Raw genomic sequence first — 576,716 nt, 5'->3', positions numbered from 1 at the left:
ACCCGAGAAGGGTTCTCTTCTTTAGTTTTAGTTATCCAGGAAATTAAAGTAATGTTGGCATTATAGTTAATTGTTGTGCTTTGGGGAATGAAGGCTTGAATGTTTACTTTCACGTAGAAATGAGGCTCATATTCTCTTTTAGGTGACTTCGAGAGGAAAAAAATGTTACAACCTGAAAAGTTTACATTAATCCTTTTTAACTCCCATACTCTGAGATTCCAACTTCTGTGTTGAATAGAACTGTGGGCTCCTGTCCACTGCATGCCCTTTCTGTGAGCCAGAGGACATGCTCTCCTTGACTCCTCCCATGGCGGGGCTCTTCCATTAGCATACCACAACGGAGAAAAGAATCTGCACAATCATGCAGTCTCTCCAGGGTTCAAAGAAGGCGGCATTGTGCTGACGTACGGAGGTGAAATTCTCATCCTCTTAGTAACTGCTACTAGAATGTTTCTTATTTGGGAAATTAACCTTTGATTTGGTAGTTAAGATCGGGAGGATAAAAAAAAGTGCTATCTGAAGGAGGTGGAACTATAAAATAACACCAAAGGACTTTGCATGATTCCAGAGGCGGAAACCCTGCTGTGCCCGAGGGAAGAGAGGAGATGAGAGAAAGCAGAAGGTGGGAGGGGTGATGCTGAAGGTGATGCACAGGGTGATGCCGAAGCTCATCTTGAGGAAAGGGGCAGTGGTGAATCCTCTGTGGTTGGGTGGTTGAAGGAAATTTCTAGATGCTTAATATTATATTAAAGAACATTTGTATTACTGCACTAGAAATGCTCCTTCTCTCCCCCACTCTACTTGTAAGCATTTTCTGTGTGCAGGATATTTTGTGTGTGGAAAACAAAGTGCAGAGGTTGGTTGGATTCTGAGGCAGGCAAGCAGCAGCCGGGAGACAGAGGTTGCCGCGAACATAAACGTGCTGTGAATATGTCCAGAAATCCTGGGCAGGACTTTCAACATCCACAGAGTATGGAAGTGGAATTTGGACTGCGATTTATTCAGGTTTCTAAGGCAAAGATACCTCAGTGGATGACAAATTTGAATTTATTTGTGGTGGTATTTGTTCATAGTCATCATTCCAGACAACAATTTTACACTGACAAGGGCAGAGAGAATTTGTGGTATTGCCCTTGACAAATGAAAGGGACAACAGTCTTCTCACCACCCTGGACTTCTCTCCTGTAGGTCAATATTTACGCTGTCTTGTCTCTAAAAATGTAGTCAAATCCACTGTGGCCCTAATTTAAATTATGATCAGAGAGCTCATATAAAGAAGACCTGGGCTCAGTGTACTCAGAACCTGTCTTCAAAATCTCTGTACATTCTGCTACCTTGACCTTGAACATTTTACACAATCCATATGCTCTTGATCCCAAGAACCTCTAAAAGCGAGTCATGAATATCCAGTGATAACTATCTTGGACCCCCTACAGTCTATTTCCAATGACCTCCATTCTGCTCAGCTTCTGACCCCTGAAATCCTTTCCTATTTATGCACATTCCTCACTTTGATCCTTGAGCCAGGGACTGACAAACTCACTACCTCAATGGTACAGTGTAGATAACACAAATGAGTGAAATGAGTTGGGAGTAAACAATAAAGAGTGGAAAGGACTGTGGCAAACCAGAGAGCTCATGCACCATCTAACAGGTAGTGGTTACCAGCTCCAGCAATGTGTTCCCATGGGGGAAATGCAGACCCAGGTTGATAGATCTTCCAGTCTTTAAATGCTGACAACTCATTCCAAATTACTACAAATTAATGCTTGAACAAAAAACAAACAAACAAACAAAATAAAACAAAACAGAAAAGAAGCTGTACATAGAACTTAGGATCCCAAGCTTCAGAGACTTTCTGGGCTCAATTTCTGAGTCCCCCACCTCCTTACTGACTGACCTTGGCCAAACGGTTTAACCTCCATGTGCTTCAGTTCCCTCATTGGCAACATGAGGAGAGTAATAATCTTCACCCCTCAAGCTGGTAGTGAAGATGAATTACATTGATAGGTAATGTGTGTGAATTCCTTAGAGGCATGCCTGGCAAACAGAGGCATGATGTAGGTGCTAGCTGTTGTTATTAAGCCTGGGAGCTGGTTTGATCTATGGCATTTATAACCTCTCATATGTTGGCTATGACTCTATACTTTGTAATGCCCCTGGCTGTCCTGGAAATACACTTCACATGCCTGGCACTCTAGTTGGAGTGGAAATGTTGGTCATCTGTTACGAATCACTCTGCAGCTGGATTCTGATGCCATTGTTCAGGCCTCTTGTGTCCTGATTCTGCAATATTTGGGCACTGACTCCACTGTTCAGTTACTTAGGACCCAAGTTTCTGCCCCCATACCCCAGGCCCTTAGCAGGGCTTCCTTAACTTTGTGACATTTCACACGTTCCCTCTTCTCCATTGTGCTGCTGTCCCAGACTTGAAACCTCATTTCCTGAATGGACTCGTCCAGGCTGCATGTCCTTGTGCCTCTCTGCCCTGTGTCTCCCATGTTGACCAACTCTAACCTACCTCTGCCTAAACCATGGCTAGAGAAAAAAGAAATAATAAGCTGCTAAGAAGGTAAGCTCAGCCTCTGATTTTTCTGCACCTACAGTTTAGGAGCTCTGGTCCCGAGCAAGAGAACATCTTCACCTTTCTCACATTTTCAACATAACTTTAACAAGACCTCCTGCTCACCTCCCAACACACACAATATTAGATAAACGTCAAGGAAAATAAAACAGCCAAAAATAAGATACACAATGACAAGAAATTTATAAATATGAGAAAGGCAAAACTATGCAGGAAGAAAAGCTGGATAAGGAAGACAGACAAACATTTTAGCTTTAGTATCTAAAGAAGTAATAACCAAACTGCCATACAGCACCAAGGCTGCAACAGCTAAGAACAGAACTCTGTGAATGCACGATTACATTGAATATTGGACCCCAAAGATTATGAACAGTATTGCTGAAGGTAAAAGCAATGAGAGGAAACTTTGAAAGCTAGACTTGAGGCCATGCACAGTAACATTTATATTTCGTTTTGCAGGTTATAACCTTTATAAAGCAGTGTCCCCTCATGAAATTGTAGTCATCTATTTTCACATCTGTCTGCTAAGTCAGACCTTTTGCTCTTTGAAAGCCAGAACCATGTCTTTCTGATTTTGATCTCTGTGCCAAGCACATAGCAGGTGTTCCACATAACTGTTTCCTTCTACCTTCACAATAATCCCACAAGATAGGCAAGGCTGGAGTTATACCAGACATTGACTTTGTTATCATTAAACTTGTTTCATGCATTGTGCCTTGTAGAAAGAAGTATGGTTTCTGATCCCACCAAAAATGAGTTAGGACAGTGTAGAAACAGAGAAACAAGATGTCTTCATCCAGAAGAATCTTCAAGTTTGCTATTTATTCTCCAGTTTGGTTGCTTTAGAGGGTGTTGAGCAAAGCAAAAGTTGGGCAACAGGAAGAAAACATGCTGTTAGAACAAGACTAATAAAATCAACGTTCTATCCTGTTCTTTTGTACGCTTTGGGCTGTCTTGGAAAATACTCCATCTGCCTAGGGTCCTGGTCAGGGCCCTTCTTGCCATTCTCCTTGAGGAATGGAGAGATTGGACACCTTTATGGATCACTCTGTAGCTCAAAAATATGACTCTAAATAAGTCACCCCAAATAAACCAACAGTAAACTCATGGGAAGTGAGCAATTTACCTTTGGTCTTGCTCACCTTCTCTGCTTCTCTTGAACTTCTTCAGGCCTCCATTGCTTTGCCATCCATGTTTCTCTACTGAAGTCTCCACCATGACCAAAGAAGGCAGAGGAATGAGAATTCATTGGAACTTGAGGCTTCCCTTAGCTGACATACTCAGTCTCATTTGAATTGTCAAAATGAGGTGATTGTGCTGTTTATTTATTTTGTCAGCAGGTTTAAATTATTAGCACTTCTTCCATCCCATGGGTAATTTAAATTTGGCCATAGAAAGCAGTAAGTACACAGAACAGTTTTTGTGCTAGAGTGGTAAAGAAGGGTAAATATTAAAAAGTGGACAGGGTTATTTTATAAAGGTAGAATGAGTTGATCTTAACTGCATATATACTGTCCAACTGCCTCATCCCTTGGGCCTTCCATTTGCTTTTTATAATTTATAACTCACAACTTAAACATTTAGCCATGAAATTAAAATGGTCTAAAAATAAAGCAGTACATTCTGGAGCCAAATAAATCCACGGCCATTAGCACACAGAAATGTGTATGCTGCTAATTGCTAATTATTCATACGGCTAACATAATCCAAGCAGAAAGAAAACAAAGACGAAAAGAAGGAGATCTGGGGAGGACTGAAAAAATAAGCCCCGAGTCAAGCAAAGCAACCTCATCAAATTTCCTGGCAATAAATTAACAGAGCTACCTTGCCTACTTCCAGTTTCTCTTGAGATGCCAAACTGGTTGTATAATCTAAAGACAAACAACAGGCAGGAGAGGAGGACACTGGACAAGAGCTCTTCTTTCAACCTTTTCTGGGCCTAGTTGTGAGGAGGTGCGAGTTTCAGGCCCACCCTCACTGCCCCCAGGTGAGCAATAAGTTGGTGGTGTTACCACGTTGTCATTAGGGAGCACTTTTTCTCCTTTTGTGTCTTTGGGCTCATCTTTGGCAAATGGAATGACTCCACATACTTCACTGATTATCTTTGGAAGAATTTTATGTCCAAGGAAGAAGCCAGGTGGAGGTAGGGAAGTGACGTCTCCTCCTACCTTTCTACTCAGAGGCTCCTGTATGCATTTGTTCTTGGAGTGAGTGTCCCCGGTCTCCCATCGAATGGGGTAGACTTTCAGAGCTGAGTAGGAATTAAGAAAGCAACCACTTCAATTCTCACAAACAAACTGAAGACAAGAGAGGGGTCGTGATTTACCCAGGGCCACATGGCTGCTAGGAAGCAGAACAGGGATTTCAAGCCAGATTTGCTGACGTCTGGACCAAGGCTCTTTCAAGAAACCCTGTGCCGGCTCCTCCTCCCAATAAAAGCATGTTTCTGCCCTATGCCGCGAGGTCTTTGATACACTTTCTGTGTTTTAATGGGTGACAGTTTGTATGAAAAAATAATCTGTGCTGCCATGTGAATGTGGACTCACGCATTTTTTTCTCTTTTGAATAACAAGCATTGTTCATCTAAATACTGCAAAGCATAAACATTATGGTCTGAGAGCTCTACTCCTAGATAACTCCTGCAGATTTTTAAAGTACATGTACACTTTTAGTCATAATAAATACAACATTTATTAAATTCTTATTATGTGCCAGACACTACTCTAGGTACTTTACATATATTAACTCATATAATCTAAAAACAGCATTCTGAAGTAAAAGCTATCATTCCTGTTTTATAAATAAGAGAACTGAGGAATGTGGAAATCACACAGCTGTTGATGGAACCAGGATTTAATTCCGGAAAGTTTGGTTTTAAGGCTTGTGCTCTAAGGCACTGAATGATTGGATGTACCAAAAGCTATAAAATGTAGATCAAAGCCTTCTACCATGCCCTGCTGGCTTTCTTCCCAAAAGTTTGCCAATTTTTAGTCTCTTGCCAGGGAAAAAAAACTCATGCTTGTACCCAAATACTGTATCAATACACAGACGCACACTCTACTGTACTAGCGGGTCCTCCTCTGCATGGCTGACCTCTGCCTCGTGGTCCTCCGGCCTCTGCCTCTCTTTGGATCACCACAGTGCCTGGCCCTGGAGTCAGGAGATTTCCCCAGCTGCAATCCCTTAGGCTCTATGAGTGGGGGTCGGAGGGGGTGGTGTTCATTCCCCGCCTGAGTCAGCCAGGGGCTCCATAAGAAACAGAAAGCAGGCTGGTTGCATTTGCCTGGAGAGAGTTGAATGAAGTGGGCAGGATTGAGGACCCAAGTAAGGCAGGGTGAAGCCCCCAAAGGCCAGCAGCAGTAGGTAGACGTCACCATCTCAAGGGTGGAAGGAGCAAGGGGAGAGATCATGTTATTGGAACCTCTTCCAAGGAAGATCCTTGGAAGAGGGGGCTCTGGACAGGAGCAGAGGCCACAGAGGCAGACAAATCGCGAAGAAGCTACAGGGAAACAGAGGGAGCAGACAAATTGCAAAGAAGCTACAGAGAAATAGGGGGAAGAAATCTCAGGACTGCTCTCTTTGTCTCCACCCTCCAGGCTCCCGATGATGATCCCTCTCACTGGCTAATCCAACTAAGGCCAGAGGGCGAAGAAGCCCAGGAGACGCCACCCTTAGAGGTCGGTCTCCCTGTGGCTAGAGGAGGGTGGATACAAGCAACGATAGATGGGCAGCAAGTGAATAAGAACTAACCATGGAGCCCCACGAGGATGGGGAGAGCCCGAAAACCCCAGCTTTCTCTATGGAGACCTTCAGCCAATCTCCACGAGCTCATCCGCGTCGGGCCCTGTTCCCTGCTGTGCCAGATTTCTCTTTGTTGAGAGTCTGAGCAGCTCTTGAAGCCCTTTCCGCCATGCCCTACAGTGTAGATGGCGTTTCTGCTCCTCTCCCATCTGCCTCTTTCCTCCTACTCTCAGTGGACACTTCTAATCCAATCAATGTTGCTTCTCTCTCATTCTCTTTGAATTTGTGGGTTTAAAGAGTCATCTTTTTTTAAAACGCTGTTTTAGTAAGGTCTTGAGAAGGAGACAATTAAAACGCATGAGGTCAAACCACTAAGTTTAACTGAAAAGTTTAATAGAGCCTTGAATCTTTAAATATATGTTTTTCTGGATAAGTTTATTTATAGGTATTGCATATTTTAGGTTACAATTAATTGAATTTTTAAAATTTATTTTCAAGCTAATTTTTTAGTTTTTAGATAAGATTTTTAATGTTTGTATATTAACTTAGTTACTAGTCATCTTAATAAATTAGTTTATTTTTTAAATTGTAATTTATTTGACTGGAGCAATCTAGGTATATAGGTTGTATCAGAGCAAATAATATATGTTGCATGCTTCTTTCAAACACACACACACACACACACACACATATATATATACACTTAGTATATTTTTCTTGTTTAACTTCTTTGGTTAGTACTTCCAGAATAATGTTAAATAAGTTTTAATAGCATTCTTGTACAGTTTACAAAATATAAATATTTCTATTTTTTTTACCTTTAAGTATGGTAATTCATGTTCTATATGTGATTATTCCACTTCATGACTCATATGCCATCTATTCTTATTATACTGTTTTTCCTTTTATATGAGAGGGAAATGTAGGATATTTGCAACTGCCTTTTAAAATTTAATGAGTTGATCTTATGTTTTATGTCATCTGATTTACATTATATTATGTTAACAAGTTATGCATTATATTAGATTTTTGAATTCCTGGAATAAATATGTGATTACAATTGCCTGTTATTAACAATATGCTCCTGAGTTTTATTTGCTAATATTTCATTAAGATATTGACTTTAGTAACTATTTTCTTAGAAAACAGTTATTTTAATCTAGGCTTTTGATTTATTTCTAAAGTTTTTATACATGTTCTGTTTTGTGATGATTTTAATTTTCTCTGTATCAATTAGTGTTTTTCTTTTTACATTTTTTTACTTCTTTTGTGTTTCTACATTCTTGCCCCTTTTTTTCCTAGTTAAGTTTGTCATTTTCATAGTTTATTATTGCCATTATTTAAATATAGTTTTCCTTTTAACTTTGTTTTGGTTTTATGTATAATCTCTGCTTCCCCCTGCCAACATTTTCTAGCTCCTTATTTTATTTTATTTTCATTATTTCCTCTCTTCTGTTTTCTTTAGATTATTTTATTCTCTTTGTCTTTTTTATTTAGATGCTTAATTTATCTAATTTTTAATTTCCTGTTGATTATATAGTATTTAAGGCTTTAAAGTGTGTTAAGAATTAAGCTTTAGCTATACTAAGTTGTGCTGATTCTTAGACATTTCTTGCTCTTTCATTCTTGTTTCCCCAACGCTGTCATAGTTTTGACTGTTTAATAGTTTATGATGGTGTTCTCTTTGTTATTATAATGTTTTTCTCTTTTATTCTTGAGAGTATTGTTATTATTTTGTGTGCAAAAAAAAAAAAAAAAAAGAGTTTTAGCAACCTGCTCTCAAACTGCCCCTGTGAGCCTCAAGTCCTGGGCATGGGACTTTTTGACAGGAGTAATTTGAACTGCCACCAGGTCAAAAGTTTTTTTGTTGTTGTTGTCGTTTTGTTTTGTTTAACGTGAGGATATGGTGACAAGTGCAAAAGAACAAACTTTTAGATTTAAAAATATACACTGGGTTGTGAGCCAGAGTCTCAAACCCAGATGTGTCATATAGGTAGTGTTCTCTGATTTTGTAACTGAAAATATCTGTGGCTCGCACCTGTCTCTCTAGTACCATTTGATCTAGCCTATTCCTGATCTTCTCCTTGTTGAATCCAGTGATTTCTTTTCATTTACTTTTGTGTACAAGTCACAGACCAGAACTCAGAATTTCTAGCCACCTAGATGGTTCCAATATCCCAAGGAAATTAACAGGAGCATCAGTAGGGGCTGGACTGTGTCCACTGCTCCTTGGCTGAAGTGATCTTCTTGAAGCCAGTAGTGCACATCTTTCTCAGGAAGAGTTTCACTCTCACTCTGGCTTCTGGAGCTCTAACTACATTTACCCCTGGTTTCTATTATGACATATGCAGCATGAACTTTTGATGAAATAATACATATTGTGTTGCTTAACCAAATGACCCCAGGAGCAGGCACACAGCTGTTTGCTGTCACTCTCTCCCTCTCTCTGCCAACCTCATACCCGACTTAGGATCATGATAAACTATAGGATCCTGTGCACACCACTCAAATCCAAGGGAAGTAGAGGTGTCTTTGACACCAAGAGGTGCCATGATGTCATCTCTCTACTGTCCTCCTTCATAAGGATGAATTGGGCAGAAAATGCAGTGTTTCTACCCTCCAAAGGTCCAGACGGGAAACAGAAGCAGAGCACTGGTTCTCTTCCACTCTCGCTTCACCCAACATCAAGGTGTGAGTTCACTTTGCCCACTTCCTTTTTCTAAGCCTTTCCTCTCCTTTTGTCTTTGAAACTCCCTTTTATCTAGTAGACTGTGCCCTACAGTAGAAGGGATTTCAAATCACCATGCAAATCTGCACAACTCTACATGGGAGAATGATGGATCATTGAAAGATGGATGTAGTAGTTCTGCATTAGCTATAAATTATAACTGCAGCTACCTCTTCTCTCTAGAGGGCGAGTAGGAGAGAACCTGTAGCTACACCATGTAGGCTGAAAATTGAGCATCAGTGGATACTTTGAAATATCCTACTACGCAAAGTAGTATGCTAAACAAACTCTCCCCCCATCCTTAAACTTTTACTATTCCTTACCACAGACTCTTAGATTTGTGTTAGGGATAGGGCTGTGTAATCTCAGAGTTGGGAAGGGTACAGATTTGGTTCAGGGATTGGGGTAAAAGTTCAGAAAAGGAATTAGGTTGGAATTGAAGTGGTGTCGTTGCCTGGGATAAATACCTGGGTTTCATTGTCTCACTCCAAGAAGATTAAAGACATGCACGCACACACACACACACACACAAGGAGTAAGTTTAGGAGCAGAGGTTTAATAGGTAAAAGATAAAGAAAGGAGAATAGCTCTCTCTCATGAGAGAGAGGGCTTCCCAAATAGGAGATCTGGCCTGTGGCAAGAGCACCAGATATTATAGGCAGGCTTGAGGAGGTGGTGTCTGATTTATGTAAGGCCCACAGATTGGTTGGACCAGGTGTGACATTTACATAGCCAGCGGGGAAGGCTGCCCACCCCATCCTAATCTTATTATGCAAATGAGCTTTCCACTTGGTCAGTGCCATCTTGTCTGCTCCTTACTGTACATATGGCTGGCAAACAGAAAGGAAGATGAAGCCGCCACGTTGGACATGTCTAGCCCCAAGTAGCCTTTTCCTGTTGGCACAACTGCCATCATTCATCCTTGCAAGCTTCCAACTTGCTTGCCTATGTCTGCAGCTCAGTTTTACAGGCTGTCCTTTGTTAGAAAAGAAAATGATTTGGGGACTCCTTTACATTAAAAGGAAAACCTTACTGAGGACTCCTATACTTTCACGATCTGCCTAAGATTTCCTCTTAACTCTTTTATCAGAATTAGGTTGCACCCAAAAAAGTGTGTGATGTGGAGTCATCTGTTTACCACACTTGATAGTCTCAGGAATGATCCTCAAGTGCCATGTTTGTTTATTCTCTGAGCATTTACAAGGATCTTGAATGATCTGCATCTCTTTTGAAACTACAATAGGTGCTTTCATTTATTTTCTGCTAATAAATAGACTTAGCTACTAATTACTAATTGAACGCATTTCAGTTTCCACTTGAAGTTTGCAGAGTGTGCACAACATTCTTTTCAAAGACTTTCTGGTTATGCCAACCTTATTTGGTACAGTATTTTTAGACTGTGAGGGCATTGGAGGAGTTAGTTGACAGTGAGATCTCTTATTCTCAGCTCCAGGGTAGATCTTCATCTTTTTAATCAGAAAAATCACAAATTGTAGATCATTTAAACAGTACAGGAATGAATAAATAAATGTCCTCATACTTGGATTTGGAGTTAAGATTGGGGTAAGAGACAGGCATAGAGTAATATTCAGGTACATCAACCATATGCATTAACAGGTAATAAGAAACCATGATTTCACATTTTAACTGGGCTGACAATGCAGCATGAAAATGACTGCACTAACCTATCCCATCATCAAACAGGAATGCTTTTCTTGGAAACTTGGTTGTGAAGGTGAGAAGGGCAGTAATTACATGGGTCTGCATGGTCAAAAGAGTTTAACCTTTTTGTTGTTATTGTTAATTAAACGCAACTCTTGGGATATGTAAAAGATGATAAGAGGCGAGATTCTTCCAACACAACTGGGATTAAATCTGCAGATGGCACATGAAGTAGAGCCAAACCCTCTCCCACCCTTCTGTTGTGTAGGGCTGATGTTCCTGGCTTTCCTTTAGGTACCAGATGGAAACCACTCTTGAGCAACCCTCCTTGGTGACTCACTGGCTCATTATCCCACAGCCAGCTCAAGTATTTATACACATTGTCATTTGATCTGGTGGATTCTTCAGAGCATTTGGACTTGATGGGCCATTTTATTGACCCCGTTATTGACTATCATGTGTGGTATTTAACTGAAGAGGTAGTTTTGAAGACTCATATATACTTTTCCTACATAAAGGCAAGCATTTGTCCAAGGCAGCCAGTCATAGGAAAGTGGAGTAAAGACTTTTGTTTCTATTCTCTCTAGAGTTCTTGCAATACGCAGTCCCTTAATGAAGCCAGATGCATCCTCTTGTGCTTGGCTTCAACATGATCAGTGAAAATGACTCAGAGCTGCAATTTTAATATGCCAATTATTTTCTAAAGAAAAATATAAGACTGCTTTATATGCAGAAAGTCATTTGTGTCTATTTCACACATCGTAGGTTCTCTGCACTGGGTTTGACTGTTTACTCTCTAAGAAATCCATCGTATTTATAAGGTTTAGTGTTGCCGTAAAATTTCTGGCTCCAAAAATATTTGTAAAGTCTCTGTCATAAATCACTTTTAACTTTGTAAATTTGTCAATTGTATAACATATGTCAGGTAAACTACACATGACCAGACAGTTTTATGACCATAAGCAGAGGCCAGCCTATTGTCTCATGCCAGCTTATGCACAGGTGGGCAATAGACACCTTCATAAAGAAAGAGATAAACCTGATTCAAGCTTTAAAATAGATTACTCATTTATTGGCCCCTTTTACTACCATTTATAAGCTCACAATTTTTGAAATAAAAGGGACTCTGTCATTTAAAACTACATATTTATTTATTTATTTATTTAAAATACAATTTATTAGGCTTCGGGAAAAAATTTTAGGTAAAAATTACTCACAAGTCCACCTTTCTAAAGATAACACTAATAACATTTTTATTTTTCCTATGGTTTAGTAGAGAGAATTGGACATGGAATCTATTGTGTTAGGGGACGGTAATGTATTTGTTTAAGAATAAACATAAAATGTAACTGGTAGATTGAATTGAGTTTAGGTATGTTTGAGTATGCTCTAAATGTGATGCAACTAGAAATGATATGCATCAAGAAAAGGGCACATTGGGAGGAACAGACTGGCAGAAAGAGACTGCACAATATTTACATTTTTGAAACAATAAAGAAGTAAGCCAAGAATTCATTTTGGAGTTCAAACAAATAAAGCAGAGGTCTTACTAACATGCAACTGAGTAGGAACGACTCCTTTTTTCCCCAATTATCGGGGCCTGCTTCTTAGGGCAATGATATTATTAGGTTGGTGCAAACATAATTGCAGCTTTTGCCATTACTTTTAAATGGCAAAAGCTGCAATTATGTTTGCACCATCCTAATACAATGAGAAATGCTGTATGCAGTTGAAGTAAGCAGTAATTAGGGACAAAGGTATGTGTGTTCTAGAAAGTTCTACCAAGGGAAGGTCAGGAAAGGAGTCTGAGAGGTTTGCTCAATGGGAAAAGGAAGAGATCATGAGGGAAATGGACTGGGATTCCAAGTAGAAAAAAATGTTATTGGGCCCTCAGGTCAGAGAGGCAGATTCAGAGAGTGTTTAAAGGGGTGGGCTTTGAGTTCAGACTCCCTGGGTTCAAATCCTGGTTGAGCAAGCAACCTAGCCTCTTCGTTTCCTTGATAGAAAAATGAGAGTGGTAATGCTTGTAATGAAGATTGTGAGAATTAGAGGATGTAGAATGCTTTAAACAGCACTTTACTTGGCTCATAGTAAAGTAACTGGATAAATATTAGCTATTGTTGTCCCATAGTGTCTTGATCGTGCTAGTGTAGACAAGCTGAGGTGTTGAAGCATTGCTTGCCCATTGCTGCATGGAAGAAACCTGAGGATTAAGACACGGTCAAATGGGTTTTCCTGCAGGGTTTATGAAATGGCTTGCATTAGTAACAAGGGGAGGGGGCTTTTTCTATTTCAATAACATTCTCCACACTTTAGAAAATGTATTCTGTTCAATTTTCCACCTAGGGGTTTAGGATTGGGAGATGAGAGTCAACATTTGTATATTTTTACATTTGTGGTGCCCTAACATGTGATTTGCCCTTTGACTTTTTATTTAATATTGAAATAAGCCCTTTCCAGTTAGATCTTTTTATACTGTTAATTCTTAACTAATATTAATATTATAATATTAACATGCTTATTATTAATGTCCACATGGTAGAGTATTATATGATTGTATTATGATGTACTTAACTATTGTTTACTATTAGAAATTTTGTGAATTCTGATATTTTCCTGTTATAAATGATGTGGCAATGAGCCTCTCCTACTCATTCATTTCCTTAGGAACTACTTATTGAGCACCCACTATATTCCAAGCTCTCTGGGAAGCACTGGGAATAGCAGTGAGCTTGAAATAAATCTTGGTACATCTCTGATGTTCATTAGGGTAGATTGCTGGAAGCAAAATTGCTGTTCAGAAGAAATGAACATTTTAAGGCTCTTGATATCTACTGCCACATACTACTTAGAAACATGCTGATTTACAGGTCTGTAGTACTAGATCATACAATTCATCTTGAATCAATACAATCTTTCTTTCTTTCTTTCTTTCTTTCTTTCCTTCTTTCTTTCCTTTCTTTCTTCTCTTTCTACCTTTATTGAGTAAGGGTCTTACTCTGTCTCCCAGGAGGGAAAGCAGTGACTCAATTAACGCTCACTGCAGACTCAAGCTTCTGGGCTCAAGCAGCCCTCCTGCCTCAGCCTCCTGAGTATCTAGAACCACCAGTGTATGCCACCAAGCCTGAATACTTTTTTAATTTTTTTTAAGGTAGGGTCACTATATTGCCCAGGTTGGTCTTGAACTTCTGGCCTCAAATTATCTTCTTGCCTCAGTCTCCCAAAGTGCTGGGATGACAGGCATGAGCCACCAAGCCTGGCCAAATAAAATGTTTTTTAGGCATTCACATAAGTCTAAAAATATCTCCACCCACTGGAGAAAGCAGATGGAAACTCAGTTCTGAGAAATGATTTTCCCTTTCTACATCAGGACTTTCAGCATAGTGAATAAACTACAGCAACTCATTTAATTTGGTGAAATCATTTTAAAAGACTGGAAATAAGACTGAGAAATATGGAGAAAGAATAAAACCTTTGCTATTGATTAACCAAGCAATATACTTTTATAAAACACATGCTTCTGTATTTTGAAAGCAAAGGGACGTGGTTTGAGGATAAGTGTTCAAAAGATTATGACAAAAACAATATTATAGCGAGATTCTAAATGATTTCAACTTCTCCTTTATTTTAAGCTATTGGATATGTGGAAATAGGATGCATCAAAGATTAGCCACATGGAAAAAGGAAAAATGGAGTGATAGGGCAGAGCACATTAGGTGCTAGCAACACAATGAAACTCAATAGGCATTAAAAGCAAATGCAAAACTCGGTCCACTGATTAAGCTATAAGCCTTGTTTCAATGTGCTTTTTATTAAAATGAAAATCTTCCTTTACATCAATGGAACCATAGATTAATCCATGCCTTTATTCTTGTGGATTAAGGAGCTACCTGCTCAGGATTTCAAAACAAGATCACAAAAAACAGTTCCCTTTGAAACATTTTTGTTGGAGAACATTTTCTTGGTATTGAATTTAGAGCCTGATCAGTGGCAGAATAGGTGGAAATGACCCGTAGGCTCACAGCACATAATCAGTGTAGGTTCCAGGAGAAGAGTTGGTACCCTCCTTAAAGGTCCAGAAAGAGGCCACTGGCTCATCTCCTGAGAGGGGAAAGCACAAAATCAAATGCATCTGATACCTGCAAAAGACTACCAACAAGGCTTTGCTCCGAAGCAGAATTCTTGTTTCTGAAAAGGTTAAGTGCTCAGAATCACCATCCTCTCAGGAATACTACTACCACTATTACAGCTACCATTTAAGCTCTTACCGTATGCTGAATACTCTAATGTCTTTCATATACAAACTTGTTATACCTTCCCAAAAGCCAGGGAAATATATTCTATTGAACTCTGTAAGGCAAAGAAAGGGAGCCATGGAAGGGCTTGATTGCATGTGAAGGATCATACAACTCCCATAAAAGGATTTGAACTCAGAACTTACTTTAAAAACTTTGAATGGAGGATTGCTCAAAAAAGGTACCTGGAAAACAACATAAGAATAAGAGTCTAGTTTCCCAACCTGAAATACAAGGTAAATGGGAGCACCAACAAGGTAACTTAATGCTAAATGGATGAGATCTGGAATCCTGAAATCCCTACCAACTCAGGATAAGTTCAGTCTCCTACACTAGGGAATTTGTAAGGATTAGATCTTAGTTGTAATGGTTAAAATACATCATAGGGAAACCTGAGATCATTCTTGGAACTATAAGCCTGTGACTGTGTTCTCCCAAAAAAGTTAACATGCCAGGCACAGTTTTCCTCATCAAAATCCCCTTGATCTTAGCTGAGTTTAAAATGATCCTTCTTGGTCACTTAAACCACCAAAAAGAAACTAAAACAGGCCAAATTTGTCCTGAAGTCCTCCCCAAGTAACAAATCTTAGAGTGAAACTTTAGAAAGCAAAGAAAGGAAGCAACTTTGAGTTGATAGTATAGGGGATACCCCTGCAGATTCTAGTCATTTCTATAACCTGCAAACTCAGTACAGAGAGGCCCAAAACAAGCTCAGGTAAAGCCAGGGGTAGTCTCTCTCTCCTTTTCTAAGTCTTACCTGGATTCTGTATAAGCAGATAAAAAGCAGATAAGCTGATCTCACTCAAAGTGGAAGTCAGTGCTTATTAACTGCACACAAAGAGAGAAATACAAAAACTGAGAGCATTTTGACATTTTTATGGAAATTTGCCATTGCCATGTGTTCTGGTTAACAATTGCTGTTTAACAAACATCCAAAATAAAACAAAGTAGTCTAAAACAAAAATGTATTATGTCTCATGGTTATGTGGGTTGATTGGGCTCAGCTGGGCATTTCTCATGTGGTGTCTGTCTTGTTTTTGCTTTTAGAAGGCAGCTGGAGCTGGAGTTAACTAAAGACTCAGTTGGACAAGGCCTCCAGGATGGTTCCTTCATTCATGTACTAGGCACCTCATCTGGAATGGCTAGCACAGCTGGAGGCTGGCTGGGCATCTGTCTCCATGCAGCCTCTCCATTTGGATAGCTTGGGCTTCCTCTCATTGTGATGGTTTCAGGATAGACCTACATCTTAACTGGTGGGTGGCTTCTCCTAGAAAACACACAGCGAGTATCCAGGATTGGGAACTGCAAAGCTTCTGGTGAACTAGCCTGGAAGTCACACAGCATCATTTCTACCACATTCTGTTGCTCACACCCACAGGCACAGCCCAGATGTAAGAGGAAGAAGGGGACATATATGGATAGGCTAGCTACCACAACATGATATCTAAGTGCATGATGACCGAACTCATCTTGTTGAGCTCAGTATAAACTGGTTCAGGAGTAGAACTCACAAGGCAATTTGCACATGGCTGGTGCTGCCTACTGGTCATATACATTGGATTCAAGCATTACCACAAAGAGTTTGAGAACTCTAACCTCTTAATCTCTGCTTCTGCCCAATCTGTCCTTATTTCTACAACTACACTCAGCACTGGTTTTCAACCTCAGTATATTCCTTTGATTCTCACAAATGAACTTTTTCTTCAGTAACTCCTAGGACACAGTTTTTTTTTTCCTAATCACATACATTTGATCTCAAGCTCTCCCCCGGCTTGACCCTCTTCTTACCTTGGCTCTGCCGTATTTTTCTTCAACCAAGCCTTGTTTTATAGCATGAGCAGCTCAGCACTACAAAACAACACTTGCAGACTTCTGTGATGTTCACTTTTGCCTCATGAAATTTACATTTTAAAAAAGAAAACCTTTACAGATTGACAAGAGTAAAGCAGCAGGCTTCTTTAATGTCATCAATGTCATTTTTCTCTCGTGTCAGGGATTTGGAGATGCAGAGATTTCCATTAAAAATTATTTTGAAAATGTCAGAACACCCAATAGTAGAAGAGTAAAAACACCTTTCCCCATTATCCACATTCAGCAATCATCAAAAAAATTGATTTTTAAGAAAACCCATTGATTTATTAGAAGACTCCATAGTCAACTTCTGTTGGGTTGAAGGAGAGAGCACAATAAGAAGTTCTCAACTATTCTGGCCTTATTCAAGGATGAAATTTCATCTCTTGAATTTTTGGATAATTTATCTTTCATCATATCTGGTTAGTGCACAGCAAAACGTTTTGAGAATCACATACCTAGAAAGGAGCAAAATTCCTTCCCAAGGATCAGTTCAGCACATAGAGTCCTAAATATCGGATTTGATAAAGGTGTTAATGTCATGGCATTGTCAGGGGTGGTCAGTGCTGCAGAGAACAACTTCTGGTATCCTCAGATAGGACACACCAGAATCGGTAGAAGCATGGCTTAATCTCACACTGGGTATACTAGTTAAATTTCTACAAGTAGATAGATTTGGCAGAGTGAAACAAAAAATACTTGAAATATGAAACTATTATTGATCCTCTTGCACAGTGAAATGACTTTGCGTAAATGATTCTTAGACCAAAACATGATTAAACAGTCTTGTTTTCTAAGGCAAACATTCGTGTTGTAGTGCATAAAGAGAACACTTGGGGAGAACACAATGTTGCTCTTCAAGTATTTCAGAATCTGTCCTACAGAAGAGGAATTACACTTACCCACTGTTGTTCCTGAGGTCAGAACTAGGACAAGTGGGTAGATATTGTGGGGAGGTGAACTTCACATCAACTTAACAAAACTATATTTAAACTTAACCTTTTTTTCAAAGTGGAGAGAGCTTCCATGTAAGATAGTGAGCTTCCAGTCATGGACAAAGTTAAGCACATGTTGGGTAACTGCCTTCGGGGGAGGCTGAAGAGGGATTTTTATAACAAGAGTTCTTAAGCTCTGTGTGTGTGTGTCCATGTTGTGTACGTGTAATTGTGTATTCATGGCAAACTTTGAAAACTAGAATTTTTGGTAGTCCCAGGAGAGATTAACAGACTCAAAACAGCTTTAAACACATCGGTGATAATTAAGTACCATCATCACTGTGGCACAGCAATATCCCAAAAACTCTATAAAAGTTAGACACAGTTTGTACATTACTCTCTTCACTTTTCTTCTAGTACTGTGTTGAACTTTTTATTGTCACAAGAGACTCTTGTCTGTATTCACAAGAAAATTTTTAGCACGTTGTGGTATTTTAGTAAAAATTTCATTTATCTCTAGTGTTGGATTGATGCTACTCCATACCTTGTCTAAAACTTAATTCATGTCAACTTTCCATCAATGGCATTTCTATAATTATAATTTAAAATTTTGGGCTGTATACATGAAGGCTTCCAGTATACTGGTATGCCTTACCACACCAGTTGTTATGGAAGGTACGTTGGGCCTAGTCATTTCCAAAGGTTTGAAGTTACTTCTCTCACTTTGTGTTACATTTGTTGGAAGAAAGTAAACTAGTAATGAGCAAATAGTACCAAGATCTTATGAAAGGTGGGAGATTTTTCTCCTTCAAAGATAGGTTTATTTTAAAATTAACCAAGGGAATGCAAGAAAGCCTTCTGATTTCTTTCCTTTTTTTTTTCCCCAGAGGCCTAAAATGTTACTGAGTGCCAGAATCTCAAACACATGTTTTACAAATAAAATGACATCTGTACATAAACCATCGATCATTATATTAATCATTACATGATTTGCCTTGTTTTGAAGGGTATACGGTACAGCTTTGGTGAGCAAATAGTCATAAAAGATTCGTATTTGCTCTGCCCATGCCACTCTCTTGAGTTGATGCACATGTCCTTAGAAAACTGCAGAGAATTAGCCCATTGTATTTGATGCTTTTTATGTGACTGCCTGACAAGTTTTTTTTTCCTAATGACAGAAGTGATAAATAATCAGTGCATAAAATTTGAAAAAATGCAGATCAATGCAAAAAGGAATCACACAGATAATTTTTGTTAACATATTAGTAAATTTTCTTAGGTATTGCATCTAAATTTCCCTGGGACTGTTGGAATAGGTCATATTAAGGAAAAAGAGTTACTAATAAGTCAGAAAGCCAGATCTTCTGCATATATGATCACTGTTACTATGGAAACCAACACTTTCCTGGATGTGACAAGCAAGCATGCTGAGGAAATGTGAGCTGATAGCATCATGGTAGGAAGCTGGGAGGAGGAGGCCTGTCCCTGTTGGAAAGCTGTGCCCAAAATGAGGACATCAACAGGAACATGCGGTGCACATTTGTGTCACCACCAGGCTAAAAGAAACTCCAAGGCCTGGACCTGACAAGAGACAGACAACCTCACACAATACCCTACCCCTAGCAACCCAACCACAGGGGACTCTTCACCTTTGTATCTCAGCACCCAGAGCAAGGCCTAGCAACAGATAGGCGGGGAAGATACTCCCCAAGTATCTGTCCAATGTATGAGCAAAATAGTCATGGTGCTCAGGACCAAGATGGTCTTTCTCCAGACCTTTTCTTTCACTCATAAATGAGCCATAATGAGCGCGTGCTTGTTATTATAAACACAAAAGATGATATAACAAGCTGGTTTTGTTTTTCCTAAAAACATATCTCCTTGGCTCCAGGAAAGCCCCTAGATCCAGGAACTCTGAATACAGTGGAACTTTGTGCTGAGATGCCAGTTAGAGAATCACTAGGCATGGATAGCCTTCCTACTGGAAAAGTAATTTAATCGTAGTGTGCTCTGGCTTCAGGCTATTTGCTGTAATCCGAATAGAGAAAGCATTTTAGAAGCTGTGTGACAGTGTCCTATATTCATCCTGGATCCCTCTTTCTATAAAGCTGTAGGTAAAACTACTAACTAAAATTTTAATAAGACCCTCCATGTGTTCTCTGTCTCTGACAATTAACAAAATTTCTGTTCAAAGGGAAGAGAATGAGTTTTTAAATATCCCTCCAATTTTCAAAAAATACAGCATCTCTCATAGTCTTTTTTCTCAGTTTTTGCTCCAGTTGAAGGTGATCTGTTGATGAAGGCCAGATAACATGGCCCACAATTTTACCATAATATTCCAAAACAAGTGAAACAGCTCTTTTTAAAAATAATTTATTCATTAATTAATTTTTATTTTCCTCAGCTTTATTAAGGTATAGTTGACAAATAAAAGTTGTACATATTTACAGCATACAATATGCTGTTTTCATATATGTGTACATTGTGAAATGATTAAGTCAAGTTAGATACTAATTATTTTATAAATTAGAGCAATTTGTTTCCTAGAAATTAAGAAAATACAATTCATAGGAAAATGCGAGCTGCTGATAAGGAGAGTAACTTGAATAAAACATATTAGGGTCAGATCTATAAGCTTTTGTGGCTGGTTTTTAGGAATTTGGGAGCCACCAGTTCTACGATCAAGATGAGATCTGGCCTCACTTTTCTTATTTCATCTATACTGTAAGAGTTACAGCTCTTTTTCTTGTCTCATTAAAAGGATCCGCCCATGGTCTTGACAATTATTTTAAAGGTTCACCCAATCATCTACAGGTCAGGATTTACAAGTAAGGTTCTTCTTGTGCATTTTCCAAAGCAGTAAATAAAATTCTAACTCTAACTGACCCTTCTCCATGATTATGTGGATCTGAATAAAACACTCACTGTAGTCAGCATCCATGTGTATTTGAGTCCCTGTTGAAGGGGAATGGCCCATTTCATGTTTTCTACTATATCCAGAGCAGACATCACAATGTCACATGACAGCGTTATGATCCAGATGTCAATTATATTTAAATACAGCCCTTGGAACTCAATAATTCTCTTTATTAGGAAGTTAATAATTTGTGTGTGTGTGTGTGTTTTTTTTTTTTTTTTCTGTTTCTGTTCTTCACCCATGGTAGGCAGAATTCTAAGATGGCCTCCAATATTCCTGATTCCTGGTGTAAACAACTTGTATAATCTCCCCGGCCTTGAGTGTGGGCAGAAACTGTAAACAAGTAAAATATTATTCCTATAGATAGATATATATTTCTCTGGTGGAGATATTTAGAATATATAACTAAGGTCAGTAATCAATTGACTTTGGGTTAATCAAAGGAAAATCATCCAGGATAAACCAGATCTCATCAGCTGATCTCTTAAAAGCAAGGTTAGAGGTCAGAGGCAGGAAATCAAGAGACCTGCTTTTGCTGGCCTTAAAGAAGATGAAATCCGCCATGAGTTCTATAGGCAAAAGGAGCTGAATTCAGTTAACTTAAATGATCTTGGAAGAAGATTCCGCACATGGCAGTCTTGACAAACACTTTGCATTTTTTTGAGACCTAAGTGGAGGATTCAGCTAAGCTGTGCCTGGACTCCTGACCCGTGGAAACTGTGAAATCATAAATGGGTCTTGTTTTAAGCCACTGAATTTGTGGTAATTTGTTAAACAGCAATAGAACTAATGTCTCCTCTCTTTTTCTTTTCTTTTTTTTTGAGACGAAGTCTTACTCTGTCACCCAGGCTGCAGTGCAGTGGCGCCATCTTGGCTCACTGCAAGCTCCGCCTCCCAGGTTCACACCATTCTCCTGCCTTAGCCTCCCAAGTAGCTGGGACTACAGGTGCCTGCCACCACGCCCCGCTAATTCTTTTTAATTTTTAGTAGAGACAGGGTTTCACTGTGTTAGCCAGGATGGTCTCGATCTCATGACCTCGTGATCTGCCCACCTCAGCCTCCCAAAGTGCTGGGATTACAGGCGTGAGCCACCGCGCCCAGCCAATGTCTCCTCTCTTACACATGTGCACCAGAACATACACACAGACACACACACGATGTCTAAGCGGACCCCAGCCCCTTTTATTTTTAAGGAAACGTTTGTTTGGTAGGGAACTTCCCCTTAGAAGATTCCCTACATTTCCCATGTCAACTAGAGAAAGGCTCTCTGTCTCCTGCTGTAGGCACCTCTGTCCCAGTCGCAGCTGTGAGCAGAGTGCACCTCTGTTCTATGTGATGACTTAGGGCTCTAGACACACACCCGGGAGCCAATGTGAGCCAAAGAGGTCCGCTGCAGGAAACAAAAAAGAGGATGATAAGGAATTGAGGGTTGCACTGGAGTTTAGTCTTTTGTGTCTTCCTCCTTGGAATCCAGGCTGCTCTCAGAACTTCCAGATGCTTGCCCTTGTTTAGACCTTAGGTACGTGTCTGACCCTTTGCCTCAGCCTGATACCTGGAAGATTTGGTTGATAAAACTGCCTAACCCTGATGTCCTTGTTTGTTTTTCTGCCATTGCTCTCCAGGGCCCTGCCCTTTGACTAAGTTTGTGACTGTATTGCCTTTAAGAAATAAAACATCCCCTGAGAAGGCCATCCTACCAGGTAGATTTGCAACAAGTGAAGCCCAGGCTGAATGGGGTAAGAAACCCCACTCATCACGAGATAGTGTAGGAGTTATAAATGAGACCCTTGGGGTCAGACAACATTGAATTTGTGCTAAGTCACTTCCTGAGAAATTGGAATTATTTTCTGTGCTCCAGTCTCCTCATCTGCAAAATGAGATGCCTACCTCATCTGGTGGATGGAGAATTGAGTACAGAATGCTTGTGTGGCTCTTACACAGAGATGAGGAGCCATTTAGGAAGTCCTCACCAACTGCTGCTGGTTCCACTTCAGCCCTGACTTGGGTTGGAGGCCACATTCCTCTCAACCTCAGTCTTCTAGAGCTTAGTCATGGCAAGACTCAGTGTCTGGATCTTTCTGACACTGGCCATTGACTGTCTCAAAATTAGAGTCAGGAAACCACTGCTTCAATAGCTTTTTGTCCAAATAGACAATAAAGTCCTGAGGATGAAAATATGGAAGCTATGTTTGTCAATGTGAGTTGTATGAGGAAAAAAAATATGGATACACACACATACATGCACACACAAGAGGATATCCCATGGAAGTAGTGAAACATCAGGTGAGTAATTGACACAGCCTCATAGTCTCATAGTCACTCTTCTCTGTCGTGGACTTACATGTGAACGATCTGGGGGCATTCCATGAAAAAATCATCTAACTGGAGTCATTTTTCCACAGTGTCTAGGGAAAATGAAATCAACTGTAGTAATAACTTTTAACATATAATTTTTAATTTTAGCCATCTGTAACTATCAGTAGCTATAGAGAAGGGTTCTTAACTAGGGGTCTCCAGATCCCTAAGAGATCCACAGATAGAAATTGGCAGGGAAGTCTGTAGACTTGGATACAAAAAAAGTCTTAAAAATCTTTGTTTTCCTAGCTGATATTTTCCATTTGCTTCCAACTTAAATCTAGGCCACAGTCCATAGCACTGCTAGCAGTATCCCTGACTTGTCACCAACAGAAGTCATAGATATTTTCACACCATGTTTCAGTTGTTGCAGTTCACAAAATATCATTTTTATCCATCACCGCTTCAAAATTAGGGTGGTTATATATTAGGGTAGGCAGTTATTTAATACATTAAATGGGTAGTTACTTACTGCACTTATTAGGGTAGCTAGTTGTTAAATGCATGTATAAGGAAACATATTTTTGGAAAAAATGTATAACCACAACCTAATCATAAGAAAAATGCCAGATAAACCCAAATTTCAGGACATTCTAAGACCAGAATTCTTTAAAAGTAACAAGGTTGTGAAACAGCCACATTGCAGTGTCAAACCCTGGATTGAATCCTGGGACAGAGAAAGAACACTAGTAGAAAAAACTGTTGAAATCCAAATAAAGTGTACAGTTTTGTTCAGAGTTTTGCCTCAGTGTTAATTTCCTAGTCCCTAAGGGTGCCGTGGTTATTTAAGTTGTTAACCTCAGGAGAATCTGGGTGAAGAGTGTACTAAAGCACTCTATATTACTTTTGCCACTTTTCTATAAGTCTACGTTTATTTCAAAATTAAAAATTAAAGTATTACATTTGGGAACTGAAAAAAAAGTAAAGAATCACACATATTACCCTATCATATGTTTTTATAATACTTTGGTAATGTATTTCAATATAATTATTTTCCTTTGATATCCTGTGTATTTTATGATTTTAAAAAGTTATCCTGAGAAGGGGCACACCCACCAGCTTCCTCAGACTGCCAGAGGAATCATGGCAGATAAAGATGAAGAATCACTGATTGAAGGCGATTGAAAGTTGCAGATACCAAATGCCAAGGCTACTGGATTAAGATCTATGAGGAATGCGTTGCCAGAGGAAACTCATCACTTTGGCTTCAGTTTGGAATGAGTTGGTCTTTTCTTTAGCATCCTTCAATGTCATTCAACAGATGTGTGAAGGAAGTCAACCTAGAATGACAGGCAAGACCAACCCACTGAAAGCTTCTGGCCATGAGTCACATACCCCATGCACTGGACACCAGCATCCTGTTACTCTCCCTGCACAGCAGTGCAAAGGCTCATCTTTCTCTGTGATAACACATTTGTTTTGAGCTTGGGTCAGGGTTTTAAGTATTAATTACTTCCCGGGATGTTTGTTTCTCAGATATGTTTCCAAACCACTAACGTGTGCACACAGGCTCTATCCTTCTGCCAGGCAGTTATGAAAAAACAAACAAACCAACCTTGTAGATGTTACTGGCCACCCCTTCAGGTGCTGGTGATGAAGCCAAATCACCAGCAGAATCTCATTGGAAGCAACATGTTAAGAGGTATTTAGCAATGGATATTTATCCAAATTGCTATATGATACAAGAGGCAGAGAAGAGAAAGAGGGGTGCCAATATAGAAAGTGGGATAAGGAATTTGGCTGCGTCACCAGGTCTACTCTAAAGATAGCCACAAAGGCTGCCTCCAAATAAGGGACAAACACCTGAAAACCAAACCTACTTCCTTCTTCTTTCCTATTCTGACCTAAAGAGTCCATGGAGCCCTACTGGAATAAACTTCAGTGGCTGAAAATGGAAACATGGGTTTGCTCTATTTCATGCTAAAACAGCTCTTTAGAAAAAATCTAATAAAATGGAATGAAAAAGTACAAGCTGTTTGTTTTGGCAGCAGTGAATTATGTTTTGGTCAGCTTGAACGGAAGTAGAGCAATATTAAATCACTATGTCAAGAGACGTGGGGATGTATACTGCCCTTCTGCACTTAGAGTAGGCACTCCCACTCAGACCTCTGGAGCAGAGATGCCACAGCATTTTGCCTGTGTTTAGCCAGTTAAATGTTTTCATGCTGCCCCTGTAAGGGCCATTATTATCTGTGAGAGCTAGCAATGTTCAGACAGATTTGGAACTCAGAATGGCAGAGGGAAATCTTAAAATCATAATTGAGTGTAAATGTTCACTGAGGGTATGGAAACATTACATTGGGGGATCTTGAAGAAAGTATTTGGAGGAGCTCCTGGTAATTTTATTTAGGGATGAACAGAGGTTTAGGACGTTTCTAGGCCCTCAGCAATCTTGCACAAATACCATAAGGCTGTGTAATCTAGCTATGAGCTTTCTCTATTGACCAGAATTAAAAAGAAGGCAAATGTATCTTAGAGTCCCTCCAAGAACTTCTTGAACTACTAAATAGAAAGTGACTTTGAACACCTACTATGTACCAGATGATATTCTAAATGCTTTTACTTCCTTTAATCCTTGCCATATTCTTAAGACTTGAGTACTACTGGTCCCATTTTACATTTGTGAATTCTTTGTGGAATAAGGGTTTTTTTTTTGTTGCTGTTATTGCTGTTGTTTGTTTCTTGAGACAGGGTCTCACTCTGCTGCCCAGGCTGGAGTGCAGTGCTGTGATCAGAGCTCACTGCAACCACTACCTCCTAAGCTCAGTGATTCTCCTAACTCAGCCTTCCAAGTAGCTGGGACTACAGGCACGCACCACTATACCTAGTTAATTTTGAAAAATTCTTTGTAGGGATGGGGGTCTCACTATATTGCCCAGGCTAGTCTTGAACTCTTGGGCTCAAGCAATCTTTCCATCTCAGCCTCCCAAAGTGCTGGGATTACAGGAATGAGCCACGGTGCCCAGTTAATTTAGCAGCAAGCTGCAAGGACCTGAGTGTTTCTTCCTAGGCTCTGTCTTCAAGAACAGAAATTGTTCATCTGGTTGGAAATTGTGAATTTCCTTTCATGGAAATCCATGTTACTTTTCCCTAAGAAAATAATAACATTGGTATTTTTGGAGAAGAGGAACCATAACATTTATGTTATATTTAAAAGCTTATGACTTTTTTTAAAGCATTATTTCTATCTTTGTTTTTTTTAAACTTTTAGGTTCAGAGGTGCATGTGAAGGTTTGTTACATAGGTAAACTCATGTCACAGGGGTTTGTTGTACAGATTATTTCATCACCCAGGAATTAAGCCCAATACCCATGTTCCTGAAAAAGACATGATCTAATTCTTTTTTATGGCTGCATAGTGTTTCACGGTGTATATGGACCACATTTTCTTTATCCAATCTGTCACTGATAGATATTTAGGTTGACTACTCCATGTCTTGACTATTGTGATTAGTGTTGCAATGAACATATGTGTGCATGTGTCTATGGTAGAATGATTTATATTCCTCTGGGTATATACTCAGTAGAGATTGCTGCAGCAAATGGTAGTTCTTCCTTTAGCTCTTTGGGGAATCACCATACTGCTTTCCACAATGGTTGAACTAATTTACACTCTCACCAACAGTGTGCAAGGGTTCCCTTTTCTCTGCAACCTCACCAGCATCTGTTATTTTTTAACTTTTTACTAATAGCCATTGTGACTGGTGTGAGATGGTATCTCATTGTGATTTTAATTTTCATCTCTCTAATGATCAGTGATACTGAGATTTTTTTCATATGCTTGTCGGACACATGCATGCCTTCTTTTGAAAAGTGTCTGTTCATGTTTTTTTGCCCACTTTTTTTTCTTTTTTTTTGAGATGGAGTCTTGCTCTGTCACCCAGGCTGGAGTGCAGTGGCGTGATCTTGGCTCACTGCAACCTCTGCCTTTCAGATTCAAGCAATTCTCCTGCCTCAGTCTCTTGAGGAGCTGGGGTTACAGTCATGTGCCACCACGCCTGGCTAATTTTTGCACTTTTAATAGAGGCAGGGTTTCACCATGTTGGCTAGGTTGGTCTCGAACTCCTGACCTCAGGAGATCCACTTGCCTCAGCCTCCCAAAGTGCTGGGATTACAGGCATGAGCCACTGCGCCAGGCCTTTTTGCCCACTTTTTAATGGAGTTGTTTTTGCTTATAAATTTTTTGAGTTTCTTATAGATGCTGGGTATTAGATCTTTGCCAGGTGCATAGTTTGCAAATATTTTCTCCCATTCTGTAGGTTGTTTTTTTTTTTTTTTTTTTTTAACTCTGTTGATTGTTTCTTTTGCTGTGCATCAGCTCTTAATTAGATTCCATGTGCCAATTTTTGCTTTTGTTGAAATTGCTTTTGATATTTTTGTCATAAAATCTTTGCCCATTCCTATGTCTAAAATGGTATTACCTAGGTTCTCTTCCAGGGGTTTTATAGTTTTGGATTTTACATTTAAGTCTTTAATCCATCATAAGTTGATTTTTGTTTATAGTGTAAGGAAGGGGCATAGCTTCAGTCATCTGCATATGGCTAGCCAGTTATCCCAGCACCATTTATTTAATAGGGAATCCTTTCCCCCATTGCTTGCTTGTGTTAGCTTTGTCAAAGATCAGGTGGTCATAGGTGTGCACCTTATTTTGGGGTTCTCTGTCCTGCTCCACTGGTTTATATGTCTGTTTTTGGACCAGTACCATACTGTTTTTGTTACTGTAGCCCTATAGTGTAGTTTAAAGTCAGGTAGGAGGATTCCTCCAGCTATGTTCTTTTTGCTTACAATTTCCTTGGCTATTTGGGCTCTTTCTTGGTTCCATGTAAATTTTAAAATAGTTTTTTCTAGTTTTGTTAAGAATGTCATTGGCAGTTTGATAGGAACAGCATTGAATCTATAAATTGCTTTAGGGAGTATGGCCATTTTAATGATATTGATTCTTCCTATCCATGAGCATGATTTTTTCATTTGTTTGTGTCATCTCTGATTTCTTTGAGCAGTAGTTTGTAGTTCTCCTTGTAGAGATCTTTCACCTCCCTAGTTAGCAGTATTTCTGTATTTTATTGTTTTTTTTTTTTTTTTTTTTTGGCAATTGTGAATAGGATTGCCTTTATGATTTGGCTCTTGACTTGGCTGTTGTTGTTGTATAGGAATGCAAGTGATTTTTGTACATTGATTTTGTATTCTGAAACTTTGCTGAAGTTGTTTATCAACTGAAGGAGGTTTTGGGCTGAGATTATGTGGTTTTCTGGATATAGAATCATCTCATATGAAAACAGACATCATTTAACTTCCTCTCTTCCTATTTGGATGCTCTTTATTTCTTTCTCTTGCCTGATTGCTCTGGCTAGGACTTCCAATACTATGTTGAATAGGAGTGGTGAGCAAGGACATCTTTGTTTTGTGCTGGTTTTCAAGGGAAATTCTGCTAGCTTTGGCCTATTAGATATGATGTTGACTGTGGGTTTGTCACAGATGGCTCTTATTATTTTTAGGTATGTTCCTTCAGTACCTAGTTTATTGAGAGTTTTTAATGTGAAGGGGTGTTAAATTTTATCAAAAGCCCTTTTCTGTATCTATTGAGATAATCGTGTGGTTTTTGTCTTTAGTTCTGTTTATGTGATGAATGACATTTATTGATTTCCATATGCTGAACCAGCCTTGCATCCAGGGGATGAGGCCTACTTGATCGTGGTGTATTAACCACAATTGTGGTGTATTAATTTTTCGACATGCTGCTGGATTCGGTTTGCAAGTATTTTGTTGAGGATTTTTGCATGGATGTTCATCAAGGATATTGCTCTGAAGTTTTCTTTGTTGTGTTTCTGCCAGGTTTTGGTATCAGGATGATGCTGGCCTAATAGAATGAGTTGGTGAAGAGTCCCTCCTTCTCAATTTTTTGAAATAGTTTTAGTAGGAATGGTACCAGCTCTTATTTGTACATCTGGGAGAATTTGACTGTGAATCCATAAGTTCTTAATTTTGGGGAAGTAGGGTAGTAGGCTATTTATTACTTATTGTAGCAGTCTGTTTTCACACTGCTGTTAAAGACATACTCGAGACTGAGTAATTTATAAAGAAAAAAGATGTTTAATGGACTCATAGTTCCACATGGCTGGGGAGGCCTCACAATCACGGCAGAAGGCAAAAGGTACGTCTTACATGGCAGCAGGCAAAGAGGAAATGAAAGCCAGGTGAAAAGGGTTTTCCCTTATCAAACCATCAGATCTCGTGAGACTTATTCACTACCATGAGAACAGTATGAGGAAAACCACCCCCATGATTCAGTTATCTCCGACCAGGTCCCTCCTACAACACATGGGAATTATGGGCGCTACAATTCAAGATGAGAATTGGGTGGGGACACAGCCAAACCATATTACTGATTCTATTTCAGAGCTCATTATTGGTCTGTTCAGGAAATCAACTTCTTCCTGGTTCAGTCTTGGGAGGAATGTGTCTAGGAATTTATCCATCTCTTCTGGATTTTCTAGTTTATTTGCATAAAGGTGTTCATAGTAGTTTCTGATGGTTAATGTAATCTCTGTGGGGTCAGTGGTAACATTCCCTTCATCATTTCTAATTGTGTTTATTTGGATCTTCCCTCTTTTCTTTTTTATTAGTCTAGCTAGCAGCCTATCTAACTTATTAACTTTTTTGAAAAACCAACTCCTGGATTCATTGATCTTTTGAATTTTTTTTTTTGTTAGAAAGATCTTAAATTAACCACCTAACATCACAACTGAAAGAATTATGGAAGCAAAATCAAATCAACCCTAACTTTAGCAGAGGACAAGAAATAACCAAAATCAAAGCTGAACTGAAGAAAATCAACACACACACACACACACACACACACACAGAGACACAAAACATTTCGTGCTATGAATTTCCCTCTTAACACTGCATTAGCTCTGTTCCAGAGATTCTAGTATTTTATGTATTTGTTCTCATTAGTTTCAAAGAACTTCTCGATTTCTGCCTTAATTTCATTATTTACTCAAAAGTCATTGAGAAGCATGTTGTTTAATTTCTGTGTAATTACATGGTAGGGACCTGTTGCTGGACCAAAAGTACATGTAGGAGGTAGCTGGAGACAATGGTTGTGAGGCACCACCTGGTACTGAGGAACAGGATTAGGGACCCACTTTAAAAAGCAGTCTGGCCACATTTTCACAGAGCAGTTGTGCTGGGGGGTCCACTTTAGCCTACGGGTGCCTTGGACTCTCCAAATTCTGAAGACTGGAATAGCTAAGTCACCGAAACAGCAAAGATAATGGCCCATCACCCCCGCCGCTCTGGGAGCTCTGTCCCAGGGAGATTTCAAATCTCTGTTGGCTGTGAGAGAGCACTGGCAGGGGTGGCTAGGGACCCCGGTTGGGAGGTCCCACCCAGTGAGGAGGAACAGAATTGGGAACTCACTTTAAAGAGCAGTCTGAGCTGGGTGTGGTGGTTCATGCCTGTAATCCCAGCACTTTGGGAGGCCGAGGCAGGTGAACCACCTGTGGTCAGGAGTTCAAGACCAGCGTGGCCAACATAGTGAAACTCCGTCTCTAGCAAAAATGCAAAAATTAGCTGGGCATGGTGGTGCACCTGTTGTCTTAGCTACTTGGGAGACTGAGGCACGAGAATTGCTTGAACCCAGGAGGTAGAGGTTTCAGTAGATTGCATCACTGCACTTCAACCTGAGTGACAGAGCAAGATTCCATCTCAAAAAAAAAAAAAAAAAGCAATCTGGTCACATCTTCACAGAATAGCTGTGCTGTGCTGGGGGATCCCTTTCAACCCTGGTTGGCTTGGACTCTCCAAACCCTGAAAACTGGAACTGCTAAGTCACCCAAACAGCAAAGATGGCACCCCATCCCTTTCCTGGGGAGCTCCATCCCAGGGAAGTGCAAAGCTGCCACTGCTGGCTGGCTAGAATTCCAAGCCAGTGGGTCTTATCCTGTGAGGTGCCATGGAAGTGAGGCCTGCAGACAGTCATTGGTCAGTCCCCTGGATTCAGCCTCTTTCCTAGGGGTATCTATGGGAGTCTAATCTCCTGCTTTGTTGGAGTTGCAGTACTTTTGCTAGGAAGCCTGGAGAGCCCAAGTATCTAAGGCTCCCAAGTCTCCACGTGTACCAGATGGCTGCTCTGCCAAGACTCCACGTAGCTCTGAAGACCCCGGTGGAGTGAGTTCATGAGGGGATCTCCTGACCTGAGGGTTGCAAAGATCTGTGGGAGAAGCATGGCTTCCTTCCATTCACTTACAGCCTCCCCGGGCAGGGGATGTTTCCTTGGCTTGGTGCTGCTCCCAGGCGGGCCATCATCCTGCCTTGCTCTTCTCCATTCCCCCATGGGCCAGGTTATTTCCTTGATTAGTCCCAATGCGAGTACCTGGATGTTTCAGTTGAAGGTACTGTATTAACTCACCCCTTCCGTTCCTCTCTGTGAGAGCTACACACACTAGCTGCTTCTAGTCAGCCATCTTGGCCATGGCCACCTTCCCCAACTTTTTTTAGTTGTGCAAATTTGTTGTAAATATTCTTTCAGATAAATATGTTACAGGAAAGAGTTAAAGAACATGCCAGTTTATGGCAGCAAAGATAGTAAAAGTATTTCCAAGCCAGATAGGAAGATTTTAATTTAGGGAGAGGACATCTCTGAATTAATTAACAAAGGGCCATGAACATTTAAAAGGGTGTCTTTTCTGAAATACTGGTGCTGGTAAAATGTCATTGTAATAGGATAAAATAGGATAAACACCTAATTAAGAATTCCCAATAACTCTGAAGCCAATAAAGGGTAATAGATGGCTGGGAAGTCCAAGCTTAGGGCAGTAGATATTGGCATTGTCCTAGGAAGCTTCCTTGGGGACCAGCTCGGGGCAACAAGTAGTGGGCTGAAAAGAGGAACCTTCAAATCCAAGGCCAGGATTCATGTCTGGAGGCATCAAGGGCCCTGTAGGATAACCATAAAGTTTTGTTCTTTGGTTCTTTTTGTCCAGAAAAATAATCTAAGGTAGTAAGGTAGCAGTGAATAGCACAGTCTTTAGAATTTGAAGACATGTATTCAAATTTCTACTCTGCCACTTAATAGCTATGTGATGTTGGGCATGTGACTTTACCTCTCTGATCCTTAATTTCTCATTGTAAAACAGGATTATAATACTATTTACTACAGAGACTTTCAAGGGGCTTAATTAGTAAATATATGTAAGGAACATGGAAGAGTTCCTGGCATACAGTAAGTGTCCAATAAGTATTAGAAGATACCATTATTATGCCTCCCTGCCTAGATTCCCCATCATGGGCTAGGCAGAATGAAGGGGGACAGGGTTAGAGAAATAGAAGAAATTTACAAGAGTTACACCGATACACAAATAGGTAAAATGTCAAAATGTGTTGAAGCCACAGGAGTCAACAGGAGTCAGGTTAATTAAAAATATCATTATATTTTCTCATTAAGTATTTTATTTACTACTATATTACAGCAAATGCAAAATAAAATGCTTAAATGAAAAAATTTCATAGGTTCTCAAATAAACTTTTTTCTCATAAAGTGTAAACTTCCTCAACAATGTATTTAGGAGAACAAGACCCTTAGGATTGGAGAGCAACCCTAGTCTTCATTCCCTCAAATTAATGAAAACCTTGTGCTACATCCACACTCACCAAGGACAAAAAATTCTTTCTCCAAAGCACTTACACATGAGGTCTATCTTTATATTTTTCTCCTCTAGAATGATTCTGTTTTCTTTCAAATCATTTAGTACCCTTTATGCATGTTTACTAAGTAATGTGCTTATCGATTCATTATTACCAAATAATAAATTTCTCAGGAAAGGATAGCCTGGCAAAACTGTCATACATAACTGAAAGACTTGTCATTGGTGGTGATCCCTGTTAGTTTGAATAATTCAACAGCCATTTATTGTGCAACTGCTATGCTCTAGTCACTTTGCAAATGCACAGGTCAACCTGCATACACACAGTTCAGTGGGCAATATGAAGCAGCTGTAACAGCAAGTGCTGCATGGCACCTCCAGTGTGCCACACATTATCCTAGCACCACTGCAGGCATCCACACTGCCTCTGAAAAACTGCCCATGAGGTAGGTACTGTCACATACCCATCTTACACAGGGGGACACTGGGACACAGGGAGCTAAAGTAACCTGCCCAGGACCACATAGCTAGAAAGTGGCAATGCTGGAAGTAGAACCAGGTGGTCTAGTTGCAGAGTCTAAACTCTTCACTATTAGTCGGTGCTGTCTATTTAAAAGAGAGAAGAAATGGGCAAACAAGGAAATATAAAAAACACACTTTCAGAGTGACAGTGCCATGAAGTGAAGGAGTCATAGTTGCCAGGAAGAAATTAAACTGGACATTAATGAGGAGGTTGGTGGTAATTTCTTGGGTGTGAGCATGTTTGCACTGAGATGGGGGACTGAGCGTGAACCAGTCATGGCCCAACTGGCCAGGGAGTGGTGTGTGAGGAAGAAGAAGGGATAACACAAGGACAAGGAGTCCCAGGTGGGAACAGGTTTGCTGCATCCCAGGAGGCTGGTGGGATGCTAGAGCATCAGAAGAGGTGTCAGGTGGAGTTGAGAGTTAGGACCCTAAATATTATTCTAAGAAGCCCCTTTTGGGCCGGGTGCAGGGGCTCATGCCTGTAATCCCAGCACTTTGGGAGGCCGAGGTGGGTGGATCACGAGGTCAGAAGATCGCGACTACCCTGGCTAACATAGTGAAACCCCGTCTTTAGTAAAAATACAAAAAAAATTAGCCGGGTGTGGTGGTGGGCACCTGTAGTCCCAGCTACTCAGGAGGCTGAGGCAGGAGAATGGCGTGAACCTGGGAGGTGGAGCTTGCAGTGAGCCAAGATCGCGCCACTGCACTCCAGCCTGGGGGACAGAGCGAGACTCCGTCTCAAAAAAAAAAAAAAAAAAAAGTCCCTTTTGGAGGTTTTTCACATGACGAGAATATGAACTAGCCCGCACTACAGAGTTGAGATGCTGTATTTTGCCTTGTGACAAAATAAAGGAGAAAGTCATCCTATTCTTGGTACTTTTGACTTAGACACAGTCCACCCTCCAGGAGCGTGGTCCCTCTCCCTACATCAGTCATGTGTCACTTGACCACAGGTTTTCTGCTCTGGACTCATTTCCACTGGCTAGCAGACGTATATTATCACCCCCATATATACTGCTCCACACAAAAGGTTTTTGCCCATACGGCAAGAATTATGTGTTTTTCCATCACCATTCTCATTCCTGCACCTGGCATGGTGCCTTGAGTACAATGAGCACTCTGGAAATACATGCTAAGGAGAAAAAAAAGTTAGAAAGAAAAGACATGGAGATGAGAAAGGAATGATGGAGGAGTGGTGGAATAAAGGAGGGGAAGAAGGAAGGGAAGGGAGGAGGATGGGCAAAAGGAAGTGCAACTGCCCAAGGGGCTCACCTTGCCCACTGCCTAGACAGAGCCAATTTATCAAGACAGCAGAATTGCAATAGAGAAAGAGTAATTCGGCAGGGTGGGATTACACGCCTGTAATCCCAGCACTTTGGGCAACCGAGGTGGGTGGATCACAAGGTTAGGAGTTCAAGACCAGCCTGGCCAACATAGTGAAACTCCGTCTCTACTAAAAATACAAAAAAAAAAAAAAAAAAAAAAAAATTAGCCAGATGTGGTGGCATGCACCTGTACTCCCAGAGACTTGGGAGGCTGTGGTGAGAGAATCACTTGAACCCAGGAGGCAGAGATTGCAGTGAGCTGAGACCACACCATTGCACTACAGCCTGGGTGACAGAGTGAGAGACTGTTTCAAAAAAAAAAAGAAGAATTCATGCAGAGCTGGCTGTGCAAGAGGCAAGAGACTGGAGTTTTATTATTACTCAAATAAGTCTCCCTGATTTGAGTAGTAGATTAAATAAATTGGGGATCAGAGTTTTTAAGGATAATTTGGTGGATAGAGGGTCAGTGAATCGGGAGTGCTGAATAGTTGACTTGGAGATGAAATCATTGGGAGTTGAAGCTGTTCTCTTATGCTGAGCTCCTGGGTGGGGGCCACAGATCTGGTAGACAGGTCCAGGTGGGACCATCTAATTGTTAGAAATGCAAAAATCTGAACAGACATCTCAAAAGGACAATCTTAGGTTCACAATAGTGATGTTACCTTTGAGAGTAATTGGGAAGGTTGTAAATCTTATGACCTCCAGAATAATGGCAGGTAATATTTAGAATTCCATACCCTCCTATTCTAACTTGGTGGCTGGTGGCCTTTCATTCATTTTACAAGAACATTTTAGCTTTTGGGAAGGGCTATTATTTAAACTATAAACTGACTTCCTTCCCAAGGTTAGTTCAGCCTATGCCCGGGAATGGCTAAGGACAGTTTCAAGGTTATAAGCAAGATGGAGTTGGTTAGGTCTGATGTCTTTCACTGTCATAATTTCCTTAGTTATAATTTTGAAAGGCAGTTTCAGAATCAGGCAAGCAGGTTGCTCCTGGGAGTGGGCATTCCCTGTCTCCTACACCTGGCCTCTTAGTCTTTTGCAGGCATTCTCTGTTCAGTTCTTCCTCACTGTAATCTACGGCGGAAGCAGTCTAAAGCTGGCCACAGAGGGAATTTCTTTGCCTTTTATCTCTGCTGCTTTTTTGCCTGGACTCCAAGGAAGTCGATCTTTCCTTGTGTTTACTGCTTTGTGCAGACATCAAAGAAAGAAGAGCAATGGTTTCTGGACTAGCATTTCCCGAATGAGCTTGGCTGAAACTTTTGTCATTTTCATGACAAAAAATGTCCTGTGAATGAGCTGGTGGCCTGGTGGGCCTGGCAGGATTTGTGACACAGCAAAGAGTACTCTGTGGAACCACTGAATTGTCTTATTGCAATGCCTGCTCTGAACAACAGACACCCAGACACTGGAGCCTGTGTCTTTTGTCTTTGAGGGGATCTAGAAGGTAGGCAGGGATCAGTGACAAGGCTGCCGCTGTACCATGTCTCCTTCATGGTGGCAGGAGGCCGACTGTGACTCACACACACTGCAGCAGGCTCTTCCCATGCTCTGGTCTATAAGTTGGTCACATGGCCTTTTTGGCCTCAGTATCTTGGCTGTTCACAGTTCACTGGAGTAGCTCACACTTCCTGAGCACCTGAGTGCTCTCAGCATGCTCATATTGTCTCCCGTAATCCTCAGGACTGCGCTGTGAGCTAGGGACGATTCTCATCCCCATTTTAAAGATGAGGAACCTGTCCTAAATCACATCTTAAGCCCAGATGAATGGATGAAAACACTTTCGTTACTGGGCTCCCTGAGTTGGTGTGAGAAGCGGAATGACTTTTCAGAAGACCTCTGGCTGGAATCCGCTATCTACTCCCCTTTCTAACAGATCCTGGATTTGCTCAGTGTGCCTGGTTACCAGGTATCAGCTTGCCAGACTCCATTGCCACTGAGGATGCCTGTGGTAAAGTTGATATTACTAAAATTGCTGTTCTCCAATTCCCGGTTTAGGAAGATTAGAGCCTTGATTGAACCACACCTAGGAGAGGACAAAACAAGGATCACCCTCAATGGTGAGCTCATCCATGCAAACTACATGGAGTTTATCATATTCTCAACTCCTCTGCCTTCTCTCCCTACACTCTCAGAGTTAATACCTGATGGGGAGATTGTGCATGTGACAATCAACAATAATGCAAGGCAGGATGTAGTATTTTGGGTGTGACCCAGATTGCTAGGAGGACACAGAAAAGGGAGAGTTGTTCTGACAGGAGGATCAGAGGACACATCATGACTTTGAAGGGGGCAGGGAGGCAGAAAAAGCCTCCAGGAGGTAAGCTCAGTATGTGCAAATGCACAGAGGTGGCAGTATTGAGGGATGGCAAGGCATCAGGGGCCAGTTCCATCTGTGTACACACAGCAGTGGGAGGGGAAAGGGGTTTTCTCCAGTTTTTCAATCAGTACAGGTTTCCCTTTTTCTCATGGTATGCCCTTCATCTTTCCCACTCTAAGAGCATCCTTCTCTTCCTCTCTAGTCACTGTAAAACCACAATTGATGCTCTTTCCTGGCTTTGGTTAAAAATCCTTAACCCAGTACACTTTCTGTTCTGAGTCAGGTAGGTGCCTGAAAAAAAGAGAGCCCAGATTCCATTTGGGGAAGATTTATCTGCATGTTACTTATGCACCTCAGTTTTCACAGAGTAACAATTTGGTCACAAACCTGGCCCAAGCCACATCCAAAGACAGGTGGCACCACCCTGAGAAGGGAAGTGGGAAGGAAACTGACAAGGACGCACCAGGGCCCAGGAGCCCCACGTGCACGTGGGGATTTGGTGTGTGCTTCGGTTTTGTGTCTGTTTCTGTGATAGTGTTGTTTTCTCTCCCATGAGGACAAAACCATGGCTGATGGCAGCTCCCAAGTTTTATATTTCTCAACATCAAAGAGAGGAGAGACTTTGAATTTCCCCTCTTTTTATCCTTCTGGAAGGATTTGTTGTCCTAGCTTGGGTTAATTGAGGGGCTAAAGTAATACCAGGGCAACCCAGAGTTGCCAGTTGGATCACGGAGTTCGGTGCCACTTGATCCTGCTCCCAAGAGAAGAAGGTTGCAGGGAAAATGGAGCCCCAGATATCTATGACTCTTACTTTTATTATCTTTCATCGTCATCTCAGTGCAGCCTCTAAGGCAAATGCATTATGTAATTTACGAAATATTAAATGATGTCTGGACATTTGAGCTGTTGCTTATTGCTTTCTGTTTTAATGCTAAGTGCCTTGGCCAAGATCCCAAGGCCTCCTGCTTCCACCTCACTAACCTTCCCTATTTCTTGTGTCTCTCCCTGCCATGTACCTCCCTAGGTTGCACTAATTCAAGCCTTTCTTCTTGAAAGATACATTATTAGCTGAAACCTTTTACTTCTTTCTCACTTCCTGCTTATACCTCCTAATTAGCACCTTTTCTATAATTTATTAAGCCAGAATGCAATGGTGACAGACATCCTGCTGCCTCACTGACTAGATATTTTATTCTATGTTCTTTGTTTTTCAACCAGATTGTAGGTTCTATTGGTAAGGATCTTGTTTTATACTTCCTTCTCCTGGATCTCATATCATAATGTCAACCATATCTGTTAGGTTTTGCTGCATAACAAACTATCCCAAAGCTTAGTAGCTTAAAATAATAGCCATGGTATTTTTTTTAGCTCATGCTTCTGTGGATTGTCAACATGAACTAGGCTCAGCTGGGCTGCTCTGCTGGCCTTGACTGGGCTCATTCATGCATTTGTGGTTAGTTTCTTGTCATTTAGGCAGCTCTGCTTCTGGGAGTTGGCTAGTTATTGACTGGGGTGAAGAGGTGGCTGGGCTGCCTGTCTCTCATCATCCAGTAGGCTAGCCCTGGCTCATTTACATACAGTTAGCAGATTTCCAAGAACAGCAAGAGAGGAAATCTCCAATGTGCTAGCACGTTTCCTGTTTCGCTTGTGACACATTTACTATTGTCTCATGAACCAAGTCACATGGCCAAAATCAGAGTTAGTGTAGGAGGAAAAATAATGGCATGGCTATAGGGAGGGAAAGAACTTGTGCCCATTTTTGCAATATATTACATTACGAAATTCTATTTTTTAATTCAAAAATATTTTTATAAATATACATCTGCCTGCTTAAATTATATAAATAGCTTTTCAAAATATCAGTAGAAGTGATTATCTTGAAATATTTTCCTTCTGTAACTATACTCTATTTTTTATTTTATTTATTTTATTTTATTTATTTATTTATTTTATTTATTTATTTTTTACATTCCATTTGCTCTCTCTCTTTCTTTCTCTCTCTCTCCCTCCCTCTCTCTCTCTTTCTCTGTCTTCCCCTCTCATTTTTCATTTTGGTCTCATTTGATCATGTCATTGAATGGCTGGAATATGTTTATCACTATGAAGTTGGATCCTGCACTGTGGTTTTCTGTACATGCATGTGCACATATATGGTAAATAGACAACTCTTTCTCTTATGCCAAGTTTTAATTTCTCATTATTCAAGATCACACTCTTTAGACACAAATCAAGTAAGGATGACAATGAATGGAACACATAATTTTTACCTGTGCCAATTTTCTCAACGTTCTGTGCTAGAAAAAGCAATGATACTAAAACTGATTGGACATGACATTCATCCCTTAGAATGTGTAAGTCCTGTACCTTCTTTGAAGCACACTCGGGAAAATCATTTTGAGGCAATAATGCTACAAAAGTGGCAAAGAGCTGTGGTCTCTTAGCTTTTCCATTGGGCAACCAGGGATGTTGCCATTTATCTTCATGTATGATGCTCATTTCTCCCAGAGAAGGCCCAAGCATGTCAACTGACATGCCAGGTCAGCAAATTACTTCAACTATTTTGACCAGTGGTTTCCCAACATAAATTTTGTTCACTTAATTTAATGCCTCTGTTTGGAGAAATGTACTGTACATCTAGAAAAACTACTCAGACCTCTTTTTGTGGAGGAGCTGTATCAAACTGTAAGTCTTTTGAAATAAAATGCCAAAATAGCAGCTTAAGGGATTGCCTTGAGAAGATCCAGAGGTGACAGACTTGCACAGACTGCTCATCCAGCTCCTAGCACTGAAGAAGGTTTAATCCCCATCATAAGCCCTCATTTTATATCATGCATAGTAGTTCTGCTTCTCTGATCAAACCATTATTAATAAAGACATTTTTCCCCTTGCCCTCTCAAATCTTACCAATTCTTGCTGCCTCAAGCACTGAAGAGAAGTGTAGTTGGCTTAGCTTGGGTTCTCCCCTGAAGCAAATTTTGAGAAAAGGACTTGAGAGTAGATCATTTATTTGGGAGATAGCCCCACAAAACACAATGAGGAAGTGAGGAGAGTGTGACAGGGAGGACAGCAGAGCCAATAAAGAGTATCTTTATGGGTGTTACCCCTGGGCTCTACACTGATGAACAATCAGCCTCAGAGTCAATATCCCAGTGGACAGAAAGGCTGGAACTCTGTCCACTTCCTTCCATCCTCTGTTGGATGAGGGTTGCCCCAAAGGTATGAACTCCGTTGCTCTTCTTGTGTGATCTTGCTTGCAGCTCCACAAGCTCCAAGGGTGCCAGAGAGAGCCCTCAGGCAGGTGGAGACAGGTAGAGCTGCAGGTGAACTCAGGGGAACTGGGGGATGTGGGGTATGGCATCAACAGCATCAGCTACATAAAACATGCCCTAATGAATAAACCCAGGACAGAGGATCAGCAAACATGGGTTTTGACTTCCTTTCTATGGTTCAAATATGAGCTTTGCAGGGGTGAAAAACTACCTACTCTCTCTGAGCCTCCAACTTTCCATCTGGGAAATGATGTCATTGGACTATTTTTCTAGGCCAGGTAAAGGTATACTAGACAAACACCTATAAGGAGGGATGGCATTACCAGGAGATGGAGAAACGCTAACTCTCTCCTCTTCTTCAACTTGTGTCTTTAGTGTGGCTGTCCTAAAAAAATCTTAGTTCCATTTATAAGAGTGAAAAGTTATAATCTTTTCCTCTGTCCTTTAAAAATCCCCATCACTAGTAGTCAGATTTTGCTGCCTACAAAGCAGTCGGTTTACAACAACATTTATCTTCTTGTTTATAGTCTGTGGATCGGCTGTGTCTCAGCTGGGCTTGGTTAGAATCAGCTGGACTTGGCTCATGGCTGCAAGTTGGATTTATGTCTACTCCACATGATTCTCTTTGACCAGCTACTGGGGATATGCTCTTCTCATAGAGATTCACAGCAGTGGGAGAGGCAAGCCAATGTGCATAAGCACATTTAGGGTCTCTATTCCAATGGAGTTCATTAATATCCCATTAGCCGAAGCAAGAGGGCATGGGTCAGGACCAAATCAAGGAGTGAAAAAGTGCACTAACCCTACCATGAGGCCATGGAAACTGCAGGGACATTTAATTCTATCACTGAACAGAGTAAAAAATTGAGAGCAATAATGCTACCCACCACACTGTTCTCATGCTCAAAGTCATCTTCCATGCGAGCCTTAATAATACCCACTCTCATGGTCTCTTGGCCTTTCTTTAACTATTGTAGTATTGCCTGGTGTCTTAGTCTGTTTTGTGCTGCTATAAGAGAATACTACAGACTGGGCAATTTATAATGAAATAAAATCTATATCTTACAGCTCCAGAGGCTGGGAATTCCCAGATCAAGTTTCCAACATCTGTCAAGGGCCTTCATGCTGTGTCATCCCATGGCGGAAGGTCTAACACGCAAGTAGGGGATGGGAAGTGAACTCATCCTTTTATCAGGAATCAAATTCCATGACAACTAACCCCCTCCCTCAATAATTCATCACAAGGGAAGATATCTCATGACCTAATCACCTCTTAAAGGTTCCACCCTCTTAACACTATTGCATGGGGATTAAGTTTCCAACACATGAACTTTGGGAGACACAGTCTAACTGCAGCACCTGGCTAGGTCTGTCAAATAGGACTTATTTGTCCTCATTTGTCCTGGCATTTTCATTCCTGAGGGGAAAAATGCTTGTAGTCAGTGATCTGTACACACTGTCATGCAACCGTTCTCCAGCTGCTGTGGGTGAGTGTTGGCTGTTAATGGTTCATGGTGTTCCCCTTCTCTGGGGTTATTAACAGATGGAACATCTTTCTACTGATGGGACATCCTACCCTGGAAGTGGCAGCCCAGAGACATAATTGATTTATATGGAATACAAAAGTCAGCCTCCTTGCCTCAAGGGGAGGGTAATTTGGCAGTATAATTTATGCTCTAGAGCCCCCTGTGAATCAGGCCAAGTCTAAATTTTCTTTGACATCACATTCTTGATTATCTCCTTTCTATCTTGCTTCTTTTATTCCCTGCAGTTTTCTCCTAAAGAATGTCCTCATAAAATCACATGCACTTAAGTCCTTTTTCTCAGGCTCTGCTCCTAGGGAACCTGACCTGTCTTTTGATGTCTCTTTTAGTACCTTCCCTGTACCATGCACAGGTCACAAACTGTAACTATACATGGAATATATAAAAATTTAGATTTTTTTTTATTTAGGACTGACACTGGAAACCACCTCAAGGTCTACTCCAATAGCCCGTCATCTGAAATATTCACTTCATCTTGACCACATGGCCATCATGATTTCTTATCCAGTATCTTACAAGATATGCATATGTCTGTAGTGCCTCCTTATTCATCACTGGAAAGAATTGTGTCTGGTCAGATAGGTTTTGACCTGGTGAGCCCTGAGAGTTTCTAGCACCCACTCTCCCTTTTCTTTACATGAAGATGTTAACCTGGAGCCCCAGGAGAGTTGAGATTGATGTTCAGGGAAGGAGAAGGGCATAAAGTAAGCATGGGCTCTGAAAATTGCCCATCTATGTTCAAATCATGGTTTTGTTATTTGTAAGCTGTTTTCTTGGTCAAATTTGTTAACAATAAGCCTTGATTTCTATAAACTAAGGACAATGATACTTGAAGAACAAGAATGTTCTCTTTTACACCTGGAAATAATGTGTGTTAACAACTCTGATTTCTTACAAGACTGTGAGCCACTGGTTATCTGGCACTTTTTAGTAGTAGCCTGAATCTTAAGTTTGTTTCACATGGAGTCAATGGGATGATGCATGACCATGAGGCAGACCTGAACCTGGAACATTGTGGCAATAGCTTTCATTCATTAAGAGCTTCTTACATGAGCTCCTATGCTCAGCCCCTTGCCTGTGTTGCCTGGAAATCCCGCCAACAACCTGATATTATTCCATCTCCTGCCTCCTTGTAACTATGAGCAGTTGATTAGTCAAGTGACCTTCAAAATGTTTGCAAGTGCTAACTTCCAACTCAGGAAATCAAGATTTAGAAGAAGGTAGAGGAATTGGATTAAAAAATATAGACGTGTGTGGACTGAAAGGATTGTATGTTATGAAAAAACTCAACGTATGCACTCAGTGAGTGCCCAGTTAGAGCATCTGAAATATTTAGAGCTAAGAGGCTTGCAGGGATTTTCCCCCATTTATGCATTGAATGATGCATTTTTGTTTTCTTTCTGCAGAAGTAGGTCTTTATCATCTGTTCAAGACCCATTGATTCCATCAATTCTCCTAAAAGTACACGATGTCCTTATTTCAGTTTTCTTCTGTATGTCCAAATTCTTTCTCCAGCCTCTTCTTCATGTTCAGATTTCTGCCTTGCCCCATATAAATTGCCTGGACTTTGGGGGCTTAACCCTGATTTAGAGGAACAGAGATCAAAAAGATAAAAATATCCTCCTCTCCTTTACACCCAGGAAAATGTGTGGTTTTCTACGAGGCTGTGAGCTGCTGGGTGCATAGTGCTTATTAGCAGTGCCCTGGCTCTGAAATGATAGCTCCCTGGGTTTTTTCCATATCCACATCTTACACTGGCACCAAATGCAGCTGTATAAATCTCCAGCACTAAATCCTGCTCTGCAATTCCCCAGGCCGTTCATTTATTATTAATTATGACCATTATTTACATAGAACTGGAGAGTTTTACATCAAGGCTGAGGCCTGGTTGGGGTGTAAAGCAGTATGATGATCTCAGCAGCAAAAAAAAAAAAAAACTCCAGGGATCAGTGGTCTTGTCTGTCTGCACCACCTCCATCTCCTACTAAGGGCAGAGGTGGTGAAAGGAGGTGTGAACAGACAGGAAGTCAAGGGAGGAGCAGGCCTTGCATGAGCTTTTGAGCTCTGACAAGTTTCCTTTTGAGGCACAGGGAGCCACTGAGCGGCAAGGGGTTGATGCATTCTGAAGTTTTATGGTCGTAATAATAGATCATTTTATGCAGGAATTTATCAATTTAATCCACAGCCAATCATTGAGTTTGATTATGTGCTACGGTAGAGAATACAGAGATGCACAAAGAAGACATGGTCTCTATCTTCCTGGAATTTACATTCTGTTGAATTCAAGGTCAAAACTTAGGTTGGGACAGGAGTCGGGGTGTTGGGAGAGGGGAGGGCTGTGGAGCGGGGTGGCCAGGTGTCAGGAGTAGAATCAGAAGCAGACAATGACTCAAGAGCAAACAGCGTGAATGTTCTTTTTTATGAAGAGCCATTCCATCTCAGCATGGCAGTTTTCTAGTCCTAGATTTTTGTTCTGATTCTCTCTTGGAAGACGAACTCGCAGGAGACTCCGACATCAATGGAGTATGGCGTCAGTTGCATTTAACACTCCCTACACCAGCTTTCTATGTGCTAGGCACTGTTCTGAGGCTTTTCTACACATTAACTCATTCAATTGCCATAACAACTTCTACAGGTAGATACTATTATTGTTTTTATCTTGTAGGTGAGAAAATGGAGTTACAAGAGCTCAGCTACCTTGCTGAGCTATACAGATGACAAAACTGAGGCAGTCTGGATCCAGTGATTCTCTCAATCATGGGGTCCCTTGATGTGAAGATGCTGCCAGGCCACCCCGGCCTCTTCTCATGTCCAATTATCATTTACTTGCCCCCCACCAAAAAAATTGATTGAATACTGACTACATACCTAGTGCTAAGAATACAGAGACAGAAAGCAGATTGGTTGTTGCCAGGGGCTGAGGCCCTGGCGCGGGAAGAGATAGGAACTGCCTAATGGATTATGGGGTTTTCTGCTGGGGTGATGAACATATTTTGGAACTGGACAGAGGTGGTGGTTACACAACATTGTGAATGTACTACATACTACTAAAGTGTTCACTTTAAAATGATCAATTATGCTATGTAAATTTCATCTTAATGAAAATAAAAGACGGAGGAGGAGGCAGGAAGAGGCGAGGGAGGTGTCCACACTGCATCATAATGATGGATTCTAATGGAATCTTGCACATTTCTTATATATTGGTGAGAAGACCTAGGGGAGGCAGGGATTCATTCAGCCTTAGTAGTCAGGAAAACTTTCACTGAGATTTTCTATTTGAACTGAGCCTTAGCAAAGATTATAAGCCCAGGAGCCTTCAAAAGCCAGGACAGTCATGTGTGTGTGTTGTCAGCAGAAAGCAGCAGGACATGATGAAGACTTTGCCAGGCTGAAGTGTCCAGACTCCTCCCAGGGATATTCAAAATTTAAAAATTTTAACATGTGATGGCCAGAGAAATGACCTTGTTGACTTCAGTTAAGCACATTAGGGGTGGATTTTTAACACTGGCCTTTTTTTTTTTAAACAAAGTTATGAGTTTCATTAAACAGTGTTCATGGGGAAAACATTTTAAGGGTTCCAAAGAGGCACAATTGTCTTGTATTGTTTGTCCAAAATTCAACCCAAGAAAGACAATTCAGACAGTTACATGTCATCTTGACCTGTCTAGTGAAACTTCTGAGATTTGGCAAATGGATTTCATCCAGCTTCTTCCCATTCAAAGTTATAAATATGTTCTTGTTATGATTTGTGTTTTCTCATTTGGTAGATGGTTCACGTGCTGACATGCCACTGTCTCAGCTGTTATAAAACTGTTATTAGGAAAGATTATTCCTAGATGGGGCATACCTTCAGAGCTACATAATGACCAAGGAACTCATTTCACTAGCCATGTTATAAAACACATTTGTGAAATATGCCCCATATAACAACACCTTTTATTGCACCTACCATTTCCAATTTTGCACATTAATGGAAAGAACAAGTGGCATCATCAAAACTCAACTGGTAAAATTAGTGGAAATTTTACAATTGCTTCTGGTCCTGTTAAAGGTCTGCATTTTTTGGAAAATATGAGTTGTTACCTTTTGAAATAATCACTGGATGGCAAATGCATTTAGCTTCCTCCGGCTTTAATATTCAGTCAATTAAAGGAGACATTCTCCAATATAATAAAGAAATAATTAAGGTTAAAGGCAAAAATCATTCTCTGGTAGCACAATGTTTCAACAGTGTGCTGCCAGGAGACAAAGACACAAAACATCACAACCTTTAGCCTGGTGATTTTTCTCTGTTGGAAGAGAAATTTACATCAGGATTTCCTTCAACCTCGATGGAAAGGTCCCTCTCAGATACTTCTTACGAATTCCAGTGCTGCCAAACTAAAAGGCATTGGCTCTTTTATTCATGTTTCTCACTTAAAGAAATCTTCTACCACCTTCTGGAATTCTCTTATAGAAACTCAGGAAAGGGTTTTTTTGTTTGTTTGTTTGTTTAATATGGGCTCTCCGTAAAAAGTTGTTTTCAAAGAAAGTTCATTGGCTATGCAGAAATCCTAAATTAAAAACCCATTCTGATTGTTTAATTAGGGTATCCCAGCTGAGAGATGTTAAAGGCTAGAGTATACTGACTTCTGTTATTATCCAAGTCTATTGGAACATCCTGTAGTTTGACTCAGCAGGTATGGGTGCAATCCTCTCACAATCTCCTGACTCTACTTTAAAGTCTTAGCCTTAAGTACATTGTTTTCTTTCACATTTGCCTCTTATGATCAATATTTTTTTCCAGAAAAATTGGAGATCAATTAGTGAGTCCGATTGTGTCCCTCACTGCCTGAATGGGCTTGTCTCAGGGAGTCACGTCCTTTGTTGGAGGATCTCAAAGTCTAAAAGTGTGTATGGCTAGACTGGGCCACATTTGAATAATGAGATTTCAAGGGGAGTGCTCTCCAGCCTGCTTAAGTCCCAAAAAAGTTGTCAAATCAGACATCTTTTCTGAACCATAGACTTGATTGACCATATTGAGCATCTTGGCAACCATTACTCTGGTTACACTGTTATTTCTAAGCAAACTTGTGTAAGGAATAACTTGAATAACTTAAATATTACAACAAGAACAACAATGGCAACAATAACCACAATAGTTGCGGTCTTAAGATTCAATGGCAAAAATGCAAAATGGCCACCCAGAGTGGAAACATTGAGATACGATTAACAATCAATTATGCATTCATGTGAGATTTAGGTGCCAAACAAAAATAAATGCTGGCTACAGATCACAGGTGGGTACTTAAATTAGAGATTACAGAGGATAGTTCTTAGGAGAGGAAAGATAAAACGAAGAATGGAGAGAAAGTCTGGATGTGGAGGGAGGGGTTGAGGGGCTCAGTTTTGGTTCTGCTAACAAGAAAATAATTGAGGAAAGTCACTGCACTCACTGGACCTTGGTATATGTATCTGATAAGTCTGGTGGAGAGTCAGCTACAGGAAGTGGACTTTTGAATGCTGTTCTTTCCCCAATATCCGATAGCCCTCATCCTTCCTTTCTACCAGGGTTTGTGTACACACCAACACTCACTCATCTGAGAATTACTGAATCGCTGCGGAAGTCACCATTTTCCATGGGATGTGTTGGAAGCCAAAAGGAAGGTAAGTAAGAAGCTCTGAGACACATTGGGATTGAAAAAGAATGTTTTCTAAATTTCCTTCTATTTTAACTCTTGCTTTTACAAGCTGATGTCACTGAAAAGGCACCCCTCAGTTCTTCCAGGTTTTGGGTTGCGTAGAGGGGGTCTGCCTACCTCTCAGGGAGTTGAGCCACTCTCTGCAGTTCCTTCTAAAACAGCATCCTTGGAAGGCACATGTTCCACCTCAGATGTGGGTCTGAAACACAACCAGGAACTACAGTGTCTATCCCAGGACTTCAAGCATGTCCTGCAAGGTAAAATGTGTTGAGATCAAGCTTAGATCTCTGGACAATTCTTGACCAAATCATGATGAACTTGAAGTTTGCCCTTGTCTCGGTGAAACTGTGGGTATCACATGGGATTCTCAGGAGCAGAGTATGAGCGCAGACAAAATCAAGTCCAGGTTTGTCAAAGATCAGATGATTGTAGATGTCTGATGTTATTTCTGAGGCCTCTGTTCTGTTCCATTGGTCCATATATCTGTTTTGGTACCTGCACCATGCTGTTTTGGTTGCTGTAGCCTTGCAGTATACTTTGAAGTCAGGTGGCATAATGCCTCCATCTTTGTTCTTTTTGCTTAGAATTGTCTTAGCTATGTGGGCTCTGTTTTGGTTCCATATGAAATTTAAAGTAATTTTTCCTAATTCTGTGAAAAAAGTCAATGGTAGCTTGATGGGGATACCACTGAATCTATAAATTACTTTGGACAGTATGGCCATTTTGATGATACTGATTCTTCCTATCCATGAGCATGGAATGTTTTTCCATTTGTTTGTGTCCTCCCTTATTTCCTTGTGCAGTGGTTTGTAGTTCTCCTCGAAGAGGTCCTTCACATCACTTGTAAGTTGTAGTCTGATCTTTGGCAAACCTGACAGAAACAAGAAATGGGGAAAGGATTCCCTATTTAACAAATGGTGTTGGGAAAACTGGCCAGCCATATGGAGAAAACTGAAACTGGACTCCTTCCTTACACCTTATACAAAAATTAACTCAAGATGGATTAAAGACTTAAATGTAAGACCTAAACGCATAAAAACCCTAGCAGAAAACCTAGGCAATACCATTCAGGACATAGGCATGGCCAAAGACTTCATGAGTAAGAAACCAAAAGCAATGGCAACAAAAGCAAAAGGTGACAAATGGGATCTAATTAAACTAAAGACCTTCTGCACAGCAAAAACAAACAAACAAACAAACAAACAAAACTAGCATCAGAGTGAACAGGCAGCCTACAGAATGGGAGAAAAGTTTTGCAATCTGTCCGTCTGACAAAGGGTTAATATCCAGAATCTACAGAGAACTTAAACAAATTTACAAGAAAAAATTAAAACAACCCCATCAAAAAGTGGGTGAAGGATATGAACAGACACGACTCAAAAGAAGACATTTATGCAGCCAACAAACATATGAAAAAAAGCTCATCATCACTGGTCATTAGAGAAATGCAAATCAAAACCACAATGAGATGCCATCTCATGCCAGTTAGAATGGTGATCATTAAAAAGTCAGGGAACAACAGATACTGGAGAGGATGTGGAGAAATGGGAATGCTTTTTCACTGTTTGCGGGAGTGTAAATTACTTCAACCATTGTGGCAGACAGTGTGGTGATTCCTCAAGGATCTAGAACCAGAAATACCATTTGACCCAGCAATCCCATTACTGAGTATATACCCAAAGGATTATAAATCATTCTACTATAAAGACACATGAACACGTATGTTTATTGTGACACTATTCACAATAGCAAAGACTTGGAACCAAATGCCCATCAATGATAGACCGGATAAAGAAAATGTGGTACATATACAACACAGAATACTTGCAGCCATCAAAAAATGGTGAGTTCGTGTCCTTTGCAGGGACATGGATGAAGCTGGAAACCATCATTCTCAGCAAACTATCACAAGAACAGAAAACCAAACAAAGCATGTTCTCACTCATAAGTGGGAGTTGAACAATGAAACACATGGACACAGGTAGGGAAACATCACACACTGGGGCCTGTCAGGAGGTGGGGGGCCGGGGGAGAGATAGCATTAGGAGAAATACCTAATGTAGGTGACAGGTTGATGGGTGCAGCAAACCACTATGGCACGTGTATACCTATGTAACAAACCTGCGTGTTCTGCACATGTATCCCAGAAATTAAAATACAGTAAAATTTAAAAAAGAAATCAAATACAAGTGGTTTGCTTGTGAAGTGATCCCAGGAAATACCAGTAGGAAATGAGAAAGTGATGCAAACCAACAAGGGGAGAGGAAGCTGGAGCATTTTCCTCCAAACCCTGGCCATTAATGGTTGAAGGTTATTTCCAGGGGTGCCAACTTTGTGGCACTCCTGGCTTGTCCTGAGTAATTGTAGAAAGGGCTCGTATATCCAGAAACAAAACATACAAACCAAACCCTCTCAGCAGAGAGCCTTACGTGTTTGAAATAAGCAGCCTCCGGGGTGTGTAGGTGACTACCACAGGAATCTGGCAGGGCACTGGCATCATTTGCACTTGTGAGGGGTTGCACTAAACTCCTTTGCAGTTTTTAAAGCATTGAACACATGATGATATTTCTAAGCCCCTTTCACCATTCTTTTTCTCTGCTGCCCCCACAAACTACCACAATAATAATCTGTCACAAGTATGGAATGCTGCTGCTGGTGTATCATTTATTGTATTCAGCTCTTTCCTTTCATCAGTTATTTCTTTATTCAATCATTCAACCAAAATGTATAGAACATTCCCCAATCCCAGGGGCTACAATAGGTCCTGGGGGCAAAAGCATGAACCAAACAGGTGCTACCTCTGCCCTTACAGGGAGGATAGACAAGCGGGGGGCCAAGTATGAGTTGAACAATTGTATAAATAAATGAATATACTGGGATGAGGCTCCTGAGGGATAAACTGCACCTCTCGATGATCTGATTATTTGGTAGTTCAGAGAAAAATGCCCAAGAAAATGACATTCAAGTTGAGACTTGGAGGATGAGCAAAGAAAACTAAGAGAAAAGAAGGAGCAAAGTATTCAAGTAGAAGTAATAGTAGGTGCAAAGTTTCTGCAGGAAGACAGAGCACGAACACTTGGAAGAACTCAGAATAGATCAGTGTAGCTGGGTCATGAGGAATCAGGCAGGTGTGAGGTGAGAGTGGTGGGGAGAAGCTTGCAGACAAACAAGGATGCATGAAGGGTATGTGCAGTGGGAAGCCCTGACAAATTCAAGCTACAGTCAAGGGGTAGAGAAGGGTGAATAGTCGAATTACATTTTAAATGATTGCTCAGGTTCCAGAGTTCTAAGTTGTTGCAGTGGGTCAGCTACAATCAGGGAGACCAGTGAAGAGGCTATTCCAGGAACTTAGTGATGAGGTGAAAGTAGCCTGGGAGGACGGCAGGAGTAGAAACAGAAGATGTGAGTGGAGCGGGGACATCCCAGGAGGAAAAACAAAAGGACTTGAGTTTATGAGTGTGAGGAGTGAAGAGAGGAAGATGCCAAGAAGGACTGAAATTCTGGGGTACGCCATCTACTCAAATGAAGCAGATGGCATCATTAATTCGTTTAATGCTTACTCAGCTTCTAAGGATGGGTACTAATAGTATCTTGCTCATTTTATGAATAAGGAAACCGCAGCTCAGAGAGGTTAAGAAATGTGCCCAAGGACATACAGCTAACAAGTGGCAAAGCAAGACCATCAATGAAGGGCAGGTGGGCATTACAACCGAGGCTCTATCACCCCCTTCATGGCACCTTCTTCATGACCTGTCCTATGCTGTTGGCTTCCACATGGTGTCTTTGTGTGTCTATATGCTTTCTCTCTAATTAAATCATTCAGCCACTGTGTGGCTATTATCTTCTTGGGAACCTTCTCAGCACTGGGCGCCATCCAATAAACTAATCAATAAAACCAATTTGTGCTAACGGGGACCAGATGCACATATTTTATTACAGGCTTTCTGAACAGTGCCTTTGTGTGACACTTCACGAACAGCACTCAGGACTTTCACACATGACCTGGTAGCTGGTGGCCTCACTAAAAATCTTGCATGGAGTTTCTCTCCTGACCTGTCTACTGCAGCACTGGCTCTGTTGGAAGGAAAGGGCTTAGGGTCATGTCAGAGTCCCCAAGCAAACTGCCTTCATCCCTAAGATCAGGTTCAAGAAGAAACAGAATGAGAAGTCAGTGGTGTTCATTCTTTGTAACTTTAGCAGCTGTCCTACTTAAAAGAACACTCTGGAAAGAGACACTGATGGGCCTGGGATTTTCTAGAAGCTGTCGGCAACTCTCAACGTACACATCAGGAATTTTAAATGAAATCTGGACTTCCAGGGAATACTCAAAACAACTTTTATTTTCAAACATGGTTCTTTATATTATGAAAAAGTAATAGTAATTCTAATAAATCCAATGTGTTCACATATTGCACTCATGAAGATTTTTTTTCATTCTCAGACATCACCTAAAGTAAGCAACAGAAGAAATCTAAAGGAAAGTTGTTGTCCAAATTTAATGCAAACTTGTACAGATGGCCCAGCCCTGTTAACTCAGTACCACAAATATTCTCAAGTGGTTTCAGTTATTCTCTCTCGTTCTGTGGAGATTCCGTGGCTGGAGTGGGACCTCACCGCAGAGAAAGTACCAAACACTCTTTTGTTTTAGATTTTTTTAATGTTTAATTTTTGTAGCTACATACTAGGTGTATATATTTATGGGGTATAAGGGATATTTTGATACAGGCATACAATGATTAATAATTACATCAGGGTAAATAAGATATCCACCACTTCCAGCATTTCTCCTTTTTGTTACAAACAATCCAATTATACTCTTTTAGTTATTTTTAAATGTACAATTAAATTATTATTGACTATAGTCACTCTGTTGTACTATCAAATACTAAATTTGATTCATTTTTTCTATTTTTTGTACCAATTAACCATCCCCACCTCCCCCTGACCTCCCCCAACTACCCTTCCCAGCCTCTGGTAACCATTGTTCTATTCTCTATCTACATGAGTTCAATTGTTTTAATTTTCAGCTCCCACAGATAAGTGAGAACATGCCAAGTTTGTTTTTCTGTCCCTGGCTTATTTCACTTAACATAATGGCTTCCAGTACCAAGCACTCTTAAGTAGCTACACATAGTTATGTGTTAAGAAGAGGTTTGTGCCTCACTGAGACCCTGAGGAGTTAATCTTCTCAACACCACTGATACGCAGTCAGTAGGAAGTGCCATACCAAATGGCAGTGGTCAGGGTACTATGTTTAATAATCACCTTCATCTCAGGTACGCACCCTGTGAGCTCAGAAGCAGGTGCAGTCAGGATGAGAACTTCATTTGGCTGCTTGTTTTTGAGTGCATAGCTTTCCTGCCAGCCTTTGTCTTCTTTTCCTTCAGTGATTGGCTTACTGTCAACAGATAAAGGAAAGCATTCTCAATAAAGTCTCTTTTAAGTATTTGATCCTCTGAAAAGATGAGAAATGATGTTTTAAAAGACACCCTCCATCAGACCCCTACAGAGGAGTTATTTTGTGACAAAAATCTATTCTGATTGAGAACATTACAGACACATTAAAAATTCTTCCTCCAAAAGCTTGCAAATTATGTTTTTCAAAATCCCTCAGAGGCTTTGATAAAGTCTCTAAATCTGAACCATCTTGATTTTGCTATTGGTTCTGATTTTTAGAAAGACAAATTGTCATTCTAGGGCCATAGCAAGATCTTTTGCATTTCCCTGGAAAACAAAGCAAAGAAAAATTAATGCCCATTTCAGCAAGGAGCATATTTTAGTGTTTTAGAAATTTTAGAAATACAAAAATATAAGCTAGGCTAAATTTTCATAATAAATGCCTTAAATGGTAACATGAATACTTCGTGTGATAGTAGAAATATAGGCAAGATCTCATTTACCATTGGAAAGGCCTGCCAAAGGATTGATCTTCACATTGAGTAGGCTCCATATGCTTATGGCATATATGGCATATTAGCCAGGATTCTTCAGAGAAACAGAACTAACAGGACACACATACACACACATATGTAAACAAAGTTCTTCATATAAAAAATATATATATCCACAGATATCGACAGATAGATTGACTGATTGATTGATGTAAACAAATAAATTGGCTCCCACAATTGCAGAAGCTAAAAAGTCGCATGATCTACTATCTGCAAGCTGTGGATCAGGAAAGTTGGTGGTGTAGTTCTAGTCATCCTGAATATGAGAGAAATAGAACCATACACTGGATGTTGATTTGGAGGATATGTAGCCTTCTGGAGTACCTTGCCCCTTAGCTGTTGCTGTAGTTGAATCCTCCAAAGGCCATTTTGTCATTTTATCAACCAGCTGCTTCAAGATGGTGGGAAATATGGTAAGACCAGTGAATTCCAAAAGCATGGGTTCATTGTGATATTCCATTACTGTGAAGTGAATTCCTTGATCAGAAGCAATGATATATGAAATACCATGGAGGTGGACAAGGCATTCACATACAGTCACTACGTGCCTTGCTTTTTATAAATGATTGATTAATAGCATTCAATCTTCACTGAATATTTTGCGTATCTCTAGGAATAAAATAAAGACAGCCACGTTGGTAATTTCCACCTAAATAGTTGATAGTCAATGCTGTAAGTGAATGAAATTATTGCAAGCATTGAAGAGAAAGAAATAAAATAGTCATTATTTACTGATTATATGATTATCTACATTGAAAAATATCCCAATATACAATAAACTATTTATTACTATAAATACAGAAAGATTGAAAGACTGCTAGATACCAGATCAATATGAATCAGCAGCTAATTAGAAAATATAATAATGATGATAATAACAGTAATAAACCCATAATCAAAGCCAACAAAAATTCTGTGATGTAAGAAATATTTATCAAAAGAAAGAGATCATGTCTTTTGTGGGAACATGAGTGGACTGGAGGCTGTTATCCTCAGCAAACTAACACAGAACAGAAAACTAAATACCACATGTTCTCACTTATAAGTGGGAGCTAAATGATGAGAATATATGGACACAAAGAAGGAAACAACAGACACTGGGGTCTACTTAAGGGCAAAGGGTGGGAGGAAGGAGAGGAGCAGAAGAGATAACTATTGGGAACTGGGCTTAATTCCTGGGTGATGAAATAATCTGTACAACAAACCTTGAGACATGAGCTTACCTATGTAACAAACCTTCACATGTACCCCTGAACCTAAAGTAAAAGTTGGAAAGAAAAAAGAAATATTTATCGATCAAAATAAGTATAAAAACCTTCATGGGGAAAAATGTAAGACTTTAGTGAAATATGTACCAAAAAATCTAAATAAAAGGAAAGATTATAGCATGCTCATAGATGGGACGTTGAAATTGCAACTACTCTGTAACTCCAGCAATTTTATTTCCAGGCATGTACTTAGAAGAATTATCAGAAATGAACACTGAGAAATGATCTAGAATATTCATTGTAGAACTGTATATAAAGGAAAAATAAAAATCAAGTAGTTTAACTGTCAATCAATAGGAGAAATGTGTGTATGTGTGTGTATATATATATGCCACATATATATTACAGTATTTAAATAAAATGGGAAAATATACCACAATTAAAACATATGTATAAATATGTATGAATTTAAAACAATGTTGATTCAGAAATGAAGACTGGGAAGAAATATACAGAGTGTGATGCTGTGTAAAATTTAAAAACAAAGAAAATGAGACTGTGTACTTTTCAATAAATACTTAAAAGCGTATAACTATGGCTGGTAAAAATGCACGCCACATTCAGAATCATGACTGCCTCTGGGTCAGAAGGAAATGTGATGGGTGAAGGAATCAACTGTATCTAGAATATTTTATTTTATTTTATTTTATTTTATTTTATTTTTACGACAAGGTCTGGCTCTGTCGCCCAGGCTGGAGTGCAATGGGGTAATCTTGGTTTACTGCAACCTCTGCCTCCCAGACTCAAGCAATCCTCCCACCTCAGCCTCCCAAGTAGCTGGGACTACAAGTGTGTGCCATCACGCCTGGTTAATTTTTGTATTTTTGGTGGAGAAGGGTTTCACCATGTTGCCAGTCTGGTCTTGAATTCCTGGGCTCAAGCAATTCACGCTTCTTGGCCTCCTAAAGTGTTGGGATTACAGGCTTGAGCCACTGTACCCAGTCAGAAGATTTTATTTCTTAAGAAAAAACAAAAAAATGAGAATCAGAAATAAACTATGTTGATATTTGTTAAATATGAATGGTGTGTTAGTTGTGCCATTAGTTAAATTCATAATCAATTATTGCTCTCAATTTATTTCATCCCTGCTTGTTTCATTGTAGAAATTTACCTTCCCATAAGTGATAAGTCACTTAAATGGCAGAAACCGTATCATATACTTTTGTTTCCCCCAAAATCCTTAGCACAGTGCTGTACTCACAGGTAATATGCAGTGAATGCATTTGTTTTAATTCTTTTGAAAAATAGGTAACACTCTAAGTTATAATGAAAACCAGCAGAGGAAACCTCCTGGAAGTTATTGGCTGCATTCTCACTGTATCCTAACAGAGCTTTGCATGGAGATCTCTCAAGAGTTCTTCTCACCAAAACTTTAATTCCAAAATAAATAATCAGCCACTTCTATAGTGCTGACCAGTGTGGTGAGTTCTCTCAAATGGCCTCTTGAGTGTTTAGAAACTATGTACCTGATCTTAAGCACATAGATATAATCTCCCTGACAAAGGTGCCATTTTTTGACTAACCCACTTTATAAAAACCCTGAATATTTGTTCCCTTTCTTTGTCTCCACTCAGTGGTTTAAGAATTAATTACGGGCCGGGCGCGGTGGCTCAAGCCTGTAATCCCAGCACTTTGGGAGGCCGAGATGGGCGGATCACGAGGTCAGGAGATCGAGACCATCCTGGCTAACACGGTGAAACCCCGTCTCTACTAAGAAATACAAAAAATAGCCGGGCGAGGTGGCAGCGCCTGTAGTCCCAGCTACTCGGGAGGCTGAGGCCGGAGAATGGCGTGAACCCGGGAGGCGGAGCTTGCAGTGAGCTGAGATCCGGCCACTGCACTCCAGCCTGGGCTACAGAGCGAGACTCCGTCTCAAAAAAAAAAAAAAAAAAAAAAAAAAAAAAAAAAAAAAAAAAAAGAATTAATTACGAATCTTTTACCAGTCCTCATAGCAGAAAAATAGCAGTAAGTCCTCTGTGCAGGTAAGCCTGCTAGAAACATAGCTGGCTCCAAACGCAGTTTCCCAGTGGGCCACCTCCTGAATGTCTGTGCTGATCACATGGCTTCATACCACCAGAAGTTTGTAAAAAAGGGCAACTAATCACTTGCCACAACTTGTCTTCAAGCAACGATAGAAAGAACTAGATCATCAATAACAAGAATTCAAGAATCACACACACTCCACTCACTGGGAGGATACAGGATGTGTATGCAAATCTGCAGATAATGAAAGTGAACCACACAGGTGAGCATGGGCACCTGGAGTTTAAATGTAGACCCCGCCTGTGGCAGCCAAGAGATGAGATTGTTTGATGGAGTAGTAGATACAAGAGACAGGGGGATTCTCAGCTTAAAGAAAAAGCCCAGTTACTGGTTTCATGAGGCAAGGCAAGAAAGTGGATGAAAAGGTCGACTTCTCATTCCTTGCAGAGGAATGAAAATCAGAGACCAGTAATTTAATCCAGCATATTGGGCCAAAACTACCGCATTCCCCAACACACACACACACACACACACACACACACACACACACACACACACTACAGTGGTTTTCAGCATTTGAAATTTCACCAATGCTTAACAACTTCTTTGGACGAGAAATTATATCTGATAAAAAAAACAACTCTTGTTAAAATGCAAATATCTTACCTTGAAGTTAACAAATGAAGCCTTTAACAGTTAAAAATAAAAGGAAAGTAATATTAAGTCTAGTCTGTACTGCATAAAACTCTATGAGGTAGCTCTTCTTATCATCAGGTATTAGATGAGAAAACTGGTTCAACACAAAAGGTCGTTGAATATTGCTGAAGGCCTCATGGTTGTCACTGGGATTTAAATCCACATCCCTGTGACAAAACCCTTGCACTTTCCACCACTGCATGTGCTTCCTTATCAGTTAATGGAGAACTCAGTAGGCCCTGAAATTGGCACCTCTGAGAGCAATTTTGATGAGAAGTGAAGAACAGACCACACTAGGGAGCCCCTAATTGTGGACATGGGCAGATTCTGCAGCAAGCTTAGACCCCTGGTGAGGGGACACAACGGGTGAAACAAGCCTACCTCGCAATCTGGTCTCTGACTAGTCCCACTGTTGAGCTTGTTAATATTCCAGATTTGCCAGGTGGCTCTTCATCGAAGACATCAAAGAACAGCCATATATAAAGTCCCATTGGCCCCACTGCTATTCTGATAAACTTCACTTTGCCCACCATTTCAGAACGCAAGACAGCTCCTCCTTCCCAGCCTACTCTGCAGAAGAAATGGTGCCCCCAGTAAGTTTTGAAAACTCCATATACAGCTTCCTAGTCTAAATCCATAGAGACAGCAGACAGCATCTGAGAGTGGAAATTTAAAAAGCTGTTACTTGGTTCTGGTTCTGAGATTGGCATCAAAGGCTAAATAAATAATGCAATGTTTCTAATCAGAGTCATGCAGATAGCAATTAGGACTGCATTACAGGGATTACTCATGTCGATCTCTGTACCTGAGATCAAACTCGGCTAATTTGCCACTCTTATTTTAATTCCATCAATTACAGAAATAAATTGCCAATAAAAGCTTATCTTTTGAAAAGGTTTGTTTTAACCTTTTATAAAGCACTTGGGGAAAAATTAAAGAAGAGCTTGCTAAGTGACTGGTAATTGATCAAGTTTGGGAGAGAGATGCTGTGAAAAATACTACTTCAAACAGCAGCAGAACACTAACAAATAAAAGAGGGATTGGAAAGGTTTCCTGAAGTCTTCTGAAGCAAAGAATTTCAGCTTAGAATGGAAATACACGTGGGCCAGGCGTGGTGGCTCACGCCTGTAATCCCAGCACTTTGGGAGGCTGAGGCAGGTGGATCATGAAGTCAGGAGTTGGAGATCAGCCTGACCAACCCTGTCTCTACTAAAAATACAAAAATTAGCCAGGCATGGCGGTGTGCACCTGTAATCCCAGCTACTCAGGAGGCTGAAGCAGGAGAATCATTTGAACCCGGGAGGCAGAGGTTGCAGTGAGCTAAGATGGCACCACTGTACCACCCACCACCCTGAGCCACAGAGGGAGACTCCACCTCAAAAAAAAAGAAGGAAATATATGTGAAAACTGAAATTATGTTTAGAACATAACATAAAAATGAGCTAACATGAAGAAATTGGTCTTTTCAACTCATGTATCCATTCTGTCACCAAGTATTTATTGAGCACTTACTAGGTGCCAAGTTCTAGAAAGACAGCAATGAGTTCCATAGCAAGGTCCCTGCCTTTGAGGAGCTTGCAGCTTTGTTGGAGAGATGGTCATTAGATAAATATACACATAGGCAAGCACAAAATTATTGTATTAAGAAGAGGTGGTAGGCATGAGGGCAGCTATGATGTCATGCAATAAGACGACGTAAGCCAAAATGAAGAGGTCAGAGGAGTGACCCTTCAGGGTAGAGTTGCATAGTGTATTAGAGCTAATCAGGTGGAGGAGAGGGGGATCATTCCATGCAGAACGAATGGCCTCCTGACCTTGTCACAGGAGGCACGAAAAACACCAGAAGATCTGAAAGAAAGCCAGACTGCCCATGTAGAGTGGCTGATATTTACTAAGCCCTGACTTCAAATCAGGTTCCATATAAAGCACTTCTCAATATTATCTCATTTTAATTAAATTATTCTTAATTTATTTGGCTTCATAAGGTTAAGTCACTTACCTAAGGACACAGAATCAGTAAGTTTTCTATCTTAGCACCAAGGGATGCCATAAGGTTCTGGGGAGAAATCACCCGTTTTCCTTTTGAGGGGAGGGATACGTAGTAGAGAAAGGTTGGTGGCACAGGTGGGATCACTGAGGTCTCTTTCAGACCCTTAATGGATACCCACTGGCCCGAGGGTTTGTGCTCCGCGCTGTGTGATCAGCTGGCGAGACACAAGGGATTCCCAGGTTCTTTTATTAATGCACTAAGGTAAATATGCAGTTGCTGCCGTCCAAGAATAATGCCATACACATCACAAATGATGGACTAAAAAGAGAGAAATGGAGGGGACAGAGTAGGCTATTGCAATAATGCAGGACTGGGAGAAATGGGAATACCAAGAAAAGTGGTGAAAAGAAGGACTGTGAAGGAAGCTTGGCTGGAATTTAGCAACTGACTGCATGAGGTGGGGCAGGGGCCAAGGAAGGTTCTAAGTCTTGATGATTTCCAATGAGAGTGATAGGACTTGGCCATTTCCAAGAAGGGTGATAATTCTTGGTCATCTCCAAGGAGAGTGATAGGTCTTGACCATCTCCAAAGAGGGTTATTAGTCTTGACTATCTCCAAGGAGGTAGTTCCTTCAAGGAGGGTGATAGTTCTTGGCCATCTCCAAGGAAGGTGATAAGTCTTGGCTATCTTAAAAAAATTGATGTGTCCTGACTGTCTCCAAGGAAAGTGATAGGTCTTGGCCATCTGCAAGGAAGTTTGTAGGTCTTGGTTATCTTCAAAGAAAGTGATAGGTCTTGACCATCTCAAAGGAGGGTGATAAATCCTGATTATTAACTATCTGCAAGGAGAGTGATAGTTCTTGGTCATCTCCAAGAGACTGATCATGACCAGGAAAGACATAACACAGTGGAAAGAGAAAAGTCAAAGAGGAAGGCAGTTCATCTACATGATGGAAGCAAGGTGGAAGGTCATGGACGTGAACGAGAGGTTAACCAACACAAGCCCAGGGATCTCCAGCCCTGATGTTCATGGTGTTGCTTTGACAGCAGACGAGGCATTGTACCCCAGCCACTACATTCTCATCCCATAGTCATTGTGTTACTGTTTTCACACCAAGATAAAGGTAAGACTTAGTGGATGCCCTAGGTCCGTGTGGCCCCTTGGTTGAGGTGTGGGAACCCAGAAGGGCAGTCCAATAAACAGCAGGGAGGCATCCTCTGTGCTTCATGGACCTTGAACGTTCCTTCCTCATGACAATGTGTGCCATTTTGTCCTGAAATACTTTATATTTGTCTCGGTCTTCCCAGCTGAACTGAAGTTTGCTGAGGGCAAGAACTGTCTCATGTCCTACTCGCGGTTTGTGTCCCCAGGGTTTGGCACAGCTCTTGGTATTTGTCAACTTGAGCCCACACTAATGTCTAAAAAAGGCTTACTTATTCAAAGTCTGTCACTCATTACCCTTACTTGGAGGGTGGATTTCAGGAGAAAGTCTAAGATATAAACATTGTGGTTTGAGACAGAGAATCTTAGCTCTGGAAGGAGCCTTAATCACCCAGCCAGACTTCTTGATTATACAGGAGACAAAATTCAAGTCCTCAAGACAGGAATGAATTATCCAAGATGGCAGAGCTAGGGTAGAAAAATCTAGCTTGCACAACTCAGTATCTCCCCATGCCCCATAGTAAGACCTAAGTATTCTTTCCAAGCTTATTCTTGTCTAACTTTTATTGTGATTTTCACCACGATGTCTTAGAAGACCAACGTGCCTAAGGTGCCTAAGGTGTAAGTTAGAGGGCCTAGAGAGAGAACACAGGGTCAAGAACATACTCTCTTAACCTCTGCTTTTGCCTTGACCTGCCCTGGTGTACTATAAGTGCATATGTATGCATGCGGTTATGCATGCGGTTATGAATTAATGGTTTCTTCCCAACTAGAGTGCTTAGCATCATGAAGGCAAGGACCAGGTGTCAGTTGTTGATGTCTATATTTATGGCTATGGCATATGGTAGAAAACAAAAAAAATTATTTGCATGACAAAATAAATAAATGATTAAATAGCCTCCCCTATTAATCTTCAGTTCAGGAATGCTATCGTGGCCAGGGAATTCCAAGCTTCCCAACCCCTTTTTTACCCACTGATCTCTACATCCCAAACTTCTAGATAAAGAGCAACTGGTTAGACCCAGTGCTGGGAGAGCTGATATGAATTGGATTAATATAGGGCATATAAGTTCTTCTATTTTGTTGAATGCAGTCAGAACTAAACAGTTTCTTTTCATTTCAGGCTTTTTGAAGAAACAACATGTATTATTTAAAGAACAACAGCAAAAATAAACCCTCGTAAATATTGCACATCCATTTGCAAGCAGAAGATTAATGCAATAATAACAACCTGGATATGAAAAACAAACAGTCATTGAAATGCAAACCTGGCTAAAAGAAATTGCCTTCTTTCTTGGAGAAGAGTCACAGGAGACTGGAACACAAATTATTTTTCTTGGCTCTGGGCCTTTAGGATATCAAAGCTTTCTGAAAAGGATCATGCATCATGGAAAGTGTTAATGTACCTTATTATTCCATTTCTCTCTGATGAATTCTTTGGAATCAATAAGGTACTTAACAGTTAAGAATTTCATTAGGTTGCATTGCAATACCAGGAATCTCTTAGATTTATATAACACCTATCTTCAGCAAGTTCTTTTGAAGCAATCATAAAGGAAAATAGGTTCTCCTGCTGTGCGAACTCAGTGAATCATGTCGACTTAGGGTGTTTTTCTCCTTGTGGACTCATTGAGTCTTGAGTAAGACAGAGTTTACACAAGCATTGAGAGTTTTCTGTATGTTTATCTTGCTGTTTGTATGTTTTTAAAATATGTACTTCCACTAAGTACGCGTCCAAACAGTGGCCTGAAAGATGAGCAGGAAAATAACTACACTGTTTGGTAGAGAACTTGACTTGGTATTTAGCTGGGAAGATCAGACAGGAAGATAGGGAAAGTTGACTAATTCTGCAAAACAATAATGCAGAAAAAAGTCATAAGGTAGCCCTTTGCACAATCATTTCATGAAGGGTAAAGCTAGAGGAGCTGAGAATTCAGGGGCGGGCATTTTCCATTGAGGCTGATGTGTTCTGAGAAGAAAGGAGTTGACCTTGAAGGGAAGAAATCTGATTGGCAGAAATGAGCACTGAGACTATTCCAAGAGGCACCCCAGGGTGACACAGCATTTGTGTTGATTATGCATTTCTTGAGATTCTTGTCTATTTCAAATCCATTCATGAAGACAATGATCAATATAAAGACCTGAGAGGCTATCATCAGATAAAGGAACAGAAATGAAGGTCAGTGTTCTACCTATGCTGATGTACCAGTTTGAGCTGCAGAAGCACCTGCTTTGCAATGTTCCTCCATCTTAACTACTTTGTAAATCCCACAATCATAGAAGATCCTGTAACTAGAACATTCTATCACTTTGTGATTTAACCATATTTTGATCTCTTAATTATACTAAGGTCCTTTGATAAAATAACCTTCTTCAGCATAAGACTTAGTACGTTTTCTGTGAGCCCTACAAATAATATATAGCTACCAAAGAGTACAGAAGTCTCTCATTTATAAAGCTGATCCACGTATATCGACTCAAACCCATCTATATATTTGTGTTCATTTGGCAGAACTTACAAGGAAAACCAACTTCTCTGAAACCCTGTATGGTGCTGAGTATTGTGAGAGATTATCACAGCCCTGAGTCAAACTAATTCACTGGAACCGTGAAGAGTCTCTAAATAGCCACATGCCAGGATAATAAAAAAGTCTATTAACAGAATGAAAATATCCAAGAAAGCTGTCATGGGATAACAGTGATCAGGGGTTGGGAGGGAGGGAGGGAGACAGCATAGGTCAGTTCGATCCATGCATATTTATTTAACATTTGGGATTCTCTTTGCTTCTATACACAGGACTTCCTTAGAGTGTACAAATTTAGAGACACATAGTACGTGTGATTCATTTTAAAGAGTTTTTTTTTTTTCTCAAGTACGATGAAATTCTTTTACTGTGCAATGAAAATTCAGCAACCATTCTGATCACCTTTTTGGTTTCTATTCCACATGCTTGGGACAGGTTTCTTTGAACCAGTCTTATCTCAGTGCATTATAACTTTGGTCTTGTCTCATTTTTCTCCTCTGTGCATGCCAGCATATCACTCATTTTCCTAAAGTTAATAGGAAGATTATACAGTAGTAAAATCTACCAGGAAACTTCTATGCCTTGATAAACACCCCCTCTTCCACCTCCATACTAATTAATTTCAGTTCTAATCACTTTATTCTTTGTGTGAAACAAAACATCTAAATTTGTTCCTTATAATCTTTGTCTACCTTCAGATTCCTAAAAATATCTCAAAACATGCATAAACATAAGGTTCTGAGAAGCAGGCTTTATCTCTTAACCCTTAGTATTTTTCAACTTGAAAACTTCATTGTCAGAGAAATCAGATGCAAAACATTCTTCTTTTAGCCAAAGAAACATTTCCTGTATCTTTGTGATGTTTCTTATCCCAAGTAGATTTTCCTGTGTTGGTTTCAGATCACATTAATTGCACTATTTATTTATTTTCCCTTTGAGATTCTTATTTCTCTGCTCTTGCTGTCTCCAGAATACATTTCCTACTAGCAGGAAGCTCTGAATGATGAATAAATAGAATCTAAACTTTATCAGTCTTGAAGGCTCTGATATATAAATTTTTTGTTTGCTGATAGCAATAGACTTTTTAGTTAAAAAAAAAAAGAAGAAGAAGAAAGAAAGAAATGAACAAGCAAAAAAATAAAATTAAGCATCAAATTAGAAAAAAAAGAGGTCATTGTTTCAAGTTCAGGGTCTTACACATCAATCTGTGGGTTCTAGGGAAGTTTGTGGGCTCCCTCAGTGCTTGGACTGTGCACTAACAAAGGAAAGTAGCAAGAAGGCATTATGGCTGCCTCTAGGACCTTCATAGAAGTCCTAAACAAGGTTTCATTCAATCTTCCTATTTTTAAATAAAACACTAGGGAAGCATATGAGTAATGATACATAAAACAGTATGCTGTAATGGAAAGAGCATGGATGGAGAGTCAGGGAACCTGGATTCTAGTCCTTGACTTACCTTCTCCAGAGGCATGTGGTCTTTGACTGACCTTGTCACCTTTTTATGGCTTGGCTTCTTCATTTGTGGAATGAGAAGTTGAATAAAGAAAATTATCTTTTCTAGTTCTAATGAATAGTGATGCTATAATAGCAAGTGTTTGCCAATAAAATGGAAGACCTGAATTCTGAATGTGAGCTTCTTTCTCCTTGTGTTGTACAGATCTGGAAACCTCAGCATGCAGGCAGTGGAGCGTCACTTTCTACCGTCGGGTTAGTTGTCCTACTTGGGGTATGGTGAGACAGTGCAGAGAGCTGGAGTAGGTAACATTGTAGAACTACTCCTGTGCCATCAAGAGAAAGGGCCAGAATGGGCACTGTAGTGATCGCCACAAGGGTGGTCATTTGCTGGGATTCTGAATCAATGGGTTTCAAGGTTGAGAGAGCCTTCTGGAATATCCAAATGGATTCCATTAATGGTTGAATGAAGGGTAGTTTTAATGGGACTAATTTTATTAATTGTCTGCAAGTCTATAATTTGTATGGATCTACCTTGTATCGTTCTATGGAAATTTTTGTTTTACCTCTTTAGCATACCCTGAAGGCACTAGTGCTTCTTATTCAATGTATATATGGATTTTCGTATTTTCCAAGAAAAATACTATAAATTTTGTAAAATCCTGCCTTAGTCAACTCTAGAATGATGGAATACCTGTGCATATGATAACCTGAATGATAAGGCCATTTCTTTTTAAGACTTTAAGCCTATCGCTCTAACTCTCTTTCAGTTCCTAGATCAGTGTCCTTTCTAATTGAACACATATCCTTTCTGTCTTCCCTCAAAGTATTGTCTCTCTTAGAAATGGAATAATGTGAGACTGCTGGCCACTGTAGGTGACATGTCTGACTTCATCTTCTGTTATTTCTATTATCTTGCTTTGAAGGCTTCAAAATGAAATGCTATCTTGTAGATGGTAAAGCCTCAGGCTAGTGAATCCCATTTCGGGCTCATGGGAAGGAATTTGTTTCTTGTCTTGAAACTTTTTGCTCCTACCAGAGGCTGGATTTGTTTACGATGTTATGCACTAACCACAGGTCTGTAATACATTTGAAAATAGGAATGCCCTTGAGATGTTTGCCTTATTAGTTTGGCAGGTGGAAAGAATCTTGCAGCTGGAATCCCTGGAGTACAGGGCAGGGCCATTGGATCAACTTGCTCTGAACCATCTACTCATAAATATCATTTATGAAATTAAGTTCCATCCTGGATAACATGGTGAAACCTCATCTCTACTAAAAATACAAAATATTAGCTGGGCATCTTGGCAGGCACCTGTAGTCCCAGCTACTTGGGAGACTGAGGCAGGAAAAGGGCATGAACCCAAGAGGCGGAGCTTGCAATGAGCTGAGATCGCGCCACTGCACTCCAGCCTGGGCCACAGAGCGAGACTCCGTCTCAAAAAAAAAAAAAAAGAAAAGAAAAGAAATTAAGTTCTTACACTATGACTGGAGTTTGGAAAGAAACAGAGGGAGGAATTTGGAAAGGAATATTCTCATAAGGAATGAGGGTGAGCTGTCTGGGAGATCATGTTCTTCATGTGAGAAAATGAAATAATTGTCCATACATGTTCACACACATAAGAGCAATTTACCCCTATAGGACTGTGTTCTATTTTCATCCATCCCCTCAATGACATACCTGATGCTTTTTATCTAATTGATGACATGCCAGTCTTAGGATGTTTCACACCTTCTTTCATGAGTAGGGTAGTGTTGGAACAGTTAGAGTGGAAATTCTTTACCTTCCCATTATTTGCGAAATAGGCTTTACTTGGGATCTTACCTATATATCTGGTTGGCCTAAGATGGTGTTGACTTATGTCTATTGTCATGGAATACTTGTTAATAGCATTCCCTTTCCCTGTGAAAAGGCCATGGTTTGAATGTTAAATGGTATAGGCACCACAGCTTTGCCATGCTGGTACCAAGTAGTCCTAATTACGTGGACCAAAATGATGACTTTAAAGTATTTTTTGGCCTGTGTCTATATAAAGAGCTCATGACATCACAAACTAAAACAACTGCCTTATCATAAAGATTCATTAGCTAGGTGCAAAGGCAAGTCAGAAATAGAGTTCATTTCCCTCTACTTTTCATGACGATCTTCTGCCTAGTATCAGGTATGGGTTGTTGTGGGGACAGAGTGAAACTCATCTAAAGGATAATTGTAAAGAGTGCTGCACTGTGATTTTGAGATGTCACATCACATATTCCCATAATGTTTGTGGTCAGTAGCTGAACAAAGAAGCAGTCATGACTACCTGTAGAAGCCTTGTTCTGACCACACCAGAGTACTGAAATGTAGAGCTTGTGTTAGATTGACCTTTTCCAGTTTCTCTTCTTAATTCTCTCTACCCCACTCTTCTCTCTCCACCTTCTACTCCTCACACCCAGAGGTAGCGAGAAGCCTAGCTCACTCTGTTTTGACTAGTGGTTAAATTAGAAATATATCTGTAGAGGTGAATCAATTACATAAGTGTTGATTTGTCATGGGACAGCTTTATGGTTGATGGAGTCTAATTGGTTCTTTATTTCTATATTTGGTATTCTGCCACCAGATAATATGAAAAACTCAATTAATTGCCATGGAATGATTAAGTCAATTGCTTTATATTCTAGTGTTTAATCAGTCAGTGTTCCTGTACATACCACTGACATTTTGGCAGCATAGCAATTAAGGCACTACTTGCCCTATTTATAGGTAATGAATACTTTGAGTTATAGAAAAGCAATAATCCTCAATTACTGCTTTCCTAAATTCAATTTAATTAAAATTTTCCCAGATTATGTATTTTTCAATGGGAGAACATTAAGTATTCTTTCTTATAGACCCATGATTTGACATTGTAACTTGGTCTAATTCTTTAAATAGTGATGTATAAACTAGGATGCTTAGTAGTTAGTTTATGGGTGCACATTTGAAGGTTATGGAATTGATGGTACAATAAACAAATGCATGTTTCTGAAAAATACCCAGGCCACTTGTGTAGCAGTGCCTTCTAAATCACTGTTGTGTGAAATCCTGCTGGAATATTTGTGAGCTTTGTCTTGTCAATTTGTGAGGCCAAAAATGCTGGACCCTCTTTCTATACTTTTCATAAATGCAGATCATGAACTATCAATGCTGATTATGAAGTCAATGTTGGAACTGCCTCATATTTAAGTAGTGATGATCAATGATGATCAGTCGATATAAAGACTGTTTACAGATATATCTGCATATAATTCTGTCAACTACATGATGAGGTAGTATTGTCTCCACTTTGCCAATAAGTTGAGAAGCTGGTTTGAAGCTAGAGATGTAGATTTAAGAGTTATTAAGGTCCATCTTGTTTTGGAAAATAATAGACTATGCCACTTTCCAGAATCTTAGAAAGGAGTAATGATAAGCTGTCCTAGAAACTATTGGAAGGAAAGGAATGTTATTTCCTTCACCTTGTCGTGAGAACTAGCCTTTACCGAAGCAAGGTCACTTTTTTGAAATGCACTTGTTTTGTAAAAAGGGTGCCTAGACTGACATGCATTGAAATGTCCAGGACTCAAGCTCCTGTTCACCAGCTCCTTAGAATCTTTTCAGCCTGCAGTCTGGATGTGCACACAGTGGCAGGCAATGTGTCTCTGGATTTTCACGCTCCTGGAGTAGTTGAGCTGTGTTTGCTATAAAATGTCATGTTTGCTGTGTATCTGGGAAGACTTAATGAAGTATTGTGCACGCAGAGGCAGGATGATGCTGACGTTAATCATCGCTGCTAACTTCTGGATGTGAAAGCAGATGGTGACACCCAGGGCTTCTCAGACAGCACAGGTTGAGGATGTGAGTCGATCCTACTGGTTTTCCTTTAGAAGTCTATTTTGTTTTTCTGTTGTCATTTCTATATTCCTACTGAAGGAACAACTGCTACAGAAACATTTAAGGAATATATAGGAACGTGTGTGAGTGTGCAAAGTTGTGTGAAACTAGCTTTACTTTATTCATCCCCTTTTTTTTCAAAAGGAAGTTAATAAATATGATTAGAAACACTCTCTTGAGGAACACGCAACAGGAAAAAAAATAATGCTTTCCAAGAAGAACCCAAATATTTCAGTCCTTTGAAGGGCTAAATTCTGGGATCTCTAAAGCTCTTTCCTTTCCATTAGACCTGTCCTGTCTTTTCTCAGTTTATTTCGTTTGTTATGAAAGCACTTGGGGAAAGGTGCTGGGTTCACATGGAGCCAACCAGACATGGCACTCCCATGTCACTTTACTGTCAACAAAAAGGTTGACTGTGTTATCTATTCCATTCTTAAAGTTCTTCAGGCAGAGGCTTGTAAAACGGCATTGAGACTGTTGGTTTTGTGGCACTGCGGGTCTTCTTGTTCTCTCTCCCATCTTCTTCTTGCCCAGAGTCACCATTGTAGTAATTTTTAGGCATACCAAAAACATTTAAGACCATGTTAGATTTTCAGGAGCAACTTGGTTGATAACTCTTGGCAACTATTTTCAGAACACCAATGCAATTGCCAAGTGGGCTAGCAGTAAGCCTTGATCTATTTCAAGACATAGATACCTATTTTGTTTTAGAGTTAACTGTTTACAAAAAAGTTAGAATTCCAGAACCAATACTTTCATACATGAAAGTGCCATGGGATCTGGACTTAAATGACCAGAACCAGGCCTCTGATACTTTGGAAAGCAGCGTACCCAGCCTTGGGATCATGCTGACAGGTTCCCAAGCACACTACAAAGTGAAGGGGCTACTACCATCAGTCCCACATGCAGTTCTTATAAAAGAGATGACCCCAGGACATGAAAAAGCCTTTTATCACTCTGAAAACCTTTATTACTGTTGAGAAGCAGACCTTTTGCACCTTCTAATGATTTTATTAAGTACTAAGCTAACAGAACAAGCCCCTGTTAGTGCCTGAAATAAATCATCTGACTTTTAAACCTTTCTTAAGAGACCATATAGATATGAAATTATATATAATGTTAAGAAAAACAAGAATAATTAAATGCTCTTTTTTTATTTTTCAAAGGTGATAACGTTCATTTGTAATTCTTTTTTTAAATTTATTATTATTATTATACTTTAAGTTCTAGGGTACATGTGCATAACGTGCAGGTTTATTACATATGTATACTTGTGCCATGTTGGTGTGCAGCAACCATCAACTCGTCAGCACCCATCAACTCGTCATTTACATCAGGTATAACTCCCAGTGCAATCCCTCCCCCCTCCCCCCTCCCCATGATAGCCCCCGGTGTGTGATGTTCCCCTTCCCGAGTCCAAGTGATCTCATTGTTCAGTTCCCACCTATGAGTGAGAACATGCGGTGTTTGGTTTTCTGTTCTTGTGATTCTTACAGGAGGTGCAAACTATGAGTTGAATCTCCCAAAGAACCAGACTCAAAATAATTATTCTAAAAATATAATAGCATCCAGCCAACAATCTAAGCAAATAGACACAAGGTAGCATTATACAGCCAATTAAGCTATACACTCTTCATGTAGCATCCCAGGAGTTAATCAAACACCCACTCTAGATGACAGACTAACAAGCGAAGGAAATTGGAGATCTTTGCATTTCTGTATAAAGATGGGTACACTGCCAAGTCACCAGCAGACGTGCATGTTAAGTTGTTTGACTAGCAGTGGAGATTAATTTTCATTAAACTATCTGCAACGGACCAAATTATTTGTGTCTCTCCAAAATTCATACATCGGAATTCTAATCCCATTGTGATGCTATGTGAAGGTGGGGTCTTTGAGAGGTAATTAGGTCATGAGGTTGGATTCCTCGTGAATTTTAGTAGTGACCTAGTAAGAAGAGAGCAGAGAGCTAGCTCACTCTTTTTCTACCCTGTGAGATGCAAGAATAAGACAGCAGTCTGTCACCCAGAGAAGGGTCTTTACAAGAACCTGATCCCACTAGTACCCTGATCTAGACTTCGAGTCTCTAAAATTGAAAATAAATTTCTGCTGTTTATAAGTCTATGGTATTTTCTTATAGCAGTCTGAACTAAGACACTACCTGAATTTTCCTACTGATCCCAGTTGTGACCAGCCATACACATTTGTAAATGTGTTCATGATAGAGACTGTGGCCTTAAGCCTACAGGTGCAGATTTCATGACCTTGGCCTACCTCAACTTTGTTATTTCTGCAGTGAAGAGTTGGGCTGCTCTATCTATTTCTGTACCCATCACCAATCTTTCTATCTCCCATGTGATTCAGAAATCATTAGTGTCTGGCAGATTGTATTTTCCAAACATGACTGTACTTATATCTCCCATTTTATGTGATCTTCTTACACTGTAATTTTGACACTCCTCCCACTGAATGTTGGAGTTTATGTGCCCTGTCCTTGAACATGGACAGAGCCTTCTCATTGTCATGACCAATAAAGTATAGTATACATAATGCTATGTGATTTCCAAGAATATATCATAAAAATGCTATGCATTTCTGCCTTTGGAACACTTGGTCTTGGAACCCAGCTCTATGCAGAAAAAACAAACTAACCCACTCAGAGAAGCTACATGGAGATTCCATGTATAGGTGTACCATCCAACAGTCCAGCTGAGATCCCAGCCAAGTGCCAGCAAAACCTACCAGGCATAATGATCCCAGCCCAAGCTATCTAGTCACTCTCTTTGAAATCCCACAACTTGGCCCCAGACATCATAGAGAAGCAGACAAACCATTCTCACTGTGCCCCATCCAAATCCCTGACCCACAGAATCTATGAGCAGAATCAAATAACTGTTTTATGCTATTAGGTTTTAGGGAAGTTTGTTACACAGCAACAGTAATGGGAACACTGGCTAAGCTTAGACTTGGCTTTCTTGCAAGCCTTGAAACAGAGCATCATATTCTATCCTGAGAGACATTCCACAGCCCACAAAACCCCTCAAATTTCCACAATTTGCAAGCTTCAGTGAAAGCCAAATAGAGGATTGTATGAGCTCAAAGTGGCTCAAGATGAACTTGGCTCTTTTCTGAAGCACACATTTTAAAAAGTAAATAAAAGTCTACTTTATCCTTTTTTAAAGCAAATTTTCAATCCTTTGGTGCCTCAAAGGATTGTATTCTCTTATAGGAAAACCTTAAGAGGGAGATACGTCCTCCTTGCCTTATACAAATTTGAAAGGTCTCCTCTATTTTTAGATGACCTCTCCTACTTCTTCCCACTCCCCTTCCTCTATCTACAGAAGACAAGCTCTCATTCAGACCCACAGAAGATGACTTACTAATATTTTATTTTATTTATTTATTTTGAGACAGAGTCTTGCTCTGTCACCCAGGCTGGAGTACAGTGGCACAACCACAGCTCACTACAATCTCTGCCTCCTGGGTTCAAGCAATTCTCCTGCCTCATCCTCCTGAGTAGCTGGGACTATAGGCATGCAACACCAAGCCCGACTAATTTTTGTATTTTTAGTAGAGCTGGGGTTTCACCATGTTGGCCAGGTTGGTGTCGAACTTCTGACCTCAAATCATTCACCTGCCTCGGCTTCCCAAAGTGCTGGGATTACAGGCCTGAGCCACTGTGCCTAGTTGATTTACTAATATTTTAGACTAACTGAATGTATCAAATGCTTTGGTGACCAGTCAGAGCATTCACAGTTTCACTGCTTAAATAGTCACCAGAAAAAGCATTCATCCTTCTCCCAGGGCCATCGAAGCTCTGCTCTTGATGGAGCTACCAGACATGAACCTTTCTGTTCACGAAAGTTTCATTCAGGTGAAGTCACTAATTCAGGTGATCAGACCAGCCTCTACTCCTGGAGTTTGTCCCGAAGTTCACATCTGTGGAGTTCGGTGGTAAACAATGCCCACATACCCAAGTGCCCCTTATCAACCCAAACAAGGCAAAGGCCTCTTCAATTTCCTTTCCTCATCAATCTGAGGGGAGAGACAATACATAATTTCCTCCTACATCAGGCTACAGCGAAAACATATCTTGTTCGGAACTAGACACTTGCTCCTAAGAATGACAGTTTGATTCTAATCCACAGGAGTAAGAGAAAGCAATCAAAGCAAAAAGCAGATGCAGGCCCTCAAACTGCCATGCCCTGAAACAGGGTCACTCTGGGGATCAGCTTGTCCTCAGAGCAGGAGGGAAACGTTTGATGAAATGTAGGATTTCTGTGGCAGCAGAAAAGACCCTCTGCATTATGGATGGAAGTCACCCTGGGAAAGGCAGAAAAAATGTTCAAAGGCCGAGGAATGATTTGTGACAAAGAGAGAAAAAAACTATAAACAGCAATAAAATCCAAAATTACCAGCTACCAAGCTGGTTATTGATTACCAGTGTCCTATTTGAATTCAGCCGAATCCTTAATCAAAAGGTATATATATATATATATATATATATATATATATATTTATATATATACATTTTATATATATATATATAAAATGCACGTTACAGTCTACAAGAACAGCAAAGATACTTTTTCCAAAGGTTTTATCCACTTTTGGGGTCATACTTGGGCATTTTCAGCCATGTTTGACTTACAGAAAAGAGAACTGCACCAATTTCCACAATATTCTGGTACTTATCGAGGGCTTTAAACTACATTCTGGATCAAATGGGCCAAATAGAGATTTGCGGAACATTTCATCCAACAACTGCAGAATACCTGTTCTTTTCTATTGCACATGGAGTATTCTCCAGGATAGATTATGTGTTGAGCCACGAAACAACTCCTGACAAATTTAAGAAGATCGAAATCATATCGAGTATCTTTTCTGACCACAGTGGTATAAAACTAGACATCAATAACAGGAGGAATTTCAGAAAATTTACAAATACATGAAATTACAACAGCATGCTCCCAAACAATCACTGGGTCAATGAAAAGTTTAAAGGGAAAATTAAAATAATTGTTGAGACAAATGAAACTGGAGACACAATATACCAAAACCTACGGAACATAACAAAAGCAGTTCTAAGAGGGGGGCTTCTAGCAATGAGCATCTATATTTAATAAAGAAGAATGATTTCAAATAAGCAACCTAACACTGCACCTCAGGAAATTAGATAAGAACAAACTAAGAGCCAGCCGCTGTGGGTCACACCTGTAATCCCAGCACTTTGGGAGGCTGAGGCAAGCAGATCACGAGGTCAGGAGTTTGAGAACAACGTGGCCAACATAGTGAAACCCCATCTCTACTAAAAATACAAAAATTAGCCAGGTGTGGTGGTGCATGACTGTAGTCCCAGCTACTTGGGAGGCTGAGGCAGGAGAATCACATGAACTCAGGAGGTGGAGGTTGCAGTGAGCCAAGATTATGCCATTGCACTCCAGCCTGGGTGACAAAGAGAGACTCCATCTCAAAAAAAAAAAAAAAAAAGAGAGAGAACTAAGTCTAAAGTTCATAGAAAGAAGGAAATAACAAAGAACACAGCAGGAAATAAATTAAATAGACACTAGAAAGATGATAGAAAATATCGGTGGAACCAAGAGTTGGTTTTTTGGAATGATGAACAAAACCAACAAATATTTAGCTAGAATAAGAAAAAAGAAAAAAGCAAGAAGACTCAAATAAATGAAGTCAAAAATGAGAATGTGGTCATTACAACTGATACAACAGAAATACGAAGGATAATAAGAGACATTATGAACAATTATACACCAACAAATTGGATAACCTAGAAGAAACAGATAAATTCCTTGGTGTATACAACCCACCAAGACTGAATTATGAAAAACTGGAAAATCTTAACAGACAAATAATGAGTAAGGAGATTGAATCAGTAATAAAGAGTCTGTCATCAAAGCAAAGCCCAGGGCCTGATGGCTTCACTGCTAAATTCTATCAAACATTTAAAGAGGAACTATTATCAACTTTTGTCAAACTCTCCTAAATAATTGAAGAGCAGGGAATACCTCCAAACTCATCTGGACACTATGTTGTACAAATTAAATACATTTTTTTTCTGTTAATGTAAAAATTAAAATACAAAGCAAATTAAAGTTTTTTAAAAAGAATATTTTGGTACTAAACCAACTCTATTACAAAAAAAATTCATACAATGCAACCCTGGTATCCACTGAGGGTTTCTAGTCCACTGAGACCTCTACTCAATTGCCTCACCTCAATTTTCCACATACTAGGAAAGTCCACAGTCTACCAGATTTTTTGTGAATTTCTGGAATGTAACAAATGTTCTTGTGGTACCTCTAGCTTGGATTCATCTTTCAATTCATGTCGTCTCTTCTAAACCCTCCCAACCCAAAGATAAAACCCAGCCTCTTCCCCAAAATGCACATAAAATACCTACTCTCATCAAGCATTTTGGAGGAGGAAGATGACTATGCATCATGTAGCAAGTAGTGTTGAAACACATGGCAGGTGTTCCCACTCTGTAAACTCTTTCTCATAAGCCTACCACCCCTAAAGTCTTTCTGGCCCTGTGCTGTTACCTTTGACTATGGGCTGGGCCCTCTACTTGCCCCTCCCTCCTATCTCCTCTTTTCTCCCTTCTTTCTCTTCTAAAGAACAAACTGCCCACTTCCCCCAACTGCATTTTCTCCTACAGACCTTTTAAATTGTTTCTTTTGTTTTCAAGCTCCAGTGAACACAAGATCCTAAAGAAAGTTAGTTCTGTACCTTACTGAAATCATGATGGCAACTAGTAAGATAAAGTAAGACTTGCCTCTGTATAGTGGCAAAAAGAAAGACACTTCTCATCTTGTTGCTTGAGTTTCTCATCCCTGAAATGCCAAGGTTGAATTGTGATTCCCCACTTTGGCATTTCGCTGAAGCCCACTGGGGAGCCCACATTGTGCATGTGGAAAAGAAATGTCAGCATATTGGCATCTGGACTAATGAACAGATCTGCTAATTATGTTTTACGTGAAATGTGAAATTCAAAGAAAACATTAGGGGATATTAGCATTGCTAAACACAGCCCTACACTATTTAAAAAAATATGTTTATTAGTGCTCTGCCACTAATCCCTTATGAAACTTCAGAAAATTAGTTAACGTATTTAAGCTTCATTGTTTTTCCAATTCTGCATTTGTAACATGCTGCAATCCGTGTCGGTGATTTCCAAGGCACGCTGCAACCACATTGGACAACTGTTTGATTGGAATATGCAAAAGATAAACCAACACTCTATAACTTATATTACTATTTTTAACTATAAGCCCAATAGAAATGTATATATGTGCCCATCGAAAGACATGTATAAAAATATTCACAGCAGCACTATTCATTATAGCTCATTAGTGAGATGAATTATGCCCTCCCTAAAAGATATATCTGCATCTTAACCCTCAGAACCCGTGAATATTCCCTAACTTATCCTTGAAGATGTTAATTAAGTTATGGATCTTGAAATGAGATCATCCTGGATTACCTGGATGAACTCTAAATCCAATAACAAGTGTTCTTATGAGAGACTGAAGAGATCAGGGATGAAGAGGAAGCAGAGGAGAAGATCTTGTCAAGACAGGCAGAGATTGGAATGTTGCACAGCCACGAAGTGAATGGAACCACCAGAATCTAGAAGAGGCAAGGAAGGATTCTTCCCTAGAGCCTTCAGAGGGAGTGTAGCCCTGGTCAACACCTTAATTTCAGACTCCTGGCCTCCAGCACAGTGAGAGAATACATTTCTGTTGTTTTAAGCCACCAAGTCTGTTGGTGACTTTGTTGCAGTAACCCCAGGAAAGAATAAAAGTCCCAAACTGGAAACTGTCCACGTGTTCATTAATAGTAGCATGGATACATGAATGGTAGTGTAGTCACAAAGTAGAATACTTCACAGCAACGAAATAAAACAAACAGCATGAACGAAGCTCATCAACGTGGTATTAATGAAGGAAGCCAGACTCAATGTGCATAATGCATGATCTTATTCATATGAAGTTCAAAAACAAGAAAAACCTCACTTTGTGAGAGATGTCAGAATTGGATCTATCGTTTAGAAGGGGCATTGATTTGGAGGGGGCACAAGAAAGTTCACTGGGGTGCTGGAAGTGTTCTACATCATGATCTGGGTAGTGATTACATAGTATGTTTGTTTTGTAGAAATACTTTGAGTTGTACACTTAACATTTGTGCACTTTTTTGTACATATGTTCATTTTCAAAAAGAGTTTTTAAACTATGTGTTTTTCGGCCAGGCATGGTGGCTCATGCCTGTAATCCCAGAATTTTGGGAGGGTGAGAAGGGCAGATGGCTTGAGCTTGGAAGTTTGAGACCAGCCTGGGCAATATCGCGAGACCTCATCTTTGCAAAAAAATACAAAAATTAGGTGGGTGTGGTGGTACATGCCTGTAGTCCCAACTATTTGGGTGGCCAAGGTGGGAGGATCACTTGATCCCAGGAGGTCAAGGCTGCAGTGAGCTGTGTTTGTGCCACTGCACTCCAGCCTGGGTGACAGAGTGAGATCCTGTCTCAAAAACTAAATAAAAATAATTAAACTAAGTTTTTTTAATCTTAAAATCTTATTTACAGAATTAAATATTTTGTTCATATAAGCAGGGGACATTTATCAGGGTTTATTATATGCTTTGGACTAGGTTAGAGAGAGGATGGTTGGCTATGGTATTTATATGAGGAGCACTTTGTAAATTTAAGGCAGAATTGTTGCATACTGATGTAGCTAAATTCATATGTGTGGTGACTGTTAACAATAGTTATTTAGGTTTCAAATATTCATTTCTAAATGTTACAAAAATTCCTCAGGTGTGAATTCTACTTTAAAGTCGTTCAAACATAACCTTACAAAAGCAAGTCGACATGGGCTATTTTATATCCCCCACTCTGTTCATGGCATTCATTTTAGAAGCCCATAAGCTCACCTCCCCCGGGGATCCCCCTTGCTTGCAGTTACATGTGATATAGGTGACTCTATCTACCTAGTGCTGATGGATTCATCTTTAGTTTTTATTGTATTCCTCACAAGTCTCTGTTTATGCGCTATTTTGTAAGAAGCTCTAACTAATTTTCGTATGTGTATGATATACAGCCTGTGTGGATCTTAAGTATTTTTAGCATTTAGGCATCAGGACAAGCGCTTCATGTACTGATGTTCTAACTGAAGGTGGGTTCATATGTTATAATAATAAATAATGCTAGTAGTGAATTATAATAATTAAGCAGTTTGCTTGGTACCCCATGAGCTGTAAATTTTTGGCTGATTGGACATAGAAGAGTGTCTACCAAAATCAACTACGTATTGAAATAATTAATATGAGCCTTTCTTTCTGGTAGAAAAAAATTATTTTGCTACTCCAGATGTTCAGCCTTCTAGATTTGGTTATCACCAATTAAGCTCAAAATGTAAGAAATTGAAGCTGGTTTTCTCAGAACTTGCTTCTTCTTCCCGAAAGCCAAGTAAATGATTAAACAAACAGTTCAGTTAATTGAGTTTGAGAAACTGTGTTTCTGTTCCATGTATGGAAATTCCTCTCTTGCCCTCTTGTAGCTTTACATTTTCATCAAAACAACATCAAAAAGGATACTATAAATTAAAATTTTCAAACTTTTCTCTTCTTTTACGTATTTACTTCCAGCTCCAATCCTTCCCAATTAGAACTTTATAACAGCAGGCAGTGCCCCGGACACATTTTCAGATGTAGTCTTGGTATTCAGAGGACTTTGGCAAGAAAGTGGCTGCCAGTGACTATTAGAGGCATAACCAGTTTGCTTGGCATGATAGGTTATCATGTGTCTCTGGGGTGCTAGGATAGCCTATCTTGAGTGGATGATTAAAGAGTATGTGTCAGTACTTGTAGAAAGGTTGTTCCTAAAGAACTAGAGTGCATGTGACCTGGGCACGTGGGAGCAGATGGACCCTCAAGCGATCCAATCCCTTGAGTCCTAAGTTTTTAAAATCAATCCATGCCCTCTATGATTTTTTAAGCCACTGCTTATTGAGCACATCCTAGGTTCCAAGCACTGTCCTCATTGCTTTATTTGTGTTGTCTCATCTAATTTCCGTAGCTGATGCTCTGGTGTCCTGTGCATATCCCTAAACACCCACCAGCCCTTACACACTGTCAGCTTCCTACCCAAATCACATGCATCTCTCTATTTGGGTTTTTTTTCTAAATTCTTTGGCCATAGGAGCATGATAAGCCATGTATAGATCAGACCAGATGTGCTGGAGAGTTACCACCCTTGAGGTCATCTCCCAGCCAATAATAGACAAGACATGATGAACAATATCCTAGCTTACCAGCCTTTCAGGCGGGACAAATCTTGAGCGTGTTCTGTAATGTCTCTTAGAAGTCTCAGCAGGCTTTATGCCCCAGTGTCCTCAGCATATCCTGTCCACTCATGTACTCTACATTGACTTCCTTCCTCCCCAATCTCACTTACTACCTCCCTACTCTCCCAGTTTCTTGAGATCACCCTGCGGATAATCCTTGTTTTGAGATGAGCTTCTGAAGGAAGAAAAAAATAAGACAATCTTCATATACTTTTGATAAACCATTTTTATTCCCATTTTATAGACAAGGAGACTAGGATTCACAGTGCTACGAACTGAGTGTGCTCCCTTCAAATTCACTGTTGAAATCCTAACCCACAATGTGATGGTATTAGGAGGTGGAATATTTAGTGGGTAGTTAAGTCATAAGGGTGGAGTGCACATGAAAGGGATTAGAGTCCTTATAAAAGAGACCCCAAAGAGCTCCCTCACCCTATTGCTCCATGTAGGGACACAGTGAAAAGGCAAATGTCTGTGAACCAAGAAGCAAGACACTGAATCTGCCAGAACTTTGATCCAGCACTCTTCAGCCTCCAGAACCGTGAGCAATAAACTTTTGTTGTTTATGAGCCACTCTGCCTGTGGTATAGTGTTATAGCAGCCTTGGTGGACCAAGACACAGAGTAATTAAGTAACTTGCCCAAGATCACACCACTAATAAGTAGGAGAACTAGATTCAGCCTCACATATACCCGATGGTTTTCACTACACCACACTGCCTTATAAAATTAGAGGAGCTATTTTCCGTGGAGATGGCATACAGATGGACACAGACATCTAGAACCTGCAAGTTCTTTCTTACTAAACTGATTTTCCAGTTTTTACATCTTCACGGGGAATTTTCTTGTTTCTTGCTCATTTGTAACAAAGTGAGTTTGGTTGTGGCTTTGTGCATGACGCATACATGGTTGCCCAATTAAGGTGACCACAGTCTTATATTATCACAATATGCTATACATGGCATGCTGGGTGCTTTCTCTGCTCCTGCAGATCTGCTGTCTAATCCCCTTCACTCTACTTTCTGTTGCCCTATAAAACTGACAAAATCCCACACGTGAGCAAGAAGTCATGGAATCCAAAGGTCATAAGTTCCGCTTTTTCCAGTCATACTGTGGTTGTAATTGAAATCAGTTTTTCAAAAGAGTCAAAATTACGTAGTGGGATATGATGAGCAAAAACCTCTTGGATCCTTAATATAAAAACAAAATTCTCTGCTTCATATTGTAATAAAAATGCATTTAAAATGAGTTAAATAAAAATATGTCCAAAGAGAGAGAAGACTGCATTTTTAGATGCCCCAGAACAGAAGCACATGTTAAAATGTCATATTTTTCAAGTTCTCAAGATAAAAAGTAGGGCTGAATGCTTAAAAGTACAAAATGGGTATTTTTAGCTGTGGAAATGCGTAATGGAAAAAAAGGTATGGGGAAATTGATTAGGTAAGCAGAAAGAGAGCAAATATCCAAGTTAATACAGGCATTTGCATGAGCAGAGCCAGGGAGAGGAAAGAGGAATAAGAAGGTAAAGAAAAAATAAAGTCATTTTCTACAGGCTCCATAGATTTTGCCAAAAGAAAAAAGTGAATTCTTGTTTAATAAAATTTTACCCACATTGAAGGCTCAGATCCACAGCCTTTTCCTCAACTAACTGACATTGCCTTAGTTAACTAATGACTTTGGGATTCACTTTTCCTTGTCTTTCAAAATAATGTCCACCTTCTTAGTTTTAGTTGAGCACTTTGAAGCATGTGTGCCTCTCTGGCTTGCCTTCCAGCCCCACTCAAAAGCCTAATCCTGTGGTATAGTCCTTTTGCTTTTTGTCAATTTTATATGGGGGTCATGCAATGCTTGAACTGGTCCATTCCCTCACCACCTGTCATCCCATCCATCTGACTCACAACCAGTGAGCCAAGGCAGGAAGATTGCTTGAGGCCAGAAGTTCAAGACCAGCATAGGCGACATACTGAGAACCCCATCTCTACAAAAATTAAAATTAGCTAAGCATGGCAGTGCACCCTTGTAGTCTCAGCTACTAGGGAGGCTGAAGCAAGAGGATTGCTCGAGCCCAGGATTTTGAGGCTGCAGTGAGCCATCATCGCACCACTTCACTCCAGCCTGGACAACAGACCCTGACTCATTAAAAAAAAAGAAAAAGAAAAGAACCAACCAATGACACCTTTTATGGTAAGTCTCCTTATTAGCTGCACTCAACAAGCCCTGTACCATCCCACGTGGAGGTTAATAGAGAGATTATCACATGGGATCTGAATTGCCTGTTTACTGCTCACTCTCTTTCAATAAACTGGATATTTCTTAAGGGCATCAGGCTATATTGTATTTATTTTTGTGTATCCAGAGCTTGACTGAGACACTTAAGGAGGCAGCAGGGATTCATGTTAAACTGAATCAAATTAAATATGTTAAGCATGGTATTTGAATGAATATATTTCTAAAGTCCTCCTTGGCACCACAGTTCTCTAATCCTTTGTCCCAGGGGGTTTCCAGACATCATTTTGAATATTTGTCCTTAGATGTCTCAACATGAGGTGAAGTAAGGCAAGTGGGGGTATCCAAATTGTACCCAATATAACAAAGTCACTAACAGGCCAAGGTCTGTGTTACCTCCACAGCCCAGTAAACCTGGCAAAGCTCAAACAGGATCTCCTTGTAATGAATGAATCTAAGTGGATGCTTCACACAATGAGGTTTAATTTTTGTGGATTAGTACTTATTTTATGGCGATGGTAGGCTGAATCACCTGCTTTTCTCAGATGTGGGCCTTTCAGATGGCCCAGGCTGACAGAGGGTCCAGCACTCAGCTCACAGGAAACTGGGTCGCCTATGATACGATGTCACATCTTTTAAGATTTGGCAGTTTGGGAGGGAGCGGGTTGAGCACAGCAATCAGATGGAATTTACTGCTAGTAGATGGCGATTTGTTGCATTTTGCATTCTCCGTTGTACAATGTCTTTGATTGCTAGCACTGCCATTTCAGGTTTGACATCTTTCTATGGGGAACATCTGTGGCATGTAGCATTTTCCTCCGAACTGACAAGAAAGCAGACAAGACACTGCTAATTTTTTTAAGTCACATGATACAGTGACATATACAGTAACAGTTATGCTGTATCTAGGCTTGAATTATTTTTCAACATTATTTGACAGCTACCAATTTCTTATCTGGCTGCTTTCTCTAAGTTGTTGCGGTTTTTTGTTTGTTTGTTTTAAACTTACATCTTTGTGTCAACCTGGACTTCCTGGACTCTGATCTGAGGCTAAAATGATAGTTTTATTTTTCTCATTTCCTCTAGGGACATAGCCTTTTAAATACGGCCCCCAGCCATGCAGAAAAGCCACAAAAGGGTCATGGGGCCCATTCTTCTCCCAGCCCTCCCATTTCTTCTGTACGTTTTCCTTTTGATGTTTACTGGCATAATCTCCATCTCAAAATCTACCATGGTCTTTGTGGTGTTCCAGGCTGTCCCAGATAGAAGGGATGGCTCAGCAAACCGGTCTACACCAACCCTCAGTCATTTCATGCTCGAATTCCTTTCCCTTCCTATCATACACAATGAAATTATCTCTATGTAATTACTCTCAATTAGGAGTAGCATCAAATGAGTGCCTACTGGAAAAATTTCAGGCATCAGTGGCAGTTTTGAGGAATGAAGGATTAAAAATTCTTCCACATACCTCCAAATAAAACTGGTCCTATATTTTCCCACAGTACCTGACGTGACTATAGAACACTGAACTGGCTGTCCAAATATTGGTTCTAGTTAATACATTACAATGCTGTGGGATGACTGACCACTCTGGTCACAGTTTTCTCAAGTATGAAAGAATGGAATGTATATTAAATGGTAAACACGTTGCTTACAGATCCAAAATGCCACATAGTAGTGAATGGAAGTTTCGAGAACCTTTCAAAAAATTTCCCACACTTAGACATAAGATGACAAAACTAATCACAAGGCAACTCACTCTGGAGATTTATTATAATAATGACATTCTATTTGTTTTCCACCAAATGAGAAGAAAATACAACAAAAAACAAACAACAAAAATAAACATAGAATACAAGTCTCATTGTGGTCTAACAATTTTTTCCCACCAATTTTTTGGTTGAGATTATTTTAATTGTTACCCAGTTTGTACCAGACATTGTGGATTTTTTGGTAAGATATTCCTAAGAAAAATAGTATCTCCTTGGAAGTTTGGTTTCTAGTGATATTTATTTCAGTTTATAACGTAGGATATGTGTTGGCTTAGACCAGGCACTGCCATCTTTACAGCTATGTAGGATATTGGATTCTGTGTGACAAATTATGATGACAACTCATTACTGACATTCCTCCCATGTGGAAATGGGGTCTGTGTTCTCCTCTCCCTGATCTGGGCAAGCTCTGGGACTCCTTTGAATAATAGAATACAGCAGATGTGACACTAGATGCCCCCCGGCCCAGCCCATAAGAGACTGGCAGCTTCCACTTCCTGTCTCCTGGAACACTCACTCTAAGACTGCTCTTCCCAAGGAAAGCTTACTGTCATGTAAGAAGTAGAAGTGTGACTGCCCTGAGGCCACCATGCCATTAGAAGCCCAAGCCACATAAAGAAGGCTTTGGTGAAACACCATGTGAAAAGGGAAAGAGGTCAAGGGATACTAACACACCAGACATGTGGATGAAGAAGTCATCTGTGATCTGATTCCTCTAGCTCCTGCAGCTCCAGCTGATGTCACATGAACAAGAGAATAAGCACCTAACCAAACTCTTCCTAAACTCCCAACTCTCAAAAACATGAGCAAAATAAGATGTTTAACCACTATGTGCGGGGTAGATTGTTATACAGAAATAGATACCTGATACCTGATGTAAATGACGAGTTGATGGGTGCAGCACAGCAACATGGCACAAGTATACATATGTAACAAACCTGCACGTTATGCACATGTACCCTACAACTTAAAGTATAATAATAATAAATAAATTTAAAAAAAAAAAAAGAAATAGATACCTGGAACAAGCCACCAGGACCTCTGAGAAAGATGACAGTTCTCCTTTTTATGCAAAAATTATGAGTGGTTAAGTATAAATCCATGACCTTCTGCTACAGGCAAAAACAGCTGACCAAGAGCCTCTTTTAGTGGGAATCAATGGGACGTTACTCCTTCATAAAGTCAAATATTTGCCTCTGCTAATGAAGCTGTGGAGGCTCTCTTTTACCAATTGTTTGGAAGAGCTTAATGGAGCTAAAATCCCAGGTGGAGTGTGTTTGGACAGAACTGTGGGTAACGTCCTTTGAATGGTGTTGTAAAAGCATGAATCAGCAGAACACCACTTGAGAACAGAATTTGGGGAGTAGAAATAACTGATAAAGCATCACAGATGGCCGTAAGTAACCTTCTTCTATCCTAGGATGCCCCATGATGCATTCTGTTTTGCAGTGCAGAACCTCATTGCTAGACTTTGTTTTGGAACTAGAGGAATTTGGGCCAGCTTGAGCCTATGCTATAATTATTTTTATAGTTCTTTCTAGGTTGCTTTTTTCTCTCTACTTAATTTGCAGGAGGAAATCTTTCTAGTTGCAAGTTTGGGGGACTTTTAAAATTTATTAGCTGTTTGCTATTGTGAATAATGCTGTAATAAACACACATGTGCATGTGTCTTTATAATAGAATGATTCATATTTTTTTGGTTATGTACCCAGTAATCGGTTGCTGGGTCAAATGGTATTTCTGTTTTTAGATCTTTGAGGAATTGCCACACTGTCTTCCACAAAGGCTGAACTAATTTACACTCCAATCAACATTGTATAAGGGTTCCCTTTTCTCCTCATTCTTGCCAGCATCTGTTATTTTTTGACTTTTTAATCATAGCCATTCTGACTGGTGTTGGATGACAGCTCCTTGCGGGTTTGATTTACATTTCTCTAATGGTCAGTGACATTGAGTGATATTGACCTTTTTTTCATATGATTGTTGGCTGCATGTATGTCTTCTTTTGAAAAGTGTCTGTTCATGTCCTTGGCCCACTTTTTAGTTGGGTTGTTTGTTTTTTGCTTGTAAACTTAACTTCCTTATAGATGCTGGATATTAGACTTTTGTTGGATGAGTAATTTGCAAAAATTTTCTCCCATTCTGTAGGTTGTCTGTTTACTTTGTTGATAGCTTCTTTTGATGTACAGAAGCTTTTTGGTTTAATTAGATCCCACTTGTCAATTTTTGCTTTTGTTGCAATTGCTTTTGGTGTCTTCATCATGAAATCTTTGCCCATTCCTACGTCCAGAATGGTAATGCCTAGGTTGTCTTCCAGGGTTTTTATAGTTTGGGATTTTAAATTTAAGCCTTTAACTCATCTTGAGTTAATTTTTGTATATGGTGTAAGGAAGAGATCTAGTTTCAATCTTCTGCATATGGCTAGCCAGTTACCCCAGCACCATTTATTGAATAGAGAATCCATTCCCCCATTACTTGTTTTTGTCAGGCTTGTCAAAAATCAGATAGTTGTAAGTGTGCGGTCTTATTTCTGGGTTTTCTATTCTGTTCCATTGGTCTATGTGTGTCTGTTTTTATACCATGCTGTTTTGGTTACTGTGACACTGTAGCATAGTTTGACGTCAGGTAGCATGACACCTCCAGCTTTTTTTCTTTTTGCTTAGGATTGTCTTCGTTATTCAGGCTCTTTTTTAGTTCCATATGAATATTAAAATTGCTTTTTCAAGTTCTATGAAGAACGTCTGTTAATGATAGTTTAATAGAAATAGCATTTAATCTGTAAATTGCTTTGACCAGTATGGTCATTTTAATAATATTGATTCTTCCTATCCGTGAGCATGGAATGTTTTTCCATACCTGTCATCTCTGATTTCTTTGAGCAGTGGTTTGTAGTTCTCCTTGTAGGGATCTTTCACCTCCCTTATTAGCTGTATTCCCAGGTATTTTATTCTTTTTGTGGCAGGTGTGAATGGGAGTCCCTTTCTGATTTGGCTTTTGGCATGTCTGTTGTTGGTGTATAGTAATGATGGTGATTTTCACAATAGCAAAGACATGGAATTAACATAAATGCCCATCAGTGATAGACAGGATAAAGAAAATGTGGTACATACATACCACAGAATAATATGCGGCCGTAAAAAGAATGAGATGATGTCTTTTGCAGGGACATGAATGGAGCTGAAGGCTGTTATCCTTAGCAAACTAATACAGGAACAGAAAACCATATACTGCATGTTCTCACTTGTAAATGGGAAATAAATGATGAGAACACATGGACTCATAGAGGGGAACAACACACACTGGGGCCTTTTGGAGGGTGGAAATTGGGAGGAGGGAGAGGATCGGGGAAATTAACTGATTGGTACTAGGCTTAATACTTGAGTGATGAAATAATCAATAAACCCTTATGACACAAGTTTACCTATGTAACAAACCTGCACTTGTACCTCTGAACTTAAAAGTTAAAAATATTATTAGCCTTTTTTTATTTGTTTTTTAATAGACCTTTTGATAGAGTTTTAAGTTTGCAGAAAAAAATTGAGAAGCAGAGTTCCCATATACCCCTCAATCTCCACCAATATAGTTTTAATATCTTGCATTAATGTGGTACATGTGTTAAACTGATGAGCCAATATTGATTCATTCCATCCTTTATTTCTGATATTGGTAACTTTTCCTCTTCTTTCTCTTTTTCTTGGTTAGTCTGGCTAGAAGTTTATCAATTTATTGATTTGTTCAAAGGACCAGATTTGGTTTGTTAGTTTTTTCTATTATTTTCCTGCTTTCAATTGCATTGATTTATAATCTATTTTTTTCTTCTGCTTGCTTTAGGCCTAAATTCCTCTTATTTTCTTGTTTCCTATGGTTGAATATTAAGTTATTCTTTTTAGATATTTTTTATTTTCTACCACATGTATTTAATGCTATCAAATTTCCTCTAAGCATTGCTTCAGGTACATCCCACACATTTTGATAAGTTGTATTTTTATTTTAATTTAAAAATATTTTTAAATGTTTCTTGTGGCATCTTGACTCATGTGTTATATAGATTTGTGTTGTGTAATCTCCAACTATTTGGTGATTTTAATTCTATTGTGGTCTGAGAACTTACGTTGTATGTTTTCTACTCTTTTAAATTTTAAGGTGTGTTTTATGACTTAGAATGTTGTCTATGTCTGAGAATGTTCCATGTGAGCTTAAGAAGAATGTATATTCTACTATTACTGGATGCAGTATTCTACAAATTTCAATTAGAGCACGTTGATTATAGTGCTGCTCAGGTAAACTATATTTTATTGCTGTTTCTGCCTGCTTAATCTTTCAATTACTGACAAGGGGTATTAAATTCTCCAAGCATAATAGTGAAATTATCCCTCCTTCAGTTATATGAGTTATTGCCTCATGTATTTTGGTGCTCTGTTTTTAGGTACATACATGTTTAGAATTGTTATGTCTTCTTCAAAAATTTATCCATTCATAATTATTCAGTGCTGCTCTTTATCTCTGACAATTCTCCTTGTTCTGAAGTCTGCTTTGCCTGAAATTAATATAGTCACTCCAGTTTTCTTTTGATTAGTATGGTTTCTCTTTCTCCATTGTCCATTTCTTTAATTTTAGCCTATTGCAGTCTTTATATTTAAAGTGAATTTTATGTAAACAACATATACTTGGGTCTTGCATTTTTATCTGACAGTCTCTGTCTTTTAGCTGGTATATTTAGACTACTCATTCCAAGGGATTATTCATATATTTGCTTTAACATCCACCATGTTTGTAGTTGTTGTATGCTTTCCGTGTTTTTAATTAAGTCTCTGTATGGTTCCATTTTATCTCCTCTCTTATTCACTTCTTCAAAGAAAAAAAAACTGTGGTTTCCCTAAAGCTTACAATATACATTTTTAGCTAATCTAATTCCACCTTCAAATTACATGCTTCTGCTTTATGAGTACTGCAGGTACATTGTAAAAATACTCCCAATTTCTCCCTCCTATCCCTTGTGATATTGCTGTCATTTAATTTCTCTTATTCCTATGTTATAATCACCCAGTACATTCTTACTATTATTAAATTGTACAGTTATATTTTGGAATAATAAAAACAAAATATTTTATTTCACTCACTTTCCTTGATTCCTTTTTCCAAGATTCTTCATCTCTCTTTTTTTAAATAGACAACTCTTACTTTGTCACCTAGACTAGAGTGCAGTGGTGTGATCACAGCTCACTGCAGCCTCAACCTCCCAGGCTCAAGTGATCCTCCCACCTCAGCCTCCCAAGTAGCTGGGACTACAGGTGCATGCCACTATGCCCAGCTAATTTTTTAAATTTTTCTTTAGGGATGGAATCTTGCTATGTTGCCCAGGCCAGGCTGATCTCAAACTCCTGGTCTCAAGCAATACTCTTGCTTTGGTCTCCCAAATTGCTGGGATTACAGGTGTGAGCCACCACACCTGGCTATATATATCTGTATGTTGCTTAATGATAGTAATATATTCTGGGGAATTCACATTCAGGCAATTTCATTGTTGTGGAGATATCACAGAATGTACTTAAACTTAGGTAGTATAACCTACTATAACCTACTACACACCTAGGGTGCAGGATATAGCCTATTGTTCCTAGACTACAAATCTGCACAGTATGTTACTGTACTGAATGCAGTAGGCAATTACAATGTAATGGCATTTGTGTATCTAAGCATATATAAACATTTAAAAAGTACAGTGAAACTATGGTACAAAAACTATCATTGGACCCAGCAATCCCATTACTTGGTATATACCCAAAGGAATAGAAATCATTCTCCCAAAATGGCACCAGCATATATACGTTCATTGCAGCACTATTCCCAAAGCAAAGACATGGAATCAACCTAGATGTCCATCAGTGGTCATCTGGATAAAGAAAATATGGTACGTATACATCACGGAATACTACACAGCTACAAAAAATATGAAATCATATCCTTTGCAGCAACATGGATGCAACTGGAGGCCATTATCCTAAGTGATTTAACACAGGAACAGAAAATTAAATACTACGTGTTCTGACTTATAAGTGGAAGCTGCATTGAGTACATATGGACACAAAGATGGGGACAATAGACACTAGGGTCTACTTGAGGTTGGAGGGTGGGAGGGAGAGTGAGGGTCAAAGAGCTACCTATCGGGTACTATGCTCACCACCTGGGTGATGAAATCATTTGTATACCAAAACCCAGTGACACACAATTTACCCCTCTAACAATCCTGCACATGTACCTCCCGAACCTAAAAGTTGAAAAGAAAATACAGTATAAAAGATTAAAAAATGCTACACCTCCATACATGGACACTTACCATGAATGGAGCTTGCAGGACTGGAAGTTGCTCTGGGTGAGTCAGTGAGTGAGTTGTGCATGACTGTGAAGGCCTAGGATATTACTGTCGAGTACTGTACACTTTATAAACACTGTACACTTAGGCTACACTACATTTATGAAAAAGTTATTTTTTCTTCAATAATAAACTAAATCTTAGCTTACTGTAACTTTTTAACTTAATATACTTTTAATTTTTTTTTTTTACTTTTTGGCTGTTCATATAATATTAACATAACTTAAAACATGAACACATTATATAGCTGTTCAAAAATATTTTCTTTCTTTTTATCCTTATTCTATAACCTTTCCTCTATTTTTAAAATTTTTAATTTTTTGCCTTTCAGGCTTTATTGTTAAAAATTAAAACACAAGCACACACATTATCCTAGGCCTACACAGGGTCAATATCATCAATATCATCAATATCACTGTCGTCCACCTCTTGTCCCACTGGAAGGTTTTTAGGGGCAGTAACAGGCGTGGAGCTGTCATCTCTTATGATAACAATGACTTCCTCTGGATATTGCCTGAAGGACTTGCTTGAGGCTCTTTTAAGTTAACTTTTTAAAAAATAAGTAGATGGACTACGCTCTAAAATAAAAATAAAAGGTATAGTGCAATAAATATATAAACCAGTAACGTAGTCATTTATTATTACTATTAAGTATTATGTACTGGTGGCCAGGCACGGTGGCTCACACCTGTAATCCCAGCACTTTGGGAGGCCGAGGTGGGTAGATCATGAGGTCAAGAGATCAAGACCATCCCAGACAATATGGTGAAACACGATCTCTACTAAAAATACAAAAATTAGCTGGGCATGGTGGTGCACATCTGTAGTCCCAGCTACTCGGGAAGCTGAGGCAGGAGAATCACTTGAACCCGGCAGGTGGAGGTTGCAGTGAGCCAAGATCGTGCCACTGCACTCCAGCCTGGCAATAGAGCAAGACTCCATCTCAAAAAAAAAAAAAAAAAGTATTATGTACTCTACGTAATTGTACATGATAGACCTTAGTACAACTGGCAACACAGTAGGCTTCTTTACACTAGCTTCACTACAAACACATGAGAAATGCATTGTGCTACAACATTAAGATGGCTATGACTTCACTAGGTAATAGGAATTTTTCAATTCCATTATAAGCTTCCGGAACCACCACTGTATACGCAGTCTGTCCTTGACTGATATATCTATATGCCATACATGCCTGTAGATTCAAGATTCTGACCTATGTTATTTCCTTCTCCCTTAAGAACTTATTTTAACATTTATTGAAGCACAGGTCTGCTGGGGATAAATTCCATCAATATTTGTTTGTCTGAGAAAGTTGTATTTGCTTCTTCACTTTTAAAGGATATTTTCATTGGATATAGAATGCTGGATTATCTTTTTGCTTGTTTGTTTTGATTTGTTTTTTGTTTTTAGAGATGGAGTCTTGCTATGTGGGCCAGGCTGGTCTTGAACTCCTGAGCTCAAGTGATCCTCCTACCTAGACCTCCCAAAGTGCTGGGATTACAGGTGTGAGCCACCACACCTGGCATGCTTTGTTTTTTTAATTAACAATAATTTAAATATTGCATGCCACTCTCTTCTTGCTTGCATGACTTCTGATGATAAATGTGATGTAATTCTTATCTTTTCTATTGATACGGTGGCATTTTTCTCTGGCTTCTTTTAAGATTTTTCTTCTTTGTCTTTGATTTTTCTGCAGCTTAAATATGATGCACCTAAATGCAGAGCTTTGGTTTTGGGGTTTTGTTTTTACTTATTCTGCCTAATGATCTCTGAGCTTCTTGGATTGATGTACGCCATTAACTTTGGAAAGTTCTCAGATATTATTACTTTAAATATTTCTTCTGTTCTATTGTCTCTCTATTCTTCTAGTATTCCAATTACACATATATTACATCTTGTGAAATTGCCCTATAGTTCTTGGACGTTCTGTTTTTATTATTCTTTTTTTCTCTTTGCAATTCAGTTTGGAAGGTTTGTATTGACCTGTCTTAAAGTCCACTGATTCTTTCCTCAACCTTGTTATGTTTATTCATGAGCCCGTCAAAGGCATTCTTCAGTTATGTTACAGTGGTTTTATTTCTAGCATTTCTTTTCAGTTCTTGCTTAGAATTTCCATCTTTCTGCTTTTACCATCAATCTGTTCTTGTATCTAATCTTGTCTACTTTTTCCATAAGAGCCCTTTACATATTAATCATAGTAATTTTAAATTCCCTATCTGATAATTCCAAAATCTATGTCACATCTGAGTCTGGTTTTGATGCTTGCTTTGTTTTTTCAAACAATGTTTTTCTTTCTCTTTGGTATGCCTTGTAATTTTTTGTTGAGTGATGGACATATCATATCAGGTAACAGGAACTGAGGTAAGCAGTCCTGTAGTGTGAAAATTTGTTACTCTGATCAGGGGTTGGGTTTTGTTTAATGTTCTCCTTAGCTCCAGGGACAGAAGCTTTAAATTCCTTAGTTTCTCATGATTTCTCTTTCTCTCTCCTTGCCAGAGCCACAAGGGGATCTTTCTCAGTTCTTCGCCATGAGAACCTGGTGGATTTCCTCTAGGTCAAGTTCACAAAAGTGAAAGGGTCCCCTTAAGACCCAGGAATTTCTCCTTCTCATGCTAGTCTTATACTCAGCCTCCAGATATTTGTCAGTTTTGCCATTTAAGTGTTTTGTAACATGTAACCAGTTTACAGTTTTCAACTTCTGCTCTAGGTAAGCAGATCTCATGGGCGACTCAGTCTCAGCATTCACCTTTCACTGCAGACTTTTGGGTGGTGAATTTGCCCTGAAAAGTCAGTTTGCAGTGAAACTCTTGTGAATATACAAATCTACAGTGTCAACCAATACAATGAACTTAACCAAGAAACTGTTCTAACAATTTTTTTTCTGTTCATTAAAGCAGATATTATTCGGGCACTATTTTAGAAATTTAGTAGGAAAATCATAATTCCTATAAAAACATATGAGTGTATATCCAATTTAAATCTAAATGTACTCAGAGAGAACATTCTTTAAAGAGAAGTTTTATTACTCACCAAAGCCTGAATACAGTTTCCCTTGAGAAAAACCATGGGAATCCTACAAACTAAATGACTTCCAAAGGGCTTACCTGATTATTTCTTTCTTTCCTTTTTTTTTTTTTTTTTTTTTTGAGACAAAGTCTCACTCTGTTGCCCTGGCTGGAGTTCAGTGGCATAATCTTGGCTCACTGCAACCTCCGCCTCCCAGGTTCAAGCAATTTTCCTGCCTCAGCCTCCTGAGTAGCTGGGATTACACGTGTGCACCACCACGCCCAGCTAATTTTTGTATTTTTAGAAGAGACGGGGTTTCACCATGCTGATCAGGCTGGTCTCGAACTCCTGACCTCATGATCTGCTCACCTCACCCTCCCAAAGTGCTAGTATTACAGGCGTGAGCCACTGCACCCGCCTTACCTGATTATTTCTAAGGCTGAATTATAAAAGAAAAAATAATGCCCTTTTACATATGAAAGGTGCCCCCCTTTAATAAACTAGCTTTAAGTCTATTGTGCCTTTAATTGCCATGTCACTGAATAATAATAACAAAAATGATAACATAGAACAAAAAATGGTGAACAGTAGGTTTTTCCATTTCAGAAAATTTTCTTTTTCTTTGAATCTACTAATGAGTAGGAACTTTGAAATTATTCTGTATATGCACATGAAATGAACCCTGGAAATGTTGTCTATGAGAGAACCATGAACATCTTGTCGACTCCCAAGACTTCAAGGAAGGAATGAGGAATTGAAATTGCTGTTTATTTTCTATTCTGTATATTGGCTTTGAGCCACTGACAATTGAGAAGGTTACATGGATATATAACTTTTTTAAAAAAATCTCTGCCTCATCAGAAATAGAACCCAAAAAAGCAGAAGGTAGTCTGTGGGAAATAGACTTTGGGAAGGACACAACAGGAAGATGAAGCATGAATGCAGCCCACATGCACTCACCTGGGTTTCTCCTCTGCGGGCACTCTTTCTTCGCATTCGTTTATCACAAGCCTTCTGCTTTCTCTGGTTGGACTCTGGGACGTGTGGCTTTATCAAGTAAAATGATTTTTGGAATTCAACTATTTTGGAACTAGAAAAGACCTCAGAGATTTGGGAGAAAAAAAAATCCCTTACTCATTTCTCTAAAGAGAAGCTGAAGCTCTGTAGGAGATAAATGACCTGCCCAAGATCACACAGCCAGAGCAGATGCAGGCTAACACCCACTCTCTTTGCTGTCATCTTCTTTAGGAAGAGCAAACCAGCAGTCAGATCAGAACTGTACGACATCTATGTAGACATGCCTGATCCTCTAGATTGATTTTATTGGCAAAGAGCAAGGTTTGAGGGAAGCTTGAATCACTTTTTGTTTCAGCGTATTCTCTTCAGTTAAGCTGTCCTTTCAGTCATGTGTTGTTTCTCTTTTGGGCCTTTAATTGCCATTGCACGACACATAAAAATAACCCAAGTTCTTAACATGCATATCTGCAGCAAGAACACTTGATTACCTCTCTTCATCAGTCCTACCTGCAAAGGCCGCAGGCCTGCGCTCTGCAAGGACTTTTTCTCCCTGGGGCTTTTCTTCTTTGTGTGTGGAGTTAGCGTTTCCCTTGGTGATGGGCCAGATGTAAACATTCTGCTTATGTAACAAGGCCCCTTTCCTTTGCAGACATGATGAGCTCTTAGGCTCTATGGCGAGACAGTGACCACACTAATCGTCCCTTGGCTGGGATGACAGTCAGGCAGTCTCTCTATTAAGATGCTCCCAGCTCCCAGGTGATCCTGTCCCAGGACCCCAGTTCAGGAGCTGGCTTTCCCTGTTTATTACATTTGGAATCTTTCTCCTTATGGGTTTGGATGCGTCCAGCTTTTATCCTAGGAATGTTTCCTCTCTGCAGTCAGTCCTTTCTCCAACTCAGTCAGTATTTGCTTTCTGCATCACCATTCTTCCCTCGCTTGGCACTTACCTCATTTTTACCTTTCTTGCTCACTTTCACTTCCTTTTAATTCTCTCACTGTTAAATTCTTTTTTAAACTTCATAATCAAAATTACCATTGATTACTGTTTCTCCTAGGGTCCCTTCTGCTGGCCCCTGACTGAATCCTCCTTGCTTCCTATTAACAATGCCTCTGCGTATTTCAGTGTCATCTGATAGCACAGAATTACAAGCTCTTTGACACTCAAGTCTTTTTTTTTTTTTTTTTAAAGAAGACTGCTGAATGAATGCTTATTGCTAGACATAGAATCTTCCTGAAAAATACCAGGAAAATAAGATGAGGATGTCACTTAGCAATAAATGTCCCCTAAATTATGAACTTCAAAGAAATATTGCTCACTCTGACGATGGTTAAGCGATGCATCTGGAATCAAAGACTTAAGAATTTCTCCGCCCCTGACATCAATAAGAAAAGGCTCAGGCTTCACACCTGTTGTTCCCTCTACGTGGAAGGCTCTTCCTTTCACTCACGGCCTCACTATTTCCTGCTCAGACTTCAAGTCATGAATGAATATCACTTCTTCAGGGAGCTACACCCTGACCCTCCAGTCTAAATTATATTCTTTGACTCGAGCCTCACATCTGTAGCCCAAACTTCTCATCTGAATTTCCTGCTCTGATATCCAGCTGTCTGTTTGATGTCTCCGTCAGGTGTCACAGGCATCTTAAACTTAGCAAGTACAAACCGAACCCTTCATTTTTCTCCCTCATGCCTGTTTATACCCTGGTGTTCCCTATTTCAGTAAATGTTCTAGGTAAATGTTCACTATTTACCTAGTTACTCAAACCAGAAACCTTGGAGTCTGTCTTAGTTTGGTTTTCTTAGACGCAGAGGCTCAGAAGGGGACTTCTGTCCAATTAATGCATTGCAAGGGAGCGCTCAGGAAACACCAGGCTATGCAGGAAGCCAGACAAGGTAGAAGCGGGAACACAGCAAATACAGGGCTGCAGCTGGAATCTAGCATCAGCCTGATGCCATGGGCATCTGTGGAGCATGAGCAACCCAAGAGTTGGCTTACTTTGAGACAAGGAAACGGGACTTTGTTACTCCAGTCTCAGTGAGTTATTAGTTACAAGATTCCCGCTCCCACCACTTTTCTAGATGAGTATGCTCCATTGCCTGAGGTCAATTCTCCAGAGAAGGAGGACGCTGAGTTCCATTAGTAAGCAACACTCACACCCACTGGGGATAGAGGCACCAGTGTGGTGAAGGGGCCTGTATGGAGTCCTGACAGAGCTGACTGTACCATCCTGAACTCCGTTCTCTCTCTCACTGAATCACCCTCCACCCCACCAACATCACCTTAGTCCAGACCAGCTTCTCCACCTTGACTACTGTGCATTCTCTTCTCAATAGTTGTACTCTTCCCCCCTCCCACAAGAAGTAGGAAATAAAAGAACTAAGGTTGCTTTCTGAGATACAAGCTATACGACCAATCAGAAAAGAAAAGTGGAAAGTCGTACTTGTAGGAGCAGAATGGCTTCCCTCAGCAAACCCAGACTGATAAGGTTGAGTGGACCAGCACATCCGAAGACAGATCATTCCAAAGGAGCAGTTGTTCCTACAACTAGAAGCTACACAAAGGGGAATAAGGGAGGGGTGCACTGAGAGAGACCCCAGAAGTGTCAGTCGATGGATATCAAAAATTCACATCAGATTGACAAGACAGAAATTCAAACCTCATTTTGACCTGCTGCTATTCAAGTCATCGACTCAACTCTCTCTTTTGTTCCGATTCTGTGCTCACCAAGTATCTGGAAAGCATAGAGAATTTGAGTAGTTCTATGTCAATGACATTTTTTTTCTCATTGCAAATAATAAATGGGCATTCCAGCCTTATACATCAGTATCTTGATTCAAAAAGCCAGCCAGTGGTGAGTTTCACAGCCTGCATGTCTGAGAGCCAAGACCCTGGACCATGACACATTTACGTACACAAGATTACATTTTCAAAAAAAATGGCCACAGCAAGATCTCTGGTTCCACATGGTCTTCCAGAACTTTCCCATTCCTCCATCAAGAAATGGGAGTTCATTTCCTCTCCTCTTGAATCTGTGTGGGCTTTCATGACTGCTTTCATGAATAGAGTACAGTACAGGACAAGTGATTCTGTCTAAATAAAGGCTAGAAAGCAATATGGCTTCCATTTGGCCCTCACTGTTTTGGGATGTTTACCTTTTGAATCTGTCACCATGTTACAAGAAAGTACAGGACAAGGATATGAGTAGGTGTCCTGGAAGAGAGCCCCAACTAAAATCCTAGCCACCAGCTAGCATCAACTGCCAATCGTGTGAGTGAAAGAGTCTTCAGATGATTATAGCCCCAAGCCTGTAGCTACCCAGTTGATGGGGAGTGTAGAACAGATGTCCTCACCTAGCCATAGCCAAATTGCAGATTCACGAGAAAAATAAATGCTGTTGTTGATTTAAGCCACTAAGTTTTGGGGTGGTTTTCATGTGACAATAGGTAACCAGACAGAAAGCAGCCTGTCTAATATTAGCAGATGAGCCTAACATTGCCATTCAACTACATGAACCTTTTTATTCATTCTTTATGCTCCTAGTTACTGTGGTTCTTGGTTTCCACTCTCTGACACGGGAATATTCATACCTGCTCAGGACCAGTCTTACATGCTGGTTGACTCTACTCATTCCTGTGGCTCCTGTGCCCATATATGTAAACTGGCACCATCTACAGCCTTGCCTGGGTTCTTCTCTCATGCTCCATTTTATTACTTTATGCATATTCCTGAGTACAACTTTTCTATTATCCTCATCCCTTTGATTATTTCACTCAGTCACATAGATTTAATACCATTTTTATGCTGTAGACTGTAACATTTTTATCTCCAGCCTGAATCTCACCCTGGACCCCAAACCATACTCCTTACTGGATCTCTACATGTAGATGAATAATGAACATCTCAAACTTAGTGTCCACAACTGACCTCTTGATCTCCTACTACCCCAAAAATGTTTCTCTGAATCTTTCTCATCTCAGTAAATGGCAAGTCCATATTTCCAGATTGAAAATCCTAGGCTCATATTCTCTACCTCTAAGCTACCAGAAAGTCTTCCATAGCATTATCTTTAAAATATATTCAGAATTTGACCACTTCTTATCACCTTCTTGGTCACCATCCTGACCCAAGCTACTGTCATCCTCCACCTAGATTATTGACATTGCCTCTCAAGTGGTCTCCTTGCCTTCATCTTTGTCCCCCACGCTGCCATCTATTTCTGTCACAGTGGTCTGATCACATTTCTTCAACCAAATCCTACCTCACTAAGGATTAATGCTAAAGGCCTTTTAATGGCAAACGAGTTATTACATGATCTAGCTCCCTATTTTCCCTCTGACCTTATCTCTTAACTCTTTCTAGATGACTGTGCTGAAACCACACTGACCTCCTTACTGCTCTTCAAACATGTTCTGCCGCTTTCCACCTGAGAACTTCTGCATTTGCTGTTTTCTTTACTGGAAATGCTTTCTGCCCATGTATCCACATGGATCAAACCAGGAATGCTGTCTCCCCACTTATCCACATGGATCAAATCTTCTCCTCAAGGCTTTGCTCAATATCACCTTCAGGGCTTTGCTCAATATCACCTTCTTAATGAGGCCTTTCCAACCACCCTTCCTGAAATTGCACTTGCAGCCCAGTCTATCCCTGCCCCACTCCCACTTTACTTTTCTCCAGGGTCCCAACCACCATCTGACAGTCTGTATGTCATATTTGTTTGTTTATTACCTGACTCCACGTGCTACTATGTAAGTTCCACGAGGAAGGGAATTTTATCTATTTTGTCCACTATTGTGTCTCCATGGCCTAGAACAGTGTCTGGTACATAGCATACGCTCAATAAATATTTGTTGAATGAATTAACAGTTGCCCAATACTGATGACTTCCAGATTTCCAGCTACAGCCAAAAACACTTTTACATTTTAGACCTACATATCCAACTACCTAACAAACATCTCAAATTTGAAATTACAAAGACACTTTAAATATTACAAGATCACAACTGAACTTGTCATCTCTGCTTTACCTGCTTCTATCACTGTATTCACTCTGTGAGTGAATGACGTCACCCTCCGCCAAGTTTCTCAAGCCAGAAACCTTGGAGTGCATGCCAACAACCACACTGTCTCCACTCCCCTCATCCAACTGGGTGCTAAGGTCATGTCTTTTGAATCATCTTCTGTCACTGTTCTGCTTTAATCATTTCTCACCCAAATAATTACAGAGCCTTCCTCCAAAGCACACTCTTGGTCCACAGGATTGCCCCTTCTGCTACCCTTCCAAATATCTCCACAGTGATATACCTTGAAGGCAATATAATCAAACCATCTCCCTCTTCAGAAGTCATCACTGGTTCCTCCATCTCCTAGACATTTAAGCCCACAATTATTAGCATGGGGCTTTGGGGAACATCTGTCCCCTTCCCTTTTCAGTACTCCCACCTGGCTGTACTCTTTTAGGTTCCCCCAAGAGCATCCCTCCCTCCCAGGCTGCCTTTATTTCTGCATTCTCCCCATCTGTCTAAAAAAGCGTAGATCAAATGTCACATCTTTAAGAACGTTAACTCTCCAACCTTGGAATATCAATGACTCTTTATCTGTACCTTCCTTTAGGTACTCGCTGTCATGGCCATTCCTGTGTTCCTTGGGTCAGGGAGACAGATCCTCCACCTTCTCTCAGAGTGCCCTGACCCCAGCCAATGCTGTGACCTTGAATAAATGGTGGCTCAGTGAGAACCTATGAAATGAATGAATGACCTCCACAGTCCCAGGCATTGAATTCCATGCAGCTACTTTGAGTCATCAAATCTATCTTGCCAGTCCCAGTTGGTATCTCATTCTGTTCCCTCTCTCCATTCATTTGAAAAGTATTAGCATTACACTATGCAGTTTGCATCCAAAGACGCACAGGAGGTTCAGACAATATAAGAAACCAATTGCATCTGAATCCTCACAACAAAATATTCATCCATTTAGAGTCAAGTTGGAAGGTCAAGTCTCTCTCTCACACACATATACATATATGTATACAAATTAGATAATAATATAGGTATGTATATATATGTATTACATGAGCCAATTGAGTTTATGTAATTATGAATGAATGCAGGCAAATCCCAAGATCTGCAGTATGAGCTGAAAAGCTGGAGACCCTAGAGTCAAAGGTTTAGTTCCAGTCTGAAGGCCAGCAAGCTCAGGAGGAGCTGAGGTTTCTGTTCAAGTCCAGAAACAGGAAAATTTCTCTTACTTGGGAGAGGATCTGCCTTTTGTTCTATTTAGGCTTTCAACTGATTGGATGAGACCCACCCACATGAGGGAGGACAGTCTGCTTTCCTCAATCTACTGGTTTAAATGTGAGTAATACCCAAAAACATCCTCACAGAAATGCCTGGAACAATGTTTACCAAATATCTGGGTACCATGGCTCAGCCAAGTGGACACAAACTATCACAGAGGGCAAGTGTAGTATACTCCTTGGATCCCTTTTTACTGGTTTTGTGAGCCCTTCCCTTGGCTTCCGAGTGTTTGGGTTCCAATGGCTTGCATTTGTGCCTCTCTTCAAGGAACTCCCTGGGACTACTGTCACCACACTGCACATACGGAGCAGAGAGGCAGCAAACACAGAAAGCAGGGGGTCCCATGGAAATTATCTTCCCCACGGTAGTCCTGGCTGATGACTGACTAACTGATGGTGCAGGAATATGGAAGCCCAGGGCCCTTATTTCCAGTTGGGACTGTATTCATTCTCTTACTGTGTCCTTCTGGGATTTTTAAAATATATACACAACATTGCACATGAATTCTTATATCGGGCTCTGTTTCTTATGGAAACTGGCCTAAGTAAGCAGCCTTTCTCATAGTACCTTGTTGGCTTTGATAAGCGTTGTTTTTTTTCTTCCTGAAGTCAATCCCTACTCAGAGTTTCAGGAGACCATCTAACATTTCCTAAAGCTTTTGCATCATCAAGTGGTCTATTAAAAGCCTCCTTTCTGTTTGGTATCACTAAAAAGCAACCTTCTGAGTTAGGAAAGTGTGAGTTCTGGAGTCACACCTAGTTCTGGTCTCCTATGGGCACACAAAAAAGAATCGACCTTGCTGCAATGTCCTGCGGGAAGGATATTGCATTTCCTTCAAACCTCCCAGAATGAGAATTTGGAGCAGCCTGCCATTTGCTGAACTGCATGCTTTACTGTAAAATGAGAGCGCAGGAAGAAGCCGGATCTAATAATAATAAGATCCATTTAGCATTTAATCTACACACATGCTGATTTATATTATAATTGCAGGTTGCTGGAGAGGTATGTCTCCCTTCCCAGAGCCCCCAGTGACTGCAAAATGTAATTACCAAAATGGCGCAGGTCTGCTTATCATGTGGAAGCCTCACGTTTCTTGAAATAACTTAACCCTGGGTGTCACTGAGCTTTCCCTGAAGAGAACTGGGAGCAGGAAATCCACTTCAATGAGTTAGATATTCCTTTTTCTTCTTATAATATATGAACTTATTTTAATTACCTTTCCGCTTTTTTCAGTACAAGTAGGTAACCAGGAGAGTGGGAAATATAGTCCTTTAAAAAACCTGATGATAAACACTGTCAAAGAAAGGCCTTTAGAAAATGGCTGCAGGATGTTCTCTTTTGTTTGTTTGTTTTGTTTTGTTTTGTTTTGTTTTTGAGACGGAGTCTCACTCTGTTGCCCAGGCTAGAGTGCAGTGGTGTGATCCCGGCTCACTGCAACCTCCACTTCCTGGGTTCAAGCCATTCTCCTGCCTCAGCCTCCTGAGTAGCTGGAATTACAGGTGTACACCACCACGCCTGGCTAATTTTTGTATTTTTGGTAGAGATGGGGTTTTACCATGTTGATTAGGCTGGTCTTGAACTCTCGGCCTCTGGTGATCCACCCGCCTAAGCCTCCCAAAGTGCTGGGATTACAGGTGTGAGCCACCGCGCCCGGACAGTATGTTCTTGAAATCAAGGCATTTCAGGGAATTTTCTGCTACTCGAGGATTCTGGCCATCGAGCTATGGAACGTTGAGCATGCGTGCACACACTCACATGCACTCACATGTACACACACATTCATAGAGTCATCGCTTTTTTAAAGTCTAATGCCTGGAGTGGCCTGGAATGAATGCTGACATACTGTGAGAAATAAAGAATGAGAGTAGACCCACGAGTAACCAAATGAGCATTTCACCAGTCAGAGTGAGTGACCAAAGGATAGCTAAGACCATTGCATTCCACTTTCCCCTCTGGCCAAGTTTGCTTCCCAATCTAAGTTTGGCTTCCTGGTCTTTCCTGACCTCGACTATCGAACCAAGGCTTCACAAGAGATAAGACACCTTTCTGTGAAATAAAGTAGATGTTCACCAGGTAGAGGCAGGGAGAGGGATTTCCAGTCAAAGCAGCAGCAATGAAGTCACTGGACTAGGAATGGAGCCACATGTTGGGGGTTATAATTAGTTCATTACTCAAAAAAAAAAAAAAAAAAAAGGATGGGCAGATAGGCCAAGTTCACCTCAAGGGGAAATTCATATGTTAGGTAGAAGTATGAAATTAAATAGCTATCAAAGGCTTCAATCACGGAAGCGATATGATTCCATGATGTTGACAGAAGCTCATTTGGGCAGCATTGTGGACAATGACTCAATGGATCAGTAACGGAGGCAAAAACACTAGACAGAGCTGTTGTGATAAGAATGTCCAGGTCAGAGGGTAAGAGCCAGAATACAGTATGGGGGGGGGGGGGTCACAGTCCCATTGGTTGGTAGAACAGGCAGGAAGAAAGGGTTTTCAGTGGGCTTGTCTTTGTAAGTACACGTGGTGCTGTGGCAGGCGCCTACAAAGCCGGTCTCCTGGGACCTGTCCTCATCTCTGAAATGAAAGCCAAGTATGTTATGGGTGCTCACTAATTACTTGCTAACTCATTTGATCTGACATTCATCCCTCATCTCAACCATTCTTCAGGAGATGCCCTTACAATCAGTAAAATGATGAAACAGCAAATAATGTAACTTCAGTGAGTCTCCTAAATTTTTTTGAATCTCCATTTCTAGACTTATAAAAGAAGGTTAAGCAAGAATCCTTACTGATCGCTTTCAGCTCAAGTACTCCGAGTCAGTCAGTTCTCAGGAGAGTGAGCCGGCACCTGCCTCCTGGGGAATGTTGTTGGAATTCTTGGGAGACGGTCAGGCTGGGGGCGCATCTCCCCATAGCTCCCCTCCAAACCCAGGGCTAACCAAGAGACAGCTACACTTATTGATTGTATTTGTATTATTCACAGGCACTGAAACAGTCATTGTTTCAGGCAATTCTCTTTAGTGGAGGAAATAAAATGAGCTGTATTGGGGGAAAGGTGGGGCTGTGTTTCCAAGGTAAGCTTGCTGGTAGTATAAAATTGTGTTTTTATTTAAAGTGAATTTCCATTTGGCTGAATTTATGCTGCCTTTGCTGCCTACTCAGTGCTTTGAATACAACCTGCTTCTCTTCGCTTTGTTTTCCCCAAGCCCTGAGAGGGGATCCCTAGATTGCTGATTAAAAGCTATTCAGCAACAGCCTGCAAGTGCTACACTGATAACATTCTCTTTACTGATTCATCAGGGCTGCCCTGGTGCAGGTGGGAGACTGTGGCTGAGTCTCTCCAGACAAGTGTTGTAAGCTCTGGCTTGAGCCTTCAGAAACTTGTGGGTAAAGAACCTTAAGGGAGGACAGAAAGTTTCCCAGGGCAGTCTTGTCCCAGACTTCACCCTTGCTTGAATCACCTTCCCATTTTGTACTTGGCTCACCAGAACAGTGCTTTCCCTTGTCAATTCCGTGAAGTGAGTAGGAGGCTCTGTGGTGAACACTGTGTGCTCCTGGTTTAAAAGAGAAAGAAGTGAGAGGTTCTGTACAGTTCTGCAGGGATTTCAAAGCTAACCCTTGATGACTGTGTTAAGGGAAGACAGGGCTCACATGCAAGTGAGCCCTCAGGACTGGAATTTCCCTTGATCGAAGTGCTGGCCTGAAAAGACCACTGGACTCAGAAGCTTTGCTTCCAACTTCACAGCTCCTTCATCTATAAAATCATGAAGAAACGTTACTTAATCTCCACTGCCTCTCACAGGTCTGAGATTTCTAGAAGCATACCCCTAGTAATTAATAGTCCTCATTCTTGATCAGTGAAGTGAGCACAGAAGCCAAGGGAGAAAGACATGAGTGCCCTTGGGTCCTTCCACCTCCATGCTTTAATCATGCGCATGGATAGGTAGAATCAATATCATTAAAATGGCCATACTGCCAAAGTAATTTATAGATTCAATGCTATCCCTGTCAAGCTACCATTGACTTTATTCACAGAATTAGAAAAAACTACTTTAAATTTCGTATGGAACAAAAAAAAAGAGCCCATGTAGCCAAGACAATCCTAAGCAAAAAGAACAAAGCTGAAGGCATCACCCCACCAGACTGCAAACTATACTACAAGGCTACAGTAACCAAAAGAGCATGGTACTGGTACCAAAACAGATATATGGACCAATGGAACAGAGCAGAGACCTCAGAATGCCATACATCTACAACCCTCTGATCTTTGACAAACCTGACAAAAACAAGAAATGGGGAAAGGATTCTCTGTTTAATAAATGGTGTTGGAAAAACTGGCTAGCCATATGCAGAAAACAAACTGGACCCCTTCCTTACGCCTTATACAAAAATCAACTCAAGATGGAATAAAGACTGAAATGTAAGACCTAACACCTTAAAAACTCTAGAAGAAAACCTAGGCAATACCATTTAGGACATAGGCATGGGCAAAGGCTTCATGACTAAAACACCAAAAGCAATGGCAACAAAAGCCAAAAGTGACAAGGGGATCTAAATAAACTAAAAGAGCTTCTGTACAGCAAAAGAAACTGTCATCAGCGTGAACAGGCAACCTACAGAATGGGAGAAAATTTTTGCAATTTATCCATCTGACAAAGGGCTAATATCCAGAATCTAAAAGAAACTTGAACAAATTTATAAGAAAAAAACAAACAACCCCATCAAGAAGTGGGCAAAGGATATGAACAGATACTTCTCAAAAGAAGACATTTATGCAATCAACAAACATGAAAAAAAGCTCATCATCATTGGTCATTAGAGAAATGCAAATCAAAACCACAATGAGATACCATCTCACACCAGTAAGAATGGCGATCATTAAAAAGCTAGAAAACAACAGATGCTGAAGAGGATGTGGAGAAATAGGAATGCTTTTACACTGTTGGTGGGAGTGTAAATTAGTTCAACCATTGTGGAAGACAGTGTGGTGATTCCTCAAGGATCTAGAATCAGAAATACCATTTGACGCAGCAATCCCATTACTGGGTATATACCCAAAGGATTATAAATCATTCTACTGTAAAGACACATGCACACTTATGTTTATTGTGACACTATTCACAATAGCAAAGACTTGGAACCAACCCAAATGTCCATCAATGATAGACTGGATAAAGAAAATGTGGCACATATACACCATGGAACACTATACAGCCATAAAAAGGATGAGTTCATGTCCTTTGCAGGGACATGGATGAAGCTGAAAACCATCATTCTCAGCAAACTAACACAGGAACAGAAAACCAAACACTACATGTTCTCACTCATAAGTGGGAGTGAACAATGAGAACACATGGACACAGGGAGGGAAACATCACACACTGGGGCATGTCGGGGGTTGGGGGCTAGGGGAGGGTTAGCATTAGGAGAAATACCTATTGTAGATGATGGATTGATGGGTACAGCAAACCACCATGGCACGTGTATACTTATGTAACAAACCTGCAAGTTCTGCACATGTATCCCAGAACTTAAAGTATAATTTTTTAAAAACAAAGAGCTATCTAAGGTGCTGAGGAGCTGGAGGAACCAAACTAATTTATCTTGCAAACTTCAGAAAATGAAAAGTTGTGCTCTTAATATATCCATCAGGACAACGGGCCTGAACTAGAACAATGTAAAGAACTGTGTCTTGGAGTACAAAACTGCTTGTTACTAATATATGAACATTATCACCGAGGCTGCTTCACAGTTTGTACGTGAAGAACAGAAATGATGATTACATGGAGAACCTTGTTCTGATCCCTAAGATGAAGTGGGTGGGTTTTGATTTCTTGTTACCAAGGTAACCTCTTTCAATGAGCCTTGAAAAGATAATTACTCAGTGTGAAGACTTTTGCTTTGCATGGCACACCAATACAGTTCACAGACAATCATTTACATAAGAAACAACCGACACACACAGATTCACCTTGATTTTATGAAATGCAACTATTCAGAGCATAAACATATATCTATAAAAGAATTTAATCAACATTAATTCATAAGTGTCTCATCTTAACATTTAAGGTATTATTTTAGAGCTCTAGGGATTCAAAACAACAAGCTTGCCCAATTTCCCCATTTTATAAATGATGCCAGGGCCTGAAAATTAAATTATAAGCCCAATAATCTCAGAGCATATTAACAGCAGAAGTGGGACTAAAAATTAGGTTTCCTGACTCTTGGTCCAATGTTCTTCTCATCACTTTGTGTATTTTTTATGGCTCTCCACCCATGAGGCAAACTGTACTTTTAAAATATTATTTTTAGTTATTTCAGATAGAAATTAGTAATTGACAACAATTCAAAAATACAGAGAAGCACAAATTAGAGTAAAATATCATATAGTCCTTCCAGCCAGAAATAACCATGTTAATTTTCCATATACATCCTTCCAGGCACCTTTCTACAGATGGATCCCATATTTTTAAAAAAGGAAGAGAGATCACATTGTACTGTATTTTAACCTACATTTTTCCTTTAATATTTTATTATAAATCTAAGTTCCATGTCATTAAACTTGAGCATTTGTGGCAGCATCTTGGTGACATAGTTTATTTCCCATCGCAGTAGGTTTTACATGTGCAGACTCAGGGAAAATGAATCTCAAATTGGACCTACTCTGAATTTCTTATGCCCAAAAGTCAGCCTCAATTTGCTCCAGACACAACTCTAGTAAATCCTGGGATCCGAAAAGAGAAAAACCGTCTTAGTCATGACCTAAGGAAAAACAGTGAAATCCTCGGCTCTTAGACAGCAGGAAAATTGCTCAGTGCTGTTTAAAAGAGAAATGCATATTAAAATTGCAATTATCATTTTTCTCTTATTAAATTGGAAAAGCTCAACAAGCCTGACAACACACTGTATGAGAGAGCATGCAGCATGGGGGGAAATCAGCACTCTTATGTATTGCTGTGGGAAAGAAAATCAATACAGTCTCTATGGAGTGAAATTGAGCAAAATCTATTAACATTACAAGTACAAACATCCTTCAATTCAGCAATGTCTTTCTAATTCTAGGAAATATTACTCATATTTATCTTCCAAAGTGCAAAATGATATGTGCTTGAAGTTAATGATTGCATCATAGTTTCTAATCAAGAAAGATTGAAAATATCTTAAATATCCATGAATAGGGGATTGGTGGGCTCATCCATAGAATGCAAAACCAGGTAGCCACAAAGAATGTGGCCTTTTGCATACTCACATAAGGCAAGTTCCAAGAATTAATGTTAAGTGGGAAAAGGAGAAAAGCAGGATGATGCACACAGTGTGTTACCATTTATGTAAGATAAGAAATGCGTTAAATATCTCAAGAATACACAAGTGTCTCCTTTGTTATCCAGAATGTGGGGTACCATGGAAACCGATATCCTTGACCACACAGCAACTTGGGTTCAAGTTTTGGCAAATCTCTACTTAGCAGCAAATAAGTTGTGTTTCTCATGTCACTTTTGTTGTTTATACAATAGTCTGCTTTTTCTCTTCTCTTTTTTTTTTTTTTTTTTCTCTTATGGGTGGCTGCTTTCCTCATCAAGGAGATTGGGCAAATTCAATAGGGTTTAATAAAAGCTAGAAAGTGGTAACTTCTGTGTGAGGATAAGACTGTGATTCTCCAGTTCAACCCTTGCATTTTTATAAGCAAACCTTTTGACCTGAGCCCTAAATTAGCCCACCGGGCTCCAATCAAATAATGAGGTTGAAAACAGAGGGGAGGTTACTGTCATCATCTTCTTGATTGTTGCTCATTACTGGACATCAGGGACTTGGACCAATAAGTTCTGCAAATAGAGATTGAGTAACTGAGACTGGAACCCTGGACTTAGAACCTTGTTATATCCTGGGGATAATGAGCCAAGTGCCTTCCCTAATGCCTTTCATAGCTACACACAGATGTTTTCCGAGCATGTTCTGACCTTTCAAGTGTAAAGCATTAAGTCTCCTGTTATAAGAAAGAATCCAACTGGCTGCAGCCAGTGACTATCAGCTCCGTTGTGCAAAACGATGGTCCATGAGTCAGGGCATCAGGCCTGTTGCTATCCTTCTCTAGTTATCATGGCTTTGTCTGCTTTCTTTACATCATCATTCTTGTAGCACATAATTTGATGTCTTCCACACTTTCATATCTTGTGCTAGAAGTATAAGAAAAACAGATTATACCTTTAGATAGCTCCGCCAGCTTTTCAGAGCTTTAGTGATCTCGAAGTCTATTCTGTTTGATTTTTTAAAAAAATGTTCCTACTTCTATGTGTCCATGAATTGCTGAGGGCAAGAAACTCAAAACCCAAGTTCTCCCAGATAAAGGTTTGCATTATTCTTTGTGCCACCTGATGTCCTGGCAGATACTGTCAGGATCCCTTTCATAACCTCACAGCACTCACTTTTACAAAATGAAAGCAAATACCAGTGATTCTCTGCCTGAGAAGTTTCTCTTGCCTGTGTATAAGAAAAACCAAAGTGTCAGATATCTCCAGAAGCGGCCCCTAACTAATGATGAACAGGAAGTTGGGCCCTAAAGATTTCAGTTTCCTCGTTCTTCATTTGTGATTACTTAGGCACGTCCTACACAGTCTCCCAGAGTTCTCCCCTGAATTATACTCCAGTTGTCCAAAGTGGGAACCTGCTGGGTCATATACATAGTTACAAATGCAGCAGAGATGAATGAGATAGTAAGAATTTCCTTTCCAGTAATGAGATAATAAAATATCAGAAGAAATCCTAGTTAATAATACACATATCAACCAATACTGGATTTTTTTAAAGTAATTTTTAAAAATCTATGGACACACTAGCTGGTGAAAAAATAAGACAATTCCTTGAAAAGTGGAAATAAAGAAAAAGCCAAATTCAAAGAAGTAAACAAGGCTGGAACTAGCATTCTCTCTGTGTGTCTCTGATCTCAGGCTCTCTCAACCTTGAATTTTAGTGAGACATGTGATGGGGAGCAGAAAACAAAACTTGTACCCAAAATGGGTGGGAGTCCTGAAAAAATATTCAACATAAAGCTGGGACCTTCAAGAGATAATGCTGTCAGGCGTAGACAAGGGAAAAACCCTTCCAAGAGGAGAGAGTATGGTGATCCATTCGTGTCTCATGTCTTGGCTTTGGTGGTGGGAGAAACATTAATAATAATAACTTTTTAAATAAACTTCCTTAGAAATCTCTGACCATAACTACCATCACCAGGTTGAGGGCAGAATTTCCTTAACCTATGAGTTCTGAAATAACCAAACCCTGACTGTAAATTAAAGTGTTCCTGGGTTAGTAGTATGTGTAAGAAACCAGCAGAAACAATGACACATTCTTTTTAGAGGACTATCATCTTGACTCAAAACTCCAAAGCATTACTAGAGACAAAGCTCCAAAAAAAATGAGCTCACAATCAAATATCATCACACACGGGAAACAAGGTAACATGAGTGACAGGAAAAATAACAAGATAATCATACTGGCAATGACTACAGATACGGGAATTAATAGACACAGAACACAAAATAATTATGGTTAATACATGAACAGATATAAAAGCATTGGAAATATGATGAAGGAATAAAAGACACCCAACATTGACCAGGTATTTTTGAAAAAGAAACAAATAGAACTTCTGAAGAAAACTGTCACAATTAACATCAGAAGTTCCACGGATGGGGGAAGCAGCAGGTTAGAGGCATCTGAAATGAGAGCTCATGCACGAATGGGAAAGTGGATCTGAAAAAAAGTACAAGGAGATGTGTGGAAAAATGCAGTGCAGAGAGACGACAGGAAGGAGTATAGGATGAAGAGGTCCAACATGTGTAATCAAGGTTTCAGAAAGAAAATCAAGAGGCAGTGGGCCAGAAGCAATAACTGAAGATATAACACCTGAGAAATTCCCAGAACTGCCTGCTGAAAGGATTACATTAACTCAGATGCAGAAACCATATTGAACCCAATCAGCAGAAATAAAAACAAACTCATAAGTAGACATATCCCTGTAAAATTATATAATATATTTTTATCTTAAAAAAAATCTTAGAAATAGCCAGAAAAAAAGACAAACATATGAAACTAGAAAGAGAACTGCTGTATCAATGACAGCCAAAGGCACAGGACTGTGGAATACAATTTCAAAGTGCTAAGAGAAAAATGACTGTGAGCATAGAATTGTACAACTAGCAAAGATAAACTTGCAGGGGGCGGTAGAAATGAGGTTAAAGACATTTTCAGACAACCAAAATGGAGACTATTTTGCCAAAACATTTTAACCACAGAAACCTCAAAACGAAAGCCAATGATGCCTGGAAAATCTAAGACACAAGAAGGAATGGTAAACAAAGAAAATGATAAGCATGTCATAGTAAATGTTTGGGGTTAAAAAATAAAGTTGAATTAAAATCCTTGACAATAGTACAGAAACTAGGAGCTGGTGAATGGAAGTAAAACATTCTACAGTAAAATCTTACTTTCTTTGTGAGAAGCCTAAAGATTATGCTGAATCTTAGACCTTGTTAAAACTTACATTCAATAGGTGTAGCAGTTTCAAGGGGGCATGCAGAAACCTTCTGAGAATGGGGGTACTCTGTTTCTTGATCTACATGCTGGCTACAGAAGGGTGTTCATTTGGGAAAAGTCAGTAAGCTGTACACTTGTAAGATATGCATGTTTTCTATATGTAAATTATACTTTAGTAAAAATTCAAAACATAAAAGAGAAATCACTAGGATGACCATTTAAGTAATAGACTTAAGTAACAGGACTTACTGTTACATATAGGGTATATAAATAGGATATACAATTTCAAAACTAGGAGAGGAAATAAGCGAATTAGAGAAACACACACAAGATCCAAAAGAAAATTTAAAAATTAAAAAGGTCAAGTAAAATAAAAAAGAAAAAAATGAAAAAGGCCAAATTTTAAAAATACATAAAAGTGTATCCAAATATTTCTGCAATCACTATCAATGTAGATTTGTTAAGTGACAAAAATTTACAGTCTGGATCTTTTCAAATGTGAAGAACATGGTATTATAAATACTTAAAACAAATGATGAGATACCATACAAATACCAACTAAAGAAGAGTTAGTGCAGATATTAATAGTAAGCAAAACAGACTTTCTAGACAAAGCATCAGCAGTGTTAAAGTGAGGCACTAAAAACTGATAAAGGTTTCAGTGCACGAGAGCAATACAGGAATTCCAAATTTCACAATAATGATATTATAGCTTTTAAAATAAATATATTCACCCTAAGACTGGAAAAAATGATAAAGCCACTGTTCTAGTAGGAGATACTTAATTCTTCCTTCTATGCAATTGAAGGAAAGAAAGTTTTTTCAAGGCATAGGGTAAAGATTTGAACAATAGCAGAAATCAAAACTTGATGTTTAAACAATACCATCCTCCCTGCAAAGGACATGAACTCATCCTTTTTTATAGCTGCATAGTATTCCATGGTATATATGTGTCATATTTTATTTTTCCAGTCTATCATTGATGGGCATTTGGGTTGGTTCCAAGTCTTTGCTATTGTGAATAGTGCTGCAATAAACATACATGTGCATGTGTCTTTATAGTAGAATAATTTATAATCCTTTGGGATTATAAATCCCAGTAATGGGAGTGTTTCTGGTTCTAGATCCTTGAGGAATGGCCACACTGTCTTCCACAATGGTTGAACTAATACATTCCACCAACAGTGTAAAAGTGCTCCTATTTCTCCACATCCTCTCCAGCATCTGTTGTTTCCTGACTTTTTAATGATCGCCATTCTAACTGCCATGAGATGGTATCTCATTGTGGTTTTGATTTGCATTTCTCTAATAATGGATGAAGCTGGAAACCATCATTCTCAGCAAACTAACACAGGAACAGAAAACCAAACACCACATATTCTCACTCATAAGTGGGAGCTGAACAATGAGAAAACACGGACACAGGAGGGGAACATCACACACTGGGGCCTGTCAGGTGCTGGGGGGGCTAGGGGAGGGATAGCATTAGGAGAAATACCTAATGCAAATGATGGGTTGATGGGTGCAGCAAACCACCGTGGCACGTGTATACCCATGTAACAAACCTGCACGTTCTGCACATGTATCCCAGAACTTAAAGTATAATAAAAATGTATATGTCATCCTTGGGAGAAACAAAATCATTTTAAAACGTGACCTCAGCCCCTGAAATAACAAAAACACCCTCAAATCTCTGGATGAATTCATTTGGAATTCTCTTTAAACAAAAATAAAATCTGCATTTTTTTCTGATTCCAAAAACAATATAAGATATTCATATAACATTGCAAGATCTCAAGTGTGATATGACTCTCATCATCACCCATCTCAGATAAATAAATGCACTGTTAGGTGTTTGGTCTTCCTTAGATCTCCTTAATCTCAATTGTGAGGCAGGAAGCATTTTTAATGAGTCTGTGTTCTAAGAGTTGTGCTCATTGTCAAATCCACTACAGGTGACCATAGTTTTATCAATTAATTAGGCCTCTCCATTCGGCTTTGATACCTGAAAAATAACTGGTTTGAAATTACAGAGGAAAAACCCAGGCCAAGGTATTAATTGAGGTTGCAGGCTTCAATGAAGAGATGGCTTTTTCTCTCCAATGAGAGGGTAGATTAATTAGCAGGATAAAACTTAAATACTGTTTTAATTGATCGGAACTTTCCAGTGCCCCTCCCTGAGCAATAATGTGGATACACATTAAACTTTTGGGTACACAAGTATAAGAAAAAGAGAAAAATGAGATAAGATGAACAGTGAGGTGTCCTGGTGTTGCCCATTTAGAGGCAACAATGAGAGTAGATGCATTGGCTTCCAGTTACATGCCCTGATGTTCTCCCTTTTTTCCTGATAAGCAGCAGCAGCTTAATAAGAGATTTGCCAAAGTGTTTGTTATTTTGCAGCCTGACAGGGAGGCACTTTCAAAAGGTTTGCTTTCTTCTTTTGGAAGAAATGTAGAGAATCTCTCTAGATGCTCAATGTATTCGTTTTTTATTGCTTCCATAACAAATAACTGCCAACGGAGTGGCTTATATAACACAAATGCATTATCTTGAAGTTTTTAAAGTCAGATGTGCAACATGGATCTCACTGGGCTAGAATCAAGGTGTTGTCAGGGCTGTGTTCTTTTCTGGTAGCTCTAGGGGGACATCTGTTTCTCTCTCATTTGGTTTTTGACAGAATTCAGTTCCTTTTGATTGTGGGAACAAGATTCCTTGTGACCTGTCAGCTGAGAGCCATCCCCAGCTTCTAGAGGCCCTCTGTCTTCCTTGACTTGTGGCCTCCCTTCTCCATATTCAAAGCCAGCAATGACAGAGTGAGTTCCCCTCGTGCTTTGACTCTCTTCTCCTTCTTCCAGCTTCTCTCTCTCTCCCCAACTGGGAAAGGTTCTCCACTTTTGAGGACTTATGTGATTAAAGTGGGCTCACGTGGATAATCTAGGATATTTTTTCCCTATCTCAAGTTCTGTAACCTTAATCACATGCCAAGTCCCTTTTGCCATGCATGTGAGGTGACACATTCACGAGTACCAGGGGTGAAGGCATGGATGCCTTTGCGAGACCTTTTCCTACAACAGCAGTGGGAAAGGAGTGGCACTATCACAGTCTGGGTCTCGCAGTTTGGGAGCCAAGTGAGCACTTCAAGCTGCAGAAAAGCCTTGAGTGGGGGAAGGAAAGAGGATGGTTCTGTTCTTTCCTTTTTCCTGCTCTCCCTCCCCTGCCTTCACCACCTAGATGTCAGGATCCAAGCCGTGGGCTGAGGAAAGTCAAGAAGGCATAGCAGTCCTTCCTAACTGGGCTGCGGAGTATCTGAGTGCATACCAGTGCATTCAATGCTTAAAGAAGCCTTTCGTGGTTTCTTCAGCGTTCCCTACAGGGTATTTCTCTCCTATGGCTCTCAAGCAGAGGAGGTGCATCTCTATCCAGATGGCAAATGCACACTGAGAAGAAATGCAGGAAGTCAGCCTGAAGGGCTCAAGTACATGGCAATAGGTGGAGTTGCCATTGAGGACTCAATCATATGAAATGGGGCTGTGTAAAGAGTGGGAGACAGCAATGGGAGGGCTGTGGATCAGGACTGGGAAGAGGCTCAACTATCCAATGGGTTCTAACACAAGGTCTTAATCTTATGGGGGGGCTTCCCCAGGAGCAGACACTGAGAGGAAAATTCCAGTTTACCTGGATGTTTCCTGCAACACCAGCAGGGAAGTGGGGATGTTATGTAAGGAAAGGAGGCAGCCTATAAGGCATGCGTTGTTACAACAACTAAGTGGTGGACAACTGAAACTTCTTCCCATGGGACAGCCAGGAGAAGAAGTGTGGAACACACTGCAGAGCTAGCTAACCTGAGGGGCGAGGGAGCTGGGGAACTCACACACCGTCTGCCGTCACTCACTGGCTGAGTTTCCTCCTGGGGAATGTTTAATGCTCCAACACTTCTGGCTTATGTGGGCACAGCATCCTTGTTAAAAAGTCCCCTATCACAGAGTTGCAGGGAAGGCATCTAAAGTTATCAGCTGCACACTGGCATAGTAGCATTCTAGACAAACAAATGATGCATCCAGGCCTGAGGTGAAATGAAAGGGAAGAGTAAGAGAAAAGTATGCATGCTGTTGTTGTGCCCTTTGAGGAACAGAATATATCCCACCATCTGGATAGGCATAAATCTAGAATGGAAAAGAGGATTTCAACTAGAAAGATATCAGGTTCGACAGGCCAAGAATATCATAGTGACTGGGGAGCCATGACTAGTATGCAAAACAATAGCAGTGGAAACCAATGTATACCAAAAGCTCTTTTACATGACATAAGAATGAGAGCAAGAGCTGTGGGGAATGGGCAGGGCAGAGGCGAGCAAGCCTTTATGGAGAAAGACTGGCTGAGACGGTGTCTTCAAGGATGGATCAGAGCTAGCAGAACATTTTGCATCATTTATTTTGGTAACCTCTTTCTGCTGTGACATTTAATTAAAGCCAGAGGGAAAGTGACAGGGAAAATAACCGTGTCCACTGCATGAGGGGAAGGGATATCTCCCAAGGTGCATTCTGGGCACAGCCATGGGGCTGTCCTGGAGCACAAGATGAATGCTGTTTGCTGTATGCTGAGATTGTCTCAGAAGAAAAGATCCCACAGTGGTATTTCAGGGCTGAAATGGTTTTCTCAGCTTCTTTTTCCTAATTTGCTGGAGACTAGTCCAGAGAAAGTAATTAGAGTTGCTTTGGTAATGTGTTTGCTTTACCATTTCAATTAAGGACAAGACTAGAGTGAGAGAAAGAGAGAGAGAGTGCACAACAGTGGAAGTACTTTTTAATGCTCCCACCAGTCCTCCATGCAAACTTGCACAATGTTTTCTTGGTTATTTTAAACTAATGGATCCCCAAGTTGTTTTATTTTAAGCAGCTTTGTTAAGGTGTAATTAACATACAATAAGTTGCACATACTTAAACTATGCAATTTTTATAAGTTTTGACATATACATACAAGATGAAACCACTACTGCAATCAGGATAGTGAATATACCCACGATCCTAAAAGGTTCTTTGTGTTTTTTGAAAACCCATCCTCCAGCCCCTCCTGCCCCTACAGGCACTCTGAAACAGACAACCACCTGCCTTCTGTCACTATAGGTTAGTTTACCTTGGTAGAATTTTATGTAAATGCAGCCATGCAGCATGTACTCTTTTTTGTATGGAATTATCTTGAGATTCATCTGTGGTTTTTTATGTGTCAATGGTTTATTACTTTTCATTGCTGAGTGGTCTTAAGTTTTCAAGATTACAAAATCAAACATTTCTTTAATTTTGAGACATGGTCATTGTACCATTTTCTTAAGGCTGCCTTAATGAATTACCACAAGCTTTAAAGAATGGAAATTTGTTTAAATTTCTGGTGGCTTTAAACAACGGCAATTTATTGTCTTGCATTTCTGGAGGCTAGAATTCAAAATCAGGGTGTCAGCACATTCCCTTGGAAGGCTCAGGTAAAACTGTGCCCTTCTCTGAGCTTCTGGTATTGTGGCAGTCCTAGGTATTCCTTGGCGTGCAGGCACATCACTCTCATTTCTGCCTGTACTGTTCATGATGTTCTCCCCTGACTGTCTCTGTCTCTCTGTCTCTTCTCCTCTTCTTAAAATGATACCAGTCATAATGGATTAAGGGCCCACTCTATTCCATTATGACCGTATCTGAATTAATTACATCTGCAATGGTTCTATTTCCAAATAAGTTCATATTCTGTGATTTCCGAAAGGACTTGAATTTGTAGGGGACAGCATCCAACCCCGGACAGTCATCCTACTTCATGAAATGTTATATGGCTCTGTTGAATTAAGTTATGAAAAGAGTGAATAATTTTTTTTTTTTTTTAAGAATTCTTGACCTACCTTGAGATCGCGTGAACTAGGAATCACATTTCCCAAAGTGTATTCCAAATAATTACACACAAAGTCATATTCTCCAAAAGCAGGATAGTGTGGTCAAATAAGTTTGACGAAGGTTGGGTTTTTTTTAAGTGTCTTTATTGAAGGCTTGTCAAATCTTTAACATGTATGACTAGAATAAACTTGGCTCTTTTCATTGCGTTTCTCAGCACAGCATTGCTTTCAGAAGAGTTACAAAGGAATTGAAAAGCAATTTAAATCTTTATTGCAGAACTCTTTAAGAAACACCAGAGCGAAAATACACTACATTATTTACAGTAAAAATGCCCCCAAGATCCTTATCCATTCCCACAAAGCCAACTGGTCACCTTGCAGGAGCTGCCCCCAAATTATAGAGTCACCTGCTTAAAAACCTCCCCAAACCTTTTTTCCAAAACATAATCTGAGGTAACCTTGCCTCTCCTGTCCCCTCCTCCCCTCCCACCTTTCAAAATTCATTTTTTAATAAAAAAATGGAAAGGTGTCTGCCCTTTTTAACTTAGAAAAAAATCAGCTTTTTGGAACTCTCTGGTTTTCCTTCCTAATCAAACACACTTAAAACTGTCTTCGAATGGACAAAAGGAGGGATGGTAGAAGGTTTTCAATGATGAGAAAATCTGCTGAACTAAGTGGTGCAGGTTGAACCAAGGAGGAAGTTATGAAGGGAGGACAATTGCAGACATGCCAGGAAGATGGTACCACTATTTGTTCCAAGCTCAAACCTCAAAGCTTTCTGGAGAATTCCTGAACAAAGAAACTTGTTATCTTTGATACCGTTGGTTGACCTACTCAAACACAGACTGCCAGGTGGACCTCTCTCTGCTCACTTCCAGATCATCAGCTTAGGCAAAAATTGTACAAACAAGATTCACTATTTCCAGACTACCAACAGTTTTATTTTTCTCCTCTCTGTCTTATGACTCCCGTTTTTGCCTTTGTTTCCTGGCTCATTCTACTAACTGACTCCTCATGTGAGTAAATAATATGACTGCAACATCAACCAATAAGCATGGTGCAAAATAACTATGAACGTCTCTGAATTTTTCTTTGATAAAAAATTTTTGTTTTTGTCTCTGTCACATAAATGATTCTTCACAAGGAATATCCAAGTGGGGTATACCGTGTATGCTAGCTTTTTTGGAAGCTCTGCACTTGCCTTTAAGAGGCTTTTCAATGACAAGGCTTCAAATGCTTATGCACACACATTCAATTTGCCAGTGTTCTTACCAGCCAGGTCTGTGGACCCCAATGTTTCCAGCTGGAAGCCACTGAAAGGTAGGCAAGCAGCCCATTGAACAACTATCAAACACAGGATATACTCAAAGCACAATGTAATTTTTTCCTAACATCTTCCCTTTAATAGAAATTCTCTGCTCCTGAGTGAAATCTTAGATAGGTCCAATGAATTAGGCTAGACAGTATCATGGTCACTTTAGCACATAAAGCCTCAACTTGAAAGTTAGAATGACCAGTTCTCTATAGTAATGAAATGTTTGGGCAAAAGTTAATGCCCCCTCTCCCAATCTCCAGCTAGGCCCACTGTGGCCTGTCAATTTCAGGCGGTGGAGGCAGGGGTGATTCTACTTCATTCTTTCCCTACAATGTTCCCTCCTCCTGCAGTGGCTGACTGCAGGGAAGAGCATGGGCTGTGGAAAAGCCACATTCTGACACACTAGGTCTGTTCTTCACCTTATGACACGGCTCTCTGGTATCAGGTAAGTAGTTGCCAACACTTTCTCTTAGGAATGCACTTGTGGGCTCTTCCAGATGCTGGCCTCATAATGTAGACTATGGTTCTTCTTTGGCTGGTCACAGTGTGTCCAGCTCATGGTCAGATGCTCACTGTTGGGAGTCTCTTCACCCCTTTGAGGGAGTCCCCTTGCCAAGGGTCTGAAATAGCTCCAGGGGCACTCTCTTTCTTCCAGAGTCAGTGGCTGGTCCACGGGAGACACTCATACACGCTGTGACCCATGGTGGACAGGGAACACGCTCATTTCCCATATGCAAAAGCCACCCGCAGACAACCACAAAAAGGTATCAGCAGCCCTTCCCTGACCTCGGAATCTCTTGGGTTAGGAGACAGATTACCATCTCCTGGGTCTCCAAAGTTTTAGGGGCTGCATATCAAGTTCTGAGTGGCCCCATTTACTCATTTAAAAAAATCACCTTTCTACATCTCACTCTCTTGAACCTCTAGATGAAGTGCTCAAAACTTTTGAAGCTGATTTGTCTTTGTAAATGCTGCATGTGATGAGCTGGTGCCTCACTTTGGAATTTCATTTCTATTATATCTTGGTTCCCATTCGAAATTTTAAGATCCTGTTAGAATAAGACATGTGTTAAAGGGCAAAAATGCTAGCACACCCTTTCTCTAATAAAGACTGCCAGAAATTGGACAGGCCTAGCACTGTATGATCTTTCTCTTTAATGCTGTACTGACCTGATTTTCTGTGTATATATTATATGGGGAAAAAAAGAAGGCCCATGCAAATGCGAAAACAAAAAACCATCATGACTCAGCAAAAATAAAAGTAGCAAAGTTAAATTTCAAGTGCCTCTTTGAAGTTTTAAACAGTGCATTCCAAATTCCAAAAGAATTTTTGAGATGAAACATTTTTAAATAATTAATTTTAAAAACTGCTTTAAGAAACAATCCAGATGTTCAAAATACAAGTGGCTTATTAAACACATAAATGTAGTTTATATTTTGGATAACTTGACAGTAATTACAAATAATCTTCTAGATTTAAATTTGTTTTCTCTTTTATTCATATATAATAACTCTACATATTTATGCATTACATGTGTTTATTACATGCATAGAATGTGTATTATCAAGTCATCACCTTGAGTATTTATCACTTTTATGTATTAGTATAATTTTAAGTCATCTCTTCTAACTACTTTGAAATGTACATAATATTGTTGCAAATTATAGTCATTCTAATCGGTATGAAACATTAGAACTTATTTCTTCTATCTAGCTGTATGTTTCTACCCATAACCAACCTCTCTTTATCTCCTCTCCCACTCAGCCCCTCTTCCCAGTCTCTGATATCTATCACTCTATTCTCTATGTTCATAAGTTTTAAGTGCTCCCTGGAATAGCTCCAGGGACACTCTCTTTTTTCCAAGGTCAACGGATGGTCCACGGGAGACACTCATACACTCTGTGACCCATGGCAGGCAGGAAACACACTCACATCCCATATACAAAAGCCACTCACAGACAACCACCAAAGGTTCTCCACAGCCCTTCAAGATCTCTACATGAGTGAGAACATGCAGTATTTATCTTTATGTTGCTGGCTTATCTCACTTAATATAATGGCCTCTAGTTCTATCTATGTTGTTGCAAATGATATTATTTCATTCTTTTTAATGGCCACATAGCATTCCATTGTGTATATATACCACATTTTTTAATCTATTCATCCATTGATGGACACTTAGGTTGACTCCATAACTTTGCCATTGCAAATCATCCCATGATAAACATGTGAATGCAAGTATCCTTTTGACAGGTTGATTCTTTTTTCCTTTGGAAAAATACCCAGTAGTGAGATTGATGGACTGTATGATAGTTCTATTTTTAGTTTTAGAGAAATCTCCATACTGTTTTCCATACTGGTTATCTTAATTTATATTCCATCCAACCATGTATAAGAGCTCCCTTTTCTCCGCATCCTCACCAGAATCTGTTATGTTTTTCTTTTTAATAATAGCCACTCTAATTAGGCTGAAATAATATGTCCTTGTGGTTTTGATTTGCATTTCCCTGATGGTTAGTGATGTTGAGGATTTTTTCATAAACCCGTTGGCCATGTGTATGAGGTCTTTTGAGAAATGTCTATTCATGTCCTCTGCCCATGTCTTAATGACTTTTTTTCACTCTTTAGTTGTTGAGTTCCTTGTATTTTTTGGATATCAGTCCCCTGTCTGATGAGTAATTTGAAAATATTTTCTCCCATTCAATAGGTTGTCTCTTCACTCTGTTAATTGTTTCTTTTGCTGTGCAGAAGGTTTCTGGTTTAATATAGTTCCATTTGTCTATTTTTATTTTTGTTTTCTGTGCTTTTGCAGTCTTATCCATAAAATCTTTGCCTAGAGTGATTTTTGAAGTTTTTCCTATGTTTTCTTCTAGTAGTTTTATAGTTTGGGGTCTTATATTTAAGTCTTTAGTCCATCTTGAGTTGATTTTTGTGTATGATGAGACATAGGGACCCAGTTTCATTCTTCCGCATATGATTATCCAGTTTGCCCAGCACCACTTATTTAAGAGGGTATCCATTTCCCAGTTTATATTCTTGGCAGCTTTGGCAAATATCAGTTGGCTGTAAATACACGGATGTATTTATATGTTCTCTATTCTATTCCATTGGCCTACATATCTATTTTTATAGATATGGTCGTGGTTACTACAGCCTGGTAATATGTTTTGAAATCAGACAGTGTAATCCTTCCAGCTTTGTTCTTTTTGCTCCAGAGAGCTTCTGTTATTTGAGCTCGTTTTGGTTCCATACAAATTTTAGGATTTTTTTTTCTATTTCTGTGAAAAATGATGTTGATATTTTGATAGGAATTACACTGAATCTGTAGATTGCTTTGAGCAGTGTGGTCATTTTGACTAGATACATTCTTCCAATCCATGAGCATAAGATGTCTTTCCATGTGTTTGTGTTGTAGGTTTTTTAATAGAGATCTTTTACTTCCTTGGTTAAATTTATTCCTAGGTATTTTATTTTTCGTGTGGCTGTTGTAAGTGGGATTGCCGTCTTGATTTCTTTTTTTTTTCTTTTCTTTTTTTTTTTTTTTTTGGCTCTTTCATCCTCATTGGTGTATAGAAAAGCTACTGACTTTTATAAATTGATTTTGTATCCTGCAACTTCACTGAATTTTTTTTTATCGGCTCTGGAAGGTTTTTGGTGAAGTCTTTTGATTTTTCTGGGTATAAGATCATGCCATCTACAAAAAGAGACAATTTGATTTCTGTTCCAATTTGGATGCCACTTTTTTTTTCTTGCCTGATTTCTCTGGCTAGGATTTCCAGTACTGTGCCGAACCGAAGTGGTGAAAGTGGGCGTCCTTATCTTGTTCTAGTTCTTGGAGCAAAGGCTTTCAACTTTTCCCAACTCAGTATGATGTTAGCTATGAGTTTGTCATATGTGGTCTTTATTATTTTGAAGTATGGTCATTTTATGCCTAGTTTGTTGAGAGCTGTTATAAAGGGTGGTGATGATCATATGGTTTTTGTCCTTCATTCCGTTGGTGTGATGTATCATGTTTATTGATTTGTATATGCTGAACCACCTTGCGTCCCTGAGATAAATCCCACTTGATCACAGTGTATTAGCTCTTCGATGTGCTGTTGGATTCAGTTTGCTAGAATTTTGCTGAGGATTTTTGGATCTATGTTCATCAGGAATATTGACCTGTACTTTTTGTTATTTTTGTTGTGTCCTTATCTGGTTCTGGTATCAGGGTAATGCTGGCCTCATAGAATGAGTTGGAGAGAATTCTCTCCAATTATTAAGAAATTTTGGTTGTGCTATACAGTTAAAAATAAAAATTAGCCAAACATTTTTATGGCATGCATTTTAGTAAGTGTATTTGTATACTCATAAAGAAGTCTGAAACAATTAACACCTATATATTAAGAAGAGTCATTTCTGAGTGGTAGAATTGTAGGAAATTTTCAGTTTTTACTTAATTTAGTTTTAGTTTACATTTTTCTGCATTAGCTGATTTTTAATTGAATATTTTTATCTCTTATAGTAAGAAGAAAAATTAAAAAGATGTTTTAATTGAAATAAAATATATTTCCTTCAAAAATGTGCAGTCTTTCAATAAACATGGTTGTGCTTGAGTTTACTGTTACAAAATGCAGTCAGAATTTTTCATATTAACCATAATTTTGTTTCAATTCTGAATAGGGTGGTTTTGCATGTGAATATGTCTTTAACAATTTCTTAAAATATTGATGAGCCAAGCCACTTGTAAATAAGTCTATTTATAGTCTCATAATTTAATACATATTTCTTTGATTCAGTGGTTGTAAACCAACTGTATGCAAAAAAAATAACTATGAAATTTAAATTTGCAAACATTTTCCCAATCACACAATAGAAAAGTAGCCTTAAGAATTGGGCAGCTTAAGTTCCAGTTAAATAGATTGCTTATCAATATTAGATATATGCATTGTGTCTGTTTTCAATAATATATACAGATTTCTATGCTGCAAGCTTATTTAAATACATATATTCTATATTCATTATAATATTACTATATGCTTCACTTATATCAATTCTTCCTAGGCCCCATAGGAGGAAATTTATCTGCTAATGTTACACATTGAAGAGAGAGGAGAGAGACACAGCAGGGCTTAATATGTGCAATACATTCTTAATCAGTCTTCCTTGGGAATCATAGAGCTTATGGATGTAGAGTAAATGTGCAGCAAGAATGATCTGGTATACCATTATCTTTTAATTGGAGTTTCTATTTCCGTCACTGTTTCATTTGCTCACCATAATAGCTTAAACCGTAGCAATTGGCAGAAGCAACATTGTTGGTTTGGACTGTAGACAACAGGACACATGCAAGTCTTTTATTTCCAAAGAGGCTTGGAGAGGAATTTTGGATTTTGCATAGATTTTGCTTGGGGAACAAATTAAATCTGAAAATAGCTAACTGCATTTAAACCAGATTCCTGAGAAGTCTTTGCATCCAAGCAACACCTGATGAGTCCTTCCCAACTCCTTTTCTTATTTCTTTCATTTCTAGCCGAAGGTTAATTTTTTACAAGTTTAAAGATGTATTTTCCTGCAAATGTTATATAAGAAGACTGAAAAATTGAAGGCTTTGTGTTTGTTGAGAGTTAATGACCCAACATATCAATCCATTCATACATAAAATGTGAGCAGACAACTTTGTCTTTGCATAATAGATGGTGAAATTTCTGATAGTACTTGTCTTTGTTTGGAGGCAGTTCACAAATGGAAATGGGAAATGCTGAGCCTGGCTAGCCTAGACAATTACATTTCTATTTTCTAAGTTGCCTGTCTCTTTTTGCTCCTAAGAGTTAAGTCCTATCTTTATAAAGAGCAATGGTGTTTGTTCCCAAACCTGTTTATACCACTTTCCAAATTCTGAAATTATGCACTCTTTAAATGTCATGTGAAGGCATTGAAATATAAGTGCAAAGTGGTTTCTTTTTTATAAAACTTAGTTGAATACTTTGTATAATTCCAATAAAGGTGAATAACTTAAAATTTGCTATGAATTAATTTACACTCCACCAAGAGTGTAAAAGTGTTCCTATTTCTCCACGTCCTCTCCAGCATCTGTTGTTTCCTTTTTTTTTTTTTTTTTTTTTTTTTGAGATGGAGTCTTGCTCTGTCACCCAGGCTGGAGTGCAGTGGCCGGATCTCAGCTCACTGCAAGCTCCGCCTCCCGGGTTCACGCCATTCTCCTGCCTCAGCCTCCCGAGTAGCAGGGACTACAGGCGCCCGCCACCTCGCCCGGCTAGTTTTTTTTTTTTTTTTTTTTTTGTATTTTTTAGTAGAGACGGGGTTTCGTGTTAGCCGGGATCGTCTCTCGATCTCCTGACCTCGTGATCCGCCCGTCTTGGCCTCCCAAAGTGCTGGGATTACAGGCTTGAGCCTCGGCGCCCGGCCGCATCTGTTGTTTCCTGACTTTTTAATGATTGCCATGTTAACTGGCATAAGATGGTATCTCATTGTGGTTTTGATTTGCATTTCTCTAATGACCAGCGATGATGAGCTTTTTTTCATATGTTTGTTGGCCGCATAAATGTCTTCTTTTGAGAAGTGTCTGTTCATATCCTTCACCTAATTTTTGATGGGGTTATTTTTCTCTTGTAAACTTATTTAAGTTCCTTGTAGATTCTGGATATTAGCCGTTTGTCAGATGAATAGATTGCAAAAATTTTCTCCCATTCTATAGGTTGCCTGTTCACTCTGATGATAGTTTCTTCTGCTCTGCAGAAGCTCTTTAGTTTAATTAGATCCCATTTGTCACTTTTGGCTTTTGTTGCCATTGTTTTCGGTGTTTTAGTCATCAAGTCTTTTCCTATGCCTGTGTCCTGAATGGTATTGCATTAGGTTTTCTTCTAGGGTTTTTGCTGTTTTAGGTCTTACGTTTAAGTCTTTAATCCATCTTGAGTTAATTTTTGTATAAGGTGTAAGGAAGGGGTCCAGTTTTTCTGTAACCATTGTGGAAGACAGTGTGGCAATTCCTCAAGGATCTAGAACCAGAAATACCATTTGACCCAGCAATCCCATTACTGGGTATATACACAAGGATTATAAATCATTCTACTACAAAAACACATGTACACGTGTGTTTATTGTGACACTATTCACAATAGCAAAGACTTGGAACCAACCCAAATGCCCATCAATGATAGACCAGATAAAGAAAATGTGGCACATATACACCATGGAACACTATGCAGCCATAAAAAAGGATGAGTTCATGTCCTTTGCAGGGACATGGATGAAGCTGGAAACCATCATTCTCAGCAAACTAACACAGGAACAGAAAACCAAACACCGCATGTTCTCACTCATAAGTGGAAGTTAAACAATAAGAACACATGGACACAGGGAGGGGAACATCACACACCAGGGCCTGTCAGGTGGTAGGGGGCTAGGGGAGGAATAGCATTAGGAGAAATACCTAATGTAGATGATGGGTTGATGGGTGCAGCAAACCAACATGGCACGTGTATACCTATGTAACAAACATACATGTTCTGCATGTATATCCCAGAACTTAAAGTATAATTTTTAAAAATTGGCAAAAAAAAGTTATAAATTAAAAATGATATGACTGTAAAAGAGTAGGGAGCAAAATGTTAAAAGTAGAAAGATTCTATACTCAAATTATTTCCCCTTGTTTTTTCTATTGTTGTCACTGTAATTTAATTATTGTTTCTGTTCAAAGAAATTTAAAAAAAAATCCAAACTCGTAGGTGAGCCAGAGGATAGTTTATGCAGGAAACATTAAGCATTCTTGACCACTTGTAAGACTCTTTCTGAATCCTATGCCCAGAGATTCTGATTTAGGTGGTGTAGGCACAATGAGATACGTGCATCTGGATTTTTTAAATTTTCACAAATAACTCCAATACACAGATGAGCTTGAGAATTACTGCATTAAAACAACATTTCTCAAGCTTTACTGTATACACTATCACCCGAGGATACTGTGAAATGCAGATTCTAGCTCACTAGGTCTGCAGCAGTGACATCCAAGGTTCTGCATTTCTAACAAGCTTTCAGATGATCCTAATGCTGCTAGTCCAGGGAGCACATCTTGAGTAGCCAGTACTGAGGCCAGGATGTCACCACAGGTTGAGATGTACATGCACATATCTTGTTGTGCCTGTACCGCCTCAATCAGAATCCTGCTCCCAGGAGTTAATCTTCTGGACCCAGCTGCAGTGATTTCCAGGAAACTGCACTGTGCAACTGAAGCTGAAAGCCACTTCCCTGGAAAGTTATATATTAAAGTTTGCATCCAACAGTCAACATATGTTGAGGCACCCTGCCTGTAAACTTCTGCTAAAATATGTTGTTTGGTTTCTGCCCTCAGAATGGTTTCCCAGTTCTTCTCCGTTCTCTTCTCTTTACTTATAAAGTTAAACTGTTGATTGAGGATCCTTCTTGAATAGATCATATCATTGACACCATTATTTCTGCAAGACTTGTCTTACACAATAAATCAACTCTAAAAACTTTGACACCATGAACGAGCCATTCATTTGAGAGCAGAGACCATGTGTTAAACTTACTCCAATCCTCCAAATTCAGCTCCTGGAGCTGTAAAAATAGCACTTGGATTGAGAGCCAGATGTCGTGTTCTGCAGAGAGCTGGTTTGGTAACAAGTTTCATCTGTGTGAATGTTCAATGCCTTGATGAGCTGAGAGGCCTAGTGTGGAGGAGGGCTGGAGGAAGGCTAACCCTTTCTGGAGAGGATCTTTGGGAATGCAAAGAACAACTTAAATATCAAATTCCACGTCAAAAATTAGAAGTGTTGAATTTGATATAGCTGTTGGAATGACTAAATCAGAGCTTATTACCAAGCTTCAAACCAGGAAAGATTTGCACAAATATGGGATTCATTGAGCAAATCAAGTGCAGAAATCTTTCAGACATTGAACATTTGAAAGGAATGTGAACATTTACTATATATAAAACACTGGGCTGTTCACAGGAGAAATGCAAATGTGAACCAGAGGTGCCCCCACTTCTGGCATACAACCTATAGAAAGAATCACATCTCATCTTTGCACAACAGATGATACTTATCTTATACTGAGCATTTTACATTTTTCTACCATTTAAACCTCCCAGCAGCTCTATGAGATGCTGCCATGATTCCCAGATTATTCTGCATAACACTCTACAGATTTCCAAATACATTCTCACAAATTATCTTATTTGATCTTCACAACAGCTCATGGGGTAGGCTTCAATTATCTTCCCTTTGCACACAAGGAAACCAAGACTCCAAGAGGTTAAGTCACTTTCTCAAGATCACACAGCTGGAAAGTAACAGAGTTCAGGATCCAGAACTGGCCAAGTGCTGTTTTCCTCACACTGTGCTGAAAAGCTGGCTTACTTGAAGTGACCACATTACTTGTGTCTGTTCAGGCAGATTTATAAGGCTAAACTCACCATTTTTTTTTCCTTCTCTCACAAAGTACGCAGCATCTTCCTGTGACAAATGCAAATGTGCTCACAGTTTCTGAGAAAACAATTGTTTTAGAAGCCACAGGGAAGAAACAATGTTATCTTTTTTAAAAATCTATAACTTATTCCTAATTTCATGGATTCCAACCCTCTGCAGATTGTGGAAACATTGATTTATAGTGGCTGACCTCATGGTCCTCTCCACTTACCTGCAGGCAAGAGTATCTTCGAAACAAACAAAAAAATATAAAAACTTAAAAAATTATTCTAGTTCCAAAGACTAGTGAAAAAAAACAATCAGAATTGACTGTAGGTATGCGGCTGGTTGCACCTCCCCAAAACAGCCACATCAATAAATCCTTCGCATATGCTCCTCTTACAAGGTGACTCGACACTCCTCTGATAGAGAGATGATGAGTCTATGTCCTTCTGCCTGATGCTGGGCAGGTTTTGTGACTTTAGCAGAAGTGCCACTGCATGACTTACAGGGCTAGGTCATAAAAGGTGACACAGTTCCCACCGGGTCTCTTGGGATGCTCCTACTGAAACTCAACCATCAAACCTGCCAGATGAAATAAATCACATGGTGAAGCTCTGCCTAGATGCTCCAACCAACAGCCAGTATCCAGCATCAGACCTGCGAGAGGAGACATGTCCGGTGGATTCCAGCCCTATCACCAAGACATGCCTCTCCTTCCAGTCTTTTCAGCTGAGCTTCCTGACATCTAGGAACAGAAGCCACCTTGCTAGACCTATGCCCCAGCCAAACCCCTTACTACAGAACCATAATCATAACAAAAAGGTGTTTTTGGTCACTACTTTTTGGGGTAATTTGTTAGATAATAATAGATATCTATTGGGCAGCAATACATAACTAATAAAAGACAATGGAGCTTTCTATCATTCATTATGACTTTAATATCAGGTTATCAGGATAATTGAATCATTACATGTGAGGCTGTTTCATGTAATTTAATGGTGTTAGAAGTCCAGACTTACAGTTTCTAGTCACTGTAGTAAAATTAAAGTAATAGGTGTGTTTGAAATAAAAGGTGAAAAAACTCTTAAAAAGCGGTGTGTAATTGCTAACCACACATCACTGAATGAGCAGGCAAACAATAAAAAGCAAAACAGTGAAAATGAAAATATAATTCAAACTCAGTGTATTATAGAAAAATAGAGAAAATGTCTTTTTTTAATGACCTACTGAGGGACATCAAAGGCACAATTATAGCTGAAGCTTAATTTTGAAATGACAAAATACCTAATTACATTGTATTTAGGCAAAATGCAGACCAATAGGTAAACTAATTAGAAATGGATTTCATATCATTTGTTCACACTTGTAATGTTATTCTGTTTCTTCTCCCTTCTCATTAATAAGGGAAATGGAAAAATTACAAGAGTTGAAAAGAAATTGGAAAAAATTTGTTTAGAGAAATATGTATTTTATATATATATATATATATATATATATATATATATATATATATATATATAAGTTCTGTGTGTGAATTTTAGCTGCTTCAAACACTTAATGAGTTCCCAGCATCTCTAGTTTCAAAAAAACTACAAATCTAAGAGTAGCTTAGATTTGTGACCTCATTGTCCACTCCACTTACCTACGGGGATGACTATCTTTGAAACAACAAAAAATGTAAAAACTTAAAAAGTTATTATAGTTCCAAAGACTAGTAAAAAAAAAAAAATCAGAATGAACTATAACTGTGTGGCAGTTTGCATTTCCCAAATATAATAAACATACAATTATTAAACAGACCAATCAACTATGCCATTACTGTGTTGCAAGATACCTGCTGTGTGACTCTCTTGTTTAACTGTCTTTTCTCAGAGATAGAGATGCATGAACTTTAGAGAAAATGGGCTGAAGAGGGAGACAGATTCATAACAGTCTGCTTCTTCTTTATTCATCTCTCCATTTAAAGCCATAGTATTGATGGATCCCAATGCAAAAGCTCCATTCTCTTTGTACTCTCTATGGTTTTCTAATACTCAATTAATATTAAGAAAATTTTTTCAGCAACTTACTTCTAAATTTGGTGTCTAAGATTTTCTCTCCTCAGAATTTACAAACAAAATACAAAACTTTTGGAAGATGCAAGTGTTTGTAGCCTTCCTGACACTTTTACAACACTTCATGCTCTCAAAGCCCAGGGACAATAGTGATTTTCTTGTTTATTAACATTTCCAGGAAAGAATCACTACTTGCTTCTGCACCTCATCTCTGTTTTCAGATTTGCTAGATTCCACAAAGTCAAATCTGAAACTTACAGATAATTCCTCTTTCTTCACTAAAATGCTTAAATATATTAAGATCCTGTCTTTAAAAAGAAAGAATAGAGTTTCATGTGGCTCAATAGAAAAGACGTGTTCAATAGGATTAATTTAACTTAAAAGCAAAACCAAAATACGAATAAAGGGAAAGCCCAGCTATTAGTCAGGGCCTCCTCTTCCAAGTCAAGAGACAGTAATGCTGACTCATGGTGTCCCCTGCAATCACCTGGGGACATTTGAAGACAACCTGCCTGTGTAACCAAACCCAAGTTCAACTGCTTGCCCCTCGAAAACCAGATTTGAGAGACAAAGGTTGGTGGGAGGAAATGCAGGTTTATTTGGAGAACCAGCAACTGAGAGGATTGTGGACTATTGTCTTAAAGCACCATTTTAAGTTGATATAAATTGTAGGCTCTTTTTATGTTAAGGGCAGGGGGAAAAGGAGGGGACTGGGATCAATGCGTAATCAATGACTGTGGACAACTGTGTCCCAGTGAGGGTCTGAGCAGGTTGGGAACTTCCTTATCCTTGGTCAGGTCATAATGTTCCTATAAGTCTTTAAAAATGCAGTTAGTTGTTTACACACTTCTTTAATCCTAGAGTTTAAAAAACTACATAATTGCTATTTTGCATATTATCTCAGTGCTCTAAACTATCCCAGCTTATGTGCAGGAATAGGTAAAGCCCCTTAAACAAAAACGGAGTTAGGTATGTTAGTCCTTTTGCTGTTTCACTGTTATACCTGGACCTCATGCACTGAGATACAGATTGAATAGGGTCGGGGCAAGACCTGAGTGTCAGACTCTTGAGGCCACATGGGTGATTTTAATGCCCAGACAGGGCTGAGGTCCTGTTTAAGAGAGGGGCATCTTTGTTTCCTTCTACAGGGACTGCAGGAGTTGGGAAGAAGCAAACATTCCAAATGCCACTTTGTGTTGAGCAGTGTTGTGTCGGGTATGGTAGTAGGTATGTAAGAAGAGGGTAAAATTTAGATCTCTTAAAATTTCTTTTTTAACTTACAGAAGTTTTCTCTACCGTGAGCTACATGTATTAAAGTCTAACTTGTTGGGGAAATATATAGAGTGGAGCTTGTTTTTCTTTCTTCATTTGCATCTAAGATCAGATTCAAATCTCTTTGAATCCCAGTAGTATAAACTCTGGGTTTTGGTGGATCTGGAGAAATGACAGGAATAATAAACACTTATGAAATATCCAGAAGTTGAACCAAATAGCAAATTTGGGTGACAAAGCACCACCTCCAGTCTAAGCAGGTGTAGAGGGTAAAACCTGCAAAAACATCTAATGAAGGCAAGGTTTGCACTTTGTTTTCAGGAAACAGAAAAGCACCTGCTGTTTATTTATGCTTCTCTAAATGCAGGTGTTTTTAATCTAAATATGAGTGGGCTGATTTTTCTTCCAAACAAGCTGTATTCAGCAGCTCCTGGAGTCTTAAATAAGTCTTACAGGTAAGGCTGCAACCTAAGCCACAAATCAAACTTACGGCCATTGCAGTCTTGGCTCTATAATTTTGCCTTTTCTAGAATGTTATATAATTGGAATCATGCAGTATGTAGCCTTTTTAGATTGGACTTTTTCACTTAGTAATATGCATTTAAGGTTCTCCTATGCCTTTTCACAGTTTGATAGCTCATTTTTGTCAGCACTGAATAGCATTCCATTGTCTGGATGTACCACAGTTTATTCATGCATTCACCTACTGAAGACCACCTTGCTTACTTCCAAGTCTTAGCAACTATAAACAAAGTTGCTATTAAAACACATGTGCAGGTTTTTATGGGCACATAAGTTTTAACTTCTTTGGGTAAATACTTAGGAGTGTGATCGTTGGGTCACATGGTAAAAGTATGTTTAGCTTTGCATGAAACCACCAAACTGTCTTTCAAAGTGGTTGTACCATTTTGCATTCCCACCTATATTAAATGAAAGCTCCAGTTTCTTCATATCCTCACCAGTATTTGGTGCTGTCAGTGTTCTGGATTTAGGGCATTTTAATAAGTATGCAGTGTTATCTCATTGTTTTAATTTGCATTTCCCCAATGATAAGCATCATTTCATATTTATTTACCATCTGTATATCTTCTTTGGTGAGGTGTCTGTTCAGATCTTCCGCCCTTTTTTAAAGGGGTTGTTTTCAAAACTCTTCAAGAGTTCCTTATGTATTTTGGAAACAGTCCTTTATCAAATACATCCTTCGCAAATAAGAAGTGTGGCAACATAGTAAGGACAGAACTGCAAAACAGAAGAAAACCTGAGTCTGTAATGATTATGAGATGTCTTGACAGGCCCAGTATCTTAACTCTGCATATCTTTTACGTGATAGAGAAAGAAATATCTGTCTGGGTTTTTTAGTTTTTTTTTTTTTTTTTTTGAAAGATAAAGAAAGAAAAAATGAGAGGAAGGGAGAAAGGAAGGAAGGAAGGAAAAAGGAAGGAAGGAAGGAAAGAAGGAAGGAAGGAAGGAAGGAAGGAAGGAAGGAAGGAAGGAAGGAAGGAAGGAAGGAAGGAAGGAAGGAAGGAAAGAAGGAAGGAGAAAGATAAAGCAGCATGGTACTATTAATTTCCTTCCAGGCTGGGAAACTTCCTTCCCTCACCCAGCACCCAGGACATAAGAAGTAATCAATGCACATATATTGATTATGTCCCAAGAAGAAAATGTATTATAACTCTGTGTTCTTTCTTATAACACCACAGTGATTATGTGAGAAAATAATTTTGAGTACCACTTTTAGTCTCAATGCCTTCTCTTCTACTCTTTGTTCCCGTGGTGCTTTTTGTTTTAGAGTCGTCACATTTCATCTTGGCAACAGTGTGGTTCACATCCACTGTTCATGCTTTATCCCCTTCCTCTGGGGCACTGCCTCTCATCTCTGGGTCACCTTTTAAGGAGGAGCTGCTATCACAGAACCTTGAACTTTTGGCTATAGCTAAGCGAACTGGAGTCCTTCACTGGGATTTTTCAGAATCTTACCCCAGAGTCCACTACAAGCCACCATTGTCTCTCTCACATGCTGCTGAATAGCCTCCAATTAGACGCCCTGTTTCCTTCCCCTTGCTGACCTCCCACAGACTAGTCTCAGCCAGTTTCTCCAAAACTATATTCAGATCATGTGAATTATCTTCTTGATTCTCTCTTTTGACTTACCATCTCACTCTGGATGAAATACAGAATTTTCATCATTTCCCACGAGCTCCCTTACTTCATTTCGGGCCACTCTCCTCTTACTGCCATGATGTTCCCTGTACATGCCGGGCACACTCCCACCTCAGGGCCTTGGCATTTCCTCCACCTAGAACCTTCTTCCCACCAACAGTGGCTTACCCCCTCCTGTAAGTTTCAGCTTAAATGGCACCTTAATAGAGAGGCCTTCCCTAAACTTCTAACACAAAATAATCCCCTGCCGGCGCTCTCTAGGCACATAGCCTGCTTTTTTATTCTTAGCACTTAACACTACCTGATGTTCAGGCATATTCTTTATTTATTATCTGTCTCCTCCCATGAAATTTTAGCCTTTATGAGAGAAGGGACATGGTCTGTTTTTGTTCACTGCTATTTCTCCAGCATTGAAGACAGTGTAGGTTCTCAACAACAAACATTTTTAACGGATGTCTTACTAACCCATTCCTTTGTCGAATACTTCTAATGTTTTCATTAGCGTAGAATTTCTGAACGGACACATTTATAAATGTCTTAGGTAATAAAGGAACATGAAGAAGCTCAAAACTAATCTTATAAAAGCCCTTCTTTTTAAAGACAAGAATCTGAAACCCAGGGTGGGCTGAGTGAAGTCCCTAAGAACACACAGCTATTCATCGCACAGTTGCTTTGGCAAAAAAATAAAAACCCCGGCTGAAGCTGTTTACCAGCCTCACAAAGGAAGGCACCCATGCTGCGTGTGAGCCTCTCCTGATTTCAATTGCATCTGGAAAGCTCTGAGCAGGAAGCAGGTGCAGCCAGCTGGCTTTGTTGCCTCATAGGCCAAAGCAATATATGGCCTCGACCTAAGCGTGCTTTCAAAGAAGGGACTGGGGAAGTGTAGAACAGAAGGTCTCCCAGCCCCTCCTCTTGTCTCTCATTATCTTTGGCTACACAAAGGGATTCAATAAATATCTGTCAAGTAAACAACTCCGATGCCCCTGGAGCCAGAAGTGGGACAGCATGAGGGAACATGCCCCAGGAGCACAGACCCTCATGCCTGGTTTCTTTCTCCCAGTTTCTGTTCCTTCCACACCTTCTTACTGCGCATCCACACTCTGAAGAGGACAGCACGTTACAATGATAAATGATTCCCAACTTGTTTGATAGCAGAGTGCTGTACTCAAGGAATCCCGATTAGAATCTCGTGGATTTCTTCCAACACGCTTTGAGAAATGCTGGCATAACACAGAATCGTAAAATGTGAGGCAGTACTGGTTGGTCTTTGGTAGGATTCCCTCCATTTGCAAGTGAGGGAACTGAGGTCTAGAGAGGTTTAGTGAAAAGCCAGAATCACCCATCCAGTTACCACAGAGCACACTCCATGTGTTGGCGTTTCTACTAACCCAGGCCACCTAATTAATTATGCCAATTTTGATATCTGGCGAAGAATGAAATTCAATTGCATCATTCCCATACAACGCAATTTTTTTTTTTTTTTTTTTTTTTTTAAGACGGAGTCTTGCTCTGTCGCCCAGGCTGGAGTGCAGTGGCCGGATGTCAGCTCACTGCAAGCTCCGCCTCCCGGGTTTACGCCATTCTCCTGCCTCAGCCTCCTGAGTAGCTGGGACTACAGGCGCCCGCCATCTCGCCCGGCTAGTTTTTTGTAATGCAATTCTTAAGTAAGGCACTTGTGTAGATAATGAAACCCTGCAAAGAGTTTATACTAATTTATTTAATAAAATTCAACTTATATAGTATACCTACATATATACACAAATGCATGTTTTTATACATATTATATATACATATATAATATATACATATATAATATATATATACATACATGAAGATCTCTGTGAAGCTTCACACATATAAGGCATACAGAATAATGTAAGAAACACTGTGCGCCCACCATCCAGTTTAAGATGTAAAACATTCAAAATACTGGTGAATCCTCCTATTTCACCCACCCTAGAGCATTATGACTTTAATATGATTTTCCTAATTACCCTAAGGTTGAATGCATTTTTATATGTTCATTGACTATTCATGTTTCCTCTTCTAAAAATTTATCATGTAACTAGCCAATTTTTCTATTGGAGTGTTCATCTTTGTTAGAGTTCTTTATATTTTCTGGAATTGAATCCTGATCATATACACTGATTATACATATATATGTGTACATATATATTATATAATATATATATATGATTTTTTTTTCCAGACTATGTCTTGTCTTTTTAATTTCTCATTTTGGCCTACAAGAAGCATAGGGTTTTTGTTCTAGTAAATTTAAATTTATTACTTTAAGTTTTGTGATTTTTAACTGTGAGAAATTCTTTCCTACTCCAAGCTCATAAAGATATTCTTCTATAGGTTCTTCAAAAAATTTAATGATTTGCTGTTTATGTTCAAGTCTTTAATCCAACATGGAATTTATATTTGCAACATAGATTGTGAAGGAGGGATCCAAATTTATTTTTTTCGTATGGTTAAGTAATGATCTCATCACTATTGAATATTTCATCCTTCCTCCATAGATTTGCAGTGCCGGGTCTGCCATTTGTTGTTCCCATGTCTGCAAGGACCTGTTTCTGAGTCCTCTCTTCTGTCCCGTCATGTAGTCTCCTGAAGCCATAAAGCTGACAGCAGATCTGAGTTTTATTTTTCCTAACACAAAATCACAAAAGCTGGGTTATGGGCCTGCAAGACCTTCTTTTACTATCCCCCTTTACTTGAGTGTACATTTGTTAATTTCTACAATAAAGAGTTAAACAGGTAACTGTATTAGTAAAGTATCAAATGCGTTTGCTGTGTTGCTGTTGCTTATTGGTCATGGTGCTTGGGGCCTCCAAATCTCTGTGTTTTGGTTCTTCTCTTTGAAAGAAGGATGTCTTCTTCTCATCCACCACCCATTCTTCTGGCTAATGACGTTCAGCCCTAATGACTGACCCATTGGGAGCATTTGCTGACCGCCCTCAGGTTGCGCTGGCTAGGTGATCTTTATCCATGTCTCCCTCCAGCAAGGCTCTTATCCCAGCGTATCTTGGGCCTGGATTTTCCTGTCTGTTTTTACCATTACACTGAGCTCCCTGGGAGTAGGAATGCTGTCATGTATATTTGTTTCTCCATAATCTAGCAAATTATAGATGGTGGCACCTTATGACTATTGGACAAAAGACAAATTAGATAAGTAAATAAGTATGAGTAAATGCTTAAATATTCTTTTAGGACTCATGATAAATCAATAGGAAAGAAATGAGGAAATAAGAAGGTTGCTGACTCATAAATTTGGCCTTTAACGTCTAATCAGTGCTGGGATGATTCTAAATGCTAGATTCCAGATTCCATCAGCAGAAGGACTGGAAAAAGCCCATCCTAAAAAGTAGTGTGTCTTGGAATATCAGCCAAATATGTTAACTAATGCATGTGGAAGCATTTTGCAAACATAAAAGTCCTACACTCCTATACAAAGTAACGTAGCAAAACAATTATTATTGGCAACTTCTGGTAACTCTTACAATATTCCTCATTGCCTTTTGCATTTCCAAAACAGTAGCTTTTTAGAAATCCAAGCTGCATGGGAGAAATAATCAAGATCATTTTCTAAAAACATGAAGAAAAACAGAGTATGGATCTATCAACAAAGCAGACAGCACAATTCAGCAAAGAGCCCAAAGATAATATGACCTGCCTGCCCCACCTCGATGACAGATTGAAATGCACTTAGGAAAAATGAAAACCTTTTAGCAGCAGGACTGATTATTAGTCAAAGCGTATAGATAGTGTCTGTTTGAGTGGTGCAACATTTTCTTTTTGTTTTCTGGATCAAGCACAAGTAGTTTCCATATTACTGCTACAAGTTGTTTTCACCAAGAGGAAAAAGCTTCCGCTGAATAGCAGTCAGCAAGATGATTCTCTTCCCTATTCTACCACTTACTATTATGTAGTATCTCCTCTACTTTTCTTTGTTTTTTTTTCTTTTATTTCTCTGAAGAAGTAGCAAGATGCTAATTCCAACAGTACAAGGAGAACAACCTATGATCTTAAAAATTAAATACCAGCAAGTAATGACTAACCATTGTCTTTACAGAAGAGAACCTGGAGCCCAGAAAGGTGAAGAGATTAGACACAAGGTCACATGGCCAGTGAGTTGCAAACTTTCCTGACCTTAAATTAAGTGGTCTATCCCCTCCTCTGTGGATTTTTAAATTAATCTGCATTACAACCCAATTAGAATGAATCAAGCAGATAATATGTAATGCCTTTTTGGAACAGAAAAAATTGGGGCAATTTGGTAATTGGACCACAGATGGATTTGGTGATAAATTACAAGAGATTCTAGGCATTCTTCCTGCTAGATACCATGCATTAGATGGTGTCACCTCAGAAACTTAAGACTAAATTTTCTACCTAGAATCTGAAAACTGCCTTTATCTACTTAGCACAGTATGAGACTACAGAAGGCAGTGAGGTGTAGCGTGTGTTTTTATAAAAATTAATCAAAAGAGTACCAGAGGAGAGGGAAAAGCAAAAGCAGATGTGTAAGTGTGTATAATCAGAAAGGCATTATGTACATAATCCTAGCAGCTTTATTCAATGGTTTATTCCATCTCAGTAATCATGTTGGTAGATGAGCTAATTGCAAATTTGTTAAATATTCATAACCAATAATTTATGCTAAGTGACAATGAACTGTCACAGTTGAAGGGATTACAGATCCTACTGTGACATGATTTCATAGGCCACTTCCTGTCATTGCCCCTATATCCTATAGATCCACTTTCTGCCAATGGCACTGATATTAAAAAGCAGGGCAAAGTTGTCACAAGTGCCAGGTATGGAGAAGCAGACAGCAAGCAATGGCTTGTCAGTTTGACAGCAAGTGAAATACTGAGGCTAATACCTGCAGGTTTTGAGCTCAAAGCTCTTCTCCAATGCCCAAGATTTTGCAAGTAGGCTTGAGGAGTACATTGTTCAGAGATCTATTCCATTCTCGATTCCTTTATGTAAACACTGCCCTACTGAGGTAGAAAAACTGAATAATGCTTAAAATTATTTTCACCATTGATTTTTTTCTGACTCATAGAACCTCGCTACTTAAAGTTGTGATCTTTGGACCACAGGTGTCAGCATCTCCTGGAGTTTGTTAGACACGTGGCATCCCAGGCCCCACTCCACATCTGCTGCCTCAGGATCTGCATTGGAACAGGATTGGCATCTCCAGGTGAATATTATGCACTTTGAAGTCTACAGGAAAGCACTTCAACTAATTCAAGAGAGACAGTATCTTTTGTGACTCCAGATCACATGGGCATAGAAGTTCAGATGAAATAATACAAACACATGGGCTTCTGATTTTTCAGGTCTGTTAATCCCTGAAGTGCATCTGGAGGTTAGCCCATCTGTTCTGCAAATCTCCTTCATAATTTCCATAGTTACTGTAGTAACCATGGTTAGTATCTTTCCTTTATCCAGCATATGGGAATTTCAGTCTTTTACTGCTCTCTGGCAGCTGTCATGACATGCCACATGAGTTGAGGTTATTCACAGGTTTTCCATGTGACACAAGTATATTTTGTAGGTTAATTCCTTGGAATTCTTACTCTTTGTTAGGCAGTTTCTTCATTCAATCAGAATCTCCTTACGTCTCCACAGACACTTCAAACTTTCTCACACACTTGCTTATTGACAAGTCTACATTTGCCAATATCTGGTTATTCTATTCATAAAACAGGTTTTTCATTTCACTCTTACATTTGCCATGACAGTCATGATTGATCAACTAATTCCTTGCCTGTGTACTCACAGTCATGTGATAGTCACTCTTTATCAAACATCTAACTAAGTGCCAGGTCCATTGCTCAGTACTGTACATATATTATCTCTAATTTTCTCAGCAAAACAGCACTTATTGTGCTGTTTCCTCCATATACAGATTAAAAAATAGTTTCAGAAAGCTTAAGTTATTTGCCCAAAGCCACACAGCAAATAAATAATTAAGTCTAGATTAAAATACAGGTAAGCCTGAGTCTAAACTGGCTTCTTCACACTCTCTTATTACTGTTTGGCAATTTACATCATTACAATCACAGTTTCGCATTTGCACAACATTATTGATCCCGCCTACATGTTATAAGCATTGATTTCAGATTATGTGATGTGCACACTTTTTATTTGAAAAAGAAATGTCAACAAATTAACCCATGTTCCAGTGAGGTCTCTTTAGATTGCAAGAAAGAGAAGCTCACTAAAAGTAGCTTAAATAAAAAAATAAGTGAAAACGTTCAGGGACAAGAAACCTACCTGGGTCCCACCGGGACCAAGGCAAGGAATGTGGAGGGTGGGAACAACTGAAGCCATGAGCCAGAAACGTCTCCCAGGGCCACACTGTCTGTCTCCAACTTGTTCTCTGGTTGAGCCTTCCTGACTCACAGCTACACAGCACACCAGCCTCCTCTGGTTAGAAGAACATCTGCAACTGCAAGAAACAGCCTTTTTGTGTCCAAGTGGACAGGGACTCAATGTGAAAAGCCTCCCTTTCCAGAGCCCACCCAAACCTGCTGAAGAGACCACAGTCCCTAACGAGAAGAAGGAAGACACAGAAGTGTTCTAACTTTTAGCAGACTCAATCCTTGCTTCATTAAAATATTACAAACCCCAGCGCCAGACAGCAATGGAGGAATATCTGGTCCTGTGGTCCTTCACCCCTGGGTCTAAATATCTGCATTTGATTCTTGCTGGGGTTCTCCTACAAAACCATGACTCTTCAAGCAGCAGAATTCTGGCCCAAGTTTCAAGATGTTTTTGTAAAATTAATGTCTTACTGCCTTCTTTCTCAATAGTTGATGACCCCCAACTGGTTATCTTGACCTTAGGTTTGTATAAGGAATCAGAAGTGTGTGAAAGAGAGATGCTTAGGCAGCTGAAATGTTCATGAAACTATACTTGTTATGCTTCCAGATCTACAGATTCCAAGCACATCCTCCGAAGTGGTGTAGCCCTCACAACTGGCCATTCTGGAACACTTCTACTTAATTGTTTTGAACATAGTCCAATATGACCACCTGGCCAACTCTACATAACCCTTCAGGTCCGACACTTGGCATCAATCAAATTTCCCTCTGTATTTTCTAATCCAATTATGGGAAGACCAAGCCTGGTCCTTCCTTGCATCTATCTCCATCCCTAGACAATTATCTGTGTCTATGGGCGTGTTTAACAAAATCCCTTAAAACGCTGTTTGTTAGAAGCCATGCAAGCTTGAATATTTAATTCAGTCAACAATCATTCATTCATACATAAAATGAGCATTTATTCAAGGTATATTAATCTCAACAAAAAAATTACATAGACCTGGACCCTGCCATGCAAACCTGTGGGCTTATGCAAGGCAGGAAGTGACATGGAGTCAAGGAACAAACACATGTTTGGTAGTACAAAAAAGTGAACTGGGAGAATTATCTACAATAAGTGCATGTCAGTGTTAACCTGAATCTAGAAGCATACTTGAAGAGGTCCAATGTAAAAACTCCTTTTTCTTTTTTTTTTAATTTGTAATATTTATGGAGTACATGAGAAATTTTGTTACATGTATATAGTGCATAGTGGAAATTTTGTTTTCAAGCACAGTAGTTGGTTCCATTTCTATGTTACAAGACCACCAAGATGCATATTTGAATAGCGTATTGCTGTTCCCAGTATCAGTATGTCAAATGCCTAACTGCAGAGATGAGTATCTGGTATCACAGATGAAACAGGCTGCTATAGATAAATGATGTTTATAGTGCATAGTGGAAATTTTGTTTTCAAGCACAGTAGTTGGTTCCATTTCTATGTTACAAGACCACCAAGATGCATATTTGAATAGCGTATTGCTGTTCCCAGTATCAATATGTCAAATGCCTAACTGCAGAGATGAGTATCTGGTATCACAGACGAAACAGGCTGCTATAGATAAATGATGTTTATATCGATTTTTCATTAAAAGAAGTCTAAACACATGAGGATAAAGACATCTCAAAAATGTCTTATACACTTACCTGCCTTCTAAAACATGACACATTAAATATTTGAAAACTGAGCGTCAATGTGCAAAAAATTGTACCTTGCTATATTAAAACGATGACCTCAAGGGAAATAAAGAATTTGCTCCTTCACTGGGTTTGTTGTTATTATTCTTCCTTTTAAAATGGTTTCTATGCCTTTCCTTTTGTTGGGAGTTGTAACTTTGTTGCTGCTTTCATTGTCTTTATGCAGTTACTAGATTTGCCTCTTCCCAGTTATAACTTGCTGCTTCTAATCTGCTAAGGGTGGAAATTAGGTCATGGGGACTGTTAGGAACATGAGTAAAGTGAGGGATAAAAGGCTCAGAATTAGGAACTCTGTGTTCTCTTGTAAATTAAAGGCAGGAGATTTAGATAATAAACATTCTCATATCTACTTTGGATATTCAAAATGCCTTTTGTATGCCTATTACAAGTTTCTAACTGTGTTCCAGCTAAAAGGTGTGAGGTACATGATTGCTGTACTACTAACGATTTGCCATGAAGTACAATAATCTATAAAAGAATATTCCAGACAAGCAGTTCCTTACATCCACCTCCATGGCTGAAGAAAGGATGTTAGTCCATAGCCCTTAGAGTTTCAGCTTTGTGGAGAGAACAGTGCAGGCAGTGAGGGGAATACCTTCCCATTGCAAGGGGGCTCCATTCTTCCTGCCCCAAGGCAAGGCAGGGGTGTGGGCTTCTCTCAAGATTCAGGGAGATGGCATTACATGCCTGAGTTGCAGTCTGGTTGTGCAGCAGATCTGTCACTTACTTACTAGAGCTGGGAAAGAACAGAATTGGAAAGAGATGAGAGGACAGAAGGGCAGTCTCCCTCCCACTGGTTGCTGTGTCAGCAAGAAGCAAATTTCCTATCAGTCAAGTGGACAGTAAAGAAAGTAACTGGTCTACAAGAAGGCTGCCGCCTGCAGTGTACAGCTACCAGTGGCAAGATCTGAGCAGGTACAGAGAAACTGAGCCGGGCAGGGAGCCCTGTGTGAAGGACAACACAGCAGGGGAGGCGTAGACCATGTGGTGGACAACAAGAGCCAGTCAGTACTAGCAGCAGAAGTGTTTTTTCTTGAACATGCACTGATTTTTTTATTGAGATCTTCAAACCCATTGTTTTTAAATAAGAAACAACTCTACATGGTTTTAAATTTAAAAGTTTATAAAGGGAACAGTATGAAAAATAAGTCCTGCCTTCTACCGCATCCCCAATCATCTAGTTCCCCAAGTCCCCTTTCAATAGGCAAATACTGTCACTAACTTCTTGTGCATCTTTTCAGAAATGCTCAAAATATCCTCAGGCATATGCATAATACAAGTATGTGGATATGAGGGAGTCTGTACTTTTTACCAGTGGTAGCATACCTCACACATGTTTAGTACTTTACATTTTTCATTTAAAGCAACATCTTGTCAACCTTTATGTATCAGAAAAGACATAATATTTCATTTTATGGGTATGCCATAATTCATTTAATCAGCTCTCCATTGACGGGTATTTGGGTCATTTCCAGGCTTGAATTATGACAAACAATGCTGCCATGTATCACCTGGATGTGATAGGCTGAAAAATGATCCCCCAAATATAATAGTCTCGATCGCTGGATCCTATGAAAGTTACTGGATATGACAAAGATTTTGCAGCTGTGATTAAATTAAGGTTCTTGAGGTGAGGCAATTACTCTATGTTGGGAGCAGGCCCCCAAAAATCTGGCCCTAAACTGACCCCAAAACTGGCCATAAACAAAATCTCTGCAGCACTGTAATATGTTCATAATGGCCCTAATGCCCACGCTGGAAGGTTGTAGGTTTACGGGAATGAGGGCGAGGAACACCTGGTCCACCCACGGCAGAAGACTGCTTAAAGGCATTCTTAGGCCACAAACAATAGCGTGAACGATCTGTGCCTTAAGGACATGCTGCTGCTGCAGTTAACTAGCCCAACCTATTCCTTTAATTTGGCCCATCCCTTTGTTTCCCATAAGGGATACTTTTAGTTAATTTAATATCTATAGAAACAATGCTAATGACTGGTTTGCTGTTAATAATTCTGTGGGTAAATCTTTGTTCAGGGCTCTCAGCTCTGAAGGCTGTGAGACCCCTGATTTCCCACTTCACACCTTTATATTTCTGTGTGTGTGTCTTTAATTCCTCTTGCGCTGCTGGGTTAGGGTCTCCCGACCTACCTGGTCTCGGCAACTCTATATTACCCAGGTTGGCCCTATGCAATCACATGTATCCTTATAAGAGAGAGACAGAGGGGAATACATGAGAGAAGGAGATGTGGGAGCAGAGTGAGAAGAGATTTGAAGATGCTATTGCCTCAAGACCACAGATGCCAGAAACCCCCAGAAGCAGGAAGAGGCAAGACACAGATTCTCCCGTAGAGTCTCCAGATGACGCATGGCCATGCTGACACCTTAGTTTTGACCCAGTGATGCTAATTTCAGACTTCCATTTCATTCAATCCATTTCATTCAAATATCCATTTGCATCCATTACCATTTGTCTGTTGTGGTTTTGCTACTTTGTCTAATCAATTTACAGGAATGGTCATATGTTCAGGTAACTAACTCTTTGCATCTTAGTTGCAATTTGTTTTTTGTTTGTTTGTTTTTTGTGTGTGTTTGTTTGTTTTTGAGACAAAGCTTCCCTCTCATTTCCCAAGCTGGAATGCAGTGGCATGATCTCGGTTCACCACAACCTCCACCTCCCAGGTTCAAGAGATTCACCTGCCTCAGCCTCCCGAGTAGCTGGGATTACAGGCGTCCACCACCACACCAGCTAACTTTTTGTATTTTTAGTAGAAACTGGGTTTCACCATGTTGGCCAGGCTGGTCTCGAACTCCTGACCACAGGTGTTCCACCTAACTCAGTCTCTCAAACTGCCGGGATTACAGGACAATTTGTTTTTATTTATCATTTGTCTTTTGACTTTGCTTGTCATAAGTTTTACCACACAAGATTTTAAATTTTTTATGCAGTTAAATTAATAGTTCATAGCTACTAGCTGTGGGGTCATGATTTGAAAGCCTTCACCACACCAAGATTTTAAGTATTTTTTCTAATTATTCATGTTTTCAGTTTTCATATTTATTTATTTATTTATTTATTTATTTTTATTTTTTTTTTTTTATTGAGACAGAGTCTCGCTCTGTCGCCCGGGCTGGAGTGCAGTGGCCGGATCTCAGCTCACTGCAAGCTCCGCCTCCCGGGTTTACGCCATTCTCCTGCCCCAGCCTCCCGTGTAGCTGGGACTACAGGCGCCTGCCACCTCGCCCAGCTAATTTTTTGTATTTTTAGTAGAGACGGGGTTTCACCGTGTTAGCCAGGATGGTCTTGATCTCCTGACCTCGTGATCCGCCCGTCTCGGCCTCCCAAAGTGCTAGGATTACAGGCTTGAGCCACCGCGCCCGGCCCAGTTTTCATATTTAAACCTTTGATGCTTTTAAAATTCATTTTGGTGTCAGACATAAGAGGTGAATTAAATGTAATTGTTTTTCCACACATCTATCCTGGTATCCTAATACTATTCAAAATGATTCATCTTTTTAACCTTTTTATGTATGAAATTCCTGTATGTATTTGGATCTATTTCTAGACTTTCTCTTCGGCCAAAGGATCTTTCTGTCTACTATGTTTTCAAATAATAAAATAAATCAAGCTGTAAAATGTGAATTCTGAGTTCGTGTGTGCTACTCTCTTGGAAAGGAAACAAAAGAACTAGTGAACACTGACTCTGCAGCCGATCATCTGAGAAACCACATCAGGATCCGTCAAGGCAGTGGGGGACACAGCAGAGAGGAGCCAAGCTAGGCAGCATCTTGTCTGAGCTCAGCACAGAGTGAGGAGAACTTCTCTGAGTGAGTGAGTGACTGAGTGAGTGCCCCTGGGGGATTTGTGCTCTCCGTGGGGTCTAGTGCAAGACTGGGAATGGGAGAATCCCCTGGCCCTTCAACAGCCCCCACAACCATGCAGGCTTCTAGACTGAGGCAGAGAGCCACCCAGACATTGTGCAGGGGCAACTCTCAAGACAAACGGGACCTCTACAAGCCTTGGGCCCCAGAGCAGACAGCACCAGCACCAAGCCCCAGTAGAAACCACAGTCCTGGTACCCAAGGAGCAGTAGGATTACTCTACCACCCCTCACTGAACAGCTTACTGCCAGGCTTCCAGTCCAGCAATCCTGCTTCTGCCTGAACTCAGCCAGCAGCTGCAGCTTCCTGCTGTCCTGGGAAGTATCTGGATGGCAAAGCAGGTGACTCCACCCACCCCTGTCACTGATAGCCAGGTGGGCAATGCCTGCTAGCATTTTCTGCCTTGATGATCTGCCTCGTATTATCAGTGGGGTGCTGATGTCTCTCACTATTATTATGTGGTTATCTAAGTCTCTTTGTAGGTCTTAAAAATTTGCTTTCTGAATCTGGGTGCTGTAGTGTTGGGTGGATATATGTTTAGGATAGTTAGATCTTCTTGTTGAATTGAACTCTTTACCTTTATGTAATGCCCTTCTTTATCTTTATCAATCATTTTTGCTTAAAGTTTGTTTTGTCTGAAATTAGAAGAGAAAACCCTGCTTCTTTTTGATTTCCATTTACTTGATAGATTTTTCTCCATCTCTTTACTTTGAGCCTATGGATATCATTGCATGTGAGATGAGTCTCTTGTAGAAAGCATACAGTTGGGCCTTGCTTCTTTATCAAACTTGCCACTCTGTGCCTTTTAACTGGGGGAATTTAGCCCATTTACATTCAAGGTTAATATTGATATGTGTGGGTTTGATCCTGACTTCATGTTGTTAGCTGGTTATTCGACTGATTTGACTGTGTGTGTGTGTGTGTGTGTGTGTGTGTTTTATGGTGTCAATGCTATATGTATTTAAGTGTGTTTTTGCAGTTACTGGTACAATCATTCCTTTCCACATTTAGCACTCCCTTAAGGACTTCTTTTAAGGCAGTCTGGTGGTAACAAATTCTCTTAGCATTTGCTTGTCTAAAAAGAATCTTATTACTCCTTCACTTACGAAGCTTAGTTTGTCTAGATATGAAATTCTTGGTTGGAATGATGAAGGTATTCAGGACATGAGCTCAACATTTGACCAAATGAGCCCAACAGAAATCTACAGAACTCTCCACCCAAAAACAACAGAATATACATTCTTCTCATCTGCACATGGCACAATAGACCACACCATCGGCCATAAAACAATCCTCAGCAAACTCAAAAAAACTGAAATCATACCAAACACACTCTCAGACCACAGTGCAACACAAATAGAAATCAATACTAAGAAAATCACTCAAAACCATGCAAGTAAATGAAAATTAAACAACCTGCTCCTGAGTGACTTTTGGGTAAGAAATAAAATTAAGGTAGAAATCAAGAAATTCTTTGAAACTAATAAGAATAACAATGATACAACCTACCAGAATATCTGGGACACAGATAAAGCATGTTATGAGGAAAGTTCATAGTGCTAAAGGCTCACATCAAAAAGTTAGAAAGGTCTCAATTTAACAACCTAATGTCACATCTAGAGGAACTAGAAAAATAATAGCAAAGCAACTGAATGCTAGTAGAAGAAAATAAATAACCAAAATCAAAGTTTAACTGAAGGAAATTGAGACATCAAAAACCATACAAAGGATCAACAAATCCAGGAGATGGTTCTTTTAAACAGTAAATAAGATTGGCAGGCTGGTAGCTAGACTAATAAAGAATAAAAGAGGCTGGACATGGTAGCTCATGCTCGTAATCCGAGCACTTTGGGAGGCCGAGGTGGGCAGATCATAAAGTCACGAGTTCAAGACCAGTCTAGCCAATATGGTGAAACCCCATCTCTACTAAAAATACAAAAATTAGCTGGATGTGGTGGCACATGCCTGTAGTCCCAGCTACTCGGAAGGCTGAGGCAGGAGAATCACTTGAAGCCAGTAGGCAGAGGTTGCAGTGTGCCAAGATTGTGCCACTGCACCCCAGCCTGGGTGACAGAGCAAGACTCTGTCTCAAAAACAAACAAACAAACAATAAAAGAGAGAAGATCCAGACACAACACAGGGGACATTACTAATGACCCCATAGAAATAGAAAAAAAAGAAAACAAAAAAAAAACCTTTGGGAACTACTATGAACACCTCTACGTACACAAACTGGAAAACCTAGAAAAAATGGATAAATTGCTGGAAACATACAGTCTTCCAAGATTGAACCAGAAAAATCTGAATCCCTGAACAGACCAATAATAAGTTCTGAAACTGAACTAGTAATAAAAAGCCTGCCAGACAGAAAAAGCCCAGAACCAGACAGATCTACAGCCATATTTTACCAGATATATAAAAAGGAGTTGGTACAATTTCTACTGAAACCATTCCCAAAAATTGAGGAGCAGAGTCTCGTCCTTAACTTATTATATAAGACCAGCATCATCCTGATACCAAAACCCGGCAGAGACACAACAAAAAAAGAAAACTCCAGGCCAATATCCTTGATGAACATAGATGCAAATATCCTCACAAAACACTAGCAAATCAAATCCAACAACACATTGAAAAGCTAATCCACCACCATCAAGTAGACTTTATCATGGGGATGCAAGGTTGGTTCAACATATGAAAATCAATAAATGTGATTCACCACATAAACAGAAGTAAAAACAAAAGGCAATAACCATCTCAATAGATTCAGAAAAAGCTTTTGATAAAATTCAACAGCACTTCATATTAAAAATCCTCAACAAACTAGGCATTGAAGGAACATGCTTCAAAATAGTAAGAGCCATCTATGAAAACTCCACAGCCAACATCATACTGAATGGGCAAAATCTTGAAGCATTCCCCTTGAGAACAGGAATAAGAGAAGGATGCCCACTCTCACCACTCCTATTTAACATAATAGGAAGTCCTAACCAGAGCAACCGGGTAAGAAAAAGAAATAGAAGAAATGAAAAGAATCCAACTAGGAAGGGAGGAAGTCGAACTATCTCTATTTGCATATGATATGATTCTATACCTAGAAAACCCCATAGTTTCTACCTGAAAGCTCCTAAAAGTGATAAACAACTTAAAGTTTCAGGATACAAAATCAATGTACAAAAAACAGTAGCATTTCTATACATTAACAACATTCAAGCTGAGAGCCAAATCAAGAACTCAATCCCATTCACAATAACCATAAAAATAATAAAATAACTAGGAATATAGCTAACCAGGAAGGTTAAAGATCTCTACAATAAGAATGGCAAAACACTGCTCAAAGAAATCAGAGATGACACAAACAAATAGAAAAATAGTTCATGCTCATAGATAGGAAGAATCAATATTTTTAAAATGGCCACATTGCCCAAAGCAATTTACAGATTTAGTGCTATTCCTATCAAACTACCAATGACATTCCTCACAGAATTAGAAAAAAAGAGAAAAAAAAACTATTTTAAAATTCACATGGAATCAAAAAAGGCTTGAATAGTCAAGGTAACTCTAAGCAATAAAAAAAAAAAAAAACCAAAGTTGGAAGATTCATGTTACCCTACCTCAAACTATATTACAAGGCTACAGTAATCAAAACAGCATAGTACTAGTGCAAAAACAGGTACAAAGACCAATGGAACAGAATAGAGAACCCAGAAATAAATCTGCACACCTAACACTTATTGATCTTTGTCAAAGTTGACTAAAAAAAGCAACGGGGAAATGATTTTTCTATTCAACAAATGGTGCTGGGGTAACTGGCTAGCCATATGCAGAAGATTGAAGCTAGACCTCTTCCTTACACCATATACAAAAAGTAACTCAAGATCAATTAAAGACTTAAATGTAAAACCTAAAACTATAAAACCCTGGAAGATAACCTAGGAGCCTGGTAAAGATTTCATGACAAATACACCAAAAGCAATTAGGACAAAGACAAAAATTGGCAAAGAGGACCTAATTAAACTAAAGAGCTTCTGCACAGCAAAAGAAACTATCAATAAAATAAACAGACAACACACAGAATGGGAGAAAACATTCACAAACTATGCATCTGACAAAGGTCTAATATCCAGTATGTCTAACGAACTTAAATTAACAAGCAAAAAACAATCCCATTAAAAAGTGGGCAAAGCACATGAACACACAATTTTCAAAAGAAAACAAGCTGGGCACAGTGGCTTACCCTGCAATCCCAACACTTTGGGAGACCAGGGTGGGTGGATCACAAGGTCAGGAGTTCAAGACCAGCCTGACCAACATGCTGAAACCCTGTCTCTACTAAAAATACAAAAATTAACCAGTCATGGTGTTATGCACCTGTAATCCCAGCTACTCAGGAGGCTGAGGCGGGAGAATTACTTGAACCAAGGAAGCGGAGGTTGCAGTGAGCCAAGATCACACCACTGCACTCCAGCCTGGGTGACAAAGCAAGACTCTGTCTCAGAAAAAAAAAGAAAGAAAGAAGAAAGGAAGAGAAACAAAGAAGAAAGAAGAAAGAAAGAAAAAAGAAGGAAGGAAGGAAGGAAGGAAGGAAGGAAGGAAGGAAGGAAGGAAGGAAGGAAGGAAGGGAGGGAGGGAGGGAGGGAGGGAGGGAGGGAGGGAGGGAGGAAGGGAAAGAAAGGAAGACAGAAAACATACACATGGCTAACAAGCATAGGAAAAAATTCTCAACATCACTAATCATTAGAGAAATCCAAATCAAAACCACAATGAGATGCCATCTCACACCAGTCAGAATGGCTATTAATAAACAGTCAAAAAATAACAGATGCTGACAAAGTTGCGGAAAAAAAGGAATGCTTATAGGCCGCTGGTAAGGAATGTAAATTAGTTCAACCATTATGGAAAGCAGTGTGGCAATTTCTTAAAGAACTTAAAATACTAGGTCCGTTTCAAGATGGCTGAATAGGAACAGCTCCGGTCTGCAGCTCCCAGCATGATCGACGCAGAAGATGGCTGATTTCTGCATTTCCAACTGAGGTACCTGGTTCATCTCACTGGGACTGGTTGGAAAGTGGGGCAGCCCACAGAGGGCAAGCAGAAGTAGGGCAGGGCATCTCTTCACCCAGGAAGCGCAAGGGGTCAGGGGATTTCCCTTTCCTAGCCAAGGCAAGCCGAGACAGACAGTACTGGGAAAATCGGGACACTCCTGCCTTAATATTGCGCTTTTCCAATGGTCTTAGCAAATGGCACAGCAGAAGATTACATCCCGTGCCTGACTCAATGGGTCCCACGTCCATGGAGCCTTGCTCACTGCTAGCACAGCAGTCCAAGATCCAACTGCGAGGCAGCAGCCAAGCTGGGGGAGGGGCGTCTGCCATTGCTGATGCTTGCGTAGGTAAACAAAGCTGCTGGGAAGCTTGAACTAGGTGGAGTCCACTGCTGCTCAACAAGGCCTGCCTGTCTCTGTAGACTCCACCTCTGGGGGCAGGGCATAGTTGAACAAAAGGCAGCAGAAACTTCTGCAGACTTAAATATCCCTGTCTGAAGAGTTCTGAAGAGAACTGAAGTTCTGAAGAGAGCAGTGGTTCTCCCAACACGGTGTTTGAGCTCTAAGAATGCCTCCTCAAGTGGGTCCCTGACTCCCATGTAGCCTAATTAGGAGACACTTCCCAATAGGGGCCGACTGACACCTCATACAGGCATGTGCCCCTCTGAGACGAAGCTTCCAGAGGAAGAATCAGGCAATAATATTTGCTGTTCTGCAATATCTGCTGTTCTGCAGCTTCCGCTGATGATACCTGGGCAAACAGGGTCTGGAGTGGACCTTCAGCAACCTCCAATAGACCTGCAGCTGAGGGACCTGACTGTTAGAAGGAAAACTAACAAACAGAAAGGAATAGCATCCACATCAACAAAAAGGACACCCACACCAAACCGCATCTGTAGGTCACCAACATCAAAGATAAAACCACAAAAATGGGGAGAAACCAGAGCAGAAAAGCTGAAAATTTAAAAACCAGAGCACCTCTTCCCCTCCAAAGGATTGCAGCTCACCATCAGCAATGGTACAAAGATGGAAGGAGAATGACTTTGATGAGTTGACAGAAGTAGGCTTCAGAAGGTCAGTAATAACAAACTTCTTCAAGCTAAAGGAGGATATTTGAACCCAGTGCAAGGAAGCTAAAAACCTTGAAAAAAGATTAGACAAATGGCTAACTAGAATAAACAGTGTAGAGAAGACCTTAAATGACCTGATGGAGCTGAAAACCATGGCATGAGAACTACGTGACACATGCACAAGCTTCAGTAGCCGATTCAATCAAGTGGAAGAAAGGGTATCAGTGATTGAAGATCAAATGAATGAAATGAAGCCAGAAGAGAAGTTTAGAGAAAAAAGAGTACAAAGCCTCCAAGAAATATGGGACTATGTGAAAAGACCAAATCTACATTTGATTGGTATACCTGGAAGTGATGGGGAAACTGGAACGAAGCTGGAAAACACTCTTCAGGATATCATCCAGGAGAACTTCCCCAACCTAGCAAGGCAGGCCAACATTCAAAATCAGGAAATACAGAGAACACCACAAAGATAGTCCTCGAGAAGAGCAACTCCAAGACACTTAAGTGTCAGGTTTACCAAGGTTGAAATGAAGGAAAAATGTTAAGCACAGCCAGAGAGAAAGGTTGGGTTACCCACAAAGGGAAGCCCATCAGACTAACAGCAGATCTCTCAGCAGAAAGTCTACAAGCCAGAAGAGAGTGAGCACCAATATTCAACATTCTTAAAGAAAAGAATTTTCAACCCAGAATTTCATACCCAGCCAAACTAAGCTTCATAAGTGAAGGAGAAATAAAATCCTTTACAGACAAGAAAATGCTGAGAGATTTTGTCACCACCAGGCCTCCCTTACAAGAGCTCCTGAAGGAAGCACTAAACATGTAAAGGAAAACTGGTACCAGCCGCTGCAAAAACATGGCAAATTGTAAAGACCATTGATGGTAGGAAGAAACTGCATCAACTAATAGGCAAAATAACCAGCTAAAATCATAATGACAGGACCAAAATCACACACAACAATACTAACCTAAAATGTAAATGGGCTAAGTGCCCCAGTTAAAAGACACAGACGGGCAAATTGGATAAAGAGTCAAGACCCATCAGCGTGCTGTGTTCAGGAGACCCATCTCACGTGCACAGATGCACATAGGCTCAAAATTAAGGGATGAGGAAGATCTACCAAGGAAATGGAAAGCGAAAAAAAAGCAGGGATTGCAATCCTAGTCTCTGATAAAACAGACTTTAAACCAACAAAGATCAGAAGAGACAAAGAAGGCCATTACAAAATGGTAAAGGGATCAATTCAACAAGAAGAGCCAACTATCCTATATATATATGCACCCAATAGAAGAGCACCCAAATTCATAAAGCAAGTCCTTAGAGACTTACAAAGAGACTTAGACTCCCACACAATAATAATGGGAGACTTTAACACCCCACTGTCAATATTAGACAGATCAATGAGACAGAAGGTTAACAAGGATATCCAGAACTTGAACTCAGCTCTGCACCAAGCAGACCTATAGACATCTACAGAACTCTCCACCCCAAATCAACAGAATATACATTCTTCTCAGCACCACATCACACTTATTCCAAAATTGATCACATAGTTGAAAGTAAAGCACTCCTCAGCAAATGTAAAAGAACAGAAATCACAACAAACTGTCTCTCAGACCACAGTGCAATCAAATTAGAACTCAGAATTAAGAAACTCATTCAAAACCGCACAACTACATGGAAACTGAACAACCTGCTGCTGAATGACTACTGGGTACATAAAGAAATGAAGGCAGGAATAAAGATGTTCTTTGAAACCAATGAGAACAAAGACACAACATACCAGAATCTCTGGGACACATTTAAAGCAGTGTGTAGAGGGAAATTTATAGCACTAAATGCCCACAAGAGAAAGCAGGAAATATCTAAAATTGACACCCTAACATCACAATTAAAAGAACTAGAGAAGCAAGACCAAACAAATTCAAAAGCTCGCAGAAGGCAAGAAATAACGAAGATCAGAGCAGAACTGAAGGAGATAGAGACACAAAAAAACCTTCAAAAAATCAATGAATCCAGGAGCTGGTTTTTTGAAAAGATCAACAAAAGAGATAGTCTGCTAGCAAGACTAATAAAGAAGAAGAGAGAGAAGAATCAAATAGGTGCATTTAAAAATCATAAAGGGGATATCACCACTGATCCCACAGAAATACAAACTACTCTCAGACAATACTATAAACACCTGTATGCAAATAAACTAGAAAATCTAGAAGAAATGGATAAATTCCTGGACACATACACCCTCCCAAGACTAAACCAGGAAGACTTTGAATCCCTGAATAGACCAATAACAGGCTCTGAAATTGAGGCAATAATTAATAGTCTACCAACCAAAAAAAGTCCAGGACCAGATGGATTCACAGCTGAATTCTACCAGGGGTACAAAGAGGAGCTGGTGCCATTCCTTCTGGAACTACTCCAATCAATAGAAAAAGAGGAAATCTTCCCTAACTCATTTTATAAGACCAGCATCATCCTGATTCCAAAGCCTGGCAGAGATACAACAAAAAAAGAGAATTTTAGACCAACATCCCTGATGAACATTGACGCAAAAATTCTCAATAAAATACTGGCAAACCAAATCCAGCAGCACATCAAAAAGCTTATACACCACTATCAAGTTGGTTTCATCCCTGGGATGCAAACCTGGTTCAACACAAGTAAATCAATAAACATAATCCATCACATAAACAGAATCAAAGAAAATGACATGATTATCTCAATAGATGCAGAAAAGGCCTTTGACAAAATTCAACAGCCCTTTATGCTAAAAGCTCCCAATAAACTAGGTATTGATGGAATGTTTCTCAAAATAATAAGAGCTATTCATGGCAAACCCACAGCCAATATCATACTGAATGGGCAAAAACTGGAAGCATTCCCTTGGAAAACTGGCACAAGACAGGGACGCCCTCTCTCACCACTCCTATTCAACGTAGTGTTGGAAGTTCTGGCCAGGGCAGTCAGGCAACAGAAAGAAACAAAGTGTATTCAAACAGGAAATAAGGAAGTCAAATTGTCCCTGTTTGCAGATGACATGATTGTATATTTAGAAAACCCCATCGTCTCAACCCAAAATCTCCTTAGACTAATAAGCAACTTCAGCAAAGTCTCAGGATACAAAATCAATGTGCAAAAATCGCAAGCATTCCTATACACCAATAACGGACAAACAGAGAGCCAAATCATGAGTAAACTCCCATTCACAATTACTACAAAGAGAATAAAATACCTAGGAATCCAACTTACAAGGGATGTAAAGGACCTCTTCAAGGAGAACAACAAACCACTGCTCAGTGAGATAAAAGAGGACACAAACAAATGGAAGAACATACCATGCTCATGGATAGGAAGAATCAATATTGTGAAAATGGCCATACTGCCCAAGGTAATTTGTAGATTCAATGCTATCCCTGTCAAGCTACCATTGACTTTCTTCACAGAATTGGAAAAAACTACCTTGAAGTTCATGTGGAACCAAAAAAGAGCCCACATGGCCAAGAAAATCCTAAGCAAAAAGAACAAAGCTGGAAGCATCACACTACCTGACTTCAAACTATACTACAAGGCTACAGTAACCAAAACAGCATGGTACTAGTACCAAAACAGAGATATAAACCAATAGAACAGAACAGAGTCCTCAGAAATAACACCACACATCTACAACCATCCGATCTCTGACAAACCTGACAAAAACAAGAAATGGGGGAAAGATTCCTTATTTAATAAATGGTGCTGAGGAAACTGACTAGCCATATGTAGAAAGCTGAAACTGGATCCCTTCCTTACACATTATACAAAAATCAACTCGAGATGGATTAGAGACTTAAATATTAGACCTACAACCATAAAAACCCTAGAAGAAAACCTAGGCAATACCATTCAGGACATAGGCATGGGCAAGAACTTCATGACTAAAACACCAAAAGCAATGGCAACAAAAGCCAAAATAGACAAATGGGATCTAATTAAACTAAACAGCTTCTGCACGGCAAAGGAAACTGTCATCAGAGTGAACAGGTAACCTACAGAATGAAAGAAAATTTTTGCAATCTATCCATCTGACAAACGGCTAATATCCAGAATCTACAAAGAACTTAAACAAATATATGAGAAAAAATCAAACAACCCCATGGAAAAGTGGGCAAAAGATATAAACAGACACTCTCAAAAGAAGACGTTTATGCAGCCAACAGACTCATGAAAAAATGCTCATCATCATTGGCCATCAGAGAAATGCAAATCAAAACCACAATAAGATACCATCTCATGCCAGTTAAAATGGTGATCATGAAAAAGTTGGGAAACAACAGGTGCTGGAGGGACTGTGGAGAAACAGGAATGCTTTTACACTGTTGGTGAGAGTGTAAACTAGTTCAACCATTGTGGAAGACAGTGTAGCAATACCTCAAGGATCAAGAACTAGAAATACCATTTGACCCAGCAATCCCATTACTGGGTATATAGCCAAAGGATTATCAATCATGCTACTATAAAGACATGTGCACACCTATGTTTATTGCAGCACTATTCACAATAGCAAATACTTGGAACCAACCCAAATGTCCATCAATGATAGACTGGATTAAGAAAATGTGGCACATATACACCATGGAATACTGTGCAGCCATAAGAAAAGATGAGTTCATGTCCTTTGTAGGGACATGGATGAAGCTGGAAACCATCATTCTGAGCAAACTCTCACAAGGACAGAAAACCAAACACCGCATGTTCTCATTCATAGGTGGGAATTGAACAATGAGAACACTTGGACACAGGGCGGTGAACATCACACACCGGAGCCTGTTGTGGGGTTGGGGGGTGGGGGAGGGGTAGCATTAGGAGAAATACCTAATGTAAATGATGAGTTAATGGGTGCAGCAAACCAACATGGCACATGTATACATATGTAAAAAATCTGCAAGTTCTGCACATGTACCCTAGAACTTAAAGTATAATAATAAAAATAAATAAATAAAAATTTAAAAAACAGAAGTACCATTCAACCCAGCAATCCCATTACTGAGAATATACCCAGAGGAATAAAAATCATTCTACCATAAAGACACATGCATGTATGTGTTCACCACAGCACTACACAATAGAAGTCAGGGAATCAACCTAAATGCCCACCAACAGTAGACTGGATAAAGAATATGTGGCACATATGCATCACGGAATACTACATAGTCATAAAAATGAGTGAGATTATGACCTTTGCGGAAGCATGGATGGAGCTGGAGGCCACAGTCCTAAGTCAACTAACTTAGGAACAGGAAATCAAACACTGCATGTTCTCACTTATGAGTTGGAGCTAAACATTGAGTACACATGGACACAAAGAAGAGAACAACAGATATCTGGATCTACTTGAGGGTGGAGGGTGAGAGGAGAGAGAGGATCAAAAAACTACTTATCAGGTACTATGCTTATCACCTTGGTGATTAAATGATCCATACACCAAACCCCCGTGACACGCAATTTACCTGTATAACAAACCTGCACGTGCACTTCTGAACCTAAAATAAAAGTGTTTTTTTAAAAAGTGAATCTGGTGCTCCCCTCGGCAACACATATACTAAAATTGGAACGTTACAAAGATTAGGGTGGCCCCTGCGCAAGGATGACAGGCAAATTCGTGAAGCGTTCCATTATTTTTGACACCATCTCCAGCCTCTGTAAACTTTAAAGGGCCTGCAGAGAATGCCATGCTTCAGGATGATGATTGGTGGTCTTGTCTTCGGATAAAAAGTATTTGTGTTATGATAAGGGTGTTGGGGTAAGGGACTCCGTGTGCTGTGCCTGCTTTCTCTAGCCAAGTGGTATATAATGAGTCTAGGAGGAGAAACATCAGCATTAACAGGAGACTTGCTATAAGAAGCTAATTCATGGACTGTTTTCAAACCTGCAAAATTTGATTACAGTGAGGCCTAGAATATCAGGTAATTTGCATGCACATTGAAGCTTGAGAGGCAGTGCTTAGCTAAGTGACTCTCAGCCCAGTCTTCCAATAGGATCACATGGACAATTTGAAGATAAATCATCACCTGTGCCCTACCCACAGATCCTGTCTATTGTTCTGGGTGGAAACATTTCTGTTTTTTAAATTAAGTTTCTCACATATTACAGTGAGGCCAAGGTCAAGCATGAGGACTTCCAGATACTTTAATGAGAGGAACTCCTAACATTCAAGGATGTGGCCATAGAATTCTCTGCAGAAGAGTGGAAATGCCGGGACCCTGCCCAGCAGAATTTATATAGAGATGTGATGTTGCAGAACTACAGAAACCTGGGTGTTGCTATCTGTAACCCAGACATGGTCACCTGTCTGGAGCAAAGAAAAGAACCCTACAATATGAAGATATATGAGACAGTAGCCAAACCCCCAGGTAGGTGACAGTGAATGAAATAGAGGACACAGGCAAGGGGACCATGGTCAAGAAGGAAGTCAGGCCTTAAAATGTAGTTTGGGAAGCTCTGCTGCTATGAAAATAATTTCTGAAAAGGCTGCACTTTTTTCTCATATTCACCAATGGGGCATCTTCTGTCTCATCCTGTTAAATCTTGTAAGAATTCTCCTTTTTCTTTAGTGATCTCCCTTCCAGTTCACAGGGAAAACCAATGTCCACTTTAACATTTGTAAGGGGCTGCATGATCTGGCTGCGGTTCCATTGCTTTTGGAGACATAGGAATATGTGTATATTGAGGAGCTCTATGTCAAAGTATTTTTTTCAAATATTCGTTTTGGATGATGTCTAAAATGTGTAAGGTGAGTAGTGGACATATTGGAATTTGGCTCAGAAATCCCAGGAACACTAGGGACAGATGTTGCCTCTCTTCTGCTTAGTGATTTTTAATCCTATAGAGGTTGCAAATATAATTCTACAAAAATTCTCACTCAGCAGTTTTATCAGAACAATAAACGTTTTTCTAAATACTAAAAAATGTAACGTTATTTCAAAATGTTATTGCTTTAGTATAAACTGAGATTTGTGATTTAAACTCTATATGTGCAAATTCCCAAATTAAATATAGTTTAAAGCACAGGTTTCCAACCTTTTGGCTTCCCTGGGCCACATTGGAAGAAGAATTGTCTTGAGCCACACATAAAATACACCAACATTAATGATAGTTGATAAACTTAAAACAAAGGTTCATGAATAATTTTTGTGATATTCACCACCATAGATAAGCAAAAAAGTCCTCGCATTCAAAGGGCTGGTCACTGGATTAAAGTATCTACTCATCTTCTAGATTTCTTAAGTGCACTATGTCATTAACCAGCTTAGAACATTGCCAACATATTATGCTCTCAATCGTTAGTTTATTTATTAATAACTATTATCTTATAATTCTCTTATTTAGTAGGAAGCCTGAGATTCTGTCATTGAGACTATCTATCTATATCTATATAAAAATGTGTGTCTCACACACACACACCTATATAAGTTATATATGTGTATAGTAAATTCTTTTAACATTGTTGATAGCTTTTTGGAAACTATAAATGAAGCAATATATAATTTAAGAAAACTAATTTTAGGGCTGGACACAGTGGCTCACGCCTGTAATCCCAGCACTTTGGGAGCCTGAGGTGGGTGGATCAGGAGGTCAGGAGTTCGAGACTACCCTGGCCAACATGGCAAAACCCTGTCTCTACTAAAAATACAAAAAATTAACCGGGCATGGTGGTGGGGACCTGTAATCCAGCTACTTGGGAGGCTGACGCAGGAGAATCACTTGAACCCCAATACTGACATAGTAGTTAAAGTGTGTGTGGGAAGGAATGCAGGGAATAGTTTAATTAGAACTTCAGCAGGGGGGTGGAGGTTGCAGTGAGCTGAGATAGCACCATTGCACTCCAGTCTGGGCAACGAGTGAAACTCTGCCTCAAAAAAAAAAAAACAAAAAAAAAACAAAAGAAAGGAAAAAGAAAACTAACTTTACCAGAGTTTAATTGATATAAACAAGAGTTTTGTTTGGTGTATAGCAATATTGCTTCACCTAAAGTTGCAGTTTTCAAGAACCTGTTTAGAACATTAAGTGAGGACTTACTGTACATCTGTGTTTGTGTGATATAGATTTTTCTGATAAACAAAAATTGTATAACTATACAAAATAAAAGAGGAAACCTGGTTCTTGTATCCATTTAGTCTCCTGGCTCCAGGTCAGATGTGAAGGACAACTGTGGGAACTGTAGCCATGGAACCCCACAACAGAAGCCCCACACTACACCCTAACACCCCATCCTCCTGCCTGTCTTCCACATGAGGTTAGAGCACAACTGGGGGGCCTGTAAGTGGGGGCAACTAAAAGACACCCCACTAGAACCAGGGAATAAGATTTCCATTGAAGGGCTCAGGAGGAAGACATGTCAGGACAATGCAGGATGCTTGTGATAGAAATGAATAAAAACCCTCATTGTTTTTGCCAAAATGGTTACGTAGATGCAAAGTTACAGTTTGGGCTGCTGACCCAGAACAAGCACAGCTGCAGGATGTCTCAGGAATCCTCTAAGCTTCCCATCACAGAAACCGTGAAATCTCTGAGGCCATCCAGGGAGTGAAAAATAAGCTGGCACATAGGGTCACGGGCACCCAACATCAAAGACAGGAATTGTGTTCAGAACAGCAGCAGACACACTGCCCCCTGCTTCCCACAGATCCAAACGCGAGAGATGAGATGTAAAGAATTTTCTCTGACATATCCCTTTCCTGTGATTATTCACAAATTTTGCCACATTTGCATGCTGTGTGCAGCTCTCTTAAAGTATTTTCATCTTTGTTATTCATGCCTTTAAACCTTTTTAAGTGCACCAGCATGCATAAGCTGACTTGATGTTTGCAGGTCTTCCAGTTCTAAAAAATAAAATAAAGTCAGTGAAGTAGATGCCAGTGGCAGGCAAGAGCAGAAAGGCCAGAGAGGCCAGCTTTTCTCTCATCATATTCGTGGTAGAAGAAGTTCCTGTCAATCAACATTGTGATAGCATCAGTCTTAAGCATTGCCTCAGACACTAGAGGCTCCACACAGAGATACCCAGGTGTTGCAGGACCTGTGCAGGCTGAAAGATAAACCTTCAGAGCTCATGAGCAGAAAGTCATCTACCCTTCTAGTTATTCTAGATGGACCCTCATCTCAGGGGGAGCCCCAGCAGCAGAAAGCCTTATTAAAATTAAAATTAGCTAAGAAGGAAACGAAAGATAAACTTTTCCTCCTTCTTTCTCTTTAAAGCAGAATGAATTATCCACTGGATTCGGAATGGTACAGCTCTCAGGGAACTAACTGTGAGACAGGAAGGTCTGCCTGGGGCCGGCTGAGGGAGGAGGAAGAAAGCAATGAGAGAAGCTAGATCGAGACCACAGATGCTGCAGCTGAGGCTCATTCAGTCAAGTCTCAGACCCAGCAAGAGCAACTTCCCACAGTAACATTTTTCATCCCTGACAGCACTTCACATTGAGCTAGTAACTCTTCCTGTAAGAGATTATATAGGTTTTGATAAAGATGTGAGGAATGTGAGCTGCAGGGCTTTGGACATCTGGAATAAAAGCCACAGGCAAAATGGGAAACTCTACAACTTGTAATCTGAAAATACACAGTCCTAATGATGTGTTCCTACACGTACACGTGCATACATGAAGAGTACCTTTTCTCCACTCTGTGTCTTGCATAACCAAAAACTGATTGAATTGGAGAGTACTTTTCAATTACAATCCATTCCATTTAAGAATTCCTAGCTGTCGGGCCTTCTTTTCTTTTATTCGAGCAAACAGAAGTCATATCCTTTCACAGGAAGATGAAGAAAAAAATACGAAGATAACATCAAAGCATAATAAAATGTCCAAAGCACTGATATATCTACACATTCAATCTTGCAGACTTTGATTATTAGGAAAAATGATCAAGGTAACAGAGAAACAAGAAACTTACTAAGTGTTCTCGTACATACAGATTCCTTCTTATCTAGCTGTATTACCAGACACAATGCATTTTCTTTTATTTACTGGTCTGTCTTCTGAGCACCACATGTTAAAACTGCAAGACATAAAGATGAAATAACAGGCACTGGATTTATTTTTCTGCTTAAAACAACCCCCAAAAAGTAAAATTTGTAGAACAATGATTTTCAAGATATTGGACATCAGCAATGAAGGACAATGATCCCTGAGAGATGAGAAAAAAAAAAAAAAAAGTCACCTCTACAATAACCTTAGCTACTGCCTTGAGAGAGTTCCCATCCTTGGCACAGTAAAAAGGAACCAAGCTAGAGACCAGCAGACTTCCTCAGTTTAAACGATGGAGTTGAGGGCCTGGGAAGAACAAGGCAACAGAGTTCACAGGACAGAAGAGAGAGATCTGCAGAGGGTCCCACTCAAATATTCAGCAAAGTACCGATAAGCACGTCCATGAGATTTCCTGAGACTAGGGAAAGAAGCATTCCAAAAGGAGTAAACGGAAAAGGACTCAAGGCCAGGAATAGCACCTTCCCACCAGCCAGATTCTCCAGTCTCATCATTTATAATTACCTCATAATTTATAGGAGCATTCTGTAGTGTGCTCAGGAGGATTTTGCCTTGGTCATGGAGAAAAATTAACTGTTCTTGTCTTGCCTAACAAATTTTAAAAGTAAGATCCCAAAGAATAAAAGTATTTCCAAGTAACCGTATTGCATCCTAGAAAAAGCAGCTCAAGAAAATTTGTAGAAATAAAAAATATCTATCATAAAACAGGTAATGCCCGACATCCAATCAATGGTAACAAGCCATGGATAAATCCAGGAAAATACAATCTATAACAAAGAGAAAAAAATCAATCAGTTGAAAGTGACGCAGACCTGACCCAATGCTAAAGTTAGTATTCGAGGACAATAAAACAATTATTATAATGGTATTTCATGTATTCAGAAGTTAAGTAAAGACAGAAAATTTTTTTAAATTCCAGTCCAATTTTCTGGGGACAAAAACTGTAATATCTGAGATAAAAAATACACTGGGTGGGATTAATGGTATATTAGACCTTGCAGAAGAAAAGATTGATAAACTTGAAAACATAGCCATAGAAGCTATTCAAAATAAAACAAAGGAAAAAAATCAACTTTGTCATATTCTGTTGGGTAGAAGCAAGTCACAAGTTTCACCTGCAGTCATGGGATGACATCATACAAGAGCATGACAATGGGGATCTCCTTGGGTGGGTCAATCACACTATTTCAAAAAATAGATGTGGGCCAGGCGTGGTGGCTCACTCCTGTAATCCCAGCAGCACTTTGGGAGGAAGAGGTGGGTGGATCACAAGGTCAGGAGATTGAGGCCATCCTGGCTGACATGGTGAAACCCATCCTACTAAAAGTACAAAAAATTAGCCGGGCCTGGTGGCGGGTGCCTATAGTCCCAGCTACTCAAGAGGCTGAGGCAGGAGAATGGGGTGAACCTGGGAGGCAGAGTTTGCAGTGAGCCACGATCACACCACTGCACTCCAGCCTGGCGACAGAGCAAGACTCCGTCTCAAAACAACAACAACAACAAAAACAGATGTGACCTGATTAATACAAGACAAAGTAGTTCTCAAAGCCAAGAATATTATCAGAGATAAAAATGGTCAGTTCATAATGTCAAGAAGATCAGTTTGTCAAAGAGATATAACAACCCTGTACACTTGCGCACCTAGTAAGAAAGCTTCATCCCTGGGATGCAAGTGGGCTTCATCCCTGGGATGCAAGGCTTGTTCAATATAAGCAAATCAATAAACGTAATCCAGCATATAAACAGAACCAAAGACAAAAACCACATGATTATCTCAATAGATACGGAAAAGGCCTTTGACAAAATTCAACAGCCCTTCATGTTAAAAACTCTCAATAAATTCGGTATTGATGGAAAGTATCTCAAAATAATAAGAGCTATTTACGACAAACCCACAGCCAATATCATACTGAATGGGCAAAAACTGGAAGCATTCCCTTGGAAAACTGGCACAAGACAGGGATGCCCTCTCTCACCACTCCTATTCAACATAGTGTTGGAAGTTCTGGCTAGGGCAATCAGGCAAGAGAAACAAATAAAGGGTATTCAGTTAGGAAAAGAAGAAGTTAAATTGTCCCTGTTTGCAGATGACATGATTGTATATTTAGAAAACCCCATCATCTCAGCCCAAAATCTCCTTAAGCTGATAAGCAACTTCAGCAAAGTCTCAGGATACAAAATTAATGTGCAAAAATCACAAGCATTCTTATACACCAGTAACAGACAAACAGAGAGCCAAATCAGGAATGAACTTCCATTCACAATTGTTTCAAAGAGAATGAAATACCTAGGAATCCAACTCACAAGGGAAGTAAAGGACTTCAAGGAGAACAACAAACCACTGCTCAGTGAAATAAAAGAGGACACAAACAAATGGAAGAACATACCATGCTCATGGATAGGAAGAATCAATATTGTGAAAATGGCCATACTGCCCAAGGTAATTTACAGATTCAGTGCCATCCCCATCAAGCTACCAATGAGTTTCTTCACAGAATTGGAAAAAACTGCTTTAAAGTTCATGTGGAACCAAAAAAGAGCCTGCATTACCAAGACAATCCTAAGTCAAAAGAACAAAGCTGGAGGCATCACGCTACCTGACTTCAAACTATACTACAAGGCTACAGTAACCAAAACAGCATGGTACTGGTTCCAAAACAGAGATATAGACCAATGGAACAGAACAGAACCCTCAGAAATAATACCACACATCTACAGCCATCTGATCTTTGACAAACCTGACAAAAACAAGAAATGGGGAAAGGATTTCCTATTTAATAAATGGTGCTGGGAAAATTGGCTAGCCATAAGTAGAAAGCTGAAACTGGATCCTTTCCTTACTCCTTATATGAAAATTAATTCAAGATGGATTAGAGACTTAAATGTTAGACCTAATACCATAAAAACCCTAGAAGAAAACCTAGGTAATACCATTCAGGACATAGGCATGGGTAAGGACTTCATGTCTAAAACACCAAAAGCAATGGCAACAAAAGTCAAAATTGAGAAATGGAATCCAATTAAACTAAAGAGCTTCTGCACAGCAAAAGAAACTACCATCAGAGTGAACAGGCAACCTACAGAATGGGAGAAAATTTTTGCAATCTACTCATCTGACAAAGGGCTAATATCCAGAACCTACAAAGAACTCAAACAAATTTACAAGAAAAAAACAAACAACCCCATCAAAAAGTGGGCAAAGGATATGAACAGACATTTCTCAAAAGAAGACATTCATACAGCCAACAGACACATGAAAAAATGCTCATCATCACTGGCCATCAGAGAAATGCAAATCAAAACCACAATGAGATACCATCTCACACCAGTTAGAATGGCAATCATTAAAAAGTCAGGAAACAACAGGTGCTGGAGAGGATGTGGAGAAATAGAAACACTTTTACACTGTTGGTGGGATTGTAAACTAGTTCAACCATTGTGGAAGACAGTGTGGCGATTCCTCAAGGATCTAGAACTAGAAATACCATATGACCCAGCCATCGCATTACTGGGTATATACCCAAAGGATTATAAATCATGCTGCTATAAAGACACATACACACGTATGTTTATTGCGGCACTATTCACAATAGCAAAGACTTGGAATCAACCCAAATGTCCATCAGTGACAGACTGGATTAAGAAAATGTGGCACATATACACCATGACATACTACGCAGCCATAAAAAAGGATGAGTTCGTGTCCTTTGTAGGGACATGGATGCAGCTGGAAACCATCATTCTGAGCAAACTTTCGCAAGAACAGAAAACCAAACACCGCATGTTCTCACTCATAGGTGGGAATTGAACAATGAGATCACTTGGACATGGGAAAGGGAATATCACACACCGGGGCCTATTACGGGGAGGGGGGAGGGGGAAGGGATGACATTGGGAGTTATAACTGATGTAAATGACGAGTTGATGGGTGCTGACGAATTGATGGGTGCAGCACACCAACATGGCACATGTATACATATGTAATAAACCTGCACATTGTGCACATACACCCTAGAACTTAAAGTATAATAAAAAAAGAAAAAAAATGTATATTTGTTTTTTGTGCATTCTTTCTGTATCTGTATTCAATTTCAAAATAAAAGGGGTTTAAAAGGTAAACTTTATCCAATTTTTTTTAAGTGGAGGAAAGGAGGGAAGAAGGGAAGCAGGGAGGGCAGGAGGGAGGAGGGATGGCAGGGGTGAGGGAAGGCAGGAAGGAAGGCAGGCAAGAAGGAAGGAAGGAAGCAAGGAAGGAAGGAAGGAAGGGAGGGAGGGAGGGAGGGAGGGAAGGAGGGAGGGAGGGAGAGAGGGAAAGAAAGAAAGAAATGGAAGATCAGATCAGGGAGGAAGAGAGGAGGGGAGGAGGGGAGAAGGGAGGGAGGAAGGGGAGGGGAGGGGAGGGGAGGAATTTCTGTAAAATTTGTCCACCAGGCAAGATCTATGTTTTTCATCTAAATGAAAAGTAAAAAATGTTAAGCAATATTTTCAACAACCTCTTGATTTAATAGGTAATTTTATAGGAACTGACTGCCCATTTGTATGTTTTTAAAGGACTTGGCTTAAAGAAAAGGTCAACGTTCTTGCTGTGAATAAAATATTTATGAAAGTAGCCATGGCTTTTCTTTCTTTGTTTCCCCACCTGTCCCCAGACACCCCACCTTGCAATGTGTTAATGACCTACCTTGCCCATGCTGGTCTTAGTGCCTTTCAGGGGTATTTTCACCACATCCTCTCTCAAATAATTGAGTCTTTTTTCCATGGTTGTCAAGGCTTTCATTCTTTTTCTATCTCCTCTTTTTCTCTGAAAATATTCCACTTACCTTTTTATTTATTTTCCACTTACTCTTATTATTTATTCTCTGACCATTCCTGCTTCCCTCCGAAAATATGTCCTGCATCCATCCAGTCCTTCAGTTCAGACCCCAGGAGTGACCCTCTGCGCCTTCTAGTCCCTCAGACTCCCCACACTCATCTCTACCTTATCCACCAAGTCCCATCCAAGAACCTTAATTCCCACCTATTTGTATTAGCTCTCCTCAGACTCTCCCAAACCTCTTGTGGGACACTTACTCCCATTACTGTCCCCTCCATTTACTCATCCATCTATTCATTCCTTCCCCCACAATCATATTGAGTGCAGAGCAGCTGGAGAAGTCTTCTTGAAAGAGGTGACATCTGAGCACCTGGAAAAACTGAGGGAAGGAGCATGGAGATTTCCAGAGAAAAAGTATTCTAGGAAGAGAAAATGATGTGCACACAGGCTCTGAGACAGATGAGTTTGGGAACCAGAAAGGAGGCAGAGAATCCTTGTTGAGTACTAGGAGATGTGGTTCTATGTAACAGGCCTTTTCTGGGTTCCATGAGGAGCCATTGACAGGTTTGCGCAGAAGGGTGACATTTTTAGAGCATCACCCTCTGGAGGCAAGATTGAAAGCAAAAAGACCAGGAAAAAAGAGCATCACATGGGTCCAGGTAGTGAGGACTAGGATGGTAACAGGTGGTCATTCTAAGACATGTTTCTGATCAGGTCGTTCTCCCTACATGGCCCATGCACACACCACACATACACACACTTAAAGCCAGCCAGAGTTTTCCCTGGCCTGTGGAATAAGGTCTAGACTCTGGACCCCTCTCCCAACTCATGTCCTACATACAGTCATGATTCTGTGCCTTCACACCTCTGTTCCCTCCACCCGGAATGCTCTTCCTTCCCTTGTCTTTCCATTTATTCTTCAAAACTCTACTCTTATTTGAGCTACTCTTAGAAGCCATCCTTGATTCCATTCTCTCTGCTCTTCCCAAAAGACTGAACTACTTTCTCATCGGAGCTGTCTCTTTCCCCTATGCCATAAAACCATTATCACAATTATCACTGTGTCCTGCAATGAGCCACCTTCATTTCCAACTTTTCACCCTGTAGGTTGTGGGCATTTTGATGTGCAATTCCCAGATTTTCAGTTTTTCTATCTTAGGCCCTTCGCACAATAACTGGCACAGGGTATGTGTTTAACTTGTAACTAATTTAATGCAATAGTAAATAGAATCTTCTTTCTGGTTAATTTTTCAAGTAAAGCAGATTACCTCAGGTTGGTCTGGTACATCGTTGCTAGGATGTCAAAAATGTTGACTGACATCTCTTTTGATACTTTTATCTCAATGTTCATGTGTCAACTGCCAGTTGCTATGTGAGCTCTGATTCTGAATTTAGCAATAAATGCTCCTCACATTACTTTTCTCTCCACCGTCTGTCTTTTCTGGGCTTTGAGATCAATTCGAGTAGTGAACTTTGAGTTCTCTGACATCAGACTTCTTGACCTCCAATCAATCATAGAGTAACTCCTCCCTCTCAATCAAAACCAAATAAAAGTTATATACCCTAGTTGAGTCAACTTGACTGTAGCCTTAAGAAAATCTCACCTTTCGTGTTCTGACTTAGTTCATAAACCCCTTCGGTCCTTCAGCAGGGGTTTGTTCTGTTTCAGTGGGCACTAGAATGCTGTCTTTCACAGATATTTTGCCTTAGACATTTCATGGAAAGTTAGCAGAGTGATACTACCAATTGTGTGATGTGGTTTGGTTTTGGCCTGGCCACGATTCTTAAGGCCTGATGTGAATTTTGCTTCCTACTGCTTATCCTGTGCGTGTTAACTTTCTGCTTGGTAAAATTGCAAATTCCCAGTGAAAGCATTCTACAATTGATTAGACCCGGGCGGCCTGGCAATTTCTTTCTAATCTCTTTTATTGTGCTTTCCATAAAAATGACAGCCCTGGTATAAATCCTAGTTTAAATCAATACCAGTAAGTGCTAATCTCTTCACAGCACTGGAGATGAAAATGTCAAATGGTACCTGCTGGGCGTTAGAACTCCCACTGTAAATCATCAAAAATTAAAGCAACACCAAATTGATTTTATTTTCCTCTTTTAAAACATCATTTTAGATTCATTATTTTTTTCAGTTAAGTTATTCTTTTTTTTTTCCGCTTATGCTCTGGTTAGATGAGATTGATGAACTGAATTTGGCATGGCAAATGTATTGATGTCTCGTGACACAATATACAAGATCCACACCTGAATTAGGAAGAGCCTGAGGATGAAGTTGATATTTTAGAGTGTGATGCATATTTTTAAGTGACATTTTAGTCCTTCTTCATGTGATAACACCACGATAACGTGGAATCTTGGTGGAAGAAGCTATACCACAAGAAGTTACCTAGTAATGGTACAGTCATGGAATAGAATTTCTAGTCCTTTGTAGCCCCTCCTTGAGACTATTGCCAAAACTACCACAAGCTACACTAAAGGATGCTTTCAGGAGGAGTTAGCTGCCTGGAATCTGAGCATCTCAAAGACAAGATATAGAAAAAAATGCAGAGATAATTGGCTAAGTTTTCAAGTGATCCTGGAAGAACTGGGCAATAGTTTTTAAATCCAGGAAAAACTTAACTAAGAATCTTGCCCAACTTCCTACTCTAGTTATTTTATCAAATAAGAAACCAAAACCTTGGGAAATTTAGTGACAGTCATGGTTACGGGTTTAAAGGCAATGCAGTAGATCTCTAGATATTTAATTAGGGTTTCTTCTTGTTTCATCACAGAGAAAATACAAGGACTACACCCACACCGAGTATGGGACGTGGAGAAATCTGATGTGTGTGCGTATGTGTGTGTTTTCATAAAAATAGTTAATACTCAGAGAATAAACTCTTAATATGTGCTAATAAAACAGAGAAGTGGCAGGAAAAAACAAATGTTACAAGTGAAGACTTAATTTGACTATAGATGCTCCATGACTTATGATGGGGTTATAGCCAGATAAATCCATCTCAAGTTGAAAATGCATTTAATACACCTAACCTACCAAACATCATAGCTTAACTAGCCTTAAATATTTTCAGAACACTTATATTAGCCTATAGTTGAGCAAAATCATTGAATGCAAAGCCTATTTTATAATAAAGTATCATATATCTCATGTAGTTTATTGAACACTGTGCTGAAAGTAAAAGCAGAATTGTTGAATGAGTACTTGAAGTATGATTTCTGCTGAAGGCATATCACTTTCTCACCATTGTAAAGTCAAAAAATAGTAAATTCAACTATCATAAGTCAGGGACTGTCTGTAGTTAGTTTCAGATTTACTTCTAGACAAAATATTTTTATGTTGTGTGGTTCTCTTCCATCTCTCACAGAGGATGCTAATTGGCAATGAAATGCTTAACAAATATGTAGCCCAAAGGAGTGGTAGAAAAAAACTCATTCAGTTATACAAGGTAGTCATCAAGCAAGGAGCCCACCCTTGCTTAATGGAGAATTCGGGACAGTTTCATGAACTGACAACAAAGATTTCTCCAATCCTTGCTTAGTTCATAAAGTTATGTAGAGAATGCTACAGTCAGTGGGATGAACAATGATGGGGAATCAGACTGGAGTTGCCACTAGTTAAGCTATAGAAACCTGAGTGAATCGCTCAGTGTCTCATGCAGAGTCTTTCTCATTTGTGAATTTTAGATGAAAAAAATACCTGATTTACCTGAACCACAGCTTTATCATAATGGACAGTAGGCAGGAAATAAAAATAAAAGTTTCATTACAGAAGTGCGTAAGAGAATTCACATCTTGATCCAGAACTGAGGTCCAGAATTCAGAAGGAATTAGAACTTCAGTGTGCATTCGGAGAAGAAATACAAAGGTATAGAAGTTGGAAACAAGAATGCTGAGGAATGGTGACGTAGACAATGTCGGTGCTCTCTGCCCAGAGCCCTCAGGAATCCGTTTTAATCATTTCTATGTGCCACTTCCCAGCTTTTGTGTCCTTTTACTTCTAAAAGCTGCAGTGGTGATACTTACAGTGACTGCCCCAAGGGTATTAGAGCTGCTTTGCTTATACAGGGAACCTAGGGGTTTGTACTCCCGTGATTTGGTCCTTAACCAACGACAGCTCCCTAAGAGGCAAATTCTAGGATGTCATTCACACTCCTGCAGGACCAGGCTGAAGTGAGGATTTTTTCCTGAAATCACACAATTGTTTTACTTCTGTCCTTTCCTTGTCCACTCCCTTATCAGAGTTTCTGGGAACACTCATTCATAAATCACATGTGAATCCTTCTCTTTTGATCTGCTTCTAAGAGTCTGTACTAAAATATCCACACGTTTATCAAAACTGGCTTACTTTATTAAGAGCTATATGTTTCCATTAAAAAATAAAGCATGTCTATTGTAAGCAGAAAAAAAAAGGAAAAAGCTACATTTTTCCTGCAAAAATTTAGGACATTTTTACAAACAAAACAAACTTTTGTTTCAGAGCTGAGAAGATTTTGGGGGGTGTGTGTGAGTGTGTGTGTGTGTGTGAAGAGTTACACTTCAAAAGTTACATAAGAAATAGTTGCATCCTTCATGACATATACAACTAAACAGTAATGAGTGGTATAAATCTCAATGTGCAATTAGCTACATCCAGGCATTAGACAGGATATAATGGCCAAGAAACAAAACAGAACAAAAACCTTTTTAACTAAGACATGATAGGTGAGATCTTACTATGTAAATCAAGATCTATCATTTATTGGATTTGGGGATCTGATATGTTACTTCTTACAAACAAAGAGATAAATAGGGTAACATTTACAATTATGTTATTTTCCCATATCTCAAAATAAAAAAAAAAATTCTTCAACATCACAAGCTACTTCGATTAACAAATTCCACTGTAATTTACAAATGCACAGACATGTAATTGGGCTAACAGATATTTGTGAAGCTACTTGTAACAGCAACAGTACTAAAATCATAACATGTTTTTCAAAAATAACTTAGTTGAGTTCTTTATATCCAGTGATATTTCAGATGCATTTGGTGATGACTGCAAAAACCAGTAGATAAATTACATCTCAGGAGTTTCTACTTTGTGCTTAAGCGCTGTGGGCTATTTGTTTTATTTTAGTGATCTGTTCAGTCGTAGGTATATCAGAACTGAAAACACTATTCTCATAGGTAATATAATTTTAAGTCTTTTTTATTCAAAGAGAATAGAAATAAGAAGAATATTGAAAAGTGAAAATTGTCTTAGACTGTTGAAGAGTATCTTAGGATGCTGAAAGACTTCAGCAAGGCATATTGTAGATAACTTCCCTCAATTATCGAGAAACAACTGATTTTCTAAGGCCATTTTTAAAATACAAGTAATTTAGTAAATATGAGCGCAAGTTTTGTATCCTAGAAAAATTTTGCCTAGGCTGGGCGCGGTGGCTCAAGCCTGTAATCCCAGCACTTTGGGAGGCCGAGGCGGGCGGATCACGAGGTCAGGAGATCGAGACCATCCTGGCTGACACGGTGAAACCCCGTCTCTACTAAAAAATACAAAAAACTAGCCGGGCGAGGTGGCGGGCGCCTGTAGTCCCAGCTACTGGGGAGGCTGAGGCAGGAGAATTGCGTGAACCCGGGAGGCGGAGCCTGCAGTGAGCTGAGATCCGGCCACTGCACTCCAGCCTGGGCGGCAGAGCGAGACTCCGTCTCAAAAAAAAAAAAAAAATTTTGCCTAAAAATCTAGTAAGAAGATGAAATATCATTTTGAAACTTAAAACCTAGAAGCTTATATCCAATAAAACTAAAATTTAATTGCAAAACAAAATAACAATATTCTCAGTTCCATGAGGTCTCAGGGAGAATAGCACACAACAAAAGCACTTTGCGGAGACATTCTCCAGAAGAGACAAATTAGTCCAACAGAAGGCAATGGTCTATGGAAAGAAAGAGTGTACAATGTTTATTTCTAACTAAAAGGTAATAAACGAGTATATCTATAAGAATATTCTATCAAAATTCCAAATAATCCCAATGCGGCTGGAGGTAAAGTGAGGAACAAAACAAGAAATGACGATTCTTCTTTTTTCCTCCAGAGCAATGACACAGTTATTGACAAGCTTCACACATTGACAGAGACAAATCAGTTTAGTGGGTCTTAATATGTTAGGAGTAAGCCCCTAAAGGATAAAAACAGTGTTGCACTTTCAAATCAATAGCATAGCATTAAAATTATTTTTAAAAAAGAAAAAAAGGTTCAAATACAAGACTATTTGATATATGGATTTAAATCCTTTATTTCATAACAATGAGCCTTAGCTGAAGTATGTGCTAGTCACCTTGATTTTCAAGACATTTAAAACTATTTCATCTTAATTTGTTACTTTCAACTATTATTTTGGGTTATGTTTCATAATATATGTAATGTGTTACTATGTATATATCATATGCATACACCGTAGGCACAAGTCAAAGTATTTTACTGATAAAATACGTGAGCAAGAAAATGTAGTGTACAGGATAAAGGCCAACTTTCTCCCCTTGGCACTTAGAGCCCCTTCATATTCTCGTCAAAAATCCATTTCCAGCCTGATCACCCTCTTTTTCATTCACTGACACCTCAGTTTTAACTGAGACATCTCCTTGGGCATCTTATCATTACCCCTGCATTGATATTCCCTGCATCAATCTTCTCACGTCTGGGGCCTTTCTTCCCTTCCTGGCTCATATCAAGGTTTCCCTCCCTCAGGAAGCCCTCCCTGCCCTACCATGCATTCATAACCCACTAGGCCACTGAATATTCAGTGTCTAGGTTTCAGGGAGAGTCTTGTGGTACATTAGTGATTTGCAAAGGTGTGATTCATGATTGCAAGAACAATGTCCTCTCTGCACTGACCTAATCTACAGCACTTTCAAATGTCAGCCAATGATTACCTTGTCATGTATCCAAACTTGGTCCTGCCAACTAAATATTGAGATCCCAGGGTTATGGACAGACCATGGCTGATGTCCTTCTGAGTGCTTCCCCCATGCAGAAAGGGATACACTACAGAACCGTAAATAAATATTTGTTAATGAAAAACTGACTTGTGGTCAGTTTATTTATCCAGAGGATGTAATGAGCCTCATCCTTCACTTTTCCCATGTGTGTATTGCTGACTACACCTTACAGAAATCGGGGCTTTAAGGCAAAACATGTAAGAGTTTGCAGATCTGGAGACCTTGTTTTGAGTTATAGTCTGCTGCTGTTAAAGTTTACCAAGGCTGTTTTCTCACCAACAAATGAGATAATAATGACCAATGTATACAGTTGTAAGGATTAAATGAGAAAAATAATATAACAAAGATGCTTAATAGGTCTTCGTTGTTAGTCTATGTTCATCTCCAAAGCAGCTTCTGTTACCAATCTTTAACCAAAACTCAAGATAAGAGTGGTTTGCATGCTATCAGTTTCCTGTAGATTAGAGAGCAATTCTAATTGGAAGGTGTCCAGCAGACCTAAATGGTTCTAGAGAGAAGGTCCCTCTGTCACTATGAAAAGTAAACCATAAGTCCCTTATGCCCCCTAGTTAGTCGCTTTTGTATTCTAATGAGAAAAGTGAAGTTTAGGATCTCAATCCAATTCTACAATCATTTGTCAAGCAATTACAAAATTTACAAATCACTGGTTTTGCTTTCGCCTATCCCTCAAGCCAGGCAACCCACACTCTCCTCTGCCTCCCTTTAAATTCTACCCCACATTCGATTAAAGCACTTGCTTTTCCACCTGCCAATTAACCCCAGCTTCTGGATTTGATCTCCTCTGAAGGCATTACTAGATCCTTTTTCTTCCTCCTACAGCATCCAATGGAAGTGTCAATCCAGCCCAGACCACCACGTGGTCCACGCTAAACCTCATGCAAAGGCAGGGGAGATGTGGATGGGAGAGAAGAAGCTTTAAGGGGAAGAAGGGACCTAAAGTTGACTTTCCTCGATTTTCAGATTCCATTATGAGGATTCCACCCACATAGTGGAGAGGAGTTTCCACTACTGGAAAAATAGAAGGATGGAAATCATAATATTGAAAAAATGATTCGTTATTTAAAGGAAAAGCATTCGGCCTTGATTTAAGCCATGCTGAAGGATGCTCTGCCTCAATGCAAACTTTCTGCTGTTCAGTTTGTGCCCACTGATCATGAACGCAGAAGCCTCAGATTGCATATTTGTTTAAGCCTTTCTTTTTCATTTTCCCTCCCTTGATCTGAAAAACTTTGGTGATTACACAGATTGAGACAGAATTCTGTCACCAGAAAGAATTGTGTTATTTGTTCTATGGCTTCTCTTCATTGGATGTGTGTGTTGCCTTTATAAATCCCAAAGATTGTTCAGCAACCTGAGACTGTGATCCGAGTGGGTGATGCATGTAATGTGCTTTATTACTACCAAACTCAGAGATGACAGAAAAAAGAACAGTCACAATCTGTCTGTTGAAACTGTTGCCTTCCCCTTGCCCAGAGCCAATGCACAGCTTCTCCTGTCTTCCAGGAATCAGTCTTCCATGCTAACACAAGCAACCAACTCACAGCCAATGAGACAGGAATAATAGAGGATAGATGCAGGAGAATAGAAAACCCCAGGCAGCAGTTTCACATGACTAGCAGAAGGAAACTATTGAAACAGCTGCAGAAGCTAGGGACTGATAAGACCCTAAAAAACCAGGGTGTGGGCCAAGCTGGCTAAAACCAACTGGACGCAACATGGCACTGGATTTGACCTAGGTTTCACGTAGGACCTCATTATATGCTCGTGAACATACTGGATCACACACCCACCAGTGCCATAAAGATGCAAGCCCCAAATCTTGCAGCATGACTCACTCTCTTGATATTCAAGTGCGTGTTCCCCTTTATTGAATGTGTACTTTTTGCTTTGCTATAAATCTCAGTACTTTCACTCTTTTCAGACTAATCTTGAATTCCTTCTCACCTAAGAATCTGGACACCAGCTGAGGTTGAGATCACACTAACATTTGGGGACCTCCTCCAGTCCATCAGTATCATCGGAATGCTCTTCTCGCAGTGGTACCAAAGTAGTGATCTGAAAAGACAACTTTCCTGCCCTGCCATGCATTAGTAACCCACTAGGCCACTGAATATTTAGTGTCTAGGTTTCAGGGAGGGTCCTGTGGTACATTTGTGATTTGCAAAGGTAACTATAGATGGCAGATTTTCAAAGGAGTTGTCTTTGCCAAATAAATACAATAAAGAAAATTCCATTTAAAAAAGGATACAATGGGACACAGGGAGAAAGTGAAAAGCAAAAAAGATGGGTTTCTCCAATAACAGCCTTTCTTTTCTTCTCAAAGGAAGCTGGAATGCTTGAGGGCCAGCTGCAGAAAACTTTATTCAATTAAGCAAGTCTTTTCTTAGCATCTTTATGCTCGTATCTGCGAGCAAAACCTTTGAATGGTGGTATAATTCTCTGCCCATAGGTGTTTTAATTAGCAGCACCTAGTTTAACTCTAAGCTCATAGCCACTCAACAAATAAGTTAAATGGTTGATTCAAAGAATTGTATCACTTGGACTTAAAAGAACTCTCAGAAAAACTGATGCTTAAAGAGGTTAAGTAACCATCTCAAGGGCACATAGCTGGGAAGTTATGGAATTCCGATTTGAATGTGTTTAAGAAGTGCATGCTCTTTCTTCTGGTTGTGTAGATAGGACTAATAAGGGCACAATACCATGGTTAACAGCACAGGCTCAGGGGAGGGTTGGGGGTGGCAGACTCCATGGGTTTGAATTCTGGCTTTACAACTTAGTAACTCAGTGATCTTGGTAAGGAAAACAACCTAATCTCTTTGTGCCTTAGTTTTATCATAGGTAAAAAGAGGATAAGAAAAGTATCTACTTCAAAGCCTCATTTCAAGTATTTTGTTTGTTTTGTTTTGTTTTCGTTTTTGAGACAGAGTCTCACCCTGTCACCCAAGCTGGAGTGCAGTGGCCTGATCTCGGCTCACTGTAAGCTCCGCCTCCTGGGTTCAAGCCATTCTCCTGCCTCAGCCTCCCGAGTAGCTGGGACTACAGGTGCCCACCACCAGGCCCGGCTAATTTTTTGTATTTTTAGTGGAGACGGGGTTTCACTGTGTTAGCCAGGATGGTCTTGATCTCCTGACCTCGTGATCCGCTGGCCTCGGCCTCCCAAAGTTCTGGGATTACAGGTGTGAGCCACCACGCCTGGCCTGGAGTATTAAAGGAGTTAACATGTGTAAGGAACTAAAGCAGTGCCTGATATATAGTGAGCACTCAGTAGATAATTTTAGCTATTTTACGTGATTATTGGAGTTAGGGAATATATTTCATGCGGTAATAAAACCTTCAACTTACATTATAAGTTCTTATGTGCTGGATCTCTTGAAAATATAATGCACAATGAGAGCATAGAGGACAGTGACTGAAAATCATCACAATCTTCCTTTGCACAAGAATGATGCATTACCATCATCTCCATCACCATCTCATTTTCATTATTTTCACCACCAACTTCCATTTCATAACACATTTGCTTCATGTCTCACTTACAGTCACAAACTTCTTTGATAGACAAGAAAGGGACCCATGTTGAGGTCTACATTCTCAAATCAGGTTAAGAGGGACAGAGATGCTTATTTCACTGTCTATGTGTTTATACCTGACTCTTTCAACCAGGGAGACAGTCTGACACGTAAAGAAAGTACGAGTCAAAGGTCAAATGCATCCACCTGCAGGTCTTGTCACTGACCACTTAGCATCCCATAATATCACTGAACCTCAGTTTGCTCATATGTAAAATAAAATTTAAAAGAAATAGAAAATGTAGGTAGCATGTCTAACTCAGATGGCTCTAGTCCGTTATTATGACCCAACCATTTCTAATTTGGCACAAGTTGCAATAAAAGACAAGCATGATACTTACCTGTCAGGGCAAATACCATCATCACAAACATGGTTTTCCCAGGGTGAGGCTTATCCATTGCACTCTGGCTGTACAAACTTCCACAATTTCCCAAAATATGGGAAACTCGACTGCATCATTTGTTGTCATGGGAGACTGCATTTGCACTTTTCCCTAATTTTAAAAAAAGAAGACAAGGGCAATTCAGATAAGTAAAATAGAATTAATTAAATGCACGAAAGAGAGGAATAACCAAATACTTTGAGAGGTAAGCTAGTTCCTATAATTAGGCAATACTTACGACTCTGAGCCTCCTGGAAGTGAGGGCAAAAATGGAAATAAAAGGGTTTCCCAAAAAGGAAGAAGCACACCAATGCTTCAAAAGAAATAAAGTCTAAACTGACAACAAATAACAAGGCATTTCTCATGTAAACCTTCTAACAGTAACATTGAGTGCCATGATAGATAGGTCTTCTGACATCAGTTTCATTTAAAAAATGAAGGCCACATTTTTCCTTGGATGCTTTAATAAGGAACTCGGATAACAACTGAGAGGTTAACATCAAAATCCATTTCAGTTCAAGTGATTCTGGAGAAGATTAGGCTGATATGGTCTCAGAATGATGTCTGGCAGTAATCAAACATAATACGAGTGCAGAATCAGGAAAGCATAACCACTCTGAGTGCTGTGGAATAAGAAGTTTATTATAGGAATTCAACTTTACACAATTGTGGAAGGTGCTAGAGAGTAAGGGTCCAAAAACAGGAGTTGGAGAATCAGGGGAAAGTCATCAGCCAGACCTCCTGGAGCACTGACATCAATGGACAAGTCAGAGGTTCCAGGAGAAATTAGAAGCCAAGCATGCCTAACAACCAGAGTGGGCCCCTAGCAGGGCTGGTGGAGAAGTTTATGGAAGCTCTTGCCTCTTCACAGATAGTGCCTCTGTGAGTTTGCAGCCAAGAATCCAGTGATCAGCCTGGGGTTGCTCTTGGTCAACAGGGCTAGGAGTTAATAGGGAGAGCTGGACATGCGGTGGGGAGAGGCAGTGGTAAACCGGAACCCACCTCTGCACCTGTCTCTCTCTGCAAATGACAGCCATGACCTTCAGGCATTGAAGCTGTGTCCTCACATTGCTTCTTCAAACCACCACAAAGTTCTCTTTGGCCAACTGCAGTCTAGAAACACACAAAGAAAAGGATTCTGGCAAACTTAGTAACAGGCAAGGCAAGTGTTTCCTGAACAAAAACCATACAGAACTGCATTCCAGCCAGCGAAAAGGAAGAAAGAGAAAAAAATGGAGAAATAAACTAAGGGTGCCTTCCTCCTTTCTCATAGAATGGGTTTTGGAAGCTGCTCATGGCGTTTCTTTGCTCGTTTCAATGGCCAGCAGTTAGATCATTCTGTGGCCATATATCATCCTGGTTTTCAGGTAAAATTCCAGGACGTGGCAAAGAAGCCCCAAATAACTGGGTGCTTTAATGCGTGACCTAACCAAAACCTCTGGACTGCATTGAAACTGATTCACCTTCCATGGCCTGTCTGGATCTAGCCAATTCAAAAATATACTTAAATAAAAGTGACTAACACAATGGCAACCCAGTCCAAAGTGAGGCTTCTTATGAGAGGGTGATAATACTAAGTGGAGCTGAAATACTTGGTCTTCTAGTCAGTAATATGATTATGCTTATAATAATATGATAATTTTACTGAAGATTTACTCTATACAAGGCACTGTGTATGTTTTATCCTATTTAATTCTCACAATACTAAAAGGGTTCACAAAAGACTGTGTGGAGGCACCATAAGTTTAAAATCTTGCTCTAAGTCACACCTAGATTGCTAACAAGGACCAATTTGGGTCTTAAACTCTGACTTGTCTGACTCTATCACACCCACCCTCATTTTCCTTGTCTCCTCCCACACTGTTTAGAAAAGCATCCAACAGAACAAAGTGCTTAGCATGAAAGAGAGGCATTATGCAAATTTTAACTCTTAAAGGTATTCACAATTTGCCCAACTATATCATCAATACTGGCTTTTACCTGGTGTGTAGCTGTAATGTGCAAGCTCTGTATTAACTCCATTCCGGAGATTATCTTAGAGTCCAAGATTGCTGCTCTGGCTCCAGCCATCAGCAGTAGCTCTCAGCTAATGCAGGTGACATCACCGTCCCCACTTCCTCACCCTTCCAGGGTTGCATAATAGTAAGATGAGTAATTTGCTTGGAGCTGCCACACACTTTGCTAATAACATCCTGAGTCTCAGAATTCATGTCAGTTTGCCTGTGAGGCTAAACACTTGAAGAGTGTTCCTCCTTCAGTCACATAAACGGTAAACCTAGTCCATGAGTTGGTCTTTTGGTCAGGACCTTATATACCTATTGATCTAGCCACTTAAAGTCATCTTTGTTAATATATTGTTCCTAACGCCATTGGGTAATTGAGGTCTTTGTTTTTCAATTGCTTATTTATTTATTATTTTAATTGATAAATTGAAATTTTAATTGACAAATTAAAATTGTATATATTTTAAATCATTTTTGAAATATGTGTCTATTGTGGAATAACTAAATCTAGCTACTTAACAGATGCATTACCTCACAAAATTACCATTTTTCCATGAGTCAAGAGTGCTTAAAATCTACTCATTTAGCAATTTCCACAAAGGACATGAATAGATACTTTTCAAAAGAAAACATACATGCAGCCAACGAGCATATAAAAAAGCTCAATCTCATTGATTGTTAGAGAAATGCAAGACAAAACCACAAAGAGATATTATGTCACACCAGTCAGAATGGCTATGATTACAAAATTTTTAAATAACAGATGCTGGTGAGGTTGTGGAGGAAAAGGAACACTTATACAACGTTGGTGAGAGTGTAAATCAGTTGAACCATTGTGGAAGACAGTGTGGCAATTCCTCAAAGACCTAAAAACAGAACTACCATTGGACCCAGTAATCTCATTACTGGGTATATACCCAAAGGAATATAAATCATTCTATCATAAAGACACATGCATGCGCATGTTAATTGCAGCACTATTCACAATAGCAAAAAAATGAAATCAACCTAAATGCCCATTAATGATAGACAGGACAAAGAAATGTGGTATATATACACCAAGGAATACACGCAGCCAAAAACAAAAACAAAAACAAAAAACAAACAAACAAACAAAACAAGATTATGTCCTTTGCAGGAACATGGATGGAGCTGCTGGAGGGAGCTGGAGGCCATTATCCTTAGCAAACGAATGCAGGAACAGAAATCCAGATGTCACATGTTCTCACTTACAAGTGGGAGCTAAAGAGAACACATGACACATAGAGGGGAACAACACACACTGGGACCTGTTGGAGGGTGGAGGGTGAGAGGAGGGAGAGGATCAGGAAACATAACTAATGGGTATTAGGCTTTATACCTATATGATAAAATAATCTGTACAATGAACCCCCATGACACGAGTTTGCCTATATAACAAACTTGCACATGTACCCTTGAACTTAAAATAAAAGTTAAAAAAAGGATACAACATGATTAATTATAGTCACCATATTGTACAATAGGTTTCCTGAACTTATTCCTCCTGTCTAACTAAAATTTTGCACCTTAAGGTCTGTGTTTTATTGTTCATGTATTAGGCTCTGGTGAACGGGTAGAATTTTTTTTTTTTTGAGATGGAGTCTTGCTGCGTTGCCCAGGCAGGAGTGCAATGGCACAATCCTGGCTCATTGCAACCTCCACCTCCTGGGTTCAAATGATTCTCATCTCTCAGCCTCCTGAGTAGCTGGGATTACAGGCACGTGCCACCATGCCTGGCTAATTTTTATTTTTTTAGTAGAGATGGGGTTTCACCATGTTGGTCAGGCTGGTCTTGAACTCCTGACCTAGTGATTTGCCCTCCTTGACCTTCCAAAGTACTGGGATTACAGCCATGAGCCACCACGCTCAGCCTAGAATTTTTTCCTGGTTGTGAAAGTATAGTCTCTTTTTCTTTTTTTTTTTTTTTTTTTTGAGACGGAGTCTCGCTCTGTTGCCCAGGCTGGAGTGCAGTGGCCGGATCTCAGCTCACTGCAAGCTCCGCCTCTTGGGTTCACGCCATTCTCCGGCCTCAGCCTCCCAAGTAGCTGGGACTACAGGCGCCCGCCACCTCGCCCGGCTAGTTTTTTGTATTTCTTAATAGAGACGGGGTTTCACCGTGTTAGCCAGGATGGTCTCGATCTCCTGACCTCGTGATCCGCCCGTCTCGGCCTCCCAAAGTGCTGGGATTACAGGCTTGAGCCACCGCGCCCGGCCTATAGTCTCTTTTTCTACTAATGGGTTCAAACTACTAATGATCTGGTCTGAAGCAGGTTAAAAGACAGTCATAGTTTTTGTTTTGCATCCTCCATAGCACCATTATCCAAAAATTATGACCAAAATCATCAAAATACACCCTTAGCAAAGATTCCAAGAACTCCTAAAGACAGTTCAATTTTCAAAATAAAATCTATCAGATGCATTTTGCTTTATTTTGTTTATGAGTAAAGAAGAATCTAATAAGTCAAATTTCTGGTAGGAGAGGGGCATCTGTTTGCTAAAAGCAACATATATGTTAAGTCCATAGCCTGTGCCAGGTGCTCTGAACCTACCTTTGCTTTAAAACATCTGGTGAATATTTAAGGATGGCTACATCACAATTCTGTTCTAGTTAGCCTCTGCTATATGAACAAACCATCACAGAGATGGAATAATTCTATCTCTAGTCTTCCATGTTTTTTCCTTCTAGAATTTCACTAAACTATGCCATTTAATATTTATACCACACTATTTGAGTGTGGTCTGTGTATTATAAGTATTTATTTTGGGACCACTTTAAGGAAATTTCCATAGTTCCATTGTTGTGTGGTCAATTTATTGAAGATCATTAAAACCAATGTAACTAGAAAAGTCTTTTTATTTTTTATAACTAATTCACCTGCTTTCCCTAAAGAGTGCCTCCTACTAACTCCAGAGCAAAAGTACTCCTGAGTATCTTTATGGGTTTGATATGTAGGTTTGGGACTGGAAATTTGAGGGGGTCTTGAGTTCCATGTCTCAGTTAATGCAATTCTTTCCAGACTAGCCAATTAGTACACAGAAAGCCCAGCAATAAAGGCAAGTAAAAATGAGTAATCTCCAGAAACTTTCAGATGCCTTGGGGAGGATTAAGATTCCTCCAGGCCAAACACAATTAGGGTTTGGGACAACTCAATTCAGGTCCCAAGGACTTTAATAAAATCTTCTGATCTCTAGGTTCTTTATATATATGTATGTATATATATATACACACACACATGTGTATATAAATGATATATTTATTATATATATATATTTATGCATGCATATTTAAAACCCAAAATAACCCTGTGGACCAGATAGCTCATGTATTATTTTTGAGAAAAACGTGAGTACCAAAAGGTTATACAGTTCATCTATCACCATTTTGATAAGGCCAACAATCTATGTCCCAAGATCCTTTAATATTCTTGTCACCAAACCCAGGGACTTTTCCAAAATCAGAATATAAAGACAAGAGGTAGAATACAAGGTGACTTTCAAGTGCTTGCATTTCCAAGTGATGATGGTTGGAAATGTGATTGTAAGTCTGTACTGCGCTTTTTAATAACTTGATTGTGAAGCTGGAAAGACCATTCCTGCCTCTGCTTGGTGGTCTCATTAGATTACCATTCTCCTCAATGTGGGCAATTTATTCCAGTTTTCCTTTCCTATCTTCATACCATTCATTCCAATGCAGGGAAAGGATTTCAAAAACCACTGCAATGTTCCCATTAGTATTAAATCTTACACTTTAAATTTAAGATATTTAATATCAAAGCTGCAAAACTGCCAGATGGATAGATTTTTCTTATTGATTATACATTTAATAATTTTATGAGAAACTACATGTTTATTTCTGTCAAAAATGATTGCACTGAAGATAGCTTAAAGAAAAAAAAAAAAGCCCAAATTCCACCACTCTGCAATACGTTCATTCAAGTAACAAACTTGCACATGTACCCCTGAATCCATGAAAATAAAAAATAAAACATTTTTAAAGACCTATTTATTTGGTTAGTGTTGTTATAACAACAAAGTAAAACCTTATTTTTCAGTTGTGGTTTCTTCCACATGCAAAAATATATATATATATATATATTCTTTGTTGTATAAGCTAATTTATTCCCATCCTATTCATTTTAATAATTTTTTCTCATACTTGGAACAAATCATTACATAAAATATCATCTTTTTGCCCAGGATAAAGTAATAAAAGAATTAGAAGAAACTTAGCCCAAAATTTACACACAGACATTTGTAGTATTTCCATCTTGTGAACTTCAGATTTATTTTCACCCTGGCCTCTTATTTTGAAATTGCTTCTCAGAGTCATCACATTTGTGCCTGTCTTCATGGTAAATTGTTTTTCGCATAGCAATATTCTCAGATCAATTGCCGGTGGTAGTAATGTTAGTATCAATCATGTACAAACACGTAATAGCTGGGAGACAAATGAGATTCACCTCCCCTTCTTCTTTTAGCTAGGTACAATTTGCTCTTCTGAAAGACGTCTTTACTACAAAGTAATTTCCTGGGAAGTCTGAAAACACATCAGTTAGGCACTAAGAATTCTTTCAGCCCACCTGATCTGCAGAGGCAGTAACGTTCATCTCTGTGAATTGGCCAGAACCATGGACAGATCCACCATACTACTATACCAGATGGTGGTTCTGAGTGCTGTCATGGATAAGGGTCCTGTAACCTTTATTCTGCCTTCCTAAGCCTTTATATTTTTTTCCTTCAGTAAGTCCTTCTCCTCTTCCTCCTCCTCCTTCTCCTCCTCCTCCTCTTCCACCTTTTCCTTTTTTGTAATTTCCTAGATTTTAGATGTTAGGATTTCCTGGTTGTTCACAGTCTGAATTCTGGTTGTTTGGCCCTGAGGACTTTTCCCAAAATTGCTCATTGATTTTGCAAATTTTTCCTTGCCTTTTCATATGATTTTCCTTTGTATTATTTCTTTTGCCCCAATGTATGTCAAATTTTTGTTCCCCTAAGTTGTATTCTTTTGCTGTGTTAATGTTGGCTACTGTGTTCACCCAGCCAGCCTCTCAGAAGGCTATTTGTTTTCATTATATTCCTCAAAAATGCTATACTTAAATATGTCATAATTTGAATGTAAATATATCCCATGTGTAGTATGTGTCATATTTTACATAGGTGATATGTCGGTCAGGATGTCAGCATGAAAGAGCTGGTTTACACAGATGGAGTAATTGAGGAGAGTTTATTGAGGGACTACTTACAAATGTATGGAAGAATAAAGCAAATGAAGCATAGTGAAGCCCACGGGACTAGCAACAGACTTGAGTCATTATCCTGTTAGACCTAAAGAGACAGGGGAATGGTGAGGTTAGTGGAATCTGGAGAGGGCTTCCTGATGGGAGCTACAGCATTTGGGACAGGAATGAAGTTAATATGTAATGAGCCAGCAGGAAGGGAGCCTGGAAAATGAAAACCACGAGATGACTCTCCCACCCCACTCTCCAAGTTTTTAAACAGCACCTCTTGTTGGCTGAATCCAGTGGGAGACCATAAAGCAATGAATCTCATTGATGTGGTCCACAAAAGTCAATCTCCAGGCACAGCACACAGTGGAGAACCACGGAGAGGAGATCTGAAGGAAAAACAGAAATAACCAGACACATATAGTATGCATTGTTGGATCTACAAAATAATGTTGAAAAATTGAGGAGGCATTATAAACCCAGATCATGTTGTAGAACCCAATTTATCCATATTGACCTCTTGGTACTTCTAACAAGTGACTGATCTTCAGGGGTCTCTTGCTCAGATACTTTGTCCTCTCTTGAAGATTAAAGCCAATTATTCATCATGAGATTCCTCACTCAATGCCACTCACCACTCAAAACATTAGACAAACATGAGTAGGTAATCATCATTGTCTAACACTAGCATAGCTTGGAAAAACCTTCAAGTGAATATATTCAGCCATACGTGAACAAGTAACATCATGTTCTACCAAAATTTTTTCCTCAGTTTATTCGATGATTTATAATAGCTTTCAAAACTCCCCTTGATTGAGGTTGAACATAAACCTTAAAATCTGAAAACAGCCACAGTGCTGTGGTTTTTGACGAATCACCTCAGCTAAAAGTCGCAAGCTCATGCTTCTTATTTATTCATCTGTTCTTGCCAAGGAAACTTGCCAGCTCCTCCTGGTGCATGTCTCCTGGGAAAAATGAGAGGAGAAATAATAAGGGCACCTTGAAGAAACAATGTAATTATACATAAAGTACTGTAGGCAATGATGAAAGTTGAGATGATTTTGCCATCTCATGTGGAACTAACAACAAGAGCCCTCCTTTCCCTGCCAGCAGAAAAAAGATATGAAGACACATTCTGGCATGGATATATATTTTTTTAAACACTTACTTTTAATCACCATTTTAATCCTGGCATTTGTATACAACTAAATGGTAAAATGACTAACTGACTTCCCTCATGAAGGCTAAACCCATGATTTGGTATGTCACCCCCATATTCTGATAAGCTGAGTCAACCCATCATCAACAAGTCACCAGATACAAATTAGTGACATGTTTATGCTGTTGGCTAATAGTTAACATTGCTGTTGGGCCCAAATGGACGAAAGGTCTTTCTTAACATCTACAAATAAATGACCAATGCATCAAATGTCACTCTCTCCACCTGGCATTTAGAGGATATGTTAGTATAACACCATACCGTTTATGACATTTTAGCTTTTTAGTTAACACCTTTCAATATACTCCTGATTCATAAATTGTCCCTCACTCTAATGCATTGTTCATTTTGATGAACAGATATTGCAATAGACATCTGTTTCTTTTTTTTAATCTGTCCAACATCCTCGCCCCTTTCTCTGGAAAATAGCTCCCATATTTTCCTCTAATAAAAATTTTTCCTTTCTTAGTCCACGTGGTTTAGCTTAGTCTAACGTCCCATGTCAGCTCTAGGAGAAGGCACAACACACAGGCCTGGCCAGGTAGCTGATTTCAATACTTGAACCCAATTGGGGAAAAATTGGTCACATGCTACAAGCCAAATTAATGAACTGCTATTCCAAAATGTTATAAACATTACAGGGGAAAAGAAAGTTTCCTTTGAGGTTAAGCCATCAAAGACGGTAATGGACCCTACAAGTGAAGATGGTGAAAGCTCTGCATCCAGCCATACCTGAATCTGTAGCCACCTCTGGACCCTTGAAGGATGTGAAACCGGAAATCTTTTTCATTGCTAAAGCCAGTTGGAGTTGTAGTTCTATCACCTATAACCAAAAGAAAGAATTCTGATTAATGTAAGCGGTAAACTACAATCTGGAATGTGTTCAAAAATCTAAGGATAGCATAACTGAATTCTGTTACCTATACTCAGCTCTGGGCTTCATACATTTGTATTACGGTTGAGTCTGAGCTGATCCAATTTTGAAAAAGATAAGTCTTACTTCTGTTGTCATCACATTGAGCATTGCCATTTGTGTCAGATTCAGCCTCCAGCAATGCCTACTTAGCCATTCTTAAGAAAATATCCAAAAGCACACCCACTCTAATCCTCCAGAACTCTAGGTGGAGAGTGGTTCATTTTTCCATGCACAAATGAGATTATTAGAAGTTTTTTTCCTCAACATTTTGGAACAACAGTCCCCACATTTATTATAGATATTAATCTTAAAACTCAATGCTTTAAAATGGTTCCTGAGCCAGTTATTTCAATTACACTAACTTGTGAAAATATACTTTTTAATGAAAAATATCTGTAGATGCTGGATCTTGCTTGGTATGTAGTTTAGATTACTGCTCAGTAAATATTCTCTTCCTTCACCCTCCCTATACACAGTGCTATGCTTGGCCATATGATTTGCTTTGGCCAATACATTAGTGAACATGATGCAATAAAAGCCTTATTAAGTGTTTTTGCACGGCTTGGCTGGGATTTTAAGCTCCAGTATTAAGCCATAAGAAGAGCACATCTTGGGTAGGTAGCTGCTACCACTTCAGCCTGGGCTACAGAAAAAAATACATGTGGAACAGACAAAAACCAAACACAGCCTGGAACGCAGCTGAACCAACCTGTAGCATGAAGTAAAACTACTCAGTCAATCCCATTCTAGACCAACCAAACCACAGAAAACTATAATGTAAGAATAAAATACTTGTTGTAAGCTATTACAGTTGGGAAGATTTTTTCCACAGCACTGCAGGGGCACTATTTGACTGCTATACTTTGTATAAATGAACTTCCATGATTCATGTGCTGTTGTATAGCCCACGCAGCCAGTATTCCTTAAAAGATAGGCCACGCACAAGAGAAGTGGGTCCCTGATCTAAACTATTGTCATTGAACGTCAGCCCTTAATTTGATCTCAGACACAGTCTAAGCAAATAATTCCCATCCCAATTTACGTTGAGACCAAGAGGATAAAATGACTTCCCTCAGGTCACTTGACTAAAATGACATAAAGCTGATGTCGAACAGAAGAATCTTTGTTTCCAGCCTCACGATCTTCCCACAATGCCACTCTAACCTCTCTTGGGCATTTATAGATAAATTCCTACTATACTTTAACATCTCTTGCGTTGATAATGCTGGTTCCTCTAAGGACTAGCTTATAGCAAAATACAGAACATAAAAACTAATAATATTGGACTTTTGCAAAGGTTTTCACTACCAGAGAAGGGAGGTAATGCTAATTTGTCTATTCCTTGTCCTCAGAAGTAGGCAAAAAGTAGCTTTGGCCAAGACTGCTTCCATTTCCTTGAAAGTCTGCATTCTGAAAGTCTGAGTTCATTTTTTTACATCTATGCTAATAATTATTTAGAGAATATACTCCTATTTTCATCTTTTTGAATGTGTTCTCTTAAATACATTATTTTTAGAAGAAAAAATAACTATTGGGTACTAGTTTTAATAGCTTGATGATGAAATATTCTGTACAGCAAACCCCCATGACACTAGTTTACCTATACAACAAACTTTCACGTGTACCCCAAACCTGAAATAAAAGTTAAAGTAAAATACAAACAATAATTGAAAAAAATCTGTATAGCAAAATGAAATGAGACCCGTAGATTGTTTAAACCAGAAGTCATAAACTCAGATGACTTTAGGGTGACAAAAAGTCTCTATAGCAAAATGAACTGAGACACTGTACATTGTTTAAACTAGAAATCATAAACTCAGATGACTTTAGGGTGAGAAAAGTAAAACACATGAGTCAGGAGGTAGGATGAGGATTCTTGTGAACTGAGCACATCAGGTCCTGTTACATGGGGTGGGGAGAACAATAACTACCAACTCTAGCTAATTGTGACCAGGTTGCCAAATCTTTGGTTATTCCAAAAGAAGTCACATCTCTGAATTTTTAGGGGAAATAATAAATTTTTAAAGGATTGTGACTATTTTTTTGGCACTACATTTCATATAAAACATACCTGTGAACTGGGTGTCACTGGTATGTAACTTCTGGCATAAACTAATGTACAGTGAATAGCACTGCAACAAACATGGATGTTCAGACGTCTCTTCAACATACTGATTTCATTTTCTTTGAATATATATACCCAGTAATTGGATTGCTGGATCACAGGGACGTTCTATTTTTAATATTTTGGGGAAGTCCATACTCTTTTCCATAATAGTTGTACTAATTTACGTTCTTACCAACAATGTATATGAGTACTCATTTCTCTACATCCTTACCAGCAATTATTTTTTGTCTTTTTGATATTTACCCTTCTAGCTGGGATAAGGTGATATTTTAACATGGTTTTAATTTGCATTTCTGTGATGTTAGTGATGTTGAGCATTTTTTCATACTCTGTTGGCCATGTGTATGTCTTCTTTTGAGAAACGTGTGTTCAGTCCTTTTGTCCATTTATAAATTAGTTTATTTGATTTTTTGCTACTAAGTTGAGTTCGTTATATATTCAGAATACTAACCCTTTGTCAGACACATAGTTTGAAAATATTTGCTCCCATTCTGTAGGTTGTTTCTTCACTCTACTTATTGCTTCTTTTGCTGCGCGGAAGCTTTTTAGTTCAATGTAATTTCTTTTGTCTGTTTTTGCTTTTGTTGCCTGTGCTTTTGAGCTTTTATTCAAAAAATTCTTGTCTAGCCCAATTTTAAGATGCATTCCACCTATATTTTCTTCTAGTAGTTTCATAGTTTCAGGTCTTACATTTACGTCTTTAATACATTTTTTTTTAGATGCTGAGAGATTGGAGACTAGTTTCATTCTTCTGCATGCGGATATCCAGTTTTACCAGCATCATTTATTAAAGAAACTATCCTTTCCCCAAAGTGTGTTCTTGGCGCCTTTATCAAAAATGATTTGGCTTTAAATGCATGAATTTATTTCTAGGTTCTGTATTCTGTTCCATTGGTCTATGTGTCTGTTTTATGTCCATCAACAGGTTAGTGGACAAATGGTTAGTGCTATCAGTCATGTAATGAATACTAACCAACAATAAAAAAGAATAAAATACTGTTACACATTACAACATGGATAAATTTCAAAACAACTGTGCTGGGTGACAGAATCTCGACAAAAAACAAGTACACATTATGTTATTCCCTTTATATAACATTCAAGAAATATGCAACCTCATCTATGGTGGTATAAAGCAGAGCAGTGGTGGACTGAGGATGGGTGGTATGAAGGGGTGGGAGAAGTGTGGGAGGGAGGCATAGGAAAGTGGCATGAGAAATCTTTTGGAGAAGATGGATATATTCATTATCTTGATTGCAGGGATTATTTCACAGATGCATACATATATCAAAACTAGTCACATTGCAAAACTAGTCAAACTTAAGTTTAATATATGTTAATTATACCTTAACAAAGCTGTTTTGAAAAATTAAAAAGAAATTAGTGCATAGTGAATGTGTTATTAGAAATTCAAAATAACCTAACTAGGTCCTATATTAATTATAATATCTGGATTATAGGATTTTAAAAGAGAAAATAAATCTACAAACTAGAATTGAGTGACTAATTCTAGAAATACCTGTTTGTAAGGATGTACTTTTTGGTTCACTCCAGTATCATAAGACAATAAACTAGATATCATATAGTGAAATTCCCTAAAAATAGACAATGCCATGTTTTGCCAAACATCTCTGAAAGGATAGAATATTTTCAGAAGAGTGGAAAATGTCTGAGAGCACAGCCATACATTTATAATCCTTCCTCCAGCATATTAAGTAACACTATACATCAATTTATCTACTCGAGGTAGGTCATTCAAACTGATACTAAATAGTGTATAATTATCCAAAGCATTCAGATCAAAGTAAGGACTTTCCTAGAATCTTATGTTTCGTTATAATGGGCAGAGTTTACCTTATAAAATTAGTGTATATTTTTGAATGTGTTAAATTTTATTTTACATATAAAATTTTTATCTTTTAGAATTCCTGTTTACATTTGCTAACAAGCCATATACTTTGTTCTGTTTGAATTATTTCTGAGTTATAAGTAGTTAGAGAAATACAAAAAAAAAAAACTCCTTGTTGCAGATAATTTCCATAATTATTTAAAAAGTAAATTGAGAACGATTTACTATGTTTTTTTAAAAACCATGAAAAAGGAAAGAGAAATAACACAAGGTAGAGAATTCATGAATAGGTAATCACTTTCTACAGACAATAAGCAATGTTCCAATAAACCCTGAGAAATAACTAATTAATTTTCCAAGTGAGCAAACATTATTCTGTAGTCCCGTAGACCTGAAAAGGAATCTAAAGATAGTGAATAGCAATGTGTTCCTAATTTTCAAAAGAAGATTAAAAGGGCCCTTGGTCCTCATTGTTTAGCTACTTCAAATCCTATCAAAATAATAGAACTTGAATTAGCAAAAGAAGCAAATATTCACTGTTCTGGAAAATAAGGAAGCAAGAAGTAGCTTTTGTTTATGAAGAGTTGATTGGTCTGAATAAATTTGATGACTTTTTGATGAAATCACAAAAGAAATACATCCCAAAACACTGTAGATTCAATGCTTTGATGATAATAAACACTTGAAGCCATATGAATTCTCTTCACTATATTAATTTAAGATGCTTAAATAATAAAAGTCAGCTGAGAATTTTCAACTGAAGGAAAAACAGAGATAGGTTATTTAAGGAAAAGATACAAGTTGGCAAAAGCTATAGGAATTGGAGGTAGGACCAACTGAATCACAGTGATTTAGAAGTGGGTGTATACTGAAAAACTAAAATTTCCCAAGTATCTGAATTTTTAGTTATAGCAAATGTGAGAGTATATGTAAATACTAGAGGAAAATGAGGTGAGATCTTGGAAAACACGAATTGTCCAGAGGAAAAAAAAAGACTTGATCAATGCTGAGTTCAAAATTGGGCAGAAATCCGTAAAGTGGTAACGATATTTCGGAAAGTCTGCGTATGGGTTGGAATGGAGGGAACAGACAAGGCAGGGTCTTTAGGAATAATCCATTGAAAGAGTTGACAGTTGATATGGTTTCGCTCTGTGTTCCCACCCAAACCTCATCTTGAATTGTACTCTCATAATTCCCACATGTTGTGGGAGGGACCAAGTGGGAGATAATTGAATCATGGGGGCAGTTTCTCCATACTGTTCTAGTGATAATGAATACATCTCACAAGATCTGATGTTTATTATGAGGGGGGGGGGGTTTCCTGCACAAGCTCTCTTTTTTTGCCTGTCACCATCCATGTAAGACCTGACTTGCTGCTCCTTGCTTTCTGCCATGATTGTGAAGCCTTCCTAGCCATGTGGAACTGTAAGTCCAATAAACCTCTTTCTTTTGTAAATTGCCCAGTCTCAGGTATGTCTTTATCAGCAATATGAAAACAAACTAATACAACAGTACAATATGACAGTAGAGAATTGTTCCTACCAATTAATGTATCATTACTGCATTTAAAATGTTTGCAATGAATGCAGCAAAAATGTCAAAGCCCAACCTGATTTTTAACAAGGTTGTATTTTAAATTGTGATTTTCAGTGATATATACCCTATTTCTCTCCAGGTTACACACCCCACACAATTGAAGAGAAATCAACAGAAAAATTAGATCTTTCTCCAGTAGTCCAAAGAGTATTCAAAGGTTTGGGGGACTCTCCTAGGGCTGCTTCTGTCTTGCTCTGTATCCCCAGTGGTAGGTTTTCCTTGGCCTGATGCTCTATGAACCCAAAGTTCTCCTTTTAGAAGTACATCTAAATGCGAGTATCTCAATCATGCCTCAGGTGGTTTCATTTTTTTTTTTTTAAATCACCCAAGATCTCTTGATTTCTAGTATGAAGCCATAATATGGGAATGTTCTAGTCTTGTTTTGCAGGACAACATCTTCAAAGAGACTATAGGGGTCTGTGGCACATCTGAGCCAGAACCAAACACCTGATGTCATTGTTACAGATATAGAAGTAAAGAAATGAAAAGAAGCTCCAGGTATTGATGATTTTTATATCTTATACTATCAATCTGTTTGTGTCTGTTATTACTTTTTCAAGTACACAAAACTGATAAATATGAGACCATTTGGGGGAGGTTACACAAAAATAAGTATGTCTGTTGGCCACAATATGTTATTAAATAGTATTGTGGTCCTTAGCATTTCTCAAATTATTGATGATGCTTCCTACATTACAGCATATGTTTTCACAACTCTTTGAAATTATAGACTTTTGGCTCTGAGGTATCTAATCCAACAGTCTCTTTTTACAGATAGAAAGACAGCGGCTTTGAGAGGTGCAATAGGTTGGCCCACAGCCAGGTGGTATACATACCTAGTACTAGCAGAGCCTGCAATAGGGCTCCTGGCAACTGGCTTCTAGGTCCATCCTCAAAATGTGCTGCTGCCATTCTCTCTACTGTTCACCTTGACTATTGTTACTGGCAAAAGGAGTTTGAAAAATAGTTGTCTAAAAGAGCAATTTGTGTGCACACATGGGTGTGTATTAGCATTTCAAATAACAATCATCAATAGATATCCAAGGGATAAATACATTTCCTCTTCCACTTGCTTACTACATGCTTGTGTACTGAAAATTTAATATTTGAATAACCAAAAAAATTATCTTTCCATTTGCTACTCTGTCCTGACAATATTACAATGAGCTGTATTTTATGTAAACCACTAAAGATGACTTATTTTAATTAGTCATTCAGGTTTTATATCATTTGTGGCCAATGTTACACAGTTTAAGTTATTTAAAATATAGCTATATGAGATTCAACATTTACCAGCATTTCATATTTGGAAACTATTTAAGAAATGAAGTGGCCGGGTGCAGTGGCTCATGTCTGTAATCCCAGGACTTTGAGAGGCCAAGAGGGGTGGATCACAAGATCAGGTGATAGAGACCATCCTGGCTAACACGGTGAAACCCAGTCTCTACTAAAAGTACAAAAAATTAGCCGAGTGTCGTGGTACACGCCTGTAGTCCCAGCTCCTTGGGAAGCTGAGGCAGGAGAATCGCTTGAACCCAGGAGGCAGAGGTTGCAATGAGCCGAGATCAGGCCTCTTCACTCCAGCCTGGGCGACAGACCAAGACTCCATCTCAAAAAAAAAAAAAACAAAGAAAAAGAAAAAAAGAAAAGAAAGGAAGGAAGGAAGGAAGGAAGGAAGGAAGGAAGGAAGGAAGGAAGGAAGGAAGGAAGGAAGGAAGGGAGAAAGAAAGAAAGAAAGAAAGAAAGAAAGAAAGAAAGAAAGAAAGAAAGAAAGAAAGAAAGAAAGAAAGAAGAAAGAAAGAAAGAAAGAAAGAAAGAAAGAAAGAAAAGAAAGAAAGAAAGAAAGAAAGAAAGAAAGAAAGAAAGAAAGAAAGAAAGAAAGAAAGAAAGAAAGAAAGAAAGAAAGAAAGAAAGAAAAGAAATGAAGTATGGAACTGTGGTTTCAGAAATAAATTAATAAATATCTCTAGAAAGATGATAATTTTATGTGCATCTTCAAAGAGATCTGGCTACATTAGCAGCACTATTTCCCAACACCCATCATCTTCTAAATTGATTTAGTTGATGCTCTTCGGATCTACTTTCTAAGGACTTAAATTTTTATCTCTGTTGAAGCTTTTGAAATGCTCTCCATGATTGTGAATCTGTCTAATGTAGTTTTCACACTTGGTGCCATTTTTTTCAAATGACAACACAAAGCAGAAAGAACCATGTGGTATTATTTCATACCAACCTGGCGCTTTGATTCAAAATATGGACGAACTGTAAGAAAAAGAGGGAGAGGAAGAGCTGAGGGTCTCTGAATAAGAAAACCTTGCATTATAGTCAAACAGAGGGATTATGAGGGGGTAAGCTGTTAAACAAGATAGAGTGATAGAAAGGGGGAACACGGGCAGAGATGAGCCTCCGAGCAGTAGTGAGAAGAGGGGCCCAGAGTTGATCTGTTTCCTTTTATTAATACTTTTCCAGAAACCTTGCCTCCACCATGGCCCTAAGTCCTAACAGATAGCTTAATTTTCTTAGAGGAATTCAAATAACAATCATAAATAATGTCATTCAGACTTCTAATGTTTTAATAAAAACCTTCAGCAATGCCCACATTTTTGACAGTTTTTTAAAGGGCTCTGAGGGAGCCAACTATGTCAGCAAACAGACCTGCTCAGAAGACAGGGTGGCCCATGGCATTCAAAGTGTATTCATTTCTACCAATAGTGCTTTTCTTGCGTAGATTCTGACTTGCGTAGATTTGGACTTCATGCTGAAATAAAAAGAGAGGAATCTGTGTATACATGAGAATGTGTGCGTAACGTGTCGATGGTATAAATGGTTCTCTTCCTTTCTCTCTGGATTGCATGCACTTAAGCCCCTAAGAAAAGATCTCTTACCTCTTATCCAAGTAAAGCAGGATTTTAAGCTCTGAAGCTAAATGATACAATGAGATCAGTGTAAATATTCTTTAACACAACAATATTTAAGTTGCTTTAAAGCAGCCGTCCTCATTTTGTTACATACAGAAGGTATGTGCTTCCTCCCTCTGAGGCAAGAAGCGAAGTCCGTCGTCAGCAGTTAGCAGAGTCCAGAGTGAGTGCACGTTTCTTAACTGGATAACTTAGTTGCCCCCGCCCCACGTCGCCTCCAGCAGAAAACGCTCAGCGGGCGACTTGGCCCGGCGCCTGGGATCGTGGCTATGCCTTCCCCAACTCGCACTCTCGCTGTCCTTGTGCAGTGGAACGTCCCCAAGTCTGTGAATGCACCTCCCGGCGTGTCCACCCCGGCCGCGTTTCTCCTGAAGGCAGATCGTGGAGGTGCAGCCAGGACTCCTAGAGGAGCCTCCTCCAGTCACCATCGCGGGTGGGGCGAGCCCGGTCTCCGGATAAGCTTCCCAGCCGCTTCGCTCCGGACCTGCCTGGAGCCTACAAAAAACAAGGGCTCCTCCTTGCACTCTCGCACCCCATGGATCACCCCTAGAAGGTGCTTTCCCCAACCCTCGTGGTGCCAAGGAGAGCAAACCTCCCCGGGGATTTTCCCAAAGTGGTGGGAGGAGGGTTAATATTTGCTTTGTTATTGGGATAAGGGGAGGCAAGTATGCCTTGAGAGAGAGAGAGAGTGTGTGTGTGTGTGTATGAGAGAGAGAGAGAGAGAGAGAGAGAGAGAGAGAGAGAGAGAGGTGTTTTGCAGCGGGAAACAAGCAGGAAGAGGTACAGAGGTCGGCGCCCCAGCTCCCTTCGGGGCCTCCGAGAGCGGCACACACCGTAATTCCCTTCCCAGAGCCTACAGATTCCCACAAACAATGACATCACTCCGCCGCCGCTGGCCTGATTACAGCTGGGGGGATTTTCCTGGGCGCGCGGCGGGCCAGGCTGAGATGGGGGAGCTCTCCAGTGCTGAAAGGGGCGGGGGCGCGGGCTCGCGGCGCTGCGCCCCCAGAAGGCGGAGGCGGCCGGGCCGGGCCGGGCAGGGCCTGGGGAGGGCGGGGGCGGGCCCGGGGCGGCCCAGGGCGGGGCCCGCCGCTTCCCCCGCCCTCATTGGCCGCTAGCGGACTCACGTCACCCGAGCTGGTGCTCTCCTCCAGCCCCTGGGGAATTGGAGCTGAGGAGGAGCTGAAAATGCAGATTTAGCATCAAGCACAGACCTACACTCGCTCTTTCTCTCCGGTACACACAGCTCCCCACATTCGCACCCCTGCCCGCGCGCCGGGCCGCCTGACTGCACGGCTTCCCCTCTAGCCAGATGCTGGAGAACACACACTGATTCGCTGCTTTCCAAGACCCTATTCAGTCTCTTTCTCTACAAAGATTTTTTTTTAAACTATATATATATATATTTTTTTTTTTTTTTGCACCCTCCCTCCGAGTCCCCTGCTCCGCCAGCCTGCGCGCCTCCTAGCACCACTTTTCACTCCCAAAGAAGGATGAAGGGTGGTTGTGTCTCCCAGTGGAAGGCGGCCGCCGGGTTCCTCTTCTGTGTCATGGTTTTTGCATCTGCTGAGCGACCGGTCTTCACGAATCATTTTCTTGTGGAGTTGCATAAAGGGGGAGAGGACGAAGCTCGCCAAGTTGCAGCAGAACACGGCTTTGGAGTCCGAAAGGTAAGCTCTCCCATGCATTTCGCATGTTGTTTCAAAACGGGGGGCAGCCCTGCGCAATCTCATTGCAGATTTGCAAGTTTTCTCTCTTTCTCATGCGATGCAGATATTCTGCCATGGGCTCTTTAACACGATATTGCCTCCGGTGATCTTTCACCGGTTATGTAATTAAAATGTCCTTCATCTGTACTAGTAAGGTCATCAAAATAATTTATTGCTCTATGACTTGATGGCGAAAATAGGATAACACCTTTCAAAGGATACCATGCTCCCGGGATGCTGTCCGAGGTACCAAGTTCTCGAGGTTGTCTGGGGCTGGAGGGATGAAGCCCTGAATAGCTGATCCTGGCGTTGGCTGCTTGGCCAGGGACGTCTCCCCCACCCCCATCCCCTGGAGAAAGAATAGTTTCCTACAGACGGGTCTGGAAGCTTGGATATTGCAATTCACCTAGGTGCTTCTCCCACCCCGCGCCGGAGGACTTCCCTCCCAGTGACTTCGGTCCCTGCTCCTCTCCGGGAACAACGACTTCCTGACTCTCGGAGATTTGGAAACATAAACTGGTCTCCAAAATCGGGGGGGGGGGGACTTCTGCGCCCTCACCCCCGCCCCCGACCGCCCACCCCTGGAGCGCACTTCTGGTTGGCTCCCTAGTTCTCAACTCCTGGTTACAGGAGCTGGAGAGGTGGATTTTGAGAGGGATTCCCTACTGAGAAGTCGAGATGGCCTCTCCTGATGTGTGGGCGGCCAGCCTGGCTTTCCCACTAGAGTGTGGGGATCCCCATTCCAAGAAGTTGTCAAAGTTTGACAGTTTGGGCATATAGGTGAGCCTCTCAGCTTTGGACACCTGGGGTCTCCTTTGGAGACTCGAGGGTACCCATCCTGGGAGGACAGAGGAGAGAAGCGCGCTGGATGGGGGCTGTGGCTGACCTGCGTGTGTCTCCTGCAAAAGATGTATCAGGGATCTCCAGTGTCCTTAGGGGACCTGGCGCAGGCTGGGGTGGAGTGTGGGTGCAGAGAGAAGCTGGGGCTAGGGGAACCCAGAGGACAGAGATGTGGCTACCAGAGGGCTGGGTGGAGGTCAGTGAGATTTCAGGCTCCATCTCGCTCCTGATCCCAGGAAGAGAGGGGCGTGAGATGAGCGGTGGGTGCTTTTGGTTATTGGTTTTGCCTTGAAGGACCGCGCAGAACGAAGCTCTTATTAATCTCTTCTGTCTTGACTTCCCAAGCCTCCCGCCTCTCTCCCAGCCACCGCCAGAGCTCCTTCAGGTGTGGGGGGCTCTCCCTCCTCCTAAGGGCGTAGGCAGCACCGGGATTTCGACCCCAAGTGGGTCTGGCGACGAGTTTGACAGAGGTCTGGGAAGAGTCTCCGGGTCCGCCGGTGGCGCGCGGGCGGGTCTTGCGGAAAGGAACTTGTTGCTCCGGGAAGCGTGGGTGGAGCAGGGGAAAGAAGGCGCCGGCGGAGGGAGCACCCCGCTGTGGTTTTGGCCCAGGGCCTGCCGGCTGTTTTGAGAGACACCAACACAATAAAGAAGCCGACCTTCCTTCTTCACACCCCCCTCCCCTACCCCAAACTTGGCAAGACCCAGGACCCAAAGGCCATTATAAAACATAATAGTGATTATTATTAGTTATACAGAACCTTATGTGCCGGAGTCCTTACATACATTTTTACTTAATCTCAACATCTCTTGAGGAGGCTACTATTATTATTGAGCCTGTGGCCCCGTTGAGGAAATTGGTTCAGACAGGGGTGTGAGATAAAAACAGGCAAGGGCTTCAATCCAGATCTTTCAGAAGTGAACCCATGCTCTTTACTCCTTCGTACCCACCCAAGCAAGCTAGGTGCTTTCAGGGGATGTGGGGCATTCAGATAAGGTGAAAAGGGGTTTTAATTCTTGAGTGTGATCTTGCTACAGAAACCTGTGGCTCCCTCCCCCTCCCCCACACCTTTTCATGGGTGCAGGGGAGTGGGACGGAGCCATAGGTTTCTGAAAACCATTGCTGTCAGTGGTTTTCTCTTCTCTTTGCTGCCCCTTTGAAAATGTGCCCTTAGGATGAGAGATCAGATAACTAGGCCTCTTGGTCCTTCATTCTTTCTTGGAGAGGAGCCCACTGATTTTGCATCACAACCTGAAACCTGCAGTTCCCATCTGAGAGACTGACCTCTCTCCTTACCTCTCCATAACCTCTCAGGTAGCACCCTTCAAACAAATCCAGTGATTTTTTTTTCTCTGTTACACATTTAAGTAACAGGGACTGCATGGTGCAACATCTGCCTAGAATAAACCTCCTTTTGGATCCATGTGTTGCCCATTCTTCAAGACCCAAATTCAAACCTTTCCTGATGCTACAGACCACAGAGAGCTTTCCCTCCTCCAAATTTTTATGTGACTGATAGGCGAAAACTGCACAACATAAGCTTATAACTGCCATCACTTGTCTTCATTATTTCATGATGTAAGTAAATATGGGTGTAGGTGTTGTATTTCTACTGAAAAGGTAACTATTCAGGGGTAATACCTCCTATATTTCTCATTTCCTCCCTGTAACCAGCACATTACTGTGTTGCCAGCCTTGAAGGAAACTTCCTTGGCTGTATTTATTACTCCAGGTTTCCCAGACAATTTCCTATCTTGCTTTCATCATACTGTTATGTACTTTTGCCGACATTTGTTATTGTGCATCTTAGAGGCCCATATGTCCTTCTCCTTCCTTGCTCTGACACTTAGCATGCCTCCCAACTCCCTACTGCTCCCTACTCTGAGCCTCAGTGTCAGACACAAAAGATTCTCAGTGATTATTTATTCATCCATATGAAGGGTCAGCAATGGAGACTAGAAGAACCTGCTTTTTTATTAAATTATCTCATTCTAACCTCACAAATCTATGAAAGAAACTACTGGCATCAGCTGTAATTCTCAGATGAAAACCTTAAGGCTTTGAAAAGCTAAGTCCCTGCTTATATCTGAGAAGTAAAAGAACTCAGAATTAAAACCAAATTTGCTTGACTGAAAAATAATTGCTTTTCTATATCATGCTCCCTCCAGGAAGCCTTCCCTGACTGCCAAGAACTCTTCCCTTGAGACACAATTTTAGAGTTCTGATATTTTTCCTTTTCTTTTTACTTTTTTTATATTTATCGTTCATTTGCTATTAACACATGAACATATGTCATTAACTAATGGGTACGTGCATTTACATCTTCAGGTAGACTATAAATATTCCAACAGGAGAAATGATGTGCTATATCTTTATATAGTCTCCATATCTAGCATGGTGGCCTGTGTATGAATATTTAATTATTTGTCAGTTATTTGATTGATTCTTATAAGGCCATGAACAAACATTTATGTTTCCTCTCTAAAATGAAATAACACCTATAACTTTACCTCTGAAAGGGTTATGGAGATTAAGGCTTTCTATTTTATCGTGACCTGGCCCTGGCCCAAAGACCTATGTCCATCAGAGAAGACACTTATGTCTAGGAGAGTGAAAGAGCTTACAGTAATGACAAAGGTGTTATTCCAAAGGCTGCCTTAAAATTCTCAATATGCTACTAATTTTAATTCATTTGCAACAGAAATTATTCATTGAAGCAATCTGTTGAAGATTAACCAAAAATCAAGTTAGAGTTAGGGTTTAAAAAGAACCTGATATTATCCTAGGGGTTTCATTTTCTTATGGTGTGTTTTATGTTTTATCCACAGCGGACAGATGCTGAAATGATTACACAAGTAAAATCATGTGACCATTTTTATAACGTGCGAGAATCTTTTTAATTTTAAAACAACCTAATAATCATTATGCTGCCAGGTAGTAAAAAAATTAATAAATTTCTGGTCACTTCACTTTTATTGAAGTTTAACTTAGGAAAGAACACAGCTTAGGGAATTTTCACAAACAGCACACATGTGTAACCAGCACCCAAATCAAGAAACAAAATATTACCAGTATACCTAAGTTCCTTTCTCACTCATTTGCTTTGTTTTCCAGTTTTAGCTATTATAAATATGGCTTTTGTGGATATTAAAGTCTATGTATTTTGGCAAACACATATATGCCCTTCTACTGAGAATTCCAAGAAATGGAATTTTTGAGTAAAAGGATATGCATACACACAGCTTTACGAGACCATCACTTTTCTATTGCTGTGTATCACTAAAAAACTTAGTGGCCTAAAACCACACAAGTTTGTTATTTCACAGTTTTCATGGGTAAGGAGTCTGGCACATTTTAGTTGGGTCCTCTGCTCAAGTCTTCATGGGCTGAAATCAAGGTATAGCCTGCTGTGTCCCATCTAGAGGCATGACCAAGAAACAACTGTCTTCTGAGCATATTCACACTTTTAGAGGAATTGAGTTTCCTGTGGTTTTAGACCTGAAGTCTTTATTTTCTTGCTGGCTGCTGGGCCAGGACCACTCTCAGCCCCAGGAGACCTCTCCATAGCCCTCTCACACCACGCCCTTCAAATATCTGCCTTCAGGAAGAGCCCACTCTCCTTGCAAGGTTAGCCTGATTCATTCAAGCCCACTAGGATTATTTTCCTTTTAATTCTTCTGATGAACTCAGAGTCAATTGATTTAAGACTTTAATAACATTTAATAAATCTCTTCACCTTTGTGTAATCTAATCACAGAAGTGAAATCTATCATCTTCACAGTCCCACCTATGCTGTACACACTCAAAAGGAAGATGATTACATAGGGCATGTACAACAGGGAGCAGAAATCTTGGGGGCCATCTCAGAATTCCACCAGCTACACACAAGCAGCCACATGGTTTTCCTAAGTAGTTGTACCAATTTACATTCCCACCAGCAGTATGTGAGAGTTCCAGCTGCTCCACATTCTCACCAACACTTGATATTTTACATCTGTTTTCTTTTAGCCATTCTGGTAGTGTCTCATTGTGACTTTAATTTGAATTTCCCTGATTATCAACTAAAGTTAAACACCTCTTCATGTGCTTATTGATTATTTGGATATCCTCTTTTAAACATATTTGTTTCAGATGCTTTGCCCTGAAAAGTTTTTCTTTTGGGTTGTCCATTTTCACTTTTTATTTGTAGGATTTCTTTACCTATCGTGGATAGAAATTTTTGGTCAGATATATGTATTTTGAATATTTGATACCACCCATTTAATGATATCTTAATGTCACAACAATGTTGAATCCAGATTATATGCTTTCACTTCTACTTCGTCTTGCAGCCAGTTGTAAGTCAAAGGAAGAATTCTCTTGTTGTGTTTCCACATCCCCTGTCCCATAGTTCTTTACATCAAAATTGACAATATTTGGAGGAAAAAAATAAAAACAGCATATAGAGTTGATCCTAAGCATTTCCTAAAAGATTTCAATCTAAGAAGACTTTAAGGGACAGTTCTCTTATAAAAAGATTTACCACAGTAGCTAAGGGAAAATAGCAACCTGTAACGTTGCTTCCCCAGACATGGCTGCCATTCATGTTGTGCCTTAGATCGAATCCGAGCTCATCCCTTAAGACCACTCTGGTTGACCTATACCACAGTATTCTCTGTCCATTTGGAACTTTGATGACATGTAATCATTTCCTTTCCCTGATACCAGTCGTAGCCATCAGAATACTCACTGCTCCCAATACCCCTCTTGTGGCTGAAGAAAATCAGGAACAATAATGTTGAAAGGTAAAGATGACAGGATTTGGAGTCAGATAGTGCTGGAAACTTGGCTAGGTTGCTAAATCTCTCAGAGGCTCATTGTCTTCTGAAAATGGTTAATAAAATATGGTGGTTGTGAAAAATAAATAATATCATTAGTGCATGTAAAGTTCTGGGCACAGCACTGAGTGCATAGGATAAAATAGCTGTACTGCAGTAGTAACAATAAGCAGGTTGTGCCCTAGTGACACTCTTTTCCTCAAAAAAGTAGCTGTGGGGTGTACTTTTCAGGGAGTGACAACTGATTGAGTGAGAAATAGAAACCCAGCCCAGCAGCAATCCATCCATGGGCTAGTCATGACCCACGAGATGACCTGGCCCAAATTCAGTAAATTTAATTCATCATAGACTATGGTAATTATCTCAGCCAATTATACTGGATTCCTCAGGAAATTTGACTGGCTAGTTGCTCTAGAGAGGAGAATACAGTACAGTTACCATGAGAAAGCCCATTCAGGCCGTGGGAAACTCAGGCATTTTATCCAAGTTTCTAATAGCTTTCCTGCCCCAGTTTCCAGCAAAAGACACCTGTAACAGCCTGAAGAGCTAAGCACCAAATTCATTGCCCTTTCTTCATGGGCTGCAGCAAAACCACATTGCCCAGCCTGCCTTGTGGATAAGCGTGATCATGTGACAATTCTAGCCTGTGTAATGCAAGCAGAAGTCATGTGTACTTCTTCCATGCCTGACGCATAAGAATTCTTTATGGATTGTTTGTCTGTGTTCTGCTGTCTTCTGGGGCTTGATGTAATTGAGAACAGTAAATTTCAACACCAAATGCCAAAGCAGAGTCACAAGATGAAAGGAGCTCAGGTCCCTGGTCCGTGAATTAGAAGACCTTATGTGAGTGAGAAATAAACTGCTGTTACATTAGGGCACTGAGATGTAGGAGTATTGCCCAAACTAATATGCTGTCAATAAAATCCCTTTGCTTACGTTGCTAGAGTGGATCTCTAAACCTTGAAGCCAAATCGAGCCAAACCACAACAAAAATTGTTCCAAAGTTTTGTGAGAGGAGACATATTTTCACCATACATTGTCAACCAACTTTTCAAATATTGGTGATTTGTCTTCTCCAACAAGAAATAGAACCCATTCTACACACTGTTCCTCCTGCTGGCAACCAATGTGCCCTATTCATAACAGTTGTTTAATATATGCTCCTTAACTATGACTGCAGTTGGACCACAAGGTAGTGATTTGTCCATAATCTCAGCTCGAAGGCGCTGGACAAACTATTTTTTAAGAAACTATTCCTGTAGAATCCATTGCTTGATAGACAGCCATTCAGTTAGGCAATAGAATTAAGTGGCAACCAGCAAGTGGGCAACTGGCATGCTTCTTTGTTTCTCTAAAATTCCCCAACTTAGATATTACCAGTAGTAGAACAGATGAGCTCTTTGAACAAAGAAAGTAAAGTCTGCAGTTACAACCTGATCAAAATACAAAAGAAGGGAAAGAGGGGAAATATACCTTTTTTTCTCAATTGAATGAATATCTAGAAATCAATTTCTATTTCAGAAGGTCTTACTAGCTATAGATAATAATGCTATAGCACATCAGAGAGTGATGCCATAGTTAAGTTCACAGCAATTTTATATTCAACTCAAACTAACTGCTCAAAGAGGTCTGGCTTTAAGAATAAAACATGAAATCTGAAGTTCAAACTTTTTCTCCTAACTAGAGCAGTGGTTCCATTTTTCATTGAGTTCAGATCCAATGTTTCAAAAAGAAACTGTGCTGAATTTGTGAATTATTATTTGAGATACAAATAATCACAGGACAGCTCAAAAACTGACATTACTGTTTGACTTCCCTTGTTAAGGTGTATTTATTTTAGCTAAAGTCCACAAGTGATCAAGGAGTCAAGAAATTACATCTGAGTCAACACTTCAGTCTGAAATGTATAGTTGTATATTAATAGATGGCTTCTATGTGAGACACATATGAAAAGAATGTAACTGCCTTGACAATTTTTTGTCTCTGAAGCTAATTTGACCATAACTTTTTGGAAATTATTGTGATGTGCTGATATTGTCAGATAAAAATAAGTGAATAAAACAAGTTCTTACGTTGAAAGTAGAACAATGACACACTTTTAATTTCCTGACATAGAGTAAAGTAGACTTGAGACTGTTACAGGGTATTGGCAGTTTCTCCATTAGAAAATTGACAAGAAACTGTAGGTTCCTGGGGTCGCTCTTTGTTTACAACTTTAAATTTGACATTAGCTTCCATAAATATCCAATCGTTCTGCTAGTTTTTCCTAAATAGATTCACTTCATGCTCATTTTGTATCAAAGGCAAAAGAGTCCAAAGAAAAGTGAACAATATACAGAATCACTATTGGAAGCATCAAGAACATAAAGGTAATGATTTAGGTTTAAAACATTTGCAAAGTGTTGTAAGTCATTAGAGAAAAAAGCTTTGACCTGGAGTATTTGGGTTTCACTCTTCTAAAGTTTTAAGTAGAAGGCTAAGAGATTGTCAGCCTTGCTTTCTGTGTAAACACAGTGTCTGGCAAAACTACGTCTACAGGAAATATTTGTTGAATTAATGACTTAATTAATATTGGTATTAGATGTAGTAGACAATTCAATATCTTTCCTCTTAAGGTTTAAACAAGTACACACACAAACAAAAAAGTGAATCCTTTCATTTGCGAGATGGTAAACATCTCAATGTGAGGACAATATTTTTACACATTGCAGTATTCATGAATACCATGAGTGGACATAATCAAATTAAATAACGAGATAAGTTAAGAACCCCAATAATATGAAAAATGTAATAACTTTGATATTTTTGTCAGAATCATATATCATCATTATTTTGAAAAACACCAAGTAATAAAAAAATGCAAGGTCTTTTTTAATTATCTCAAATCTCATTATTCAGAAACAACCATTACCAGCATTAGATAAACTCTATTGCAGACACTTCTGTATGAATATGTATAGACAGAAAAGATATAAACAAATTGTTTTATAGAGCTGGGATCTCATCCTATGTGCTATTTTAAGTTTTAAATCCTTCAATTTAATTATTATAAAATTTAACAGAAGAGAAAATCAAAAAAGAACTATGGAAATCGTTAAACTTCAGATAAATATGTCACACAAAGGAGATGTTATTTCCTAATATACCTCCCTAAAATAATAAGAAGTTATTGTGTCTAATATTTAGGAGTTTGTAGTTACATATTTTATACACACATGGTAGATTACATATATTTAGTTACATGTTTACTTATTTAATTCCCTATTTCAACTTTCGTGAGTTATGGACTCAGTGCTTTGTAAAATGGGGAAATTAGTATCCTGACACTTTCTCTCAACTTCCCTCCTTCACACTCCAATGTTTGTTAGGTATATCATTATTTTTGCATCATGTTACATATAAATATTAACCTTTTACTAATAACCATAATTTATAGTATTACTTATATTAGTTTTTTCTTAAAATTCTAATTTTACCACAAGTCCTTTTATCAGAACTTCAATTACAAATTTATTTTTATTCATCTTTTGAGTAGCTTGGTTTTACTGAAAAGTGAAGAAATTAGCCCAAGCATGAAAAAGGAGCTGTCTCAATTTCAGATTAAAGGGGAAAAAATTGGCAGGGGAAGTCCTGTTTGTAGGTCACAGAGGAGAATGTGGTGATAATATCCACTTAAGAGTCACAATTATTTCAGAGGATTAAGAGGCAAGGTCAGTGTTCAGAGGGAGGGAAGAGGTGTCAGGATGGGGACTTCAAGGAGATGGAAGTTCAGATGCTGCTAGTAGGCATGAGAGAGGGAGTGGACAAAGGACAGATCATGATTTCTGGCAGTACTGCAGGGCCAAGTGGGAAAGAATGGATTTATGGTGGCACCAGCAGAGTCATTGTCTTAAGCAACATTCAGATTAGGGTTGAGAGGTGAGAGAAATGGAATCTTCCAAAGAATAGAGTGTCAATGAAATAGAAGAATAGGTAAAATGGAAAAATAGTGAGAGAGCTAAAAGGGAGAGAGCTATGGTTGATGAGTGGGATATTGAAGCTCAAGGCTCCAAAACTGAGCACTTCCAGATAATGATGAAGTTCATGGAAGTGAGTTATCAAAGTAAAAAGGAGATGAAGGTGATCAAGACATTAAAAGTAACATGCACAAGGATTTGTCCACATACACCTCATTCATGCCATGGCAAGAAATAGGATTGTCAAAGAAGACTATTGAGAGGGAAAAAAAGCGAAGTCCTAGGACAAAATGTTGGAGAACTTTGGACATGAAAGGAGAAAAAGGAACCAGGAGAGGAGTCAGAACTTGGACTGTTGGAGATATGGAAAAAGAATCAAGAGCACACAGGCCTGTGAAAGCAAAGGAGGAAAGAGTTAAGAAGGAAAGAATGAAGCAACCATAGCCACTTGTTTTAGAGACGAAGTCATTATTGAAATAGAAGGAGTCACCCTAGCACATCGAAAGAGGAGACGAGTGTTAATTTGAGTCCCCAGAAGTAGGACCTGGAATAAGGACTTAAATGCAAGTAGTTTACTCAAAGAGTGATTCTAGAAAATATGAGTAGAGGAGTAGGGAATTGAGATAAGGAAAGGAAGGCAGGAATAAAGGGTACATCATAAAGCAAGTTGTCACTGTGGGTAACTGGAACTCAATCCCACTGGGAAACTGGGAGCTGGTATAGAATATGTGCTTCAGAGTTATCCTGCCTGGGAGGTGAGAAAGCTGGGGTATTTTACACCCATTGCATTCACATATTAATTGGTGATTGAGAGTTACTCCAGGTTGATGTTAACACTCTAACATTTTGTCCTGGCATATGCTCAGACAGAGCAGAATTTGGCCATCCAGAAAAAAACTCGCAAACAGATGCAGAGGCTGGCACACACAAAATGGTAAGGCCTATCCAAGAGGATCTGAGCATGGAAGTAACCATGTCTGCTACAGGAAAAAAGCCCAATCGTGAAGGGAAGCATCAAGTGTGATGAAGTGGAGTTATCAAATATAGACCATCCCTTCAAGAGGTATAAGTGGTTAAAATAGAAAAGTAGTGTTACAGTCACTTGTGATTTTAAAGATATTTATGAATTACTGATTTCTTAGCACTTGTCAGACCACTTGGAGATTGCCATCCCACCAAAATATTGTGACGACCTACCTAGCCAGTGAAGTCTGCATTACTCTAACTGGTTTTTCCAGTCATTTACATTTTTACAAATGATAGCTATAATTATGAAATTACAGCCTTTCAGAACAGGAAGGGATCCTAGAAAGACATTAGTTTAACCCTCCTTTAACACATGAGGGAAAGGATATCAAACACTGTGTTTGTATGCTTAACTATTGCAAAAAGCATTTGAGCCTTGTTGCTCATTGGCGGTTGTTTACACAATGCGTTATTGATACCATTGAACCAGCTTTCCAGACTGGATGAGACAGACAACTAGATTGGGCGACACTCTTATAAGCTTGATTACACCAAGCGATTACCACATACACCAATTTGGTCTGACCATACCGATTCATTTCAGATCCTCCTGGTCTGCTTTTTGTTTGTTTGTTTTTCACCATTTTACCCCTAGAATTTTTATAAATTCCGATTTTGCAAACAAAGCTATTCATAGACTCAAGGATTCCACACCAACAACCATTGGGTTGACACTTGGTAAAAGAAAGAATAGGAATTTATACTTCCTTGACTACTCCCTTACTGACTAAACAGTGCTATATATTTAGTAAGCACTCAATAAATACCAAAATAAATAATAATAAAAAAATTAAAGGCTTAGCATAATCATTAGATTCTCACTGTACACCCAACAAATGTTCATGAGATGGTGCAATCAGGAAGACCAAGTATGCTAGGAAGGGTTATAGGCACATCCTATTTAGTGCCTGTGTTAAGTGGATTTCATTAATTGTCCTTAATAGCCAAAATTTTATGACTTAATCTTTAACGATCCAGTGACAGAGGAGAATAAGGTGATCCACAAATCCTATCCCTCTTTGCCTTTAGCTTCTCCTCTACTTCTGTGGGAAGAATAAAATATCAGTTTTATCAGGTGGCCACCAATTCTCTTCAGTGGTTATGGAAGCTCAAACACAAGAAGGTAGTTGACATCCAAGAGTCAATTCTAGTCAGTTCCAGCTGACTATGTTTCTAGGAACTGTGAGCCAAGAATGGGAGACCAAGAGAGGCCTTGCAGAACCTAAAATATGGGAAGAAGGATGGGAAACAAGCCATTTGTGATCTCTTGAAGTCCAGTAGCAGCACTTTAGGCAGAGGAGAAGGGACAGGGATCCCTGGAGAGTTGTGTTTTAAATGAGGTTTGTCATTAACCCAAATTTGGACCCAGCAGCTGACGCCAGAAACAAACCATTCTGGCCGTAAACTGGAAAATGAGGAAAGGACCAAAGAAGAGTTATGGGAGTTTCAAACCAATGGACCAAGAAATTAGCAAGAGCTACAGTCATACCACAGGGACATATAGAAGGAGAAGATTATTAAGGTCATTCAACAAACATGTACTGAGTAAGTTCAGTAGACAAATATAATGCAACACGCTAAGACATGGATTTGGGAATAAGTAAGCAACTGGGATTCGATCTTACTGGTCTAAGATGGTTCCAATAGATAGATGAGAAATCAAACCCCAAAGTGAAAACACTTTTTTTTTTTTTCTGTGAGACGAAGTCTCACTCTGTTGCCAGGCTGGAGTGCAATGGCGCGATCCCGGCTCACTGCAACCTCTGCCTCCCAGGTTCAAGCGATTCTCCTGCCTCAGCCTCCCAAGTAGCTGGGAGTACAGGCACACACCACCATACTCAGCTAATATTTGTATTTTTAGTAGAGCTAGGGTTTCACCATGTTGGCCAGGATGTCTCGATCTCCTGACCTCATGATCTGCCTGCCACGGCCTCTCAAAGTGCTGGGATTACAGGCATGAGCCACCGCACCTGGCCCATGAAAACACTTTTTAAGTCTGTGCTTGTGTTGCATTTACTAAGTCTCATTGGCCAAAGCAAACCACATGGCCAAGTTTAGAGTCAGTGTGGGAGGAGACTAACCAAGGGAATGGATACAGGGAGATATGAACAAAACATGGATCCAATTTCCTACTACAGGCCCCTCCGACAGTTACAACTTACTTGTGTTGTCCCATCAAAGGGTGAGGAAGCTGGGATATTTAACCTCCAGCTACCATTTCTTCTTGGTTGATGGTTGCTCTTGGGGAACATGAAATCTCTGGTACTTTTGCCTGCTGTAAGTAGACCAAGCATGCTTCCACTGCCAGAGAATACCCTCAGGAGAGCGGTGCCTGAAAGACATTGGCATCTGTAGGTACTCTCTACAGGTGACCTCCAGGGTGAACCAAGGGAAGGCAGGCAGTGCATCAATATCATGTGCTACACAGAGGACCTAAAGTTACCTAAAATTCAGGTTCGTCAGAGGCTAGAAAGAAACAGTTTGTGAGTGAGGCTGTATGTCTGATATCCTCTACCTGTCTCGTTACCTGGGTGTCATTCTAGACTTGATATAAATCAGTCGTTCAGTCTTTAGAGGGTACATCATAGTTTGAATCCCACTGTGGACTGTAAGCCCAGACCTAGAATACTTGGTATATGTGGCTAATTACTCATAGGAGCATCATGCAATCTAGTTGTCTGTCTCATACACTCTGGAAAGCTGGTTCAATCGTATCAACAATGCATTATCTAAACCACAGCCAGTAAACAACAAGGCTCAAATGTTTTTTGCAATAGTTGTTAAGCACATAAACGTAGTGTTTGATCTGCTTTCTCTTGTGTATAAAATGAAGGGTTAGACTAATGCCTTTCTAGGATCCCTTCATGCTGATTACAGATGAATGGGAGTGCTCCATGTAAACAAGTCTAGAAAGTTTTTGTGATAGATTTAATATATAGTGCATGTGAGGCCATGACTGTCAGCAAAAAGAAAGTCTTCACAAAGCAGGCAATAATACATTGAGGTGAATTTACAATGAGGCTTATAATTTCAAGAGGTTTATAAAGAAAAGCACAGGATGTGCAATGAAATGGGCACGGTTTTTAGGAGGATTTCAAGTAGTTTTTTCTGTCTAGATGACAAGAGACTGGGAGATGAGGCCAAAGAAGTGACCTGGGGCCAGTTCATGACTAGTCATCCATACTATGCTGAGGAATTTGGATTTTGCAGCTAGGTGAAAGGAGGCATCGAAAGGTACTTGGGAAGTGTGGCAGGATGGCCACATACAGGATATCCTAGGATAATAAGTTGAGCTAATAGTGACTTGGAGAAGCTTTGATCTCTGCCTGGTTTCTTTGTCCTATGGAATCACTCATTCTGGCAACAGGTAGCACATCATTTAATAGATGATGCTACTAGGAAGTCAGGTTATGTGTCTTTGATCCCATTGCCACTGGATGATGGCATCAGTGGTACTAATGGCTTGATTAATTACTGTCCTTGTAGTCACATTGAATGGCTGGTAGAGCAGACAGTTCTATCCATGAAGTTTAGTCCAACTAAGAACAAAACAATTAAATGCACCTCCCCTGACATATAAATACACGAATGCAGAACAAATCCCCTAACTTAGAAGCGAAGAAGAAAAGAAAAGACAGAGGTGTATCAACGTGATCCTAGCTCACCTAATAGGCACATTACTCCCTGATATTCCAAAGAAATAATGCTCATTTTTAATTTTTTCTTTCTGGGATGATATATGGAAATGCTGCCTGCAACTAGAAAGAAACAGTTTGTGAGTGAGGCTGTATGTCAGATAACCACTACCTGTCTCATTACCTGGGTATCATTCTAGACTTGATATAAATCAGTTGTTCAGTTCTTAGGGGGTACCTCATAGTTTGAATCCCACTGTGGACTGTCAGCTCAGCCCTAGAATAGTGAATAACCATGGACAACACAAACCGCTTCATACTGAGCTCCCAGTTATGCAGAAGAGTGGATCCTGGAATAACAGAAGAGAATTGAGCATTATCCATGGAGAACAAATGCTTAGGAATGGCATAGGAGTAGGCAGGGCTGACTTATAGCCAAGTGTACTGAGTGGTAGGTCAATGACTTACCCCTTTCTCCTCCAGTTTCCCTTCCACACAGCCCCTTACAAATCAGCTAATTACAAAAGAACATTCATCCATGAGTTATTTTATTAACAAGTGTGTGTTGAGCCCTATGAAGATGAGGCACATTGAAAGGGGTTGATTCTACAGACAGAAAGATAGCCTGTTCAAGTTTATGCCCAAGGGAAAGCACACTTATAGTTCTATAGTTCTATAGTCTAGTTTATAAGAATTCATCTAATCTGAGGTCTCTGTTTTGCCCTTGCAAATGCCTATTTTATGTGTTGGGGTGTGGGAAACTGTTTTAGCAATTGGTCTCTAGTTCTAAATGCAAAGGACATTCTCAGACCTTGCTAACCTGGTGACACACTCCAATAAATTGAGGCTGAATGAGATCATCTGTCACATCTGGTTACTGAAAGACATGATGTCCTCACTCCACAGGCTTTGAGCTGTTGAGAGAGGAGCTGAAGTCACACATAAAGAATTTAGGCTCCTCCACTGCATGAAAAGCATCTGTTTAAGGAGCTGTCGAGCTGTCCACTTCTCTAGTGAAATCATATTTACTTTATTCATCTAAATAATGTGGCTTGTTTGCCTTCTGTGTGAAATTGTCTTGCACTGTTTCTCATTGGTGGGTTTTATGGGACAGCGTATGATTTTCTGTGCATCCATACGCCACTCTACCTCTGGGAATGGAATGGTTCTTGTTCAGTAGTTTTGGTTATTATAGCCCTTTATAGTTTATGAGTCACTGGGTTTACTCAAAATGTCCAGCTCCTCATGCTCATTTTTTTTCTCTATGGCCCAGCCATGCCCCACCCTGAAAATTTTTTTTTAAAGTAATAATAAAAATAAATAAATAAAAGTCATGTCCTCTATATTTCATTTCCAGTCAGTGGATTCTTGATTGGGTAATTTTTTGTTGTATTAGAGGCAGAGTCTCACTCTGTCACCCATGCAGTAGTATGATCATAGTTCACAGCAGCCTCAAACTCCTGGGTTCTAGTGATCCTCTCATCTGAGCCTCCCAAGTAGCTAGGACTAGAGGCACACACCACCGTATCTGGCTAGGATTTTATTTTTTCTAAAGACGAGGCCTGGCAATGTTGCCCAGGCTGGTCTCAAACTCCTGGGCTCAAATGATCCTCCTATCTCAGCCTCCCAAAGTGCTGGAATTACATACCTGGCCTTGTTTGGATAAATATAGCAATTGGAGTCCACTGAAATAAGCTGCATTTTTTTAGTTAGTTGGCATTCTCACGCTTGGATGCTCAGAAACATGTGCGTAAATAGCACTGAATGTACCCACAATTGGGTCTTGTGCTTAGTTTATAAGTCACTATTAGGTAGGTGAGACCAGAGCAGTTACTCTGAAGTTGAGGTAGCTGCACTTAGGACTGTGAACAGTGCATCAAGAAGCACACACAACGACGTGTGTAATGCCCCTGCCATGATGCATCACTTCAATCTAATGATGAGAAAGCAGATGATCCCAATTGAGAGACAGTCTGCAAAATAACTGGCCTGTACTCTTCAAAAGCATTAATGTCATAAAAGACAAAGACAGATAGACTAAGAAACTCTTCCCAATTAAAAAAGAAATGACAACCACATGCAACATATGATCTTGGATTGAACTTTGGTCTAGATTTTTTATTTTTATTTTTTTTACTGTAAAGGATATTATTAAGACAGTTGGCAACATATCAACGATGTCTGTAAATTAGAAAATGATATCATCAGAGTTAACTTTCTGATGTTGATACTTATACTGCCTTGTTCTTAGAAAACACACACACCATCTACAACTTACTCTCAAATGATTCACCAAAGTAATATGTATATGTAGAAAAATAATTATTTTAATGCAGTAAAATGTTAACAATTGGGGACTCTGGGTGACATGGCTGTGAGTTATTTTCACTATTCTTACAACTTTTCTTTAAGTCTGAAATTATTTCAAAAGTAAAAACTTACTGCTAAAAGAAAAAATGTGTACATTGATGCAAAACTAACATTGAGGTCTCTCCCTCTATGAAATTGAGCTGAGTTAAACTTTGTCAACGACAGTGAGTTTCTGTCCCAGCTCTGCCACTATATAGCAGCATGACCATATCCACATCATTCAACTTTTTGAACCTCACTTTTCTCATCTATATAACCCAGAGGTCAATTAGAAATACCTGGACCCTTGGGATGTAGATAAGATCCACTCAAATCCCCATAATGTGCCCTGTAGAAGTCCTAACCCTTCCCAATATTCCTATAAATTCTGGGAGTGGAGCTAGATTTTCATTTTACTTCTGGATATAGTTTTCTACTTCCACCAAAACTTTCCAGTTAATAAATTATGTCTCCTTCTTACCCAAACAATCATTCTTCACAATGGTGACTCAAGTGTGAAATTTAGCCAGGTCCCTTGATTTCCCCTTACCAAAACCCTTATCACTCACCCAAGGCATCTGTGATTAGAATGTATTTTCCTGAAGATGTCACAGGTGCCAGGAGGGGATTTATGTTGCAAACACAAAGAACTTTAAAGTAAGCAGGTGCTTTGAGGAGTCCTTTCATCCCCTCACCACTGGGCATGGGCAGCAGCCTCTTCCTGCCCAGCCTCACACTTCTTGCCAGATCCTCCCCACTTTCTTTTATCTGCCCCTTGGTTTCTTTAGTATCTCCTCCTTTCATGGGTGCGGGCAGATTCTTCCCAGGCAGAGCAGATCAGATCTCCTTGCTGTCTAGGCACCCATGACCTCAGGTACCCATCAACCATCACAAAATTATCCCAAATAGAGACAGTTTCCTCCCTAAGAGGAGCTCAGATGATGACATTCTCACTCTCAAAGTGTCTGGAAAGTGAGACATAGTGCTAGATACTCGTGGAGGTCATCTCCAGTGTAAATATGCTGAGATTCTATGAAGTGCATCTGCTTTAATTTGACAAAATGGAAATTACCTTTTCAAGCAGATAGATATCAAACACAAATTCCTTTCCTCTAGCCTTGTTATCTATGTGGAATTTAATAGGATACCAATAAAATTTCACTAACAGATTATGTTTTATACTGACCTTGCCAAATGCAACATTCTTGTGGGTTATTCCAGTTTTTAAAGGGATATCTTGCTTGTGAAGATACTAGCATGTAATTTTCTAGCTTAGACATCTACTTTTCTCCCTTTTTGTCTTTTGTTTAGAAATAACTCTGACCCCAAAGCTGGTGTTTGGGAGTAGTTAACTTCTTCTCTTGTCTTCTATGGCTGCTCCAAAGAGCTTGGACCTGACTACAGACCAAAGTAACAGAGACTGCCAGCCTTGTCTGTAATCGATAGGGTTTTTTCTTTTGTTAGAATGCCTGAGAGTATTTTTACCTTGTGTTCAATCTCATGAGTTTCTTTTCATTCCATGTCTCTTGTGATGTGCCTTCTTTCTTGTGCTTAATAGAGTCCTAGACCACTCAGAGCTAACAAGTGCAATGTGCATCACTCATTGGATCACAAATTGAGTTTGGCCAGCACAATGCTTTCAATCCGTTTGACTTGTGGAGGAGCATGTGCCCTCTAGTTTACCACAATCCTCACCACTTTCTACTGTCTTTTACCTGATTCGCTTAGTTAGATGGCCTGCTTGACCCCCAATATATTAAATGTCTTACCAATCCCCAAAGAACCCCATAACCTTAGTCATCCACATTGAATAACACAACTACTTAATAACTCTTTCCAGAATCTAGAACTTCCTGATTTTTTAAATTTACTCAACAGGTATCTGTGACATGATACTCTGTACTTAGTACATGAGCAAAACAGGTATTTTCCCCATAGAGCTTGCAATCCAGTCATTCCAAGCACTGTGTTCTGACAGATCATTCTTTCTAGCATACCAAGATAATTTTGAAAGATGAAGATTTAGGCAACATGTCAGTACCTCAATTTTCTTTTTAATTTTAACATTCTTCTACTCCCTATTACTGTATCCAAAACCAGCCTTGTGGATGGCTCTTCCTATGAGTAAGAAGCATTTCCTTACTATAAAGTGTGTACAATCCACTTGGCTGTGGGTTGGAGCAGCTCTGCTAGGATTGACTGGGGATATTCAGTTGGAGGGTTGACAATGAGAACACAACAAGGCAGATGATCAGAGAAATTAAAGTAATTACCCACAATCAGCCTTTGATAGTAGTCACAAAATTTAAAGGGCGAATGTAAGTCACAAACTTAAAAAGGAGAATGTAAACGTATGAACCAAGAGAGGTTCCGTGTTCCTGGTTTAACAGTGGAATAGAAAATGCAGGATATCCTCGAGAAAAATGCCTGAATGAATGGTCCCTCTACTCTGTGCTGTGGAAGTTGGTTGGGTCCAACCCTTTCCATGGGGGACGTGGTCCAAAGTGGACCTGAAGAGTGTGGTCTGTCCCCTAGTGGTCCTAGGCTGTCAATCAAACTATCCCATCCTTGCCTGGGACAGCAGTCGTGGTTTCACTGATGATAAATAATTCTGCTTGAAAAAAAAAAAAAGTGGTTTCTCTTTAGTGATGGAAATAGATACTTAATTTTTATTTTAGATTAGACACAGTCACTCTTTTGTTGTTGATAATTAAGAAAGAAAATCCCTCTAGAAGTTGTTCTTCTCTCTCTGTTTGCTCTGAAGTTGAAACTCAGGGCCTATTAGGAACCTTCAGAATTCTCACTGAGATCTGTTTACCTTGCACACAATCCAGGGAAATCAATAGTCGTCTCCTGGCAGATATCAGTAATGCGCAAAACCCATTTCCTACTTGACTTGGAAGGAGAAAGAAACATTAGGAAGAGTGAAAAATGGGAAAAAGAGCACATCAGTTCTTCTGCACATGGTCTCTCATCCTCCAGTAGCCTACCCCAGACCTAAATTCAAATAAGCTTCCCTTTCTCTCCCATCCCTACTGCTAGGCATCATGTTCTGCCCATAAGAGATTGCATGCAATTGAAGGAAATAAAGAATCGTCTCTGAGAAAGTCAGTAAAATGCAGAGCTTATCCCTGTTGGCAAAATTCAGGTCCCCAAATGAAATGGACAAGCAATTATCAGCTGAGCCAGTTTTCAATCCTTGATGATTGTTTCATCTGCCAGTTTTTATTTCTTAAACCTCTTGACAGCAGTCCCTCTTACAAATAAATTATAAAAATCTTATATAGCAAATGATGTCCAGTGTTCTACCAAACTAGATCCCGACTAAGCCTGAACAAGGACCATGAAAACCAGCACAGTGAACAAACACAAAGAAAGCAGCCAAAGGTAAAGCGAAGAGTCTGATCCGGGAAGTCTTAACTGTTCTGAGGGTTCTGAATCCGTTTGAGAATCTGTAATAAGCAGTAGACTCTCCTGAGAACAAGCGAATGCACAGATGCACAAAATTTGGAATGGAGGCCATGCCAAGGTCACAGACCCTCTGGAGCATCTACAGATTCCCTAAGGGAAGAGAACTCTGGTGTTTAAAAGAAGCAGGAAATAGACTCCATGAGAATTTAACACTTCTTTTTATCTGTTCACAATTGGTTGCCAGTTCCCTGGAGTTCCCTACTGCTGGGAAAAGGGAGTGTGTGGGTTCAGAGAGGTGCCGTAGCTTGGAGCCATAGTTTTCAGTGGGAAAAGGAAGTAAGAGGAAAAGAAAGAAGACAATGAGAAGTGTTGCTGAGACCCATGCATTTTTGTGGCCATAATAAGAATTTCTAAAACCTCTGTAAGTCTGACTTAGCAACATTATTATACTGTCACCCAGCCTGAATCTTCAAGCTGACAATTTGCTGCAAGTTCTTCTTTCACTTCTTTTTCTCCTTCCTTCTGGAACCATGCATATTTTGCCTTAAGAGAACAAGGTGATGATGTAAAAGAAGGATGTGTATGTGTGTGTGTGTCTCTGTGTTTACATATGTGTGTGTGTGTTTCAATGAAGAAAACATTTGAAAACACTAAATGTCCGCAGTATGAGAGGCTTCTTACTAGGACACTCAGGTGAGTGTTTGGGAATCTACCAATCAATGGGGAATCAACCAATCTAGCCTAACAATATGTCTTTGCTATTTGCAAGATTTGCAGTCTACTTAAGGATCTCAGGAATGCATTGACCAGCCTACATCCTTGAGGTCTGTGTGGGCAGCAAGTACCTTATACTACTGTAAGTCACATAGCATCTGTCTTTCTCTCCCTGCGGTGGAGCTTATGCTTGCACAAAGCTCTTAAGCAGCTGCTTCTCAGATGCTCAGAAGACAGTGTATCTCGGGTCTGCACTCCAAAAGCAAGAGACAAAAAAGGCCCAGAAAAATAACCAATGCCTACAGGTTACTCTTTTGTTAGGTTCATGATCAGTCAATTTACCTGTTTATTGCATAAGAGTAAGCTCATCAGAGGTTCAAATTTTAGCTTTATGAGACCAATTAGCTCCATTTTCTTTCATAGCCAAGAGAGATCCTCCTCCCAAAGAATCCAGAATCATGGGTCCCAAGATCACAGCAGTGAGGATGTCACCCACCAGCCTGGCTGTCCTTGAGTCCCACTCATCTCCATCAGGAATTGCAGCCCAAAATCTCATGAATTCCTAGTCATGGTTACAAAGGGGCTGGGACATAAAGTAGGACCGCAACACAAGCAGCGTGGTAGGAAGGATGCTGGACTTACACTAAGGAGAGCTGGGATTTCTGCAGAGAGCTCCCATTCATCTGGTCAGGCCCTGGCCCCCCGGAGCCTCAGTGTCTTCTCTAAAAAAAATGAGGCAGCTAGACCAAGCCAGGTATGCAACTCAGTTGCCTAAGGTAACACAACCATGGAAAGGGAGCTTAGTGTGTGACCATAGGAAGTGGAGGGGTAGGTGGGTTCTGATTTGAAACTAGGAAATACATGACCCTTCTGAGGTCATTCAAATTTAAATTTTAAAATGCTTTTACTTTTTTTTTTTATTGTACTTATGTTCTAGGGTACATGTGCATAACGTGCAGGTTTGTTACATATGTATACTTGTGCCATGTTGGCGTGCTGCACCCATCAACTCGTCAGCACCCATCAACTCGTCATTTACATCACGTATAACTCCCAATGCAATCCCTCCCCCCTCTCCCCTCCCCATGATAGGCCCCTGTGTATGATGTTCCCCTTCCCGAGTCCAAGTGATCTCATTGTTCAGTTCCCACCTGTGAGTGAGAACATGCGGTGTTTGGTTTTCTGTTCTTGCAATAGTTGGCTGAGAATTTTTAATTTGCATCTTGGAAATAAATTTAGACGTTAGAAATGTTGCATAAGTAGCACACAGGTACACCTATGTTCATGGCAGCATTATTCACAATAGCCAAAATGTGGAAGCAACTCAAGCGTCCATCAATAGATGAATGGATAAACAAAATGTGTTATACAAGGTGGAATATTCAACCTTAAAAAGGAAGGAAATTCTGACACATGCCACAACATGATAAACCTTGAAGACACTGTGCTTAAGTAAAATAAGCCAGGCACAAACGGTCAAATACCGTGTGATTCCACTTAAATAACCTAGTTCAAGAAATCAAATTCATAAAGACAGAAACCAGAAAGGTGGATGCCGGGGCTGGGGAGTGGGGACTGGAAAGTTATTGTGTAGTAGGTACAGAATTTCAGTTTGAGTTGATTAAAAAGTTCTGGTAATGGATAGTAGTGATAGTTGCACAATGTGAGTATACTTAATATCACTGAACTATTCACTTAAAAATCATTACAATTGAAAATTTGATGTTACATATGTTTTATCACAATAAAAAACATTACTTTAAAAAAAGCAGAGTTTCCATATACTTTTTATTCAGCTTCCCCAAAGTTAACATCTTAGGTAACCATAGCAAAATTACCAAAGCCAGGAAATAAACATTGATATAATACTATTAGCTAATCTACAGGACTTATTCAAAATTTTCCAGTTATCCCGCTAGTGTCCTTTTTACTGATCCAGGTTCCAATCCAAAATATGATTGTATTTAATAGTTATGTCTCATTAGTTTCCTCTAATTTGGAAAAGTCCTGCAGCTCTTATTAGTAGTTTATGAACATGATGACTTTGAAGAGTACTGGGCTGGGCGCAGTGGCTCACACCTGTAATCCCAGCAGTTTGGGAGGCCGAAGCAGGCGGATCACGAGGTCAGGAGATCGAGACTATTCTGGCTAACACGGTCGTCTCTACTAAAAATTAAAAAATTAGCTGGGTGTGGTGGCGGGCGCCTGCAGTCCCAGCTACTCAGGAGGCTGAGGCAGGAGAATGGTGTGAACCTGGGAGGTGGAGCTTGCATGAGCAGAGATCGCGCCACTACACTCCAGCCTGGGCTACAGAGCGAGACTCTGACTCAAAACATAATAATAAAAAAAAAAATAAGGCCGGGCGCGGTGGCTCAAGCCTGTAATCCCAGCACTTTGGGAGGCCGAGGCGGGTGGATCACGAGGTCAGGAGATCGAGACCATCCTGACTAACATGGTGAAACCCCGTCTCTACTAAAAATACAAAAAACTAGCCGGGCGTGGTGGCGGGCGCCTGTAGTCCCAGCTACTCGGAGGCTGAGGCGGGAGAATGGCGTAAACCCGGGAGGTAGAGCTTGCAGTGAGCCGAGATCGCGCCACTGCACTCCAGCCTGGGCGACACAGCGAGACTCCGTCTCAAAAAAAAATAAAATAAAATAAAATAAAAAAGAGTACTCGCCAGTTATGAGTTTGTCTGATGGTTCCACCTGACTGAATACACGTTATGTATTTTTGGCAAGAAAATCACATGAACTATGTGCCCTTCTTAGTGCATCATAGTATGACTCATCACTGGTGAAGTTAACTTAGATCGCTTGGGTAAAGTGGTCTCTGCCAGGTTTCTCCACTATAAAGATACATTTCTCATTGTTTATTATTATATTTCACCTATTAATTTTAGCATCTATTGTAGATGTCTGCCAGCCACAATTATGTTATTACTGTGACATTTTCTGAATGATGATATTCAATGTCCATCATTTCTTCTACATTTATTGATGGGAATTCCACTGTAAGGAAGAGTTTTCCCTGCACCTCAATTTATATTTAATTTCTTATTTAAAAAACACTAAAACAAGCCAGAATCGTGGTAAAATATGTTCCTCTAATAACCACTGGCGCTTCACAACTCCACATTTTCTCTCTAGTGTTAAAAATTCTAAGTTCTAGGTCAGATACAGTGGCTCACACCTGTAATCCCAGCACTTCAGGAGGTCAAGGCGGGCAGATCACTTGGGGTCAGGAGTTCACGTTCAGTCTGGCCAAAATAGCGAAACCCGATCTCTACTAAAAATACAAAAATTAGCCAGGTGAAGAGGTAGGTGCTACTTGGGAGGCTGAGGCAGGAGAATTGCTTGAACCCAAGATGCAGAAGTTGCAGTGAGCCAAGATCGTGCCACTGCACTCCAGCCTGGGCAAAAGAGTGAGACTCCAAAAAATTAAAAGTAAAAAAAGAAATTATCAGATCCATAATGCCTCCTGCAATAGGAAACAAAAGGTCAAATTCATACTATCTGGTAGTGTTCAAAGTAGAAAGTTTTTGGAAAGCAAAATACAGCACACTTACATTTTCTTCCTCTCCCCTCAGTTTTTTTATTTTATTAAATCTTAATATTATCCAGAGTATATCAGCAGGGTTAAGTAGAGAAAACATTTAAGAACCATTAAGCCTGGAATATGCACCTGAAATATTTATGTTAAAGTTGCCATGGGGACTGTGGTTTTTAATGAACAGGAACTAAATCACGAAAGCTGCAATGCTCTAAAAAGCTTTTATTCACAGAAAAGACCCCTGGTTAAGTTGACTATTCCTTGAAGATCATCCAGTATCTGCTGCTTTGAGTCCAGGCCTGTCCCCCTATGCCAGGGAAATCCCTTGAGAGCCCTTATCTGAGCTGCTCCAGGATGATGTCATCAGTTGACAGAACCAATATTATTGTAGAGTTTCATGTTAACATAGCCATGAAAGCTGAAGAAATAAAACTTTTTTTTTCAGCTAGCTACTTGTTTCTGTAGTCCATTGCTGAGTAACAAACCAACCCAAAATTTGGTGGTATAAAACAATAATTTTATTATACTCATGAATGTGGCAATTTGTAATCCAGGCAGGGCACATTGGAAATGGCTTGTCTGTGGTCCACAAGGTGTGGAGACTCAGTTGGGAAGACTCAGCAGCTAGAGGATGACTGGTATGGTTGGAGTTGGAATCCTCTGAAAGCTTCTTAATATGTGTATTTAACACCCTAAATGGGATGACTTGAAAGCTGCGATCTTCCAGGATTGTCAGGCAAAGCACTACACACGCTTCTCAGTGTTGCCTGGGCTTCCTCATAACATGGAAGCCTGAGAGGAGTTGTACTTCTTAAATTGTAGGTCAGGACTTTAAGAGCAAATGTGTTCCAGGGAGCAAGGCACAAGTCAAATGGCCTCTTATGACTTAGATTCAGAAGTCACATGGCATCACTTCCACCATACTTGTAATTAAAGCGATCATGTTTCCCAGATGCAAGGGCTGGAATCATGGACCTCATTTCTTGATATGAGGAGTGTTAAAAAAAAAAAGCTGTGGCTATGACTTTAAACAGTCACACTCTTCAAAATTAAAACACTAGAAAAATACAATTTTTAATAACAGTGAAAAAGAGTCTCTTAAGGTGAATAACCTTCCCTTTCTCCAAAAAAGTCTAAGAAACATTCCCCAAGTGTCCCTCTGACTATAATAATCTCTTCTTTGGGTTCCCATAGCAGCTTGTCAATAACTCTGCTATATCACATTCTATTCTAACAATAAAAGGAGTGACTATGCTTGAGTGCAAGATATTTTTCCAAGCACTTTTCATGCATTATCTCACTTAATTCCCATAATAAAAACATCTTATAAGAAAAATTCCTGAGGCCCATGAGGGTTAAATAACTTGCCAAAAGTCATATCGCTGTTACGAGGAAGAGCGAGAATTTAAACCAAGACAATCTGGCTTCAGAACTCATGTTCTTAAATCACTCCACCACAAAGTACTGTTAATATATTGCTGTGGGAAATCTTCCTTCCGTGTGAATTGTGAGCTGTTTGTAGGCTGAGACCATATTATCATTACCTTTGTCTCTCCAGCACCAAACACAGTGCCTGGCTTATGACAAGGAACACAAAAACACACAATAGAAAAATGCACAAGAGAGAATAAACTAAAATGTCAATAAACATATGAAAAGATGCTCAAACGTTCAAAATAATTAAAAATATTCAAATACGATGACAAAATATTCAAGTAAGATGACTATAAATTGGCTAAAATTAAATCTTTAATAAATGTCAATCCAGTCAATGGATCCAGTCAATGGATCTTGGAATATACAACCTTATAGGGAAACTTTTCTGAAGTATTTATCAAAATGATGAATGTTAATAATCTATGACTTAGAGGTTGAATTCCCAGGATACGTCCTACAGGAAAACTCTCATCTATACAAATAGTGATAATCATAAAGCTACTCATCATAGCATTTTTAATAGCAACTTGATTAAGAGATATAGTTAATGGGCCATAAAATTTATCCTCTAAAAATGTGCAATCCAGTGATCTTTAGTATAGTTGCAAAGTTGTGCAATCATTGCCAATATCAAATTTTAGAATATTTTTACCACCCTTAAAATAAATCCTGGACCATTAGCAATCACTCTTCATTTCTGTCTCCTCCCAGCCCCAGGCAACCACTAATCTAATTTCCAGCTCTATAGATTTGTCCATTCTGGACATTTCATATAAAGAAAATGATACAATATAAGATCTTTCTGTCTGGCTTCTTTAACTTAGCATTAAGTTTTCAAGGTTCATCCATGTTTTTATCATGTATCATTGCTTAATTCCTTTCCATTTAAAAATAATATTGCATTTAACATATATATCATATTTTGTTTACTGTTTTATCAATTGATAGAAATGTACGTTGTTTCTAGTTTTTTACTATCATGAAAAATGTTGCTATGAACATTTGTATACAAGTATTTGCATAAATGTATGTTTTCATTTCTCTTATATGCACCCATACATGGAATTGCTGGGTCATATGACAAGTCTGTGTTTAACATTTTGAGTAACTGCCAAAGAGCTTTCCAAATAGGCTGTACCATTTTACTATCCCACCAACAATGCATGAGGGTTCAAATTCCTCCCTGTCCAGGTCAACACTTGCTGGTTTGGGTGCAGTTGGGTAGGGGATGTTTGTTTTAGTGTGTGTAAAGTGATATCTCATGGTTCTAATTTGCATTCTCTGATGTCTAATAATGTTGAACATCTTTTTGTATGTTTATAGGCCATTCGTATTTCTTCTTTGAAGAAATGGCTCCTCGAATTTGCACAGTTTTGAATTGGTTTACTTGACTTTATTATTGAGTTGTAAACATATTTAAAACATTCCTGTGCAAGACCCTTATCAGAGATATGATTTTCAAAATTTTTCTCCAATCTGTAGGTTGTCTTTTCATTTCCTTCATTATTTCCTTTGAAGTACAAGCATTCTTAATTTTAATGAAGTACAGTTTATGTTCTTATACTTTTTGTGTTGTATCTAAGAAAACATTGCCTAACCTAAAGACATGAAGATTTATTCCTATGTTTTATTCTAAGAGTTGGGTAATATTAGCTTTTACATTTGGGACTACAAATCATTTTGAGTTAAATTTTTCATGTGGTATGAGATAGGAATCCAAATTCATTTTTTTCATGTGAATATCTAATTGTTCAAGCACAAAACTGTGCTTGAACAGACTATTCATTCTCATTGAATTGTTTTAGCATCCATGTTGAAAATCAATTGACCATGAGTTGATCATCATAAATTATTTCTGGATTCAGTTTTATTCCATTAAACTACTATATGTCTCTCCTATGCCAGTACCATACTGCTTTGATTACTTTAGCTTTGAAGAGGTGTTGAAATTGGAAAATGTGAGTCTTCCCAGTTTGTTCTTCTTTATTAAGATTATTTTGGCTATTCTTGGTCCTTTGAGTTTACATTTGAACTTTAGGATAAGCAAAAATGACAGCTGAGATTTTGAAAGTAATTGTACAGAATTTGCAGATAAGTTAGGGAGCACTGCCATTTTAAAAAATCCATGAACATGAAATGCTTTTCCATTTATTTAGATCTTTAATTTCTTCCAGTGATGTTTTGTACTTTTCAGTGTACACATCTTGCACTTCTTTTGTTAAATTTATTTCCCAGTATTTTACTTATTTTATGTTATGTTAAATCAACTTATTTTCTTAACTTTATGCTTGGATTGTTCATTGCTTGTGTATAGAAATATAATTGATTCTGCATGTTAATCTTGTATTCTGCAACCTTGCTCAACTCTTTTGTCAATTCTAATACTTTCTGTGGATTCATTATAAATTTCTATATACAAGATATGTCTTCCGCAAATAGAGATAGTTTCTCTTCTTTCTTTCCAATCTTGGTGCCTTTATTTCTTTGTCTTGCCTGATTGCATTAGCTAAACTCTCCAGTACACTCTTGAATAGAAGTGGCAAGAGCAGATAACTGTCTTGTTCTGATCTTAGGAAAAGCATTCAGCCTTTTACCATTAAGTATGATGTTAGCTGTAGGTTTTTCACAGATAGATTTATCACATTGAGAAAGTTCCCTTTCATTCCTAATTTTAAGACACATGTTTATTATAAAAGAATGTTGTATTTTGTCACACGCTTTTCTGCATTGGGATGTCCATGTGGTTTTTGTTATTTATTCTATTGATATAGTTATTATAGTAATTGATTTTTAGATGTGAAAACAACTTTGCATTCCTGGGGTAAATCCTACTTGGTTATGATGCATAATCCTTTTTATGTGTGATTGGATTCAGTTTGCTACTATTTTGATGAGCATTTTGTTGCTATATTTGTAAGAGATCACAGTCTGTAGTTTTCTTTTATTGTGGTATCTCTGTCTTTTCTTCATGTCAGGGTGATATAGGCCTCAATGAATGAGTTGGGAAGTGATTCTTCTTTTTCTTCCATTTTTTGGAAGAGTTTCTGAAGGACTGGAATTATTTATTTAAACATTAGTAGAATTAATCAGGATTAGTAGAATTCATCAGGATTTATTTTGCAGAAAGTTTTTAAATTACTAATTCAATCTCTTTACTGCTATTCAGGCTCCCTGGTAAATTTTTAAATTCTGTTATTGTACTTTTTAGCTCCAGAATTTCTGTTTGGTTCTTTCTTCTTATTCTTTTTATCTCTTTATTGATATTCTTTATTTGATGATTCACCATTCTCATGCTTTCCTTTAGTTCTTTAGATATGGTTTCTTTGAACATATGTCTGGGTATAGTTATATCGATATATAAATATAATCTGAATATTTATACTTATCTAGTTTAGTCTTTGTCTAGTAAGTCCAACATCTGGGCTTCTTCAGAGAGTTTTTATTATTTTTCCCACTATGTGTGGAGCATATGTTCTTATTTCTTTTTGTGTCTCACAATTTTTCTTGAAAATTTGACATTTTAAATAATATAATATGACAACTTGGAAACCAGATTTACCTCTCCCCAGGTTGTTGTTGTTTCTAGGTTTTGCTGTTTTTACTATAGCTATTTTTCCCCCACCCCCACCCCTGGTTTTTTTCTTGTGCTTTTTTAATTATTATTATACTTTAAGTACTGGGATACATGTGCAGAACATGCAGGCTTATTACATAGATATACATGTGCCATGGTGGTTTGCCACACCCATCAACCCATCATCTACATTATTTCTCCTAATGCTATCCCTCCCCTAGCCCCCCACCCCCTGAGTGTGATGTTCCCTTTCTTGTTTCCATGTGTTCTCATTGTTCAACTCTCACTTATGAGTGAAAACATGCAGTGCTTGGTTTTTTGTTCCTGTGTTAGTTGGCTGGGAATGATGGTTTAATGAAGGAGTTAATAAGTGGAAGTCTGATAGCATCTGAGTGACAAGGGAAGAACCACTTTGCATAATAATATGTAGAGTGTGTGTGTGTGTGTGTGTATGTGTGTGTGTGTAAGCAAATAAGAAGATCTAAAAGTCACTCATTTTACTATTAAGGAAATAATCATTTGCTCTTGCAAGTAGGTAGGCCTAGAGGGGGAGAAAAAAGATCCATGTCCTTGCAAAGGACATGAACTCATCCTTTTTTATGGCTGCATAGTATTCCATGGCACACACATGCCACATTTTCTTTATCCAGTCTATCACTGATGGGCATTTGAGTTGGTTCCAAGTCTTTGCTATTGTGGAACTTAAATAAACTTACAAGAAAAAACAAACCATCAAAGAGTGAGCGAAGGACATGAGCAGACACTTCTCAAAGGAAGATACTTACGCAGCCAACAAACATATGAATAAAAGCACACCATCATTGGTCATTAGAGAAATGCAAATCAAAACCACAATGAGATACCATCTCACACCAGTGAGAATAGCGATCATTAAAAAGCCAGAAAACAACAGATGCTGAAGAGGATGTGGAGAGATAGGAATGCTTTTACACTGTTGGTGGGAGTGTAAATTAGTTCAACCATTGTGGAAGACAGTGTGGCGATTCCTCAAGGATCTAGAACCGGAAATACCATTTGATCCAGCAATCCCATTACTGGGTATATACCCAAAGGATTATAAATCATTCTACTATAAAGACACATGCACACATACGTTTATTGCTATTTGTTTATTTAATGTCTTTCTGGACTAATTCTGCAAAGTCTGTAATTTCTATAATGTGCCATTGAATCTGCTTGGTTAACTTAATAGTTAGCCAATGACAGGACAGAGGTTTTCTTAAAGACCTTGAATCAATGCAGCTTTGTTTTTGTTTTTACCGTTTGCTGAGGGGCTCTGTTGTATATATTGGGACATATCCTCAATGCTCAAGCAGGTAGTTTGAAACTCTGCTATGGCCTTCACCTCCTGTTTTTAAAGAGACTTAAAGTCAACTAAAGATGAGCACTTAGAGCCTTCTTCGATATTTCCTGGTTGTGTGTACAGCTCTGCCTATGTGTGTGGCCTTCTAAGTGTCCAGGAATACAGCTTTGTAAAGCCTTCTATGGACATCTTATTCCTTAGATTCTTTTACAAAGGTTTTTGTCCAGCCTTTTATTTGCCCCAGTTCATATTGCTACTTCAGGAAATTGCAACCTTAAAAATTTGCCACTGATTATTTTTGACAAATTCCCTGGGGAGTAGGGCTTTTCCAACTGAGCAAACCCTGGGACAGATCAAATAATAACAAATCCTATAAATGGAACTTTTCCAGATAGCTTCCAGGCTATTATTTATGGACGAGGCTTTTTGAATAACTCTAAACCCAGTCCTCACCCTCTAGTGTCTATTTGGCTACTGGTTTTCCCAGTTGCTGTGGTTGTGAGGATGTTCGTGTTCAAAGATGCTGCAGAGCTATGGAGAAGAGGATGGTCATAGAGCAATTTAAAATAGCACACAGTTTGCCATTGTCACTGAGATTCAACCTTTTTATTGAATAAACTTCGGGTTGCTGCAAGCCTCTTGTTAATTTCCAGTGTTCTGAATAAGTTGATTTGGCAATTTTTTTCAAAGTTCTATTTGCTTGTCTATAACAGTAGATTCTTGAAGGTTCTTACTCTATTATACCTGAAGTTCCCCCACCCCAACACACAGCATTATCTTTGAATGTAAAAAAAATGGAAACATCTTAATATGCATCAATAATGGAAAGGCTAAATAAGTCATGATATATCCCATGTAATGGAATAATATGCAGCCATTCAAAAGAAGAAAGTAGTCTGGGTGTTGAAGTAATATGTACCATAAACCCCATGACACATGTTTACCTACATAACAAACCTTCACATGTACCCCCAAACTCAAAATAAAAATTTGAAAAAAGGAGTTAATAAGTGGAAGTCTGATAGCATCTGAGTGACAAGGGAAGGGAAGAACCACTTTGCATAATAATATGGAGAGAGAGAGAGAGAGTGTGTGTAAGCAAAGAAGAAGATCTAAAACTCACTCATTTTACTATTAAGGAAATAATCATTTGTTCTTGCAAGTAGGTAGGCCTAGAGGGAAAAAAAAAAGATAACCTAACTCCAACACTGCCAAAAAAGAAAACATGAAGAATTTTTACTTTGTTATTTGTACTTTTCAGTTTTCTAAATTTACTCTATATTTCCTTTATATTAAAAATAAAATAATAATGATAAATATTCTTTAAGAAATATTTGAGCCACACTGAGGTTCTTTGTGATTTAAAAATCTCAAATTGGCCCCATCTATGTTAGAAAACCTTTCTATCAAATCTGCTTCCCTTTTCTTCCAAACTCTGGATGGCAACACACACACCAAAACTTACAATAGCAAATACTTTGAGTAGTGGAATGCTTTCTGATTTAGGGACTCTTTTGAGAATCTGATGAAACCATGCGTCCTATTTCCCAAAAAAATGTACATATTTACATTATTTGTCTATAATTTGTAAGCATTCAATTAAATTAATTAATCAGGTTAAGAACTGCAAACAGCATGTCTTCATCAATGTGAAGACAGGTGGAGAAAAGCAAGAGATCTGGGAACTTCAAGGCCCTGTATTTATACAGAAGAGAAAAAGATGCCCAGAGAGGAAACCACTTGCTCCTAAGCATACTGATGGTAACAGACATGAGCCACATCCAGGTCTCCAAACTCCCAGGTCAAGGCTCTTCCCACCAAGTTACTTTGAATCATAGAACGAATGACTGGCTTGTTTAGGTTCTCCAAAACTCTTACAGGCCCCGTGCCAAAGATAAGCTCTCATTACTGTGTCTTCTCTGATTGGCTCTGACCTGATTTCAAGGATCCTTGAGATGGGAAGATAGAGGGAAACCAGACCTGCCATCCAACTAGTATTTACTAAATTTAGATGTTCCCACTGTGCTCAGCCTGATAAGAGGCACCAAGGGGTCACAGATAAAGCCCAAGACACAGACAGACAGTTGAAAGTCTGTCACAGACAGCTATGAAGACATGACTAGAAAACATCGCAGCGTAATTCTGGAGCAACCAGGTGATACCTGGAGTATGCACGCTAGTCCAAGGAGAACAAGGAGAATCTGATGCGGGTGTGAATGTAAAGGCAAGGCTCCATTGAAAAGGAGAGGGAATCAAAGGATGCTCAGAAAGTTAAACAATGGGGGAAAGAATAGAAGGTATTTGGGGAACAGGAGGAGAGCGAACACCACATGAACAAAGGCAAGGAGAAGAGAAGGAGGACATTGATAGGGAAATAGAGAACCAGGTCTGACAAGAGGTTTGCCAGTGGTTTTCTTGCATACTTCCCTACCCCAGGGAGCCCTTGCAAGCAGCCCCAGCTTTGGTGCCCCTCTCCCTGGGTGAACCCCAGAAGCTAACTATGCTTGTGTCTGCTTGACTCTCCACAGCTTCCCTTTGCTGAAGGTCTGTACCACTTTTATCACAATGGCCTTGCAAAGGCCAAGAGAAGACGCAGCCTACACCACAAGCAGCAGCTGGAGAGAGACCCTAGGGTGAGTGTTCCCCAGAAGCCTGCCTTCCAATCTCTGCTGCCACAGCTGAGCCCACCGAGGAGGTGTGGAGGGGCTGGCCAGGGATTTTGAAGTAAAAGCACTTAATGTACTATAATAGGGCAAATGGATGCTTTGCAGAGTCATACCAGGGACTCTCTGTTCCTCTATCTGTGCATAATAAATAATCACAGGCCCCTTTGTATGGCTGGAGGAAGAGGAAATTGGGATACCACCCTTTTACTGGTTATCTTCTCCTAAGTTATTACTGAGTGAGGATTTCGGGTTGCCTGGGAACATGTTTTGGCCAGTGATGGATGGGAAGACACCAAGCAATTTAATGAGTCATTTTACGGAAGGTTTCTACTGGTGAATCCACATGCTCAGAAGAGGTTGCCATGCCCCATGTTGTGAAAGGAAAGAATGAGGGAGCCAGTGAGTGAGCAGCTCACAGCAGGCAGTGGACTTCTCAGTATCCATGCATGACTGTGACCATAAGACTATCTCAGCCTTTCTTCTTATCCTGTATTTTCTAGCACTGATGTAATTTACCTTCATGTCTCAGCTGTCTACTTGATATTCATCACTCACATTATTTTAATCTTCAATCTTTACCTTACTCTTGGACTCCAGGTTCCATTTCCTACTTCCTCTGATGGCTCAGATTCAACTTTCCCCCAATCAAACATATCATCTTAGCAACAAAGTGGCTTCTCTGCCAGTGTTCCCACTTCTTGCTTTTCAGAATAGGACCTTTAGTAATCATATTTTCCACCATCCCCCATACCTACACACTCATCAAATTGGGTAGATTCTGATTTCTGTTACATGAATCACTAAGAAGGAAAGTATGTAATAACTCAGAGAAGTTGCTTTCTGTACATTGAAGGCAGTGTAACCTCTTCCTCAGGACTCTCAGGGACCAGCTGATGAAAGGCATGTCAGATGTTTGAGTTAAGGATTTTCACAGGAGATTTCTTTTGAGCTGATAGAATCTGAAAACTCATTCTTGTGGGACTTTTCATGTGAACATTTCTCTGGGTTTAATTTGGGCTTCAATTAGGAATTCAGATAAAACAGTCTCTCAGCAGATTGCCAAATGACAGGCCACAGGCAATTTTTTCTTTAACTTCTCAAGAGTTCCCACCTTCCCTAAAGAGGACTTTCTGCTCTAGGAAGCCACTTTACTTTTGCAGTAACAATTAAGCTGCCTGTGCTGCCAGCCAATGCCAACTATTCTTAAAGGATCTGTCATAGAAGCTGGTACCAAGACATAAGGGAGAAGCTTTCTACTCTGTGTGGTAACCACCTTGGCCTTGGCTATACCAATACATTGCCTGGGGATGCCCTTGGGCAGCCATATGGACAGGAATCTTGTCCTGAACCCAAGGTGGGCATCAGTAGACAAAGATCACTCTGGTGCACCGTGACATTGGTCTTCCCTACACTTCAACCCTATGCCATAACCTTGCCATTTATGGCCAATTGTTTTCCTTTTAGTTATATATTTTCTTAAAAGTCTCATTGGCTTCTCTTCTTCCATGATTAAAAGTATTGCTCCAAGATTACTCAGAAACATATAAACTGGGAGCAGAAGGAAAGAGATACTTAAAAGGCTTGCGCTGGGAAAGAGAACTGAGGCACAGTAGAACTCAGAAGTCACGGGTCAGAGAGGCTATTTAGCACCACTGGCCTGAGCTTTTCCCATTCTAGCACATATGATCTCTGAAATGCTGATTCTTGAAGTGTACAGTGACATTTTTTAAATAGAAAATGGGACTTATTGGGTAATAATAAAAAGAGGAGATCAGGCTCTGGCGATTCTGATCATTTGTCTTTCTCCTCAAAATATTATCAATTGTCACCAAAAAGGGTGTCTATTTCCCCTTCATTACCTATTATAAGGGTCCAGGTAGCCAATTGCCTCTACCTGGTAGCTGTAACCATCTGCCCTGCCCATGAAGACCAACATAAAATGGCAGAGAAACTAAAGAAGACCAAGTTTCGTATACATTTTCTCTATCTTGTCATCAAGGTTAAATGTTGGGAATGTTGTCAATAATAAACTCATTCTAGGAAGCACAAAAATCTCATAATTCTTTGCAAAATGAAAAAAAAACTGCTAATGATGACTGCCTTTTTCCAAAATATTAGATTAAGGTCTGAGTCTTTCCTGCATGATGTTCTTGTGGTTGTCTAATTTTGGCATCTGCTGATAGAAAAATAGAGTGGCAACTATTCTGAAACAAAAATCGTTGACTGTGAACGGTGCAAGAATAGCAAACTAAAGATTCTGCCTTGTGGATTTATAGATGTTAAACCAAAGGGTAAACAAGTCTAGTGTAGGAATACCCCAATTTGGGGGTTCTCAAACACATTTAAACAGGTTGCAAAAAGAAAAGTAAATGAAAGTATAGAAAGAAAAGGAGGAGGACCAAGTAGCCAGAATGAGGTCCAGGCTTTCATGTCTTATATAGATGTTGCAAGTTATGCTTTATAAACACAGAGTTTAAGAGTAAGTTGTTTTATCATTCCCTGAAATGTACTGTCTCCTAGAACTGCTAACTTTAACTACGATTGCAGCCCCAACCCCCAGCTTCCTTCTCCTTCCTGTCCCTGCACCACTTCCCAGACTCTCTCACTCACTGTCTACAGGCTTGTGGTAAGGAACACAAAGCCCAGGGAGGTTGGTCTGAGCTGCTACTCACTTTCAGGGCTTCATCTACTGAGGTAGCTTTTGACCAAAGAGCTCCAACCTCTGCTATCAACCCAAGAAATAAAAAAGAAAAAGGTAGAAACCCAAGATAGTTAGTTTTTGGCTTTTTTGACTTCAGACCAGAAATTTCAACGATGTTTGTCTCTCATGTAACAACTAATTTTTAAGTTTAAAGGTAAACAGAAAAAAAAAAGACTAGAAAGAGCTAAAGTGCTACTTTCCATATGTTCATCTTTGTTCATCAATATGCAGACAATAGCTAGGAAAACAGATTCTGATGTAGACTGTGTTAAAGATGTTCTCTTCTCTTTCCAATTCTTGCTGCTAAAAGTTTAGCTGACTGCCGAGTATCGTCATTTGGATGCTAAAAAGCAAAAATTGTGTCTTGTTTATTTCTGTAATATCTTTGCACAGTGCAGTTCTGAGCATATACTAGATACTCAGGAAATGACTGAGCATGTCAAATGAATGAATTATTATTATTTTTTCTTCAGGGTTTTAAGCCATGGAATAGTATTGCCTTTCTCATCTTATATTTTCCTCCCTATCCCAAAATGTGTCTCCATTAGGAAATAAAAGTACTATATAGTCTTCTCCCTAGCGCCTCTTTTACATACATTTTTAATTGTGGGTAACAGAAACCAATGACCATTTCATTACTTCCAAGTTTTATCACAAAGAATCCCATGAAGAACCAGTTCTTAATTTCCAAAGCCCAATGTGCCTTCTTCCTAATCACATTCACAGTCATGGTACAGGCACCAAAGCAGGACAATGTGTCTGGAAGATTTTGATAATGAAATAATTTAAAGAGGTAATAAATCAATTCAACACTGGATGAAATAATAAAACAAAAAATACCTTCTCAACATCAGGGTCAAAAACAAATATTTTATGCCCAAAAGCTCTGTAAGATTTATTAAACATTAGCTAGAACAATACCAACAAATCTTAAAGCCAAACCTATCTTCAGTCCCTGGTCAACATATCAAAACCTCATAAATTCTACTAGTACTGGAAAAGCTTCTGAAGAGTGGATTTATTTAAGATAATATTTGCTTCCCAGCTCTGTCAAACCATACTTGTACATCTGAAATAGAATATTAAAGTGAAATATATTTTTAAAACATGAAGGACTCATCATTCTATGAGTAACACACACTAGTCTTATGGAAGCAAATAATTTTATTTTTAAAAAGCTGAAATTCATTTATTGAGAGAGGTTATATTTGATTGGAGAATTAAAAACATTTATTTCCTTTACTAGGCAATTTTATTAGACCACACAATTATTCCTCAGTCGTTTTTAAACATGTTTCAGTTTTACAAGTCAGAAACTTCTATCAGTCCAATAAAAACTTTCCTTGCTTCTCTCGTCTCAAAGAATGGATGATATTTCCTTTGTGTTCCATATTTGGAAGCTGTATCTTTCTAGCTTCTTTCTTATCCAAATGTATCCACATGTTTAATAACCATAGAAGGCAGTCACACGGTCTGGTTGGGATCTATATTTGTTCTTTAAGGGTCTATTCTTGAATATATTTGTGGAATTTTCAAGATACTGCCAATAACCCACAAAAGTTAGCTTCACTGGGTCGTATAATCACTTCAGAAATCTCATAATACCACTGGAGCAAAAGAAAAGTCTCCTATTCTTTAAAATTAACTGGACATGATTTATATGATTTGTGTGTATTATGGCCAAACTATTCTTTCCTTTCAATTATAGTAGTTAACTATTTGATTACGTATTATAAATTAAAAGGGAAGAGAAGGGAAAATGCTGTTACCTTTTGGAAAGCCTGTTTTCTTTTTTTTTTCTTTCTTTCTTTTTTTTTTTTTTTTTTTTCTGAGGTAGTCTCACTCTGAGAATTATAGAGCAGGAAGAGTTTTAAGGAAACATTGATTCAGCCCTTGACCTTGAAGCATTAAAATACAATTTTACCACTGAGGCAAAATAGACCCAGAGAGAGAGGTGACTTCCCTGGGGCCACGCAGCTATAATTGATAGGAAGAAAATAAAACTCGTGACTCCTCCCAATATGAAGTCTGATTTAAGTAAAAAGCTAAGTGAGAATTGATATTGCTTATGAACTTGTCGTTCTTTAAACAATTGTTTGCACTAATTAGTCACTGAATTTTCTCAATTAAAAATAATGTGGTGAAAAGAAGTGAAGTTACATCCTAAGTTCATGTCACTTATGTGAATTCAATGAGCTCAGCTGTAAATGGAAAAGTGAAAAAGAAGAGGAAAATACAAAGGGTGGCACTTGAGCTCACTGTTCTGCTCAATTTACTTATGCCCTGGAGTGGCCTTGAACTGAAGGCAACTGAGTATGCAGTTGGCCTTGGTTCCCTGGTGACCCTCACAGTGGAAGCATTTCACCTTTCTGGGGGACAGCCTGTAGCATTTAAAGATAAAGCTTTTGAGACAAAATATTTCCTAACGCAAGCTGACTTCTTCATCTGCTGTGAGAACAATGGGACAGGACCAGGTTCCATTGTGAAAGGGAAATTCCACACTTGTGACGTATTGAGACACAATATCAGTTTCTAACCCTTAAGGAGTTTTCAAAGTTAATTTTAACCATGCATAAGTTCCACTTTGCACACGTTAGAATTCACTCCCTAAAGTGTGATTCTTCTAGGAAAAAATTAACAAAGATGGGGTCTTCATTTTGGATTTCCCAGAAACAGACTCTGAGATGCAGAGTTGTGTGCCAGAGACTTCTTGGAGAGCAAGGAAGAGAACATTGGGCAAAGGGAGAAGCTGAGCAAATGTGCTTGCCTCAGGCGCCTCAGTCAGTTTTACAGGAAACTTAGAAACGGGGTGGCCCTTCAGAGTTACCCCAGTGTGAGGCAAAGGGATCAGGCTTTTGTGCCCCCATAATGACCAGTTATTGGCATGGGCACTCCCTCGAAAGAAACATAGTCTTAAGTAAATCCCCTCCTGCTACCAAAGGCATTCTCAGTGAAAGAAACTGAGCCACATTTAGCAGCTGGAGGAAATGTGTAAAGGCACTAAAAGGAAATCTGGGGAGTGCACCACAGTTTTTGTTACACCTGCCATGCCCGCTTCACTCAACTTGTCTGTAAACTCACATTTGATTGAAGAGGCATTTTCTGGGAGCCAGTTCCAAGCACGGATCATCCCCAAGTACATTTAGGAGCATGAAAATGAAGTATACACCTCCATCCCTTGAAGGAGCTTACCACCTTGGAGAAGTGTGTTCAGGTCTGCTGTACTCCATGATCCTCACTCAATCCCACTCTGACCTCATTAGTTCACCTTTCCTGGCTTGGTGACAGGTCAGTGGAGGAACATGGCGTTGTTTCCTGCATTGCCCTTGGGAAGAGCTCAGGCAGTTGCTGGCACTTCTAGAGATGTAAAAAAAAAAAAAAAAAAAAAAATTCCAGTTTACAACCAAACCTGGGAGCACACATTTTCTCCTGAAGTAAGGATATAATGAGGCTTCATGCATAGGACAGTGGTTCTCAATGGGGCACAATTTTGTCCCTATGGAACATTTGACAATGTGTAGTGACAGTTTAGATTGTCACAATGGGTGGGGGTGGGGGGTGCTACTGGCATCTAGTGAGTCAAGGCCAGGGATGCCACTAACTATCCTGAAGGCACAAGACAGCACCACAACAAATAATTATCTGGCCCCAAATGTGAATGGTGCTGAGCGTGAGAGCTCCTGGTGTAGGGAAACAGCCCTAAAGTTGGACAGTCATCATGTGATTTCTTCTCTGCCCCTGTCTGCGGTGTCGCCTTACACAGGTTAGTATCTAACTGTTGATGACTCAGCTTCCTCATCTACTAAATAGGACAAGAATTAGTCCACAGGATCAAAGGGTCTTCAGATCAAATGCCATAAAACAGGTGATGCATTTGTCACTGTGCCTTATTTTTCAATTACTGCAAAACAAATTACCACAAACAAAGCACCTTAAAAGAACATGAATGTATTATCTCAGCATTTCTATAAATCTAGCACAGCATGGCTGGATTCTCTGGTTAGGGTCTCAGTGGGCTTCAATCAAGGTGTTAGCCAGACTGGGCACTTTCCTATCTGAAGCCTCTATGGAAGAGTTCACTCCAGGCTCCTTCACGCTATCAGCAGAATTTGGTTCCTTGGGGTTGCAGGACTGAGGTCCCGTTTCCTTGCTGTTGGCCAAGTTTGTGCTCTGCTCTTAGGGTCGCTTGCCTTTCTTTTCTTGTGGCTCCCTTTATCTTCAAGCCATCAAGTTATCAAATTTCAATTTATCAAATCTTCCTTGCGTTTCTCATCTCTCAGACTCTTCCCCTTCTGTTTTTACAGGCTTCACCGGAATCACTCAGATAAACAGAAAAATCTCCCTTTCTTAAGGTCAGCAAAATAATCAAAGTTCTGCCTGATCTTTGACCTTTCTGAAAGAGTGGACATGGCTTCCCAGATCAGGAGCTGTCCCTGCACAGTCCAGCTTCCCACCCATCCCTGCTGCCCTTTTCCAGAGATTGCATTGAACTAAGAGGGGAAAACATGAATCTGTAGGCACATGAGCTCGACCATATTTTGAACCCAAATAGTGAAGCCAAGAGACCCAAGTGAAGCAGTTTCTGACTTAGCCTCCCATCTGTGGCCAAATTAATTTTCTAGATAACATGCCAAGAGGTCAGCGGGTGTAAACCATTCATGAGTGATGCATGTTGAGAGTTACTTGACAGCATCAGGAAAAGGAGACATGCAATGGGAGAGGTACACATAAGAAGCAGGGCAGAGGTGTCTTCATGGATGCCCCAACCTGTGGGAAAAATTCATCTGTTCTAATCCTCTGCTTTTAGAATGCGGCAGGGAGGACTTCCAGCATCTCCTCTGGGCATTGCAGATATGCTGGCTTCCCGCCTCAAAGAGCTGTTGCTAGTGCTATAATTAACTATTTGTGGGGAACAGGGGAGAATTATTTACTACAGCTACAGAAAGGCACAGGGAAAGCTGATAATGAGTAAGCCTGGATTTTTTCTAGATGCCGTTTTTTACTAGATGTTCATTTTTAAATGATGCTTCCTAAAGGAAAAGCGGGAACTCTCTGGGAGGCATCATGCTAGCAAAGCCAGAGATCTCTTGGGAGTTTTAATTGTCTTTGGTAGAATTCTAACAAGCCTTGGTGTAGAGAAAAGTTAACATGGAGAAAATTGGTGGCTCTGTATCATCTTTATAATTCACAAGCTGAAGAATCTCTAATCGTGGGCTAGCAAACCTTTAGGACTTCCTGGGAAAATCTTAGATGTTTGAAGGGCAAAATTCTCCTGATCTGCCTCACCTGATTCCCTCCCCAATCTTCCCCAAGATGCAAAAGGAAATGCATTTATATATCCAAAATGCCTCTATTATATCTTCTAAAAATGATTTCATGTATATGCTTATTAAATTCACAACGTAACTCTCTTATCTAGTTGTTGGCTAGCAAACCAGCATTCATTCAGCAAATCGTTACCGAGCCCAAACTATATACTGGACATTCCTCTGCATACTGAAATATAACAGCGAACAAGACATAGCTCTCCTCCCAGGGGGCTTGTATGCTAGTGGCAATGAAGGAGAGAAACAAAAAACAGATGACCAAACAATTGTATAACTAGTGGTCAAAATGCTCTGATAATGAGTAGAGCAGAGTATGGGAAGAGGGAGAGCCATAGAGGAGTGTTTCTATTTTATAAAAAGCATCCAGTGTTGGCTTGTCTGGGAAAGTGGCATTTAAATATAGACCTGAAGGAGATGAGGAAGGTATCCATGTAGATATCTGGAGAAAGGGCACTCCAGACAGAGGAACCACCAAGGGAAAACACCTGGAATCCAGGACACACCTGCTGTGTTCCAGGAACAGCAAGAATGCCAGTAAAGCTGCAAAGGAATGAGCCAAGGACACTGGGGAAGGAGATGAGGTCAGAGAGGAAAAAGAAAGCAAGACCATGGGCGACATAATAAGCCAGGGAAAGAACTTTGAATTGACTCTGAATTAGATGTGGCTTCTCTGCCTATGGGCAAATAATAGACAATGGGGTGGAGGTGTGGATGAGAGACAATTGGACTAGAGAGGTCCATGCAAGGTGATTGCAATATTCCAGAAGAGAAAGGCCAGTAGCATAGGCCAGGGTAGAAGTGGTCGAGGCAGTGAGAAACAAATCAGATCTGGGAGTATGTTGAAGGTAGAGTCTTCAAATTTGTTGATGCATTTCCTGATGGATTAGATGAGGAATGGGAGAAGCAGCGAGAAGGCAAAGGTGACTCCTAAGTTGTTAGCCTGCGTTACCATAGAATGAAATGGCACTTATGCATATGGACAAGATGGTGAGAGGACCGGGTTGATGGGGAGTGGTCAGGGAATTAACAGTTTAGTTTTAAGCACGTTAACATTTGAGATTTGTATTAAGTAACCAAGTAGAGATGATGTGAAATGAACAGATGGACTTAAGGATCTAGGAGAGAGGTCAGAGTTGGAGATATAAATTGAGAGGCATCCATATATTGTCAGCATTCAATGCCAGGAGACTAGTTGAGCTTATCTACAAAATGAGTGTAGATATAGAAGAGAAGATTTGTGGGACTGAGTCCTAGGGTACTCTAAGATTTAGAAGTCAAGGAGATAATTGGGGACGAGCAAAGGAGGCAGAAAAGCAGCAAGTAATCTAGAAACAGGATCAGAGGTCAAGAGAACACCAACTTAATCATTGTGTTCTAGCTCGTCTACATTTTACCATAGTAAATTGGTCATCCCTATAATTATTTCTTATTAGAGGTATGAATGTTTCTTCACTTTTCCCCTCTCTGATCTATTTTTCAAATGCTTTCTCAATGGGTATTGAAATACATGGTTCACACATGAACTTATGAAATTAAAATGTTGGCATGAATTTTGTTTCAACTGGATACTGGTGTGTCTGGGCTGGGTAGTGTGCTTTAAAGCAGCAGAGGGTCACATTTGACTCAAAATGATGAGAATCTAGCTCTTAAACCTGCAATCCCTACTAGGCACTAACTCAGAGCCAAGACCTCATTCTGTAAGCTGCAAGGTGAAGCTACCAGGGAACAGCCTCTGTTTGACATGGCAAGGGAAGAACCTGAATTGGGAATCTTTTTAATTTTAAAAAACTATAAAAGCCATGAGAAAGATCACGTTTGACTGTAAACCAAAAAGAAAAACCTTACCCTCCAATTAAGGAAAATAAAAATCTAAGTTGTTGTGGATTTAATTCTGATCACATTTTCATAGATTTCAGAAAGATAGAGTTTTTAAAAGAATTTCCTGTTAAAATTCAAAAATCTTTCTAGAATATAATTTCTCACTCCTCAAACCTCTGCTTCAAAATAAATTTTATTCAATATTTAGCTTAAGGAGACTATAAAGTTCCTTAATGGTGACATAAATGAACAGCTGTAATCGTGTGTCTATCTAGCTACTGAATATTTCTAAGATAATGTTTTGTAAGGCAAAAGTGGTTTGAAGTTGGAGATGCCTCAAAAAAATTTTTTTTAATACTCTTTAGAACTCTCTCTGGGTATTTTAAAACTGGTTTAGCTATTTTCCCTTTTTGATGCCTATTGACATGTTTGTGATCGCATCTCCATCTATAAACAGGTTTCACGGTCTTAAAGCTAAACCAAGGGAATTTTGAAAATGAGTGGAATTGAATTCCTGCCATTTCCAGTAATTTCAAAGCCTTATGGGTTCAGGAGAGGATAACAGTGCAGCCAGGTCTAGAAATGAGTAAACAGAAGTTAGGCAAAGAGATTCATGTCTGAATAACAACCCAATTGCTAGAGTTTATCTAATTGGTTTGCCATTATCTGTACCGAAAACGTTGTGTTTTCATCTTGTCTACGATGAGCACGTCCCATTTAGCAATAAAGAACGTATTGCCTGAGAGAAAACAGGTAAGGCAAAACAATTTTCCATTTTTCATTTTCCCTGAAAAGGGAGAGCAGTCCACCCCAAATAAAGAATAGTTTAGTGGGTGTTAGTTTTTAAGGACACCTTAGAGAATCAACATAAGAAAGCTCCTTCTCCCAACAGAAGCAAAGCAAAGCAATTAAAACCTATTGTGTGGAAAGAGACCCAAATAATTGTCTATCAGGGAGAAAAGAACATGATAGAGAGAGTCCAATTTCAGGTCATTCTTGAGTTTGAGTACTTACACTGACACCAATTAACTGTGCTCTCCTTGAACAAACCATTGTTTCCCCCAGTCTTCAGTTCTCTTGTCTATACAATGAGGAGTGTGGACTAGTTAGTCTTTAAAATGCCCTCTTAGGTCTTAAATCTGAGATTCCAGGGACAAACCTGAAGCCTGTACAACTGGTTAGTATCAAAGCCAAGACTAAAAACCCAGCAATTCTAACCAGTTTGTGATCCTTCCTTTACATGTCTTTCTTTTCATCTGAGAAATAGGGCTTTTTCTTTAACGAATGCTCTAAAGTGTTTGCAAGAACTAGCATTTGTATGTTGGTATCCTCATCTTATAGAAGACAATTTCAAATCCTGTACTGTTCAAACCAATTCAATAGAACCCTGAAATTCCATCTTTTGTCTTGGGGAAAATATTAGATGATGAGGTAGAGGTTATTCATCCACTTCAAAGATAATAGCTCCTCTATCATGTTTTAGAAATTGGGATTTGGTTTAAGATTTCACTGGTATCATGGGTGTGAAGGAGTGGGGGTCCGTAAAATAAAAAATAATGTTTGAAAACCTCTGATCACTAAACAAGTTTGATTCTTCAGCCTAGTCAATCACTGTGTCCAACAGGGATAACAAGCTGGATGCCTAAACAGGCCACGCAAATAAATTACAAATTGAGGGGGGTCAGGTGTAAGCAAAACAGCTACTCAAGCAAGAGAATAAACTGCAAAATGATCTTCTCCTCTATGTGAGGAACACAAAAGAGAGTGGTGGGGACTGTGGTGAACCTGAGTGTACACACCCTCTTAAAAGGAGGAAGCAGATTCTTATTCTCAGCTAACTGTTACCTCCAACATTGAAAGCCCATGGTTGCCACATCTGCAATTTTTGAAGAAAAGTAGCAACTACCAATCTTCATAAATATTCTTTTATCTTTAAAAAAATCTGAGTGATTAAATTAAAATTTATTAACACACTGTCCAATCTAAAGAAAATACATCAGCAGAACAAATTTTTCCATGCACGACCATTTTGCAGTCCCTACTCTACAACACAGGACAGGATGACCCCTGGTAGAACACCTCTATGACTAGTCCTTGACTTCACTATTTGCCAAGGTAGTCCACATAAAAGTTCTTCCTTAAGGGAATCCCAAAGCTACTTCCTTGTAGCTTTAATTCATAATCCACATTCTCCTTTCTGAGGCCAAATTAATCTATCTTCCATGTGAGAACCCTTCAAACATTTGAAAATAGTTATCATGCCCCCTGGACCTTCCTGGAGTAAACATTCTTGGTTCTTTCAGATCTTTCAGATGTTTTCATCGAATTTGGCACTTCTTTTCCCATGCCTTCCTGATTACACCTCTCTGAACATTACTGGAGAACAATATACTGTAATATCCAGGTCTGCTCTGATGATTTCAGAGTTGTATTGCGTGCCTACTTCCCATATCTCCCATATTTTAAAAGCTATTCTTCTATTAGCGCATCTTAAAATCATTTTAGCATTTTTTGGAAGTCATAAGATCTGACATTGATTAATGGTGACCCTACAATTGGCTAAAATTTCTAGGTTCTTCTAAAATACACTCATAATCCATCCTTGAAGGATCAAGATATTGGTTCTAAAACAAGGAACCTTTAAAAAGGATTTATTTTTTGAATTTTCATCTTATTAGAGTTCATTCTCACCTGTCAAGATTTTATTAGATTTGAATTCAGTCTCCTTTCCACCTTCTTGTCATCTATGATTTTGATCAGCATCAGTATCTTCAACAGTTCTTAACAAAAAAGTTAAATAGTATGAAGAAAAATGACAAAGTTCAGAACCCTCTGTCCAGGGTGATATGAATCTATTAATATAGACTCTAAGGAGTATTTCACACTGACCCCATATTAAAAGGAAATTCTAAAGCACCCAAAGTTCCAAAAATTCATTTAAGTTAAGTGAAAAAACAGTGTCTCACCAGGGAGGCTATTTGAAGACTGTGTTTATGTGGCTTAACTCCATCACTCTGAATCTGGTTGATTTGTGTGTGTATATGGCTCTCTGAGAAATCAGTTTATTTGCCATGGAACAATCTAATTTGGTCATTCACATGACCAAAATTACCAGACCAACATGTTTTCAATCCAGTCCCTTGAGGCAATTTGAATTCTGCTGATAACTTGTCCACACACCTGCTACTGATTGATGTTTCATCATGAAAATTTTAATTACAGAACCAAAAATCAATGGGTAATTGTTAATTTCAAGGGTGCCAGGTGGCACTCAAGTGTAGGCCAAACCAAATTTTTATAAAACTTAATAAAGAGATTTCCTTTAAATGAGTAAGTCAAATATCTCAGACATAGACTAATTCAGCTAAGGATCATATTTTCCACAGCTGAAATATTAACTATCATTGAACTTCTATCAGTGCTTCCAAAATAATTATTCTAACACTTATTCATGTGACATGGGCAAGTCATTTAACCTTCACTAATTGTCTTCATTTTATCATCTTTACCATTAAATAACAATGAAACTCCAAATGTCTGGAAATAAATTGCCTTAATTTTTAATCCCTATCATGGAATTACAAAGAAAGTGCAAATGTCTGCCAATACATGCCTAAGACTTCAAAGCTAGAAGTATGACTCCATCTTTGAAAGTACATGTTAATTTCACAAATACATTATAACTTTGCCAAAACAGAAAAGGTGATAGTGTCATCTACTCCTTTTGCTTCTTCTTTGTTCTCTACTTATTTTCCTTGCCTGCCCCTTCTCCATGAAAAACGTGGGTGTGAATTAAAACAGAGTTCCCTAAACTGTGTTCTGCTGGAGTCCTTGGATTTTCTACCAGAACAGTTGTGAATAATGAAGATATTAGGATAAACTAGATTATACTGCAGTAACAAATTAACTTTTAACTCCTAATGGTTTAATACACAAATGTTTCCTTTTCACTGTGCTACAAGTCACAATCCAGCATGAGTTGGACAGAGGCTTTGATTAATATAATGCTGTTGAAAGTTTCACCATCTTGAAATGCCACTATCCTAGCACATGGCTTACAGGACACCGGAAGAGAAAGAGGAAGTGAAAGTGTAATAAGCTCTACCCACTTGTAAATGCCCTAGCTTGAAAATGTTACATATCACTCTGCTCACCACCCATTAGCCAGAACTAGGCACAATGAATGTCTTAATAAAAAGAAGCTAAGAAGTGGTTCTCCCATGCACTCAGGAAGGACAGACAAACTGGATTTGGGTAGCAGTAGAAGTCCCTTGCATAGTGTATTTTTTATTCAAAACAATAATAAACATGTGAATAAAAGCCCATATTCTATTCTTCTGGGTGATCCTTGGGGTTGAGACTTTCCTATAAGTTCAGCACTCATGTTTATAATTGTATTGGCAACAATACTACCATTCAGTCTCTGGCTATTGAGAAAGGGTGGGATACACCCTGGGATGCTTCTATTGGAAAACCGTTGGAAAAAAGATGTTTCCTGATTGGAACAATCTCTCTCATCATATGTGACCTTTTACAATAGGGCCTGGCTCCCCCTCTATCAATAGGTAGAGTCTATTTCTTCACCCATGTGAAGACTCTGTAACATTTTATCTGGTAGAACATGGTGGGAGTGATACTGGGCCGATTCTGGGCATAGCCAGCCCCTACCGGACCTGGTAGCTTCCACTTCTTCCTCTCGGAAGCTAAAGAAGTGTAACTACCCTGAGAACGCTGTGCTGTGAGTAGGCCAAGCCAGGTGGAGAGACTGATATACCATGGGGAGAAAGAGAGGGCAAGGAGCACCAAGAAACCAGACCTATGAGTGAAGAAGCCATCTCAGAAGTGGATCTTTTAGCCCCAGTCCCAACTGCTGCTACCTGGAGACAAACTACCCAGTCATGTCTTTCCTGAATTCCTGACCCAAAAAATCTAGAGCCAAATAAACTGGTTGTTTTCAGCCATTAATGTATGGTGTCATTTATTATGCAGCAATAGATAACAAGAAGACAAACAAATTTTCCCACCAGGGTAGAGGGGATGAGTGGTGGAGAACTGAGTCATGGCATAGAGCACATTAAAATGAACCCCGAGACACTACACTCCAGCAGTCTACAGCGCAGTCATATTGTGTTTTAATCAGTGTTGTTTATTTGGCTATTATTGTTTTCGTGGTGTTGTCTATATTTAACTTGTAAATTTGCCTTAGTTTTATAGTTGTATAGGAACCATAACATTAGGAGTTCTTACTCTACTTTATTTTGTGCATATTATATACATATATATAATGTTGGAAGACTAAAGAAAAATGATTTTCCTTATAAAAGAGTTCATTTCTTGTTCAAGTTTATTCGAGTTTAAGAAATCAATGCATTTGAAAAAGAGCTAAAAGAAGTAGGTTTTTCCAAAGTATAAACTTTGGCATGAAACAAAAGCAATGCATCCCTTTTGGAGCAGTGATATCAGCAGGTAACAGCGTACGTAGTGAGAGGAGAGTCAAAGGAAGAATCGGGAGTTGTGAGTTCTAATCACAGCTCAGCCATTTATTGTCTATGTGGGCTCCATATAACCACTTAGCTTTTATGGTCCTCAATGTCCCCATCTGTGAAATGATTAATGACATCATCTGTGCTTATTTCATGGGGTTACTCTGGCAATCAAATATGATAGAAAGAAAGGTTCTCTGAAAACTGTGGAGTGTTACTATTGTTCATAGAGATCCAGGCCAGAGTCTTAAGTTTTGTGCTGACAAATCTAAAAATAGTCTAACTAAAAATGTGTAGCAACTGAGTTTAAAAGAAACTCAAATAAAATTATCTTTAAAAATTCAAACCAGTGTAAGATTAAACAGGAAATACATTGGATTTACATTTTCTTTGAAGTATGAGGAAACGTGCAGTCTGCTGGAATCCATCACATCTGCTTGGTCAGGAAAACGAAGAGGGTGAATTCAGAACTCTTGTCCCTCTCTAAATTCCTGTAACCTCCTAGTCTCTCTGGAGTGTAAACTTGTGGCCAAGATTTTGAGCTTTGGATAAATTCTAGTTTTAATCTCAGGTCCACCACTCACTCACTTGCCAGTTACATAAGTTTACATTGTTATTTAACATCTCACAGCCACATCTATAAAATGTGGGTAATAATAATATTACTTATCTCAAGGGTTGATGTGAGCCTTAAATGAAATGATGCTAGGGTAAAGGTTCAAAAGCAGATGGCCATGATTAATAGTATTTTGTTCTCTAGCATTTGATTACATGGTGACTGATACTGATCTCTGAAACTTGCCCATGTATTAGCATTTTTGTTCACTGCTGTCCTTTAACAATTTTACATATCATAAAAAAATTAGTTATGCATGGTGGTTTATTTTCATTTTACCAACATGATAGTTTATAGTTTTAAAAATCAAACGCAAGGCTTATAATTAAAAACAGATGCATTTTGCTCCAGCTTTCCCAAATCCCAAGTCTCAGTCCCTCAGAGGCATTACCCACCAATTCTTTAAGTGTTTCTTGTGCTAATTAACTCCACATTTTAAAATAATGTGTGTATGCTGAAATATGTGGATTTGTTTCATTTCAGATGTTGTCTATTGGCTTTCTTCTATGGAAGATGAGTATTTAACTTTTAAATGCAGCACACACACACACACACACACACACACACATATACCATGTTTATATTTTTTCTGGCTTTTGAATATAGATGTATCACAAGATGGGGCTAAATTAATATTCAGTGTTCATATTATTGTGAGTCCTTAAGTACTATTTACAGTTGAGCCACTTATACCAATAACATCCCCTCCTCTCTCAAACGGCTTTTTGTTTCCCTATAGTTAATAATGGCCCTGTAATCCCAACACTTTGGGAGGCCGAGGTATGTGGATTGCTTGAGCCCAGGAGTTCAAGACCAGCCTGGGCAACAGAGCAAGACCTCATTTCTACAACAACAACAACAAAAATTAACTGGGCATGGTGGCACATTCCTGTAGTCCCAGCTACTTAAGAGGCTGAAGTGGGAGGAGTGTTTGAGTCCAGGAAGTGGAGGTTGCAGTGAGCCAGGATGGTGTCCCTGAACTCCAGCCCAGGCAACAGAGTGAGACCCTGTCTGAAAAAAAAAACAAAAAAAAAAAGATGGCTTTTTTTTTTTAATTTGCTCACTTTCCTATCTCCTTATGTCTAATTTTTCCCCCTACACTGTCTAATAGTTTCCTAATTTTTTTCAGTATAGTCAAAGCATCCCCTAAGTGATCCATTGCTTTATTTGGTTGTCATCCATCCTAGAGACAGCATCCTTGGGCTTCACGATGTAATGGTTGCTCTCTGGATCAGCTCACACCTCTTACCCTAGCACTTCCTTCACTATTATCCCAGGAATTCCCTGTTGGCTGGATAGCGTTAGATTCCTCTTTCCTGGAACCCCTTCATTTCTCTATCTCAGATTATTTCCTCATTCGATGGAGAATGTCCTTCATGAGAGGTGACTTTTTAGGACTTTTAATCTGCGTTCAAATCAATTAACAGTTTGACAGGTTATCAATTATTAGTTTGGGAATAAACGTCTCTCAGAAATTTGCAAGTGTTTCTCTGTTATCTTTGCCTACAATGGTGCCATTGGGAGGTCAAGATCATTCTGATTCCCGTTTCCTGGTATTCCTCTTTCTCTCTAGAATTTGCTTAGCTCTCTGCATTTTGTAATGAAACTCGTTTCTCTTATTAGATTTTTTTGTTTGTTTTAAGTTCATTTTTTTCCATGAAACCTATGTTTCTATTGACATGACATTTGAAATTCACTGCAAAGTTTTAAAATGTGTGTGGCCCAGCCGGGCACAGTGGCTCACGCCTGTAATCCCAGCACTTTGGGAGGCTGAGGCGGGTGGATCACCTGAGTCTGGAGTTCGAGACCAGCCTGACCAACATGGAGAAACTCCGTCTCTACTAAAAATACAAAATTAGCCAGGTGTGGTGGCGCATGCCTGTAATCCCAGCTACTCCAGGGGTTGAGGCAGGAGAATGGCTTGAACCCGGGGGCAGAGGTTGCGGTGAGCCAAGATTGTGCCATTGCACTCCAGCCTAGGCAACAAGAGCAAAACTCTGTCTCCAAAAAAAAAAAAAAAAAAAAAGTGTGTGGCCCATCCACATGCAAATATCCTTGTTTCTCTGATAAAATTGCTGATTCTATTCTTGAAGTGCTGATTCAATAAGTGTTTTTAAAGAATACTTTTCTATTCTTTCATTTTGTTATTTTTAATTATACAAGTAATGCATAAATGCATTTTTATGCTAAACATCCAAACAAATGTAGAAGATAAAGAAAAAAAAACACTTGTTCCAAATCCAGCTCATCTCCTCCTCAGAAGAAAACACTATTACCAATTTAATCTGTAGCTTTCAGACATTTTATTATATGTCAATATGATTATACATGCACATATGGAAATAGTTTAATTTTTGTGTCAAGAATTTTTTAACCAAAATTGAGTCATATTGTATATACTATTTTGTAAATTCCTTTTTCCATTTAGTAGTATATCTTAGAGAATTTGACTTGTAAGTACACACATATTGAATTTTTCTTATTAGTGACTGCATAAGATTCCAAAATGTAGATACACTATTTATTTAACTATTAACCTAACGGTGGAAATTTCTTTCAAACTTTTTACTACATAAACAACATTGCATGCTTCCTTGTGCACAAATATAATTGTTTCTTTAGGATAGCTCTCAGAAGTGAAATTGATGGGTCAAAGTTGTGTTTTGGTCTTGAAATTATGCCTTATCCCAGAATGATGCCATGTGGAAGTTAGACACAGGCCCTTGTGTTTTAGAAAGCGTGGCAGAGCCTTCTCAACTTCAGAGTCACCCAGAGGAAGTTATAAAAGTCAGAAGGGACCTAAGGCTACATATAGTGGGCCATGTCTAGTAAGAAAGTAGTTTTGTTCCAGAATTCTTTAGGTAGGGAAATGCTCTAACATCGATTAGCTCTACCTAAGACAAATAGAAGACTCTCCATTAATTCTCCAAGTCAGGAAGTGATAATGAGGTACACCTAGTGCCTGGGTATTTAAGATCAAAATGATACCTGAGTAATTAATTGGCACTTTCCATGTGCCTTTTGGCTTTCTAGCTGGCCAAATAAGCATATCTGCCAGTGTGTGGCAAACGACAAACTCCCACACCAACCATTTTGACGCTCGTATCTGCTGCAAAAATCAGTTGTTCCGATTTGCTTTTCAGCAATCTTAGTGGATTATTCTTTTCTATCCACTGCATTTTCACTTGTCTGGAAGATCTTTCAAGCAATATGACTATAATTTGTAACCATATCTGATCTCCTGCCATCTTTGCCTTCTCCTTCTTTTTCCTGGAGACTTCCTTCCTCTCCCTTTAAAAGCAAATATTTTTACTTGAAAGTATAGTAACCCAGGTGAGGTTCACCTGCAAGACTCTCCATTTGAGGTCATACTGGGCATGTGACACTTCTCAGCTGATCATCCACGTTGACTACCCATCTATTAGGCAGATTTGGAGACAACCTCTTTGTCCTCCTAACTGTGCAATGGAATTAGGCTTCTCCCTTATCTACAATGACCCCATACTTAACTTTCAGCCTTCCTGGAACTCCCTTTTTATCTGAACACTTCTCCTGGCCCTGATGAAGAATGCAGTCCAGAAGGAAAGCCAGTGAACTTTGAGGTCAGGTGCTCCTGTCCCTTGGGAACAAACCTCGGTAAGGACTAGACCCCAAATGTGGGTGCTATACACAACTAGTTCCAACCCTTACTATACCAGTGTTCCCATGGTGATGCTGAGAATGTCTAAAGGACCTTTCACTCAGCTATTGTATCAGTTCAGGCTTCTTGGTCTGGGCATGCCAAAGACCATATGTAAAGGTTTTGTTTCTCTTTATTCTAAGTAATCTGCCCACTTAACTTGGCTGGTACAGCTTCTCATCCATGGCCCACCTTTTATCGTATTCTCACCTTTATGTTTGCTGCCCCCTGTTGGTTGCTGTGAATCCCAGTGAATGCTATGTGTTACCCAAGCAATTGCAGGCCATGGCCAGTCTATGCAGCAAGCCAGCGGTTCTAATACCTTTTCTTGCAGGAATGGGAATGTTTCTGAACCCTCTGGACATTGCCCTGCCACTCTCACCTGATTCTCATGCTTACTGCTCCCACCTGTGGATAAAGGTTCTCTCTGGGAATTGCAGGGAAGCTGCTATTCCTAGTACGATGTCTCAGTAAGCCACTTGACTCTTGTCCTTAGGTACCTCTCCTTCCCTATATTATTCTAAATCTTTGACCTTCCTAGTGCCATTCACACAATCCATAACAGTTCTCTCCTACGCTGAAATATTCTCTATTAGTCTGACTCCACCTTTCAGGAATTTCTCATGGTGTATGCTCCACTGGGGGCACCATTTTTGCTTTCTAATGCAATTAAGGATGTCTATATAGACATGTATATATTTACACATATATATATATGGATTTATGTTTATATAGCTGTGTATATGCACAAATGGCAGAAAGACAAGCCCTACCTCTCTCTCTCCATACACACACATATAAACACACACACACACACATATGTATGTATATGTATATTCTGTATATCATATAGGATGATACATATATATGTAATATCAAAGGATTCAAAGAAGGGAGAAGATATGGGAAGTGGCTCTTAGTCTGCCATTTGTGCTGAGACCCATGTAGCTTTAAGAAGAAATATGATTTATTTCATTGGCTATGCTTGTTTTTGACCCAAATGTTCAGTTTAGCCCATGGCCTGATCTTTTCTAAGACAAGCTTACTCAAGCAAAGAAAGAGGAAAGCTCCCCATTGTCACGTTGAATACGGATAAGTTCATGCCAACATAATACCTCCTTCTCTTCTTATTTCTGTAGCTCAGGATAAAAAGATAATCTCCAAAGGAGGCCTAAAGAACGGCCACGTTAATTAAAGGAAAGAGTTTTTTGTTTTGTTTTGTTTTTTTTCTGAGAAGTGCCTAACCACTAATGGGCAAGCAAAGGAGACTCATTAGTGGAAGTATTTCCTTTGAAAGAGCACACATGCTGTGAGAAAAAAAAAAAAAAAAAGGTTATGCCAGGCTTTTCTTTTTTTCAGTAAAGTGGCACCTTTTGTCTTTTTCTGTTAATAACACAGGCTGGGGAGAATGAGTCTGAGGGAGGCTTGTAGATAAGCTCTCATGATTGGAAGATTATTCAGATCTTGAGTTTCTTATTTCTCCATGTTCTGGGGAGACTTTTCTTCATCGTCCATGGCCTGTCTGAAGAATGGTTAGTTAGGATTGGGGATCTTAGGGAGTCAGGCTTAAGAGAGATGGCTTAGACTCCCTTATCCCAGTTAACTGGTGAACCATTTGCCATGAACACCTTTGGTAGGTCATGCTCCATTTAGCAACTGGGCAGGGAACCCAATCACTTAAAATACTACATTCAAACAGAAAGGCAAAAGATGCTATAATAGCTAGATGGAGAGATAGGCGGACACACAGATAAACAAACATGATAGAAAGATGATAGAGACACCTATAAATATGTAGATAAATGAATGGATAGGTAAAGAGACTGCAGAATAATTAGCTAAATTCTGCAGAAAGACCTAAAAGGAAAAAACATATTCACAAGTGGGGGCACTCAGGGTGAGTTTGAATCTTTAAGGAGATTTCAAGGAGGCATGGAGTGAGGTCTAGGATTTGCATGATAAACTGGGATCTTAGTTGGAGCACATTTTACCAACACCCCATAATGAAGGTTACACACAGAAACAACCTCAGACTCTCCAGAAGGAACTGTCAAATTTGATGAGCACATATAGAGCTAGACCAAGCGGATGGGACGCTGAGGCTGGGCTTCCATACCTTAAGTACCTACGAATCATGTGAGTGATTAAAAGATTTCTTAGGCCAGGCCTCATTTCTAATCATCTCTCTCAAGCCAGCATATGGCCACCATATGAGTTCAAGAATGAGCATTTTTTTGAAAGGCACTTAAGGCTTCGGTTTCCTGCACTGAAGAACTAAGTCACTGGCAACTTGCTATGCTAGAGAAAGAGGCAGGGGACAATTCCATCTTAGGTGTCAGCACTTCACATTGCTTAATCTAAATCCAACAAGCACGCTTGCTCAGCCCCAGATCAACTGGAGTAGAAATCACTTATCCACTTTTCTACCCAAGCCTCTCTTTATGAGTACAGATACGGAAAACAAGCCTGCCAAATCAGTTTATCATTGCAGGAGCCATGGCCAGAATCCATGTATGCATATCTAATGAGTGTGGCTTCAGCCACGTTCTTCATTTACATTTATACCATTGACAGGCATCCATGTAGCCCTGACTCTCGTGGGCATTCTGTTTTGTCAACTGCACCCCTACCATTACCATCTCACCTGGTTTGGGAGTTAACAAAGCTCTGTCATCTTCTGAGTACTGTGTGAGATGGCCCAGAAAGATATCGTTGTTCTCACTTGGGAACACTGTTCCCACTACATGGAGAGATGGAGGTTTATGGAGCTAACAGTCGAAGAGTAACAGTCACATCCAGGTCTTCAGCAGCACCAGGTTTGGTCCCATATACATGACCTCTGACTGCTCCTTCACTAACAAGGCTCATCTAATCTGGAACTGTGCCTTGTGCTTTCTAACTGTGAGATACAGCACACTATTGGCAATGCCTTTCATCTACTCCATCCACCATCACCACTGGCTCTACTTTGCAGGAGTTATCTGCTCCATTTTCCCTGTTATTTCCTTGTGAGGGAGAGCAGACATGCACAAGCTATTGTCAAAGGACAAATTACAACAAATTTAGTTTAAAGATCTCACTGGGCTTTATAGCAATTTTAGAATTGGTCAACACTTAATTCCATAAAATTGAATAAGTGTTCCAATGAGCCTAGCAGAAGAGGTTGGCTTCCTAGACAGAGAACGTAATTGCACTAGGTTTGTTGCCCGATGTGCATGGCAAGTCAATATGCCAAGACACTGGATTGCAACAGAGAAGAGATTTAATCATAGGGCCACCAAATGAGGAAAAGGGAGGGAACCTTAAATCTGTCTCCCCAAGGAGTTTGGGGATAGAGTTTTTAAGGGTTTTGGAGTGGGCTGAAGCATGGAGATTGTTGACAGAGTGAAGAGTACAGAGTGAAGTCATGGGACAGGGAGATAAAGAAACTGTATTCTCATGCTGATTTCATTACTCTGTGGGGGTTTTCAAACTGGTTGGCATCAGCTGTTTTGCTGGAATTCAGGATCTGGAAAACACCTTAAGCAATTCTTAAACAAAAGTCTTATGATTGTAATGTCAGAGGTCCTGTCTATAGGAACAATGGGAATGCCAGTGGGTCAGTATCAGTACTGTGTGACTGTCAGGTTCAAGAAATGGGTAAAAGTGCAGGCTGTTTATTTACTCTTATTTATAACTATATTTCTGTCCAGAATTATTCTTAATCCTGTGAGGATGGCTTCAAGAGGGGTTGAAGAAAGCAGAAACAAAGAACAAAGGATATATTCATTATTTTTCAAAGTTACTTTTCTTTGTAGGGTGGGGACAGGGAAATAGAACAATAGAAAAATAACTGATTAGTTAACATCAGGTCATGTCAGGCTACTTATTTTGTGTAAGGAATACAGCAGAGGGAACTTTAGTCCCATGTCGACTGACAATTAAAACTGACCTGCTTGGAAATTGGCTGTTATTTCTCTCTCCTGATTTCTCAGAAGGCTGGATAACGTCATAGTTTAGGTTTGGTCATGTAGAACTTTAGCATGGGTGACTCCATTTTGATTTTTAGTCTGGTCTGTTGAAGTCTAGTGCAAGAGTTTAGTCCAAAACAACAATCTCCTATAGTTTTTAACACTGTAAATCTCTCGATAGCCCTGAATTATTCAGTAGACTGTATTTTGAGCTCCTGCTGCAGACAACGGCAGACAGATTGGCCACACAAGAGCAGTAACCTTCAGACCAAAGCTCAGAGGAAGTGCCACAACATGTACAAACCCTGGATGGGTTCCGGCCCTGGCAATCATGATCCATCATTACTGTTAAGGAATTAGGAGTGGAATAGTGGAATTTTCCTTGCTCCAGATTTCAAGGCCACAATCGACTTCATCCAGGCTCCAGTACATCACAAACCCACCTATGACTCAGTACTAATGGCAGTACTAGTGGCCTCAAAGGACGCTTGAAGAAAAACTTAACTACCAGACCCCACCAGAACTGCTGCGATGATCCCATGTAACCCTAACTGCAGAGTAACCTTTAGTTTTTTCAGTTAAATTGTATTTCATATGGGTTTTAATTGATACAACATATAATTTTCAAAGCCTGCAAAAAATGCATAAATGTAAGGCAGAAATGGCCAGGACATTCCTCCAAATAATTCTGCACGGAAAACAAAATCTTGCTGTCATTACTGGATTGTTCTTGTTTTCTCCACACGAACAAGGTTTGGATAATGAAGTAACAGCTCTTCCTGGAGCCCCATTGCCAAAAACTAGCAATAAAAGAAGACCTTACTACCTAGCACATGTGGCTACTTGAAAATTATCTGAAATAAAAACAAGCCAGAATCGACATAATAGTGTATAACAAAACCCAGATGTCTCTTGAATAAAAGGTTAATCAAATGCTAATGCTAAACGAAAGAGTTTCAAAGGCAGGAGGAAGAATGTTAGAGATAAATGAAGAAATTAGGTGCAGCCTCTCTATGACTTGGAAGAGTAAGCTCTCTGCACAGGATCTTTTCTTTTTTTAAGGAAATTAACCTTTTCTTTAACACCTAGAATGTGTCAGATGCTTTATAAGAAAGGTACTAAATACTTTTCCAGGAGCTTAATCTTCAAAGGAAAAGCAAGAGTACTAAGATGTACTTGGAGGAAGAAAAATGTAGCAGTTCTTGCAATGCAATGCTTTGGATATTACCTTTCTGCCATATTTTGGTAGACGTTTATATATAAATCCTGGTTTGGTCAGGAATCCAGTAAGAATTTGTGATGTTTTTTAAAAGCCCACCTGCTTTGCTCATGAATTGCAGAACAGCTCATGCCTTCCTCCCCAGCACCCTCTGCCCTGGTCTCCATCCCAGTGAAGGGAGTTGTGCTCACAGCCTGTATTAGAATCAGTCAGGGTTCTCCAGAGAAACAGAAGCAATAGGGTGTATACATACAGGTTGCATATATAAGGAGAGAGATTTATTTTAAGGAATTGGCTTATGCAATTGTGAAGGCTGGCAAGTCCAAAATCTGCAGGGCAGGCCAGCAGGCTGCAAATGCCAGCAAGAGCTCATGCTGCAGCTCGAGTCCATGGCAGTCTGGAGGCAGAATTCTCTCTTCCTTAAGGGGACCGTAGTCTTTTCTCCTAAAACCGTAAGATGCGAGCCACCCATATTTTGAGGGCAATCTGCTTTACTCAGCTCTGCTCACTTAAGTGTTAATCACAACTAAAATATACATATATAATTTGTATATATTATGTATATTATATATAAATTATATTAATAAATTATATATTAATAATTATATATTGTATAATTTATATATTATGTATGTATAATTTATATATAATATATAAATTATATTAATAAATTATATATATATATATAGACCTCGTTGCCCTTGCCTAACACCTGACCTTGATGTACCTCCCCCCAGCTCACCCTGAAAGAGCAGCCTGACTGGGAATCTGGGGTTGGGGTGTCTTTCCTTTCTGTCCCAGAACACCCTGTCTTCCTCATGCAAGGTTATGGACTCTCACTCAAGGGCTGGCTCTGCAGGCTGGATCACGCAGCTGTACATGCCCTACCCCACTTCCCATTCTAAATCCACCTGACCAAGCTGGACTCCTTCACCAGGCCCATCAAGGAACGGACAACTCTGCTCTGAGGAGATCCCTTCTCGTAGAGGATGACATCGGCATGTCCTTTCATGCAACTTCCATCTAACCTCCACCTCGGCAGGTGTCTGTTACCCTAGGGCACATGAGGATGCTTCCAAAGCCAGCAGAAATCCAGGACAGCATTGCAAGAAGAGGAGAGGCCAGGGATTCTGCAACATGGTCTGTCACAGAGGAGGGTGGCTTCGATGGACAGCAATAGCAAGACCAGTGCAGGTGAATTCCAAGGGTGCAAAGACAGCTCTGGATGCCAGAGAAAGGCAATGGCAGTGAGTCCCTACTCACCTGCTCCACCACTAATGGCTGCAGCAATGCCATGGCTCATGTTCTGGACTGAATTGTTCCCCCCAGATTCATATGTTGAAGTCCTAACCCCCAGTACCTCAGAATTAGACTGTAATTGGAGATTGGGCCTTTAAAAGGATAAGTAAAATGAAGTCACTAGGGTGAGTCTTAATCCAATATAATGGGTGTTTTTATGAGAAAGGAAAATTGGAACACAGACACACAGAAGGACCACGTGAAGACACAGGAGAGGAAGGCCATCTGCAAGCCACAGACAGCAGTGTGAGAAGAAACGAACCCAGATGACACCTTAATCTTGAACTTCTAGTCTCCAGAATCGTGAGAAAATAAATTTCTGTTGTTTAAGCCCCCAAGTCTATGGTATTTTGTTACAGCAGCCCTAGCAAACAAATATACTGGCTTCACTCTAAATCAAATCGTAGTTAGCAATTTCAAAAGACTGCATGAAGCTATCCTAAAAGGCTATCGGCAAAGGAAAGCTGCGATCTGCACAAGATTAACAGATTGTAGAAGGAAATAAGGATGACAGATGTTACTGGAAACCACCTTGTGCCTAGAAAGAAGCATTTCCTTTCTCTCAACCGAAGGACGGCAGCAAGGTCCCAGACGGTGCTGAACAAGCAAGTGATCAAATATCTTATCATTTTGGATATAAATCAATGCAGTGATATTACCTCTCAAACTTTGCTCAATCACTTAGCCTTGTTAGATTAGTCAATATCTAGGTTGAAGAGCAAAATGAGAGTTGGATTGGCCTTTTCAAAGTCAGATTTGTGTACCTAAAACAAGCCAAATTACTTTTGCATTAAAAAAATAACACAGCAAGTCACATATGCATATTTGAGGGTCAGTATGAAGCTCTTTGTTTAACAACTAACACTGATTGTAATAATTGTGCCACTGTGGTTCTGAATATCAATAATGGGAGAGGTTGTGTGGAGATGGGGTATATAGGAATCCTCTGTACTTTCCACTCGTTTTTGCTGTAAACCTAAAACTACTGTAAAAAATATAGTTTATTAATTTTTAAAAACTGAAAATAGTAACTATTTAAAAATACTTTTACTATTCAAAAAACCAACACATCAATTAGTCTGTATTTATCAATATATATTTTTAGAGAGTATCACTTTAAAAATAAAAATGACCCATATCTAAAGCTAAACATCACTTAACTTTTTTTGTTTATATCCTTTCAGTGTTTTGTCTCTCTCTACTTTTTTTTATTTTACAAAGCTGACATTTTATTGTAAAATCAATGCTTGTTTTACTTTCCTTTATAATATAGCTTTTGAAAGCTGCAGTGTTTTTCATTGTGTGGTTATAGCATCATTTATTTAACAATTCCCCTATTTTGGAAAAATGACCATTTCTAATTTTTTTTTATTATACTTTAAGTTCTAGGACTAGATGTACCATATGACCCAGCCATCCCATTACTGGGTATATACCCAAAGGATTATAAATCATGCTGCTATAAAGACCATTTCTAATTTTTTATAGTAAATGAGCTTCAAAAAACAGTGTCAAAAATAAATTCTCTTTTGTACTCTTTAATGTACATCTGATTATTTGCAGAAGATAAATTTCTAGAAGTAGAATTGGTGCATTCATCAGTTTGCTTATTGTTTAGATTTTTTAATACATCTCTGTCAAGAGGGTATTATTACCATTTTTCCTCTATCATCAATTTGGCAGGCCAGAGATGGCATCTTATTTTATTTTAATTTGCAGGTATTTGATTTTTAGTGAAACAATTTTTTTCCACATATTTCTCAATCATTTATAGTTTTCTTTGGTGAAAAGACAGATAGCTTGAGTGTGTGGCTTACAGTATCTATCACAGGTCACTGCCTGGCACACAGTAGACTTTCAATTAGTGACTGAATTAATGATTTGCCTTTGTGTTCTTGTCATCTTTTGGGAAGTGCTCCACTTTTCCTTAAGGATCTGTATGAGCCACATTTTGTCATAAGAATATTAGCCCATTTTCTACCATTCATATGGAAAATAGTTTGTTCTCTTTTCTCATTTAAATTTTTCATAATCATATTTGTCCCTGCTAATTATCACCATGTGCCCAGCCTGGAATGTGTACTCTACATATTTTATCTTGCTTAATTCTTACCACCGTCCTAGGATGTGGATGTTATCATCCTGTTTACTAATGGAAATATTAAGACTACTCCTAGAGGTTAAATAACTTGCCCTGGTCATACTCCCAAGAGACAGTAGCACCTAGTTCTGTCTGAAATTCCATAAGCCTTCACCTATAGTGCAATATTGCTTCCTTTTAAATTACATTTATGTGGGATTTTTGAAGGAGGTAATTGTCTTTGTCTATTTTCTGCTGCTATAGCAGAATACCAAAGACTATGTAATAAAGAAAACAAAGAAAAGAGGTTTGTTTGGCCTACAGTTCTGGAGAATGGGAAGTCCAAGAGCATGGTGCTGGCATCTGGTGAGGACCTTCTTGTGTTAACCCATGGTGGAAAGGCAAGCAAGCATGTGAGATAGGGAGAGGAAACGGGAGCCAAACTATCCTTTCCTGAGGAGCCCACCCCATGGTACCTAAACCACGCTCTCAATAATGGCATTAATCTATTCATCAAGGCTCCAGTCTCATGACCCAATCACCTCTTGAAGTTCCCACCCCTTAATATTGTTACAGTGGCAATTAAATTTCAACCTGAGTTTAGGAGGGGACACTCAAATCATAGCAATAATATATTCACCTGGATCAAAAATAACACGTATAGGTGTAAAGTTTAAAAAAAACTTTTTCCCTCATTTGCTCATTTTTATCCCTATTTACTTTAAATAACCACTATTGCTAATGTTGTACTTACAACCTTTTTGAGCCTCTTTTATGTATATACAAAATATGCATGTATATTCTTCTCCCCTCTTTTTACACAGATGGCAGCACATTATAAACACCATTGTGTATCTGCTGTTTAGACCTTTCTTATTAGTACATGAGCAGCTACCTTGTTTTTGTTTTGTTTTGTTGTTTACAGATAAATGATATTCCGTTGACATTTTAGCTAACCAGTTCAAATGTTACTTAACATTTGGGTTCTATCAATCTTTTGCTATAACACACAGTGTTACATTCATTGTTGACCACATATGCAGGTATATCTGTAAGATAAATTCCCAGAAATAGAATGGCTACAGCAAACGGTATATACATTTGTAATTTTGATAGATGCTACCAATTGTCCTCCACAGCAATTGTAGTATTTATGTTTACGGTACTTCTGAGGTATAGAAGGTTTTGATTTTATCAGTTAGAAATTGTGTTTGGCTGCTAGGAACAAAGACCTAAGCATAGCAGCATAAAGAGATAAGGGTTTTATTTTGTCACAGAAATGGAATTTTGAGGCAGGCGGTAGAGAGTTGATATGAGAGCTCCACAAAGTCATAAGACACCTGGGCTCCTTTATTTTTTTGGCTCTGTCATTCTGAACATATAACTTCCAATCTCGAGATCACAAAATGGCTGCTGAAACTATTGTCACATCCCTGTTCCAGACAAGAAAATCAAGAAAAATCTAGGGGTAAAAAGTGCCTTTCATAGGAGTCCAAAAATATCATTGCCTATGCCTTTTGGCAAGAAATGCTGGGAAGTCTAATTTTGTGACTGAGCACATCGCGGTCCTCAATAATATAAGGGTTCTATTAGGAAGGTCCAATACATCGTATGGATATTGAGTAGATAAGCAGCAACCTCTAAATGTATCCCATGTCCTGATCTTTTATTCAAAGAGTCCTCATTCCAAAATCAAATAAATATTACCTGCATTTCTTTTTATTTATTTCATGGCCTCAATTTTAACTCTAATTCATTTTGAATTTGTGTTAGTATGTAGTATTTTAAAGTATTTTTTCTTATTTTAGAAAGAAAAGAAAGGCCTTATAGAAGAAAGATCTGTCCCCGTTCAATCTTTCCAAAAGAGAGTAAGAAAAAATACTTCTATATTTACAAGATAAAATTACAAAAGTATTAGGCAAATTGATTAACGATATGCATCTACATGGTTAATCTATTTGTAATTTATTTTTGTGTATGGTGTGATACAGGAATTTCTTTTGTAGTTAGCTGATAGACTCAATATCACTTACTGATTAATTTATCTAGACCTGATCATTTGAATTTATTATATACAAATGGTTTAAAATCAAATATTTGGATTCAGTTTCCATTAAGCTTATTGATTATTAGGAAGAGGAGAAATTGATACCTTTACAATGCTGGGTCATACCCTTCAAGAATATGGCATTTCTCCATTTATTCACATCTGGTGGGTTCTTCAGTAGAATATCATCATTTTCTTTATTTGGTCTTACATATTTCCTGTAGGTCTATTCTCAAGGCTTTTATAGCTGGGTTATTATTGTGAATACTTTTTCTTACTAGGTTTTCTGGGGTGTTTTTTGTTTGTTTATTTGTTTTTGTTTGAGAGTGTCTAGCTTTGTTGCCCAGGCTGGAGTGCAGTGGTGCTTTCTCAGCTCACTGCAGCCCCTGCCTCCTGGGTTCAAGCGATTCTCCTGCCTCAGCCTCCCCAGTAACTGGGGCTACAGGTGTTCACCATCACGCCTGGCTACTTTTTGTATTTTTAGTAGAGACAGGGTTTCACCATGTTGGCCAGGCTGGTCTTGAACTCCTGGCTCTAAAGGATCCATCCACCTCGGCCTCTCAAAGTGCTGGAATTACAGGCATGAACCACCACACCTGGCCCTTATTGCATTTTCTAAAACTCTATTGCTAGTACATAGAAAAGCTATGAAGTTTTTACATGTTGATTTTCTCCAGCTTGCTGAACTCTTATTAAGGTAGCCTATAAAATGATTCTCTCAAATTTTCTAAGAAGAAACTCACATAAAGAATAAATAATGATTATTTAACTTGTGTTTTACAATATTTATATCTCACACGTTTTTCTTGCCATTGTTTTGGCTGCAACCTCCAGATAAATGAATAATAGCTGTCAGTGTGGACAGCCTTGCCTTGTTTAAGATTTTAATAAGAATGCCTCTATTTTGTTTTTATGTCCTTTGGTTTCCAACAAATTTCCATTATCATGTTTCAAAACATTTTTTATGTTTGTAATTTATATAGAGATTAATCAGAAATGGAAATTTTATCAAATATATCAAATATACTTGAAACATGTATCCACATGATCACATTGCATTTTCTTTTAATGAATTAATTTAATAAAGTATATTATATTAATAGATTTATTCATATAAAATCATTTTGAAATGACTAGATTAGATTTTACTTTGTCATGAGATTATCTTTTATTATTCTTTGGACTCAATGTGTCAATGTTTTATTTAGAACTTTAAAAATCTATATTCCTAAGAGGTATGTGTCTATAGTTTCCTCTTCTGGCAGTCTTTTTCTCAGGAATTGTTCAGCCCAACAAATGAACTGCAACCTTTGTGTTTTTCTGTGCTTCTTAACAGTTTAAATGGCAAAGAAAACATGCCTCTTGATGGTCAATATAACTCATTGTTAAACTGGGCTGGTCCAGTCCCTTTTTGGAAGTGTATCTTTGGGGTTTCAATTTCTTTTAAGCTTACTGTCTATTTAGGTTTCTACCATTTCATTAGTCAATTTTGCTAATTGACATGTTCCTTGAAGGTACTTATTCATCTCAATTACCAAATTTGTTGCTGTAAACTTGTATAAAGTACTTTCTGATTAAAAATGTCTTTCAGTATCTGTATTTATATGCTTTCATTCCTAATGTAATGTACTGCTATTTTCTCTCTCCCTTTTTGATTATAGCTTTAAAAAATGTGGGTCTATTATATTTGTCTGTTCAAAAAAATCAAAATTTGGCTTTATTAACCAATATTAGTCTCTTTGGGGTGAGGTGGGGGAGATTTTGTTTCTGCTTTTATCTTTAAAATACCTCTTTTCTGTGAAATTATTATTTCCTTTGAAATTATTGTTTTTGTTTCTTGAGTTAATGCTATGTTGTTTTATTTGTAATAAGAGCTATATATGTTTCATTAATAAATAATATTTATTTAAAAATTTCTCTTTTTGAGTCAAGGTTTGGATTCACCTCACAGGCTTTGAAATAAAATCTTTCATTTTTATTTCTTTCTAAGTAGTCTATAATTATTTTTAAGATGAGTATTTGAAGAAAATGTGCAGTATCTGCTTGGCAATTGCAGTTTTCTACATAACTATTAATCCAGCATGTTCATTGTGCTGCATAAATCCTCTATATCCTTATGTTTTTTGCTTTTCCTGGTCTGCCAGTTTCTGAAAAAAGTAGGTAATGTCTCCACTATAAATGAAGTCCAGTTGATTTCTCCTTTCATTTCTAAGAGTGTTGCTTTATGTATTCGAAAGCTGTGTTGCCCGCTTAAAGGTTAGTGATTGTTGCTTCTTTTGGTAGATGGTCCTTTTAACAGTGTGAAATATTTCTCTTTGTTTCTTTGAGTTCTTTTCATGTCGCTCTGTTTCTCCTAATGTTAACATTACCAGCCGTGTTTCTGAGTTGGTGGTTGTTTTCCATTTATTTAGCAGACCTTCCACCACCCCTTCCTATTCATCCTTTCTCTCATAGGTGTGTCTGGGTTAACAATTTATAATGGGCGCTTGCTTTGGTTTATTGAGTTTGACAACAGTTGCCTTTTATGAGGCATCTAAGTCATTCACATTCAGTAGGAATGTGTCATTGATTACGTGTCCCTTATATTGCTCATTTTAAAGCCTGCTTGTTTTATACTTCTCCAGTATTTTCCTTTTTCCCTTTCCAGTCTTCTGCTGGAATAACCAACTTTACTTTATTTCTCCTGCCCTCACACAAGAAGGTTAGACTGTTTCAAATTGAATTCAGTAGCCACAAATCCATTTTCCTCTGAACTCTGTAAAACATATTACATGTTCTCTTAGCATTTGTTATTTCCATTGGGAAGTCTAGTACCTGGGAAGCTCCATGTGATCCTCCTTCCTTTATAATATTTTTCTCCCTCGTCTAAATGTTTATAGGACTTTTCTTTTATCCTATAAATTCAGAAATTTTGCTAGATGTGATTTATTTTCAGTAATCTTGGCTGTCATTCAGTGAGAGTTAGGAATCTGAACACTAAAACTTTTCTGCAAGTCAAAAATATGTTTGCCTGTTTTCCTCCATCTCCTCTGTTCTCATCTTCTCAAACTCCTATTACATAGGTATAAGAAACTCTAGGTCTCTCAACACTTCTTACCCTCCCTTCCTCTTTCTCTTTGCTCTGTTCTCTGGGATAATTCCTTGAATTCATTTTCTTATTTATTAGTTTGGTGTTTAGCAATGTCCATTTTATTGCTAATTTAATAGTTTTTAATTGCTTGGAGAGCTCTTTTTTCCTATCTCTTGTTTTTCTCATAGCAAATTGTTCATATCATAGTGATAGAAGTATCCCTCACATTTCACTGACATTCAAAATTGTAATAATCTTCCCTGCCTTTTCAATTGTTTCAGTGAGGTCTGCATTTATACCCAGTTCACACACACACACACACACACACACACACACACACACACACACATATCTCAAGAGTTTAATGCATGCCAGATATTATTTTAAATGCCATTATTACCAATTCCCAAGCAAGGAGACTGGGCAGAGCCTGGAAGCCAACCCAGACAGTCTGACTTCAGAGCCAGGAACACTCTACCACTGTGCAATACCAGCATTTGTTCTTTACGCTCAGCTGGGTCTCCTATTTCAAGCTGCTACTTCGACAGATTTGTCCATAATTTTTCTATCTGCCTCATTTTTATCTCTTTATTTATTTATTTTAGAGACAGAGTCTTGCTCTGTCACCGAGGCTGGAGTGCAGTGCTGTGATCATGGCTCACTGCAGCCCAACTCCTGGGCTCAAGCCACCGTCCCGCCTCAGCCTTCCAAGTAGCTGGCACTACAGGTGTGTGCCACCATGCCCAGTTAATGTTTTCAATTTTATTTTTGTAGAGATGGGGGTCTTACTATGTTGTCCAGGCTATTCTGGTACTCTTGGCCTCAAGTGATCTTCCTGCCCCAGTCTTTCAAAGTGCTGGGATTACATGTGTGAGCCACCGTGTCTGGCCTCTGATTTTTATAAATAAAAATAATGTATCCATATTGATAACCACTGTGGCCTGCACCCAGCCCCTCCTCAACAAGCTGACAGCAGGGCATTCACAAAAGTGCTTGTGCGAGGGGTGGCACAGACCTGGGGTTCAAGCCATGCCAGCTTCTAAAGGTACACAAAGTTGTAATCCCATCACCTCCGAGGGTGCAGGACTCTGACGTGTTTCAAAGCCCCAGAATCTGGTGTCTGTCTGATTTTACTGCTCCAGCCTCTGATGGCCGATGAGCAGCAATGTGATTGCCAGTGTAAAGCAGCAAGACAGCCTAAGCGAAGCAGGCTCCCTTGGGCCAGAGACGTGGCTTGGCAACGGTGAGTGCCAAGGGCCTCTGAGCAGGACGCAGACAGGATCCGCTACACAACTCAGTGTCTCAAAAACTCCCAACATCCCAGAACAAGAGAGAGTTAATCAGCTACATAAATTGAGTTAATTACCTACATAAATCGTGAAATATAAATATAAGTTGTTCTTATCTAAAATTATAAAGAATTACCAATTTTTAAAGATAAAGATTAAATAAGATGACCTTTTGTAGACATCCCTACTGCTGACACGGCCAAACCACTCGCGCCCCCCTCAGCACTTCACCTGTGCTCACCTTGACGCCATCTGTTTCCTGTCTTCCAGAAATTCTTCCAACCTGGCCTGTCAAACTCAGCCTTCTGGGTTTGCCAGCTCCGTTGCATATTTTATCCTAAATGAACATCCCTTCAGTTATTTCAGCAGAATTTTGGTAGGGAGGGAAAGAGAGCACCTGAGCTCAAATCACCTTAAAAATTAGTCTTGTATTTCTGGCAGATTTTATGCTGCATATTTTTAAATTAATTAGCATAATTTTTTATCAGAAGAAAGTGTGAGAAGGATTTTTCTTGGTGAAGTCACTTCAACCCTAAAAGTTTGGGTGAATTCACTGCTACTGTAAAAGGTAAGCCACAGGCCCACTTACGACAGCTCTTCACAGTAAGGTAACATATGTCTAAAGATCCTCCATTCTTTGGGTCCAAAGATATTAATTTTTGCTAAATATTATATTTCGTTGCAGACCAGAGAGCAGCATATGTGGAGAGTAAGCTAAGCTTAAATGACCTTCAGAGTGGCCCCTTTATATATTTATTTTTAAGGGCATTTAAAAAGATTAATGTATCTAGGACATAATAATACAATTATAATTGTATAACTTTCATTAATTAAAAGAGCTGACATTTAAGCAGAGAAGTTAGTAAACAGGGTATTGTATGCGGTGGGGATAGTCAAGTTCAAAGTCAAAAAAGGAGCTGTTTACATTAGAGAAATAGCAAAGAGTCCCAGGTAGCAAGAGGGGAGGGAAGCAGAGAGCGATGCAGAATAGTGCCAGGCAGAGACGTGGAGTCCAGATTCTGCTGGGTCTTGTAAGCCATGGCAGTGAGCTTGTATTTCCTTTGAAGAGGGAAGTGAGAAGATTTGGGATTTGGGAGAGCAGTTTGGTGACTCCATTGAGGCGGGTGAGTGTCGGGTGCTATGGTGGAGTTGCCTGGGCAGAGAGAGCTATGCATCCTCGAGCCTCGTCTGGGGAACTGGGAGTGGACTTATCATGAATGAATCCAGATTCAGCACTGCCGTCTGAAGCAGCGCTAGCTCAGGTTGGCTGGACTGTGCGCTTCAGGCTGCAGGAGGGGCTCAGGGCGTTGCCATGGGTCTCTTTTCAGGACTAGTCCCTACCTGGAGCTTGCTCATTACGTGGCAATGGCAAGAGTGGTTTATACACTTTGGCAGGATATTATCTGGTTCAGAGTCATCAGGGTTATCCTTTTTGTGAATGTCCTTCCTCATCAATATAAAATCATATCATTTAATGCTTTTTGCCTTTGTGCCCACTCTGTCCAGTATAAATAAAATACTGCCACCCTTGCTGTCTTATTATTACATCAGCCTGATACACCTTTGCTAATTCCTTCACTTTTTGCCTTCCTATATCAGTTATTTTTAAGCTAATTTTTAAAAATAACATACAGTTGGATTTTGTGTTTTGATTTAAACTAAAAGTATTTTTCTTTTAGTAAAGCACTTTAAGATATTTTTATTTATTATCAAAACAGATACATTTGCTCTTATAACTTCTAGACTAGCTCCTTTTTCTGTCTTTTATTTTATGCATTATATCTTTATTGCTCTTTTCCTTCCTCTTATGCTTTGAAAACTATAATCCATCTTTTTATTCTTCTCATGGTTGTCATAAAATGTAAACATATTTTAAGCCATTTTCTCTAATTATAAAATGTCAACTATCAAACAATATTTATTATATCAATCCTGAGTGAGATACTAAATTTTAACACACTGTTACTTCCTCTCTACTTGACAACTTTTCAATTTTAATTGATAGAGGTGGGGGTTTTATACTTTGCTTTCAGCCACCCTCCTCCACAGTCTACATTTTATAATTCAGCTTGAAAGGAATGGTTCTCACCACATAGAAACAGGGTGATTTTGGCCCCAGGTGACACTTGGCAATGTTGGGAGACAGTTATGATTGTCACTGGTGGGATGGTGGGTGTTTACTACTGGCGTCTAGTGGGAAGAGACCAGGAATACTGTTCAACCTTCTACAGTGCACAGGACAGAGTTCACAACAAAGAATCAGCCAGCCCAAAATGCCAATAGTGTTGAGACAGGAAAACTCCACTTTAGAGGTTTTGTGGCTTTTATGATAATTGTAAGTTAACATTACTAATAGTATTTAAATTATTTTTACCACCAGTACTTTCATATCCTCACTCCTAAATTTTAAAATTCCTGTTTATCCCTTGATGGGCTGGAAAATATTTTTAAGTAATATTTTTTCAAGTAGACTCTATAGAAAGGAGGAATTATCCTTCCCTAAGCTGCCTGTATTCGAGCAAGTCTTTCTAATACTCTCAGACACACTCACTGGAAGCAGATGAAGCTATTAGTCAGTCATTCCCCATCCTCTGAGAAGGAGTATTTTTCTGGTAGATGTTTTCCCTCATACATTTGCACATTTTACACTTCCATTTGTTAATCGCCTGTCCTTATATCTTACCCGTTTACCTATTCCTATAGTCTATGATGCAATACTTTTATGCATTTAACTCTTGCATAATATATGTGTTACAAATATTTAACCTATAATATTTAAGATATCACTGATACTTAATATTTCTAACTTTTTATGTACAGAAAGTTTCAAAGTTTATTTTTTAAATTTACCTCACTATCTCTTCCTTCACTTTTTTGCTAGAAAGGTCTTCTCTATTCTGAGATCAACATTTTTCTAAGTGCCTGATTTATTTGTTTTCACATGTGATCATTTTAAGCCATGAGGATTTATTTTGGTGCTTGAAAATACCCTCTAATTGTTAAGCAATTCTCACAATTTGGTTTATTAAATAATTCATCCTTTCCTCTCTAATTTGAAATGGTACTTTTATCATGTACCAAACACAAGGGCCAGTTTCTAGAGTTTACATCTTGTTTCATTAAATCTATCTTTTCTTACCCTAAATTTCATTTCAATTATTTTGGCTGTATAATATGTTTTTCATATTTGCCAGTTTCCCTTCATTACAATTACTTTTAACAACCACGTTTTTAATTTTCCTTGCCCATTTATTGTTTCAGAAGAATTCTGGAGCAATTTAATCCAGTTTCAAAAAATAGCCTTGGGACTTTTGATTAGAATCGTATTACATTTCCGAATACCGGAAGAATTATTGCAATACTAGATATCCTCAACCCATCTTCCATTTCTCTTTTCTTCTACAATTTTTATTTCTTTATTATTTCCTCTGAGTTCTGGACATTTTTCTTAAGTTTATCTTTTCCTTCACTAATCCAATTTTCCACATAATCTGCCATTCTTCTGGTGCAGGAGTTTTGAATTTAGTAATCCTATTTCTATTCTTTATTTGATCCTTACTGATATCAAATCATTTCGTTTGGGGGACTCTCAGGTCTATTTTCATAACTTTGGGAATTAGAAAGACACTATTTCCCCTATTCCTTGCTATATGTCTATTTTGGTGAAAAGCATTGACTCTAACTCTTTGGAATGAACAACCCAGCCTTCTTAGAGTCTAGGGTTGTCTCTGTTTTCTCTCACAGAGGCAGGTCTGTGTTGAGCCCCCTTGCTCACAGTTGAGAGATTGCTGTCCACATACTTCAGGCCCAGAAAAGGAAGGAGTGAAATGCTGAGATTTGCTCTGATTTTATTTCACCTGTTCAGAGACCCAGAGGAAAGCGCCAGAGCTCAAGAGATGGTCACAGCATCCAGCCTGACTCCCACCCCTTTTGCTGAGGCAGCCATGAGTTAGCCCCAGCAGAGTCTCCACAGTTCACTGACTACACCTGCCCTCATTAGAAGTCCACAGGCCTGTCCTCCCAACAAAGCCATCTGTGTCTATTGAAGCCAGTGTGTGCACTGCAGTGGGCGCCTGCTACCCAGTAGCATTGACAGAATTAAAATGCATCTCCCCAAGACCTGGCCAACTGAGTGACGGGGCACGGATGGGTTCCCCAGAGGTCCTTGCCCATTCCCCAGAGGTTCTTACCCAGCCCATCTGCATGACGTATAGAAGAAATGCTAGCTAACTTAAATTATGCACGTTGTCTGATTTACAGCCCAGGTGTAGGTTTCAGTTTTTGCATCCCTTTTAGTTCCTTCTGCAGTTTAGGAGGATGACATTGACATCCGTGTCCAACCCTTTCTCTCTCTGGATATTTAAGAAGTAGAGGGGAGTCAAGGGAAAGTTGAATTTTATTTATGTCTCCATTTTTACAGTGAGAATACATTTATTTTTCTCATTTCTCATTTTCATATTTTTAGTTAATAAAAATAGAAAGGTTTTAAACAATAAAGTTCAAGATAATTTCTAAAATATTGAATTTTTCCTAAAGTGAGTTGAAGTTTACCAAAATTACCCTCAAAAGGAGGAAGTTGCCTCCAGGCGAAGTCCTTACAAAGCCTCTTATAGTAGTATATAATACTAGGTGCTCTCAAAATTATATTACTTGTATAATAAGTTTGTATTTAGGAGAGGCATAATTTGCCTTAACCTTAATCAGTGCTAATTGAGCTCTTAGAGAAATGACCCAATGAAATAAGTATAAAAAGGATGCAAAGAAACTTAATGAAGACTTAGTCACTGTTGCTTGGGAGGGAGCCTTGCACTTCAAGAGTGGGGTGTCATTGTTAAAGAGCCTTCTAAAATCAATTTAGAAAGCAAGACACTAAGATTGCAGACCATCATCTACAGGATAGGCAAAGAGAGCAAATGTATTTGACGTTAGAAATTTGGGAATGTGAACTTAGGTCTTAGGATAAAATATCCAGCACTGGCTGGATGTGGATGCCAAGAGTTCTGTATGTCATCATTTTGGTGGAGGAGACATTGCTAGCAGCTCTGCTCTGACAACTCTGTGTAAAACTGAAAAAGCAGGTGGAGGAGGAGGACCGCTTTGCTGTCAAAGGCCCCTTGGAGGAGTTAGGATAAAATACTGTCAAGAACTGTGAGAGGAAAAAAGCAGTGGTTTGAAATCAATATTCCATATACATAGTTTTAAATGTGTGTGAGCAAACAAATAATTAATTTCCATAAGGAGACATTTGACTGATTCATCTACAGTCCAAAGAGCTTTGATATTTAAGTTGCCTATAAAACATTTTTTGGATAGTCTTCTTGGAGAAAATGGATTATCACCTTATATTAGAGATTGGAGATCACCTTTTATTTTGACTTTTATTTATATAAAAATATATATATATTATGACCGGGCACGGTGGCTCATGCCGGTAATCCCGGCACTTTGGGAATCCGAGGCAGGCAGATCATGAGGTCAGGAGTTCGAGACCAGCCTGGCCAACATGGCAAAACCCAGTTTTTACTAAAAATACAAAAATTAACTGGGTGTGGTGGCACACACCTGTAATCCCAGCTACTCAGGAGGCTGAGGCAGGGGAATTTCTTGAACCAGGGAGGTGGAGGTTGAAGTGAGCTGAGATCATGCCATTGCACTCCAGCCTGGCAACAGAGCAAGACTCCATCTCAAATATATATATATATATTTTTTTTTTTTTTCCTCTTCAATTTACATACTTGGTACAGCAGTCTTGACCTTCACACTAAGTCAAAGTGTGTGAACCCAGAAATAACAAGGTTTAGGATATAGACAAGTAAAAAATCACACGTTTTGTCTAATGTCTCTCCATAGGCTGTCCCTGCTTAACCCAGAACTTCAGGCAACCCCAGGCCTTGAGAAGACAAGAATATTCTTATTGGGTTACAGTAGGAGTTTTGTGCTCAAGTCAAAACAGCTGATACTAAATTTTTCTCATTTGAATTCCATGACCCAATATCCACTCAACAACTCCCTCCACCAACCCATGTCAGTTTCTATCAGTTATTCTTTATCATTTGCCCTGAGCATGTTTAAATTTACCAACAATTTCTTCAGATTGTTTTGTTGCTATTGTTTACTATTGCTTCTTATGTCCCATTCCTCGCCTCCAGGCCTTATTTTTCTTCTTACTGAAGCACACATGTTGGTAGTTTTTTCAGTAATGGTCTGTACCAAAAACATTTTTGGAGCCCTTTATATCTGAAAATGTTCTTCACATCGTGTTCACTCTTGATTAATGTATTAGTTGGCAATAAAATTCTAAGTTCACCTCCTTTATCTCAAGAAATAGTGGAGCTATTCTCCTTACCTTCATGGGTAGCTCCTGAATTCACACAGAGAAGCAGGATCCAACTTATGCTGTGAATGAGGTTTGTTGGACCCCAGTCCTCAGAAAAGCTTTGAGGAACCCACTACAATGTTGTTATTCACTACTGGTTATGAATAGCATGGAGAGCTTCAGATCTCACCCTTTTCCAAATATGTTGTTGGTGTTGTTTTTCTTGTCTTCTGTTTCTGGTTGAAGAAGACCTCCCTTAGCTCCCTTCCTTGTTTTTGAACATGGAGATATATTTAATAATACCCTTTTGTATTTGATCTATGTTTGGAATGAGAGAAGAAGGCTCAGTGTGAGCTCACTCTGACATCTTGAACCAGAGAACTTGAAAAAAATTTAATAAATCTGTAATCCATTTTTCTCCTAAACATTTTTCTATAAATTCTCATCTTTTCTCATTTGAATTTCCCTGCATCTCTAATGTCAAGTTGCTTTTTCCTATATTGTTCAATCTCTTGCCAGGCAAAGGGATGGGTATAGCTAAGTGATTTTAAAATATATATATAATATATATATTTATATTATTATAGTATAACCATATCTATTTTGTGTATTATATATAATAATGTATAGTATATATTAATATAACCATATATATCTATTACATGTATATTATATATTACTACATTATAACCATATATATCTATTCCATATAATATATAATATACAATATACAATATATGATATATAATTATACATTTATATAATATATAACATATGTAATATATATGGTTATATATTTATAATATATATGGTTATAACATAATATAAATATATTTTTTATATATATGTCTTTTTAGATGGAGTCTCACTGTCACCCAAGCTGGAGTGCAGTGGTGCCATCTCAGCTCACTGCCTCTGCCTCCCAAGTTCAAGAGATTCTCTTGCCTCAGTTTCCTGAATAGCTGGGACTACAGGCGTGTGCCACCCCACCCATCTAATTTTTGTATTTTTAGTTGAGAGGAGGTTTTGCCATGTTGTCCAGGTTGGTCTTTAACTCCTGACCTCAGGTGATCCACCCCATCGGCCTCCCAAAGTGCTGGGATTACAGGCGTGAACCGCCGCGCCTGGCCTATATATATATTTTTAAATGAGACCTCTAAATTTATGACTATATGTATTGGAGGTCTCATTCCAGAACCATATATATATCATATATATTATAATATATATAAGATATTATATATAATTTTATGTAAATTCCAGAGAGGTCTCTGGAATGAGACCTCTCAATTCATGATTATCCAACTGGGAGTCTTTGGGGAAAGTTACTTCACCTCTCTAAGCCTTAGTTTTTTCATCTACAAAATGGAGATAATAACATAACAATTTCTTAAGGTGGTTTTGGAGAATTAATGATACTTGGTAAGGAAAGTGCTTAGCACAAAGTGAATACTAAATAAACATTAGTTATTTTATTATGACCTATTGTAAGTTTTTGTGTTTTTATTCACATTATGCTCCTAATGTCTAGATATATTTCTGCCACATAATAGTCATTCAATAAATATTTATGAAGGAATTAACAGCAGTAACAGCTCAAAAGCCTAACAGAGAGACAATAACAGTATATTTTGAGTTGGGGAGATGGAATTTCAGCATAACATTCTTTAATCAGCTTTTCAATCTATGATTTCTTTACTTTTTAAGAGCCAATTACTGGTTAATAAGTAGAATTTTCTGAAACGGAACACAGGAAGCTACTGGAACGGGACATTGGACTAGCAGTCTGGGTAGATCGACTTTTCCTCTTTTTTTCTCGTTTACCTATTTTCTCTACTTAGAAACTTTTCTGTGTTGTGTAATTTCTATAAGGCAACTTACACATTTTTTTTAAATCTGTGAGCTTGGTGGGATAATTCATTTTGAAGTCACTCCTTCTGAGTTTTCATTGCAGCTCAATTCTTAATTATGTGACCATGTACAAGTGAGCTTATGATTCAGTCTCCCCATATGTAAAATGCAGATAATAATAGACAGCAAAAGTTTCTGCTTATTGTTTTCAAAAAGAAGCCATAGTAAGGAGAGAATTTGCAGTACCCAGAATCTGTGACAAGAATATAGTTAAAAGCAATTCCACCTGGCCTCCTATTGTGTTTTATTTTGTTTTGTTTCTGATTGAATCATCTGCTATGGTTAAGCCCACCTCAGCAGGCTGCAGCTCCTCCCAGCTCTCTCTCTCCTTTCAATCTCATTTCACAAGCCTAGTAACGCTTTCATTGCCTCCTCCTGTTACCATTTTTTTATTTCCTACAGGTTGAGATTCAGGATGTTCCAAGAGGGAGTTCAGTTTCTGCTCCATTGAAAAATAATTATGTCCAAGCAACATTTTCCAAAGTATGTTTACTAATAAATGTTAGGCAAGAAAATGTTCCTATGGCCCAGGAATTTAGGGAAACACTCAGATAAATAATATTAAACAGACATCTTTATCTTAAGACTATTTAGCATTTTAAATATCAGAAGATTCTGTCGCATTTCTGAAAAGTGGGACAGGGTAAGCCACTTGCAACATGAAAATGTTTTTTTCTGAGGCATCTGGAGAACTAGTTTTCTGAAAGGCACATGTTGGGAAATGTTCTGATGGAGCTAAATCCGAAGAGGATGGTAAGACAAGAGGGACGATTGGAGGGAAGAAGGGAAGGAATCGTGTGTAATCTGGTGACAAGAGCAATGCCATCAAAATCCCAGGCTTGGCTGCAAATCTCAGCTCTCTGCCACTTACCCAGCCATGTGATTTCCCAGCCATGTGATTGAAACTAGTCACTTTAATTCTTTTACAAGTGGTTTTCTCATCTTTAAAATGGGTGTAATACTACATCTCTCAAAAGGTCATTATGAGAATTTAATTACAAAAATGAAGCACATAACCTAATAAGTATGTTTTCACGACAAGAAAAAACATAAACACAGAAAAATGTCTTATTTTCCTTATGTATTGTTTGCATTCCTAGCATTTGCAGTGGCATCAATCATAGTAGGCACTCATTAAACTTTTGTTGAATAAATAAATGAACAAAAAAGCCTTATTAATCCACTGAATAGGTAATTAATCAAACCTTTGCAGGTTTAGCACTATGCCATATACACTAAAACTAAACAAAATATTATCATTGTAATTAAGTTGAACAGGATGCATTTTGCTACTGTTAGGAATTTGCATTGTGAGTGCTACAGTCTTTTCTTAGCCTGACATTTTTCTGCAAATGTGTTACTTCCAAAATGAGGGCAGAATTTGCATGAATAATGTTTTCGTGCTAAACACTGTATTTATTAGGATGAACCATTTTTATAGGGCTTTCTAAAACACAATTATATGGACATAAATATGGACAATACAATCTTATCTCCCCTTAACCGAAGAGTATTGGCGATGCAATTTGTGCAAAGTTTATGTGAATTCCTGTAGTTCCTCAGTCGTTTCTTAGTTTGTAGATAAATTATTATGTTAAGTAGATTCTTTGTTTTCAACTTGGCATTTTGATTTGTTTTCTTACTTGTTTACTTGACACCAAACAAGTAAATTATGCCCCCCAAAAAAAACACATAAAAATGAGCCCTTTGGTGACTGAACCTGCATACAGACTGATGCAGAAAAGGCTGAAGCTTCCCAAAGAGGATTGTTTGAATTCTCAAACAGAAGATGGCCCCAGGCAGGCAATAACTGCTTGTGTCTAGAGGGCATTAGATTTATAAAGTGAAACTGGTTTTCTCCAAGTTTAGATGTATAACATGTAAAGGTTTGACCAGGCCTTGCACAAGTGGAGTGCTAACGAGAAATGGGAGGACTCACTGAAGTGAGGACACAGTTCTTATAGGAACAGTGACTCAGTAACTCGCAGTACCCTTCCCTGATTTCTCATTATTGCTCCATCTATGCGAGACTGGGTTAAACCACTGGGTTCACTAACAGAAGCACTTCCAATGACTTCAGAATCTTTTTAACGTCCTATGTAAAGAGTTCAGAGCAATATGTGATGAACTGCACACCAACTCTTTTGGCCTTGATGACTTTCCTGAGGAAATAGATGTCAGACCTAATCACAACTCTTTTGCCATAAGTCTTAGGGGAAAGTCTCCCTTGAAACTATTTTGGTATTTAGAAAAAACTTTGAATCCAAATGTCATCCATCTCTCATTTAGGTAGATAATTTGTGAGGGAAAATAGTCTGGATGCTATTGGCTCACTCATTCATTCCACTAAAGGTGGAATGATAAGTTAATGTCTTATCAGCCAAGTCAACCTAGAAATAAGAGTGTCAACCATGTTAAATTGTAAGATTATTCAGTCATACAGATTATAATCCCCTATACCATGCAGAGTTATTTCACTGACTTTATCTTTTTAATTTGCCCAACTTTTTAGAGACCCTACTTGACAAGCACTGAGAATATAAAGTTGAATAAGGAATAGTCTCTAATCTCAATCGATTTTCAGACTAATGGAAAAGACTATCGTAGAAACAGTTGTTATGAGCTCTAAAATCATAGATGAAGAATAATTAATTATCCTTGGTGACCAGAGTTAAATAGAAAGAAGAGTTGAATTTGAGTTGAGAGCCCTAGAGGGATGAAAGGGAGTTTGTCAAAGCCCATTCTGAAATGAATAACATGGTCATAAGAATGAGTCATAGGGAATATGACACACAGCCTGGTGTGGCCAAAGGGTGGTGGTGGCAGTGGCAGAAGAGAAGCAGCCTGAGAGATGGCTAGGGCCAGAACAGGAGCCATTAAAATCCCTATTAGTACAGGTGGGCTTCAACTATCCATGTTTTTACGTGATGCTTTGGCAAATTTGAGCGAGCGGATGAATGCCTGCTATCCCTTCACCAAGATTGTACTGAATCCTCTTCCATATACCTACCAGTAGTGTTCTAGGCTCTGGGGATACAACATGCTCCCTGATTTCATAGAGTTTACATTATAATTAGGTATGACAGATAATTAAGTTTAAAAAGCAATAAATAAAAATCTATATATCAAGAAATAAATACTCCGCAGAGTACTAAAGCATGGAATACTAGTCTTTTCTCACTTTGCTATAAAAAACACCTCAAATTGGGTAAATTATAAAGAAAAGAGATTTAATTGGCTCATGGTTCTGCAGACTGTACAGGAAGCATAGTGGCTTCTGCTTCTGGGGAGGCCTCTGGAAGCTTCCAATCATGGCAGAAGGTAAAAGGAGAGCAGGCATCTTCCATGGCAGGAGCAGGAGCAAAAGAAAGAGTGAGGTGAAGGTGCTACACACTTTTAAACAACCAGATCTCACAAGAACTCACTCACTGTCATGAGAATGGAAACAAGGGGATGGGGCTAAACTATTCATGGGAAATCCACCCCCATGACCCAACCACTTCCCACCAGGCCCCACCTCCAACAGTGGGGATTACATTTCCACATGAGATTTGGGTGGGGACACAGATCCAAATCATATTACATGATAATGTGATAGAAGATAAATAGGTGATACAATTAGAAAAGATGGTCTGAGAAGACCTCTCCAAAGAGCCTACATTTGGGTTAAGACTTGAATCCCCGCAAAAAAGAACTAAACATGCAAAGATCTGAGGGAAGAGTATTCCAGGCAGAAGTGCAAATGTCCCGAGGACAGAACAAATTCCCTGTGTTTTAGGACTAGAAAGCTGGGTGGCTGTAGTGAAGGGAGTTTTGTATATGTATCAAGTAGCTATTGTTGCATAATAAGCCATCCCAAAACGTAATGGCTTAAAACAACAATGATTTATTTAGCTAAGTATTCTGCATGTCATTAATTTAAACCAAGCTCAGCTAGGTGGCTCTCTCATACATCTATGGACAGCTGTGAGTCAGGCAGGCAACTTTGCTGATCTTAGCCAGGACCTCTAGCATTTCTGTGGTTTTGGTTGGGGCATTTGAACTGACTCAACTCTACCCCATATGGTTTCCCATCTTCCAGGAGGCTAGCCCAGCTTGGTGACTATGTAGGGTCCCAAGGAGAGCAGAGGCTCCCAGGCTTCTTGAGGCCTAACCTCAGAACTCACACACCACCACTTCTGCCAAACTCTATCACAGAGTAAATATCAAAGGAAATCAAAGGCCAGCCCAGATTTAAGGGGAGGGGAAACCGACTCTGACTCTTGATGGAAGAATCTGGAAAGTCACATGGCAGAGGAAGTGAATGAAATAGACAGGGAGCAGTGAAGTATTGTGGCCATTTTTGCACAGTCCACCATAAAATGGAAAAGATTGACCAGAGACAGATCATGGAGGGCTTGGCAATCTGTACTTGCTGAAGTCATGGACCAGAAGAGAAGTGAGTCAATGAAGAGAGTTTCTCTTTTCACATGGCCATAAAATAATAGTGAGGGCTATGAGAGCAAAGAGGAAACAAAAGCTGTAGTGATGAGTGTTAGACAATTGAGCTGGGAGAGACTTTGTTGATCCAAATGCAATCTTCTCATCCTTACTGTGTTCCAGAAAGTTAATAGAAAAGCTGAAGTTCAAAAACAGTCTCCAAAATTTATTTAAAAAGCAATGAATAAAAATATATATGTCAAGAAATAATAAATATTCTGCAGAGTACTAAACCATAGTATGTTAGTGTGTTCTCACATTGCTATAAGGAAATACCTGAGACTGGGTAAATTATAAAGAAAAAAGATGCTGGGCATGGTGGCTCACACCTGTAATCTCAGCACTTTGGGAGGCCAAAGTGGGTGGATTACTTGAGGTTAAAAGTTCAAGACCAGCCTGGCCAACATGGTCAAACCCCGTCTCTACTAAAAATGCAAAAATTAGCCAGGTGTGGTGGTGCCTGTAATCCCAGCTACTCAGGAGACTGAGGCAGAAGCATCAGTTGAACCTGGGAGGAAGAAGTTGCAGTGAGCCAAGATCATGCCACTACACTCCAGCCTGGGTGACAGAGCGAGACTCCATCAAAAGAAGGAGAGAGGAGAAAGAAGAAGACGAAGATGAAGAAGGAGAAGGAGGAGGAGGAGGAGAAGGAGGAGGAGAAGGAGGAGGAGGAGGAGAGGAAGAGGAAGAAGAAGAAGGAGAAGGAGAAGAAGGAGAAGAAGAAGAAGAGGAAGAAGGAGGAGGAGGAGGGGAGGAGGAGAGGAGGAGGAGGAAGAAGAAGGAGGAGGAAGCAGAAGGAGGAGGAAGAAGAAGGAGGAGGAGGAGAGAGGTTTAATTGGTTCACAGTTTTGCAGGCTGTACAGGAAGTATAGTGGTTTCTGCTTCTGGGGAGGCCTCTGGAAGCTTCCAATCATGGCGGAAGGCAAAGAGGGAACAGGCATCTTCCAAGGCAGGAACAGAAGTAAGAGAAAGAGCAAGAGGGGAGGTGCTACACACTTTTAAACAACCATATCACATGAGAACTCACTCACTATCATGAGAATGGCACCAAGGGGTGCCATTTCCATACACGAGTCATTTCAACCACCACATTGTCCCCTTGATAAGACTTGCTGAGACATTTGCTGATACGTAATCAGCTTAGAAATGCAAAAGTACACCTCTAAAGATAAATTTGACCATTTCCCCCAGGATCTGTCTGGAGGTTGGGTTGCTATCACAAGGTTAAAAACATTGATGATAATAAGCAATCGTGATAATATTTTCTTATGTGGAAATTTTATTACCTGATATTTGCAACATTTAAAAGCGCTAATGAAAATAATAATATATTAATAGCCAACACTGGTTGAGAACTTGCCTTGTTCCTCTTATCTTAACCTCTGAGATGACAAAAATAAATGTTGCCAATCCATGCATGTGCAGTTATTCAAGCTGTATTTTCTTGAACTGAAATATAAGTCTCAAAATCAGTCTGTTCCCTCAGTGCAGAGTGATTTGCTTGAGATCACAGAGTAGGTTTCATTTATCTCTATGTACCGAGTAGTTCATATAGCATCATGCACCAAGTAGGCAATCAAAAAATATTCACGGAAAAAGTGAATAAATGGTCTTCCTCAGGGATAGAAAGGGTAAAATTTTTTTTTTATTAGAAAGATCAACAACTAGAGTAGTTTGAGAGCATTAAACACAGAGCAAACCTCCTTGGACACCCTCCATTTTCACGACTGTGTATTAATTGAACAACATAATAAAACCTTCTGCTTATAAGAAAAAATATTAGCTTCTATTCTGCATCGTAGTAGATTTCAGAAAGATTTCCATTGAAAACATCTACTTTTTAACTTTTGGTGCCAAATTTGTAAGTGCCTGTTTCTGAAAAATATTCACTTAAGTTACTAATTTATTTCCTGATAAATATTACATGAATATCTCATATGTATATATTTCTTTAAAAATTTAGGCACCTATAACCTGATTCCTATCCCAAGAGGAGCAATGAAGGGGCAGGTGGTGGTACCAACTTTAACTGAAGTAGTAAGCTGCTGGTCTTCAAGGTGACCCAGCAAGCAGATGACTGAATCCAAAAGTGGGTGATTTATCATGTCCTTCTGGGAGAACGTGAAGAAGTTCTCAGCTTTTAGGATGTACCTTAGGCCAATAAAGAGCACGTTGACAATGATGGATGTGTCTTCATTACATAGTTTATTACAGATAGATCAAGGCTGGGACAAGAACCTACATCTTGTGATCCTAGTACAGTACATTTTTAGGGAGCACAACCCCCATAGATGACCCTACAAGGAGTCTATACTAGAGTGAAATAGGAGACTGTGAGTTTTACAAAACATCAAACAATGGCTGCAAACTTGATTTTATAGGTTTAGTAATATCTCCACTGAATAATTCTCTTTCCCTTTCCCTCCTTCTGTAATTGGTATATACTCTAAATGCCATTAGACCCAGCTTGCTCTAAAGATCTGCAGGGATACCTTTTCTCCCTCTCCCTCATTCAGTATGTGCCCATGTCAGGCCTAACTAAACACAGGGACCAAATAAATAGAAGATACTCCATTCAGATTTTATAGCCTGACTGCTTTACTCTGCAACCTCTATTATTGAGAATTATCTATTTTGACTGCAAACACGTCATTTCATCAAAGGTTCTTTACAAAGCAGATGACATTGAAAAGCAGCCTCACATTTTTCAGGTTTAGAGACCAGATTTTTATGGACTTCAAAACTCGGAAGTCAGCTCACCATTCTGGCATAGTCCTCCTGCCAAGCCCAAATTCTGAAATCAGTGTGGGAGCAATCAGAGGGTGACATCCATCTCAGAGTCAGAAAAACGGGACTTCTGATGCCTTGTAATTTCTCAAGAAGTAAATCCTCTTTTCCTTGACTGGCCCTCTTCTCTTTTGAGGGCCAATAACAACCTACTCATTAAGAACCATTTAACATTTTCTAAAAATACTTCCAAAACCATTAACTCATTTGATCCATGTATCAATTCTATGAAGTCAGTCGACCAAATATTAACATTTGTAGCAAACAAGAAAGCCAAGCACGAAGTGTTCAAACAACTAACCTGACAACAAACTGAAACCCTGGATATTATCAGGATAACAAAAAAATCACCTGACCTGACCCCCAATTGGGAAATTTCCCACTGTCCTGTGCACTGTTCTGCGCACAGTAGGAAATTCCCCAATTAGGGGTCAGGTCAGATGATTTTTTGTTGTTGTTGTTATCCTGATAACATTCTTCTCTTCTAGACGATGAGAAGAAAGGTGACCTAGTAGTGGAGCAGTCAGTGTGTGTGTTCCCAAGAATATTTTAGGTATAGCCACCAAGTTAGCCCTAAAGAAGCTACAATTAAACTGGGAAAAACAGCAGATAAACTCTGTGTCTAGAATTCTAAACTAATTAGACTTTTATGTCCTAGCCCCAAGTATTTCCCTTCTCTTTTCAGACTGTTCCCACAAGTACTGACTGTACTTCCGAACAAGAGAATATGGGTCACTATCCTAGTGAAAGCATCTTCCCCTCTGAATTCACCATCAAGATGAATGCTATCCACTAGAAATATAAAGGAAGCCACATAAGTGATCTTGAATTTTCCAGTAGGCACATTTTAGAAAGGAAGACAAGGCAATTAAAACGTAATTTTAATAATATATTTCACTTAACCCAACATATCCAAAATATTACCATTTCAACACATGATCGATATTCCAAACTATGTTAGTGAGATAGTTACAGTCCACTTCTATTTTCATCCTTAGTCTTCAAAATCCAGTGTGTATTTTCCACTCACAGCACACCTCAACTCGGACCAGCCATGTTTCTAGGGCCTCAAAGTCCACACCTGGCCAGGAGCTGACGGTCTAGCTCCTGTGAGTAAGCTAGTCCTCAGATTTTATAAAACTCTTTCTTCAGGGCTGTGCTCACCTTCTCCCTTCCACTTCCTGCTGCTCCTGACCTCCACCACCAGAAGAAATCCCAAGAGCAAATCATATTTTTGTTTCCAAGAGGGCCCACTGCCTACACTAAAACCCAGGAGGAAGCAGTTGACTTAAGACCTTCTAGTGACTCACTTTGTAGGAAAAGCAGAGAGAGGCTGGCAAACAAGAATAACATAAGCCCATTTTTCTCCCCCTTGCCAACCTCATTCCCCAACTTGTTTGCATCCTGAAGAGGGGAGAGGACTCCAGAGTTGCTTTCTGGGTCACTGTGGGGTGATTCACCCAACAATAGGTTATAACTTAGATTTTTCTCTGCAAGTCAACTCTTGCTAATGACAGGACGACAAGGATGTTGAGGCTGACAGGCTGGAAGATAAGAGTAGTTGTTTGTTCCCTCAGCCCACTGAAAAATCCAGCCCCAAACCCATTTGAAGAACATTTCCTAATAGATAATGAGACACCGATCATGTGTACCTGACTGTAAATGAATAGCTCATATGCACAAAGCAAACTCTAAAAACTCCACTTCTCAGCCAGGATAGCACTCCATTAATGATGTGCTTTTGTCTCTTCTAAAGACTCAGTGCTCCTTTCCAGAAAATAGACCTCAATCTCACCTCCCCACCCACCATGTCCCTATCCCCGCCCCAAAGAGATTGCATTACCCTGAGTATTAATATACATTGCCAAACAAATAGGCAGGCGATCAGAAACTGAGCAATTTTAGCTATTTAAACGCTGTCTTGAAATAGCAACTCACTGGATAAATGGACCTACCATTTAGCAATTTTCAGGATTTCCAGTCTGCTTTGTTGTCCTCTCTAGGTAACTTTTTATGTTGTGTTTCAGCGGGCATCAACTTTGCAATATCAGGAAAACACAGAGCCATGCTTGAAAATAATGCTGAGGAGGCATCTAGACTCAAACCCGGGACACAAGTGGGAATGAATCAAGTCGGGTGGATTTTTCCAAATCTACAGGAAGTGAAATTTTTCTGCTCCAGGCAGTGTTTATCACCCATGTAGAAATCTCATTGGTTTGGCAATTGTGAGCTAACAGGATATGACCTGAGCTATGCTCTGAATAGCTTACAGTTACTGCCTTGGATGTGAACGATTTGGGGAGGGACAAGTCTGCGCAGTGGCCTAAAGTGAGGTGTGGGCTGGTGTCTAGCTTGTCTGTGAAACTGGGTTTGTTTTTCCCGCTTTTACTACACATTAAGCCAGATGGACCCAAAGAAATCAGCTGTTACTTTTGAATGATTTTAAAAATTACATCTCTAGTAAGGAATGTTGGTTTATTTTATTGATTTTTTAAGACCCTTTCTAATTCTTTAGTGTCTGCTAGTCACTGGCCTCAAAAATTGAATTTTCACATGTTTTCTTTGCCACTTAACATTATCAGAAGCTTCTTGAATGTTTACTAATAGAAGTGTGACTCCTTTCATGCTTGCTGTGTCTAATGTTACTTTTGTGTCAGCAAAATTGCTCTTCAGGAATGTGCTGATGACTAACTTGCAGAAATAGAGATTTAGGATAGACATAATGAAGGACTTCCCTACAACACGGGATATTAAATGCTGAAAAGGCTTTTCACTTCCTTTCTGAAATAAGCCAGGGCCACAAGCACTTAGCCCACTCTATCGAAATCTCTCTGAAAAGTCCCTTCGGGCTTCTCTGTGGATTCCTACAGCCCAACACCCAGGAGCCAGGGCCTGGGACTTCTGAGGTCCCTCCCAGGGCTAATTCCTGCTCTGACGCCTGGCATGAATTTACCCTAATTGCCTGACTCTCTCAGTGTGGTGTGGTGGTGGTGACGGTGTGTGTCTTCCTCAGTGTGTTGGTGGGGGATGCGGTGGGAGGGGTTGGGCCAGAGAGTTGAATAGAGAAGAAGAGGGAAAAAAAAAAAAAGGAATTAGGGTTTTAGAATTGCACAACCAAGGATCTACACACTTATTTATAGAGGTGAACCGTGAGCTTGGTTGACCCTGGATGCTTTTCTGCGCTATAAGGGAACCCCCGGGGAGGCCGATGACTCTCTGGCCCTCCAGAGGGGGCCGCCCTCCTGCACGGAAAGCAGCTGGGTACACAGCTCCTCGCTGCCGGGTCTCTCTCCTGCCTGCAACTCCCGGCGCCTTTCGGTGCCCTCCGCGCCCTCCGCGCCCTCCGCGCCCTCCGCGCCCTCCGCGCCCTCCGCGCCCTCCGCGCCCTCCGCGCCCTCCACGGTCAGGGGCGGAGCTGAGAGCCCCACACAGCTCCCTCCGCCCCAAACGGGGCAGAGAACCAGAGAGGTGCCTGCAGCCGGGGGCGCGCCCATCTTTCCGCACACAACAGGTTCCGGTTCTCTAGGCAGTGATTGAGAAAAAGAGAAGCCTGGCTAGGGGATGAGTCTGGCGCTGGGTGAATGTGAATCGTTGACACGGCCTCCTGCAGGGCTGCGGCGTCCCGGTCCGTGGCTGTCATTCTGTCCGTCCCCGTGCTTCACCCCCGGCCGGTGTGAAGCCAGTGTGAATCCATGGCCCGCGCGGACACACCTGCCAGGCAGGCACAGGAGCAAGGGGCTCTAGCTGCGTCCACTCGCCAGCGTTAAAGATTAACCGCCAGGCCTCGCTGGCATCTCTGTTAACAAGGCGATCATTCCTGCTGGGAGCGAGTGCGCCACAGAGATTAACTCTGCCTCTCAAGTCAGGCCGCCTGGGTTCCACTCCTATGCCTTACCCTCTTTAAGGCTCGTTCTCCATAGGTCAGATGGCTGTCAGTCGTCCTGACCGCATAGGGTTGCTCAGGCACAGAAGGCACTCGGCACCTGGTGTGGGCAAGTTGTGCCTGCTCAGTAAATATTAACTACCGACTCACAGAACATGCCTCTCTTTTTGCTGCCCTCACACGTTTCTGTTCTCATTTCCAGCTCCATTGTTACTGACCCAGGGTTGGCTGATGTAAGTGAAAAACACCACGGGTGCCGTCTGTTATCTAAGACATGCAAATGCTTTAAAATTATATGTCTATGTGCGTGTGAATATATGTATCAGCTTCTGGGCATATAGAGGTGAAATACCATGTCAGCAAGCATTTGTACAATTTTCTTCAGATAACAAGCTTGAAAACACAGCCTCTACTGGTTTCCTTCCCTTCCCTGTCTCCCTTCCTTTCTCCCCTACCAGAGCTTTCTGGACCATCTCCAAATAAACTACTTGCCCTCAAATCCCAGAGTCAGGGTCTGATTCTAAGTGAACCTAGAGTGCTGGCAACCGAGCACCCTTTTCCAGGATTCAGGATGGAATCTTACAGGAGACACACAGCCCTATAAAAAGTTAGAATTATAACACAGCATCAAGTTGTGCTTGATCATTAAGCTAACAATGACTCCTTTCTCCACCACCCCCATGTTTCTGATACTGTGATGTGTGATGTTGTGGTTGTGAAATGTAATATTGTGATGTGGCAGATTGATTATAAGAGTTGAATGCACCAGGAGATTTCCTGTGACATAAGTAATTTTCAGGCCCTGTGAAGTGCAGGCTTTAAAAAAATCTAGTTCAGCAGCCAAAACTCATTAAAAATTAATGCCAGTATTTCCTCTCTCAGAGAATGCTAATGGGAGCATGTCCTAAAGTCCACTTTTCTTTCCTTCCTTGTTTTCCCAGCTTTTTGAGCGTGTCACATCCTCTCTTCTTGCCCTGACATCTCCCAGCTTCCCAAACTTTCTGACCCAAAGTCTTTTGTTCTCTCCCAACAGACGCTCCTGCTAGCTCTTAGTTAGGTAAATCAACTTAGCATCTCTATATGCATTAATTTTCTCTCAGCTCCCAAACTCTCCCTAATAAAGAAGAACTTGAGAGTTGACTCAACTGTCCCTCAGTACAAAGTGGTGGGCATGAGGGAAAGAAATGTGAATTACTTATACATAATTTTCCCCCTATGAAACTTTCTTGCTTGGAATATCTTAGTAAATTCTGCAAATTCACAAAGATATTCATAGTCCAATATTTGCTGGAATTATCCAAAGCTCCTTCCAGACCCAGTTGACCCATCTTTTCTTTCCTTTTCTCACTGGAGTGGGCATAATTTCCTGCCATTTCCTACTGTGCTGCCGCCAATTCTGGCTGTGTCCATTAGTGTCCCTCTTGACAAACTTGGATTTGAAAAATGGGCAACTAAATCTTCATTTATTAGACATGTTTTTCTTTTACTAACAGCTGCCATCTGTTCCTCCCCACCTCAATACAACTCCCCCAATCCTTCCAGCATCCTTTTTGGACATTTTCATTCCAGTTCCCCTTTATTCATGTGTACATTCAATTGCCAGACAGTTTTTGAAAGAGTAGAAATAAGAAGTAATAGAAAATAGAAATAATAATAAAATACTACTCCCGAAATAAAAGAGACATGGGAAGAGTTTCTTTTTAAAAAAGGGAACACATAAACAACACATGAAAGGTTGGAAAATAACAAAGAAAATAATTTTTTAAAAAAAGTTCTAGGTGCAGGAAGGACAATTATGGAATGGCTGGAAAGATTAATAATAACCAAATAGCTGGAGGGTTGCCTGCAACAGAGATGAAGAGAATAAATCAGAAGAGAAAAAGCATTTGCCCGATTCTGGTTTACAGACAGTCTCTTAAAATGTATGTATCATTCAAATTTGTTTTGATGTGTCAGTCATCTCCAGCATTCATCCTGGGTTTTGGATGCAACTTAGTTGCACGACTGGATGTGTTTTAAGATCTGCCATGCAGGTTATATTCTGATTTACTTGCTTACAGTGAGCTCCTAGCTGGAACACAGTTCTGAATGCCAAAGAAAACCAAAGACAGAACATTTCCAGCTCAATTTCCATCTATAAAGTGGTCAAAGAAAACTCCAGTCCTTGAACTTGCGTTCTAGTCTTTTCTGCACTATTTAGAGATTCTGCAGAGGCTTCATGCCTACCCTCTATGAAAGATGAAGGATGTTATCGACTCCTGATGAATGGACATTTGAGATCCAAAATGTATTGAGGTCGAGTTGTCATCACGTTTTTCATTTGCCCAAGTCCTATATCCAAAAAAACAAATGGTGTTTTTCATCATTTCATATAGATGAAAACCAACATTACCAGCCCGTTTCAAAGGTAAAATGCATTCTGCATTGTATATGAGTTGGGTAATGTCAAGTGTCTGTGATTGCAGCGTGGGAGTTGTTTTGGTCTGTTTTATTTTGACTTAAGTCAGGAAACAGTAAGTATGTTTGTCATTTTCTAAGCAATATGGTCCAAAACCACTTGTGGCTGGTGGTCTTTCATCTCCACGGGGCATTCCACCCAACAATCACCATCTGCCAGGGACGCCTACGAATGTCAAAGTTCTGCTAGGTTTCTCTGAAGCCTGCTTCTGCTTTCAGCAGCTTTGAATAAGCTACAGGGCCACAATTTACTTCCATTGTCATTTCTTCAGGGAGAGAGAGAGAAATACATCTGCCACTTTAGACAAGAAGCCCATGGGAAGAGTACACACACAATCAGAACAGCCAGAGCAGGATTATTCAATTCAGCTGCAATCAGAAAGGGGGGAGTAAGAGAGAAGAAAAGCCCCATCTTGTTATGTGTAATGCTCATTTCTGAGCCAGTGTTTGAAGACAGAGCATGCTTTGTGAGAAAAACATATTTTTGCATCAGATAGGATGTAATCAACCAAGAATTAATCATTAGTAAGTCATTAAATAAGTAATTGTAAATTGTAACTAATTTCTGATTATTAAAATGACCTTTTTTAATACCTGGGCTCCTATAATTCCCCATTTTAAGTAGTTACCAAGCTACACCCCGATAAGATAAAGACAAAAAAGTTGCAATAAATTAGCTTTGGCTATGAAACAAACCATTAAGACATAATAGATTACCACAAAAAATATTTATTAGTTCATTATAATCTGGGTCAGGCATTTAGGATGAGTTCCACTGGGTGGATCTTCTGCTTGTCTTGCGTGGGGTTCCTCACGTAGAGGCAATCAGCTGATGGTATAAGTAGGAGCTGATTGGTCTTGAACGGCCTCACTCACATTTCTAGTTTTAATGCTGGCTGTTATCTGGGAGGTGCAAGGGAGTGGGCCTTGTATATCTCCAACAGGATAGCCCAAGTTTATTCACATGCTGGTGGCCACTGTGTTCCAAGATGCAGCAAGACAGAACAAGCCCGAGTGCAGAAACATTTTTCAAGCATCTGCTTATAGCATGTTCACTATATTCCACTGGCACAAGCAAGTCACATGGCCAGGCCTAGGGCCAGTATGGGCAGGAAATCTCAAGGGGGTGAACACTGGGAGGGGGGTATAAATCAAGGACATTACTCCAATAACCTACCACAGACGTATTCTTGAAAATGCTTCTATCCATATCACCAGACCAAAACTCTAGGGACTTTGAATCATGTAAGCATGTGCCAAAATGAATCTCAGCTATCTTCAAATCCTTCTTTGGACAACTTAAATTCAGAAAGATTACTTTTTTGGGCCCAAAGTAACATGACTAACTTGATACTACATTAATTATGAAGGTATTGGCAAGCATCTGGAATCACTGATACAGTAGTTCCACTTAATTTTTAGGATAGGAAAATTTATTTATAAGGGGAAAAATCTATTGGGACTAAAGAGTCTAGAAAATATTTTCAGAAAGAAAAGACAGAGCTCAGGTAGGCAGGTAAAAAAGCAGATGTGATGAGGGAAAACCAACTGAAGCTCAAGGTGTTATGTTTTTCTCATATTATTTATTTTCAGATTCATAAGGCAGTACTCCTCAAACTTCAATGTGCATATGAACTGCCTTTCCAGGGAGAGCTCTCCTACTGCAAAAGGTTTATGCCCAGGAGACACTTAGCTCTCATCCATGTTGTTCCCAAAAATCATATAGAACTCATAGGGCATATTCTGAAGGCTGAATTCCTCCTCCTACAGTGCACCTTAGGGAGACTCCTTCCCTCGGTCCCAAGACACATCCTCCTGGAGTCAGTGTCTTCTTTTCATAACTGTAGCTATCCACTGCAGCAGAGAAGAGCTGAATTCTCATGTCTCCACTCCCTAGCCAGCCCAGGTCAAGGTCTTCAGGAAGCACCAATGCAAGGGTGAGGAAGTGAGACAGGAAAGGGGAGAAACACCTTAAAGTGTGTGTTTTCAAGGAAATTACCAGTGTGGGCAACTGGGGCTCAGGCTTGCTGAGCACCTCTGGGAAACTGTGGAGAACATGACTCAGTCATCGACCCGATGGGAAGAAAGTTGGATGTTCATCCACAAACTCCCTGTCAGAGACCGCTGGAGGGTGCTCGGGGAGGATTAGTTCTCCAGCACATCACTCTTCCTTAGGCACACAGCTAGTGAGTCAGAGGAAAGCCTCCAGGCAGAGACAGTCTTTCAGGGTTTCTAAAAGCAGATTCTAGCTTGTAGAGGCGAATGCAGAAGGAATATGGGCAAGGCTAGAGTCCTTCTGCCTTAACCAATCTTGGAGAACTAACTAGAAAGTCAGGACTAGCTTAAATGTGTAACGGTTTTGACTAAAACCAAGGCAAGTACATGAAAAGCAACACATTATTAAAACAAGCAAAATGTTAGGCATCAAACAGCCCTGTCGATTATTTCTGCTTTTCCCTCCTTCTGTGGACTGGTTGGGTTATGTTGTTGTTGTTATGCCAACCAATAATGTCTCAGCTACCTTAAATAAATTATTTGTTTTCAACATTATTCACCCAAGTTACTCAACAGGAAAGCAAAGATTTTTTTCCTTGTTTTCCATTAGGAAGCAATATTACTTAGATTTGGATTTCATTCTGTCCCTGTCATCTCTCAAAACTGTGACCTTGGCCAAGTTATCCACTCTCCACTTCAGTTTCCTTATCTGTTAAAAGACAATAGCAATTATGACCACATAGGATTGCAGTGAAAGAAGTATGTAAGCAGCCCACCCATGAAAGGCACACAAATGTTGTCCTCCTTCTTCTCCACACTCCAATACTCTCCTCACTGCTGAGGACTAAATTCAATTCTACTTAATTTATATTGAAGTTTTACTGTGTGTAGACTCTGTCTTGAATTACATAGCAAGCATAGAGCTAATAACCTTTTCATTCTAATAGCTTTCAGTTTTGGGGAAAGACAGGCATATAAAGCTCTAACAAAATTAGGTAATGATAAGTACTTCTTTCAAAGTGAAGAGCACCATGCTCTGATCCTACAGAGAGAAACAAATTATCCTCTATTTTCTTGTAATTTACATAACAGTAGTTGATTCCGTAATTCACAATCAACTGCTAGAGTCTGAAAGATTCCCACCAACTGCCATCTTCAACAGAATTGTATTATACATGAAAAAACCTTTGACTAACCTCTAATTGATTCCGACATTCCAAGAACTATTAAAAAGAGTTGAAAATAATCTAGAAACTGCTGATTTGTATCAGGCATAGATTTATTCAGACAAAACAGAGAGACAGAAGGTTTGTGAACTGAGATTATTTTGTCAATTGGGCATGACAAAGGAAGAAAAATAAAAATCATTGTTCATGCTTTGAAAATCTTCTCTCTTGTGAGGTACCTCTCGGTTATAGTAGAGGTGTTTAACCTATGTTATAGAAGAAAACCAACATTCTTTAAACACCTCTAAATGCCAGGTACTGTAACAGAGTCCTCATTCATCATTTTATTCAATCTTATCTACTCTTCAAAGACCACAAAAGAAACCTGTTGATCAAGCAAAGCTTATCATACTTACTGCACTAAGAGAGAACATTGCCTTAATGGAGAATGGTTTTAGGGCCTGAGATGGGTGATTTTGAAGTTGGTCTTGCAAGGCAGGGCACTTGTTGGGACTGGAAAAGTTTATTTACTTTGGGTTGGTAGGCACATGGAGGTAAGGGTCTTGAAGGGAGTATTGATGAGTAAGTCATCAATCTTGAAAAGTAAGCTGTTTCATTGGTGTTATGGGATAAACTGTACCCCTCTAAAATTTGTATGTTGAAGGCCCAACCCCCTTCCTCAGAATGAGACTGTATTTGGAGATAGGCCTTTAAGGGGGTAATTAAGGTTAAACAATGTCATATGGGTGAACCCTAATCCAATATGACTTATGTCTTAGTTCATTTGTGCTGCTATAACAAAATACCATTGACTGAATGATTTATAAAGAACAGAAATTCATTTCTTAAGTTCTGGAGGCTGGTAAGTCTACGATCAAGTCCAGCAGTTATGTGGTCTGTGAGGAGTCCAGTCTCTCCTTCCAAGATGGCACCTTGTTGCTGCATCTTCCAGAGGGAAGGAACACTGTGTCCTCACATGGTAGAAGTGATGGAAGGACAAGAAAGGGGAACTCTCTCTGATGCTTCTTTTATAAGGGCATTAATTTATTCATGAAAGTGGCACCTTCATGACTTAATCACTTTCCAAAAGGTCCCAGTTTTTTGTTTTTGTTTTTGTTTTTTTTGAGACTGAGTTCGCTCTGTTGCCCAGGCTGGAGTTCAATGGCACGATCTCGGCTCACTATAACCTCCACCGCCCGGGTTCAAGTGATTCTCCTGTCTCACCCTCCCAGAGTAGCTGGGATTACAGGCATGCACCACCACACCTGGCTAATTTTTGTATTATTAGTAGAAATGGGGCTTCACCATGTTGGCCAGGCTGGTGTCAGACTCCTGACCTTAGGTGATCCGCCCACCTTGGCCTCCCAAAATGCTGGGATTACAGGCATGAGCCACCACATGTGGCCAAGGCCCCACTTCTTAATACTACCATAAGGGGAATTAAGTTACAACACATGAATTCTGAGGGACATTCAGACCATAGCAAATAGTGTCCTTATAAGAGGAGTAGATTAGGACAAAGACACACACAGAGGGATGACCATGTGAGGAAACAAAGGGAGAAGACAGCCATCTGCAAGCCAAGGAGAACCAAGGAGAGGGGCCCCAGAGGAAACAAAACATGCCAACACCTTGATCTCAGACTTCCAGCCTCCAGAACTGTGGGCAAATAAATTTTTGTTATTTATATCCACCTGTTCTCACAGCCCTAGCAAACTAATATAATTGGTTCACAGTCATCTTTTTTAGAAGCAGGTACTTCCAGGAACAGGAGATTAAGTAACATGCCCAAGATTACAAAGCTATTCATGTGGAGCCAGGGTTCTAACTTCAGTCTACTGAACTGCAAAACCAAGTTCTGCATATTTTAAACTTTCCTCTGAAGCAGAAACAAATTATAAGTAGGGACTAAACAGAAAGTAACTAAAGCTTTGTTATATCTTTCTTCAATTGCTCAGTTTTCCATGGGCAGCACAGGGCACTCGTTGCTGTTTCTTTTCTACAGCCTCCAGCCTAGGACAGCATTTTTAGTTTATAAGGTATAAAGGCCAGCTAGTGTTTTATCCAGGTGAACTGACACTCTTGTGTCCCAGCCACTGTCCTCAGGCCTGACTATTTCTGGGAGCAGAGATTCGGTGATTTCCAGCTGCCAATACCTGCAACTCTTCATCTTAGACAGTTCCCATTTGGCCCTTGTTCAGGGCAGATTGGAAGTTCTGGGTAGTGAATGCTCCCCAGCAGAGAAGCCCTCAACCAATGATTGATGGGAGTTGGTGGACAAATACCCCAGTTCCCTCCTCCCTCACATGGGATGACTGAGGCATGTTCTGTACTATTCCCAGAATTCCCCAATGGGATTGACCCCTAGCTGTGGACAGTAATAACAAGCCTGATAACACACCTTGTATTGGCTGCCTTTTCTCCGCATTGGTGGTTTTTGGGATTGCCTCCTAGATAAACTATACTCAAGTCCTTGTCTTAGGGTCTTCTGGAGAAACGCAAATGACACCAGGCTATAACCACTGGCTCCAATCTGACAGTCACCTCCCATCTCCAAAACCTCTGTATGGATCTCTAAGTTTCTTAGGCAAAAGACCACTTTCTTTAACATGACCTGGAAGAGCTGGCATGATCTGGCACCTACCTACCTATTCTTATCAGGGTTCTTAGGTTTAACAACAGAAGTAGAATCTGGGTAACTAATGCAGAAAATGCATTTATTAGAAGGGCATCGCTCACAGAATCATATTAGGAAGATGGGAACCAGGCTGATTTAGAGATGAGTAGCCAAGGCCCTACCATAAGAACTATTGACTTAGGACACTCCTGCAGACCCTAGCCCACCTTGGTCCTGATCACCCTCTTCCTGCTGCCAGATTCCAGCACCCAGATATTCCTCCTACTGCTGAATGTTCAGCTACCAGTAGCCCCCTTGGGAGTCTCTAACCAGCATGTACCTTCCTGGCCCTCCTGAAAGAATTACAGCCTGAGAAGGAGCTGTGGGCCTGATGTGCTTAAAAAGCATGCTCCCACAGTGCATGGAGAAGGGTCTCTTCCCCTACTTCAGCATCTGCAGAAGAAAATGGGGATGTCCCAAATAATCAGGGTGCTCAAATATTGGGTTGCCAGAGGACAGACCCCCTACCGCCTCACAGCGCCCTCCTCATCCTGAAGTCTGGCTCTACCGGGCTTTGTGCAGTGTTACAAAGTCACCGTGCTTCTTCCTGCCGCACAGTGTGCGTAGAAGGCTCCCCTCTTCTGAACAGTCAACTCCCCTTGGCTGCAGAATTCAGGTCAGCCTTCCTCAAGGAAGATTTCCTGAGACCACAAACAGGTCAGATCCCCCACAAATGCATGCACAACAGCTTTCCTTTGAGAAATTCATCTCCCTTGTAATTGCATGTCATTCGCCTCCCTCCCAAGAAATCAGCTCCCTGTGGGTCTGGGCTGTCTCCACTTTTACTCATCCCATGTGCTCAGCACCAAGCAGAAGGCCCAGCACATATTACATAGCAACTAAATAGCTGTTGAAGAGATGAATAAGTGAATGAACATATTTATAAACTGCTCAATTTTTATTTTTCACAAATCACTACACAGTTTGTAAATAGCAAAAGACATTGTCATTTTGGCTCAGAGGTGAGGCAGCTCATATTTTCAACGAGAAAGACGTTCTCTCATGACAGACACTAAAATAACCCAGTGGGGCATGCAATCACCTTGATTACATGTTCCCAAAGAAATACTTTTTTAATACCAAATATTTTTCAAAGTTTTTATACAGCCTTCCATCTACTCAATGGTAGGTCATATCTCAATTAACTATTGCTACATAACAAGTGTAACAAGTGTTTCCAAAGCTCAGAGGTTAAAAACAACAATCATTGATTATTGTCCATTCATCTAGAGATGGGCTGAGGTGAACTGTTCTAGATGAGGCTCAGCAGAAAGTGACTCTGCTCCACATGCCTCTCATCTTTCTCAACTACTAGTGGGCTATCCCAGGCATGTTCTTCTCAAGCCACCAGTGGGCCATCCCACACATATTCTTCTCAAGCCACCAGTGGGCTAGCCCAGGCATGTTCTTCTCAAGCCACCAGGGGCCTGGCCCAGGCATGTTCTTCTCAGGCCACCAGTGGCATAGCCCAGGCATATTCCTGTCACTGCAATGACAGAAGCAAAAAAGGTCAAGTGGAATCACAGGAGTACTCTTAAGGCCTAGGCTTAGTCATGGCCCACTGTCACTTCTGCCTCCATGCCATTGGCCAACACAACTCAACATGCTCAAGTCCAAAGTCAAGAATAGGTTAGTACCTCCACCCACAGTGGGTACAGGGAAGGATGAGCCAACAAGCAATCTACCTCAATATTAGAGGTCAGGTAAATGATAAGAAGCATTTAGAAAAGCAAATGACCAAATGGCAATCAAGTCCTCCATCAGCATGTATGTTTGTATGCCTTTGAAAAGCTGTCAGAGACAGTACTCCTCAAAACTGTCAAAGTAATCAAAAGCAAAAAAAGTCTGAAAATTGTCACAGCCAAGAAGAACCTAAGGAAATATGATGAATAAAAGTAATATGGAATCCTAGATGAGATTATAGGTCAGAAATAAGACATTAGTTAAAAACTAATTAAATCTGAATAACATGTGGGCTTTAATAATAATATATCAACGTCGGGTCATTAGTTGTGAGAAACGTACCATGCTAATGGCAGATGTTAATAACAGGGGAAATTGGGTAAGGAGTATATGGCGACTCTGTACTTTCAACTTTTTTATAAATCTGAAACTATTCCAAAACAAAAATAAAATTATTTTAACAAACACAGCAGTCAGAGATGGAATGTGGTTATGACAGCAAGAATTATTGCTTGTCTAGACTCAACAACTTCTTAACCTTATTACAGTCTTACAAATGATGGATTTGTTATCCAGGGAAGAAAAAGCCCTTTTCTGCAACTCTGAGACCAAAGATTTATTTGTACCCACCTGAGACATGTGCTCAGAGAGAGATTGGAGGTGCATGGAGAGGGCTCCTGTCAGAATCTCCAGTCCGGGGGAGGCCAGCTGCCTGGGATGTGGGGCTGCCTGTCCTCAGTCCCTATGCGGCCTCCCTTTGGGCTCCTTCCAGCCTCACTCCGCTGTGATCTTACTCCTCTCAGCACAGCTGTCCTCTTCCCATCCTTCCCCTTCTTCTGTCTCCTCATCTGTGTAAAAAGACTAGATGAATTCTAAACCCAACTCCAAACTTCCATACTTTTGCGGTAGCGCAATGTAAATAGGCTAATTTAAAAGTCCACAGCTACAACAAGATCATTTATTTTTCAAAATCGAATTGAAGTCACAGCTCCTTTCAAAGAAAGCACTGTTGACCTCAAGGAAAGTATCCTGAGACCACAAACAGGTCAGACGCCCCACAAATGCATGCACAACAACTTTCCTTTTGAGAAATCCATCTCCCTTGTAACTGCTGTGTCAATCACATTCCTCCCAAGAAGTCAGCTCTCTGTGGGTCGGGCTGTGTCAACTCTAGCTCACCCCTGAATCCTCAGGACACAGGACATAAGCAGATGCATTTTGCGAGGGCGCCCAGCCTAACTGTAAGTCTCCTGAAGGCAGGGGCCAACATGAATACATCCTGTATCCTCCAAAGATTTAGCAAAATGTTAGGTCGTGTGCCCCACGCCGACCCCTACCCGTAGAAACCAAGGAAGGAAGACGCTCTCCGCCGCTTCCCCTCTCCTCCCTGGGGCAGAGCGGCGCCCGGACCTGCTCGCTGCCATGGCAACGGGGCCCTCCCTCCCATAGACCGCGCTCCACGAAGTCGCGGAGCAGCTGCTACCGCTGTGTCTCCGCCAGTGCCATTTCTGCTTCCTCGAATTTTAAATTGGCCAGGATAATACAACAAATTAAGGTATTTGCTGGTTTCCATTAACATTTTTTGGTAAATCACTTTTTCCCTATTAATGCATGGGAAAGAGATTGCCAGCAAACGTACCATTAATTTCACTGAGAAAAAGCTTTAAATGCTCAGTCATGTTTTTTCTAATACAATTCAGTGCTTCCAAATTTATTTACTGCTGCCTCAAAAAACGCAAGTAAATCATGCTTTTATACACGCACGCGATGCCCATATTGAGAAGACATTTGCTAAGCGGCTGTGTTTGTTGAATCCTGAGCCTGCCTCTGCACCTAGAACAATCCCACTGAAATGAAATGAATGCTTGCAAAGATTTCTTACTTCCTCCTTTAAAGAGTGGTAGGAAAATGAACAAAGAGGATAAAAGGAAACAAGCTCATCATGCATTCACCAAAGTTAAATTTCCAAACAGTAATTACAAAGCATTTTTAAATTTAAGTTTCACTAAAGATTTGGAAATATATTGGCTTTTTTCTCTGACTTCTCCCAGAAAAGTTTTTGGGATTTGGGAATTTTATGTGTACGTTTTCCACAATGGAGTTTCCTTCCCACTGATATGTGTGTGTGTATTTTAATATATATATATAAAATTATATGTTACACATATCATATGTAATATGTGTAACACATTATACATAATTTATATATTGTAGAATTACATATAATTATAGAATTACATACAACTTTATATATATTAAAATACATAGACAAGCATAATTTAGTACATGTTTATTAGCAGTGGGGATATTTGTAATGCAGATAATTACCTGCAGCTTTAAATGTCAGTTTTACTGATACTCTATATGTTTGGTGAGGAAGGGTGCTGTGTATGGTAAACGGAAGAGGAGAGGAAGAGGCAAGTTCAAAGCTGAAAAGGGTTTTCGAGATTATCTTCCAACCTAATGCCCTATTTTACTGGCCTAGAAGATGATGTCTAGAGGAAAAACTGACTTGGCTAACAACACACAGTCAACTTGTGGCTGAGCTGTGAGTTAAATAATGAAACTGAAGCAAAATCACTTGGATTTCTGCATGGGAGTTGTCGACAGTCATGAAATTACACTCAAAGACTCCAGTGCATTCAACTAAATGTCAATTAGTATCTAAACTTTGCCAGAACACAGCAAACGCAGAGCTAAGACATCCTGTGGGTGATCCTCCCTCCCCACAGCCTGGCCTGATGAATTAGAGTTCTTTGGTTTCCAGAACATGGTTGTTATTTTCTTCTCCAGCTCCATTAGCAGGTTGGGAATGGCACACAGGCTTTTTAATTTAAAAAATAATAATTAAAATACTAAACACAGTGTTGACTAAAAACAAATCATTTTTCTTCCTTAATCACTTAGGCTTAGTAATTTATCTTTGTATTTGGCAAAACTTCAAAAGGAGTAAATCAATGTTAAATTCAAAATTTAATGACTCAAGGGTTTTTGGAGAAAAAGAAACCTAGCAGTGCATCACAAAAAGGCTGGAGCCAGAATCAGGCTGGGCTGTTTTACAAGTTGCTGTGTTCTACCACTAAAAAGAGGGTTATCATAAATATTGTTAGTTATATATGAGCTAACCCCAAAGCATCTTAATTTCCTTACAAGTCACCTTTTATTTTTAAGCTTATAAAAATGTCCCCAATTATTCAGAAGCAAGATCATTTTCTATAGAGTCCTACCGTTATAAACAAACACACTCTGTTTTATTACTGCAAACCCTACGTGTTTCTCCATATGCTTTGTCTAATATTTAAATTGAAAGACTTACTACACATATTGAAGTGCATATAATGTTCCAAAATAGACGATTACCAAGTTTAAAAACTTCTCTCTTTCAGCTAACACGTGCATGTCTTTAACAATTGACAAATTACATGTGTAGGATTGTTACACAAAATGAAAATTTTAAAAAACATTGACCAAGCGAAGCATGTTTGCATGTATTAATTCACGTGTTTTGATCTTGTCCTATATTCCTAAAACTCACAGAAGATAATCTGTTATACAAATATATGGTCAGTATAGAAAATTCAAGAAGTATATGAAGGAAAAAAAGAAATCTGTCTCCATATCGAGCCCCTCTTTCAGCTCCACACCCTGGAGGTGATCATTATTATCATTAGCTTGGTATCTATCTTTTTATAACAGTACTGGCCAATAGAAATGTAATGTGAGCCACAACTATGTACATAATATTAAGTAGCCACATTTCTATAATAAAAGCAAAGGAAATGAGAGGAATTAATTTAATAATACATTTATGTAGTATAGTATATCCAAAATATTATCATTTCAACATGTAATCAGTATAAAATTATAATGAGATATTTTACATTGTTTTCTTGTACTAAGTCTTCAAACACCAGTGTGTGTTTTATACTTAGAGCACAAATCAATTCAGACTGCCAAGTTTCAAGTACTCAGTAACCATACAGGGCAGTGACTACCTATGGGACAATACAGCTCTAGACCTTCCTTTCTACATGAGTGAGAGACTGTGAGATAGTATATCAGCTAAGAATTCTTGGCTGGGTGCAGTGGCTCACACCTGTAATCCCAGCACTTTGGGAGGCCAAGGCGGGTGGATCACGGGGTCAGAAGTTCCAGACCAGCCTGACCAATATGGTGAAACCCTGTCTCTACTAAAAATAAAAAAAATTAGTCGGGCATGGCGGCACGTGTCTTTAATCCCAGCTACTCAGGAGGCTTAGGCAGAACAATTGCTTGAACCAGAGAGGCAGAGGTTGCAGAACCAGGGAGGCAGAGGTTGCAGTGAGCCGAGATCGCACCACTGCACTCCAGGCTGGGCAACAGAGTGAGACTCCCTCTCAAAATAAATAAATAAATAAAATAACATAAAGAATTATTTTGCTGCCAAGAAGAGAAGTAATAATGACTTAAATAATAAAGGTTTCAATCAGCCTGTGTAACAGGAAGTCTACAGGTGGCCAGGTCTGAGGCTGGACCAGCAGCTAACAATCCAGGCCTCAAGTTGCTCTCTGCAATTGTCTCAACCATCCCCTGTGGTTGTAAGATGGTTACTGCAGGTCCAGAGAGCACATCTTCCTACTCCAGTTTCCAAAGACAGGAAGCAGAAGCATAGCTGAGAAAATGAGAACGAGCTCTTTCTTCATTCATGAAGGGGAAAAAATCTTTGTCAGATGCCCCCTTTAGAGCTTTTGCTCGGAACAGATCACATAGCCTTCCCAAGTCACAAGAGAAGCTGGGTAAGCAGGTGTCTGGCTCTTTTAGTCTCCACAGTGAGAAGCAGTCATAGGAGAAGGGGATTGAGAATGGTTAAAAGGTAGGCACCCAAAGAACTGACATGGATAGATCTAAAAGTAGCATTCCTGACTCAAACAGCATTCCTACTTCAGAGTTGGATGGACTCTTCCAACACACTCCATGTGGGCTGTGCTGATCACACTTCCTTCAAAAAATATGTAAAAGAATGTTTCAGCACATCTGCAGCACGTTGGACATTATTAGATTCTCAAGTAACCCCGTACAGTTTACACTTTCATGAGTATCACCTTCATTTTACCCAGAAGTTAAATAACTTTCTGAGGTCACAGCCAAGAAGACCCTGAGTCACAAACCATCTATTAAACTCGGGCCTTCTGTCTACAAACTCACTGCTTTTTCCATTCTCAGCTGCAATCCACCTGACAAGTAAAGAATACTTCATGAAAATTGAAAGTATAATTAAATAATCTCAAGATGAATTTTATGACAAGTTTGAAAACCCAATGTAAGTCCCTTCCTAGGGTAAGCTGTAGTATTTATAAAAATCCAAACACCCAGTCTGTGACTGACCACCAGAAAAACACTTTTCTTGGGGCACTTAAATGATCTCTCTACTGTGAACCACTCAGAATTGCTTTTATTCTTGAAGAGAAGGCAAAAATAATGACAGCAATACTGGTTCATAATCTTCAAAGTATTTTTATGCCTATCATCTCATGTGATTAAAAAAAAAAAACCTCTGAGGTTGGCAGAAGTGTGCAAACTTATTTGATAAATGGTAACTAAGACTCTGAAAAGTAAAGTAATTGGGTCAAAATCAAACCTGTAGGCTAGGACCCTGGTCTTGGATGCTAGGAACTATGAGAAAGATGGATATCAGAAGTCATCAGAGGCTCTTCTATTATCAAACTTTCTCAGTGGTCTAGGCACTGGTTATAATAATAATTATGGCTCACACTTACAGAGCATGTATTACATGCTAAGCACTGTTCTGAGCCCTTTACATTTGTTAATTTATTTAATTTCATGAGAATCCTATAAAATTGTGCATCAGTGCTATGTCTTCAAAACAAACTAACGAAACTTGCAGGTGTTCACAGCAATAGATAGTTACTTCTCATTAATGTCTACTAAATGACTTGGTTGAGGTTCGGCTGACGTAGGGTGGACTCAGCTTGGGATGGCTTTGAGCCCAAGGGCTGGGTTCAAGTTTACTTCTGATTAATACAAATAATATCTTGCTTGTAAATTTCACACTCAATGGACCTCACACACAAATACTATTTTCTTAATCCTCCTGAGTGGGAGTTGGAGTGTCTTGGTGGAAATGGGAGGGCTCTGACAAGTGGGGAAATGTCCCTTTAGCTGCCTCTATCAAAAAGCCAAGAGGAGTTGAAAATAGGGCATTGGATTTGATAAGAAAGAGGTCACCGATGAAGCTGTCACCTGAAATCTGGGAGGGACACCATCAGGCACAGGTTTCTCTAGGGCAATAGTTCTCAAATTGTGTCCCCTGAACCAGCAGCACCAGTGTCACTTGGGAATTGGTTAGGATTTTCTAAGACCCCTCTCCAGACTTACTGAATCACAAACTCTGAGAGTGGGGCCCAGCAATTTTTGTTTTAATAAGCTTTCCAGAGGATTCTGATGCTGCTTCTAAATGTGAGCACCACTGCTCTAGAAGGATACTGAGAAACTGAGCGTGCGCAGCATTCACCATTGCTAGAAGGTTGATGGTTTTCACCGTAGCATTCGTAATCTTGGTTGTATGCACCCTGCCTTTATTTTACTATATATGCAATATAGTCTTTGAAGTCCCTGTCCTACCAAGAGAGTCCTACCTTATTTGGGGTTTTGGCTGCTCTAAAAATGAAAAGTTTTGAAAAGCACACAAGTCACCCTAGATTGAATCCTGGGTTGTTTTTTGGCAGGGGCATAAAGAATATCACTGGGACAATTGATCAAATTTGAATAAGGTATAGATTATAGTATTGTATCAATGTTAATTTCCCAATGTTCACAACTGAACTGTGGCTATGTAAGAGAAAGTGACTGTTTCTAAGAAACACATATTGAAGTTTTTTAACTTCAGGGTGCACACTGTTTGCAACTTTCAAACAGTTCAGAAAAAAAATGATTTTGCCTGTGTCGTATATGTAGAAAAAGAATGATAATGCAAATATGGTAAAATGTTATATTTAGAAAACTTAAATGAAGAGTGTGTAGGAATTCTAAATACTCTTTTCCCAATTTTTGTATTATTTCCAAATTAAAAGTTTACAAAGAAAAAGCAAGTAGATCCACCATGACTTGTGCTCCAAATGTACACAACTGACTGCAGAATCTCATGTTTCATGCTCTATCCTGTTTTGGAGCATAACTTTCCTCCCTCCAAAGGAAACAAGAGACACCTGTGGAAATGCTGATGGAGCGAGGGTGGTCACCAGGCATGGAGCAGCACAGGAACACAAGCTTCTTGAGGCCTCCCAACCTGATGATATTCCCAGCTGGAAATGTCCCCCTTCCTTCAGAATTTCTCTGACATGATTGTCTGTCCTGGGATATTATTGCCCATTTGTCAGTACTAAGAAGTAGTTTAAGAGAGCAGCCTCTGGAACCACTTCATGTATTTATGGCTTCAGCCAGCCAGGATCCAAATTCTGCCTCATCCACTTTCTACCTGTGTGACCTCAGGCAAGCCCCTGTGTCCTCATCTGTAAAATGGGGATGATAATACTAACAAGGATTAAATAAGTGTAAAGGGCTCAGAACCATGCTAGCACATGGAAGTTATTCAGTAAGTCTTCACTGTGCTATTATTTCCATACATTTCTTCCAAGTCTGTATATATATATATGGCTTCAAATCTAGATAGTTGTGTATTCATACTATGTTCACAACATGTTCAATTCATCTGGCCCATTCTCTCACTTCACACCTGAAGAAACAGAGACCCAGAAAGGTTAAGTAACTTGCCCAAGTAACACAGCTTGTCAGTGTTACTTACCGGCTCAAGTCACTTGTGCCTGGAGTCATTTTTCCCAGCATACTCTCCAGGTTGGGGATATAAAAGAGCAGTGGTGTGGGCACTCTGATTTTCCAGAGAAGATCTTTATATAGAAAACAGCTTTGCCTGGAGGGAGCCAGAAACCTCCTGATGTAGGAATAACATCTCTCACTAGAGTAATCAGAGTCACTGGAATGAGAAATTGCCGGGTACCACAGGCACACTGAATTGTAATTTATTTTTCAAATGTGTGGTAAGTTGAGGACACTGGAAATGAACATGGTACAATGAGAATCAGAAAACAGCAGATTAAAATTTACCAGTTAACTTGGGTATGCCATATAATTCCCACAAGCCTCATTCTCTGCATCCACAAAGTGCAGTGAGCGGTGCTTCTCTCTCAGTGTGGTGACAGCAGTCAGTCCACATTCTTACAGGGTGAGGGGGCAATGGGTCCAGGGCCATGGATGGCCAAAAAATGTTCTCTGCTTCAAAAAATGTGATGGCTGACTTTGAGGCAGAGAAACTGGTGGTAAAGTTGAGGCTGGGGAGGGCCAATAGGAAGGGGCCATGAGGGGTGGAGAACAACATCTGGAAGAAAATGTTCCTGCTCTGAGAGAAGTAGAGGACCTGGAACCATGGGACTAGTACTTCTCACCCACACATCTATTGTATGGGATGGAGATCTGCACCACCAGCTGGATCTTCAAGCAAGAACATAAAACAGTGATATTTCATTTCTAATTACACATTCTCTCAGGCCTGTTGGGTTTCCCCTACAATTAACTGGCTCTTTACAAAGGCATTATCGTATACAGCCAAAGGCCTTGGTTTCAGACTGAGGCAAATCTGGTGTAAAACTGGCAACCTGGAAATTGTGTGACTTTGGGCAAGTTACTCAAAGTTTATCAAGCTCAATTTCCTCACTCATAGAATGGTAGACAATTGTTCAGTTACTATTGCTGTGTAGCAAATTACCCCAGAGCCTAGAGAAGAAAGGAAACCACAGTTTTTTGGCTCACTATTTTGTGATTCAAGAATTTGGGAAGGGCTCACGGTTCCCACGTGGGATGCCATATACTTGCAGTCATATGGCAGCAGAGGTTGGCGGGGGGGTTGTCTGAAGACTCAACAGGGCTGGATGTCCAGGATGTCCCATCACATGGCTACAGGCTGGGAGCCCAGCTGAGGACCAACCAGAGGACCAAAACTTAGCTTCTCCAGGACCATAGTCTCAGGGGGCTCAGACTTCCTTATATGGTAACTGGCTTTCCCTAGGTCAAAATGCAAGATGTCCTTTTCTGATGTATTCTTGGAAGTCAGACAGCATCATAGCATCACTTCGTGTCTGTGTCTGTGTGTGTGTGTGTGTGTGTTCCTTGTCTAGTTTTTATTTGTTTGCTTGTGGGCTCTTTTATTTATTTCAATAGGTTTTGGGGAAACAGGTGGTGTTTGTTTACATGAAGAAGTTCTTTAATGGTGATTTCTGAGATTTGGTGCACCCATCACCCAACCATTGTACACCATCCCCAATGTGTAGTCTTTTATCCCTTGCCCCCTTCTACCTTCCCCCTAAGTCCCCAAAGTCTATTGTATCATTTTTACACCTTTGCGTCCTCATAGCTTAGCTCCCACTTATAAGTGAGAACATACGATGTTTGATGTTCCATTCCTGAGTTACTTTACTTAGAATAATGGTCTCCAGTCCCATCCGAGTTGCTGCAAATGCCATTATTTTGTTCCTTTTTCTGGCTGAGTAGTAGTCCATGGTGTGTGTCTGTGTGTCTGTGTGTGTGTGTATCACATTTTCTTTATCCACACATTGATCGATAGGCATTTGGGCTGGTTCCATATTTTTGCAATTTGGAATTGTGCTGCTCATCCCAGCATCACTTATTTCACAATAAATCAGTGGTTGAATCAGTCACATGCTCATCCAGGTCAAAGAGAGGAACACAGGTTCTACCTTTTGATGAGAAGAATAGCAAAGAACTCACAGACATGTTTTAACACTGTCACAATTATAATACCACATTATGGTATTGTTGAAAGAATTAGATACATAATCATTGTAAAGTATTTTGCATTTGGTGCTATTGTTGAGATTTTTGTATTTGCGTATAGCAGGGAAACAGGTTGCTGCCTCTGAGCTGGAGAGATGCAGGTTTTAAAGACAAACATAGGTATATGCCATCCTTTCTTTAAGCCTCAGCTTTATAAAAACCTAGTCACTTGAACCCAGGCTAGCAACTAGTTGAATGTCATTGATTGCTTAGAGGAATTAACCAAACACCTTCTCTGGGTCCCTAAGATGCATTGATCTCCTGCTTTTCTCCCCAGCACTGTGCGAATGTCACTGAATGGTGGGAGGCTGTTTAAATGGGCAGAGATATTGATTTTCTTTTCTACCTTTTTGAAAGCTCTTTGCTTACCAGGTGCTGAGCAAACATCAGGCAAATGGCAGTCCACATAGAAATAGATGATGCGAGGAGCAACAATGGCAGTTATGGCTTCTGAATGTGAAGCTAGTTAAGCAGCAGGTGCCCCCACTACACACTCTGGCTTTAGATGCAGAACTACACATCATTGTTCACACTTTGTCGTTTGCTAATTGATAATAGAGCTCACCCATGTGGCACTAAGTAGCATAGTGGAAAATATTTCCAACCAATCCATGGAAACAGCTCCATCCCTGTCTGAAGAGGGCTGACTGAAAACTGAGATGAACTGAGGGCCAGTGATGGGGTAATGCGGTGCATTTCAGAGGCTGGGATCTGCATCCTAGGTGTCCACGTGCAAATCGGTTATACCCTTGGAAATGACAACAAAGTCCTGTCTTAGTCTGTGTCAGAGATGACAGATAAACACAGGTGAAGATATTTCTGGGTTTCTTTGATATAGAGGACATCCAAGAAACCACACATCAACATTATGTTGCCATTGACACCCAAGGAAACGGATGTGTGGTTAACTTCTCCCAAAGAAAAAGCCAGGGGTTCCCTCAGGGAGTCAAAGGGCAGCAGATTGGAAATCACTCACAATTCACACCATTGGAAGGAAACGAATGATGGAGGATGGAGAAGAGCCCTGTTTACAATATGTGTTTCCTGAAGGATACAGTCCCAGAGAACTTGCCTCAAAGAATGATAAAGGAGAATCCCCAGAGAGCGATACTTTTTCATGATTTTGTCAGATATTCTGAATTTAAGCAGATTACTGCTTTCAACAGAATATGATGAAAACCATAGTGGGGCATTCTTGGGCTTGCTTTTCAGTTTTTACGATGTTCTTAGGGAAAAGGCCTTACTGGGTCAGGTTTGCCAGGCTCTGTCCTTGGAGCACATTTTCAGCACTTGGTTGGAAGAACATTCATTTAACCCTCAGCTGTAGATGAGAACAGGATGCAGCAATTTTACTGCAAACCAGAAAATAAAATTGGCTTTTCTATCCAGGAAGAAAATAAAGAAAATTCTGCCTTATCTTACCTTATAAAGATAATTCCTTTGTTTTCCCTGAAATAAATAATAATCATTTAAAAGCATTGGGAGAGGTGTGCAGTGGTTTAGGCCCGTATCACATTTTGGGGGTCCGATGCAGGAGGATCACTTGAGCTCAGGAGTTGGAGACTAGGGCAGCACAGGGAGACCTGACTCTAAAAAAATAAAAAATGTTTTTTTTAATTAGCTGGGTGTGGCGGTGCATGCCTCTAGTCCCTGCTACTTAGGAGGCTGAGGCAGGAGAATTTCTTGAGCCTGGGAGGTTGAGGCTGCAGTGAGCTGTGATCATGCCACTGCACTCCAGCCTGGGTGACAAAGCAAAAACCTATCTCAAAAAAAAAAGAAAAGAAAAGAAAAAAAAAGCATTAAGAGAAGAGAAAGAGGGAAATAAAGTCTAAATGTCCCCCTTCTGCATACAATGTGTCTGGGTTCAGGTCAGGCAGGCACTGGAACTTGGGCCAGTTGCTCTTACTTGTCCCTGAGCTCAGGCACTTCCACACCTGCGTTCCCTCCAGACTCAGGTTCTTTCTTCTGAGAAGAAACCTTACATTTTTTTGGGTGGGGGGTTGTGTTTTTGATTTTTTTGTTTTTTGTTTTTTTTGAGATGGAGTCTTACTCTGTCGCCCAGGCTGGAGTGCAGTGGCGCGATCTCAGCTCACTGCAACCTCTGCCTCCTAGGTTCAAGCAGTTCTCCTGCCTCAGCCTCCTGGGTAGCTGAGATTACAGGCATGTACCACAAAGCCCGGCTACTTTTTGTATTTTTAGTAGAGACAGGGTTTCACCATGTTGGTCATGCTGGTCTTGAACTCCCGACCTCATGATCCACCCACCTCGGCCTCCCAAAGTGCTGAGATTACAGGCATGAGCCACTGTGCCCAGCTAACCTTATGTTTTTTAAATTGTTTTTGCTGGTTTTGTTTTCAAGTGAACTTTTTGCCTGTTCTGTCAGGATCATTTCAGGAGAGTAGCAACCCTAAAGAAAACGTTTTCTTTGACATATCTCTCATTTTTAAAAAATTAAATAAATACTCAGTGAGTTCCTACTTTGCACCTGGCACTTCCGGGAACTCAGAAACAGATAAGAGAGGGCTCATTCCCAGGGAGAGGGATGGTGCTAGGAGATGAGATGGGGCTGGGACCTTCTTAGAGCTCTGAGTGCTATTGGGAGGGCAAACAAATACATGTCATTCCTGGAGTGATTAGGAGACATTGGCAATTCAAAGGGAAGACAATCTCAACATACTAGTGAGATAGGTGAGTCCAAATTGATAGCAGAACTTCCAGCATATCAACCCTCCTTAAAATTCAAGACAGAAGTCTTAGAAAGGATATAGGAATGTTTACATAGCATCTTGCTTTTGAAGTGATTTTGCTGGCCTCATCAAGGCATGCCATCTAGTTTTCATTAAGAACAGCACACATTTTTAGGGAGATTTATTCAACAATTACTGTAACAAGACCCTCCCCTAGAAAGCTTCTTAGGGATACACAGCACTTTTCAGACCCCATAAAACAATTGCATAAAAGTGATCAAATTTCACATTGTGAAACGAGACACAATGCAGCTTTTTAAAATGCTGACAAGGCATGAGCAACCTGGTGACTTTCATTTGCTTTTTGACCACAGTATGACCTGACATGTTTTGAAGTGGAGGAGACAAGTGAACAGAAATCAGTGAACTCCATCAGAGAACCATGGTAGGCTTGTTCACAAGATGCTGTGAGCCACCACGTCCTGGGTTTCTTTGTTTCGCAGCAACAGTAGCTGGAACACGAACATTGAGCTTATGATCCTCTGACATTTCCTCATTGGCTTCTGCCATTTAGCATTGCAGACCCAGCCCAGTTTGATTTTTTTATTCCTTTACAATTAAAATGTTTTGGGTTTTTTTTGTTGTTGTTGTTGTTTCTGCTTGAAAGCTTCTGGAATTTTGTCTCTATCGCTGAAATTTAAATATTCCCTGGAATATGGCTAAATATAGATCTCATGTTATTAATCTTGCCTAGAGTGAAGTGAGCCTTTCAGTCTCTACACTGAAGTGTTTTGCTCTGTGGCTTTTCCAGTGGTTCCATTTATTTGTTTGTTTTCCAGGAATATTGTTAGGAACATTCCCAAGCTGAGGAACTGGTACACACTGATAAATCTGGAACTTTGAATTCAAGCTGTGCTCTTCTACTGCCCAGCTTGCCTGTCATTGCTGCCCTCGGTCTAAGGACCAGCAATGGAAAAGAGTAGAGTGGCCTCCTAACTATGCATAGACTATGGGCTCAGTTTACTGTAGGTTTCAGTGAACACTAGCAATGGACATGTCATGAGTTAACGCTTTGACTTCTGGGTTTTAGGACCTAAGGCTCAACATTTGCCTTTTATAACATCCATGCAACCCACCCTGTCTGTTATGTGACACATTCCCCCTCTCAGGCCTAAGTTTATAACTCTCTGGCTATAAATTCCTAAGCATGGGGCTTTCCCCAAATGCTGGCACCATTAAGAACAAATGGGACAAGAAAACCTACCCTTTACTTCCACCTCCTGAGGCTCCTCAGTAAGGAGATATTGAAGCTTCTAGAGTCAACACAAAGGCAACATGGAGGAAGAGTCATACAGGTCCCCATGAAAAGATATCTGACTTGAGATCATTCCCATTTGATAGCAGTAGCATTTGCTGTTGAGAAAGCATTCAGAAATATTCCCATCCCCCAAACTAACGATAACTTTATCGTTGAATCTCTGTTTCTCTGTTCCGTGTCCTACACACCTAAAATTTTCCCTTTCAGCATTTTTATCTCTTTCTGGTAGAACTGCTAAAATTCACCTTTGTCATTACCAGTCCATTTCTGCATTGTGAATTCTGCTCTTTGCTGCTTTCAAACCAGATTTAATTTGGCTTTTGTGCTTGGCATCCCCTTCTTGTCTCTATAATTCTTCAATTTGCCTTTTGTTCCTTTTTACCTTTTGTATCTTTTGTTTAAAAAGGTAAAATTCTTCAGTTTTACCCGCTTATCTTGATGTGTTTTTCCCTCTCCATCTTACGGATTTGGGCTATTTCATCAAAATCTTGATGTCCATCCTAATTAATACACCAAGGAAATTTCCTCCGGTTCTTATGCTTAGTTATTTTGCAGTGCAGTGCTTTTCCCTGAATCTTCAGCAGGATGTTCCCCTCCCCTGTTCCCAGCATTTTTCATTCCAACTCTCCTACGTGGGTTTCTTTTTTCTGGCTTACTTATTTTTGAATGAGATCAGCTTTACCCAAACCCAGAATTCACCACCGGACTCACTGCTGGGTTGTCCCTGGTCTGTCCATTAACTAAGGCACCTCCTGAGATATACCACTGGAAGAGCACAGTTCTTTGCCAAATTCCCAATATTTAAAGGATTGGCCAGGTGCAGTGGCTCACACCTGTAATCTCAGCACTTTGGGAGGCTGAGACAGGTGGATGACTTGAGGTCAGGAGTTCGAGAGCAGCCTGGCCAACATGTCTCTATTAAAAATACAAAAATTAGCTGGGTATGGTGGTGCATGCCTGTAATCCCAGCTACTTGGGAGGCTGAAGCAGCAGAATCACTTGAACCCAGGAGGCAGAGGTTGCAGTGAGCCAAGACCGCACCATTGTACTCCAGCCTGGGAGACAGAGCAAGACTGTCTCAAGTGTAAATAAATAAAATAAAAGATTGCAGGGTTTAAATTGAATCTCTTCCTACCCTTACTGCATATTTCTCTGACACTCTGAACAAATGAAGTGATTAATAACTGACAATCCACCAGAGTTCTTATGTTTCCATTCACACACTTAAATGTTGTGATGTATAGCTACTAAAGTGAAGCGGGCCGCCACCAGTATCCACCTCCCTTCCATAAATTGTGTATTTCGGAAATATATATGTTTTTTCTTTATTGATACATATTATTTTATGTTTACCCTTTCAAAGAAGGGTTCTTGCTGAAAAATTCTCTTGTTTTCAGGAACCCTACAGAGATGGACCATCAAATGTGTTTATCTGTTCAGCTGCACTGAATAGCTATGCTACTTAGCAGCAATTCTTTTGAATTCCAGCAGCAGATGGACTATGAGTTCTGCTTTTCATGGCATGTCTTGAGTACTTCAGTGAGAAACTCAAGAGCACTAGGCAAGGAGTTAGTATCCAGAAGCCTCTTTCAGACAAATGATTCTGGCAGAAAACTGTTTTTAAGAGGAACAGACACAAGAGCAGAATAACCACATGTGCTCTCAAAAGTCAGACTTGTTTACAGAAAAATCTATCTCCACAACTGTTTTTTCACAGTGTTCCATGAACATGCTCCAGGGCCACCTCTCAATACTCACGTGTGCAATATGTATTTTTGCATCTTTCCAATCCTGTTCAGCCTGCTTCAGCTGCTGTTCAGTGAGAACCATGTGTTCCCAAAAGTGTAAGGTTAGCCTGGCCATAGGGGTAATTGATTTTCTTTGATGTGTTTGTATAAAGCACTATCCAGTCCCATTTTACAAGAAGGAGAATTGGAGTAGACAGTTTAAGGAGTGGACTGTATACTGTAAATGTTCTTGAGTGATAAGGCGTGTGTCACACCCAGCACCAGCAAATTATACATACACACACATGCAACAAAATTAGCATCATTCAGAAGTTCTTCCCACACATTTCAAGAGACATTGTTGCGATGGTGTTATTATTCCATGTTTACTTATTTAGAATGCATTTAGTGTTAAGCAATCTATAAAGTTCTTGTTTGTGTGCTTGTTTGTTTGTTTGTTTGTTTGTTTGTTTGTGACAGAGTACTGCTCTGTCACCCAGACTGGAGTGCAGTGGTGCAATCTCCGCTCATTGCACCCTCTACCCCCCTGAGGTCAAGTGATCCAACTACCTCAGCCTCCTCAGTACCTGGCACTACAGGCATGTGCCAACATGCCTGGATAATTTGTGTATTTTTTGCAGAGATGGGGTTTCACCATGTTGCCCATGCTGGTCTCAACTCCTGGACTCAAGCGCTTCACCTGCCTCAGCCTTCCAAAGTGCTGGGCTTACAGGCGTGAGCCCCCAGGCCTAGCCCATTTCTTTTGAGACAGGGTTGTGCTCTGTTGCTCAGACTGAAGTACAGTGGCACGATCATGGCTCACTGCAGCCTTGACCTCCTGGGCTCTAGTGAGCCCCACCTCAGCTTCTCGAGCAGCTGGGACTACAGGTGTGCACCACCACACCTGGCTAATTTTTTTGTTTGTTTGTCTTTTGTTTTTTGTTTTGGTAGAGACAGGGCCTTGCTATATTGCCCAGTCTGGTCTTGAACTCCTGGCTTCAAGGGATCCTTCTACCTCAGCCTCCCAAGGTGCTGGGACTACAGGCATAAGCCATGCACCTAGCCAACGTTTATTTTTTATCACAACACAGTGAGGTTCCTGCTGTAATTATCCTGATTTTACAGGTGAGAAAACAAATGTACAGAAAGCTTAAAAAACTTGACTAAGGCCAAACAACTAGCAAGTGGTGGATTCAGTATATGGGCCTAGACAGTCCTTCTCCAGAGACTGACTCTCACTATCACTTTATTCAGCACTCTCTGTATTGCATAAGAAGAAATACATGTTGCATCTGTAGCTGAACTTCATACAACTCACACCAGCTACATTTGGGAGACAGATTCATTTATTTAAAAATTCCTAGTGGCCACCACAACATCTGATAGTTAATAAGCCCATCTTAAATGTTTGTGAAAATGAATGGAATTAGATGGTTTTAGTAGCTTCAGTTTGACTCATCTAAGAAAATAGTATAACCCACATGTAGCTGTCCTCCTGAGGGTGGCCTCTGTTTTCACTATCTGCCAGCCATGAAACAGGGCTCCCTCATCCCTGCACAGATATCTTTGGTGGAATTTGTCAGCAATCAACCTCACTTCTCCAGCATGAATGTTAGCTCTCTTTCTGCATGTGGGAGGCAGAATAATGACCTTCCTAAAGATGTCCACATTCTAAGCCCTAGAACTTATGAATATGTTATGCCACATGGGAAGGTGGGGTTAAGGTTGTAGACGAAATTAAAGTTGCTAATAAGCTGGCTTTAAGACAGGGAGATTATCCTGGATTATCTAAATGGCCCCAATGTAATCACAAGTATCCTTACAAGAGGAAGGCAGAAGAGAAAGTCAAGGTGATATCATACAAGAAATATTTCATCCACTGTTGCTGCCATTGATGATGGAGAAATGGGATCATGACCCAAGGAATGAGGAAGCCTCCAGAAGCTGGAAAAGGCAAAAAAATGAATCCCCCCCAACCAAAGAGCCTCTAGAATGAGCACAGCCCTACTGACACCCTGATTTTAGACCTCTGATCTCTAGAACTGTAACAGAATGAATTTGTGTTGTTTTAAGCCACTAAGTTTGTGGCCATCTGTTATAGCAGCCACAGAAAACTGCCCACCGCAGGATGAAAAACCACTTTCTCCTGGTATTTCTCAAAGGGCTAATCTAAGAGCATGGATTGTTCTGTACCTTCCAGGAGCACTATTGCAAAGTCGATTCATTACTTTTTTCATTTGTTCCGCATCACCATGCTGAGGCTCATTAACGCCCTGTCATCGGTGCTCCATGCGTAAGTAGAAGTGTGTTAAGAATCAATCGCTCTGACCTTTATTCCTTGTTGTTTTGTCATTCGTGGGCTGCTTGGCTTGACATATGAATTACTCTCCAGCTGCCTGGTGCTGGGGAGGCACAGACACCAGCCCCCAAATATTTCAGACATATGCCAATTGCAATTTCAACACACATTTTTTTTCTACCGTCAACCCTGGAACTGTTCCATTGGCAACGAATGAAATATGAATAAGAGGAAATAATTGACAAGGCATTGCTGTTGACTAAGGGGCTAACCTTTGAGGAAGATTAAAAACAGATGTCTTGAAGAAGAAAGAACTGAGGAAATGAACCTTCTCTCTCTTTAACTCTTTAGTTCATTGTCCTCATCCAAAAATTAAACTAACACACTCTGAAGAAGGTTTAAGGAGATCAGGAATTTTCAAGAATTCATTTGTATTCTGTAGCAGACAGCTTGTTTGTGTGTTTCCCATTGAAAACTTACAAGAAACAATACTGCAACCTTTGTTATAGCAAATAACTGGTGAGTGTATCCCTCCATGCCAAAGACATACCAAGCATAAAAAATGTGCCTAGAAAAACAAATAACTTTGGAAGGCTGTTTTCCCGATGCCTTCTCACTTCCTTTGTCTTAGTCCTTCTTCTCGTGATGGTGCCCAACCTAAGCCCTGGATCCTTTGCTATTGATTTCAGCAGTATTTCTCCCTGACTTGCAGGAAACTGCCCAAGGCTTTCAAAATTACCTTTTCCATAAACTGCTGTTCCTTCCTCGAACCAATCTCAACCAACATCTTTGCAAAAAGCTGCCTAATTAATGAGTTAATGCACAAGTGTGGGTAAGTGATAACACCTGGATGTGCTACCCTTCCCAGAGGACTTGTTTTCCAAATCTTTTCAAATAGAGACATAATCAGCCTGGATAATGCGTGCTCAAAATTAAAGCTTAACCCTTCATGGCAGGAGTGCGGTCAGTGTGAGTGTGCTCAGGGGAGGTGATTTGGGTCATTGGAGGCTTTCTTTGTGCCCCTCAAATCACAAACCACTACCCAAATGCTGCCCCTGCTTCCACCCTGACGATGAAATGATTTCATGGATATATTGACCATTATAATTATAGCCAGTGACATTTATAATATGTTTCATTATTCTCAACAAGAAAAGTTTATTTCATGTCATCCTCACCAGTAAGCCTGTGAGGTCAAGAAATCCATCATCCCCATGCTATACATCAGAAATCAACAAACTTTCTGTAAAGGTCAGAGAGCAAATATTTCAGGCTTTGAAGCCATATGGTCTCTGTTGCAATAACTCAACTCTATGGCTGCAGTGCAAAAGCAGCCACAGGCAGGGTATAAACAAACGGGCATAGCTGTGTTCCAACAAAGTTTATTTACAAAAGCAGTCAGCAGACTAGACTTGCCAAATCCATGGTCTGGATGAAGAAAGCACAACCTGGAGAATTTGAGGACCTACCTCAGAATATGCACAAATCAGAAGCAATCCACCTCAGAACCCAAACCCAGTTCTTTCTTACTTGAAATTCAGTGCTCATTCACTGAACCACACTGTTTGGGGCATAGTCTTTGGCATTCATAGACTTTGGATCCATGACTTTGGATCAAATTCACAATACTCTCCACCCACCCACCTACCTCTCTCGTTTTCATCACACACACTTGTAAGGCAGCAGCTGGGGCTGGGGTACCATCATTAGCCTGTGGCCATGGAAACAGAGTCAAGGTAACTGACCCACAGGACCAAAACACATGACCTTGATGGTATTAGCTCTTTCCATTGAAGGTTGCTGGCCATATATAGCATAATTGAATGAAACTGCAGAACATCTTCAGTCAGATCCACCTGTGCCTTCGAGAAGCACATTAATGAGGCCTCCCTCCAGCACAGAATGGGAACTAGGCAATCCAGACACGTCCCCACCCAGCATCTTCCTTCTGGTTCACTAGCAGAACTGGATCATGAATCAACAAAATGAAGGAGGCTTTGCAAAAACAAAGCTTTTGGAACCTGTATTCCTGGGTGGTGCTGGAGCCATTCATTCCCAGCCAGGTGCCATGAGCACCTTCTCTGTGGGTCCTGTTGGCTCCCCTTTACCTCTCACCCCCAAACACCTTTCCAGGGAGGTAGAGTGCTGAGTGCACTGGTCAGATGTGGGGACACTGACTGGTCACAGCTGGAGTGAAGAGTGACAGAAACTTCTTCTCGTCCGCCTACCCATTTGTTCCTCCTCCCATTTGTCCTCCCAGGAGCTCTCCTTGTTAGACTGAGGCCCTTTAGACCACCTGCAATGGGAAACACAGCCATTCACCTGGCCCGGGCAGGTTCTCTGGGGTGCTACAATGTGCATGATCAAAGCTATTCATGTATTAAAGAGGCTTAGCTAGCTTTACTTCTTTACTGCACTCACATCTCAGGAGACACTCATTGAGAGGAACACATCATTTTGGCCAAGAACAGCATTTAGGGACTGTCTACCTTCTCTGGAAAATTGTCCTCTCAAGCACACCTCAGTCTAACCATCCCTGCCTTAACATCCAGCATAGAGCCTCCATCTTCTAAAATCCTTTTCCTTAATATAATTTCCTAAATCCATCTCCTAACATTCCCCCACCACACTGGGAACAAGCACAGCCCTGGCTGCAATGCACATGTTCCAGCAATGTAGAAGCTGAGATTTCACTTTCTCAGGGTTCTCGTTGGCTGCCTTGGCACCTCGCTCCACGAGAAACATCTTCGATCCCTCCCTAATTACATTGATTTATCTCATGGTATACCTTGTATCCAGAGCTTTAGATGATAGATAGCACTTTGTTAATATCTTGTCACTAAGACTCAATGACTGGAACTGTGGTCAGAGGCATGCAGCCATATCCTCCCTCCTCAATTGATCACCTTGATTCTTGCAAGATGGGCCAACCTCTGCAAATGAGGGCAATCAATACTGTGCATTCAGCCATAATCGTGGCTTAACTCGGTATTCTTTGAAAACTTAAGCTGTGTAATTTGCCTGTAATTGGGCTTTCCAAAAAGTCATACCTCCTGCTCAAGGAGGCAATTAAGCCGGCAGACTCCCTGTCTGCTGCCTGCTCTCTCCCTCCTGACATCTGACTGCCATGGGTCAATCTTCCCTCCGCAGACCTCTCTCCTCTCCAGATCCCTGTTTGGATCTCAACAACCAAAGCCAGCAGCTGGTGGCAAAGTAGATGAACTAGAACATCTGAGTCTTGGAGTGACCTTTTTCTTCCATAATCTCCTACGTCATTTCCAGCAATGGCTTTTGGGGGTTCCTTGCTTGATGAGCTGTGTCCAGCTCATCAATTCAAACACTGAGATAACACACCGTGTTGCAAAGGCAGAAAAGCTAGAGCCCCAACAGTGAACCCTCATGTAAACCATGAACCATGGATAATGATGATGTGTCAGGGTCGGTTCAGCATGTGTAACAAATGCACACTGTGCTCCAGGAGGGATGTTGATAATAATGGGAAGGCCGTGCATGTGAGGAAGCAGAGGATATGTGGAACTCTCTGTGCCTTCCTCTCAATTTACTGTGAACCTAAAACGGCTGAACGACAGAAAAACAAGAAAGACGAAAGAAAAAGAAAGCAAGAAAGAAAGAAGAAAAAGAAAGAAGAAAGTAAGTCTAACAAAAAGATGTGGAGACGTGCCCTTTGTGCAGATGGGGACTTGTGTTGCATTTAGGACACGCTTAGGAATGGACTCCAGCTGGCTTCTCTTCCCACATTTGATTTGCTTTGTCGTGAGTTAGCTAAGAGCAAGAAAATTAAAGTCCAGGTATCTGGGCCACTTTGGAGCGAGATGAGCCTGGCTTGAGGTGTTTTGGAACAAGAGAAGTCACTACCCCACTGCCTTTCTACATTACAAAAACATTAGCAAAAATTATAGAAGTAATTGCTGGCATTTCTCGAGTTCATACTGTGGGCCAGGTGCTTACATGCACCATCACTTTTGGTCCTCACCACAACCAAAGTACACGTGGGAGCAGAGGAGCAGCACAGTACGGTAGAGAAGTACAGAGCTAGACTGCTGGAGTGTCGTGTCAGTTTGCGAGGGCTGTCATACGGGGGCGCCACAGCCAGGGTGGCCTAAAGAACAGAAATGTATGGAGGTAAAAGTCCGAGATGAAGGTGTCATCAGGGTTGGTTTCATCAGGACCATGAGGGAAGGCCCTGTTCCAGCCTCTTTCCTTGGTTTGTAGATGGCCGTCTTTTCCCTGTGTCCTCACACCATTCCCTCTGTTGGTAACAGTGCCTGAATATGATGACCTTAGTTATATTGGATGAGACCCCACCCTAATGACTTTACTTAATGACCTCTTTAAAGACACTATCTTCAAATACAATCCCATTCTGAGGTACTGGGGGTAAGGACGTCAACATTTGAACTTAGAGGAAACACAGTCCAGCCCACAACAGGCATGACCCACAGCTCTGCCCTTGGCTAACTGTAAGACCCTTAACCAGCCACTTGGTGTCTTCATGCCTTCATTCCTAACCTCTCATGTGGTTGTCGGGGAAAATAACTGAGATAAGGTACATGAGTACTCAGGGCACTGCCCAGCGCAACAGTCAGCCCTCAGTAAATGTCAGCCATCACTAGGGCTTATCCTTATTTTACAGGTGAGCAAACTGAGCCTTAAATGGGCTCCACAGCTTGCTGGAGATCCCACAGCCAGAGAACAACAGGTACAGCAGGACCTGTAACTCATGTCTGCCTGTCACCAAGACCAAGCTCTCATCCACAATCCTACGCTGCCTCCTTCACAATATTACACAGAAGGCAGCTGTGTGCCTACAAAGAAGTCAAGCTATGTTCCCCTTTTTGTGAGATGAAGGATACACAACCCAATCCATTTCAATTCTTGCCACTTCCCAAAGCTTGAAACGAGAGTTCTCAGACCTTCCTCTAACACCTTGTGAGAGGAAGAACTTACCCTGTCCCTGTCTGGTGCCCAGCTCTGTGAGTACACCCCAGAAATGCCTCAGATCCTCTACCCTCCCCAGGAAGATAACAATGACAAGGATGACCAGGCCAGGGCCCAGAGGGAACTTCTACCTTCAGCCCTAATCCTGTGTCCCATGTGGATGTGTCCTCATGCCCATCCATGGGTGTTAAAGCTAAAGTGTTTTAACCTGTCAGGAAAAAAAAAAAAAATCTTCTACCTATAATAAAGGCAAGGTACGTTACCATGCAAATTAAGAGGTTTTTAACAAATAAAAGATTCATGCTCTTTGGGTACTTTCGCTACATTTTTAATACTTCCCCCGGCACACTGGCTCACTACGCCGGCTGCTCATTGGAATTACCTGGAAAGTTTTAAACACCGCTGAGGCTAGGGCCCATCCCTAGCAATTCTCAGTTCCCTGCTCTGGTGGTTGGCCTGAGCATAGGGCTTTTGCCACCTTCCCAGGTGATTGCACTGTGCACTCAAGGCTGGGGACCTCTGCTTCGCGAGGACATCTTGTTGGCTTGTAGTGACGTTAACTCCAGTCTCTGCCTCCTCCAACTCCACATGCCTTCACCCTGTGTGTCTGTATGTCTTCACATGGCATTCTCCTTGTTTCTAGGCCCTCACAGTATAGTGACACCAGCTGTACTGGATTGAGAACCCATGCTAATCTAGTATGACCTCATCTTAACTAATTACACCTGCAGTAACCCTATTTCCAAATAAGGTCACATTCTGAGATACTGGAGGTTGGCACCTTAATATATCTTTCAGGACAGCACAATCCAACCCATCACAGTGCTAAATAAAAAAATTCTCAGTGACACAGGAAATACTTTCACACAATCAAGGACATCATAGATTAATAAACCAGTATTTTCAGCAACATGTTGGTTTCGTGTTTTATGCTCCTTTTCTTGCTCTCACTTCAAGCAAAGACGTCCCTCACCCTCTTTGGAGGAAGGTCTCCCCTTTGCTCCCCTTCCTCCTGGCCCCTCCCTCCCCAGCACAGTCAATGCTAATGAACAGCTGTTTAGTTATCAGCCCAGCAGGGAAGTGATCATGGCCCAAGTCCTCAGAGAGTTATATGCACGGTTAAGTTGTCCCAGATCCTGGAAGGTTGACTATGTTATGTGCCCATAGGGTGAGGCAATGTGGCTTAGTCGAAAGTTCATAGCATTGAGAATCCATCAACCTGATGACTCTGCCATGTTTTAACTGTTGGACAACGGCTTCCAAAACTTCCTTTTCTCAACTGTAACAATACCTACCCCACAGTTTTGTTGGGAAGATTAAGGTCAGGCGTGGTGGCTCACGCCTGTAATCCCAGCACTTTGGGAGGATCACCTGAGGTCCGGAATTTGAGACCTGGCCTCAAATTCCAGGGTTTCAGCCCGGCCAACATGGTGAAACCCCGTCTCTATTAAAATAAAACTTAGCCGGGCATGGCGGCTCATGCCTGTAGTCCCAGCTACTGGAGAAGTTGAGGCAGGAGAATTGCTTGAACCTGAGAGTCAGAGGCTGCAGTGAGCCAAGATGGTGCCACTGCACTACAGCCTGGGTGACAGAGCAAGACTTCATCTCAAAAACAAAAGAAAAAAAAAAAAAAAAGATTAAATGTAGTAAAAGTACCTTGTTAAGTGTAGAATAATATGCAAATGCACAGGGATGTTTTCTGCTGCATCCTAGCATGGTCATAACTGGCACATCATAGAGAGACTAGAGGCGGGTAAGGGATGGGTAGAGTTGCTTGGGTAACATTTGTGCACAAATGTCAAATTAAGGTTCAAAAGTTGAACTAGAATTGTGAAATAGCCATCTGTTCATTTTAAATAAAATATTACCTAGTACCAATTCTGCTAAAACTATTCCAAAAAATCAAGGAGACTCCTCTCTAACTTATTCTATAAAGCCAGCATCACCATGATAGCAAAATCTGGTGAAGACACAATGACAAATGAAAACTACAGTCCAATATCCCTGATGAACATAGATGTAAAAATTCTCGGCCAGGCGCGGTGGCTCAAGCCTGTAATCCCAGCACTTTGGGAGGCCGAGACGGGCGGATCACGAAGTCAGGAGATCCAGACCATCCTGGCTAACCCGGTGAAACCCCGTCTCTACTAAAAATACAAAAAACTAGCCGGGCGAGGTTGCGGGCGCCTGTAGTCCCAGCTACTCAGGAGGCTGAGGCAGGAGAATGGCGTAAACCTGGGAGGCGGAGCTTGCAGTGGGCTGAGATGCGGCCACTGCACTCCAGCCTGGGGGACAGAGCGAGACTCCGTCTCAAAAAAAAAAAAAAAAAAAAAAAATTCTCAACAAAATACTAGCAAACCAAATCCTGCAGCACATCAAAGTCAATTCACCACAATTAAGAAGGCTTTATTCCTAGGATGCAGTTAGTTCCGCATATGCAAATCAATATATATGATCATCACATAAACAGAATGAAAAAAAAAAACCATATTATCATCTCAATAAATGTAGAAAAAGCTTTTAATAAAATCCATCATGCCTTCAAGACAAAAACCCTCAACAAACTTGGTATTGAAGGAACATACCTTAAAATAATAATAAGAGCCAGCTATGACAAACCCATAGTCAGCATCATACTGAATGGGCAAAAGCTGGAAAGATTCCTCTTAAGGACAGGAACAAGACAAAGATGCCTACTCTTACCACTTCTATTCAACGTAGTACTGGAAGTCCCAGACACAGGAATCAGGCAAGAGAAAGAAATAAAAGGCATTCAGGTAGGAAAAGAAGAAGTCAAATTGTATCTCTTCATTTATGATATGATTCTATACCTAGAAAACCCTAAAGACTCAACCAAAAGGCTCCTAGAACTAATTAAAAAAAAAACTTCAATAGCATTTAGTTTACAAAATCAATCTGCAAAAATCAGTAGCATTTCTACACACCAATAACGTTCAAGCTGAGAGCCAAATCAAGAACACAATCCCACGTATAATAGCTATAAGAAGAATAAAATACCTAGGAATACATCTAACCAAAGAGATAAAAGATCTCTACAAGGAGAACTACAAAACACTGCTGAAAAAAGTCATAGAAGTCACAAACAAGTGGGAAAGCAGTCTATGCTCATGGATGGGAAGAATCAGTATCATTAAAATGGCCATACTGCCCAAAGCAATCTACAGATTCTACACTTTTCCTATCAAACTACCAATGTTATTTTTCACAGAATTAGAAGAAACTATGCTAAAATTCTATGAAACCAAAAAAGCCCGAATAGCCAAAGCCATCCTAAGCAAAAAGAACAAAGCTGGAGGCATTGCATTACCCAATGTCATACTATATTATAAGCCTACAGTAATCAAAACAGCATGGTAGTAGTACAAAAACAGACACATAGAACAATGGAACAGAAAAGAGAACTCAGAAATAAAGCCACACACCTACAACCATCTGATCTTCAAGAAAGTCAACAAAAGTAAGCAATAGGAAAAGGCCTTTTCATTCAATAAATGATGCTAGAATAACCGTCTAGTCATATGTGGAAGAATAAAACTGGACCCCTTTCTTTCACTATATACAAGAATGAACTCAATATAGATTGAAGATTTGAAAGTAAGGCATCAAACAATAAAAACCCTAGAAGAAAACCTAGGAAATACCATTCCGGACATAGGCCTTGGTAAAGATTTCATAATGAAGACTCCAAAAGCAATCACAACAGAACAAGAATCGACACGCAGGACCAAATTAAACTAAAGTGCTTCCGCACAGCAAAAGAAACTATCAACAGAGCAAACAGGCAACCTAGAGAAAGGGAGAAAATATTTGCAAATTATGCATCTGACAAAAGTCTAATACCTAGAATCTATAAGAAACTTAAACAAATCAACAAAAAAAAAAACCATACTTTAAAATGGGCAAAGGACATCAACAGATACTTCTCAAAAGAAGACACACAAGTGGCCAAAAAACGTATGAAAAATACTCAACATCACTAATCATCACAGAAATGCAAATCAAAACCACAATGAAGTACCATCTCACAACAGTCAGAATTGCTATGTTTAAAAAGTCAAAAAATAGGCTGGGCACGGTGTCTCATGCCTGTAATCCCAGCACTTTGGGAAGCCAAGGCTGGAGGATCACGAGGTCAGGAGATTGAGACCGTTCTGGCCAACATTGTGAAACCCCATCTCTAATAAAAATACAAAAATATTAGCTGGGCGTGGTAGCGCACGCCTGTTGTCCCAGCTACTCAGGAGGCTAAGGCAGGAGAATAGCTTGAACCCCCCGGGAGGCAGAGGTTACAGTAAACTGAGATCATGCCACTGCACTCCAGCCTGGTGGCAGAGCAAGACTCCATCTCAAAAAAAAAAAAAAAAAAAAAAGCCAAAAAGTAATAAATGTTGGTGAGGCTGTGGAGAAAAGGGAACACTTATACGCTGTTGGTGATAATGTAAATCAGTTCAGCCACTGTGAAAAGCATTTTGGAGATTTCTCAAAGAACCTAAAACAAAATTATCATTCAATCCAGCAATACTATTACTGGCTATATACCCAAAGAAAAATAAATCATTCTACCAAAAAGACACGTACACTTTTCTATTCATTACTACACTATTCACAATTGCAAAGACATGAAATCAACCTAGGTACCCTCCAAAGGTGGACTGGATAAAGAAAATGTGGTACACCTCATATACACCATGGAATACTATGCAGCCATAAACAAGAACAAAATCATGTCCTTTCCAGCAACTTGGATGCAGCTAGAGTCCATTATCCTAAGCAAATTAACACCTGAACAGAAAGCCAAATACCAGATGGCCTCTCTTATAAGTGGGAACTAAACATTAGGTACACATGGGCATAAAGATGGGAACAGTAGACAACGGGGACTACTAGAAAAGAGGAAGAGCAGGGAATACAAGGACTGAAAAACTGCCTATTGGGTACTATGCTTACTACCTGGGTGATGGGATCATTCATACCCCAAACTTGAGCATCATGCCATATATGCATGTACCCCATGAATCTAAAATAAAGTTGAAATTACAACAAAAATTTTCTAAAATTTTTCAAAAGATATTCTCATAGAAATAATAATGATAGCCAGTAACAAAGACTTCTCTTTCTTATATTTTTTGTCTGTACAAACGTGTAGACCAATGGCCCTATTTGAGGAAGCATTCTAAAACTAAATACAGAAGTGAACTATACATTATTTTTTGAGAAGGGGAATAATTAAGTTGTGTGCATGTTATTGGTATCACATCTAAATGGTAATAAAAGGTATAGTGTATGGAAGGATAAAATTCAGAGAAGGAGGAAGAGACAATAAGTCAGTGACCTTTTAGTAACAATGTGAAAATATAGTTTAGACACTCGGAAATATTTCTCTGACATTAAGGGCTTTATCATACATAGAATTGTAACACTGCAGTCTTTCCCAGAGGTCTTCCAAAATAGTTTATAACTTAATCTGTCTGGTCATGGTAATTTTATTTATAATGGAAAACAATGTAAATGACTAATAAGAGGTAAATGGATAAATTGTGGTATATGACTCTGGAATATTTAGGTAGCCATTAGTAATTAAAATATGATAGCTAAGTAGCAGTATATTAAATTCTTATGGTAGGATACTCAGTGAAAAAAGAATTCACAACTTGTTCTATAGTATGATTACTACTCTTTAAAAATTAAATATGAATATGAATTAAGATTGAATGAGAACCCAGAACAATAAACATGATTAATAGGGTTACACGGTATCATTGTGGGGAAAAAAAAGTTTTCCAGTTATTTGTGTGTAACAAGTGAAAGCATATATTGTTAAAGGTGTTCCTCTCCTTCAAAGTGTAACTGTGGACAAGAAGTTACAGACAGACTGACAGGCTCGGAAAGCCCCCTTCAGTCTCAAGACTCCTAAATTCCTGAGCTGCAAGGAGGCAGTGCCCAGAGAGTGCAGCATTCCTAAGCATCACTAGTTTCCATTAAAACCTAATTTACGGAATTAAAAATTAATTTCATGGAAATGAATTTGAGCAGTCTTTTCATTAAAGCGCACTTGGTCTAAATGAGTTTGGAGTGACTGTAATAGCCATTCCTGCACTGTTATTTATAAAGGTGAAATCTGATGTGAGTATTGTTGTTCTCACGCTACCGAGAAACAACATATTGCTGAGAGTTTTCAAATTTCCGTGTGATAGTTGCTCTTGCTCCCGGAAGATCCTCTCAAGGAAGTTATTGATGACAAGGAGTCCAATAGAATGGGAATCCCTCAGTGAAAGTCAACCAAGGCCTCCGTTTAGTAAGTAGAGCAGACAAAGCTCTACTCTCTCGTTGTGGGACCAAAATGGGAAGAGGCAATGGCCAAAGTCAGATGCCTTCTTTCCCAAGTGCAAGAGGCACTCTTGCTTCCATAGTAAAAGAAGGTTGTGAGATGGGTGTATCTGATGGCTACATAAATGTATAGCTCTCCAGGTGGAGAGTTATACATTTACTTCAACATTTTAAACATTCTGTTAAGGAATACGCACGCGTGCGCGCACACACACGCACACAGAGCTATGGGAATACGCTGCACAAATCTCTGACTTCAGGGAAAATAATTGACCAAGGCCCCCAGCTGCTGCACTCTGAAATCTGTCACTGTGCCAACAAGGCCACACTCTCCCCAGTGACTGAGAGCAGCAGGGGAACTCAGGCAGGCCCATTTCTGGGAGACACAGGGCTCCTCAGATTTAATCCCCCATAGTTTTACCAAACCATCCTTAGGTTACAGGGGAATCAAGGATGAATTCGCCCAACTTTGTTCACTGTTCTTTACTTGGGGTCAGACTTACATCACAGTTTCTTGTATTTTTCTCTCATAAAATATTGCATATTTAATCCCAACTTGGCAATGGCTTCCAAGAGGATATATATGTGTGTGTGCATATATATGTACATATGTGACAGTATGACACACATATATACACACATACACACATATATTTATATGTATACAAACATACATGTGCATAAGTATATGTATATGTACCTTTGAATTATAATTTATCTCCATTTGATGGGCATTAGTTAGGTCCAAATTTTTGCCATTATAAAAACACCCATCTATCCCATTTTTCTAATAATTTCACTGTTTCTTTAAGGAGTTTTTTTTAAGTTCACCACAGTGACTGTGACTGTTCCTTGTTGGAATACCTCCAAAGAACTCCCAGAGCCAATGCCACGCTTAACACTCGTTTTCCACATGTATAGATTTTCTGGCGTGGCTAGAATTTCTCTGGAAAACGAGCTTCAGGCCTTCTCGTGTCAGTGTGCAGAGTACAGAGGTGAGAAACTAGCCTTTCACAGGTTCCTCTGCAAGGCAGCACAGTAAGCAGGGGAAGCGTTTTCTGCCACGTCTGTGGTCTCTTCGTTCTTCTCTTCCTGCCGTCACTGTTGACCTGGACCCTGCTGTTCTTCTCTCATCTGGTATCCATTAGAGTTCTTGATGACAAGCAACAGAAATTGATTCTGCTTCACTTCAACCAGAGAGAAGTTGTCAGGAAGATATCGGGGGCCCACAATCAATGGGTGGTTGGAGGATCAGTCTTGAAAGCTCCGGGGCTGGGCTGCAGGAACACAGTGAGGATCTTTTACTAGGAGAGCCTAGTGAGTGAACCTCCAGGGTAGACGGGCTCCAGGGGATCCTGTTCCTTGCTTCACTTTCCCAAGATTCAAATCCTGGGAGAGAGACACCCACAGAGGCACCCTTAAGGCAGAGGGAGATTCTAGTGCCTGTGGCAGACAGGCACCTAGAACTGCACTTCCACCAACACAGAACCTGATGGATTGGAGGAAATTCCCCCAAATACACTGGGGAGATTTGGGAAGAGGAAAAACAAATGTTGGGCTATAATATAATAGTGATATCCAGCAGCACCCTTTTATATATGTGCATAATCCTTGGGTTTGCACATGTTCAGGGACTGGCCACAACTGTTGCATGATAAATTAGTCTTTGTCCAAGTGAAAGCAAGTTTCCTGATTGAGACAAAGCCTAGGCATTGCCGGGAGCCCACTTGAACTAACTCAGCTCCTAAGTTGCATTTCCATCCAAGAGCCTGGGGTTCTTTCTCACTATCCAAAACTGAAATGTTGTCACTGCCAGGACAGCAACACCGTCTGTCAGTTTCTTGTCAGAGGTTCCTCTCTTACCTTCTAGGACTTTGCTGTGGGATCTGTTGGCTCTCCAGGCAGGCTTCATTGTTTGTCTGTTTGTTCTTGTCTTGGGGAAGTTTTCTTTTTCAGCAGATTCTCAAATGTGATAGTACTGTCAACAAATTAAAGGCTGGGAAGCCCTCCAGAAAAATTATCCGTGCCGTTTTCACTCTCTCCCTTCCTGAATCCACATCAATCCTCTCTCGTTAATAGAAATCTTCCATTGTTTTATTTCACTTAATGACCCCTACCACATTATTTTCTTTAAGAATACTTTTCTCAGCCAGGTGCGGTGGTTCATGCCTGTAATCCCAGCCCTTTGGGAGGCCAAGGTGAGTGGATCACCTGAGGTTGGGAGTTCGAGACCAGCCTGACCAACATGGAGAAGCCCCATCTCTACTAAAAATACCAAATTAGCCAGGTGTGGTGGCGCATGCTTGTAATCCCAGCTATTTGGGAGCCTGAGGCAGGAGAATCACTTGAACCCGGGAGGCCGAGGTTGCAGTGAGCCAAGATCACGCCATTGCCCTCTGGCCTGGGCAACAGCAGCGAAACTCTGTCTCCAAAAAAAAAAAAAAAAGAAAGAAAAGATTACTTTTCTCTATCTAATTCTTACTTTAGGGAAATTCACTTTGAGCCATCACCAAAGCCTGTCTGTTCAGTGCAACCATAAGTAAATGCTCTCGTAAAATAACCGTAATGGGTCAGGCGCAGTGGCTCATGCCTGTAATCCCAGCTGTTTTGGAGGCCGAGGCAGGCAGATCGCTTGAGCTCAGGAGTTCGAGACCAGCCTGGGAACTATAGTGAGGCTCCCCATCTCTACAAAAAAAAAAAATAATAATAATAATGGTAAGGTGAGCATGTATATGAGATGAACTTGCTTTTGCTGAAGAAAAAAAAAAATACACCTGATATACAAATGAAATTTGGATTCATGGAGACAAATTCCAGAAGAGGGAATGTTCAGATTATATTCAGGTAATATGTCAGCATTGTCATTCCAGGTAAAGATGGCTTTACAGCAGGAAGGATTTGACCGAAAAAAGCGAGGTTACAGAGACATCAATGAGATCGACATCAACATGAACGATCCTCTTTTTACAAAGCAATGGTATCTGGTGAGTGTCTTTATGTCCTTTTGGACATTTCTCATCTTGAGACTCTGGATAAAAGATGTATTCTTGTATCCTCATTATTCACTAGGATGTTAGCCAGTATCCAACTCAGTGACCCTCTCTGTCCCCTTCCATATGTATTGATTTTCTGTCACGACCTGTGCATCTAGTTCTCTAATCTGCTTTCTTCTGGAACTGCTGAGTAGCCCTGGTCTCCTAGGGTCCAGGCTATGACCAACAACTGATGGAATTCTCTTTGATTCTGAAAAAGTGCACCAGTGTATAACTGAAGACTTGCAAAACTATATAAAAGTCAAATCAGAGGTCTGGGAAGAGTAATGCAGGGGTCTCAACAGACAGAGTAACAGGGGACATAATGAAGTCACAGGCCTGAAAGAAAGGATCCAATGACTTCCCAAGGGGCTAGCAAGATAGCTTGGAGACTAAAGTAGCAAAAAGAGCATCTATTAATGCTTCCTAAAACAATGGCAGGAAATCAATTCCATGGGGCTTAACTGATGAAGGCTTGGAGGCACTAAAACCCATTTTGTCTGGTGAAGTGAGCATTTTGTGGGTCACCAACAGTTCATCATGATCCATTTGGACTGGCCGAGATATGTTTAAAAAGGGATCAGTGACTCCAAACCAAGCTGAACTGCAGGGCATATTGACAAAAGGGAGTGACTAATTTGTAAATGTGAATGAAACTTTATTTTATTTAAGATTAAAAAGTGATGAACAAGAGAGAGAACTAAATTACAGCCTTGCGGACGGCTACATTACAGGAATTCATCACAATTTCCCTCCTGGGGCTGCAGAGCTTGACTCTGCCTTATGCTTTTTGGCATGGAAGTCCGAAAATCCAGTATGGGTAATTGAATGAGTGTATTTGTGTTAGTCAGGAAAGGCTAGGTTTGTTGCAATAATGAACAACCCTCAGATCACAGTAGCTTATCAAAAGCAAGGCTTGTTTCTCACTTTTGCTACACAGCCCATGCTTCATAATTGCTCAGAAACGCAGGCTGACCAACCTCCATCTAAGCTCCATTCCCACACTGCTTTCATGAGCCCCTCAGCAAGGAAAAGGGGTAATAGAATTTTTAAAAGAACCTCTTAAAGTTTCTGCCTGGATGTGAAAAATGGCACGTGAGATCACATGCCATTGGCCAAAATTAGTCATCCGCCATTCTAACTTCAGAGTGGATGGAGAGGTGTAGTCTTAACGTGTCTCTAGAAGAAAGAGCATGGTAAATTTTTTAAAGAGCCCTAATGACAATCACACAATGTTTTAGCAATATCACAATAGCCACTGATCACTGTGGGCTTTTGCCAATACAAGTTCTGACTTTATTATTCTTTTTACAATCCATCCTGGAGAAAACCTACACAGTACAAAGACGCATGAAAAGATGGGAATGAACATGTTAACGTGGAATTGCTCTTTGTTTTCCTTTCTTTCTCTTCTGAAATATTTTTGGGGGCCAGGATGAGGGGCTTTCGGATTTCTTTTTCAGCATTAGAATATGCACTAAAGGTGAGCCAGTTTTCTTTAGTTCCGTTCAACAAATACTTTTGAACAAGACTTAGTGTGGTGGCACTGAAATTACAAAGATTAACTAGGACATGTTACCTCCTGCAAAAGATATTGTTATTTAGTAAGAAGTTATATTCAAATAAGAATAATCCAAAATATGCTGTAAATTCAAAACATGAGGTATAAACAAAGAGGTATGAAAGTGAGCATTTAATTCTAAATCAGGGAGGGTTTCCTACAATAGCAGCTCTTTTATAGAAAAAGTTTAAAGATAGTGATCTAGTTATAAGATATGAGGGGATTGAAACTATGTTTGCATATTTACAGAAAACAGAAAACACTAAGTGTTTATACCCAAAAAAAAAAAAAAATGGAGAGGAAACGCTATAGGTAGGTTAGGAGGGACACCCAAAAGCACTGTTTCATGGAAGTGGCCTTTGAGCTGGTCCTGGAATATTAGATGGCTATAGAGCATGTCAAGTAAATATGTATATGGGTGCTTTACAACACCAAACTGATACCATTCTTTGCTTTGAAATTCCTATACCAGATCAATACTGGCCAAGCTGATGGCACTCCTGGCCTTGATTTGAATGTGGCTGAAGCCTGGGAGCTGGGATACACAGGGAAGGGTGTTACCATTGGAATTATGGATGATGGTGAGTATTTTGAAGCCTGTGCATCATTTGGAAATAAGCGTGCCTTTGCTTGCCTTTCGATAAAGTTGGTACTGTTTTGGAGATGCTAACCAGAGATGGAATAGCAAGATACTGGGCCTATGACCACACTGCACTGTGACCAAATCTTCACCTTTCTTCCAATCAGTGGTCCTCAAACTTGAGGTTGCACTTAACAAATATTTTTTGAATAAATAAATAATAAACTAAACAAATGAATACATGAAAACTGCCTGTCACTCAACCGTAATTTCTTACTGCTTACACTTTACCTTAAAATGTCCTCTAAATCTCTTCATATTTACCATCAATTTATCTAGACCCACACTATCCAATGTAGTCGCCACTAGCCATATGTGCCTATTTAATTTTACATTTTAATTAATTAAAGCTACATAAAATGTAAAACTTTATTTCAATTCCTCAATCACACTAGCCTCAAGTTCTTCATACCCACATGGGGCTAGCAGCTGCTGAAATTCAATTCCATTTTCATCATCAGAGAAAGTTACATTAGTGCGACTCTACATCCATAAAACAGCTTTTCAGTAACAGGATTGGAGCTTGGGGAAATTTGACTTTATTGCTGCTTTCAGAATGAACCCTTGTAAAGTAGCCTTTGATAACCTTTTATTACAGATACTCCTTACATGTTATTCATCCTGCGAGCCTACCAAAGACTTAGCAGGGCTTCATTTTCTATAGTTTGTGATATGAAAACCAATGGGCTTGACGAATTGGCATTTTTCCAACTACACACGTCCTTGGCCCTGTGGAGAATCGCTGCCTGTAGTCGTTTCACTGGGGACGTCTTATTGCCCTCCATCACCCATCTGGGTCCGCCAGCAAAAAGCTCCACTGTGCATTATTGATCCAATTATATACAAAGGCTACACAGAGATGAAACAATGCAGCCTTTCCCATCTGAAGATCCTCAAAGAACAGAACACTATGTTCCTTAAAGTAAAGCTTTGAAGCAGAAACGACAGAGGAAACCAAGAGGAGCCAGCCTGCTTAAAACCTGTGTTGTCTTGTGTTGGCTCATTAAATATCAACATAAAAACAATGCCTCAATGTTTTCTGATGTATGAGACATTTTTAAGTGGATGTAACACCTTCCTCCAGAGGCCAAGGGCTCTCACAAGAAGAAAGGAGCCCTGCATGAGAGTGTGTGTGCTCAGATGTCAGAAGTTTATAAATGTTTCTTCCTTTCTAACACTTGTTCTTGGAAACTGTTCCAAAGGGGTTCAGGCCAGCTCACCCAGGAAAAAGATGCATCAGGGTTTGGGGGAAACCTACCTAGGAGATATTGTGATAACCAATTCTAACAGCGTATCTACCGGGTATCCCCAGCTGGGGACCACAGAAGCCTCCCTAAAAGTGGCACTAAAGTGCCAACATATGCACATTGCTCTGCTCTTAGGAAAACTCCAAGAGTCCTGTAGATGCCCATTTCAGAATTCTTTAACTGAAAGTTCCTTGACTGACTCCTAAAGTCATTGGCTCCTGACCCAGTTCCACATGGAAAGGCAAGCCCTTTAGAAAGTCCCCGCAGAATTTCTCATTTGGTGTTCTTTCTTCAGCTGATTAATGGCCTTCGGGTTCCCAAAAAAGTAAACTCTGCCCCCCAATTACAATCCCTGGTTTCTTCTTTGTTGTAGTCAATTACTGCTGCAGAACGAAGCATCCCAACATTGAGTGGTTTAAAAAAACAACCATATTATTATCTCTCACAGTTCTGTGGGTTGCTGGAGTTCAGCTGGACAGTTCTGCAAGTTCTACTGGAGTCTATCATGCAGGTAGAGTCAGAAGGCAGTTGAGGCTGGAGTCAACTAGAGGCTCCACTGGGAGGCTGAAATGGCTCAGCCTCCCTCCCTTTCCATGGAGTCTGAGGACCTCTCCTCTCACAAGAGGCCCCCAGCAAGGTAGATGGATTTCTTACAGGTGGCTCAGGACTCCCAAGAGCAGGCATTCCAAAAGAGAAGAAGCAGAAGCTGCCAGTCCTCTTAAAGGCTAGACCTGGAATGGGCACTGGTCACTCTGCCACTTATGTTGGATGAATGGTTCCAGGGCCAATCCGATTCAAGTGGAAAGGAAATAAACTCTGAATTTGTGGCCATTTTTAATGCATCACATGCTATTCAGTATGATAACTGAAGAAAAGTATGATGACCAAGCCATTCTCCAAGTTCACTGTTGAATAGCAAAATGAGCACATTTGGGACAAGGGCAGCTCCCCACATGGTGAGGACAAAGACAGATGCTCAGCAGCCTCTTGCCATGTAATTGGCCATCTCTGCCCTCACAGCTAGAACCGGGAAGGCTGGCAACACCAGTACTGTATTCTCTCTCTTAACGACCTGCACGTATGAATGGTATGGTGCCATGTCCCAGATATTTTCTTGGCAAGATATTCCAAACTAAGTTTACAGAGAGACACAGATGCCAACCCTGATACCTAAGGGCAAAACTAATGTCATATTCTATCAACACTGCCTCTCCATATGTTGGCCTGTGTGGCAAATGTTCAATCATCTGCATGGAGAAGTTTCAATTTGTGGACAGCCAGTTTTAATAGCCTCCCTCCCATCTCTGGTTGCCCAACTCCAAACTCAGCCATCATCCTGTCTGCTGGATCCAGTGACTCAATTGATGCTCAATAAATATCTCTTGCCTTCACTTAGGTGCAAAGCAACATCATTTCCACATGCTACATATCACTAGGAGAGGACCTCCAGGGTTAGCTGCTGTCCAAAGGGGCAGAAATTACTTCTTAAGGGTCTACTAGGACATTTCACTTATGTAAACGTTAGCAAGGACCCCACTTAATGATGACAACGTCATCCCTTTTACTGTAATGGAATTGTTTAGAGTTCGGAACTTGACCTGGAAAATGGAATGTGATCATGACAAGATACAAGGATGGATAAGAGTCATCCAACCCAAGAATAATTCAGAGCAGGTGGCTGATTCTCAAGATCACACAAGATCAGAGAAGGTATGGGTCAAGACCTTTAGCCATTATCAGATGGAGCCAAGGAAGTGAGATGGAAGGCCAGTGAGGTAAGGTCAGAGGGAGCTTCAAACTGAAGTGAAAATAAACAACTAACAGTAAAAACAACTAACATTTATTGAGTAATCACTATTTTCTAGACACTGCTTAGCATTTTGGAAATACAACCACAGTTATTCCCTAAGGTTGGTATTATTATAATCCCCATTTTACAGATGAAGAAACTGAGGTTTAGGGAGACAAGAAACTGCCCAAAGTCTCACAACTAATTCTAACCACCATTCTTGGTACTTGAAACCTAATCCTTTGCTCTGCCTTCCTGGTGAGACTTTGTGAATGGGGGCCTCATTCATGTGAGTAAAGATTCAAGCCTGAGGACCAGACAGTCACCCACACCCTTCTGAGAAATTTAGAACTCTGCATCACATAGAAAAGCAGTAGGAAGGTCCAGCAGGGTGGCTGCTCCAGTTACTTTTGCTGTGTAACAAATAATCCTGTATTAGTCCGTTTTCACGTTGCTGATAAAGACATACCCAGACTGGGTAATTTATAAAGAAAAAGAGGTTTAATGGACTCACAGCTCCATGTGGCTGGGGAGGCCCCACGATCATGGCAGGAGAGAAAAGCGTGTCTTACATGGCAGTGGGCAGGAGACAGAATGAGAGCCAAGTGAAGGAAGTTTCCCCTGATAAAACCATCAGATCTCGTGAGACTTATATCAGATCTCGTGAGACTTACTCACTACCACGAAAACAGTATGGGGGAAACCACCCCCATGATTTAATTATCCCCTGCTGGGTCCCCCCAATGCCCGTGGGCATTATGGGAGCTATAATTCAAGATGAGATTTGGGGGAGGACACAGCCAAACCCTATCCAACCCCAACACTTAGCAGCTTAAAGTCGCTATTTATCTTTGATGATTATTTTGTGGCACAGGAACCTGGGAAGAGCCTGGCTGGGCACTGCTCACTCAGTGTTGCTCATGCGGTTGCGATGTTAGCTGGGCTGCAGTCTTCTGAAGGCCCAGCTGGGCTGCACATCCATGACGGTGCACTCCCAGGGCTGGTGGTTGGTGCTGGCTACCACTGGAGCTCAGTTGGGACAGTCAAAAAGAGTGCCAACATGTTGTGCTTTACTATAATTTGGTCTTGAGGTCTTACTCACCAGAATGGCTATAAACTCTACCCTGCCCTGACAGGACTCCAGGTGGTTGGCTGTGGATGTTTACAATGTGCCTGTCTTAGTCCGTTCTTGATGCTATAACAAAATACCCTAGACGAGGTCATTTATAAGTAACAGAAACGTATTTCTCACACTTCTGGAGGCTGGGAAATCGCAAATTCGGTATCTGATAAGGGCTTGCTCTCTGCTTCCAAGATGGCCCCTTGTTGCTGCATCCTGTGGAGGGGACAAACACTGTGTCCTCCCCTGGTGGAAGGGGTAACAAAGGGATGAACTCTCTCCTTCAAGCCCTTTTACAAGAGCATGAACCCCATTCACAAAGGCACAGCCCTCACGACCTAAGCACTTCCTAAAGGCCCCACTTCGAAACACTATTGCAACTAAGGATTAAGTTTCAACGTATATTTTTAGAGGGACACAAACACTCAAATCACAGCGTTTCACCCTGCCCACCCCCACGCCAAAAATTTGTGTCCTTCACATACAAATACACTTATTCCAGCCCAGTAGCCCCAAAAGTCTTCATTTGTTCCAGCACCAACATAAAAGTCTAAAGCCCAGAGTCTCATCTAAATATAATCTAAATCAGAGATGGGTGAAACTCAAGGTACGATTCATCCTGAGGCAAATTGCTGTCCAGCTGTGAACTTGTAAAATCAAACAAGTTACATGTTTCCAAAATACAGTGGTGAGACAGGCGTAGAACGTATATTCCCATTCCCAAAGGGAGAAGTAGGAAAGAAGAAAGGAGTAACAGGTCTGCAGTAAGGCCAAAATCCAAAATGGCAAACATAAACTCTGAGACTTGAGAGTAACCTTTTCTGACTCTATGTCCCACCTTCTGGACACACTGGGGTGGGATCTGGGCCTCCAAGGCTCCTAATAACCCCACCCCATGGCTTCACTGGGCACAGCCCAAGCAGCAGCTCTCATGGGGTGGAGTCTCATGCCTGCCATTCTCCCACACTGGAATCACATGTTAGTGGCTCTGCAGTTCTGGGGTCTCAGGGCAGTCCCACCCCCACAGCTCCACTGGGCATTGCTCTGGTGGGGGTTTTCTATGGTAGCCCCACCCCATGGCAGTTCTCTGCCTGGGCCCCAAGGCTCCAGGGTTAGGGTTAGGGTTAAAGAACTGGAGCTCAGGGCCAGGGCTCTGACATGCTATGCATCTCAAGTGAACTATTAATATTCTAACTAGGAATATGCACATGGAGCTCCTTTCTAGTTCCTTGAGGTCTCCAGGACTGTCACAGCTTCCTGAGAATTGGGACTATTGTGGATTAGACTTTCTGAAAAGTTTCACATTGATGATAGGATACTAATGATTTATGAATAAAATTATAACCAAGTATTTGTCATTTCTGTGCCACTTTTATTATGATTGGCTGGTGATTAGTCGGTGCCCCCATAGGCTGTGAGCCATAGATAGTTGTACGACTCAGGTTCTACGTCTAAATCATCTGAGTTTTTCCAGGACCGACACTATGCCTGGCATTCACTGCTGAGAAATGAACAAAAGCATGAAATATAAGAATGAATATCAGAATATTGTAAGAATTAAAAGTAAGCTGATTAGGAAGATGTGTTTAGTACCTCCCACCTTAAAAAATAATCAAATATACAAAAATATTAAAGTACTATCTAATTACCAAATTACTATTTTCCATTCTTCAGTGCATTATTACTTTTTCTGAATCGTGTTTGTTGTCCTTCACAGTCGTATCAATCACTCTCTCTTCCTCAGACCAAAGTCTGTATCTGTTCTAACTTAACACTTAGTATTCCTCTTAACCTAATTGAAGATCATTTATTTTAATTAGGCTAACTTTATCTTGTTTTAATTCTAATTTACTTCTGGTCTCAAATTATCTCCTTGCTCCAATATTTTCCCTTGACAGAGAAGACACTACTATTTCTTGGAGGATTTTTCTCTTCAACAGCTTCCATTCTCAGAACATGAAACCATGTTTTAAAAATTGACTTCCTGTTGGAAACTATATTCTCTGGGTGTGTCTTTTTTTACACTTATCTAGATAAGTTTGTTTGATCCAGATAAAAGTGTAAAAGAAGACACATCCAGAGGATATATTTTAAAATATAAATATTTAAAAATATAAATTATATTTTTAATATTTTATTAAATTTTAATATTTTACTAAAATTTTATTATAATTTTATATTTATGTATTGTAAAAATAAATTATATTTTTGATAATTTATATTTAGGTATAAATTATGAAAATTTTTCACCCAACAAGTTCACGAAATTTAAGCTATCTTAACAAATAATTTAATTTAATTTCAACACAATATGCTAAAACCAAGTGGATATTTTTTAATGTTTCTGTTCTTCTGCATATCCACACTACCCCAGAGATGTGGTAGATGATAGGACTAATGATAATAAGAAATAGGATGTAATAAGTGTTTCCTATAAGCTGAAGACTTTCAACGAATTGTCTCTAGTCTTGAAAACTGCTTTGCAAAGTAAATAATAGTCCCATTTCAAATACATGGAAACTAAAGCTCAGAGAGATTATGTCACTTGGCTAAAGCCACACAAGTGTTAATGTCTAAGCCTGGAGTGGAACTGGATCCACTGATTTCAAAGCCTATGCTCATCCCCAACTTCACCCCACAGCCTAAACTGACCATTTTCCTGGGGGGATGTTTCTTGATTTGCTTTTTGGGATGTTTGTTTGCTTTCTTTTAGAGACAGGGTCTTGCTGTGTTTCCCAGATTAGTGTGCAGTGATGTCCTTAATTTTTGTAGAGACAGGGTCTCACTATCTTACCCAGGCTGGTCTTGAACTCCTGATCTCAAGCAATCCTCCTGCCTCAGCCTCCCAAAGCACCAGGATTACATACCTGACCAAAATTGACCATCTTTGAATTAGGATCCAGAACAAGGGTTAACAACTTTTGTAAATATTAGTCTTTAAATATTCTGATGCCTTTCCCTCTGAAGACCTCAGGAGGCAAGTGGGAGGAGAGGCATAATGATTTGGGCTGGGGACTATAGTCTCCCAAGCTATAGAAAGCACACATAGTGACAGCAATTGCTTCACTTATCAAAATCAACAATAAAACCTAACACATGTGCTGTAGATTAGTGACTCTCAGTCCAGTTACTAATTGTATAACCCGAAAAAAAAAAAAAAAAAGCAAAATTCCTTTTTAGAAATATGCATCCTAATACAAGCTCTTTTTGGGAAAGCAAATTTCTAATGGTGGCCCAGCCTTGGTAAGCATGCAGTGAAGATAGCAGCTTTGGCAAGTATTTAATGATACTTCTGGCTTTTAGAATCTGTATCCCCATGTAGTTATTAAATGCACCAGCTGCTGGGCCAAGCATACCACATGCATTCGTTTCTTTAGTCCCTACATTGTTCTTACCCCCAGTTGGTGAAAAAGGAAAACTAGCACAGAATCTAAGCAACTTACCTGAAGTCTTGCAGGCAGTTATCAGGGTGGTTGGGACTCAAATGCCTGTCTTTGACTCCAAAAACCTACATTTGTAACAATTATGCTAGATGGTGTCAAGAACCTGCCCTGTTTCTTGGAGGGCTAGATGCTCAGATGTAACTGCTGCAAAGATTATGTGGTTTTGCAAACCCAAATGAGAGCTTTTCAATCGCCCTTGAAGTTTCATGATGCTTTCTGAGGTCCAAGGGTCTGATGGAACTCAGTAGTGCTCATAGCCCATGATTTTACCCTTGGAATGACTACTGGGCAACAAGACAGGCCACCATTCAGGAGAAAGCAGGGCTCCTGCGGAGACATTCAAGCCTCAGGCTTCCTGGAAAGCCACATTCTGAAGAGATAAGCTTCAGCTCCCAACCAGCAACACCTCACTGGAAACCATTTGCCCTTTGCCTAATGGCTTTTCTCGCCCAGCCATGTTCTCTTATTATTTCCATGCCGGAGTACATTCTCCTAATCCATTGCTGTCCATGCCCTGTTAAATAATAATCACTTTTCCTCCCCAGGGCCAGTTTCATTTCAGAGAAATGCCAGTTGATGCTTTAAAAATGTCAAGATTTCTACAAATCTCTTTTAGATCAGTGCTCTGATGAACCATCCATCTCACTGTCACAAAGCCCCTTAGTGCTGACATTTATGTCAGAAGTGTTATCCTTGGGCCTCAAACTCTAATTGGCTTCACTCTCAAGCGTGTCTGGGGCAGCTGTCTCTCTGCTCTGGCAGTGCAGCCCACCTTCCCACCTCCACACAGAAAGGAGGTGCAAGGCTGGGAGCTTTGTGACGGGGCACTCACCCCCATGGCAAGCTTTCTGGCACCAGCCCCATAAAGAGGGCACTTTCATGGGCAGCTTTCCTGAGGACACAGTGGCAGGTATTAACCTTTGGTTCCTGTGTTATTGTTGTCTTTTCCCAGGGATTGACTATCTCCACCCGGACCTGGCCTCCAACTATGTAAGTACAAGCCAACTTTGGTGGGGAAACAGATGCATCTTAAATGTCCTAGTACCCCTGGCTATTACGAACATGCATATGTGTGCTTGTCTATATACGTGCATGCAAGTACAGGAACATGCACACACACACACACACACGAGTACACCCACAGGAACATATGCATGCACACATGGAGGAACACACACACAGGAACATACACACACGCATAAGTACAAAAGAAGATGCACGTGCACTCATAGGCACACATGCATGCACACACAGACAGCCACGTAGGCAGCCACACTGGAACTGTCCATCCCATTGGAGCCACAGCTCAGGCGACAAGCAAATGGACAAGACATGTGGCCTGGCAGCAGGCAAAGGCAGTGGCTTTGGGAGAAGAAAGAAACCTGACGTCTGAAAGAACAGAGTGCCAAGAAAGTAGGTACAGGGAGGGGGAAGAAGAAAGAGACTTGGCAAGGTTTAAATCAGCTCTACCTGATGATATTGAATTGAAGGGTGGAAATGAGCCATTTGGGTTCTTGTTGGATAAAACCGAAGGCAAACAGCCAAAAGCTGCAGCGACTCACATTGCAGCCCTAGCTTTATGAAAGTAAGAATGTTATCTTTTTTGATTATTTACGTCACTTATGACCACTCCACTGCCTTTCCCCCATAACATTGAGCATTACTCTCCCTTAGCAATAAGCAATGTTAGCAGAGAATCACCGAAAGCCCTGAGGGGCTGGAACCACACACTCTAATTTTTGACTCAGCAAGTCACACACTCCTTTCCTGATGAAACCCACAAGCCCTTTAAACAGAATTGATCACTTATTTTAGCCCGGGAGAGTACAAGATTCAAGCATTGGTGTGTTCACTTAAAATTATCCAAACTATTTCTAAGCTATACTTCTGAGACCTCCAGATCTAGGTGTAAAAAATGTTATCTTAGTCATTGAAGAGACCCATTTAGAGAACAAGGGCTTGCATAAGAGAAAGGATGGTTACCCAGCAAAGAGTGTTTGGAGGTCACCAGTCTGGGTCATTTGTCCTGGAAGGCGAGTGTATTTACACTGCACAAAGAAAGTGGGAATATTCCATGTATTTCGTGCACTAGGCAACAAGAAACAGGGCATTGAAGGGATCTTATAAATCTGGAAGAGAATAAATTGAGAGGAGCATCTTTTTTAATATTAGGAAAAACTATTAAATGAATCCTTGGCAGAGTCCAGCCAATGTGGCCCCAGAGAGAAATGACAGAAATTGAACCAAAGCTATATTCTCAGCAATGATAATAATCCATGTCTATGGAGAAGACCATTGTAAACTGCCCGTGCCTAGCAGTCCTGTGTGTGGAGTCTAAGGAAACAGCCCTTCTCCCTGTCTCCCCATGGCACCTTCCCTAATGAACACATGAGCGGAGCTGTCTGCTGGTCTTCTCGTACACTTCCTTAAAGGGACTGCCCTGGACACAGTCCTTGCTGCCTCCGCCTGACTTTGACTGACTCCGCTAGTGCCTCCACCTTTCCCTGCCTCCTCCATAACCGCAGGGCCCTGGAGATGTGTCAGGCAGGGGATTGAGAAGCGCTGCATTGCATTTTCTCCAAGGCTCTGATGTATCTGGGGCCATTCCTTACAGACAGCAAGTGTGGCAGAGATCATGACCTGCAGGATCAGTGGTCCTCCCTCAGAGGGCTATCCCCACTCCACCCTCTGCAGACAGAAGCATTGACATTCTCCACAGTTCCCTCCATCTCCAGGACCCAGTGCCTCGCAGGGCAGCCACGTGGAGTTCTGCTCACTTTCCCAAACCATCCTTGGAGAAACAATCATCTTGCCACTTGGAGGACTTCAAGGTGGTGTGGCACACACTGGGCTGGAAAGCTGAGGGCGCAAGGCCTGTCTCCTGTGCATAGCATAACCCCACAAAGGCCTAAGATATGAAGACCGACCTCTGAATCCTTCCCTTCTCCCTGCCTAGCCCAGGGAGTTCCTGTCAGGCTGCTCCCAGCTCCAGCTGCCAGATTCGAAAAAGATAGTCATTCATATGGGGCAAGAGTCCTCTGGGGTTCCAGTGAGCTGCAGGTACAATGTTAGTGGATGGTGTGATCCATCTGCCAAAACCTTCATCTGAAATTGGAACGCGAAGCCTCCATATTGAGCTGTGCCAGCTCCTCTGAGATCTGCAATACCGGAATATACCTGAAGAATTCTACGGGTTCTGTGAGTCTCAAGTTCTTTTTTCTTCTTTTCTTTCCTAAGAACATCATTTTTTCTGATTAAAAAAATGAATGCATGTTATTTGTCAAAAAATTTGAAAAAGCATAAAACAGATTCAAAACTAGCCGTAATACCACCATTCTTAATATTTTGACATATTTTGGGCCTTAAATTTCTATGTGTCTACTTTTAATGAAATTCAGCTCTTCTTGCACATTCTTCCCTTCTGCTTGATGTGCCATAAACAGTTTTATGTTATTCAAAATCTTTCAAAACATAATTTTAAGGGCTACATGGCATTAGCTTATGCTGTAATTTATTTAAACAAGCTCATCTCCAATTGTTGAACAATTAGGTTGTTTCCAATGGGTGTTTCACTGTAAGAGGGAGATGGGATGGCAGACGGTAACACGGCCAAGCCATACCATGCTAAGGACAGCTGAAAGAACTGGAAAAGCTTTTCCTGGAAAAAAGAAAGCAGGCACATTAGAGTATGTTTTCAAATATTTCAGATTCTCCTGGTAAAACAAGGCATTCCACTTGTTCAGTAATTTCTCCCAAGAAAATTCCCACCAATGGGTGGTAACCACAGAAGGAAAATTTTAATTCAGTCAAAGGAAGAACTGTCTAGTGATTAAGATTAGTAAATTATTGGGAGGCCAAGGTAGGTGGATCATGAGGTCAGGAGGTCAACACTATCCTAGCTAACATGGTGAAACCCCGTCTCTACTAAAAATACAAAAAATTAGCCGGGCGTAGTGGCAGGTGCCTGTAGTCCCAGCTACTCAGGAGGTTGAGGCAGGAGAATCACTTGAACCTGGGAGGCAGAGGTTGCAGTGAGCCAAGAGCACGCCACTGCACTCCAGCCTGGGCGACAGAGGGAGACTCCATCTCAAAAAATAATAAATAAATAAATATTAGTAAATTAATGAAAGTAACAAATTCTTCCTACCTGAAAATATTCAAGAGGATGATTGATGGCCACTGGTAGGATGTTATTGAAGAGATGACAATGTCTATGCTGAACTTAAACTAGATGAGACCTAGGAACTGAACAGAAAATTTGATTTCTGTACAAAACTGCACATCTTGATAACTTGAGTTCAGAGCAAAGTCTGAGTCTTCAACTTGTATCAAACACTTGGAAGCGGACAATGAAATTATATATATTTACATATGGCTGTGAAAATGTTCTGCCTCTTTGGTACAGATGAGAAAACTGAACACCTAAATATCTCATGCTCGATTCCCCAGCAGAGGGCCCAAACTAGCTGGTTTTTAACAGCACAGTGTCTGACTCTCACCCTGTGTAGAGTTCAGAGTGGCAACTTCGGAGCTACTAACCACATTCATCTTCTTTATTTTTAATTAAAAATTTTACACTACCATTAACACAATGAGGACAGCAAATAGAGTAGACCAGCCCAGGAGAGCAATAAAACCAGTAGACAGTGATAGGCTCGAAAATTGTTTGAGCAGAGAATTAACAGGCAACTTCACACCTTGTTAAGTGACCTAATGGTTCTGAGGGATGAGCCAGCCTGGTGCCCTTTGACATCCCTCATTCTGAGGGATGAGCCAGCCTGGTGCCCTTTACTTGGCGATGTCTTTGCTTGGGTTTCCCTAGAAGCAGACTCTGAAGCAAGGGGGGTTTGAGTACAAGTAGGTTATTTGGAAGAGGATTCCAGGAAGCCGGGGTAGAGGAGAGGGAATGAATCCGGGAAGGAGAGGTAGCTCGTAAATGGGGCAGTTATCAAACAAGACGGCACGGTGGGCACTGAGGCTTAATCCCACTGGGGAACTCTGGGAGACAGCATAGAATATGTGAGCCAGAGTGAGCCCCCTTGGGATGTGATGCCTCAAGAAGCTGGGGTATTTATGTGCCAACTTCATCAGTCATTGGTTGAGGGCTTGTACCAAAAGAAGTTCCTACCTCCCCACAGCCTGGGGAAAAGCCCTAGGCAAAGGTATAGGTACAGACAGCTGCAGCTCACCAGGGACATGAGGGTGTCAGGCTGAAGGGGGATGTAGCAACGTCTGTCCCGGAGATGCCTTGGAAATTCATTAAAGGTTAAAATAAATAGACATGTTCTATGTTGGAAAAACTCCTTGTGGTTACTGATTTCTTTTCAGTGAGAACTGAAAACTCTACCCGAGGCTCTTCAAAAAATTACTTTATAATCAAACCAGCCAAAATGTTTCTGAAAGCAGAATTATTTTCAAAGCTTGGTTATTCTGTATATTAAGAGAGGAAACAGCATATGCTGGTAGTCCAGTTTCTTTCCATTAAACTAAGAATAAAATACTTGGAAAATTGCAAATCAATATATAAATGTAAGTTGTTAATGTTAATCTAATTCAACAAATCTACACTGAGACTGTTGAGTGTTGGGAGCAAAGGATAATAACGGCCACTTGGATTATTACTCTATTGTTCTATGATGGAATTTCATCAGAGGGATCCAGTCCCACTGGTAAAAGTTCACTATTCCAAATAATTAAAATTTTTCTTTATCTCAATAGTCATGACACGAAATGAGTATTAGCCAAGAGACTATTTTAGACCAAGTTAAAATTACAGCCTCCTTTACCCATCTTCGCTATACAAACTGGGTATTTTCTCTAAGTCAATACAACTGCTGTGGATTGAACCTGCTATGTGCAAGCCCCAGAGGAAGAGAGATAAATAAGACACAGGCACTCTCTAGAGAAGCTGGCAGGTCAGTAAAGATGCAGGCATGTGAGACATGACTGTCAGGTGAGGGGCAGGCAGACAGGGAAGTTGTGGTCTCTTTATTGTGAGCTCCCAATCCAGTGAGGATTGCAGGCTGAGTTCACAGTACTGGCCCAAGCTCAGGGGTTCTGCTAGGTCTGTGGAACAAAGGGAGACTTCTTTGAGAACATGTGGAGTGTGACTTAGGTGGCAGCTTTCAGGGCATGAAGGTGGGTGGGGTAGAACGTCTCCTGCTTGGTAGCTTTGCTGAAGCTACAAAGGTCAAGAAATGGCTGGTGGGTCTGTAGAATCCAAGGAGAGCCTTCTTGCTGTGTGCTGGGTTTTCTCAGAAGCAGACCCTGAGACAAGGATTTGAAAGCAAGTCATTCATTTGAGAGGAGATCCCAGGAAGCACCAGCTGGGAAGGAGGAAAGTGATGCCAGAAAGGGTGAGTGGCCCAGAGAGCATATTACCCCAAGGGCAATGGGAGCTCAATCTCCCCTGGGGAATTCTGGGAAACAGTGTGGACCGAGCGGGCCTCAGAGTTACCCACCAATTCCTGTCGACCACTGGGTGAAGGCCACTACCCAGGAGTAGAGATGAGGTAGGGAGATAGAATGATTCACTCTAGATGAGAAAAATAGGGTCCTGAAGACAGAGTCTTCAGCAGAGTTGCATATGCTGACAGTTGGAAAACAGCCCGCTTGCAAGGGTAGAGTTCTGACAGTTGGCAGTAGTGGAAACTGAGTCAAAGCTGAGATGACTCCTGGCTCCCTACCTCATGGTGCAGCCTTAGAGGAGCATATCAAACATCTTTGAACCTTAATTTTCTCATCTGTGAAATGGGCAAAATGGATGTCTTGTCAGCATTGCAAGGTATCGTTGAGATAATATGCGTATCAGGCCTGGCACATAATAGATGCTCAATAAGCATTCATTTCCTTCTGTCTCGAAAGAGTTGAGATTACAACTTTGCACAATTTTGGGTTGTCCTGATGGAGAAGCAGGGGTGTGCCTCAAGAAACCAGTACAGTTGTTCATTGGACCTCCCAGTGAACTCAGCGCCATTAAAAGAAAAGGACAACTGATCCAGGCTAAGTATAAGATTGTGAGGCTTGCAAAGTTAAGGGCAAAAAGCAGAGGATACCAGCATAAATCTCAAAGGCTTTGAAAACAACGTCCAAGAAAAGAGAAGGTAAAGGCAGGGAGAAGACCCATTGCTCGTGGCCAGGGATGTAATGAAGGATGCCCCCAAGGAAGCGGGATTTATGACCTGCATCTTCTTCCCTGTCGCAGACGTTAGAACTAGATGAATATTCAAGGATAGTCATAAGTGAGGGTAATTCCCAAGGTGGGCAAAGGGATTATAAGGTAGCAACTTCCCCAAGTGAGGTTTTCTCTGAGCCAGGGAAATCTCCTGGTATTTAAGCCATTGCAGGGTGGGACATCAGCTCCTGTTCTGATGGCTGGGAGGATGGGCCACTTCTTGCACTCCATCTTCTAGCTTGGAAACTCTGAGTCATGCTCTGAGAAGCTCTAAGATCCTGTGATGAGAATCTGTCCAGATTCATGACTCTTCGGGAGCTTTTCCAAGAATTCTTGAGTGCAACAAATACAGAAGTTTGCATTGACTCCAATTCCACATCCTTCCCTAGACCACAGCTTCTGCCATGGGACTCTGCAGAATCTCCCTTTAAAGAGGTGAAGTGTATTTCCTACCCCTTGACTTTGGATTGAACCTTGTGACATGTTTTGAGCAATAGAATAATCTAGAACTGACTGTGCCAGTTTGGAGCCTAGGCCTTAAGAGGCCTTGTGTGCTCCCAACTGCCTTCTCATGCCTCTGCCATCACTGTTAGAATGGCATTCCCAGGCTCGCCTGCTGTACCCTAGAGGAGGGTGAGAGACATGGAGAAGAGCTGCCCCGCTGCCACAGCCTGAAGCACCACCACCCACGTTGGCCTACAGAGCTGCAGTAAGAAGCAGAGCTACCTCACTGAGCCCCACCAAAATCACCAAACCTCAGCCAACACACAGAAACAAGCAAGCCAGCCAAACTCAGCAGAGCTGCCTAGCTGGGCCCAGCCCAGAGCACCTGGCTGCCAGCTGAACTGCAGACTCGTAAGCTATATAAACACCTACTGTTATATGCTGTTGACATATTATGGCTGTTTTATGCAGTAACTGTTACAGCTGCCCATGCTAGACCCCCTTCTCCATCCTCCTACAGTACTTGAGGTGTACCCCAGTCTGAAGAGCATATTGGCTTCTAGGCCTACCCTAGACCTACTGAATCAAAATCTTTAAGGATAAGCCTCATAGTGTGTATTTCTTTTAAAGCACTCCAAGATTCTGATGGTTAACCTACTCATTGATTTTGGCACTTCATTCATGCATTCAATCATTCATTCATTCAACAGTGCAGTTCACCTATAATGTTTGACTACACCACAGCTAGATCATAAGCTATTTGTAAGGAAGTGTGTACTTTGTATGTGTTTTGTGTCCCTTTTAACACTTATCACAGAGTTAAGCAAGCATTTAATACATATTTGTTAAATTGCATTAAATGTTAATTCACCAATATTATTGCAAGTAATACCAGGAACTAAATTATATAATGACCCTCTATCGATGATGATCAGAAACTGTAGCATGCACAGCCCCTATGTAATTCCTAGTTCTCAACCACCCCATAGGTGGATGCCACCATTGCATCCTTCATCATGCATGATACTAAGGAAAGAGAGGACCCTGGAACCTAACTGAGGTCCTATGGCTGCAAGCCTGGAGAGAATATGATTCAAGAGGTGAATAATCCACATGCAAATAACTACAAGCTGTTTCTTTTCTATAATGTCTAGAATCCCTCAAGTTGCTGGAAATGCAATTAGGTTCCCAGATAGGAGAGGACAAATTACGTTCTTTGGTTCAGTTCAAAATTTGGAACATTATTTATGCTCCAGGATTGCTATTTCACCAACAGAAGTGATTGTAAGAGAAAAATGCCCACCCCTACATTCCTGCACTTTTCCATTCTTTAGATGGGTCCTGACAGGTGACTGTCTCTGAAGTGGGTGCCTGCTGAGAGCTCAGAAGAGCTGCCAGCACAGGAAGTACCTTGAGCTTGACAGAAGTGTGCACATTGGGCCCCAGGGGGCATGTGGCCTCCGTGATAAAAGAGTGGCAGCAAGAAACCAGCACAGTACTCAGCCCCGAATGACTCAGATGTTATGAAGTATTGATCACATACATTGCTTCTGGCTTTTAGACCTATGAATATTTAAATAAGCACATTAATATTTCATATGAAATTGAGGCTTAAATAACCTTTGTTTCTTATTGAAAGGAAGGGCTGGCATTTTCAATGTGCTCTTGAATGCTGCTGGATCATGATGAGCACTTTGTCACCAGGTGGTCAGACTGAATACTGAGAATGGGGAGTTTTTAAAAATCACTTTGACAGACCATCGGTCAAATGACTATCATTTAATGCAACTCATGTACTAGAGGAAACTGTTTATTTTTACAGGAACATACTTTGCTTTAAAAACGGGGAAGAAATGAAACCTTGCTTAACAGAATGAAACTACTTGTATGGACCTAAACTTACAGCTATGGCTGAAAGCAAAGAAAATATCTGGTCAATCTATTTTTTTAAGTTGTTCAGTTGACTAGCATTTGTTTCATTGAACTTAGTCAGCATTTAAGAAAGCTGTATTTTTCCCACTGTGCGCAAACTGCTATACTACGGGCCTGGATTATGAAATGTGAAAAATCTAGTCCCTGACCTTGGGGGGTTCACATGTAAGTATATAATTACATTATAATATGCTTAGTGCTAGCCTGGCAATAAAACACCACTCACATGGGAATGCAACAGCTAGAAAAAGAAGTCGGCCCTAAAAAATTAGAGAAAGAAAGATACTTAAATGCACATGTACCCTAGAACTTAAAGTATAATAATAATTAAAAAAAAAAAAGAGAATCTACTAAAAAAAAAAAGTCTAAAACGTAAGAACAGGATTATCTTTAAGGATTTGTGAGAGATTCCTGAAGAACAAATGAAAAAAGAAATCACTTCAGTTATCTGTAGAAAATTTGGGTTGCTTATATTACTTGTCCCAGCTTATCAAGTTAGAGACATTATATGTATCTAATGGCACCTCAAAAAAAAAAAAAGAATGCAGCTCACCACATGGGGGATGAACTTGTTTTCTGGGGTCGATACAGCGTACGAATTCATCTAGAAGATTCGTCAATACTATACTAGACAAATGGGTAATTGGATTTCATCTGGAGATTTGCTTCCACCTAGAAGCCTAGACTTAAAAAGTAGCCCACAAAAGTCATTTCGTTACTCCAAATTCCCTAAAGCCCTTTGACAGATTCTCATCTCTTTGACTAAATTTAAGCGGCTTAAAGACCAGGTTAATGTCTTCCAACTCTTTTACTCACAAGAGAATGAACCGGAGGCCTCATTCCCCACAGAGATCATTAAGACAGACTTCATAAATAAAAGACTGAATTATGGATGGATGGATGGATGGATGGATGGATGGATGGATGGATGGATGGATAGTTGGATGGATGGATGGGATGGATGGATGAAAAGATGAGAGGATTCTAATGAGACTATTGGGATTTTATTCCATTTATCGCTAAACACACCTGTTCAGAAAAAGTGTAGCAATGTTTACGTAATAAGCCAAGAGAAAGTCATTTATGCAAATATAAGAAAATTGAAAGATTACTATTCTCAACTGCCTTTGTTCCTTTCTTTGTCTTCACTATCCGTATATACGCACTGAATTCCCAAAATGTGAAATATTTTACTGGTTTTTTTATTTGGGTTTCTATCTCAGAGAACCAAAAACCCTTAGGTGACCAAGCCTTCCAAATAATTAACTTGGCAATAACCCCTGGCTGCAGCTGTGATTCAAGTCATTTTGAACAATGCTGAACCTGCTGAACTGACATCCATTTTACTTTATCCCTCTCCTCATGTGCCTGTTTCCCAATCGTACTGTCTTAAAGCCACAGTTCTGGGTGTCTGAGATGGGCCTAACCAGATTTCTGAACCCATGTCCCCCACCCAGGAGGGGAGTAGTGGGTTGATGCCACAGCAAAGTGGGCAGTCTTCCACACTGCTTGCCCAGGTCTTGTTGCCAAGCAACAGAGCCCAAGCGGGTGTGTCCACTGGAGCCACACCTACATGGGATCATTGCCTGGGCAAATGTGGATCTGATGGAGACCGAAGGTCTGATCCATCATCCAATTCCAGTTTTCTGAAGCAGCAACAAAGACAAAGAAACAATGCCCAGGCTTCAATTAAGAAGGATCAGACTCTGAAGCCATGGAGTCTTCTAAAATAGACAATAAATTTGGTAGTTGTGTCAAAGAATCACGAGCACTCTAAATTTCATTTTGGCTAGAGCCCATTCTTACCTTTAAAATCTCTTAATCATTTTTTCTTGAAGACAAAGACTTTATGGTAGGCAGATTTGTAAAATGCCTCCCCTCCCCCGCCAAGATTTCTACCCTCTATTGTAAACACTCTGTATAGTCCCTCTCTTGAGTATGGGCAGGACCTGTGAATATGATGAGATATCACTCTTACAATTGGGTAATTAGATTGCATTATATGGCACAGTTAGAGATTTTTTTCAGATGTAATCAAGGCTCCTAATCAGTTGACTTTAAGCTAATCAAAGGAAAGAGTATCCTGGGTGGACCTGAACTCATCAGGTGAGCCCTTTAAAAGGGAATCTACAGGTCAGAGAAGGAAGAAGTCAGAGAGATTCTAAGCAGTGGAGATTTTACCTGTTGGCCTTGAAGATGCAACTGCCATGATGTGAACAGGGCCACATGGCAAGGAATGGTGGACTCCCTAGGAGCTGAGGCCTCACTCCTACAATCACGAACAGCTGAATGAACTTGAAAGAGGACCCCAAGCCCTAGATAAGACAGCTCCAGTGACACCTTGATTTCAGCTGGGTGAGACCTTGAGCAAAAGCCCCAGTTAACCCATATCCAGAAACTCTGAGATAAATTTGTGTTGTTTTAAGCCACTATGTTCATAGTAATTTGCTATACAGCAATAAAAAATCTAACACAACCTTCTTGATCATAGTGGATATTTGAGCACAAACTGAATGACTTGCTGCCTTTCTGAATTAATACAAATAGACCACTCTTCAGGTTTTACTTTTTCTTAATATGGTTGCTTTTATCTCAAAAATAAGTATACTCTGCCTATTGCCACATGCGGCCCTTTCATAAATAATAATTCTTCTGCAACTAAAGGCTCAGAGAAATTTAGTGAGGAAGTGAAGAAGAGCTCTTGGGCCAGCCTCGCTGAATTCAAATCTCACATCCAACTGCTTCTTAACTATATGCCCTAGGCAAGTTAATCTCTCTGTGTCTCAATTTCCTTATCTGTAAAATGGGTTAATAATAATACTGGTCTTATTGGTGATTGTGATAATTCAATTCAGCAGTGCACACAAGGCCCTTAGAACTGCCTCTGGCTCATAGGACACCCTCAGTAAGCATTCAATGTTGTTAAGTCACCTGCCCAAGATTGCACAGCTAGAATTCAGCAGGGAAGAACACAAGCCTAAGGTGGTCAGACCTCAAAGTCTGTTCTCCTAGCCTCCCCCTCCCTTCCTGCCTTAAGGACACATATGAATTTGCAGAAAGCATTTTTTAAATGAAATTAAAAGGGGCAATTAGTGTGTTATTCTAAGTTTTCTTTCCACTTTCTTGCTTGCCAAGCCCTCCCTGTCCTGCCTCCCAGAATCCTTTACTGGTTTCCCCTGGGAGCACATCCTTAATAAATCACTTGCCTACAAGTTTTCATCACAGGTTGGCTCCCAGGAATCCTGATCTTACATTACAGCAGTCTAGAGCTTTAGGCAAGGCAGAATTTTCCATCCTACGTGGCCAAGGCAGAGAGAATCTCTGACATAGAAATAAGATTAGCTTCTCCACCATGGTAACCCTGCTGCTGACTCCCAACCTACGGGAAATTATTTTTCACAAAGAAAGAATCCTTAATTACTAACCAATAATTAAAACCTGAAGCCAAGAACAGGAAGCCAGGCTTTGGCTCCTAGCAATGTTCCTTAACATCTCCGGGAATATTATGGTGAGGTCTGTACTTTCCATGTGGCATGCACACAACCTCTCCACAATAACTGCTCTGCAAGGCAGAGAATAAGATATATTACAGTGTGTAGGAGATGTTTTCATTAAGCTATGGAAAGAGATGGATTATGTTTTATAACTCAAGCATTGCCAATTTTTTAAATAAGGAGTTCAGTGTAAATCTAAGCTATTCAAAGAGCACTAGTTCACAGACTCCCATTGAGGTACTGCAAACCAAAAAAAAAAAAAAAGAATGCATTGTTTGATCTTTATGGTCCTCAGTTTCCCCATCTATAATTGTCATCCCCAACAAGATTCTCATTGTCTCCAGAATCAAAGGGGTATAATAATTATTCATATGGCTGATATGAACACTGGGTCTTTGTTGATCAATCAAAAAATAGACATTAAATGGAACTTCTGAGAATGTTCAGGGCATTGAAGCTATTCTGGTATGGATGTTGGACCACACTCCCTTTTTTCTCCACAACACCCCACAAGCATACACACACATATTCTTTCTCTAACATGTAAAGAATGTTCCAGAACACTCGGTGGAAACGAGCCAGTCCCTGTGTAGAGGCTGTGTAGTGACAGATGGGCGCTGAGTCATTTGATACAGTCAGCACCTTGCAGGAATTCTTGCCAGGCACTTTACCAACAAAAAATATATTATCTGTGAATAAAACCATGGCCAAGGCTCATAACCACTTCAATTAATCACTCATAAGCGGTCACAATGATCCTATACTACATGGCAGCTTTATTGGGGAGTTTTGATTTGTTGCTCACTTGATTATTAATAACTCGCAAATCCATCTCTCCTCCCATGGAGAGTTGATTGTTGGCTAACGAAGTATGAGAACCATGTGCTGTCTCCCACCTCTTCTCCCTGTCGTGGTTCTGATATTTCTCCATTGATTTCTGTGGAATAGCAGGAGTATTAGTTCCCAGAATTTGTTGAGTATTCACTGTGTGCTTGGCCTTGTGTTTTATATGCATGATCACATTTAATGTGCATATTAAATCAGTGAAGTGGGTACTTTCTAATCCACCTGTCACAGCCGGGAAACTGAAGATCAGAGAGGCTAGTGATTTGCCATAGCTCACACAGTCAGTGAGTAGCAAAACGTGAAGTTCACCATCTGTAGTGCTGCCTTCATTTAACCTGCCCCCCTCCAGTCTACCATATCTCACCAAATGGCATCACCATGGTCACAATGACTAACGTGCTAAACATTGTCATCCTTGACTGCTCCTCCCTTCTTTTTCCCCTCGGCCACCCTATCTGCCAGCTCTGCTAGGCAGCACATCTGCCTCTCTGTTCCCACCGCTGGCATCCTGGACCAAGCCAGCATCACTTCCCTCCTGGACCCCACAGAAGCTTCCTGCTTCCACTTTTACCCTCTGCAATGCAGTATCCCAAAAACAAGCAGAAAGGTCGTTACAAAGAACAAAGTAGGGGAAACCATATCACTCCCGTGCTTAAAACGAACAGGTGGCTCTCCCCCTGTGGGACTTAGCATGTCCTGCCTTTGTCCTGCTCGCTCACAATGAGCCAGACTCTACAATCCAGGTTTCTCCCTAATTCAAGGCTTAAAAGACGGTTACACTAGCTGTTCCCACAGTTGAGTCCGTCTCAACTTACATTGCACAGCCTGTGTAGCCACTTCCTAGTTCTTAAGATAGTCTGTGGTTCTGTATTTTTGTTTTGTTGCATGTGTTACCCCATTAGAATGTCAGCCCCAGGAGGATGAGGCCTGACCTATCTTGTTCACCTCTTTATCCTCAGCACAGCACCATGGCTGGAACAGTGAGTGGTCAGTAGGTATCTGTGAGATGACTGACTGGCTGAGGATTGAACATTCGGCTTTCCTCTTTTTCTTTTGCCTTCAGCCTTTAATTTCTCCTGGCCATGCTTCTCCTCACATAGCTCCTATCTCTGTCTTTTTGCTGTGCTTCTCCTGGCCATGCTTTCTCCTCACATAGCTCCTATCTCTGTCTTTTTGCTGTGCTTCTCCTGGCCATGCTTCTCCTCACATAGCTCCTATCTCTGTCTGTTTGCTTCTCCTTTTATACTGCTCACAGTAGAATTTATTTATACCTCAGTCAACACCAGCATTTTGTTATGAAAGAAAAGCTGTAGGTCAGTGCCACAGAGAAGACAATTTCCCCAGGAAATGAACACGTCCTAGTACTTCTTTAGTAGTTTCTGGGGATAAATGCTATATTTCTTCATAGCCACAACCAAAAAACAGAAAGCCTCTCTATCCAAGACTGCCTTGTCCATCCCAAGAAAACAGAGAACAACAGAAAGCAGCAGGAATGATTCCCTTGATGCTCTTAATTCATTCATGTTATATGCAATTAACAATAGGCCATCTGATTTCTCAAAGCATGCAGTTTCAAGCTGAAAAATTAACCTAGGTTATTTTCCACTCAGTTAAGTATCAAAAAGATTTTGAAAAAATAAAAAAAAAAAAAGAAAAAGAAAAAGGAAAAAAACCAAGATGAACATGTTCTTAACTAATGAGCTATGCTTATCCACTGTTCCACTAGAAGAGAATTTTCAAAATATGGACACTCTGTTCACAAGTATCTCTTGAGAAACCTAGTGTTACAGTGTCACCATTATTAATATTAAACTTGATGCACCATATTTACAGATCCTTCCAAAGGGAAACAAACCTGCCCTGGAAACAATGCTTATAATTATAATCATGGATTCTATCTGTTCCTCACAGGGAATGCTTAAAATATCAATTTAAATGCAAATGAATCTTATCATTCCAAATTAGATTCATCCCATTGTGTTGAAATTAATATAGAAAATAACATCAAACGCCAAATTACAAGTAATTAATGTTGACACAGTGAAAAGTATACACTCTCATTTTGATATTTGGGGAAGAAAGTCTTGTCTGTGCATGTGCCATTGTGTCCTATAAGCAACAACTGGAACACAATACCCCCAGCGCTAGTAATCGTGCAGGATTAACACAGCAAAAATCTGAGAGGGAGGACAAATGGCAATGACACATCTTGGGATCCAGTAAGCTCTTCTTTGGGTCTGAGGAAAAGCACTTAAATCTGTATTTAAGTGACTACATACTATTTAAAAATAAACTACTTGAGGCCGGGCCTGGTGGCTCACACCTGTAATCCCAGCACTTTGGGAGGCTGAGGTGGGTGGATCACCTGAAGTCAGGAGTTTGAGACCAGCCTGACCAACATGGTGAAACCCCATCTCTACAAAAAAACAAATACAAAATTAGCCAGGCGTGGTGGCACATGCCTATAATCCCAGCTACTTGGGAGGCTGAGGCAGGAGAATTGCTTGAACCCATGAGGCGGAGGTTGCAGTGAGCCGAGATCGCGCCATTGCACTCTGGCCTCCACAACAAGAGTGAAACTCTGTCTCAATAAATAAATAAATAAATAATTTAGGTCTTAAAAATTAAAATATTTTGCATAGGCTGAACATGGCGTCCCATGCCTATAATCCCAGCACTTTGGGAGACTAGGGTGGGTGTATTGCTTGAGCCAGGAGTTTGAGACCAGCCTGAGTAACATGGCAAAACCCCGTCGCTACAAAACAATTAAAAATTAGTTGGGCATGGTGGTGCATCTGTAGTCCCACCTACTCAGGTGGCTGAGACGGGAGGATCTATTGAGCCTAAGTCGAAGCTACAGTGAGCCACAATCACACCACTGCACTCCAGCCTGGGTGACAGAGTGCGACCCTGACTCAAAAAAATAAGAAAAAATATTTCTGTTAAATACAAAGGCAAAGAGGACCTTTGTCTCCTCTGTACCTAACGTAAGCGTTCGCTAACTACACAGGTTCTGGCCACCTGTTTTTGTAAATAAAGTTTTATCAGAACGCAGCCACACTCAGTTTTTTACTTGAGATCTACGGTTGCCTGCATGCTCTAAGGGAAGGGTGGAGTCATTGTGACAAAGACCATAGGGCCTGCAAAGCCTACGATTTTTACTATTTGATCCTTTAAGAAAAGGTCTGCTGAAATCCCCTGGTCTAACCAGTTGTGTATCAAGATGTAGGAAAATTGTTTTGTTAGAGGCTTAAGTCCAGAGAGCTTCAATACAGGCTCCAGTGACAGCTGTACCACCCTCTAGCAGTGTGACATCTGGAAAACTCCTAAATGTCTTGGGGGCATAGCACCCTCATTTGAGAGCTGAGAAAATTGAACTCTTGTCTGTTGTAACTCTAAAATCTTATGAAACTCTCCTCCCTTCCAATAAATCCCTGATTAAGAAACAAAAGTTGAATTAGTTTTGTTAAGGAAATGGAATAGTCAAGTAGTTTGAATCTAGTTAATTTGCTTTTGAGAATGACAGACATTAAGTCAAAGTGATGCTCTTTTTCCATGCATGATGCTGTATACTCTAATCACCGGGGCTGAATGATTTCAAAGAGTTTTGCATTCATTGAGTGTCTTAGCTGGGATTCCTCCAAAAGCTGACTGTGAGACATGGATTCACGAACCAGCATTTTATTTGGAATTTGGTCCCAGGAAGCACAGGTAGGGGAGCAGGGGAGTGAAACAGGGAAGGAAGTCAATACAGGGTGTGCACAAGTGAGTCCCACTGTGGGCAACACGAGCTCCGTTCTGCTAAGCACCCCTAGAACAAGAGTTAGAACACATGAGGGAGAAAGAGTACGAGTATGAACACACCAACTCCTATCCATCATTGGTTGATGATTAATATCAGGATGGATAGAGGAACAATTTCCTATACTTCTAAGCTGCCATATCATCAGTGAATTTGACTCCAGAGATAAAGAGATAAAATGCTGCCAGATGGAAGTTGTGTCAATGGGCACTGACATGCTCAAAGCAAGGAGTTATTATCGGTGTGGCATCTAATAGCATCTAGGACACTCACAAAATCAGAGGTCTCCAATCACACATCCCTATTTGTAAAAAATTTTAAGTAGGCACTTCTAATACATGTGTAGCTATTTATTCAGACAGTATATGTATGTACTACTATCAATGGGCTACGTACATTATAAATCATATCCAAGAAAGACAATTTTAAAGGATAAAATATAAATAAATATTAAAAGTTAAAATGTGCACTCATGTTCATGGTAGCATTATTCACAATAGCCAAGAAGTATAAGCAACCCAAATATCAATCAATCAATGGATGAATGGAGAAGCAAAATGTATTACATACATATAATGGAATATTATTCGGCCTTTTTATCATCTTAAGATCCTAAGGTCCTAAGATTATGTATTCAGAATTTCAGGAAGGAAATTCTGTTACTTGCTGCAACAGGGACGAACTTTGAGGATATTACACTAAGTGAAATAAGCTAGTCATGAAAAGACAAATATTCTTCTGATCCCACTTATATGAGGTATCTAGAGTAATCAAATTCATAGAGACAAAAGGTGGAAAGATGGTTGCCAGGGTCTGGGTTGAGGGGGAAAATAGGGAGTTATTGTTTAATGGGTATAGAGTTTTAGTTTTGCAAGATGAAAAAGTTCTGGAGATTGCTCGTACAGGTACTTAACATTACTGAACTGTACACTTAAAATGGCTAAGATGATGAATTTTGTTACATATTTTTTACCACTATTACAATGAATACATCATTTTTTAAATCAAGGTAAAACAAGGCTTAAAATATTTCCTCCCAACACTCTAATGGATCATCCTGTCATCCTCCCAAGTGAGCACAATCCACTTTTGAGACCTTTGCACTAAATGCCTAGTCTGTAGCCCTGTCCTCAGTGTAATCAGCAAAAGATTCTGTATTAAAATATAAAATCCTCTGTGCAGCTAGATGTTAAGATTTCTGTCTTTAAGGGAGATAAAACAGAGTTATAGGAATGGCAGCAATAAGGATCATGCAGACAGGTAGATCTGGGTTCCAATCCTGCCTCTCTATTTAGTTACTGTGATTTGAAACAAGTTAATTAACCTCTTTGTTGTACGTGTACATTCCTGAGATATAAAAGAAGGATAACAATATGCCTTCGTGTTTTCATTCAACACCTAGTTATTGAGTGATATACTACACCAGGAACTGTAGTATATTGGTTGCCTATTGCTGCATCTCAGATTACCCCCAAAACATGGCAGCACGGTTTTTATGGGTCAGAAATTCAAGGGCAGTTTGGCTGGGTGGCCCCATGTTTCTCATGAGGTTGCAATCAGCATGTTGGCCAGGACTGTGGTCATCTGAAGGCTCAACCAGGGCTGGAGGATCCACTTCCAAGGTGGTTCACCTGGTGGCTGTTGGCAGGAGGCCTCAGTTCCTCCTCGCACGTAGCTCTCCACAAACCTCTTGAGCATCCTCATGACATGACAGATGGCTTCACCCAGAGCAAGCAATCCCAGAGAGGAACCAAAATGGAAGCTACAATACCTTTTATGATCTGGCCTCAGAAGTCACACACCACAATTTTGCAATGTCCTATTGGTTATACAGGTCAGCCTTGTTCATTATAGGGGACTGTATACAAGGTCATGAATATCAGGAAGCAAGAATCACTAGAATCCCAAGTGGGAGGCAGGGACAAGTGGCTGAACAGAGCAGACATAGTTTCTACCCTCAAGGACCTTAGCAGCTAGAGGGTAAAATAGACTCCAAAGAAATAACTACAGAAATAATTATGATCTGGGTGCTTTGCTACAGTGGAAGAGTACTCAGTGCTATAAATGTGTTTAATATGGAGAACCAGATCTGGACTGCCAGGCAAGGGAAAGTTTCCCTAGAGAAGCTATCCCTATGCTGATACCTGTAGAATGAGGAGAAGTTAGCCAGGAATCTGGCAGCAGAAGGAATAGCTTGTGCAAAAGTCCTGAGGCAGGAACACGCTCGGCCCTTTCAAGAATCTGAAGAAGGCCAGTGTGTGTGTGCTGGGGGAAAAGAGAATTGTATCAACATGGGAAGGAAAAACATGGCATGAGATGACATTGGAGAAGTAGAAAGAGAACCGACTGTATAAACTTCGTGAGCCATGAGGGCTCATAACTTCATCCTAGGAGCAAAGGAAGCTTCAGGGTGGCAGGGAGGGGGAATAACATGCTTGGATCTGGCATTTTTCAAAGATTTGCCAGCTAGGGAGACAGATTGGGAGTGAGCAAGAATGGAGGCAGGAAGAGCAGACAGGGGGTTTTTCTAGGAGAAAAGATTATTTGCCAAAGAGCTGTTATGGTTGAAAGAAAGATAGAGAGAAAGAATGTAGTTAAAGCACCCTGAATTTCAGAGGTGCTCCCAAAATAGTCTTTCTCTCTTCCTCTTAAAACGGAAACCTTCAGGAACACCTAAAATAAGATGATATCTGCAAAACATGTATCTCTAAAAAGAGCAGACAAAAACACAATCACATAGCGCAGGCCTCATTAGGCACCTCGTAAGTTCAGGCACTAGGGTCCTGAAGGAGTCTTGTGCACAGGAAATTCAGGAGAGGAGTCAGCAGTGAGCTTAAAACCTTGCTCCACCACCAGCAGGAACCCGGACCGACCCACAGAGAGTGCTGAATAGCATTTACGATGCTTAATCAGAAAGCGTGCAGCGTTGATCTGGAAATTAATTGGATGCTCGGATTTTTCGCACATCATGGAGAGTTAGATGTTACAAAGATTTTGACAGGAATATATTTAGTAACAGTATCACTGATGTTCAGTCTCAAGCAGGGGCCTCTATCTACTCCGGGGCTCATTATATTCTAAGTGACAACGGGTGCTTAGTAAATCTCCTTTGATTATGATGATCAACCAAGTCACTCAGAGTGTCTTTAATAGATAATGAGAAACTGTACCAGAGTTGGGGTTTTCTAAATATGAAATCAAACTGCGATTCGTGTGACCCACTGTGCTTTTATTTATTTAATCATTTTTACTTAACTGATTCACTATTTTAATAGGTAGTTTTAAAAGTCAACTGTACATTACCACATAATGTAATTTATATGGTATATAAATTACCATATAACTGCCATTTATATGGCAAGTGAGGAAACTCTCACTTGCCATATAAATAAGGTAATCATAAAAACAGATACCGTCTACCCCTAAAATCCCCCATGTACAGCCCAGGATGGGCACAGCACACCCTGAGAACTGCTGGACCTGGATGTGCTTGTAGTCAACGGTCTTGGAAGGAATAGCCACGGTTATTGGTTCACACAGCCATGATACAGGGAATATGCCCCTATGTGACATAGGGCATATATGATACAGGGTATATATCCACACATTCCAATATCGATACAGGGAGAGAATGGTGGAGAGAGAAAGGGAGATCTCTCGAATTAACGACAATGAATATCAACTGAACCTGAAGAAACAGATGCTCTTTGGTTCATGGAACGGGTATGAACAGATGCTCAGGCCTGAACACTGCTCACACTTTGCAGCTTCAGGGACCATCGGCTGAGAGACTTGTCTTCTGGACTCATTGCCTGGGATAGGGACCAGGGCTCATTTATCTTGTCTCTCTAATCTGGGAAGCTGTGAGGACTAGAATGGGTAAGGGTTCAGTACAGGGTTTACAGCTGCTGAAAGATCCCTGTAGCATTTCCTTTATAGGAAAATCCTATGGATATACCTAAAGATAGGTATTTGTGATGGTGAAACCTACCTGCATCCTCTTACACTGTTAATGCAAATGTCAAATGGTGCAATCCCTTTGGAAAAAGTTTGGCAGTTTCTTATAATGTTAAACACACACTTAGCATATAACCAGCAATCGCACTCCTAAGTATGTACTCACGAGAAACAAAAACGTATATTTATAAAATGGCATATACATAGCAGCTTTATATTTGCAAAAATCGGAAATAATTCCAATGCCCATCAACAGGTGAATGGACAAATAAAACTGTGATGCGTGTCTATAGTGGAATACTATCCCACAACAAAACAAACAAACTGCTGCTGCATACAGTACAATAGGCAAATCTCCAAATATTGTTAGCTAACAACAAAGACAAATGCAAGAGTACATACTCTCTGGTTCCATTTACATGAAGTTCTAAAGCAGGCAGAATTAAGATATAGCGGTAGAGATCAGAACAGTGGTTGCCTAAGGTAGGTGAAGATTAACTGAGAAGGGCATCATATGGTGAGACAACTCCCCAGGGTGAGGACAGTGTTCACTGTCTTGATTGTCATGATGGTGACTCAGGTTTATATACCGCTAAGATGCAGCATGCACGTTTAAGATCACATATGCTACTGTAAATCATACCTCAATTTAAAAACATGATTTAAAACACAACCTATAAGCAAAAGAGCCAGTTTAGAAATCAGTTACCACCAAAAATGCCTTGTGAACGTGGGAAGAATGAGTGGAGAAGCCTGCCCATGTCTTGCCTCAGCATTTTCACCGCCTACCTGCTCACCTCCCTAGGTTGTCTCAGGCATAAACGAAGATGACAGATGTCAAGGCACTTGGAAACTCTCCAATCGCTGTACACTCTAAAAGGGATATAGTTTAATCATTTGTACTAATTTCTTAGAAACGCATTACTCTTTTTTCCTTATTTGCCTTTTTAATATAGAATCAAGGCTTGCTCATCATCAAAAAGATTCAAACATTACAGAAGTGTAGATAAAATAAAAACTGCAATTTCCCTTCTCTCTCCTCTCCTTTTCCTCCTCTATACAACCCACTCACTTTCCAATTTTGGTGACGTGGCAGTTCTGCGTGGATCTTTCCAGATTTTTTTTCTCCCCCAACTGCAATCATACAGTGCACCGTATCATGCAACCTGCTCTTTTATTTAACAACATATTCTCTCCCACAGTGTGGATATGCCGTCATTTATTTAACCAAGTCCCTAATGATTGACATTTTGGGTTTCCCCTAAAGTTTTGCTATTATAAACTACAAGATGAATGTGTTTCCTTGATCTTCTTCAAATCTTCGTGTGAATATCCCTTTAGAATACGTTCTTAGAAGTGAAATTTCTGGGTCAAGTAGTACATGCAATATTAATTTTGATAAACCTTATCAAATTATTCTCTGAAAAGATTGAATCAATTCATAGTCCTCCCAGGAGAATCCCTTCTCATTTTCATCTCAAAGACAGGAAAAATAAAGTTGAGAGAATGTTGAAATATTCAAAGATTCTCCGATGTCCTTGAAAAGCAGAAGTGGAGCTGACATCAACATGGCCTTATTTTCACTGCTGACTTGAAACTTCCATAATGAGGAAATAAAACACATGATTAAAAAAAAACTCATCAATGAGATTAATGAGAGCTGAGAGCCTATGACTTGAACATTTGCTGGTTAATAGACATAGGAATGGAAACAGTGTTGTGCCCATTACTGTAATTAACCAGAATGAAGATGAATGGAAGGGAGCCTCTTCTGCCCACCAAGCTTCAACTTAAATGCTGAGTCATGAGCTACTGGTGGAGGCTGGAAGGCCAAGACCCGGGCTAGTGCTGGGAAAAGGAAGTAGCTCTTATTTTCCCAAATGTGTGCTGGGTGCTCAGAAACAGATACAGTGGGACCCCATCTCTACAAAAATAAAAATTTGAAAATTAGCTACGTATGGTGACAGGTGCCTGTAGTCCCAGCTACTCAGGAGACTGAGGTAGGAAGATTGGTTGAGCCTGGGAGATCAAGGCTGCAGTGAGCTATGATTGCACCACTGCACTCCAGCCTGAGCGACAGAGCAATACCAAATGAAAGAAAGAAAAAAAGAAAGAGAGAGAGAAAGACAGAAGGAAAGACGGAAGGAAGGAAGGAAGGAAGGAAGGAAGGAAGGAAGGAAGGAAGGAAGGAAGGAAGGAAGGAAGGAAGGAAGGAAGGAAGAAAGAAGGAAGGAAGGAAGGAAAGAAAGAAAGAAGCCATCCTAACAAGGAGTCCCAAATATCCCCTATATGATGTAGCTCATCCTTCAGGAAATAGGACACTTTCCAACCAACACAGTTAGGCTATATCTCCTGAGGTATTATGTTTTTCCTTGAATGGAGTTAAAACTCTTTCCACACCTGAGAGAATATGGCCCTGAAGGAAACTACGCCTGTCCCTGTGATGAAATGACCTAACAGGAGAAGCACTCAGCATCTTGCCGACAAGTCGGGGAGAACTCACAACCCACCCAGTGGTCATTTTAGTCAATTTTGGGGGGACACAGTTCTTTTGAATAGACCCCCTAAAAAAGGCTTGAACGAAAAGTTAGTCCATTCCAAAGCTATGATTAGAAATCATCTGTAATTCTCTACCAGAAGAAGAGCACCTTATTATCACTTAAAATTACTCTAGTCCAATAGCCAACTGCTATTTTTTTATGTTAACTTTTCTTTACAGGAAGTACAATGTATTCCTTTTTGTGCACTGCTCCACGAGTTTGGACAAAAGTTCATACAGTCAAGAGGCAGAACATCCCCATCACCCAAAAAACTTTCCCCCTACTGCCCCATTTCCCACCCACAGTCCTGTCAACCACAGATATGCTTTTTATTCCTACAGTTTTGTCTCTTCTAGAATGTTATACAAATGGAATCATACAGCATACGACCTTTGAGTCTGGCTTTTTCAAGCATTTATTCTTTATCAATGGGGTTACGTATAACAATAACATGTTCCTTTTTATTGTTGCATAGCATTCCCTTGTGTGATGTACCACAATGTGTTTGTCTATTTTCCAGTCTGGGAACATTTGGATAACTTTCAGTTTGGACAATTATAAATAAAATTGTTATATACATTCACACACAGATTTTTGTATAGAAATTAGATGTCCTCTGTCTTGGGATTGAGGAGCTCTATGGTAAGCCAACTGCTATTTAATGTCTTCCAGACATTTTCTAAAGTGACAGTCTTCAGAGTCATGGAGCCTAGAAACAGTGCAGTTGTTCCTGGAGTTCAGAATGCTTTACTCTGTGAATATCATTCTCACTTGGGTAGCCTTCGTCTGTGAGTAAATGGGCTGTGATAGGCGTTGTGTAGTCCTCCATCCCAGCTCTGTCCCCAGCATCAGATAAGGATTCAGGCTGTGAACTCCGATGCCTTCAGTCCAGTGAGACCAGAACATCACTTGACTGTTTTTATTTTAGGTCTCGTGTCAAGCTAAGCTAAGATACTTCATTACTTTTTTTTTCCCCATCAAATTTTGTATCTTAAAAGTTTCAAAAAGATTTATGAGCAAGTATATCTAGAGATTTTTAACTAAATGAAATAAATTCAAATAGAATTCTGAGTATTTTTCCATTTGATTTTTTGAAAAATATATGCAGTTCCCAAATTTGAACAATAAATGTGCATTTATAATGTAAGATTATGCTCCCAGAAAGCTAAAAAAAAGTTAGAATTATCATAATTACATAATCCCTATTATACTTCAACTCTTAGACCTAATTTTTCATCATTTAACTTCAAAAAGATGAATATTTTTAATTTTTTTTTCTTTTTTACAATCACTATTGAGCACAGTTGAGTTAAATCCAATAAGTATTCTGTTGGGGCTAAAGACTTTCTGTTCAAAGCACACCTAATGATTTCTCTCTTGTTTCAATGATATTAAATTTATGAGACCTCTATTTTCATCTCTAGTATCAGTTTATTTCATTTCCATTTTCCACTTTCATTTCCATTTTCTTGTTTTCCTAAAATAACAACAAAATGCAATTAAAATGTGTAAATAATGCTGCTTACAACACCTCCATAGCTAAATGCGGTATAAATAGAAGTGGTATGGCACTAGCACATTAAAAAAGGAGGCTTGAAATATCAACATTTAATGTAAAAAAGTACAAGTACAGTAATGGAAAGCTGAATGTTTAAAGGTTTGGAAACTCTTGGAAGCATGCTTATGTTGCTCTACCGAATTCCAAAGGCAAACAGTTTTATTTTAATAATTTTGTAGCTGGGCATGGTGACATGTGTCTATAGTCCCAACAACTTGGGAGGCGGAGGCAGGAGGATCGCTTGAGCCCAGGAATTGGAATCCAGCCTGGGCAACATAGCAAGACCCTGGATCTGTTTTCTGTACCTATAGTTTTGTCTATAATAATAACAAAATAATAATAATTTTGTTAATGTACAGAGCATGAGTGAGCTCCACCTGACAAATCTTATAATGTCAAATGATACTGATGTCAACAAAACAACTTAGACAATTCTTGAAATTTGCTTATTTGTTTATCTGATACATTTGTCAAGAGTCTACTGTGTGCAAGTGGTATCAAGTGAAAAACCCAGTGCATATCCTTGAATCACTTAGAGTGAACTGGAGGGGATGGAAAAGCGATGGACATCTATTCAGAGCAGAGTGTCATGTGGGGAGAGGACAAGGGACAGGGAGGCACGGGAGTTGGATGAGCTCTCTTCCTGGTTCTTGAAAATACCATGAATGATGGTGGTAGCAGGAATGGCAAGGAGCACCATGAGTCAGGGACGTGTCATCCCCAAAAGGTCTAGGGCAGAGTTTTTCCTTCCCAAGAAACCAGTGTCCCATAATTCACCTGCTAGAACCTCTGTGCACAAAGGGATTGTGTGATTAATGTAGATTTTGGTGTTTCATCTTGTAGCAACTTAATAAGGTATGTGCCCAGCATCCAAATGAAGGCTATAATCACTTTTCCATAGTTTATGAATTATGAAGTTGGATTCCCATCCCAAATGCTGTCAAAATTTTTTGACTTCAAAACCAATTAAAATGATGAATAGCTGTGAAAAGAACCAGAAGTGCATTTAATCTTTCTTCAGAACAGTTGGGGATCAGTCCTTTTCTGTCACATTTCACATTAGCTGGGAACATAAAACTGTTCTTCTTCAAAGGTAAGATTCAAACTACTTCTTCATGAAAGAGAACTCATCTACTTAACTTTTTTTCCCCCAGCTATTATAAACACGAAGATATTTACAAAGTGCCTTGTACATCCTTTCTGCTTATCTCCCAAGGACACGACACTCCATTTCCATCTTCTCCTCTTAGCTATGTTATCCTAAAAAGAATCATCAAAGCAAAGATTAACTGTTACAAGAAAAAAACAAATAAGTGAGAAGATTGCTGACAAGTTTTGGGGCTTGGTTTATTATGGATGTGAAAATGAGCAGAAACCCAAGTCCTTGAGTCCACCTTTCATGACGGTAGTCCTGATCTTGCTATCATTTAATACAACTTAGGTCTTAATGTTCTCACTCGGTGCTGAGTGTGCTGGGATAAGCAAGGTGTTCACAGTCTTGTACATTTTTTTCTTTACTTTTTATCATAAAAATGAGCTGCAGATGTCATGCAGTGCAGAGAGAAGAGAATGCTTTCTGAGTCAGAGGGTCACATTTTTTGTACTCAACTACTTCTAGCTAGAAAACCTTGAGCAAATTACATAATCTCACGGAACCTCAGTTTTCTTATCTGTAGAATGGAGGTTATAATATTTAATTCTCAAAAGTGCTGTGGGGCTCACATAAAATTAATTTGTGCTGAATTACACATATTTGTAATTTATACATAAAACTTATATGTGTATGTATAATAGCAACAGACCCCAATACAGTAGCTATTATTCATATTCCTGTCCTTTTGACAGGAGGAAAAAACATCGTCTAAGACGTGTTTAAGACAAAGTTTCCAATCAATGGTATTTGGACACAACAATCCCTTCGATGAGGTGACTCAGCTATCAGTGAACTCATCTTTGCTATTCTTAGAGCTGAAAAAGGAGAAGCAGGTGATACTGAAGTTGTGTAATCAGTCTCAGGGGGAGGGCTATAAACTAGTGTCTCCATCTCTCTCAGGACATCTGGACTCAAAGGTAGTGACCTCGACCTCGCCAGCCATTCAAAGGCAAGCAGAATGCTCACAGAGGAGGCAAGGACAAAGAAGCTTTGAGTATCTCTACAACATCAGAGAACACCCAGTCAAAAGAGAGGGAAACACAAATTGACTTGTACCTTGTCACCTTGACAACACAAATTTAGACTCTAGCTGCTACATTATCTTCTGGTTCCTTTTCCAGAACTGCTGCTCTCCTTGGGCTGATTTACACGGTCACTATTGTAGACCCTTGATAGTACACCCAGTCTTTGTAGAACTCCAAGAATCAGGCTTCAATTGCCCTTTGAGCCAGCTACACCGGGCCCCTTCAACCTTCAGCCTTCTCTCCGGGCAAGTCCATAACTGCAGCTATTGTAAGCCCATCTGCAGGCTGCCCTCCTCCTGTCCTGAGTCCTGGAGGGCATCCCTGTGTGATTGCTGGCCTTAACCTCTCATTAAGCTATCAAAGCTACATTCCACTGCCTTTCTTAAACCCACATCTTTTCTATTTCCTTCAACTTCAAATTAGCCATTGTTTCCACATCATCCTCTCCTGACGTGATAGGGAATGAAGTGATGATGGCTCACAGCACTGCTGGGGCTGCTTTTACAAGAAGCTCACTCAAGGTCAACTTTTTTTGTTTGTTTTTGAAACAGGGTCTCACTGTGTTGCCCAAGCTAGGATCATACAGTTGCACAATCATAGCTTGCTACAGCCTCAACTCCCAGGCTCAAGAGATCCTCCCACCTCAGCCTCCTGAGTAGCTGGGACTACAGGTGCGTACCACCACACCTGGTTAATATTTTTTATACGTTTTGTAGACATGGAGTCTTGCCATGTTGCCCAGGCTGAATCAAGGTCAATTTTGTCATCATGGGGGAGCACAGAGAGACCTCAGCAGTGAAGGCCACTAGGAAATGGGAGAAATCCAACCACGCTGGAACAAGGTTGGGAGAATCGGCCAGTTCTAGGGCAGTTGCCTAAGTAGAATGGGTCATGAATTCGGATCTGCTTCCAGCAGTATCTATGGATACGCAGGTCAAATTTGGACAATGAGGCCAAGCAAAGACTTGAGCACAGAATCAAAGCACACTTAGAGTTACCTATGTGCATCTCCATTTTTGCTAAATCCAAATTACACCTTACTATACTGTTAACTTTTATTTGTCTATATCATTTGTTAGAATCCAGAAAATATACATTGTTTCTTTTCAGGAAGAAGTCAGGGTATAAAAATAAGTGTGTGTTGAAATATAAGAACATTTTAAAAAGCATTTTAGCTCCTATTGTCGTTCATGCAGCTTGGCATTGAGTTTGTCTATAATTGGGTGTATTTTTAAATTTTTAATTTTTAAATACACCCAATTTGACAGAAACTTTAAGCAGCAGGAGTCAAAAATAATTCAGACCTTAATATTAGTCAAAACTTGTTTAATAGCAGGAAACCCTCCACTCTGAACTTTTACTCTTCTTTCTTGCAGAATCAATCCCTCCAGCAGCCCTCAACTACCAGAAGCACAAAAAATCAATTTTTTTTTTTTTTTTGAGATAGAGTCTCACTCTGTCACCCAGGCTGGAGGGCTGGAGTGCAGTGGCATGATCTTGGCTCACTGCAAACTCACCTTCCAGGTTCAAGCAATTCTCTGCCTCAGCCTCCCGAGTAGCTGAGATTACAGGTGCTCACCACCACACCTGGCTAATTTTTGTATTTTTAGTAGAGACGGAGTTTCACCCTCTTGGCCAGGCTGGTCTTGAACTCCTGACCTCGTGATCCACCCACCTCGGCCTCCCAAAGTGCTGGGATTACAGGCGTGAGCCACCGCCTCCGGCCAAATTCAAGAATATTATGCTTAGTAGTCACACACGTGGTCTTGTTTTCTTTGGCTCATTCAACCTCTCCTTCCGAACCAAAGAAATCCATTGTAACAACTCTTTTCTCAGAGCTGACTTTTTTCATAGAAAGAACTTTGGTCTGAGACATGCCAAGAAGTTCTTGACGCTCCCACAATTTACACCTTTCCATCTTTACTATTAGAGATTAACTTGTTTCAATGCCCATTCTCTTCTGTTAAAGCAGATAATACTGGAAAAGGCAATGTCTGAATGCATTTCTGCCAAGATGTGAATGGTTTATCAAAAGCAATTTCTTCCTGTGGAAGAGTTTAGGCGGAAGGGGAGGAGAGAAAGCGAGAGAAGATTATAACAGGGAGGGTATGGATGCAGAAAGGAGAAGCGGGGAACCAAGGGCAAACCTGCCACCCATTTCACAAATAACAGAATCAATGTGGGCTGGATGCAGTGTCTCACAATACTTTAGGAGACCAACGAGGGAGGACGGCTTGAGGCCAAGAGTTCGAGACCAGCCTGGGCAACACAGTGAAACTCTGTCTTTACAATTTTTTTTTAATTAGCCGGGCATGATGGCACACACCTGTAGTTTCAGCTACTCAGGAGGCTGAGGCAGGAAGATCACTTGAGCCCAGAAGTCGGAGGCTGCGGTGAGGTGTGATTGTGCCATTGCACTCCAGCCTGGGTTACAGAGTGAGACCATGTTTCCAGAAAAAAAGACAAAATGCAGATTCAGCTGAGACTCGGCATTTCTGACAAGTTCTCAGGTAATGTCAGTGCTACTGGTACACAGACCACACTCTAAGCCACAAGAAGGCTAGGATATGAGGTATTAACAAAGGTGTTAGCTCAGTGGTTCTCTACCTGGACTATCCATCAGAACCACCAAAAGAGGTTTTGTTGAGTTTGTTGGTGGCTTTTATTAAAAACCACTGATGCCCAAGGCCCACCCCAGATCGGTTAAGTCAGAATCTAGGAATTGCTCAAGTATTTGTATTTCTAAAAGCTCTCTAGGTGATTCTCTTGTGCAGCTTCAGTTAGGAACCACTGTTAGTTGATAACCAAAGGTGCTATTAAAAATTCCATAATAATATATTAGCTCATGAAGGCTAATGAGATACCCCAGCTAAGGGCATCTTCCTCTGCAATAGCAGCTTGCTGTTGTACAATGGGAGCAAGCAGTTGGTGCTCAATACATTTGTTCAATGAAAAAAAAATAAGTGATTGACTGAATGCATGCATGAACGAATGGAAATGTTTGAAGTCAACAGTCTATAGAATGAAAAGGATTACAGCCCTAATGTCAAAATGACAAGTGGCAGGATGGGTATTTAAAGACAGATCGTCTTTTCCATCACTCTTTCAAATACCTCACAGAAGTACTTAAATCTTGGCCCACTTTTAAGGCTGACTTTGTTAATAACTGAAGGAGTCAAAGTCACAAATTTTCCACACCATTACTTTATTCCGGTGTTTCCCAAACCAACCATCAGTCGCTATACACCTTTACAACTTTTGCTACTGGTGTTATTATTTACCTAGTATGTTTCTTTAAATTGACTCACTTTTTAACATAAACAAATGTATTTTAAAGGGAAACTATACATCACTATTTCAAATAGAAAAGCAACTAATATTCCGTGACACCAGTAGAATGGACTGTCAAAATAAATGCAATGTAAGCAACTGAAGCAGGGTGTTTCTGCCTGCCAATGCTTGCCTCTGTCAGATAAGAAGAAGGATTAACAAGTATAGAGAGGTGTTAAAGCTATGGGGACACTTAGCAGAGACTTTGTCACTGGCATAATAAGAAGGATTGCAGGAATGTTTTGCAAGGAACCACAGTCCTGCCGTGCGATGCCATGTTATTTAACATGGAAAGCAGGCACCACGTGTAAGCATCTCATGGCATTCTCAGTCAATGATTGTCAAACTGTACTCAGAAACCCAGGGGCCACCAGGTAGTGTTGAAGAGGCTCTAGAAAAAAGAGGAAGTATTTCAGATTCTGAGGAATTCACTCACCAGTGTTATTTGTCTTATAGAGAGCATGATTTTTTTTTTTTTGGAAAATCCTACTTCTATAAGGAACAGCATAATCAACAGAGAACAGAGAAACAGGTTGAACCCTACTGTTGAAATCAGGAGAATTAACTTTCTCATTGGAGGCATATTTGCTGATTTAGGCCTCAAAGGTCTTGTATCAACCTTGGAAGAGACAATTAACTAAATAAAACCATGTTATTAAAAAAATGAATGGACCATACAAAATAAGACATGCGCTCCCCTACCCCTTTAGTGAAGTATGACCCTCTGTGGGAGGTTAAATTATTAGCTAAAATAGCTAAAGGTATATACTTGGATTTAAGCAGAATGATCCACTAATGTTCTAGGAGGTAAATGCACTAACTTACTCTTTTTTATTTGCTAGGTATTTATTTTTCTTTTAAACAATGCATGCAGTAGAATATGATGAATATAATTCTGATGCAGAAAAGCAAAATTGCACACTTAGGAGAGAGGCCTCTGGAGCCAGACTTCCTGGTCTAAATCCCTGCTCTGCCCTTCATCATCTGTGTAACCTTCGGCTGAATATTCAACCTCTCTGTGCCTACGCTTCCCTGGTTATGGGATGAGGATGACAATAAGGGTATTACCCACACAAGGACATCATAAGGATGAGTAATGCATACAAAATATCTAAGAGTCCCTTATACAAAATACGCACTTGATATGTGTTACCTGATGTCATTATAGTTAAAAAAAATTACACAAAATGTTATGCAATGAAAACTAAGCCTTCCTTCCACCCTAGACCCCACGCCTCTCCCCAGGCAAAGCACTTAAAAAAGACTCTTGTGTTTCTTCCCAGAACTACTGTATACTTACCAGCAAGTCCATCCCTCTCTTCTCTGCAAATGGGAGCCCACTATACACTCTATTCTACATATTGCCTTTTTTGCTTAATAACATTTCTTGGGAATGAGTTCATTGCCAGTTTCATATCTCATTCTTTGCCACAGCTGCAGAGTTTTGCATCATATGGGTGCACCAGAATTTCTTTAACTCATCCACAGTGTTGGAGATTTAGGTTGTTTCTAATATTTCACTATTACAATCACTGCCGGAACAAATATATTTAAATATATATCTTTCATTTATTTGCAGGTCTGTCTTTAGGGTAGAGTCTTAGAGGTGGAATTGCTGGGTCAAACAGTCCATTCATTTTTATTTTGATAGATATTGCCAAATTTCTCCTCAAAGAGATTGTGCCAACTTCCGCACCAACCAACCACATACAGAAGCACCTGTGTCCCCTCATTCTCAAAATAATATTTTAAATACATTAACAAGATATACAAGGTAATCAAGTTTTTTTAGTCTGTTTGAGCTGATATAACAAAATATCTTAGACTGAGTAATTTATAAACAACAGAAATCTATTGGCTACAGTTCTGGAGGCCAGAATTCCAAGACCAAGGTGCCAGCAGATTTGGTGTCTGGTGAAGGCCTGTTCCTCATACACAAGGCCTTCCTGCCACATCTTCACATAGCGGAAAGGTTAAACAGGCTCCTTCAGACCTCTTTTATAAGGGCACTAATTCCATTCATGAGGGCTCCACCCTCATGACCTAATTACCTCCCAAGGACCCCACCTCTTAATACAAACACACTGGGGTTTACATTTCAACATATGAATTTTGGAGGGACACCAACATTCAGACTATGGCACCGAGGAATGCTATTGTATTGAAATAGTTATCAAAAGATTGAAATTTTGCATTTGTGAAATGCTAACATATGTCCTTCATTAATGCATCAAATAACAAAATGTAGTGGCAGGTAGGGGTGTACTGAAAAGATACTTTTTAGCATACCGGCAACAACCCTAATGTGCAATGAAGATACGTATTGATGATATGCTCACAGGTACTGCTAATAATATTGTGGTTTGTACTTCCCATTCGTAACTGAAGGAAATGCTTGATTTGAGGTGGTGGCTAGTGCAAATAAAGACGTAAATTTTTCCACCCAAGTTTTAGAGCCTATCTTGGAGCCAGCTCTTAGAGCTTCATTCCAATGAATGGCAGCTTATTTTTAATATATCAGGTCAGCACCAGGAATTTACGCTTTTAGAGAAGCTCTTAAAATGCATGTGTGGGAATCAGCCTCTATGTAGCCTAACACACGCTTCATTGGCCTTCTAAAATAGCAAGCCGAGCAAGAAGACATAGGCAAAGATCACTCTAAAGATGCCCTCCGGTGGTGTTTGCCTCGGCTGTTACTTAGAGCAACTGTTCGCTCCTTCCTGCAATACAGCTGTGCTCCTCCACCACAGGGTTTTGGAAAATATCAATTAAATAAGAGATTTTTAAACATCTTTGAAAAAGATAAAGGAATCTTTTTAATTTGGGGCACCCTATTAGCCATTAAGAATTAATGTTGTTATCTCCTCATCTGTTTAGTGCTTAGAACCTCTCCCAAGTCTGCTGATAATGGTGGCAATGAGAGCCAAAGGATAGAGCCGCTTAGCTCTGGAAAATACTGGCCAGGCACAGAGGCTCATGCCTATAATCCCAGCACTTTGGGAGGCTGAGGCAGGCAGATCACTTGAGGTCTGCAGTTCGAGACCAGCCTGGCCAAAATGGCGAAACCCCTTCTCTACTAAAAAATACAAAAATTAGGCAGGCATGGTGGCACGCCTGTAATTCCAGCTACTCAAGAGGCTAAGGCAGGAGAATCACTTGAACCCTAGGGGCAGAGGTTGCTGTGAGCTGAAATTATGCCCCTGTACTCAAGCCTGGGCAACAGAGCAAGACTCTGTCTAAAAAAAAAAAAAAAAAAAAAAAAAAAAAAAAAAGCCAGGCGTGGTGACTCATGCTTGAAATCTCAGCACTTTAGGAGGCCGAGGCGGGCGGATCACGAGGTCAGGAGATCGAGACCATCTAGCTAACGCAGTGAAACCCCGTCTCTACGAAAAATACAAAAACGAAACTAGCCAGACGTGGTGGCGGGCACCTGTAGTCCCAGCTACTCAGGAGGCTGTGGCACAAGAATGACGTGAACCTGGGAGGTGGAGCTTGCAGTGAGCTGAGATCGTGCCACTGCACTCCAGCCTGGGTAACAGAGCGACACTCCGTCTCAAAAAAAAAAGAAAAAGGAAAGAAAAGAAAAAAGAAGGAAAGAAAATGTCAAATGTCCAGCCACCCAGGACACAGCTGAGCGGCCTGACTGTTCAATTGTATCACTCCTCTGATCTGGAGAGTGCTCCAGTGACTACAGAAGTTGCTAGAATTTCCAGAAGCAAGAAGAAAGTGATGGGGAAAAGTGTCAAATCCACAATGGGAGAACACTGTGTCCCTGGAAAATGATATGACCCTGGCAACCTTAGGAGTATAGAAGAAAGATTTCAAACAAATTTCTGACTACGTATCTTTTTCTAAATTTTTTGAATGCTGAAGAAATGTTAAATTTCATTAAGTTTTACAGCCAGATTTAATACAGACATAAATCCCTTTAATGTTCGTTTCAGTCAAAAGTGAGCTGAACATTATCGTTAAACCAGTGCATGTGGGAGAAGTATTTGAGGAAAATCAAAATAGGCACAGTTGGGAACATTAAGCCATGGCCATATTAGATGCAAGTAGGCGCAATAGCAAAATTCTTTAGGCTCTAATGGACTCAGCTATTTTGCTTCTCAGTTTCCATACAGATGAGCTTTGTTCTGGGGCAATTTGGTTGCAGTTTGAGAGTCTATCTGGAGAAGCTTATTTCTCTTTCATTAGTCCATGAGCTCAGCGCAATTTCAGCTAATACTGTTACCCAGCTCCTAGCTGGGTTATTTGGTTAAATGCCTTCAGGGAAAGGAGCAAGACAGAATAAAAGGACAAATGCGAATGTGGTTTCTTGTTCTGAGTTCCTGGAGCTGTGGAATTACATTAGCAGTTAATCATACGCCACGTTGTACTCGTGATCATAAACTCCTATTATTTGAGGTGTTATTCAAATCTTGTATTATTTGATGTTTCACAAGAAACGTCTTCTGTGGCACAATCTCCTTGAGGTCAGGTTTGTATACAACTATAACCACAGAGACCTGTTTCTTGCCAGGGACGTGTTAGTAGGTATATAGTGCCATTTGTGTGAAATTGAAAATGGCATTCCCTACTGGTGGGTGAACTGCAAGACAGCACCCTCTCTCTGGGCAAATTAGAACAGGTGTCCCCTTCTGGGCGGACAAATGAGCAAAAGCAGCCCCTCCGGGTTGACCAATTCTTTTTTAAAGCCTCCTCCACCTTGGGGTGTGGGGGTGGTGCACATGGCTTGGTAAGTCCAATGCAGACCCTAGTTTCTCCCTGTGGGCAGGAACCCCTGGTGCGATGCACAACCTGCACAACTGTACATGACAGCCCTGACTACAGAAACCATTTTCACAATTTTGTAGTTGGACCACAGAGTTTGCCCCTCAGTACTCTAAAAAATATCTGTTCAATCACATCAGTGGATGTCCATATTAAATACATTAGCCTTCTTTCTTATGGCAAGTCACTGCCACTCTCTGCCAAGGGCAGTGTTCTAATCTTGGAAACAAACAGGACACTCGTAGGTGGAAAAACAGAAGAACTAGAGGATGGTGACCCCTAGAGGCTTGACCAATGGTGGGCAGTGGAGTGGTGGAAACCATGGTGGCACCTCTTCACCATCGCAGTGTAATGCTCTCCTCGGCCTCCATCAGTACCCGGTGAGCTGAGGCCCAGTATCTGCTGGATAACCGACCTTTGACTAGCATGAGACACAGGAGGAGCAAGATTCAAACTCCCAACAAGATACTCAGACTAGTTCATACCAGATTCAGTGGCTATAGCCCAGGAGAGAACAAGGTATGGGACATGTATGTCTCAGAGCAAAGAGATCTGCCCAGAAAGACAAAGACTGAGTGAGATGCTATAGTGTGGGCTATCAGAGGGCAGCCTGGGAGCCCAAGAGGCCTAGGACATTAGTCAGGGATTAGTAAACTCTTTCCAATAAAAAGCCACATGGTAAATACTTTAGGCTTTATGGGGTTTTGTCACATCTACTTATCTCTGTTGTTAGAGTGCAAAAGCAGTGACAGGCAATTCATAAATAAATGGATGTGACTGCATTCCAATACAACTTTACTTACAAAAACAGGCCATGGGCTGATTTAGCCGGTGGGCTGTATTTTGTGACCTTTGCTGTAGGTGATCAAAGAAAGAGGACACAACAGGAGAAGTCAGAGGTGAGGCATTGCCCATACTGCGTGGGGCAACGTGCTTGCCAGCTTACATCCCTTGTTTCATTTTATCCTCACAGCAACTAACTAGTAACAGTTTTACCACCTGCATTTTGAAGATGAAGAAACTACAGTTTCTAAAAAATAGGAAAATTTCCAAGGTCAAAAACAGCCTCATTTCAAAACCAAGTATGTTTGACTTGAATGCCTCTCTTCCTTTCCCTACATCAAGCTGGGACCTGCGACATATTTGTCTAGGGCAGCCCAGCAAGGGAAGTCCATTGATCGGAGAGGCATTAAATTCCAGATCTGGGGGTATGGATGGCAGTACCAGGGCCAGGTACAATCTCAGAAGCTTCTCTGTGGATGTAAAAGCAATGAGCACAGCCACCATTGGCTGCCGGAGCTCCCACCTCTCTCATCACCAGCCTTCCAGATAGACAAGCCCCAGATCTGAAAGATGTCATCCGTGGAACTGAGTCTTTGATAGCCAGGCAATTACAGCACCTCATATATAAAAATCCAGAGGAATCTGTGAATATAAGTGACTGTCCTTTCTTAGCGTGGTGCAGGCCATCTGTTTGAAAAGTACACACTGCCAACAATGCCAAGTTGTAATTATTAAACTTTCTAGCTAAGAGCAAGTCTCATCTTTCTTTCTAATTATGCATTCAAATATTCAGAAATTAAGCCTTAGAATTATTAAATACCAGGGATCGGTTTTTTCCCCCGTGCATTAAACTTTTAGAAAAGAACATGAGCCATCGTCAGAAGTTTCTTCCAGAAATAACTCCCAGAGAAGCCCTGAGGTCAGCTTGGAATCAACCCAACCTTCTCACTTTCGGTGTGATGGTACAATGATAATTCAAGTTCTTAATGATGACTCTGAATCATCTCGATCCTGAATCATCAGAGATTAAATTATTTTCACCAAACAGCTAGTATTTTCTAAAGCAGGAAAATCGATTAAAGGATTTCAGTAAAAAGTTAGAGAAGTCCAAACAAAGCAAGCATCTGGCAAGCCTTGGTGACCAGAACATTAAATTCACCAAACACCACCTGTTCCAAATGTCCATGTTAATGGCAATTATAGAAAACTCCAGTATCATTCAAGGCCAGTTTAACTTATTCCTGTACACAAATAACTTTATGGGAGACAGCATTGTAATTCAAATCAATAAATGACTCTGTTTGGCTGTAGAGGCATAAACAGAACCCTTGCAAAATATTGTTCCCCCTTGCTAGAAACCATTTGATTTTTAGCCAGAAAACATACAGCCAAACAAGAATAACAACTGTTTGCCTTCCTTAATGTTCAGTGTAGACTGTTACCCAAGGAATTAAGCATTAGTCATCAAAAATTAATTGCAAAGGCAACAAAATAATTGGGGTTCCTGAGTTATCATCCATTTCAACATTCAGAGGCCAATTTGACCCCAGACAATACACTGTCTTTCTTCTTGTTATAAAAGATGTCTCAGAGTTCTGAGGGTTCTCTGCTGTAAACTCTGCTCTCAGAACTCTCCAGGTCCTCCTTCCAACCCCCGCCATGTCCGGCCAAATTATCTTCCCAGAGTCAGGAGCAGAGCCAAGAGCATCACCCAGACAGACCCCAGTGAGAATTATCAGCCCAAAAGATAAGCCCGAGTGGAAAGTTTGAGAAGCCAGTCATTCAAGCAGCAGCTACAAAGGGACGGACACTCTCTAGTTTTCCCTCACTGACTTTATTTCCCTCTGCCAGCCTGATAGAAACATGGTCTCAGTCTGCTCAGGCTTTGCCCCTGCGGTCCCTGTCTCCAGAAGTGCCCTCAAGCTTCAAAAGACTCACACAGCCTTCCAGAGAGGGAGACAGGGGCCAAGTGCTGGTTTTCATCATCTGTCCACTCCGGCTTCGGCAGTAACCCCATTCCCATTGGCCTCGGTGGTCAGTTCACCCAGATCCTGCCTAAACCCTGGATGCTCATTGTCCTGCCCACCCAAATGTTCTAGGCCAGCTGGTTCTCAGAGTCACATCCTCATCAACCTCAACCTCCCACAAAATGATTATTACAACTACTGGTGATTTTGTCATCTAAACAATCAAAACAAAAATTGATGGAATTAGTGGAGTTGCTCAAAAAGGACGATGTTGGATGACAGAGTTGGTACACTTTTGACCATATGCTGTAGGGCATAAGAGTTCATACAGATACTTATTGAAGTTTGTAATGGTATATGTCTTTGTTTGATCATTCGATTGATGTCTGTCCCCGCAACTAGGCTATAAGTTACATAAGGGCAGGGATGCCACCATTGTATTCCCATACTTAGCAAAGTCTCTGACATATATTGGACTCTTCATGATATTTGTTGAGTGAAAAAATGAGGTCAATTGTGGACAACGTCAGGGCCTCGGGCAGGGGTTTAACACCCATAAGGGGAAAGGAAACCAGCCTATTTCAGTCTAAAGGAAGAAGCTGGATGTGAGCCTTCCGTGTAAAGCAAGGAAACTCTAAAGGCCATCTCACTCCAAGGACACACTTTGGCTCCAACACAATTTTGTAAGGGTTGGTCCAGTGCAGCACCCTAACCCAGCACTCCAGGGAAGACTAGAAACATTCCAAGTCTCCCAGCACTTTCCCTTTACCGCGCCTCTGGCTGTACGGACCTAATGAGATGCCTTGTATTTTTCAGAATGCCGAAGCAAGTTACGACTTCAGTAGCAACGACCCCTATCCTTACCCTCGGTACACAGACGACTGGTTTAACAGGTAAACCGGGGCTTGGGAGGGCTCTTTGACTTTAGGCTTTGGAGTTTCATTTTACTTTGTTTTGTTTCAGGCTTGATTACCACCAGCAAAATAATCCCCATGCTTCATTAAATTATATTGTGATTTTTCTTCTTAGTGGCTACATTCTCTAAAGTGGAATTTTTAATATTACAGTCTTCCTTTAGAATAATCTTTTGACTGTTTTGTTCTGCTGAACTTGAAATTATTTGTCACTTTAATCCATTAAAGAGAAAAGGAAATAGAAATAAGAAGTTCTTTTTCAACCCGGTACGACGTGATTTAAAACATGCTGATTTTGCTTTATATGTTTTAGCCACTGTAGAGAAGTATTTTGCTCCATGGGTCTGTGTCTATATGTTTTTGAAAAGCATTCTGTTCATTTTCTACTATAATCTCATGGAGTCCCTTTCAACAAAACAGTAAGTGTGATTGGCAGAGGTTTGAAGTATTGCTTAGGATAAAGATCCTATGATGTCAAACTACCCAGTCTATCCAAGAGAATAATTTTCCTTCAGCCTGTTTTGCCACTAAACAGGGAAATGCGGTCTCTTTTTTCTTCAAGTAAACATTTTGCTTAAATGGTTAATTACATATAAGAGATATGAAGAAATAAAGATGTGCAGCTTACTTAATCAATGAAAGAATACTGTAATTTTTAAACCTAGTGGTTCCCTGTTATTGATGTCCTTGGGTGAAGTTCATAAAAACATATGAACTTCAATTAGTTGTTTAAAAATATATGACGTACAGAGCACTTTACCCATTTTTTTTTTTATTTCTCATGGCACTCTAAGTAGTAGATAAAACAAATGTTGTCATTTTCAGTTTAGTGATAAGCAAACAGGCTCAGAAGGGTTGAAGGGCTTCCTTAGTCAAACAATTAAAATTCAAGTCAAAGCCAAGATTAGCCCCATGCTTCAAATTGTTTCCAAATCCACATTTGTACTTTTCTTTGCTAAGTATCATTTGTATTATTTGATACAGGAAGCATGACCACAGTATGTTCAGGGGTAGAGCCTCGGCAGACAGGAAGCTTAGATTCTGTCTCTAAAGTTAGCAAGTTGACCTGAGACCCCTCAGTCTCATCAGGAGTTGACACAGGGTACACAGGTTCTGGGTACAAATGCAGAAAAGAAGAAAAAAGAAAATAAAGTTTAATTTTGTAATATTTTGTAAAGATCATTGCTGATGTCGGATAGCACAATTCATTCTCTAACCACGTCACCTGCAACCTGAAAATGAAATGCAATGCTTGGAGGTGTGTGTTTGGAGTATGAGAATGTATAAAAAAGGTCTGAAAATTTTTGGCATGAAGTGTGTTTTACCTCTATTACTTCTAACCCTAGATCCTAGCGTATCTTTAGCAAATAAACCATTTCAGACACAAGAATGTGAAGTTACCAAATGCATGCCATTAAACTGGGGTTTAGACAGGATTGGCAATGGCTATCCAGAACACGGTGCTGAGAAGAGCTATGAGAGGGTCTGGTTTCAGCAGGATTGATTACCAACTGTCCGCATGAATATCAGAAAGTGCAGTGGCAACACATCCACTGGCTACTTGCTGTCTTTCTGTAGCTAGTAGGTACTAAATTAGTCTTTGATGGATTGATGTAAGCAAAAAAATATAACCAATGGAATGATTTTCTCCCAATCTCATTTTCTGAACCCAAACAAAATCTGCCCTAGCCAAATCTTCCTGGGCAATGTGCTGTAAAAATACTCCTTAAAAAAAAAACTAAAAGATTCCATTACAAGATGGCCAAATAGGAACAGCTCTGGTCTACAGCTCCCAACATGATCGACACAGAAGATAGGTAATTTCTGCATTTCCAACTGAGGTACCTGGTTCATCTCATTGGGACTGGTTGGACAGTGGGTGCAAGGGGTTGGGGAATTTCCCTTTCCTAGCCAAGGGAAGCGGTGACAACCTGTACCTGGAAAAATGGGACACTTCTGCCCAAATATTGTGCTTTTTCCACAGTCTTAGCAACCAGCAGACCAGGAAATTCTCTCCCATGTCTGGCTCAGCAGGTCCCATGCCCATGGAGCCTTGCTCACTGCTAGCGCAGCAGTCTGAGATTGACCTACAAGGCAGCAGCCTGGCGGAGGGAGGGGTGTCTGCCACTGCTGAGGCTTGAGTAGGTAAACAAAGTGACTGGGAAGCTCAAACTGGGTGGAGCCCACCACAGTTCAGCAAGGTCTACTGCCTCTATAATTCCACCTCTGTGGGCAGGACATAGCTGAACAAAAGGCAGCAGAAGCTTCTGCAGACTTAAACGTCCCTGTCTGACATCTCCAAAGAGAGCAATGGTTCTCCCAACATGGCATTTGAGCTCTGAGAATGGACAGACTGCCTCCTCAAGTGAGTCCCTGACCCCCATGTAGCCTAACTGGGAGAGACCTCCCAGGAGGCGCAAACAGACAGCTCATATAGGCAGGTGCCCCTCTAGGATGAAGCTTCAAGAGGAAGAATCAGGCAGCAATATTTGCTGTTCTGCAATATTTGCTGTTCTGCAGCCTCCGCTGGTGATACCCAGGCAAACAGGGTCTGGAATGGACCTCCAGCAAACTCCAGCAGACCTGCAGCTGAGGGACCTGACTGTTAGAAGGAAAACTAACAAACAGAAAGGAATAGCATCAATATCAACAAAAAGGACATCCACAACAAACCCCCATCTGTAGGTCACCAACATCAAAGACCAAAGGTAGATAAAACCACAAATATGGGTAGAAACCAGAGCAGAAAAGCTGAAAATTCTAAAAACCAGAGGGCCTCTTCTCCTCCAAAGGATTGCAGCTCCTCGACAGCAACAGAACAAAGCTGGATGGAAAATGACTTTGATGAGTTGACAGAAGTAAGCTTCAGAAGGTCAGTAAAAACAAACTTCTCCAAGCTAAAGGAGCATATTCTAACCCATTGCAAGGAAGCTAAAAACCTTGAAGAAAGGTTAGACGAATGCCTAACTAGAATAAAGTGTAGAGAAGACCTTAAATGACCTGATGGAGCTGAAAACCATGGCACAAGGACTTCGTGACGCATGCAAAAGCTTCAATAACCAATTCGCTCAAGTGGAAGAAAGGGTATCAGTGATTGAAGATCAAATTAATGAAATAAAGCGGGAAGACAAGGTTAGAGAAAAAAGAGTAAAAAGAAATGAACAAACCCTCCAAGAAATATGGGACTATATGAAAATATCAAATCTACATTTGATTAGTGTACCTGAAAGTGACAGGGAGAATGGAACCAAGCTGGAAAACACTCTTTAGGATATTATCCAGGAGAACTTCCCCAACCTAGCAAGACAGGCCAACATTCAAATTCAAGAAATACAGAGAATACCACAAAGATACTCCTTGAGAAGAGGAGCCCCAAGACACATAATTGTCGGATTCACCAAGGTTGAAATGAAAGAAAAAATGTTAAGGGCAGCTAGAGAGAAAGGTCAGGTTACCCAAAAAGGGAAGCCCATCAGACTAACAGCAGATTTCTCAGCAGAAACCCTGCAAGCCAGAAGAGAATGGGGGTCAATAGTCAACATTCTTAAAGAAAAGAACTTTCAACTCAGAATTTCATATCCAGCCAAACTAAGCTTCATAAGTGAAGGAGAAATAAAATCCTTTATAGACAAGCAAATGCTGAGAGATTTTGTCACCACCAGGCCTGCCTTACAAGAGCTCCTGAAGGAAGCACTAAACATGGAAAGCAACAACCAGTACCAGCCACTGCAAAAACATGCCAAATTGTAAAGATCATTGATGCTATGAAGAAACTGCATCAACTAATGAGCAAAATAACCAGCTAACATCATAATGACAGAATCAAATTCACATGTAACAATACTAACCTTAAATGTAAATGGGCTAAATGCCCCAATTAAAAGCCACAGACAGGCAAATTGGATCAAGAGTCAAGACCCATCTCACGTGCAGAGACACACATAGGCTCAAAATAAAGGCATGGAGAAAGATCTACCAAGCAAAAGAAAAGAAAAAAAAAAAAAAAAAGCAAGGGTTGCAATCCTAGTCTCTGATAAAACAGACTTTAAACCAACAGAGATCAAAAGAGACAAAGAAAGCCATTACATAATGGTAAAGGGATCAATTCAACAAGAAGAGCTAACTATCCTAAATATATATGCAGTCAATACAGGAGCACCCAGATTCATAAAGCAAGTCCTTAGAGACCTGCAAAGAGACTTAGACTCCCACACAACAATAATGGGAGATTTTAACACCCCACTGTCAATATTAGACAGAACAATAAGACAGAAGGTTAACAAGGATATCCAGGACTTGAACTCAGCTCTGGACCAAGCAGACCTAATAGACATCTACAGAACTCTCCACCCCAAATCAACAGAATATACATTCTTCTCAGCATCACATCACACTTATTCCGAAATTGACCACATAATTGGAAGTAAAGCACTTCTCAGCAAATGTAAAAGAACAGAAATCACAACAAACTGTCTCTCAGACCACAGTGCAATCAAATTAGAACTCAGGATTAAGAAACTCACTCAAAACCACACAACTATATGGAAACTGAACAACCTGCTCCTGAATGACCACTGAGTACATAATGAAATGAAGGCAGAAATAAAGATATTCTTTGAAACCAATGAAAACAAAGACACAATGTACCATAATCTCTGGGACACATTTAAAACAGTGTGTAGAGGGAAATTTATAGCAGTAAATGCCCACAGGAGAAAGCAGGAAATATCTAAAGTTGACACCCTAACATCACAATTAAAAGAATTAGAGAAGCAAGAGCAAACAAATTCAAAAGCTAGCAGAAGGCAAGAAATAATGAAGATCAGAGCAGAACTGAAGGAGATAGAGACACAAAAAAACCCTTCAAAAAATCAATGAATCCAGGAGCTGGTTTTTTGAAAGGATCAACAAAATTGATAGACCACTAGCAAGACTAATAAAGAAGAAAAGAGAGAAGAATCAAATAGACACATTAAAAAATGATAAAGGGGATATCACCACTGATCCCACAGAAATACAAACTACCATCAGAGAATACTATAAACACCTCTACACAAATAAACTAGAAAATCTGGAAGAAATTGACAAATTCCTGAACACAAACACCCTCCCAAGACTAAACCAGGAAGAAGTTGAATCTCTGAATAGACCAATAACAGGCTCTGAAATTGAGGCAATAATTAATAGCATGCCAACTAAAAAAAAGGCCAGGACCAGACCGATTCACAGCCAAATTCTACCAGAGGTACAAAGAAGAGCTGGTACCATTCCTTCTGAAACTATTCCAATCAACAGAAAAAGAGGGAATCCTCCCTAACTCATTTTATGAGGCCAGCATCATCCTGATTCCAAAGCCTGGCAGAGACACAACAAAAAAAGAGAATTTTAGACCAATATATCTGATGAACACCGATGTGAAAATCCTCAACAAAATACTGGCAAACCGAATCCAACAGCACATCAAAAAGCTTATCCACCATGACCAAGTTGGCTTCATCCCTGGAATGCAAGGCTGGTTCAACATATGCAAATCAATAAACGTAATCCATCACATAAACAGAACCAATGACAAAAACCACATGATTATCTCAATAGATTCAGAACAGGCCTTCAACAAAATTCAATAGCCCATCATGCTAAAAACTCTCAATAAACTAGATATTGATGGAACGTATCTCAAAATAATAAGAGCTATTTATGACACACCCACAGACAATATCATACTGAATGGGCAAAAACTGGAAGCATTCCCTTTGAAAACTGGCCCAAGACAAGAATGCCCTCTGTCACCACTCCTATTCAACATAGTGTTGGAGGGCGATCAGGCAAGAGAAAGAAACAAAGGGTGTTCAGATAGGAAAAGAGGAAGTCAAATTGTCCCTGTTTGCAGATGACATGATTGTATATTTAGAAAACTGCATCATCTCAGCCCAAAATCTCTTTAAGCTGATACGCAACTTCAGCAAAGTCTCAGGGTACAAAAATCAATGTGCAAAAATCACAAGCATTTCTATACACCAGTAACAGACAAACAGAGAGCCAAATCATGAGTGAACATCCATTCACAATTGCTACAAAGAGAATAAAAAATCTAGGAATCTAACTTACAAGGGATGTGAAGGACCTACCTCTTCAAGGAGAACAACAAATTGCTGCTCAACAAAAGAGGACACGAACAAATGGAATAACACTCCATGCTCATGGATAGGAAGAATGAATATCATGAAAATGGCCATACTGCCCAAGGTAATTTATAGATTCAATGCCATTCCCATCAAGCTACCAATGACTTTCTTCACTGAATTGGAAAAAACGACTTTAAAGTTCATATGGAACTGAAAAAGAACCCACATTGCCAAGACAATCATAAGTAAAAGGAATAAAGCCGGAGACATCACGCTACCTGACTTCAAACTATACTACAAGGCTACAGCAACCAAAACAGCATGGTACTGGTACTAAAACAGATATATAGAACAGAACAGAGGCCTCAGAAATAACACCACACATATACAACCACCAGATCTTTGACAAACCAGACAAAAACAAGAAATGGGGAAAGGATTCCCTATTTAATAAACGGTGCTGGGAAAACTGGCTAGCCATATATAGAAAGCTGAAACTGGATCCCTTCCTTATATCTTTTTTTTAATATATATACTTTAAGTTCTAGGGTACATGTGCACAATGTGCAGGTTTGTTACATATGTATACATGTGCCATGTTGGTGTGCTGCACCCATCAACTCGTCAGCACCCACCAACTCGTCATTTACATCAGGTATAACTCTCAATGCAATCCCTCCCCACTGCCCCCTCCCTACAATAGGCCCCGGTGTGTGATGTTCCCCTTCCTGTGTCCAAGTGATCTCATTGTTCAATTCCCACCTATGAGTGAGAACATATGGTGTTTGGTGTTCTGTTCTTGCAATAGTTTGCTGAGAATGATGGTTTCCAGCTGCATCCATGTCCCTACAAAGGACACAAACTCATCCTTTTTTATGGCTGCATAGTATTCCATGGTGTATATGTGCCACATTTTCTTAATCCAGTCTATCACTGATGGACATTTGGGTTGATTCCAAGTCCTTGCTATTGTGAATAGTGCCGCAATAATCATACATGTGCATGTGTCTTTATAGCAGCATGATTTATAATCCTTTGGGTATATACCCAGTAATGGGATGGCTGGGTCATATGGTATTTCTAGTTCTAGATCCTTGAGGAATTGCCATACTGTTTTCCACAAAGGTCGAACTAGTTTACACTCCCACCAACAGTGTAAAAGTGTTCCTATTTCTCCACATCCTCTCCAGCACCTGTTGTTTCCTGACTTTTTAATGATTGCCATTCTAACTGGTGTGAGATGGTATCTCATTGTGGTTTTGATTTGCATTTCTCTGATGGCCAGTGATGACGAGCATTTTTTCATGTGTCTGTTGGCTGTATGAGTGTCTTCTTTTGAGAAATGTCTGTTCATATCCTTTGCCCACTTTTTGGTGGGATTGTTTGTTTTTTTCTTGTAAATTTGTTTGAGTTCTTTGTAGGTTCTGGATATTAGCCCTTTGTCAAATGAGTAGATTGCAAAAATTTTCTCCCATTCTGTAGGTTGCCTGTTCACTCTGATGGTAGTTTCTTTTGCTGTCCACAAAAATTAATTCAAGATAGATTAAAGACTTAAATGTTAGACCTAAAACTATAAAGCCCTAGAAGAAAACCTAGGCAATACCACTCAGGACATAGGCATGGGCAAGGACTTCATGACTAAAACACTAAAAGCAATGGCAACAAAAGCCAAAATAGACAAATGGGATCTAATTAAACTAAAGAGCTTCTGCACAGCAAAATAAACTACCATCAGAGTGAACAGACAACCTACAGAATGGGAGAAAATTTTTGCAATCTAACCATCTGACAAAGGGCTGATATCCAGAATCTACAAAGAACTTAAACACTTTACAAGAAGAAAAACAAACAAACCCATCAAAAAGTGGGCAAAGGATATGAACAGACACTCCTCAAAAGAAGACATTTATGCAGCCAACAGACACATGAAAAAATGCTCATCATCATTGGTCATTAGAGAAATGCAAATCAAAACCACACTGAGATACCATCTCATGCCAGTTAGAATGGTGATAATTAAAAAGTCAGGAAACAGCAGATGCTGGAGAGAATGTGGAGAAATAGGAACACTTTTGCACTGTTGGTAGGACTTAAGCTAGTTCAACCATTGTGGAAGACAGTGTGGCGATTCCTCAAGGATCTAGAACTAGAAATACTATTTGACCCAGTGATCCCATTACTGGGTATATACTCAAAGGATTATAAATCATGCTACTATAAAGACACATGCACACGTATGTTTATTGTGGCACTATTCACAATAGCAAAGACTTGGAACCAACCCAAATGTCCATCAGTGATAGACTGGATTAAGAAAATGTGGCACATATACATCATATAATACTATGCAGCCATAGAAAGGATGAGTTCATGTCCTTTGCAGGGATATGGATGAAGCTGGAAACTATCATTCTCAACACACCATCACAAGGACAGAAAACCAAACACCATATGTTCTCACTCATAGGTGGGAATTGAACAATGAGAACACTTGAACACAGGATGGGGAACATCACACACCAGGTCCTGTTGGGGCTGGGGGGCTGGGAGAGGGATAGCTTTAGGAGAAATACCTCAAGTAAATGGCAAGTTGATGGGTGCAGCCAACCAACATGGCACATATATACCTATGTAACAAACCTGCATGTTGCGCACATGTACCCTAGAACTTAAAGTATAATAATAATTTTAAAGAGAAAATTTAAAAAACTAAGAACACTAAGGAACTATCTTCTCTCTTAAATATTTCATTTGCAAACTTGTTCTCAAAAGTATAATTTTAAACCAGCTAAAAACCTCCAATTAGGACTAATTAGTGCTTAGGGCAATAAAACTCGTCATTGTCAGTGGTAAGAATTCCCAAGTGTCCAATTACCAGAGACACAGTCATAGTGACTCAGGCGAGCATGATCCCCATGCCTTAGGGAGCCAATGACTAAGACAGAGTGTCCACTTTGACCAGTAAATGGGTGCTTTTCAATTATCAAGTCATTTTCAAAGATTCTCACCCACTATGGCTTGTTATTACAAAGACTGGATGATGCCAGCACTCAAATCACAACTACTTTCAATACATAACTACCATTGTAGATGATTATGGGAGGCTGATGGGGTGAAGCTCAAGTCCACAGCACCAGGAGAATCCTTAGTTCAAAACATCACCATCGTCCTGGAGATGATTCCTGCTTGACTGAAGGAGAATTTGAATGAGGCGTCCGTTCCATGAGTGTAGGATATGTTTATTTAAAAACCCCTCTGGGATGAAATGATATTATGCCTGATGTTTTCTTCAGTATTACTTATGGCTTGAGGCAGGAGGGAAGAGAATGATTGGAGTATAGAGGCAATAAAATTGGTTATGAGCTAATCATTGTTAAAGCTCTGTGATGAGTACATGGGATTTTACTCTTTTTTTGTATATCTTTGATTTTTTTCTAATAACAAGAAGTAAATTTAACAAGCATAGGGCATAAAAAGAGGTAATAACAGAACTAGGACTTCAGTTTGGTATCAGGAAACTGTTTTGGTGTGCAAGCTTCCAAGGAGCTTGCAATGTCATAGGATTAGGCAACAGACGCCCAAGTTACTACAATGCAAAAATGTAGCCCAGACTAAAATAACACAAGGAGATCTAATGCAAGTTGAACAGTTACTGTATTTAAGGCACTGTTCTGTGTTTTGCATGTATTCATTCAACTAATTATCATAAGAACCCTCTGAAATAGGGAGTATGATTTTCCCCATTTTGGAAACTGAGGCACAGAGCGGTTAAGTTACTTGTGCAAGGTTACAGGGCTACTAAGAAGTGGAGGCAGGATTTGATGCCAGTGGGTCACCGGTCTAGGATTTTATCTAAGGCAATAGGAAGAGTTGGGAGTAGGGAACAAATGTATCCCAGGGCAAGGATACAATCTGGACAAAGATAGGCTGGCGGGGAGGTGCAGGATATGTTCAGGAGGTAGTCTGGATAACTGCTGTGGGATTTGGAGGCTGGTGCAGAAGGCAGCATTCTAAGAAGGATCCGCAAGTAAGGTGGAGCCTAAAAGGGTTGGAAAAGTTGCTAGGATGGTTGGGTCAGAACTGGGCCGGGGCATAGATGAGGCTCATTCTCTTATTACACTCAAGATATGCTTCTACTCTCAGAAGCCCCAATGGCCTGGAGCCTGGCACTTGTTCTTGGCTGGCACAGGGCCCAGCATGAGCCTCCCACCAGCTGTGCAGACACCAAGGCATCCCACAGGTTCTTCAGGTGTTTTCTGGGCATGGGCGCCAAATCCGATGCCCTACCTCTGTTCAACAGACTTGGGGCTCTTGAGAAATGCTGGCGTCAGCATGCCCTGAAGCTCCAATATAGGGCTGACATGCTGACCAGCGATAGGCCTGTTGCTATTAACTATTCCAGCCACACTGACTGCCACAAAGGCTAGTTACAACGCAGGAGTAATTGCTTCACAGGAAAAGGCAGTGGCTGTCCAGCACGAGATTCTCACTGCTGTGAAAGTAGAAAATAAAATGCACTATAGAGGACACCCAAACAAAGAAATAAAATGTGCCCCTTGGTTGGGAGACTGAGTTCAATAGCAACAAATCTCTCCTAGGTTTTCCTGACACTTTAAACCATCATCTCATACCCTCTGCACTTACTCGTTGTTTTCCTTTATTAAACTCCAAGCCAAGGGTGCTTTAGGAAAACAAACTTCATACATATGCAGAACTGCTTTTAGGGAATGTGTATATTGGAATAGCTTGCCTTGTGCTTGATTTGCTTTTGTTGGATTATTCCTGTTTAAGCAGAGCAAGTGTATTTATTCTACTGTGAACCATTTAATAATTACATGCAGTATCTGAGCTCCAGGGATGAACTTGAAACACATTTAAGAAATTTTCAAAAAGGGTATAATTTTCTCTTAGCTTGCAATGAGCAAAATACATTTGACCAAACAAAATAATAATAATAATAGTAACTCAAATTGCAAAAAGGTAGAAAATACACATTTAATGGACATCAGTAATGTGCAAAAGAGATATAATTGATTTGCTAAGAGGTATCAGGATTTAGTACCACATTTTTTTCGTTGCTGGCACTCAAAAAATATTGACTGGCTGGTTGATGGATGAGTGGCATACATTTTCAACCATGGCAAGATGTTGAGTGGCCTTGACATCTGTCCATTTTCAAGCTGCCTGCTGCTCTCAAGGTCTGCAGCCCACGTTTTGTCAATAATCTTGCAGCCCTGCTCAGTTTTAGGTCAATGTTTGGTGATGCATTGCAGATCTGTATTCCATTACTGTGCTGTTGTCCATAAAAATCCCTCTTGCATAGCATTTCTTTGACAGGCATTCACCACTGAAATGTCATCCCTGCCATTGATGATATTTATGAAGCGTCAGGGGAAGCAGCATACTCTATCTATTAAGCCCTAAACAGTGAAAGATTCTGGGTTAGATGCAATTCTTGGCTGCAAAAAGTTTACTATAAATTCAGGAAGAGAGAAGACATTTATTACTCAAGCAAACAAAATGGAGGGAAGGAAGATGGATAAATGGAGGCTGAAGAACATTTATCTCTTTGTGAGCTAATGTGATTGATAGCATTAGTTAAACCTTCAAATAAGAAAGGATTTCTGGGATTAACTTTTATTTTCTTATTAAAAGTCATATTTCATTCTGAAGAACCCTAAGCAACAGGCCACAGAAAAAACGTGTGAGAAAAAATGGCCCTCTCTGGTTGGCTATTTTCACACTGATGTAAGCTGCTACCTTACCCTGGTGATACTTAATGGTTTCCCTTATATCTTTATGAACTAATTCTGAAACACCTCCTGGATAATGAAATGCAAACTGCTTTCAAAGACATAGTCTATTTCATGTGAGCTTTATGACTACCTCATCAGTCGATATTAGCTCAAAGGTTACTGCTTGTAACAAACCCTTTCTACATCCAAACCAGCGCACAGTGAAATCCAACAGAGTTTAATTTTTTTAAATTTCTAGTCCCCTACCTGGATTAGAAAAGTATTTATTGTTTAAATTTTTCCTTCAGCTAAAAGGAGTAGATGTAATATAGACTTAGGGGTTATGGAGAAAACTATAAAGATTGTAAAAGAAAGACTTATATTTGGGTATAATTAGTTCCACTTTGTAAGCTAATGTATACATGCCATATAGAGATTTTATGGTCCTCAGGTGGCAATAACTCTTAAGAGAGAAAAAGACAGCACCTTATGTAGACAAATGTAATATTATGTTAATCGCTTGGTATGGAATGAGTGATCCCTGAGTCAGTTCCCTTATCTATAAACTGGGACTAAAGCTCCCACCTTGAAGGCTTGTACTGGGGATTCGAGAGAGGTATAGAGTCCTTGGTGCAGAGCATGGCACATAGTAGGCACTGTGGGCAGCCAATAGAGTTGTGAAATTCAGCAAAGAGATTTCTACAGGAGCTAAGTCAAAGATTATTCAATGACAAAGAAAAGTAGGAGAATTTATGCTACAGGAGTAAATGGATGGCTCAGCCAATCACCCACCTTTCTCAGACATCTGCTCTCTCGTTTAAGCTTTTGACAGAAAGTGGATAACAGTCAGCAAGGTTAAACTTTCTGTCAAGACTCTAGTGCCTGTGTTTCTGCATTGCTGATTGAAAAAAGAGTTATAGCTAAAGATACCTTTTATGCATGAGACAAAGTTGATCTATTAGGAAAATTGAAATGTCTAGCATCTGGCCTCAGAAAGATGAGGAGTCTGCTCACTTCTCCAGAAAGCAATGGGTGCTTGCCAGCAGACTCGGGGACTTCCCCAGAGGCAGCTTTGCTCATTCTCACCTATCGCCTATTCCAACCTATTCTGCCTGACCTATTCATTTCTCATCTATTCTATCAAGTAGGCTCTTGAAACCCCAAAATCTTACCCTGTAGAGCTCATTGGACATTAGCCAGCAAATGCGGTAAATGCCGAACTAGCCAGGAAGTCTCTGCATTTCAGTTCTAATATGTCTAACACCGGAGCTTCTTTCTCCAAAGTCAAGGCTGAAAAGACTGCAGCTGGCCACCATGGGTCTTCTGTTGTTTAAGAATCTGTAGCTGTAGAGAGACTGGAGACCAGAAGACAAAGACAGCCTCATGTGCATGAACTTGGCCAAGCTGCACACTGGCTTGCTGACTGATCTGTCTTATCTCCTTATCTCTGTGAATGCAGATTCCTGAAGCACTGTTGTAGAAACTGGCTGTCAGAAACAGAACTAAGGAGTCAGTTGAAACAACCATAGGACCAGTAGCCAGGAAAGGAAGAGAGGTTAAAAAAAAAAAAAAAGGAAAAAATATCTCCACATCAAAATTATCCTAAAATCCAACATTCCAAAATATCTGAAAAAAATATGCCTAAAAAACTAAAACTCAGGATATTAATTTGTACCATATGAAATTGGTTCTATGAAGCAGTCTTGAAAAAGACTTTATAATAAGTTATTTTTAGTTTGCTCAGAGTGATAAATGCATGGATGACATCTATTTTAAAGAAAACTAAATGATGGGGGAAACATAGATGAAAACAAAAGCATGGACATGAAAAGAACAAATTGCAGCTGAAAAATACAGCCTGTGGAATAAAATCTCAATAAATGGGATAAAATCTAGCCTGGATGCACTTGAGGAGATAATTATCGAATTGAATATAACAGCCTGTTTATCAAAAACCTACAGCAAACATTATTCTTCATGGTGAAACTTTGATAGCATTCTCTAAGTCTGGGACAAGATGTGGGTTCTCCCTATCATCTCTTTAATTCAACACTATGCTACATTTCATAGCCAATCAAATAATTATAAATCTAAGAAAAGATGTGAGATCATTAAGAATAAAATTATAAAATTTACAAAAGACATAAAGGTGTCCTAAATTACTAGAGTGACATACTAAGTTCATGGATAAGAAGATGGAACAATATAAAGATATCATATCAAACTAATATATTAATTAATTGCAATTTCAATTAAAGTTTCAATAGATTATTCAGTGGAACTAGACAAAACTGTTTTAAAATTCATATGGAAAAACAAGTGGCCAAAATAGAAGAAGACAAATAAGGAGGAGGAAAAAAGGAGAAAAAAGAGGAAGAGAATGAAGATAAAGAAGAAGAAGATGATGAAGTAGAAGTTCAACAACAACAGAACAGCAGCAAGACGGGAAGCTTTGCCGACCAGATACTAAAACATTACACAGTGGCAATAATATGAGATTGTAGGGTTAGCATAGAAAGAGACAAAAAGATCAAGAAAGAGAATAGAGAGTGCAAAAACAGACACCACATAAAAGGAACCCTAATATATGATTAAGATAGCAATAAAAATGATAAGGATGGAGTGAAGGTATTCGATAAATGGGATAACTATGTACATGGGGAGAAATAGGCACCCACTCCACATACTGAGCATAAATAAATTCCAGGAGAATTAAAGACCTAAATGGATATAAATATTTTAGGAAAAAAATAAAAACACCTTTATGATCATGACATGGGGATGGATTTCTTTCCTTTTTTCCCCAATTGATTTAGAAGTTTATTTTGCCAAGGTTAAGGGTCATGACCCATGACACAGCCTCAGGAGGTCCTGAGAACAGGTGCCCAAGGTGGTTGAGTTCGAGCTTGATTTTATATGTTTTAGGGACACATAAGACATTAATCAGTACATGTGAAATAGACATTGGCTTGGTCTGGAAAGGCAGGACATCTTGAAGCAGGGGCTTCCAGGTTATAGGTAGATTCAAAGATTTTCTGATTGGCAATTGGTTGAAAGAGTTATTATCTAAAGACCTGGAATCAGTAGAAAGGTGTGTCTGGGTTAAGATAAGGGTTTGTGGAGACCGGGGTACCTTTTATATAGATTAAATCTCATAAGTGGCCACTCTTAGAGGCAATAGATGACAGATGTTTCCTCTTAAGACCTTTAAAAGGTGCTAGACTCTCAGCTAATCTCTTCAGATTGGAAAAAGATCTGGAAAGGGCAGACGATTCCCTATAGAATGTAAATTAGGGATGGATTTCTTAAACGAGCCACTAAACCACATGGAAAAATTAATGATTGATAAAGCTGGCTACATTAAAATTAAACACTTTTGTTCAAAAAAAGAAGTCACAATAAATAAATTTGGAAGACAAGCCACAGACTAGAAGACATGTGCAGCAAATTTTATGGGGAAAAAAAGGCTTAATATACAAACTTTGTAAAGAACAGCTACAAATCAATGAAAAATAAATAAATACCTTAATAGAAGAAATGGGCCAAGGTTATTAACATGCAATTCACAGAAAAGAAAATCTAAGCCAAATAACCTATGAAAAGTTTACCTTGCTAGTGACGAGGAAATGCAAAATGAAACAATAACATACCATTTCACACCAACTGGACTAGCAAAATTGGTAACATTCGACAATGATCAATGTTGAAAAGGATTGCTTGCACCTTGAAGGAGGTAGTATATAGCCATATAACCTGTTTTAAGTTACACAAGAAGACCTCAGAGAAATTCTTCCTTATGTGTACATGAAAATAATAAACAAAAATGTTTCTTTTCAAATTATTTGTAATGGCAAGCAAATTGCAAACAATCTAAATACCTGTCAATAGAAGTATAAATAAATAAATCGCAGCATATCTATAAATAGACTACTACACAGCACTAAAAATGGATGAACCAGAATTCACAAGTTAACTTCAGAAATTGTAGCAAATAAAGCCAATTTTACGTAGATAATATACGAGGAAATTTTTACAGAGAGTTTGAAAACATGCAAAGAGTGGCATATATGCTTATGCATACCTGATTATAAGCTCATAAAAACATTCTGAACAGCAAACTTGGTACAATCATTACCTCTGAGGAAGCAAAGAGGGGAAGGAATGGCATCAGAGAGGGCCTCAATTGTATCTGTAAAGATTTATGTTGTTTCTTGGGGAGTTTTTTTGTCTTTGTTTTTTGTTTTTTGAGACGGAGTCTCGCTCTGTCACCCAGGCTAAAGTGCGGTGACTCCATCTCGGCTCACGGCGACCTCCGCCTCCCTGGTTCATGTGATTCTCCTGCCTCAGCCTCCTGAGTAGCTGGGATTACAGGCACGTGCCACCACGCCTGGCTAATTTTTGTATTTTTAGTAGAGACGGGGTTTCACCGTATTGGTCAGGCTGGTCTCGAACTTCTGACCTCGTGATCTACCCCCCCCCCAGCCTCCCAAAGTGCTGGGATTACAGGCATGAGCCACAGCACCCAACCTTTTTTTTATTTGAGAGTCTCATTCTGTCACCCAGGCTGGAGTGCAGTGGCACAATCTTGGCACACTGCAACCTCCAACCCCCAGGTTCAAGCAATTCTCATGCCTCAGTCTCCCGAGTAGCTAGAACTACAGACACAGGCCACCATGCCTGGCTAATTTTTTTGTATTTTTAATAGAGATGGGGTTTCCAGGCTGGTCTTGAACTCCTGACCTCAAGCAATCTGCCTGCCTTGGCCTCCCGAAGTGCTGGGATTACAGGAGTGAGCCACCGCACCTGGCCTATAAAGAATTATGTTTTTCTAATAAGTATAAAAAATGTTTGGCTTTGATAGACTTGGATGGTGGCTATATAAGAGTCATTGTACTATTCACTGAAATTGTCTATATTTTTTAAATATTTCATAATTACACATATTTGAATAATAAACCTGAGCCAAAATGGAAACTCCAAAATGTCAGACATGCCCATTCACCATTAAAAGACTCACTTCTACACACCAGCCTCAAAGTGTGCATTAAATAAACGAATGCCAAAAGTCCATCATGCACCCTGCACACGCCTAGTGAGAGGGCAGGGGAATTCTACCATTAGACAAGGCAGCCATTTTTCTTCTCTTCATCAAGGACTGCTTTGTACTCATCCTAGTCACCCAGCATCTCTTTTTGTGGGATCCTTCAAATTAGTTTATTTCACTTATTATTAGAATTTATCCTTCCAAAACAGGTTATCGAGTAGCATCTAATAAAATTATAGCAATAATCAATAGAAATAAAATAAAAATGTGCGAGTTCAGGTTATCCTAGTAGCTATAACAAATAAATCTTGGCCTTGAAATCTTAGTGCTTTAGTGGCTTAGCACCTTTTTTGGTTTATTTATCACTCACCCACTGATCCATCTCTGTGTTCCTGGTGGAGCAGCTCTCCTCCAAGCAGTGATTCGGGGATGCAGACTCCTTTCATCTTTGGCATAGGTTTCCAATGTTGCTGGGATTTTTTGCATCAAACTACTTGAGGGGAAAGAGCATGAATAATTGCTCAAGGGTGATTTTTATGGGCCAGGCTTACAAATAGCATTTACCCATCTGCTCACATATTTGCCATAACTCAGTCACATGGCCATATACAAGTGCAAGGGAGGATGGGAGCCTTACTGCAGCCTAGGGAGAAAAGAGAATGACTGGTGACCATTCAGCATTTTCTGCCACCAACAAAAACCATGTTGCAAAGTGAGAGACAATACTGTACCAGAATACCTAGGTGAATGGTGATATGGTTTAGCTCTGTGTCCCCACCCAAATCTCACCTTGAATTGTAATACTCATAATCCCACGTGTCAAGGGCAGGACCAGGTAGAGGTAATGGAATCATGGGGGCAGTTTTCCCCATGCTGTTCTCATGATAATGAGTGAGTCTCACAAGATCTGATGGTTTTATAAGCATCTGGCATTTCCCCTGCTGGCACTCATTATCTCCTTCCTGCCACCCTGTGAAGAGGTGCCTTCCACCATGATTGTAAGTTTCCTGAGGCCTCTCCAGCAATGCTGAACTGTGAGTCAATTAAATCTCTTTCCTTTATAAATTACCAGTGTCTGGTATTTCTTCATAGCAGTGTGAAAGTGGACTAATATGGATATTAGCAAATGACTGAACTAAGAAACCAGCAAAAACAGATTTAATTACTTGGTTACTTTTTGCTTTAGTCATGGTTCTCCAGAGAACAGAACCAGTAGGATGTGTATACATATAAAAAGAGGTTCATTATAGGGAATTGACTCACCTCAGTCTACAGACTGGCAAGTCCAAAACCTGCAGGGTAAACCAGCAGGCTGAAAACCCTGAGAGCCAATGGTCCAGCTCGAGTCTGAAGGTAGCCTGCTATAGAACCAGGAAGATCCAATGTTACAGGTGAAGTCCAAAGGCAGTCTTCAAGAGAATTCTCTCTTCTCAGAGAAGGCCAGATATTTTGTCTATTTAAACCTTCAAGAGATTGGATTACGCCCATGCACATTATGGAGGACAAGCTGCTCTAGTCAATGTCCACGAATTGAAATGTCTCATCCAAAATACCCTTGCAGAAACACCAAGAATAATGTCTGACCGAATATCTGGATACCTCGTGGCCCAGCCATATTGACAAGTGAAATTAACCATCACAATGTTATTCTGCATGTTTCTGATAGGATTACACGATAGTTAAAGATCATGGTGAAGAGCAGGGCTTTGGAAGCAGCGGAACTGAGTTTGAATTCTTGCCCTGCTTCCTATTTGAGAAGTGACTTCACATCTGTCTAAGCTTCAGTTTTCTCATCTTTAAAATGGAGATAATAATAGGCTGTTGTGAGGATTTAATAAAATCATGTATATAACACTCTCAGCACAGGGTCTGTCCCATAGTAGATGTCGGTAAAAGAGAGTTGTTTTATTCATATTGCTGGATATATCTGACACTATTCCCTAGGTGTAATATATACAGAAATACACGCTTTTGGCTGAAAAAGCTGTGAGATGATCAAATCACTTTGGTGCAAAAACCAGCAGTGTGGATGGAAAGGGTATGCCTGTTCTTTCTCTCAGGAAATCCACAGGGTTGGGCACAGGGCCTCAGGTTTTCATTTGGACACCCCAGCAGCCCCACAATACAGGCTGTTCACAAAAGCCCCAATACAGTCACCGTGACAGTCCAGGTGTGAACCCTGACTCCCTACACATAAGCCATGGTGTCCCTCTAGCCTTGTTCCTTCATTGTATCAGCAATCTACTGCCATGATAATGCCGCATAACAAATTATTCCAGAATTCAGTAGCTTGAAACAATAAGCATTGATTATTGCTCCCAAGTCTATAGGTTGGTTGGAAAGTTCTACTGATCTGGACCAGGCTAGGCTTGTCTTGGCTGAGCTCACCCTTGTCTCCCTGGTCAGCTGGCAGGTTGCTGGGAGCTCATTGGTTTAGGATGACCTCACTCACATGTCAATAGATTACTGTTGGCTGGGGTGTCAAGCACGACAGGTTATGTGTCTTTCATCATCCAATAGGCTAGCCCGGGCTTGCTCACATGGAGCCTAGAGAGGGTGGCAAGAGAAAGCAGAAAAGCCACAAGGTCTCCTGAGGCCCAGGCTCATCACTTCTACCACATTCTTTCAATCAAAATAAATGACAAGAGAAGTCCAGATTCAAAGGCCCAGGGTTGTGAGAAGGCTTGGTGTTAGGAACAATCGTAAGAAACCTCTATTTATGGCTGATTGCTAATTAGTGTCGCCTAATTTAGCAACGAAATGTTTCTTCCCATATGTTCCTCTGGAGAGCCCATGGCATTCCTCTCCCCTGCTTAAGGGCCAAAATTAAAGATACAGAAGACTTAATATCTTTACTTTGTTCAAGCTGGTTCACATGCACTTGTCCTCCAGCCTTTGGTGAACTGTTTTAGGACAGGGACAGGTTTAACACAAGGGCCGACCTCTGCAGTGACACTGGGTGTACATATCTGGGTACATGATATGCGGATTTCATTCTTGTTCCAAAGAGAATTTTGAGGGATGAAATATGTAGCCTTTATGGAGGCAGGATTTACTTTGATTCATACAGAGAAAGAAAATGTGTGTGTGTGTGTGTGTGTGTGTGTGTGTGTGTGTGTGTTTTCAATCCTTGCATGTGATATTTTTTAAGAGCTGGTGTGATAGCTTTGCTTGCCCCAAGAGGATGTCCCAGACAGCACTAGTTGATGCTGCAGAAATGGAAAATTCCTAGGGATATGTAGCCAATGAACCCCTTCACCCACATTTCCTGATTGTTTGCCGCAGTTTGAACAGTGAGTGGAAAGACCTTGTGCATTCCGCAGGCCATATTCGCACTGTCCCAGCAGACCTGGGAATGTGCCCATTTGATTCAGTAACTGTTCCACCCACCATTAAAATGGACTTTTCTAGCTAGGCGCAGTGGCTCACAGCTATAATCTCAGCAATTTGGGAGGCTTAGGTGGGAGGATCGCTTGAGCCCAGGAGTTTGAGACCAGCCTGGGCAACATGGGAAACCTCCTTCTCTACAAAAAATACAAAAAATTAGCCAGGTGTGGTGCACACACCTATGGTCCCAGCTACTCAAGAGGCTGAGGCAGGAGAATCACTTGAGCCTGGGAAGTCGAAGCTGCAGTGAGCCAAGATTGCACCACCGCACTCCAACGTAGGTGACCAAGGAGACCCAGATTCAAAAAAAATAAATGAATAAATAAATATAAATAAAGTGAACTTTTCATGGTTGGATCTGGTAGTTCCAGATGATTTACACCACTGGAATCTTTTGCATCTTGAATGCTGCTTAGGTCTGAAAACACACCCTTCTGAGTGACTCAGTTTATACTTGTTTCAGTTCTCTATTGCGGCTTTTACAAACCACCCCAAGATGGGGCACTTTAGAGAAAACTAAAAGACAGGTAGATAATGGTTTGCTCAGCTCTTTAAGTTTTCACAGAGCTTTAACACAAGGGCCAACCTCTTCAGTGACACAGGGTTTACTTGTATATGATATGCAGATTTCATCCTTGTTCCAAAGAGAATTTTGAGCCCATGACAGATGTAGTCAAATTCTTTTCACTGCGTATCTAATGTGTCTTTATATTTTTCCAAAGCCATGGGACCCGATGTGCAGGAGAAGTTTCTGCTGCCGCCAACAACAATATCTGTGGGGTCGGAGTAGCATACAACTCCAAGGTTGCAGGTAAGCCAGCCCTGCCAAACAGCAGGCCCCCACTAGGTATCACACTGATCTCAAGGCTGACCATGGCCCTGATCTCAAGGCTGACCGTGGCCCAGCAAAAAATCCCACTAGTGCAGAAAAGCTAGGATCCACAGATTTGGCACAAGTGAAAAAAATTTTTTTCTTTTAACCTGCATAGCAATATCAATACAGGTTTAAATTTTTAACTTAAGCATAATATAAACTCAAAGAAGTTAATGAATCGTAAGTACATAGCTCAGTGACTTTCCCCAAACTGGCCATACCCATATAGTGATCAGGAAACAAAATGTAACCAGCACCACAAAGCCCTTTATGACCCCTTCCAGTTACTACTCAGACACCCAAGAATAACCATGATCTTGTTTTCTAACAGCAAAAAAAAAAAAAAAAAAAAAAAAGGTTATTGCCAGTTTTTGAACTTTATATAAATAGAATTGTCAGTCACTACTCTTCCGTGTCAGTGTCAATAACATTTTAATGAGGCTCAAATATAGACTGTAGAATACAAGGTGGTGTGTATAAATTATTTGTAAACATACTCAGAGCTCTTCAAAATGTTTTGCACAATGGAACTCATCTTTAAAAAGATAAATTCTACCTAGAACCTTTTGCTTACATTTTACTGGGTAGGATATTTAACAATTTCCTCTTTATGGAGCCCTTAGAAATGAGAGTGGCAAGTCCCTGGAAATTTAGAAACCAACATCCCTCCCCTCTCAGAAAAAAAAAAGAGAGAGAGAGAGAGACAGACAGACAGACAGAGACAGAAACTGAGAGATTCATAAGCTTTCAACGAGATGTCTGAGAATGGAGTGGCTCCAGTCTTGTTCCAAGTTTTGCATCAAATTGGTTCTTAATTTATTCAGGCTGAGTCACCCAGCCTTATTTTTCTTTTTTCTTTTTTTTTGTTTACAACTGTCCTGATACTTTCTTCTCCTGGCAATTTAATGGAACCATAAACCTACTTTCTGCTGACACCTCCATTTCCATGGAACTAAATAAAGCAAAAGTAACCTATACAAACCCACTATTAACCTCTTTTCAACACTGTTTGCTAAGAGGCTTGCCTGAACTGGGTGCTGAATGTCACAGAAGAATATATCTGGAGGTTTCTAAAATGTAAATAGAGGAGGCTTTGCCCCTGGGTTTCAGCTCTCTTTACTTTGTGCGCATCCAAAACGCTGGCATTAAAATGTCAGGAGCCATTATGAGCTCGGGGGAAAGAACATCACTTGGTTAATATTTTATAAGCCACGCTCAGACCTGGGATGGAATCTAAGGGAGGTGGGTTCTCTACTCACAGAACAGAACTAGAAGCAACTGAAAAATTCAAACCTGAATTTCTTATTCAAACACCCAAGGTAACTGGTTTTCGGAACAAAGTAAAATGACCACCTGCAAAAGTTGAAAGAGTTAGGGGGAGCTCGTAGCTTTCTGGAGGTTCCTGGGAGCTTCTTTTTCCATCTGCTTCTTTTCCTTTTTTCCTCTTCTCTTATTATTTGCCCTCTGAAAACATCTGAGCACTGAGTGCTCATCAAATGTATCTAATTCTCCCGCTGTCTTAGTTTGCTCTTCCTAAAAGCAAAACCTGAGACAAGGATTCCGGGCAAGTAGTTCATGTGGGAGGTGGTCCGGGGAAGCCAGAGTGAGGGAGTCGGGGAAGAAGACAGGAAAGGAATGGAGGCCAGCAAAGTGAGTCTCGTGGACAACAGGGGCCCCGTCCTGCAGGTAATTCTCTGAGAGAGTGTGGAGAACTCCCCCTCACAATTGACCCCACTAAAGTGAGGAGGCTGTGGCGTTAATCTGCCACTTCCCATCGTTCATTGTTTGGGGGTGCCCCTGGGCCTGCCCAGTCTGCCCAGCTCGCTTGAACTGAGTGGAGCTCCTTGGGCAGGGGACGCCCCTAGGCAAAAAGCCAGGGAGCAGGCCAGAGGACCCGGCAGGTGCAGCAGCCTCTGCCTCGCCTGCTGAATGCAGCCTGACACCTCAAAGACGCGACTGGTCTTCTGTGAGGACATCTGGGGCATGGCAACAACCCTTTGAGCTTCCAGAAACCAAGAACAGCCACCAAAGATTTAGAGCAAGGGAGCCTCCTTTCTTTCTTTTCCCACTCCCTTAGCCCCAGCTTGGCTCCCCTGTGACCACGTACGCTGGTTCTAACTACAAGGGCTGTGAGGCAACAGTCCGGTGCCTGTGCCTTAGGGTACCCAGTGTCCTCCGGCTCCCTGAGGCGTCAACATGAATTCTTGAGGAAGCACTGGTGAATTACTCATGGATTGCAAAAAAAGCAGAGTTTATCTTACAAATTTAAGGAAAACATTTTATTCAGCCTGGCTGGCAATTCCAAAAGTTGGCTGGTTTTTAATTATTTGCTAAAAATGAGTCAACCCCTCCAGAGAATCTTTCCATTCGGGAGTTTTCTGGGCTAAGGCGGTCTAAAGCGCCACCTGGTGGCCAACTCGGATCGTTGCTGGTCTCAAAGTCGAGGTGTACGTTCATTTACAGGTTAGGGGGGCGCCCCTGTGATGTCTGAGGTCCTTCCCCAGCACCCCTCCACGCTGTCTCCAGAAAAAGCCCAAAGTTAAAATGCTGTTGAGTCTTAATCCAGGAATTCAAAAAAGAAGAGGGGAGATGAGATTGTAAATTGAGTCCTCTGAACAGAAAAAAGCATCGAGCATCTCTGCATCTGCCTGAATTCCTCTTCTGTTCATAAATTTTTCTCATTTTTCCATCAAGGCTCCTGTCTTTTTCTTGTTGATTTTTAGGCATTCTTGGTGTGTCCCAGAGGTTAGCCCCTAACCCATTTTAATCCGTGCAAAGATCTTCTCCTTCATTTCTCTTTGCGTCTGTCTTCATTTCAAACTATGTGACATGTAGACCCACACATATGGGATGTCCCAAAAGTCATCCTGCAGTCTTCAAGCTTTAATAACCTCAGAAACATTATTCTAAAGTTTATTTACATTTCCATTTTCACTGACCTAATTGTATAAATTTTGAAGAAAAATATTACATGTTTTATTTTGAAAATGCCTTTATTCGAGTAATTCTCTTTTTAAAAAGGACTCCATTCTTTCCTTCTTTCTTTTTTCATTTTAATTTTTAAGGAAATGACAACTTCAATCAAAAAGATTGAGTCAAACATTAAAATTAAATGTGTTATTCAAAATCCACAAAACCAAGCACATGTACCACAAACATAATGACCTTCCAAATGATGGTTCTTGCAAATTTGTCAAATGTATATTTCTGAAACTGTTAAAGCTCGAGACTGTATCAAGGAGTCATAACACTGTCTCCTGCCTTCAGGCCTTTTGTGTGGTCAGTAGTCACTGTGGGCACCTTCCTGTTGCAGGGGATGGAAGCTGGCAGACAGGTTTCCTGCCCCAGGTAGCTCAGTCTAGGAGGAAACAAAGACAGGGAGCAAATAAGAAAATATAAGATAACAACTCATGCAAGAGGACAGAGAGTAACCAGGGCTCAGGAACAAGAAGAGCCTGAGGGTGGGGCTCCGCAATTCCTCACTGTTCTGGGTTTCTGCAGACTCTCAGAGCAACCCCAAGATGGGGCCAGGCCAGGTGGGTTTGGTCCTACTCACCTTCCTTTTTAAACCAAAGCATACAGATTTACACACTGGGCTTCGGGATGAGATCACCTTTGATTGAAGATTTTGAAAAGTATCTTAAAACCACACAGTTGACCACGGTGAAAATGCCCTGAAATTTCTCTACCAGCTATGAATTGCTTTTGTATATTATTATCATTATTATTCTTGGCCAATGAATCTCATAACACTGCAGATAAACTTATATTTTGTCTGAGCTTTTCAATAAACAAGTAAAAATCACTGTAAGCACAATGACTAATACGAGTTTTCAGAACCTAAAACCTGGGTGAGCATGAACTTCCTCCTTAGCCCCCAGAGCAAATATTCACAAGCACAAAAAGTGGCATTGATGGGCACCGAAGTTTGTGGGTAGATGTAGCATTTACTGGAGGCAGGGACAGGCACAACTTGTGCAACAGGAGCAGAGGCAGAGAGGATGTAGCTCGAATCCGCTGGGCATGCAGCCCCCAGGGCACCAAGGCTAGCCACAGTGCACACTGCATGGGTAGACGGGGAAGGCTGTAAATGAATGGAAGAGACCCACAGAGTCGTCTCTACTCATTAATGTGCTGTGCAGACCTGCCTGGGGTCAGATAGAAACACTTGATGTGTGCCTGTGTCTGTCCTTGCCCATCAAATACACACATCAGCATTGAAGACATTGACTCCTAGCTCCTTTGATTTCTCTCTCTCTCTCTCTCTCTCCCTCTCTCTCTCTCCCCCTCTCTCTCTCTCTCCCTCCCTTTCTCCCTCCCTCCCTCTCTTCCTCTCCTCCTCCCCCTTCCTCCCTCTCTCCCTCTCCTCTCTCTCCCTCCCTTCCTCCCTTCCTCCCCTCCTCCCCTCCTCCTCCTCCCCCTTCTTACTTCTCTCTCTTTCCTCTCTTTCCCTCGCCCTCTACCTTCTCTCTCTCCTGCACTCTCCCTTTCCTCTCTCTTTCTCTGTCCTCTCCTTCTCTCTCTCTCTCACTCTCTCCTTCTCCTCTTCCTTTCTCTCTACCTGTTCTCCCTCTGCCTCTCTCTCTCCCATTCTCTCTGTCTCTCTCCCTCTGCCTACCCTCTCTCTCTCTCCCAGTCTCTCTGCCTCTCTCCCTCCTTCTCTCATTCTCTCCCTCTCTCTCACTTGGTCTACTCTCTGTCTTCACCCCACATTCCCCTGTAGCTCCTAGAGCATCCAGGGGCAGAGGAGAGGCCTTCCCTAAAACCCTAGGGTCACTCTGAGCCGCTGTCTTGGCTGCTAATGGTGCAGTTGCTTGCAAAATTAATACTGTATCTCATTCAATTAATGCATGCCTCATTCCTCTTGAGCTTAACAAGATTAAAAGAACGTCGGGCGCCTGGTCCCTGAATATGAATGAGAGACTTGCTCTCAGCCTGTGGCCACCCTATAATGTTGAAACAGAAGATTAATACACATCCGCTCTGAGGTTCTTGTGCAGCACAGAGGGAGCCCATGAAGGTGATAAGAGCTGCAAAGAGGAAGAGGGTTCAAGGCACAGCTGGAAGTGCCATGCACCAGCCCTGGCAAAATCCAGGGCTGCCATTGGTTGGTTTGTGGGGCAGCGGAGGTCTGCTTTGGCCAGGGTTGAATTTCTCTCACCTTCCAGTTGCGGTGGGCCATTCGGTCCTGGTCATCTGGGCACTAGGCAAGTTCAAGAGCATCTGAGCAAGTGAATGCCAGCCTCTCTCTGTTTATTTCCCACCCACAGAGTGGGCGTGACTTTGCACAAGAAGAAGCTGCACTGACCAGTTTATTCTGTGGCTTATTGGTCACCTGCATTAAATAAAGTTTTTAAATAAATAAAAATATAGATGGATCAAAAGCAAAATACAGAGTCTTAAATTTCCTATCTCCTTATAAAATGAACCATAAAATTTAACATCTGGAAAGTTCAAGCCAAAGACTAGGCTTATTCTAGATAAGCTTCACCCAGGAGAAAGAATGCTAACTCGTAACTGGATGTTTGTTGGCAAACATGGTGATTACGCTTATGGGTTAATAGTAGAAGATGGATGAGTAGAGCCTGTTATTCATTCTTCTGGACCTGTTATTTCTGTTGGGGAGGAAATCAACTAAATAAGGCAATAATGCCAGATATTTATCACCAAATATTTGTCAAGGTTAAAATAAATACCAAGCATCACGTTGATCCTCAAGGACACAGAAGTGAACAAAGTAGACACATGCCCTATACTCAAAGAGTGTGCCATCTGGTGGTGTATGAAACACTCAAATAAGCAGTTGTGATAGAAGGTTAAAGGTACACAAGAAGAGGGCTATGAGCACTGAAGAGGAAAGTGAGGTCCTGGAGTCTCCTGGGACCTGGGAAAGTAGTAGACCCTCAGGAAAGAAAGCAATTTCATGTCCATTTCAGGTACCTGGCAAGAACCTGGGTGGCTTGTAATTCAATTGACCTGCTCGCCACGTTAGAGAGTGAGGCTTGTGAAATAGTGTTCTTGAGGCACATCCTTTGGCCACCGGGGACAAGGAAGGAGTTTTGGGGCCCAGGTTTTGACTGTGCATGGCCCAACACCTTCATTCCATAATTGCAGTGGGTGAAGACAGGTCCGCTTCACTAGCACTCTAAGCTCCTTGCCACAGAATCGTGAACCCACTGACCCATCCAGATGACAAAGCCTGGAGAAAGGCATATGACCCCGTCAGCGAAGTTTTGAGGGTAGTGATGGAGAGATATCACGCCCATCCCAGTGGCGGCTGCTGAGTTCCCCCTAGAGAGGGCTTTTGTGGATGACCACAGGGGGACTGGAAGCCTGGGAGCACCAGCTCTGCGGGTGCAGCACAGGCACCTTCACCCTATGCCCCTGTGTCTTAGGCTTGTGTGCCCCACACTACCCTGGACTGCAGGACTTTGCTTCTTCCCAACATCCTGCAAGAAATCACTCCCATGAGGCATCAGAGAGGAACACAAACTTTACAGCGATGCTGTAGGGAAGAAAGGAGAGGGGGCCGTCTGACACAGAATTACTAATACAGTTTAGAACGGCCATCTCAGCCTTTCTGTCCTCTCCAAAGTCCCTCCCAGCTACAGTGCAAATGGGAGTTCCTCTTTCCTTATCCCACCCGCTCCTGCACTGCCCCTGCCCCTCTCTCTGTCCCCTGCCCTCTGCCCTCTGCCCTCTGCCTGCTGGAATTTCTTCTCAAATATCAAATATCTATTGCCTCCTCTATCTATCATATGTAGTAGCTTTATTTCTCCCCTAAAACTTGGCTGCAGCCAACACCCAGTTCTCTGAGGTCGAGCTTCTACTTAGAAACGAGCTTATCAAAGAATCGCTTCAGCAAAGGTGATCTCTCCCATTAGGAATTCTAGTAAGGTTTGTTAGAGGAATAAACTTGTCTTTAAATCGTTACATCAGCAAAGACATGGGTGGGACGCAGAAGGGAGCCAGTAGGACCATCTGCGCCTCCTTCATGATCCTTGGACTGCACAGTGTCCCCAGAGCACCTGAGATCTCCAACCCAGGCACCCAGGACCCAAGCCCTCCTCCACCTCGTTGTCTCCTGTGAACTGGGGAACCCAAACCTGGTGTCCTCTGCTCAACGTGTCCACAGGCATCCGGATGCTGGACCAGCCGTTCATGACGGACATCATCGAGGCCTCCTCCATCAGCCACATGCCGCAGCTGATCGACATCTACAGCGCCAGCTGGGGCCCCACAGACAACGGCAAGACAGTGGATGGGCCCCGGGAGCTCACGCTGCAGGCCATGGCCGATGGCGTGAACAAGGTAAGAGGGCCAGCCCCCTACGCCCCGGCCACTCTCAAGGTGGGACACAGTGGGTGGAGGGGTGGAGGCAACTGGGTAAACCATTGTCACCCTGTGTGTGAGTCCAGGTCCTGCAGGAGTCAGACAGTACAGGGGCTTAGCCATGCAGGAGGCTGACTACGGGAAGGCCTGTGAAGGATAAGGAGAGAAGACAGAAGAGCCTCAGACGTGATGCCTGCCTGGCTCCTGCGAACGACAGTGGGAGGGAAGGGGCTTGGGGAGGGAGGGTCTCAGACAGCAGTCCCCATGCCAAAGCTGCCCATCACAGGCAGAAAGGGGCCTGCACTGGCACCCACACCACCCGCTCAGTCGTTGGCTGGCAGTAACACACAGGACATGGGGTCTCGGCAGGACGGGGTGGTACATCCAGGGGGCAGCAGCCAGGACTGTGACCGTGACACTCATGGGGCAGGAGGTCTGAGCACACATTCTCATAGCCACTCCTCTGAGATTAGCTCAGGCTTGGACAGAGCCAAGGAGAAGGAAGCCAGGCAGAGCCTCCAAAGGGATGAGATGGAGGTCAATGCTGCAAAGGGAGGGGAAGGGGGCCCCTTCTCTGAGATGCTGGGGCTAGAGCCACCCCAAAGGAGACACGAACCCAGGTTCAGGGACCAGAGGGTTTCTGGGCTCCAGTCTCTCAGGAAGTGACTTAACCTCACCTGTCAAATGGTGATAATGAGGGGTCACAGAGTCACTGTGATGTGTAAATGAGAAAGATGCAAGCGCTCGTCACTGAGAAGTGCTTGCAAAGGGTCAGCATTTGTCCCAGTCTCGACTGTCACTTAAGCAACACCCCAAAACTTCATAGCACAGAACACAACTCCTTTACTACGCTTGGGATGCTGTGGGTCAGGAATTTGGGCCGGGCACAATGGGGATAGCTCATCTCTCCTCCACGATCCCTGGGGCCTCAGCTGATAGATTTGTTACTTGAGCATCCATTACCAAACTGCTGTCTTCACAAGCTGTTCCGATGCACGCATCTACTTGCCACGCGTGGCACAGCTCCCACCCCTCGGCATACACAGTCTTCTCAGGCCTGTCCTCGCTGCCAGGCCAGCAGTGGCCGCCTCCCTGTGCTCCCAGAGGACTCTCTGTAATCAGCCTGGACGTGGGACTCACACCGCAAGGTCACTGCCGTGTGTGGAGTAAGTGGTCTGGTGCTAAGTGAGGGAAAGGACAGTGCATGAGATTTTTTGTGTGGCTTTTGGAACTCCATTTTAGGAATGTTTTTAAATTTGCTTCTTAGATTTTGGTGAATTTCAAATAGATGAAATGGCTATAGAAACCAGCACTATTATAAATAAATTACAGAATGCATCCGTTCCACATACACATTTAAATTATGTATAGTCTGTTTATGGAAAATGCACAAACTCATCACTTATACATTGATAACACTAAAATAAGTGAATGTACAGAACACTATATGTTTAATGCAGGCATAAAAAAGAGAATATTGAAGAAAATAAGAGTGAGCAATTGAAGGCTGCTTTTCCATACATTTCCTGAGGTCAGAAAACATGTGTTTTCCTGCTCAGACCATCCTCGGGAACTAGCCCGGGGCTTAAGAACATAGTGGATGAGCTGTTCAGGGGGTAGATACGGAATTAATGCAGACATGAAATGTCACGGTTGAGGGGCTGAAAGTCACATCGAAATCTATGACTACAGTGGATGCCATTGGTGCCCACCAAGATCCCCTTCACCAGGCAGACCTGGGGGCAGCCCCAGCTGCTGTGAGTGTCGGCTGCTAATGGCTCACAGCGGCCCCTCTCACCAAGCATTGCCCCGACAGGTGGAATCTTTCTCCTAGAAAGTTATGCCCCCCCACACCCAGGGCACAACCCACAGCAGATGGCTAAGGCAGGAGCCTGCTTGCCTCCAACAGGGAGGAATCTTCAATGTAATTTATGCTCCAGAGCCCCCTGTGGGCCAGGCCAAAGGTAGGCTTTACCCAAGACTGCATAGCTTTGGAGTTCCTTCCCCTCTGTATTTTACTTCACTCCCTTGCTCACAGATTCCTCCTGAGAGCCCTCCTTCAATGAGTCTGGGCAGCTGAATCTCTGTCTCAGGCTCTGCTTCTAGGGAACACTTCCCACAAACATCGCCTCAAAATTTACCCCATTAGGTTTCCCTTTTTCCTTTGGCTGCCAGGAAGCTTATAACTAAGTGTATGCCTATTATGATTTTTTTTTTTTTTTTTTTTTTTTTTTTTTTTTTTGAGACGGAGTCTGGCTCTGTCGCCCAGGCTGGAGTGCAGTGGCCGGATCTCAGATCACTGCAAGCTCCGCCTCCCGGGTTTATGCCATTCTCCTGCCTCAGCCTCCCGAGTAGCAGGGACTACAGGCGCCCGCCACCTCGCCCGGCTAGTTTTTTGTTTGTTTTTTTTTTAGGAGAGACGGGGTTTCACCGTGTTAGCCAGGATGGTCTCGATCTCCTGACCTCGTAATCCGCCCATCTCGGCCTCCCAATGTGCTGGGATTACAGGCTTGAGCCACTGCGCCCGGCCACAACTGGTTTTTTAGACTAGGTTTTCTTTCTTCTACCTTCTTCTTCTTCTTCTTCTTTTTTTTTTTTTTTTTTTTTTTTAAATAGGGTCTCACTGCATCACCCAGGCTGGAGTGCAGTCGCACAATCTCAGCTCACTGCAGCCTCAACCTCCTGGGCTCAAGTGATTCTCCGGCCTCAGCTTCTAGAGTGGCTGGGACTACAGGTGCATGATACCATGCCCAGCTAAATTTTTATAGACATGTTTCACCATGTTGTCCAGGCTGGTTTGAAACTCCGGGACTCAAGAGATCCTCCCACCTCGGCCTCCCAAGGTGGGATTACAAGCGTACACCACCGCACCCGGCCTCTTCCACACCATTTTTCTCTACCTCTTCACCATTCACAGCCTCCAAAATCATCCCTTAGCTTCTGTCCTTGTGTCTGTGTTTGTATTCCTAGTGAGTCTAAGCCTCTGAATGCTAGGCAATGTAAAATTTGAATTGATGAAATGAGCTCAGTCTGATTAGATTATATTTAGCCATGAGAAATCTAACTTTGGATCCTTACTAAATTGTTGCTTGCTTACACACACTCCTAGTCTTACCAGACTAAAGCATCTCACTGGACAAAAATTGGCAAGTTCACATGTAACTTCCCCAGAGTCTCAGCCCTAAACAATAGTAAACAATATTTCAGACCAAGTGGAACCCTTCAGCGCAGTGGGTGGCCAACTTTGGCACACAGGCTGGATCTAACCCCCAGACTGGCTTTGCAAAGACAATTTCCTTGGGACACAGCCAGGCCCTTCCAACCACAGCTGTCACAGGCCCCATGGGAAGGAAGCACATAGGGTACCAAATGAAGGCACTCATCTCTCAGAATCAGGCTTTTCTGGCTGCGGGTCAACGTCTCTGTCTTCACTAGAGAGCCAACACTGCACAGCAGCAGGTCCGTCCTGTTGCAGGGATATTTCAGCAGGTGGAGAACTCCTCTTGACAGTGGAGAGACCTAAGTTTTAACCTCAGTCCTGCCCCCCCGGCCCCCCCCCCATTGGCTGGGGAACTTCAGACTAGTCAGTGTCTCCATTCCTCACTTTCTGCAAAATGGTCTGAGTCAGTGCTTCTCAAAGTGTGGCCACGGCCCACCTGGGAGAGTGAAAAACGCAAAACCTCAGCGCCTCCTCCCCTCCCACGGATGCCGCATTTTAACAAGATCCCATTAAAGTTTGCGAGGTGTTGCTCTACTATCTTGAGGATCCAAATCATCTAACCCTGAGATCCTAAGACCCCAGCATATGGTTTCTTAGAACCCACAATGAATAGAGAAGGGCAGCAGAGGTGACTCGTTTCCAGAAAGGAACAACCCTGTATTTCCTCATCAGTACGATGGGTTGGACGGGTGGGCTGTGTGGTGACTGAGCCACAAGCCATTTGTCTCTGCGTTGAAGGAACAGAGGCCTAGGTAGCCCAACTAAATTGGTTTCTTTTTTTTTTTTTTTTTTTTTTTTTTTTTTTTTTTTTTTGAGACGGAGTCTTGCTCTGTAGCCCGGGCTGGAGTGCAGTGGCCAGATCTCAGCTCACTGCAAGCTCCGCCTCCCAGGTTTACGCCATTCTCCTGCCTCAGCCTCCGGAGTAGCTGGGACTACAGGCGCCCGCCACCTCGCCTGGCTAGTTTTTTGTATTTTTAGTAGAGACGGGGTTTCACCGTGTTAGCCAGGATGGTCTCGATCTCCTGACCTCGTGATCCACCCGTCTCGGCCTCCCAAAGTGCTGGGATTACAGGCTTGAGCCACTGCGCCCGGCCCTAAATTGGTTTCTTGTAAGAATGCACCAGGAGGGGCTGGGCGCTGGGTTCATGCCTGTAATCTCACACTTTGGGGGGCCGAGGCAGGTGGATCACCTGAGGTCAGGAGTTCAAGACCAGCCTGACCAACATGGTGAAAACCCGTCTCTACTAAAGATACAAAAAATTAGCCAGGTGTGGTGGTAGGCACCTGTAATCTCAGCTACTTAAGAGGCTGAGGCAGGAGAATCGCTTGAACTCAGGAGGCAGAGGTTGCAGTGAGCTGAGATTGTGCCATTGCACTCCAGTCTGGGCATCAAGAGTGAAACTCTATCTCAAAAAAAAAAAAAAAAAAAAAAGAATGTGCTAGGAGGGATCAGGGCAATGAGATCGATTCACGTAAGACCTCATAGTGCCTGGGACCAGACAGACATCCTGATCCAAGGTGGCTGTAGGATGCCAGACCCAAGAATGTGTGGAGAGCCACAGGAGGGCTCTGCGGTCACGGGGCTAGTCCACACTCACCCCATCTGCTTCTCCCCAGCTTCACGGTTCCCGCTCTCCAACCCACCCTTCCTCTTCCTGGAGGCTTATGCTTAGAGGTGTTTCCAATTGGACACCACCCCATTGGCACCCTTGCTTGTTACAACCTGTCAGTCTCTGCTCCAGCTGCCACTTGCCCTCGATGCTTTCAGGGAAACTTTGGTTCAAAATTAGGGGAAACACCCCAAGATGAGGCTCCAAAGCCAAGAAATGTGGTTCTGTTGGGAAGGTTCAGAACTTGCAGGGTCAGATGCCAATCAGAAGGTTTCTAACAAAATCCCTTTCTTTCTTCTCTGAGGACATCAAAGGGTAGTTGTCTATATTCACAGTCTTCTTAGGCATCTGATGGAGCAGTTTCTTCTGAGCTGCCGAATGATTTCAAAGGTCTGAACAGAAATATAAGACTGTATGCACCTGTATTAATCCGTTTTCACACTGTTGGTAAAGACATACCTAAGACTGGGCAATTTACAAAAGAAAGAGGTTTATTGGACTTATGGTTTCACATAGCTGGGGAGACCTCACAATCATGGTGGAAGGTGAAAGGCATGTCTTCCATGGTGGCAGACAAGAGAAGACAGCTTATGTAGGGAAACTCCCCTTTTTAAAACCATCATATCTCATAAGACTTATTCACTATCAAGAGAACAGCATGGGGAAGACCCACCCCCATGATTCAGTTATCTCCCACTGGATCCTTCCCACAACATGTGGAAATTCAAGATGAGATTTGGGTGGGGACACAGCCAAACCGTATCAGCACCTCTTCTGTTGTGGGCTCAATTCTGTCCCCAAATATTCATAAGTTGGGGTCCTAATCCCCAATATCTCATAATGTGACCTCATTTGGAAATAGGGTCATTGCAGATCTAATTAATTAAGAAGAGGTCTTATTGGAGTAGGGTGGGCCCCTAATCCAATATGATTGGTGCCCTTATTTAAAAGACAAAAAAAAAATAGAACAGGATCATCTGGGCACAGATATGCACACAGGGAGAACAGCATGTGAAGATGAAGGCAGAGGGGGCTGAGGATGCATCTACAAGCCCAGGAAAGCTAGAGATGGCCAACAGCCCACCGGGAGCTGGGAGAGGAATGGGATAGATTCCATCTCCAGAACTTCTAGGAATGGAATAGAATCTATTATGTCTGCAGAACTTCTAGAGATGGATTCTATTCCTAGAAGTTCTGGAGACGGAAATGTCAGCAGAGGTGGCTGACACTTCTATCTCCAGGACTTCTAGGCAAGAAATTTCTGTTGTTTAAGCCACCCAATTGGTGTTCCTTTGGTTGTTACTTTGGTCCTTTGGTTGTGGTCCTTTGGTAGCAGCCCTGGCAAACTAATCCACCTTCCAATCTTAGAATGGATGGTCAAAAAAGAGGTTTGGCAGTGTGGGAATGACCTGGTCACTGTTCAAGGTCACTTGACGTCACCTGGCCCTCTCCTTTACAGCCAAGAGGGTCAATAGTTTATCCAATTACAATTTTTTCCTTCTAGTTCAGGACCTTGAGAAGTCTCCCTCCCTCCCTTTTCTGACATAGCTTCCTCGAAGGAATGAGCACGCCAGAATGCTCATGATGCAGTCCTAGGAGAGAAACATGTTTCCAAGCTAGGGACAGTGCCGTACTGAAAAGCTCCCAATAACATCAAATTGGGAGCTTGAAATTAGACATGGAAATTGACAAACACTAAAAATAAAATCCTTTTATGCCCCCTTCAGAGAGCTGGTTGTTAAACATTTAACAGTACACCCCTCGTTAGAGGACTCTTCTGACTTTCCTTAAATTATAGCACTTACATACCTATGTGTTCTCCCTGCAAGTAACAGCCACCCTTGCCTTCATGAGTCTGGAAGTTCCCTTTGGGAAGTGGAAAAACAGGAAGAAAAACACCTGAAACCCCAAGGTTTTATGTTTCCTCAAAATAACAAGATTCTCAACCAGAGTCCTAAGTTACCCCAAGACTGTGGAAGACTTTTCTAAGTCAAGGAAAGATCTCACAACTTAAGGAATTCATCACTTTTACATTAAATACAAGGATCCCAGAAACACAACTATGAAATGGAAAACAGAGTCCACGAAATGAACATCACGGTGACAGCAGCTCAATGTCCATTGCTACACTATTTAGGAAATAGTGAAGATGCTTTATTACAAGGTTATGCCAGTCTGCTGTTGAAATTCAACTCATCTGAAACAGCAACATGAGCCCGGCATTTGAGTGACACAATGTGGTTTACGGAGAATGTCTGACAACAGGATTGGGTGGCACGAAAGTGACGTCCCTACCCTGTTTCAATGCCTGGTCTCCTTAAGAAGCATTTAGGATGAAATTTTTGATGCATAGACAGCCTGTTTCCTTATTGCATTATTCATCTTGTGACTGCAGAGAAATGGTTACACATCCAAGCCCCAGACCAGGTGACAGCAGGTGCCCAAGGGAACGCTTGGCAGATTCCCCCTTTCCTCAGCAGACATGGATTTTCACTGAGAGGCACTTTTTTTGACACCTGAGGCCAAAAGAGAGTCAGGCAGGTAGGAGATGTGTGCCCTCTGTCCAGACTGACAGTACAGATGGTGGCAGTGCTCCACATCCCTGGGTGCCCCTGTCATTTTCCACGGACTTCTGCACTGCTCCACTGCCTCTCGAAGCAGGGTATTTCTCTCTCCTCCATCTGTAGTCTCCCTGGCTGCAGGTGAAAAGGCCCTTTCAAGTATGATTGCCCTGCAAAGCATGCCGACCCCGCTGAAGCTTAAGAGAAAAATTGTTATGACTGATCTTCAGATGACAGCATGTATATTTTTTAGAAAGTAGACTGAGTATGATGAAAACTACATGATTTCTCATTTGACTTTTCCCCAAGCAATGGGAATAAATTTCCCCAAGCAATGGGAATAAATCTTTCCTTGTTTCAAGGTGACATTTTTTGGACAACACTGTAGCATTTTGGAAGTGCGGGTGCATTGTGCATTAGCGAAGGTTTTCTCCCAGTAACTTCCACTGCCTGCTCTACTCTAAGGGAAAATCCATCTCTGAAAGGCAGTCTTCACATAAACAAAGGAGTCAGAGAACTACCTGTTACACAAGGCACTTCTTATGTTTGTCTTTCAATTTTATCATCTGTACGTATGTTTTGTTTGACCAACATAGTAATTATTTAAAGGAAGAGAATAGAGAGGAGATGGATAAGAGACTTTTATCGGGGCACACACTGTTTGCCATAGATCCCACTATTCCCAGTTATCTGATACCTGCTTCACACAAACATCACCTACCTGGCTCCTTAGGGATTTGAAGTTTGCACCTCCTACATTTGCTTAATTAATACTTGAGAGAAGCAGTGAGGAGTGGGCAAGAAGGAAATCCTTTTTTTCTTTTGCTTATTTTAATCTTTAGCTTTGTAGTCTATGTGTTGGGTTTACAGTTACAGCATTTTTCACATTGTATATGGGAAGAGGGTTACAGAGGTGCCTGAATTATGAGAGGGTTCAATAATCGACTTCTGTCTTAGTTTTAGATCTCCTAGAAGCAGATCCTGAGGCAAGATTTGGGATTAAGTAGTTTATTGGGGAGGTAAAGAGAATACCAGTGATGAATGGGAGGTGTGGCAGGAAAGAGACAGGACCAGTTAAGGGTATGTTATCCTGCCAGTCGTCACTGTCAGCAACTGGAGCTTAATGCCACTGGGAAACTTCAGAAGACCACACCAAACCTTGAGAGCACACCCCAAAGGTATCCCACCCTGTGGGAAAGGAGCTGGAATAAAACCCATTGATGAGGTTTGTTCTCAAAAGGTTGTAAATGCCCCAGTGCTTTCAGCCTGAGGACAGATGCGCAAAGTAGCCTTCAGCCTCTTGGAAGCCCTTAGACAAAAAGATGCATATGTTGACATTGAGAAACTCCCAGGCACAGGCAACTCTAAAGTCCAAGGGATACGGGCTCACACACAACTCCCAAAGTGCAGCTTAAGCAAAACCTAACCTGAGACAGAGTCATCACTCTCTGGATAGATAAAGCACTAGCAAGGTGATGTGTTTACTGTTCAGGAAAAGGATGTAGCCCTTGCAAAGAGGGAGTTACAAAAACCGGGCATTATAGGACACAGCATCTTATTTTGCTCTGACAACCAGAAGGGGAATTCGAGTGACACTAGAAGGTCTTGAAAGTGACAACTGATTCATGAACTTCTTTCCACAACTTGAGGAAATACAGCCACCCAGAGCAACCCTGGCACACCTTTTGCTGGCTCTGATGACTACATCCCAACTTCTTCTTAGTTACTCTTTGGAGTTGCTACTGGATGGGGATATTCTAGGAATATTTAAAAACAAAGCTACAGAAATTATCTGAGGTACAGATGAGACAGCCCATTGATTGTTTACTCCCTAAGGGGCTGCAAAGGGCAAAGTACAGATCGCAGGTCTTCTTCCAGCTGGAATGTATGGACGGGGACCCCTTACAAGAAAACCACCATCCAGGAAAGCAGGGAACAGAGAGAGTTGCCTGGGGAGATAGTGATTAATCAGGCATGGGTGAGGGGAGGCCACAGTGCCGCCTGCTGAAATTTAATCAGAGCCGTGGGTCATACACCGTTGCAGGGAGTGCCAGGGCCTCTGGCAGACGATGAATGCCTCCTGCCAAGGAGCTCTCACAAATACTCCGCGAGCCCAGATTTATGCTCTGCAGCCAGATGAAGGTCGCAACTGAGCAGAACCGCTGCAGCGTGGAATCTGCAGCTCAGCCTTGGAAACAGCTGGTGCCGTTACCGTCCCTCCTTTCATTTCTGGGATAAAGAGAACTACGAGAAAAGTCTGGTGGGTTTCGGGTAGTCCTTGTGACCAGCCGTCTCGTTTTGCCAGGGACTTCCCTGTTTTTCACATTGAAAAGTCCCACATCTCAGGAAACCCCTCAATCCTGGGCAAGCCAAGACAGTTGGTCACCCCCACTTTGGTGCTACCTGTTGGACCACCTGGGCCCAGTGAGAAATTCACCCGGGGTTAGAAGTTGACGTGAAAGTAAACTCAGCAACACCTCTGAAATCAGAAAGATTCATCACTACAATGGCTGGATCCTTTGAGCAGTGAAACAGAGTAACACAGGATTCTGACCTCCAAGGTGGTTACACGAAAACCAGACAACAATTAAAGATGACCACAGGTGCCATCAAACACTGAATCGAGGTGAGGATTTAAATCAGAGGCCAGGGCGACTGCACGGTCCTTAGCTTGGCTCTTCCAGAGAACCTGATACTCTACTCCCACTGAACTACCACAGAACCCACAGGGTCCTCTGCAGAGTCTGGAACTGACGAGTAAAAGTTCCAAACTAGAAAGGATACTGTCTACCATCACTCCCACTCACAACCAATTGATTAAAATGGTTTATAAGACCTCACCCAACCACAAAGAGGCATGGTCATGGGCTCAGACCATGGACACTTTGCAATATTTAGCAAGCAGCAGCAATGACTACCACAATGTGCCTAACCAAACTGTACCTAACCAAAACAGTTAGGTAGCTCCAGAGGTAACCAGTTGACCTAGTGAGGACAAGCGTGCCAATATCAAAGATGTTTGTGAATAGTTTGAAAAAAATTTGCCAAAGATGTTCATGAATAGTTTGAATAAAATTTTTCATGAACTACGAGTGCAGAAAGGCAATATTCATAAATCAATACGTTGTTTCATGTGCAATTTAAAATGTGTTTATTTTAAAATTCATATTTTAATAATAGATTAAAGTAATATAATGGAAAAATATCTGCAAGTCTAAATCCAACACATAAAAGGAAAAGGAAAAACTGAGTAAATATATATGCATGTAGATAATAAAAATCTAGCTCAGTTTCTTAATACAGGAAGAGCTCTTACAAACCAGTAAAAAGAATACTATGAGGCCAGGCGAGGTGTCTCATGCCTGTAATCCCAGCACTTTGGGAGGCCAAGGTGGGCAGATCACTTGTCAGGAGTTCAGGACCAGCCTGGCCAACATGGTGAAACTCCATCATCTCTACTAAAAATAAAAATAAAAATAAAAATTGGCTGGGCACAGTGCTACATGCCTGCAATCCCAGCTACTCGGGAGGCTGAGGCAGGAGAATATCTTGAAGCCGGGAGGCAAAGGCTGCAATGAGTCGAGATCACACCATTGCACTCCAGCCTGGGAGAGAGCTACACTCTGTCTCAAAGAAAAAAAAAAAAAAATTCTATGAAAGAAAAACAATAGGCAAAGGATATTATCTTTTGGGACTTGGGGCCTTGCTAAATAATAAGCAAGAATACAAATGAGCAGGAAAAACACAAAAAGATAAATTCAACTTTCGTGAAAAAAATATATAACTCAAAACAATGAGGTACTATTTTTACCCACCAAACTGGCAAAAGTATTTTTAAGAAATGACAATTCTAAATTATGGCCCATATGAGCTGAATGTAGAGTTCTCATGCACTGCAGGTAAACATATAAACTGTTAACAAACTTTATCAAGAGCAATAATACGGCAGATGAACCAAGAATCATCATTCATTTTTTTCTCCCAAAATTTCCTCTTTTAGAAACACTGCCTAAGAAAATAAACATACAAAGACATATATAAGATTATGTTCATTTTAAACATAAAGTACTTTTTTAAAAACTAGAGACAACCTTCTATGTACATTCAAGAAGAGGTGTAAATAAATTGCAGAATGGCTATTTCATAAAACTAACAAAAAATTATGGTGTAGAAGAGTATTTAATCACATAAAAATGTTAATTATATAAATTGTGAGAAATGCATTTTAAGCAGGCCAAGAAAGTCCTTCTATTTTTATTATCCCAGTTTCACTTTCAAGCCCGTTCTTGTACTTTGCATTTATATGTAAAATTGACAGGAATCCACAAAATATCACCAATGATTATCTATTCATGTAAGATTATAAAGGATTTTTATTTCCTTCATCTTCTATATTCCAATTATTCTACAATAAATATTATTTTCATAGTAAAAAATACAATAACTTTTTCCAAGGTATGTTAATGTTGTATTAAGAAATCAAGGTGACTGGAAAATAACAATTACTATAGTTGTTTACAAAAAGATAAGCTCTCCCAGGCTTGCCTCACCAGGGGTCTGCACCCTAAACCCATACCAACTCTGGACCAGGGCCTATTCTGGTCATTAACCCGGGTCCCTACCCATTGGTTAGGGTGGAAGGACTGACTCACTTTAGCCACAAGTTTCTCAAAGTGGGATTTCCACCTCCTCGAACATAGGCGATGCACTGGGGACACAGCAAGCCACTGCACCAGTCTCTAGCTGGAATGTCACCTTAGCTGACGGTAAGCAATTTGTAACATTATTTTTATATTATCAGCAAAATTAAAAATTTGCTTGAACGTTTCAGAAGTTTCGGGCTTGTGAGAGGCTACTTAAGGCCATGCCCAGCAAGTTCCAACTCACTGCCCTTTACCATTGGGTCAGCAGGATTTCTCAGCCTGAGCATGTGGACATTCTGGGCAAAATACTGTTTTGTCGGTGGTGAGGAGGTTGTCCTTTGTGTATAAGTTTAGTAGTGTCCCTGGCCTTTATCCATTAGATGTTAGTAAAACACACATGGTTGTGACCACCAAAATTGTCTCCATCACTCCACTCTGAAGCAAAAGTCCACGCTGCTTGAGAACCAGGGTGGTTAAGTACACTCCATAGTGCCTAGGTTAAAAGTTTCCATTTGGCAAAAACTTTTGAGAAACACTATAATCTCACTAAACTCAAAAGACTGGCAGAATTCAAAGTGGAGTTGCACCATTCATTTAATTTCACCTAAATGCACTTGCTTTTTTTTTTTTTTTTTTTTTTCCTGTCATCCAGGCTGGAGTGCAGTGGTGTGATTATAGCTCAGTGCAGACTCCAGCTCCTCAAACTCCTGGGCTCCTGAGTAGCTAGAACTACAGGCGTGCCCCGCCATGCCAAACTAATTTTTTATTTTGTACAGTGTGGGGTGAATGGGGCTCTCGCTACTTTGCCCAGGCTGGTCTCAAACTCTTGGCCTCAAGCGCTCCTCCTGCCTCAAGCCTCCACTTCCCAGAGCACTGGGATTACAGGCATGAGCCTCCAGGCTGGCCTACTTGCCTCAGGCAGCTGACGGCCATTCCACTCACTGAGCATGAGCTGCAGGATTAGCGCTGAGACTCTGCCCCCCAGCAGACAGCCCCGCCCACAGTGCTGGCTCTTGGGTAATGGCCTCCCTTTGTCCTCCAGCTCCCGGGTCACCCTCTAATCCATGGGTGACTTCCCATGTCCCTTTTGGGTTTTAGGCTTTCCTTTAACACCTATTCCCTGGATAAAATTCCCTCTGTTGACCTGCCAAGTGTGGCAATATTTGCCTGGCTGAATCTCAATTGATACATTGTATATTTATTGGGATAAAGTTATATATATATATATATATATTTTTTTTTTTTTTTTTTTTTTTGAGACTGAGTTTTACTCTTGTTGCCCAGGCTGCAGTGCAATGGCGCAATCTCGGCTCACCGTAACCTCTGCTTCCTGGGTTCAAGCAATTCTGATTCAGCCTCCCAAGTAGCTGGGATTACAGGCATGCGCCACCACGCTCAGCTAATTTTGTATTTTTAATAGAGACGAGATTTCTCCATGTTGGTCAGGCTGGTCTTGAACTCCCGACCTCAGGTGATCCACCCACCTCAGCCTCCCAAAGTGCTGGTATTACAGGTGTGAGCCACCGTGCCTGGCACATTTATATATTAACATAGGGAAAATTGACATCTCTGTAATCCTGTCTTTCTATTCAAGAACATGGCCAGTATCTTTCCATGGGATCAAATCTTCGTCTTCGTCCCTCCTTCCATAGAGTTCAGAGAGTTTCAAAGCCTTATTTAGCACTTCCTTAGCTTTTTTTTTTCTTAGATTTATTGAATTTCTTCCTAAGTGTTTTATCCTTTGTGTGGCCAGTGTAAATGGTGCTGCCTGTAGGGTGGCTGTGGGGACTGAATAGGATAATATATAAAGTACTTAACAAAGTCCCTGGCATGCAGTAAGTGCTAAAGAAATGCTTGCTGTGATAGTCACCCTTCGTTTTCTGCACTTCTTCCTCTAACGGGTTATGGTTTAGATGTGAGCCATAGTTATTCTGTCTCGATTTCTGCCTAGCTCCTGTTCAGGTGAAGCTGAGAGGCAGAAATGGATCAAGCCTTAAGCAGAAGCCCAAGATCTAGGCACTGGCAGGTTCAGTGTCTTGCGAAGGCTCACTCTCTGCTTCCAAGATGGTGCCTTGTTGCTGTGTCTGGTAGAGGGGACGAACGCTGGGTCTTCCCACGGTGGAAGGGCCAAAAGGGGCCTGGCTATTTCCCTGGAGCCCTTTTATAAGGGCAGTAATCCCATTCATGAGGACCGAACTCTCATGACTTAATTACCTCCTAAAGATCCTACCTCTTAAGACTATCACGTTGGGTCTTAGGTTCTAATATATGAATTTGGGGGGGACATATAAGTTCAAACCAAAGTAGGGTGGCATGCCAGCAACAGCCCCATCCCATCACCAGCTCTCGGTCCTCTTATGGAGGTCCCTTCCCCACTCATTTCTACCCCCAGAACTAGAGGTTTTTTTCCTCACTGGCCCATCTTTCCCAGAAGCCAGGGACTCTTTGGTGCTAAAACCCAATCACTAGAAGCAAGGACACAATTATTGTTGCTTCATGTGTCCAATCTAGCTTAAGAAAACAAAGTTTAGTATTCCTAGAAAACGAAGTATTCTTGTGAGCAAATCTGATGGTTTAAAACAAAATTAACGTTTGCTGTTTACTGTTCAGAAATAGGCTGACAGTTGCACTCTGTGTATCAGTGAGCTGGCTGCATAACAAACTGCCCCAAAACTCAGTAGCTTAAAATAATAATCATTTAATTTTGCTCTTCGGTCTACAGGTCAGCTGGGTTGTTCTGCTGATCTGGACCAGGATGGGCTAACATCAGGAGAGAGAGGTAGAGACTGGCTGATCGAGGATGGCCTCCCTGCTGTGTCTGGTAGCTGGCAGCAGGGGCAGTGAATTTTACTGGAATACTTGTCTCTTATCAATCAGGAGGCTAACCTAGGCTTATCTTCATGGTGCAACGGAGTTCTGGGAGAGATCAGAGAACACAGGAGTTCTTGGGACTGAAGCTTGGAACTGACACAGAATCACTTTCCACCACATTCTATTGGCCAAAGCAAGACATAAAGCCAGCTTGGATTCTAGGGGTAGGAAACAGACCCCTCCTCTTGATGGATGGGGCTGCAAAGGCATAGTGCGCAGGGCATAAATACAGGGAATCACAAATAATTAGGGTCACAATCAATCTACCATACTCCCCACACCAAGAAGAGAATGTTTAGCATCAGTTTCCTTCATTTTAGCAAAGGTTGCTTCATCTCACTAGCCGTGAGATGTGAGATGTTACATCTACATGTGGACTGATTCAGGAGAAAGTTCTACAGATGGTTAACCTCACTCACTCATTTATTATGACTCACATCAGTTGCACTTTGCTTTTTTTTGTTGAGATGGGGGTCTCACTCTGTTGCCCAGGCTGGAGTGCAGTGGTGCAATCCTGGCTCACTGCACCTCCCGAGTAGCTGGGATTACAGATGTGCATCACCATGCCCAGTTAATTTTTGTATTTTTAGTAGAGACATGGTTTCACCATGTTGGCCAGGCTGATCTCAAACTCCCGACCTCAGGTGATTCACCTGCTTCAGCCTCCCAAAGTGCTGGGATTACAGGCGTGAGCTATCGCGCCCAGCCGCACTTTTGCTATTTCTTGATACTGAGCCCAAATCTGAGTCTGTTTGAGAGTGTGATCTTCCACATCAACTGTAGGGATGATCTATGTCCCTCGCAGTCCTGGTTTCTGAGAGCAGTTCCTTGTTTTGGTTGGAGTTTTCCAGCATAGATTTACCAAGATGCTGAGAATAGTTCCCAGCTAGTGGTTGAATAAATATTTGTTCGTTTGTCGATTCAATCGATCACAGGCTAATTAATTCTCAGTCCTGTTAGAAGCAATTGAAAATGTCACGTCTGATTGTCAGGGGGCAGAGAGCGCTTGGAGGTAATCCAATCATCTCTCTTCCTTCTGGCTTCTCCACCCTTAAACCACTGATTCTGTGTCAGTTTCAAGCATAAGGACCATGGACACCTGGTGACCACACAGGGAGAGACTTCCCCTGACAGTCTCTTCTGTCTTCTCCCTCTAGAGGGTAACCAAGCCACCCTGGGCCAGGCTGTGGAGTGGCTGGAGGTTGCACCTGCCCCTTGCCTCCCACACTGTATGGCTGCACTCCTATCCACCCTCCCAGCCCACAGGTGAAAACTAAGCAGCCCCAAGCCCCATTGCCTTGGGGTAAGAAAGTGGGAAGCAAGAAGCAAATGGCCCAATCCTGGGTTGTTTAGGTAGAGAGGAGATACTCAGAAGACAAGGAAAAGAAAAGGATTTTTAAGAACCTCTAAGAACATGGTTTGAGGAGAAGAGCCATGCTAACTGTAGGGATTTATGCAAAGCTTGCCATTTAAACTAATCAGCATGTGGCAATAGCTATTGTGCATTCTACTGTGTGTTTAAGGTTTTATTCACTGTGTGTTTTACTTGATCATATTAGACTTTCCTCCTATATTTGGAGTTCCCTTGCACAAGTAAAATGTCGTATATTATGTGTTTAAAAGGATTCTAGTATCCAATTGAATAAAAAAGAAAACGTATGTACATATGCACACACACACACATATGTAAGAATTTTGTATATTTTGGAGTAAATGTATGCTTTATATTTATAATGTCTATATATATTTAAATTTATATATTGATATATAGCTATTTAAAATGAAAGGTATATATCTTCTATAAATGTTTTGTGGGCCAGGTGCGGTGGTTCACACCTGTAATCCCACACTTTGGGAGGCCAAGGCTGGTAGATCACGAGGTCAGGAGATCGAGACCCATCCTGGCTAACACGGTGAAACCTCATGTCTACTAAAAATACAAAAAATTGGCCAGGCGTGATGGCAGGCGCCTGTAGTCCCAGCTACTGGGGAGGTTGAGGCAGGAGAATGGTGTGAACCCAGGAGGCGGAGCTTGCAGTGAACTGAGATAGTGCCATTGCAGTCCCGCCTGGGCGAAAGAGCGAGACTCCATCTCAGAAAAAGAAAAAAAGAAAAAAAATGTTTTGTATAGCTTATGTAGCTAAGAAAAAATGTGTGTCCATATACTTGCATTTCACTGAAAAATGTCTGATACATATAAGGAGATGTAAGAATGAGATAATAATTACCTCAGAGAGTTTTTTTTTTATTTTCCTTTCCATACAGTTAAACTTTTCATCATGAGCATGTATCACCTTTATAGCTTTTTTAAAAAGCAGTTTATTTGTAAATTTTAAGGCAGTTCTTCCGACTTTTCTTACCTCATTATCCCCAGCTTAAATTGTAAATTCAGTTGACTTTTTAGATTGAGTTCTTCCTGGAAAAAAAAGTTTCCCACAATGCCCTGCCAGAAAGATATGGTGTCCAACCCAGTTTAAAAAGTGCACCCAGTCTTTAGGTTCAGCTGCTGAAGAAGCCCAATCCCTGGGCTGGAGACCTCCCCTGCCCCCTCGCAGCCCAGGCTGTAGGGTAGCAGCAGCATCTCCCCTGCTCCCCCCAGGGCCGCGGCGGCAAGGGCAGCATCTACGTGTGGGCCTCCGGGGACGGCGGCAGCTATGATGACTGCAACTGCGACGGCTACGCCTCCAGCATGTGGACCATCTCCATCAACTCAGCCATCAACGACGGCAGGACCGCCCTGTACGACGAGAGCTGCTCTTCCACCCTGGCTTCCACCTTCAGCAACGGGAGGAAAAGGAACCCTGAGGCCGGTGTGGTGAGCGCGTCCCCTTCTGTCCTTGTTTCCTTAGGGCCACTGCACCTCTGTGTTACGGTAGGATGCTGGGACACTGACGTGCTCCCCTCCTGTCCCCTCCCTCAGAGCCTGAACTAAGGCTCTGCAGGGAAGACCCCTTTTCTCTATGCCCAGCCCTGCTTTCTAATAAGGCACAGACCTCCCATCTGCAAGCTAGGAGCATGATCAGTGAGGACTCCTTTCCAGATCATTTTCCATAGATTTTCTTGTTTATTGTTTTTGGCTTACAAGTAATGATGAAGTCTGGTTTACCAATCAGTTGCCCCATTCCATCACTTACAAGAATAACTAACTCATTGTAAGAACCAAAGCATCACACTGTAACCCTGTCTGAAACAAGAACCCATCTGTGTATTTATAGTAATTTTAAAAACAACATTCATGGATGGACTTTTCTGGATCCATAAACCCCCTAAAATTGCACATGCATCTGTTATTTGCTCAGGGAAAGACTTGTGATTTTCATCATATTTTAAAATGGAACTATGATTTTTAGAAAAAAAAAAAAAAAAGACTAATAATCATAGATTTAGATTGTCGCTCTTTTCTGAGCAAAGAAAAAAAAAATCTTCCTTTCTTGGCAACTAGATATAATGGTGGATTTTTCAAGCCCCTGAGATATACATCATGTGTAAAGCATGATAAGCCTTTTTGGATCTTTTCCTCTCTGGAGACTTTGCTCACAGATCAGCCTTTTCTCACACCTCCAAACCAGGATTTAGTAGGTGGTTCAGTAGTCATGCATGAGTTATATCCTGACTGGCTGCACCCATCTCCACTGAGGCTTCTTGAGAGAGGAAGACAGGAGCTCAGGACAAAATCATTAGTACCATCCAGTGTTTCAATCCCATACTCCCACTTGGGATCCCAACTTGGCAAGATGGTCATGCCCCTGTGTGAGCCAGGAGAAGCCCTTTACCTGGAAGGGATGCAGACCTTAAAATCCTGTCCTTCCCACGAGCCCTCCTGCATTCCCCGTTGGTCTTGGGGAGGATGAAGAATGTGCCAGCTCCTCCAAAACAGAAGGGGACTTTGACCCCTCTTGTCCTATAAGCTGTATGGACATTAAGGGAGGAGGGCAGACAGGGACAGGTGAGGTGACACTTCACTCTCATGCCTGGAAGCTCCACTGCCTACCCCAAAGGCCTCTCGGTGGTGTAACTTCGTCCTCAACCCGTATTTATGACTTTTTCTACTTGGGCTGGCTAAAGGCCTTGTGTTTCCTCTGAGTACTATAATTTTGCTCAATAGATGCCCTTAAACCTCCCTGGTAATTTCTTCCTCAAAATAATAGGCTCTCTTGAGGATCCTACAGACAGAGGAAGAATTCCTGTCGTTTATACATGATTTTAATGAACACCCTGGCTCTCACAAACATTGAAAATGAGGTTTTTCACTTTGTGAAAGTCCTTTAAAAATCTATTCACCAGTGTCCCCTCTAAATAAGAGTTGTGGAGGTGATACCCACATATTGGGTTGTCTTGACTCAACACGTCTCAGAATCTCTCCGTGAATTTTAGATGTAGAGAAACATTTTTTAACAGCCTGCCCTTCTAGGTAGACTTTAGCTGAGCATGCTGATTCTTCCTCTTCGGGAATGCTCCTCTTTCCCCCATGAAGGAAAAAGAAATGCTAATGACATGGCCTTTGGCCTTTCCAAGGGCCAGTCCTGATGCAACAAAACTAGGGTGGGAGTATTGACATCACTTCCCACTTCATAGTGTTTCCTTTTAGGTTTCAGGAAATAAATCTCTCTCTAGTCTCTGGAATAGCCACAGATATGCTTCTTTGAACAACTCATTTATCTTGTGGACACTGTAACTATAACTGACTATGTGTCCCCTTTTACATGGGCTACTAGGAAGCTCAGATAAAACCTAGGGCAAAAGAGACGCATATGGATGCTAAGCTTATCCTTAGTTTCCTCTTAATCTTCTTGGGAACAAAGCATAGTTTAAATAAAAGGAGTAGGCTGGGCGCAGTGGCTCATGCCTGTAATCCCAGTACTTTGGAAGGCCAACGCAGGTGGATCACCTGAGGTCAGGAGTTCGAGACCAGCTTGGCCAACATGGCGAAACCCCATCTCTACTGAAAATACAAAAATTAGCCAGGCGTGGTGGCACGTGCCTGTAATCCCAGCTATTTGGAAGACTGAGGCAGGAGAATCACTTGAACCTGAGAGGCAGAGGTTGCCGTGAGCAGAAATCACGCCACTGCACTCCAGCCTGGGCAACAGAGTGAGTCTGTCTCAATAAATAAATAAATAAATGGAGTAGATAATCCCCTGCTCCACACTGTGCGGGGGTTCAAAATAGTGTGATTTATTCACTCATTACGCATTATCTTCCCTTCCAGGCAACCACAGATTTGTACGGCAACTGCACTCTGAGGCATTCTGGGACATCTGCAGCTGCCCCTGAGGCAGCTGGCGTGTTTGCACTGGCTCTGGAGGCTAAGTATGTTCATAGCTCTGGGTCCAGGGCCAGCTCTGCAGGGTGGACTAATACGTGTCTCTCTGCCCACATGCCAGGTGTCCATGGAGGCAAAAGTGGACATGAGAGGCTATGAATAGTCAGGGCCAACGAACTCTGCTGTGCATTTCTAAGTGGTCCATGTGCCCACCTGCATATGTGTGTGTGCATATACACACACACACATACACACACACCCACCATAAAACCACATTCCTGGGAGCACACAACACCCAGCAGCACATATCAGCAACTTACTCAGATACCCGGTGAGGGCACTGAGATATTTCTTTCTTCACCAGATTTGCCCCTCTATCCTCTCTGCATCCCTGGGTTCTTCTACTGCAGTGATATTCACAATCAGCTACTTGAAGAAAAATCAAATTGCCAAGCTGATGTTTCAGAACATGTGGCAAACAAGGTGGTCCCACTCAGGATTTGTTAATTGGTGAGGTGGATTCACTTTTTAACACTAAAACAAGATACGCAAATTCACGCAGTGTAGACCAAGATATGGGCTTTCCTGGGAAACCTTCCAAGCTAAAGGTAAGAGGAGACCATCTCCTATGTCCTTACCATCCTATGGAGAGGCCACATGTTGCTACTGCTGGACACACCTGGGATTTGAGTAGCAGTGGAGGTACTTGCCCACCTGCTACTCTGCATTCTTTTAGTGATACCTGAGGCTGGCCTTATGTTCACAGAAGGAACACACGGGCTTCAGACACCACACATGTAGTGTGAGTGTAAGTGCTGGCTGTGTAGGGAATTGTCAGAGAATGCAGTTCCCAGCAACTTCTGAGAAGTTAGATTCAGGCTCCTGGGGAAGGAGAGTAGAGTTGCTAGGCAACCGGAGCTCCCAGCATCAATCTCTAGGCAGCACTGCTTGTCTCTCTCCACATATGCAGTGCAATTTTTGATTTGCAAAGGAGGCAGGAGTTGGTTCCTAGAATAGAAAGGGGCTTCAAAAGATTACCTAGTTCAACCCTCTACCTTCACAAGAAAAGGCATAATTATCCTCCCTTTGCAGATAAGACCCCAAATTGAGAGTGACTCCTCTCTTTGGACAAGTCTAAACTTTGATTCTTCTAACAAAAGTCAGGTAGAAAATTTATGATGCCAAGACACTGGTCAAAACTCAACTATTAGGCACAGAGACCTCTGCCCTATCAAGCACAGAAACCAAAATTTACTCACATCCAATGTACATTTCCTGAAGGTAAAACTGTTCATCTCAGGGCCTCAGTGGGCCCTGGAGCCTGAGTTGGCCTTGCTCACTTCATCTGCAAGGAGACAATTAGCAGAGCCTGCTGCCTGTAGCTGAGCTGCACAGGGCCAGGGAGCAGGAGTGCTCCAAAAGCGAGAAGGGTTTCTGGTTGCCCTTTCAACCTCAGAGGTCAAGACTTGACTCACAGTCTTCTGGGATTTTTGACAAACAAAATCCTATGCCTATGCCTAGATCCATAGGCATACAAATGGAACACCTAAATAAATCAGAGTGGAGGGGTGTGGCTGCTGGACTCCTAGAGATTCATGGCTCTGCCTTGATTAGTCACCATTCTTTCAGCACATACGTCTAGATATCCTACAGAAAAGAATGCAGTCACCATTTAGGCATGCTTTGTTTTGAAGCAATGATCATGAACTTAATGTTCTCTGCTGGCATAAAGAGGAAAAAAGTATAACACCTGGCAGCTTGTGGGTAAGTCCATCACTGGAGCCGGTCCTAAAATTCTTCAAAATACCAACTTTCTGTGGTTGGAAGCAGACCCTGCGATGAGATTTTGGTGCAAGTGATTTATTAAGGAAGGGATCCCAGGAAAGACAGTGAGGGAGTAGGGGAAGGAAGTTAGGATGGGGAAAAATCCAAGCAAAGGTTCAACTTCAAAAGTTCTGGCCTCAGTCTAATACCGAATGTAAATTAGGCCTCCGAGTTTGTTCTACCTCCAGGCAAGGAAGCTGGACTGTCATATTCTTATAGGAGTCAGTCATCGGCTAAGAGCTACCTTGGAGAAGTAAACTCCAAGGCATCTCTAGCTTTAGGCAAAGCGGCTCCAGTAGCCAAAAGTGAAAACCATTGGTCAGGATGAGATACCCCAAGACAGCCCAGAGGGATAAGGAAAAGGGCCTCCACAGAGCAGTCCCATAGCTCATCTCTCTCTCTTCTTGAGATAAGGTTACAGGAAGTCCTCATGCATAACAACAAATTATCTAAATGTATGTCCATCAGGACCTTGAAAGAGAGAGAATAACACTTCCCCCATCACGACTGCAGGGGAGGAAAAGAAAACCACCTCTCTCTCCTAACCAGTTGTCACTTTGTAGTTTAATATCATAATATACTTTTCTGCCCAATGCTTGAAAATGCCTACTTGAGTCACAGGAAATATTGCTCCCATCTCCCAGTGTCACCAATATCAGAGATTTTTCAAAGAATTTTAGTGAGGGATGACTGCCACCTTTGAATATTTAGGTTTCTCTCATATGATCTGGTGCTTTCTCTGTGGTTTTAGAAGGTGAGCTAGGCTCGAGGGGTAGATGTCATAAGGAGATGAATTTTTGACTCCAGAAAATCACCTGGAGTAAAGTGGTCCACATGCTGGACTGGAACAATGATTCCAAAAGTGACTTTCCAGGGGATGGATTTTTAATGTAAACTCTTTAGTTAGTGTAGTATATACAAAGAAATTCATTAGGTGTGGCTCCATGACATTTTAACAAAATGAACAGACCCACATAGCCAGCACCTAAATCAAGAAACAGACTATTTATGTGCCCTGTTGCTCAGCAGAGCAAGAGATGTTGCTGTATATAGTTACAGATCATTCATTCTCATTGTTGAATATCACTCCATTGTATAAATGAATATTTGGATTGTTTCCATTTGGGGCTACTGTGAGTGATATTGTTAGGAACATTCTTGTATATGTCTTTTGGTGAACATACAGATGCATTTCTGTTGAGTGTCTACTAGGAAGTCAAAACGTTGCGTCATTAATATACATATGTGCAATTCTAGTAGATACCGCCAAATAGTTTCCTGAATTGGGTGTACCCATTGACCCTACCTTGAGCAGTATATGAGAATTACAGTTGCTCCACATCCTTGCCAAAATGTGGTATTATTAGTCTTCTACATTTTAGCATTCTTATGGATGTGCAGTGGAGTCACATTGTAGTTTTAATTTGCATTTCCCTCATAGCTAGTGAAATGGAGCACACTGGGGACAGTTTTTGAAAAAATACATTCCCAAGTCCCACCCAAGCCTCACTGAATACAAATCCCTAGGGATGGGTGGCCCAGGAACCTGACTTTTCAATGCCTGTTCCCCAGGAATACTTAAGCTGCCAGCCTGTCGCTGATCTGTAGACTAGGGTGTGAGGATGACCAATAAGGCAATAGCTCTGTGAATCTGTGACTCTGGGTGCAGAGTGTTGGTAGCTGGCTTCTGCCTCTGATTACGCATTGCTATTCAGTCAAGACTTACTGTTTCTGCATGAAACAGCAAATCCAAATAATAATATCCAAATAATAACAGAGACAAGGGTTTATTTTTCTGTCATGTGAAAGAAAATACAAAGATAAGGAACTCAGGGCTGGTTTAGGGTACTGGGGTACCATTGTGAATCAAGGAATCCAGCTCTTTCTAGCTTTCTGCTCCTTTGTTCTGCCACTTTCATGTTCTCTAGATGTGCTGGAACTCCAGCCATCATGTTTGCATTTCAGGCAGGAAAAGGAGAAGCACAAAGGGCAAAAAAAAATAAAAAATATTTAAAAGAAAGAGAGAGAGAGAAGAGAGAGAAAGAAAGAGAAAAAGGAAAAAAGAGAAGAAAGAAAAAGAAAGAAAGAAAAGAAAAGAAAAATAAAATACATAAAAAAAGAAAAGAAAAGAAAAAAAGAGAAAAGAAAGAAACCAGCTGAGTCAGCCATGTTGAAGGGCTTTTCCAAGGAGCCCCACCCAGTGGCTTTTGCTTATTTCTCACTGGCTAGAGCTGTCACATGACCACCCCCACACTTCAAGGGAGGCTGGGAAATGTAGTTTTATAGCTGAATGCATTGCTGTTCTGAATAAAATTGAAGTTTTCTTAATAAGGAAGGAGAAAAGATAGATATGGGGGGAAAGACAACTGCTAATGTCTTCTGACATCTAAGTGGACAATCACTCATCTTCTCTGGATCTCTATTGTCTTATCTACAAAATGTAGCAAGTTAGATCATCAGTAAGGTTCAAATGACTTCCTGGAATATTTTAGCTCTGCTTCTGAAATATTTTTTTTAGGAAAGTTTATATTTTAATTGGATGTCTGATGATTTTTAAGGTTGAATATGCCTTAAAGCTGAAGAACGTTCATTTACATAGCTTTAAATATTGTGATCAATACTTAGGAGATAGTAACCTAACTTGCTTTAACTTCTGATATATGTGATATGTTATTATTAATAATAATAAAGTCTTTTTATTCAGTGTCCACCACTGTGCTAGGTACTTTATATACATAATTTACATTTACATCCTGCAACAAACCTATAAGGCCTTATGCCCATTTTAAAGATGTCAAGGCTAGAGCTCGAATTGTTAAAGTAACTTATCCAAGTTCACACAGTTGGCTTTAAGCTTTAGGATGCCTGTGTTCCACCGGGCTCTCTATGGAACACAGAAAAGGCCCTGCCACCATCTTGCCTATGACACTCACCACTCATTCTGCCATGGCAATGGGCTGCAGTGAATGAGTTAGCTCTTCCTCAAACATGATGCACAAAATCAGGTTTCACTTCCTTTGAGATGAGATTTTCCACACCACCACTACACCAGGGAGTCATGAAAACTGAATTTTCTGTCACGTTCATAGAAGCAAACAAAGGCTATGGAGAAAATGCCAGCTTGACTCATAAATGCATTATTTTTCTCAGACTGGAAATAATCCAACCTTTGAAATTATTTTTTAATCCTACCAAAATTTAGAGAATAGACTCAGAATTTTTAAAATGAAAGAAAATAAATGGATCTTTTACGACTCCAAACATCTCTTATGGATGAAGAGAACGAGACCCAGAGAAGTGAAACAACTTGCTCCAGGTCACACAGTTTACATTGTTCAGATAAAGATCAGATCCAACAAGTAAAGAGATTAGAATTCTCCTGTTGTCTTTTAGAATTTACCAGATGTTAGTAGAAGTGATTCCTCCAACCTTAAGACTACAGCATCATCTTTAAAACATTTCCATTTTCAATTTCTCTAAAGATGCATAGGCTGACTTTAAATTCCCTTTGCTGCCTTGATCATGAGGAGGAAAATGTGAATTGGGTTCAGGGGAGCTTGATGCTGTAAATAGAAGTACTGTGCTCTGAAAGAGAATGGTGAGGGAACAGCCTTTCACACGAGAAAAACAATCCTTCCTGTTAGAAGTCAGGTTCCTACAAAGGATAAATGCTTGAGGTGATGGATACCCCATTTACCCTGATGTGATGATTATGCATTGCATGCCTGTATCCAAACATCTCATGTGCCCCCTAAATATAGACACCTACTGTGTATCCACAGAAAGTAAAAATTAAACATTAAACAAAAGGTCAGTCTCCTAGTCAGCCACTTCCTAAGAGATCCTTGCTGACCCCTGGACCCCAGTTTCTCAAATTTCCTGATGATCAGAATCCCGGAGTGCTTGTTAAAAACACAGATACCCTAAGACCACTGCAGAGCCATAGACTCAGAATCTCCAGGGGAACCCCTGAAAAGCTGTATTTTTCACCAGCACCCCCGCCCCCACCAGTGCTCTCCAGGAAGTCAGGAAGCTCTGCCCTGAACGAGGTTTGTTGCATATTGAAAATACTAAATGTTTGGAGGAATCCATGGAATCAAAACCTCTGAGCCTGGACATCATTTTTTTTTTACCATTCCCAGATGATTCCAATGTGCAGACAAGGTTGAGAACCACTGTCCCAGACTATCAATGTTCTCAAACATCACTGTACAGAAGAATCATTTGGGTTAAAAGCAAATTCTCAGGCCCATGACCTCCAAGATGCTGATTCAGGAGAATAGGAAATTCACTTATGTCACTCATGGTCCTGACACAGGGGGATTGAGGATCACAGTGAGGACTCCTGACTAGGATAACACAGGGACTCCACTGATGGCTCCCTCAGCATCCTGAGCTCCCCCTATCATGACAGCCCTCACATTTTCAATACTGAGTTATCCCTCTGTCCCTAGGGGCTATCAGCTTTTGGAGACAGGGACGTTCATCCGACATGCCCAGAGTTAGCATGATGCCTGGATGTGGTAGACACTCAACAGACATCCATAAAATCACTTCATTGTACAGTACCTTCTCATATATCTGCATCTTATTTTCCCAACTATTATATAAAACATTTGAGAACAGGGAATAACATGTCACATTTCTTCTCCTACAGTCTCCAAAACAGTGACCTGTATATTACAGATACTCCATAAATTTATTTTTTAATTATTTAATAACTATCACCTGTAATTCTTGGGCTGCTATGGTACAATTAAAACTTAAAGCAAGTTGATGAAATACCTATTTTACAGAATACTACATTCTGTCAATTCCTAAATTGTCCAGAAAGGATACTAGAAGGAACCTGGTTTTACACTTCAGACATATGCAAATAGCAGGTCAAACAGTGTCACAGACTCAATTACACTGGAGAGTGGACTATGCTCTGATTTATCTCAAAAGTGAAAAGTTCTCTGTTCCGAAACATTATTTCTCTGTCACTCTCTCTCTCTCTTTTTTTCTAAAATGCAGCCCATGAGAATAAATCTGCAGAGAAACATTTAAGAGAGCCTTTCTCCAGGCATCAGAAGAACAGCGCATTTTCATGACAAAGATGAGAAATAAGAAACCTGCTAGCCAGCCCTCGGGTCATTTAGATCCTCATTTGTCAACACTTCTGAGATTAATAAACTCAGAATCCCCTTCCAGCGAAACACTCAAGTTTTTAGCCATAATCAACTTAAGGAACTTTTACACCATTTTCTCAGGTCCTGAGGGACCATATGTCCAAGACACGTTCTGAATCTCCTCAAATAAGCATTGACCTTCCTTGCAACTTGCTTCTTTTTTTTTTTCTTTTCTTTTTTTTATTGTACTTTAAGTTCTAGGGTACATGTGCACAATGTGCAGGTTTGTTACATAGGTATACACGTGCCATATTGATTTGCTGTGCCCATTAACTCGTCATTTACATGAAGTATTTCTCCTAATGCTATCCCTCCCCCTCCCCCAACCCCACAACAGGCCCCGGTGTGTGATGTTCCCCGCCCTGTGTCCAAGTGTGGAACTTGCTTCTTAATAGAGGAAGGTCTGCATTCAAGAGCACATGGATCATTTGAACTCTTGATTCTGATTCAGATCTTCCAACCAATGAACTTTGCATATGTTGAAATTTTATCAAATAAGTTATGTTGCTCCCAGTCCTTTGAATTGTTTGACTTCTGAAGAGAACTATAGTGCAAGGTTTTGCCAACTTTTTGACCAGAACCCTCAGTGAGTAATAAACTTTGCACTGCAGGTCAGCACACACACACACCTACCCTCCAACTGTTTCATGAAAAAATAGCTTCCTGTATTATGTGCAGTGCACACTTCTATCCTTTTTTATTCTGCTCCGTTCATTTTTTAAAATGATAACACCAATCATTAAATCACTGGTTCTCAACATTGGCTGTCTGTTGGAATGGTCTGAGAAGTGTTAACAATTTCCAATGCCTGGGTCTCACTCCCAGAGATTCTGATTTACTTGGTCTGGGATGAGGCCCTAGCAGTGAGACTTCCAACGTCCCTAGAAGAAAATTTTCATGTGCAGTCCAGATAGATAACCTGTGCGATAACCTGGCTCAAAAACAAATCATGACTTGCAATTTGAAAAATATAGACAATGAGTAGTAACAGACACTAATTTCCAAAAATAACATTTACAAGAAGACTAGTTTATTCACTGAACAAACAATTGTGCCAAGGACCATCCTGGACACTAAGGATATAAATATGCTGAATATAATTTCTCTACCCTTGAATAACTAGTACCCTCATTTTCAAAAATGGAACACACCCGGGTACCAGTTCCCAGATGAAGAAACAGCATGACCAGCACCCAGAAGCTCCCTGTATCCCCTTCCAGTCACTGCCCCACAAGACTGACCACTAATATGACCTCCAACAGCATAGATTAGTCATTCTAATGACTAATGACTAATAATGGAATCATACTTTATGTTCTGTTTTCTGCCTGGCTTCTTTAGGCCAACATGGTATTTGTGAGATTTTTCCATATTATTCAGAGTACCTGGAGTTCATTCATTCTCACTGCCTTATAGTACCCCACGTTCTGTAAGTTACACCTCAATTAGTTTACTCATTATTTTTTGGATGGCATGTGGGGGTTTCACAGTTTGGGGCTAGGAGCATTCTGGTTAATATGTACACATTTGGTCAGGTATATGCCTAGGAATAGAATTTCCAGGCCATAGCTTAAGCTTAACTTTAGAAGATACAGCCAAACAGTGTTCCAGTTTGGAAATAGCTTGCACACTCATCAACAAAGTACATGTGTTCCAGTTGCTCCACATCTTCTTCAACACTTAACATTGTCAGTCTTTTTCATTTTAGCCATTCCAGTGTGTGTGTTAGAATAGACTTTTGGGCCGGGTGCGGTGGCTCAAGCCTGTAATCCCAGCACTTTGGGAGGCCGAGACGGGCGGATCCCGAGGTCAGGAGATCGAGACCATCCTGGCTAACACGGTGAAACCCCGTCTCTACTTTAAAAAAATACAAAAAACTAGCCGGGCGAGGTGGCGGGCGCCTGTAGTCCCAGCTACTCGGGAGGCTGAGGCAGGAGAATGGCGTAAACCCGGGAGGCGGAGCTTGCAGTGAGCTGAGATCCGGCCACTACGCTCCAGCCTGGGGGACAGAGCGAGACTCCGTCTCAAAAAAAAAAAAAAAAAAAATAGACTTTTGAAATCAATTTATTTAAGTAAGAAAAGCAAGATTTCTTTAATGGACATATAGAATGGTTCTGAATAGTGCATGGACACCCTCCCTTGAATTTGAGAGTTCACAGAGATTCCAAAATCTTACGAAAGGTCTGTGTCCTGGGTGATATTTCTGTTAATCATTGTGCTTCTCTCTCTCTCTCTCACCCTGCCTCTTGCCCTTGCCCTCTCGCTCTCTGCTTCCTGTATCCAGCCTGGGTCTGACCTGGCGGGACATGCAGCATCTGACTGTGCTCACCTCCAAACGGAACCAGCTTCACGACGAAGTTCATCAGTGGCGGCGCAACGGGGTCGGCCTGGAATTTAATCACCTCTTTGGCTACGGGGTCCTTGATGCAGGCGCCATGGTGAAAATGGCTAAAGACTGGAAAACCGTGCCCGAGAGATTCCACTGTGTGGGAGGCTCCGTGCAGGACCCTGAGTAAGTGCGGGTAGTGGTCCATCTGCTGCATGTGGAAAGTGCCCCTGAGATGGCTCCATGGCATTGGCATAATATCACATTCCCTCTTCATGTTTGGGTCAACTGGATTTTTTGTTTGTTTGTTTTTTTGAGACAAAGTCTCACTTTGTCATCCAGGCTGGAGTGCAGTGGCATGATCATAGCTCACTGCAGCCTTGAACTCCTGGTCTCAATAATCCTCCTGCCTCAGACTTCCAAGTAGCTAGGGCCACAGGCGTGCACCACCACACCCGGCTAATTTTTTTTTATTTTTTGTAGAGACAAAGCTTCACTATGTTGTCCAAGCTGGTCTCAAACTCCTGGGCTCAAGTGATCCTTCGGCCTTGGCCTCCCAAAGTACTGGGATTACAGTGTGAGCCACAGTTCTCAGCCTGGATTTGACTCAGGGACAACCAGCTTCCAAGCAGAGCTGCAGGTTTGCACAAATCCAGGGGGCACCATTTACATAGAACACAGAACCCTTGTTTTTGGTTTTGAGTCTTAAGTGTTTCAGTGGTGTATGCAATTATTTCTAAGGGCACAAATCAACCACTATAAGCATTACCCAGCTCAATAAGGAGAACATGACTAGCATCCCCAAAGGCCTTCCCCCATGACCACTGCCATTATCATCCCCACGCCAGCGTAGCCATATTCTTACTTCTAACTCCATAGCTTATTTGCCTGTTCCATACTTACTAGACTCATACACTATGTCCTATTTTACAAACTAGATTATTTTGTTTGGAATTATGTTCGTGAGATCCAATCATGTTTAATGTGTACTTATAGCTTTTTATCATTGCTGAAGAGTGTTCCAGTGTATGACTATTACACAATTTTTTTAACATTCTACTTGTGGGACAATCTAAGGACTTGATTTTCCTATGAGTGAGATGGATTCCCACTTGGAGGGATTTGTGTGAGTGGTTCCCCACACAGAAACCACAGCGTTGGTCAACTGCACCCACTTCCCTTCCAACTGCCCCACCTTGGCAAGGGGATTGGTCAGTAAGGATACTTCTTAATTTCTCTCTGTCCTCCTTGATGCACTAGTAAAATGGAGATAGTAATTTGTATTATTATCACTGAGGTATTATTTACATATCATGAAATACACAGAACTTAAGTGTGTCATTTGAGTGTTGATAAATGTATACACCCTGGTAACTACCACTGAATCAAGAGATGAGGCATTCCATCAACCCAGGAAGATTCTTCATGCCCACTTCCAGTTCGTCCACACGCTCCACAGACACCCTTTGTTTTTATTCCTTTCTCTGCAGATGTGTTTCACCAGTTCTCGGACTGGACTGTGTCCAGTTTCTTTTTCTCAGCATGAGGCTTGTGAGATTCATCCAGGTCACTGTGTGTAGTCATAGCTCATTCATTCTCATTCTATCTTGAGAATACACCTCCGTGGCTTACGTCATTTAAATGGTGGTAAAATGCATTCCCTGCCAGGGCCATATTTCTGAGCATCATTGAGCTTGGCCAGAGTCCAACCCCTCTCAGACTTTATCCTTCTAGCCACTCTTCATTGGTGCTAGACTCCCTGCATCTCTTCTACTCAGTTACTCAGACCTGAATTCCGGTCTTGACTTCACCAACTTAGACAATACTTTTGACCTTTCTGACCCTCTACGTTAGCAATTCTCAACCTTTGTGCCCTGTCTCCCTTTGACAGCATGGTGACGTCTATGGGCTCCATCTCAGTCTAATGTTTTGCAAATTCATTAGATAAAATATACGGGATTGCAAAGGAAACCAATTATGTTGAAACCAATTACAAAAATGTTTTAGAAAACAAATTCATGCTGAAATATATGTCCCCTTGTCAGCACATTAAGTAAAAAGCTCTAGTGGCAAGTCTAATGGCCACAACAATTTCAGAGCAGCAGTGATGACTAACTGCTGCTGCAAGATCCATGCAGTTGCTATGGTGGGACATGAAAATCTGCCAGCTCTTTGATGATGAAGTCCGATGCCACTGTGCTTTGTGGCCTGCATTCATAATCAAAAGAGAAGAAAAATTTCTGTTATAAGCTAGTGAAAATTAAGACGTGGGGTTTTTTCCATTGAAATTATTAGACCCCTGAATTCTATCCCAATGGGCCCCAAAATAAGAGATTTTTTTCTCTTTCCTCACAAGTAAAATGGAGCTAATGTCTTTCCTCCTCAGGCTGCTGGGAGACTTTAGTAACACACAAGTCTACAGCAGGCACACAGTAGGCACTTAATAAATGTAACATTGCCTCTCCTTCTCATCCATGACTAGATGTGAACACTCCTAGCTCACATCTGTAGAATAAAAAATGACGGCAATCTCCTAGAATTTTTGGTGAAATAATTGTCTGATTTTTATGCAAATTCCAAATCGTGTATCCTCTCAGCCTAAAATATCCTCCAGTGGACAAGCATGTGCCCTGGGGATGCCCATCCTCCCATGGGCCAGCGTCCTGCCATAGACGGGCAGCCCACTATAGGTCAGCATCCTCCCATGGGCCAGCGTCCTCCCATGGACAAGTATCTTCCCATGAGTGAGCATCCTCATTGTTTACTCACTGAGCCCCTAGAAAGTGCACCAAGTGGATTACTGCCAAGCTGAGTACTTTTTTCCTTGAAACAGTCCATGATTTTAGAAGGCCTCACTTTAATCAGCACCACATGGAAAAAATAAAGCTTCAGCCCAAGCCCTATATAATCTAAAAACACAGAGCTGCCCAAGTCCCAAGTGATGTTATAAATGTCCTATAATAAAAATAGCTACTCTGCACAGTTCCTCACCATTTTCCAAAGCTGCTGTGTCCACCCATCATTTCTATTCACTCCCGCATCCCTCCTCTCGGTAAGACAGGTTTCTCTGAGCTCTAAACAAGTTGGTTGACACGGTCAAGGCCACAGAGGCTGTAAGTGTAAGTGAAGACTGGAAGTCGCTTTTATGGAGTGCCGACTGCATGCTATGTGCTTTCATACACATAAGCTTCACAGCCACCCTATTGTTGAGGGTGTGCCTTACACTCACACAGTCGAGGTGGGCGTGGGGGTGAATATTTTGCAGCCTTAACAACAAACTGGTCCCATGCTGTGTATCAGGGAGAAGCACCGACTAGATGTGGTATATGCTAGGTCCATTTACATTATTGCATTTAATCCTTGTAAGCCCAGGAGGTGTGTCCTATCATTATTACTTTTTATACACAAGGAAGCTGAGATCCAGAAAGGAATAAAAAATAAAAAATGTGCTCAGAGTCACAAAGGGCAGAGCAGGACTTGAAGTGAAGCCCATCTAAATCCAAACCCCAGGCTCTTTTCACTACCTAACCTTGACCTTAATCAGCAACTGTGCACACAGGTCCTACGTCAGGCCGTATGTGAGAGCAGCCCTGCTGTGAGCTCACAGTGCCATTACTGATGAGAGGAGGCTGGGGAAGGTCAAGGGTATGCCAAATGTCATCCAGCTACTAAGCAGCCAAATTGGGATCTGAGCCCAGTCACTTTGACCCCTCACGGTGGGCTCTCAGGTATCTCAGTGACTCCCCCTGGAGAAGGTGAGGCTTGGGTAGGGGAGGGAGTTCCAGTAAACATTCCCCTGGGGATTCTGAAACACCCACCTAGTGGGTGCTCCCATCTCCCAAACCCCATCACTGGCATTCCAGAGGCCCTGTCACTGGTCTACAGTGCCAAGGTCTACAATGTCTTTTGGGAATGAACAAAGATGAGACTGGAAACCACTGTCCAAATGAGGGATTTAAGGCTAAACCCTACTCATCATAACTAACTTTACCCAAAGTCAGCATGAAATGGGCATTGACAACTATTTCCCTTGTTAGAGCTCAGAATCATTTGTTGAGAAGTTTGGAAGCGCAGCGACTTTCTACAGCGGTGAAAATGTTCTGCACTGTCCAGTACAATAGCTTGTGGCTATTGAGTGCTAGAAAGGGGGTGACTGTGATTAAGAAACTAAAGTTTTCATCCCATTTCATTCTAATTAATTTAAATTTAAATAGCAACATGTGGCTAGTGGCTACCATCTTGGACAGCTAGGTCTTTTTTTTTTCTTTGAGACGGAGTTTCACTCTGTCGCCCAGGCTGGAGTGCAGTGGCACGATCTCAGCTCACTGCAACCTCCGCCCCTCCAGGTTTTTAAGCAATTCTCTGCCTCAGCCTCTGGAGTAGCTGGGATTACAGGTGCATGCCACCACACGCAGCTAATTTTTTTGTATTTTTAGTAGAGACGGGGTTTCACCATCTTGGCCAGGCTGGTCTTGAACTCCTGACCTCGTGATCCAGCCACCTTGGCCTCCCAAAGTGCTGAGATTACAGGCATGAGCTACCGCACCCGGCTACGGGCAGCCAGGTCTAAGGCACGTCTGGTAGTTACATCTTAGCAGGAGGGATGCTGAATTGTGCAAACTGAATGGGAAGTGGAGATTTAATAACATAAACTCTATGAAGGGGTGTCAAGAAGATGAGACTACAAGAAAGGCTGGCTGGTCCATTTTATAGCCTCATGCCTTCCCCCAGCATGACATCCAATTGCAGCATCCCAGAAGCCTAAAGGCAGCCTTGGGAGGGTGATAGTAAGAACTACTGCTAAGAACTTCTCTCGGACAGTCACTGCTAGCCCTTTACTTCCACTATCTCATTTAATCCCAGGAGGTTGGCATTCCTAGTCTTAATTTAGGTGAGAAAACAGGATCAGACAAATAAAGCAAATGGCCTTTACTCCTATGTCCTTATCCATTCCACAAGGCCCTGGGGCCTGGAACCTCCTTCCCTTATTGCAAAAGGAAAAAGACTTACGATGTCTGTGCCTTTACAGACACTCTGCAAGCAGCGGGTGGGGGCTGGAATGTCCCCCACAGGCAGCGCAACTGGCACAATATCTACATTTAGTTGCATATAAGCAATATTTACAATTAACAAAAAGTTGGCGCCATTGCAATATTTAGGGGAAGAGTTAACTTGGAATATACTGAGGCCCTCTTAGTCAAGGTACATGTCGATACCAGGCTTTATTTTCTGAGATTGCACTGGACAAGCAAGATAGACCTCTAATGATCGTCAAGCACCATGTGATTATGAGAGAGGGCAGGAGGGGAGCACTGTGGGAGAGGAGAGAGAGGAATGAGGATGTATACTGAGATGAACGGCATTTATCTCCCAGTTTCTGAATATGCTTAGCATTCCATCATAATCTGCATACATGTGGAATTTAAGGCCAGAGGGAACACTGGAAATAATGTTGTCCGAGTCCCTCTAAGGAATCTGAGGTCCGGAGATGTGATCATCCCAACATCTCACAACTAGCCAGGAACTTTATGCAAGATCAATGCAGTGTTTTCAATGAAGAGAAACGGGAGAGCTATTTCAGCACTAACTCAGCTGGGCCCTCCCAAAAGACTGGGCCCTTGTCTGTCGTATTCACTGGTGTACCCCTAGTGCCTAGAATGGTACCGGGCATTTAGTAGACAGGTGATAAATATTTTTTAAATGAATGAGGGAATGAAAATATTCAGCCAGCATCAGCTGGACACAAGGGAAATGTCTGACTGGTGGCAATAGGACGGGTGGGCCAGCCAGGCAAACGTGGCAAGGAGGCTCTGCCTTGGTCGGAAGGGCTCTGCCTCCTCTCAGTGCCCTCTGGTCACTCATCCACCCCCACACTGGAACTTGTTCTCAGATGCAGATGAGTTAGGTCTAGGGCAAATATACTTGTTGAAGAACACAGAGGCTACACAGGGAGATTTGGAGGGCAGTCCCGGGGCTGGCTGTGCCGCTTGGCAGAGGAGGCCCTTATGACCACGAAGCACACTCGTGGGGTGGTAGGATCGAGGAATCAACAGCTGTGGCAATCGCCACTCTCCATAATGTGCAGGGCTACACAGAAACAGCTTCCAAGGTGGAGTGAGTGGTGATTGTCAGGTTTGTGGGTTTCCTCGGCATTAATCTTCCCGGAGAGGGAGTCAATTTGAAAAGCAATTTTCTAAAGAGGCTTTATCAAGAGAGTCAGTGAAGGATGCTCAGCTACAATCAAAGGGGAAAATACACCTGGCTGTGACCAGCTGCACCAGCTGTGTGTGCAATGAGCGGAGCCAGCCCAGGCCGGCCCCATCAGCCAGCCCGGAGTGACCTGTCCAGCACAGTCTGCCCCCAGCCCTTCTGGGCACCCTGAGGGGACTATTCACTGACCTCCTTTAAGGCTGTGCCAAAATATGTGATCCGGCTCTGAAGTTTAAGTGAATTTTGAAATAAATGTTAAAACCTGGTATCAATGCCGGAAGCAGCATGGGAGGGAGAGGTTAGTGTGTGCTCAGCCCTGTGCCACCTGGGGGACCGTGGACCAGCACTCCCGAGCTGCAGAGTCTTCCTGCACGAGCTCATGCCCACCTGACTCTGCTACAGGGAGAGGAGAAAACCTCACCATGGCTACCTGCTGAGTGTCCTCATGTGACTGCCACAAAAGCAGGCATTTTAGGCACTTGAGAAAGAGTCATTGTTACTATTGTGATTATTCTATCAAAACAATCACAGCTTTATAACTTCTTTTCTTTCTTTCTTTCTTTTTTTTTTTTTTTTTTTTTTTTTTTTTTTTTTTTTGAGATAGAGTCTTACTCTGCCACCCAGGCTGGAGTGCAGTGGCACAATCTTGGCTCACTGCAACCTCCACCGCCTAGGTTGAAGCTATTCTCCTGCCTCAGCCTCCCTAGTAGCTGGGACTACAGGCGTCTGTTACCACACCCGGCTAATTTTTGTATTTTTAGTAGAGCCGGGTTTCACCATGTTGACCAGGCTGGTGTCGAACTCCTGACCTCAGGTGATCTGCCTGCCTTGGCCTCCCAAAGTGTTGCGATTACAGGCATGAGCCACCACACCAGGCCACAGCTTCATAACTTTATCATGTAGTTGAAGATTCATAACACAAGAAGCATTCCCCAGGGCCTCCTGGGAAGCAACACCTATTTCTTGACACAAGGCAGTTTAAACACTTACTCGCAACGATGTGCAATAAAATAAAGATACAAGCCACCCCACACCCCTACGTTTGTCTTTTATAGGACTTGAACACTAGGCTTTTGCGTATTATCTCTAATAGGTCAAAGAAGAACTCCTTTTTTTTTTTTTTTTTTTTTTGGAGATCAAGTCTTGCTGTGTCACCCAGGCTGGAGTGTAGTGGCGTGATTTCAGCTCACTGCAATCTCCACCTCCCACGTTCAAGCAATTCTCCTGCCTCAGCCTCCTGAGTAGCTGGGATTACAGGTACACACCACCATGCCTGGCTAATTTTTGTATTTTTAGTAGAGACGGGGTTTCTGCATGTTGGTCAGGCTGGTCTTGAACTCCTGACCTTGTGATCCGCCCGCCTTGGCCTTCCAAAGTGCTGGGATTACAGGCGTGAGCCACCGCTCCCGACCTAAGAACTCTTAAACCTCCAGAAAGCATGCTTCATTTTCTGCAGCAAATGAGCTCCAGATCATGACCTGGAAACTAACACCCTATGACTATTTAAAATATTTCTGCAGAGCCTCTTTTTGTTCCACCACCAACCTCCTCCTATTTAACCTTCTTATAAATTGACACTTAGTTCCTGAGCATGTATCTCCTTTTTGCTTTAAAATAAGAATGTTGTATTCCTTTTCTTATAAAAGCAATACATGGTCACTGTAAGAAAATCAGAAAATACAAGTGAGCAAAAAAATAGAGAGAAACAAGAAACATCTGGAAAATACTGTTCTTAGGCTCCCCCAATGCCATGATGCCAGGCAAAAACCTTACCTGTGAGGGGAGAATGGTGTTCTTTCTCTACCAAGTTCGCTGCCTCTGGAATTCACAGCATGGTTTTAATTTAATTTCATAGTAACTTAACATTCTCAGAAGAGTCCAGCCCCATGTCTCCTCTCTCAGGGGACCCAGCTCTTGTGCAGGAAGCAGTTCACATGGCAGGGCAGGATTGGGCGGTTTTTCTAGCTGGCCGTCTATCCATGGTGGTTAAAAAAAAAGCCAGACTCCCGGCCAACGTGAAAAGAGTTGTTCTAGTGCTGGGATGATCTCTTTTGATGGAAGGAGAGAAATATAGATTGGACCAAACCTGAGATGACCTTCAAGCACACCATGGCTAAGGGGGCTTCGGTAGATGGTGACAGTCCCTGGGCTGTGCACCACCTAGGGACTCCGAGCTGACTCCAGCTGCTGCGGGCATTGGCTGCTAACTGTGGTCCTCTGCCTGTATCTCTGAAGAATCACCCTCAGGGGCTATGGAAACCTGGCTGAAATAAGAATACACAAAACCAATGCTCTTGCCCCCAAGCAGGACAACTGTGTGGTGATGCTGATGCTCCAAAGCCAGCATGGCCTCTGACCGCCAGGCACACCCCAGTGCCCAAGGCTTCTAGGAAAATGTGTGATTCTTAACACAAGTTTGTGTGTTTGTCCCTACTCCCACCTGTCTTTCAGCTTTCCAAGGTGCATGGAATATTTCTTTCAGTCTCCCTCCATCTCTCCCTTGCACGCTGTCTCACAAATGCACAACACTCACTCTAAAGTAAGACTTTTAGCCTGGGCAGTCGGTGGCCTGTGTTCTAGTTTCCCCTTCTCAGCCTCGCTGTCATTTTCCCTCCCTTGGTCTTAGTCACTAAGGCCTTCCCCATGACCGTGGGGCTCCTGGGAGAAACAGATACGACAGCTGCCATGGAAGATTCACACAGACAGGAACACACCAGCCCTTGTTGTCCTGCCGATGAGGCTCCTTCTTGGGACTCAAATTCCAGGCTCCTCTACCATGCCCTTAATGTCAAAGTGGTCCCCAGCCTAGATCTATCTTTACAATAACTTCTTAAGGGCTTTTTAAAGAAAGCAAAAGAAGTGAGAGTGACTGAGCCCACAAGATGGAATGAGGCCCATATTCTGTATCACCAGCGATGACATGAATATAGTCAATAGGCCTCAGACACTGTGCAGAGGGATGGGATAATCAGTTTCCAATTGCTCTTCTCTAGAGACAAATAACACCTGTTTTAGGTTGGGTTGCCTGGAAGCAGAACCTGTGAGCCAGGCAAAAACTGAATGCCCTTGAAACAGAAGCCCAAGAGACTCTGCCCCTTGTTGTTGTTCTTATCAGATTCAAATTCAACATACATAAACAATTTAGACCCACACTATCCAGTACAGAAGCAACCAGCCACATGTGGTTATATAATGACATATTAGATTAATTAAAATTGAATAAAATAAATTGAACATTCATTTCTTCATTCACATGATCTATGTTTCAATTGCTCACTAGCCACATGTAGCCAGTGGCTACCATACTAGAGATTATATATATAGAACATTTCCATCATTGTGGCTAGTGGTGGTCTAGACATTTGTAAATATACTACGTATATAAGTATATATGTATAGACGCATTCTATATATGTACATATATAATGTATATGTATGATAATTTATCTTGCCAGCAACTGTTCAGGGCAGGAATTAATAGCTCAGATCATGCAAACACTTGTTCACAACTGGACTCGTAGTCTGAGACTCTTCGCGCTACCCTACACAGCTGTCCACTGCTGGGCTGGAGTCCAAACAATCTTTAGTCATTTATCACCTTACCTGTTCTGTTTCTGATCTTGTTCTGAATAAATAGCACCATCTTTGAGAAATCCAGGTTATGGCCCTCATTACCCCGACCTCCAAAGTTGGCTTAATGCCTGCTTTCCACCAAATGGATGGATTTCCCCAGATCCTGGGGACAGAAAGACCACCCCCACTGTCACTGGATCCCCATAGCTGATGGACACTCCATACATCACTCAGCATCAGCATCCAGTGGTGGGAGAGGAGAACACAGCAGTGCTCCATGAAACCGTTTAAGTATATACTTGTAAAGTTCCTCCGGAGAGTATTAATGAACTGCACTGTATGTTTCAGCAAGCCCTCCCAGGCTCATGGCCTTGGTTCCTAGGGCAACGCAGAACCAAGGCTTGACTCCGAGCTGGGCATGTAACCACTGCCTTTTTGTAAATGTGCTTTACAAGATGTGTGTTTAAAAATATCCACCATCTTATACTCCAAAATAAAAGCCATGTTGAGGAAGGATATTTGCAAAGGCAGTAGGCCAGTACCATGTGCCAAGCATTGTGCCTGGTATTTTATTTATTTATTTATTTATTTATTTATTTATTTATTTTTCAGCACAGGAAGATAATATTTATTATATTTTAGCTAGAAACAGAGCAGATAGCAAGTTCACGAGGTATGAATTTTTTTTTCTTAAATCAGGCTTAAACAACAATAATAAAAAACAAATCTACATATATATGTTGGTCACTATTATAATCCTCAAGGGCACAAAAGCCAGCAGCATAAAGAAACATGAATAATGACTGAGAAGTTCTGATGTGCCAAAAACAAAGATCACTGCATTAAACTCCTTTATTTTGCTAATATTATTATTAAACATTTAATAATTATTAATTATTATTTGGCAAAATATCAAACATGCACATAGCATTCCTATAAGAATATTGCCTTAATATCATCAATATTAATACTAAGTTTATTCCTCTCCAAAATTCAATGAGTTGTGGTTCCACTTTCTATACTTATTAGTGTTAGTGGTAATATGAAAAACTGATTTTGTTTGCAGGGTTAAGTAGCAGATTGACTTCGCATTTGGTGGCCAGCTGTGCACCCTAATTTTTCATCTATTTTCTTAATAAATTTAATTACATTTCATAAACCCTGAGATAACCTGCTAATGATTATGTACTTTTAATCTATACTCTATTCTATTTTTGAAAGGATACACTGACAAATTCTTAAGTTAATGGATTTAGCCCAACATTTTTAGTCAGTTAAAAAACAATAGCAATGGCAAAAACATTGACAATACAGTTCACGGTCCAGTTCTCCCATCTTACGGTACAGGTTCCATCAGATGTGGTATCCCAAAAACAGGAGCTGGCTGTGAAAGCCGTATGCGTTCTTCTGGACCACTGCACAGTTCACAGTATATTTATAAGCTTTTCCCAACTTAACCAGATGTGTTAAGGATTATTCCACTATGCCTGCGGTTGGTCCATGGGTTGACGTTGTTGTAATTATAATCTTCACCACCTAAAACCCCATCTGCACACTCTGACAATATTGTGAGCTTCCTCAGCATTGAGGCCAACCTCGCAGTGGCGTTGGTACTCCTCCATGGTAGCGCCGGCTCTCCCTAGGAGCAGAGCGACGCCTGTGCCTGGTATTTTATACATGATCTTGTTTAACCACACAAGAACCACCCCCAATGACAGTGAAACTTCAAATACTTAAATAACCGGCCCAAGCTCTCATGAGCAGTAAACATAGAAGCAGAATTCTGATCCAAATGGGTTTATTCCCAAAGTCTGGAGTCTTTCTATTACACCACGTAATCCTCAAATGCAGTTTCTTTTTTTCCTTCTTTCTAATGCAAGAATCTTTGAGCTTCTCACACTCCAAGAAGGCCATCTCCAGAAAGGAGATTGCCTGTAAGGACAGCCTAGAGAATATTGAGGCTTAACCTCGCTCCAACTCTCGCCAAAGAGACCCCCAAAGTCTCCTGATTGCTCATTTGACTGCCTTTCACTGGAATTAATTTACCCATTTTCAGCTTTTCTTAATGGTAGTAATAGCAGTCATACTAGCAATAGCTTCTATTTATCGAAGTACTTAGCACTTTGAAAGAAAAGCATTATGAGTTCCTGCCTCAGTCTGGGTTGTCCCAAAAGTCCAGCCTGAGACAAGACTTGGGTGCTCACAGCTTTTTGAGAAAAGATCCCAGGTAACACAAGTGAGGAAGTGGGGATGTAAAATAAGGGAGGGGAGAAAAGCCAATAAAGAGTGCATGAATGATCAAGTTGCCACCGTGGGCAGCTGAGCTCAGTCCCACTAGGCACACTGAGTTGTCACGCTGAGGAACAGAGAAGCCAGGGTAAAAACCTGTCTGTCAGTCATTGCGAGACAGTTACTCCTCAAAGGTTAAATCCCTGCCAGCTTTGGGCCGCCCTGCAAACTGGCTGCACAGGCTTCCACGGAGGTGGGAGGAAGCCCGGAAACACCGGGAGATTCTCGTGCCTGGGGTGGGCAGCAGTGGAGGTGCAAGGGAGCTTCAGCTGCGGGCAAACTCAGAAGGGCCTTAGGAGACTCAGGAGGGGCATCACAGCATCTGCCACTTTCTCCTTCCACACGGAAGGTTCCAAGCGTAAGTAACTTGCTCACAGCTGGGTGTGTTGGCTCACACCTGTAATCCCAGCACTTTGGGAGGCCAAGGCAGCTGGATCACTTGAGGCCAGGAGTTCAAGACCAGCCTGGCCAACATGGTGAAACTCCATCTCTACTAAAAATACCAAAAAATTAGCCAGGCTTGGTGGCACATGCCTGTAACCCTGGCTACTGGGGAGGCTGAGGCATGAGAATCACTTGAACCCAGGAGCTGGAGGTTGCAGTGAGCTGAGATCACACCACTGTACTCCAGCCTGGGCAACAGAGTGAGACCCTGTCTCGAAAGAAAAAATAAAAAGATATAAATAACTTACTCAGGCTCGCACAGCCAGTGTGGGAACTAAACCCAGGTCTGTCTGATCAACCCCAAAGCCCTTGCCGTTTCTGCTACCTGAAGCTGCCCTCAAAATCCCTTGTAAGGTGCACCCACCACTGTTTATCCTATCTCCTCTTCACTCTGTCCTCAGGAAAATACCATCCACTGGCAAGTTGGTGCTGACACTCACAACCGATGCCTGTGAGGGGAAGGAAAATTTTGTCCGCTATCTGGAGCATGTCCAGGCTGTCATCACGGTCAACGCGACCAGGAGAGGAGACCTGAACATCAACATGACTTCCCCTATGGGCACCAAGTCCATTTTGCTGAGCCGGCGTCCGAGGGATGACGACTCCAAGGTGGGCTTTGACAAGTGGCCTTTCATGACCACCCACACGTGGGGGGAAGACGCCCGAGGCACCTGGACCCTGGAGCTGGGGTTTGTCGGCAGTGCCCCGCAGAAGGGGGTGCTGAAGGAGTGGACCCTGATGCTGCATGGCACTCAGAGCGCCCCGTACATCGACCAGGTGGTGCGGGATTACCAGTCCAAGCTGGCCATGTCCAAGAAAGAGGAGCTGGAGGAAGAGCTGGACGAAGCCGTGGAGAGAAGCCTGAAAAGCATCCTTAGCAAGAACTAGCGCTGCACATCCGCCTTCCCCGCCGCCCTCCCTCCCTGGCTCCGCCTCTGTCCTCGCTCCACGTTTCAGGCAGGCACCTAGCAATTCCATCACCCATACAGGGAATTCCATCTTCTTAATCCGAAGCTTCGCTCACTGTCAATGATTATTTTCATTACAATGGAAACAATCTTTTTTACTCTATGCCCCAAATATAGCGTTCCCAACAACATCCATGTCCTATGTGTGACTCTAAATTCTTTATTTCTGTCATTTAGATGGGTGATATCCTGAAAAAAAAAAAATGGGACAGCTTTCCCCTCAATTTTTTTTTTTATTTCTGAGAAGAGAAAAGAACCCATTTTAAAAGCCACATACAGTGACTCCAAGAACGATTGTCCGTGGTCTCAAATGAGGGGCTGTTATGTAACAAGAAAATCAAAGCTGAGGCCAGGGGGTAAGCGCCACATCTCTGAAAGCACAGGAGACACGGTGCTGTAAATCCTTTGGGGAGCGATGTTTTGAATTTAGTGAGATTTGCCAGGAGTGTAGATTAAGGTGGGGTGATTCAAAAGATGCCATTCATAGAGAGCCCTAGTTACTGCATGGGGAAAGAGATCCAGGAAGCATGAGGGCTGGATATTTTACTACCAACGCCAAGATAATTCACTCTACTCAGCCAGCATGGCGAATATAAAACGTACGGAGCGTGGCTGTGCGCTCACCAGCTGCTGCTCTGAGTTATGTTAAAATCCGCTAGAGCAGCCCAAATTTTTCTCAGTTTGTATAGAGTTCATCCCAGCCCCAATTTTCTGGGGCTCCTCACATCCAAAAGAGAAGAAAAATTAAGACAAGCCTGGCAACACATCTGGTGAAGAGTAGTTTACTAGCTTTTCAAACAAGAATGTCCCATTTCCTAAGTCACTTCCAGGTTTCTTAATCTGATCTGAGTGAGAGGCGAGAGGAGTATTTTTTTTTTTTTTTTACAGCTTTATATACATAGCCGTGGGCTTTGATTTCCAAATAATATAATGGAAGAGAAATCTCATACTCCCCCACAGTTTGATGTCATTAATGTGTTGGGAAAAAGGCCTCTGTCCTGGAAGAGTCATGGGAGGTTAAAGGGGCACGTTTGAAGATGCGAGCGCTATCTTCACATAGTTTTCCGGTTGTATGGAGCCTCTTCTGCCAAGAGAGGACCATGCAATTCATCCCAGAGGAACCTGAGGCCTGAAGGAGGCGAGAGAAGACCTCTGTTAGGAAAGCACACAGTTACCTTCTCGGCAACTAAGCAATCCATGAGACCATTTAACACGCAACCCAAAGGTTACGGTCAATCCCAAAAGTCACCACTTTATTCCCAACTAGACATTATTAGACTAGACCTCAGGTCACTTTGTTTACCTACTCAGAGATTGGCTTCTCATCCCCAGTCCCAGTGCACACCCATTTCCAAGAAATGCTTTGTCTCCAGCCTCTCCAGGTACCATCTCCCTTCCTGTGGGAGCACAGAGCTTAGCCTGGAGCACCTCTCCTTCAAGCCAGCAACACAGAGCACTAGGTTCAATTCCCTGAAGGTGGCCACTTTAAGAGAGAAACCTGAAAACCCCATTTGCTTTCTTTTCTCCCATATTGGCATGGATTTCTGTATTCTCTAACACCTTGTGACCTTCTCTATATCATGCTTTAAAGTGTAATAATATGATTTTTTAAAAGAAATTTATTACTTGTTGCAAAGGTCTTTTTAAACCAGTTTAGATTTCAAGAAAAAATAAATGGAAATCATTGGAAATTCATTTCACATTAATGGTCTGAAAATAAACCAAAGGACATTATGTGTGCATGTGTGTATAAGTGCACACAGAAATATATATACATATGTAGACTATATACATGTGTGTATATATGTGTATATATACATACACTTGTATAAATGTATATACACATATACCTATAATGTGTGTATGTGTATTTATTGAAGAAACAGATACCATATTCATCTCTAAAATAATATTCAGAGAATATCAAGATGATTCTGGCTGAAGAAAAAGGCCAGTGGAAATTCAGGTGAAAATATTCATCGATTCCCATTGCATCACCTCTGTAATTTTGCAGCTCTCTGTATAAACATTAAATGTCTTATATAGCAGCAAAAATATAAAATAGTTGTCCATATTTTCACAGGTGTGGTGTAATTTATAAAATTAGAAAGCAACATATCAGCTTCTTAAGAGAAATGGCAAGTTTTGATATGAGTATACAATATATAAAAATATATATAGTGCTATATATAAATATTTGGTCTCTATTTCATTTTTTGCATCAGTATTAACACTAAAATATGTCTCACTAGTGATGTTTTTATGATATCCCTGATCCTAACTCAAGAGACAGTTATTTATAGTCATTTATTTTAAAAAATGAAAATAAGTGAATAATGATTAATTAGGTTAACATTGTTGCTCCCTGTGACGAAATTTTATAAGTAAATTTCAAAAGACGTTGTAAATTAGGAGGCTCAACAATAAAACATTACCTTCCAGAAATTATGCCAGATGTGCTATATCGTACATGAAAATACTTTCATCCATTCTAGGGACAGATAATTTAAAAATTGCCAAAGAGAGATCTAAAGAGCCTGCTTTAATAAGTATGCATAAAAGACATAATTAGCATATAAATCATACACAAATTATGATGTACAGCAGTATTTTTCAAACTCTAGTTACATCCATTAGTGGGTTGTAAAATCAATTTAGGAAGTCAGTTTTTAATAAAATAGAATAACTTAGAATACAGTAGGAGAGAAGAAAATCATAGGATAGGATAGGATAGAATAGAATAGAATAATCATGCATAATAAGGATAAGTATTGTTTCCTGAAATATTTGTTTCAGATTTGTGTGTGCACACGTGTGTGTGTCTGAGTGTGTGTACTGGATCACAGTGTAAAATACATTTTTCATTGTGGGTGATGGTCAAAAATCTTTTAGAAACACTATTCTAAAATATATTAATCAGGCTAGACTAAGTTATGCTGTAGTAACAGACAGTCTCAAAATCCCAGTGGTTTAATACAACAAAGGTTTACTTATCATCCTCACAAATTCCAGTGAAGGTTCAGGTGACTCCCCAAAGCCACAGACCTCCATGCAGTGACTCAGGATCCAGGCTGCTTCACCTTATGGTTTGTAATCCTAACACAAGGCTGCTATAATCACCATGCAGAAGAGAACCCAAGGAGGACATTCATCCACTCCTCGATGTTTAGCCTGAAGGAGACACATGCATCACTTCTGCCCATTGCCCACTGGCCAGTATTGGACAATAGCCCTGGCTAAATGCAAAGCAACCGGGAAATGTGTGACAACTAAGGGAATATTTGGTGAGCATTAGAGTTTCTACCACAGAGAGTGCTTCACATTCCCTTAAAACATGTTCTTTTTTTTTTTTTTTTTTTTTTTGAGACGGAGTCTTGCTCTGTCACCCAGGCTGGAGTGCAGTGGCGCAATCTCGGCTCACTGCAAGCTCCGCTTCCCAGGTTCAGCCATTCTCCTGCCTCAGCCTCCCCAGTAGCTGGGACTACAGGCGCCCGCCACCATGCCTGGCTAATTTTTTTTGTATTTTTACTAAAGACGGGGTTTCACCGTGTTAGCCAGGATGGTCTCGATCTCCTGACCTCGTGATCCGCCCACCTCTGCCTCCCAAAGTGCTGGAATTACAGGCGTGAGTCACCACACCAGGCCGAAACATGTTCTTAAGAACCGATTTAACATGGCAATCACTCTTCATGGATGGTACCATGAACACTATTACAAACTGGCTGTACCTTACCCTGTGAGGCTGAAGACTGTTCTAGAAAAAGATCTTAATAATTATTCATAAAATATTAATATACTATTTATCAAAGTTCATTATAAAAACAATTTATAATTCAGTCCTCTGATATAAAACTTAAACTCAATTATTAAAATAGTATTAGCTGGGCATGGTGGCATGTGCCTGTATACCAGCTACTCAGGAGGCTGAGGTGGGAGGATAGCTTCAGCTTGGGAGGTGGAAGCTGCAGTGAGCCGTGATCACACCACTGCACTCCAACCTAGGTGACAGAGCAAGACACTGTCCCACAAATAAATAAATAAATAAACATACAGAGTCTATTACTGAAAATAGATATTGGCAGATATAAGGTCCAAGGTTTGATCTTGTGATCCTGAGACACTCCCTTTCAACACTTAGGTTTAAAGATTGATTTTCAAAAGATTAAGTTTAAAAAATGATACAAAAAATTCCAATAGAGTTACTACTCTACATCTTCATTACTATCACTTATAAGTTAATGCACGGTTTTCATGTGATCAGCGCATTTGCTTGGAGTGAGTATATGAAAACCACACAGTGTAAGACCTTCAGGACACATAGTATTTTATAGTTAGAGAAAGAAGTGCTGACTTAGGGGAAATGGCGATCTCACAGCTAACGTGTTTAGATGCAAAGAGTCTAATTTGGTAGTAATTTCTAAAAAGCAAAATGCAAAGATAAAGGACAGTGGTTGTGGAAAAGAGTTAGGGGTCCTTAAAACTCTAGCAGTGTGAAATGCCAGAGACAGAATGTCTTCTAGGCTAATGTAGGTGGTTCACTTGTGGCCAGCAGGGTGGTTCTCTGTCTCCAAAGAATGAGTCAAGAGGGTGGGAGGATGGAGGGCACTCAGCACATGGGAGCTTAAACGAGAGTCAGGGTGACCAAAGCTGGAAGACAGTGTCTGGCAGCATTCAGGGTAGGGAAACATGAAGCCTGACAAAAGGGAGAATTCCTGTCCCTGAAGAGCTGAAGTCTATTGAAGGATACAGGCCAATGCATTGGCAGAGCCACCCCCAGAGACAGTGCATTAAAACAGCACCACTTGCCAATGGTCGCATTGCAGGCTCACCCACAGCCTCTTCATGCCTTATTCAGCTTCCTAAGAATATTAACACGAGCATAAACGATACAAGCAACTAGATCTACAGAAAACAACACGCCCTCTTGGCATTGTAAATTGATCAGCTAGTACTTGAGTTTTTTCATTAGTCTCTTGTGCATTTAGTTGAACCCTTTCCTTGGCTTCAGAAAACCCTGATCAAATTTGGTTTCAGATTTATAAGGGACCTGGAATCAAAGCCTGAGAAGCTGGGGTAAATTCTCCAAGCCAATGTCCTGGCTTCATGTTTCTCTTAGAACTGAGAGTCGGGTTTGTGAACTTGGGAATAGAATGATCTCAGGTGAGGAAGGCACTCGGCCTAAAAAGATGAAGATTCTGTGTTGCTAAATTTTTAATGCTCACCCATGCATGGTTTGGGGTGGGATGGGGTGGGAAGGCAACTAGAAATATCAGCTCACAGAGTTTCAGGTGCCAGAAGAGCCAAATGAGACTGGCAATTCCTTAGGCCTAATGTCACTGTTACTGATTTCCACCCAAGAGGCTTCGGGCCAACCTGCCCTCTCCATCCCAAGACGGGGTGTGCCACCTCACAAAACCCTCAAAGATGCCCCTCTGTGTCGGAGAGGACATCCCATGAGCTACTCAAACTGGATGGAGGGAAAAAGCTAAAATGTGTCTTTTTCTTTTCTGACACCACGTCCGAGGACCACTGATGGGCCACAGATGACAGGCAAACTCCTGGTCACAAGGATGCAAGCATGAAGGTAAAGGGGCAGGTATGGCTGGTGAGGGCACCAGCCCAGTGGAGTCATTGACCAGGAATGTATCTTCTGATAAAATAAGTTTCAACTCAAAAACTCTGTTGGTTTGAATACAACATAAGCCAGCATGGCTTTTTATGTTGCTTGCTTGCTTTTATCCATGCCTGAGAAAATGGAGTCAGGTGTTGTACCAATCAAGATACCAATCATCAGTGTGCCAAATGCCATGTGAGTTTTGGGGTGACATCATTCATCAGCAGCGTCCTAACCACAAATCTATGTTAGAAATATTTTAGGATAAACTTGAAGATTTTTTTGTTGTTGTTTATTTTTTGGGATTTTTTTTTTTGTTTTTTTGTTTGTTTGTTTTTTGAGACAAAGTCTCGCTCTGTCGCCCAGGCTGGAGTGCAGTGGCATGATCTTGGCTCACTGCAACCTCCGCCTCCCAAGTTCAAACGACTCTCCTGCCTCGGCCTCCCCTGGGATTACAGGGGTGTGCAACCATGCCTGGCTAATTTTTTAAATATTTTTAGTAGAGATGGGGTTTCACCATGTTGACCAGGCTGGTGTCGAACTCCTGACCTCAAGTAATCTGCCTGCTTCAGCCTCCCAAAGTGCTGGGACTACAAGCGTGAGCCACCATGCCCAGCCAGATCTTTCTTATAATATAAGCTTCAAGTCAAGGAGAGAACTAAATGGAATTTCCCAACATGAAGGTGGAAGGAAGAAGCAGGTACCAGTGCCCAGTTAGAAGTGTCTTCTGAGATGTTAACTGAATTTTGCGGCAGACTCTGTTGGTGCATCCTCCATATCAGGGAGTCTGTAAACTATAGCCAAACCCAGCACGCGGCCTGCTTTTGTAAATACAATTTTGTTAGCTACAACTGTGCTTGTTTGCTGTTGTATTGTCTGTGGCTGATTTCATGCTACCACAACAGAGCTGAGTAGTTACAGCAGAGGCTGTGCGGCCTACAATCTGGCCCTTCACAGAAAAGGTTTGCCAACCTCTGCCCTCTATCTCCTTAACCCACCTGAAGGTCATCTGTAGACAGTTTCCAGGCATGCAAAGGCCATTCTATCTCTCTGCCTAACTGCAGAGATGTGCCAGACCTCGTGTGAAGCAGGCCAGAGCTGCTAGGGCATCAGTGCCTCGGGACCACCCTCCCCTGAGGAGAAATGGGATGGAGAGCTGGTGGATGGATAGCTCAGCTTCCTCACCTCCTGCCTGGGACAATTTGAAGATATTCTACCCACTCTCTTGAAAGGTCCTCAGTGGGATGGAGCCCCAGCTGCCCACAGTGGTGGCCAGCTCATTAATGCTCCCTGCGTGGACACGTCCATTCCCCATCTCATACCGCCTCCTTCTCCAGTCAGGAGACAGAAACCACACCAGTGGTTTTAACAGAGAGAATTTAATACAAAGCACCATACAATCAGTATAATGAATTGTTACCTAGTCAATTCAAAAAGCAAACACAAGTATCACATGGACCAAAAAGTCCAACATTTGTGGGAGCTGGGGGCTCACACAATGCAGATGCCCTCCTGGCCCAGGCAGGATCCTAAAGCATCCGTGGCACCCCAGCCTGCCTCACCCACCCACAGTGCCTGGAGGTGGAGCACAAGGGCACATGTTAGGACCTGAAAGATGGTGAGTTGGACCTGGCAGAGTGAAGCCAGAGGAAACTCAGGTGGAGGTCTGTAGTGGTCCCGATATACAAATCGGTCATCTGACCTGGGTACAGGTGCATGAGGGCAAAAGACTAGAGAAACCACCCAGCAGCTGGTTCACACCAAGGTTTCCCTCGGGACCGCCGGCACTCTCTCACGGAAAGCCATGCAGATATTTTCTCGTAAAACCAACGCTTACGGGCCTTAGGGAGAAGCCCAGCAGGTGGTATGGGGCTGGTTATGGAATACAAGTGCCTAGTGGGTCTCTTCTTGTCAGCAGAACTTCAAGAAGCAGCTAGCTACCACCTAAGGGGAGAGGTTGGAATTCATACAACTTGAAAGTCTCAGAGGTGGGCGTGTGCTGGGAGCCAGACCAAGGAGGGGCATCAGCAGGCTAGTGCAGGTATCTCTGCAGAGACTGCGATGAGGCTGGTCCTGCAAATGCTGGGAAACTGCAGAACTGGATTCAGCTGCTGCTACAGGAAGGAACTGCCACTACCAGGGTGAAGAAGCTGTCTCAGTCCGTTTGGGCTGCTGTAACAGAATGTCATAGACTGGGTACCTTATAAACAACACAAATTTATTTCTCACTGCTCTGGAGGCTGGGAGATCCAAGATCAAGGTGTCAACAAGTTCAGTGTCTGGCAAAGGCCCACTTCCTCGTTCATATATGGCACCTCCTCACTCCGAACTCACATGCTAGAAGGGATGAGGGGGTCTCTGGGGTCTCTTTCATAAGGGCACTAATCTGGTTCATGAGGGCTGTGCCCTATGACCTAGTCTCCCAAAGGCCCCACTTCCTAAAACCTTCACCTTGGGGTAAGGGCTTCAACATATGAATTTGCAGGGGACGTAAACATTCAGACCATAGAAGGATTGCTGGGGTGGTGTGGACAAGAGCAGAAAGCAAACAAAAGGGAGTGAGTGCCTTTTCCTTCCTCAAGACTTTCAGTCTTCGCGCAGCTCCCCTCTAACAGCACCTCCCAGGGAGCAGCTGACTAAGCAGGACCTGGCTGCAGAGTCCCAGCCCCAGCACCACTGGGTAGAGAGGGGCAGGTTTGAAGCAAGAGACAGGAGCTTACTACCCTTCCTTCAACACCACCCTAACCAACCGCCTGCACCCAAGGCCTTTCTCAGGGTCTGCTTTGGGGGCAACCCAACTTAATCCAAACCTCCTTATCTGTTGATACCAAACCTTATTAATTAGCAGTTATCTTTGGGATCTTTGGGGTTACAAGCAAAGAAAACCAACTCTAACTAGTGGAAACAAGTAGGCAGTATGTCAAAAACATGTGGCGTAGCCCTCGGGCCTGAAGAACCAGCCAACACCATCCCAGAAAAAAAAAGACAGTGATTGGAGCAAGGCTGGGGACCCAGAAACACAGCAAGGATTGGCAGGTGACCTTGCCAGAACACCCCCGCCAGGGGTGCAGCCTGAGCTACACTGGACTCAGATTTCTAATTTCATTGAGGGTGAATCTGATTGGGCTGGTCTGGGTCACTGGCCCACCCTGAGGCCAGAGGAAGGCAGAATATCTTGATACATTAGGGCTGTATCCAGTGTGGGAGGAGCGGCTACTTAATACAAAATCAGGGCTGTGGCCTGAGGGACGGGGAGGTGGGAGTGGCAGATGTTAACCTGCTGTCTTAAGTTGGGTCCTCCCAGAAGACAACCCTGAGACAAGGAGTGAAGGGCAAGTCATTTACGTGAAAGGAAGCATCTATATATTGAGGAGAAGGAAAGTGAGACAGGAAAAGGAGGAGGCCAATACCGGAGGCACTGATAAGTGCATTTCTTCATATGCATCTGAGGCTCAAACCCACTTGGGAGCTCCAAGAGACTACGTAGAATATGCCTAAAAGTTACCCTAACAGCGGAGTGAGAGGGCTGGGGAGAGAGAGACCTGCTCCTCCAGGTCCTGTCCACCCTTGACTGAGGGCTGCTCCCGGGAGCATGAACTCCCCAGGACAACCAATCCGCCCAGTGTATGGACCACGCATATGCCTGTGGCCACATGAAACTCTAAGGCAGAGTCACATGTGCCTGCCGTGAGAAGCTTGAGTGCAATCACGAACCGGAACAGGGAGAGTTGGGGGATCTGGCGAGACACCCCGGGTGGCGGATACAACAGCAATGATGGGTCCCTGACTCAAGTGCTGGGAAGATGAGTGGGACAGGGGCTACCACGCAGCTGCTGCACGGAGCAGGCAGCTCTGGGAGAGTCTTGCTCCCAACAGACCCGAAGCTGCCTCAGGGAAGAGGAGATGGAGACCCTGCCATGGATGCTGTCAGGCGGCCTGCTCTGACTCCACGTTACTAACAAGAAATTCTTTATGAAGCCAAAGATTTCGTGCGTCTTTCAGAGACCCTGGAGAGAGAGAAAGCCCAGAAATGAACCCATTCTGCAGCTCTACAGGAGAAAACAGAACCAGACTGGGACAGTAGAGTGTCAAGAAAATGAGCAAGTGAGTCACATCCCTGGGACCCTTGCACCTCCAGAGCCCGAGTAGGCCCCAAAGTGTGCACTGCAGCCAGCCCCACATTTCACAGCATGAGCTCAACCTTCAGGCCGAGGTGCATCTGCCAGGAAATGGTGCTTACCTGGTCCCTGCCTCCCACCCTCACCTCACCTCCTTCCATTGTCCTCCTGCAGTGCCCTTTGCATCTCCTTGAATAGGCCAAGTTCACTCCTGCCCCAGGGCCTTTACACTTGCAGCTCTCTCTGCCTGAAATGCTCTACTCTCCGCTCTGTATGTGATGCCCCGTGTTGTCATTCAGGTCCCACGTCACCCCTTCACAGGGTCTTCCCTTACCACCCAATCCAAACTAGACCCCCAGTCATTCTAGCAGGTCACACTAGTTGAGTCCCTTCATGGTACAGTCTCTGACTTTCTCTTCGCTACCTGCTTGCATGGCGTTTCCTTCCTCCCCCACTAGAATGTCACATCTGTGAGAGCAGGACCACGTCCCACCCTTCCTTGTTGTCTTGCAGTGACCAGGACTATGCCTGGCACAGAACAGATCCCAATCCATTTTTCTTGACTGATTGAATATAATATAAAAATGACCTTTCTTTCCAAAGCAATACCCCCTGCCTTTTAAAATAATATGAACTGAACACATAGTTCAGAAAATAAAAAGACCCAAGGAGGAAAAGAAAGGCTCTGCAGTGACTGTTAAAGCTAAGGACAATAGACACACAGGCCCAAAGCCCAGTACATCCTGGGCTCCAGCTAATGGTTTCCATCATGCTCCCTTAAGCTTTTAAGTTATAAATATTTCAAAACTCAGTGGCATGGGTTTCCCATTCATCTTTTAGAAAAAACAACAAAAGCCTAATTCTTTCTTGAAATCCAAACCTCAAATGAATTCGGAACAAGACTGTTTAAAGTTTTAAATAGAAAGGAAAGGTGACTCCATTTAGTATTCAATTATTTGTAACCAAGAAATAACAGAATGTAATTTGTGACTCTGTCAATTTCCTCTAATAATGTGTAGTTGTCTTACCAGATGCTTTTTGTAGGCCGATACTACAACCCATTTAAACACATTTACTCAGTTCACTTAATGTACTTTGGAGAAGCTACACAGGGAGGAGAATTTTTTAAATTGGCGTATTTTTGGACTGTGAGTAGAAAGATAGATACTGGAGGGCAACATAGAAATTTGTGTAAAGATTCTGGTTTTGAGTAATTTCTGTGTTTTAGTATGTGACACAGTAAGTACCTGTGTGCGTGTGTGTTTGTGCACACGCAAGAACATGCACACTCACATGGCCACTGCTATATTATGTTAACTGAGAGCACTGATAAGTCTGAAAAATCACCCCTTAATGGCACAGCAGACTGTCAGGCACATAGTACATGTTCAATAAATGCTTGCTGGACTAATTAACTCATTTCTAAACAAGGAACTTACACAGTGACACTTGACTTTGCTTCTTGAAACCTGACCTGGGATTATAATCTCTGAGTGAGAAAATTTTAAGTATCTCATACCAAGTACATTTGGTACACATATGGTGGCAGATGACATTGGTACCCTGCCCATGACCCCTCGACCCTTAGTACTTCCATGTATTTCCAGACCTGACTTCCTAATGCCAGCACCTAGACGTCTTTGCCTGACAGCTTTCTTGGCCCCCAGAGAGCACACCTCCCACTGACTGCCAGGAGCTGGTGTATTAATACCCCAGCTCCCTCACCCCTCAGGGAGGCTGACTCTGAGGCACGTGATCTACACTGTCTCCCAGAGCTCCTCAGTGGCCCCTGGTGTAAGCTGATTTGGTAACGTGCACCTTATTGGTTCACTTCTCTTCCCTGCCTTCTCCACTGTCCTATTTGTGCATCCTAAATTCATATTCCAATGAAACTTCACATTCTCTGCTTTGGGATCAGCTTCTGGGGGAATCCACGCTAACAGAGATGCCTTTAATAATTTCATCTCTAGGAAAACACTCATCCACATAAGCATGCATTTGTGCTTGAAGTGGAATGAAGATGAGTCGATGTCATCAACCAGCATGTTTCTGTGTGAAATCCAGAAAATCCAGCATCCAGACTCAGATGCTATCTGAGTCTCTAATGAGACTTATGAACCAGGATGAAGAGCATGTCTCTCTCCTAAATGAGGATGGTATGGTGGCCATTCAACAGAGCATCCTTGTCCTCATGAAGCTGACCCACCTACATTCCCAAGGTCCCTATTAATTAGACAAAGGATGTGCAAGCAAAGAAAACATTTTAATGAAGGTTTCATTGGCAATGCCAGATGGGTCACCTATGGTCTAATCCAAACAGGAACCCTCACCCTTTTATCATTTGCTCTAAAATATCAAAGCATTACCCCTACAGTGGCCCCAAAGACATTTTCTCCCATTAAGCCTGGGCATTTTAAGAGCTCTTCTCTCCTGATTTCTTCTTGTCTGACTTTGTCTTTCCAATCATGGTCTCCACGATCACAGCAGTTTCTTCATATGTCTGAATGCTCTCTGTGGAAATCTTCTCGATAGATTCCACCACTTCTACTGTCTTATAGGCCAAAGCCCTGGGAGGGCCTTTTTCTGGCAGGCTTCTGCCCCTAGTCCCAAGCCCCTCGGCTCCGTCCTGATCAGCCACAGGCTTTGGAGGCTGGGGTATAGATGGTTCCTCTGCACCGGGTGTGACCACGGGACAGGGTCTCCCAGTCCCCTCGTCCTGCTCCTCACCCTCACGTTTCTCCTCAGGGACTTCCAGCTCTTTGCCATCTGGCTCAATCTCCTTGTCTGTAGGCTGCTGGTCAATTGGCTGTCCATCTTCTTTCTCCTGCAGACCCACCTGCCCATTCTCTAAAGGGGGCTTAGGTGACTCAGGAGAGGGCTCCAACTGGCCATCATAAAGCACAGAGTCTTCCGCGATGGAAACAGCCACCCCACCTTTGGCTGTGACGGGGTAGACACAGAACCTAGGGTCCACGTAATTGGCATCCCCTGTGACCACCACGTGCCGCTCTTTGGTGTAGAGCTCAGTGGGGGTCTCAGGCTCTTTGGGGCTTCTCACTTTCTCCTTGACCATCCTGTATACTTTCCCAAAGCTTTTGCTTATCTGCCCTCCGTCTGGCACATCCTCTGGAGCCCCTTCTTGTGTCAGGGGACTTACTTCTTTACTTTCTGATTCAAACTTAGATTCACTTTCCTCTTTAAGTACCACCTGTACCAGCTTTGTGTCTTCCAAACCTTTTAATGGTGCATCTTCCAGAGCTCCGTTGGTTTTGTCTTTTGCTATAATCTCCTTTCTCCTTGGAACATTCTTGGGGAGGCCTTTTTGTCTTGGTTTTGCTGCTGTTATATCCTGCAGAGCCCTGGTAAGATCTGGAGAAACACACAGGCAGAAATTCAAGTATAATTGTTATTGAGAGGGAAAGAAAACATGCTGGTTGGAAAACAGGCTAACTCTCTTGGAAACAAATGCTTTTTGTACTAGGGTGGGGCTTCCTTCATCTGGAGCAGAAGCAATGGAAGAAAGGCCTTGGCTTTGCTGCTCCATGGCCCAGGCTGAGGTACAGCTGGGCGACTCTGGACAAGTCACTGGATGCCTTTGGGCTTTCAGAGGGAAGGTGCTCCCTGTTCTGACACCCACAGTTCACCACCACATCAGGCAAAACCTACCAAGGCACTCAAGGCCATTGTCCTGACACTCAGTGGGAGCCCTAGCCCCTGTTCCCACTGCAGCCCCACTGAGCTCGCAGCAGACACTTGGATCCATGGAAGCCCATTCCTCAAAGTTATTATCTCCTCTGACTTCCTCAAAAGAGAGACGACAGAGCTACCTGGGGGCTTCTGACATGCTCAGATGGCCTTGGGTCTGGGAATGGAACCCGTACACAGTGGATCTACCTCATTCCATATTTAGCTCAAGCTAAATAAATGCCACCCAGCTGCGATCAGCCTCCCCTTCCTCCCAGGCCAAGAGAGGAAGCGATGCTATGAAATTCAGAAATGACAGGAATCCCCTGCCCCAAGTCCACCCTCCTGCTTCCAGACTAGCTGAAAGGAAAAACTAAAAGTTGGAGAAGACACACAAAACTCTCACCTGGTATAATTTATGAGGCTTCCCGGCTCCACCCACACAGTGAATTTTGAACTTTTTTAGCCCAAAAGTCATCCTCTGCATCCCTTCCCACTGCTAACCACAGGGCAAGCCAGACCAAGCACCGACATCGAGCATGGCTGATTCACAACAGAGAGCGAGCCAGGTGAGCCGGCAACAGCAGATGTGGGTCACAAAGCCACAGGTGCAGGGCATGCAGAGAGGGACAGGGCACAGGAAAACTGCTGGGAGCTGGTATGCAAGGAGGAGGTGCTTACAGGACTGCACAGAATCTCAGGGCCTGGTGCCAAAAAAACTCACAAGACCCCTTAATCCAAATTATTAAGAATTTCAGAGCAGCATTAGCAGAGCATTCAGCCAAGCTGGGACCCTTCTGAGAGCAAGCCCCAGGCAGGGCTGTGCACCTGCAGACCTGGCCCTGGGCATCCGGCTGCAGGGCCACTCCCCTTCCAACCACGTTGACTCTGGAATGCCACTTCCATAAAGGCCTCTGAGCTATCTGGAAATAAGGATTTCAAGGCCCTATATGCATGAGCATCCATAGTATCACCTTCTCTTTTCTTCCCAAATGCTGGGCTTGTTCAGAACTAGGAGATTTCAATGTGAGGTGAGGTCTCATAGACCAAATGTTGAAGGCAGATGCCACATTTACCAGCCAAGCTGTTTCTGCCTGGTTTGAGGGAGGGGAGAATGAGCTATGACTGAGCAGCTACTGTGCACTGGACACCACGTTACACGCTTTGGCACAAACCCGTTGATTCAATGTGGGGAGGCGGTGGGATACGATCCGGTGTTCACTTACTGCCGAGGGGAGGGAGCAAGGAGTGAATATTGAGTTGTACTTTTTGCCCAATTAAATGCTTTGTGTTGCAAAAATTATTGCTGTCAAACCATAAAACAAATATGAAAACACAAAATAAATGCCTCACGTTAGGGATGGCATGCCCAAGGTAGCCTAGCCCCTCAGTCGATTTTTCTCCTTATGAACTTCTCAGCTCAATCACTTAGCAAGCCATAGAGGGCAGAGGGTGGGAAGGAGTCCTCCCTCACATAAAAGCATTTAATTTCCAGATGGATCTGAAGCAAGCGTGAATGTTAAAGGCAGGAAGAGAGCTGCTTGATTGTTTTCAAGACAGAAAAAAACAGAGGCCCAGGGTTGGGGAGCGTTACCTTTCCCACCGGATCCAGTGCTGAGAGAGACCCCATGGCTCTGGGTGAACAGGGGAATGGGAGTTTCAATGAAGGCAGAGCTCAGCCTGTCAGAAAGAATCAGAAAAAACAAGCCAAACAGATGGTCAGGGGCAAGAGTGACTCTCGCTAATGTTGGGCAAAAATGGAAAAAAAAAGCTTTCTCTAGACCAAATTGCTCACAAATTAGATACCGTTTTAAACAGACAGCCATACACACATTTACACACTGGATGAGGACCTAAAGGAAATAATCATTTCTTTGAGCTCAAGAGTCATAAACTGTGAAACATACCTATAAAAAAGTATAAAGTAGGGATTGCTTATAACCTAAAAACGCCACTTCTCCATGAGACAGTGCCTTTTTGGTGTTTTTGCCTTTTTGGTTTTTTGCCTTTTGATTTGCCTTTTTGATTTTTTAAATTAAGAGTGGCCAACTCAGGCTGAAGTATTTAGGGCAAACAGGGTATGATGTCTCCAATTTAAGATATATGTATACACACACACAAACACACACACACACACACACATATCATATATAAATAGAGAAAAATGATAACAGCAATTGAAATAAAATATAAACAACTGGTGAATCTGGAGTATTCAGGAGTTCCTTGTTCTATTCTTGTAACATTTCTATCAGTTTAAAATTAGACCAAAATCAGAACTTATAGATAAATAAAAGAGGTATCCAGTCAGCTTTCTGTGAAGCCCTGTCCCAAAACAAAAATGTTTACAAAGTCATTAAAATGCCAATTCCAGACTTATTCTTGCAGATATGTGCATAAAGTGTTCACTGTGACATAAATATCATGTGGAATCATGCCAGATACACTGAGCAGCACCGGAGAAAGAAAAATAAAATCCTGCTTCTCCCGCCAGGCATTTGTCTGTGCACAGCCAAGACAGAGCCCCCAGGGCGAAGGGAGGAGCTGCTCCTGGTGGGGACCTCAGTTGTGGAGGGCTTCTCTTTTCATTCAATCGAAACCCAGGAATTTAGCAAGACTGGAGTGAAGAATCACAAATTAATTCCCAGCCTGTTCTCCGGGAAAATCACTGTAGCTACGAACATGGACATAGCTGGAGAGAAAGAGAGAATTTCCCAGCTGTCTTAAAGTGAGTAGGGATCGAGTCACAGCTCCATTATGGAGGAGACCAGACAGCCACATAGTGACAGCCACAGACTGACCCAGTAAGGTGCTAAGAATCATGAGGATGGCAGCAGGAGCACCACCAACACCTCTGAGTGCCCTCGAGTGCCAGGCTCTGTGCCAGGTAGCTCACCTGCAGCACCTCATTAAATACTCCTGGGCATCCCACCTGCTGGGACATTTATGTCTCCAGAGGCCTATGAGCAAAACGCTGGCTTCTCAGTGAGGCCTTTTCTGACCACCCTACTTAAAATTGCAAGCATTCTCCCATCACCCCCATCGCCACCGCCCTCCTCCCTGCTAGAGCTTCCTCCTCGGCACTGGCGGTACCTTCATCCTCTGTCTCCCCTATTAGTTTTCCAGCACCCATGGGGTCAGGAATTGTTGTGTTTCCTTCCCTGCCACATGCCCACTTTCCTAGAACTGTGCCTGGCACATAATAGACACTCAACAAAGAGTTGTGCAAGGAATAAGTGGCCCGGATGGGGAGGGCACACTCTCACCTGTTGCCTTCAATCTCGATGATACGATGATACCGGTCCAGCTCATTCTTCAGGGTTTGCTGGGCGACCGCCAGCTGCCGGCAGTCGTAAGAAGACTTCTCCAGGACCCGCTCTGTCTCCTCAATCTCCTTGCGCAAGGTCTCAATCTGCTCGTTATAAAGCTGAATCTCATCGTCATAACACTCATGGGCACTTTTAATAGCTTGTTCCAGAGTTGTTGTCTGCAGGCAAGGACACACTGTAAGAAAATCTATCCCCCTCCTCCCCTAAGAGACAGACCTCACCAGGAAAAGGAACCTGGACTCAGTGAATGTTTTATTTTGTTTGTGTGTTTCTCTGCCCATTAGAGATTAGCAATGAATCACTTTGGAATCCTTAAGCTAAAAAACAATGTGAAAACTGAGCTCCTGTGTCCTTACACTTTTTTTTTTTTTTTTTTTTTTTTTTTTTGATAGAGGATCTCACTTTGTCACCAGGCTGGAATGCAGGGATGTGATCACGGCTCACTGCATCCTCCAACTCCCAGGCTAAAGTGATCCTTCCACCTCAGCCTCCTGATAGCTGTGACTATGGGCAAGCACCAACACACTGGGCTAAATTTTTTTGTTGTTGTTCTGGTAGAGTTAGGGTCCTGCTTTGCTGCCGAGGCTGGTTTCAAACTCCTGGCTTCCTCCTCCCGCTTCAGCCTCCCAAAGTGCTGGAATTACAGGCATGAGCCACTGCACCCAGCCCTTCTTGCACTAATATCAGCACCCTCTGCAATTAACCCATAAGGAGGCCCACCCCAAAGGCAGTCTGAAGACAAACCTAGAAAATAAAACAAAACCTAGGCCAGGTGGCTCACACTTGTAGGTAAAATAAAATGAAACCTAGGCCAGGTGGCTCACACCTGTAATCCTAGAACTTTGGGAGGCTGAGGCCAGCAGATCACTTGAGGTCAGGAGTTTGAGACCAGTCTGGCCAACATAGTGAAACCCCGTCTCTACCAAAAATACAAAAATTAGCCAGGTGTGGTGGCACACGCCGTGATCTCAGCTACTTGGGAGGCTGAGGCAGGAGAATCACTTGAACCTGGGGGGTGGAGGCTGCAGTGAGCCAAGACCACACCACTGCACTCCAGTCTGGGTAACAGAGCGAGACCCTGTCTAAAAGGAAAAAAAAAAAAAAAAAAAACACCTGCTATCCGTGGAATAATAATTCAAATAAAGTACATTCTTCAGACCTTAATGAATTAGCATAAACCCAATAGCCAAAAAATAAGGAAAAAGAAGAGCATACTGAATAGATAAGATGCTACTTTTATTGAAATACTGAGTGGGAGAAAAGTTTCCTTGTTCTCATTCAGTCACTACGGTGCTTTGATTTTCTGCTGAGTTTGGATCGGCAGAGTTACATTTATGTTTTGGTAGCTAAGGTGTGTGTGTGTGCATTTGTGTACACGTAAAATAATGTCAGAGAAATACATTAATCAGAGAAAGTAAAAATTAAGGCAGGAAAATAGAAAGAGATAGTTTTATATTCAGTGTAAGAGCTTGTGATGATACATAAAGACCCATAAATGCTCAGTTGTGTGCCACATAACAGTACTGCAGTCAACAATGGACTGCATATAGGATGGTGGTCCCATAAGAGTATAATGGAGCTGGACAATTCCTGTCGCCTAGTGACAACCGCAACCATCCTAGGGCCATGGAGCCACATGTTCACTCACATGTCTGTGGGGACGCCGCCGTAAACAGACTGTGCTGCCAGTTGCATAAAAAACTTCTAGCACATGCAATTATGTACAACACATAATACTTGACGATGATAATAAACAACTAAGTTACTGGTTTATGTATTTACAATACTACCCTTTTTCTCATTATTTTGGCGCGTAGTCCTACTTATAACGAGATGTTTCTGGTAAGACAGTGACGCCACATTACCCCAGTCACAGCCTCCTGCAGCTCACATTTCCCACATCTCTTGATTGCAATATTTTCTTTTGTGCTTAAGTGTTATTACAAGAGTTAAGAAGCTTTAAAAAATGTTGAAAGTTTATAAAATAGAGACCGAGGTAGTCATGACTCTTTTCCAATCTCATTCTTGTGTAGGAAAGAATTTGACACGCATGGTCCTCAAAAACAAAACAAACAAAACCACACTTCTACCTAGCGCAGCCCTTCTGGACTCAGTGTGCACTGGAGCCGCCTGAGGGTGTTAAGAGCCTGGCTCAGCAGGTTTGGGGAGCTGGAGACTCCGCCTTGCTCACCAGCGCCCACATGATGTTGATGCTGCCGGGCCACGGGCCGCACTTTGAGTCACGAGGGGTGAGACATGCATCTATATTCAACTTCAGGTATGTCCACAACAGGCATTTCCTACATCCAGACCTAAATGTACCTACTGGACACCTGGAAGATGATCATTGCCGTCAAAACCCAATTATTCACTTTATACACTTTATGCCCTTGGATCATGAAATTCCTTAAGTCAAAATGTAGCTTTCAAAGGTGTTTGGCAAGATGGCTGGGTGCGGTGGCTCACACCTGTAATCCCAGCACTTTGGGAGGCCAAGGCGGGCAGATCACTTGAGGTCAGGAGTTCAAGACCAGCCTGGTCAACATGGTGAAACCCCATCTCCACTAAAACTACAAAAATTAGCCAGGCGTGGTGGCCAGTGCCTGTAATCCCAGCTACTTGGGAGGCTGAGGTACGAGAATCGCCTGAACCCGGGAGGCGGAGGTTGCAGTGAGCCGAGATTGTGCCACTGCACTGCACTCCAGACTGGGTGACAGAACAAGACTCTGTCTAAAAAAGAAAAGAAAAGAAATAAAAGAAAAAAGCAGGTGTTCAGCCATAGATCTGTTGCATCAGGAGGGAGGAGGAAGGGAAGAAAAGGTACACGTGCTAAGCACTTTGGGGAGATGTCTGTCCGGTCCACGTTATCCCTGCATCTGATGTCAGCCCCACCCATCCACAGGTAGGGTAGCAACAAAGTGACCCCACTCTCCTGTGCCGAGTTACAGGACCAGGGGTGGGCCTGACCCAGGCTGGCCTGTCACACGCCTTCTCTCCCCGGAATCTGGAAAGGGGTCTCAGAAATCGCAGAGTTTGGTGGCAGGTTCCAGACTGCAGGGACACATGAACAGGTCTGAGGCTGCCGCTCTGGAATGGTGAGCTTTCATATGCATGGCAAAGTTAAGAAAGGTAATTATTTGGAGAGGAAGAGAAATGAAGCCAAAAGGCAAAGACAAACAGAAATTAGGCAGCCGTGGCAAGAGAAGGAAGAGGAGGAAAAGGAGACAGATAGCAGCAGCCTCAGCTCCCAGTTCCTGGTTCCTAATTCCTGATGCACACCTCCTCTCAGATTTCATGCCCTGCCTTTTATACCCTGCTCCTTCGAGAAAAAAAAAGTACCTTTCCAGTGCAGAAACCTGGCAGACAGCACCTTAACCAAGAGATCACGTTGGTATGAGGACCATCCACAAGATGAAATACTCAGGACACAGCGTCACTCCATGAGGGTCTTGCCAAGAATGCAGAACCTCCATCTAATCCTGAGAAAACATCAGGGAAACCCAAAAGGAGGGACGTGTCACAAAGCCACTGGCCTGGGTTCTTCCAAAGCATCACGGTTATGAAAGACAGAGAAAGACTGGGGACCATCCCAGTCTGGGGGAGACAAACAAGACATGACACCTAAATGTGAGTAGGATCTAGACCAGGAAAAAACACGAGTGGAACAACTGGTGAGATTTAAGTGCAGTCTATTAATAGGACAGGATCATTGTTAATTTCCAGGTTTTTATCATCGGCCCGTGGTTTTGAGGAAGCTGGATGAGGGGTATATATTGGAAACTACTGTGCTGTTTTTGCAACTTCTCAAAAATCTAAAATTACTTCTGAATAAAACAAGAGTCCCCTTCCTGTTTCAGCTGGTGTGATCCAGTTTCTGTTCCTCCCAAGAAATCTGCATTCAAACAGTCACGTGTAATAGCAAATTCAAGTCACACACACTAACGTCTGGTGCAGCCACATCTCACCCATACCAGAGTGTTTACACACTCTAGGAAACACCTCGAAGGAATATGGGGATTTAAAAGACCCCTTTGAGGCCCAAAACTTAAAGAAGCATTGGAATTACATGGTGAGGGAAGTGTGAGGGGCTGTAGAGAACATAGAGGGGCCATGTGTTAGGGGATGGGGCAGGAGGGCTCATGAGACGGACTATTCTCACTTTTATTTTTGGAGACAGGGTCTCACTCTATTGCCCAGGCTGGAGTACAGTGCTGCCATCAGGGCTCACTGAAGCCTCGATATCCTGGGCTCATGCGATTCCCACACCTCTGTCTCCTTAGCAGCTGAGACCACAGGTGAATGCCACCATGCCCAGCTAATTAAAAAAAAAAAAAAAAAAAAATTGTAGAGACAAGGTCTAACTATGTTGCCTAGGCTGGTCTTGAACTTCTGGGCTGAAGTGATCCTCCCACCTTGGCCTCCCAAAGTACTGGGATTACAGGTGTGAGCCATAGCACCTATAATCTGTCACTTTTCGATGTTTGAAATCTTCCATAATAAAGAGTAAAAGAAAAAATTACATATGAAGAGAATGTACCCCAGACCACTGACCCAGGAGCTCTGGGGCGGCCGTCCCCTTTGGGGGTGGGTTCCCCAGCCCAGAACCGGGGTAGTGGCTGGTGCTGGTAAGTCCTAAGCTGGGCCAACTCATCAACCTCACAACAACCTTATCAGGGAGGGGCTGTCAATATTTCCACTTTACAGATGAGGAAACTGAGGCACACTGGCAAAGTGACTTGCCCATAAATACCACAGCAGGATTCGAATCTACCTGTACAACGTCTGAAACACCTCCCAGAAACAGGCCACCCCTACCCCGCACCTCAGCCTCCCCCCTGCTGTGGTCAAGCAATGTGCAAACACACACACACGCACACATATGCACACACACGCACACATATGCACACACACCCACACTCCAGGGCCTCTGCAAACTCCCCATTCCCACACAGCAACAGGCCAGCCCCAGCCTGTTCTCTCTGAAGACATGGGAAAGTCAGTGTGAGCCATGCAGAGACCTCTCCTTGCAGGTTTTCACTTAGCAAAGTTTTGAACTGTAAATAGAATCACAAAGCATCACAAACTGGGAAATGAGAGACCAGGAAAGTCACCTATGATCTTTTTACCCTACAAGTGGAGTGCAATCTTTTTATATCATGAAGTGGTGACTGTTATTTTTGGGGTAGTGGTAGGGGGCGGATGGGTGAGGTGTTTTCTTGGGTGTGCATTCGTGTTTGTTTGAAGAAGGCTGCATGTTTTAAAGGCTGGAGATTCTCTGCTGCAGCACTGTGGGAGGAGCTCCTGCCCTAGGCACCCCCACAGCCACCATCTCCCACGTGACCATGAGGCCCAGAGCCCTCCAACCCTGCACTGGTCGCAGATGCTCTACGGGATTCTGCTGAGTCCAGTGAAGTGATGACTTGGTTTATAAAACTGGACTGCTGTCTATATCAATGTGGTTTTTATAGCTCCATAATTTAAACCTTTCATCAGAAGGAAAGGGGTTCAGGAAAACCAGTAAGAGCCCCTCTCAGAAGCTCAACAGGAATGGAGATGCCTGTGACGACAGCCACCGTGGCACGGCATCCACTGCCACCCAGCACCAACCTGGTCAAGGAGAGTGAGACACGGACCCTCCTCTAGAAGGCCGCAGGCCAGCAGGGGAGGGACGCCCAGGGCATCTCGGAGAGAGAAAGAGGCTTCCAGGAGGAGGTAGGACCGGTCCTGGGAACCGAGGAAGGAAAGGGACTTCCAGAAAGGAGAGAAGGAATGAGCAAAGGGGCAGGTCCCAGAAACTGCAGGGGGGGGGGGGGGGGGGGTCAGGAGACGAAGAGAAGAGAGGTTGACCCACGGTTCCTCCAAGGGTGGAGCCATGTGGCAACTTGAACTTTATCTGGAGCCAGGTGACTGCTATTTCTGCCTGGACCGTTAGATTGCCTGGTTTATATCTGTCTCCCCACTGGGCTGTGAGCTGCTGAGGGCAGGACACAGACAGGAGCCTGACGCGAGCCCCATCTAGAGGGGCGAGCTCCCACCTCAGTCCTTGGGACCCCAGACAACTTTGGGTGCAAGGTCTTTTTTTTTTTTTTTTTTAAAGGAAACGCGTTACACACTGTCTTACACAAACTAAACCACTAGATGGTGCTAAGTGACTTTAATGAGAAATGAGACCTGGGCGGCTCCCACTTTGCAATTTTAAAAAGTGACTTTCTTTACTTCCCTGTCACAGAAATTCCCAGTCCACGCAATTTAGGGAACTAGAATTACCTGTCCTTTCCTCTCCACCTGTCCGAAGTGCTTCCTCCAGCGCTCTTAGGGGTATATGTGCACTTATTTGAAGGAGAGGCTTCCAGCTCCAAGCCCAGGCACCGTTCTCCCATCCTCCGCCCAGCCTCTCCCAGACCGAGCCCGCAGAGCCAAGCGGAGGGCTTGTGAAAACAAGGCGCACCGGCCCGCCCCAGAGCTCCTGGGTCAATGGTCTGGGGTGCCTGTGAATTTGCATTTCTGACAAGTTCCCAGGTGGTGCCGCCGCTGCTGGGACGGGGACCTCACCCTGAGGACCCCTGCTGTGGAGAGTTCGGGAAGCTTCGAATGCCCTAACCATAGGCGGAACCCGCTGCCAGGCCCTGGGGCTACCAGATGCTCTCCCTCGGCCCGCCCTCCACCGAGTTCCGGCCACAGTGCGGGCCCTGCCCAGAGGTGTGCGGTCAACATCTTCCTTCAGCTCTAGCTTAGCTGCTACATTAGGAAGCCACTAAAACCTTTAAAACCAGCAAAAACCCAGCCACAAACATTGGAAATGAGGCCCAAGCCTGGGACACAGGGGGACGGGGTGGAACATTCGCCCCCTCCCTGGAACCCGCCCCTACCCTGTGGTTCTCAGTGTGGCTCCTGGACCGGCAGCAACACCATCCCCGAACACTTGAACATGCAGCGTCCCGGGCAACTCCCCAGACCCACTGAGTCAGGAGCTCCCGGGCGCGCCCAGCCACGTCTGGGTTTTCATCAGAGCTAAGGAGGCAGAATTTTGGCCCCCATGACCGTTTCCCCTTGGTGCTACACCGTTGGATATGTTACATGGCAAAAAGGGACTTTGCAGATATAATTAAGGTTCTTAATCAGTTACCCTTTTTTAAGGAAAGGAGTTTATTCAAAATTATCCCCAATCACAGGAGCCCTAAAAACAGAAGTCAGAGAAACGCATAAGTCCAACTCAATTAGATGAGACGCAGGAAGAGGGTTCAGAGCTCGCTGCCGGCTTCGAACATGGAGGGGCCTGAAGCCAAAGAGCATGGGCAGCCCTGACACCCACTCCTGGCCAGCAGCCAGAAAAGAAGGAGGGTCCTCACTCCTGCCAAGAACTTGAATGAGACTGGAAGCAAATTCTCCCCCAAGAGCCTCCGGACAAGGGCCCAGGCTGGCCAACATCCTTCTTTCTACCTTATGAGACCCAGAGCAGAAAAACCGATAGGACCCGCCCAGACTTCCCACCTACACAACTGCGATGACACAGGTGCTGTTCCAAGCTCCTGTTAGTGGTGACTTATCAAGACAGCAACAGAAAACGGACACAGTCTTGTTTCATCAGCCCTATGCTACAGCTTGTTACTGAGCATAAGCACATCTGTTATTTTATATAAAATGATTCAGTAATATTTTGATAACTGTTTTAATATAGTTAGTTTCTTTTCTTTTTTTTTCTTTTTTTTTTTTTTTTTTTTTTTGAGACGGAGTCTCACTCTGTTACCCAGGCTGGAGTGCAGTGGCTCAATGTCAGCTCACTGCAGCGTCAACCTCCCCAGGCTCAGGCAATTCTCCCACCTCAGCCTCGTCAGTAGCTGGAACCACAGGCATGCACCACCACGCCCAGCTAATTTTTGTATTTTTTGTAGAGATGGGGTTTCATCGTGTGGCCCAGGCTGGTCTCAAATTCCTGGACTCAATCAATCCACTCACCTTGGCCTTCCCAAAGTGCTGGCATTACAGGCATGAGCCACCACGCCCAGCCTGGGTTCCTTTAAATTATCTGTACTTTATTTGATGCCTTTACCATCATTTTTCTGAGAAGAGGTCTCCATCAGACTGCCAAGGGTGGCAGTGGAGGAGCCAGCACAGAAGAGACACTTGAGACCCTACTTTAGAGACGAGGGCAGCAGAGAAAAGCCAGGAAGCCCTCCTGCAGCCACTAAGGACAGAAACAGGTGGCCAACCAGCAGTTTCATTTCATGTTCTCAGAAACCAGGTTAATCTGTTGTGAAATTTCTTATTTTGATATTCAACAAATACGTACATGTACATAGAGGAAAATTCTTTTTGTCCTGGAACTGGAATGTGCCATCTAGGCTGGGGTCCTTCATCTTTCTCAGTATCTCTAGGGCAGTGGTTTTCAACTTTAACACCACCGCCCCAGGAAAAACCACATTTCTCATTGCAAGCCATACACATCAGATAGATGTGTGTGTGTGTATTTCAACATATCCATATGGATGTAGAGATAAAACGAGGGCTTCACAAAACAAATCCTCCCTTTGGCTTGCTGTACACTCTGTTTTTCTTATTATATTTTAGTCTAGCATTTTGTTGACTTCCTTTTACATGCCAATCAATTCTACTGAATTCGTTTTACATCCAAAAATGAGTTGTCACTAGTCGTTTGGAAAACACTGGTCTCTAGGACCATGACTGCGCTTGTATCCATATCCCTATTCACATACACAGCACACACACGCACGACACACACACCACACACTTCACATATGCATCCCACATATATCACACATACCACACATATCACACACACACCCCACATACACAAACACATACAACCCTTATTCTATCCTGTCAGAGCCTCAGAAGAAACCACACACGCCCCAGTCACCAGGATGACGCACATGGTCCCTGAGCCAGGGTTTCTCTCACAAGAAGGAAGAGTTTTAAGGGCCTTACTTGGTTTCTCCTGCTGCGATCGTCAGCTCAGGGGACCACCACAGACCTGGGTTTGCTTTCCAGTAGCCCCTAGGAGCTGCTGCACTGTGAGTTTTGTGTGGTGCGTGCTGGGATGGGAATTAGGAGGTGAACTCCAAGGTCCCAAAATGAAATCCTGAGCAGACATGGGGACACTGGAAATCAATAAAAAGCACAACGTCTAGTTGTGGCTTCACATTTTTTCCCATTTTGTGGGCCCTGGCAGGGCAGAGACAGAGTAACACATAACGTCCAAATGGTCCGCGCTTTCTGAAGCATCCGATGTTTACACGTTTTGCTCTCTTGTCCCCACGTGTACTTGTTAAACCAAATGTCAACTTACTTTTTGGTTTGGGAAACGTGGTTAGGGAGCCATACAAAGGTGCAGTATTTTAACCCAGCCGTCCCCACGGAATGCCCTGCTGGAGGGTAACGAGAAAGAGAGAGAACTGGAAGGAACCAAGGAAGATGAGCCAGGAAGTAGCCAAGAAGACACAGGCCACAGGACAGCGTGGGGCTTTTCTGTTTTGTTTTCAAATTAAGCTTCACCCAAAAGGGGTGGGGGTAAAAAGGTGAGCTTTCCACCAACACGTTTCTAACTAGAAGCAAACACTGATACAATCACTCTTTCCAGGTTGTAATCAAATTCCGAAGGAGAACTGTTACCACGAGAAGAAAAACAGAAGCACAGATTTGAACAAGTGGAGGATAAAAATCCCTACTGTGTCCGTTTCTTCTTATTCTTACAAAGTTTGACCTAGGCAAAATGAATGCATGATGTAGACACTGGGGCAGCCTAAGCCTAAGCCTCGGAGGGGAGGGCATGACTTAAAGGAGTCCCAAGGGGCACCTCTGAGGGACCAGGAATGAGCGTGACGCCTGTGTTCACTGGCTCAGGACTCTCCCTTGTCCTGGAAAATTCCTCAGTCCAGGGCAGAGCAGAGCGCTTGGTTACCCACTCCGAAAACCCCATTTCTGCCAGGAACGTACGATATGTTCAGCATGTGACAGCTCCTCAAGCTGCATGCATGTGCTGCGTGTAACGCCTCCATAAAACATGTGGGAAGCCCCAGTGCGCATGCGGCGGACTCAAGCGTACCTGGGCCTGCAGCTCCACTCTCTGCGCCTGCAGGTGGGCGAGCACCTCGCGGCCCTCCTCCAGCTGACTCCGCAGAGCGGCCACCTCCCGCTCCGTCAGGAGCTTCTCCTGCACAGAGAAGGCCAGAGTCAGATTCACAGGACATGCAGAGAGGAAAAGGGCAGAGGAGGTGTGGGGCCCTGGTATGGATGGAATATCCGTGTCCCCCTGAATTCTGTGTTGAAGTCCTAACTCCCAAGATGAAGGTTTCAGGAGGTGGGACCTTTGGAAGGTGTTAGGGTTAGATGAGGTCATGAGGATGGGGGGCCCCATGATGTGATTAGGGTCTTTGTAAGAACAAGAAGAGACACCAGAGCCCCCACCCCCGCCCCCTGTCTGTCTGTCACATGAGACAAAGCAAGAAGGCAGCCATCTTCAAGCCAGAAAGAGAGCCCTCTCCAGACACCAATTCTGCTGGCACCTTGATCTTGGATTTCCAGCACCCAGGACAGTGAGAAATAAATGTCTGCTTCTCGGCCCTCCCGTCTATAGTGTCCTGTTATAGTAGCGTGAGGAGACTAAGCCAGGCCCACAGCGCAGCCATCAATGGCTTTTGCTTTGTCTTCAAAGTCTGAACCTCCTTGGGAGTGTGAAACGCCGGGACCAAGTACCAGGAGACCAGAGCTTAGACCTGGCTGTGCCGTGAACCTACTAAGAGACTCTAGAAAAGGCATTTGACTCTCAAAGCCTCTGTTTTCCCTTCTGTGAAAAGGAAAACCTGGAATGCACACTCTCTAAGAAAATGAAGGTTGGTTGGAGCCGCGAGCCACACGCTGTGCTCCGATGTCAGCGCAGCACAAAGCAGGAGCCATCAGCCCCAATGGGTGAAAGAGAAGCGACGCTCCAGGGAATGGCTGGAAGGAAATCCTCCAACCTCTCCACACTCTGCCAAGCAGGTGCCTCTCTCCTGACCTGCCTTTCCATGTTTATTCAAAAATATTCAAATTGTTTCACAAAGGCCTGACTGCTCAAGAGCCATGCATTCTGACACAGAGCACATTGACTCGAAGCCACGCAAAATCAAACACCAAGTCTACACTGAGGGTTTCTGTGTCCAAGCCCATGCATGGCAGGCAGCCTCTGCTTCAAACACCTTACAAAGTGGCTGCAGCAGTGACACAGACATACAGGAAAGTGACTGTCTAATTTGACTATAGAATTGCTAAACTAAGACTCATAAAGATGTGATGCTTTCTCAATTGGTGCTTCTCTAGCCTGAGTATGCCCACGAGTCCCTGAGGATCTGGCTAAGATGCAGATTCTGTCTCAGTGGGTATGAGGCTGGGCTGGACACTCTGCACATCTCACAAGCCCAGGTGATGCTGATCGATGACATCAAAGTCAGTCCGGTGTCTGTGTACTTACGACTTAGAAGGATCTTATTACAAGGGAATAGACGACACAATTCAAAAGGTATGCTCGGATGTAAAACACCTTTGAGTTAGAGGACAAAAGTGGGTTTGAAAAAATAAAAATAACATCTCTGGAAAGGGATCTCTGGCAAAGAAAATTAAGACTTCCGGAAAAGCTTTTTTAGGCCTTAGTAGCAACTTCGGTTACATCCACTAAGGACAACAGGATCCTGAAACGGTAATTGGTGGGCAATTCAGACAAGACTATCCTCATGAATGCCAAAAAAGGTAACTTTCCTGTCTCTTAGATGATACTTTGCAGGGTTCAAAAGTGTCTTCTAAAGCAAATTTGGGGATTTCTTTAGCTTTGTATAAAATAATTAAGATGAAAAAGTTCAGGTAGCTGGTGACCCCAGCCCATGGGTTCTGCAGCAGCTTGTCTGCATGCTGCTCCTGGGCAGGCCCCACCTCCTGAGCAGCCCATTCATTGACTCGGAGCATGGCCTGAGCACACATCTAGGCAATTGCAAGTGTCACCAGGGTTGAGAGCCACCATCCTAGATCATCCTTGCAAGAAGACCCAGAACCTTATCTCTTGCCCAATCCACCAAACCCTGTACTAGCCTACCACAACCTCTGGAGAAGGGACACTGTAACATTTTTATTTTAATTTGCATCATTTCCAGTGTTTTGGGGTTTTTTTGTTTCTTGTTTGTTTGTTTGTTTGGAGATGGGGTCTTGCTATGTTGTCCAGGCTGCTCTTGAACTCCTAGCTTCAGGTGATCCTCCCACCTCAGCCTCCTGCGTAGTTGGGATTACAGGCACGAGCCACCTCACTCGGCACCAGTCTATTTATATATATATCATGCTATGCATCACAAAATTCCATAAACCATATTAGGAAAAAAACCTACTATCCTGTTGAGCAGCTAAAGAGCTAAATGAAGAAGGAATTTGGAACATAATATTGGAAATAATTTTTCATATCCAAATCTTTAGTTTTTACAAATTGGCTTCAACAATCTCTATCCTTTCCCACTAGTTTCCATGCCACAGGCTCACATAATCATTAGCAGAGCTCCGTCTTGAAAATATATTCACTAATTATCTGAGATTCTCTGTATTTTAAATTCATGAACAGATTGATAGGGAGAATAAGGGAACAAACCAATTTTTTAAATGGGCAAGAGGCTTCAGCAGATACTTCCACAAAGAAGCTATCTGGATGGCAGATAAGTGCACAAAAGGATGCTCAGCTTCCTTAGTCATTAGGGGATGCAAATTAAAACCACCACCATTAGAAGAGCAAAGACACACTAAAAAGCTGACATACCAAGTGCTGACAAGGACAGGGAGCCACAGAAACCCTCACGCATTGTGGGTGGAGATGCCACAACGGCACATCGCTTTGGAAAGCAGCTTGGTCATTTCTTATAAAGTATGCAAGGAAGAACAGCTCGTAATTCTCAAGAGAAAATACCGAAGAAAATGGTCAAGGACGCGGTTTACATCCTCATGTGTCTAAATACTGGCATTTACAGTACAAGAAAAATATCAGAAGAACAAACTTCAGATGAGGATACAAGGCAGGAGTGGGGAGTGGACCCTGGTGGCCGCCCTCACAGTCCAACCTGTGAGCCCTTCCCTGGGAGTCTGCAGATACAGCTTCCCGCCAGGGCTGGTTTGCCTTTTCCTGCTCCAATTCTTACCTCCCTCATCCCACTGGTCACAATGGATGCTGGAGGAGTGGTGTGGATGATCTGCTGCAGGATGCTGATATAGGTCTGAACTTCCAGAAGATTCTGTTAGGGGAGGGAAAGCATTCTCGTTAGAAGTTGAGCTGTGCTGGTTTTTCCTTCTAGTACTAGATGAGCACAGGAATGGACACTTCCATATGCTGCATCATCACATACGGGACAGACCATGACCAGGTTCAGGAGGAAGAAGAGACTGATGCATCTGCTGCCGTCGGTGGGCCTGCCCACATGTGCACCATGCTCATTCCTGGCCCCTCAGTCTCCTTTAAACTTCACAAGAACAATGGGGCAGATGAATAAACTAAGGCTTGCTTTATGTCACCATTTCTCTTCAGCTACATTGGTGCATTGGTCTTCACAAAGCCCTGGGTGGCAGAGGCACAAAAAACAGAGGAAAAAACCAGCCCTCACCAGACATGGTGGCTCACACCTGTAATCCCAGCACTTTGGGAGGCCAAGGCCAGTGGATTGCTTGAGCCCAGGAGTTGGAGACCAGCCTGGGCAACATAGTAGGACCTCATTTCTACAAAAAATTTTAAAATTAGCTATGTGTTGTGGTGTGCACCTGTGGTCCCAGCTACTTAGGAGGCTGAGGTAGGAGGATCACTTGAACCTGGGGGTGGGTGGAGGCTGCAGCAAGCTGTGATCACCCCACTCTACTCCAGCCTGAGTGATAGAATGAGACCCCATGTCAAAAATAAATAAGTTAAAAGGCCCTGGAGGGCACAAAGGACCCTTTCCAACACCAGCAGTGTTTCAAAGAATGGGCTTTGGTCAATCAGGCCTGGACTAAAAGACTTACTGGCTATGTGTGACCTCAGGCAAGCTATTTAAACCTCCTAAAATGCAAGTTCTTCTATAAAACAGGGATAACTATATGTAGGGATGCCTGACCCCCTTTACCAGCCAGTGCCCCTATCCCAAGCTCTGTGAGTAACAACAGATGACACAGCCCTCTGCAGAAAGCAGCCCTTGGTCAACAAATGGTCATCTTGTCTAGGAAGCCACCAGGCCCTGCCTCATCCCCAACCCAGGCCAATGACTGATGGCACGGGAGTACAAAAGACCAACTCTCTTGACTCCTTGAGGGACCCGGCTGTGGTGTAATTCACAGAGCTTCCCATGGGATCATGAGAACGCCACAGCTAGACTCCAGTTGAGGACACATCCTTGCTCTGCTCCCTGCCCTGTCTTGCCCCTTTCCTCCCCTTCTCCTCAGAGCCCTCCACTAAGACATCAGTGACAAAAAATCACTACTTAGAGCTCTGCTTATAGGGAGCCTGACCTGAGCACTATTTCACAAGGCTGCTCTTGGGATCCGGTGAGATACTGCAGGGGAGCCTCACAGTGTGAGCTATCATCATCACCATCATCATCATCAATATCATCCTAAATGGCCTGGAAGAATTCTTTGAGCTGCTTCAAAACTGCCCCAGGCACTGTTCCCAGGATTCCATCAAGTAGAGCAGAAGCAAGGAGGTGGGTGGGGAGGAGAAAATGGCTGGGCCTAATGGAAAGTTGGAGGGACCCTGATTGGAGCAGACAGGGCTGGTGTACTGATGCAGTACACACTGAGGTAGGAAGGGAACTGGAGGTTCACTGAGCACTTGCCAAGCTCCAGGTTGTACCCATGTTCCCACATTGTCTTAGTTTGGGTTTCCACAGAAGCAGACTCTGGGAGAGGGATCTAAGTATAAACAGTTGACTGGGCAATGATGACAGGAAACATGATGGATGGAGTGAGAAAGTGAGGCAGGAAGGGAGGGCGGTCAGCGAGGGCTATTACCAATGAGTCACCACTGTGAGCACCTGGAGCTCAATCCTGGTGAGGCTCTCTGGGTGTCAGTGCAGAACAAAAGCCTCAGAGTTGGTCTACAAAGGCGAGAGGGAGTTGGGGTGTTTATACACCAACTCCCATCAGTTCCGGTTGAGGCTGCTCCCTGCTCCCGGGGACAGGAGTTCCTCAACACCCCACTACAGGTGGAGCAGCCTCCAGCTGCTTGGAGAAAGTCCTTAGGCAAAGCTGCAGGGATGGCAGTGGGAGGAGGCCAGAGTCCCTGAAGAGGGAAGCCCTGAGGCACCCACAGGTCTGCTACACTACTTCACCCACACCACTGCTGGGAAGGAGAGCCTGCATTTGCATTTTGAAGATGAAAAAGCAGCTCAGAGAGATTAGGCCACTCACCCATGGTCAAACAGCTGCAAGATCTGATCTTTCAATTATGCCAGGGCCCGCCACAGTCAGGCTTGTGAGGAACTGTTGGAAGCTGGGGGAATCTGAGCACTGCAGGAGAGGAAGCTCCTGAATAATGTGCTCCTGCAATTAACGGGTTCAGAGGTAGAGAGAAAAACAAGTCTTTTTTTTTGAGACGAAGTCTCCCTCTGTCCCCCAGGCTGGAGTGCAGTGGCGTGATCTCGGCTTACTGCAAGCTCCGCCTCCCAGGTTCACGTCATTCTCCTGCCTCAGCCTCCTGAGTAGCTGAGACTACAGGCGCCCGCCACCGTGCCTGGCTAATTTTTTTGTATTTTTAGTAGAGACGGGGTTTCACCGTGGTCTCGAGCTCCTGACCTTGTGATCTGCCCGCCTAGGCCTCCCAAAGTGCTGGGATTACAGGCGTGAGCCACCGCGCCTGGCCGAAACAAGGCTTTTTAATGTATCTTCTGAGCAGAAACAGTTGTTGGACTGTCGCTTAATGAAGACGAATCTATATAAAATCACTTTGTAAATTATACTGTAAATACAGATACTGGTTCACAACACCACGGCCCTCAAACCACACCCACTACTGCCCACTCTTCAAAGCAGGTCTGGCTCATTAAGCACTGTCCAGTGGCCAATTCACCCCTATTTGGTTCGAGGGAAAATGCACAAAGGTATACCACTCTCTAGCAGTCTGTTTTCAGCCACAGTGCCCTGGGCTTACCTGATCAAACCCAAACTGGGTTTTCTAGAGGAAGGGCTTCAAGGGGTCATGGTTACCTTCTTGTGCCTGTCCTTCGCCGCACTGATATCGTCTTGCAAAAATTGGGCTTCCAGCTGAAGGCGCAGGTTATGCAGCAAGGCTTCATCAGCTTCCTGCAATGAGAGCCACATATCCCTGGCCACAGGCACCATGGAGCGTAGGGGTAAAGCTAGCCGGGTATATGAGCACACAGACCACCTGGGAGCTTACTGAAATGCAGACTCTGATTCAGTAGGTCTGGGAGGGATCTGAAATTATGCATTCTAGCAAGGCAATGGCTTAGCCCATTGGACCTGTTCTAGAACAGCAGTTCTCAACAGAGGGTGATTTTGTCCCCAGGGGGACATTTGGCAGTGTCTAGAGACATTTTTAGTTGTCACCACTTTAGTGGTAGGGTCCTTCTATTGGCAACTAGTGGGTAGAGGCCAGGGATGCTGCTAAATACCCTACAATACACAGGACAGCATCCCCCCCACAACCCTGCACACAAGGAATTCCCCTGCCTAAAGGGTCAATACGGCCAGGGTTAAGTAACCTTGATCTAGAAAGATCGGAGCACTAGGTATATTTACATACCAAATAAAGTTAATATTTAAGTAACCTCTGTATTTGTTCTATATGTCATCATCAGTGAGTTGGGTTTCTAAGACTGAAAGAAAGAGTTTTCCCTTAAATCCTGAAATCTGTATTCTAGTAGTTTTCTCCCAAGGACTGTTAACATTTACCCTGAGAAGATGCATCTTTAATACAAAAACGCATTTTTTAGAATGACTGTTTTGTGAATAGCATTTTTTCCTCTAAGGTTGGAAACTACACTGATCACAAAAGGTTGAATTTTCTCAGGAAACTTTCTGATAATTCACTGGCTCTTACCTCATTGATCTAGTTTGAATATACCAAATAGGTATGAAAGAATTCTTAATGCTCTTAATAAGATTGTGCTACGATGTCCAGAAATGACTTATATACTTTGGCATCTTCAGTGTGATATTACAGGTGAGCATTACTTGGATTCGTCAGGATTCCCCACTCTCCCAAGATACCTCTGCCATGCACACCTGCCAACACCTGAGGCCTTGGGAAATGGATTTTTACTGACTTATTAGTGACTTGCTAATAAAATAATGAATATTAGCAATGGGATCTCATTAATCAAGGGGGATATGTGGTTTGGCTAAAATATGTAAGAGACACTGTCCACGCTCGCATGAACAGAGTTATGACAGTCACGATATGTGGACTGGCCATGAGATGTAGAGACACTCCCCACCCTTGTGCTACTAAGGTTTCAGTTCTGTCAAGGCCTTGAGACTGTTCTCTTAAGAAAGGCACTTGGGGCCAGGCGCAGTGGTTTACGCCTGTAATCCCAGCACTTTGGGAGGCTGAGGCAGGAGGATCACCGGAGGTCAGGAGTTCGAGACCAGCCTGACCAACATGGAGAAACTCTATCTCTACTAAAAATACAAAATTAGCCAGGCGTGGTGGCACATGCCTGTAACACCAGCTACTCAGGAGGCTGGGGCAGGAGAATCGCTTGAACCTGGGAGGCAGAGGTTGCAGCGGGCCAAGATCACGCCATTGCACTCCAGTCTGGGCAACAAGAGTAAAACTCTATCTTGAAATAGATAAATAAATAAATAAATATAAAAGGCACTTGGTTCCTCAGTTGCTCTTGTGAAAGACCACTGGTGCAGCAAGATTTCTGATTGTCTGATGCTGACAAGAAGGATCCTGAAATTCTGACTCTATTGTAGCCTCTGCCTTGAATGAGCTTTCCATGCAAAGTGTTCTCTTAGCACCTAAGACACCAGAGCTGAGACTTCATGGAGCCTACACAGAAGGTTGTATGGACCCTGGGGGCCTGCATCACAATAAATGTTAATATTTAACAAATCTCTCTCTGTGTGAATTTGGTCTGAAGTATTAGCAAGATGGTAGGGGAGTGGCCAACCCTCATCCAGCTCAAACTTCTCAAGCTTTTTTATCTATCCAAGAGAACTGAAGATTTTATCTTGCAGAACTTGAGAGTTGTATAAGATCAAATTAGTTAATGTGCAACCCTTAGGAATATATCTTAAAACATTTCCTTCCTTTTCAATCAGCCATCTGTAGTGAAGCCGCCACCAAAATGCAGATTTTCACGAAAACCCTTACAGGGAAGACCATCACCCTCGAGGTTGAACCCTCAGATACGACAAAAATGTAAAGGCCAAGATCCAGGATAAGGAAGGAATTCCTCCTGATGGGCAAAGACTGATCTTTGCTAGCAAAAGCAACTGGAGGATGGATGTACTTTGTCTGACTACACATTCAAAAGGAGTCTACTCTTCATCTTGCGTTGACACTTCATGGTGGTGCTAAGAAAAGGAAGAAGTCTTAACACCACCCCAAGAAGAATAAGCACAAGAGAAAGAAGACTAAGCTGGCTGTCCTGAAATATTATTATTAATTATTATAATATAAGTATTAAGGTGGATGAGAATGGCAAAATTAGTCACCTTCATCAAGAGTGCCCTTCTGATGAATGTGGTGCTGGAGCGTTTATGGCAAGCCACTTTGACAGACATTATTGTAGCAAATGTTGTCTGACTTATTGCTTCAACAAAGCAGAAGACAAGGAACTGTATGAGTTGATAAAAGACATGAACTAACAAAACAAACAAAACATTTCCTTTTGCGTTTTCTCCTACCTCAGCCTCCCAAGTAGCTGGGACTACAGGCGTGCACCACCACGCTAGCTAATTTTTGTATTTTTAGCAGAAATCGTGTCTCACCATGTTGGCCAGACTGGTCTTGAACTCCTGACCTCAGGTGATCCAACCACCTCGGCCTCCCAAAGTGCTGGGATTACAGGCATGAGCCACCGTGCCTGGCCAATTTTAAACTTTCTAGAAGTAGCCACATTAAATAAAATAAAAAGAAACAGGTGAAATTAATTTTAATAATATATTTTATTTTACCCAGTATACCCAAAATATTATCATGTCATCATGTAATCAATAAGTTAGTGGTGAGATATTTTCCATTCTTGTTTTCAGATCAGGTTTTTGAAACTGTTGTGTATTTTACACTCATAACACATCCCAATTCGAACTCCCCACATTGCAGGTGCTCCACAGCCACGTGCGGCTGGTGGCTGCCATACTGCATGGCACGGCTCTGTGGGAGCAATTTTCGGCAGTGGAAGATCTTGTTCCTCCTCAGTGCTCCTCCAGGTTTCTGCTCCAGGGTGAATCCCCAGGTAAGGAGCCCTCGACAGAACGGGGAAGGACACCAGTGTCCAAAGTCGTTCCTCACCCCGGTCCCTGGGCTCTCCTCTCTACTCTCTCCAAGGCTCCTCCTGATTCCTGGTCCTAGCACCGGGCCCCTGCTGCCACCAGCACCGCTGTCCACTGGGAGAAGCTAGAGCTTCTGGGAAAACCGCTCCCTTCAATAAATCTACACATGGTCTGAAGTTTTTTGGGTTGTTTTAAATCAGAAATAGAAGAATGAACCAAATTACAAAAAGGGTAACATTTTTCCAGATCCAGGACACTGAACTGTCCAAACTACAAGAATATGAAATCTAACTATGGGACTTAGCTTCTGAGCTCATTCATGTGTTTAATTAATTAGCCATTGACCTTTAAAGAGCTCTGCCTTCAGGGGGTTACCATTCTGGGCCCTTAATGATGGGTCCTCACATCCTGCAACCCAGGGACGACAGTGAGGGAGGGTCTAATGAAAACTCAGCTGTAGCGTTTCTTCTTCCAGAAGGCGTGCGCTACCCAGCCCGGGGCGATCAGACCCAGACTGATGCACTCCTGCAAATCGAGGCATTCCTACCCCAGGGGAAGTGGGCAGACCCCTTGGAGATCCTGGTGCCTGGTCTTCTGAAATACCCAGAAGTATTTCACAAGCCTGTGAAGCCTTTTGTAAGAGAAATGGTGGAAAGGGAAGCCTGAATCTTTCCAGCAACAGAAAACGGTGGAGGATTCAGAAAGACCTGGGTAATTTGTAAAATACAAAAAACCAACCAGACCTCAGGAAAGACGGAAACCAGGGCAGTCTCAGGAATCTAAGTAGCAGGAGTCAAGGACCTGTCCTCAGAGTGACCCAGCTCTGAATCAGTTCATCCCTGCAGCCCTCCCTCAGGAGAGCTGTGATTGGCCAGCACGGGTCACATGACCACCATCTTGACTGACAGCTGGACCACATGATGGGAAAGACAATCACAGTGTTCCCGGAGGCATCACCACTCCCTTCAAAGACAAAGGTTCCTTGTGGAGTGATTCTCAGGCCCGGGGAGGGGACCACACCCTCAGAGAGGCCTGGCTAAATCTGGGCCCGAGGTGCAAGGAGTATTGGGTGGATGTTGTTCTATCTTCCCTCTGCCCATCTTAAGACTGCTGAGGATGGGGTGGGGTACAGAATTCTCAATCACTCTTACCAAAATGCATCCATGATTGAGCCACAAAGCTGAATGACTAGAAACAGGGCTTCAAGGACCCTTTGTGTGATTATTTAAAAGGAATCAAACATTCCAAATTTTAGAAATAGAAGGGACCCTAGGGGTCACTGGTCCTCAAACTTTTGTTAAGCCACATGTGACATCCTTTGAACAAAGCAGTCCATGAAAGCCACTGTACTGAAGCAAAACCAAGGGGCCACAGGCATCCCCCTTGCTCAGCTGCCCTCTTCCCTCAGAGACTCTTCAAGCAACTCCATGCAACATGAGAGCTCTGCCAAATGCACCTTGAAGTCCAGAGCCTCCCTCCATGTATGCGGGGCTGAGGCCAGACCGATGCAGTGCGTCATTGAGCTCGTGAATGGAAGTTAGTGGAAGATAATGGGCCTGGAACCTGCCGTGGGCTTCTCTCTACTAGCCAAGAGCTGAGTGCTAAGCCCTGACTCCATCCTTTGACGTGCCTATCATTCTTCCCCACCTCCCTCCTAGGATTGTGCTAAAACCACCAGCACTGGGTCCCATCAGTTAAATCTTTAAAATTGCTCATAGTGATAGTAAAAGGCCAGTCAATAGTTATTCTTAAAATAGGGATTAAGCAGATGTTTCTGCAAGCACACTGTCCTGCTTTGAAGATAATCACCTGATAAGCTGACCCCAAAACCCCCAAAGGTGAGTAGGGGCCACTGGAATGTACAGTTGCTGATACATTGAGGAAAATTTGTTTTGGAAGTGTTTTCTTTTGTTTGCGCCAGAACTCAGAAATGTGTAGACGCTTGTGTTTTTATTATGCTGTGGATGTTGTCAGCTGAATTTTCAGAAGCTTCACCAGCAGAATCATCTAGATTTTTCTGAATTGAGATTATGGGTCAATAGTCTAATTTTACAAAACATTCCAACCCTGATATTGCCTGTGTCCTAGATCTAGACCAGTGGCCCTCAAAATGTGGTCCCTGGATCACAACACCTGGGAACGGATCAGAAATGTAAATACTCCAACAGATGCCAGACCTACTGGCTTAGAATTTCTGGGGCTGAGGTCCAGGAGTCTGGGTTTTAATGTGCCCCCCACCCCTGCCGCACCCCAGGTAACGCTGATGCACACTGCAGTTTTAGAACCACTAATCTAGACTATTTACAGCCATGTTTTTAGAAAGGAGCTGGAGAAATAACTAGAATTTGGAGCATTATTGAAAATCAGCCCTTTTTAACTCAAATGTCTGTGATTAAAAAGGGTGAAAAAAAAAACAGCCTCACTTACCTATTCACAGGGATCCAGAAACTCCATTAAAAAACCCAACTGCTAAAGAATGGGTATTTAAGTTCATTAAGATTTCTAGTTAGCTGGAATTTAATTAAAAAACACTTTTCCTCCAACTCTGGATGTCAAAAACCTTTCCAAAAATGCTAAAGTTGTTCTTCCAGGTGCTAATGCTGGCCTGAAGGAGGGCACTGGGCAAGTTCTACATCTCTCCACCCTCTCTCTTGCCTCTGCCTCAGTCTCCTCAACTTTGCTCTCTCTCCCTTTGCATTCATCCTGACTCTTCCTCTGCTCCTCTTGCCTCTCCACCCCCAGACTCCTCCTCTTCCTTCCCAGTTTCATCTCCTTCTCTGGAAGTTCATTCCCGGACTCAGAGGAATTCTTGGACATAAAAAGGCACAGCCCTGAAGGTAGGGCTCCATGCCCGCACCATTTTATCCCCTAAACTCCCTGGCCTCTTGCTGCTTTCCGCAGGCATGTTTTAGAGACACATGAATTAAATGAAAAAGCATATATGTCAGTCTTTAAATATTTTTAAAATTGTTTTTAAGTGAAAGCATTTGACTAGAAGCCACATCATTTTAAAATTCTGGGAATTTTAAAGAAAAAAGAGAGGAAGATTTTAAAGTCTGCTGCTTACAATTTCCTTAAGATAAGCCAATCAGGCATCATAGCAGACCAGTAATCTCATATGTATGTATTTGGTGACCATGAGTTCTAGAAGTTAGCAAACCCAAATATTTTAAAGTCGCCTGGAATTCCTACTACATCAAAAGGCTGAGAAGTTGAATCACTTTGGCCATAGGTTGTAGGTAACGTGTTGAGGAGTTTATTTCACTTCCAAGTGCATAGCAAAGAGTGGCCCGCTATAACTTATCTGGCTGATAAAACTACAGGAGCTCTTTCTGTAGGCTTGATTACATGTGCAGCATGAAGAAATACATGGTGGTTTTGTGAAAGCAGGGGCCATCAGTCCTTTCACATACATTGCGCTGTCTTCCAAGTAGGATGCAAAGACTGGGTTAGTGATGTCCCATGGCCACATCCAGGGATGAAGCCCTTCCACAAGTGAGACCAAAGGAAATGGGCACTGAGACTGAGGTAAAACCTCGTTGATCTGATGTAAGAAAATACCCAAAACCTGCAGGCCAAAACCACTCACAGGACCAGCTGATACGACGTGAATTTTAGCCTCTTTCATGTCATCTGATGATCTCAGCAGAGAACAAAAAGGTCCAGTGTTCACCTGGTCCTGCCCTTGAGGGACTATTTGGGTTCTCCAGAAGTGGACCCCAAGGCAAAGACTGGGTACCTGTGACTTATCTGGGAGGTAATCCCAGGAGGCACAGGGAAGGGAGGGCAGTGAGCCAGGGAAGGGAACCAATGAAGGAGTGTGATGAGCAGGTTGCCATTGTAGACAGCTCAGTCCTGCTGGGGTCCCTCTGAGGGACCATGTGGAACACGACTCTGAACTGTCGCTAGGAGGGATGGGGAACTTATCCACCTATCCCGGTCCACAGCAGCTGAGGGTTGTTCCTGAGGTGTTAATAGCCAGCGCTTCTGGACTACTCATACGGGCCGTGCATGTTCCCAGAGCCCGAGATGCAGGCAGTGATCGGGGTGTTCAGCATGTCTGAGTGACCACTGGGACGGCCCAGGGTATGTGGACAGGACACTAACATCAAGGTCCATGGGGCCACCTATTGCCGAGAACTCTCTGGCTTCGTGTCTGGCCTCTGAGTACATCGATTCCCTGACTATTCTTTGGAGGTGGAGAATGAACCACAAACACAAAAGACCCCAACTCCTGTCTACACTTATCGCGGCTGAGCTGCAAGGCTCTGAAGTCATTTCACCTCACCAAGGGTGAGTTTCCTCACTGGCCCAGAGAAGGATTTGGACTAGGTCATTTCTGAGAATAAAACCTGCCCCTCCAATAACCACAGGCTGTTCTGAGGCTCCTATAGGCTTGCACAAAGCCCTCCCCAGCTCCCTGCATCTGCCTACTATGTTTATGAATTCTACTATTATCCAAGGACTACCTGCATCTTATTCACTCTGTATTTGTCTTTAAATGTACTCATTTTTACGTAGATTTGTTTGGAAATCTATATGTCATCTGCTGTAAATAACAGGTAATTCTAAAAAATTCACAAGTATTAAATATCACTCCTCCATGCACTTTCTAAAGTCACCTCCCATTTCACCAAGGTTCTGCACCCACACTGTGGAGAAAATCAAGCTGGTGTCTATCACATCAAGTGTTCTGTAATAATAACAGTGACCGGGGATTGAGCGCCACCAGGTGATGGGCAAGTCATACACATTATTACATCATTTAGTTCTCACTAGGCACATTGACTTTCACTCCTATGGTGGGTGGGGAGTATTGTGGTTCCATTTCACAGATGAAGAAGCTGAGGCTCTGAGGGACAAGGCAATTGGCCCACAGTCTCACAGATGCTCAGCAGTAGCAGGAGGTTCCTAATCACAGGCTACACTCCTCGTTGGGGCTGTGCAGCCCACTTGTGGGCAGTACTGTCTTACCTGGACCCAGGGGCCAGTCATGCCAATTCCCTGTGCTGGCGTCACCCAAATTCTTGGTAGCATCTTTCCCCAGAACCTTCATAATATTCTTACAGGGCTGATACTTCAAATGTCCACACTCTATGTCACAATATACATAAAGGTGTACTATGCGATGCTTTTTCCTTATTTTTCATTATCTATGTTGCTTTTTCTACTGAGAATATGGATCGCTTTTGTAAAAAAAGAGAAAAACGACAGAAAGTTTAAGCTTGTTTTTTAAATTCACTGTCATTTTCCATCAAGGGTAAAAGAGGAACCCCATTCTTTCTCCCCTTTATTTGAAGAGTACCCAGGATGGCACTGCGTGAGTGACAAGTGAGGAGAAAGCCCTGCATGCAGTGAGGACAGATGCTCACAAGACAACATGTGGAAGTGTTGGGGAGAGGGCCTGGGAGGGCCTGTGGGGTGCTGTGAAGGATGCTAGGGCCCCGTGTCTGAAGGCCATGTTCTGGCAGTCTGAGGTTGCCACCAAACAGAAGAATGGGGATGATCTACAGGTGTCAACAGAATAGCAGGGTGACGTCAGACACTACTAAGGCCCAGCTCCCAGCTGAGACGTCCAACAGGCTCAAGGCCATCGTTCTCCAGGCCAACTATTGAGCGTGTGTCCTCAGGGCCCTCCTGAGGCGCATTCTCACTGCCATCTCTGTGTTTCTATCTAGGGTGCCCACGTGTCCTACTAGCAGGCCTGAGACAGTCCCAGCCTGCATTGACTGACTTGTGTAATTAAGGACAGCACCCTCTTTCGCACACTGTCCTGGTTTGAACATATTATACATGCTCACACGCAGAGGGGCAGGTAACATAGACAAAGCAAAACTGGGTTTCCCTAGATTCTAGTTCTGATTTTCCCCTCAACCAGCAGAGTAATCCTAGACAGCAAAGGCTGGACAAAGTGAAGGGATGGCAAACATCCCGTGCTAACCCTGACTGTCCAAAGAGGCTGCCTGGAGTTCCCTGGGCATGGCAGGGAAGAGTCTGCGGTTTTGTCAGCAATTTTGATGAGTTGTAGGCATGGAAGGGGTGGGGAAGGGTAGCCCACGTGCCCTAATTAAGCAGCCCTTCCACTAAATAGTCTCCATGGATCATTCCGCTGTGATATTTGAGCTCAAAAATGATCAGAAAAGGGCCATGCTTAAAGCTATCTGCCATCCCTGATTCTGTACAACCCTGGTGATCCAGAATCATTCTGCTTTCTGGTGGTGGGATTCTCCTGGCAAAAGCAGAAAATCCAATCAGTTAGTGAGAATGATGATGAAGAATCCCAAGAAGGAAATCACCCCTGTTCTGCAAAGAACAACTCCACATAACCCTGCAGGAAAGTCAAGTGGCTAAGAACCCCTGGCATCTCCCCTGGGGCTATTGGTCATGCTATAAGAGGGCGCTCTAGGGGAAGTAGAAATTTCTTCCTCTGTTCTCTTGAGACTTCTCCTGTGGAGCAGCAATCTCAAAACTCTTAGCCAACAGGACAGAGGTATTGCTGTGTCCAAATAACCACTGCCCAAAGCAAGGTCCTTCCTAAATTCGGTGTTGGGGATCGGTATGACAGGTAAAACAGCCGCTTGTCATTGTGATGTCAGCAGGTTTTGCTAGCTTAGCATAGCCAACAAGCTTCATAGCCTGTGTTTCTCCCAGGAGAGAGGGGTGTGTGTATGGATGTGTGAGTTCACTCACAAAGACGCAGTTGAAATGAACAAGTCGAGAGAGAGTGACTGCAAAAGAAGTAGTGACCGCTAAAGTAACACAAAGAGAAGCATGTAAAACATGCACTTCCACCATTCCGTTCAATACTGTAATTAAGCTACATAAGCCCAAGGATGTGTTCCGCTCACCTTGTTAAGCCGTTCAAGCATTTCTTTTAGCAGGAGTTGACATTCACACTCATTTTCGTACCTGCAAATTGGACACGTAAGTGAGAGTTGGGTGGCTACCGTGCTTTCATATGTATGGATCACATAATCAGCATTAAATTCAACCTGGGTACGATGCCCTCTCCTTTAAGGAGAGGGTCTTAATTTTAAAGTAGTAGCTAATGAATGCTGCATTTCCTAGCCAACTGCCTCCCAATCAGAAAGTGGTAACATTTACAAACTGCATGGAGTAACCAGGGGCAGTTAGCCGAATAGGAGACTCCCAGCCTGAAGGCCCCAACCCCAGCCCCTACAGTCTTATTCCCAGCCACCCCAAGGACGAGGGAATTATATCCTGGCCTATCTAAAACCCAAGTGCAGCAGTGGCAGAGATGGGAGACTGCCCTGCACAATCTACACCACCATTAACCTGACCGTACTTGGATTTCCTATACTATTTTATTTGCTGACACATGTAATGTGTCAATTTTTCCAGATTATGTCATTTAATCCTTACATCACCCTAGAAGAAAGCAGTTATTGTTAGTGCTGCGTTAAAGATGAGGAAACTCAGGCAGATGCTCCCAACACTTCGCCCTCCTCCTAGCAGCATCACTCCCCACACAGCGACAGCCTCCTCTGGGCAAGTGGGTGGGGCAGGATGGACATGCCAAGGAGTTAGGGCCTCTGGGAGCAGCCCCCAAACTCTGAAAGAGGCAAATTGGAGCATAAGTACCCTAGCTCCTTTTCTGCTCAGCTGGGACAACTGAGGCACGTTCTATACCCAGCAAGTGGAGCTCCAGTTGCCCATGATGGGAACTTGCTTGCTAGTGCACTCAACACTGGCTGTCTTCCCTTCCTGTCTCACCTCTTAACTCCCCTACTGGTGTTCCCCGAGGACATGTTCCAAAGAAGCCACTTGCCCTCAAATTCCTGTCTCAGGCTTGGCTTCTGGTGGACTCCAAACTAAGAGAAGGGTGGAGTCAGACCTGAGACTTGAGTTAGACACCAAAACTGTGCTTTGATAACCATGCTATATTGTCTGGATAGAGAAACGAACTCCCCCAATTTAAACATTCACAAGATTAAGAAAGCAACAAATACCAGGAGCAGGTATTTTTGTTTGTTTGTTACTTGGTTTTTTTCTCCTAGTCAATTTCTTTCTGGACTTCTAGAAAATGATGGGGATTGGGGAAGCACAGACTTCAGAAATCATTCTGGTCACAATGAAGGTTTCCCTCTGCGGGTATTTTAACCCTGAAGAGAGAAGATTCCTTCCTAAATGACTCCTCCCCTTGTTCCCTATAAGGTGACCCACAAATGCCCATTCTCACCTTCTTCAGGAGTTTGAGCCCTTGATGTTTGGCAAGCACAGGACTGCCTAGAAGGGAGACTACATTTTCCAGCATTCCTTGCAGCCAGGTGTGGCCATGTGACAAAGTCCTGACCAATGGGATGGAAGCCTAAGTCTGCATGGCAGCTTTCAGATACCTTTAGTAAGCAATGGTGTATGTGTGCCCTTTGCTTCTCATTTTCCATCCCTCCCTCCATCCTGCAGCCAGAAACATGAATGCTGCCTTCCTGAAGGCCACACAGAACCTTCCACGTCCCAAATACTGTAGAGCATCATACTAAACTGCTTAACCAGACCTTACACAAGCGAGAAACATTTTGGATAAGCCAATGACATTTTGGGTAAGCCACTGTCACTTTTTCTGATTTTTTTCTGTGTGTGTGTGGAGGGGGGGGCGGGGGTGGCAAAATACGCATAACATAAAATTTACCATCTTAACCATTTTAAGTATACAGTTGGTGATATTAAATACATTCATAATGTTGTGAAATCACCACCAACATCCATCTCTGTAACTCCTCATCTTGCAAAGCGGAGACTCCGTACCCATTAAATACTAACTCCCCATTCTCCCCATCCCCAGCCCTGGCAACCACCATTGTACTTTCTGTCTCTGTGAATTTGGCTAGCCCAACTACCTTATGTAAGTGGAATCATACAATATTTTTCTTTTTGTAACTGGCTTATTTCACTTAGCATAATGTCTTCAAGTTTCAACCATATTATAGCATATGTCAGAATTTCCTTCCTTTTTTAGGGTGTATAATATTCTATGTATCCACCACATTTTATTTATCTATTCCTTTGTCGATGGACACTTGGGTTGCTGCTACATTTAAGGGAGCTATCTAGGAAGCTATCTGTTGTGAACAATGCCGTTACGAACATGTGTATACAAGTAGCTATTCAAAACCCTCTTTGAATTATTTCAATTCTTTTGGGTATATGTACAGAAATGGAATTGTTGCATCATATGGTAATTCTATTTTTTAATTTTTTGAGGAACTGCCATACTGTTTTCCACAATGGCTGTACCATTTTACAGTCCCATTAACAGTCCACAATGTCTCCACATCCTAACAAACACATATTTTCTGTTTGTTTATTTTTTTTATAGTTGCCATCCTAATTGGTCTGAAGTGGGCCATGGTCAATTTGGAGTTTATGTCATTTATAGTTGAAAGCAATCCTAATTAACACTGAGCCCAACCCACAAAGCATAGTTTTCTGTGCCCTTGCATGCCCATGCCATGGGTTCAAGTCAAGTGTTCTTCAACCATGAAAGATGCTAGAAAATCACACTACTGTGTTCTCAGAAGGAAAAGTCCGGAACTGAAGGAAGAACAATTATGAATATGTGCAATGTGCACACATTCCCAGATCTAAAACCATCTGCGAAGCTGAGTTCCATCTAGGAAACTAAACATCTCTGCACAAGTTTTACATTTCATACCAGGATGTTACATGTAATAGTTTATTTTGTGTATTGCCCTAACAGAGCCAGAACTTAGTTTTTGAGTGTATTATTAGCTTTGAGAATAAAACTGTTAATCAAATCTAACTTTCTCATTGCTCTTTCCTGCTGGAAATATCTAAGAGTTTCCATAGCTTAAGAACACATTTGACGATCAACATATTAACCTGATATTGTGGGTAATTTTCATGCTGTAAAGACAAGTCTAGATATTATATTAAAGAGAAGTGACTTCCAGGCGCGGTGGCTCATGCCTGTAATCCCAGCACTTTAGGAGGCCGAGGCGGGCAGATCACAAGATCAGGATATCGAGACCATCCTGGCTAACACGGTGAAACCCCGACTCTACTAAAAATACAAAAAAAAAAAAAAAAATTAGCCAGGCTTAGTGGCGGGTGCCTGTAGTCCAAGCTACGGGGGAGGCTGAGGCAGGAGAATGGCATGAACCCGGGAGGCGGAGCTTGCAGTGAGGGGAGATCACCCCACTGCACTCCGGCCTGGGCGACAGAGCGAGTCTCCGTCTTGAAAAAAAGAAAAAAAAAAGAGAGAGAGAGAGAGATTTCACTACAAAGAATTCATGATAATGTATATATCCATATAAGTATATTCATAAAATGAAAAAACTGGCTTCAATTAACTGTTTTACATAAATTATTTTTAGTTTTCAACGATTTGGATAATTGAATCTGTCATTGTATTTTGATAGTTTTGTTTTTATTTCATTCTTGCTTTATTTAGTGTTTCGTTTAGTCTTTGACCTGTTAAAGACCTGATTTTGAAATTATTCAACTGCCAGGTAGAGATTATGACTAGCGCTAGCATGGAACCAAGGCTGCACATAGTAGCCCATTGCTGCATTATTTTCCCCTGGCTTTAGCTAGCCATCAACTCACCTCTGGAATGTAAACTCAAGCTTGGCATGTATGTGTATGTGTGTGTGCCTATGGATGTGGATGAGTGTGATTTCTATAATGATTTGCAATTCCCACTACCACAATCCAAATGTCAAAACTTCTCCAAGGGGGCAAAGGGAGAGAATAAATTAATATGAATTTTAAATAAATCACAGAGCCTGAAGGAACTGCTTCATGATGGGCATATAACTCAGAACCAAGTGCAATCAGTAAAGACCAGGAAAAGCCAACATGGCGTTTCCTTCAACTAGGACTCATGGATGTCATGCTTGCCAGCCAAAGTACAGTAGACTATGGTCTAATGCCAATACAAAGGCCATCCAGGGAATCCTGATGGCCCATTAAGCTGCCCTGGATGTCTGAGCCACAGGGCACTTTCCCCCTTTGCTTTGGAGAACATGAGCTACATCTGAATGAGGTCCTATTTCTGGGCCTTACACTGCAGGAGTCAAGAACACATTCTCTCAAGATACAGTGTTCCCAAAAGAGCATAGGCCCAGGGTGAGAAAACCCAGGTTCAAGTTCTACCACCCACAGGCCATCTCCCAGGTTCAGTTTCCCCATGAAGTGCCGTAACAAGTGGGTTTTCAGGTCCCTTCTACCAGTTCCAAGTCTGTTTCTATAGATTAAACCTCAAAAGAGTTGACAGGAATCGAATCAATAAATGTGATTTAATAAATGTGTTCAGAACACAACATTGAATAACCTGCCCAGGATTCAGATTGAGAAACTGGAACTCAAATATAGAGCAGGTTTGGAGAAATCCTCTGACTACCCTATACCAGGGGTTCCCAAATCTGGCTGGAATGACCAGTGGCACTCATTAAAAATGTTTAAGCTTCTGGACCCCACTTGAGGTCCAGGGTAGGGCCTGAACATCTGTATTTTAAAATTCATTTATGAAATTTTAAATGGATGAATCTCTTACATGGTTAAATAATTGTGTGTGTGTTTGTGACAGAGTCTTGCTCTGTCACCCAGGCTGGAGTGCAATGGCACAATCTCAGCTCACTGCAGCCTCCGCCTCCCAGATTCAAGTGATTCTCCTGCCTCAGCCTCCCGAGTAGCTGGAACTACAGGCGTGTGCCACCACACCCAACTAATTTTTGTATTTTTTTGAGTAGAGACAGGGTTTCACAATGTTGGCCAGGCTGGTCTCGAACTCCTGACCTCAAGTGATCTGCCTGTCTCAGTCTCCCAAAGTGCTGGGATTACAGGTGTGAGTCACTGCACCCAGACCACAGTTAAATAATTTTTTTAAAGATATAAAAAGACGTTCTGTTAAAAGTCTCCTTCCCACCTCTGTCTCCCAATTGCCCAGTTCCTACTCACTTATCCCTCTCAGGTAGCCAGTGTCATTGGGGCATGTGCCTATGTGTGTGTCTGTGTGTGTGTCTTTGTGTGTGTCCTGAAATTCTTTTTATGCAAGAAAACAAAAACAAAAACAAAAACAAATAAAAAAACTCTACTCGTCTCCCTTTTTAAAAAACTAAATGACAATAACATACTTTTTTCCACTGCACAGTATTCCATTACATGGAGGAAGCACCTGTTTCCTATTAATGAGCATTTATTTGGTTCCAGGCTTATTGCAGATCCTGCTGCAGTGAGTATATTTGCAGGCATGCCATTGCAAATGTGTACCTGCTGGAGTGTACCTGTTGCAGTATACCTGTTGCAGTGAGTATCTTTACAGGCATGCCATTTCATACCTGCTGGAGTGCATCCTATAATAAATTCCTCAAAGTGGCCTTCTGAGTCAAAGAGCACACACATTTATAACTTGAAAAAATGTTGACAAATTGCGTATTTTTTTAAACAGCTCCTATGTGATTTTAACACATTACTCAATCTGTGGGAGGGGAGACCATGCCCTGGACCAGTGCTTCTTAGTCTTCAACATTTAACTTTTTAAACTGCAAATCACCTAGGGAGCTTGTTAAAATTCAGATTCTAATTCTGGAGTTCTAGGATGGGCCTAAGAATCTGTATTTCTAGCAAGCCCCTAGGTGATGCCAATACTGCTGGTCCATGGACTGCACTTTGAGTATCAAGACCCTAGAGGACACATAGTGAGCCTAATTCCCAGGTGTCAGCTGCCATGCCATAAAGGCAATTACACTTAACATGCCCAACACCTAAATTCCAGTCCCGGGACAGTAATTCACTAGCTGAGGGGCCTTGCCCCAAATTCCTACATTTTCTGAGCCTCAGTCGCCTTATCTGTAAAACAGGTGCGGTAAAGATAAGTCTGTAAGGATTAAATAACACCGGTACATCTCAAAAACAATGTGCTGAGCAAAAGAAGCCGGACAATAAAATACTTGCTGTAAGATTCTATTTTTGTGGAACTGTAGAATAGGCAAACTCAATCTATGGTGATAGAAATCAGAACGGGTGCCTCTGGTCTGGGGCAAAGGGGACTAACTGGGAAAGGGGAGGAGAGAACTTTCAGGGGTAGTGGAAATATCTCACTTGTTTTATGGTAACACGGGTATATACATTTGTCAAAACTCACTGAACTATGCACTTAAAATATGTGCATTTTATAACATGCAAGTTATATCTAAATTTAAAAATAGATGAAAAGTAAATGATACAACTTAGTGTAAACTGACGTGTCATCAAAATAGAAGCTAGTCTTAACTTAAGGAAATGTGCCACCTGCGTGCATGGATGAGGTCATCGATCGACAGGGGACCAGAGACGGACCTCCACCCCTGCGTGGGTAGCAGCGTGCTCCCAGCCCCGCGCCCCCGGGGCGGCCCACGCCCTGCCTCGGTTTCCCCCGATGGCCGCCGCTTACTTGCTCCGGAACTCGTCGAGCGCGCGCTGCGCCTCGGTGCCCTGGCGCTCCAGCCGGGTGCGCTCGGCAGCCAGGTCCCGGGCGCGCTGGCGGTTGCTCTCGACTTGGCGGGCGAGGGCGTCCTCGGGCCCAGCCAGCTCGCCCAGGCGCTGGAAGGCATCCAGCTGCCGCCGGAGCCCGGCGTGGCGCTGCTCGAGCGCGCGGGCCCTCTGGACGTGGGCGGCCACGCGCTCGCCGAGTCCCTGCAGCGCCGCCAGGCTAGTGGCCCCAGCCCAGCCCTCGTCTGCCGGGCGCTCGGGCTCGGCGGCGCGCGAAGCCTCATCGGCGCGCTCGTACTGCTCCTTGCGGGTCTGGAAGACGTAGCTGCGCCGGTACATGGCTGCTCTGGCGCGGGCGCGCGGGCGGCGCGGAGCCGGCTCTCCAGGAGGCCCCCGGCGCAGCCAGCAGCCCGCTAAATAAACACCGGAGGCCCCCGGCGCGCTACTGGGACGTTCCAGAGCCGATCAGCAGTTGGGCCCGGGCGCGGGAGAAGAAAAGAGCAGCTGCCCGCTTTGTGCGGCGGATTAGCGGCCCATACAGCTCCGGGGTTGGAAGGTTACGCGGGCAATGAGGTTTTTGTTCCGTGATTGTTCAGGCCTGTTGCTTTTGATTGAATGGAGGGTCAGGGGACACGGAAGGCATGACGCTCTTTTGACTGGTTCCACTGGGGACTGTGAAGGAATTCCCCAGGCGAGCTCTTTAAACTTGCACTAGCTCAAGAGCCCAGGGCTTGTCACTTTGTCTCCTCTCTCATTCAAACTCAATTGTAGAACTCTTTAACAACGCCATTTTTTTTTCTGATTACTTAAGCAATTTTTTTTTTCTTTTGGTCTTTTTTATTTCCAATTGCTCGGTTATGCATGCAGCAATTCTTTCTCATAACCATAACACGACGTTTAGCACCCCTCTCTATGGCAGAGGTTCTTAACCATGGATGCAAAATAAAATGGCATGTCTCCATAAGTAGTGAGGTGTGTCGCAAGTAATTTCTTAGTAATACCAGTACATATTTGTGAAGAGCCTACAGTAACTTCGGAGACATGCACGGTTATGTTTTTATAATTCACCCATGCTCCGATGGAGTTTGACATCCTTTCTTGAATGGAAAAAACAAATAGAGCCTCACCTATGGGGCTATAATAGGTGGCTCACGCCTGTAATCCTAGCACTTTGGGAGGCCGAGGCGAGCCGATCACCTGAGGTCAGAAGTTTGAAGCCAGCCTGGCCTACATGGTGAAACCCCGTCTGTACTAAAAACACAAAAATTAGCCGGGCGCGGTGGCGCGTGCCAGTAATCCCAGCTACCCGGGAGGCTGAGGCAGGAGAATCGCTGGAACCTGGGAGGCGGAGGCTGCAGTGAGCCGAGATCGCGCCACTGCACCCCAGCCTGGGTGACAGGGTAAGACTCCGTTTCAAAAAAAAAAAAAAAGAAAAAAAAGTTGCTTTTTTCTTTTCCCTTTTTTAACATAAAATGTAATACAAAAAATTTTAATAAAAAATGAGATGGAGTCTTGCTATGTTGACCAGGCTGGTCTCAAACTCCTGGGCTCAAGTGATCCGCCATTAATTGGCCAACCCTCAGTTAGAGAATAATAAAGGATTTTTCGCCATTATGTTTCATTTTAATTTTTATTATGGAACTAACAGTTGGATTTTAAGGACAAGCTTTTAAAATAAACAAATAAAAATATATATACACAAAATAGCTAAATTTTGACAAATTTAAAAGTAAATTGTGGGTGTTGAAAGAAATATATATATATATAAAAATAGCTAGATTTTGACAAATTTAAAAGTAAATTGTGGGTGTTGAAAGAAATTAATACCACTTGATGAGAATGTTTCTGAATGTAAATATTTTGTCATACCTCCAACTTTAAAAATCATTATCAAAGGGTTGTTTTCTTAAAAGTGAGGATTAGTAGTACCATATAATTACTAACTATATGAATTGTGTGTGATTATACTACAAATTAAAGATGGAGAAAGAAAATTACACAGATCTTTGTGGAGTTTATTATTACACCAAATTATTACCTTAAGATAATAGATTCAGTCTGGAATAAAGCTCTGTAAGGCCCTAAACTGTGCTGGTGACATGGTTATTGTTCTATTTCCTTAAACCATTTAAAATTAGATTTGGTCAGGTGCAGTGGGCCACACCTGTAATCCAGAACCTTGGGAGGCCAAAGTGGGAGGATATCTTGCAGCCAGGAGTTCAAGACGAGCCTCGGCAACATAGTGAGACCCCCATTTCTTTCATTTGTAAAACTAAAAATAATAAATAAAAATACATAAAATTTGATTGTATGGTCAAATTGAGAAGAACCATATGAATATTTTTGTAGGTGCACATATACCATGCTGATAGCATAGTAAATTGACTTCAGGCTTCCTCAAGAGCAAAACCAACATATAGCAAGAGTTATAAAAATCATTTGTTTCCTTTGATATCGTGTATCAGTCAGATATTGCTACAGAACAAACTGCCCCCAAAACTAAATGGCATAGAAGTATTTATCACTGCATTCCCTGGGACTGGGAGCTCAGCCGTCTTCCAGCTGTAGGTCTCCTTTCAGCAGGGGCAGCTCTGCTCCCAATGTCCCTCAAGCTTCTGAACTAGCGATGACAAAAGCACAAGAGCAAGCCCAGCCATACAAGCTCATCCCAGGCCTTTGTTTGCATCATGTCTGCTGGCATCCTATTGGTCAAAGCAAATCACATGGCCACAAATAAAGTCAAGAGGAGGCAAGGAGGAGTCAGGGCTCAGCTTGAGGCCCTGGCAAGGGTGTGGGTGGATAATCCCATCATGCTGGAGTGGAGAATCAGGACCCACAACTCAATCGACCACACATGGGAATCCCATCTGAGAAAAATATATTCTAGAAACATAACAAAAAATTATTTCAATTTAATCCAGTGAAATAAACACTCAGAAAATACCTCCTCACAAAGCATAGCCTCAGAGTTAAATATTGCACAAAATCAAGTCTCTGCCCTCAGGGTGCTGGTGGAGAATCCATACTGACTAATGAAAACACAAGATAATCTGGACAACTTCTGAAATAAAGATCTTAGCAAAATGCTGCGGTTGTATTGTCTAACTTCAGGTGCACTGGGAAACGCAATCCTGCTATGTGCTTAGAAGGAGTGTGCAATATTTGTCAACAACCCTAAAGACCATATCACTGGTGGGAGGTTATTCAGTAGGAGTAGAGATCATATGCATAAGGAAGAAATCATTGCTGAATGAATTTGTTAATTCAAGAGGCATGTTTGTAGAGATAGGTTCCACAGGACTTGATGAAAGGTCAGTTATGGAAGAGTTACTCTAAATACAGTTGAATGGCACTAGTTTGGGGGCAGGGACAGGAAATGTATGTTGTTAGAATAAGAAAGATCTGAGGCTAAGTTTTGGTCCCATCACTTCAGTAAGTGATGTAACCTATCTAGTCCCAGTATGGAGACTGGTAAAATGAGAATAATCGCTTATATAATCGCTTATATAAGTATGGTAACCATACATCCCAGTTTGCCTAAGACGGTCCACATTTACACCCACTATCTCAGCATAAATATAGCAAGCATCATCTTCCACTCTCAAGGGTATCTGGGTTTGTCTGAGAAAGACATGTCTTTTATCTAGCCTGCATAACCTGAATATATAGCCTATATCTGAGCATAAGGAATCATCCAGATAAATCCCAAAGAAGGAACATTCTATTAATAAAAACATTCTATAAAAATGTTAATATCATAAAAGACAAAGAGAAGCTATGAAAATGTTCCAGATTAAAGGAGACTAAAGAGACATGACATCTAAGTGCAATATAGGGCCGAGTGCAGCAGCTCATGCCTGTAATCCTAGCACTTTGGAGGCTGAGGTGAGTGGATCACCTGAGGTCAGGAGTTCAAGACCAGTCTGGCCAACACGGTGAAACCCCGTCTCTACTAATAATACAAAAAATTAGCCAGGCGTTGTGGTTTGTGCCTGTAGTCCCAGCTACTTGGGAGGCTGAGACATGAGAATTCCTTGAATCTGGGGGGACAGAGGTTGCAGTGAGCCATTATCACACCACTGCACTCTAGCCTGGGTGACAGAGTAAGACTGTGTCTCAAAAATAAAAATAAATAAATAAATGCAATATGGATCCTAGACTGGATCTTGTAGTGGAGGAGAAAATCTGCTCTAAAGGTTATCACTACGTTCATTAACAAAATTAGAATATAGACAGTAGATTAGACCATAAAATTGTATCAAGATTAAATTTACTGAAGTTTATGACTATGCTACAGTTACGTAAAATAATATCATTATTCTTAGAAAATATACTCTGAGATGCTGGGCGTAGTGGCTCACGTCTGTAATCCCAGCACTTTGGGAGGCCAAGGTGGGCGGATCATGAGGTCAGGAGTTCAAGACCATCCTGGCCAATGTGGTGAAACCCCATCTCTACTAAAAATACAAAAAAATTAACAGGGCGTGGTGGTGCACACCTGTAGTCCCAACTACTCAGGAGGCTGAGGCAGGACAATTGCTTGAACCCAGGAGGCAGAAGTTGCATTGAGTCAAGATAATGCCAATGCATTCCAGCCTGGCAACAGAGCGAGACTCCATCTCAAAAAAATGAAAATATACTCTGAGCTATCTAGGAGCAAAGACCCGTGATGTATGCAACTTATTCTCAAATGATTCTGAATAAGATGGCATGTATAAATATAAATATAAGTAAGTATGAGAGATAGAAAGGAAATTAGACAAAATATTAAGAGGTGAATCTGGGTTGTTTGTACTATTCTTGCCATTTTTACTAGAAAGTTTGAAATTATTTTCCAAAACACCTGCAAAAAGTGTGATCACCTTTGCAGTATAGACATTTAATAAATACAACTTGCTTTATGTTATAGCTATATATATGTATAATGGCTAAGAGAGGGAGAGGTGCAGAGAGGAGAATGGCTTAGCAAACTGCAGTAACAATAGGAGAAAATGGGCTATAACCATGGAAAAATTGTACTTATTTATTTTATTTATGTATTTATGTTTAAAAAAAAAAAAGGTCTTGCTATGTTACCCACACTAGTCTTGAACTCCTGTGGTCAAGCAATGCTCCTGCCTCAGTCTCCCAAAGTGCTGGGATTACAGGTGTGAGTTAGCACACATGGCCCCATCACACAGTTTTAACTGGTAAAGCACAGTGGTTCATGCCTGTAATCCCAGCACTTTGGGAGGCCGAGGTGGGGGGATCACGAGGTCAGGATATTGAGGCCATCCTAGCTAACACGGTGAAACCCCGTCTCTACTAAAAATATAAAAAAATAGCTGGGCACCTGTAGTCCCAGCTACTCGGGAGCCTGAGGCAGGAGAATGGCGTGAACCTGAGAGACAGAGCTTGCAGTGAGCAGGAGATTGCGCCACTACACTCCAGCCTGGGCAACAGAGCAAGATTTTGTCTCAAAAAAAAAAAAAAAATGTTAACCTTGTGGAACATACTTTGATATAAATGAAAATGCTTATAACAAACTTGAAGGGGAAAAGAAAAGCAAAATACCAGATGCATGGTGATTTTAACAGTATAAAAATATCAGAAATTAGTGAAATATGCCAGGTTTAATGTTCATCATATCTTTTATCATGAACAAGGCAGGTGGACTGCTTGAGCCCAGAAGTTCAAGACCAGCCTGGGTAATGTGGTGAAACCCTATCTCTACAAAAAATATAGGCACATGCCTGTAGTCTCAGCTACTCAGGAGGCTGAGGTAGGAGGATCACTGGAGCCTGGGAGGCAGAGATTGCAGTGAGCTGAGATTGTACCATTGCACTCCAGTCTAGGTGACAGAATGAGACCGTGTCTCAAAAAATAAATAAAATAAAGTTATTTAAATGTAAAATAAACTTTTAAAATTTTTTAATTAAAATTTTTTCACTAACAAATATCTAAAAGCCTGAGTAAAATAGGCTTAGATGCTTTGCCTTTTAGCCAATTTCATACTCTAGCATTTTGAGCCATCCCTCTCAGTTAAGATACATTCTGAGTTTGCTTTGGACATTTTACAGAAACAAAAGGTAATGGAGATAATCTCATATTCCTTAGAGGTGGGTTTCACGTTAGGTCTCTGCTGTCTACTATTGTGTGACCTTGATCAGGTCAATCTGTTTTCTAAAATGATGGACTTAAGCTAGAGAATATCTAAGGTTCCTTTCTGCTTATTATGAGCAGAATTGTCTTCTTCCAAATCTCACATGTTGAAGTCCTAACTCCCTCAAAGTGTGGCTGCCTTCAGAGATGGCGCCTGTAAAGAGGTAATTAAAGTAAATTGAGGCCGTTAGGGTGGACCCATCTGTGGTGCTTTGTTCTGGAAGCCCTAGCAAACGAATATACTGCTCTAACACTGACTGCACCTTTTACCATCCCTCCTTTTCCCAGAATATGCAAATGTCTGCCACAAGAGGGCCACCCCGCGCTAAAATTGAATGCCCTGCCACATGGTCCCTCCAGGGTGCACAGTTTGAAGCCTTTCCCACCAAACTGGACCAACTCAAAAGGTAAATCAGCTATGGAAAGTCTCATTTTGAATAAGGCGGCCAACAGCCCAGGAGTGAAAGGGCAGGCAGACCCCTGGCTCCCGGAACCCTACTATCCCTGCTCCCTGTAACCGGGCCTCTCTGTGAGGCCCCAGTCCCTAAAGACACACCTGTGAAGTATGCTCAGTGCTCCTGAAAGTGATGAGTCTGCAGGAAGGGTCACAGCAGATGGAGAAACACACTCAGAAGCAAGACTGTCTCTCCAACTGCACACATGTAGTTGACTCTGAAGAGTTTCTGGAAAGTGAAGCCTGATATTCAAACATTATCAAAGAGAGCACTAAGCATCCAACCTGCTTTTCTCAGGGTCTAATTCAGAAACTGAAGCAAGTATCCAAAAAAAAAAAAACCCCAAATTTGTGTGACAGCAAGTGTGTGGCTGGTTCTTTGACTGACGGGCACCGACAAAAGGCAGGATTACCAAATGTAATGCAGGATTCTAAACTGGACCCTAGACTGCAAAAATAAAATCTATAAGGGGCATTGTTATGACAAATGATGAAATTTGAATATGGAATGGGGATTGATAAAAACATTGTATCAGATTTAAAATGTCTAATTTTAAACATTGTATTATGACATGTAAGAAAATGATCTTGGCTGGGTGCTGTTGCTCACCCCTATAATCTCAGCACTTTGGGAGGTCGAGGCAGAAGGATTACTCGAGCCCAGGAATCCAAGACCAGCCTGAGCAACATAGTGAGACCCCGTCTCTACCCCAAAAATACAAAAATTGGCCGGGCATGGTGGCACACATCTGTAGTTCCAGCTGCTTGGGAGGCTGAGATGAGAGGATCACTTGAGCCTGGGAGGCAGAAGTTGCAGTGAGCCAAGATTGTGCCACTGCACTCCAGCCTGGGTGACAGAAGGCCACTCTGTGTCAAAAGAAAAAACAAAAGAAAGAGAAAGAGAGAAAGAAAGAGAAAGAAAGAAAGAAGGAAGGAAGGAAGGAAGGAAGGAAGGAAGGAAGGAAGGAAGGAAGGAGAAAGGAAGGAAGAAAAAGAAAAGAAAGAAAGGGAGAAAGAAAGAAAGGGAGGAAGGAAGAAAGGAAGGAAGGAAGGAAGGAAGGAAGGAAGGAAGGAAGGAAGGAAGGAAGGAAGGAAGGAAGGAAGGAAGGAAGGAAAGAAAATGACCTCATTCATAGGAAACTGGTTTGGGGATAAGGAGGCATGATGTCCAACTTACTCTCAATGGTTCAAAAAATAAATAATAGACATGCACTTATGTTGATATAAACATATATAAATAAGTACATAGAATAATAAAGCAAATGATTGGTGGATTTAGGTATGAGGTATAGAAGTTCCTTTTACTCCTCCTGCAACTTTTCCATAAGTTTGAAATTGTAACAAAAGAAAAAGTTACCTCTCAAAATCCCAACACCTCCAGGAAAATTGTGCTGACAACAGGTGTTTCTTAATGATAGCAAGAAAATGCAAAAATCTTCCTTTGATTCGCCAGATGGTATCGTGGTCTCAGCAACCAAAATTTCATTGACAACCACAGTAGGAGTTTTACACCTACCAAAATGATGGTATGGATTTTCAGACACATCTGGGCTTGCCTTCTCTACACAGTCTCAGAATGTCCTTGAGACATTGTCATACCAACTCATCGTCATTCTGATTATGCACGAAAAGCAGCCCTTCCCATGACCTCAGAAATGCAGAAATGAGTCATTGTCCCAGCGGGTGCCATCCTCAGGACTGAGTTTGGAGAAGTCTCTTTTACGGTTATAATTTCTGTGGCTATAAATCTAGCCATGGTTTTCATATTTCTGCTCTGTATTTCTCTCTAAGGTATCATTAAACAAACCTACCACCACTTTCAAGTTGGGTCAGCCTACATCTGAACCACAGTCCCTTTCCTTCTGGGAATAGATTGTTAGGTGGTTTGATGTATTACCAAGCCACAGTTGTCCAACTGGCATGCCCACTCTGTCCTAAAAAGGAGGATGCTCCAGCCCTGCTTTGTACCAGTTAGGAGACAGAGTCCAAGGAATTGGGCACATGCATCCATGAATATATTTCTTCTCTTTTTTTTCCAGTGGGGTCTTTCTCTGTCTCTGGGTCTTGCCCAGGCTGAAGTGCAGTGGTACAATCTCAGCTCACTGTAGTCTCAACCTCCTGGGCTCATCTGACCTCCCACCTCAGCTGCCAAACTAGCTGGGACTACAGGTGCACACTACCATGCCCAGCTAATTTTTAAACTGTTTTGTACACACAGGAGTCTTGCTGTGTTGCTCAGGTGGTCTCAAACGCCTGGCCTCAAGTGATCCTCTTGACTCAGCCTCCCCAAGTATTGGGATTACACGTGTGAGCCGCCATGCCCAGCTCATGAATATATATCTGATAGAAATATACATTCATGTATTCATAGATTGAAACATACATTTGGGGGCTGGGCATGTGGCTATCACCCAGCACTTTGGGAGGCTGAGGCAGGTGGATTGATTGAGCCCAGGAGTTTGAAACCAGTCTGGGCAACATGGCAAAATCCTGTCTCTCTCTCTCTCTATATATATATAAAATACAAAAAAATAGCTGAGCAAGGTAGTGTGCCCCTATAGTCCTAGCTACTGGGGAGGCTGAGGTGGGAGGATAGATTGAGCCTGGCAGGTCAAGGCTGCAGTGAGCCATGATTGTGTCGCTACACTCCAGCATGGGCCACAGAGCAAAAGTCTATCTCAAAAAAAGATAAAAAGAGCCTGGCGCAGTGGCTCACGCCTGTAATCCCAGCACTTTGGGAGGCCAAAGCAGGCGGATCACCTGAGGTCAGGAGTTCAAGATCAGCCTGGGCAATATGGTGAAACCCCGTCTCTACTAAAAATACAAAATTAGCCGAGCGTGGTGACACTTACCTGTAATCCCAGCTACTCGGGAGGCTGAGGCAGGAGAATCTCTTGAACCTGGGAGGCAGAGGATGCAGTGAGCCGAGATCGCACCATTGCACTCCAGCCTTTGCAACAAGAATAAATCTCCGTCTCACCACAAAAAAAGAAAAAAAAAAGAAACATACATTTGGGTTGTCCATTGTTTTGTAGGTCCAGGTCTACTTTTCTATTGATATTAGTAAGGACTGATTGAACACAAGAGAACATGTTCTGTCTTCCAAAGTTTACTAGCTTCCCAGTGTTGACCTGAAACTGGGGGGGACAACAGTACAAGCTATTTTATGAACTATTTTCATACTGTGCATACAGTTTAGGAGTATAATAAGGTACAGTTTAGGAGTATACTATACATTTTAAGCCCCTCAACGCCCCCCTCAGACATAAACTCCACATGAAGTTTTCTTTTTTTTTTTTTTGAGACGGAGTCTGGCTCTGTCACCCAGGCTGGAGTGCAGTGGCGCGATCTCAGCTCACTGCAAGCTCCGCCTCCCAGGTTTACGCCATTCTCCTGCCTCAGCCTCCCGAGTAGCTGGGACTACAGGCGCCCGCCGCCTCGCCCGGCTAGTTTTTTGTATTTTTTAGTAGAGACGGGGTTTCACCGTGTTAGCCAGGATGGTCTCGATCTCCTGACCTCGTGATCCGCCCGTCTCGGCCTCCCAAAGTGCTGGGATTACAGGCTTGAGCCACCGCGCCCGGCCCACATGAAGTTTTCTAATGAAATTTTTAAAATGGTCAGTTCACAGAAGATCGCCATTGTTTAGCAGGGTCTGGTCAAAATTCGAAGAACGACCTATTCCAACCATCTGACTTGTTAGTTCATTTGGTAAGGAGCTACAAGTGATGTGAGTATTTCCTGCTCTTCCACCCTCTACCACCTGCCTGCTCATGGTCAACTCCTGCTGACTTCTGTGCCTTCATTTATTTGAAATTTATGTCATCAGGCTTTACTTCTCACCCAGCATACATCATCCTTTTCTCCATTTCCTGTCACCCTCAGCTTGGACACCAACATCTTCCCTACTCCTTTACACCTCCCACCCAACCCCTCATGTATATTAATATAATGGAGGAAGATGTCTAAAGAGGTCTTCAGTTCTGCACACCCACGCCCCCCATACCCCAAGACACCATTTCAGTTATGGCCCCCTGCTGTTAACCTGGCAGACCTGCCATATGAGCATCTTCACTAGACTGCAGCTCTTTGAGGGCAGGGCTGATAGCAATGCTGGGCATTCCTCAGTGGCCATTCTCCACCTGAGGATCCCCCCAGGGGTCTGCCCTCCATCCTTCTCCATGCCTCTCTCAACACGGAAAGCCTGGCCCTCCCAGACTGCATCACCTTCGGGTGTGTCTCATGTCCTCTAGTTTCCTGTAGGGTTTGGCAAATGGGAGTCACTGTCAGGAGATCAAAAAGACTCCCTTCCTGCTTCCCTTCTGCTCTGAGCATAATCTCTCCTCCAAGATCCTTTCCTCCTTCTCCCTTAAAGCGTATAGGTAGTAATAGTTTCCCACTATTGCTACTACACCATGGGCACTTCACCATGCTTTGTTGATTCATTTGACCCATTAGATATTAGGAACGCTGAGAGCTACAAAATCTCATTCATCAACTAGTTAAAAACCTTCTGACACAAAGTGGATGCCCAATAAAATAAATTAAAGAATGAGTGAATATTGGAGCCAGGAGCTGTAGCATGCACCTGTAATCCCAGTTACTTGAGAGGCTGAGGCGGGAGGATCACTGGAGACCGGGAGTTCAAGGCTGCAGTGAGCAATGATTGTGCCTGTGAATAGCCACTGCACCCCAGTCTGGGCAACACAGTGAGATCCTGTCTCAAAAAAAAAAAAAAAAAAAAAAGAATTAGTGAATATTGTATAGAAATTTGAAATAAAAGATAAAGTTTTTGCACGTTGGGAGGTTTGTCTCGAAACTCTTAAATGGGAAAGCTGAATAGTGCTTGGCCAAAGATGGATCATTGCAAGGGATCTTACCAGCAGCTCCAGGCCCTCTCATTCCATGTTTGCTGACCGGGCTGTTTCAAGGGGCATGGTCAAATTTAGTAGCAGTCCAAAATGGAAATTTACTTTGCTCTCTGCTATGACGGCTAGGTTTACATTGTCTTTCATCATTAGAGGAAATATATAGGGACAGAACAAAAATACACTTATTGAGAAAGAGAACAGTGCACCAGTCAGCAGAAAGACTGTAGTTACAAGATACATGAAAAGAAAAAATTAATTCCTTGGAAAAGAGCTTTCTATTTTAAGAAGATGAACAAAATAAGAGATGTCCTTAAGTGATAGCTAATGAAGACACTTCCCAGGCATCCTCGATAGCTGTGGCTTTTCAGACGTCAACTGAAAACAAAATCCATTACAAAGGGTAGCATCCAAGTTGGATTTGGGTTGCTTATTTTGTTCTGTGGTCAGCCTTTGCTGAACATAGCAGTCTAAACCAGAGCCACAGAGTTGTGAGTGGTCCTTGTCTCTCAAATGCCCTTGGACTGTCCTCGGTGACCCTAATTGTATGACTTGGCAAGAACGACAATTAAATAGGATATTTTGGACAAAATTCTCTCAGGGTACATTATTTTTTCAAGGTAACCTGAGTTTTGGGGTGACATACATAGTGTATCCAAAAGGGCCACTTTGTGAGGGTTTGCTACCTGATGTCCTCGTAACCTCCAAAATCAATTTCAGGGCATTGCAGAGTCAACACATCAATGTTCCCCTGCCTGCATTTGGGGCACTAGATGGCTGAGTCGCCTGCAGAAGTGTTCTGGACTTGCCTCTGAGGAGCTCATGAGAGCCAATTGCTAAATTTTCAGGAATTTTGCAAGCTGGTTGACACCTCATCGGTAGCTTGAAATTGGAAATGGTGAGAGTATCTACACCACAGGAATTGATAAACACTACAAATGAAGATATTTCTCTCCTAGAAAGTCAGCTGTTGGCCAAGCATTGTGGCTTATGCCTGTAATCCCTGCACTTTAGAGGCCGAGATGGGAGGACTGCTTGAGCCCACAAGTTTGAGACCAGCCTAGGCAACATCAAGAGACCTCATCTCTACCAAAAAAGAAAAAAAATTCACCAGGTATGGTGCCATGCGCCTATAGTCTCTGCTACTCAGGTGGCTGAGGTGGGAGGATCACTAGAACCCAAGAGGTCAGGGCTGCAGTAAGCCGTGATCGCACCATTGCATGCCTGCTCTGGTGACAAAGTGAGACCCCATCTCAAAAAAAAAAAAAAAAAGAAAAGTCAGTTGTTAAACATTTGCTAACATCACATTACCTGTGAATAATACCATATTTCTGGTGATGGAAACTTTTGGCATTCTTTCCTTAGTCTATTTAAGCTCAAATAGAGTCTTCCTAAGTGTATTGTTTAACATGGAACCCTAAATTTAAATGCCAAGTTTTAAAAAATTAGACAAGAATTAGAGTATATAGCCCGAGAACATGGCTTGTTTTCGTTTCTAGTTGGCTCAAGATGTTTCTGAAAAATAATTTGTAATAAATTGCCTTATAAAGTTAAAATGCCTTCCAAAACTTTATAAGTCAATTTCAGAAACTAGGGAAGTCAGCCAGTAAATAAAGAGAGAGAGATTTATCTCAAAATAGTTTCGGCACCACTAGAGGAATCTGTCTATGTTTCAGTGGAAAAGGAGGCAGTTACTCCTAGCTAATCTCAATATTTTTTTTCTCCTGGAATAATGACTGACCATTGGCTCTGTTGTTTTTGGCCAGCTCCTCTACTGAAACAAAAATTTTGTAACTGCAGTGACCTAACTTGGGAAACAATTTTATAACATTTTCTAGGAACCACAAATCATTTGTTTCACTCTTTCTGAAAACCAACAGTGGCGGTAAGCAGAGAGCGTATTTTGACGTGTAACAAAGAAAAAACTTGATAAAGTCAGCAGTCAAAAGAGCATTTCAGTTCAAAGAAGGGTCATCCAGAGCCCATGAAATGTTATCAGGAATGAATATGCCTCACACAGCATCACAACCAGCTAAAACCCTGGATCAATCCAGCTTGTTATCAGGGCATACATGGTGACCTTTATTTATCACACAATGAATTTTAAGCTGGGCAGCCAGTTTTAAGAAAAACAGCAGGAACAGTGGTTAGCTGCAAAAACATTTTAGAAGAGACAGGAGAAAATAAAACATTATTGAACTTCTTGATGTGGCTGGAAAACAAAATCCTTCTGGCATGTGACTTAGATTTCCATTGGGTGAATGCAGACTCATCCAAGTTATGCAACATTATTACTGTTGATAGGTTACAAAAAAATCTATCAGTTCATCTATCAGAAAAATCCACCAGCAAAATGCCCTCAAAAGCTTATGAACTATGTACCAGTGAAGATATGAGAAGCAACTTGATATGCTATTGTAGGACATGTGGTCATTAAAACTATGTCCGCTTAAGTTAAATAGTCTAGATTTAAATCCTTCATGATCCATTAGCTGCATGACTGAGACAAGACACTGAACCTCTCTAAGCCTCACATGCTTCATGTATAAACTGAAGGTGACAGAAGTTCCCAAAAGAGTTGTTGTGAGAGTTAAATGTTGTCTGGCATATGGTAAGTGCTTAACGAATATCTGCCTTTATTTTTTGCACGTGGTCTATGTTTATTTTAAGCATCCTTCTTAGCTTGGAGTCCCCGAGAAGCCAACCCCGTGGCAAGGATTTGAGTACAAGTATTGTATTTTGGACATGATCCCAGGACACCAGTAGAGGAGTGGGGAGGTGAGAGGGGGAAGGGAAAATAGCCAATGATGGGAGGATGACCACCATCACCATGCGGGCAACTGGATCTCAATGTATCTAAGGGTTCTAGGAGACAGAGTAGAATGTATCACAGAGATATCCCAGGCAAGGGATGCGAAGCTGGGTACTTATCCACCAACCCCTTATCCATCATTGGTTGAGGGCTGCTCCCTATACAACCCCAACTCCCAATTGTGTAGCACTTGTGGGACTGAAAGTGGCAGATGGTTTAGGGTAAGCAGCCTTTAGCACATAAGAGGTGAGTGCTGAGGGGGTACGGGGGTGCAGCACAGCCACTGCCACAGTCCCACATTATTGTTTTCAGGTAATCAAATTAGCTGAAGTACCTCTACATAGTTATTTTAATAGATCAGCCCTTTAGAGATAATAATGTAACAAAACAAAAGACCTGTGTCTATTCTATGCTGGTTTTATTTTTTATTTTTATTTTTTTTTTGAAGTGGAGTCTTGCTCTGTAGCCCGGGCTGGAGTGCAGTGGCCGGATCTCAGCTCGCTGCAAGCTCCGCCTCCCAGGTTTACGCCATTCTCCTGCCTCAGCCTCCTGAGTAGCTGGGACTACAGGCGCCCGCCACCACGCCCAGCTAGCTTTTTGTATTTTTTTTAGTAGAGACAGGGTTTCACCGTGTTAGCCAGGATGGTCTCGATCTCCTGACCCTGTGATCCGCCCGTCTCGGCCTCCCAAAATGCTGGGATTACAGGCTGGAGCCACCGCGCCTAGCCTCTATGCTGGTTTTAAAGGAAGTACTAAGACAAGAAATAAATTACCTAACTTTAAAAAATTAGTGGCCGGGCGCGGTGGCTCACGCCTGTAATCCCAGCACTTTGGGAGGCCGAGGCGGGCGGATCACGAGGTCAGGAGATCGAGACCATCCTGGCTAACACGGTGAAACCCCGTCTCTACTAAAAATGCAAAAAATTAGCCGGGCGAGGCGGCGGGCGCCTGTAGTCCCAGCTACTCTGGAGGCTGAGGCAGGAGAATGGCGTGAACCCGGGAGGCGGAGCTTGCAGTGAGCCGAGATCGCGCCATTGCACTCCAGCCTGGGCGACTAAGCGAGACTCTGTCTCAAAAAAAAAAAAAAAAAAAAAAAATTAGTATGAGAGTTCCCATTAAATCAACACAGAGTTGGGTATAACATAGGGAGTTAAAACCACAATTCTGTTTTGAACCTCTTACCACTTCCTCAATATCCACCACCTAAAGATACAGATGTATCTGATATTTTTCACAGTGCTGTGGAATAGCCAAGCCTTCATGAAAAAAGTAAAACATCCCTCTTTTTCCAAAAATCATCAAGCTTTTAGCAGCTGTAATAATAGGCTTCCCCAGTAACTGAAACCAATCAAGTTTTCAGGGCAAATAGCATTTTAAGACTTTCCCATGCATCCAGACAAAGGTTCAAATACTAAAATGATCATTAGCACCTACAAACTGCATTCCTAAGCTGAAAAATGTATCTGTTACATAATCTGATCATTTGTGTTCTTGTCATGTGAAAAGAGGAAAGTCAATATTTTACCAACCTCTCATTCCTGGGCTCTCACTGCAATAGAAATAGACATGAGGACAAAAGAGTTTTCCCAGGCGAGGCTTCAGTGGAGCTTATGCCCAGGCATAAGGGAGGTAGCACAGGAGAAAAAGAGAATTCCTTGACTGACTTTCCAAAAAGAGCAGGTAGGGCTTTTTTAATTAGGCAAAGCATGAGCATTTACACGGAGGGTAGGGTATGCAGGCTGGGCTGGGTGAAGCACAGGAGGGGTAGGGTATGCAGGTGGCATAACTGGTTGTGATGGTTATGTTGAGTAATGGGCCATCTGATGGTCTGGCCAGCATCAACAAGGCTGTAAGTCAATTGTTCAGCATTCCTTCCTTGGTGTGATATTTAGATTTCCTAAGGCCAATTCCTGGAATTCTTTAAGTAAAAGGCATGGTTTAACATTATGAAGGAGGGGGCCCGGGCACAGTGGTTCATGCCTGTAATCCCAACACTTTGAAAGGCCAAGGTGTTAGGGAAGCAGGAGCCTAAGACAGCCAGAGTGAAAACATTTTAAAATCAACTCCATCTTGGCCGGGCACGGTGGCTCACGCCTGTAATTCCAGCACTCTAGGAGGCCGAGGCAGGCGGATCACGAGGTCAGGAGATTGAGACCATCCTGGCTAATACAGTGAAACTCCGTCTCTACCAAAAAATACAAAAAATTAGCTGGGCATAGTGGCGGGTGCCTGTAGTCCCAGCTACTCGGAAGGCTGAGGCAGGAGAATGGTGTGAACCTGGGAGGCAGTGCTTGTAGTGAACCGAGATGGCGCCACTGCACTCCAGCCTGCCTGGGTGACAAAGCAAGACTCTGTCTCAAAAAAAAAAAAAAAAAATCAACTCCATCTTAAAACTAGTGAGGCACACTCTTTTCCAGTCACAACCCATGGTCCTAAGGGGTTTACAACATAGGAGGCAGCCTGATAATGCCTCCAAGGACAAACTCCTACAACAACAGAAAGCCTAGATGTCCCAATACCAATAACAAGATATGCTTTCAAGATCATTATACTTGTGCTTTGATGTACTTCCACACTAAAATGCCAAAGATCGTTTTCTTTAAATCAACAGAATAAAAAATTTTGTCATGCTGTCGGCCCACCTGCACATCGGCACAGCTTAGTTTAGTCTTTACATAGACAAGACACCTATATGAGAAAAACTTGAAACAAAAATGGTGTGTTCCTCCTCCTGCTTTCTGAAAATGTGCTACTCCGTGACAGAGTAGCTTCCAATAAACTGTCTTGTCTTTCATCACACTTTACCACTTACCTTGAATTCTTTCCTGTGCGGGATTCAAGAATCCCCTCCTGGGGTCTGGATCAAGACCTGTGTATTAGTCCATTTTCACGCTGCTATAAAGAACTTCCTGAGGCTTTCCTTTATAAAGGAAAGAGGCTTAATTGATTTACAGCTTCGCATGGCTGGGGAGACCTCAGAAAACTGACAATCATGGCAGAAGGGGAAGCAGGCATGTCTTACATCGTGACAGGTGACAGAGAGAGGGAGAGCACGTGAGAGTGCGGGAAGAACTACCATTTATAATACCATCAAATCTGATGATAATTCACTCACTATCATGAGAACAGCATGGAAGAAACCGCCCCCTTAATCCAATCACGTGGGGATTACAGGTCCCTCTCTCAACATGTGGAAATTACAATTAAAGATAAGATTTGGGGCTGGGCGAAGTGGCTCACACCTGTAATCCCAGCACTTTGGGAGGCCAAGGCAGGTGGATCACCTAAGGACAGGAGTTTGAGACCAGCCTGGCCAACACGGAGAAATCCCGTTTCTACTAAAAATATAAAAATTAGCTGGGTGTGGTGGCGCACACCTGTAGTGCCCACCACTCAGGAGGCTGAGGCAGGACGATCCCTTGAACCCGGGAGGTAGAGGTTGTAGTGAGCCAAGATCACACCATAGTGCATTCCAGCCTGGGCAACAGAGTGAGACTCCATTTAAAAAACAAAGAAGAAAGAAGCTCTTTGTTTCAGCTAGGAGCAGCCACTCACGCTTGTAATCCCAATACTTTGGGAGGCCGACACGGGTGGATCATGAGGTCAGGAGTTCAAGACCAGACTGGCCAACATGGTGAAACCCTGTCTCTACTAAAAATACAAAAATTAGCCAGGTGTGGTGGCAGGCACCTGTAATCCCAGCTACTTGGGAGGCTGAGGCAGGAGAATTGCTTGAAACTGGGAGGCAGAGGTTGCAGTGAGCTGAGATCATGCCACTGCTGCATTCCAGCCTGGGTGACAGAGCAAGACTCCATCTCAAAGACAAACAAACCAAAAAGATTTGGGTAGGGACACAGAGTCAAACCATATTAACTCCTTTTTCCAGTAACAGAGGCAGGAGTATGCTTTGAATCCGGGAATTTGAGACTAGTCAGGGCAACACGGTGAGACTTTGTCTCTATAAAAAATTAAATATAATTAAGGAAAAAATAGTAAAAATATCTATATATGAGGGAGGAATTCTGTCCCATTCCTACTGTATCTCGATTCCCCCAGAGAGATTTCATCCTTCTTATTCTTCAGGAGACAGGGCCAAAGATCCCATCTTCCGAAGCTGCTTCCTGCTGAACGGGGTTGTCGTCCTTGCCTAATTTTGAGGGCACTGAAATCTCTCACTTGCTGTGTTAAAGACCTGTAAAAACTGGGCTCCTCCTGGGATGGTGTGGATTGGAATATTTGGGCCATTATTAGCTTGATTCAGAACTGTTGAAGCCTGGAAGACATAAACTTTAACCATCTGTACCCCCGTTGAATATAACAAACAATTATTTTAAAAATCAAATAGTACCCAGTGATAACTAATACAATGCTTAAGCCTAGTTTAACAATGCTTGTAAAAAGAAATTTGAAGGCATTTGGAATCTAAGTGAATTGGCTGGAAAACCAGTCTCCTGCTGTCTAAAACATAAAGCAAGTGGATTTTTAATAAGCGGCATTGTTTTTCTTTTTCTTTTTTTTTTTCTTTTTTTTTTGAAACAGCATCTCATTCTGTTGCCCAGGCTGGAGTGCAGTGGCGCAATCTCAACTCATTGCAACCTTTGCGTCACAGGCTCAATCAATTCTTCTGCCTCAGTCTCCCAAGTAGCTGGGTTTACAGGCTTATACCACCATGCCCGGCCAATTTTTTTTTTTTTTTTAAGTAGAGACAGGGGTTTCACCATCTTGGCCAGGCTGGTCTCAAACTCCTGACCTCAGGTGATCTGCCTGCCTCAGCCTCCCGAAGTGCTGGGATTACAGGTATGAGTCACTGCCCCCAGCCAATAGAGGCATTTTTATGGAAACAGGGCAAAAACAAATATTAATGGTGGGCATAATCTATCCAGAGAATGTTAGTTTGGAGTTGTAGCCTGGAAAGAATTTAAAATCTAGTCCAAATTGCAGAAAATAATGCAAAAAAAAAGGAAAAACCCTCAAAAACGACAGACAAGGCTAGAATCTAATAGCGGGTGTATGATAATGTTTTTCTCTCCAGTCTCTCATTTTTATTAAAAACAAATTATGGTAGGATCAATTTATTTGCAAAATAAATCTTAGTCTTACTATTCTTGGCCTGATTATTTGCATAAAGTGCACCAATAATAATTATTTGCCTTATAGGCTCTCTTAAACTGGCTTTGCTGAAACTTTTTCCATAGGGAATCTCAGATTTAGACTTTTTAAAGCCTCAAGCCCAGCCACAAATCTATCTGTTTCTGCAAATACCTGTATGAATTGGGTGAATTCCTCTCCTCTGGAGGTCCCAAGATAACTTAGGGTTATCTTGGGCCATTAGAAAGGGACATTCTTTACTTACCAGGTACAGAGACTGCATAGACCAAGCATGATGCCAGTCTTCCTCAAAGGGCTTTTATCAGTTCTTGGAGTCAACCTCAATTTTTTTTTAAATCAGTCTAAAATCATAACATTTCAGTCAAAACCTTGGTAAAATAACCAGTCTCCAACTGTGTATTGCTACAAAAGAAAATAGATTCTTATACTTACTGTTTTTTGGTGGTGGTGGTTTTGTTTGTTTGTTTTTAGACGAGGTCTTGCTCTGTCACCCAGGCTGGAGTGCAGAGGTATGATCATAGCTCACTACAGCCTCAAACTACTGGGCTCCTTGCCCTTGCCTCCCAAATAGCTGGAACTACAAGCACATGCCACCACATCAGGCTAATTTTGAAATTATTTTTTGTAGAGATAGAGTCTCACTATGTTGCCCAGGCTGGTCTCAAAGTCTTTATCTCAAGTGATTCTCCTGCCTTGGCCTCCCAAAGTGTTGGGATTACAGGTGTGAGCCAGTATGCCAGGTCCATATTTCCCTTTTGCAGCACTTGATCTTAGCTCCATGAATCCAGTTGCTTCTGTGTTTTGTCATGTTTGTTACTCCTTCTCAGCCTCTAGAAAGTATCCTCTTCAATATCACATCTTTGAATTACTGGGGTTCCTAGGTGTATTAGTCTGCACTCGCACTGCTATAAAGAAATGCCAAGACTGAGTAATCTCTAAAGAAAAGAGGTTTAATTGGCTCATGGTTCCATAGGCTGTACAAGAAGCATGGCAGGTTCTGCTTCTGAGGAAGCCTCAGGAAACTCACAATCATGGCAGAAGGCAAGCAAGGGCAAGCACGTTTTACATCGCCAGAGCAGGAGCAAGAGAGAGAGGGGAGGTGCTTCACACTTTGAAACAAGCAGATCTCAGGAGAACGCTACCATGAGAACAGCACCAAAGGGATGGTGCTAAACCATTCATGGTCCAGGCACAGTGGCTCATGCCTGTAATCCCAGCACTTTGGGAGGCCAAGGAGGGTGAATCACTTGAGGTTGGGAGCTCGAGACCAGCCTGGGAAACATGGTGAAACCCTGTCTCTACTAAAAATACAAAAACTAGCCAGGTGTGGTGGCACACACCTGTAATCCCAGCTACTCAGGAGGCTGAGGCATGAGAATCGCTAAACCCAGTGGGCAGAGGTTGCAGTGAGCCAAGATCGTGCCACTGCACTCGAGCCTGGAAACAGGGCAAGATCCTGTCTCAAAAATAAATAAAATAAAAAAGGATCTCATAAAGGATCTACCCTTATGATCCAATCACCTCTCACCAGGTCCCTTCTGCAACACTGGAGATTACAGTTAGACATAAAATTTGGGTGGGGACATAGATCCAAACCATGGGGATCTGTCCCAAGCCCATTTCTCTATTTACCCTCAGAATAGTTCTCAACCTTTCCAGGCCATGAGGTAGTACCACTCAGGACTGCTTTTGATGCACACAATAGGCTTAACCACATAAGGGTTATTTTTCTCTAATTGTTGCCAGAAAAGGGGTCCTGACCCAGACACCAAGAGTGGGTTCTTGGACCTTGTGCAGGAAAGAAGTCATGGTAAGTCACAGAGTATAGTGAGAAGAGAAGGTTTATTAAAAGCTACTTAGTTACAGAGTAGGGCGTCCTCAGAAAGCAAGAGGAGAAATGTCTCATCTTTGTTTTAAATTTTTCCTATATAGGGTCTTACCTATATAAAAGTTAAGCTATATCTACCTGTCGGGGGCTGACAGTGTCACAGAATGTATTAGTCTGTGGACTTAAAGAAAACTATTCTTGGCATTTTAGTGCATAAGTACATGAAAGCATGACTACAGTCTGTTTTTCTTTCTTTTTTTTTTTTTTTGAGATGGAGTTTCGCTCTTGTCTCCCAGGCTGGAGGGCAATGGCGCCATCTCAGCTCACTGCAACCTCTGCCACCCGGGTTGAAGCTATTCTCCTGCCTCAGCCTCCTGAGTAGCTGGAATTACAGGTGCGCACCACCACGCCCGGCTAATTTTTGTATTTTTAGTAGAGATGGGGTTTCACCATGTTGACCAGGCTGGTCTTAAACTCCTGACCTCAGGTGATCCACCCACCTCAGCCTCCCAAAGTGCTGGGATTACAGGCGTGAGCCACTGCACCCGGCCAACTAAAATCATTTTAAAAGCATATATTGTTTTGCAATACCAGGACATGTGGACATTTTTTCTGTCATAGTTTATCCTTGCAGGCATTGTTAAGCTGTTTCCTCAGCTGTAAACATCATATAACCACAGGTCATGATAGACAAGAAATGTGCCTTGCCAGTTTTAAGATGGAGTTGATTTTAAAATGGTGCCACTCTGGCTCTCCTATGCTCCTGCTTCCCTGACATGATGACATGCAGTCCAGAGGTAGGCAGTTCAGGGCGAGTATGGTGGAGCCTTCGGTCCCAGGTTCATTCCAACTCTTCACTCTGCTGGCTTTAGTATGTGGCTTAGCGCCTGTATTAGGCCATACTTGCATTGCTATGAATACCTTAGACTGGGTAATTTATAAAGAAAAGAGGTTTAGTTGGCTCACGGTTCTGCAGGCTGTACAGGAAGCATGGCACCAGCATCTGCTTGGCTTCTGGTGAGACCTCAGGGAGTTTTTACTCATGGTAGAAGGCAAAGGGGGAGCTGTCAGGTCACACAGTGAGAGTGGGAGGAAGGCGGGGAGGTGCCATACACTTTTAAATGACCAGATCTCGCAAGAGTTCATTCACTGTCACAAAGACAGCACCAGGGAGATGGTGCTAAGCCATTTATGAGTGATCCACACCCACAATCCAATCACCTCCGACCAGGCCCCTCTTCTAACGTTGGGGATTACAATTCAACTTGAAATTTAGAGGGGATAACATCCAAACTATATCAGTGCTCAAGCTCACAGATGGTTGCTACCCTTAAGCTTCACGTCTGTACCTGAAATCACTTGTACATCTACACCACCAATCTTCCTCATTTATTTATTCAACAAATATGTTTTGACAACCTACTCTGTGCCAACACTCTTCTGGCCCTGGAATACAGAAGTGAAAAAAATAAAATAAGGCCGGGTGCGATGGCTCACACCTGTAATCCCAGCACTTTGAGAGGCCGAGGCGGGTGGATCACCTGAGGTCAGGAGTTCAAGACCAGCCTGACCACCCCATCTCTACTAAAAATACAAAAACATTAGCTGGGCGTGGTGGTGGGCACCTGTAATCCCGGCTATTCAGGAGGCTGAGGCAGGAGAATTGTTTGAATCCGGAGGCAGAGGTTGCAGTGAGCCGAGATCACACCATTGCACTCCAGCCTGGGCAACAACAGCAAGACTCCATCTCAAAAAGAAAAAAAAAGAAGAAAATAAAAATCCTTGATCCCTGTTCTTGTGGAGCTTATATTCAATTGGAGAAAACAAAGTAAGTAAGATAAACAAGTGAAAAATGGAGTATAAGTGGTGAAAAGCGTTACAGAGAAAAATAAAGAAAAGGGAACTGGAAGGATGGTGGGGCATCTGGTAATTTTAGACTGGGTGGTCAGGGAAGACCTCACTGAGGAGGTTACATCTGAGTAGAGAACCGAAGGAAGCGATGGGAAAGCCATTTGGATTCTTGAAGAAAGAGCGTTCTAAACATGGGGAAGAATAAATGTAATAGGATGTGCCTGGTTTGTTCAAGGAAGGGTGCAGAGGCCATCATGGCAAGAGTGGAGCAGGTGAGGATAGAGTACAGGTCAGATGACGTCAGGAAGGGCAAACAGAGGACAGATCCCACAGGATTTCTACAAATCCTCCATAAGGATTTGGCTTCACGGTGAGAGTAAAAGGAAGCCTTTGAGAATTTTTGGCAAGGAAGTGGCGTAAACTGACCTACAGCTTAACAAGATGGCTTTCGTGGCTGTGCTGAGAATAGCAGAAGCAGAGAGACCAGCCAAGAGACCATTGCAATAATCCAGTTTAGAGGTGATGGTGAGTTAGACCAGGGTGATAGCAATGGAGGTAATGAGGGGTGATAGAATTCTGGATATATTTTGAGGGTAGAACCAACAGAATTTACTGATGTGGGATATGAAAGAGAAAAGACAAGGATAAATCTGAAGCTGGAAGGATGAAACTGACATTTACAAGATGAGGAAGACTGGAGGTGAAGAAGATTTGGGGGAAAATATCAAGATTTCTGTTTTAATTATGAGAAATTGAGATGTCTACAAAACATCCAAGGGCAAGTGTTGAATAGACAGTTGCATCCACAAGTCAGAAATCTGGAGAGAGGTCAAGGATAGACATAAATTTGGGAACCAACAGCAGAGAGAAGATATTTAAAGTCATGAAACTGAATCAGAACTTAAGGGAATTCGTGTAGAGAGTAAAGAGAAGAAGTCTAAGAACTTAGTATGCATGGGGACTCTGGAGAGCAGCAGTCAGGAGGTGAGGAGGAACCAGCAAAGGAGCCTGAAAAGGACCAGATAGGTAGGTGGAAAATCAGGAAGAGTGTGTGAGATTCTGGAAGTCAAGTAAGTAAAGTGTTTCAAAGTGAAGAGAAGATATGACTGACTATGTGGTATGAGATGAGGACTAAAAATTGGCCATTGGATTTAGCAATGTGAGGTTCCTCGGTCATGTGGGTAAAAGCAGATTCAGGAAAGTGGTGGGGAAGAAACCATGAGGATGAAATGCCAAATTCAACAAGAACAACTAAAATCTGTGGAATAAAATTCACAGGGTAGACAAAAAACCAAAAACAAAAATCCTCAATGAAAGAACAATTACTTCAATCAACAACTTTAACAAATATTTAGTGTTTATCATCTATGTGCCAAGTGATATTCAAAAAATTCATTGGCAATTCAGTGATGAAGAAAACAAAGTACCTACACTTGTGGAGCAGCTATTCTATTGGGGTAAAGAGACAATAAACAGCTAAACAAATATACAATGTGTCAGTTGCTGATAAGTGCTTTAAAAATCATACAGAACAGAAAGAGGATAGACAGTGGGGGCAAGTGGGGTGGCAAACTACTTTAGATAAGGTGATCATCAAGGCCTCTCAGATTTATTAGTAGAGAGCTCATCTTATATCAGTTAGAATTGGGATCTTTGAAAAGACTTGTTAAAAAAAAAAATATATATATATATATATATACACGGGCCGGGCACGGTGACTCACGCCTGTAATCCCAGCACTTTGGGAGGCCGAGGCAGGCAGATCACAAGGTCAGGAGATCGAGACCATCCTGGCTAATACGGTGAAACCCCGTCTCCACTAAAAATACAAATATATATATATATTTCTGATGGCAAGTCTGAGTAAATACAAGAGAAGTGACAATTTAATTATCTTTGGCACAAAGATAATTAGGGAATAGAAACTATTATGTTCACTATTATGTCCCCCAATTTAAAATCTACATAAAATGCATGATTTTCTTTTTTTTTTTTTTTTTGGAGACGGAGTCTTGCTCTGTCGCCCAGGCTGGGGTGCAGTGGCCGGATCTCAGCTCACTGCAAGCTCCACCTCCCGGGTTTACGCCATTCTCCTGCCTCAGCCTCCTGCGTAGCTGGGACTACAGGCGCCCGCCACCTCGCCCGGCTAGTTTTTTGTATTTTTTTTTAGTAGAGATGGGGTTTCACCGTGTTAGCCAGGATGGTCTCGATCTCCTGACCTCGTGATCCACCCGTCTCGGCCTCCCAAAGTGCTGCGATTACAGGCTTGAGCCACCGCGCCCGGCCAAAATGCATGATTTTCTAGAAAAAAAAGACAAAGTGCCAAAATTGACTGGAGAAATAGAAAACTTGAGAAGAACAAAAGAAAATACAAAAATTGGTTTAAGGCTGACTTTGTTAGATTTATTTTTAAGATCAGGTCTAAAGACCGGCTGGTTTCTCAGGCCAATACTATCAAAGCTTAAAGGTACAGGTAAGTCTTGCCTTATATAACTTGTTCAGAGAAAAGGCAAAGAAGAAAATAGTCCCAATTTATTCTTTATTTTAGGGTGAAAACTGGCCCAGGATATCACACACACAAAACCAAAATAAAACATAGGCCTATCTTCTTTGTGAAAATAAATGTAAAGATCCTAAGTAAATGACCAATAAACCATATGTAGCAGTAGTTCCAGAGAACACACCTCAAGCTCAAGCAGAATGTATCATAGAAGGCCACAATGGTTTGGCATTAGCAAATCCATTAATATAATTTACTACATTAACAGGTTAAAGGAGGGGAACGCCTAGTTAATGAAACTAAATACCCACCACTGATGAAAGCTCTTACAAAAATAAGACAAGAAATTTATTTGACATATTAAAGGATATCTGCCAGAAGCCTAACAGAAAAAGCAGAAGAGATGATGGCATATTAGAAGCTTTTCCACTAAAGTCAGGAACAAGATAAGGATCACCACCAGTCAGCATTAGGCTTCCAAACCTAACCCATGCAATGACAAGAATTAGAAATTAGTTATAAAAATTAGAAACAAAGAAATAGAACTCTATATATCTCATTCTCAAAACGTCTAAGAAAATTAAGTGGGTAAGTATTAGAATGAATGAGGGCTCAGTAAGATGACTGGTTATAAGACTAATAAAAATTAAATGTTTATCTTTAATAAACAACAATGAATTATAAAATACAAGTAATTAAAATCACAAAATACCTTGAAATAATCCAATTAAGCCATGCATAGACTCTACATGAAGAAAAGTAGACTAGGTGCAGTGGCTCATGCCTGTAATCCCAGCACTTTGGGAGGCTGAGGTGGGAGAATCACATTAGCCCAGGAGTTCGGAACCAGCCTGGGCAACAACAAAGTGAGACCCTGTCTCTACAAAAAATAAAACAAATTAGCCAGGCATGGTGGTGCACGCCTGTGGTCCCAGCTACATGAGAGGCTGTGGCAGGAGGATCACTTGAGGCTGCAGTGAACTGTGTTCATGCCGTTGTGCTCCAGCCTGGGTGACAGAGTGAGATACTGTCTAAAAAAAAAAACAAACAAACAAAACAAACACAGTACAAAGTTTTACTGAGAGTCACAAAGGAATGCCTAAACAATTACAAAAACATGGCCGGTCATGGTTCATGCCTGTAATCGCAGCACTGTAGGCGGCCGAGGCGGGCAGATCACCTGAGGTCAGGAGTTGGAGACCAGCCTGACCAACATTGTGAAGCCCTGTCTCTACTAAAAATAGAAAAATTAGCCAGGCATGGTGGCCCACCCCAGTAATCCCAGCTACTTGGGAGGCTGAGGCATGAGAATCGCTTGAACCTGGGAGGCAGAGGTTGCAGTGAGCTGAGACGGTGCCACTGCACTCCAGCCTGGGCGACAGACGAGACAGAACCCTGTCTCAAAAATAAAATAAAATAAACAAACAAAACAACAATAATTACAGAAACATGTCATGTTCACAGGTGAAAAGAATCAATATTGTAAAGATAATGGATTCCCACAAATTGATGATTAAAAACAGTGCAATACCAATCAAATACCACCACGATTTTAAAATAGAACTTCACAAGAAGATTGCAAAATTCATATGAAAGAGAACATGTATAAGGATAACTAAGGACAATTTTTACAAGAAGAGCAAGGGCCCATCAAATATTTAAAATATACAATAAAGCCAGAGTAATGAAAAAGGTGATATTTGTTTAAGAACGAAGAAATCAGTGGAAAGAATAGAGCAAGCAATAGACCCATGTTGGTCCTTTCTTCATGGGAATGGAACAGATGGCAAAAATGACATTTTATACCCATGGGAAAGGATAGGCTAGTTAGACAAAAAGTTTTGGGGAAAATGGATACGTTTTTGAGAAAAAATAAAGTTAAGTATCTCACAATATATAAAACTAATCCCAGATGAAATCTTGGTGGTAGAAAGGCTTTCTTAAGCAAAATTTAAAATGCAATAATCAGCTGGGTGCAGTGGTTCATGCCTGTAATCCCAGCACTTTGGGAGGCCGAGGCGGGAGGATTGCTTGAACCCAGGAGTTTGAGACCAGCCTGGGCAACACAGCAAGACTCTACAAAAAAATGCAAAAGTTAGCTGGGCATGGCGGTGTGTGCCTATAGTCCCAGTTACTTGGGAGGCTGAGGTGGGAGAATCTCTTGAACCTAGGAGTTTGAGGATGCAGTGAGTTATGATCACACCACTGCACTCCAGCTTGGGTGACAGAGTGAGAGCCTGTCTCCAGAAAGAAAAAATTAAAAAAAAAAAAAAATCACAGGAACACAAAACTATCTATTAATATCTATTGATCTATCTATCTAGCATGTGTGTGTAAACAAGCAAAACCTGGAAGGACAGACTTTGTTCTGTACATTTGAAACCAGTAGTAGAGCTTAAATTTGGTGAGGAGGGAAAGAATTGCAGGGGAGTGAAGGTGACATTTTTCTACACAGAGTTTTTGTTTTAATAAGAAGACATTCCAAGATAATTTATATAATTAAATTTTTAAATGACTTCTTTATTATTATATAAATATGTGGCAGGAAAATTAATAGGGAACATTTATTTTCTTTCTTAGACATTTTCAGCATTTTTTCCCCTGATAAATCTGTATTTTTTAGTAGCCAGAAAAAATGCACCAAAGTGGTTTCCATTCTGAAATTATTTTTAATGGTGTTTGGCTCAACCAGCAGAATGATCCAGGCCCATCCGTGTCCTGGCCCAGGGCCCAGGCTCTCTCCCTGGCAGCCAGCGAGGTGTTCTTGCCAGAGCTATCCCAACTGCTGCCTCCCTGGCTGCCAGCATCACCTTGGCTACCTGCAGAGCCACTCCTGCCACTGCCTCGTTGGTGGGGAGAGCTCCCTCCTGTTGCAATGCCGATTAATATAAGATGAGTGGAAAAGCAAATGGAGGGCAAATACAGAGGGCCAGGCCGTGCAAAGGAGAAGTCTGTTTCTGCAGCATTGATACCAGGTCCCACGTCAATCTCTCTGAATAATCTGGCCCTCGCAGTTTCTCTTTGGAGAAATTTGAGATACGTTTCCCAGCAGCTGGGTCAAAGGGCCTTTGGATGCAGCGTCTCACTGCATATCCTTTCCCACCTGCACTGGTGTTGCAGACCATGCGGGGCACCTCATCTCTCCCCTACCTCCAGGGGTCTTCTCTGCAGAAGCTTACAGAATGGCTTTAGCTTTCTCTGCCCCCTATGTCCCCTACAACGTATTCTAGTAACTCAGTCCTGGGCCCTCCTGGCTCAAGGGAAGTCCATATGTCCATGAGTGGTTGCAGGAGGGTCGACCCAGCAGACTCACTGAATCACCTTTTCAGATTTGGTGCCTTCTTCCAGGTCTCTTGTCTGGGACCTTCATGCGCCTAAAAGTCTCTTTTGCTGTTTTATTTGAAGCATAGAATTGTAGCCTGAGTCTTTCCTCAGTTTATTTTGTGGTAGATCCTCCTTACCAAGTGTTTATCGTGGTTCCAGTGTATGTGTTGGGGGAGGGGGGTGATTCTAAAGAACACTGCTTGTGAGTCACACTGCTCTGTTAATAAACCTGTTATGCAGGAAAACCCAGCTGAAAGGCAGATCTGAGTTGCTCACTCCCAGCTGTCAGTAAGTGGATACAATGGCCTTTTCACTGGGTATGAATTTTAGTCTATTATATTTTCTTTAGAAACTAAAATCAGCTGATGAGAAGTTAAAGTAATGCTGAGTTTGTTTCATAAGAAATAAAAACTCGACTCAGGAGGACCGCAGCCATTATTTGTGGCTTACATTCTCTAAATTTCATCTGAAAAGTTGATATTCCAGATTCCTTACATCTCTCCAAGATGCCTAACATCTTATACACACAAAGATGGGGGTTTTTACTCAGCAAGAAAAATATTTATTTTCCCTTTTTTTTTTTTTGAGGAGAAAAATACTTATCTTTTCAACCTCATTAATTTTTATGATGGGTAAAATTTTTTCATTATATTAGTCAAAAAGACTCTGGACTGAATAAATTATAGCACCCAAACCATTTAAAATGGCTTCCTGGCTGGGAAGACACTGCAGTCATCTCAGGGAAGTTTCTGGTCTTGGGAAAAACAAATGACCATTCAACAAGGGAAACTCAAGAATCCAGGCCTTCCGCGCTGCTCTTTTCTCTCTGAAAGCTTTTGGAAGTGGAGCCACACTTTATTTACCGAATATGCACTTCTTGTTTCTTGTAACCATGGTGCTCTAGTTGAGTGCGTCTTATGTCAGACTACTGCTGAGCCAATATTTATCATTTTAGAAATTTCCATGAGTCATAAAACAAACCTGCAACCCTCTTGCTGTACCGTCTATGGGTGTTTCTTTCCTAGAGTTGTTTAAAGTAAAAAGAAAAAATGCTGAACCTAGAATCCAACACTTGACATTTATCAGAACACTGATATACCTTCTCCTGCGTGGAGGCTGCTTCTCTGAAATTTCAAAAACCATTCAGCTCACATCCAAGGTGTGCTGCCTGCTGCCTGAGGTGCCCTGCCCACCCAGGACTCCAAAACCCTCTCCAGAGGGCCAGGTCTGGGCTGAGAAAGGAAGCTTTAGAGGTTTGCAGAGAGGAAGTGACTCACTGGCTCAAGGGGTGGGAGGGAAGGTTTTCCACAGGATACAGAATAAAAATGAGCAAGCAATTCCTTCCACCTCCAGCGTGGAAATTTTTACTAGGGGACCACCTCTTAATGACTGGGCCTGAATTTAGTGACCACTCACCTCCACTCCCACTTCCAAAAAGAAAAGTAAAGAAAAAGAAAAAAAAAAAAAAAAAGCAGGACCAATTGCAACATGTGACGTGTTTGCCTCATTTACAAGTAAGGATGTTGAAGCTAATGCTGTTTGCTCCCTTTGTGTCAATCAGCTCCCTTTCCACAGACATGGATAGTTGGGAGAACCACATTAAGTCTACGATCTAGAAAACTACAGCAACTTATTGCTTTTGCCATTAAAACAAAACAAAACAAAACAAAACCCTCTAGAGCCCTGTTTTGTCTAGAGCCCAAGGCCTAGAGTTTATAAATCAAAATTTAAGAGCCTGCCTTAGTATTACTAGAACAGGATACTTCACAAATTGCTAAGACTGTGCCAGGCACTCAGTATCTCTTCTGTGGAGTTCAAGCATCACCTTTTAGAGCTCTAAACTAAAGGCGTCAAATTAGTCAACATCTTGAGTTTACAGGTGAACCAGTAAACCAGTATTGGTCCATGGCCTGTTAGGAATTCGGCGAGTGAGCATGACCACCTGAGCTCCATCTCCTGTCAGATCAGTGGTGGCATTAGATTCTCACAGGACTGGGAACCCTATCGTGAACTGCTCATGCAATGGATCTAGGTTGCACGCTCCTTGTAAGAATCTAATGCCAGATGATCTGACATGGAACAGTTTCATCCTGAAACCACCACGCCCCCACCATCCCCCTGCCGCCCGTCTGTGGAAATATTGTCTTCCACAAAACCAGTCCCTGATGCCAAAAATGTTGGGGAACTCTGATCTAGAGTTGAAGACCTCACCGAAGGACTGGTAATGGAAATACTGGAGCAAAACAGTTACAGTAAAAGGCACTCAAATTTCAAATCATGACCATTGGCCTTTGGCTATCTGTTTTTGGTGTTTGTTTTCCTTGAATACAACTCAGAGTTCCCTCATCAGGAAGAGCTGGCTTTCTTTGGCTGAACCATCATTTGACATCCCTCCTCCTACCCCCAAGAAGACAGGAAAATTAGGAAGTAAGCCAGAGCAGATCCCAAAAAAATAAAAAAACAAAAAGGAAACCCATTACTTATCTACATCTATCTTATGTATCTTGGTCCATAGGGTCTAATTTTTTTTTGGTAGGAACATCAGGCATGCTCTTCCTCCAAATATCCAACTTTGAATAAACTCTCTAGCCATCTCTTCTATATTCATATTCGCCAACATAAGTGAGGAATGATGTCATTAACAAACACTCACTTCCTTCCTCTGTGGATGCTCCACTCATCAAAGATCCAGTAACATCTCCCAGGTGTGATCTGCTGCACCAGGTAGGATCCTGAGAATTCCCAAGGGAACCTGGGCCAAGTTTATCTTGGCATTTCTGTTTTCACTTGTGATCTCCTTATTCATCTTCATATTCCTGGTAGCTAACACGGCCACAACTGGCACACAGTAGGACTTCAGGAAACATCCGTCAAATCTAAATGAAAAAATGTTCAATTAGATTTGACCGTGGCTTCCCATTGTGAATATAAATAAGATGTCCACCTGCATGTGTTGGTATCACCTCCATATCCCAGCAGGGCTTCAGCACTGCCCTGACATTACCTGGCAGCCTCTGGGGTGGGCCCTTTACTGGTTCTGAGTTTTTCCTGCCTTGCAGTAGCAGTGGGTGAGGCAGAAGTCTGCAGAGAATAATGGGATGAGTTGGGGGAAAATGAGTCCCAACCAGAGAGCTTGCCACGACCAGCCCATTGCTGTCTGTGACATGCTTTTTCCTCCTCTGACTGTCACTTTCCTCCCTTTCTTAACCACCATGTGAACCAGTCCTTTCACTGTTTCTAAAGTGACTTATTCTGAGCTTTTAGAAAAGCTCTCTTGTTTTTACATGTTAAGGTTTAGAGTGAAATTTCTAGTCTTTTCATTCCTATCCTTCATGATTTTATGACTTGTGATTACACTCAATCCTACATGCTGAAGAGTCTGAACTCATTTCATCTTTAAAAAAATACTCCATTTCCTTGTTTGCCTCTTTCTGAATATTTTGTGGTTCATTTTTATTTCTCCGGAAGTACAACAACCAGATCAGAAGTGTAAAAAGAATGTATCATGGAGGCTGAAGCGGTGGCTCACGCCTGTAATCCCAGCACTTTGGGAGGCCAAGGCAGGTGGACCATGAGGTGAGGAGATAGAAGCCATCCTGGCTAATACAGTGAAACCCCCCCGTCTGTACTAAAAATACAAAAAAATTAGCCGGGCACGGTGGCAGGTGCCTGTAATCCCAGCTGCTTGAGAGGCTGAGGCAGGAGAATCGCTTCTACCCGGGAGGTAGAGGTTGCAGTGAGCCAAGATCGCACCACTGCACTCTAGCCTGGGCAACAGAGTGAGACTCTGCCTCCAAAAAAAAAAAAAAAAAAAAGAATGTATCATGCTTATGAAAAATTGAAGACAACTTGGAGAGATCCCCAGGATATAGTGCTGAATGAATGAATAAAAACAAGCTGCAGTCCTGCATGTATTGCTCAGACCATTCGTATTTTATAAAATGCTCTATATTATAAAGTTCTGGAAGGTTCCGTGTTGATGAGAGGTGTGATGCCCACTGTGACCTTGATGTGTGTATGTAAGGAACTATGGGACTGTTCATTTATCCTTGCACTGGATTTGCTTTTTAGAACATTTCCCAAAAACTTTCCTGAAATATTTAACGTATTAGATGGGCTTCAGGGCAGTTCATGAGCTCCCTAAGATTATAGGCCAAACTTTGTGAGTAGAAACAAACGTCCATCTTTCTAGAGAGAGGGTTTATACTTTTGTGTTTTTTTGTTTTGTTTTGTGTGCGTGTGTTTTTTGTTTTTGAGACGGAGTCTCTCACTGTCACCCAGGCTGGAGCGTAATGGTGCGATCTCGGCTCACTGCAACCTCCGCCTCCTGGGTTCACGCGATTTTCCTGCCTCAGCTTCCCAAGTAGCTGGGATTACAAGTGCACACTACCACATCAGGCTAATTTTTTGTATTTTTAGTAGAGACAGGGTTTCACTATATTGGCCAGGCTGGTCTCAAACTCCTGACCTCGTGATCTATCCACCTTGGTCTCCCAAAGTGCTGGGATTACAGGCATGAGCCACCACGCCCAGAGGATTTATAAGAATCCCAGGCCAGGCTGGGCGCGGTGGCTCAAGCCTGTAATCCCAGCACTTTGGGAGGCCGAGACGGGTGGATCACGAGGTCAGGAGATCGAGACCATCCTGGATAACACGGTGAAACCCCGTCTCTACTAAGAAATACAAAAAACTAGCCGGGCGAGGTGGCGGGCGCCTGTAGTCCCAGCTACTCGGGAGGCTGAGGCCGGAGAATGGCGTGAACCCGGGAGGCGGAGCTTGCAGTGAGCTGAGATCCGGCCACTGCACTCCAGCCTGGGCTACAGAGCGAGACTCCGTCTCAAAAAAAAAAAAAAAAAAAAAAAAAAAGAATCCCAGGCCGGGAGCGGTGGCTCATGCCTGTAATCCCAGCACTTTGGGAGGCCAAGGCAGGCGGGTCACGAGGTCAGGAGTTTGAGACCAGCCTGGCCAGCACAGCGAAACTGCATCTCTACTAAAAAATACAAAAACTTAGCCAGGTGTGGTGGTGTGTGCCTGTAATCCCAGCTGCTTGGGAGGCTGAGGCAGGAGAATTGCTTGAGCCCAGGAGGCAGAGGTTGCAGTGAGCCGAGATTGCGCCACTGCACTCCAGCCTGGGTAACAGAGTGAGAGTCTGTCTCAAACAAACAAACAAACAAAGAATCCCAAAGGGAATATATATGGCCCAAGAGGGACTAAGAACCACTGGTTGAGATAATTGTACCACTTTATACTCTGTTTCTCATGGTTTAACTCAAGAAGCATGCTATTATCTGAAAAACATACATAATTGGTCAATCTTTAATGTTATAAAATAGTGGCATATGACTTTCACTCTACCATAAAGACTAATAATCAATAATGTTACCATGTGGCACTGTATCCTTCCCACGAATATACTTAAATATATTTAGCCTTTTCCTAAAATAGATGCCAGGGCCCTTGGGGCTGTCTGATCCATCAGCACCAGGCTATGGGCAGTAAGGAATGTTCAGAATGTATTTTCTACAGCTTCTATTTCTTTTGCTTTGCCAATTAACCTCATCTGTGGTGGTAAGCAAGTAACAAGACATACCTCATTTCTCTTGTTCAGCCTCACTCACAGGTGCTGTGTCATGTGGCCTGATGGTAAAGGGCTTGGGATCAGATCCTGTACTCCTCTGGGCTCCCAAGGAAAGTCTCTTCACCTTACCCCATCTGTGGGATGAGGCCAGTGATAATATCTACCTGTGGCAGTCACTACTGGTTATCTCCCAATATCCATTTTCCCCTTCTTCCTTAGTAAAGGAACAACAATGTCTTAGCCGAGCACACTGCGAGTTAGAGAACAGACCGTGTTTCCCAGCTTCCCTTGCAGCCATATGACTAAGTTCCGGTCAATGAGACAAAAGGAGAAATCCTATATAGTACAGGGTATGTGGTCTAGAAATATGGTATAAAAGTTTCTATGGTATAAGTTCCTGGAACCCTCCCTTCCTCCCTCCCTCCCTTCCTTCCTCTGGAACCGTTCCTTCCTTCCTTCCCTCCCTCCCTTCCCTCCTTCCCTCCCTCCCTCCCTCCCTTCCTTCCTCTGGAACCCTTCCCTCCCTCCCTCCCTCTGGAACCCTTCCCTCCCTCCCTCCCTCCCTCCCTTCCTCTGGAACCCTTCCCTCCCTTCCTCCCTTCTTTCCTTCCTTCCTTCCTTCCCTCCCTTCCTCTGGAACCCTTCTCTCTCTTTCTCTCTCTCTCTTTCTGACAGAGTCTCATTCTGTTGCCTCCCAGGTCAAGCAATTCTCCTGCCTCAGCCTCCTGAGTAGCTAGGACTACAGGCACATGCCTGGCTTATTTTTGTATTTTTACTAGAGACAGAGTTTCACCATGTTGGACAGGCTGGTGTTGAACTTCTGACCTCAGGTGATCTACCCTCCTCAGCCTCCCAAAGTGCTGGAATGATAGGTGTGAGTCATCCCCCGCCCCCCGCCAGTTTCTGGGATCTTTCTATAAAAAAGGGGATGCTTATGCTGGGCAACATAGGGAGATCTTGTTTCCACACACAAAACATTTAAAAATTAGCTGGGTGCAGTGGTGTGCGCCTGTGGTCCTAGCTACTTGAGAGGCTGAGGTGGGAAGATTGCTTGAGCCTGGGAGGTTGAGGCTGAAATGAGCTGTGATCGTGCCACTGTACTCCAGCCTGGGTGATAGAGTGAGACTCTGCCTAAAAAAAAAAAAAAAAAAAAAAAAAGGATGCCCTTCTTTTTTTTTCCTCCTTCTTACTGCCTAAAATGTGGAAGTAATAGCTGGTATTCTAGCAGTCATCCTGGACTATGAGGTAACCTTAGGAAGACAATCTATGCACAACAAAGCAACAGTATAGAAATTGGGGCCAGGTGTGGTGGCTCATGCCTGTAATTCCAATGTTTTGGGAGGCGGAGGCAAGAGGATCATTTGAGTCCAAGAGTTCCAGACCAGGCTGGGCAACATGGCAAGACTCTGTCTTTACATACACAGACACACACACACACAAATTAGCTGGGCGTGGTGGTGGTGTGAGCTTGTGGTTCCAGCTACTCAAGATTGGAGGACTGCTTGAGCCCAGGAGGTCAAGGCTGCAATGAGCCGTGTTTGTACAACTGCACTCCAGCCTGGGTGAGAGTGAGACCCTGGCTAAGAAAAAAAAAAAGAAAGAAAGAAATTGGGTTTTTACCACCACCAAGTCAATATAACAAATCTGAATTGTTTGCCTCTGTACTTCTTTTATGTGTGAAGTAAACCATGTACACATACACACAAATGTAATAAAGCCTTAAGCCACTATTTTGTTTTTGTTACTTATAACCAAACACAACCCTTACTAAACTACCACTTCTTTGATTCATTTAAACTACTGCTGCTACTGCTTCTTTTTTTTTTTTTTTTTGAGATGGAGTATCGCTCTGTCGCCCAGGCTAGAGTGCAGTGGCACGATCTCCACTCACCGCAAGCTCCACTTTCCAGGTTCACACCATTCTCCTGCCTCAGCCTTCTGAGTAGCTGGCACTACAGGCACCCGCCACCACGCCCGGCTAATTTTTGGTATTTTTAGTAGACACGGGGTTTCACCATGTTAGCCAGGATGGTCTCGATCTCTTGACCTCGTGATCCGCCTGCCTCGGCCTCCCAAAGTGCTGGGATTACAGGCGTGAGCCACCGTGCCTGGTCTTTTTTTTTTTTTTTTATTGAGAAAGAGTCTTGCTCTGTCACCCTAGAGTGCAGTGGTGTGATCTAGGCTCACGGCAACCTCCGCCTCCGTGGATCAAGCGATTCTCCTGCCTCAGCCTCCTAAGTAGCTGGGATTACAGGCACCCACCACCGCGCCCAGCTAATTTTTGTATTTTTAGTAGAGACGGGGTTTCACCACGTTAGTCAGGCTGATCCCGAACTCCTGACCTTAGGTGATCCGCCCATCTCGGCCTCCCAAAGTGCTGGGATTACAGGTGTGAGCCACCGTGCCCGGCAAAATGCACAAATCTTAAGTTTTGACAAATGTATATACCCATGTAACTTGTTGTTGTTGTTGTTGAGATAGTCTCACTCTGCTGCCCAGGCTGCAGTGCAGTGGTGTGATCTTGGCTCACTGCACCCTCTGCCTCCTATATACCCATGTAACTTGAATCCCTAACAAATTAACAAAAAAAAATGACGATCACCCCTGAAAATTCTGTCAGGCCCCTCTGTAGTCAATCTCCACTCCCACCCTATTTAACAACTATTCTGATTTTTTTCACTATAGTTTTGCCTGTTCTAAAATTCCTCAAACTTTTAATAAACTGTCAGTGGAGACTAAGCAGATATTCTCAACTACTGTGGGAGGGATATAAATTGGTATATCCTTTTTAGAAGGCTATCTGGCAGTATGTAATTAGTAAAATAAAATTTATGCATTCCTTTTGACTTAGTAATTTTATGGGAGGAATTTTCTGAGAGGTCTACCAGTTCATGTATGCAAAGAAGGCAGTCCCAAAGCTGTTCACTGAAGCATTGTTTGTGAAAGCAAAGGATTGGAAATAACCTAAATGCCCATCAGTAGGGGAAAAGTTAAATGAATGAACAGTCACACCTTGCAGCAATTATAAGAAATGATTTACTGATATGGCAAGATTGCCAGGACAATCATTAAATGCAGAAAAGCAAGTTACAAGATGCTACATACCCAACATAAAACCATTACACAGAACACCAATAAAAACAAAACAAAACACAAAACATATGCCCAAGGTGTATTTCTGTTAGTCCATAACCCAAACTGACATCAGTGGTTACCTCTAAGGAGAGGACTAGGATTATGGGAAAGGAGAGAAGGTGCTCAACGGGTTTTTCCTTTGTTGTATTGTTTGAATCTTTTACAATAAAACTACACACGTGTCTTAGAGGATGAAGTTATTTTTAAAAAAGACTACTGATGGCCGGGCATGGTGGCGGGTGCCTGTAATCTCAGCACTATGGGAGGCCGAGGTGGGCGGATCACCTGAGGTTAGGAGCTTGAGACCAGAATGGCCAACATGGTGAAACCCCATCTCTACTAAAAGTACAAAATTAGTCGGGCATGCTGACGGGTGCCTGTAATCCCAGCTACTCGGGAGGCTGACGCAAGAGAATCACTTGAACTCAGGAGGTGGAGGTGGCAGTGAGCTGATATCCTGTCACTGCACTCCAGCCTGGGTGACACAGCAAGACTCCATTTAAAAAAAAAAAAAAAAAGACTACTGACAAAATACGGATAGGAGATAGGAAATAGGTGAATTTGTGGAGAGGGAGGAGAGAAATTAAAGTTTTTTTCTATGCTATATATTGACAGTGTTATGTCTCCCAGCAAAGGAGCTTTCCCCAGCCTATCTATTAATACACATCTCTCTTCAGGCTCCTCGTTAATGTATCATTTCTTCTTCTCTGCCACTTACATCAATATATTAATGGTTTTAAATGAAAGTGCCTATATGTTCACAGATTAAGTATGCAAAATGTTTTCTAAATGAAAAATGAAATATACCAATCTCATATTTAAGGAGAGACCTTATGTGTCTTAGTCTGTTCGGACTGCTATAGCAGAATACCATAAACTGGGTGGCTTACAGACAACAGCAATTTACTTCTCATAGTTCTGGAGGCTGTGAAGTCCAAGATCAAGTCGCCAGCAGTGTATGGTGAGAGCCCACTTCCTGGTTCATAGATAAACCTTTTTGCTGTGTTCTCACAATGGTGGAAGCAGCAAGCAGCAGCCTAGGACCTCTTTTTTTTTTGAGATGGTCTCGCTATGTCGCTCAGGATGTAGTGCAGTGGTGCAATCTCAGCTCACTGCAACCTCTGCCTCCCGGGTTCGAGCAATTCCCTGCCTCAGCCTCCTGAGTAGCTGGGATTACAGGTGCCCGCCACCACTCCTGGCTAATTTTTGTACTTTTAGTACAGACGGGGTTTCACCATCTGGGCCAGGCTGGTTTTGAACTCCTGACCTCGTGATCCACCTGCCTTGGCCCTCCAAAGTGCTGGGATTACAGGTGTGAGCCACCGCACCCGGCCTAGGACCTCTTTTATAAGGGCACTAATCCTATTAAAGGGGGCTCTGCCCTCATGGCCTAATCATGGTCCAAAGGCCCCAACTTCAAATATCTTTACATTGAGGATTACCTTTCAACTTCTGGAGGGCATAAATATTTATTAGTTTATAGCATTGTATGAAAACTCTTTTCCTCTTTGTGGAGAGGAGGAATGTCACTATCTAGAAAACCTGGGTGTTAAATGCAGAGGCTGAAGTTCAGTGGGACCTAAAAAAAATGGGGGCTCATCTTAAGTTGTGATAAACTGATACAGAAGCTTGATAAATTGTAAAACATCTTCAGATACTTGTTCACTTACTGAACATTTATTAAACACCTACTATGTATCAGGGGCTATGCCAAGTTCACACATATGCATCTTAAATATCCCATGACCTCAAGGAACTCCCAGCGTAATCTGGTAGTAATGGCAAATGCACATAAGTAATTACAGAGCTACAGTAATTGTAGGGAAAAACCATAAAACCTCCAAACTCAAAGTATAGCATCTGCATTTCCTGGGGTCATCTAAGACTCCACTTCTCAACTCTGGAATCTGCATTTTAACAAGGATCCCAGGTGACTTGGATCTTTATTAAGATTTGAGAAGTGGCCATGCTCAGTGTCTCACGCCTGTAATTTCAGCACTTTGGGAGGCCAAGGTGGCCGGATCACCCGAGGTTGGGAGTTCCAGACCAGCCTGACCAACACGGAGAAACCCCATCTCTACTAAAAATACAAAATTAGCTGGGTGTGGTGGCACATGCCTGTAATCCCAGCTACTGAGGAAGCTGAGGCAGGGGAATTGCTTGAATCCCAGAGGCGGAGGTTGCAGCGAGCCGAGATCGCACCATACCGTAACTCCAGTCTAGGCAACAAGAGCGAAACTCAGTCTCAAAACAAAAAAAAGGTTTGAGAAGTGATGAACTCTGGGATTATAGAAGGAACTACGGGGGTGAAGGAGTTGGAAGGGGTGGGGGGCAGGAAGTTAAAAAAAAAAAGCAGCAACTACTATTGATCCTTGGGAAGTGGTAAGAGAAGTCTTCAGATGTGAGGGGTGATAGGAACATTCCAGGCTGAAAAATAAGCAGGCCCATGATCAAGGTAGTTAGAACTAGTAAGAGGTGTTCTGTTATGAGAAGTTTCGTCTGGGAGGGGCAGTGGGCACTTAGGAAAATATGGGAGATAGGGCAGAAAAAGTAGGCTGAGGCCAGAGACAGAAGGGCCACACTGACCCGCTGAGGGTTATGGAGGAAGCCACAGAAAATTTTAAGCAAGAATGTGACAAGACCAGTCTTATGTTTGGACATAACTCTGGTGGCAGAGTGGAGGACGAAATGCAGGAGAGGCTGGAGCAGGCAGGCAGGCATGTATCCTTAAATGAGCACCATTCACTTTTGGACTAGAAAGGAAGTCTGAATATTAAGAAGTGTAGAGGCCACAGGGTCCTATGCAAACAGAAAAGCAGAGGGTTCCAGCTGCAGTAGGATACAGGGGGGTTCCTTCTCAGCTCAGGAGTGTGGCCTTGGACTGGCATCTTCAGCATCACCTAGGAGTTAGAAACGCACATTCTCAGGCATCACCTTAGAAGTAGTGAGGGAACCTTGGGGATGGGGCACACAAATCTAGCTTTGAACAATTTTTCCAGGTGATTCTGATGCATGCTAAAGTTAAGAACCACTGCTCTAGCCCGCCAAAAATCATGTCTCAGGTGGTAAAGGCTTAAAACTGCACAACTTGCTTACCGTCCTTTTTAAAAAGAACGAGGGTAATAAGAAATGGGTTTCTATGTTGAGCGGGGCAGAACAAAAGCCACATACAACCTAGATTTTATATAGTGCCAGAAAAAAATACTGACCATCGTGTCCAAAAGCCTCATATTTGGAGAATTAAAGTAGTTTTGGTCGAGGCCATGATGTTCTCGGTAACCTAAATTAATTTATAAAATTCTCTCTGTTCCCTTTATTTCCCACAAAAACACCCGCAGCAAAAACGCTGGGATTCATCTCGGCCCTCTGAAAACCGTGTTTCCGACGCAACCGCCCATTAGAAAAACACAATTCCAAATTAAAAACCCGGAGAACTGAGCGGCGGGGCTGGCGCCACCGTCCCGGGACAGCGCGGCCTTTCCCAGCCACACCCCTGCGCGCCGCCGGCCTCCTTCCCCGGCAGTTCCCAAAGATAAATAAATCTTCCTTGTTTTTCCAGACCTGAAATTAACGGTGACTCACAGAACACTCTGCATGGCCACGGTCGCCTCGGGAAGGAGGAAAAATGTGCAGATTTTTTTCCCCTCACGCGAGGGCAGGACAAGCCAGGCTGGGCCAATCAGGGGAGGGCGGCGGGAATCGCACCAAAGTAGGTAAAAAATTCGGGAGGCGTCCCCGACGCCGCGGCCCGCGACTCCGCTCCCGCGGGTCCTCCCCCAGCGCGTCCCCCGTCCTCGGGCCCTACCCCCCACACCCCCAACATCTCTCTCCTTCCACCACTCTGTGTCCCTGTCTCTCACCTCTCCCTTATCCCGCTCCTCCCCCAACTCTGTCCACTCCCTCACCTCTCCCCTTCCCTCCCCTATCACCCCCCCACTAAGTGCCCCTCGCCCCCTCCCCCCACATCCCCCGCCTCTCCCCACTCTGTCCCCTCTCCCTCACCTCTTCCCTCCCCTCTCCATCCCCTTCTCCCCCAACTATGTGCCCTTCGCCCCTCCCCGCCAAATCCCCCTGCTTCCCACGCTCTGTCCCCCTCTCCCCCAGCTCTCCCCTCCTTTTCCCCTCCCCGGCCCCGCCCCGCCCCCAGCGGCAAGAACACCTGGCCAGGTGGCTGCCTCCCCCCGCGCGAGCCTTGCCTGCACAGTGGGTGGAGCGTCAGGGAGCCCCGCCCGAGGAGGTGAAGAAAGGCCACCCCTCCCCCATCATCTTTTGCCCGCCCCTCGCCAGCAGGAGCCAGCCTAGTAAGCCTTCTAGTCCCCTGCAGACGAGAAAGCACGTACCCTCATCCTTAAACACTTTCTAGTGAGGGAGACCCCGCCCCGCAGCCTAAACCAGGTGAGGGAAGTTCCCCTCCGGTAGTCTGGACAGCCGCCGGGCGGGGCGTTGCCGGACCGGCTGGTTGCGTAGCAACGGCGGGAGGTGCGTGACGTGCGCAGCCGCGTTCCGTCCCGAGGCGCGCCCGCCCCGGGGTAGGCTCGCGCCGCCGCGTCAGCTCAGCGCTCGGTCCCGCGGCTGTGAAGAGGACGCTCTGCAGACTCGCTGCCCGCCAGCTCCCAACCCCGCGTCCCTGCGACCGCCGCGGCGAAGATGGTGAGTGGGAGGGAGGCCGAGGCGTGGGCTGAGGCGGCCGGGAGCTGCTGGTCTCGGGGGCGCCGCGGAGTCGGGGATAAGGGGTTGAGCCGTGCCCCAGGCCCGGGAGGGACCCGGCCCGGCTGCAGTCTCCGGGCCGCGCGGTTGTGGGGCGGGGGGTCTCCGGGCCTTCGTCGCCAGCCATCCTGGCTGGGCCCTGGCGCCCCTGGGCGGATCCGCGGCCGCTGCGCAGCTCCCAGCTGGGGCGAGGCCGCCGCCCTGAGCGTGGCCTCTGCGGTGCCTCCAGACCGGGCCTTGCAACAACTGGCCGGGGTCGAGCGCCCCCACCCGCTCTGTGAAATCCATCCGGGGGGCTGCACACCGCGGCCGAGGAGTGGGAGGCGGGGGGCGTCGGAATCCGGCGACCGTCCTTGTTGGCGTGGGTTTAGTTCCCCAGAGCTAGCGCTGAGGCGCTCGGCGACTTGTGCGCGTTCCAGCCCTTGAGGTCTGTCCATCTCAATAAGGAAGCTAAAGCTTTTATGGAACAGCCCTACAGCACGGAATGATCGCTAACGAGCAGGATACTGGCATGATTTAGAACGGGGTGGCCTTGCAGCCTCTTTGTTTTTTTTTTTCTTTTTATCTGGCAATCGGCTTCCAGCAGCACTCTGGTCGTGCTTGTCAAGCTTGGCAGGGTCTCTTTTAACCCTTCCCTGCCCGATCTGTCCGTGTATGGTTAGAATTTTTTTTCTGACCTGTAGACAGTTGGACTCTGCCAGAACTTGGTGCGCAGGGTGTGGGCATGATGCTGGGATGCTGATACAAGCAAATTTAAGAGCTTTAAAAACCATTAAAATACTAGAGTCACCAAAAAGTAAACAGGTGCTCATTAGTATATTCTATATGATGGACATTTTGCTTAATTTACATATTTTCCCCCTTTACATTGTGTCCCTCTAATTAGCTATTTAAAAACAAACGTATTCTCAACTGAACTATCAGATGGAACATTTTGTCATTTTCTTTAGTCTGCACACACTGTTACCATTTTTGGTCAATGATTTGCAGGCATAGCCTTACCAGACTTTGCTAGAAATATTACATTCTAATTGCATCTGTCTGTCTAGAAGCAGTTGGTACCAGCTTATCTGCATACAAACTGTTTTCACTGTGTAACAGTTTTGGTTTTCTTAAGTTATTGCAACTTTCATGAAATGCAGGCGGCCCCTTAGTAAGAAGAAAAGATTAACCGGTACTTTCTTGATGACTGTAGGTATGTATGTAATAGGGATTTGATACGGTTCAGTTTTTGGTTTTTCTTTGGTTTAATGCTGTAAGCTACAAAGTATCAGCATCTTAAGTCTAATATTTAATTATTAAAAATTTAATAATATTTTAAATGTATATGCTATTTTATACTAAAAGACTTAATCTAGGGGCTTATGAGTTACGGTACGTTTAAGACCAGTCACTCTGAAAGTGATTTGAAGCTGACTGGCGTCTGCTCTAGAGACTTCTGATTTGACATTATACTTTTTTATTGAGTGTCTAATACAGACTTTATTTTTCTGTTTGAAAATAAGAGACCAAACGTTTTACGTTTAGTTAAGTGCTTAAGTTAAATGCTTAAAGTGTAACTAAATGCAAGGAAGGAGGAGTCTGTTATATTTGCTTGTTCTTGTGACAAGTGGGAGAAACAAGAATTAGAGATGAGCGGTTTCCAAATACGTTTCAAAATTGTTGGCTTTAGGGAGATCAAGAAGACCTTACAAGTTACCTTTGGAGTTCAGAATATAGACCCCCCATTTTTAAAGGTTATTTTTGTTTTTAGCCTTAGGAGCGCAGGAGCATCTTTGTTTAGTCCAGTGATTAGAGAATATTGTGGGTATTATCCCGGAGTCTAGCACTTTTCTTTTAGCTCTTTTGGTTGGATGCTTGGTTCCAAGTTTCTTTTAAGATTAAATTTTAACTACCGATGGGTTTGTTCTAAACTAGCAGAATCACTTCCTTGTACTCACCAAGTCTTCGAGAAGCACCTGAAATAAAGCGGTTTGAAAACAACTGGGCACTTGAGGATGAGATAAGATGTTTTCAGATGTCTCACTTTATGGTGTTAACCCCCTCCCCCAAGAAAAAACAAACAATGTCTGCGTCCACATGAACCACAATTACAGACCCCAAACAAAACTGTGTGTGTGTCCGTATTGGGTGTGCCAGCCTCCTTGTATAGAGATTGTTTAGTAGCCCACCATCAAGTTACTAGAGTTATTTGCTCAGTAGTTCTACTGGATATGGATTGAGACATCACACCTAGACTTGCCTAGCTCCTCTTGTGACCAAAGAGTTTCTTTACAGCATAGATATATATAGCTTCTTGGAAAGTAAGAGTGTGTAGTCTTGCCCCCAAAGTAGAGTTAAAAGATTTGCACAGTAATCTAACCCTTAACATTATCCTAATATGAACTGTGGTCTCAGACTGAACTAACTGGCACAGTATTCAAGTATTCTAATACTTGGTGATTAGCAAAAACACTACAACCCAGTGAAATAGGTTGGGCATGTATTCACATGCCTATTTAACATATGAGAAAGCAGATTGTAAATGATTAATTGACTTGAGACAAATCACCTTTTCCAACTCCAAGCTTTAAAATAATAATTTTGAAACATTTTAAGCAGAAAAGTACACAGAATCACAGATCCTTTTGTGCAGGAAAAAAAAGGGCTGTCTTATTGCCGTATTTCAGGTTTTTATGTTGTCATTACAGCTAAATATGCATCGTCTTCCTCATCCTATTCTCTTCCCTCCCCAGAGTTATAACTATTCCTGCGTCAAAGACATAATAATATCCTGGTTGGTTAAGGAGATGATTTTATTCAGGCTGTTGCAATTAGGAGAGCATTCCTGATTGCCTTATCTGAAAATATGCAACAGGCCAGTTCTTTGCAGTTACCTGTTTCCCAGAACACAAAACACATGGGGTGGATTAACCATCACTGCTTTCCGAGAACACAGGGCTCAGGTAAAGTTCACAGTAGTCACCTGAAATTGATATTCATTGGTAGTTCCATACTTTTAGCTACTTAATCATATGTATTGCCTTGATGTGCTTTTAAAACTTATGTAAATACTACGCTTCATGTATGCTTTTGCAGTTCTGTGAGAAAAAATTAAACTATGGGGTGGGTTTTTATTTTTTATTTTTATTTTTTTGCAAGGGGGGGCAGCTTTTGGGTGTATTTGTAGCTTTGATTCTTCAACTGCTGAATTGTGTTCTTTTGTATGACTATGCAAGTTTATCCATTCCCCTGTTGGTAGACATTTGGCTGTTTCCTAATTTTTTGCCTTTTTTTTTTGGTCTGTTTAAACTTTTTATAATAGGCAATTTCCATGTCATATATTACTATATATTATTTCTGTAGCCCCAGTGTGTATCTCTCCATGGTATATATCTAGAAGCGGAAGCTCTGGGTTGGAGCGTACATATTTTCTACTCTACTACTGGTTCGTTCTGGTTGTATTTCATCATCAACAGCTTGTTTCTACATTGCCTTTCACCACTTAATAAGAGACTTGAAACCTTTGCCAGTCTGATGGTTGTGAAATGGTTTCTCATTATTTTATTTTGCATTTCTCTGATTACTAGTGAGCTGACTCTTTTTGTATGTTTATTGCATCTTAGGTTTTTACATGCATGTTGCATCCTGCAAACGTGACCATTCTGTAAATACTTATCATCTTCACCTAAGCTTATTTACAGAGCCATAAAGTAAATATAACAGTAAGAAAAAAAAAAAAATCAGCTGGATACAGTGTCCCATACCTGTCATCCCAGCACTTTGGGAGGCTGAGGCAGGAGGATTGCTTGAAGCCAGGAGTTGGAGACCAGCCTGGGCAATATAGTGAGACCTCATCTGAACAAAAAAATTAAATAAAAATTAGCTGAGCATGCTGGCATGTGCCTATACTTCTAGCTGTTTGGGAGGCTGAGGTGGGAGGATTGCTTGATCCTGAGTGTGAGAGGCTTCCGTGAGCTATGATTGCACTACTGCACTCCAGCCTGGCCACAGAGGGAGACCCTGTCTCAAAAAACAACAAGAGCATGATTATCAATACCAGAACCTCATACTGAGTACTAATATTTCTCTTTTCTGGGACATAAATTTCTTTCCAGGCCCCTTAACCAGCTAATTACCAGAAGTTCAATACTCTCTCTTAATTCTAGCCGCCCGCCATTTTTAGGCCCCTGGTAGTGGTAGAATGTAGAGTGACTTAGGGCAGAGTTCTTTCCTTCTTTGCTGAGGGCTGTGGAGATTAACATCCCTCACTTTACACTTACACCCTCTTTCCTGGCAGTTCCTCTAGCCAAAACGTAAAAACACACACAGTAAATATATGGAAACAATGCACTTTCTGCTAAAATTTGCTGTGTACCTAAAACTTCTCTAAAAAATTAAAAGTCTGTAGGCAGGTGTGGTGGTGTGCGCCCGTAATCCCAGCTACTCAGGAGACTGAGGCAGGAGAATCGCTTAAACCCGGGAGGCGGAGGTTGCAGTGAGGTAAGATTGCACCATTGCACTCCAGCCTGGGTGACAGCGAGACTCCATCTCAAAAAAAAAAAAAAAAAATTAAAAATCTAAAAACAAACGTGCAAAACAAGTAACCATGACTGACTTTCCTTCTTTTCTTTTTCCTTTCCTTTCTTTTCTTTTTCTTTCTTTCTTTCTTTTTTTTTTTTTTTTTTGAGACAGACTCTCTTGCAGCCACCCAGGCCAGAGTTCACTGCAGCCTCCATCTCCTGGGCAGAAATGATCTTCCCACCTTAGCTTGCGGAGTAGCTGGTACTACAGATGTGCACCACCACACCCAGCTAACTTTTTAAAATTTTTTGTAGAAAGGAGATTTCGCTATATTGCCCAGACTGGTCTCAAACAATCTTCCCACTTTGGCCTCCCAAAGTGTTGGGATTACAGGCGTGAGCCATCGTGCCTAGCAACTATTTTTCGTAAATAGAATTTGTTTAAATCAAAATTGTGTTTAACTTAGTATACAGGAAGATTTCAAACTTTTGAATTTCTATGTTAGTATAACTTTATGTTTTCTTTCAGTAATACTTTGAGATGAAGCACGCTATATTTGAAGTTTGAAAAAAAACTTGCAAGTCTTGAAAAACTGAATTTAACATGTAAATGCGTTGCTTTGTCCACAGAACAACACTCTAGTCTCTGAGTAACTAGAGCTAGTCTCTTCGTTGTACTGTCATTTGCGTATGTAAACCACAGAGCATAATAAATAAGTAGAATATTGTGAAAGCATTTTTTTTTGTTTTGGAGGCAGGGCCTCATTCTGTTACCCAGGCTGGAGTGCAGAGGCATGAACACAGCTCACTGCATTGTCCACCCTCAGGCTGGGTCAGTTCTCTTCCTCAGCCTCCTGAGTAGCTGGGACTATAGGCACGCGCAACCACTTCCAACTAAGCTTTGTATTTTAAAAGCTTTATATATATAAAGATGGGATTTATAAATATAAATTTATATATAAAGATGGGGTTTATAAAGGCGAGGTTTCACCATGTTGCCCAGGCTGGTCTTGAACTCCTGAGCTCAATCGATCCACCCACTTTGGCCTTCCAAAGTTCTGGGATTACAGGCATGAGCCAGTGAGCCCAGCCGTGAAAGTATCTTGAGCTTACTTCCCTTGTGGCATAACATTCCTCTCTAGATTGTCCATGAAAGTCATACACAAAGATTTACACCTAATACTTCAGCAATATTGTAACCACAACTTTTCTTCTGTTCCTGCCTCCTTTCATTGATGTTAGAAGTGAGAAGTTTTCACTTGGAATTGTGCTTCTGAATTATCTCCTCATTTTTCTTGAAATTTTACAATTGGGAGAGGCATAGACTTAGACAAATAAACATCAGGTTTATTCGTCTCAGTAATACTTTGGGCCAAAATGTTATATTAATCATTGAATCTGCTGTATTAAGACCCCCACTGAGTTGAATATTTAATCTAGAGTGATTCTTAGCTCCAAGATTAGTCTTCTAGTAGCTGATACTGTAATGCTTACATGCTGCCAACACTATTCCATGTTTTGCTTTGTTATGTTAAAATTGAAGGTCAGTTTTATGTAGATTTTTTATTTGGAGGTTCTAGCAGGGGAGCGCAGCGGCTCATATAACCTTGACCAAAGACCGGTTCTCCTCTGTTGGGAATGGTCATCCTCTTCTACTGAGTGCATAGCTTCTAGAGGGATGCACATGGAGTGGTGAGGGAGGAAGGGGACACCAGCCTAGCCAGCCAGATCAGCCAAATCAACCCTGGTGATCAATGGGGTGACAGATGTCGCAGCCAGATCACCTTCACATCCTATGTAGATTTTTTAAAAGCAATTGATTTTGGTAAAAAATGCAATTAAGGTTTTTAAATTAACAATGTAATCTCTAGTTGAAGGTGTGAAAAGACAGAACTCTGTTGAAACAGGGCATAGATGAGTGCTTGAAAGATATAAACAAGTTCATACTACAGCTGGAAGATCATTTGTCATTGTGTTTGTGCTTTTGGATCACATCAAAGAAAGATTGTTTACTCCTTTGAACATTTTTACATTACTTCATAGGTTGTTATTTCTGTTTGCCTTATCACAGAAAAGCAAATGAATTTCCTACCCTTGTTTCTATCTTGGCTTGCTTTCAGAAAATAGCTTGTAAATGTAATTAGTGTTTATTTTAAAATGGGTTCACAGCTTTTCTGTTGCTATTTTCATGTACAGGAGCATCCCTAATCTAAAAATCCAAAATTCTCTAAAATCCCAAACTTTTTGAACACCAACATATTGCCACAAGTGGAAAATTTTACATCTGACTTCATGTGACAAGTCACAGTCAAAATGCAGACAAAACTTTGTTTCACACACAGAATTATTAAAATATATAAAATAATTTTCAGGGTATCAGTATAAAGTATATATGAAACACAAATGAAGTTTGTGTTTGAACTTGGGTCCTATCCCCAAGCTATATCATTATGTATATGCAAATATTCCAAAATTTGAAAATATCTGAAATGTTTGGTAACGGAAGGTACTTAACCTATAGTAATAGAACTAACGCTACAGCACGGCACAGGCAAATACAGATAAGGCTTCTCCAGCTTGCTCTGGGGCAATCTTTGAAGTCAGTTGTTGAAGCTTAGGAGTTTTCAGGAATTCTCAAATCATTGTAAGAATCTGCAGCCTGACCAACGTGGAGAAACCCCGTCTCTACTAAAAATACAAAATTAGCCGGTCGTGGTGTCAGGCACATGTAGTCCCAGCTGCTTGAGAGGCTGAGGCAGGAGAATTGCTTGAACCTGGAAGGCGGAGATTGTGGTGAACCGAGATTGTGCCACTGCACTCCAGCCTGGGCAATAGAGCAAGACCCTATCTCAAAAAAAAAAAGGAAGTATTAGAAGAGTTGGGCTACTTTAGCTAGAGTTTAGAGAAGGCCTCTTTTGAGGTAGGACTTACACGGCGATAAAGAGCTAGCTGTGTGAAAAGCATTTGGGGCAGAAGGAACTCTAGGTAGAAGGGCCTGTAGAAGAGAATGGTCTTGACATTTGCCAGGGACAGAAAAAAGGTTTGTGTGGTTAGCATTCAGTCAACAAGGGGGAAATAAGTAGGAAATAGATCATAGGCAAGAACTAGACCAGAAAGGGCCATTAGGTTAAAGGTGAGGAATTTGAATTTTATTCTGATGGCACCAAGAAGCCATTGGGTGTGTGATGGTGGGGAGGTATTAAGTAGTGTAGTGGAATGAGAGATGATTTATCCCTGTGGTTGATGTGTAGAGATGTACAAATGGGGACAAAGACCAATTAAGAAACTATTGTTGGCTGAGTGTGGTGACCCACGCTTGTAATCCCAGTGCTTTGGGAGGCCGAGGTGGGAGGATCACTTGAGGCCAGGAGTTTAAGACTACCCTGGGCAACAAAGAGAGACCCCATCTCTACCAAAAAATAAAACATAAATAACCAGGCATGGTGACATATACCTGTAGTCCTAGCTACTTAGGAAGCTGAAGCAAGATTACTTGACCCCAGGAGGTTGAGGATATAGTGAGCCAAGATCACGCCATTGCCCTTCAGCCTGGGTGACAAAGCGAGACCATGTCCGTAAACAAACAAATAGCGACACACCCAACTATTGCTTTATTCAGATGGTAGATGGTGGTAGCTTGAATTAAAATTTGTTAATAGTGGAGTTAATGAGAGGTGGTAAGATTGGATATATATTTTGGGGGTAGAACTGGAAGGACTTAATGATAATTTGGATGTGTGGCATAAGGGAAAGAAGACTCTCAAACGTGGCTTCTAAGGCTTAGACCTGATCTACCAGATATTTGATGGTGTCATTATGCTTGGGAGCCTATAAAAGAAGCTAAAACAAAATAGTTTAGCAAAAATTTAGGTTCTTAGAATTTTGAGGAATAAAAAAATTGATTCAGAAGTTTTATGAATCTTTAAAATACTGTAATTTCGTAGTTGATTATAAGAGTAGTATATGTTCATTGTAGAACGTTAAGAAAAATTTAGCTGTAATGACAGTTCCAACCAATATTAACATTTGGGACATTTTCTTTCAAGCCATTTAATTTGTATTCTCATTTTTTCGAGAAGTAATTATTAGCTACCTTCTAGGAACCTGGCACTGTTGTTGTAGGCTCTAGAGATTCAATAATATGGCCGGGCGCGGTGGCTCAAGCCTGTAATCCCAGCACTTTGGGAGGCCGAGGCGGGTGGATCACGAGGTCAGGAGATCGAGACTATCCTGGCTAACATGGTGAAACCCCGTCTCTACTAAAAATACAAAAAACTAGCCGGGCGTGGTGGCGGGCGCCTGTAGTCTCAGCTACTTGGGAGGCTGAGGCGGGAGAATGGCGTGAACCCGGGAGGCGGAGCTTGCAGTGAGCCGAGATCACGCCACTGCACTCCAGCCTGGGAGACACAGCGAGACTCCGTCTCAAAAAAAAAAAAAAAAGAGAGATTCAATAATATACAAGAAAAAAATCCCTGTGCCTATGAAGTATACATTCTTTTTTTTTTTTTTTTTTTTTGAGACTGAGTCTCACCCTGTTGCCCAGGCTGGAGTGCAATAGCGCAATCTTGACTCACTGCAACCTCCACCTCCCAGGTTCAAGTGATTCTGCTGCCTAAGTCTCCTGAGTAGCTGGGATTACAGGTGCACGCCACCACGCCTGGCTAATTTTTTATATCTTTAGTAGAGATGGGGTTTCAACTGTGTTGGAGAGGCTGGTCTTGAACTCCTAACCTCGTGATCTGCCTGCCTCGGCCTCACAGACTGCTGGCATTACAGGCGTGAACCGCTGCGCCCGGCCCTGAAGTATACATTCTAATGGGAGAGACAGTTAAGAAATAAGTAAACAAATAAGATTACAGATTTTATACATATTATGATGGAAATAAGGGAATGAAACAGTGACTATCTGGAGACTGCCAATATAGATTTTTCTCACACATTTGAGTTCATCTATAGAGAATAAAACTGTATTTCCCATTTCCCAGTGTGACATGAGTGCCAGGATAATTCAGTGGGGGGAAAACAGTGTTTTCAATAAGTGGTGCTGGGACAATTGGATAGCCGCACGCAAAAGAACGAATTTGGATCCCTACTTTATACTGTGTGTTGTATTTAACTTAAAATGGATCATAAATCTAAATGTGAGCACTAAAACTATGAACTCCTAGAAGAACACGTAGGTATAAATCTCTGTGAACTTGTGTTAGGCAATTTTTGTTGGTAGTTTTCCTGGTGTTTCTAGGCAATGACACCAAAAGCACAAGTGACAAAAATAGATAAATTGGACTTCATTGTATACAAAAATGTTCATCAAAGACCACCATCAAGGAAATGAAAACACAACCCACAGAATAGGAAAAAATGTTTGCAAATCATATACCTGACAAGGAGCTTGTGTGTAGAATATGTTAAAGGAGTTACAACACAACAATAAAAAACCCACTCGTTTGGGCAAAGGATTTGAATAGATATTTCTCTAAAGCTGTGCAAATGACTAATAAGCCAATGGAAAAAAATGCAGGACATTATTAGCCATTAGGGAAATGCAGATCAAAACCGCAATGATATACTCCTTCGTACCTGCTAAGCCAGCTATAATGAAAAGATTATTGTAGCAAGTGTTGGCCAGGCTATGAAGTTGGAGCACCCATACATTGCTGGTGGGAATGTAAAATGGTGCAGTAATTTTGGAAAATAGTTTGGCAGTGCCTGGAAAAGTTCAACTTGGGAGCTACTGTATGACTCAGCAGTTTCACTCCTACCTACATATCCAAGCAAAATGAAAATGTATGTCCACACAAAAGCTTGTACACAAATGTGCATAGCAGTATTATTCATAGTTGCCAAAAGTGAAAATAACCCAGTGTTCATCAGTTGATGGATATATGGATAAATGTAGTGTATCCATACGAAGGAAGGGAATATTATTTGGCAATAAAAAGAAATGAAATACTAGTACATGCTACAACGTGGATGAACATTGAAAATATGCTAAGTGAAAGAAGTCAGTCCCAAAAGATGACATATTGTGTGATTCCATCTAATAAAATGTCCAGAATATGCAGATCCATGGAGACAGAAAGTACATTAGTGGTTAGCAAGGGCTAGGGTGGGTGGGAGTGGGAAGGAGGAATGACTGCTAATGGGTTTGGAGTTTGTTTTTTTGTTTTTGTTTTTGTTTTTTGGAGACAGGGTCTCACTCTGTCACCCAGGTTGGAGTGCAGTGGCATGAGCATACCTCACTGCAGCCTCTACCACCCTGGTGTAAAAGATCCTCCCACCTCAGCCTCCTGAATATCTGGAGCTACAGGCCCATACCACCATCCCTGGCAATTTTAAAAAGGTTTTTTGTCAAGATGAGGTCTCACTATTTTGCCGAGGCTGGTCTCGAACTCCTGGACTCAAGTGATCCTCCTGCCTCAACCTCCCAAAGTGCTGAGATTACAGGCATGAGCTATTATACCCAGTCCAGGGTTTCTTTTTGTGGTATTCAAAATGGTCTGAGATTAGGAAGTGGTGATGAATGCACAACTTTGTGACTATACTGAAAACCCACTGAATTTACTACACTTTAAATGGGTGAATTTCATGGTATATAAGATATATCTGGAAAAACTACTTAAATTGTTTAATATCATGCATGTACGTCATCCTCATGTTAAATTTATTTTTATAAGAAATACTCTGTCATCTTGTGCATAAATCTTGCATTTCTTCAAAAGAGAGTCCTAGGTATAAAATCACCGAATCAAAAAGGTGTGTGTATTTCTAATATAAAAAATATGCTTACCTGCAGGGCGCAGTGGCTCATGCCTGTAATCCCAGCACTTTGGGAGGCCGAGGCGGGTGGCTCACCTGAGGTCGGGAGTTCGAGACCAGGCTGACCAACATGGAGAAACCCTGTCTCTACTAAAAATACGAAAAATTAACTGGGCGTGTTGGCTCATGCCTGTAATCTCAGCTACTCGGGAGGCTGAGGCAGGAGAATCGCTTGAACCCAGGAGGTGGAAGTTGTGATGAGCCGAGATCTCGCCATTGCACTCCAGCCTGGGCAACAAGAACGAAACTCCGTCTCAAAAAAAAAAAAAAAAAGCTTACCAGAGAAATAAAAGAAAATGAAACTAGAAAGAAGATAAAAATCAGTTATAGTCCTACTTTTAGAGATAAAATTGTAGAACTTCTTTTTCTTCTGTACTGTTTTCCATAATTGATATTATACTGTACATATAACTTTATATCCAGCTTCTTCATTCACTGAAAGTAAGTCATAAGTATTTCCCACATGCTATTAAAAACTTTTCATAAACATGATTTTAACAGCTGCATCAGGAACTATCCTGTGGATATACTATCATTTACTTTGTAGTTCTCCTGTTTTTATTTATTTGGGCTGTCTGGTTTTTTAGTATTAAGTAGATTATTTTCCTAGAATAAATTCCTAGAAGTGAGGTTACTGGGTTAAAGGGTCAATGGGTATGGATTATTGTAAGGCTCTGTGATATAAATGGCCAAATTGCTTTCTAAAAGGTATTAGTGAATAATAAATAGCGTTGCCTGTGGTGGAAAACAAATCTGGAAAAGTAGGTTGGTTTAGACAATAAAAGGCTTTTTATGCTCTCTGTTAATAAATACCGACTTTATCTTGTAATTGCTTGGGAATTGTTAAAGACTTAATCTTGGGAGTTATAGGAGATTTTGAGAGTAAATGAGGAGGAATAGATTTGAAATACACGTTTAAGGAGGAATTGGCAGGGCTTAGAAAACTAGGTGTGACTGGGAAACAGTTGACCAGCAGTATCTTTCATATTCATTGATGTGCTAGTTAACCATCCAGAGAGAACTAAGACAACTTGTTAAACCAAGGAGAAATTTTTCACATTTAGCTTATTGTTTGGTTAATATGCTGTTTCTCGAAGAGTAGAATACTAAAAATATTCTTCACCTTGAAATAAAAATTAGATGTATAATTTAGTATAATTTACATAAAGTGAAATTCACCCTTTTTAGTGTAAGTTCTGGAAGTTTTGACATATATATACACATATATAAACATACACATACATATATAGTTGTGTAACTACAGCCACAGTCAAAATATAGAATAATTCCTTCATACAAAAAAATTCCTCATTAATCCCTCCTCCTATCCCCAACAACCACTGATCTGTTTTTTGTCTCTATAGTTTTACCTTTGCCATGTAAGTGGAACTGTACATTGATACACTTTGAGTCTAGCTTCTTTTCACTTAGCATAAGGCATTTGTGCCTCAGCAATTCTATTTTATTGCTGAATTTTATTCCATTCCCCAATGGAGAGATATGTTTTATTTTATTATTTATTTATGTATTTATTTTTCTGGGTTAAGGAGCAGAAAGTTTAATAGACAAAAAAGAGAAAGCTTCCTCATGCTGAGAAAACAGGTCGCCCAAGAGAGGGTCTCCCTGGAGAGGTATATTTTAATTTTTTCTTGTCTCAGTGGAGGATGAGGCAGAATATTAGAAGGATTTTTTTCCTCTTTCTAATGCTCATAAATCCTTGAAACAGTCATTTTCTCTGCCTTAGATAAAACTAATAGATACAACTTACTATTGCACAATTGATAGATTACAGTACAGTATAAACAACTTTTATATGCACTGGGAAACAAAAAAATTTTGTGACTTGCTTTATTGCTATGGTCTGGAATTGAACTTGCAATGTCTCCAAGGTATGCCTGTATATACTAGGAAAAGGGACATATTTTAGGACAAAACCTATGGCTTGCCTCATAGGCCCCAGTTTCTTCATTGCAGATTTTGATTTATGGCTGCAGGTGATGGTTGTGCCTAGGAGAATGGTAGGAGGTAGTGTAATTGAATCTTACAGTGTTAAGAGAGCTGTTACCCTTCTCTTTGCTGTTGGTATGTCTTTGCTATTTAACCACTTAACAGTCATGTGGAGAAAGAAGAGATACACGTTAAATTGTTAGGTTTGTTTTTAATTCGTAGTTTTGATTATCAGAGAACAAATGGAAATTACTGTTTCAAATCACTTTTAAGCTGTCTGGTTTCTTTATCCATAAGATTCTGTTACCCAAAGATTTCAATAAAAATTGGCCACATTGGTAACTAGAAAGAGTAGAAGAAGCTGTAATCAGATTTTCTGGTTAATAATGTAAGAGTCTGATTAGTGCATAGAAGGCCTTATGTGTGTTGTTTTAATCAATCCTCTTGAGTTAGCAGTACGATAATTCACATTTTACAGATGATGAAGCTGAGGATTAAAGAAGTTAGCTAACTTGCCCAAGTTACAAGATTTTAGTAAGTCTGATTCAACCCTGTGTTACACTTTCTTCTCTGGTTAAAAAGGTCTTCTGAGGTTAAATGTTACAAATTCTGTTTTTGAGAAGAACACAGCCAGTTTAAAAATATATATATTCAGTATTTGACTTGCTCAGTTTTCCCTGTTAATTGTAAAATCAGAAATAGCCTTGTGTGTAGTATTGTTACATAAAATGAAGTTATCTTTATTGATGTTACGTAAACCTTGTATTTTAAATCCATTATTTCACTTCTTCCCAAATAACTAGGCTTTTGTTTCTCAAGGAATTAAAAAAAAAAAAAAACTCTTGTTATGCCATCTGTAAGAATTAAGGTCTTTGCTTAAAGTCAAGCCCCCCCGCTTTTTTTTTTTTTGGAGACAAGGTCTTTCTCTGTTGCTCAGGCTGGAGTGCGGTGGTGTGATCTTGGCTCACTGCATTCTCCACCTCCTGGGCCCAAGTGATCCTCCCTCATCATCCTGAGTAGCTGGGACTACAGGCATGTGCTGCCACACCTGGCTAAGTCAAGCCCTCTTGTATGAAACTTTATGATGATCCTTCATTTTGGTTGTTTTGACTCTTTCCAAATTAACACTCAGAATAAGTACTTTAAAAAAAAAAAAGTTTATCTGAATTTCTCCCAGGATTTCTTCCTTGCCCTCAGAAATAGTTAACCATAGTTAATTGTAGTAAACTAGAATTGAAGTCTTTACCCTTGGAGGCATTATTCTTTTTTTTTTTTTCTTTTTTTTCCTCTTTGAGTGACTTTGATATTAGAGGCATTAGTCTGTCATTGTGTACGTGATAACTGAGTTTCCTGATGACAGCAGTCATCAATAAAGCTAAATAATACATTGTTTTCTGAGGCAGAAAACTATGAAATATGGTCAATAAATTTGTTTACTCCAGACATACTACTTTGGTATTAAGAGAGTTAATTTTATGTGTTACTTTATATCAAACTATTTACAATAAAATTTGCAGCCACACTTGGTAGTGATTACCGTACTACACAGTGCAGAAAAGGAGCGTTTTCACCTTATGTCAAGTGCTGATTTACTGAGCACAAGACCAGTATATAATGTACCGTTCCCTACTTGCTTTTTTTCTCTTGCACAGTGTATGACCATACCCTCCTTTCCCCTCCAGCCATGTTTCGCCTTTAAATATTGAAGACCTCAAGATCATCTTTGGAGAAAGGCATAGGCCACAGACTGTTTCTGTGCTTCTGGGTTCTTTTCTTCTAGGCATGTCCTAAACCTTGGCAAAATAAATTTCTAACTTGATTGAGACCTGTCTCTGATACTTTTGGTTTACAGAATTCCCCTGTGTCCTGGAATGTTCCCTTGAGTTATCCCACCTTTCCAGACTTAACCAATGTACACTTTACATTTATTGATTGATGTCTGCTTGTAACTTCGGCCCCCCCTAAAATGTGTAAAGTCAGTCTGTCACACAGCCACCTTGGGCACATGTTCTCAGGACCGCCTAAGGCTATGTCATCAGCATGTCCTTAAGGCTGGCAAAATAAACTCTAAATTGAGGGGAATAAAAAGGAACATTTGGCCGGGCGCGGGTGACTCACACCTGTAATCCCAGCACTTTGGGAGGCCAAGCTGGGCAGATCACAAGGTCAGGAGATCGAGACCATCCTGGCTAACATGGTGAAACTTCATCTCTACTAAAAATACAAAAAAAAATTAGCCGGGCATGGTGGCGGGCACCTGTAGTCCCAGCTACTCGGGAGGCTGAGGCAGGAGAATGGCGTGAACCCAGTAGGCGGAGCTTGGAGTGAGCCGAGATCGTGCCACTGCACTCCAGCCTGGGCGACAGAGCGGGACTCTGTCTCAAAAAAAAAGGAACATTTGTATCATCACGGAAAGTTCTGTTTGACAGCAGGGCTCTCTAGAACAGTGGGACGAAGGATTTTAGTAAGTCATGACTTCGTGGTGGTGGTGGTGGTGGTGGGGAGAGTGTCTTAGCACTCATTTACATATGGTCACCTGTATCCTCTTTTTCAGTATGTTGACTAGTCCAGAACTACTATTTACCCTCTCCAGAAAATAAACTCCAGAATTGCAGAGGTAAGGGGCTGGCAGCAGGATGATGTTCAGGAGGGAGTCTAGGGATCTCAGTGCTTCTCAGACCAATTTCACTCTTCCTTATTTGAACTTCCATATTTTTTCTCCTTGTCCTGGTGGATTTATGTTCTTTTTCTTTTTAATCCCATTTTTATACTTTAAGTGGAGTTTTGGTAGGGTGATGTATATATTCAACCCCCAACCTTCCCTCCCCGCCTTGTTTTTTTTTTTCTTTTTTTTGAGGCAGTCTTGCTTTGTTGCCCAGGCTGGAGTGCAGTGGCATGATCTCTGCTCACTGCAACCTTCGCCTCCCGGGTTCAAGTGATTCTCCTGCCTCAGCCTCCTGAGTAGCTGGGATTCCAGGCACATGCCACCATGCTCAGGTAATTTTTTAATTTTTAGTAGACACAGGGTTTTACCATGTTAGCCAGGCTGCTTTCCTGACCTCAAGTGATCTGCCCACCTCAGGCTCCCAAAGTTTTGGGATTATAGGCGTGAGCCGCAACCCCCAGCCCAGTTCCGCATCTTAATATAGGACCTGTGAGACCCTGAACACTTCTGTGAAGCAGAAATGTGCTGAAGAACTTGTCACTCTCATTTTATTTGTTGTCTCAGCATTATTGTTCCGAGGCATCAGTTATAGCAGCCAAAAGCCCAAATATTTTGTCATTAGCCATTTTGTTTCTGTTGGCCCTTGTGCAAGGCATGGTGTAAATAAAGTAGAATCGCGAACCCAGTTTTTAACTCCCCAACTCCTTTGAGAAGTTGGTAGAAGTAGGTAGATTGAGAAAGACGCTGATGACATTTTTGCCAGTTTGAAAATTTTTATTTGTCTGCAGTATCCTACATTCAAATATTTCATACTTTACCTTAGAAAAATAATTTTCTTAATTAATAATTTTCTGAGGTAGTTAAAATAGCTTTCATCCTGTTTTCTCTATTAATAATAAGGATCATGTGAAGTTTAGTTGACGTTAATTTTGTAGCCAAGGTCAGGTGTCTGTCTTGAGTTTAGTAGTACGGAAAAAGACCACCATTTCTGATATTTTTTGGTTTAGGAGGGACTGCTGTAAGCCGTCATTGCATTTAGCTTTTGGACTGGTTCAGTTGTTTACAAAACTCAAATTAGAAAAATTTAATGCTCACGTTTCAAAGGTTACTATCCGTGTGCTAGAATTGAGAGAATTGTTTTTTTAAGTTGTATTCTGTCGTTTGCAACTGTAAAATACCCAGTTTTCTATATTTTTTGTAACGTTTACTTCCCTCTGTGAGTAGTAACATTTTTAAAGAAGCTTACACTGAGTGATTCTTAAGTATACAGGCAGGGCCTCAGATGTATTGATTTAATCTCTGAATCATTATTTTACAAAAGCTGTGCCAGAGGAGACTCAGACAGATTTGAGAACAAGTTAAAAACTGGTAGTCTAGTGAGATAAAATGCTGTGAACCATACTTTTAACAGCTACTTTTTGACATGGGGGTGGAGCTCTAAGAGCAACTGTTCTCCAGTGGTCACTGGAGAAACTTAAGTTGTGGATAACATATCTTTTTAAGGTAATCACAAAGCTCTTGTTATGATAGCAGTCTATTTTTACTCTCAAGATTTTCCTTCCCATTTGTGCAGCAAACTTGGTGCTATGTTCAGAGTATCCTTTAATGGTCTTTATTGTTAAAACTGTGTACTTGAATATCAGTACCTCTTAGAAAATTTTTTAAGTAAAAACAATTTGATTTTGCTTTTTAAAAAATAAAGTTTAGGTGTCTTGACAAATGAGCAATTAAATGTAATAACCTAACATTTTAGAGAAATACTAGGGTTTGGCATGGTGGCTCACACCTGTAATCCCAGCACTTTGGGAAGCTGAGGCAGGAGGATCACTTGAGGCCAGGAGTTCGAGACCAGCCTGAGCAACATAACGAGACCCTGTTTCTACAAAAAAAATTTAAAAATTAGCCAGGTGTGGTGGTGGTTGCTGGTAGTCCCAACTACTCTGGATGCTGAGGTAAGAGGATTGCTTGAGCCCAGGAGATTGAGGCTGCAGTGAGCCATGATTGTGTCTCTACACTCCAGCTAGGGCAACAGAGCAAGACCCTGTCCCTCAAAAAACAAACAACACAGAAATACTAAAAGAATGGGACTGATAGGAAAGGATCTTTTAGGTAAAAAGATAGTGAATAGTGTAAAGCAGATAATTCTGTATATTAGTGTTACAGCCACTTTTGTTTTAAGATTCACCATGATGTTGCTTTGTGATAACAAATCATCCAAAATGAATACAGGAACTCTTAACTATTATCATAGATAAACTGTTATTTAGTATAATTGACTTTTTTTTGGCAATCCTGTATATTTTATTTTATTTGAAACACTGTTTCCAGAAAGGGCCCATAGGCTTTGCCAGGAGTCCATGGCACACCCAAAAAATGCTTTGACTTTGGGCCTACTAGTATCGGTAAAATACAATACTCTTATCACTACTGCTTCATTATAAAAATTATTCCTGTAGACAAGGAAGCCTATATAGCAATGAGCTACAATTTTATTCTGTTTCATGAAATTTCAAAGCAATCTTAGTGATCATCACCTGAAGCTTAGTGTAAATACAGACTCTCAGACTCTACCCCCAGATATTCTGAGTCAGTCTTTAAAATCTGCAGGTGATTCCTATGCACATGAAAGTTAGATAATAACTGATCTAGTCCACTCCCGTAAGTACAGTTAAAGGAACAAATTTAATTCAGAGATAGTGACTTGCCTAAGGTGACCACATAGCTAGTTAGTAGAGGAATGTGGATGGATTGTTACTCTCATGATTTTTGTGCTTTAAGATATCTTCTTCTGGTCTCTGCGATGTTAATGAATTGCAGTTACTTTAATCATTATCTTCTTTCCATCCTACTAATCTTTACCCCAGATTTTCAGTACACCCACTAGAGGCAAAGACGTAACAGAGCTACTAGGTTATTGAGAGGAAATACACAGGCACTAGGAGAATGGAGTTTAGAAGAAGGTCAGAGCCCTGGGCAGCGTTGAGCTGGGCTTTAGGGTTCATATTCCGTGCTCTCTCAGTCTGCCTCATGGTTTTAGTTTTACTGTATAAAAATCATTTTCAAGAACCTAGGGACTGCAGCCAGGCATGGTGGCTCACGCCTATAATCCCAGCACTTTGGGAGGCCAAGGCAGGCAGATGACTTGAGCCCAGGAGTCCTAGACCAGTCTGGGCAACATGGCAAAACCTCGTCTTTATAAAAAATATAAAAATTAGCTGGGTGTGGTGGCATGTACCTCTAGTCCCAGCTACTTAGGAGGCTGAGGTGGGAGGATTGCTTGAGCCCAGGAGGTCAGGGCTGCAGTGAGCCATGATCACACCACTGCACTCCAGCCTGGGTGACACAGAGAGACCTTATCTCAAAAAAAAAAAAAAAAGAATCTAGGAACCAGTTATTTAATCTTTATTTCTTTTATCTCAGTGCTATTTCAAGGATGTGGTAAGTAAACCATAGTATAGTAAATTTAAGTATATTCACTAAATCTAACATATACTATACCTTGTGGGGTTTTTTATTATTTTTGCAGGCAAAATTTAGTATATAGTGTTACTAGTCATGAAGAGCCATACTACTCTAATATCAAAGCCACCACAGTGGAGAAATAAGGAAAGTGAGCATTTGGCATTATTAATTAGCCTCCTGATCACCATACCAACTCCTTCCTTTCCACCTCCCCTCTCCCAGTCCAGTGATTATCAGCTACAATTGATTGCACCTATGCAGTGTCAGCACCCATCACTTCCTCCTTAGTGCTGCTGCCACTACCCTAGCAAAGGCCTTTTGCACCTCTTGCCTTGCTTGCTGAATTAGCCTTTTAGCTGGAGTGCCTACTATAATTCTCTTCCTCTTCTTGTTCTCTTATGCATGACTTCATGTATTTTCCCAAAGCACAACCCTGTTCCTCTTACTCTTTTTAAAAATATCCAGTCTCCAAACCCCTGAACCTTCTGTTGGAGGCCTTTTCCATCTCAACCCGATGTGAGTCTCCAGTTTCCTTCTCCCTCATCTTCCTCTCATGTTGTATTTGCTGGGTTCTCTTTGTCAGGAGCAGTCTTTTCATCGTTTCAGTCCCATTGTTTTAGAATGCTTTTAAGTCAGCATGAAACTCTACCTGATGACCTGTCTTTCTGTTTAAGCTACTTTCTTTAAATTCCTTTCCACTGGAGTTTATCAAGGAATAATGTATATTCTGCCAAGTATTGAAGCTTTATATGTGCTGTCCTTATCTTCTCCATAAGTCAAACTAATGATTCATCTGACTCATCTTTTTCAAGGTAACACAATAATGAATAAGACAGACACGGTTTATCTTAAGGAACTTACAGTCTTTAAGAACTTGTAGCCTTCTTAAGGAGATGATACTAAGTAATTTTAAAGATAGAGCATTGAAGTGGTGGGAGGTGTTGTGTGGTAGAGATCCATGATCTTATGGGAGCATGTGATACTGGTTTTGATGCAGAAGACTTTTCTACATAGTGGGAATTGATCTGACTTCTAAAGAGTATTAGCCAAAGAACTGTAGGGAAGTGTTATCTAGGTAGGGTGTATTGTATGATCAAAGGCCCTGAAGTGTGCGGGAGCATGGCAAATACAAATGACTGAAAGAAAGCCAGGGTAGTGAAATTGCAGAGTGTGTGGTCTATAAGATAAGGCTAACGAGGTAGGTACAGCCAGGTGGAGCATATTAAACATTAAATTGCAGAGTGTGTGGTCTATAAGAGAAGGCTAAAGAGGTAGGTACAGCCAGATGGAGCCCATTATTGGGCTGGGGATGGTGGCTCATAACTGTAATCTCAGCACTTTGGGAGGCCAAGGCAGGACGATAGTTTGAGGCCAGAAGTTTGAGACCAGCCTAGACAACATAGTGAGAACTTGTCTCTACAAAGAAATTTAAAAAATTAGCTGGGCATGGTTGCTTATGCTTATAGTCCCAGTCCTCAGGAAGCTGAGGTGGGAGGAGCACTTGAGCCCAGGCATGCGAGGCTGCAGTTTGCTATGATCATGCCGCTGCAGTCCAGCCTGGGTGACGAAGTGACACCCTATCTCAAAAAAAAAAAAAATTGCTATTTTTTACCTTCAGATCCATGGAAAGCCACTGGACTGTTTTAAGTATGGTGATCAGATTCATGTTTATGTAGAGGATGAATTGGAGGGTAAAGGTGATGGGCAGTTGGTATGGGCAATCTTGTTGTATTAAAACTGCAATAACAAATTAAATTCAAAATCTCAGTGACTTAACGCAGTAAAGATTTGTCTCTGTCACACACAGTCCAGAAGGGTTGGGCAGCCTTCTTCCATTGTGAAGTATGCCTACCAAGGTCATCTTGGTGGGAGAAAGAAGAGCTTTAAGATCACTTTTTTTAAGTTTTATTTAATTTTTGATGTTTTAAAAATCATTTTATTGTGGTAGGATTCACATCTAAAAAGCTGTATGTATTTAGTATATTTAAAGATCACTTTTAAAGGACCAGGACTGGAAGTAGTTTACATAACTGGGCCCAGCTTGGCTGTGCAGAACTCGGTCATATAGCCTACGCAGCTTGCCAGGAAGGCTGGGGAATGCAGTCTTTGCTGTTCAGCCAAGAAGAGAAAACAGTATGATGTATACATATCCTAATCTATCTCCTCTACAGCCACTTGAGAAGTTACAGCAGGCTGGGTAAGAGGCAGTGGGAGCTTGGACTGAGGGTGAAATGAGATGAATGTCTCAGAGAAAGATGAAAATCCAAAGAGTAAGGGAATGGAGGAGTTGTTAAGAACATCTCTTAGGCTTGGAGCCTTATGTGACTAGAAGGGTGGTGATAGCTACTGAGAAAGGAAGACTGGTTAGAAATGGACCAGCTTGCTTTTTATTTTAGACATGTTGTGCATCACATGCCTTTGAGACATAACAACTGGAGATGTGAGATAGGAAATTGAATGTAAAGACTAGAAGCTCAGAAGAGCAGAAGTCTGAACAACATGCCAGTTTTGGCTTAGATGATTGAAAGCTTGAGCTTGGATAAAGTCTCTGAGGAAGAATGCAGAGTTCGTCCTTTCCTTCCATGTTGCCGTCAGCCTCTGCTTTCTGCCCCGTTGTCCTACCACCCCCACCCCTTCACCTCAGCTGATCTTTTGGAGGTCCCTAGAGCCCTTTTTCTTGTCCTTAGGTGGTTCCCTTTGGAACTCCCCGTTATAGCTATTCTGAATTGTTAGTAGTAGTAGATTGAAGGAGTGCCCTCAAACCCATCCTACTCCTGCGCTATACTTCATAGAGAAAATAGAATCTTTCAGACACAATTTTTGGCAGTATATCTTCCTTCCACCTCAAAACTGTCATTTTCTCTTCCTCCTTATTTCAGAGAAAAAAATGTGTATCTTTTTCTTAGACTGACTCTCCCATCTGTGCCGTGGATCTTAACCATTTCTTTAGATCTCTGACATTGTTAATTGTATGAATTAAGATTATCTCCTCTGGAATTGCTTGAACCCAGGAGGTGGAGGTTGCAGTGAGCCGAGATTGTACCACTGCACTCCAGCCTGGGTGACAGGAGCGAACCTCCATCTCAAAAAAAAAAAAAAAAAGTATCTCCTCTGGAACCAAATTGCCAGAGTTCAAATCCCAATTCTGCTATTGTTTCCTCTGTAACCCTGGGCAAGTTATTTATTTTTGCTATGCCTCAGTAGAAAAAATTGCATCTTTAAGATGCAGGCCAGGCGTGGTGGCTCACGCCTGTAATCCCAGCACTTTGGGAGGCTGAGGTGGGCAGATCACGAGGTCAGGAGATTGAGACACCATCCTGGCTAACATGGTGAAACCCCGTCTCTACTAAAGATACAAAAATTAGCCGGGCATGGTGGCGGGCGCCTGTAGTCCCAGCTGCTCGGGAGGCTGAGGCAGGAGAATGGCATGAACCTGGGAGGCGGAGCTTGCAGTGAGCTGAGATCGCGCCACTGCACTCCAGCCTGGGCGACAGAGCAAGACTCCATCTCATAAAAAAAAAAAAAAAAAAAAAAAAGATGCAAATAGTGATAGTGGCTGTCTCATAGAATTGTTTTGATTTAGAAGTATCTGGCAGTAGTAAGTACTCAGTGTTTTGTTTTGTTTTGGCGTCAAGTTCTTAAACATCTAGAACAGTTACATCGCCCCAATCATAAGACAACTTTCATCAAGTAGCATTCAGTCTTCCCTTTTTCCTTCATTGTTAACCATCTTATGTTTTCTGTCTTTACCTCTTCAATTCCCGATGGGTCCCCAGTCCATTATGGTTGACTTCTGTCCCATTTCTCCCATCGGTTGAAATGTTCAGAGACCCAATGGCCAAAGCCTGGAGGTGTGTTTTCATTGTCTCAAATACTGCAGAATTGGATGTTGATGACTTTCCTCCTTAAAACATTCTCCCTTGCTTCTAAGATGCTGCTTTCTTCCTCCTTACTTTTTCTTCTTAGTTTTCTGATTACCTCTTTTTAGTGTCCTTGATGGGTTTTTTTGTTTTTGTTTTTTTTAATTTTTACGTACTCAATGGTGAGAAACTAGATTTGCTGCTTAATATTTGTGACCCCCTGGTGTGGGCTAGTCCAAAATATGTATTAGGTGAAGCTTTCCAACGAAATCCATGCTCGTATTTCCACTGCTGTCTGGTCATCTCCACGTAGATGTCTTGCACAATCTTCAGAGTTGATGTGTCATACTGTGCCATATTTCCTTTTCTGTTCATATATCGCGGTCTAGTCACTAATTAAGAGAATCCCGGGGCTCGTCTGATACCACTCTTCTGTGTCTCATTCAGCTATATTGATTTGACTTTGACATGTCCTTGAATTTTTCTGTTTTTAACCTCACTGCTGTAGTTCAGCGCTTTCTTCTCTGAATATTTGTAATTGTCTCAAAATTGGTTTTCTGCTTCCAGTTTCTGTGCCAGTTTCTCCTTCACAGTATTCGGTGCTAATTTCCTCAAGCACAAGTGTCTAATGGTATAAGAAACCTCCACAGACGTCATTTCTGATAGAAAAAAAGACAAAATTCTTCCTTACTGAGGCTTTTAAGGAGCTTGTAAGTTACAGCCAGGTTTGGCTGAGATTTATCTGTTTTATAATTGCAGAATACACATTCACTTTGTTTTCGATTACTAGTAATCATTGATTTAATTTATAAATCAGAATTTAGAATGTTTGAGATGCTTGGATATTGACAGATGTATTCAAATATTGGTCGATTGAATATAAGGCTTTAAAGGTTGCCTTCATGCTTTTAGAAATTGCTTGTTGGGTCAAATGTGATTTCAACATTATGGACTAGGGAGTTGGAGGGATTGGGGTCTGTTTCTAGTTCTTCAATTTTTGTTTCTTTGAACATTTTATTCATCTGTTGCAAAATGAAGATTCTTAACTTGCTTAACATATGATACATTGTAAAGATCAGAAATATACTCTTAAAGCAGTAAAAGGTTTAAGAAAAGTGCTTTTTTAAAGTAGGAATGTGCTTAACATTGTGTAGTTATGAATTTTCTAGTCTTAATTTTCTGTTTCTGCCACTTTATTAGAGTGAATATTCATTTATGAACAGAAAATGTGGAGTAGATGGCATTGGAGTGTATTATTTAGAGATCTTTAATGAATGAGATGATGAAATGGCCCAGTTACCTTAATATTAAGTAAATGCTAGGATCTTAGTGTGTCTTTCTCCCAGAATTCTTGCACAGGCTTTAAAGTAACAACTTTATTTTTTATTTGTTTGTATAAATTTGTGAAGGTACAAGTGTAATTTTGCTACATGCATGGTGTAGTAGTGAAGCCGGATCTTTTAGGGTATCCATCACCCAAATAACATACATTCTACCCATTAATTAATTTCTCATCCCCCGGCTCTCCATTGTCTATTATTTCACACTCTGTCCATGTGTACACATTATTTATTTCCTATTTATAAGTGAGAATACGTGGTATTTGTTGTAACAACTTTATTGAGGTAAAATTCACATACCACAAAGTATAGTTCAATTCAGTGGATTTTCAGTAGATTCACAAAGTACAGTTCAATTCAGTGGTTTTTCAGTATATTCACGGTTGTGTATGCATCACTCCTGTCAACTTCCAGAACATTTTCATTACTTCAAAAAGAAATCCCATATTCATTAGCAGTCACTCCCCATTCCCTTTTTTTCTCAACCACTAGTCTACCTTCTGTCTATTGATTTTACCCAGTTTGAACATTGCATATAAATAGAATCATGCAATAGGTGCCTTTTCTGTCTGGCTTCTTTCACATAGCACAATGTTTGTCAAGGTTCATCCTTGTTGTAGCATGTATTGGTACCTCATTGTTTTAATGGCCAAGAAATACTCCATTGTGTGGATATACTACATCTTAAAAATCTGTTAATCACTAAGTGGACTTCAGGGTTGTTTTCACTTTTGGTCTATTTTGAATAATGCTACTATGAACATTTGTGTACAGGTGTTGGTGTGGACACATTTTCAATTCTCTTGTGTATATATACCTAAGAGTGGAATTCCTAGGTCAGGTGTTAACTTGATGTTTAACTTTTTGAGGAACTGCCAAACTGCGTGCCAAAGCAGCTGTACCGTTTTACAGTTCTACAGTGGCATATCAGGGTTTCAAGTTCTCCATGACCCCACAAACATTTGTTATTGTCCATCTTTTTTATTTTAGCCCTCCTAGTGGGTGACTCATTATGGTTTTGAAGTGAAGAGGTATCTCATTATGGTTTTGATTTGCTTTTCCCTAATCACTATTGATGTTAAGCATTTTTTCCATATCCTTGTTAACCATTTATACATCTTCTTTGGAGAACTGTCTATTTAAATCCTTTAACTGTTTTTCAATTGAAGTATTTGCCTTTTTTTATTATTGAGTTGTAAGAGTTCTTTATTCTGACAAGTTCCTTGTAGGATTTTCTGATGTTTTCTCTCATTCTGTTGGTTATCTTTATCTTATGTGCATTTTTATTTCTTAAATGATTTGACATTAATTTGGGTATCATTAATGTTTTTCCATTGTTTAATATTTAAATTCTATTGCTTATGATTCATTTTTCCCTTTTTATTAAAAAAAATTTAGAGACGTGGTCTCCCTATGTTGCCCACACTGGTCTCAAACCCCTGAACTCAAGTGATCTTCTTGCCCTCTCCCTCTAAAGTGCTGAGACTACAGTCATAGCCACTAGACCCAGTCTAAAGATACTATTCTTGACTCAAAGCATGATTTTACCTAAGTTGACCATATGACCTGACAATTCCACTCCTAGTTTTCTACCCAAGAGAATTAAAAACATGTCTACACAAAACCTTGTACATGAGTGTTTGTAGCAGTGTTAATAGCCAAAAAGTGGAAACAACCCAAATGTCTGGCAACTGATGAATAGACAAGGAAAATGTGGGATATCCAAACAATGGAATATTATTCAACAGTAAAAAGAAAGAAAGTAACCAGGCGCTTTGTCATGCACCTGCAGTCCCAGCTATCTGAGAGGCCAAGGCAGGAGGACTGCCCAATTTTAGGAGTTCAAGGCTGTAGTGCGCTATGATCATGCCTGTCAGTAGCCACTAGGCTCCAGCCTGGGCAACATAACAAGATCCCATCTCTCATGCACCCTTTCCTGCATCAAGGCTGAACATTCCAGATACTTCACAGCTCCCACCTGCTTAGCCAGGGAGGGGCCTTGCTGAGGAGTCATTGGCACTCGGCTCTGCTCCTTCAGCTTCTTCACTGTCTCACAGTCACTCCACAGGTCCCTTTTGGTGCCTACCAGCATAGCAGATACATTGAGGCAGTGATGGGAGACCTCTGGGTACCACTTATGCCTCACATTGGCATAAAAGGATGGGTTGCCAGTGGAAAAAAAAAAAATGACAAAGGTATTGGTCTGGGGACAGGAGAACATTTGCAGTTGGTCATATTCCTCCTCTTGGCCCGTGGTGTCCCACAGGTTCAGGCTGATGATTTGGGCATCCACAGATGTCTGGGTGCAATAGTTGTCAAAGACATTGGGGATATACTCCTTAGGAAAGGCGTTTGTTGTATAACTGATGGGGAGGCAGGCTTTGCCTACAGCCACATCTCCTACAATCACACATTTGATCGTCTTCGTTCTTCCCTTAGTCTGATCATCCTCCAGTGCTGTTCAACCATGACTGGCAGAGCCTCCTGGGCATTTCTTGTTGGGCTTTATAATTCTTGCTTTAGAAAAGCTAACATGCAAAACAAAGTAGTTAATGAAGCATTAAAAATTATGGATATAGTAAAGTTAATGTAAACAGCAAATTCCTCAAGATGAAAAAATTAAAAACTGGTTTAAGGTCTTGTGCTATCAAAATCTTGTTTAACTATGCTTTGTCCCAGAATAGCAAGTATAACATAGTGAAAAGTTATTTTTCTGGTCAGTATAATCCCGAATTAAGCTACCCTCTTTATTATAGCAGTAGACATTTTCTTATTTATTCTAATCTTAGTTTAAAATTTGGAATTTTTAAGTGAAATTTTAATGGCAGGTGACTAATACTGAATATTGATCACATAATTTTGAAATGTGAGTAGAGCAAAGACCTCTTAATCTTTTTTTTAGTTAGGGAAAGAGATGCTGTAGGGATGAAAATTTCCCAATCTAGCAGCTATGACCGGCTACTGTGTATTACGAAAGGAATTTTAGGTGTCCTCAGCATACAGACTGGGAAGATGATCTGCCTGTGGTCAAGGCTCTAAGCAACCTGTATAAGAAGAAAATAACCCAGCACCTTAGGAAACACTTCTTTTAAAATTCTAGGGTAGGAGAGGCTGCTATAGTTGAATGTTTCTTTACCCCTGTGCGGTAGTGATGAGTGGCATATATTTGTGATCTTTTAAAAAGTTTGATGTCTAAAATTAGTAGTGATTACAGCTCAAATTTCTAGTTTTTTAATTAGATGATATACCTGTAAAATGTTAAATATATGCCAATCTATAAGCAGAATTTAGTGTTTTACATTTGGCACATAAAAATTGTAAGTCTTTTTCTCATGTATTTTCTCATCATAGGCCTCAGGAGTGCAAGTAGCTGATGAAGTATGTCGCATTTTTTATGACATGAAAGTTCGTAAATGTTCCACACCAGAAGAAATCAAGAAAAGAAAGAAGGCTGTCATTTTTTGTCTCAGTGCAGACAAAAAGTGCATCATTGTAGAAGAAGGCAAAGAGATCTTGGTTGGAGATGTTGGTGTAACCATAACTGATCCTTTCAAGCATTTCGTGGGAATGCTTCCTGAAAAAGATTGTCGCTATGCTTTGTATGATGCAAGCTTTGAAACAAAAGAATCCAGAAAAGAAGAGTTGATGTTTTTTTTGTGGTAAGCATGTTAGAAATACTGAGCCTCTGTAAAACTTATTTTGTTAGCACTTGGAAAACCAGTTCCAGCACCAAAGTAATTTTTATTCAAACTATTTGCAGTTGGTATTTTTTATTTATAGGTTTCATAATGTTACCAGGGCTGATGTTTATGGGACCAAAACTAAATTTTGACTGTTTTCTGTCTACTTGCTATATGACTTTTAGTAATTGATTGTGGGTGTGTGTGTGTGTGTGTGTGTGTGTGTGTGTGTGTGTGTGTGTGTGATGGGGAAAGGACAGGAGGCATCCTCTAAATGTACTGCTTTTATAAGCTAAAATTTCCTACTTCTTTTAACTTTCTTACTATAAGCCAAACCCCTACTTTTCCAACGAGCTGTGCCAGGAACCAGCCTTCTGCTCTTTGAAATATATACCCTTTCCTTGTGCCTCTGTGGCCTGCTACGTTTGAAGAAGTTGGTACCATTCCCTCCCTGCTATAATTCACTCTACATTTGTCCTGTTTCGTAGCGCAGTCACTAGCCACATGTGGCTATTTAAATTATTTAAAATTAAAAATTCAGTTTGTTAGCTGAATGAATTACCACATTTCAGATGCTCAGTAGCCACATCTGACTGGTGGCCACCTTATTGAGTAGCACAGATACAGAACATTTCCATCACTGCAGAAAACTGTTGGTCAGTGTTACTCTAGATAGTGAAACAGTGCTATAAAGTTATTTTTATGGCCTTTTTCTTGAAATGTTGTTTAATTATTCTGGTCTTTTCAGGTAAGTCAGTATTTGAGATGCAGCTTTAGAAAAAGTTACACCTGGATCTCTCATTTATTGAATATTATACTACATTCCTTGATATGGCCAGGAATACAATTCTTTAGTTTCCAAGGGGAGGGAGAAATGGTAACACCACCTGATTTTTTTTTTTTTTTTTTTTTTTAGAGGGGCAAGGATTCTCTTGATACTTTGGCCTGAGTCGGGGCAAGGCAGGGAGGGACTTAGCTTTTAGCTGTGTGCCATCAATAGTTTGGAATGTAAGGGATATGGGAGTAGGAGATGCAGAGGATTGAGGTTTAAAAAGGAAGATACTCGAGGTCACACCTCACTTCTATTTCAGTAAGCTTTTACTGCACTTGATTAAACTAAGTTGCTGTGAGGAATGCAAATATGAGGTCAGGGTGTACATATTCAGGCAGCTTCGAGTCCATTGAAGCGGGTACGTAAGACTGAAAATTAACAAAGATTTGAATGAAGGTGCGTTTATTGAACTTTTATTTCTACTACATGCCAGCTGTTAGGGCCTGGGAAAACAGCTGTGAAGTTGTTAAGTCCCTGCTCTTCTGGCATTCATAGCTGAGTGGTAGATAGGCCAGCTAATGGTTTAGGCTTTTAAGTTGGTCAGTATTTCCTTAATTTACAGGTATTTTTTCTGCTTTTTATGTATTTTGTAATTATGAAATTTATACATTCTTATTTTTTAAAATTTGGAAAATAATAGAAGAAAAGGAAATTTAGTGATAGTGCAGTGGTTCATTTTGCACTATTAAGAAAAGGTAGAAACTTATTAAAGCCATTTTCTATAACAAACTCCACCCAAGGAGCAGCTCTTCAAGTAGTTTAACAATTTGGTTAGAATAAAATCAGAACAGCTGATGCTTTTTTATGTTTCTGACCTATTTTCATAAGAAAAGTACCCACTTTGCCGGGCGCAGTGGCTCATGCCTGTAATCCCAGCACTTTGGGAGGCAGAGGCGGGAGGATAACGAGGTCAAGAGATCGAGACCATCCTGGCCAACCAACGTGGTGAAACCCCATCTCTACTAAAAATACAAAATTAACTGGGTGTAGTGGCACACGCCTGTAGTCCCAGCTACTTGGGAGGCTGAGGCAGGAGAATCGCTTGAACCTGGGAGGCGGAGCTTGCAGTGAGCAGAGATCGTGCCACACACTCCAGCCTGGGCGAAAGAGCGAGACTCCGTCTCAAAAAAAAAAAAAAAAAAGTACCCACTCTGTAGCTCAAACATCTGCCAGTCCTGAGGTTATGATGACTTTGCCTCCTTCAGTGGACCTTAGGATTGGGAGGAATAAGCCTCTGAGAGACAGACTGCCCATTTCCTTTTTCCCACGAATAGAATCTCTGCTCACTAGGGTAAGGGGTACACTAGGTGAGGTCCACATGCCAGTGCTCATGACTGTTGAATGTCCTCGAAGTGTGGCAGCTAAATGGAATTATTAAATGCTCAGAAGTATTTAGCTATACAGTAATATCTCAATGACCTCCAGGAGGCTCTTCAAAACCGCAACTTTAAGCAAAGCAACATACACCAGGTCCTCAAATAGCATCATTTCCTTCAATGTAGTTTTGTTATAACATTGAGAAAAAATTACTGGTTTTGGTATATGTCATTTTGTTTTAAGTCACAGGCTCCAAGAACCGATTGGCAATGTTAAGTGTGGACTTACTGTACTGCATCTTCTCTATGATATTTTAGCATTGTGGCATGGAGGTGGGCTTGTGGGTTGGCGTACAGAGGAAAAAAGGACTCACGTGCAAGCAGTCTGAGTGGGACAAGGGTTTCTGTCCATTACTAGTCATTCTTCAGTGTTGCTGCTGAAGGTGTTGTGATACATATGCTGTTCTTCCAACACGCTTCCATTCAAGAGGGAGAACGTGCTCAAATTTTATAAATACAACATAGTAATAATATTGACAAGACATAATTATTGGTGAGTTGCCATTTAGAAATCTTTGTGAAAGCTGTATTTAGAATCATGAGATTATACTAGGGGATTTAATATTTTTTTCAAGAGAATTATTGAAACGTGGACTCCTAGATAATTAAACATGTATTGTTATGTTAGACTAAGAAAACAAGTACCTGTGGGATCAAAACCTGCTATTGGAATAGATGAAGGGACTGGGGAAGTCTAAGAAAAGGACTTTTATTTGTAATTTATTCTTTTTTTTTTTCCCCCTTTTTTTTGATTTATTCTTTTTTAGAAAACGATCTGAAGCAAAGGTGCCAAAATATTAGCATTTAATTCTGGGTCACACGTACTTACAGATTATTCTGTAATTCTGGGTCACACGTACTTACAGATTATTCTGTAATTCTGGGTCACACAGATTATTATCTGTACTTTTCTGTATTTTAAAACTTTTTTCCAACAAGAAAAATTGTCAAAAACCTTGTGTAAATATTAGCCTGAATCCAATCCTTTATTAATAATAAATGAACAGAAATATTCTGAAGAAAAAGAATTGAGTTATACAGTGCAGTACTCAGTGTTGGTTCTTTCATTATGGCCACTGTGATCTGATTTTTAATTGGTGGTTGTCTTTTGCCACCAGTGGTTCTCTTTTTTTTTCCCACCCTGGTCAACCTGAGTAATTCTACTTACGCCTATCTGTAGCATTTCCTCTCTGAGCTGCTGGGGAGGTAGAACAAATGTGCAGTTAAGAAAAAATATCTCAGGAGAGTCTGAGGATTCTCCCCTTGACACTGAAGCAAATGTTTGACAAGATGCAAGTTGTACTTTCTCTAAACCACTTTTTTCATTTTTGGCATCTTTCTATCTAGGGCACCAGAACTAGCACCTCTGAAAAGTAAAATGATCTATGCAAGCTCCAAGGATGCAATTAAAAAGAAATTTCAAGGTATGTTCTAGATTACCTCTGAATATGTAGAGGTATGGTGAACACCCAGAATGGGGCAGCACCTTTTCTGAGAAGCACCTTATTTTTTTGCAGAGCTTCAGGCACAAGGGAGAAGTGTTACTTGTTTTGAGAAAAGCAGAAGATTGAACTTGGCTTTCCATGTATCTTCTGCTTTGTGCTGGTTGCTCTGAGTCTTCCCAGCCTGTGTTTAATAACTCTACCCTTGATGTTGTCTGTATATATCGTTTATTCAGGCTGGTTTTAAACTAGTTTGAGGTGCTGCCGGTTTTCTCATGTAGGAGGTGGAGACTGATTGTTTAACATTGGACATAATAGTAAATTTGCTCTTGCCTTTGAATGTAGTTGTTATAATAAAGTTGCAAAAGGGAGATGTACCTAAATGAGAAAGGATACTCTTTTCTCCAGCTTTACTGTTGAATGGCATGATTTTAGGTAATTGATTCATCTGTGTCCCAAGGAAAGTGCACCCACTCCTGAGCTGGTCAGTTCTATTTGACTTGCCACTGGGTGACTGGGATCCTGATGAGATGGCCTGGCCAGACTTCAGCCAGGAGAAAATGTTGGTATGATGGAAAGAACATGCATGGGGCAAGTGCCCAAAGGCCTGCACTGAGGGCGAAGCCTGTCTAACTGCTGTGTGGCCTTGGCCAGAACTGCTTAACCTCCATGGGCCTTGATTCTCTCAGCTGTAGAAGGGGAGACTTGGTCTCATGTGTGAGTTTTAGTTTAAGAGTTTGCCCTGCCACCTTCCTGCCATGGCTATTTCCAAACAGCTGAGTGAGCCAAGGTCACAAGGGCTTGGCCTGATGTTGATTTTGTTTTGTTTGTTTTACTGTCACTGGTTTTTATATTCTCATGGTAGAACAGGTTTGCCCTAGTCTGTTTTTAGTTATGAAAAAAATTCTTGCTTCCTTTCCCGAGCCTTGCTGCTGCATAGTTTATTGCCGGGTCAGGTTCTTCGTGCATTTGGTTTGATGTTTGGCACCCCCCAGAAGTGTGTCACTGGATTGCTAACTGACGCTTTTAAATCCTTGAGCTTCAACACTTTCCCAGCCCAACCAAAAGGTTCAGAGTGGATTCCTTATTATCTTTATTCTGCATTGCCTTTCAGTAAAGGGAATTGCTTTGCACACTTGATTTGGTGATAATAAAAGATAGTGACTGGCTGGGTGTAGTGACTCACACCTGTAATCCCAGCACTTTGGGAGGCCGAGGCAGGTGGATCACCTGAGGTCAGGAGTTCAAGACCAGCCTGACCAACATGGTGAAACCCTGTCTCTACTAAAAATACAAAAAAAAAAAAAAATTAGCCGGGCATGGTGGCACGGGCCTGTAATTCCAGCTACTTGGGAGGCTAAGGCAGGAAGAATGCTTGAACCCAAGAGGCAGAGGTTGCAGTGAGCTGAGATCGCGCCATTGCACTCCAGCCAGGGCAACAATAGCAAAACTCCATCTCAAAAAAAAAAGAAAAAAAAAAAAGATAGTGACCATGCTACCTTTTTTCTCTAATGAAAGCATCTACTGGCTTTCTCAGATCAGTCCTGAGTAGCTCAAAAGCTGACCTCCTGTGCTTTCAGCAGCTTGAGAAATAAATGGTCTTTAAATGATGGGAATAACCATGCAGCTATTTAAAAGACAGTGGCCATTTACAGAGAGGCTACTGTATGTAATCCATAATTGAGCTCGTTTTTGCAGTTGGTAGTGTAATTGTTCTAAGAAAGCAGTCAGTAACATATTTCACATAGTTTTCATTGTGATCGATTTATAAATGTGTAGTGTAATACCATTGAAGAACCAGCTGTTTGCTTTTCAATACAGTTGACAAAATCAACTGTGCAATCAAAAATAATTTGTATTTTTATATTTTAAAAACCAAGAAAATTTTTTTACTAGACCTGTCTTTTAGCTTTGTAGCGAAGTACAACATATCTGTAGAAAAGTGTATGCCACAAATTATTGTAGAATGTGATGAATTTTTCAGAGTGAACATAATGGTTATTTCTTAATCTAATGACCAGCACCGCAGAAGCCTCCCTGGTGCTGTTCCCTTCAATTCATAGCACTTCTTTCTGCCTGCCCTTCCTCCTCAAGGTAGCCAGCACCCTGGCTTCTAACAGCATAAGTTAGTGTGGGCTGATTGTGTGTGCTATACCTATATATATAATAGAATATATGCATTTTAAATCTGGATTCTTTCAGTGAATGCCGTTTGTGAGGCCCATCTATCTTGATGCATGTAGTTACAATTATTTATTCTCATTACTGTGTAGTATTCTGTGTTTGTATATACCCCAGTTTATCCAGATTAGAACTGGTCTTTTCAAAGTTTGATATCTTAGAGAAAGAGATAAACTGCTGCCATAATTCTAAATAGAATTGTTGTTTTTCCTCTCTAGGCATAAAACATGAATGTCAAGCAAATGGACCAGAAGATCTCAATCGGGCTTGTATTGCTGAAAAATTAGGTGGATCCTTAATTGTAGCCTTTGAAGGATGCCCTGTGTAGGTCTTTCAGTGCCACAAATTGAAAGCTTCCATGTTTAATGTTATCCTCTTGCTATATAAATAAAGCAAATATATTTAGGCCAGGGTCTCACTGAGGGGGAGCTGTCTCGTCATCTTTTAGAGTAAACGAAATATTCTGTAAACATATGCAAACAGCCCCTAAATAAAGTCTAAAGTTTTATTGGTGTGAAATTAAATTCTTATTGGCCATATGCCTGTTTTGATGAGTTGATTTATAAAGAATTTTGTTAAGCTCAGGATTTTAAATTATGCAGTTCACAAAACAGTAAAGGCCATGTGAAGAGAATTATTACATCTTTATTAATCTCAGCATTTACTTTGTTTCTTTTGCTTAGAAAATTGCTCATAATCTGGTTATAATTTTGGCCCAAATTCTTTATTCTTCCTTGAGCTAAGCAGAATAATGGAATATAATATGTCTTTATAATATAACAACACTAATACACTAATAGTAAGATTAAGTCAGGCAGTCTTTTACTTCTACCAAATGTGTAATGGAGATTGCCTCAAAATTGTGTCCACATAATCCACGCTGATCTTGCAAAAGCACTATTTCAAGCACATCATTGGAATACAGGAAGTAGCCCTGCACCTGCCGGTGAGCTCACCATTCACTGATTGGGAGAGTGACCTGGCATCTTGGAAATCATGGTGTGTCTTCAGGAGAATGTGCAGTGTCTTGTAACAAATTAAAATGCAAATTAGGGCTACATTGTAATCTGCGTTAATGAAAATGGTAAAACAATATTGACAAACTAGGACACCTGTGGTATCTTTAGTTGTATCTCCTTCAGAAGTTTGCTTCTTATGGTATAATAAAGTATGGAAGAATATCGAGTATATGTTTACTCTGGGCCTGGGAGAACTTAATTTTCTAGAGCAGTTTGTTGACTCGTGTGCAATGGGGAGAGGTACCATGATGACACTCACAGGGAGCCACTGTTCACTGACATTTGGAAGTGGTCATTGTTCATATCACGGGCGTAACACTTGGAACGATATAGAGATGCACCAACAGTTGAACTTAGAAGTAGCAGTATTGGCTTTGTGTAATAAAGGAAGCATTTTTGACTTATCTCTCGTGTAATTATTTATGTGTGAATTGGGAATATAAGATTTTGCCTTCCATATGGGGTAAGTCATTGAGGTTTGGGTATTTCCAATAATTAAGAGTTAAGATTGGCTGAGTGTGGTGGCTCACTCCTGTAATCCCAGCATTTTGGGAGGCTGAGGCAAGAGGATAGTTTGAGGCCATGAGTTTGACAATCAGCATGGGCAACATAGTGGGATCTCATCTACTAAAAGTAAACAAAATTAGCTGGGTGTGGTGGTCGTAGTCCCAGCTACTTTGGATGCTGAGGTGGGAGGATCATTGAGCCCAGGAGCTCAAGGCTGCAGTGAGCCAAGATCGTGCCACTGTACTCCAACTTGTTTGACAGAGCAAGACCTTGTCTCAGAAAAAGTCACAACTCCCTCTGGTGAATACGAAAGTTGGTGTAAAAGTTGGGAAATTTTTCAATGTTTATTTTTCAATGTTTATTACACAAAATTGTAAAGGTAAAAATTCTCATTTAAAATTTAGAAAATAGAGAAAAGGGAAATTGTACATTGTCCTACCACACCATCACATGGTTAGCCTTTTGATACACAGCTCTGCATTATTACATGTCAAAGACTGCACATAAACTATGGTGGTCCCATATAATTACAAGGTATTTTCTACTGTAATTAGATACACAAATACCATTGTGTTACAGTTGCCTACAGTATTCAGTATGGTAACATGCTGTCCAGGTTTGTACTCTAGGAGTAATAAGCTCTCATACAGCCTAGGTGTGTAGTAGGCTATGCCATCTAGGTTTGTGTAAGTGCAGTCTAGGATGGGGAACGTTTTAATGTTGATCCACGTGCCAGGCTTTTGTGAGACAAGGTTATGCTTTAATCAAAATACTTATTTCAGAATTGTCTAGAAAATAGTGCTGGCTGCTTGTCATTCATCCTGAATTTCTTGTTTCTTTACTGTGTAGCAGTGCTTTTAGTGTGGGTTTTGTTTTTTGAGACAGGGTCTTTTTCCCCTAGGCTAGAGTGCAGTGGTGCAATCATAAGTCACTGCATCCTTGAACTCTTGGGCTCCAGCAAGCCTCCTGCCTTGGCCTCCTAAAGGGCTGTGATGATAGGTGTGAGCCACCGTGTCCTGCTAGTGATTAACAGGCTTCCAGGGAGGTGCCGTAAGTCCAAGACTGCCGTACTCAAAAGTCAGCCATGTAGGTAAAGCCAGACATTTCGTCAGGGAGTTTTAGGAGGAGGAAATTTTTCCTGTGGTGTCGGCTTAAGTGTGGCACTGTTGTGCGTGTGTGAGGTGCATTCTGTGGGAAGCATTTCAAACAGTATAAAGGGATGTGATGTAAACATCTAGAACTCATTCCAGAAATTGAATAAAATGCCAGTAGTTACTCTTTCTCTAGGGGAACTTTTGAGAAAGTCTTAGTGGATTCCTGAGGCCCAAGAATTGTGCTCACAAGCACTCAGGGTGATTCTGGTACAAAATTAGGGTTCAGACCTCAGCTGATTGGTCTGCTGTTGGTCAGGAACAAAACTGAAGTATACTCTGCTTCCAGAAAATACGTTTACCTTTTCACAAATGCTAACGCACTGCAAAAATATATTTGTGGAAAGCTGACTTAGTCTCATCTAGCGGTTACTCTCTTGGCCTGACAAAGCAGCAAATAAAGCCATTGCTAACAATTCAATCAGAGCTTGACTGTGAAGTTATCTCAGACAATATTACTCTGCAAAAAACAGTGGACATAAGTGACTTGGATCATAGGTTTCGTTTGGTGGTTTCCTTTCTACAGAGTACTGGCTGCTGTAGCCCAGCAAGTGCAACTTGTTTCTTGACTATAATTGCCCTTGGGACCACCAGAGACTGAATACGCCCAACACATCACTTCTTCGTGATTTGGGGCATTTCTGAAATTGAGAACGGGCTCTAGACTGGGTTCCAGCTGGGCTGCAGCTGGAAGGGACAGTAATGGCATTATGGCCGGCAAGGGGAGTATTCCAGGAGCCAGGGTTTCAGTGGAAGGAAGGCTTGAGTACCATGTTTTGTTACTGAGGGCTCTCTGGGTTCCGCACAGTCCCAAAAAGGCACTGGGGAAGGGACTTACAGAGCCTCTGGCCAGTACCCTCAGTAACCAGCACAGAGGTGAAGTAACTTGCCTAAGGTTAGTCGACTCACAGGTGGCAGAACTGGGACAAAAACTCAGACCTCTTCATTTCTGTTCCTGAGCTATTCTCAACACCTCAGGAGAATTCATTTCTCTTATTATAATTGGATCATCTTTCCACAACACTTCTAACATCGGAAATTCAAAGGTTAGGCCTTGTTCAGTGCTGGGGTGAGATTTGAAAGGGCCAAGACGGAAAGCATTTCTTTTGGGCTCTGAGCTCCCGTCAGACCCAGCCCTGAAGGAAGCGCAGTGATGGCATCTGCGGAGGGCCTGGAGTGGCTTCTATAACAAAACCTCGCTTTCCCCGCACTTGTCCCTCAGGCCTCACTGGCTCCCTGCCTTCGCTGCACAGCCTCCTTCTCCGCACCCCTTCCTTCTCGGGGTGCCATAGGTGCGGCCAGCAGGCGCGGCATTGTGGTGCCTGTGTTCCAGAGTATCACGTGGAGACGACCTGAGGAAGCTCGTCTGAGCGCAGCTGTCTGTGAGGGGCTTCAGGTCCCGTTGTGCTGTCTATGGGCCACGTTAACCTGAACTTCACATCTACTCTGTGGGCTCTGGTCATCTTCACCCAACGGCCCAAACCCAGGGTCTAGCTTTGGGAAGCCAGGCCAGGGAGGAGCAGTGGTTCGTCTGTTGGGTGGCAGCTGGGTGAGTCCTGCCTCCACAGTGAACTTCATTCCAGGAACAGCACGAGCCAGTCCTCTGGTGCTGCCTGAGCTCGGCTACAGCTGTAAGACCGGGCTGCGAATGGCCAGGCCAGTGACCTGTGCCATGCTAGGGAATGCCGTGGGGCTGGGGAGGCTGCTAGCCCCTTCTGCAGGAAGTCTGTGAGGGCTGCGCCTCAGCTGGCTTCCCCAGAGCCTGACATGGAACCTGGTCTGGGACAGTTGAGGCCTGGCCCACCTAAGGCAGGGCCCAGCCGGCAGCCTGGCAGACTCGGCTCCCTCTGCCCACTGCTGGGCCTAAGGACTGCTCTGGCCCTGCTGGGGCAGGTGGGGACAACAGGTGATGAGCCCTTAGAACTGGAGCTGCAGGAGAAAAGCTCCCAAGTGGCATTCTCCTGAACTCCCAGGCCAGCCGCACAGGAGTCCTACACCCTGTGCTACCTGCCTTCAGCTTCCTCCCTTCTGCATGCACAGACCTGGGGCTCCTAGCAGGTGGCCACAGAAGCGGCAGCGTGGCACCTCAGCATCCCTTCTCCTTCGCCAAGGTCTACCCTTTCCTCTG

At 41.3% G+C, this 576,716-nt stretch overlaps 3 protein-coding genes, 1 long non-coding RNA gene, 2 other non-coding genes and 2 pseudogenes across 20 annotated transcripts; 5 read left to right on the top strand and 3 right to left on the bottom strand.

Annotated features, from left to right (window-relative positions):
• Positions 1–155,609: 155,609 nt before the first annotated feature.
• LOC123567425 (U6 spliceosomal RNA) lies at positions 155,610–155,713 on the top strand. Its single transcript, XR_006690334.1, has one exon. It is a non-coding gene; the product is annotated as a U6 spliceosomal RNA (small nuclear RNA).
• A 19,065-nt stretch (positions 155,714–174,778) lies between these two features.
• LOC102140614 (uncharacterized) lies at positions 174,779–193,884 on the bottom strand. 2 transcript variants are annotated; one of them, XR_010578557.2, is made up of 7 exons: positions 193,687–193,884; positions 193,457–193,559; positions 185,045–185,135; positions 183,972–184,058; positions 183,371–183,482; positions 176,850–176,960; positions 174,779–175,958 (listed from the first exon to the last, which is right to left on the bottom strand). It is a non-coding gene; the product is annotated as an uncharacterized lncRNA (long non-coding RNA). The 2 variants fall into 2 exon arrangements; XR_010578558.2 differs by lacking the exons at positions 174,779–175,958; positions 176,850–176,960 and adding an exon at positions 183,076–183,193.
• LOC123567389 (U1 spliceosomal RNA) lies at positions 175,798–175,961 on the top strand. The gene has a single exon (XR_006690302.2). It is a non-coding gene; the product is annotated as a U1 spliceosomal RNA (small nuclear RNA).
• A 1,057-nt stretch (positions 193,885–194,941) lies between the features above and the next one.
• PCSK2 (proprotein convertase subtilisin/kexin type 2) lies at positions 194,942–448,046 on the top strand. The gene is made up of 12 exons (XM_005568299.5): positions 194,942–195,389; positions 228,587–228,691; positions 324,729–324,842; positions 326,924–327,032; positions 335,643–335,680; positions 374,285–374,361; positions 395,396–395,484; positions 402,683–402,858; positions 420,384–420,599; positions 422,994–423,094; positions 432,327–432,554; positions 445,286–448,046. Exons 1-12 carry the CDS (start codon positions 195,213–195,215, stop codon positions 445,770–445,772), a joined length of 1,917 nt encoding a protein of 638 aa, XP_005568356.1. The 5' UTR covers positions 194,942–195,212; the 3' UTR covers positions 445,773–448,046.
• On the bottom strand, positions 443,413–443,929 carry LOC123567106 (dynein light chain Tctex-type 3 pseudogene; annotated as a pseudogene).
• Positions 448,047–457,828: 9,782 nt separating the features above from the next.
• On the bottom strand, positions 457,829–537,551 carry BFSP1 (beaded filament structural protein 1). 14 transcript variants are annotated; one of them, XM_074004729.1, is made up of 14 exons: positions 537,439–537,551; positions 535,845–535,998; positions 529,976–530,097; positions 527,039–527,261; positions 506,682–506,810; positions 504,949–505,071; positions 502,199–502,325; positions 488,898–488,958; positions 478,789–478,884; positions 475,761–475,853; positions 472,661–472,768; positions 462,535–462,755; positions 460,863–460,948; positions 457,829–458,953 (listed from the first exon to the last, which is right to left on the bottom strand). In XM_074004729.1, exons 4-14 carry the CDS (start codon positions 527,064–527,066, stop codon positions 457,998–458,000), a joined length of 2,028 nt encoding a protein of 675 aa, XP_073860830.1. In that variant the 5' UTR covers positions 527,067–527,261; positions 529,976–530,097; positions 535,845–535,998; positions 537,439–537,551; the 3' UTR covers positions 457,829–457,997. The 14 variants fall into 14 exon arrangements, with proteins under 14 accessions (XP_073860830.1, XP_073860827.1, XP_073860829.1 ...); XM_074004726.1 differs by lacking the exon at positions 535,845–535,998 and adding an exon at positions 503,454–503,608 and having other exon boundaries at positions 504,949–505,233; XM_074004728.1 differs by lacking the exon at positions 537,439–537,551 and adding an exon at positions 536,660–536,729.
• On the top strand, positions 480,900–481,422 carry LOC107131076 (ubiquitin-ribosomal protein eS31 fusion protein-like; annotated as a pseudogene).
• A 102-nt stretch (positions 537,552–537,653) lies between the features above and the next one.
• On the top strand, positions 537,654–573,334 carry DSTN (destrin, actin depolymerizing factor). The gene is made up of 4 exons (XM_005568298.4): positions 537,654–537,748; positions 565,752–566,059; positions 569,636–569,712; positions 572,130–573,334. Exons 1-4 carry the CDS (start codon positions 537,746–537,748, stop codon positions 572,237–572,239), a joined length of 498 nt encoding a protein of 165 aa, XP_005568355.1. The 5' UTR covers positions 537,654–537,745; the 3' UTR covers positions 572,240–573,334.
• Positions 573,335–576,716: the final 3,382 nt, after the last annotated feature.

The sequence above is a fragment of the Macaca fascicularis genome, chromosome 10 (assembly GCF_037993035.2).
Source record: "Macaca fascicularis isolate 582-1 chromosome 10, T2T-MFA8v1.1".
Lineage (NCBI taxonomy): Eukaryota > Metazoa > Chordata > Mammalia > Primates > Cercopithecidae > Macaca > Macaca fascicularis.
Note: the sequence above shows the minus strand (reverse complement) of the source record. Positions and strands in the feature narration are given on the sequence as shown.

What these genes read in the sequence shown, in the direction of transcription:
- BFSP1 (XM_074004726.1), bottom strand. Translation starts at nt 505,121, where the DNA reads ATGGACAACCCAAATGTATGTTTCTTTTTTTTTTCTTTTTTTGTGGTG. An exon ending in GAGTGGAGCTGCAGGCCCAG is followed by an intron (nt 462,756 to 472,660) that starts GTACGCTTGAGT and finishes CCTTGCCTGCAG; the next exon opens with ACAACAACTCTGGAACAAGC. An exon ending in CACTGGATCCGGTGGGAAAG is followed by an intron (nt 458,954 to 460,862) that starts GTAACGCTCCCC and finishes GTGTTTCTCCAG; the next exon opens with ATCTTACCAGGGCTCTGCAG.
- DSTN (XM_005568298.4), top strand. An exon ending in GAGTTGATGTTTTTTTTGTG is followed by an intron (nt 566,060 to 569,635) that starts GTAAGCATGTTA and finishes CTTTCTATCTAG; the next exon opens with GGCACCAGAACTAGCACCTC. An exon ending in AATTAAAAAGAAATTTCAAG is followed by an intron (nt 569,713 to 572,129) that starts GTATGTTCTAGA and finishes TTTCCTCTCTAG; the next exon opens with GCATAAAACATGAATGTCAA.
- PCSK2 (XM_005568299.5), top strand. Translation starts at nt 195,213, where the DNA reads ATGAAGGGTGGTTGTGTCTCCCAGTGGAAGGCGGCCGCCGGGTTCCTC. An exon ending in TTACAAAGCAATGGTATCTG is followed by an intron (nt 324,843 to 326,923) that starts GTGAGTGTCTTT and finishes TTCCTATACCAG; the next exon opens with ATCAATACTGGCCAAGCTGA. An exon ending in ATACAACTCCAAGGTTGCAG is followed by an intron (nt 395,485 to 402,682) that starts GTAAGCCAGCCC and finishes ACGTGTCCACAG; the next exon opens with GCATCCGGATGCTGGACCAG.